Source organism: Culicoides brevitarsis, chromosome 2, assembly GCF_036172545.1.
Source record: "Culicoides brevitarsis isolate CSIRO-B50_1 chromosome 2, AGI_CSIRO_Cbre_v1, whole genome shotgun sequence".
Lineage (NCBI taxonomy): Eukaryota > Metazoa > Arthropoda > Insecta > Diptera > Ceratopogonidae > Culicoides > Culicoides brevitarsis.
This window is the reverse complement of record NC_087086.1, coordinates 37,697,433-38,238,221: the sequence shown is the minus strand read 5'-3', so window position 1 is coordinate 38,238,221 and position 540,789 is coordinate 37,697,433. Positions and strand designations below refer to the sequence as shown.

The window sequence follows — 540,789 nt, the reverse complement described above, 5'->3', positions numbered from 1 at the left end:
AAATTTGCATTGGGGTCATGTTAAATCGAAATGCGATAATAAAACTATCGATAATTCTGACAACTTTCTCCATAATTTTTCCTTTTCTTTCATTCCGAGACGAGTTTCTGTTCCGAATTAATCGATTTTCGTATTATTCACGTACATCCCATTATATTCTGAATTTTTACGATCCAATTTCGATACATTTTTTCTTCGCAAAATTCACACATCTTGTCAAGGAAAGAAAAGCTGTAAAGTCACTTTCAAGGTCTTTTGTTTTATATTTTTAAAAATTTCCTCTGAACTTTCTTGGAAAATTTTCTTCTTCTTTTTTTCACAATTTCCGCAGGATTATTAATGATTCTCGGTTGGCAACATCAAAAAAGCATCGACTAACAACACACAAAAAGATTATCAACGCACAATTTGTTCCAATTTTTGAAAGGAACATGATATGTTGCGTCATTGAGAAATTTTTCCATTGTTCGGCTTTTGCATTGAACGTTCATCAAAAAGAGAAGCAGAAAAAAAACATCATCCTTCAACAAAGCTTTTGTCTGTGCCGGAACAATGCCTTGGATGGATGGATGGATAGCTCCGATGATGAATAATACCAAAGTGGATTAATTATAATTTTATCAAGGTAGGAAAATATTTTTCATATTTTTTTGCAAAATATTTTTGAAGGCCACTTATGCGATTGTTGGTGCAGTGAGCAACTTGTTGACCAATTTTTGAATGATTTTTTTTTGCTGTAAAAAGAGCTGTTGTCGAATAAGTAGCGCGGAAAATCCAATCCAAAGTAAATATTTGGATGTTGGTCACAGCAAATTTTTTTAATGGAAAAATTGTGTTGCGCAGATTTTGGATGTGAATGTCCATTTGGTGACGTTTTTTTTCGCAAATATTGGTTTTTTGGAGTGAAAGAGAGACATGTCGTGTTTGTATCGTGAGTTTTCCATTAAAGAAAGTTGTTTTTGTGAAGATTAAAGTGCGTCACATACATTTTTTGGGGCATTTTTTAAAGAGGATTTACAAAAAAAAAAATATGAAATTTTTTTTGTCTGTCAGTTTTAATTTTTACAAAAAAATTATGAAAAAAAATATTAAAAAAAAAAATACAAAAAATTTTTTTCATTAATTAATTATTTTAAATTAATAAAAAAAAGTATAAAAAAAACTAAATACCTAAAATAAAAAAAATTGAAAAAAAAATATTTTTTTTTATTAAAAAAATAATATAAAATTATATAATAAAAAATTATAAAAAAAAAATAAAACAATTTAATTTTTTTATTAATTAATTTTTAAAAATTAATTAAAATTTTTAATAAAATATTTATTTAATTTTTTTTTTAAATAAAATTAAATTAATAAAATAATTTTTTTAAATAAAAAAATGGGCTTAAATTAATGTTCAATGTTCATAAAAAAATTCTCGTTTGGTAAATTTCCATGAAAAATATCCTCGTTGGACGTTAATAAATGATTATGGATGACTTTCAAGTGATCAATATGACGATGTCGATGACGAAGAAGATTAATTCTTTTTGTTGTTTCCCTGTTTTTTTTTTGTCTGTTTATGTGTGTCACTTGTCATTTTATGTACGTTACATCAAGTTGTCAAGCAACCTAGTTGGTCATCATCAATCGATGCAATGATGATAAATTCCACGAAATTTAATATGTTTGACGAAATGTGAAGCCAAAACGTAAAAAATGGGACTCATTGTCATAAAATTTTGATGAATTAAAATTGAAATATGAGACAAAAAAAGAAATTCTTGTCAATTTCTCAGAATTTTTATAGAAAAAGAAATAATTAAAAAAAAAAATTTTTTAAATAAATTTAATAAATTTAATTTTTGTTAAATATTCAATTAAATTAAATTAATAAAAATTTATAAAATAAAATTATTTTAAAAATTTTTAAAAATTAAATTATTTAAAAAAAAATAATAAATAAAATATTTATTTTTAATATTTTAAAATTTTATTACTGAAAAAAAATTTAATTTTATAAATTTTTTTTTAATTTTTTTTTCTTAAAAATTGTTTCAATTGAAATTAAAAAAATATTTTTTAATAAAATTATTTATTTAAAATAAATTATATTTAATTAATAATTTATTTTTTTTAATTTTTTATTTATTTATTTTTTTTTATTTAATTTTTTTTTATTTTTATTTTTTTTTTATTTTTTTTATTTTTTATTAAATTGGTTTTGACTTTAAAAAATTAAAAAAAAAATTCTTAAAAAATTTTTATGTGATTCCATTTTTTTGTGCGTGCCTCTATCTCACATTAATTAACCTGATAAAGTTTCTTCATTAAACTGAACGAACAAAATTTTCCATTAATTAATAACGAACGAACCAACGACAAAAAAATTCTTTCTCAAAAAGGTCACTTCAGTTCGACGAAATGACAATCAATTCGAGCTTTGATCGATTCGTTACTTTTTTTTCCACGAAGAGCAATTAAATAAAAGAGTTTTCGAGAGTAATCCATTTATTTTTTGATTAATTCAAACTTTTTTTCGGGAAACTTTTTTTTTCGCAGAAACCAACCAAGAAACTTCGCGAAAGTATTTTTCTTGGCGCAAAAACTCAAAACACCCACGTTCACCGATAAAAATAAAATACTTTGAAAAGCCAGCGTAAATTCTTCAATCTCCCTTCTCTTTTTTACAGAATTTATTTATTTATTAATTTATAGGCTCCAGCCAAGCAAGCGAAGGTACATGCAAGGAAAGATTCCAAAGTACTCACACACACCGGATGCCCGTTTCTTTTCCTTTTTGCCGAGTTGCCGCGAGTTCACGAGCGAAAAGCGAATCGAGGGTAAAACTGTTTGTGTATCGGATCATATTCATTATTTTTATACGATATTCATGCAAATATCATAATAATTTCCGAGTTTCTTACATTTTTCGTTGTTGTTGTTGCCACGTTGTTGAACATTATCCTATTATTAATAATAATAATAACGTTCGTCGTCCTACTCTACGTCGTCGTCGTCGTCGTTTTATGACTCTTTCATTGCCTGAATTTGACTGAATGGTAGCATGACGCGCGCGATCTCCCTCGCACTAAATTATTTTACGAGTGAAGGGGCAATAAATGTTTTTTTTTTTGACGTAATTTGTTAAGAAAAAAGTGTGTAACTGTCATCACCCCAATAATATTAATTTTTTTGACAATTTTTGTTTGAATAACCAGGCGTTTCCATTCATGTTTCAAAAACATCAATTTTAGTTAATAATAGGAATACAAAAAACTCAATAGAGTTGGAAATTGTTATATAATTAATTTTTTTTTGTAATTTTTTCACATTTTATTACTCCTCAAAATTTGTTAGTTCAAATTTTTCATTCAATTCAATTTCATTCTTCATTTTTTTTATAAAATTTTTTTATTTCCCATTTTTGTACTCCTCAATATACAATTTTAATTTTTTTTTCAGATTTTAGACTTAATTTCAATAATTTTTTATTTTTGTACTCCTCAACTCTTGTAAAAATTTTCTTCAATTCTAAATTTGACTTTTATTAGTTTTCAGAAAAAAATATTTAAAATTTTTTTTCATCCTCCAGACAAAAAACGAACTTTCACATTTCAATACTTCTCAATATTAATTTGACCTTTAAAAGTTCTTTATACTATTTTTTTCTTTTTGGTACTCCTCTAAATTCATAAATAAGTAAAAAATATTCTAAATTTGAACGTTAAGAGTTTCCAAATAATTTAAAATCATTTTATATTTTCTTACTCCTTCAGATAAAAATTAAATTTTTACATTTTAATACTCCTCATACTCAAAAATATGATCTCTTTTGTTAATTCGACTTTAAAAAATTTTTTCTTATAATTTTACTTTTTTATACTCCTCAATCAATAATTTAAGACTAACTTTGCAATTTCTATACTCCTCATGATTCATAAAAATTTAAATTATTGAAAATTCATAAAAAAATGGAGTAATTCATATTCAAAATGCGTTAAAAAAATATTTAAAAATTTTTTTTTTTATTTTTTTACTTTTTTGTGCTCCTCAATTTATAATTTGAGACCTCCTCATAATTCGTAAAAAATATTTTTATATTTTTATTCCTCATTTCACAATTTAATACTCCTCGGAGCAATTTTCATTCGAAATGCGTTAATAAAAAATTTGAAAAAAATAATTAAAAGTTCGAAAAGCAATAATTTTCTATTTTAGGGGCGTTTTATTATAAAAACTTTACAAAGGAGGCCGATATTTTTTTTTATTTTAATTTTATTTTATTATCATCTTTTGTCAAACACACAAATTTCCCTATAATTTCGATAGATAGACTAAAAATTAAAAAGCATACCGTGAAATTGAAAATTAGAGGTCGCACCGAATCACGAACAAAAACTACAACAACAACAACAATAACAGTAAAGAAAAATGAAAAATTAATAACAATCACGATATACAGCAGAAAGGACGAGGGAACGAACGAAAAAAATCCTTATGGGGCTTTAAATGATTTTTAATGCTATTTGGTGTCTTCTTTTCAACTTTGAGCTTGATTGAGGTACAAACATCTACTGCTGCCTACGTGTTTGTTGTTTTATTTACATTTTTCATTTATTATGTTGAAAAAAAAAGTTAAATTTTCTGACACTTTAGGGACGTCCTTTGTTGAACTGTCACGATGGTGCCACGAACTTCATTATTTTCAAATAAAAAAAAGCGAAAAACATAATTTTTAAAGGCCTCGATACTATTTTTGAATGTACCTACCGCGTTTTGTGGTTATTTAAACAAAAATAAAAACGAAAAACAAATTATTCAACATTAATATTTTAAGCGGCAATTGTGTTGCGTTTTTCAATGGATTTTTTGGGCGTAACTAAATATACAAAAATAAATGAAAATAAACCATAAAAACGGATATTTGAGTAGTTTAGATTGTTCCTGTGAGTTTTTTGGTAAAACTTTCAAAGTTTTTAATTGGAAACCAGATAAACTTTGATATCAAATATTTCTTTTTCTCAGAATTTTATATATAAAATTATTCAATATATGTGAAGAAAATTGTCATAAATTGCATCAAATAGAAAATTTAATGAATCAACTTTAAAGTAATAAATATTTTATTTCATTTCATGGAAAATGTGAGAAAATAAAATTTTATCAAATTGTTGCAATTTAAAATAAATTCATGAAAAAAATATCATTCTGAAAAACATTATTTGTAATAATTTGATAATATTGAAATATTTATTTATTTAATGGTAAATTTATTATTTATTTTGAAAAGGTTGATTTATTTATTCAGCGGTTAAAATATCGTCACGAAATGCATTTTTTTTACTTAGAATATTTATTTTCATGTTTAAATTTTATTTTATAAAATTAAAAAAAATATTTCTTGTACAAATAAGAGAAAAAAATCACAAGAAAAAAATTTTAATATAAAATTTATAATTGATTTTTTCAATTTTTTTTTTATTTTTTTAGATTAAAAATTATTTTTTTTTTTTAATAAAATTATTTTTATGATTAAAATAATTAATTGAATTATTCAAAAAATTGTTTTTTTATTTTTTTTTAAATATTCTATAGGATTTTTTATTTTTAAAATTTATTTTTTTTAATTTAAATTTTTTTAAATTAAAATAAAAAATTATTAAATTGAAATTAATAATTTAATTTAGATTTTTTTTTTATTTATTTAAAAAATATTTTTTATTTTTTTAATATTTTGAATTTTTCATTTTATTTATTATTTAATATTTATTTAATATATTTTATTTTAATTTTTTTTATCAATTTTTTTTTGATTTTAATTTTAAAATAAATTTAAAAAAAAAATTAATTTAGATTTTTACTTTTTTTCCTTTTTTTTATTCAAATAAAAATTTATTAAAATACAAAAATTTAAATTTAAAAAAAAATAAATAAAATCCAACTTTCATAAAAAACCTTATTTTTGTCTTAAAATTTCACTAAAATAAAATAAACTAAAAATCATCAAAACAAACAACATGAACCAAAACAACAATCACCCAAAATCTCTCTCAAAATGAAATATAAATCTCAAAGCTTCCAATTGCTCTTCAATAGAAAATTTTCAAAAAATTCTATTGAACAATTCATAAATAAAAATCGAACAAATAAAATCCTATTCAAATGTAATTAGAGACTCATTCATTTTATAAAATTACAAAAAAAAAAGAATCACACAAAATTCAAATTAATTCGATATATTTGATGTAATTCGATGCAAAAACCTGATTCAATGCAACCATAATAATTTGGTTAATTTTGCATTAAATTTCCCACATTTTAGTTTTTAAAAGTAATTATTTGAAGCACTTTTAAAAATCAGTCAAGCATATTGTCATAAAAAATATCACATAAAATTTTTCCAAAAATTCTTACTAAAGAATTTCTATTGACCCAAATATTATTACAAAATTCCAAGAATTCATAAAAAATGTACGTTCAAAGGTGTCTCTTTTAATTTTTGTCTTGAAGTTGTAAAAAAAAATAAAAAAAAAAATATTTACCACAAATTCTCCTTTTTGACAAAATTTTACCGAATTTTACGAAGAAATGAATAAAACCACACTGTCTGTCGAGAATTTAATAATAATAATAATCTTCAAATAATGGAATTATATGGTTGTCACTCTGGAATATTTTCCTTTTGCTTTTAATAAAATGCGACACTTTTATTTTATTTTTTTGCTTTTTTTATTTATCAATGTGATTAAATTATGAAATTTCTCTGAATTTTATTTTATTTTCTTGTAATTTTTTTTTTATTTATTTTTTCTTTTTTTTCCTTGAATTAAAATCCAAGATTATTTAATTTTAATTTTCACCTTTTATTTTTTTCACAGAAGATTTTCTTAATTTTTTTCGTGTGCTAAATTTTCCTTTTTCACACAAAAAATTTTTATTAAAAAAAAATCGGAGTGAGAAGTCAATTACAGCGTGAAATTTTTGTTCGAAAACGCGCGCGGTGTTAAATGTCTTTTAATTCACACAAAAATCGTGCGTTTAGTTAGAAAATAATTATTTTCGCTCTTTATTATCACCTTTTTTTTCGGTGTGCTTTTAATGATGATTTTTTTTTTTCTATTTTCAGTATGTAATCGTTTGTGTGTGTATCCGAGCTCCTCTTCGGGAGTAAAAATTAATTCACAGCGGATTTGCTCAACTTTACGCTTTCACTTATCACGACAAACTGAAAATTTTACGCAAGTTGTTGGGGATATTAAAAGGCTCGATGCCGAAAATGTGTCGTTTTTAGAATGCGCATGACAGTTTCCAATAGAAAAGTTCATTTTTCCAGCCAATTTTAAGACTGTGTGAGTAAGGGAGAAATTTTGTTACTCTCTCAGGTTTGCTCAGCTGATGTTTTGATGAAAAACGGAACAGACGGCTCATTGAATACGAGCTTATAGTAAAACAATCAATTTTTCGTCATCATTTTTCCGTATGGCGGCAGCATGTAGCATGGAGAATTTTGCAACAACATAGACGAAATGCGATGTGATGCGATCTAGCTGTGTGTATTTATATAAGTAAATAGAGGGAAAAAAATTTTGTGTTTGGTATAGTGAAACAACCCAACGATAGGTCAGGGTATTACATTTGCTATATTGTGGTTTGAGATGATTTTGTACGTGTTTATGGTTAATCAATCGTAGTGTAAGAGTGTTGTTAAAAAATTTAACATGAAAATTTCGTACATGGAGCATATGTATATGTTGTTGATGGAGAGACTAATAGGATTTCGCAGAAATTTTTAACTGAAAAAGTTTTTTTTTTAGAGTTATTGATTTGGTGACATTTGACGTCGAATTCACATCAAAATGGAATCCGATTGTAACTTTTGTGTGGGTTGTTAATTGAGAAACTTATGATTGGTTCGTTGATTATTCAGCATTGAAGTTGCTTTTTCAATGGAAAACTTAATTAAGCAATTTTTGTACTTTTTTGAGCTGAGGCAGTCGATAAAGGGTGAGATGGTGTTTGAACTTTTTGATAACCTATGGGGCAAAATGGGTCAAATTGATCTCTTAAGGATCAGAAAATTAACTGAAGGCGACAATTTACTCCTGAGGAATCAATCTGATCCTATTAAGAGATCAAACTGATCCGTTTTGTTTCCATAGGACATACATTTTCAATATAGAATAAATTTCATGGAAGCATTCATGGATTCGCAAACAGAAGCTTAAATTTTAGGTTAGGTTTAAAGATCTGAAGATCTATTGTGATCGTAAACTTAAATAATAAGTCATGATCCTCAAACCTAACCTAAAATTTGAGCTTTTGAATACGAATCCATGAATGATTTCATGAAATTTATTTTTATGATGGAAACTTATGCCCTATGGACAATAAACGGGCTTGAAGCAGCAGAATTAGTTCTCCATCTACCTCGTGATTCCAAATTCTCCACACAACTTGTAATGTGATTCAGTTCGTTCAATCATTCATTCATACATTTTCTCGAAGATTAGAAAGTAAAGATAGCTGTATTTAAGAGCCAGTCTTTCATAGATTTTTTGAAATCTATATCAATTCATTCAAACCAAACTAAAATTTTTGCTTGGTTTGAATTAATTGAAATAGATTTCAAAAGAAATACTTACCAAAAATCTGTTTCGTTTCTTTCTTATTGATTCAGGATCTTTTTATTGAAAGGCTGCTTTATCTCCATTGAAGATTAATCTGACCTCTCTTATCAAAGATTTGTTATTCCATCAAATCAAACAAACCTTGTGTCTCCAATTATCTCCAAACCCCAAAGACAAACTGCTTAACAATGCTACCCTTCTTACACTCCTTATACGAGTTGTCAATTACCCAACACAAACATATATCCGGTTTGTTTCGTCTCGAAAAATGATGGCAGGAAATGTAATAATAAGCTTAGAAGCTGTATCTTAAGCTGGAAAACGAGACACATGCTTTTGTGATTGTGTCGTCTATTTTTTGATGTAATGTAAAATAGAAGTAAAATTTATAATGTATGTCGAAAGAAGAAGTAGAAGAGTAGAAAAAAAGGATGAAATCCTTTAAATATTTGAACAAGATTTCCCTTTTTTGTGTATCTTTTTCGCTTTCTGGCATGCTATTTCCTCCATTATTACTGTCTTATTGTTTTTGTTTACAGCTATTTACTTATCCAATGCACGTCTTTTGTAGCTTTTTGCTTGAATAAATTTTCATACTCTCACACACACGTGTTTGATGTAGAGAGGAATTTAACACCCCCGTTCTCAAAAGGCGTTTTTTCGTTTCTCGTGGCTTCCGATTAAAACGCAGAAGAGAGAACGTAGGAGGAAAATAATTCGGTAGACGGCTTCTGATTTTGTTGTGTGTCGTTTTTCTTGAATGAGACAAATAGATTTAACGCAGTTTTTATTTTTTTTGGAAGAGATTTTTTTTTTTTTGGTAGGTTGACAATTTTTGGAGGATTTTTAATTTCCTGTTTTGATAGCCCATAACCTGAAATATTAAAAAATTCTGCTTGGTTTAGATTAATTGGAAAAATTTTTGAATATCTTCCTTAATTTATTCCTTATTGGTTCAAAATTTTTGGATGAACTGAAATAGGGCCCATAACCTGAAAAATTAAAAATTTTGCTTGGTTTGGATTAATTGGTAAAATTAAAGTTTTTGCTTGGTTTGGAATAAAAAGAATTTTTAATGACATAAATTTTTCCTTATTAAAAACCTGAAATTAAAAAAAATATTTTCAAAAATTATAAAAAAAAAATAATACAAACCCTTAAATTGTCAACCTACAAAAAAGGAAACGTTCATCCTACAAACACATTTCTTGACACCGAGTCAAACTTTCTCTCTCTTCTCTCTCAGCTCATATGCCACAGCACACAAGAACAAAAGACGAAACAATACTTTTGCGTCACATTTGTCTGTTGTCGGAACGATGTCAACATGGAAAATAATAAAAAGGAAACGGAAATGTATCATTCATGTGAGCTTGTGTGATCTCCGTGTGTGATTGTTCTCTTGATTGTTTGTGCAAGATTTGAACGGATCAGACAAATTTTTGTTTGCGTGAGTTGAATTTCGGTTCACAAGACTTCGAAAAAAGGCTGATGAAGGAAATATCGAACTGTTGATTTTGCTTGATGAAAAAACTTTTCTCTTCCCTTTAATTGGCAAATATTTGATGGATTTTTGCATATCGTGACCTTGTATCTATTTTTCGTTAAAGCGAGGATTTTCCTCAAGCGAAAACCTGTTAATAGAAAAAAAGTTGTAAAAAAGATTTTTTTTATTACTTTTTTACTTCATCATGTGTGAGAGTTTGTAAAGAAAATTATGTACTTTTAATCCTTTTGCTATCATCTACTCTTTTACTATTCACTCGGCGTGGCTCTTTATCCACATGTGTTGAATATTGCTATTATTATTCTTATTCATCCATCCGAACTTTCATTACCTACTTTTTCATGTGCTCGCCTCAAGGTAATTTATTCACATTTTCCCTTTTTTCGGCATTTTTTTGTCTGTCCTCGAAAAATTTATCTTTACATCTCACCACTAAAATGAGCGAAAAACGTGATAATATTGCTATCGTCGAGTTTCGAGCAACTTTTTACTCCTTTTTGATGATTACAAAATAATTTTCAAAAGCTTTGTTTTTGTTTCGTACTTAAGTTGATGAAAAACGGGATGTTCTTGAAAAATGAGAAAAAGAAGATGAAAGAGGAAATTTTCCCTCGTGTCGGTTGTTTTTGCTTTGTGCCGTGTGTGAGTTTTTAATTTTCACAACCGATTACGACAACGTGAAAAAAGAAATGGATGCACACAAAGGCAGGCGTTTTATTTGAAAAGCGAACTCGAACTATGAAAAGTTTTTCATTTTTAAGTGCCGTATATTCAATGTGAAGTAAGTAGGTTTAATGAAAATATTATGAGGGAAATGCATATTAGAATCTAATTAAAATTAAAAGTTTTTGTAGTAAAAAATTGAGATGAAAAGATGAGTTAAGGATACTTACTTGGGTTTCTCGAAAGCTTTTGTAATCTATTTTTAAAAAAAATAATATCAAAATAAATCACTTAAAATTTGTTTGAAACCACGTGACCAATATTTAATAATATGAATAATTTTAAAAATAAATAAAAATAAATTTAAAATATTAAAAATAAATATAAAAAAATAAAATTAAAATTTTAATTTTTTTTTAAATTAATTAAATATAGTTTTAATTAAAAATTTTTAAGCTTTTATTTAAAAAAAATTAAAAACAAAAAAAAATAAATTTTATTAAAATCTAAAGCAAATTAAAATTTTTATTGTTTTTAAAAATTTAAATTAAAAATTAAATTAAATTTTGAAAAAATAATTAATTAAAATTTTCAAAAAGTTAAATTTTATATTTTTGAAAAGTTATAATTAAAATTAATTTGAAAAAATAATGAAATTTTTAGATTTAAAATAAATAATTTAAATAAAAATTTTATTTTTAAAAAATTAAAAACAAAAATATTAAAAAAAATTAAATTAAAAAATAAAATTTTAAATTTATTTAAAAATTTAATAAAAAAAATTTAAAAATGAACACGTGGTTTATAAAAAGTTAACTTACCTTTTAAATAAATTTTAAAATTTCAGAGAAACTCAATCTCCTGCTCCGGAAATTGTGACAATAAATACAAAATGTCTTGTGCCGTTTGTGGAATTCCAGTCAGGTAAGTAAGTAACTTTTCCATATCTACCAACATTTATTATTTTGTTTTTCGTTTTAAAGCTGCGCCATACTTACTCGTTTCGACAGAGAACGGACAGAGAAAATATTGCAAGTTCTTATTGTCTTTTCTCAAGGATTGTAAATAGTTATGATTCTTTCGTGTCGTTTGTTTGAATATTCCGCTACATTTCTCCGGCGATGGAAAGAGGCTACACGAGAGAAACAGGAGGAAATTGTTACTTGAACATAACGCTCTTCGACTGTTTGTCCTAGCAAAATGCCGTAATAATCAAGAAAAAGAAAAGATAATTTAACCGAGAGCACAATAATAATTCATTGAAGCTACGAACGAACAATGGCACCGAGTAAACATTCGAAGAAAAGGTTTTTTCTTCTTCTTGTTCATCCTTCAATTTCTCAAGTTGTTTGTTTATCGATATTATTTGTTTATTCTTTTGCCATTGTTTTGTAATTCCAGAATGCTGACAACGCAATGAATTTTCCAAGATCGCACTTTTAATCAAAGAAAATCCCGCTCGAAATTTTCTCGTAAATATTTAACTTTGGAAAGTATCTGGAAGTTAGGCAAATATGACCTAAACAAGACCAGATACAACGAAACAAACGACGACAAAGTTGTAAGTAAGTAACTACTAACCAAAAATCGTGTGTTCGACAGAGACTTTGCTTGTAAGAAAGACGACAACGACGACGCGTTTGTTTGTTTCTTGCTCCAAGTTAGAAGAGGAAAGTCTTGTTATCTCTGTTGTTGTTGTTGTTCTCGGTGCACGTCGCCGCATATGAGAGAAAAGATAAACATCATTATTTAGCTAACTTTTGTGTATGTTGCTTCCTTGTTACATTTTTGGGCTAAATGCGGAAAATTAACAAATATGATGAACAAATGACAGTGAAGTAGGAATGGAAAAATATTACGAATTTTTTGCAAATTTTCAGGTAAGTAAAAAATAATTGAAATTTTGCTCAAAAAAATCATAACTAATGATCTTTTTTATTTAGAGATTTTTATTTTTCAGTGACGTACCTTGAGAGGCGCATCGAATAAGGCAATATCAGGGCGCTATGTTTAAGAAACTTCAATACAATTAAGCTAAACCAAATTTCGAAACAGATCGTTTTAAAAATTACCTATTCTATGATCACAACTTTTCTAATTCGATCGACGAAAGTATCAACAATAAGATTTTTCAAAATGGACTTATTCATCTGAAGCTACATAAAGACAACCTCAAAAGCAGGAAATACATATTAAAGATATTATATGAAAAAAAAAACAAAATAATGTGAAAAAAACTATAAAGTCCTTCATGAAAAAACTATTCCAATCAAATATGTCAAGAGATCGTACTTTTTGCGGATGATAAGAAAAATTCGTCTGAAGACAAAATTAAAAACAACAAAAAAGAGAATTTACGTAAAAAAATACTTTTAAGTATTATTGATATATTTCATTTTACTCTACATTGAAAAATGTAATCATGAGCTACAGTCCGAGTATTCACACGATCCTATATTATTCGAATATTTAGTTACTTTATTTGATAAAATGTAATCATGACCTCCGAGGGCAATCTGAACATCATATGAGTAAACTCAAATAAATTTACAAAGAAGAATCTACTGAGCAGGTCATCTATATTCAATGAAGTCATTTATTTTGCAATATCAAGGATTATCTCATTTATTCAGCGTAAGCTATGTAGAGATAAAATACAATAACAATAAGTGAGATATCAGTAAAATTTCATTAGAAATAAAAAATCCCCTAAAAAAGGGCACGTTTCGATCTGGTTGCCTTAAACAAAAAATACGTCAGTTACGACACTGACATTTATCAAAAAATATTTTCAGTTTTAGAATGAAATTAAAAAAATAATCCTTCATTAAAAAAACTTTTTAATAACGAGTTTTAAGACTCAATACTTCTTTTTGTTCGAAAACAACTTATGACGTGTGAAAATTCAATAAAACTCAGAAATGTCACAATATCAGCTCAAAGTCTTCTCTAATCACTCGATCTTTTGCACATTTCATATCGGTCAATTCAATTACACCCATTCACTCGTCTTTGCGGTTCGTTTCAATGCTAAATACGTGCAAAATGACACAAGAATGGCAGAAAATGTCGCATAAACGGACAAACGTGGGCAATAACAATTTTTCGCTTTGCCATTCTCTTTATGTTATCCGAGTAGTATCATGAAGTGCAAACATACACATTTTTTTTTTGCACACAAGACTTCCAGATATAGCACACAAGAAATGGATCATCCATTAACCTCTGATATCGTAATTCTACTTTTTTTTTGCTGTAATAACAGGAACACTCCTGTGATGTGACAATTATATGGATTTTTTCCCGCAACGATGGTGTCGTTGAGACGTTCATTGAATTTTTAAGTAGTGTCAGGCGGATGAGAGTGCGAAGTGAAACAATTTCTAGGTCAATTGTGTGCAAAAAGTTCAAGTCCTGTCGTGATTTTTCTTTCTTTATTTGTTTTTAAGGCGATTTTATTACAATTTGCTGTTTGACTTGATGGCGTCTCGTGCAAGATTGACAGCGAATTTAGCACATCCCGGAGCAGACATTACTCCGAAAGCTCCGTGTCCGTAATTGTGAACGATTTTCATGACTTTTCCATTGACATCTTCTTTCAATTCAATTTCAAGTCTCAATGGGTTTCGATAAGGTCTTAAGCCGACTCGTTTCTCGATGATTTTTGCATTTTTCAAACTTGGGAGTAAAGAGAAGCAACGTTGACGAATTGAAGCAGCATCAAACTCATTCCATTCCGTATTGTAATTGTCAAAGTTGCTGCAAGTTCCGAGAGATACAGAACGACATCCAGGAATGGCATAAGTATCGTCATCAGCATAGAAAGCCATTTTTATCCATGGAGCATGAACTTTGTAAACTTGTCCTCGAATTGGTACAATGTTTGTATCGTTGCATAAAAAGCGGGATCCAAGCCCGGCGCAATTTATGACAACATCGTAAGAATCATTTTGAAGCTCAGAAAATGACTTTAAAACCATTTTATGAGTTTTCCCGCCATTTTGTTTGAATTTCTTCAAGGCCCATGGAAGATAAAGACCACAATCGGTAATTAAAGTGTTATAAAAAGATCCGTACTTCCAACCTCCGTTACAAAGTTCAAGCTCATCTTGAGTCGCAGTTCGATACAAAGGAACAATTTCCTTCATCAAAGGATTTTTGACAGTTTCAGGGCTTCGTTTGGAAAATATATAACCAGAAAGTTGCGTAACGCCGTTTAAACCAGCATCTGATCCCTTTCGCAGTTCATCCCAATGTTCATAAGAATCGCGAAGAACTTTGCTAAAAAATTTTTTGTTTGAAAAATCAATTTCGATAAATGCAATGAGAAATTTTACCATGAAAGCTCCCACGAAGCTCCTGTAAAATTAACTGTCGGTCTGAAAATTCCAGCTGCTACATCACTCGTTGTTTCTCCGCAAAATTTATCAGCAATTAAAGTCACTTCAGAGTTACGAAATTGACTTTGAAGCTCCAAAGCAGCTGAAATTCCCTGAACGCCGGCTCCAATAACGCAAAATTTCATTTTTGTTTTTGACAAATTTAACAACCTTTCAGTGATAAGGTCCGATTAACAATAAGAAGTGTTCATAAAATGTTTAGTTCAAATGTTTTGAGGAGATAAGTTCACATACAAAAGCAAATTTCTTGGTATTTTCGTGTTGAAGAGATTTGATTAGAATTTTTGTGTTTGTACAAGACAATAAATGTCAAAAAAAAAGTGATTTTTTTAATCTATGAAAAAAATAAGATTCTTATGGGAGATAAGGAATGATAAGATTTCGCGATAAACGTTTGTTTTGATCTTATGGAGAGAATTTGACACACGCTTCAGGAGATAATCCAAGATAATTCGTGAGGTTTTTTTTCTATATATAGAAAGTATCATGACAAAATCTTTTTTTTTGTTTTCTAAAAGAATTCTTTAAATTTTATTTTTTTTTTTAATTTTTCATTTTTTAGGTTTTGAACATAAAATTTTATTCTTAAAAACAAATTTTAGTTAAAATAAAAATAATTTAAAAAATATTAAAATTCAATTCAATAACATTTTTAATTTTCAATTTTTCATGAATTTTCTCATATTTTTTTGAAATTTTTCAACACAAAAACCTTCTGAGATGTATAGAGAGACAAACATTAAGTCATAAAATTACTTTTTGAGTTGAAACGATACAAAAATTTTATGAATTTTTATTCTTAAGGTAAAAAAGCTCAAATGATTAAATTTTATTTGAAAATATTTTTTTTTAAAGATTAAATTTTTCAAAATATGTTTTCTTTAAAAATAAAAAAAAATATTTGAAAATATTTAAAATTTGCGCCTTTGGGGTATGCAACGAACATCACATCACATTTTCTTAATTTTTCACGAGTTTTAACATTATTTTTTGAATTTTTGCAGCTCATAAACCTTCTTTGAGATAAAACCAATAATTTAAAACAAAATTCACATGAATTTATCAAACAAATTCTCAAGATATTGCATTTCAAATTTTATATGAATTTAAATTTTTTACTCGTTGGTTAAAAAAATCGATTTTCATCTTTAAAACATCTTTAAAGAGAGAATTTTTAACCAATTCTTAAACAATTTTTTGGTAATAAAAAAACTTGCCAGACATAAATATAAGCATTCTACATCAACCCGTTTGTCGTAAAAAGTAGACAAGCCATTCAAAAGTATCTCTCTGACGAAGAAAAAAACCACTTGACTTTGGGCATGACTACATTTAAATGTCAATCGGATCGTAATTCAATTCAATCTTTATATTCATGAGTCGTTTTTCTTTGCTTCTTGATTCGAACAGTGCTTTGCCACAGGCTTCTTCCTTCAAAGCAAAAACTGCTTATCACTCGAAATCTCTAAATTTCATCAAAAAGGCTGTAAAAAGCGATCGATTGGTCAATCTCTTCTTCCTCAATGCCATTTTAATGTCTTGAATAATAAATTTTTGTTTTCTCCTTCGACGTTTCCATAAGCGACAACTTCATGAAGAAGGTAAAGGACATCCTTTTAAAATTTTTATCTAACATTATCTACCTTTTCGTTGTTGTTGTCCGAGAGATACTTGTCATTCGATACTTGGAGATGATTTCTAAATTAGCTTTGTGCATTTTGTAAAATTAGATTGTTGCACGATGGAACGAAGGACAAGTGTCAAATCAAAGGAGATATGCATTCGAAATCAGATTTTATGTTTTGTGATATGTAAAACTCAATTTGCATAATGTCTCTCTTTCTCTCTGGTTGCCTTATCTTCACTCGACGGCAAAGGCAAAAAGGATACTCACACACGAACGGAGATGAATCAAATCTCGACTCTGATTAAATTCAAAGATATGGCCTTAAGGCTTGAATGACATTTGAATTCATTTTCTGCAGTTTGTGGCACAACCTTGTTCTCGATGCTGAGTAACAATTTTTTATTTCATTTTTTTTTTTATTTTCATTAAAAGCTTATTTTCTCATTTATTTCACAATTCTGAGAAACAGAGAGAAAAAAAGTAAATAAATGTACTCGAAAATGCAAAATTATTATGTTTATTTCAAGGTGCCTGCTGTTTTTCATGGCAGTTGCATTAAAATGAATGAAAAGATAAACAATAAATAAAAGTTATTATTTTTGTTCTCGATACCACACGAACTGAAAATGGAGGAAAAATATAAATTTGTTTGCGCGGAACATTTATTTTTATGTGAGTAAGTCTTTATCATAATTAGTGACTTTTTGTTTTAGTTGAAAAAAAATAATTAATGTAATATTTTTTATTTATTTTTGAATTAAAATTAATTTTTAAAGAAAAATTATAAGATTTAAATAAAAATATAAATTAATATTTTTTTCATAATTTTATAAAAACAAATTTTAATTTACTTTTTTTTTTTAATTAATTTTTAAAAAATAATTAAGATAATTTTAATTTATATTATTAAATTTAATTATTTTTTATAAAATTTATTTTTAAATGAATTAATGAATTTTTAAATTTTTTTTTTTTTGATTTATAATAGGGGAAAACGGGGTAAGTTCGCACACGGGGCACCTTCGAACACCCCTATTATCTCCATGTTCCGGATCGAAAATCAAAAATCTAAAAATGTCAAAATGACGGCATTTTAAAGCCAATTTTAAAACAAAGAAAAAATTCAAAATTTTGAAAAAATCCTTTGTAAATTTTCGACTTTCTAAAATGGCCCGGAAAAATATAAAAGCTTCAAAGAAAAAATAATTTTGAATTGGAATCATAAGTATGGACTCTTGTCTACTTATTCCAGGTAGAAATTTTAAATTAACTCCATAAATAAAAATTCTACGAACAAAAATGTGATAAAAACCGAAACGGGGCACCTTCGCACATTCATACAATTTGGCGAATTTTGGAAATTTTCCATACAAAATACATAAAAAATTACAATTTTTTCAATTGGCTGTAGCTTGAAGTCTGTTTGAAGGACAAAAAAAGTTCATATGGGTAAAAGTTAGGTATTTGACTGAACTTTCCAAAAATATAAAAAATTTTGATTTTTTCGTGTTCTATGTGACATTTAGAGCCATTTTAAGTGACTGTTCGAAACTACCCCGTAAAAATCGAATTTGCCCCGTGTGACTTTTTTTGGAAAACCGCTTATATCGAGCATAAAAACAACAGTTGGAGCAAAGTTGACTAACAGTAAATTAAAGTTAGGATTCCAAGCTACAAAATGGCATCCAAATTTTTTTGAATATCTTCACTATTCAATGATTTCTATCCAATCGAAATTTGCTGTGCGAATTTACCCCGTTTTCCCCTAATTAATTTTTTTTCTTAAATTTTTGAACATTTTTATTTAATTTTTTTTAAATTTTAATTTAAATGTTTCAATAATTTTTTCTTCATGAATATTTAAAAAAAATTATATTAGAAAAAAATTTAAAAATTTAAATAAAAATAATATGAATTTGTAAATAAGAAAAAAAATATGAATAAAAATTAAGAAGAAAATTAATTAAAAATAAAAAAAAATGAAAAAAATATTTAAAAATTAAAATTAATTTGAAAATAAACTTTATAAAAAATAAAAAATAAATAAATTAAAATTAATTGTTTTTTACAATAATTTTCTATTTTTATTTAAACCTTATAATTTTTCTTTAAAAATTAATTTTAATTTTTTAAACAATTGAATTTAATTTATTTTGAATTATTTTTTTTTTATTTTAAAATTTATTTATTTTTAAAAATTAAATATTTAAAAATTTATTAAGAATTTTATTTAAAAAAAAAAATAAATTATTATTTTAATTTAATTTTTAATTTAAAAAAATTCATTATTTAATTTTTAATTAAAAAATCAATTTTTTCAAAGCCTAGAAAGGCAAGACAACATAAACTATTTAAAATTTCACAAACAAAATCTCAGTTGACCTTAAACTTAAATTCTCTTTCCAAACTCTCTTATTTCAAAAACACACAAAAGCTCTTAGTGAATAGCATACTTTCCTCCAAACAAGCTCAAAACCAATACAATAGCAATAGCAGCACGACACTATAAATTCCGAAACCAAAAAACTTACAAATAATAAATAATTCGCATAATTCTGGACAAATATTTCTCTCTTTTCTCGTGTTTTCTCGTTCAAAGTATTCGGTCTTTTTATAAATAAATTAATAAAAACATTCCCCAAGCAAACTTATTTCAGATTTATTTCCTTTTTGTCCTTTTGTCGTATCGCATAGAAAAGTCACACGACACGTGCTCGACAAATAAATAAATCGGACATAATTTTGCAGTTTATTACATTAAAACAATTAAATGAGAAAAGGGGATTTCAGCTGACATTTATGGACCGAATTATGATTAATATTCCTCGGTTTGCCTTGAAAGCTGCGGTTTTTTCGGGAGGTTTTTAGATTTTATTTAATTTCCTGTAATTAAGGGATCAAATTAAATTTCCTCCGGCAAAAGCTGCATTTTACGACAGTTTTGAGGGACTAATTAGGTGACGACGCCTGGCAATTTTCTCTCGTCATAAATTAATTTTCTTTAATTAATTAAAATTTTAACGATTTTTATGACTTTTTTAAATGAAAAGTTCGAGATTATTTCAGGAAATTCCAATTTGAGTATTTTTCCACAAATTTCTTAAAAATGCCTTGGATTGGTTCAAAATGAATCATTTTCGATACTTGTCAGTTTTTTGACAAGACGTCAAAGTTGAGTCAGAATTTTGTTTAAAACTGAAGATTTTTCGTTAAAAATCTTCAGTTTAAACGAAAAATCCAATAAACAAAGACACAAAAATGGTTTACGAGAACGAAATGTCGCCATATCACGAGCAACTAATGTCTCCGAATTCGCCGCAGCATTTTGTGACAGTTGATCAACATGGCAACACTATTCAAAAATTTGGCGGGCAATTTCAACAACATGGCGTACAACAACAACAAGGTTACGTGATGAAAGGACAGCATCGTTACGTTCCTTATGCAGGTCCAGATCAACGAATGCTCGTCAATAACAATCGAATGATGAGTCCGATTCACGTTCAAAGCAATTCTTACGTACAGCAACAACAGCACAGCGCCCCCTATCAACAACAAAATTATTGCCCTTCACGAACGCCCCCTGTTGGCGGGATGTTCAGTCCTGGCGGAGGAAGCGAACGAAGTTGTTCTGTACCTCTATCGTCGCCATATTTAGTTCACGAGGAACCCCCGTCGCCAATGTTTAACATAGACCCTGTTGGAAATCAAGTTCGAGGAACGATGCCTCTTCGCCCAAGTAGCCAAATGTCGGTTTCTTCGATGCCGTCGCCTTTACATGTCGCTGGCAGCTTCACGAATGTCAATAACGAACACAATTACGGACAGGAAATGTTCGCGAATGTTTCTCAACAACCTCCGATGCCTCAGATAATCCCTCAGAAGCAACAACTTCACACGGAAAACGACATCAAACTCATGATAATTCGAAAAATCGCTGAACAGCTCGAACTTAGTGCTCGAACTTTCGACCCCAACCCGATCATCATCCCAAAAATGGTAATTCGCAGTTCGTCTCTCGACTCGAACGATTCAATGCCAGATCTTGAACCTCTGGAGCCTTATACCATCGAAGACATTTTGGAAGTAATCGAGCGAGACATTCAAGAAACCCGTCAAATGTTTCCGCACAAAAACTTTTCGACAGTCGTTCATCATCGTCCCGGCACGAACTTGATGCCGCAACGAGGTCCTTCGCAAGTCATTAAAATCATCAAGCAACAGCCAAAAGCGGAGAAAATTATCGATTTTGAAACGGCGCCAATGAAAGGCGGGAGAAAAGCGCAAACGACTCAAAAGAGGTTTCAGTGCATCGTTTGCAAGAAACAATTTGCGGGCGGATCGCATTTGAGGAATCATTTCAAAACGGCGGTTCATCGGAATGAGGTTTTGAATACGAATCAACCGGATCCTGTGGATTTGCCGGAAACGTGGCGAATTGACGAACATGTTTGTACGGTTTGCGCTCAAACGTTTACCAAGAGGGAGTGTTTGCTGAAACATATGGCGTTGCATAATAACGAAGGAGTGCCTCAGAGTTAGGATCTCTGAAAAAATTAAAATTAAATTAAAAATAAAAAAAAATAATTCTTAAGAAAATTTGACCTGAAAGTACATAAAATAATGTTAAATAAACAAAAATGTTTTTTTTTTTTTAAATTAAATTTGAATTTTTTTTATAAATTTAAAAATTTTTTTAAATAATTAAATTAAATAAATATTTAATTATTTTTTGAAAAATTCTATTTTAATTTAAAATTTATTTTGAAAAATTATTTTTGTGCAAAAATAAAAAAAAAATATTTTTTAAGTTTTTTTTATAAAAAAAAATATTTTATTACCTAATTTAAATCTTATTATTTGTTAAATTAAATTAATTTTTCAAATTAATAAATTAAATTAATAATTAATAAATTAATTAAATTAAATTTATAATTTTTATTTTAAAGAATATTTAGCTTTTATGACCTGAGAAGAAAATTTATACAAATTTTATAACGCAAAACTAAAAATTTAAATTTATATCTTAAAATTTATCTTACTAAATATTGTTGTTTTTAACCTTTAGAAGGTTTCTGTATTAAAAAAAAGTTAGAAAAATATATAAAAATTTGGAAAAAATTGAATTTTTAAAATGTAAGCTTCATTGCATACTTTTCAGGAGCAAAAATCAATAAAACACCTCAAAAATCATTTTTATCGTCAAAATCTCTTCCAAAACTCATTCATGCACAAATTTTGAGTACCCGTAAAACCACAAATTTCCAATTAATGCCATTTATTTGACACTTGACCAAATTCACTCTCCATCTCTCCTCCTCTCACATTTTCCATGCAAATATAAATATTTACCTCAGCCAAAAAGTGAGATGCTACAAATTTATGACAAATTGCATAATTTATGTCAAAATAATTCAAAAACACAGACATCGCACACAAACAATTTGAATTCACATAAATTTTGTGCCTCCTGCCTGCATTTGTCACGTGCATGATGCGTTATTACCTGGTTGACCATAACCGACTTAATTTATGAAAATGATAACATTCAAAGTCACATGCCTGAAAAATTTGCGCAGCAAGAATTTAATCTAATTTTTGTCAATAAAAATGTCTCGTTTTTCAATAAATCGAGAAACCAAAAAAAAAAAAGAAAAAGTTAGAAGGAAAAATTCCATGGAGTAATTTTATGCGAAAAAGCATGCAAAAGAACGAAACAATATTTATTGCAATAAAATTTCGTTTGGACATCATGACCATATATCGTATTTGTGGCTAGAACGCATCGAACAAAGTAGCGAATATTCGAGAGGGAGAATATGTGAAGAGAGTTTGTGTGTGTGTGTCAATTGTTAAATTGTGGTCCTTTCTCGTTTCTGTTTTTCAAACTTTAGGTCATTAAGGCAAGGCGGTGCAATTTCCATGCAAATTTTGCGCTTTTTTATTAAAATAAATATTTTTTTGTATTAAATTTAGTTTCAAAAAAAAAAAAAATAAAAATTTAAAAAGTATATATTATTTTTTAAATAATTTTAATTTTTAATAAGTTTTTTTTAACTTAAAAAAAAAATAAAAAAATTATTTAAAAATTAAAATAAAATCAATAAAATTATTTATTTATTTTTTTAAATTAATTTTAATTTTTTACTAATTTTTATTTAAAAATTTTTTAAAAATTAAATATTTTTATCTAAACTAAATTATTTATTTATTATCTTTAAAAATAAAAAAAATATTATTTTTTTTTAATTAATTTAAAAATTTTAATTATTTATTATTTTTTTTTATTTAAAAAATAAAAAAAAAATTAATTAATTTATTTTAAAAAAATAATTATTCATTATTCAAAAAAGAAATAAAAAAATAATAATAAATAAACATATATTTTTTTTAAATAAGTTTTAATTTTTTATTTAAAATATAAAAATTTTATTTAAAAATTTTAAAATAAAAAAATTTATTAAAAAAATAAAAATAAATAAATAGAAAAATTAATTAAAATAAGAATTAATAAAAAAAAAAAATTTTTTAAAAATAAATTATTAATAAAAAAAATGGCGGTGCAGGCCAATTTTTTTTATTAATATAAATACTTTTTTATCAATTTTTTTTAAAGAATTTTAATTTTTTTTGTTTAAAAAAATTTATTTAAAAATTTAATTAATTAATTTAAATTTAATTTATTTATTTATTTTTAAATTTATTTAAAAAAAATAATTATTAAAAATTATTTATTATTTAAAATAAAAAATTACGTTTAAAAAATTCACTCGAGTCAAAAAATTGAACAACCTTGGTGAAAATATAAACTTTTTCCGAAATTGAATGAACTCATGATTATACATTTCATGCCAAATAGTACAATATTTTCGACAAATTTGTTTCGTCTCTCTCACCAATTGCTGTCAACACGATTTTGTGGCGTTACTAAAATTCTATTTTCTCTCCGAGCACGTAGAATGGAGGAGCATCATCGGACCAAATTAAAACTAATTTCCAGTCGTCTGAGTCAAGTTGTGAGGTTCAATAACCGCCTCTATTGATTAAGGAATGCCATGCGGAATTTTTACCTGAATTCAGTCCTAAACTTTCGGCTTTTGATTCAGTAATAAAATGAAATAATTTTGCAAAATTTCCCAATAAAATACTCGAAAAGCAGTCATGCAAGTTTTATTTTATATTTTTAGGTCAAGCAAAAAGTTTTTTGTGGGATTATCTCTGCTCAAATGCAAAATTCTAGTTTTTCTCACTTCACGAACTGGACGAAATTAGTTTCAAATTAAATTGTCACTCATTTATTTATGACAAAAGCTTTCATCTGTGCGGTATAATTTTCTACTTGAACAAAAATTATTTTTCAATGAATATTTGATAGAATTGGTTTTTCATCCGCACACATGCACTTAAATATGTGAGAGCAAAAAAGTGGATTTTCATATTTATTTATCAAGTCATTGATTTTCAATGAAAGTGCATGGATGATGATGACATGACCACATAAATAAGCAGCCACACAAAAAAGAGCTCAATTGAATGTATTGATTAGTTTTTGGAAAGTTTAATTTTCGATTTGTGTACAAGTTTTTTTTTTGGGGTTTCGAAACTTTACTCATTGGTTTTGTTGTTTGAGTTTGGATAAAAAATTAGTTAGAAGAAAATTAGTAAAAAAAAAAATTAGGTTAAAATATTTTTTAAAAAATCTTAAATAATTATTTAATTATAATTTTTATTTTTACGAATACCTAATTGATTTTTCATTCTGAACGAATTGTTTTAAATTTATTTTCAGGATTTTTTTTCATTTAATTTTTTTGAGAAACTTAAATATTATTTTAATAAAAATTGATTTTACATTTTTTATTTTTTTAATAAATTAAATTTTAAAATTTTTTTATAGGTATTTTACAAACAGTATTTTTTTTTAATTTTACTTAATATTTTTTTAAATTTTACTTCATTTTTTTCATAATTTTCATTTTATTTAACAATTAAATTAACATTTAATTAAAAAAAAATAATATTTAAAGCAAAAATAATAATTAAAGTTTTTTACTTAATTTTTTTTTTATTTTTAATTTTTTTAATGCATTGCATGATTTTTTATTCTAAGATTTAATTTCAGAAATTTAAAAATTATTTTAGAAGTTGATTTTTAAATTTTTAATATTTTATTTAATAATTGTTTTAATTAATTTTTTGAATATTTTATTAAAAATATTTTTTTTTTTTAATTCATGAATAAAATTTAAGTAAAAATTATTAACATTTTAATTCAAAAAAAAAATTAAAATAAAGAAAAATAAATTATTTAAAAAAATAAAATAAAAAAAAATCCTTAAATTTTTACAAAAATGTTCGAAAAGCATAAATATTTTTTCATAAAAAAAACTTCAAGGTTTCTTTTCTCAATAAAAAATTTCGGAAACCGCCTCAAGTGAAAAATTGAACCAAATCAATTTCTAACCCAGACAACTGCCAAGACACAACAAAAAATGAACGGAAAAGTACCAAAAATGCTTTTTTATGTAAATAATTTGAATTTTCATGTCCAACGGGAACAAAACCCTCGCCGAAGATATTTTCGATAAAAAAAGGCATCAATGTCAGTCCTTGAACATTTTTTTCTTCTTTTTTTTGGAATGAAACATGAAGCAAATTGTAAACAAATGTCATTCCGTGTAAGATTAATTGCTGCGTGCCCTTGATATTTGATACGAGAATTGGATGCGCATTTCGAAGGAAAATGAGAAATTTTATTTTTATGTTTTTTTGAAAAGCTCTCGACACACAGATGATGTTTTTGTTGATATTTTTGCCGAAAAATACGATTTTTCGCTTTTTTTTGTTTGATGATCGAGTGGAGAAAAGAGGATGTAATTTGACATCTGGAGTGTTGCTAATTAATTAATTAATTGATGAAGTACCATTTTTTCATGTTTTTCGTCTTTTTTGCGTTTTTTTGCGAAGAAAAATGATTTTTTTCTCTCACCCCTTCGGCAAAAGCGCAATTTTCACGTGTTTTCGTAAATAACATATTAAATAAAGATCTCACCTTTGAACCTGCCTCCCACAATTCATACAGCCGACATTTAACGGCATAAATGGTGACATGACATGCAAATATAAAAGTGACGCACATCAATTAATTTAACGACTGTGTGGGCTCTTCTCTCACTCCTCGTCGAATGTCGGCATGTCGTCTTGTTGTGCGGACATGTGTTTTGTGGAGTTGTGTGGCAGGCAGCTCGTATCGCCGAAATATCTCCATTTTAGAGGCAGAACGTTCATCTTCTGTAATTGTATTAAAGTGACACAATGACATGCGAGTAATTCGTTTAAATGAATTTAAAGGTGAGAAATGGAAAAAGAGGACAATTTAATATGAAAAGGGGCAGTTTAGGAGACAAAGAGAAATTAAAGTGACCTAAATTCTTTATGGAATTCGAATTTTTAAAAGGTAAGTTAAAGGTTTTTTCTTTATTTTTTATATTTTTGTTAATTTTTTTTTAAATTTATTTGAAATTTATCAAAAAAAAATTGAAAAATTAATTTTATGAAAAATATTAAAATAAATAATCATAAAATAAATAATTTTTTTTATTTAATAGAATTTAATTTAATTAAAAATTTATAAAAATATTATTTTATAAATTGAACTAAAATTTTTTAAATAAATAATTTAATATTAAATTTTTAAAATTTTTTTTAATTAAATTTTTAATTTTTTTAAATTTTAAATTTTTGTATTTAAATTTTTAAAATAATAAATAACTTATTTAATTTTAAATATTTTTTTTGAAATTTTTAATTTTAAATCTTTTTTTTTTGAATGAAAAATATTTAAAAAAAAATTTTTTTTAAATTGAATTTAGTTGAAAATTTTAAAAAATATTATTTTTTTAATTTAATTGAATATGTTTACTTTCATTTGTTTTTTTTTAAATAATTAATTTATATTAATAATTTTAAAACTTCATATAAAAATAATAAACAATTAATAACATAATATTCAAAATTATTTTTCAATTATTTAATTTTATAGAAATAATTTTTTTAACAAAATTTACTTTCTTTTCATTTTAAATTAATTTTTCAATTTTTTTTTTCTTCCATTTTTTGTTCGAATTTCGCATCTTTAATAATAACTTCAACATTTTTTTAAGGCAGTAGGTTACTTACCCGAGACGCATAAATATTTCTCGCCTAAAAATAGAAATAAAAATCAGACACGTTTTCCCGAAATTGACACTTGTAAAGAATTTTTTACTCAAAAAAGTAAAAACAGCAACATCGTCACGTTATTTTTTTTTCATGAATCTTAAATGAGAGAGGTTTAGGTAATCAAGCATGACAATTACTTTCACCTCTTTTGCCTGTTACTTTTATTCCATTTTCTTTGAACGCTTTTGCAGAAAAGTCGTTCGACGATGACTAGTTTTTCCTACTTTTTTGTGAATTCATCGTCGTTTTTGCTGAATTTATGCTGCAAACGATCTGTGGATGAAGAACGAGAATATAAAGAGAAGAAAATGAAATCAAATTTCAGAATTTTTTTTATTTAAAATTGAGTTTGCACGAAATGCAGGATCTGAAATAATTTTTTAGGGAGAAAAATAATTTTTTATTTGAAAAAATTAAATTTTCACATCCCAGAAATAAATTTATTGAAAATTGGGAAATATCTTCATGTCATTAGATAAATTCTTTAAAATTATTGGAACGTGAAAATATTCCTTAATTTGTCGTTTTGCGATTTTTTTAATTTTTTTTTTTCATCGCAGGATTAAAATTTTTTTTTTCAAAAAAAAAATCAAAAGTCAACAAATTCCAAACAAAATAAAAAAAAATATTTTAAATATTCCCATTACTTCAGTTTCGCCGTTTAACGCAACGTTAGCTTTGCACAAATTTATTCAAAGAGGATTGCTTTTTATTGCCCAGTTTTTATTTTCCTTTTTTTTATTTTATTTTAATCATAGACACGTACAAATATTAATGACCGTTACGATTGCTTTAGATGCCATTTCCGCTTCCCTCTGTCTAGCTCACGTACAAGAAATAAAATATAAAACAACATTTTTGTGGCTTTTATTGATTCTCAATTTACACGAGACACGAGAAGCAACCGAATAGTGCTGGTTTGGAGCGAGCGAGAGAAAAAAAGGCGGAAAAATTATTGTTATTATTATTTTATTTAAAAAGGTATTCAAATGCGATATTTGATTTTTTTTTCTTTGGTTTGAACTGTTGGTTGGTTGGAGAGAAAAAAACATATGAACAGGAGAAAAAATGGTTTCGGAAGCGAAATACTTCGAATATTAAACAGGAAATTTAATGTGAAGAAATTTAATGCAGAAGAGGATTTTTTTTAAAGGAATTAATCTGAAAGGTGAGTTTATTTTATTTTATTTAATTTTAAAAAAATTAATTAAAAAAATTTTAATTAAAAGATTTCTATTGAAAAAATATTTAAAAAATTTCTCTTCAAAAAAAAAAATAAAATAAATAAATAAAAAGATTTTTTTATTTATGAAAAAAATAAATGATTAAAAAATATTTTCAATAAACTTTATTTTTTTAATTTGTTTAATAAATTTTTATTTTAATATAAACATTAAAAAATATAAATATATGCTTCATACAAAAAATGTTTTTTAAATTCCTTTTGCAATTGAAATTTTTTTTTAAATATTTTATTTAAAATTTTGTATTTATAAAAAATAATTTTAAAAATGTTCTTATTTTAAAAAATATTTACAAAAATTGTTTTATTTTATTTAAAATTTTAAAAAAAAAATAGGGGAAAACGGGGTAAATTAAAAAAATTTCGATTAAAAAAATATTTTTTAAATAGTAAGATATTCAAAAAAATTTGTTATTTAGTTTATGGAAAAAATTTATTTTAACTGTTGTTTTTAATATAAACGATTTTTTCAAAAAATTTTTTGTAGCAAAATTTTTAAGTTTCGAACAATACTTTAAAAGGCTTAGAAAAAAAATCAAAAAAATATATTTTTGAAAAAAATTAATTAATTCATATAAACTTTTTTTGTCCATTAAAAGCCAATTGTAATTTTTTTTTTTTTATCGCCAAATTGTATGAATGTGCGAAATTTTTTTTTATTTATTTTTTAAAGCTAATTTAAAATTTTGAATAAGTAGACAAAAAAAATTAATTCCAATTCAAAAAATTAAATTTTTTATTTTCGAAAATAAATAAAAACGCATTTTAAAAATTTTTCGAGAAAATTTTTTTTGTTTTAGAGCGTTTAATTCTTTAAAATATTTTTTTTGACATTTTTAAATTTTTTTTTCGATCCGGAACATGGAGAAATAGGGGTTCCGAAGGTTTGCGAATTTACCCCGTTTTCCCCTATGTACAAAATTTTTTTTTAAAATTTAAATAAATTTGAAATTTAAATAAATTCTTTTTAAATAAATTAATTTTTGAATTTTTATCTAAATTATTTTTTTTGGAGAGAAAATTTTAAAATATTTTTTGAATAGAAAATTTTAAAATATTTTTTAAGACGAAATTTTTAAATTATTTTTTTTATACTTTTTAGATTTTTTAACAAAATAAAAAAAAAGATTTAGAAAAAATGTTTTGAGCAAATCAGAAATTTTCTTCTATCCAAACTAAATTCACAATATCAAAAATTATTGAAAAAAAAAATTTTTTTATCCATTGCATTCTCGTTGTATCTACAGACCATTCAATATTCCATTGTAATGTAATAATAATCATCATCAAGTGCAGATCAAACGTTTTTCCTTCATTTTATTTTTTTGTTTTTTATTAAATATTCAATTTCACCGAATTCAAGTATTTTTTCTCCAACAACAAACCAGAAACAAAAAAAAAATACCATAAAAATTGGCAATTTCGTGATGTGATCTCTTATCTCTTAAATAAACATACAGAGACGCAGCATATCATGTTGTGTAATTGCAATTACATCATGTTTTTATTTTAATTTTACATCTTTTTTTTATGAATTTTTTCGTACATGCTTTTTTTTATCATTTGATTAATTTCGTTCCCTTTTTGCCATGACAACCTTTGCACACACACACTCGTAAAATTAATGCAGTAGCGAGAGTGCCAGAGATAAAATCAAATTAACCTATTACACATTATTTGTGCCCCAGAGATTAAGCTATAAAAATCTGACCTGCTTTTGCCTTTTCACTCATTTCGCTCGTACATTTATAATTTTCACGTATTTTTTTTTTCAGTATGCCCCGTTTTAATAAATGAAATCATAAAAAAGGAGCGAAATAAAGAAATTTATTGGATGCAATTTTGTTAGTAGTAGCGGGTCTGCATCAAAATTGTTGTCACGAGACGCCGCGCCGCCGCCGACAGAGAACATTTTGTCATAAAAGAGCAACGGGAAGAAATGGCTCGTGATGTAATTTCGCGACAAAATGTAATAATAGCAATAATAATATAAATTTGTTTTCATTCGGACAATTAAACATGGAATAATTACTGTTATCATTAATTAAATTTTTTGTATGTCTCTTTGTTGCTTGCTACCATATTTGCGTTTATTTTTCGCTTCTTTGTGAAAAATTTATGTAACGAAATTTTAAAAGGAAGTTCGAATTTTTTAAATATTTCTTTTAAGGATTTTTTTAATTTTATTTTTTTTTATTTATAAAAAAAATTTTAAAAATTGTAGAAAATTAAAAAAAATAATTAAATTTATTTAAAATTTTAATTCATTTAATTTTTGTTAAATTATTTTAAATAAAAAAAATTATTTTAAATTTTTTTAATGATTTGATTTTTAATTTTAAAAATTAATTTTAATTTCTTTTATTTTTTTTTTAATTTTATTGATTTTTTAAATTTTTTACTTTTTTTTTAATATTATTATTTTCCTTTAAATTTTATCAATTTTTTTCTATTTTTATTTAAATTAATATTTTAAACTTTTTGAATTTTTTAATCAATTTTTCTTAAAATTTTAAAATGCATTTGAATAAAACTTAATTTTTCAAAAAAAAAATTCAAAGATTTTTTTTTTAATTTTTTTATTTAAAATTATTTATTTGTTATTTAATTTTTAATTTAATAAATTTTTTTATTTAATTAAATTTAAATTTAATTAATTAAAATTTTAAATAAATTTAATTATTTTTTTTTAATTTTATATAATTTTTAAAATGTTTTCATTTTTTAAATTAAATTAAATTTAATTATTATTTTTTTTTAATTTTCTCTAATTTTTAAAATCTTCTAAAATCAAAAAGAAACATAAAAACATTTTTTTTAAACCAATTTTAATTAAACAAAAATTTTCAATTATCTTCATTTTTTTATGAATTTTCCTCTAATTTTTTTATATCCTTTAAATGTAAATATTTTGTTTTTTAAAATTTTCGCGAAAAATAAAATTTTCACAACAATTTGTGCTACTTTAAAAAATCTTTCTGCAAATGAAATCAGTGCAAAAAACAAGATAACTATCGGTGTATGAAATGAAAGGTACAACAATCACGGCGGCGTGCGATAGTGTAATTATTTCAACGATTCCGAGATGATGTGATGCGGTGCAAAATTACTTTTATGCGGTTGATCTTTTTTTTTGGCGGGCAAGAGAAACAACAAAAATGGCTCCCTCCTTATCAATGAAAAAGTTAACAAAACAATTAAAAAGTGTCCTGTCATAAATTCATGTCGTAATATTTTTATCCGTTCCCGTTGAATCCCCTTAAAAGCACCTAAGCGTTTTGCAAAATTAACTTTTTTTCTCTCTCTCATTGCTCTCGTTGTACAGAGGGCGGCGGCATGGAATGAATGCGACAACGAACATCTGTGATATATTACCTCGGCACCCGTGTCATTGCATTCCAACATTCCGCCGCCGTGTTTGGTGTTTGCACAAGAAATGTTTATTGTTATTCTTTTGTATTTAGGTTCGCATGCAGACCAGCAGCCAGCAGAATAATCATCATAACAATAACAAAAGTTTAATTTTCCATGACATTTACCTGAAGTCTCTTTGTTGTTCTTGCTGCTCATCCACTGAGCGCGTTGTTGTCACTGATAATCATTACAGAATTATTTCATCCTGCGTTCTACCCGAGTTGTTATTTTATTTCGCTTCTGTGCGCTGAAGAAGACAATCTGATGGCATGACATGATGTCCCGTAAACACAGAGAGAGAGAGATGTAATAACATTATTATGCAACAAATAAATGAGGAGCTGTTCGTGAAGTTGAGTTGTCGAATGATGGTCGAAGAAGCAGTTTGTCGTTGGCATGTCGTCAAAGAACAAAGAGATAGATAGGTAGAATGACAACAAAGGAACTTGGACAATAAATATGTCACGTCACAAAAAATCATCATCATTATTATCATGGCAACTTCTTTCTTTACTTTTATTATTTGTCATGATTCAACAAATTTTCGTGGGACATTCAGGCAGAGTTGTTCAATCTGAAGTTTGAAGATTCAAGGAATTCAGAATTTTGAGCAAAACTGGTTCACGAATTGTCATCATTTGGTTCATTGTGTTCAGGTTCTGCTTTATCATTTTTAATCATTTTATAACTCAAAACTGCCAAAAAATTGAAACTGAAAAAAAATTTTTCTTTGACACAGTTTTGGTTTTTTTCTTTGTATCGCATTGCCTCTATCTCACTTGTTACTTGTTATCTTGGTCCATCCTTACAGGATGTCATTTGGCAAAGCAATTTTTTTGAAAATCAAGAGCAAAAAAACTGTCAAAAACTAAATGGATAAAAGAGCTATGTCAAAAATCTTGTTAAAAATTTGTCAAGGGCTCTAATTTATCAAATCATTTTATAACTCAAAACTGCCAAAAAATTGTGAAAAAAATTTTTTCTTTGACATAGTTTTGTTTTGAAAACTAAATCAAAAACTGTGTCAAAAACTGTGTCAAAGCCATTTTTGTCAAATCTTGCTCCAAATGGATAAAAATTTGTCAGGGGGCTCTAATTTATCATTTTTAATCATTTTATAACTCAAAACTGCCAAAAAATTGAAACTGAAAAAATTTTTTCCTTTGACATAGTTTTGTTTTGAAAACTAAATCAAGAGCAAAAAAACTATGTCAAAAACTGTGTCAAAGCAATTTTTGTCAAATCTTGCTCCAAATGGATAAAAATTTGTCAGGGGGCTCTAATTTATCATTTTTAATCATTTTATAACTCAAAACTGCCAAAAAATTGAAACTGAAAAAAATTTTTTCCTTTGACATAGTTTTGTTTTGAAAAACTAAATCAAGAGCAAAAAAACTATGTCAAAAACTGTGTCAAAGCAATTTTTGTCAAATCTTGCTCCAAATGGATAAAAATTTGTCAGAGGGCTCTAATTTATCATTTTTAATCATTTTATAACTCAAAACTGCCAAAAAATTGAAACTGAAAAAATTTTTTTTCTTTGACATAGTTTTGTTTTGAAAACTAAATCAAGAGCAAAAAAACTATGTCAAAAACTGTGTCAAAGCAATTTTTGTCAAATCTTGCTCCGAATGGATAAAAATTTGTCAGAGGGCTCTAATTTATCATTTTTAATCATTTTATAACTCAAAACTGCCAAAAAATTGAAACTGAAAAAAATTTTTTCCTTTGACATAGTTTTGTTTTGAAAACTAAATCAAGAGCAAAAAAACTATGTCAAAAACTGTGTCAAAGCAATTTTTGTCAAATCTTGCTCCAAATGGATAAAAATTTGTCAGAGGGCTCTAATTTATCATTTTTAATCATTTTATAACTCAAAACTGCCAAAAAATTGAAACTGAAAAAATTTTTTTTCTTTGACATAGTTTTGTTTTGAAAACTAAATCAAGAGCAAAAAAACTATGTCAAAAACAGTGTCAAAGCAATTTTTGTCAAATCTTGCTCCAAATGGATAAAAATTTGTCAGAGGGCTCTAATTTATCATTTTTAATCATTTTATAACTCAAAACTGCCAAAAAATTGAAACTGAAAAAATTTTTTTTCTTTGACATAGTTTTGTTTTAAAAACTAAATCAAGAGCAAAAAAACTGTGTCAAAAACTGTGTCAAAGCAATTTTTGTCAAATCTTGCTCCAAATGGATAAAAATTTGTCAGAGGGCTCTAATTTATCATTTTTAATCATTTTATAACTCAAAACTGCCAAAAAATTGAAACTGAAAAAAATTTTTTTCTTTGACATAGTTTTGTTTTGAAAACTAAATCAAGAGCAAAAAAACTATGTCAAAAACTGTGTCAAAGCAATTTTTGTCAAATCTTGCTCTTAATGGATAAAAATTTGTCAGAGGGCTCTAATTTATCATTTTTAATCATTTTTCAACTCAAAACTGCCAAAAAATTGAAACTGAAAAAATTTTTTTTCTTTGACATAGTTTTGTTTTGAAAACTAAATCAAGAGCAAAAAAACTATGTCAAAAACTGTGTCAAAGCAATTTTTGTCAAATCTTGCTCCAAATGGATAAAAATTTGTCAGAGGGCTCTAATTTATCATTTTTAATCATTTTATAACTCAAAACTGCCAAAAAATTGAAACTGAAAAAAATTTTTTTCTTTGACATAGTTTTGTTTTAAAAACTAAATCAAGAGCAAAAAAACTATGTCAAAAACTGTGTCAAAGCAATTTTTGTCAAATCTTGCTCCAAATGGATAAAAATTTGTCAGAGGGCTCTAATTTATCATTTTTAATCATTTTATAACTCAAAACTGCCAAAAAATTGAAACTGAAAAAAAAATTATTAATTTGAAACTTATCTCCTTTTTTCCCGCCAATTTGAACCACTCTGCTTCTCACAAACAAAAACATTATTGCTCGCATAAAAACATTGCGATATTTTAATGTCCCTTTACGATTATAATATTATTGCGTCCTGTATACATCTCCATCTATATCACCTTCCTTCCTTTTACAACGAAACAATAATAATGACATAAGCAGGTTTTTTTTTATGAATATTGTCCTCAATGCTCCTGTTTACCGCAGCAATATAATGCCATTGTATTGTTTTTACGTCGTCGCTACGATAATGACAAAACCGCCATCATTTTAACTCCTCTCCCGTGTCATCGTGTATCCATCCTTCCGCCAAAATGATGATGATGTAACGATTACACTTGTTATCTTAAATTATACAAGATACGTCAGTCACATTGCAGAGCTCTATAATTATTACAAGTTTGCCACGTGACGAATGAACTGAGTTAAAAATGGCATATTTTATGCATATTTGAACTTGCATAAAAAATTAATGAAAATATGCCTCAATAATCCCCTAACCGTCACTAAAAATGTAAAAATAATCGCTACAAACCATTAAAATTTCGCATGTCGCATCAATTTCACACACAAAAAAAAATAAAAATATATAAATATTCATCAAAAATAAAAATTTACTGTGAAATTTTTTTTAAACTGATGAAAAATTTAATTTTTATTTTTTTGTGGTAACATTGAGGTAACCCCATAACGTTTTCAGTTCTGACATTATTATCGATAGAAGACAGAAAAATATTTATTTTACCCACAAACGTTTTTTTTTCGTTCGTTCGTTCATCGCCGCGGTGTGGATGCAGTATACCCTATGGGCGAAAAACGGGTCAGATTGATCGCTTAAGGGATCAGGTTGATGCCTCAGGAGTCAAATTGATCCCTTAAGGGTTCAATCTGATCTTTTAACAGATCAACCTGATCTCTTTAGGGATCAACCTGATCTCTTTAGGGATCAACCTGATCTCTTTAGGGATCAACCTGATCTCTTTAGGGATCAACCTGATCTCTTTAGGGATACTCAGAAGTATCTCTCTTAAGAAATCATATTGACACTTGATCAAATTGACCTCTTAAAAGATTCAATTTTTTGGGTCGACGGATGACAAACTCGCAAGGTGATCAGGTTGATCCCTTGAGGGATCAGTTTGGACCCTTGAGGGATCAAAAAACGCCCTTAAGGGATCAATTAGACTCCTGAGGGGTCAACCTGATCCCTCAAAGGATCAATCTGACCCGTTTTTCGCCCATAGGGTAGTAGTAATGCTCTCTTCCCAATCCACTTTTGCGGTTATTTTTATTATTTTTTATAACTATATTTTTTTCCCTTTAGCTCCCCGAATTAATTCGTTTATGCCTCTCACTGGCGTGGAAAATAAATAAATATATACGATGTGCAAAAAAATTGGTAATCAATTTAAATGAAGTCAGTACGTTCGCCGGAATTAATTCTAATAATCTCTCATGGGATTTCGGGGGGGATCAACGCAAAACGCCACAAAAACAAATATAACTGGATTACGGATTGATGAGTTTTTCTGCTGTGAGAAGAGAAAAAAATCTGCGCCCAGACAGGGGCTCGAACCCTGGACTTTGTGGTTAAGAGCCACATACTCTACCGACTGAGTTACCCGGGCAGATGAAATTGAACGTGACAAGACATAATTTATGTATGCGAGAGAGAGAGAGAGTTGTTTACGTGTTACATAAATCTAATTAGCGCGCTTCGTTCTAAAAATAACAATTTTTTTTTCTACGAACGATGACGATTTTGACCAATATGCGAAATCTGATTTGAATGAAATGAACTTTGATGTTAATGCTTTCTAATCGTATTTGTGTCGGAGTAATCAATCCTTTCGCAAAATTATCGGTTTGAAGTTATGAATTCGTAACAACCAAGTAATTTAATATTAGTTGATTCTCAAAGGGATTAATTCAAATAATAATAATAAATACTTACGTTGATATGGTAATGATGAGAATTCCACAGATGTCTAAAATTATCGATATGAATTTCTCTCGGAAAAGCATCTGCCCGGGTAACTCAGTCGGTAGAGTATGTGGCTCTTAACCACAAAGTCCAGGGTTCGAGCCCCTGTCTGGGCGCAGATTTTTTTGTCATTCTGAAATGGAGAGGAAATTAATTTTTATGGTTTGGTTAAATAAGAAAATTCCTCAAGTTCGATGTCAAGAGAAGCAGAAATGAAATAAATCAAAAGTGACGTCATATAAATTTCTGCCATGCATCTGAAAATCCCAAGAAATTTAAACTACTCCGTAAATTTGTGTGGCAACATTTTCATTTTCTTCATTCATTTAGAAGAATTCAACGGAGAATTGTTACAAAATAAGGGTACAGTGCGTTCTAAATTATGAAAAATGTGAAATTAATTTTAAAAAAATTATAAATTTAGTTTTTTTTAATTCTTAATATAATTTAAAATAAATTAATTTTAAAAAAATTAAATAAAAAATTAAATTTAATAATTTTTAAAGAAATTTTTTTTAAAGAAAAAAAAAATTTATTTAAAAAAAATAATTTATTAAATTAAAAAAAAAAATAATTTTCTATTTTTCAATTTAGTATTTTAATTTATTTTCAGTTTTTCGTTATCTTTAGATTTTTTTTGTTTAAATTTTTATTTAAATAATTTTTAAAGATTTTAAATTTAAGTTTAAAAATTTATTAAAAAAATTTAAAATAAAATTAAAATTGAAAATTAAAAAAAAAATCAAGAAAACCCACAAAAAGCCCTTTTTTGAAAATCACTAAAGAAAAAAAAAAAAATATGAAAATTAAAAAAAAAAAAAATAAAAAAATTAAAAAATTTTTAATTTTTATTAAAAAAAAAAAAAAAAAAATAGAAAATTTTTTTATTATTTAATTTTTTAAAAAAAAAAAAAAATTGAAATTAAATAAAAAAAATTAATTTAAAAAAATATATTTTAAAAAAAAATAAATTAAAATTATTTTTTAAATTAATTTTTAAATTAAAAAAAAAATTTTAAGTTTAATTTTTTTTCACATTTTTCTCACATTTTTTATCTATTTCAAAAAAAAAATGTATCTGAACAAAAAATTACATAAGTTTTGATTAAATCAGTTCAAAAACATGTTTTATACCTATAATTAAACAATATTCATATAAAATCTCAGATAACTTACCATTAATAAGCACGTTCGTTCCTTGTAATTTAATAATTGATCTCGTGTTTTTATTTCAATTGATGCATTAAAACTGATAATTTAACATCTATAAAAGTTCATAAATGATATTTTGCGCATTAATAATAATTTTTACTTTGAACAGAAAGCTTCAAAATTATTAAAAAATTTTAAAATGAAAATTTATCTTACCTCAATTTCAATTTTTTTAATCGGATGGATTTCCATATCAAAAGCTGCTGTTCCCATCACTCTCTTTGCCATCAACAGCATCAAATGCAACTCCTCCCGAATAGCTGAATGTCAAATAAATGTTCAAAATCAAAACCAATCTCTTCAAATAGTTTCCGGAAAAATAACTTTTCATCGCCCAATTACAAACGATTTTTCCATGCAGGTCATCCTTGCGTATCAAGATTATTCAGGAATTTGGAAAAATTTGGCAGTTAGAAGAGTTCCGCGAATTTGTGATCAACTATTGAGAACGTCAAAGCCGATTTTGGTGAAATATGTTCCCGATTTGAAACAAGAATGTCCAATAGCGAAAGGAACTTGGAACGTTGGACCAACTTACGTTATGCGAGAACGAGAAAATTGGGATAACGATACGAAAAAAGCGATTCCGCAACGTTGGAGGGAAGCTGATAACTGGGCTTTGGATTATTCGTTTTTCAATAGAACTAAACCGAATGTTTTCTTGGCAAATTGTAGAATGGAGTTTCGGTTGTTCAATGAAAAAATGAATCAATAAATTCTTAAAATTTGACTTTAATTTAAATTTAAAAAAAATAATTTCAATAATTTTGTTACAAATTTTTAGAAGAATATCCTAAATTACTGAAAAAATATTTTTAAATTAATTTTATTTTTTTTTTTTTTTGTTAAAATTGGATAATTTTATATAAAAATTTAATTTATTCAAAAATCTTAAGAAAACTGAAAGAAAATGCAAATTTTTTTACCAATGATCAATTTTTATAACTTTTTAAAATAGTTTAAAATTTTGTGTTACATTTAGAAAAAAATGTTCTATGAGTTAATATTATAAAATTTGACAAAAATTTCAATTTTTTAAAAATAATTTATTGTAATTTAATTTTTTTAATTTATTCAATTGATTTTAATTTAAAATTATTTTTGAAAAACTCGTTAAATAATTAAAAATTTAAATAATTTAAATTTAAATTTATAAAATTATTAATTGTTAATAGTTAAAAAATTTATTGAATTAACTATAAATCAAATAAATTAAAAAAAAAAATTAATTAATTTTATTTAATTAATTTATTTTATTAAAAATTATTTAAAATAAATTAAATTAAATTAAATTATTAAATTAATTAATTTTGAATAAAAAATGATATTTTAAAATATTTAAAAAAAAATTAAAATTCATAAAAAATTTAAAAAAAAATTTATAAATTCCTCAAAATAATTTAAAATTAATTAATTCAATTTAATAATTTAACTTAATTAATTCTATTTAATTTAATTTTATTTCATTAATTCAATTGAATTTAATTTGATATTATTTTTAAAAAATTAATTAAAAACATTAGAGCTCAAAAAAATTAAAAAAATAATTTTTTTTTCAAATTTTTTAAAATAATTTTTAATTTATTTTAATTAATTTTATTTTATTAAATGAATTAATTAAAAATTATTTTAAAAATTTTCTTAAAAATATAATTTTCTTAAAATCATGTTAAGTTTGAAATGCAATAACTAAAACTCTGCTTCACGAATTTTTTCAAGATTTTTTGAAGAGTGTCAAGTATAACTAAAACAAGGTTAGGAAAATAATCTAAAATTCTACAAAGAAACTTTCGTTCAAAATAAACGATAAACCCCCTGTACCAAAAATCGCAATCGTACATTGTTATTACTTCGCAAACCGACTCTAAACACTGCAAGAAGACACAAATAATTTATGACATTGCTTTTCTATTTGAATTAATATATTAATTATTATTCAAAGTAATTCATAATTTATGCCGTGCCTTACAATTATACATTAAATATAATCATCGAGCGACGACGACGCCATGGCGGCATTGATACTTGTGTGTCTCTCTCTCCTCTATTCAGTCTCCAATGAATTGTACATTAAATATTTATTCACATCAGACACAAAGGAACAGCAATTAGAATAGCATGCTCGTAACAATTATAATTGTTTAATTGGCATGTCTTTAAAATTGTTTGTGTGAGTGTTTGTTGATCGAGAATGTCGTCTAAACAATTAAATTAGAGGGAGAAATGTGTGATTTGTGAGGATTTTCGTGAGAAATTCCTAATTGAAAGTTAATTGTTCTGATTTTTTTTAAAATTTTTTTAAATTTACTCCTGAACAGCAGAGAAGAGTGTTAAATGACTCTTTGACAGCAATTAAATTTTTTATTCTCACATTTGAAGTAGATGGCATGAAGTGGATGTTGGAGTGTATGTAAATTGACGACAATTATAACGTGACACATTTTGCGCGCCTTTTTTCACTTCAGACATTTTTTCCATTCAAAAACAGTCATTAATCCCGTCCATTGATGCAAACACATTTAAGGGTGCAAAAATAATTTGATTTGTGTCGCCGACCTTTAAAAATATAAATTACCTGTCGAAAAAATGTCACTGAAAAAGTTTTGATGACGATGGAAAAAAATATTTCCCGAGAAATTCGTGAACAATTGTTTGTTCGCTACCTCGAAACAAATGTCAATATTTTGGATTAATTTATTGAATTTGTGAATGACGACGACGATGATGGCACCTCAAATCAACATGAAAAAGTTCTCACATAAAATTTCCTTTTACTACTAAGTAAATATTTAATCCCTTATTTAAATATGGCAAGCACGAAATTCAGTTCAGCAAAAAAAAAGTATAAAATGCGAGGAAAGTTCAAAGACTGACATCAGTTTGGATTCAATTACTTGAGAGGCAAGACACGAAAACAACGCGAATTGTTAGTTTTTTTTTTATAAATTCAATAAAGTGAAGTAATAAAAAAATAGTAAAAATGGTTTATGGCATGTTATTGGAAAGTGTTGTACATTTTGTGCAAGTAAATGAGTGAAAAAATTTTAAAAATATTTTTTTATTATTTATTTTTAATATTTTTTTAATTATTTAATTTTATTAATTTTATTATTTTTTTAATTTTATTATTTTTTTTTTTAAATTATTTAATTTTTAATTTTTTTAATTTAAATTTATTATTTTTTTAAATTATTTAATTTTATTATTTTTTTAAATTATTTAATTTTATTATTTTTTTAAATTATTTAATTTTATTATTTTATAATTATTTAATTTTATTATTTTTTTAAATTATTTAATTTTTTTTTATTATTTAATTTTTTTAAATTATTTAATTTTATTATTTTTTTAAATTATTTAAAATTTTTATATTTTAAAACATTTAGTATTTTTTTTAATTTTATTATTTTTTTTAAATTATTTTTATTATTTTTTTTAAATTATTTAATTTTATTATTTTTTTAATTATTTAATTTTTTAATTTATTTTTTTTTATTTATTTATTTTATTTTTTTATTTATTTAATTTTTTTTATTTTTTTAATTATTTAATTTTAAATTTTTTATTATTTATTTTTTAAATTAATTTTTTTTAATAAAAAAATCAATTATTTAAATTTTTAGAAAGACTATGGAATGGATGTTTGGAACGAAGCCATGGAAGCAATCGATTGTGACATAACAGTCTTCAACACTCATCAAATCTACCCTGACACCCTAATACCAGATCTGGCTCATGCTATTGCCGAAATTAGCGGCAAACCCTTTGACGATATCATGCAGTATTTCGGACATTGTTTCGTCAAGTTCTTCAGTAATTTTGGGTAATTTTCGCTAATCGATAAAAGTACGATTAATTGATTATCTTTGTCCTTGTTACATCGCAACGCGTCGTGTAGTTACGATGAGTTAATTAAGGCCACGGGTCGATATTTTTGCGAGTTTTTGTCGAGCATGGATAATTTACATGTTCAAATGAGGTTTACTTACCGCAAGATGAAAAGTCCCTCGATGCAACTTGGAGATGTCGATAACGAAGGCGCCATTTTGATTTATCGCAGCGGAAGAACGGGATTTCGACCCTATTTGACGGGGCAGCTGATTGAAATTGGCAAAGTTTTCTACGGGATTGATTTGAAGGTGAGAGTTGTTGAGAGTCAAAATGATGTCAGCGGAGGAGTTACGGGACCTGCGAATCTTGGAGGAGGATTGAATGAAGTTGTTGTGAAATATCGGTTGGATTTTGACAATCGGGAGTATGTGAGTTGAAGTTTTTCTATGGTCACGTGGTTTAACTAATCATTTAAATTGTTAAAAGATCCAAATTTTCATAAGGTCAAAGACTTTTGAGCTTTTTTGATCAATTTATAATCGACCTTTGAATAATTTTATTCAAAAGAAACTTTAAAGCATAAGTTTTCATGATCAGTTGATCAAACAAGTCACGTGGTTTAACTGATCACTTTACTCGTGAAAAGATCCAAATTTTCAGAATCTGAAAGATCTTTAAGCTTTTGTGATCAATTCGAACCTTTTTTCAAGAATCTTACTCAAAAGAAACTTTTAAGTTAAAGATTTCAGGATCAGTTGATCAAACAAGTCACGTGGTTTAACTGATCACTTAATTCATTGAAAGATCAAAATTTTTAGAGTTTAAAAGATCTTTGAGCTTTTTTGATCAATTTATGATCGATCTCTGAAGAATTTTGCTTTAAAAAAACTTTGAAGCAAAAGATCTCATGATCAGTTGATCAATTAAGTCACGTGGTTAAACAGTTCATTTTTTCTCAATAGATGGCGCGCAAAATCAACGCTGAAGTTCATCCATCCCAAACAAGTTTAAAAAGCATCACGATGGATTTACTCTTCGAACTTTTCCCCTTTGCTCTCTTAATTGATCGCGAAATGAAAGTTTGTGGCGCCGGCGAAAAGATCGTAGATGCTTGGAGTGAGTCCAACAATCGCAAAGCTCCCAATCTCATGATGGGCATGAAAGTTGTCGATTGTTTCCATATCCATCGCCCAAGCGGAATCGTTTTTGATTGGGAAACTGTGATGACCTCAACGACAGTCATGTTCGAATTCGCTCTCAAACGTGCCGAGAAAAAGGCAGCTTTGAAGAAAAAGAACACAAAATCCGATCTTGAATCTTCAACAGAGGGCGCTGCTCCAACTGTGCCCGCATCTGATCGTCGTCTCATGCTAAAAGGGCAAATGATGTACATCAAAGACGTTGATGCTTTGATCTATCTTTGCAGTCCCCTGATTTCTGACTTGAGTGAACTGGCTGACATGGGATTGTACTTGAATGATTTGCACGATCATGGATTAATTAAAGACATGGTCTTTCATGGATTCAATCACAGTAGTAAGCTTGATATGATGTGCGATGATGAAGAAGCGAGAGGAGCTGAGTTGGAAACATCTTTGTTACTTGCTGATTCGTGGAAGAAGCAAGGAGATGAACTTTTGTATTCAATGATCCCAAGATCAGTTGCTGAACGATTGCAAACTGGAGATGATCCGTTGGATTGTGTTACGACGTATGATATGGCAACAGTTATTTTTGCAGAGACTCATATTCAATTGGATGGCGAAGATACAATTGGAGATGCCATGAAGATTGTTGAAGTACTGAACTTGGTCTTTTCAACCTTTGATGAGTTAGTTGTAACTCCGATAGCGTACAAAGTTGAAACTGTTGGAATGGTTTACATGGCGGTATCTGGATGTCCTGATTTAAATCCTTTACGTAAGTTTTTATTTGACTTTTGAATAATTTTGACAGTTGACAGATGTCAAAAATTTCAATTTTGAAGCAATATAATGCTTAAAAGTTAAATTTAAATAAAATTAAGCATCTTGAATCCTTGAAATGTTCAAAAATTGATTATAGCGTAAACGTCAAATTTGACAGCTGTCAAAATTTTTGTTAAAATTTCAATTTTCGAACATTTTTAAACCTCAAAACGTGTAATTTTGTCTAAAATTAACTTTTAGTTTACTCTAAATTGAAATTTTAACAAAAATTTGACCAGATGTTGAAACAAAAATTAAACGTCAGATTTGACAGCTGTCAAAATTTTTGCTAAAATATTAAGTTTTAAATATTTTAAGCTCAAAACGTCTCAATATCTATAAAATTACATTTGATTCAAGTTTCTGAAAAAATATTTGACCAACTGTCAATACAAAAAATTGACAGTTAAAAAATTCGTAAGCAAACTGTCAAATTTTGAGGTTATGTTTTTAAAAATTTTACAAATTTGACAGAAATTTATCATAAATGTTTTAAAAATTATTAAAAAATTAAATAAAATAACAATTTTTAAGAAAATTTTAGACAAATCTATAAAAAAATATAAAATTTTTGAAAATTGCCGTTTATTAAAAATTATTTAAAAATTTTAAATTTCACAAATTTGTCTAAAATTTTTTAAAAAATTGTTATTTTGATATTAATCATGTTAAAATTAAATTTTTAAGAAATTTTAAGAACATTTATGATAAATTTCTATCGAATTTGTAAAATTTTTGAAAACATAACCTCAAAAATTAACATTTTATTTAAAAAATTTTTAACTATCAATTTTTTGACAGTTGATTAAATTTATACTAAAATTATTATTTAAAATAATTCAAAAAATAATTTAAGTCAGCAATAATTTTAATTATTATTTACCAAATGGACATTTTTTTTGCTAAAATCTCCGAAAAATCTCATATAAAAAAAATTTAAAAATTAATTTTTGAAAAATTTTGCCTTAAAAATCTATATTTTTTTCTAAAATTCTTAAAAATTTTAACTTTTTTTTCTTTATTTTTTCTCATAGACACTCAACACGCTGCTGACTTAGCTCTCGACATGCGAGCTGCAATCGTTCGTTTGAACATTGAAAAGACAAATGTTGAATTTTCCGTCAAAATTGGTAAATTTTCTCTCTTCTTACTTCAAAATCAACTCAAAAAACAATTTTTTTTCACAGGACTTCATTCAGGTCGCATCGTTGGCGGCGTTGTCGGCATGAAAGTTCCTCGATATTGTCTCTTTGGCGATACCGTCAACACCTCGTCTCGCATGGAAAGTACCGCTGAACCGAACAAAATCCAAACGACGGGCGTCACGAAAGATCGTCTCGAGAAATATGGCTACAAACTCTCGTACCGCGGAAAAGTTCCCGTCAAGGGCAAAGGCGACATGGACACTTATTGGCTGGATTCGGGTCCGGAAGCGCGCGATTACAAGGAAAAGGCGGCAAAACGGTACAACGAGGAGCACCAGAAGAACTCCAAGTCGGCGAGCAGAATGAATAGCAGACCAACAAGCACCGGTAATGGAAAGGAACTATTTAAGAGGAAGTAAAACCGCAGGATAACAATAGTAGTGTTGATGATTTTTCGGTTTTTTTTCTTTCTTCATCTCTCTTTTCATTTTCAGTTTATGAGTTTTTTTTTTGTGCTGAAAACGAGTAGAATAGAACTTTGTAATTTCCTGTTTGGTTTTGTGAACATTTTTTCTCTTCTCTTGCTTGGACAGGAGCAAAGCGATGAGAATAAAACAAAGTTCGAGCATCAATGGGGGATGTTGTTGAAAAATCCTTTCAAATAGCGTCGTCGACACGCCGATGCAAGAGCTACTCACACAAACACAGACACGAACACAAAACACCATAAATAAAACTAGAAATCGGACAATGGACTTTCAATAAAATGCAGAACATGTAATAAAATCTTTTATTTTACGGCGTTCTCTTTCATGCAATTTTATAGCTGTAAATGGAAGGTGCGGGAAATTTAAAATTAAAAAAAATAAATTCTATCAGATTTTTTTATTATTTTTTTTTTTTAATTTTAAAAATTTTATTATTTCATTTTTATTTTTTTTTTTATAGTTTTAAAATATTTTTTTTATAATAAAAATTCAAAATTGATTAAAAACCTAAAAGTTTTACATTTTTAAGAAAAAATTTTTTTAAATATTTTTTAATTAATTTTAAGTAATTAAATTTTTCAATTCAAATTTAATTCATTTTTTTTCCTAAAATTTATATTTTTTTCATTAATAATTTAAATTTTTTAAAAATATTTTAAATTATTTTTCAATATAAATTGAAATAAAAGTTCTGGAATTCAAAAAATTTTAATTACATTTTTTTTAGTATTTATTAATTAACTTTGCTAAGACTTTGAAAAATTAAAAAATTTTAATTAATTTTTTTTTTTTTTTTTTGCTAAAAATTTGAGAATTTATTTTTTTTCTTTTTTTTATTTTATTTTAATTTTTATTTTTTTTAAGAAAAATTTTTTAAATTAAATTTATTAATTTTTTTTTATTAAATATTTTAAGAAAATTAAAAAATAATTTTAAAAAGTCAAAAAATTTTAATTTTTAACAAATAATAATTATTTATTTTTAATTTCATATATTATTTTATATTGAATAACCGATGATTAATTAAATATATTTTTTTTAAATAAAATTATCAATTAAAAAACTAAAAAAAATTTTTTTTTTTAAATTTCCCGCAAAATTTAACTAAAGAAGCAGCAACATCATCATCGCCGTGGAATACATGAATAAATATAAAATAAAATCAGTTGTTGTTGTTATCTTTTTTTTCGGACATTAAATTAACATAAGAAGGGAAAGAACGAACGAAATTTTCTTGACAAGCCACGAGCTACGAAAACCCAAAAAAGGGAAATTGAAAGTGGTTTTTCCTCCGAATTTCGAAGAAAATCCCTTTTAATGTACTTTTTTTGGTTGATATGCAAATAAAGACGGACCTCGCGCATAAAAATCAGGATTTATCTCATTTTTATGATTTACTGATCTGATTCGTTCGCCGCGTTCGCCATAAAAAAAAATAATACGAAAAAAAATAATCATTTCTGCTGACTTTTTATTACTTCATATTTTGATTGTATTTATTTGCATATGTTACGAGTAGCGAGTGTGTGCGTGGGTGCCTCAAGCGGATGTTCATCGAGATAGCGATAAAATATGGCAATTAATGTTCAGAGAAGTTATTGGGTCAAGTGTGGTTTTGTTTTTTTTTATTTTTATTTATGAAGAACGAATAATTTGGGAAATAATGAGAAAAAAAAATTCAATCAAAAATGTTGTTTATTAATTTTTTTCTGTTTCTGTTTGACAGTTAATTATTGAGAAAAAATTACAAAAGCAAAAAATGATTATTAAAATTATTTTTTTTAATAGAGTTCTTTAAAAATTTTTAGAAAAAAAATGAAAAAAATTTTAATTAAGAATTTTTTCTTATTTATTTTTAAATATTTTTGTATGAATTAGCGAAAAGCAATTTTCAAATTTCTAACATATATTTTTAAAATAAATTTTATTGAAATTATTTTTATACATTTTTTCATTTTTATAGAAAATTAAATATTTTAAATAATTTAACGAGTTTTCACATTTTTTTAAAAATTTTTTTTTAGAAAAAAATTTAAAAATATTTAATTTTTAAAAATCTTTAATAAAAAATTTATTAAAAATTATTTAAATTAAAAAAATTAATAAAAAAATAAATAAAAAATAATTAAAATTAAAAAAAAATTAAAATTAAAAAAATTAATTAAAATTAAAAAAATTATTAAAATTAATAAAAATTAATTAAAAATTAAAAATATATTAAAAAAATTAATAAAATTATTAAATATTAAAAAATTAAATAAATAAAATTGATGATAAAAAATAAAAAAAAATTAATTAATTTTTTTTCAAAAAAAAAAAAAAATTTTTTTTGACATTTTTTTCAACAATTAAAAAAAAAAATTCAAATCCAAAGAAAATCATAAAATTTCTAATTATTTTTTTTTTAAATTAATATTATTCATATTTTAACGAAAAACAAACATTTTCTACTTCCTTAATTAGACAAAAAAAAAATACAAAAATCAATCATTATGAAGCTCCCACACACAAAAAAACACACTCGAACCTCAAATCAACAACAAGCTAATTTATCGAAAAATTGTCTGATCAAATCACTTCATTTGCCTCTCTTTTATTTCGTGTGTTGCCTTCTAACCTTCTTTCGTGCCAGTTTGATTAAATTAATAACATTAATTATCTGGATGGAGAGGAAATATTTTCCTTTTGCATGACGACGACGATGATGATGATGATGTAAAAATGAAAAAAAAAGGCAAAAATCACACACATGCCTCGTGTGTAGGCAGCAAATGTGTCTAAATCACCGAAATTCATTCATTCAAACTGATTACCTGACTTAACTGGGATTGGTTCGCATTAAATTAACGTGAGAGATTTTTCTTCTGATTTTTCGTATTTTTGGATCAATTCGAAGAAAAATCTTTAAAAATTATTTTTTTTACATGAAAAATGATAAAAAGTGCGGAAAAAGGCTTTAAAATTATAAATTACGTTCGACAATTTTTTTTTGTGTAAACATAAATTACGTTTCAGATAATGAGAGGGTGGCTCGTTGTTGTCGGGTTTCGGTAATAAAATGATAATAATGATAATTTTAATGGTTTATTGGATATTTTGCCCATTTTGTGTTTTTTTCTCTCTCTCTTTCTCTCTCATTCCCATCTAAACCTCGACATTTTGCTTAATTGAGCTTAATGAATGCCCATAAATTTTGTTCTGCACAAAAAAAGTGTGCAATATTCTAATTTACTACAATTTGAATAACTCCTCGACTAAACTTCACTAAATGAAGAGATAAAGAGAGAGAGAGAGAAAAAAAAATGTCTGCACAAACTGGTTTCTAAAACTATCTTAATTAATGATCGTTTTTAAGGGAAAATGTAAAAAGTGCGGTAAAAAGGTCGTTATGACAAGGCAATGTTCAGAAATAATTTTTATCAATCAATTTCCGCAAAAATTTTTGACGTCATTTATGAACGAGCCCCTAATTTTATCCATTTTCTATCCACATGACCACGCTCAATATGATGTATGTCTAATAAAAAGCAAAATGACACAACCCAGAAAATTAGTTAGAAAAGTAATTATTGCCAGATGCCAATAACCGGATTGCAAATATATCTCTCGCTCTCTATCCAAGCCGGGAATGGAAAATTTACCGTTCTGTGAAACAAAAGAGAATTTTAATAACAACCTTGGCCAATAATAATTATAAAATTACAACAAAGCTTCCCTGTAATTTACGTATGCAAATTCATTTAATGGCACGAGTGACATAAAAGTCTTTTATTAGCACGGAAATAGAAAAAAAAGTAGCTAAAGTGTTGGTTTTCAAGAGAAATACAGGTTTAAAAAAAATGTTGAATTAGCAAAAAGCGATTTTCAAATTTTTTAACTGTCATTTTTTTTTATTTATATATTTTTTTTTTGAATTGATATTTTATAATTTTGTTATGATGAATTCTTAAATAAAATTTTATTTTTTACAAATTTTATTTAAATTTCATATTAAATTAAATTAAAGTTATTAAATTTGTTTTAATATTAAAATAAAAAAAATAAATTTAATTTAAAAAAAATAAAAATGATATTAAAATTTTCTTATAAAGATTCAGGTTAACTTACAATTTTTTGTTAACAAATAAAAAAATTTTTATTAATTTTATTTTATCTTAAATTTCATGAATATTAAAATATTAAAAAAAAAATTGAATTAGCAAAAATGCGATTTTCAAATTTTTTGACCGTCATTTTCGAATTGACATTTAATATTTTTTTATGAATTTTAAAATAAAAATAATTTCGAACAAATTTGTTTTAAATTAAAGTTTAATTTTTTTTTAAAAATCTTAATTAAAAATCTTAAATATCAAAAAAAAAAAAATTATTTTAGATTTTTTTTTAATATAAAAATAGGTATGAGAAAATTTTATTAATACTCAGGTTGAGGTGCATTTTTTGTAAAGAAATTACCAATTTTTCGTCAATTTTATTTTATTTTTAATTTTCAAAAATATTAAAAAATTATTAAAAATACTTGAATTAGCAAAAATGCAAATTACAAATTTCATTGGTAATTTTTTGAATTGACATTTTCACTTTTCTTTAACAAAACTTATTTTTTTATTGAACTTTCAATAGTAATAAATTTAATTTCAATTAATTTTCTTCAATAATCTCTGAAATCAATTTAGCTTTTCATTTTTTTTAACAAAATAAATCTGATACAAAGAATTATTTTTCTTCATTACTTCAGCGTGAAGCAGAAAAAGAGAAGTAAAAACCGTGAATGAAGATGTAATAATTTAGCTAGCTAAACACGTGATGCCTGTCAAAATATTTTCATTTTTCATTTTAAGACAATTCGTGTGAGCTGCCTTCTTAGCTTCTTCTTCTTCTTTTGCTCTGTTTTATTTTAAATCAGTCTTTTCTGACAGTTTCTTTTTCAATAAGTAAGACAGAAAATCATATTTTACCGTGAAAAAGTGTTAGAAGCAGAAAATTATTGTAGCAATGCGAGTTCGAGGAAGAAAGAAGGAAAAAAAAGTAAAATACGCAGGAAAAAATTTTAAGTCAGACATTTATCTTCTTCCAAGTCTCTGCATCGTAATATGTATTGTTCTTACTGTAATGATTCTTTTTAGGCAATAAAAGGGCGTTTCGGAGAAAAAATTAAGCTTTTCGTGGTAAATTATTTTTTGTCTGATTTTTTTCTCTTAATGGTTAATTAATTAAAAAAAAATAAATTCATTTAATTTTAAATTAATAGATTTCTTACCGCATTTTTATCATGAAATCTGGTAATATTTTAAAACTTTAAATACATGATTTTTTGTAATTTATTTCTTAGAAGATTTTTTTTCTAAATTTTTTTTTCTTATTTTTTCAAATTCAAGAACAAATATTATTAATAAAAAATAAAAAAAAATTAAGTAATTTAAATTAATAAGTTAAATTAATTAAAATAATTTTAAAATAAATTTTTACAATTAATAAATTAATTAAAATAAAATAATTAAAAATTAATTTTCGTCAATTTTTTGGAAATATTAAATTAAATAAAAATTTTTAAAAAATTAATTAATTAGAATTTTTAAATTAATTAGAAATATTTTATTTTTCAAATTAAATAATTAATTTAATTTTTTTAAAATTAAATAAAAAATTAAATGAAAAATTAAAAAAAAATTAAAAAGGCATTATTTTATAATATAGAATTATTTATTTATTATTTAATATAGAAATATTTTTTTATAATTAATAAATTAAAATAATTTATTTATTTAATTTAATTAAAATAAAATAAAATAATTATTTAAATTAATTAAAATAACTTCTGAAGCATTTTAATTTTTCATAATTTTTATAGATCCTTTATATTTAGTTTTTTAAATAATTTATTTTAATATTTTTAAACTATTTTATTTTTTAATATAAAATTATTTAAAAAAATTCAAATTAATTCAGAAAATGCACTCAAACCAATAAATTCCCCCCAAAAAAAAGTTTTTCTTTTCACCGTTCGTTTGTCTTGTCTCTTTGTTACGCGTCATGTGTGTGTTTCTGAGTATGAACGACATCCACTTTAACGGTGCTTATTTATGTATTTATTTATTCATTACACATTCTATTTTATTATTTTAACAGTTTTCACATGTATGAAAGGAGCGTTTTTTGTTGTTACCTCTTAAAAAGCACAATTTTCAATAGAAAATGTTTTTGTTTTTTTCCTCCGTCGTTGCTTCTGTGAACGTAAGTGTTCATTATGCATGCAAAAGTCTTTCATACGCACACATTTGACAAGGATTTTGCACAAATTTATTCTGACAGACGACTCTTAGGGTGGCTCAAATTGAATTTTCACAATTTTTAAGACTCGGGATTTGAGAAAAAATTGTTTCTCTCTTCGATGCGTCAGTACTTCCAACTTTCGAACTGACGAGAGGAACGGGAGAAAAATTTATTGTTGCTAATTTACGTGATAAATAGATTTACGTTTAGGTGTGGAAAGCCCTTAAAGTGGTTTGGTTTCGTCTCGTTCTCGTTCTCGTTGCAGAACAAAAAAAAATTGCAGGAGCTGCGAAAGAATGAAGGGGAAAGCCCATTACATCCTGGCGCTGGCAATAAAAATAAAATAAAACCAAATAAAAAGCATATGTGAGCGACAACTTGGCCATTATTCTTATTCCGAAGCTCCGCATGCTTCTGCGTGTCGTCGTACAAATCGATTTTTTTTTTGTGTCATTCCTCGCCAAAAATAATAAATTGACCAGTCTTAATGGTGCCCCCCGTTCAAACACATGTTTTGCATAAAAATATCCTCCGAGAAATAATAATAAAATACAGCGATGAATTTCCAATGTATTTGACCTCAAATGTGGGGTTTTCTTATGTTTCGGAGATTCGGAAAAATAATATTGGGAAATGCAATATATTGAAAATATGAAAGAATTAATTTTAAAATAAATAAAAAAAAAAAAAAATTTTAAATATTAATAAAAAAATTAAATTAAATTAAAAATTAATTAAATAATTAATAAAATTATTTAAATTAAAATAATAGTTTTTTAAATAATTATCCAAAATTTAATTAATTATTTTATTTTTTATTTAATTAATTTGAAATTATTTTAATTAATTAACAAATTAAATAAAAATATAAAAATAATCAAAAAAAATTTAAAATTAACATGAAGAAAAATTTCGGTAAAATAAATAATTAAAGAATTAAAAATTATCTTTTTATAAAAAATTAAAGTGATAAATAAATTTGAAAAAAATTATAAAAAATTAATAAATTAATATAATATAATTAAAAAAATATAATAAAATAAAATGAAAAAAAAAAAAAAATAAAAATTATTTTTAATTAAATTTTTAAACAATTATTGAATTTTTTTAACAATATTTACAAAAAAAGGTTAAAAAAATATGAATAAAAAACATGATTGTATTTAAAAATAAATAATTAAAAATTAAAGCAATAAATTATTTATAAAATTAAAAAAAAATAAATAAATTATTTTGGAAGAAAATAATTGAAAAACATTTTTTTTGTATTTCATTCTAATTTTTTTAATAAATAAAATATAAAAATAATATAAAAAAAAAATAAAAATATTAAAAATAAAAAAAAATTTCATCTTTTTCTAATAAAATATTAATAAAAAAATTAAATGAAATAAAAAAAATAATTATTTATCTAATTATTTTTTATTTTTTTAATAAAAAATTAATAAATTTAAGGAATAACTTTATTAAATAATTAATTTAAAAAAATATTTTTTTGAATAAAATTTTATTTTAATTTAATTAATTAATATTTAATTAATAAATTAATTAATTAAAATTAATAAATAAAAATTAAAAATAATTAAATTTTTTTTAATCGAATATTTTTCTTTTTTTTTATCAATAAACAGAAAAATATTATTATTCCAAATCTCAAAAAATCCATTCGAGAAAGCGAAAAAAAAAATTAGAAAAAAAACTTGAATAATGTTGTTTTGTTCGTGATTTATGACTCTTTCGCAAGTGCTTGTCAATTCAAGCACCTCCTTCTTCAAAATCGCTGTCATCTACACGATCCGCGCACGCTGCTGCCACACAAAAAGGCTTAATTATAAATTCCTCGCATCGCTAATCCCACCGATGGCAAAAATTACTCAATATATTAATGCCAAATATTGACAAAAGTGCTTAAATATTTGAATTACACACACTTTAAAATAATTAGTTTCATTTATTGAGCGTTGCCTCGCATTGTGTGCAAATCGCTCTGCAAAATAAAGCAGATTTAGCGGATCTGCGTTGCAAAATATTCAATTAGAAATTCGCTCAGCTGCAGTTACTTCAGCAGCAGCAAAAAAAAGTCATTTCACGATGTGTCAATATTGTAATTTCCTTTTGTTTCTTCCTCATCAGTCGTCTATCCATCAGAAATGCGAAAAAACGGGAGAAAATCGCTTCCGTATGCAATTTTATTGATTAAATTTAATGAATTGCCTCATTAATATGGATAGGGATGAAATTTGAATGGGATTCTTCACAATTTGACGTTCTACGAGTTTAGAGTAGATGACGATGATGACGCTTGAGGAATCAATTAGTTTGGATGATGTAAAATTCAATGAGTGTCTATAACAGAATTTTAGGATTTTTCGAGGAAAAATTGTGTTTGGGGCGAATTTTTTGTTGTGAATCTCATGTTTATTTATGAATGTTTAGAGATATAAATCGACAAACATGTTGTTGACAAAAACATCAAAGTTTGCCCATTAATTTTGATTTTTTTCTTCTTCTACGCTTTCATAGACAAGGCGAACATAAATCATGTGAGGGGGGAAGTACTGAATTATCGTGTGAGTTCATGATTTTTTTTTATTTCAAAAAATTTTTATTTTATTTATTTGTTTAATCAGAAAAAGTCTAATTTCAGAAAAAAAATTATTTTATTTATTTTTTTTATTTTCTTCAATTTTCAATAATTTAATTTATTAATATAATTAAAAATAAATTTATTTATTATTAATTTAAAATTTTTATTATTTTTTCGTTTTTCACTAATTATTTTTAAAAAAATTAATTTGTTTTTAATTTTTAAAAATTTTATTTAATTTTTTTTATTTAATTATATTCTTCAATTTATAAGACAATTTTAGTTTTAATTTTTTATTAATTTTCTTTTTTAAAAAATATTACCAAAAAAATAAATCATTTAATTTTATTAATTAAAATTAATTTTTATATTTATATTAAATTTTTTATTTAATTAAAAATTAATTTTGTTCAATACAAATAATTAAAAAAAAAATAAATATTTAATTATGAAAATAAAATATTTAAATTTATTTTAAAAATTATTAAAATCAGGTATGTCAAAATTTATTTTTTTTTTAGTTTTTATTCATTTTATTTTGTTTTTTATTTTCTTTAATTTTTTTATTGACTTATTTTAATTATTTTTTTTAGAAAAATTTAAAAAAATTTATTTTTTTTTTATTTTTATTAATAATATTAAAAATTCATAAATGTATATTTTTATTATTTTTTCTTAAAGACAAAATTTTTAAATTTTATGAAAAAAAAACATTTTTAAAATTTAAACCTTTTTTCTTCAACATAAATAATTTTTGAAAAATATAAATAGGTATAGAAAAAAAATAAAGTTTTAATTATAAAAAAAATAATTTATTTTTAAAAAATTATCAAAATTAGATATTCAAAAAAATGTTAAAATTTATTTTTTTTAAATTAAAAAAAATAAATTTTTACTTAAAATTTAAAAAAAAACTAAAAATTAACTTATATTAAATTAAAAAAATATATAAAATTAATTAAAAAAATAAATATTAAAAATAAATTAAATTTTAAATGAATTTAATGAATTAAATTTTATAAAAATAAAGAGACAAAAATAAAAAAGGAAATAAAAAAGGAGAAAAAACAAAAAAAAATTTCCTTTAATAAAACGCGTAAATCATCTCCATTCATATTTTTAGATAACAAACAAAATTCCTCCCTCTCTCAAAAATCTCATAAATAATAAAAAAAATAAATAAACACATCATTTTTAGTAAAAGCTCTCTCCAAAATATTCTCAGAAGTCAAAACATGCCAAACCATCATCAACTCTTGTTCAATCTATTTTTTTTGTTACAAGCTAAAAATAAAGCCACTTTCGTTCTACATCTTTCGTTCGGTTTTTCGAAATGTGCCGATACATAAATAAAAATTGAGTACTTCACTCCAGTCGAGTCATTGCCATTTACAAAAAAAAAACCGAGAACCCGATATACATTGATGCATCGAGGATTTATGTGCGCTTTGTTCGTTCTTTGAAAACTCGCATCAACACTTCGCTTTCCTTGCTTCTTTTTTTCGCAGTTAATAGTGCAAAGTAACGTGAATCAGATACGTTTGCACAATTCTGCATCGAAGGCTTTTGTTTTATTTAGAAAAATTTCCTTTTTTCTGTGTTTTGTGCAAAACAATGTATTTTAAAAGCCATAAATAAAGAATTGAGAGACTTTTTTGTACCTGACATGAGTTTTTGTTGTTCTCGCCCGCTGTTGATGGGTTTTCGGAGTGAAAGCACTATAAATCAATAAAACAATGAATATTGGCGCGACGTGGCATTCGAGAAGAAAGAAATGTGATCGCTTGGCAACTGAGTTGAGCCGAGTTCAAGTCAGGTCGGGTTTTAATGGATGTGTCTCGATTGCGACTCGAATTTCACTCCCATTAAACTTCTTTTCTTCATTTTTTTTCCGTTTTTCCCTTTTTTCCCATAGAAATCGGAAATAATTAAGGCAAAGAATTATTTCTTTCATTCTGTGTCTTAATGCGGTTTTGTTCTAAGAAAAGAATTTTTGCGTTGTGAATTTAAAATGAGTGAATTTTACATCAGTTTGAGCATTTTTTTTTTAATTTTTTTTAAATAAAATTATTTATTAAATATTTTATTTAAAAAAATCAAAAATAAAAAAATAATTAATAATTTTTTAACCACTTTTCTTTAATTAATATACATTTTTTAAATAATTTAAGTCTTCATTTTTTACCTAAAATAAAAAAAAATTAAATTAAATTAAAATTTAAAAAAATATTCTACTCACCTGAGAAAATGTTTGATAAATTAAAAATATTTCAATTATTTATTTTCGATGAATTAATTTATTTTTATTTATAAACTAAACTTTACCATTAAATTAATTAATATTTTATTAATTTTTTTTTAATTTATTGTATAAAAAAATTATTTAAAAAATATTTGAATTTATTTTTTTCTGCATTTTGAGAAAAATAAAACTTGAAATGATAAATAATTCAAAATTAAATAAAATTAAAAAAAATAATTCTACTCATTTAAAAAAAATTAAAAATTGTTTGAAAAAAAATTAAATTAAATTAAAAAAAAGTCTATGAAAATTTTCTAAATAATTTTAATCAAAAAAACTAAGTTTTATAACAATATTAATAATTTAATTATATAAATAAAATAAAAAATTTAAATTAATTAATTAAAAATAATTTAAAAAAAATTAATTTAATTTTATTATTTTTTTTCCATATTTTTTAATTAATCGTTAAAGTGCTAAATAATAAAAAAAATATTAATTTATAATTAATTATTATATTAATTTAATTTTTCTTTTTATTTTCAATTATTATTTAGTCAAAAAATTTAAATAAAAATTAATAATAATTTCATAAAATTATTAATTTAATAAAAAATATTTTTTTTTTAATTTTTAATTAATTTAATTTAAATTAATTAAAATAATTAATTTATTTTTTATTTTTTTAATTAATTAAAATTAAATTAAATTTAATAAAATTAATTAAATTAAAATTATTTTTTTTAATTAATTTCTAAATAAAAAATTTCTAAAACTCACCCATTTTCTTCCTCTCCAAAAAACTACCATCGACTGCAGTAGCTGCACCAACATCGCTTTATTGCATATAAATCATTTAATAAATCTTGAAAAGCTGATATAGACTCCTGCTGTTGCTTTAACATTTTTTTTTCTTCTGTGTTGCATTGTATGCTGCCTTTAATTTCTTCCAAGTACAAAATTGATATTGAAACAATTAAGAACCAACGAGCGACACACACAGAACGCCAACACACAATATTGACCGGAAATTTAATGATTTTCAATTAAAACTGCAATTTTTCCTCATGCCTTGTTGAGATTTCATGCCGTTGTTGTTGTTGCTGCTGCTGCTGCTGTCGTCGCCTTTCCTTTGCCTCAATATGGATGAAAACCGAAAGAGTATCATCCAACGAAGAAAATATATTTTAATGACATAAACAGATGTTATTTAACGTTACTCTGTCCTGTCGTCGTCGTCGTTGTCTCCTTGTTTTAATAGTTTTTTTTTTAATTTTTTAGTTTTAACTTGAATTTTGATAAAATTTAAAGAGAGAGACTTACCATGAATAATTAGCACAAAAGATCCATTAATTTTTATGCGCCGCCAAGTCAATAAATAAACATCCAGAACATAAATTTGCGTCGTTTTTAGCGATTCCGACGAACGAAAGATAGCAAAATTGAAAATAATTGAAAACGATAATATTCAATAAGTATCTCAAATTGTGTACGAAAGTGCCTTGCCGAGACATTTAGCTTGTCGATACGTATGTAAATTATTTTGCTGTAAATTTTCAATAAATGTCGGCATTAATTAATCATTGTTGTTCTGTACGTTACGTGCTGCTCAAATTGATGTATGTCTCAATTTTGGATGTTGATGAATAATTTAGTGATGTTTGTCACTCTTTAATGTACTGCCTGAACTATTGTTGTGGCGTGTTTTGTTAACAATTGTCTTTAATTGAGCAAATTTTGGCAAAATTATCAATTATTTTAGTCATTGTTTAATTTTTTTTAAATAAAATTAAATTTAGATTTTTTTCACAAAAATTTAATAAAAAATAAAATTAAAATAAATTAAATTAATTAAATAAAATTTTTAATTTGAAAAAATTATTCAAAATATTTTTTTAAATTAATTAATTAATTTTTTTTTTTAATTTTTTTTAATTTTGAAATTTTAATTTTTTTTTTTAATAAAATTAAATTTCGATTTTTTTTTCACCAAAATTTAAATGATAAAATTAAAATAAATTAAGTTAATTAGTTAAAATTTTTAAATTGAAAAAATTATTCAAAAAATTTTTCTATATGAAATGTTTTAATTAATGAATTAATTATAATTTAATTAATTTTTTTTTTAATTATTTAAATTTTATTATTTTAATTTATTTCAAAATTAATTAATTATTTTTTTAATTCATTAATTTAATTAAATTTAATTTATTTTAATTTTTCAAAATTTTTAATTAATTTATTTAATCAATATAAATTAATTTTTTTTTTTTTAAATTAAAAACGAAGAAAATTAAAAAATAATTTTATTTTTTTTAATTAAAATAATTTTTTTAATATATTGAGAAAAACTAAAATTTTTTGAATTTTCTTTAAATTTCATAATTATTTTTTTTCCTTAAAAATTCTGAAACTGAAATTAAAAATTTTTTTTATTGATTTGATTAATTTACTTTAATTAATTTTTTATAAATATTTTATGCATTTTCCATTATTTTTTTTTAATTTTTAAATTTTTTTATTTATTAATTTAATTTAATTTTATTTCATATATTTTTTTTAATTTTAAAAATTTAGTTAAATAAATGAATTAATTATTAGAAAAAATATTTTGATTTTTTTGTATTAAATTTTAATTTTTTTTTTCTAAGAATTTAATTTTAATTGAAAAATTTTTAATAATAAATTAATTTTATAAAAAATAATAAAATAAAAAAAATATTTTAAAAATTAACAAAAATAAACTATTTTCAAACAAAATTCTTGCAAATCGCCTCATGCAACTTTTCCATGCATTTCTCAACTTTGTCTAAAATTTTTTTATAGAAAAAACTCTGGAAGCACAATTATAATAATATATCATAATATTCTCGACACTTGATGTTTTGTTGATGCGAGTTCCGTGCAATGCCAGCCAGATGCATAAATAATAACAAGAAAAAGAGCGATAAAAGGGAAATGTTAAAAGTTTTGGATTTATCCCAAATGTGCAGTAAAAACGAAAAATTCACACATGAGAAAGAAGAAAAAAAAAACTAAAAAAAAAGATCGTTAAGTTAAGAAAGTTGAAACAAACATTAGACGAAATCAAACTCTCATTCAAATAACTTTTTTCTCGTTCGCATGTTTCATTCTTAAATATTTAAAATTATAAAACAATTTTGTGGTGTCCTCCCGAGTACAATGCAAACAAACATCAGACAAGCAAAAGATGCATGGATGTGGCTTGAAACTTCATTCAAGCTCGTGTGTGTGCCGTAAACAAGCAAAGTTGTTTCTCTTGTTGTTTTTTTTCTGCGCTCTTCGACTACAGATGATAATAATAAAAGTCGAGAACATATTTTAAAAAACATAAAAAATTGTCTTTAAAATTTATGGCATACTTTTATCATGCATGTACAATCTCTCTGCCGTACATGGTTCACCTCACAAGTTGCACACATAATGCACATTTTTATTTATTTAAAAGGAATCTAAAAGCACTTTTCATGCAAACTCCCTTCTTTTTGCCCCATGTTTCATGTACAAAACGGCATTTTTTATTTGTACTCAGGGCTGCGAATTTTATTAAGTTGAAATAAATTGACTTAAGTTCTTAAGTTAAACTGACTTAACTTAAATAAATTGAATTAATTTATAAAATTTATTTAAATTTTTTCAAACAAATTATATTTTCCAAAAATTTTCGTAGGAAAAAGAAAACTTAACTTAAACTTAAGCTTAAGTCAAAAAATTATATTTTGACTTAAACTTAAATTTGACTTACGGCTTAAGTCTTGATTTGAATTTTCTCATATTTTTTACAAAAATTATATTTTATTAGCAAAATTTAACTTAAAAAGAAGCTTAAGTCATAATAATATTTTAACTTAATCTTTGACCTTGACTTAACCTTGAACTTAAGGCTAAATTAATTTTTTTTCTTATTATTTTAAAAAAAAATTAAATAAGTTTTGATCTAAAAGCAAAAATTAAACTAAAATTTAAGCTTAAGTCAAATAAATTATTTTTATTTAATATTTGACCTTGACTTAACCTTGAACTTAAGGCTTTTAAGGAAGTCTATGAAATTTAAAAAAAAAAATTTCCTAAATTTTCATTAAAAAGCAAAAAAAACTTAATGAAATTAAGCTTAAGTCAATTTTTAAGTTAAATTTCAATTAAATTCTTAAAAATTTTTTAAGCTTAAGTTAAAAAATTATATTTTAACTTTAACTTAAATTTTGACTTAAATTTTAAGTTTTTAATTCTGCAAAATTTTTAATTTTTTACAAAAGTTAAAAGCAAAAATTATCTTAAACAAAAGCTTTAAGCCTTAATTTTTGACTTTTTTTTCCTTGAATTTAAAGTTTTAAAAAAATATTTTTCATTTTAGAAAAATTTAAGACACATTGTCAAAGCCCTGTTTGTCATAGAAAGAAGACACAAAATGCAATCTGACCAACAAAGAAATCCTCTCTGTGATGTGGATTTTTAAAACGATTTCAAGCCAATTTCATACTGAAAAAAAAGAAAAAAAAATTATGAGCGACACGAACGAGAGATATTTTCATAATAATTCTATTAAAAGTTGCGGTTGGATTCCCATTTATTTTGTCACATGGGTAATTAACGTGAAAAATCAACATGAAACCGATTGCTTTTAATTTTATTCGATTAATTTCGAATTTATTTCATTTTACGCTCCAAAAAGGCATTTATTCAATTTTTTTTTGCGCCAATATTAATTAATCTCCATGCAAATTCACAAACTCACATTGCACAAGGAAGACATAAATTTCAGCAGAAAAAAACGTGCAACGAGAAAAAAAAGTGGCAAAACCATGTCAATTGACTGCAAAGCAAACAAACGTTTTTTTTGTGTGTGTCTTGTTTAATGTTCGTGCATAAAATCCATCAAGAAAACGTTTCGAAAATGAACATATTTTGCCATTCTTTTAGTTTTTTTTTTTTGCAAAACAAAATATATGGCTTTGTTTTAGTAGAAGTAGTACTGTTATTATTATTTTTCTTGTTTTTTCGGCATATCTGTATTTTTTCGTGCTTAAACATTCTGTTTTGTTTTGTAAATCCGAGCATGTTGTTGAATAAACAAACATAGAAGCGGCGGCACAGAGACATAGATGGAAGTACAAGTGTACACACGGATTATCATTATGTAGTGTTTTTATTTGTTTATTTTTTTCTCTGTGAATTTTTTTTTATTTTTTTGAGAAAAACATTTTTTTTGATGAAACTTGGTGAGTTTTTTAAATTTTTGACTTGAGCGCATTTTGTTTAAAATTTAAAAAAAATTAATTTTTTGAAAATATTTAATTTATTTATTAGATTAAATTTAATTTAAGTTTATAAATTAATTTTTAATTAATTTAATTAAAAAAATTATTTTATTACAAAAAATCAAATTAAAAATTAGAGAAAATTTTCTATTGGGTAAGTTTAATTTTTTAATTTTTTTAAATGTCAAAGAAATTTTTTTTTTCAGTTTCAATTTTTTGGCAGTTTTGAGTTATAAAATGATTAAAAATGATAAATTAGAGCCCTCTGACAAATTTTTATCCATTTGGAGCAAGATTTGACAAAAATTGCTTTGACACAGTTTTTGACACAGTTTTTGATATGTCAAAAACAAAAATGTTTTTTTTCAGTTTCAATTTGTAGCAGTTTTGAGTTGCAAAATGATTAAAAATGATAAATTAGAGCCCTCTGACAAATTTTTATCCATTTGGAGCAAGATTTGACAAAAATTGCTTTGACACAGTTTTTGACACAGTTTTTTTGCTCTTGATTTTTTTCAAAACAAAACTATGTCAAAGAAAAAATTTTTTTTTCAGTTTCAATTTTTTGGCAGTTTTGAGTTATAAAATGATTAAAAATGATAAATTAGAGCCCTCTGACAAATTTTTATCCATTTGGAGCAAGATTTGACAAAAATTGCTTTGACACAGTTTTTGACACAGTTTTTTTTCAGTTTTCAAAACAAAACTATGTTTTTTCAGTTTCAATTTTTTGGCAGTTTTGAGTTACAAAATGATTAAAAATGATAAATTAGAGCCCTCTAATAAATTTTTATCCATTTGGAGCAAGATTTGACAAAAATTGTTTTTGACACAGTTTTTGACACAGTTTTTTTTCTCTTGATTTAGTTTTTAAAACAAAACTGTGTCAAAGAAAAAATTTTTTTTCAGTTTCAATTTTTTGGCAGTTTTGAGTTACAAAATGATTAAAAATGATAAATTAGAGCCCTCTGACAATTTTTTAACCATTTTGAGCAAGATTTAACTGAATTTTTAAAAATTATAGAATACATTTTAGAAGTAACAGACAGACGTATTAAAAAACCACTCAAAACGAATTTTTCTCAAAAGAACGCCTTTAAAATAAATAAAAATAAACATTACCCATAAAACTTATAGCAGCACAGCAGCTCCAAAAAAATAATAGTGAAATTCATACGAAAAAAAAATACGAGAAAAATATCAAATAATAAATAACAAACACCCCTTTTCCGAATAATGTGTGCAAATTTATGCATATAATGATGGTGTTCTAGTCATGTATTTTTTTTTGTATTTGTGCATACATTTTCCAGAAGTCACATAAATACATTTTGAATCATCCATTAACGACACGGAGCACGAGAAAAAGATGTTTTTCAGTTCAAAACAACTTAATTTCAAATGGAGACGCCTTGCCATTTTTTCTATTGACTGAAAACCACGAACATCATCCACAAGACACATTCTTACTTAATTAATTTCTATTCATTTCTCACACATACGGAAACCTGTCATGTCAATCTAACTGGAAAGTATCATTTAGAATAATGTGAAAAATGACGTCCTTGAAGTGTCTCTCTCTGGAGAGGATTTGTTCACGTTGCGGTAAAATGTGTTGAAAATGTTGAAAATAAATTAAAAAATTGTAAACAACTTTTCCAATATTTCAACCGCTGAGATGCTGCAGCAAGACAAACCGACAACAAAAAAAAATTACAAGGTGTGCTTTTTGCGGTTATGTGGTTGCTTTCTTAATTCAGTTCGAAGAATTTCAATAAAAGTTGATAAATTGCATCAAGCAAAATATTCGGAGAAGGCATTGCGACGAAAACGCAAGAAAATAGTTTTCAATTAAAGAAACTTTTGTAATGGAGGTTACGAAGTTTTGTTTGAACAAATTGATTGCATCAACATTTTGTGTGTTTTGTACAAATAAATAAATTGATTCTATTTTGGGGGAAGTGGTTCAATGAATTGACAACCAGAGAAACTGAGAGAGAGAGTAAATACTGTGACGAATGATGAAAGTTTAATGCACATTTTTTTATGACTGCATTTGTCATTTTTCTCACAATTGAGACGAGTTTCGATGAACTGTTTTTTTTTCGAAGAAATTTTGTAAGCAGTTAAGCATAAAAGGATACACTTGAGTTCGAATGGAGGTACTTATTATGGGGATGGCATGTAGATATGAAGAGTAAAGGATTGAAATTGAGTTTTAAAAAATTTTCATTTTAAATTTAGAAGAAGAAAAAAAGTGCATTTTGGTTTGATTTTAAGAAAATTTTTAAAGAGAGAATATTTTGAGAGCTTAAGAGAGAAAATATTGAAAGAGACAATTTAGTTGCTCTCAAGAGAAAATCAAAAACCTTTAAGAGAGAATTAAAAAGACCTCAAGAGAGAATTGAAAAGCTCAAGAGAGAATCGAAAAGCTTCAAAGAGAGAATTGAAAAGACCTCAAGAGAGAATCGAAAAGACCTCAAGAGAGAGTTTAAAGAGCGAGAGTCGAAAATTTTTCAAGAGAGAATTGAAAAGACCTCAAAAGAGAATTAAAAAGCTTTAAGACCTCAAGAGAGAATTGAAAAGCTTTCAAGAGAGAATTGAAAAGACCTCAAGAGAGAATTGAAAAGACCTCAAGAGAGAATTGAAAAGACCTCAAGAGAGAATCGAAAAGCTTCAAAGAGAGAATTGAAAAGACCTCAAGAGAGAATTGAAAAGACCTCAAGAGAGAATTGAAAAGACCTCAAGAGAGAATTGAAAAGACCTCAAGAGAGAATTAAAAAGCTTTCAAGAGAGAATTGAACAGACCTCAAGAGAGAATTGAAAAGCTTTAAGGAGAGAATTGAAAAGACCTCAAGAGAGAATCGAAAAGCTTCAAAGAGAGAATTGAAAAGACCTCAAGAGAGAATTGAACAGACCTCAAGAGAGAATAGAAAAAACCTCAAGAGAGAATTTAGAAGCTTTCAAGAGAGAATTAAAAAGACCTCAAGAGAGAATCGAAAAGCTTTCAAGAGAGAATTGAACAGACCTCAAGAGAGAATTAAAGAAACTCTCAAAATAAAAATTTCTCTTTTTCGTACTCCTCATTCTCATTTTTACTCTTTTTCATAACCAATCGACTTCAAAACGTTCCAAATCCCAGTTTTCATCAAAAAATGTCAGAATCCAATAGAAAAACGAGTAGAACGACTGAAAACCTTTGTTATTCCATGCACCTTCGTTGTCATTGCGCCCGTGCAAGTTACATGATTGTGAACTTTATTTCTAACACAAATAATAATGCAAGAGACTTGTATCTTTTTTTTCAGCTCTTTCTCCATATTATATTTTTATGACACCTCTTACGTATAATAAAATGTAACCAAATGACTGAACACACACACACACATGCACAATAGTAATAACTAGCTTGGAGTTCGCTGCATGAAAGCGAGTGCATGTGTCGTGTCATAAAAATGTTTTGCCGCTTCCATTCTTTTCTTATCTTTATCTCGACGTAGTTAGAAGGTACTTTACTCCCGTATGGCGAAAAAAGGTTTAGAAACAGAAAAATATGACGTCGACTTGATTCTAATAAAAATAATAATAATAATGTCTGAAGCAGAGTTTGGAATATTATTGCCTTTGAAATGTATGAAAACGCAGCGAACGAGGAAGAGAATGTAATAAGCATTTTTTTTTGTGCAAAAAAAGGAACGAGTTCTTGTCTGTTTGTAAAATATCTCGAACGTAGGACGGAAAATGTACTTTTAAATCCAAATAACAGCAGTTGAATGGGCTTCTGACGCTGCTGGATGGGAGAAAAGAAGCAAAAAAAGAAACTGCATGCTTGTCGTTTAGCGCAGACGAAAAAAAGTGGAAAGGTAAAAAAGTTAAATCTTGATTCGTGACTTTTCTGAGAAACGGGAGATTAAGAAGTATGAAAGAGGAAAGATGACAAAAATTGATAGTCTTGTTATGAAATCAGAAGATTTTATTGATGATGATGATTGTTATGTTACAAGGACAGCTTTTGTTGTCTTTTTAGCTCATTAAGCGATTTTTATCATGGTTTGATTAATTTTCTTGATTTTTTTTTTGTCTAAATATAAAAAAAATTCCATCATAAAATATTAAATTAAAATAAAAATAAAAATATTTACAAAAAAAAAGGAAAATAATTTTTTGAGAATAAATCTTAATAATTTAAAATTTATTAATAAAATAAATTATTTATCAAGAAAATAAAAAAAATAAAATAAAATTAATTAATTTAATTTTTCCTTTAATTGAATTTATTAAAATTTTAAAAATTGAAAAAGATGTTTAAAATTATTTTTTTTTATTTTAATTTAATTTTATTTAATCTTATTTTTAAAAAAATATTTAATTTAATTAAAAAAAATTTTTTTTTAAATTTTTATTTTTAACTCAAAAATTTTTAAAAATATTATTAAATTATTAAAATAATTTTTTACACAAATCTTTTAATATAAATAATTGATTTTAATTAAAAAAATTTGAAAATAAATAAATAATTAAATTAAAAATTTTAAAAAATATTAAAATATTTTTAATATTTTTAAAAAAAAATAATTTTTAATATTTTAATTAACTTTAAAGAGAAAAAAATTTTTAAATTTTTAATTTAATTTAAAAAATTAATTAATAAATATTTAAAAAAAATCAATTAATAAATATTTAAAAAAAAAAAAAAAAATAAAAAAAAATAAAATAAAAAAATTAAAATAAATTAAAAATAAAAAAAAAAATAATTTTAAAAAAATAATTATTAAATATTAAATATTTTAAAATATATATAAAAAAAATTAAAAAATTAATTTTTTAAATTGAATTTTAATAGTTTAGGTCAAAAAGTAAAAAAAAAACTTCAAAAATTTTTACCTTAATATATTTTTTTCCAATTTTCAGTATTTTAACCAATATTACCATCCAACAAAACGCCAATATCCTCCTCATAAATCTCTAAATTGACTTTATTTTTCCAATCTCTTTTTTTTTCTCACACTTCAGAACAAAAAAGCAGTAACGAGCGCAAAAAACCCTTCTCAACTTTCATTTCATTTCATTTATTTATTATTAACCATCATGATCTTTTAATCCGTATTGTTAGCTTTATTGCATCATAATTTTTCATTATGTGCAACGATTGATGATACTTGGCTCCGTGCCTATCTTTCTCCCTCTCCTCTCGTTGATGTCATCGACACCGCGTCACACGACATAAAAATTGACATTTTTTTCATTAAAGCAAAAAAAAAAAAAAATCAGAAAATTTTCCGAGTAAATATTTGGAAAAAGAAGCAATTAGAAGGACAATTTCGTTGAAAGAAAAAACACCCGTTGCGAATTGTTGACGCTCATAATCGTGCCATTTAACCCTTTTCAAAAGTCAAGTCACTCACGTGCGTCGTAAGGTACCTGTCACCCGCGTTTAGTATTAATAATAATGTTATTGTTGTTGTTGTTGTTACAATTTATAGATTAAGCGAGGCGGCAGTAACAACACACAACATTGATGTGGGTCTCGTCATCGTTGTCGACTTGTGTTATTGAAACATTCAAACGGTGCGTTGAAAATTTCCCTTTTTTGTCATTTTTCGCATGGAAAAGCGATGGAAAAGTTTTGCAGCGCCGTGAAACGATTACAAAAATTATTAAATGGCCTGTATATTAAAATGGGTTCATGTCACCATGTAATATTTCTCTATTATAATCCACAAAATTGCAATAAATTACGAATGTCACGCGTTCTTTCTTCTGTTGTATGTCGGTTGGTAGGTTTTCAGAGGCGGATTGATGATTCGATGAGTTGTCAAAGGAATTATTTTGCTAAAAAAAATAAAATAAAAAAATAGAGGTTAGAAAATTTTAATTTAAAAATAAAAATTAAAATAATTAATAAATACTTAAAAATTCAATTTAATAAATAAAATTAATTAAAATTTAATTAAATTTAATTTATTAAAATTAAATTAAATTAATTAATTTAAAATTTAAAAAAAATATTTAAATTTTTTTTTTAAATTTAATTAAATTAGAAATTAAATTAATTTATTTTAATTTATTATTAAACTTAAATTAAATTATTATTAATTTTTAGAATTTTTAAATTGAATTATTAAAAATTAAATTAATTAATTTTTTTTTATCAATTTAAACAAATATTAAATTAAATCTAATTTTTGTGAGTTTTTCTAAAATTATAATTTAATTTTATTTATTTAATAAATTTAAATTTAAAAAAAATATTTTTAAATAATTTAAATTAAATTTTAATTTTTTTTATTAAAAATTATTAATTTTTTAAATTAAATTATTAAATTATTTTTTTTTTATTATTTTCAAAAACCAAAAATTATTTATTTTAATTTAATTAATCTTTTTAATCATAAATTAATAAATAAATTTTTAAATTATTTTCAATAACCAAAAATTTTAAATTTATTTTTTTATTTATTAAATTTTTATTTTTTAAAATTAAAATTAAAAAAAAAATTAAAAATTACAAATTTCATTTTTTTTATTTTATTTTTTTTAAAATTTTTTTTTTTGAAAAAATTTTTGTAAAAATTAAAAAAAATAATTATTTAAAATTTTTTTTCAAATAATTTTGATTTTTTTTAATTTAAATTATTTTTAATATATATTTAATTTTATTTTTAATTATAATTTTTTTTATTTCAGTTTAACGCCTCTGACACATATCGCTGAATGATAAATTCTTGTGGATGCGAATGAACGAACGAACGAGCGTTGATGGAATTTTAACCTCATAATCCAGCGGCGTGTTAATGATGATGATGAGTACGAGTTTTTATATTTTTTTCTCTATTTTTTTTTTATTGAAAACATCAAGCCACAAAAAATGAATGACTTTTGAGTTAAGTTCAAGTGAAAATATCGTCAATCCCAGATGTCATCAAGGAACTATTGTTACAGACTCATTTTGTCGTCGTCGTCAGAACAATCATGACAACTCGTCATTATCGGGATTTCATCTTGTAAAAAAAAAACTTTGACGGAAAGAAATCACCTTGTTTTGATTGTTTGTGAGCGATGTGTGTTTGCGTCTCTTGTGTCTCCTTTGTGCGTACTTTTATTTATTATTATACGTTTTGTTTGTCAAGTACCCTTGAGAAAGACATTCATTATTCACATTTCCTTTTCTGATTTATTTTTTTTTTATTTTTTTCTCTCGATGTGAGTTGCGTGTTTTTCCCGGGCTCTCAATCATGGAGGAAATTTCTTCGTTTTGTTACACGTCAATTCACAAACAGAAACAGACAAAAACATGTGAGCTTTGATGGAGAAATGTTGCTTTTGCAAGTAGCGCAATTTCAAAAGTAATAAATTTTTTTTTTAGCTTGAGTTTCGTGAAACGAGAAATTGAACTTTATCTGTGTTTGCGAGTTCTTTTTGATGTGATTTTATGAGATTTTCAAGAATGTTAGAAAAATTATAGTTTTGAGTGATATTTTAAAAGAAAATAGGTTAATTTTAGTAAAAAAAAAGTAAATTTATATTTTTATAAAAAAAAAATTAAATTAAAAAAAAATTTTTTTCATTAAATTTTTTATGGAATCAAAATAATTAAATAATTTAATTGAATTAAAAATATTTTTTTTTAAATTTTTTTATAATTTTTTTTTCTTTGTTAACCCAAAATTTTAAATAATTTAATTTAATTTTTTTATTCAATTATTTTGGATTTTTATTTATTTATTTTTTAAAATTATTTTTAGATTTTTTAAACAATTAATTTTTTAGTTTTTTAATCAAATTTAATTTAATTATTTTTGATTTATTTATTTTTTAATTAAAATAAATTTTAAATAAATTATTTTTTTATGTCAATTTAATTAAATTAAAAATAAATTTTAATTATTTTATTAAAAAACTTATTTTAATTTTTCATGAAATTTTAAATAATTATTAAATTTTATTTAATTATTTTTTTAATTTATTTTATTATTTTTTATAAATATTTTTAGATTTTTAAAACAATTAATTATTTATTAAATTTTTAAAAAAATTTATTAAAAAAAAAAAAAAAATTAAAAATAATTTATTATTTTTCAAATTAAATTTTCTAAATCAAATATGAAACATAAAATAATTAATTTATTTTTTCGTTCATTTTATTTTTTTTATTTTGCAAAGATAATTTTTTTTCTTTGAAAATAAAAATAAATAAAATAAAATTAAAGAAGAAGTAAATATTTGCTTCAAAGTCATGTCAGGTCAAAAAATCTACGTCAAACATAAATTTTCAACTCTCACGGGAAAAAGTTATTTATAAAACTCACACTTTCTCTCACATTCACTCTCACTCTCTGTTTGGTTTCGCTTATCACCTGACAGACACTCGTAATGGCCAAAAATAAATCTCGTCACACTCACGCCAAAAATTTCGTGATTCACACCCAACTATCTACGCATAACTTGGCTTCGTAGTTCAATTGGATAGAATGCTTGACTACGGATCAAGAGGTTGCAGGTTCGAGTCCTGCCGAAGTCGTCAAATATTTTTTTTCAAAAAAATTCCTGAAATTCTTCTCATAACTTTTTTTCACAAAAAAAAAATAAAACTAAAGTAAATAAATATAACGAGCGACAAACGACATTCCTGCTGCTTGGTTGCCTAACCAACTTGGCAACAGCAGCGGCATAGCGGCGAACAACGCGGATGGAGATTTATTTAGAAATTTTATTCAAACATATCCTACAGGGGGTCGTTAATATTTCCTTTACTTTTAATAAACAAGGAGAAATGATGGCAATGATTATTATTATTAAAATTTATTACAAAAGATTTTTTCTCCTTCTCTCGCGTGCGCCTTTCTTGTTGTGTGTTGTGTCGTTTGACTCGCACAGTAAATATTTTTCAACATGAAGGTTATTAGACAAAGTTTGACTTTATTTATGAATAAAGCTAGACAGTATTTTTTGTATGTTTTTTGGCTCACAGATAAATTATATCGAAAGAAATCCGCATAATTCATGAGATGAGATGAGATCTGACGACGGAGAGATGATGATGATGATGATTAGTCATCTGGCTTAAATTTATTATTTATATTATTCAGGAAATGAGTCAAAAATTACAAGAAAGTAACCTTCATGGAAATTTAATGAACTGATTTTTTCTTGACATTTTTTTTTTTTTGATGAAAAATTGAGGTTTGAGGTTTTTTTAATTAGAAAAAAAAATCAAAGTAAGACAAAAATTTATATTAATTTAAATGAAAATCAAAATTAAAAAAAAAATATAAAAAAATTCTTAAAAGTCGAAAATTGATAAAAAATTAAATTATTGCCCCTTGAGGATATGCAATAAATCTTACATTCTATTTTTGAGATTTTTCATGAATTTTCACATACTTTTCGCATTTTTTTTTTATCTATGAACCTTCTATGAGCTGAAACGAATAATTTACAATTAATTTAATTTTTTATAATCAATTAAAAAAAATAATTTAAAAAAAATAATTTTTTGCCCCTTGTGGTATGCAATCAAGTCAACATAAACTTTTAAAATTTTTCACTTTTAATTTTTTTTTATTCAGAAAAATTTAAAGATTTTACAATTTATAAAATTTAAAAACATTTTTTTTATTTTACAATTTTTTTTTTAAATTTTTTTAATTTTATTTTGTAAAAAAAATTTTAAAAAATTCTTAAAAAATTATTTTTTTTTTAAATTTAAATAAGAATTAGTGAATAATTTAAAAAAATAGATAAGAATTTGTATTTTTTTTTTTAAAAAAATTGAAAAAAAAAATTATAAAATTAAATTTTTGCCCCTTATGGTATGCAATCAAGTCAACACAACAAATTTTCAATTTTTCATGCTTTTTTCCGTACTTTTTTGATTTTTTTCAGTACAAAAACCTTCTGAGAGCTCCAACGGGTAATTTAAAAGAATTCATTCAGTTATTCCTCAAAGAAAAATTTGAGTTAATTCGTTACAAATTTTGTTAGATTTTACTTCCTGCTTTGAAAAATTATTAAACGCACGAGTTCCATTCCTTTCTTCTGACAATTTTCCACTTTTCATCATTTTCTTCCCTCAAGACAAACCCTTTCACCTCCAACATCACAATCTACTTATGCAATCAACGGAACATCAGCTGGCGAAAAAAGGAGAGAAACGAGCCGAGTATTATTTGAGTAAAGAAGGAATTACACTTGACAGAAATCCAATTAAATTTATTATAAAATTAGCAACTTTTTCCTCGTTCGTTTTTCACACACACACGTTTATTCTTCGAAACATACGTTCGAGCACAAAATTTAACATTACTTTTACATTAGCATTAAATAGTATCATAACAACAGAGAAATAAACAGAAGCCCTTGAAAGCAAAGTAGGCATTATATTTTTCTCGTTCTCAAGAGGATCATCGTTCTATCCTTCCATAGTTGCACAATTTTTTTCAGAGCAACACAGCAAGAAGCATAACTAACCACATTTTATCACTTGTTCGCTCCATGAGTCCTGAAAATCTTACAAAAATTGAAATCTACGATCTTAAAAAAACAAAAAATAAAGTTTTTAGTACGTGACCAGGCATCTCCATTTTTTTCATTTTTTATTGTCCAACTTTTGACCCAATTCCGAAACACGTTTTAATTTTTCAGCAAAAAGGAAAGAGCCGCCGACGATGAATGACGACTTTTCTAATTTGAATAATCTCGACAATCTTGTCTCCTTTCGTGTCTATCAAACTTAAACTGTCTCGCAATATTGCTCTGTCTTGTATTTTTTTTTTGTTTGTCAAAGCTTGAGAGATGTACTTCAGAGAATGAGAAACAGAGAGCAAGACGAATATCATGTCAAAAAAAATGAAAGTAAAGTAAAAGGAAAGGAAGAAAAATAAAATTGCGAAACATCTGACAGCAATTTGAAGTAATAAAATGTTTTGAGAAATGTAACGTTTTGTGGGACGACGTATCATCGGCGAAGAGGGAATTTTAAGGTAAGTTTAATATTTTTTTTTGTTTCAGATATTAATGGAAAGTAAAGAGCTTAAAGGACTTTTTGATGCAAAATTGTTATGAAATTTTATTTTTTTTTTAATTTTCATTTAATTTTAATAAAATTTTTTAAAGCTCAAAAATTTTAAAATGATAAAAAAAATTAATTTATTTTTAATTTTTTTTTATTCAAATTTAATTTTTTTTTATTTTTATTTAATTTTTTTTTTTAATTCAGTTTCAATAATTTATTTTTTTTTATTATTTTTTTTTAAATTAATTTTTTAAATTAATTTTTTTATTTTTTCAAGGATCAACATTTTTAATCAATTAAATCAAAATCACAAAAAATTAATTTAAAAATTATTTAAGAAAAAAAAATAATTTTTAAATTAATTTTTTAAAATAAAAAAAAAAAAAATTAATTAAATTTTAAATTTTTTTTAATTTAATTTAAATTTATTTTTTTTGTAAATTTAATTTTATTTAAATTAATTTTTTTTTTAAATTGATTCTTAAATTTTATTTTCGTTTTTATTATTTTTTAATTGATTATTTAATTTATAATTATTTTTTTTTAAATTATTTAATTTTTTTTTATTTTTTTAAAATAATTTTTCAATTTTTTAATTAATTTTTTTCTGAATTTTTTTTTCAATTTGTTCTCTAAGAAGTTTTTTTTAATTTTTTCTTCACAATGCGTAAAAAACGTAACGAAAAAAGATGCCTTAACTGAATGACAAGATTGAATTTTTTCTGTCAAAATTCCGAGAAACAAATCAAAATTTTTAGACAAATCATCGTCTCACTTTTTTTTCAATTATTTTTCATCACTCCTTTCAGTCAACATTCAACAACTTTCACCTCAAAATGTGAGCGAAAATTTATTTATTTATTTAAACTTTTTAAAACAAATTTTTCTCACACGATTTCGCCTGCGTTGGAGTTAAAATGCGACATTCAGACAGCAGCAAAGCAACGAACGGGGTGAATTTACAACCGACAACATAAAATAAACTTTTTTTTCCTGTCTGCCATGGCTTCTCTCGTACGCCCTCAGACAAAAATTTGTTTTCTCACGCACATTATTATGAATTATTATGCAATTTCCATGAAGTGTATATTTATGCCAGACTGTGACAATAACATAAATCATGCACCTATGTTTGATGTTTTATTTTAGTTCTTTCGGCAGCGAAACATTTTTTTTGTACTTGCACAAAAACATGAAAAATGTTTGCAAAATGCAATAATTTTTGCTGGAGGCGTTTGTCGTCGTCGATTGTAAACATTGTGTGTGGGAGACAGCGTGTGGATGAATGACTTTTTATGGTTTATGGTCAACAATTTCCAGTCGTTTAGTTTTGTGTTTAGTCTACTGTGACGCCCGGTTACTTTTGAGCCATTTACCAACGAGAGGTACAGAAATTATGATAATATTTCTCAAAATAAAACGGAGAAAATGTGCAACGAAACGTGAAAAAAGGAATAAAATTGTCAAACAAACTCCTCCATCACACGCTAAATAAGTCTCTATATCTACAAGATAATCCAGCCAGCTTGGCTCCGAACACGTAACGTTCGTACAAGGAAAAAGACAAAGTATTTTAATTAGTGTAATTTTTAATTAGATTAATTTACTTTTCGATCCCTTTTCTTCTTCTCCTTCTTCGTTTTCTACCATTTTTCATCTCAGAACTTGGTCTGTGTACAAAAGGATGGAAAAAAAGAAAGGATACGGATCGTAAATGCATGAGTACATAAAATAATCTTATCATGCATAAAAATATTTCTTATGCAGACATTCATCGTTAGTTATAGTCACACGCTTGTATCTTCCATATCTTTTCTTATACGGAAAAGGACGACGACGACGACGACGACAAAATACATGCAGAACAGAATAGAATAGAGAGAATAACAATGTATCATCTATTAGATTAAGTTAAATCAATACCGACAAGATTCTGCCTTAGTTAATGTTGGGAATGGAGAACCTTCAAATGGGGTGACTTTAATAGTTTGAACATTTAATTGAATTAGCAGAAGGTAATTTCAAAATTATCAATTTTTTTTCTTATGAATTTTAGAATTTACTTTAAGTTATAAAAATTGTTCTTAAAAGAAAAATATTTCACAAGAAAATATTTTTATAAAATTTTAAGTGAGAGATTTTTTTAAAATTTTCTTTGATATAGTTTTTGGATTGTCTTTGAATAATTTGTTATTACTCTGCAGGTAGATGAAGTACAATAGTTTGATACAACTAAAATTTCAATGTTTCGTAAGACAGTAGAAGCTTGATATTTTTGCCTCAGCACAAACACTTATGTATGGTAAAGCTTATTTTTGGAGTTATGATAGTCCCGTAGTTGATCTGTTTCGATAACACTTTTCAATTGGATTTCAAGCCTCTACGTTGAACCTTCAAACGTTTGAAAAGTCTAACACTTTTTATTTTTACAAAAAACAAGGGTTTTTTTCGATATTTTTGAATTGGTGAAAACTTTTTGTTAAATTTATTTCGATGTTTTGAGACATTATCTTCATCATTTAACATTTTGTAAGTCAGTACTTGAGTAAAAATTTAAAATTGTTTCACTAAAATTTTTATTTCTGCCATTGAGACTTTTTTTGTCTTATATTCAGTTCCTCTTGCTCACTGTTGATGATATTTTAAAAAATTCATAGGTCAAACTTAAAGCCAAATTTTTTTTAGTGAAAAAATCATATCTTCCTTCGATTTTCGCATTTGTGGAATTCGCTTTTCGATCAATTCAGCATTTGCTTGGAATGAGTATACCTTCCAACATCTTTCCAAACATTCTCATCAATATCTTTGATTTTCTTTAAGCTATAAAGGCTCTTTTGATGATCCGTTCTTAACATGACCTTTATCTAGAATTTCTTATTTGATCTCTTTGTTGAATTCATTTCACTAAAAAAAAATTTGAAATTAATTTCAAAGTTAATTCAAATACACATCACCCGATTTCAACATTTCATCGAAAAATAAATGGCATGAGATTTTTTGATGGTTTTGTGTTAATTAAGCCTAAAGTAGTCCAAAAAACTTAAATTTAAATTTCTAAAACGAACTTCAGAGTTTCTATGCATTTTTAGTGAGATTGGGTATGTCAAAGAGGTACTTGAATATACCCAAATGCATAGAAACACTGAAGTTCGTTATAGAATTTTAAATTTAGATTTTTTGGACTATTTTAGGCTTAACTAACACAAAACCATCAAAAAATCTCATGCCATTTATTTTTCAATGAAATTCTGATATCGGGTGATGTGAATACTTACCATTAAAATTTTTAAAACTTACCTCCAAGTCACCCCTCATGACGGTACATTCCTTCCTTTTGTACGACACAATTTATAAATTCATCCTGCATTTACGTAACGCAAGACGTTCACTTTTCCTCCTGATGTACGAGACAAGTGATATCATCAATTAGTATTAAAAATATTTTATTAAGAATGTTCCTTCTTATACCGTCGTCGTCGTCATCGTCGCTGCAAAAATGTATCGCATCGCAAAATAACAGAATTAAGCAGCTTTGTCTCTTATTTAATATTTTATATTTGACGAGAAACTTACTTGTAGCGAAATTATGTGTTTTGTGCCGTGCATCTGGAATTAGCTTCGTCGCCGTCGTCGTCGTTGTCGACTGCACCAAACAAGCGATGATAAACAACAACTCATGAAAAGGAGGCTTTCCATTATATTATTATATCATCAGCAACAACAGCGATGAAGACAGCGCCGTACATATTTATCTATTTATTAAATCGAAGTAAAATCGTGGTAAATCTGTTTTGATATATAAAGTACGTTCGCAGGCTGCAATGTCATTTTAACGTCTTAACACTCGTCGTTATCCAACATTTTTTTTCAGTTGTCCCAGATATTTACGCGCCAGAGACAAACATAAATTGAAGAGGATGTATAATCAATATTAGCTTGCCTCTGAACCATTTTTCAGTCGCAACTTTGCAACAACTGCAAGTTTTCTTGTTCCCAATAAATATTTGTCTTGTTTTGTTGTCGAAAAAAACTCTGCGAATATAAAAAGGGGGAATTGTTTGAATTGTTAGAAATTGGATTTCGCTGGAATAGCGGGATAGAGTGAAATTTACTTACTTTTATTAAACGAGACAGGATTCAATGTCGGTCGATGTCTCGAAGAAAATTTATTACTCAGCTGACTTGATTAATGCGTCTCGAAAACATGGAGCCCCGCATATTGCGCATCCCGAAAGTTGTTGCGATTTCTTCGTCGTCATCTTTGAAATATACGATTACTAACAAAGAGGAAACGCCTGCAGAAATTTAATTTGTAGATCCATTGACTGTGTTTCAACGTTGAAGCTTTGTAAGTATAACAATTGTAAAAAATTCTTGTTTCGAAAGCCAAAACATCAAATAACAACTTGAAGATTGTTTATTGGGGCAAAATCTTAAAATCTGAATTGGGTCAAAATGCGCATTGGGAAAATTTTTCATAATGTGCATTGGGTCAAAATTTTAGAATGTACAATGGGGCAAAATTTCATATTGAGCATTGGGAAAATTTTCATAATGTGCATTGGGTCAAAATTTTAGAATGTAAAATGGGGCAAAATTTCATATTGAGCATTGGAAAAATTTTCATAATGTGCATTGGGTCAAAATTTTAGAATGTAAAATGGGGCAAAAATTCATCCCAAAACTCATCATGAAATTTTGCCCCAATGCAAATTTTTAGTAACTTGGTAACTAAACTACTTAATTTTCATATTTCGCGAAAATTTTTAGCCTCGAGACATTTTGCGAGATTACAATTTTTTACATCGTACGAAAAACGAAGTAAATACACAAGTCAAAGAAATAATTTCTTATTATTTACGTTCCTTTACCTCTTTTTATTTACAGACGCAAGTACATTCACCTGGGATGCGACGATATTGCTGTTTGTCTAATTCTTTGTTTTTCGCACACAAAAGACTTTGTTCTCGCTTTAATTCATTCAAAGAATCAACAGGATGCGATCAAATTAAAATTTTAGTTTCTTTGATGAACTTCTTCTATTTACTTTCCTCTCATTTGTACCAAAATTGAAATTTATGCAATTCTACCGCGACAAATATTTGAAAATACGTTCAACAGGAGAAAAAAAGGTAATTCAATTGACGCCATCTAAATTTTTTTTTCGGGTTTATTGATTTTTATTGCATACCCAAATAAAAAAAATATTTTTCTTCGTAAATTTCAAATATTTATGAACAACAAATTTTTGTTTTTCATGCGAAAAAAATATTTGGATCACGTATGATGGAATTCAAAAAAAAAAAGGACATGTGAAAGGAGAAAGTATCTTGAATGGATTAGCTAACGAAAGAAAAAAAATGGAATCAATTCGGACAATTTTGCGTTTCGAGTTGATGTCTGATGATGGTCGATAGAGGTTGAGAGATAAAATCAGCGCCAATATGATGATGAGAAGAAAATCTCTGATGGTATTACCACAATGTCGTAATCCTCTGCCTCTACAATAACAATCATCATTTCAACGAGAGAGGATTTTTTTCTGTTGTTTTGTTCGCAGTAGAAGAGGAAAAATGTTGAATTGTTGGTCGAGAGAGCTTGAAATGAACATGGAAATTTTTTTTGTAAGTAAAAAAAAAAAAATTTTATAAATTTGTGCGTATTTCTAATTTTTATTTTATTTTATTGTTTTTTTGTTAAAAATTAATTATTAAAATTAATTTTTTTTTTAATAAAAATTAAAAATTAATTTTTTTTTGAATAAAAATTAAAAATTAATTTTTTCAATTTAATTTTTTTAAATAAAAAATAAAAATTAAATTAAAATTAATTAATTAAAAAAAAATTTTTTTGTTAAAAGTGAAAAATTATTTTTTAAAAAAAATTAAAAATAATTATTTTAAAAAAAAATTTTTTTAAATTAAAAAATTAATTTTTTTTTAAATTAAAAATTTAAAAAAAAAAAATTTTTTTTTGATAAAAATTAAAAATTATTTTTTTTTAATTAAAATTCAAAATTATTTTTTTTTTAGTAAAAATTAAAAATTATTAAAAAAAATTTAAATATATTATTTTTAACAAACCAAAAAAAAAATAATTTTTTTAGACAAAATTTTTTGAACCTCTATAGAAATTTTTTTTTATATTAATCTGAAAAAAAATATTCATTCAATTTTTTAAAAAAGAAAAATTAACAAGAATTCACTTTTTGAAATCTTCAAGGCTTTTAATGACAAAAAGCTCTTATATAAAGATTTTGAAGAAGAAGTATGGAGACCGAAATCAAACAAATTTTTAAAACATTTCTACGTTTCAGACGAATCTAAAGGGAAATCAACTTAACCTGCACCTTTAAAAAAATTTTAAAAGAAATTATGTCAATTTTATCATAAAACGACAATTTCCATCAAAGAACCAGACACCTCCATCCCTAAAACCCAAATTCTTCGAAACGATTAAGCAACGTCTAACCTTGAATTCCTTGCTCATTTCAATATTTTACTCTCATATTTAGCATGTCACGTTGTCACTTAAAACATCCAATAATTTTCCGACAACCTTGAAATATTTTTTTAATCCCTCGTCTCAAAACTTTTCCATTCAGACAGACCCGCATCAATTTTTCAATTTTTTTTTCTTTAGCAAAAAAAAAAATAACATGACACGATAAAAAAACTTCAACTGCAAAAAAAAAATCTTATCCGATCAAAATATTATTCTACAAGCTACGAACGAACGAAGCAGATGATCTATAATATTGAGTTGATTATTTGCATATAAACAACTTCATCATGTGAACAAATTCCTCTTTCTCGACTCGTAGCGCATCATCATCGGGAACAATGAAGAACGAACGAAAAATCAGCTAGACTATAAAATAATAATAATAACATAAATTGCTCGTCGTTGTTCATTCACTCGACTCAGCGTGCGGTTTTTTCTTCTCCTCCGCACAATAATAAGACAATTTTTTTTTTCGTTTTCTTAGAATCGCGAATGATTATTATTTTAAATCGTGGGGCACTTGACGACGAAAGACAAACAAGCGACCTACAAATTCCACAGGATCTCAGACAGAAATCACTCGAGGCAATATTTTTGGTTATTTCTGATAATCTTCCTTTAGGACGATGAATTTTATTCAACTAAACTCGTGATAGTTGAAACTTTTTGCAAAAAAAAAAAAATATTTAATCTGATTCGTTGTCAAATGATTTGCATGCTAGATTTGAGGGAATTAAGTTATCATATACTTTTCGGTTTAAATTCAAAAAAAAAAAAGTAAATCAAGATTTTTCGTCTACGAATGAATTTGATACAGATGACCTGGTTTAGTGCTGGTTGTTAGTTGAAATTATGTTTTAGTGGTTGATTTAAGGATTTTCTCTCTCTTTCGGTCTCTGTGTGAATGTTTTTTGGCAATGAAACGAGGTATGGCATGATGAGGAATTTTAATCGGATGTACAATTGGGTCACATTGAAAATGAAAAATTAGTTTTTCTCTGTTTCCTTGATGATCATGGCGAAGGTTAGAAAGGAAATTTGGAGTTGCTGAAATGAGAATTAAGCAAGATCAAGGTCTTTGTAGAAGGAATTAATTTAATTTTAATGAACTTTATTTAATGGAAATTTATTGAGTTTTTATTTAATAAAATTCAAGAAAGTTTTTTTTTTTTTTTTTTTAGAAAATTTAATTAATTTTAAATAAAATTTAAAAAAAATAAAATAATTTCTTTTAAAAAAAAATTAAAAAATTTTTTTTTTAAATTTAAAAACTAAAAAAAAATATTAAAACTAAAAAAAAATTCAAAATTTTAATTAATTTTTTAAAATTATTTTTTTTATTATTTAAAATTAAATATTAAAAATTTAATCTTTATTAAAATTTTAAAATTTAATTTTTTTTACTTATGAATAAAGTTTTTAAAAATTTATTTTTTAATTTTAAATGAAAATATTTATTTTCTTATTTTTAAATATTTTCATAAAAAATTTAATACTTTTCAATTAAATTAAAATACGATTTAAATAGAAATTAAAAAATTAAATTGAATAAATTAATTAATTTATATTAAATTTTTGAATTAAAAATTTGAAAATCTTAGACAAATTAGACAAAAAAATAAAAGGAATGGAGACGCCATGTAATTTATTTAAAAAACCCTTTTCAATGCCAAAAATTTTAGAAAAAAAAATTTATTAAAATTTTCTCCAAATTTTTTAAAAATTAAAAAAAAAGCTTTTTAAAATGTCAATTTCCTTATCATTTAAAAATTTTTTAAATTTAAATTCAAAATTTTAATTAATTTTTTTTTTCAAATGATTTTCGCAAAATTATTGCCAATAAACGTGCTTATTGTTAAATTAATAAAAAAATATTTATTTATCGAATTAAGCCGCATGAAAGCCAAACAAAAATTTTCTAAAAAAAATAAAAATGCCGCAACACATAAACTTTATTATCAATAACGGAAAAACTTAAATGATATTGACACTAACAAAAAAGTTGAGGCTTTTCAAATGTATTTGTACAAAAAACTTTTATGCGGCGATAACTTATGTAATTTTATTACATCACAAGACGAGGCGCAGAGAAAGAGGGAGTTTTTTTGTAATCCGTGTGCTGCGAGTGATGATGGATAAAAATTAATTAAACATTTTTAAACGATTTGCCAAAAAAAATTTAAAAATAAAAATGATATTTACGCCCTTCAAATATATAAATTTTTTTTAAACTTTCGCACAGCGCTAAATTTTTACGAAAAAAAGACGAGAAAAAGGCTTTATTGTCACTTAATCTTCGGAATTTTCTCAAACAGGATTATATGTTAATGAAAATGTGATTTTTATGTTTGATTGTTGGAGTTTTTCATGAATATTCGTCCTCAAGCCACGCCACAAAAACTCCATGTGATACAAAAGATAAATGTTTACACATAAATAAATTTAATAAACTACAAAAAAAAATATTAACTCCGGCAAAATGGCAGAAGATGCTTTTCATGACATCATTATTTTATTATTATTACATTGCATGCACTTCGTTCGCTCTCGCCGAAAAAACCATATGCTCAAACATAAAAATCACATTTTCATTAACATATAATCCTGTTTATTAAATGACTGCCTGTGGCAGTAAAGCCTTTTTCTCGTCTTTTTTTCGTGGCTGTTTGCGCTGTGCGAAAGTTTATTTCGGGATTTATATATTTGAAGGGCGTAAATATCATTCATATTTAATTAAATATTTTCCTTTTGGCAGTCGTTTGTGTTTATGTGCCTCTTTATCCATCATCACTCGCAGCACACGGATTACACAAAACTCCCTCTGTCTCTGCGCCTCGTCTTGTGATGTAATAAAATTACATAAGTTATCGCCGCATAAAAGTCTGTTTGTACAAATACGACTGAAAAGCCTCAGCACTCGTCTTGTTAGTGTCATTCCGCGTGCGTTTGTTCCGTTAATGTGATAATAAAGTGTCTGTGTTGCGGCATCGAGCTCGATTTCCGGCGAAAAGAGTTCTTGTTTGGCTTTCATGCGGCTTAATTCGATAAATAAATATTTAGTTTTATTAATTCTGGCAAACGAAGCACGTGGGTGGCAATAATGGCGCGACGTCAGCAAGAAAAAAAACGAAAAAAGCGCACAAACAAAATCATAAAAATAACAATAAATGATAAGGAAATTGACGAAAAAAAGCTTTTTTCAATAGAAAAAAAAATGTAGAGAAACTATCAAGGCTGTTTTCGTGATTGCGGATATTTTTGGCATTGAAAAGGGTTTTTTAAAGAAGTTACAAGGCGTCTCCATTCTTTTTTATTTTTTTAATTTTCATGAATTTTTTTAAGTTTTCATATTTTTAATAATTTTTTAAAATTTTGTTTATTTTTTATATATTTTTTTATATCAAAAAAAATTTAATTTTTTTTAAAACTTGACTTTTTTAAATAAATAAATTCTTTAATTTTTTTTTTAATTTTTCATTAATATTATTTTTCAGAATTTTTATTTTATTTTTTTTTAATTTTTTTTAAAAATTTTATAAATTTTTTTTATATAAACTTTTATTTGTATTTTTATTTTTTTGAGAGAACAAAAATTTAAATTTTTATTTTTTTTTAATTTAAATTTTTTTAATTATTTTTTTTTTAATTTCATTAATTTTTTTTATATTTTTTAATTTTATTTTTTTATTTCAAATTATATTTTAAAAAAATTATTTTTTTTAAATTTTTTGAAATTTATTTTTTTTTAAAAAAATTTTTATTTTTTTATATAATTTTATATAGAAAAAAATTATTACAAAAAATTAATTTAAATTTTAATATTAATTCGAATAAAAAAATTATTTTTTTTAAAAAAATATTTTTTAATCAAAGAGCTTTTAATAAAAAAAAATTAAAAAAATCACAATTAACTTATTTTTTTAAACAAAACTAATTTTAATAATTTTACAGAAGTTTTTTCAGTATTACAATTATGGTTTAACGGATTAAACAATACCACAAATTACTGCCAATACAATAAAAAGTCCCTACATCGTCCTGAGTGTGTGCGGAAATCCATTTAACATTTCCCAATTCCATTTAAAATCCCCTTTATGGATAAAGAAACTCAAGCAACAAATTAAATAAATAAAATACGACGCTGGCTCGTATAATAAAATAATAACCATGCACTCCTCATACGTGTATGTATGTACCATACAGACTCATACCCATACACGTCGTACAGATTCTCGTACCGAAACAAAGAAAAATAGAATAAAATGTTTAATGTTATCAAGGTGTTTGATTAAAGCTTAATAATCATACCTTTTCCATTTTATCTGTGTTTTTGTCTGTTTCTATAGACATACGTAGAGTTCGTATAAACTCACGTACAGCCTCGTGAGCAATAACATTGCCACATTTCGACATAATAGATAATAAAACCGGAATTTGCTGAGGCAAAACAAATAATTACATCCCTTTTCCCTCTTTTATATTTCTAATTTTATTTCTGACAGTTGTTCGTGGCTCATACACGTACGTCATACAGCTACGTATGTGTGTATGGGAGAACACACGAAAGAACAACTGATTGCCCCCAAAGCATTTATTATTATTATTATTACTGCTATATGGCAATCAAATTAGTATAATTTCGATTCTTACCATGATTAACCTTTTGTATAGATTTTTGGTTGTCTTTCGATTCGAATTCCTTCTTTTCTTCTACCCTTGTAACGCAACTTGACTTAGTTTGGCCAATTGCCGCCGCTCGAAGATAAATAAAGGCAAATATTTTTATCGTTATGTTTTTCGCTTTTGTTTTGTTTTGTCATTCGTCTTTGTCGTTGTTGCTCTTCAGCGTAACTTTGGGGGAGGGCAGACTCCTACCATAACGTTTTGTTTTACTTTTCTTTCATTTCTTAACTTGACTTGAACAGAAACGAGGGAAATAAGACAAAAATGATAAACATTCCACTTTCGATTTGTGTTTCTTATCGCATTTAATCGCGAAACATTCTTGGAATTTTGGCAATTTTACTTTTATTCAATGGCGGGCTCAGGGGGGCGGAAAAAGGGCAATTACCCTTTTCTTGTAAAGAGGTAAGATTTTCACAAGAAACCGTTAAATATTGAAAATTTATGTTAAATTAAGTTATTTTTAATTATTTTACGAAAAGTTTGAGTGAAAAAATCCAAGGGGGAAATAAATTTGAGAAGGACCCTCCCCCAAGTTTAAAAGAAAAATTCGTTAGAATTTATGAAAATTTTCAATTAAATGAATTTTTTTAATAAATTTCAATTAATTTTGTTCAATTTGAATAAATATAAGACTTTTTTGATTAAAAAAAACATAAAAAAGAGAAAAGACCCTCCGAATTGAAAAAAGGGGGCGGTTTAGAAAATTTAAAAAATTAAGAAATTTCGCCTAATTTTGAATTGTTAACCTTCAAAATTAATTTATTTGAGCAAATTAGGCTTCTTTTAGAAAAAATTAGAACTAAATTCAATAAGACCCTCCCCCAATTAGTAAGGGGGAGGTTTTCAAATTTTTAACAAAAATTAATTTCAGTTAAAATTTATTTAAATAAATGAAAAATTATCACTTTTTATCAACTTTTAATAAAATTGAGCCCCAAAAATCCTTCCCTCTGCCTATCTTTACATATTTTCCATTAATTTTTGAAAACTTGAAAGCGTTCCAAGGCAACAAAAACCATGACGCGCCGCAGTAAAGCAAAATAACCTAAAAACCTAAAACACGAAAATTTTTCTTGTTCTTCTTCTTCCATGCTACTATCAAGCAAGAACAGACACTTTGTTCCTTCGATATCATGTCATGTCGTCGTCACGCCAAATTGGTCGACGACCTTGAACGATGGATGAATGATTGACGAACGAACGAACCAACGACAAAAATGCGGTAAGTACATTTTTCGTTTTAAGTAATTGTCCTTCTTACAAGACAAGAGACAAGACACGCCAACGAAAACATGGACCCGAAAAAAAATTAAGTGAATTAAATTCTCACTCTGTGAAGGAAGAAAGAAAAAAAATATCGACGATAAAAGTCAATTGTATGATTAACAACAAACAATTTATTGAACCTTCATCATTTCTTGCGGCAAAAAAATTTTTTCAAAGCAAAAAAAAATCGTGTCTTACTCAAAGGAAGCTTCAAACATCACTGAAAGGACTGAAGCACAAAAAAAAACGAAAAAGACGAAAATTGTTCATTTTGACGTGGAACTGCGCATGTCACTTCCAACGGAATTCTTGATGCTTCTGTAGTGTATTGCATAACTTGTGGAGTGAATTGATCAAGTGTGAATGTATCCACGTAGCTTCGAGTAAGAAAAGCATGCATGACATAAATTATTAATACAAAAGAAATAAAAAAAAAATAAAGAGAGCAGAGAGAATTTTGTGAACTTGAAATTTTCATCGTGGCTTAAATTGAATCAATTGAGTCTTTTTTAAAGTTGCCAAGCTTGGATCTGGTTGGTTCCTGTGGTAAGTTAAAGCTTTTAAAATTTTTTGTGGTTGATTTTTTGCTCATTTTTGCATTTGGGTGAAAAATATATATTTTGATGATTGACAGATATGAAATTTTCTCTCTCTCTTGATATTGATACCGGTAACAATAGAGAAATGTGTAGTTAATGTGTAGGGTTAAATAATTTGTTTAGGCGAATGTAAAAAATATGACCTTCTAATAGATGAGTTATCTGTATTTATTAATGCGTTCAATTAAATTTTGTGTTTTGAGAGGATTTTTTGTTCGTCTGTTTGAGAATTTTTATAAAATTTGACGTCAAATTTGAATTTTTTACTAAAATTGGATTAATTTTTTTATTGAATTAAATTTTTGTTAATTTTATTTTTTACAATTTTTTATATTTTATTTATTTTTTTTTGTTTTATAAGTTTTTTTTAAAATTATTAAAATTTGGTTTTGATACCAAATAAATATTAATTTTAATACTTAATTCTTTAATTTTAATTATTGTTCAAACGATTTAAATAATTTAAAAAAATATTTAATAAAATATAATAAAAAAAATTAATAAAATTAAAAAATAAATTTAAAAAAAAAAAAAAAAATATTTAAAAAAAAATCAGAAATTTTTGAACCAATATTTGATCATACAATCCATAAAAAAGCTTCTAAAAATAAATATTGGTTCAATAAAAACTTTTTTTAAATTTATCACATTTTTCAAAGCGAAAAAATTTAAAAAAAAAATAATTTTTTTAAAAAGCTTAAAAATATTTTTAAAAAATTAATAAGAAATCAAGACAAAAAAATTATTCAAAAATTTAAATTTTAAAATTAAAATTTTAAAATTAAAAAAAAAAAAATATGTTTAAATTTAAATAAAAATATTTAAAAAAAAAAAAAAAAAAATTAAAAATAAAAAATAATTTTATAAAATTAAAAAATATTAATATTTAAATATTTTAAAATTTAAGTAAAATAATTTTTAAAAAATCAGTAAATAATTAATTAAAACAATTATATTTTTTTAAATTTAAAAATTAAATTATTAACTATTATTAAATTATTATAATTTATTTTTCTTGTATTAAAATTCGAAAATTTAAAAATTTATTTATTAATTTATTTAATTTTTTTTTTAATGAGAATTTTCTTTAATTTAATTTAATTAATTAAATTAATATAAATATAATAATACACAAAAATAAATTTTTGCTAAAAAAAATATTTTAACCCTTTATTTTTTAAACCAAAATGCACTCAAGTCAATTTTCATCATGAAAAATTTTTTCAAATCTTATCAAAATCAGATATTTTCATATACGATAACATTCAAATATTACAAAAATCCCTTTATGAAAAAAAATCACGCGACAAACACCTGTAAAAAAATGCCTGCCTTCAGTTCACCGGAAGCTCATTCCTTTTAAAACCGCATCGAATGTCATTGCTCGTCTTCTCTTTCATCTATCTCTCCAACTCCATTTCGCTTCGCAAATAAGTGAGTAAAACTGTATCGCACACACACCGCAAATCAAGCTATGCACTACAACTTCAACTTTTTTTCCGTACGCAAAAGCAACGGATTAAGTCACTTTTTGTGTTTGTGTGAGTTTTTCGCTGCGATAGAGAGAAATAGAGAACAACTCCGCTGACTTACGACGAGCCAGACTGGTTTAGTCTAACAAAACAATTTACCGAGAAAGAATCGAAACCGGATCGCGAAGTGCATTTTTTCGTTTTTTATTAAAAAAAAAATATTTAAATAATTTTATTTGACAAAAAATAATTTTTGTGATTAATAAAAAAAAAATAAACAAATAAAATTTTTAATTAAAATTTTTCAAAGTAAAGTCACGTCAAAATCATAATATTTGCGAAATTTACGCATACAGAAAAAAAACAACTCTTTACGAGTGATAAGAAAAGCAGTGTGTGACACAATTTACTCACACAACAAATAATTCCGAAGCAGCAACGGGTGCGAAATAATTTTTGCGTTAAAAGCAACAAAACCAACAGATGTTTCTAATGTGACAAATTTATTAGTCTGGAGAGCCGAACTTTATTAATTCCAATTCGACAAGTTCGGGCAAGTGTGCAAGAAATTACCTTCACCTTTCCTCCGAGAGCGGTACTAACGACATTCACCTGTTGCTCGAAGCTCATAAATTACCGCAGAGAAATAAATTTACAAATTTTTTTTTGTATAACGAGACATGAAATTAAAGTGATTTACTTTAAAAAATTAAAAAAAAAAAAAAAAGAAATTAATTATTAAAGTTAAACAAACATTTTCATCGTTTGCTGAATTGTTCTTGCCTTTTGCATGGAAAGAGATTTATTTGTACGATTTTTGACATCGTAGACAACTTTAATTCTGTGTAAGTAAGCATTTTTCGGTTAATTGCATAGATAAGATTTTGAGAAATGAACGAGTTTTTGACCTTAAATTTTTATCCCTAAATAAAATAAATTAAAATTATTTTTTTGAAAAATTATAAAAATTATAAAAGTATTTAAAATGAAAAATTTAATTTATTTTAATAAATTTTATTAATTTATTTTATTTTAATTTAATTTTCATTTTAATTATTTAATTTTAATTTTTATTTTTTTAATTTTAATTTAATTTATTTAATTTTTTTAAATTCAAAAAAAAATTGAGTCACAGTAAATAAAAAAAAAAATTTATTTGAAAATTAATTTTTTTAAAATTTGAAAAAAAAAATCTTAAATTTTATTTTAAAAAATTATCTAAAATTTAATTTAAAATTCGTTATTTTCATGATTTTTTTTAATATTAAAATTATAAAAAATTTAATTTAAAATTATTTTAATCGAAATTGCCTGAAAATAAAATTAAAAATATTTCAAAAATTTAATTTTTTTAAAATAATTTTATTTTATTTTTTTTTCTAATATTTTAGACAAAAATTTTTAAGCCTAAAAGATCAAAAGCTTTTAAAATTTTGAAACAAAATTATTTTTTTTAAATTGAAAATTTCATTAAATAAAAATTAATTATTTTTAAATTTGATTTTCAAAAATTCTTTAAATTAATTAAAATTTTTTGACTTTATTTAAATTTTTTTTAATAAAATATTATTAAATGAAAATTTATTAAAAAATTAATATTTATTAAAAATAATAAAATTTATTAATAAAAATATGTTTTATTTAATTTATTAAAAAATTATTAAAATAATTAAAATTAAAAAAATTATTAAAAATTTTATTTAATGAAATAAAATAATTGAAAAAAATAAAATAAATATTTTTTAAACTAAATTAATTTGTTAAATAAATTTTTTATTTTAATTAATTAAATTTCTCAAAAAAAAAAATCATTTAAATAAATTAAAATTAAAAAGGGACTCAAAACTTAATTTTCAGGCCAAAAACTCCTTCATTTCTCAAACTCTTGATTCTTCGTCTCCTGTAGTGTTCTCTAATTTCATCTTCACACAAACTCATCATTTCCCTGTAAGTTTTAACGTAGTGTAAATGTGTGTAAAAAATGTGTTGAATCATCGTATCTTAACCCTTTAATTTTTTTTTTCTTTTTTTGTAAATATTCAAATTTCAATAAGTTTTGAGTAGTAATAATTCATTTTAAAAATGTAACAATTTTCTGCTATAATTAAGTGAATTAAAAACAACAAAAAGTGTGTAACCGTTAAAGCGACTGGATAAAAAAAAATAATTAATTGTCAGAAATAACCGTAACAATGAACACTTTTATTAAGCAACGTACGGAGGCAAGTGAAGAGTCTTTTCCGCATAAAATTATTGTAAATTATTAAAAATTATTTTTGGTGATCGGATGTTTACTTTTTACTTTTACTCGTCGTCGTGAATTGTGGATGTCTTGCGGGACAAGCACTTTGCCAACACTTTCTCAAATTTTTTTTTCGTGATCAAATCCGAGAATTAATGTGCAAAGTAAAAACAAAAAAAAAATGTGAAGAAATGCTTATTATTATTTATGTGCCCATTTTTGCCTGTTTCTGCGATAAATCAGCGGATTAGAAATATTTTTAATGGCAACGCGATGGGAAAAAATGTTTAAATTGTGCAATCGATAATAATCAAGAGAGTAGTAATAATAATCAGAAATCGAATCGTTCGAGAAATGTAATAAAAAAATAAGAGTATTAAGGTCATGAGATGCCATGCTATGCCACGAAATGTGAATAGTACAAAAATTTTAGTGTCGTGCTCAGAGATTTATGTTGCAGATTATTTTTTTTGAGTAAATCAGCATTATCGCTAACGGAAGATTGTGTGGACCACGTGCATTTCATGTTCCGCTATAAATAGAGAAATTTTTATTTTTTGTCACATTTTAAACTCTTAAATATCGTTTCATTTTAAAATTTATTTTAAAAAGAGAAAAAAATTGGAAGAAAAATATTTAAAATAATTTTTCATGAAAAATTTCATTAAAAAAATATTTTGAATAAAAATTAAAAAAAAAAAATAAAAATTATTTTTGCACTCAAAAAATCAATATAAAAATCTACCTAAATAATTTAAAAAAATAAAAAAATAAATTAAAAAAAAATTGACATTTTTTTTTGAGTTTTTTAGTTAAATTTTAAAAATTTTTTTAATTTTTATTTTTAAATAATTAATTTAAAAAATTTTTATTTTATTTTTAATTTTTTATTTAAAAAATTAATATAAAAATTTACCTAAAAAATAAAAAAAAAAATAAAAAAAATTTTTTACATTTTTTTTTAAAGATTCAATTTTCAATATTTTTTATTTTTTGAAAAATAATTTTTTTTATTTTATTTTTTTTAAATTAATTAAATTTTTTACATAAATTTTATACAAAAACAGTTTTTTAATTTTAATTATTTTTTTTTGTTTTAAATTTAATTAATTTATTTTTTTTTATTTATTTTTTAAATAATTGTTAAAGAAAACTGCTGGATTTTTTTTATTCTTTCAAATTTTAATATTTTTTTTATTATTATTTTCTTTAAAAATAATACTCAAAAAATTCTATGAAAAATAATTTATGAAATTAAATTAAATTTTAATTATTTTTCATTTAAAAAATATTTCAAATGTCAATTCCCCAGACTTAAACCCTCAACAAAAGTCAAACTTTTAAACAATTTTTTAATAAATCCCCATTCAGACGACAAAATTTCTCCATTTTAATAATTTTCTACTTTGACAATCTCTTCATTTACACAAAATCCTTCTCATAAAATACCATCTTAAATCGTCTGAGATACTCTGAGCTGTGCAGATAAAACATCAAACATAAAATATTCTTATTGCCAAATAAAGTTTTCCGAATAATTCCAATAAATAATCACGTAATGAATGAAGCGGTACAGAGCTACAGTCAATTTTGTGCCATATTAAAATACATATTTTTTGTAATAACTGTGAAAGAAAACTTGACAAAAATGATACAAAATTCAAGAGAAAAGTTAACTACTTAACATTTATTACACAATTTCTGTTCTTACAAGCTTTAAGCCTTCTTCTTCTACTTTTGTATCGTTCGTTGTCTTCTTTTTTTGCTCCTTTTTAAAGAACATTAGCTGGCAAGTTATGTAATTTACATTTCTCGAGTGAGTGAGACTCATATCAGAGGCAATCAAAGTGTAAAATTTTCTCATTGTAGAAGGATGAGACATGTCTGATGATGTTTCGTTCCAACTATACAACTGAAGGAAACTACACGTGTCTCTTTTGTGTTGTCTGTCTGAAATTGTGTTAGTTCGTATAGACAAGTTACAATTATTATTATGATAAGACTCTTATTGTTCATACTTTTCTACTCCGCCTTCTCTCTTCTCTTTGAAGGCTTTCATTGCTCTGAGAGTTGAAATTGGGTCTATTTTACTCTTTTTGTTGACTTTTAATGCTCCATTGGAATGTTGAGGCCTCTTACTCTGTACTGAAGTTCAATTCTCAACTTAAATCCTTCCAAAAAGCTCCTTGAAATTTCAAATGAACATTTTAGCTTCTTCAAGTATCAAATTTGCCTCTTTTCAACTTAAAAGTTCTATTCGTAACCTTCCAAGGAGCTTCAAAGAAGTCAAATAACCTTGAAATGACCTTGAAAAATTTCAAAGGAAAATTTTAACTTTTTAAGCTTAAAATTGACTTCTTTTCAACTTCAGAGCATCGCTCAAGTCAAGTCCTGAAAATTACTTTGAATGCATAAATTAGCTCTCTAATGTTTATGAGAACTTCGTGTTCAAGTATAGCTCCATAGTCTGAAGCAAAATTCCTTACAAAGTCTCACACATTTTTTCCTGCCAATTCATCGCCGCAGCCTAATGGAACAAGTGTTTGTCGAGAGAGAGATAACTCGAGAGATGATGAGGGAATGAACAACAAGCATATTTAACAAAATAACAACAACAACAGCGTCAAGCCAAAAGTCAAGAGATTTTAAGCATATTCATAATAATAATGAAAAGAGAAGAAAACAAGAAGATGAAGACAAGATGATGATATTATGATATTGTGTCAAATATAAAGTACAAGAACTACAAGATTTAATGTGCATGTGATTTGCAAGACACGCATCATAATAACAAGAGCAACATTGAAAACATGAAGCTACTATCAAATGACTTTTATGTTGTCTCGTCTTCACGATGTCAATGGAATTGTGTGTCAAGTTAAGTCAAATCTCTCGAGTTTCCTTGTTGATATCTACTTCCTCTCTGTTTTTTCTTTTTTGATCGAATCTGAGTTGCTGTGTCGAGAAATGAACGCAGAATTATTAATTTGAGTCATTTCGAGGGGAAATAAGATAATGTTAATGACATTGAAGGAAGCCTTGTGGCTTAAGAAGAGATCAATTTTGTACTAAAAATTACTTATTGAGTTAAATTTAAGTATTCAGAAGATATAAAGACTCTCAAAAGATGAGTTTAAGCCTTAAAATGAAAATTTCAGGACTCCAAAATTTTTTTCAGGTCTTAAATTTTTCTCTTGAGGTCTCAAAAAAAAAATTAATTCCTTGAGGTCTTAAATTTTTCTCTTGAGGTTTTAATTTCTCTCTTGAGGTTTTAAATTTTTCTCTTAAGGTCCTTAATTTTTCTCTTGAGGTCCTTAATTTTTCTCTTGAGGTCTTAAATTTTTCTCTTGAGGTCTTTAATTTCTCTCTTGAGGTCTCAAATTTTTCTCTTGAGGTCTTAATTTTTTCTCTCAAATTTTTCTCTTGAGGTCTCAAATTTTTCTCTTGAGGTCTCAAATTTTTCTCTTGAGGTCTTAAATTTTTCTCTTGAGGTCTCAAATTTTTCTCTTGAAGTTAAAAATTTATTCCTTGAGGTCTTAAATTTTTCTCTTAAGAATCTATTGAAGTCAAAAAAAACTTTAGACCTCTGAAGATTTCAAGAAAAAAATTAAGACCTCAAGAAATTAATTTTAAACCCAAATTGAAATGTTTCCTTTTTTCAAACCATAGTTCAAATTTCCATTCAAATCGTTACAAAATTTGACCTAACTTCTCTCTGCGCGATTTTCCAAGTCATCGTCTAACGGTTTGTAAAAAATCCATATTCATTACGAAAACCAAACATAAATTGCTTGAATATTCAAATTTGTTGTGATTTTTGGCAGTTTATGATGTAGAAATAATGTTCGCTTCCCACACACAATTCTCTCTTGTTCTCGTTTTGTTTATTTGTTATTGTTCTTCTTCTACTTCAAACGTCTTGTTGAGCATTCGAGTTAAGAGATAGCGACTTGATGAAGCAATCGCTGTGTGATATAACGATAGCACTTAGAAAACATTGAGCAAGCTATAAATGGCGATGATCTTTAATATCCGCCCATGAATATCAATTGTTCGTTATTCCGGGCGATTTGAAGACAATGTCGGACATTGATAATTAACATTTTTGCGGTTCTTCTTGATTATTTATTTCTTTTCTGTTATTGCAACATCTGCTGCAATAGAAAGAGCAATAAAAAAAATCAACCACATTACATTCGATTTTCTACTTGAATTCATTTTCTCATCGTTTTTAGCAGAAAATGTCACTTGTACGTGTCTTCCTCTATGGCACACTGAAACGCGGGCAACCCAACTACTACTGGCTGACGAACAAGGAGAATGGTTACGCAAAGTTCGTGTGCGAAGCTGTCACGCTGGAGAAATTTCCGCTTGTCGTTACCACGAGCTTCAATATCCCCTTTTTGCTAAATGTTCCCGGCATGGGGCATCAAGTCAAGGGCGAGGTGTACGAAATTGATGAAAAAATGTTGAAAAACTTGGATGTCTTGGAGGATTATCCAACTTGTTATGAGAGAGAAAAGAAATCTCTTGTAAGAGTTGGAGACGAAAAGGCTGGAGAAAAATTTGAAGGAGTTTTGTATTACTTGAAAGATACTCCGAAAAAATTTTTAGAGTTGGAATTCCTTGAGGAGTACAAAGATGATCCAAAGAGACCTTATCAACCAAATGAAATTAACGACTTCAATTATGACGATTTGTTGAAAGAAGCTTCGTGAAATTAAAGTTTGAAGTTGTTTTTAAATAAAAAATGAGTTAAACTTAATTAACTATCAGATTATGATTTTTATATGAATGGAACGCAACTTCAAAGCCCACGCAATTGAATAATTAGTCAACAATCAGGCTTCAAAGTCATTATCCATTGTTGTTTGCATTTGTATAGTGCTTGACATGTTTACTTTCTGTCATTCATTTAGTTATGAAATGAATAAAAATTTAAAGCTTATTTTTTTTTAAAGTCATTTACTCAAAAAAAATTAATTTAATTCCATTCAAGTTGAATTTTAAAAGAGAAAATTTAAATAATTTAATTTAAAAAAGTCACGTGATTAGATTTTTTGAAATACTTTATGGGATGAATTAGAAAAATGTGAATTGGGCCAAAATTTGCAAATATGCATTAGGTCGAAGATCTAAAATGTGTATGAGGTTAAAAAGTTTAGTTTGCGCCTTTTGATCAGGAAATCTACTGAGTTATGGTCACGTGGTTTGAAATTTTAAAAATATTAAATTATGACATTAATTAATTAACTTTTTAAATTATTTTTACGAATTTTTAATTTAAAATAAAACTAAAAAAAAATTTATGGCAAAAATTTAATTTTTATGAATTTTTTCAGTTAAAAGTCATAAATTTTCCCAAAATATTGTTAATTTCCCATAAATTGATTTTTAAAAAAATCAAATAACTCATCGCAAACGCGCGGAAATGACCTTATGTCAACTTCACGTGCAAACATCGCGATGCTTCTGACACGAAATGTACAATCATTTACCGTATTTGGCATCAACATTGCTTGTAACTTGTAAGTAGATCATTTACACCGTGCAAATATTTGTGCTTGCTTCGTGCAAAAACGCGCGACATAAACTTGTTCCTGTGTTCTTTTTGTTTTTTCCTCACTCGAATACTCGCGATATATGTTCAACATTCGTGGCTTTACTTCTGATTGCGATTATGTGAACATGAAACGAAATACCGGTAAAAGACGGAAAATGCTTTGAATTCTTGCGTTATGTCAATGTCAAACGTGGCGCGGTTTTTAGGCGGAAGATTCGTGACGTTAGAAAGAATTTTTCGAGTTTCTAATAAAAAATTGCTTTAATATTTCTTGAGCAAAAATTTGAATAAAATACGCTCAAGCCAAACAAAACGAAATTTTGTCTTAAAATTGCTTTCTAATTTTAGAATTCGTAAAATATTTCTCAATAATAAATGAACAAAGAAATTCATGAAAATTGGAGTAGTAAATAAATTAGAGATTCACTTTTCTTCAACACAAGAAACTCAACAACACTCATTAAGACGATTTACCGGCAAAACTATTTTTAAACTATCTTTCCCATCTATTCGTTCGTACAAAAAAAATGTTGTTCGTTTAATTTAATTAATTAAAAATAAAAAGAAAGAGAAAAAATTTATGAATGAAATTGTAAATACAAATAAAATTAGACAGATAATATATTTCTTCCTCGACTTTTTGTCTGGTTCAGTCGGCAAAAAAAAAATTATGTGAAAAATTCCATTCATGGTTTTTAGGTCTTCCACAATGGCAATAAAAAAAGCGAAATTGTAACACAAAAAAGGTTTTTAAAATAAAAATAATGACAATAAAAAGAGCGCTGTTTAACATTATAATGTAACCGAGTCGAAACCGAGTAGAGTAGAGTAAAGATGAAAGCCGCAGATAATTTGTTGCGTTTTAACATTGAGAAGGAGGATTGCTCGGTAATTGAGATTTCAACATAAAATGACATATGTTAATCAATATTTGATGTTTTTGCAAGTCATTTAACGAAAAATCATTGAGTTCAAGTTTAAGAGTTATTTGATGGTTTTTTAGGAGATGCTCATTGCAAAAGTGTTGAAAAATATCAAATGTCTGTTTTAGCTCCCATTTTTTATCTGTTTCGAGAAACAGTGAATACGAATGTGAACATTTAAAAAAACCAACAAACAATTGTATGCAAAAATATAATAACAAGTTACAAATTTGATGAGGTTAAATAGCTTAAGCGTTTTTTAATTATTTTCAGATTTTTTTTAGATTTTTTTTTAAATTTAGAAAAATAATATTAAAATAAGCTAAAAAATATGAAATAAATTTTTTCGAAGATTGTTTAAAATTCACGTGAAAAAAAAATTCTTTGAATTTAGACAAAAATTATTCATTTAAAGCAAAATTTACCTTTGTTAAAAGTTACTGAAGAATTTTAAATAATAATTTTCTTGCTTATGATGGATTTTTTGTTATAAAAAATAATTTCCTTCTGAACGAGTCGTTCTGCTGACAATATTTTCTTTGCTACTTTTCATTACCAAAAAGTATGATTAACTTTCAAAAGATTTCTAAAGTTTTGTTGGTTCATCTTATCAGGCGGATTTTTTTTCCTTGTGAATATTAGATCTGCTTTAAAATTAAGAAAACATACGAATCGACTCCCTAAAAGATTTCTATTAAACCTTTTATAGGCAGGAATTTTTCACTTTCCTTTAATTTTTTATCTGCAGAAGAAATTTTTCGTACAAGTGTATGAAGGCGAAGACAGTTGAGTATGCTTGATGGAAAGGTTTGAGTATTATAAGAAGATCCTTGTGCCTAAAATGAACGATCTACTGGGCAGATATTTCCTTGTATTGACAGGACAATCGGCTTTGGGTTCAGAAGCTCAACAAAGTCTTTTTCGTAATTTATTAATAATTTTTGCAGATCTCCTAAAAAAAATTAAAAATATTAAAAATTCTTTAAAATTTAAAAATACTTACAACTTTTCCATTTTTTAATGGTTGATAATTTTCCTGTGTAAATTTTCAAAAAAAAAAAAAGTTATTTAAGAATTTAGCTTCTAAGCTTCTAAAGAATAAAATTAATGGTTATGGTTTTTTTAATAAATAATTACCTAACGAGTAACAGACAGACCTTCCTTCCTTGTACAGAATTTTTTTTTCCTTATCCGAAATTCCTTTCGCTATTTTTTAAAATGGATTAATTGGTGATGGTATTATAAAAACATTTTTGACGTTTTTTCTGCTGTTGCATTGTAAATTAAAGTTTGAATAAATAAACAAAAAACAAACAACTAGCTGAAAAAACACACGAACAACAAACAAATTCTGTAAATAACAACAATTATCGTAGTGTTGGCGGTTATGATGGTGCTGGAACATAAATATTAACGTTAATCTCTGATAAAAAAAAAATTTCAACAACTTTTTTACAAACTTTTTTTGGCATGCAGATTAAGAGGAAGCCCATCGGATTTTTGCTTATGGGGAAATGTGTTTCGAAGGGAAGTCACATCAGCAGTCGTCGTTCGCTCCATCAAGACTACGATGAACGCGATTTAGAGGAAATTTGCGCTCTTTATCGCGAAAATAACAATTTGCGTCAACAACGAGCTGTAACGAAGAATGCGCAGGTAAAAAATTTAAAAACAAAATTCTCCAAAAAATAAATCCTTACTTACCCCAATTCTACAAAAGTATCCAAAAATGTTGGTCATGCGCTGTGAGGTCCTTGCGTGTGGATGTTTGGTTGACTGTAAACACAAAAAGAGGGAAATTCAGTAGAGTCGGATTCAGTGTGCGGATGAAAATGGGGGGAAAATTGATTTTTTTCCGCAATTCGTCTCTGTGCTAAACTTGAAAACGTGTGGGGAAAGGAAATTTTTGTCTTGTCTCCTGAAAAAGTTACAATTGTGCTGCAAATAATTGCTTTCGTCGTAATTAGAATTTCCTGATTTCAAGTTAAAATTGTAAAAAATCTCAGAAAAATTATTGAAAAAAGTGTAAAAAATCAATCAAGTCGCCTAAAATTAAAAAGATCTTAAAAATTTTAATTTTTGTGAAATTTAGTGAAAAAAGTGAATTTTCCAATCACTTAAAAAAAAAAGAAAAATTGAAAAGCAAATTACGGAAAAGCCATAAATTAGTATCAAATTTTTTGTGTTGCATGGCATTCAATCAATATGGATGAATGCCAAAATGTAATTGATTTCGAAGAGTTAGAAAAATTGTGTAGTTCCGAATTCGGCTTTGAATCCCAACAAAATCTCAATCCGCAACAAGGCGACATTTCCGCAACAAAGACAGAAAATAACAACAATAATAATATCAACACCGGAGCGATTCACAAAGTTCGACGACGCGAAACAAAGGAAATTGAAGTGCAAACCGAAGCTTGTGACGAGAAAGATTTCGACAACAATTTCGGTGACGTTGCACCATTCGAGCAAGATCATACGGGAATAATCGATAATATGGTAAAATTTTTATCTCGTTGGCACGAATTTCGCAATTAAAATGTGCTTTGCACGAGTTTCTTTATTTTTTTTATTTGATAAAAGTCAAACAATGAAAAATGAGAAAATTTATGTGAAAAAAAGCAAAGTATTAAATTTATTGATTTTTTTGTGGAATTGTTTTCAGTTCCACACATCATATGAGTTGCGTGTCGGAAAAAACGGGAATGAAGTTCATGCAGCATTGTAAAAAGTTAGTGTTTGTCAGTGCGAGCTAATTATTGGTATTTTAGTGCAGACAATGGCGTTTGTACAGAAAAGCTTATTTGCTTAAAATACATTGTTTAAAACGTTTGAGGAAATAAATTAAGTAAATTTTTATTGGTTTCCGGAGACTTTTGAAGGACATAATTTGACGTTTCAAGGCTATTTTCGGTATTTTAATGATTTAAAATATTTTTTAAATTGAATTTAAGTAATTTTTGATTGAAATTTTGAGAAAATTATATTAAAAAATTTTTATTAGAAATTTTTTAGGTCTTGAAATTTTGAAAATTTAAACTAAAAAATATTTTAAATGCAATATTTTGTCAACTTTTGAAATATATTTTTTCCAAAGTCATAAAATTCTTAAAAATTTATTAAATTTAAACAAAAATTGACATTTTAAAAAAATTTTCGATTTTTTTTTTAATTATAGCTTTAAGAAGCAAATTTTTCTTATTGAAATTTTTTTATTAGTTCAAAATTTTTAAATTTTTTTAACATTTTTTTTTAATTTATGTTCAAAAATTATATTTTAAAAATTTTTTTAAATATTTCTTATAATTTATTTATATTAATTTTTTTAATTTATTTTTTTAAAATTTATCTTTATTTTTTTTTTTTGCTAAAATTAAAAAGTAAAAAAAGTTTTAAAAGAATTTCAAAAATTTTTTTTTTATTTTATTTGTTAATTTTTTTTAAATTTATATTTTAAAATAATATTTAAAAAAATTTTTGAAACATTTCTTATATTAATTTTTAATTATTTTATTCAAATTATTTTTTTAAAATTATTTTTTTTTAAATTAATTTTTTTAACATTATTTTTTTTAATTTATTTATTTTAACTAATGTTTATTTTTTTCTTTAAATTTTAATAAAAAAAAAATAAAGAAAAAATTAAAAAAAAAATTATGAAAATTTTGACAACAAAATCAACCTTTGATATTAAAATTTTTTTTTGCAAAATTTTGTTTAAAAAATTTAAAAAAAAATCAAAGACTTACATAAAATCATTTAAAATTGAACCCTTTCCATTTAGCAGCAAACTTTAACGTATCAATTTCTCTTCAACTCCTCCTTCAATTGACATTTTAGTACATGTTATTCTAATTTTTCATCGATTTTCTTGCCATTATTTGCGTTTTCTTAAATTACGCATTGCCTAAATATTCGTCAAAGTCTCATGAAAAAATAATCAAGAACAAATTGAAAGGAAGTGTCATTTTTTCCATTTTGCTAATTCGCCTCTTTCCATTTTTTTTTACCAAATTCTATTCAATTACAATTACGTTCAAAAAATACTGCAACGCGATATTTGCGTGTTATGTTTTCGCATACATTTTCCTCCATCAAGGACTCGTTTTTGTATGTTTTCTGTTAAATTTCATCATTAAGGTTTCTTACATAATATTTTTGGAAACCTTGAACTCGACCTTTCTTCCAATTTTTTTATCGACAAAGGAGGCTTTGCACATCTTTTGGCTGTCAAAGCTGACAGTTATTTGAGTTTGAGAGGAAAATGGAGTGAGGGTTTTTTTGTTTGAAGAAAAGATGAGTTGTTTGAACGTGACTTTTATCATTGAAGTTCATGAGATGGTTAAAATTTCCCTTTTAAAAAAAAATTGTAAAAATTATTTTTTTTTTTTAATTTCAGGGTCAAACTGAGAGTAAACGCAGCACAAAGGTCAAAGGACCTGAGACAAAAGGCACCGCCATGTCTTTTGGATTCAAGAAAAAGTCGTTGCCAGTTTACACGGGAGCTACGAAGAAAATTCCCCTGAAGACCGAAATGACGAATGACGATGCGAATGGAAACGGTGCGTAAGAGTTATTTTTTAAAATTCTAAAAATAACGAATTTTTCATTGTAATAGGGTCAATGGATTCAGTGCACGATAACAGCGCGTCAAGTGGCAACAACAACACTAATAGGACACGTTTGAAACCACCGACAAAAACAAAAGACACAACTGCATCGAATGTGCGTAGTAATCGTTTTGGATTTCGTAACACAATTCGGCCTGCTTCAGTTGGCTTGCAGCCAAAGCATACTGATGTCTTCTCGGGCGACGATGATGATGCCGCTGCATTGGAGGAGAAGCATAATAATAACAGCAGTCATAGCACAGATGCGGTTGCGGCGAGTTGTGTAAAGACGCCATCCGTGAAAAAACGTTCGAAAAGTGCAGCGGCAACGACTCGAAATACAGTTGTGTCGTTCAATGAAACGGTAATGGTTCAGCCTGTACCCGTGGAGCGACGCAAATCGAGTTTAAAAGACACAAACCCTCCGGGATCTCTCACCGCAAAGTATACTCTTCATTCGACGAGTCTTCCCAAACCCCAGCAACCGATTCCAATACAAGTCAAACCCGCAATGGATACGAAAGACTTCAAACATGCCATGAATCTGAGTCGTCGCCAATTCTTCGGGCTCTCTGATTCATCAGACTCGGGCGTTGTAAGCGACGATTCTCGTCGTTCATCAAAAGTCGTTCCCGGAACTCGTTACGTTGGCGCACGAAACTTGGAGATGATCCGAAATGGGCGTCATACCTTCGAGGTTCGTGATTTGGAGAATTTGACTCCAGTTGTTCCCTTGGCATTGCCTCGACTTCCCAGCGTCTTCAAATCCAATCAACAAGCGCCCATTGGGGACTTACTTCGTCCTGATAATCGTTCGGAAGTGCGACAACAAAGTTCATTGGAGTCTTTGGCGACAACTGAGAGTACGGAGGAGGAGAAACTTCAAAAGGATAACAATAACTCGGAGAAATCCATGCTCTTTACGAAGACTTTGTTAAGGGAACATTCAACATCGTCTAAAAACTCATCGCCCGGAAGTTCTCGTCATTCATGGTGCAACGCAGGAGAGTCGATGGCAGTTAAGGATTGCAGTAGCATCAGTTCCGATAGCGACGTTGTTGGAGGAGGAGGAGGAGTTCGGCGGAATAATGTTTTAAATGAAGCCTTTGTTCGCGGTAACAGTTCCATCGATGAAGAGAGTGAAGATCTTACCTCATTGACAGGAACTGCTCCAACTACTAATTCCATTTCCGGGCTTTCACTTGAGTTGAAACATTCCACGATCTACATCCAAGACAGCAATCGCGAAGCTGAAAGAGAAACTACCAAAGAAGAAGCCAAATTTGCTGAAATTGCAGCTACTCTTGATAATGCGAATCTCCTGTACGACGAAACCTCGCCCACAGACAGTATGGCAAGTAGTTCGTCTGAATCTGAAAACGCGAAGAAACAAAAGATACAAAAAACTTTGGCGGAATGTTTAGCGGAAAAAGATCAAAAAGATTTGGAAGATATCTCACCTGAGCTCGAAGCTGTTTCTCCTTTATCTCCTGGGACGCCGACCCATGCTTCAAATTCCCTTTCTTTGAGTGATGTTGGTCGAGATTTCCTCATAGATGATGAAATAGCAGACCAACCAGCTTTATTGTTCAATGACGATCAACCGAGTCAAGCTCATGGCGGCGCAAGTGAAGGTATCACGGATACTCCAACTTTAAGAGATTCGGTTCACAGTTCAGTTCGAAGTTTGCAAAAAACTCCTGTTCGAAAGATAATGACAACGTACGAGTCGCCTGCTTCAGTCAGACGACCAAAAATGAATCTCTCGAGAACAGGATCTCTTGATACCTTGTCGCCATGTGAGTCGATCGCTTCTGATGATTTAATGGTTGATTTTGATACGAGAAGTAGCATGGATTCGATTGAATTGTAAGTCTTATTTTTTATTAAAAGAAATTTTGAATAATTAAAAAAACTTACTTTGTAGGCAAAATATGCAGTCACACAATAGCAGTGGCGTGTCAGCACGAAGCTCAACAGATGGGCTTCTCAATTGGCAGGAAATGGAACAGAAAACTGGAGATATGATCAAAGATTGGAATAAACTTATTAGAGCCAATCGTCATAGTAGTCGCGAAAGCATAACGTAAGTAGAAACTTTTTTTAATTTGAAATTACGAACAAAAGATGTCGCACTTACGGTTTTATTTCATTCATAAGTTTTTTTAAGTGAATGAATGATCATGACTTTATTTATTCATAAAAGTATTTAAAGCAAGTCAGAAAAAAATTTTTACTTTGTTTTTTAACAAAATTTGTACCACGTGGTTAAAATTTTTTAAAATGTGCATTGGGATTAAATTTGAAATGTGTCTTGGGATTAAAATTTTAAATTTATTTAAAGCAAAAGTCCCAAAATAAGCTTTTAAGAAAATTTTTAAAATGCTCAGAGAAGATATTTATGCAATAAAATTATGAAAAAAAATTAAAATATGCATTGGGTCAAAATTAAAAAATGATTGTTAAGCAAAAATTATTTTTTTTTTATTAAATTTAATTCCCAAATGTTCATTGGGCTAATATATAAAAACTTAAATTTTTAAAAAATTAATTAAAAAATAAATATTTAATTTTAAGCTTTTAAATAGAAGAAAATTAAAATTTGCATTGGGATAAAATTTGAAATGAGTAATGGGATTAGAATTTCAAGTCTCATATACTTAAAAATTTCAAAAAATTCTTTTAAGAAAATTTTTGAAATACTTTAAGAAGAAATCTAAGAAATAACATTATATAAAAATTTTCCAAATATGCATTGGGTCAAAATTAATAAATAATTTTAAAGCAAAAATTTAAAATGATTTATAAGATTTTAATCCCAAATGTGCATTGGGATGATATTAAAAGCATTTTCTGTGCTGGAAAATGAAAATATTCATTATGTAGAAATTTTGAAATGTGCATTGGGCAAAATTTTTAATTCTTCATTTGAGAGAAAATTTAAAGTTTGTAATGAAAAAAAGATTTAAAATGTGCATTGGGATAAAAATTGAACAAAATTTAATATTTGCATTAAGAAATAATTTCAAAATGTAAACTGGGTTAAGTCACGTGGTTAAAAAATATTTTTACATTGAAATTATTTCATCTGATGACAAATTTTAATTTTTTTTCTTCTTATTTTTTTTTTTTTTTTGTAATTTGATGGTTAATGAGCGTACAACTCAAACAAACTTTATTATTTTAACACTGACTGCCGCAGCGGAAACTTAACTCGTTTTTGGCATGCGACAGAAAAATGCATTAGTGTCCTTCCTTTTTTCGTTAAGAAGTAATAAATATTTTTTTTTGGTTTAAATAAATTTTAAGACACATTTTTGGTCTCATTCTATCAGTCACGTAATGCAACAACCGCAATAGCACTTAACTAGGCTAAAAACTTCAGTTGTGCAAAAAAAAAAAGTTTTGAAATTTAAAAAAAAAATAACAAGTCTTGAAAGGGTAATAAAGAAAGGAAATTTAGTAGGCAGTGTCGATGAACGTTAAAGTGCCGGCGTGAGAAAAATAATGAAGCGAAAAGCATTTAAAACGATTTGCTGTATAAATTCTTGGATATGCAAACCATTTCCAGTTCCTGTCTATTTCGTACAAACATATGGTCGAGTGCTGCATTCTTTTGACCTTACATAATCCGATTGCTTGCATCGCATGCTTCAGTGTGTTAAATCAGTGCAAAAGCCATAAAAATGAAGAAAAAATACTTTAATGAGTGTACGATACGGTGACTGAAATCGTTTAGTAGAAAGCCTTTGTGAAATATTTAAATTTATAATAAGAGCGCATTTTCTCTTTAATTCAATTTTTATTCGAAAATTATAAAAAAAAAATTTTTTTATATTTTTTCAACGTCAAGGTCATTTTCTAAAATTATTTTTCTCATTATTTGTAAAATTTTAATAGAATTTTTTTTTTAAAAATAATTTTTTTAATATTTTAAAAATTTATTTTTGCTCAAAAATTAAAAATTTGTCGTAAAAAGGAAAATAAGGCAACGCCTTTTTTATTTTTCTTTCTCAAAATCAAAAAATTTTCAATAAAATTATTTTTTGCAAACAAATTATTCAAACTCTTATACTTTTAAGCTTTAAAATTGCTCAAAAATGAAGAAATTTAATTTAAAAATATACTTTTGAGCCTTTAAAGAAAATAAGGCGACGCCTTTTTTAAATTTAATTTTTCAAATTTCATGAATTTTTGACAAGTTTATTTTAAATAAAATTAACTTTCTACTTTTTTTATGGTCAAATTTTTTTTTGAGACATTTTTTTATGAGAAAGACAGCAATTTCTTTAAAAAATGTCCTTCGAAAAAATTCTTCCATCCATTTATCACGTTCCCTATGCTCTATACATGCGACACTGTACTCTTATTAAGTACATTAATAAGTACCTTTCTCGCATTTTTTCCTTTCTGTACGTTCATTTACCTGACTCAATAGTTATTTTTGTGTGTGTAACATCTCGTAACCATATCGACGAAAGGTACGTCACACAAACATATGGCTCGCTGGCATTCCCGTTTGTTTTGTTTATTTATTTATTTACATAAAAATACCTGCTGTATGGATCGTGTGGCATGTGCACGATAGATTATGAGTAATAGTGATCACTACCTTGGACGAAAATTTACGCCTGTAGTAGTTGTTTTTATATTGAAAATTTTCAGTAGCGTCGATTTAATTTATTTTCTTGAAGAAAAAAATGAAAAAATAAATTCAAAAATTAAATATTTTATGATTTTTTAAAAATTATATTAAATTTTTAAAATATTATTTTTTTTTTTAAATTATTTTTATCAATTAATTTTTCTAAATCAATAAAAAAAATTGAAATATTTTTTTTTGTAAAAATAAAAAAAATTATAATTTATTTCTAAAAAATTATTTAATAAACTTCAAAAAAAAATTTGTGAAAAAATTATTAAAAAATTCTAAAAATTAAAAAAGGAAATAATTTAAAAATTTTAATAAAAATAATTAAAATTTAATTTTTTTTATATTTTAAAATAAAAAAATATCGAAAAATTTTTTAAAAATATTTTAAATAAAATTAGAATTAAAAATATTTAAAAAAAATAATAATAATGTATTTTTAAATATTAATAAAAAAATAAAATTAAATTAATTATTAAATTAATTTAAAAAATTTTAAATTTGAAAAAAAATTATTAAAAATAATTTTTTTAAATTCAAAAAAAAAAAATTAAAAATATTTTTTTTTAAAAAAAAATAATTTTTACCCTACACTGCCTTAAATAAATTGCCAAGAACGTCACGCACACACTCAAACAGCACATTCGCCATACAGTGGTTGAAACTTACAACAACTAGTTTTCAATCAGTCGTCAGTTGTGTGTCGGGTATCGGGCCGTGAATAACATTAAATCAATAACAAAACATAAAAATCGCTTTTAATTTCGTATTTTGATCTGTTTTTTACTCGACTCTACAATAAATTATACGTTTCACAACAAACACAATAAAAAAGTGATAAAAATCGTTTTTAAATGAGCTCATTAAATTAAAGGGCCTACTTTTGATACCCACACCGCAGCACGGGGAGAGAGATATCAGTCGAAATCGTCATCCGTGCCTGCATTGACCTCAAAAGTTCATTCGTGGCATTCCTCGCAGTACATGAATTACGCTCGTGAGACGGATTTATGAATAAAGAACAAAAAAGAAACTTTTACATTTTATTTTTTTATTTTTTGCTAAATAACAAAAAATTGTGTTACACAAGAAGATCGACGATGAAACGAGAGAGAGAGGAGAAATGATTACCAAATAGTTCCTCTAAAAAATAAAAATTTATTCATGAACGAAAAAAAAACATAAGAAAACCGAAAGAGGCTAAAATAGAAAAATAATCAATCATAATTGAATCGTGTTGTAGCTTTAAATTAACATCATTCGATAGAAATCAAATATTAGTTCTGCCTCTCTGTGAAGTCGAATTTGAATAGTTGGCGGCATTTCTTACGGTTTATTTTGAAAAAGACTCGAAATTGCATCAATTATGACCGAAGAAAGACAAATATAGAAATAAAATAATAATTATCAGTGAAAAAAAATAAATAAGAGGGTGATAAAAATAACAAGTGATTGATAAAAAGAACATTTGTTCGCAGTTTGTGGAGATATTAAAACAAGTAAATGAAATATAGACGTCTAACATGGAATATTACTTGAATAGGCAGGGATAATTTTGAACCATTTTTTAAAAAATTTAAAATTTTTGTATTATCAAAAAAATTTAAAAAAATTTAAAACAATTTAAAAAAATAAAAAAAAATTTTTTTTTTGCATATTTTTACATTAATTTTAATTATTTTAAATTTTAAATAAATTTTTAAAATAAATGTTGTTAAATTTTAACTTTTTTGATTGAAAGTTAAACTTATTTATTTTTTTTTTTTTTGAAGAATAAATAATTAGTCCTAATTTTTGAGAAAATTAAATTAAATAATTTTTAGTCGAATTTGAAATTTTTCGAATATTTAATTTCAAAAAAAATTATAAATGGGAAATTTTATTTTTTTTTAATTTTTTAATTCGATAAAAAATTCACATATTTTTTTAATAAAAAAATTTTTTTAAAATTATTTTTTTTTTATTAAAAATAAAATAAAAACTAAATTATTCAAAAATTAATTAAAATTTAATAAATTTATAATTAATAATTAAAAATTTCAATTGAAAAAAATTATTGAAAAAGTTATTAAAATTCGAGTTGTTTAAAATTATAAATAAATAAGTTTATTTTTTTTTTTGTTTTTTTTTTAAGAATTTATATGAAAAATATTTTTTTGATAATACCTAAAATTAATAAAAATTATTTTTGTACCTTTTCCGAATTTGAACTTGAATATTTAATTATTTTTTTCAACATAAATTATTTTTTTTTAAATATAAAAATATATATTAAAGGAAAAACCTTCATAAATTAAAGTAATTAAAAAATTTTAATCAAAATTTCAAAATTTTGACATAAACTAATTTTGAAATTCATTTCCTTTTATTTGTAGAATTTCAAAAAAAAATTTTTTTTTTATAATTTTAGTTAAAGCAAAAAAGCTGAAAAAATAATTTTTGAAATTAAAAAAATATTAATTTTTTTTTTAAACAAAAATTGATCAAAAATTCCATTAAATTCAAATAATTTGAAAAAATCATTAACTGGAAGTAATTCGAAACCTTTGACAAGTTCATTAAACTCAATAAAAAACCTCCCAAGAAACAAAAAATCAAAATTAATAAATAAAAGCTAATTAAAATAAAAAACAACATTCCTGCCTATTCAAGTTCCCAGCTGTGGATAGAGTTTGATCGATAAACACCGCATGACACAAACTCATATATTTATTATTAATATCTCATTCAATAATAAAAAATAATTTTTTTTATTAGAAATTTCCTCCTGTGCTGCTCATTTAATTAAATTTCTGTACAAAATGCTCCAATAACTAAACAAAAAAAAAAACTGACCTAAACGCGCAAATAAAAACGAGTGAAAATCATTCACAAAATCAGTGATCTGTCAAAAAAAACATAAAATAAAAATTAACGCGAGTGAGAGACATTCAGAGAGAGAGATGCTACTAAACGACACCGCAGCCATGTACAAATCTAAATTGGAATCGTCAAACATCGGTGTTGCGAATGCTGCTGCGATAGAACGAAATTCCGCGCAAACAATAAACAATGGGTAATAACTGTTTTCTATTTTTTTTTCATCGTCATTACTCGAGATTTCAACATTTTTTTCGCCATGAACGAAAAAAAAATGTTTCTGTCTAATGAACAAACAATTGCATCAAAAATGCTGTTATTTAACTGCGAAAAAGTAACAGTATTGTTGCAATTTTTGTATTTTGTGGTCTCATTTCTAATTTTCTTCATTCAACTCCCGTTTCTTTGAGTGCATTTCAAGGCCACAGCACGATTTTTTTTTCGTTCGGCTTAAGAAATTTCATGAATGGAGCTACTTTGAATACAGTTTTAATCGATTATGGCGAAAAATGAGTGTGTAATGTGGCTTATTAGTAATCCGCGAGAAACTCAAGACATTCGAAATCCAATTAGCTGCGAGTTACGAGCGAGTTTAAGGAAATATGTGACAAAGACAAAAAAAAAAGAGGCGTAAAAAGGTATTTGATGACCTTCCGGATTTGTTGATGGAACAGTTACTATAGAACGGGTTTTGTGATTGCTGACTGTGACTTACATCTAAGCAATTAAATTGATGGAAATAATTTTTTTGCGCGGTTTAAAGGCTGTTTTCGGTATTTTATTTAGCGGAAGAGATCCTAAAAAAATTAAAACAAAAAAAAATAGTTAATAAATCAAAATTAATTTAATTTTTTGTTGAATTGTTTCAACAACGGATTTTTTTATATTATTAAAAAATATATTAATTTCTATTTTTTTTAAAGATTCGGTTTAAATTTAAAAAAAAAATACAAAATTTTAATTCTAAAATATCAAACTTATTTTTTTTTTTTAAATTTTATTTAAATTAATTTAAATTTTTATAAATTAATATAAAACAAAAATGAAAAATTTAAATTAAAAAAATTAAAAAAAAAAATAAATTATAAAAAAATAATCGAAATTCGAATTATAAAAAATATTTTAATTTTACATAATTATTTTATTTTATTTTTTACTTATTTCCTTTTTTTTTTGAATTTACATTAAAAAAAAAAAATTTTTTTTTGAAAATTTTTTTATTGAAAATTTTTAATTAAAAAAAATTATATAAAAATATTTTTTTTAATTAAAAAAAAATAATATAATTAAAAAAAATATAAAAATAATTTTTTATTGAAAAAAATTTAATTTAAAAATAAAATTAAAATTATTTAATTCAAAAAATATTTTTTTAATTGATATAAAATTAGTAAAAAAATTAATTAAAAAAAATTAAATAAAAAAAAATTAATATAAAAAATATTTTTTTATTTATATTAAATTATTAAAAAATTATTTTTGCACATTTTTTATAATTTTTAATAAATCTTTAATTCAATGTTTAGAATTTCTCATATAAATTCAAGTCGAGAATTATTTAAATGCAATAAAAAATTCATAAAATTAAATTTTTAAACAAAATTAGAACTTGAATAATTTCATGAAAAATTTTTAAATAATAAAAATTCACACGTTCCTTACCTTAAACACAGCAAAAAACGTGAGATAACTCAAAAAACATCCAAACGTACAGTTGAACGTAAAATTAAATTCAAAACAACGCCACATGTGCTTGTTGGAAATGCGCCTGACCGTTGATTGTTGCGCATTTTCGTCTCTTTTTTCTTCCTTATTTGCACACACAACACAACGTGAGTCATGCCAGAGAAGAAAATCGAAATGCAATTTTCCATTCGCTCTGTTTTGATTCCATTTTTGCATTGGGCGTCTACGTTACAGACTCTCTCGTACCATTTTCACTCCTTGATTTCGTGGTTTGGCTCTTCTTCTCTTCAGTTTTAATTTTTTCTTTGCTCGAATATGGTCGAAAAACCTAAATTTGGTTTTTAAATTGTTTATTTTATTTTTTTTGCAAACTAAAAACATGAAAAATTGAGAATTAAAACAATCGGTGAAGACTTTTGGCACCAAACGAAAAAAATAACAATCAAATTATGCAATAAATTCTACATTTTTTGCCTGAAGTTTAAGATTTTTGATGAAAAAGTGTACCTTTGACCTCCTTTTTGTACCTGTGATAATTCTTGTTTTGAATGAAATTGACCCTTTTTGTGCTGAAAAGAAAAAAAAATTATTTCGTGAGAAAAATCAACAAAAAAAAAAGAGAAAAATTAATATAAATGAGTTCGAAGCATATCACGGAAGGCACAAGAACGACGCAAATTAATATTTATCACATACAACTTTAATAAGGAAAAACGAAAAAAAAACAATGCAATCGATAAAATTTTCTTCCATGTACTTCAAGGCCGTAGTTCTGTGACTTTTTTCGTCTTAGAAGGCATTAGATAGGAATTTACGCGAATTTTACAATCGTCTCTTGTCCACCGATCTCTTTAAGACTTATTAGCTTTAAAATGTTTACATGCTCGCCTATTGGAGCGCGTCGCGTCAAAACAGACTTACAAACGTCGGAATTGAAAAATGTCTTCATTGAGCAACGAACGCTTTGTACAGTCTCGAATAACGTTGCAAGTAAAAAATCTTCGCCTGTGCTTTTGAAACGACAAGCGAGTAATGTTGGCACAAATACGTCACCGCAGAAAATTAGGTTAAAGTGCTTAAAATAAAATTTAAAAAAAAAATAATTAATTTTAAAGATTTTTTTTTATTCTTTTTAAATTATTTTTAAATATTTTACGTTTTTTATGATTAAAAAAAATAAATACTTAAATTAAAAAAAAAAATAAAATGATATTCAAAAATGGAAAAAAAAATATTTATTTTTATTTTATTATTTTTAAAAATATTTTAAATGAAATAAAATTTAAATTAATATTTAATTTAATTTAAAATATAAATAAATAAAAATTAATTCAGAGAAAACAATAATTATTTTTTTAAATTTTCTATATTTTTAAAATAATTATTATTTTTTCTGAATTCATTTTTTTAATAAATTATTTTAATTAAATTTAATTTTTTTATTTTAATTTTAATTTAAAATATTTAATTTTTTTTAATTATATTTTTAATTTATAACTATTTTAAATTGAATTAAATATTTAATTAAATTTTATTAAAAAATATTTTAAAAAATAAAATTAATTTGATTTTTAATATTTTTTATTATTTATTTATTTGTTTCATGAAAATTTTATTTTATTTTATTTTATTTTAAATTAATAAAAAATTTTAAAATTAATTATTCATATTTTTTTTAAATTATTTTTTCAATGAAATATTTATTAATTATTTTATTTTTAATTATTTTAATAGTTAATAAATATTTCATTAAAAAATAATATAATTTTTTTTTCACAAGACAAAATAAATAAAAAAATATTAAAAATCAAAATTTCAATTCAAAATATAAATAATAATATAATTAAAAAATAAATAAAATAAATTTATTAATAAAAAAAAATAAATTAAAAAATATTTTAAAAAAAAATAAATCTTAATTTTTTTTAAATAAATAATTTTAACAATTTTTCAAATTTTTTCTTTACTTACAGATCTCAACTTCCCGCGAGAACCACAAGACTCCTGAATCGCCGTCTCCAAAACAACAGCAGCCAAAGCCCAAGTCACAATGGATCTGACAGTCCGCGATCCATTGACTCCTTTCCAAATCGTCGCACACCGAGCAAGCCGTCCCCTTTGCTACAAAGATCCACAGAAGATATCGATTTGATTGACAAAGCGATGAAAAACTCACTTTTACAGGAAGTTTCGTGCGTTAAGAAGGAATTGCTCCGTTTGAGGAGAGTTTTACAGGAGGTGCGTTTAAAATTTTTATTTTTTTTGTAAAAAATTTTTTTTTTTTTATTTTATTTTAATTTAATTTTTATTTCATGGCACTTTTTTTGTATGATTTTCCGTCACTTTTGTAGGATGATTTTAATTTAGAGATGGTACGAATTTTTATTTTATTTTTTTTTTCAATTTTTTTTTAAAGAAATTCATTAAAAAATTTTTTTTTCTTCAGTCTGATACTCTCAACCCATTTGACACGAATGGGCAAATGAATCCTGCTGTTCTTGATGAAAATCGTCGCATTGACGAACTTTCGCAGGAGTCTGGCTTATTGACGTTGAAGGAAGATCAACGAGCTGAACTTGCAGATTTACGACGTCAAGTTGTCTTTTTACAGGTAAATCTCTAAAATTTAATAAAAAATTATTTTTTTTAATAAAATTTTTAAATTTTAGAGTCAAATTGACGATCGCGACCGAACAATTCGCATCCAAGCAAACACAATCACCAAATACGAGTCGCATCCGGCGCCAAATCCCAATTCGCTGATGAACTCTGCTTCGTCGAACGCAACAACGAACACTTCTGGCATGGGCACGAGCGTGGAAATGGTCAGCACTGCAACACAAACCGAACGAGTGAGTCACATTTTTGCCTTTTCCATGAAAATCTTTAAAATTCTCACGAAATTTCAGCTGAGACCGATTTCGATGGGACCCGATTCGCATGGATCGTCGTTGTCGAGGTAAGGATTTTGCTCGTTTTTGTCATAAAAAGTCCTTTAGAGCTGCTAGAATTCCTTTTGATGCTAGATTTTCCCGTAAATTCTTTCAGGATGGTCTTTGAGTTGTTCGAATATTTAGTCGCTAGATTCCAAAACACTTTATACGAGCTCATTTTTAGTGCTAATCGATTTTTTTGTGAAATTTCTGTCGATTCTGTGATTTGTATCGCTCGAAATTGTTCGAAATTTGTGATTTTTTGGGCTAAAAAGGGATTTTGTATGGTTTTGATGTTCTCCATGAGTGTTAAAAATGCATTTCCTTACCTGATGAGGGGTTTTCGGCAATTAATGATGGAATTTTCTTTGATGTTACCTTGAAAAATTTTTCATTTCCTCTAAAATTTCTCAAAAATTCCTCTTGTTATTATCAAAAAAAATTTTAAAATGATGAATTTTTAACTGTTTGTTGAAAAATTGTTCAATTTTGATTATTTTCGATTCCCTTGGTCGTCTAAAAATTTTTTTTAAAAAATTATTTTTATTAATTTCGGTCTTTTAACTTAAAATTTTAACAAAAAATCATAAAATTCCTCCAAAAACTAACATTTTCCTCTAAATTTTTAATTTTTTTCATGCTGCTTCGTTGTAACTAACCAAAAAACACAAAAAACACTTACACAAAAAATAAAAACTTAAAAAATTCTCAGACTACAATTGGGACAGGTATTTATTTGTGATTTAATCTTGGCAATTATTGTCTTGTGTGGTATCAACCTTATTTGTATTGTACATTTGTTAACCAATTGTTTGCATACTAATGTCAATGATGATAGTAACTGTCAATAAATCGTTCATGAAACGCTAAAAAAGAATGAAATTTAAAATTTAAAGAGAAAGACTTGAAAAGTCAATTAAAGCAATAAAAAGTCAGGATAATCAAGAAAAAAGTTCAAAAAAAAAATGAAGAAATTGAATGGCCTTTAAAAAAAATAAAGAAAAAAATAAATAATGAGAGAAAGACCTAATTTATTTAAAAAAAAAAAATTAAATAAAAATAAAATATTTATTTTTGAATTAAAATAAATGTCTAAATAATCAAAAAATATTTATATTTATAAAAAAATAATAATTATTTATTATTTTTAAAAAATAAATATTTAAAATATATTTTAAAAAATATTTTTGCTGTGCAATATTTAAAAAAAATAAAATAATTAAAATAAAAAAAAATATGAAAATATTTTTTAATTAAATAAGAAAAATTTTTTAAAAATATTTTTTTTTAATTAAATTAAATTAATTAATTAATTAAGTTAATTAAGTTAATTTTCTATTTTTTTTTTTGTCAAAAATAATTGTAAGATTTTTTTTATATTTTTTTTTAAATTTTAAAAATATGAATTAATTTTTTAATAAATATATTTTATTATAAATATTAACAATAAATTAATATTTTTTTAAATAAAACTTAATTAATAATTTTTAAAAAATTATTGCACGATATTCCAAATAATTAAACAATATACTTCCCTATATTAAAACTATATACTATCAAGCGCTTTTTTTTAATTGAATTTTTCATCGGAAGAGACAGTTCCGCAATTTTTATTATTTTTTTTAATTTTTGGGTGACGTCTTTTTTCACTTTTTAAAGTTTTGTATTTAATTTTTTGTAAATAAAAAAAAATATTTTTTTTAAATTAAAAAAATTGAGTAAAAATTATTTGAATAATTTTTGTGCCGAAAATTTTTTCCTTTATTTACATGCCTTTCATTTGGTAGTTGAATGAGGTAATGACTTAATTATTGCTGTATTTGCACATAATTTTACTATTAATAAAATGTTACAAAAAAATTATATAAAAAAATGTATATAAAGGAAAAAATGTTGCATGATCGCTTTTTTGTAATATTTAATTATTATTTGTAATTGTTAGTAATTATTTTATTTTGTTGCAATTTCTTTCGTAGTTTTTTTCGATTTTGGATTTTTTTATAATTTTTTTTTTATTTTCTTTTGCAGTCGCAGTGAACTACCTGTACCAGTATTAAAAGTAACTAAACCCTCTAACATCCCGCAACATCAACAACAGCACACCGTCGTGATCCAACAGCAACAACAATCACCCGCTTTCCTCAAACAAACGCAAGTGTCAAGTATTTACACAAAACTCTCCTCCATTAAACCCACAACGACACTCAATGCCGCAAATCGACAAATGCTCACGCAAACGTCACAATCGCCGCATAAAACAGTAAGAACCACGCAAATTGGCAACGTGATGCCGTCAAAAACTGCTGTAAATGCTGCTAACTCCAAAATTTACATGAACGGCATGGGAAAATTGCTGGCGAATCACAAATCGTCGCCGGAGTTGCGAATGAATGGCTTGTCGCGCGTCAATGGCGTCAGTAATGGAAAGTAATCGCTTAAAAAAAAAATGATGAAAAAAATTAAAAAATAGTACAAGTATATTAACAACCATTAATTGTAACAAGAAATGATGCTTGAAAAATGGTTTTAATTGAAAAATATTTTTTAAAATTATTTATAATTATCGCATGAATTGAATTTGTTAAAAAATTTATAAATAAATAGAACATTGTATCAATAAAAATTTAATTTAATTTTTTTTTTTTTTGGTTAAAAATTTTTTGCTTCCCTAAATAAATGGAAAATACTGGAAATAAAAATAATTTTAATTTAAAAAAATAAATAAAAATTTTCTTTGAAATAATTAATTAATTAAAAATTATTATTAATTATTAAATAAAATTAATTAGTCGACTGACTAAAAAAATGAAGAAGTGATAGCTAATGCTAAGGATATATAATGAACAATTATTGAACATTAAGATTAATATTTAACAAAAAAAATATTTATAACCTCTTCAACCCATATTTTTCTATGTGAATGTCATTTTTCATTAAATTAAAAAATTTATTTATTTTAAATAAATTTTTTAAAATAATTATTTTTGAATTTTTCTTATAATTTATAAAATAAATAATTTAAATAAAAAATATTGTAGTCAAAAAAAAAATTTTTTTAAATAAATTCTTAGATGTTCCTTGAATTATTTAAAATTAATTAAATTAAATAAAAAAAATATTTTTCGAATTTTAATTTAAATAAATTTAAAAAATGTATAAATTTTAAGTAAAATTAAATTGAAATAAATTCTGCTAAATTCTTACAAAACCAAAAATAAAAAAAATGTCTTTTGCTATTTTTATTCGACTTGCGATATTTTTAGTCGCTAAGGTAGGTAGTAATATACACAGAAGATGTGCACGGAGATATAATTAGAATTGCATCAGATTCGTTTAAATTGTTTGAGGAAGCGACCTTAACCTTTGATTCATAGTTCATTTAATTTAATTAGTTCTTTCTCGTAACGAATGGGAATTCTCGTCGTTTTCGTTCATTGCCAGTAGTGCAAAGTTTATTTTTTGTGTTGCTTTTTGATAATTGTTCGAGAATTTACTGCAATGTTCGTTGGTAACCTTTGCATGGCGTGGGAAAATTTTTTCGTTGCAAAAAAAAATTTTTTTTTAGGAAGAAATTTCGAGTTGAAGAAATTTTTGGGAAATTTTTATAAAATTATAATGTTTCATTTTTATGAATATTTTTTTTCATGAATTTCAGTTTAAAATAATTTTAAAAATTAAATTAAATGTTTAAAAAAATCAATTAATAAATATTACAAAATTTAAATTAATTAATTAAAATAAAATATAAATTAAAAAAAATTAATTAAATAAAAAATTTTTATTAAAAAAAATTCTCTCAGAATCATCCAAATTTTTATTTAATTTGATTTTATATCGAAAAAATATTTTATTATAGTATTTTTTTTCCTTAAAAAAAGAAATTTTTAGACATCAATTTACTTTTAAATAAAAATTTTCTATGAAAAATTAATATTTTTTAGAGAGAATTCAAAATTTAATTTTTTTTTCATTTAGGCAATTTTTTTAAAATGTGGTTAATTTTTTGTATCTAAGTGATGATAAGAAGCCTTATCTATTTGAAAATTAAAAAAGTTTTTTTTATGAAAAATATAAAACAAACTTTAAATCATCATTAAAAAGGCTTAAAAGAACTAAAATTAACCAAAATTCTTTCTTCTTGTATCTTAACAGACCAATAACTTCTCAAGACTTTAAAGAAAAACGTGCAAAAAATGTAAACAAATAATTAAAAACTCGTTTGCCGGTCAATTTATCAATGAAATTTTAATTAAATTCAATAATTTAACTCAAAATAACTTTTGGATCTCTCTAACTTACTTCATGATTCACTCGAAATTTCGTCATTTTACCCAAAATTACCAAAAAACAAAATAAAAGGAATTCTAGATGCATCCAAATATTGAATTTTGTTGGTATGAAAGTTTCCTGTTCTCGAATTTTCTTGTACAATTCTTCGTTTGCCGCTAAAAAAGTTTCTCGAAATGTTTTGTATCTATGGAAACAACAATTTATACGGGTAGAAATGAGTAAATTTACTGATTTGTACGGCAAACTACTCTCAGTCGAATTCACATGAAAAACTTGCATGCAAGATGAGAACGCAAGGAAACGGAATGAAACGCAATGTTTGAATTGGGGAATAATTTTTGACTGTTGAGATTTATTTTACTAATATTTAATTTTTTTTGTCAAAAGTATTTAATTAAAAATTTCAAATTAAATTTAAAAATTAAATTAAAATTAATTTAAAATTAAATTAAAAATTAAATTTTCAAATTAAATTATAAAAAATTTTATTTTTAATATTTCAAAATATTTTTTTTTAAATTTTAATTTAATTAAAAATTTATTTAATTTAATTAGAACTTTTTCAAATTATTTCGAAAATTTTCGAAATTAAAAAAAAAATAAATGAAAAAAATAAATTTTCAGCTTCTATAAAAAATAAATTTCAATAATTTCAAAATAAATTTTAAAAAATTAATTCAAATAAAAAATAATTTTTAAAATAAAATAATTAAAATTTATAATAAAATAAATATGTAATAATTAGAAATAATTTTAAAATTATAAAAAATTTAAAAAAAACTAATTAATAGTTTTATTTGATATTTTCCGTATTAATATTAAAAATTATTCTAAATAATTCACTTGCGATGATCTTCATTAATTCTAGCCACAAATAACAAACATTCACGAAAAAATAATAAACACAAACCACACCGTCATGCTTCGTCATCATTAGATGTTAGAAGAAAAAAAAAAACACAAGACGAGCAAAGAACAAGAAAAAAACTTTACAAAAGCAAATTGAAATGTATTAAAATTCACATATGTTTTCTTAATAAAAATAAATAAATTCAAAAAAGTTATGAGTGCGCACACACAGCAAGAAGAGGGCAATTAGCAATGAATTTGTCACCATACAACTTGTTTAATGTTTGCAAAAATTTACACAGCCCGAGAAACGCGTGTGCAAATCGTTTACACGTAAAATATGTGTAATGTAATGCTAATTAATTGTTCTGCGAGTGAGTTGTGCATTGCATCTCTATTAAAAATTAACATTGTTTTTAATCTGTTTGGATTAGCAAACTAAAATAATAATTAATTTACATTACTTCGACTCGCGACGTAAAAGGCGAATGTGTTTTTGTGCCATAAAAGCAGACGACGAAGAAGAAAATTGCATTTTTTTTTTGTTTTTTTCGAAAAAAAAAACTTAACAAGAGAACAATTAATCATAAATTTGTAAAAGTTAAACACGGGCACGGAAAATATCGATTTCAAATTAATGGATGCCAATTATGGGAATTTGCATGTGAGACAAAAGAGACTTTACTCGTAAAATTCATGATTTATTTCGAGGGGTTTTTTCTCTTCGAACGACTTGACGCGAGTATTAATTGGTTTCTTTTTGCCCGTTGATTGATAAATGTAAAATTAAGTCTAAAATAGCAATAAAAAATAATGAATGCAAGAGCGCAGCAATTAAAACAAGATCAATTTAACTTTTAATTTAATGACAAATGGACACGCGTCACTATTAAAAAGCAACTTTGAGCAAAAACAAATAAAAAAATCCAAGAAGGTCATCGAGGCATGTCGTAAGTGGATTTTACTTTGTAGCGGATTAGAGCGAATTTTCGCTTGGAATGCACTTTAAATGCATATTCATCGCGCTATTTGTCAAGGGGATGCGGGAAACACGCACAAATTTATTCTAATCTCTAATCAACTTTGATGTCTTTTTAGACGGATTGCGAGATAAAGAAACTAACGCGTATGAATATTAATTGATTTGATTCCTTTTAACTCTTTTTTTTTATTTGTTTGTTGATGTTTGCACAACTATAAATAACGCCAATAAAAAAAGAGTTAATTTTATTCCAATTTTACATGTAAATACAATTTATTTCCATATTAATTGTTACCAATGGCTTTACGTGTATTTTTATTTAATTACCAGAAAAAAACAAACAAATGAGATACAATTAGTGCGGATTTTGTGATGATTTTTTTTTAAATTATTTATAGAAGAGGAAGTTGTTACAATTTTTCCAAGTTTGGGTAAGTACGAGAATTTTTATGCAATTTTTCAGACATTTTGTGGGAGGATGAATGAACAATTAAAGATCGTGTTTGATTGATTTATAGATTTTTTTATTTTACAGAAAAAATTTCAATATAAAAGTTTTCAATTTTTGTAAAAAAAAATATTTTTAAATTAAAAGATGAATTTAAAGCAGTGCCGTAGTCATATGAAAAAACTCAGGGAAGGCGGTTGAGAGAAATTTTTTAATTAATATTAATTAATCAATATTTTTCTCAAATTTTTAATTTTCAATTTCAAAAAAAAAATATTTATTATTTTTAATATATAAAATTTTTCAAAATTGATCAAAAAATCAAAATATCTCTTAAAAATTTTTCTTTTAGAAAAAAATTTTCATATTAAAGAATAAGTTTGTTAAATTTTAATAAAATTCAGGATTTTTAATAATTTTTTTTATTATTGATCAATTTATTTGTAGGAATAAAATATTTGAGACGAATCAATTTTTAGAATTAAAATTTTGATAATTTATAATTAGAACTAATAAATAATAAAATTTTGTTTCAGGTTGCGATATCAGAAAATGATTGGAATTAGAGACTCCTTGCAGTTGTGAATGGCATCCAATGTATACCATCCAATCATAACGAGATGATGAATACGAAATGCGAAAGCCAAATATCAGAATTACATACATCTCCGAGCTACTTAAGCGAAAACCTTCCACTTATAAAGGATGAACTAATTATTTGTCCCGCTCAGCATCGATAAAACCACTTGAGCATCAGCAATCTAAAACTTATTAGACCCTTTTTATATAATTAGAAACATCATAAAGGACGAGTAAACAACAAAAAATTCAAACAAGAACCAAAGATCAGTAAAAAAAGTTATTTTATCCAACTTAGAAAAAAGTACAATTTACAATAGAATGGAACGAGGGTTTGTAAAAGAAGGAAACTTTAACGGAAAGGCGTTAAGAATACTTCTATTGAATTGATCAAATTACCTTATTTTTTTATTATAAACTTACATGGGGTTTGCTTAACAATCAAAAATTTGAAAACTATTTTTTTAGAAAAATTTTTCAAAATAATATTTGGAAAGGAAAAATTATGTCAAAACGCTAATTTTATAATAATATCATAGAAAATAACTCAAAATTGAACTAAATAGTAAATAGAACTTAAAACGAAAATCTATATAAAATTTCTATATCCCCCATCCCCCATGGATTTTTTTTCAAACATGAAACGCGAAACAGAAACCGGTTTTGGAACACCCTAAATGTAAATTAATTTTTTTCTTACAAAATTTGGAAATTGCATTTTAGCTAATTCAACTTATTTATCTTAACTTAGAAAAAATGTTAAAAAAATACAATAATGAAAATTTTGCTTTTTTAAATATTATTTTATCAAGTAAGAATCAATTCTAAAAGAAAAATCATTAAAATTTCTTATCACACACCTTTTCCAAGAAAACTTTAATATCATGCAAGGAATTTCCGGATGTGTTTGTTCTTCTTATTCTTTCATTCATGTCATATTTTTGCTCAGTTACTTTGCTCTGACAAAGTACCACATTCCTCTTCATTTTTAATTACAATCATCATTATAAATAAATATATGAGATGAGAGATGATGTTCTTACAATTCATTTCCAATTCCAATTTTTTTGTTTTGATTCAATTTATACAAGCAAAAAATAACATTCTCGACCATCTGCTCTTCTCTTCGTCGTCGTCGTAAGTTAATACATTTTCCACACAATTAAATACAACAACAACAACTTTTTAAAATAATAATAATAAACCTCTGCAACAAAATATCAATAAAGAATTTTTTAATAATAATTATTTTTATTTTACAAGAACAAAAAAAAAATTAAAAAAAAAAACTCGTCAAGAATCAATTCATTTATTTATTGCATCGATCACTCTCGTCGTCCGGCGTAAGTAATGATGATGATGAGTGACTTCTCCTCTGATTACTTTTTTTTGTTGTTCTTTTGTGCTTTCATTAAATTTCAATTCAATTATAAATGTTCAATGTCGAGTGTTTTTGTGTTGTTTTTGTTCTGCAGCTCTTACTTCGCACATAAAGTAACAAATAGGGGTCACTGATCTTTTTATTATTATCAGTCCTGAACTGGAACATACAAGAAAAAAGTTGTGATGTGAATTAATTTTTTTTTCATTATTGTTTTTTTTTTCTCAAAATTTGATTATTTCTTCAAAATGGTGAGCAAGAGTTGACACGCACGGAAACTTGAGTCGCGGGCACCAATTATTCGCTGTGAGTTATGAGTCATTAGTCGTTTTGTATTAGCATAAGTTTGTTTCGTCTAACAATTTTTTTTTCGCGAAATTTATGTTTGTTATGAACAATCGTCGGTTTTATTTGTTCGAGACACAACATCGCTACGAACGAACAATTATAGACTATGATGATGGGTTTCAGACACTTTTTTTTTACATAATTTATAATTTATATAAGAGGGACTTTTGTGACATCGTCGACATCGACGAATATGTTGGAAAACGTGACTCTTTTGTTTAAATTTTATTTTTATTTATTTATCGCTGTTAATTCTAAACTCTCTTTACTCGCATTTGAATAGACAAACGAACACGCTACACATGCGAATCAATTACAAAATGAATGGCATCATTATGTTATGTTTTGCATTGTTTTTCGTTCCTTCTTTTTATTTTATTTAATTTTTCGTGTTTTGTTGCTAACTTGACATTACTTATCGTTTTTTTGTTTGTGTTTTTTTCGTTTATTTGAGGTTAAGCGATATTTTTTAATTAATTCTGGTTGCTGATGGTGATTCATGTGCCAGTTTTAAATGTCGTTGTGGATCGCATCGATCGATCACAGACTTTATGGAGCAACTGTCAATTTATGATAATTTTTCTGTTTGTGAGACAGAGTGACACCAAAGGCCGTTTTGTTGCGAAGGAGGTCGAACGAGTTTCGGAGCATGCATCGAAGCATGATCAACATCTTTTTTCATGCAATTTAGAAAATTTTTTTATATTTTTTACAATTTTATGTCCTTTTTTCTTTAAAATGTGTTTGAGGAGTATAAAAATGTAAAATATTTAATAATTTTAACTTTCAATTTAAATTTAAAAAAATTTTTTAGTTTTAAATTTAAATTAAATATTTTAAAAAATTAAAATATTTCTTAATAAAATTTTGCTTAATATTTTTTTAATAAAATTTAAATAATTTTATAAATTTTCGACGATTGGATTTTACGTTACAGATGTTAAAAATAGGCAAATTAAATAAATTAAAAAAATTTTTTTAGTTAGATTTTTTAAAAAAATTTTTTCTTCTTAAAAATCATTCATAAATTTAATTAATAAAATAAAAAAAAAAATAATCAAATAAATAAAATAATTTATTTTAATTAATTAACTAATTATTTTTTTAAAATGAACAGAAAATTTTTTAAAATTAAATTTTAAAAAATTAATTTTTATAAAATAATTTCAATTAAAAAATTTTAAAATTAATTTTATTTTAAATAAATAAAAATTTTTTTTTATAAAATAAATTAATTAAAATTTATTTTAATTTAAATTAAATTAAAATTAATTTTAAAAAAATTTAAAAAAAATTAAATTTAATTTTTTAAAATAATTTAATTAAAAAAATTTAATTTTTAAATGTTTTTAATTAAATTAATTAATTTATTAAAATTATTATTAAAGTTAATTTTTTCTAATTTTAGTTTTATTTCATTTTATTTTTTAATTAAAATTTTTAATTTTTTTTTATCACTTTAGTATTAGATAAACCGTTAATGACCATCGAACTACCGAAAAAAAAAACTCTTTTCAAGTTCGAACGTGGCGCTTTCCATAAACGGCTCTTAAACGCGAAAACATGACATGCATCCCAATCGAAGTGTTCAAACGTTCAACACACACGAAAAAAAATCACATCAAGATAAAAATCATCAACAAAACGTATTTATTTATTATTTTATCATAAATGTATCATCAATATCATGTTTCTGCAGTTTGATTTTTTATTTATTTATTTTTTTTGCACACAACCGGCATACATTCGCACAGTAGTAACACCGCATTTTTACATTTAATTTTTTAATGAAATGCACGTGAAACAAGTTTAAATACTTTTTGCCGTCATCATCGTCGTTTAATGTGATCTGATTTATCAACATGAAAGCGTGCCATGCATTGCATTAATTTTTCCTCATTTCTCGACGACAATTGCATCACAAGTGCAGCAGCAGCAACGTTGACCATAAATGGCTGAAAATTTCATCGGAAAAAAAATTAAAAACATTCGAGAAATGCGAGTTGATGTTTTGCTGTTCGTCGTTCCAAAGAAGTTCAAATATTTTGTGAAAACAGCAGCAAAAACGTGCAACAGGAAATGCTTTCAGATTGAAATCAGCGATAACGAAGGGAGACGCCTTGTCATTTTCTCCGCAGAACGCAGTCAAAACTTGGCAATGAAAATTTTTTCGAGCGTCATGATTTATTGGCCTTCGCCATTTATGCTCGAGAAAAGGCGTAAATTAATAATTTTTGAAGGTCTAGAAGCCGTCTGCGACAAAGTCCAGTTTTTAAGTGCTCTGTCTTTTGTTATCCGCTCCAAGTTGCTTCTTGTCAATTTTCTCAAGTTTTTTTTTCTTGCGTTGAACATAAACAAACTAAATTTTAATAGTTTATGCTTGTCGGAGGAAAATAGGCAGTGAATGAAAGAAATTGACAATAAAATGTGATTTATTGCCCCAATTTTATGTTTATTCTTGTAGTTGTAGTATCGGGCAGAAATTTTCCTTACAGTTTATTATTATTTATATGTTGAATGAAATAAATTGCAAAAAGTGACACATCTATTGAAAGGACAGTTTTATTATAAACATTCGTTCTGCGATTCATGTACGAGAGAAGAAATATTGTAAATAAATAAATTTTAATAGACAAAATTGCAATTTCTTTCAGCGTTTGTAAAGTATTATTTAGAAATTATATTGACATGTTGAATTAATGTAAAAAAATATGTTTGAATTTGAAACTTTTTTAGAACGATACGTGAGCGCTTTTCATAATTTTTGGTAAGTAATTTTTTATTGATTTTATTTTATTTTTTTTAAATAATTTTTTTAATTTTTTTTTTTTTATTATTTTATTGTTTTTTTTTTAAAAAATTAAACAAAAGTTTTTTTTATTTTATTTATTTTTATTAAATTTAAATTAATTTATTTTATTTTATTTTTAAAAAATTTTTTTAATTTTATTTTTTTTTTTTGTTTTTTTATTTTTAAAAAATTATTTATTTATTTTTATTTTTTTATTTTTATTTTATTTTTGTTTTTATTTTTATTTTTATTTTTATTTTTATTTTTATTTTATTTTTTTTTATTTTTATTTTTATTTTTATTTTTATTTTTATTTTTATTTTTATTTTTATTTTGATTTTTATTTTTATTTTTATTTTTATTTTTATTTTTATTTTTATTTTTATTTTTATTTTTATTTTTATTTTTTTTTTTATTTTTATTTTTATTTTTATTTTTATTTTTATTTTTTTATTTTTATTTTTATTTTTATTTTTATTTTTATTTTTATTTTTATTTTTATTTTTATTTTTATTTTTATTTTTATTTTTATTTTTATTTTTATTTTTATTTTTATTTTTATTTTTATTTTTATTTTTATTTTTATTTTTATTTTTATTTTTATTTTTATTTTTATTTTTATTTTTATTTTTATTTTTATTTTTATTTTTATTTTTATTTTTATTTTTATTTTTATTTTTATTTTTATTTTTATTTTTATTTTTATTTTTATTTTTATTTTTATTTTTATTTTTATTTTTATTTTTATTTTTATTTTTATTTTTATTTTTATTTTTTATTTAAATTTTTATTTTTAATTTTTAAAATTTTTAAATTAATTTTTTTTTTAATTTTATTTTATTTTATTTTATTTTATTTTTATTTTTTTAACTTTTATGTATAGACACTTCAAGTACAATAAGATACATTTTTCTTTCAAAATGCATAAAAATCATTAAATTTATGTTCAAATCGAATTAACAACCAATTTTTGATAAAAATCAAGAAAATCTAAAAAAAATCTTGTTATAAATTTTTTTGTACAATTTTACTAATTATCACACAGAAAGAAAAAAGCTTTCAAAACAGCAAGAAATCATCGAATGACTAATAATAAACCATACAAGTCATTTCAATTGCAATTGAAAGAAAAAAGTTGCATTAGAATCGCAGTGTAGGCGTTTTATGACCTATAAGTCAAGCAAAGTTAATTCAATGCAAAAAATTTCCAACTAATTCAGAACGTGCTTTTTTGCTATAAATCACAAGCAAAATGATTGAGTAAGCCATATTCCTTTTTTTTGTAACTCGAGATGTATTTCGCATCCCACACAGAAAATTTCCCTCTTACGAAATTGTTTGATTAGGATCCAAATCCTTTCCTTCTCATCTTGACAGCGAATCGACTCGTTTTTCCGTGGAGTCACTTTATCAATTAACAACATTTCTGTTTTGATTACTTTTGACGTCATGTCACACTTTGAGCATGTCTAAACATGTGTTCGCTGTCGCAAAGACCTTTCCGGCGAAAAATTGTGATATTATAATGATGATGATTATTATTTTGATAAACATGCACGTATCACTTTTTTATTATTGACAAAGTGATAACCGATTCATTATAATATTAAATCATAATAAAGTGACGAGGGCAACGAGAAATTGACATATTTCGCTTGGAGATATGGCGCGCGGAAAGAGGAAATTCCTTTGGGGTGAGTAACGATCGTCGTCGTCGTCAGTTAGATAATAGAAATGCACGTTCGGTGCAGCTGAAACTGAGTTGTTACGTCACACGATGTACGTCTGTTTGTCTTTCTTATCGCTGCTTGTGCGAGTCGATATATGTTCGACTGGATTAAATGTTAAACATTAAACGGTGAAATGCAGATGTTTTGATAGTTAAGTGCGTCATGAAGCGTCATAATGTAACTAAACAGTAAACAGTGATTAAATATTTTTTTTACTTAACACATTTCGGAAAAAAATATTTTTAAGTTCTTTTTTTAAAAAAAATTGTAAATGTTTAAAAAATAATTAAAATAAATAAGTAAAAAAAAAATTAAAAAAGTTTTACTCATATTTCGATATTAAAAAAAATTAAATAAAAAATTATTTAAAATTATACATAAAATTTTTAAATATTTTTTTTATTTTATTAAATTTAATTTTCTTAGAACTTTCTAATTAATTTTATTTTTTTTTTATTTTTTATATATTATTAAATTTTATGAAATACATATAACTTAATTTTTTTTCGATTTATTAAATTAATTTAAGTGAAAAATTTAAATTTTTATTAAGTGTAATTTTAAAAATTGTTTTTTTAAAATTGTAATTTTTAAAATTTGTTTTATTTAATTTTTTTTATTTATTAAATTAATTAAATTTGAATTAATTTTAATTTTCAATTTCATTTTTTCAAAAATTTTTAGTTTTAAATTTAAATTAAATATTTTACAAAATTAATCATAACATTATAAATAATAAACAAAAATATAATATTTTCATATAAAAATTTTCTTTATATTTTTTAATAAAATTTTAATAATTTTATATTTTCGACAATTCAAATTTTCGTTACAGATGTTAAAATTAAGCAAATTAATACATCAAAATTAAAAAAAAATATTTTAAAAGATAGATTTTTTCATGGGATTTTTTAAACTTTTTTTTATTTTTATTTATTATTTATTTATTTATTTTTTATTTATTTATTTTATTAAAATCATTCAAAATTTTAATTAATAACTTAAATTAATTTAATTCATAATAATAAATAATTAAATAAATAATTTTAATTAATGTAACAAAACTTAAAATTTTTAAAATAATTTTTATTATTTTTTTTTAAAAATTAAAATTTTAAAAATTATTTATTTTAATTAATTTAAGTTTGTTTTAATTTAATTTGATAAATAAATTTTTTATTTAAATTAAAATCCAAATTTTTCAGAATGTAAATAAATACATGAAATTTTTTGCTTTTTACATTAGAAAAAGATTTTCTACATTTTTTTTTTATAAATAAAAATTAAAGTTCTTAATTAATCACACCTCGAGCAGTTTAATCGCAAATTTTCCCATCAAAACAAAGCAAAAAATAATAATAAAATTTTATATCAATAAAATTGCCATAAAAAAACTTTGATACAATGCAATTTTTATTGCATTTTAAAGACAACAATTATGGGATAATAGGCACATAATTGACTAATTTTATTACTTTTTGTGTTTTTTCGATCGATCGCAAATAAATTGCATCATTCCCCATTTTTTTTTTATTATTTTTCCATTTAGTCATGTAGCGGCGTGGGTGGCTTTTACATTCAAATTAAATGTTGTTTTTAATGTTAAAGTGCACCGTCGTCATCGTCGCGACATAAAGCACGCACGCATTGTTGTTACAAGGATCGATGGTCAATAAAAGAACAACAAAAGATTGTAATTTGATCGATCAATCGATCATTAAATAACACAAGACGCAACGGCATGCGAACGGGCGGCGAAGAAAGAGTGAGAGACACTTTGCTTATTTTTTCTTCTTGTATTTTTTTATGAATATCCAATATCCATATAATTGTTTAAACGAGTTTTGGCGTGTTGTGTGTGTTTTGCCATCCATCGGATCCACTCACAAACACACACATGCCTCGTCGTCGTCTTCGTCGATGATGTTGATGATGTGTAATTCCAGTAGCAGCAGTTGAGAACATTAAAATCGTGACATATTTTAGTTTATTTTTTTTTTGCATTTATTTTATTTTATGTTTTTCGTTTAAATTTTTATTCGTCGTTTTGCTTCTTGTCTTTTGCCTTGCGCGCACCGCTGATGATGAAGACGAAACGAAGCGAACGAATGCAAAAATATAATATTTTATTATTAATAATGTTATTCAAATAAACGTGCGTATCTCAGATGCATCTTAATCAGCAGGAGGGTTTCTTTGCTCCGCTCGCTGAATAGAAGCGAACAATGCGACGGAATAAAAGACCAATGAACGGTATGTTGTTATGATCGGCAATAAGAAACACACAAAAACAACAAAAACCGAATAAAAGAAGCCGCCACAAAATTTTAGATTGAATTACAGTACAGTTGCTTACTCGTCTCAATTGACTATCATTTCCGAAAAAAAACTGTTGGACAAAACAAAAATTAATAAAGAGACAGTAATTGACGAGTAGCTGACCTTGGTTTTCGCGGCGTCAGGAAATTTCGGGAATACATTGACACGTGACATGATTTTTTCGAGTTCAAATTTTTTTTCAGAAATCCTTGAATGTCATCAAATTCAAAAAAAAAAAATTTCATAAGAATCCAATTTTCCAATTCCAATTAGGATCGTGCCAAGATCATGTTGCAGTATGGAGTCAAAAACAATTAATGAGAGAAACATTTAACAGGTAAGTCCATTCATTCATTAAGAAAATGTAACAAAACTCATACACATGAACACTTGTCGCTACAGGTGCATGTTCGTACATGAGACAAAAGCTAGATAGTAGTACGAAAGATCAGGTACTTTTCTATCGATAGAGCTGTATGGGTTTCTATGAGAGTTTTGTGTATTGAAGAGACAATTTAAGAATGATTCGCCACTGGAATTAACAAGAGAGTTCATAAAGAGTTGAAATTCGGATTATCTGGTAAGAAAACAATTTTTTTTTTTACTTTTCAGGGACAGGGAAAGGTAAGTTCTCTTTATCATTTAAAAATTTTTAGAATTATTAATATTTTTTTTTATTTTTCAGGAGCTGAAAATGAATCACAAATCTTTAAAATTTTAAATTTGTCGATTTATAAATTTTAAAGATTTGTTTCATTAATTAAACAATAAAATTTGATGCAACTTTCACGTGCTTAAAAAATTACTATGCTCATCATCTGCTCCTTAGTTATCAAAAAAATATTGAGAAAAAATTTTCCTTATTATTGATAGGCAACAAACTAATTTTTGGTACCTTAAATCAAACATACAAGCCTTGGAACATTATTATTTTTAATTTACGTGCTCAAAAAATTCCATACAGAATTTATTCTCTATAATTTTTAATAATTATTTTTTCCCAAATTTTTTTGGAAAATTATTTTTTAAAATTATTTTAATAATTTATTTATAATTAATTATTTAATTTTTAACTAAAATTTTTGAAATTTTAATTCGATGTGAAAATATTACGAAACTTTTATATTAAATTTTCGAAAATTTTAAATTTCACTAAAAATGATAATAAAAAACGTAAGAAAATTTAGAAATTTAATTTAAGGTTTATGAAAATATTTTTAAAATTTTTAAAATTTAATTTGAAATTTATGAAAATATTTTAAAACTTCTAAATTAATTTTTTTAATTTATAAAAAGTGAAGTTAATAATAGAAAACTTAATATTCAAGTCACTTTTTTTCAAATTATTTTCCAAAATCCTTAACTTCAATAGCTAATTCACATCTTATAGACCAAATTCTCTGACCAAACGTGAATTTCATAATATGCAAAATAGTAAAGAGATACAAAATCATATGTTTTTACCCGTACGTAGCTCCTCACACAGAACCAGAAGACGATAATAATTAAACGTCCCGTACGAACGTGCACAATTTTTCTGAGAGAAAATCAAAAATGATTCATCTACGATCGCTATACGACACACACGGAGCGCCAAGAGTGCAAGTCCTGTTCGTTTCAATACACTCAAAAACTGAGCATTTCGTACTGAAACTGAAACACATACAGCTAAACTCTCTACGATAGTCCCATACCTCCATACATGTTTACATTTATTTTTCATATATTAATATTGATAGAATCATCGTTCACTTGTTCAGTTTGTTTCGTGACGCGTTGTCAATTGTATCATGATTGTCATTGTATTATCCGTTATTTCATAATAATAATAAATAAAATAAAATTATTAAAAATTAATTATTATCAAAAAATTATCCGATTAATTTTTACTTGTTTTCTCGTTTTAATCGCTGAAAATCGGTCAAAAATCATAAAAAAATACAAGGAAGTACCGAGAAAAATTCAAGTTAAAAAAATATAAAGGACGAAAAAATCCAAAAATAATAATAATCATCATCATCAACATCAAGAAAAAAAGTGTTAAAATATATATTTTTAAATCATTGAGAGCGAATTTTTAATATATTTTTTTTTCGTATAAAATATAAACAGAAGAAAAAATTTCTTGTGCGATAAAAAGATAAAAATAGAGTTGAGCAAGTTTGTAAAAAGAAAAAAAAATTAAAAAATAATTTCAAAGCAAAAAAAAAATTCGTAACATGTCTTGTAGTAGTATAGTAGAGACAGACAGTAATAAACGTACAAGTGAGTGACCATCAACAAGACCGACGGTCTCTTAATAATTTTATTATACAGAAAAAAATTTTTTACATTTTTTCCTATCCAAGAAAAAATAATAAAAAATAAAATAAAATAATTAATTAATTAAAAAAAATTGTGAAAAATAAAAAAAAATATTTAATTAAATAAAAAATTAAATAAAAATAAAATAAATAAAAATTGGATGAGTTTTGACAGAACTCAACGCGGAAAAAGTTTATTAGAAACGATTATATTTATGTGATGTGTAGCAATAAAAAAAATAGTGAGAGATAAATTTACGACGAAATTTTATTGAATCATCAAATGTAGAAATAATTCAACAAAAATCAATTGCACTGGACTGGATGTAAGTTTTTTTTATTTAATTCAAGTTTCTTGTCAAAAAATGTCAAGTTAATCACTTTTTTTGTCTCATGAGGATGAAATATTGAGGTCGAATGTCAAGCGACAAAGCAGAGGCATCGACAATAAAATTGCGAGAATTATCAGAAACGACGACGCGTCTCTGTCTCGGTTTTCATTGCGCGAACGAGAGAGATCGCCTGCAATCAAAGTCGTATTTATTTATAAGAAAACAACAAAAAACAAAAAAAAAATCTTAATAAATAACATTTGATTTTAATTAATTTTCACTTCTCCTCCTCTCGTCTCGTAGAATCTCATGGAGCGAGAGAGATGCAACTTGTCCGCGAAACTATCAAGAAATTTTTTTTTGTTTCATTCATAATTTTATTTTAAATAAAAATGTGTAGTCGATTAGAGTTTATGAATGATTTGCGACGACGACGACGACGACGCGAGTTAGGTATAATTAAAATTATTATCACAAACTGAGTTTGTATTATTCGCGTATGTCATTCATAATATTGTGTAATTCCGGAACCCAAAGTCTTGTACGAACAAAAAAATGAATGAATGAATGGAAAATGAGTCAAATAGTTGGCAATCACTCACACACAAAAATTTTTCCCTTTGACTCATAAGAAATTCTCATTCATTCAGCTGCAAATTCAGCTTTGCTTGCCAAAATTCGAATTCACACGAAAAATCAATTGAAAATGCTTCACGTGACTCGTCCGATGAGGCATAGAACGCAAAACGAAAATAAAAGTCGTCGCCAAGAAAAAAACTTTGCCATCAATGGAAATTTAATATTGCCCATGACATGATCTTGAAATTAATTGGAAAATTGTGTGGTTTGCTCGATTTTCGCAGAAAAAAATTCTTTGGCGTGTGGATTTTTTTTTCTCTCTGACACACAAAAAAATAACACTACTCATTTATTTTTTACAAGGATGATTAAAATAAAATTTCGGACAGCTGTAAGATTTAATTTATGCTAGAAATATTTTTTCTCACACACAAAAAAAAAAAATAAAAAGAAGATTTTTTGGTGAGAAACGTGTAGATTTTTTAGTGAATAATTTTTGAAGAGTTAAATTTTTAATAAAATAAATGGAGAGCGATAACAGGCACTCATCGATCATAATCTATTTGTGGTTTAATTTGCGTTAATTTTTCATCCATAGCGGGGATTTGAATGTATTTAAATTAGAAAAAAAGGAGGAGGAGATTTGTCATTAATATTATTAAATATTAATGAATTGGCAAGTTTTTTTAGTCCCTTCAGGTTTTTTTTCGAGCAAATTAGTTGATTATTAAATTTTTTAAAAAATATATTTTTGGTAAAATTATTTTTTTTTTCATTTTTAAGTCAAAAGAAAATAATTTTTTAAAAATTTTAAATAAAATATATAAAATAATTTTTATTTAAAAAATAAATAAAAAAGTTTAAAAAAACATATAAAACAATTTTTATTTAAAATAAAAAAAAAATAAGTAAACATTTTTATATTTTGATTTTTTAATCAATTAATTAAAAAAGAAAAATTTTTTTCTTTATTTTATAAGAATAATTTTTAATTTAAATAAAAAAAAAAAATTATTTAAGTTACATTGATTTTTTAATTTTAAAACAAGAAATTATTGAACATAAAAAAAAAAAATATTTTAATTTTTTTTTTTAAATTTTGCTAAAGTTACTTTTTTTCATTTTTAATTCAAAATGAATTATTTAAAAAAATTATAAATTTTATTATTATTGATAAAATTTAAAAAAAAATGAAATAAAATTTTAATAAAAAAATATATAAAAAATTTTAATTAAAATATTTTTTAAATTTTTTTTATTTTTTTTAATTTTTTTTTATCTTTATTTTTTTTAAAAAAAAAACTCGAGTTTTTACATAAAAAAATATATTGTTAAATATTTTTTTTAAATAATTTTTTTAAGCTTTAATCCTAAAAATGTTCAAACATTATTTTGGATCTATTTTAATTACTGAAAAAAAATCTAGAATTTGTCATAAAATAAATAATTTTGATAAAAAATATTTTTATTTAAATAAAAAAATTTTTTGAAGCAAAAATTGATAATTTTTTTAACGAAAAAATAAATAAATTTAAAAATAAATTTTTCAAAATTAAATTTTTTTAAAAAATTGAAAAAATTTAAATTATTATTAAATTAATTTAAAGTTTAAAATTTTTAAAAAAAAAATTTAAATTTTTTTTTGTTTTTGTAAGAAATTCTTGAAATAATATTTTAAAAATTTTTTTTTTAAAGTGAGAAGAAAAAAAACAATTTTACGACCTTTTCGAGACGATTCTAACGTAAACGATAATTGCCTGCCCTGATAACCTCAATATACATTTTATAACAATGCTGAAAAAAAATCTCACCTTGCTTCAGTCAAACAATTACAAAGCCATGCATCGTTGCGAAAAGACGTCTCTCACACATAAATAACGTAAAATTCTCTTATTAATGTCCCAGTCCATAAATAATCATGCTTTTAATGCTAGTTCACTGCTTCGGCTGAATTGTTATTATTTTTTCGCTGCAATTTATTATTAAAATTTTAATTATTGTAATAACTGCTTCACATATGCAGTCGGTTTGTGGTTGTTTTTGCAGCTAGACACGACATTTAACAGCTTCTAAGAAAACATGGGCAGCTTGTATTTCTCGTCGACGCTCGACAAACGATTTTCTCATCGTACAAATCGCGAATCGATGCGCGCGCGACGTGGTTGTGTAAGCGATATCAGACAGATGTAAAATTAATATATTACGCCGAAATAAAAAAAAATCCTCTTGTACGCGCGCGATAGTTTTCTGATGATGCGAGATTCACCATCGGATGAATGATATCACATCACATGCCAGTTTTTCATTATTTTTTTCGTCTTTTCGTGCGTTTGTGTGAGTGCGCGACTTGCTGCTGGATGTGTGATGCATGGCGCCTCCTACTTTTTTTTTATTGTTATTGCCGCCGGAAATATTTGGCGCATATTTCGCTCGCGAGTGAAATTCTTCCTCGGGTTCGCATGATTTTTTGACACCCACAAAAAGTAACGAGAGAGCTTTGAAAGCGTTTCAAGGAAGTAGTTGATCGTTAGAGTCATTTATCATAATCACCTGCAATTAGCCTTCATGCTGTCACTTTACCTGGCATGAAATTGTTGCTGCTGCTGCAAAATTACTTACCTCGCTTTTGAATTGAATGAGGTTTCAATGCTGACAATTTTGCAGTAAAAATCAATCAAGTAGGTCTCAAATTTAAATGAGGGAGTGTGAAATGTTACAAATTGAAGGCGCTTTAAAATAATTTTTGAATAATTTTATTTTTTTGTCATGCTGATGTTTTTTAATTGATTTTCGATAATTTTTTTAATTAATTTATAAATATTTCGATTTAATTGAAAATAATTTTTAAATCGAAAACAACTAAAAATTATCTAATTTTTATACAAATTTTCATTAATTTTAGATTTCAATAATTTTTTTTGTTTAATTTTTATTTTAAAAATAACAAATTTATTTTTTACAAAAAAAAATTTTTTGATATTCTTATTTTTTTTAATTATTGAGAAAGCTCCATGATAAAGTTTTTATTAAAAAAAATAATTAATTTAATTTATAAATAATTCTTTTTAATTTGTTTTTATTTTTATTAATTTTTAAATAATTGTTTTCGATTTCAAATCTGAAAAAAAAAATAAAATTAAAAAAAAAAATTTAAATAAATTTTGTAATAAAAAAACTTTTTGAACGAAAAAAAAATAATTCCATGAAAATAATAATTCAAAATATTAAAATTTTTCATAATATTAATTATTAATAAAATGTTAATTTTTTTTTAAATTTTAATAATTTAATAAAAAAAAATTATTTTTAACATTTTTTTTAACATATGAAATAATTTAAAATAATAAATAAAAAAATTAATAAATTTCATTTTAAATTTAGCGAAAATTTGTAAAACGAAATTTTAAGTTTCATATAATTGAGAATTAATTAAATATTTTTTTTATTTTCACAAAAAATAAAAATTAATTTAAATTAAAAAAATTATTTATTTAAATTATTTTTTAATTAAATATTTAATAAATTTATTTTAATAAAAATATTTTTTTAAATTTTTTTTTAATTAAAATTTAAATTAATTTTTAATAAAAAAAAAATAAATAAAATTAATTTTAAATTTTTAATTAATTAATTAGATAAATTTTTTTTTTAATTTTTTAATAATTTTTAATTTTTTTTTCAAAAAAATTTTAATTCAAAATTTTTAATTCATATCCTCAAATGCAAAAAAAATCAGCAGTAGTCAAACATAACAAATTATTACGTCAAAACAATTATTATCCATAGTTTCAGACCCACACAGCTGAAAAAAAAATAAAATCTTGATTTTGATACGACAAAACGACAAGCAAGTGCAGGTTTTGTGTGTCACCTAACAACAACAATGACAAAGGGAAAGGAGGAAGTTTAAATTTTTGCATTACAAATTCTTTTTTCGTTTTCAGTTTTCTTGCGTCTTGTCATTCCAAAAGGTTGCAACTCCCACATCGGAAGGGCGATAAATCCTGCATAATGAATTTTTCTCCCATAAATGCGAAACGGAGCAAAATGTCTTAATATCAAAATTTATTTACATCAAAAACTTATGAATGCCTTTGCCATTCTGCTGCAGAAAAAGAAACAATTGCAGCAACGCACACAGCTTGAATTAAGTGAAGTGGAAATAAATAATATGTCCCCTTAAATAAATGAATGGCAAAGAATTCTCTTGCTCTCTCTCCGTTTTGCTACTGCTGCAATGTTTGTTTTGCGAGATTCGGATTGAGATAAAATCGCAACCATAAAATTAATCTAGAAATGGAATGTGTGCACGACGATAATAATATTTTTGTCATTGTAAGCCTCCTCCTCCTCCTTTTTCTGCTGCTTGTTTCGTCGGTCGAGCGAAATATCTTTATTATTACAGAATTTCATGTAAAAGATTTTTATGAAGAGTTTATTACGAGAGTTCGATTTTCATGGTCAATAAAGCGAAAATTGCTAGACAAATTCATTGATTAAGAGACAGAGACAATAAGGAGGCTCGCAGTAATTGGAAAGATTTTTTTTTGTCAATTGATTGTCGTCTTTTTGTTAGAGACATTGAGATAAGTGGAAAATTACTGCGAACGAGGGAATTATTTTTTATTTGTCATTTGATAATGAAATGAACCGCAATGTCAATATTTGAGAGCTTTTTTATGATTGGAATTGATTTGAAAGGCTTCTTTCGAGATTTTTGAAGGTATGAGGAAATTTACAAAAAAAAAAATGGAATGAGACACTTTGATTTTTTTTTTGTTTTTTTTTTTAAAGTTTTAATAAAATATTCAAAAAATATTTTTGAGGCAAATTTATGATAAATTAAAAAAAAAATAAATAAAAAATTTAACAATTTAATTTAAAAAAATTTAATTAAATAAAATATTGAAATAATTTATAAATTAAATTTATTAAATTTAAATATTAAAATTTTTTTTAAATTAAATCGTTAAATTTTTATTTTTTTTTTAAATTTAATGAATTAAATTAATAAATTTTATCAAAATTTTTAAATTGAACGTTAAATTTTTATTTTTTTAAATAAATTTTAAATTCTATTTAAAATTATATTATGCAAATTACTTTTAGAAAGTTCTTTAAAATTAAAATACTTTAGATAATTTTTTTAAAAATTTCAAAAATTTTTTAATAAAATTTATAAATTATTAGTTTTAGATTTTTTTTTTTATTATTATTTTTTATTTTAAAAATTATATTATAATATAAATATTATAAATTATTAAATTTAATTTTAAAAATTTTTTTTAATAATTTTAAAATCAAATAAAAGTTTCAAATTTTTTTATAAATATTATTAAAAATTTTTGAATTATTAAAATTATTTAAAATAAAATTAAAAAATATTTAAAATTATTTTTATTTAATTAATAAATGCAAATAATTTTTAAAAATAAAATTCAAGATATATTAATAAAAATTTTCATTAATAATTAAATTTTTATTTAAAATATTTTAATTTAAAATTAATTTTTTAAATTAAATAAATTAAATAAAAATAAAATAAAAAATTTTTAAAAAATATAAAAAAATTAAAATAATTTAAATATACAAAATATTTGAATTAAAATATCAAAATTTTACTTCATTGAAATCTTTCCTTCCTTTCATTATTCAAGAAACTCTCAAATTTGAATAATTTCAAATCAACTTCATGAAAAGCAAACAAAAGACTCTCTCTTCAAATCGCCTTCCTTCCTCATTTTCTTGCATGTTCACAATGCAAATTTCACAAATCATGTCCATATTTTACAATTTCCATCAAAACACGCAAAACAGGGCAACTTTTCAAGAGAGGGAGGAAAATCCAACTCATCCTTTCGTCGAAGAAATAAATAAATTTTCCATGCAGAATTATTCATTTACAAGAAACTATTTATCATATTTAATGTTCATATTACAACGACAACGACTTCTTCTCGTTACAAGAACTTCACTAATGTTCACGAGAAACGGATGCACTTGATTCATGGCGTGTGACAAATCGAGGGAACTTACCCTTCGCTCTGCCATTTTTAGTTTTTTTTCTGTTTTTCGCAGAAAATAGTTTGACTCCCCCTCGTCGTAATTTGAATTTTTATTGCTTTCGCTAAAATCGCATGTAACGTTTATTGATTTTTTGTCCCTTTTTTCTTGTTTTCTTTCAGACGACGTGTCATCACTTCATTAGATGATGGATTTTCGACTGAAATATTTCATTAGCTATGCAGTATTTGTGACAACAATCTTTCCAACGCCAATTTATGCGGACAGTGGTATCAGTAAGTATTGACCTGAAATTATTTTTATTTTTTAATTTAAAAAAAAAAATTGCCGCGAGCGAGATTTTTTCGAAAAAACACCTGTTTACCATTAAAAGACAAAGTCGAGGCATAGTATCGCACAACGTCGCTACGAGCGGTTTCGATATTCAAATTACAGACCATTTTTCATATTTTTTAACGCAAAACCTGTTGTCGGAGTCGCTGGCTGGATCGTGCGAGAAAAAGGGGCCGTTTCAAAGTTCACATGTCGTCATCGCGTTCTGACCTCAAAACGTATCTAGATCTTGCGCGATCATTAGTTGTGTGTCGCTGTAAATTGACAGTCAATATCTAATCGCGATTAAATTCTTTTTTCTCTCTGAAAAGCTGCGGGAAATGTCAAAAAAATTAAAATACTTCAATTTCTCGAATTATTTTAATAATTTTTTTTTAATAATATTAAAATATTTTTAAAAAATAAAAACAAATTAAAATAAAATTGTAAAAAAAAATTTTTTTAAATGAAAAAAAAATTATAAAAAATTTTAAATAATTTTTTAAAAATTAAAAAAAAAATTAGGGAATAATTTAAAAAATTTTTTTTTAGAAAATTATTTTTAAATCTTTTTATATTTTTTTTTACTTCAAAAAAAATTTTTTTCAATTTTATTTTTATTTTAAATATTTTTTTATTTTTTAAAAAATGTTTCGATTGGTTTTAAAATTTAAAAAAAAAATCAAAATTTCCCGCACCATCCTAAAACAACGCGACGACTGAATTTATTTAGATTTACACACAAACGCCTAACAACAGTGGCAAAATAATTCAAGTTATGTCCCGCACAGCCACGTACGGCGCGACGCACACTGATAACCTGTCCCGAGAGCTCGATCGCATAAACAACGCGTCTCTTTGCGAATACGTTCAGAGAAAAAAAATGTTTGTTTGTGTGTATGATAATAATTATTAACATTAACCAGATCATTGACCAGTCCAACAGATTTATTTATTTTTATTGTACGAAAAATGTATGCACGAGAGCATTACGCACGCGTACAACGAAAAAATCACTTGAAAAGTGTGACTGATGATGAAAATTATTTATTATAAGCAGCTTATTACAACAAACATTTTTTTGTAATTGAAATTTTCATCTGAGGTTTTTTTTCTTCACGAGACACGCCAAAAAATGACAGCAGTAGCAAATTTTTGCTGTAATTGATAAGATTAATTAAAATGTTTTTTTTCTATCCTACGTGAGTTTTTTCTGAATTTAAGTTTGACTGAGACTGATTAGTCTCGTGATATGTTGAGAAAAAAATTAAAAAAAAATAACGAGAAAAAAAATTTAACATGAAATTAGGAAAATAAAATTAGTATTTTGCGATAAAAATTGGTTGTAATTTATTATTATCGCAAAGTAGTAATTTTAGTTTTAAAAAAACTGTGGGAAAATTGCTGATATGACTTTTTTGATTGATTTGCGTTTGTAACTCATTTAAAGTGATTTCAGAGGTTTTGAATTTATTTATTTTTAAATTGAAAAATAAATTTATGAGTTTCTATTAATTTTTTCTAAAGCAGAAAAATTTCATCTTTTTTATTTTTTTTTAATTCATATGTATTTAAACTTGAAAAAAAAAATATAAATATAAAATTATAAAAAAATTAAAAAAAAACTAATTTTATGATTTAAAAAATTATAATTTTTTGTATTAAAAAAAATTAAAAAAAAATTTTAAATTAAAACAATTTATTAAAATTTTTTTAAATTAAATTTATTAAATTTAATATTAAAAAGTTTTAAAATTTTTAATTTTTTATATAAAATTGAAAAAAAAATTGGGATAAAAAATTTTTAAAAATTAAAAAAAAAACAAATTTTATAAATTTTTAAAATCACGGAAATTTTCAAACCTATATAATTTAAACATAAATTCAATTATTCAAAAACGTAATTTAAATAATTGAAAAACAAAAAAAACCTTTTTTGAATGATAAATTTAGTAAAAAAATAATTTTTTATATTAAATATTAAAAATATTAAAAATTAAAAAAAAGATTTTTTTAAATAATTTTTAAAACAAAGAGCTTATCATTTTGTCAATTTTTGTGAATTTTTTCTTAAAATAAGGAAATTTCGAAGTATTTAATTTTTTTCAATATTTTGTTCCAAAACAAAATAAAATTCAAAAGGAATTTCTTTTTTACCTTTTAAATTAAAATTACTTTCAATATAATTCAAATAATTTAATTTTGATTTTATAAAATTTTTTTTAAATATTTTTTAATTTATTTTTTTATAATATTTTTAAATAATTAATTTTTAAAAAAAAAATCATTGAAGAAATAAAAAAATCGAGCCTTAAATGTGAAATCAAACAACAAATTAACCACAAACAAGTCACACGTGTCAAAAAATCTCTCTATCCACGCACTTTTTGACACTTTCTAATAAAATAAAAGAAAATAAAAAAAAACAATTTCAATAAAATCGACAACAAGGTCTTATCACGAATAGACGACACTTTCTTCCGCCTGCTCTTGAGTAATAAATATCCACAATTAAAAAGAAATCTTGAACTTTGGTCCGCGATCACCTCATATCTAAATAAAAATTGCTGTCGTTGAAACAATAAGAAAATACCACTAAAAATAAAAATGAGATGAGTCAAAAAATCTCGCAACCAACAAAAAAATTAATATCTCGGCACGATTATTATTTTATAATTTTTTTTTTTTGTTTAAAGGAACTTGTTGAAGAATTTCGTCGCCATAAATTTTAGAGATGAAAAAATTCTATCATTGCCATGGTCGAATTTTGTCTGTCGATGTCTGTGCTGCGGCGATGATGATGATGATGTGTGCGTTTCGTTGTAATATTAATCATGTGTGTACGAAAAAAAAAATTTGTCTACTCTCTTCTTTTTTTTTTGCGTTCGTACGTGAGTTTGTCTATAATATTTTTATTTATTATAATAAAGCACGGATGTTGGAGAGACGCACAAAAAACGACTCGGAGGTGCTTTATATAAATGTCTCTATTAATTGTTTAGCAAACAAATATGAGGTATGATGATTTTTTGGGGCTGTATTGCCGACCATCATCGTAAATAATTGAATTAATGTGTTTTGACAGGGCAAACATTTGTTAGCATAAAGCGTTAATTGAACTTGATTCGCACTCACGTTGTCTCCACGATTTTTTTACGACTCGTAGAGAGAGATCTTGAACATCGATTTTGAGCAGGGATGGATTTAAAAAAATTTTGGGCCCTTAATTAATTTTTTTTTGCTTGGTTTGGATTAATTAGAAATTTTTTCTTGGTTAAAAATATTTTATAAAATAAATAAAAAAATATTTAAAAAAATATAAAAAATATTAAAAAAAAAATAAAAATATAAAAAAAAATTTAAATAAAAAATATTTAATATAAATTAAATAAAAATTAAATATTTAATAAAAATATTTAAAAAAATATTTCATAAAAAAAAATTAAAAACTTACCTTCTTTGGATAATTTTTTGATTATTTTTCCGTTAAAATGAGCCCCAATTTTTGGTAACCTGAAAAAAAATCCATCACTGACGATGATAAAAAGTTATTAATAAAAAATGTATCTAACATAGAAATTCGTATATTTACATCTTTTTTTCCTCGAATTTTTTTTTTTTTGAAAAATTTGCTCACATATTTCAAGTTTTTTTTTTTCGAATTTTTTTCAATATTTTTTAGAGAGTTAAAAATGAGAGCGAGAGAACGTCAAAGAGAGCAAAACGACTAAAAAAATATAAAATGATTATGTTAATCTGAATTTATTTGTTATAGTCGCTCATTAATATTATTATACTTTGCGGATTGAGACGATTTAGAATTAATTTGTAACATTCAATATATTTTTTTTCTCTGTGCGACAGTTTCGCGAGACAATGGAACGACAAATTCAAAATCAAGCTGTTTAGATAAGAAAAAAAATCTGTTCAATGATGAGATGAGATCCGCTTTCATGAATTTTTGACACAAATAAATTGAGCTCCTTGTTGATTTCCAAAAAGCAAAAAAATAAAAATCTAATCAAGAAACAGACAAAATAAATAGAAATAAGCAACGTCATTCGCCTAACATTAAAATAAAATTTATCTTTCTTCTTGTTATTTTATTTTTTTTTTTTTGCTTCCACAGAACGATCGTATTTTTGCATTATTGCGTGGTTTTGTGGATTCCAAAGAATTTATCGAATAATGACGTTAAAGAAAGAGATAAGTAGATGATGACGACAATACTCACGTTTTTTTAAGATTTTTTTTTTTGCTTGAGGAGTACACGAGCCAACTATCGAAAAATTGAATTTGTGGATTGTAATTGAGTAATTTGTTCATATTTTGATTTAACAAGATATTTTTTTGTCTATTAATTTTATAAAAAAAATAAAAATAAAAAATAAATAATAATAAATAAATAAATTAATAATCCATAATTTTATAAAAAAAATTTAAAAAAAATTGTTGTATCATACGATAAAAAAATAAATAATTAAATTTGTTAAAAATAGAAATAAAAATTATATAAAAAAAATTAATTAAAAAAATAAATAAAAATAATAAATTTGCACCCTTTTTTGATAGAAATTGAATTTTTTATTTTTAAAAAAATTGAAAATTTCCAAATAAACATTCCAATTAAATATAATATTTTTAAAAAAATATTTTAAATTATTTTTTTCTTAATAAAAATTTTAAATTAAATTTAAATTTAAACAAATAAAAAAATAAATAAAATAAAATAAATAAATAAATAAAATTCAGTTCTATAAAGCTTTTATTTATTGAGAATTATTTTGTTTTTTTTTAATTATTTTTTTTATAGTTTTTATTTCTTTTTTAACAAATTAAATTATTTATTTATTTATCGTATGATACAGAAATTTTTTTTAAAAATTTATAAATTTATTAATTTTCATAATTTATAATTTATTTATTTTTTTTTAATTTATTTAATAATTTTTTTTAATATTTTTAAAATTTTTACAATTTTAGTAAGATTAAATTAGGCTTACAAATAATTATTTTTGATATTTTTTTTAAATTATTTGTTAACCTAAAATTTTTTCCAAATATCAATTTTAACGAACAATTCTTTTTTCTTTTAAATATTTTAAAATTATTTTTTTTTTAATTTAAAATATTTACCAAAAATATTAAAAACATTTATTGAGAAGATTTATTCCTTCTCCTCAATCATCATAATAATTTTTTTCCGTATGATCTTGATAAACTTCTTACTTTGCATATGTTTACTTCTATTTTATTGTGCAAGACAAACAACGCAGCCAAAGAAGTCAATGCTTGGGTGGCAGTGCGCCGCGTATTTACTCAACGATTGTTTTTACAAGAACTAAGAATGAATAATAACGCCAAGACAAGAACACGAGAGAAAGAGATGAAAAATACCTGCCAGTCATATTTTTATTCAGAATGCATTTTTTATGAGTCAATCCATGTCAATTGAATTGTTCTTGCTCGGTGTCGCCGTATTTGGACATTTTTTTATGGTGAATTCGTAATAAACTCATTTATTTTATCTCGAACGAAATACTCGGAACGTAACGTGAGTCAACGACAGCAACCAACCTTCTTTGGGAGTTTCGCTCTTTCTCTCTCGGGAGACTGCATGCTGTGCTTAATTACTTCATTGCTATCCAATTGTTTCTTATCTACGATCTTTTTTTGTTTTTCTCTTTTTTCTTCTATTAAACTCGAAGTCGTAGTTCGGGTGTTAACATTGATGACTTAATATTTTTTTAGAAACTGGCGCTTCATTCATTCCCAAAACTACACGGGAACCCATGTTACAGAAGGGTACCGAAAAATTGATTCCTAATTCATTGATCAGTATCTACAAACAAAACATTCTGAAAAAGTCGTATCCTGTGGCGCAAGAAATACCTTAATTATTTTTTTTTTGTTCTGTCTCGAAGAAAAAACAAGAGTCGGTCAATTGACTCAAATCTTTGGTTTATTTATTTATTTATGAAGAAAAAAAAAATTAGAGAACGAAAAAAAAAGAATGAAACGACAAAAAACAGGCAAAGTGATGGCGCTAACAGGAAATTTTTTTCACATGCATTTTGTTTAATTTTTTAATCTGATGCGTGTTGTACCTTGGCGTGCTGTAGGAAAGAAGGCATGCAACAAAAATAAAATTATTTATGACCACTTAAGGATATTTACTTTTGTAACTTCTTTATGTGTGTTCTCGTCGTCGTCGTTTTCTTCTGTTTTATGTTAGTTTTTTTCCTTCTTGTTTTGCTTTCTTTTCGATTTTTTTTTTCGTATTGCTGTTTCATTGTTTTGTAATACTTATCGACATCCTCTTCTGCATGGATTACTTTTTAACCTTTTTGTTTTGTTTTCTGCCTGTGCGACGATGACGATGAAGAGAACATGAATGATTTTGATCTTGTGACGACATAATTGCATGGAAGATGAGGAAGTTTTGTTTCATGAATGGAAAAACCAAAAAAGGTAGAAATTGCATTGAATGGATTTTTGCTTTGAGAGATGGAATGTTAATTGATGTCTGATCTTTGAAGTTTCAGATGGAATGTTCAATTGATGAAAGCTGATTTCTGATCAAGAATTTGAATTGAGCTGAAGGTCTCAGCTTTTTTGAATGAAAGCATCTCAGTTTTAAATGAGATCTGAAAGCTGATAGTCTCAGATTTGACTTGAATTGAATCTGAAGGTCTCAGCTTTGGTCTGAATGAAAGCTGAGAGTCTCAGATTTGATTTGAATTGAATCTGAAGACCTCAGCTTTGGTCTGAATGAAAGCTGAAAGTCTCAGCTTTGGTCTGAATAAAAGCTGAGAGTCTCAGATTTGACTTGAATTGAATCTGAAGGTCTCAGCTTTGGTTTTAATGAAAGCTGAGAGTCTCAGATTCGACATAAGAGTCTCAGCTTCAATCTTAATTGATTCAAAATCTTTCAGTTCATTAAAATCAAAGTTCATCGCTGTCAAGTACTTCACTTTTGACACCGACAAACGCATTTAACCTCTTCATCACACTCTTTTAGAACTTTCGTGTTGAACAAACAAAACTGAACGCACGTCTGATCTTAATCCCATTTATAACTAACTTGTCTGCCTCTTTACCTTCATGCCCGGCTTAAATACCATCATTACCTAAATACATGAACAAACATTTACACACAACATTTTTTTGTGGATAATAAATATTAGTAATTATTATGTAAAGAAATGAAAGAATTCTTTTCATTTTTACCGCCTTTTATTATAATTATTTTGTTTTTATTAGATAAAAATTATTATTACAATGAACTCTTTTTTAATTTCAAAAATGTTTTTTATTAAAAATTATTTTATTTTTTTCCATTTTAGGCGGCAGAAGGCAACCATGTACAAACGAAAATGAACCTGTTCCTGTGTCATTCCTAAAAAACATTACAAACTGTTTTAATTGTATTTGTAAGGTGAGTTGATTTATTGTATGGCGCCACAAATCCTATCTCTGTCGCAGGACTTCTTATTTTCACCCAAAAAATAACAATTACTGAAATTTAAATACATTTTTTTATGAAAAAGTGTACTTACCTTCTTCATTAAGTAAAATTTAATTTAAAATACGCTCAAATTAGGGGAAAAAAAATAAAAAAAAAAAGTTTAAATTTTTGTTTACCTGAATAGTTTTTTTTTTTGCATACATTTGTGAAAGGCAATAAATTTGTAATATTTGTGTAATTTTTGAGTGATTTATAACTTATTTTTATCCTGCTTTTCGTTTCTCGGTCGAGGAGAAATGAGCAACTTTGTCCTAATTTAAAAAGCTGGGTCTGAAACCGGAATCAGTCTAAAATCTAAAAAAAACGAAGAAGGAAAAAAAAAGAAAAAAATTAATCCATTTTAGCAAATAATAATCTACATAAATTTTTCGCCAATATTATTTATCATCTATATCTCCTCTCGCAAAACCAAAAAAAAAAACACTAAAATACGAAACAAACGGCGATTAGTGCCCCGTACGATAGTCACACTTGTATGCGGCGCCAAAACAAAACAAAAGTGGCGCCCATATTTATTTTAATAATAAACGTTTGATTTTATATAAAATCTATTTATTACTATTTATTATTAATATCTCGCGAATCACATAGACACACACGCGTGGATGAACCGCGAGAATGATAAATATCCATTTCATATCAATTACGTCGCCGTTGCATGACGATCGCGCTCCGTTCCTCAAATAGATCACGTATTGATGTGTTTTCGATTCCATTATTTTTATTTTTTTTGATTTGTAACAAATTTATCGAGAGACACACACTTAATATCAATTTATTAAAGCCATAAATATCGAGATTTGTATAGAACGGAGTCGAGTCGCGAGAGCCGCCGCACTGCTGATGGAGACATAAGACACAATTTATTTGTAATATTTTTTATTAAGTATCTGATCAATAATTGACCGCAACATTAACCAGTTAATAAATTTTTGCTGGCTTGTTTGTGACATGATATTTTATATTTTTTTTGAGGCGTTCAAAAGATGATCTAGCAGATCAATAAAAGGTCACTATTAACATCAAATGACATTAACATCCATATAATAACAATAAAAAATAGACACAAACACTCAAATTTAATAATAACAACCTCATAAAAATGTTCTGTCTGTTTATAAATAATAATAACATTTTTTTTTCTTCAACGCGCATCTCGAGAAGAAGAAGAATTTTGTTTAAACACAAAACTTGTTCGAACAAAAAAAAATATCAACAAGGAATTTCAATTTTAATGGTTAGTAGTTGTTTCGCTGTATGAACCACAATTGAACAAGTACAACAACAACAACCACTAATAATAATGATGATAATTGTTTAAATTATTAACAAGAGTTTTAACAACTGAATAGTTCTTTTGTGGCGTGTGTGATGTGATGTGGTGTCAATGAATTATTTATATATGTTTATAATATTTATTTAAAGAAAAAAAAAACGAGTATAAAATTTTGCATAATAAATGTATTTTTTTGTATAGTGTGCTTTTGAACAACGGAGAAGAATAGATTCTTTTTTTTTTCGTTATTTGTAATATTATTATTATTATTATTTTATGACCTTATACTTACGAACTATGTTGTATTCAAATTGACTATCTCATCATCTGTCTTTGCTAATGTATGATAATTTTAACACACATTTCTTGTTCCGTTTTGATTCGCAATAGGAAAATGGCTCTTTTGGCAGGAACAGAAATGGATGTCTGTGAAATGAAATTACAAAAAAAAAAGAATTTGGAATTTGAGGATGCAGAAGAATCTAATTGGAAAGAGGCATATCTTTCATAGAAAAATTATTTTACGATTTTGGAGTCGATTTGGATACAATGAGAAAAATTAAGTTCAACCAAGAGCTAAACAAAATTGGAAGGAATGTGACAAAAATTTTTCGATTGTATCATACCAATTAATCAAACAATAAAAGAAAAAATTGATTCTTTAAATGGATGCAAAATTACAGCCTGTTCCCAAAAGCTTTTTCTTGAGATTTCGTTGAGTTTAACTAAAGTTCATAAACATTCAAGGAAGAACTTCATAATAAAACCATCCCGAAGAAACTCTTTAATAAGAAGTTATAGAAACATAAAAAAAGAACATTGTCAGATCAAACCTCTTCTATGCCAAACGCGGATCCTTAATATCAAATGTTCCAACAAGAGTCGTAAAATAGCTCATTGATCATTTTTTTATCTAATAATACTTGAAAGAAATTTCAATTTTCCTCATCGACTATTAAAAAAGAATCTTTAAAGTCCCGAGCAAACTTTATGTAATGGATAGAAAAATATGATTCTAATCCACAGAAATCATAATGATCGATTTTTTTTCTTTTGAGAAAATATTTTATTTTTATAGAAAGTACTAAGTATGAGCTTATAAATAATTAATTCTACCGAAGTATAAGAAATTTGTATTCTAAAGATTTTTTTAACATCCTTAAGATACTATTTCTCAGTATGTCATAAAAAGCGCTTTCGTTTCCTTTCATTTTCCCTCATTTACTTTCACATATCAAAACTAACGAAATTTTTTTCATTAACTCCAAATAACAATAAATAATAATATTAAAAGTAAATAAAAAAATGTGTGAAGACGCGTCGCGATTATTTAGCGTGGGTCGAAACAAAAATATTTCTACGCACAACTTAAACTCAAATAAAAATTCATTTCATCGCCAAATCGACAAAAATTTCTCAAAAAAAATTATTTCAATAAGATCCGCGAAAAAAATTCTCCTTAAACTTTTTTTTCTGTCTTGATAAATCACACACCATTCAATACTAATTAATTTACGTCATTTATTAATTTTTCCACACATTTAAAGTGTCATGTCGCATTTTGTCATTGCACGTTGTTATGAACTCATTTTCAGTGTTTCTTTGCGATACGCGCGAGAACAGAAAGAGTGCCATTAATTTTGCGGCAACATTGTTGCAGAACGCAAAACTCGTGAATTGCGGATGACTTAAAACTGAAATAAAATTAAATAAAAGCAAACTTGTTTATTTCGATATATATTTATTGAGCAATGTTGTAGTATATTAATAATGAGGAATGAGTAAAATGTACATTTTTCACACCAAAACACACAACTGATGACAAGTAATTAATTTTTATTTTCACACATCTCGCTCACACTCACTCACTTCGAGAAGATGATGAGAGTTGGGAATTTTTATACATTTCCCGTTCGTTTTGTAAATTTTATTTTTTTTTGTTGTCTCTCAAATGATGCAATAAAGTCGTAATTACCAGTCTCTTTGTTTTTATGTATTAAATTAATATTTAGAGCTATAAATTGCGTAGCAAATCGAGAGACAACCGAGAAAAAATTGCATATCGTGAGATATGTGAAGTATAAACTGCATGATATGTAAATAATGTATTTAATAGATTGTGTTACCATTGATGTTGTTGTTGATTATTTTGTGTAGCTGGCGAGTACGGAGCTACGGAACGGCCTTTAGCGACCTTGTTCAATATGTTGTTGTTGTTGTTTATGTTATGTGTGATGAATAGCTCGGTGTGTAGCGTGTAAAAGTATCTCTCTTAATAACTGTGACGATGACGACGACGATCGGGTTGTGGTATGCAAGAGGAATAGGATACGATAAAAAAATGTCTGTGAATGTTAGTGAATTGTGAGAATGTATTCAAGCAGATTTACAGGACAAGTGTTTTTAATATTTACTTTAATTTAAAGGGAAATTCCAATCACGTCATTAAAAATTTTAAGTTTTCAATACAAAAAAATTAATTTTGATTTTTTTTCAATTTTTAGCCATTTGTTAAAATTAAAAAAAAATTATATTAAAAATTATTTTTATTTAAATTTAAATAAATTTAAAAATATTTTTAATTAATTTTTTTAAATTTTATCTTAATTATTTTTTTAAATTTTGTGTAAATTATTAAGTTTGATTATTTTTTTTTAATATTTTAATTAAAATTTATTTATTTTTTTAATTAAAGAAAAAATTGTTTAAAAATTTATATTAAAAAAAAATATTTTTAGACTTTTTTAGAATGAAAAAAAAAAAATAAAAATAAATAAATAAAATTTAATTGATGCCATTTTAAAATTTTTTGTTGAAATTTTGATTTTTAATAATTTTTCCGAAGTTCTACAATTTTTATTATTTTTTTAAAAATAAAATTTTCTATTAAAATTTTCAAATTTATAATTTTTTATCTCGATTTTTTTTTTAATTTAAAAAAAATCTTCAAAAATTGCCACGTTTTTGATCTCAACTTGTACAAAACACTCACACTCTCTCAAAACTTTTAACTTTTTAAATTAAACTACATTTAAGTCTTTTTTTTCATTCTTCATCGTCGTCGTCATCTCACACGCGTACACTTGTGCATGTTGTCTCTCGCGAATCAGATGTCTGTCGGGTAACTTTATATTTTGTTATGCACAAGTAAAAAACGACAAAAAAAATGCGAAAAACAGTTAAGAATGTAGAAAAGAAAGGTGCTTGCTTTTACTTGTTGTGCTGCGTTAAATTTCGTCTGGAATTGATTTTTTGCTAACGAAAAAAAAATAAAAATAAATAAACAAGAAGTGTCATTCAAAATGTCCCAACAAACAATATCAATAAATTCTGCATGATAATAAATATAATTCAACTTTCAGCATCAGAAATAGAAAATATTCTTACCGTGTGGCACGAAAATAAATTAAAAATCAAAAGTAATTTATTGTGCAACGCGACAGCACCACAAATAATAATTATATCAAGAAATTAAATGGCAAAGTTTTATTAAAAAATATTTATTTGATATTTATAGAGGAATTAATTTTACATTAATTATCTGTTTTATTCATACAAAGGCACAATAAAATTCATGTTACAATAGCTCTAATCCTCTATTCACTCGCGCGTTTGTCTGTTTGTAATGTAATAATATGTTTGCTGCAACACTTTTATCATTTTTATTGTATGTAATTGCAATAAATATGCGAGCGGAGTGCATGCGCGAAACTCACATACGTACGACTGAAATAAAATAATAAATAAATGAATAATGGAATTAAATTGAAATGCAATTTTTAGTTTTGAAACACGGAAAAAAGGATTCCATACGAGAATTTTATTTCATGAAAAAAAAAATTAAAATTATTAAAAAATTCAAAAAAAATAAATTAATAATTTTAAAGATTTTTAAATTAAAATGATTTAATTTATTTTTTTTTTTTAATTTTAATTTTAAAATATTTAAATATTTTAAAATATTCTTATTTATTTTTACTAAAAAAAATATTAAATTATTTATTATTTTAACAATTAAATCTCATTTTTCAATATTTTTTCTTGCTAAATGAAAAAAAAAATCAAAAAAAAAGATAAATCTAATTGAATTTAAAAACATATAGAAAAAAAATAATATTTTTATTAAATTTAATTTTAATTTTTACAAAATCTTAATAACTACCTAATTTTATTTTTTTTAATAAAATATACGAAAAATTTAAATAAAAACCTTAAATGAAAAAAATAATTTAATAATTTTCTAAAATTTTTAAAATAATATTTATTGTATTTTAAATTTATTAAAAAAAATTAATTAATTTTTTTCTATATCAACTTTTAAATAAAATAATTTAAAAATTTTAAATTATTTCTATATTCATTTTTAATTAATTAATTAAATAAATTATTAATTAATTTTTTTTTTTTTATTTTTTTAAATTACATTTGAGCTTTTTGAAACTTAATTGAGGTCAAAGAATATTTAATTTAAAAAAAAATAAATTTAAAAAATTATTTTTTAAATTTAATTTAAAAAAGTTCATAAAAAATAATTTTCTTCGAAAAATTTTAAAAAAAAATTTAAGAAATCAACTTTTCGAGTCGAAGCAATTGTGTGTCTTGAACAATAAAAGTAAAAAATCGGCAAAGGAATGAATTGAGATAGAGCTGTAATAATAGTGCGATAATAATAATTGTATTAAGAAGAATTATTGTAATAATAACAATTTATTAGATTTAATAAATTCCTTCTTCTTCGTCGTCGTCGTCTTCAACTCATTTAATTGTTTATTATTATTTTCATTTTTATTGTCTCCCTCGAACGAACGATCAAGCGAGCGAGCGACGGAATGAATGAATGCCATTTATTTTTATCTTTTGAGACAAACAACAACGACTCTTTAAAAAGGTATAAAATAGTAATAAAAGTCGTGATAAAAACCAATTTACCGTCGGAACTTGTGCACCACTCGCTCGACCATTTAAACACTTTTAAAAAGTCATCAGCGATGCACGCCGAGAGAAATAGAGAGAGATGACAAATTCCGTACAAAGCTACGTACGAATGTTGATTAGAAACGCAATTTCGCTGTAAGGCTATTTTAATATTTTTTTTTTTCGTTTCTAAGCAGCGCGTTTCGTATCACATTATCAAGGTGTTGTGATGTTGGCGCCTCGTAATAGACGGATGTAAATAGTGACCAGTAGTTAGTAGCCAGTGTTTATCTATCTTAAATGGTCTGTGTGTGTGTAAAGTAGACCTCGATCGTGTTTGAAATGAATGGTGATGAAAGAGACACTTTATAACATTGATGGTCATTGTTTGGCGTGATGAGGAATTTTGTATTTGGATAAGAAATACTTTTCTTTTGAACGTTTCTCGAGCTGAAAGAATTTTAAAAGAAAAATTAGAAAAAAATATTTTGAGGGCAATGACTTGATTGAAAAATTTATGAGAAAAAAATGAAAAATTTTTTAAGTAGAAAAAATTAAATATTTAATTTAAAAATATATAAAATTCAATAAAAAAATATTATTTTTTTTAAATAAATTAATTAATAAATTGAAATTTAACATTAAAAAAATATTTAAATTAATTTTAAAATTAAGCGAAAAAATTTTTTATAAATGATTTTTGATACTACTTTAAAAATAATTTAAAGAAAAAAAAATTCGAGAAAAATAAACATTTAAAAAATTAATCCAAAAAATATTTTAAATTAATTTTTTAATGAACAAAAAAAATTAAAATTATCAAGAAATAAATTTTTTAAAAATTTAAATAAAACAAATTATACCTAAATATTTTTTTTTATTAAAATTTAAAAAAAATAATTAAAATAATTTATTTTAATTAAATTAAAAATTTAATTTTAATGTTTTTAAAATATTTTCATTCGATTTTCATATTCAAATTTATGAAAAAAATTAAAAAAAAATAATTTGAAAAAGAAAAAAATAAATAATTTAAAAAATATTAATTAATTAATAGGTATAAAACATTAATTAATTTTTAAATGATAAAAAATTTTAAAATTTAAAAAAATAAATATTAAAAAATTTTTTTCATTCAAAACAAAAACTAACCTAAATTTTTTTCTTCTTCTATTTCAGAATGGATTCGTTGAATGCGAATCGGAGAGTTGTCCCTCGATCGACGACTGCTATATTCTCGTGCAAAAAGCAACAGGTGGATGTTGCGACAAATGTAAAGGTAAGCAAGTCAAGTCACTGTTTCTACTTTCGCAGTCTATATGTGCAAAAATTTAAAATAAAAAAAAATAATAAAATAAAAGTTTAAATAACAAACGACACACACAAACAGAAATCTACAGTCGAAAAAAAAAGAGTAACACAAGATAAATAAATAATTTATCATTATTTTATGCTGGAATGTTGTTGTCTTATTTCATATATTAAGAAAATAAAATAATAAAAAATGGAAAAAAAAGTTACATATCATATCACATGCGTACAAAATGTGGAATAAAACGTTATAGCAATCATATCACATTTTATTAACTCGCCGTATCGTTTTGTCGAGAAAAATGTACGAACCGAATGTGAAATCCCACTACACTTCTGTCTGTTTTTGATATGATAAATATTTTGAAGAAAAAAATAAGATTATTATTAATATATATAATAATATAAAATATAAAAAATTTGCTTCTAGCATAGAGACAGTCGTCAGTCGGAATGTCTGTATGCGTAGGCTTATTGGTATTTTTATTCGCTTCAATGCTCATTCCAAAGCAAAATTCTCAAAAAATCTAAATTATTTGCAATTTTTAATAAAAAAAATTTTTTTTTCGATCCGCAGAATGTGTGTATAAAGGCGTAACGTACTCAAGCGGCACCGAATGGACCCATCCCGATGATCCGTGCACGCACTTCAAATGTCTCGCTGGCGTTATCACGGAATCGAATTTGCAGTGTTACACGCCGTGCAGCAGTCCGCATTTGCCGGGACCCGGGCAATGTTGTCCAACGTGTGCAGGTGAGTTATTTATTCGCTTAATTGATTTTTTATTATTTTTATTATCTCCGCGGATTATTTGCCTCGAAGGCTCGTGCATATTTTTGCAATAAATTGTCGTTAAAAGGTTGTCTGAGTCATCGGCGTTGAGATTTTGTCCCAAAAAATAAGAGAGGTTAAAATACTTTCTTATCAGGAAAGAAGATCGACGAGTATTTTTTTGTGCGAACAAAAGATTTTTTTGCAGACAAAAAGTTCAGTTCGCGAACAAAGTTAACATTTTTTTATTGCTCGTTCGCTCGATCCAGGTGGTCTACCATCTCTCAGTTTCTTTCCTTATATTCCGATTATTATTATTATTGTCTTGTATTATCATACTTTTTGAAAGAACGAGTCGAGTATATGGATTGTTTTCATCCGTTGTTAATATATTAATAATTTTTTGTGTTGAACAGAGCGATGAGCGATCTGAACTTTAAGCACCCTCGACGATGATAAGTGCATCGACTCATGCTTCTTTACTTCTCTTTTGTTGTTGTTCCTGTTTTGGAAAGTGAAAAAAGTGAATTAGATTACGAGTTTTTATTAGTTTGAAAATTTTCCAAATTTTTTCTTAACCTAAAAACTTTATTATTATAATTTCACATTTTCTTACTCCTCAAATAAAATTTAATGAAAACATTTTTTAAATTGACTTAAAATTTTTTTTTTTATAATCTATTAAAATTTCGAATAATTTTAAAGAATTAAAATTTTATCTTTAAAGAATTTTAAAAAAAATTATTTAAAAAAAAATTAAGCTCTAAAGTGCTAAACGGATTTCTTGTTCTTGAATTTTTCATTTTCATACTCCTCAATAAAAACTTTTTTTTTAATTTATTTTTATTTTTAAATTTGTTTTTATTTTTATAGCTTTAAGATTTAACTAAAAAATTGATATTAAAAAAATTAATTTTTGAAGAATCTCAACAGATTTCAAAAAATTTCGAACATTTCATATGAGGAGTAAGAAAATGTAAAATTCAAGAACAGGAAGTCCGTTTCTCAGTTAAGAGCTTCATTTTTTTTTTTAATTTCTTTAAAGACAAAATTAAAAACTTTCTCTCAAATTTTTGAATATTTTTAGTTGATTCTAAGAAAAAAATTTTAAATTCAATTTAAAATTTTCTTTCCATTAAATTTTATTTGAGGAGTAAGAAAATGTGAAATTATAATAAAATTTTTAAAGGAAAAATTTAAAATTATTTAAAAAATATTTTCATTAAAGCTTAAATTAATTTTTGAATTCAATTGTTTGAAAATTTAGCATTTTCTGTTTTAAACAAAAAAACATTTTTTTTAAATGAAATCTTAAGTAAACTCACGTAAAATACCGACAACAAGAACAATAACAACAACAACAACGCACATTCATCCTCTAAACACTTTATTTGATAAAGTCATTATTTTACTTACGTTATGATGATGATGATGATGATCGTTTTGTTTGCTTTTGTTGTTGCTGGTCTCTTTTTGTGTTCGTCGCTTACAAAAGAGCAACATAGTCAGCACGAAAGATAGAAAGAAAAAAAGAAAGAAAGAGAGGAACACTTTATATGGCAGTCGAACAATAACTTTTATTGTGTCTTTTTTATCCAACAGGCGTGAATTTCAAGAGGATTTCTCGTTACTTTGTTGTTGACATACCGGTGAAAAATTTCTCGTGCTCGGAGGTCGTCAACCTTTGCCAAAATTAAAAGAAAAAAAGTTATTTGCGAATTTTCCGCCACACACGCACTTTTCGCTAGACATAATATATGACACAATCGCGACAATTAAAAGCTCATATCTTAAACGTTTTTTAAATGCACGCCAATAATTCAGCGCGAGATCCAGTCATGCGAGACAAATAGTCCACAGTCCTCGCGAACGAACAAACAAACGAACGAATGGAAAAATTCAAGTCTATAACTTTTATTGTCAAGGCAGGTTTATGATGTGGTTGCTCTTATGTCCCGCGTAGACAAGAAACTGTGCGCATATGTCAAACCGATTATGATAATTAGTTAATAAAGGTGACCATTATTACTTTTTATTAGACGACACGAGAAGAGAAACAGCTTTTCAAGTGACATAAATTTTTTATAGCTGTCTCTGAATTATTATTATTTTTTTTTTTCGAATTTCTCGCCAAGTGAGATCTCGAGCGACGTGCATCGTGTAATTCAGCAACATTGTTACAATAAAATTCATCAAATAAAATAAACAACTCCTCATCGCACTCCAAATGATTAATATGCTGGAATTCCAATCATATAAAATTCACACGATAAAATTCTAGAACTTCAGAAACAACAACAACAACAAGCGAATGTAAAACTTGGTACGCGTGTTTCGAGAGAAAATAACACTAAATGCTCGAGCAGTTAATGAGTTGGAGATTTGATGATGATGATAAAGATATGCGAGATTTTTTTTATTCGGAGACGATTCGTCACATTTGTCATACTATTAAATTCGAGAGAGAAAGAGCAAGTTTCTTGTTTATTATGTTAGAACTTGCGATAGGCAGAGTCACGTGGAATTATTTTGTGAAGTTTCTCGAATTGGAATTTTAATGACAAATTGTTAGGTAAAAGTTTTTCATATTTTTTTTATTTTTCTACATGAAATGTTTTCTTTTCAGAATTAAAGAAATTGACATTCAATGTAAAAAGTGAAAATAACCAATTTTCAAAATGAAAAGATACCTCGTCCTATTTCGTGATGATAGCTGTAAAAATTATAAAAATATAGCCAAACTGATATGATCAACATTCAACGAATACTTTTATGCTTTAAAAAAATTAACAATATGCAAAAGAAATATGTCACAAAAAACCTAAGAACATCAATTTATGTGCCAAGCCATTTTACTTTGATATATTTTGTGGAAAAACAAAAAATAATAGTTGCCTTCTTCTGTTCCATGAGACTTACTTGAAATTTCTTCAGGATAATTATAAGACATGTACAACGAAATTCAAATTCAATATATAAGCAACTTCCATAAGCAACCTTAATAGCATTGCGCTTTGATATTATTTCGACGGAAGACCCTTTACGTATGCAGATGAAAGAGATTTTGTGAGTTCGAACTTTCTGCAATAAGAACTGACCATACCATAATAAAAGTTGAGTCAATATAATTCTCATAGATAAAGCAAGATCCTTCTTTGCTCATATATTGACTGAATTTAGTTTTCATAGAAATAGTGATATTTAATTTAATTTTTTGAATGATTTTTTTAATTTTAATTTTTTTTAATCTTTTCAATGAAGCAGAGAGCATAAGCTAAAAAAATTAAGTTAAAATTAAGTTTTAAAACAATAAATTTATCTGAAAATTTCTAATTTAGCAAAACCTTCATTAAAAAAATTTACATTTAAAAAAAAAATCCTTAATATAATATGTGTGTAAGAAATTTTATCGAAAATGAGAGAAAGCATTCCTGCCTAATACTGTAAAAGCAAAAAAAAGTCCCATAACGATAAAACAAAACATCACTATGTGATACATCTTCCACATTTTATTGAAGTGATTTGTGTGTTGTTTGAATTTTATTACCCATTATCAAATTATTATCATATCGTTTGCATACCTTTTGTTTCTCTCGCTCGCTCGCTTGTTGTCTCGTTGATCGTTTTGTTCTTTTTAATAATAAAACAAACGAGCGTCGAACGAAAAACAAACAACGCGCTGATTATGATAAGTTATTTTTTTTGTCTTTTATAAATGAAATTCCATCAAACGAGTCAAAAAATAATAAAAAACAATAAAAATAATCATAAATAATGAGAACCTTTGTCTCTCAAAACCAAAAATCTTGTTCCTGTAAAAATTCTAATGGAATGCCAACCACCTTTAAAAATCTTGTTAACATGCTCATAATTATGTTATTTTTTTCGTTCTTTCTCTTAGTCACTTAATTAGTGTTAGATGTTCAGTTCAGAACTACAAGGAAAGAACACAAAAGAAGAACTTTGAGCAAAGCGCGTTATTATTTTTCATCCTCGTGGTAGGTCTTGTCTGTTAAAAATGCATTTTTGCCCCTGCAGCAACAAAATTATTATTATCTCGTTCGTTGCCGGTCATCATCATCATTATTATTATTGTTATTACTAAACTACTTTATAAGAAGAAAGAACAAAAAAAAACAAATATTTGGCTTTAAAAACATGAAAGGAACAAAAAATGAACACCAAAATGTATATAATTAAGATTTTTTTGAGGAGATAACGAGAATGATGATGTCGATAAATGATGATCTGATTTTTTGTGTGTTCTTATTTGTACTTTTTTAATGTTTCAGGTAAATAATGGTTCGTAATTTATGAGAAAATGGGCGGTTTTTATCCTTTTTTTCTTCTTATGAGATAAATTATTACTTTAAAAAATCAAAATTGATTTAAAAAAAAATTCTCTTAAAAAAAACATGAGAGAAAAATTCAGTAGTTTAACAATATTCTAAAATTTCGCAAGATATCGATCATTAGCAATAATTTAAAAGCAAAATGAAGTTAGACGTGTGTTAGTTGTCAATTAAAACAGTTGTCATATTTGATAATCTCATGTTGTTTCGTGTCATTTGATATTTTTTTCTTGGAAAATAATTACTTAATTTGCACAGATTTGAATTAATTTCTTGCTTGACTTTTTTTATCTTATGGATTTAAAAATGTAATATTTTTTGTAATTTTAATTTTTAAATAAAAATTTTCAGATTTTTTAAAAAAAATATTCAAAATCAATTCATAAAAAAAATAAAAATAAATAAATTAGTAAAATTAAAAAAATAAATTAATTTTATTTATTTTCTAATAAGAGAAAAAAATTTTAATAAAAATTAATTTATAAAATTTAATATTTTTAAATTAATTAAACTTTCATTTTTTTTTGTTTAAAATTATTTCATTGAAAAATTTTATAAATAATTTATTAATTAAATATTTTCATATTAAAAAAAAATAAAAATAAATAAATTAGTAAAATTAAAAAAATAAATTAAATTTTATTTAATTCGAGAAAAAAAATTTAAATAAAAATTAATATTTTTAATTAATTAAATTTTTATTTTTTTTAAATTAATTATTATTATTTAATTAATTAAATAATTTTAACAGTTAAAAAATTAAAAAAAATATTTAAATCATAAAAAAATTATGAACTTGAAAAAAAAAATATTACAAAATATTTTTAGTTTTTGCCATGAAATCCTTTTCCGCGAACCTCACATAATTTAATCGAAACGGAACAAAATCCAAGAGACAATCGACACACATTTCAGCTGGAATTTGAATGGTATTTTTATGACTCTTTTTTTTTGTTTGTTTGTTGGTCTATTATATGGCTTAACCTATGAATTGAAACGAAATGATGATATGATGGCGCGATAGATGTCCGTTTAACAAGCAATAAAATACGAAATTTTATATGATAAAGATGATCCATAAATCTCATCATAATATAAAAAAAAATAAATAGTAATCATGATCAGAAACGAATCAGCGTCGATTTGCGTCGAAAGGGTATTTAACGACCTTGACAAACGAAAAAATTTTCGAAAATTTTACAAAACAAAATTATTAGTCGATTGTATCACATTTGGCGCCATTTGATTTTTTTTATTTATTTCGATTGATTTTTAGCGATTCTTGCGAAAAATAATTCACATCAGTCATAAATGTTTTTTTTTTGCAATAAAAGGTTGTCGAAGCGATTTTTTGTAGTTAAAGTAACGGACAGACTTGTGTGACAAAAAAATTCGCACGCGAAAATAATACAAACAACATAATCGGTGAAGACCACCCTGCATGTGATTTATCCGATATTTATATCAGTAACGTGTTAAATTTATTGGCAAATAATAAGCTTTTAATATTTTGAGAGACATTCGGTGATTGATTTTATCTGTTTAAAAAATAATTTTCTCAAAAATTTCCGAGAAATTTGATTTTTTATTAATTTTAATGGAGTCGTCTGGTTTTTTTCTTCGATTGAAATTCGCAGATTTTTTGCACCGCGAATAAATATTAATCGTAATAATTAATAAAACATGCGAAACGAAGCGCCAACCTCCTCATATATATTTATCCAATCAATCAATCAATCACGCATCACGATCAATTATTTTGTTGAAGAGCGAAAAAAAATCTATTCTCCGCAGTCAAATATTTTAATTGTTCGTTTGACACTACAATTATCTTTTTTTTATGATTTGCATATCGTTTGAATTTCAGAAACGAGCTCTGGGCGTGAAAAATATTTATTTCTAATTAATGCGCCTACAAAGTATTAGAAGCAAATCACGTTCGATTTAATAAAATTTTTGCGATAATTTATCTCGAGCGACGTCACATGAGCGCGCGATCTAATCCGGTTTTTGTGTCAAATCCGTGTTCACACGAAATTTTTATGATTTTTTTTTGTATTTTTTTTCTCGTTTCAGGATGCTATTTAAATGGACAACATATTCCCGAGGGCAGGGAGGTGTCTTTGAGCGAAGATCCTTGTGTGATTTGTCGATGCACGGGAAATCGATTGATGTGTGTGAAGAAGGCGTGTCCCGTGTTGCAATGCCCGAAAACGAAGCAGTTGCAGTTGCAAGGCGAATGTTGCCCACGATGTACGGATCGGATGAAGGAAACGCATCCAATTCCAGGTAAATATTTTTTTTCTTATTCTTATTTTCAATTTTATTCTGAAAAAAAAAATAAAAATTTAATTTAAATATTTTAAAAATTTAAACAAATAAAAAATAATTTAAATTAATTAATGAAATTATTTTATTTATTTATTTTAATTCTTTAAATTTTTTTAACAATGAAATTAAATTTTTTTTAAAAATTATTTTTAAATATTTATCTTTAAAAAAATAATTAAAATTTTTAATTTTTTCAAAATTAAATAGTCAAAAATATTTTCAAATTTTTTTAAATAATTCACAAAAAAAAAAATAAAATTAGCTTTTATGAAAATTAATTATTTTTTTTTATTTTAAAAAATATTTATATTAAATTTTTTTTTTAAATATTTTTTAATTTAAATTTTGTAAAATTTCTATTTAAATTATTTGTTGATGTTTTAATTAAAATTAAATTAATTTTAAATTAAAAAAAAATTAAATTTAATTTTAATTAAAAATACTGACAAATAAAAAATTGACTGTTTAAAAAAAATAAAAATAATTAAAGTAAATATTTTTCTCAGGTATTATCATTATTAATTTAAAAAGAAATATTTTTTATAATATTTAAAATTTAGCAAATATTTGAGTTTGCTTAAAATTAATACTTTGAGCTGATTTTCAGATTTTTTTTTAAATTTAAAATTTTTAATAATTTAAATTTTATATTTTTTTTTTTTAATTTTAATTTGTAGAATTTTTTCAAGAAAATTACTTAAAGTCAATAAATTTTTAAAATTTGATTTTTTTTAATTTTCATAAGAAAAATAAATATTTTTTAATTGAATTAATATAAATTTTAAATTTTTTTAAATTAAAATTTTTTATTTTCTTTAATTTTATTTTTTTTTTCACGAAAGTTATCAAAAGTCAATAAATTTTTAATTTTTTTTTATTAAATTTTTTAAAAAAATCAGAAAAAATTTTTATTAAATTAATTTTTTTTATTTTTTTTTTTTCTTTTTCAGGAAAATGCATTTTAGCACGTGGCTTCCATCCGCACGGCAAACAATACAACGCAGATCTCTGTTCAAAGTGCACGTGTCACAACGGCACATCCGTTTGTCGTCGCAACTCGTGTCCCGTACTGGAATGCGCTCCCGAATATCAAGAAAAACCCGATTTCGAGTGTTGTCCGCGTTGCATGCGTCAAGCTGAAGTGCGTTCGACATGCAAACACGAAGGAAAAGTCTATCAGAACAACGAAACATGGAGCAATGGACCTTGTCGCTCCTGCGAATGTCGTGCTGGGGAGATTCGTTGCGCCCTCGTTCAATGTCCTCAAACCCCAAAATGCCGCACAAACGAGAAATTGGTCTTCATTCCGGGTCAATGTTGTGCGAAATGTGTCGAAAATCCCGCCGTTTGCACCGTTTACGGGGATCCGCATTACAAAACGTTCGACGGAAAGCACTACAGTTTTCAAGGTTCGTGCAAATATCAGCTCACGAAGGATTGCGTGGATAACGTTTTTGAGATTCGGGTGACAAATGACGCTCGCGGAACGCTACATTCGGCATGGACTAAAACGGTGACCTTGAAAATGGGTTACATCAAGGTCAATTTGGGGCAAAAAATGCGCGTGAAGGTGAACGGGACGCGAGTTATTGAATTTCCGTACGAGCAGTATGGACTGAATATCACGAAAAACAAGAAAGAGGGCATCACAGTCGACACAGACATCGGAATTCGCCTTTCGTGGGACGGAAATAACTTTTTGCAGGTAGAGGCCGCCACTAAATACAAGAATAAACTTTGCGGCTTGTGCGGAAATTACAACAACGTGTTCCGGGACGACTTGAAGCATCGCGACGGACGAAATATGTCGGATAACGAAGTGTGGAAATTCGCCAGTTCGTGGCGCGTGGGCGGAAGTAAGGCTTGTACGCGTCCAAAAGACGAAATTAAGCGCCCTCTATCGATATCGGATGCATGTATAAGACGCCCCTCGGCGAAATGTCGCCCCCTGAATTTCTCCACAGACGTTTTCAGCGATTGCCAAAGTCACTTGAACCCCGAAAAGTATTGGGAAGCGTGTCGCATGGATATGTGCGAGTGTCGTTCGAAGTTTTGTTTCTGCGAAAGTTTCACGGCATATGCGCGCGAATGCCAACGCCAAGGCATCGAGTTACCGAATTGGCGCGAACAAACGAATTGCACGTTGCAACAGATCCAGAATCGAACGCAGCTCGCGATACGGGAAGCGCGATTGTTGCAGCACGAAAGAACGCGCAAAGAGATGATGCGCGACTATCCGGGACTTTTGCATCATCATCGACTGCAGAAACATTACAAGATGCGAAGTACGAGAGCGCCGCCTCCGCCTCTTTTTAACTAAATTTTAACATTTTTTTTTTTTTTTTTGACAAAAAAGCTGCCATCTTCGACAAAAAAAAACTTTTTGAAACACTTGAAACGTTCCAACTGAATGACGGAAAATTTTTTTACGATCGCTTGTACTCTCAAGTTTGGTTCACGAGGAAAAATTAAAAATTCCAAAGAACAATCCTGTGAACGAAACATTCAAACTTCTACTCTCTCTCGTTACTTTTCTCTAAAAAAAAAAATAAATTTAAAAAAAACGCTCGATCGATGTTGCGCTTAATTTCATCGTGTTCGCATAATAATTCAGCATCAGTATTTTTATATAAAAAAAATTAAATAAAAAAAAATAATTTTTATATAAATATAAAATTTTATGTAGATACCAGAATTTAAAAAATTAAGATTTATTTATGTTGTCAAAATTTTTGCAAAGCAAAAATAATTTTTTTAAATAATTTTAAAAAATTTAAAAAAAATTGTACAGTAAATTTTTGCGGGAAAATAAATAAAAAAAAATTAAAGTTGTAAAAATTAATTAATAATTTTTGACAAAATTTTTTTTTTAATTAAAATAATTATTTAGAAGGCCTTTTTCTAAACAAGTTAATTTTTCGAGTATTTTATTAAAGTTAAAAAAAAATAATTTTTAATTTAAAAAAAAATTAAATAAATAAATTATTTAAAAAAAGTTCCGGTTTTAGTTTTAAAGAACTTCAGAGAATAAAGTGCCAGAAAAGTGCTTTCTTTACGCAGTAAATATTAAAAAAATATATTTAAACAAAAAAAAATATGTTTTGTAAGGATGGGTTAGAAAAAGTATTTTAAGTTTAAAAAATAAAATTACATGACAAAAGCATCACAATACTTTTTGTGATAACTTGTGAGTAGGTTAATTGTCGCAAAAACAAAAAAAAACTTTTCCTTTTCTATTAATTTTGATCAATTTTTCTGAATCTCTTTGAAAAAAAAAAATAAAATCCAGTGAAATATTTTTTTTAAACTTGTTAGAAAAGAGACCAATTTTGTTTTTAAGCAAGAAACAAAAGAAAAGTATTATTAATGTTTAAGTTTAAAAATACGTCCTACACTAAGATTATTAAAAAAATTTAAAACGAAGCCTTTTTTTATAATTTTTAATAATTAAAAAAAAATAATTACAACAAATTTAGATCAATTTTCATTCGCTTTTAAAATTTTTGCCTTACGAAAAAAATACAAAAAAAAAAATAATTGAATTGATCTCATCAGATGTTGTTGTAAAAAATAAAAAAAAATATTTATAATTTTGAGATCTATCCGTGATTTTTTTTTTTAAATAAAAAATTATTGATTAGGAAAAAAATTGGTGAAATGTCTTTGGAACGCAAAAAAAAAAGAAGAAACTGCATTGAATGTAGTAGTGAAATTTGTACAGGAAAAAAAATTTCTTCATTTTATTATTTATTTATAAAAAAAAGAAATAAATAACTTAAAATAAAGTACTTATAATTATAGAAAAAAAAAGTTCTTGTAAACTTATATAAACAAATAATATTAATAATAATAAATAAAATTAATTAAATTGACTGACTGAAGAATTTCAAAGCCATTTCAGCCATAAAATGTATACATTATTGATGGACTATTCTACATTAATTATAAACATATAATAATATATAAAATAAATTGTGTTACAAAATATGAAAACAAAACTATATTTGCTACTCTTACATTTATAATTATGATACTACAAATTACATGAAATAAAGAAGAAAAAAAATTTAAATAAAAATAGCAAAGAAAGAAAATGAAACAAGCGAATGAATGTATGACGATTATTTATAATAATAATAATTTATGAATATTTAAAAATATAAATAAAATATGGAAAAAAAAATTTAAAAATAAAATAAATAAATGATCAGAAAAATAAATTACAATCGAAAAAAAATAATTAAAACGAAATAAAGTGTGTGGTTTATTTTTTTAATATTAAAAGTGAATAAAAAATAAGGTAAGATTTTTAAATATTTTTTATTTATAATTATTTTTATTAAAATTTTATATTTTTTAAAAATTTATTAATAATGATTTCATTAATTTTCAATTTATTTTCTTTAACTTAACAAATATATATATTTTTAATTTTTTTATATAAATTTTCTTAAAATAATTTTATAAATTTTTTATATAAAAAATAATTTTAAATTAATTTATTTATTTAAATTTTGTTTTCTATAATTTAAAAAAAAATTTTAAATTAATTTTATTTTTTTTAAATTTATTTATTAAATTAATTTTTTTTTAATATTCATTTCGATTTTTTTTTAATAAAAAAAAATATATAATTTATTTTTTAAAAAATTAATTTTCCATCATTCTAAAATTTAATTTATTTATTTCAAATTTTATTAATTTTAATATTGTTTTCTTAAATTTTTAAATTAAATACCAATAAAAATTATTTAAATAATTAATAATTTTCATAAAAATAATTAATTTAATTTATTAAGATAAATTTTATTTAACTTTCTTTTAATTTATTAATTAATTAAAAAATAATTTTTTTAATTAAATTTTTTTAATTTTTTTAAAATTTAATTAAATTAAATTAATTAATACAATTTATTTATTTTTCAATTAATTAATTAAATTTAATTTTCTTTAAAAAATTCGATATTTTTCTCAGAATTATTTTTTTTTTAATTTTAATTTACGTAAAAAATTCACTTTTTTCAATTGTTTACTTTACAAAAATTCACCCAAATCGACGCGCCATTGCCGATATTGCATAATTTCTGTGCCGTTTCTTTCTTTAATTGATCTGTCAGGTTACAAGTTTATTATCCAAGACACAAAGAGAATCAGTTAATGTCGATCATGTGCAATTTTCAGTATTTTAACACACTCGACTAAAATAAATAAACGGAAGATTTCGCGAAACGTTTTGCAGACTCGCAGGTCGTGTTTCACCTGTTCTCGTTGCTCGTTGCAATAATCGCGCGAATTCTCGAGTCTTTTCATCTTTTTTTGTGAAAGACAAGACGTGTGTCTTGAATAATAATTATTTGTCGGACTTTGTTATGTAAATGGAACTAAAGTGTTTTTAACCCGTTATTGCGCGATTTTTTGCTTTTTTCAGAGAAAAATTCTCGACGCGGACCAAAAACGGGTTAATTTCGTAAAATTATTATAAACAAAGTAAAGTCACTTCCAAATGTGTAAATTGTTAACGCAACAAAAGCAGAGGCCCCAGACAGCGAGCGAGCGCAACGCGGCGAATGTTTACACAATTTAAAAATCGTTTGTTTAGCTAATAATTTCCAAATACACTTTAAGACTTTCTTTCAAGTCCTGACCTTTTTTTCTCACACACGAACGCAGGCGAAAGACTCGCTCCGGCAAAATTATTATCAGTTTTGATGAAATGTTTATCTACTTTCCTCGTGTAATTTATTCGCTGCTTTCTTGTTTCTAGACCGCATTGAGACGAGTTGGAGGCGTGACGTAACGACGACGCAGTCTTGGTCAATGTTTGTTGTCGCTGCAATTAGATCTTCATAAATTTGGGTGATTTAGGAGGCAATTAATTTACGTTTTTTTTCTGAATTTTCTTTTTTAAAAAGAAATTTCTGTTGTTGGTAAGTTGAAAATTTTCTGAAAAAATATAAAAAAAAATTATTAAAAAAAATATTTTAATTTTTTTGATTAAAAATTGAAATTATTAAGAAATTTTTGAAAAATTTTTTAATCATAATTATATAAATTTATAAAATTCATCTATATTCATCTTGAATTTTATAAATTTTTAATTTTAATTTAAAAAAAAAATAAAAATTTATAATTTTTTTTTTTAATTTTTTTTAATTTTTTAAAAAATATTTTAATATAAATTAATAACGAATTTCCTAAAATTGTTTAATAATAAAAATTAATTTAAAATAATTTAAATTAAATTTAATTAATTAATTTAAAATAAATTTTAAAAATTAAATTAAATTAATAAATAAATTTAATTAATTGATTAAATTTATGTATTTATATAAAAAATTAATTATATTTTAATAATTTATTTTTTTAATTTAATTTAATTTTATTTAATTTATTTTTTTAATTTAGTAGTAGCTTTATTTACTTTTAAGATTTTTTTGAAATTAAATTTAATTTTTTTTTTAATAATTTAAAATATTTATTTTCTCAATTTCAACAGTCAATTTTAATTTAAATTTTAAAAAATGCGTTTGATTGCGTTCCATTTCGCCGCTCTCCCATTCGAATTCGCCATCTCTCTTTTTCCGCCATTTCTCTCCCAAACCACGTTTTTTCCGTACATCTGTAGGCATCCGGTTCTAGAACATTCGCGAACATTCTCGAAGTTTCCGGTCCGTGTACCCTTCTGTGCGGTTATACTATATAAACGCGTGAGCAACTTTGCACCGCAAGTTTATTTGAATCCAAAACGTTGAAGAGGCAACAGCCAAATCAAAAAACCGGAGAAAAAATCAAAGAAAAATCAAGAAATTGTGAAAGAAAAGTGCATCAAAAAAGTCTGAAAAGTACCAAGTGAATTAAGAAAAATCCACAAAAAAGGTGTGTTTAAAAGTTTTAATTGACAAAAATAATTAAAATTGAATAAAAAATCGAGAAATTCTATTAAATCCTGTCACATTGTGAAATAATCCGAAAATTAGTCATTCTCGCGTGTTTTCTTAAGTTTTTTTTGTTAATTTTTGTGCGTTAATTAATTTTTTTATCAAGAACCTTGTGCCAAATTTTAGAATATGATTGATTTTTAAACGTTTTCCGTGAAAATTGGTGTCAAGGATGGAAAATCGATTTTTTTTCCGTACTTAGCTGAGCACATGTTTGAGCTTTGGGGAAGTTGCTCGAATGTTCCCAAGCCAAGTTTTCGTTACCAAGAGGATTTTATAGAATTTTCTCGATAGTTTTAATAGAATTCTTTTAAAAATTTACTTTAATTTAAAAAAAAATTTAAATTTTCTTGAAAAAAAAAAATTATTTCAAAAATTTTATTATAGAAAAAAATTTTTTTAATAAATTTTAATTAAAAATTTTAATTAAAAAAATTAATTATAATTAAAAAGAAAAGATTTTAAAATTAAATAATTTTTTATTAAAAAAATTTCTTCAAAAATAAAAAAAAATTGTAAATTAATTTTCTTCAAAAAAAAAAAAAATAAAATAAAAATTAAAACAAAAAAAAAAATGTAAAAAAAAAAATTTAAACAACAATTTTTTGAAAAAAAAATTAATTAAATTTATAAAAAAATATTTTTTTAAAAAAAAAATAATAAAATTTAATTTAAATTTTTAATTGAAAATATTTTTCAAAAAAAAATAGTTTTTGTAAAAATTTATTTTCTTTAAAAACTTTAATTTTTAATTAAAAAAAATAATAATAATAATTTTTTTTTTAAATTAAATTTTAAAAAAAAAAAATAAAATTTTTTTTATTTTATAAAAAAAAATAAATTTAAAAATTTTATTCATTAAAAAAAATTAATTAAAAATTTCTTCAAAAAAAATATTTTTTAAAAAATTATTTAAAAAAAATTTTCGTAAAAAATTATTTTCTTTTAAAAAATTAATTTTTTAAATAGAAAAAATTAAAAGTTCTTAATAAAAAAAAATATTTTAAAAATTAAAGTAAATTTTTAATTAAAAGATTTTTTTTAAAATTTAAAAAAATTCCTCAAAAACAATTAAACTAATTTTTTTAAATTTTTTCTCTCATTCCAGATGTCTGAAGAAGTTGAAACATTCGCTTTCCAAGCTGAAATCGCTCAGCTAATGTCGTTGATCATCAACACATTCTACTCGAACAAGGAAATCTTCTTGCGTGAATTGATCTCCAACTCGTCAGATGCCTTGGACAAGATTCGCTACGAATCCTTGACGGATCCCTCGAAATTGGACAGTGGTCGCGATTTGCACATCAAAATCATTCCCAACAAGGAGGCCGGCACCCTCACAATCATTGATACCGGTATTGGCATGACGAAAACGGATTTGGTCAATAACTTGGGCACCATCGCAAAATCCGGCACAAAAGCTTTCATGGAGGCTCTCCAAGCTGGCGCCGACATTGCTATGATCGGTCAATTCGGTGTCGGTTTCTATTCCGCCTATTTGGTAGCAGATCGTGTCACTGTGACCTCGAAACACAACGACGACGAGCAATACGTTTGGGAATCCAGTGCTGGCGGCTCATTCACGATCCGTACTGACAACAGCGAACCTTTGGGCCGCGGAACAAAGATCGTGTTGCACATCAAGGAAGATCAAACGGAATATTTGGAGGAAGCTCGCATCAAATCGATCGTCAACAAGCATTCACAGTTCATCGGATATCCAATTAAATTGGTTTGCGAAAAGGAACGCGACAAGGAAGTCAGCGACGATGAAGCCGAGGACGAGGAGAAGAAGGAAGATGGCGACAAAAAAGACGACGAACCCAAAATCGAGGATGTTGGCGAAGACGAAGATGCCGACAAAGGTGAAAAGAAGAAGAAAAAGACGGTCAAGGTCAAATACACCGAAGACGAGGAACTGAACAAAACAAAGCCAATTTGGACCCGCAACCCCGACGACATTTCCCACGAAGAATATGGCGAATTTTACAAATCCCTCACCAACGACTGGGAAGATCACTTGTCCGTCAAACACTTTTCCGTCGAAGGTCAGTTGGAATTCCGCGCTTTGCTCTTCGTCCCACGTCGAGTTCCCTTCGACTTGTTCGAAAGCAAGAAGAAAAAGAACAACATCAAGCTCTATGTGCGTCGTGTCTTCATCATGGACAACTGCGAAGACCTCATCCCCGACTATTTGAACTTCATGAAGGGCGTCGTCGACTCCGAAGACTTGCCGCTGAACATTTCTCGCGAAATGTTGCAACAAAATAAGATCCTCAAGGTCATCCGGAAGAATTTGGTGAAAAAATGCCTTGAATTGTTCGAGGAAATGACCGAAGACAAGGAAAGTTACAAGAAATTCTACGACCAATTCAGCAAAAACTTGAAGCTCGGCGTTCATGAAGACTCGACGAACCGCGCAAAATTGGCGGATTTGCTCCGTTATCATACCTCGGCCTCCGGGGATGAATATTGCAGCTTGGCTGATTACGTTTCACGCATGAAGGAAAATCAAAAACAAATTTACTTCATCACGGGCGAGAATCAAGAGCAAGTTAGCAACTCGGCATTTGTGGAACGTGTCAAAAAACGCGGTTTCGAAGTCATTTACATGACAGAACCCATCGACGAGTATGTCATCCAACAGCTGAAAGAATACCAAGGCAAACAACTCGTTTGCGTCACAAAAGAAGGCTTGGAACTCCCCGAAGACGAAGCTGAGAAGAAAAAACGCGAAGATGACAAAGCCAAATTCGCCGGGCTTGTGCAAAGTCATGAAATCCATCCTCGACTCGAAAGTTGAAAAAGTCGTCGTCTCAAACCGTCTCGTAGATTCCCCCTGCTGCATTGTCACCTCGCAATACGGATGGTCCGCCAACATGGAACGTATCATGAAAGCCCAAGCATTGCGTGATAGCAGCACGATGGGTTACATGGCAGGCAAGAAACACTTGGAAATCAACCCGGATCACAGTATCATTGAAACTCTTCGTCAAAAAGCCGAAGCCGATGAAAATGACAAGGCAGTGAGGGATTTGGTGACACTTTTGTACGAAACTTCCCTCCTTTCGTCCGGATTTTCGCTCGATGAGCCACAAACCCACGCTCTGCGTATCTACAGAATGATCAAACTTGGCTTGGGAATCGACGAGGACGAGCCAATGCCCGTTGATGAACCAGCGACGACCGCAGGAGACATGCCCCCATTGGCAGATGCGTCAGAAGATGCTTCGCATATGGAGGAAGTTGATTAAATTTAGTTTAAAAGCAGTTTTCCTTTTGACTCTTAATGCAAACCAAAACTTAATTTGTAATTTTTTAGAAGATAATTTTGTTTTTGGATGAGACTTGAATGTTTTAGGATCCTTAAAACTTTAACTTTGTATGAATGTGAAACCATAGTTATTATTTTTTTTTATTTTTATCTTCATTCGCATACATCATTAAAATAAATTCAGAAATAAAACATCATTAATGAGTTAACAGAAAAAAAATTGTTTTTTAATTTTTCTCCTTTTGAAAAAAATTTTTTTTGATCCAAGTTTCTTTCTTTGAAAATTTTTCTTTAAAATATTAAATTTTTTTCGAACAAAAATTAAAATTTTCTCTCATTTTAATAAAATTATTTGAAATTTTTCTTGAAAATTTTTTTCATGCATTTTTTAAATAATTTTTAATTTTTGATGCAAAATTTTTAAAAAATTGATCGAAAAATGTATAAAAAAAAAAATTTCAATGGGTTATATGATTTTTGATGGCTTAACTATAATAAAACTTTGAACCAAATTTGAGCGATTTTTAAAAATTTTCAAAATATAAAATTTAAAAACAATTATTTTATACCTAATAATAATAAAAAATAAAATAAAAAAAAAAAAAATAATTAAATTTTAAAAATAATTTCGTCAAATAATTAAAAATTTAAAAAAAATAATTTTTTTTTATTTTTAAAAATTAAAATTTAATTAAATTATTTTTTAAAATTCTTATTGAAAGAATTTTTTATTAAATGAATATTTATTCAATTTTATCATGTTTAAAACTAAATTTTTAAATGAATATTTATTCAATTTTTTTCAAAATTTTTTTGTTTTTTATGATCGAAATCATCTGTAGAATGAAATTCAATTTTAGGCTTAAAAGTGATCAAAAAATGACTTGCAAAAAAAATCAGAGTTTGAACCTCCAAACTCTGATTTTTTTGTTTCGTCAAATATCGACCCAATATGATCAGAAATCATCTTTAGAATGAATATTAATTCAATTTTAGGCTTAAAAGTGATCAAAAAATGACTTGCAAAAAAAATCAGAGTTTGAACCTCCAAACGCTGATTTTTTTGTTTCGTCAAATATCGACCCAATATGATCAGAAATCATCTTTAGAATGAATATTTATTCAATTTTAGGCTTAAAAGTGATCAAAAAATGACTTGCAAAAAAAATCAGAGTTTGAACCTCCAAACTCTGATTTTTTTGTTTCGTCAAATATCGACCCAATATGATCAGAAATCATCTTTAGAATGAATATTTATTCAATTTTAGGCTTAAAAGTGATCAAAAAATGACTTGCAAAAAAAATCAGAGTTTGAACCTCCAAACTCTGATTTTTTTGTTTCGTCAAATATCGACCCAATATGATCAGAAATCATCTTTAGAATTATTCAATTTTAGGCTTAAAAGTGATCAAAAAAATCAAAAAAATCGTCAAATATTGACCCAATATAATCATCGACCCAATATGATCAGAAATCATCTTTAGAATGAATATTTATTCAATTTTAGGCTTAAAAGTGATCAAAAAATGACTTGCAAAAAAAATCAGAGTTTGAACCTCCAAACTCTGATTTGATCAAAAATTGACTTGCAAAAAAATCAGCGTTTTTACATCCAAACGCTGATTTTTTTGTTTCATCAAATATCGACCCAATATGATCAGAAATCATCTTTAGAATGAATATTTATTCAATTTTAGGCTTAAAAGTGATCAAAAAATGACTTGCAAAAAAAATCAGAGTTTGAACCTCCAAACGCTGATTTTTTTGTTTCATCAAATATCGACCCAATATGATCAGAAATCATCTTTAGAATGAATATTTATTCAATTTTAGGCTTAAAAGTGATCAAAAAATGACTTGTAAAAAAATCAGAGTTTGAACCTCCAAACTCTGATTTTTTTGTTTCATCAAATATCGACCCAATATGATCAGAAATCATCTTTAGAATGAATATTTATTCAATTTTAGGCTTAAAAGTGATCAAAAAATGACTTGCAAAAAAAATCAGAGTTTGAACCTCCAAACTCTGATTTTTTTGTTTCATCAAATATCGACCCAATATGATCAGAAATCATCTTTAGAATGAATATTTATTCAATTTTAGGCTTAAAAGTGATCAAAAAATGACTTGCAAAAAAATCAGCGTTTTTACTTCCAAACGCTGATTTTTTTGTTTCATCAAATATCGACCCAATATGATCAGAAATCATCTTTAGAATGAATATTTATTCAATTTTAGGCTTAAAAGTGATCAAAAAATGACTTGCAAAAAAATCAGCGTTTGAACCTCCAAACTCTGATGTTTTTGTTTCATCAAATATCGACCCAATATGAACAGAAATCATCTTTAGAATGAATATTTATTCAATTTTAGGCTTAAAAGTGATCAAAAAATGACTTGCAAAAAAATCAGAGTTTGAACCTCCAAACTCTGATTTTTTTGTTTCGTCAAATATCGACCCAATATGAACAGAAATCATCTTTAGAATGAATATTTATTCAATTTTAGGCTTAAAAGTGATCAAAAAATGACTTGCAAGCGTTTGAACTTCAAAACGCTGATTTTTTTGTTTCATCAAATATCGACCCAATATGATCAGAAATCATCTTTAGAATGAATATTTATTCAATTTTAGGCTTAAAAGTGATCAAAAAATGACTTAAAAAAAATCAGAGTTTGAACCAAACTCTGATTTTTTTGTTTCGTCAAATATCGACCCAATATGAACAGAAATCTTTAGAATGAATATTTATTCAATTTTAGGCTTAAAAGTGATCAAAAAATGACTTGCAAAAAAAATCCGTTTGAACGCAAACGCTGAGTTTCATCAAATATCGACCCAATATAAACAGAAGTCACTTAACCAATTTCGATAAATTTTTACTTTTTTGAGTGAATTGAAGCCCCAAAAAACAATTTTTACGAGAAATTTTAACTTTTGAAAATAATTTTCATTTATTTATGCCTATTTTAACTAAGAATCAACTCAATCGGTATCCATTTCACTCTCACTCTCATCTTCACTGCTGTCCTTTAAGGCTCTCCTAACATTTTCATCGCCTTCTTCTCCCATTTCTTCATCTGCGACATCTTCTTCCTCCGAATCGTCGTCCCAATTCAAGTTTCCATCGTCGGATTCTTCACCCAAATGCAAATTTTCTTCATCGTCTACAAAAAAAAGGTAAATTTTAATAAAATTTCTTTAAAAAAATTTCAAATTTATTAAAATCCTACCACTTTTGTCCTCAAAAACCAACATTTGTGACAAATCTATCTCGTTGTCCATGTCTTTGTTGCTTTTGTTCGTCAATTGTGTCGCTATTAAATCCATTCTTCCGTTCAGCATCATCAATGCGGGCAAATCAAACAGTCGATGATCGATAATGCCAAGACAAGTACCGAAAATATCCTTTAAATTATCGCTTCCTAATGCCATCAATTGACTCATTTGCGTTTGAATGAGAGTTTTTAGCCAAATAACGGAGCTTTGAACACTAAAAAGTAATTTTCGATTAAAAAACTGAAGAAAAATGAAAAATTTAAGACTTACTGCACAGTTTTCATCTGCATGAGTAACGAAAGTTCATGAACAAGAGGCTTGATGTACTGTGGCGGAAGCTTTGAAAGTGTCGTTCGGATACCTTCGACATCGGATGTTTGGAAAACTGTTCTTAGGATGCTAAAAATAGAAAAAAAATTAGGTAATTAAAAATTTTGAAAAAAAATTAAATTTTTTTTAAAGTTTTAATTTTAGAATTTCTTTTAAAAAATATTTTTTTTAAACAAAATTTTCTTAAAAATTAAAAAAAAAAAATCTTTAGAAAAAAATAAATTTAAAATAAAAAAAAATCTTTAAAAATTAAAAAAAAATTAAGTAATAAAAAAATTCAAAAGCTTAATTTTTTTTTTTTTGATATTGCAAAATATTTTAAAAAATGCAATAAAAGCTCACAAATTCATAAATCTGTTATTAAAAAAAAAAAATAAAAAAATGGAGAAAGTGAAAAGGTAAAAAAAAAATAAATTAAAACATTAATTCAAAGTAAAATTTCAAAAAAAATAATAGTCGACTTTTTAATAATTTTTTGTTTAAATTTCAAAAAATTTTTTTTTCAATTTTTCGATAAAAAAAATTTAAAAATTATTTAAAAGATAATAAAAAATTTTTTAATTAAATTAATTTTTTTTTTGATAAAATTTAAAAAATTTAAAATTAAACTGAACGATTTATAAAAATTTTTAATTTTTTTTTTAAAAAAAAAAAAATAAAAAATATTAAAAAAAAAACTAAAAATTTACTCAATGATTTTTTTTAAATATTTTAAATATTTTTTATGATTTTTGAAATTTTAAATTATAAAAAAATATTAAAAAAAAAAATAAAAATTAAATAAAATTTTAAAATGTTTAATTAAATAATATTTCAATTTAATTATTATTTAAATTAATAAAAAAAATAATTAAAAATTAGAAAATGAAATTCTTACTTTGCATCTTTGCTGTGAAGTCCTTGAATCAACAATCTCGCCATATTTTTCGGTTGCGGCTCCCCAACTTTTCCCATGCTCAAGTTCTCCAATCTCGTCGCAAGCGGCGTATCGATCGGTTTGAGGTCTTTTCTACTCGCCGTCACTTGATTCAAATACTCAACTTGCCCTTTTTCGACTATCGGCACGACTGTATTGTGCGGCTTTTGTGCATCCAGCTCACTTTGCTTCTTGAATTTCTTCGGATTTTGTCGAATCAAAATATTTTCCTTCAAACTTTGGTCCGGTTGAACATGTTCAAACTTCAGCAACATTCGATCGCCATACGCGACAAGCAATTCGTTGTCCCCATGCCCCATAACGCAAGCCACAACGGGAATTGGTTCACTCACATTATTCACCGCTTCCGAGACAATTTGCAAATTTAGGCGTTTTTTGACGGGTTTTGCTGTTTTCATCTTTTGCATGTCTTGCACGTAGTAATGAACGACTCCCACGCGATTCACTGCCGTCAATTTGAGCGTTTCGTTGAAGACATTTAAGCTAATTTGCACTACCGAGTCATCTGTGACGAAAGATCCGACGGAATTTTCGCCCTCAGCTTCGAGACACCACATCGAGACGATCCGTTCGGTTCTCGAGACACTCAAAAAATAATTTTTCCCGTCATGCGTGAAGGTTTTCAGTAAAGTTACGACACCCGAATGGCCTGTAAACGATTTTTCGCACGTTTCTGTCGCGAGATTCCACACTTTTATGCCTCGCGCTGCGACAATTACGAAATTTTCGATCACCGCAATCGCTGTAAGTTTCTGTTTTCCCGCTTGGAATGCCTGAACTTCCTTTCCGCCATCAGCCAAAGTCCATTTAACGACTTTTGCATCGTTGCCGCAACTGTAAATGAACTCCCCATCATCATAAAACAAGTCTGTAACAGCATCAGAATGCCCGTTTCCCGTGAATTCGCGTTCGATTTGCCCCTCGGCGAAGGAATACAAAACAACTTTGCCGCTACTTGTCCCGAGAACCAAATAAAATTTCAAATCTTCCTTCTTTTGCTTCTTTTTTGGCGTTTTTTTCGTGCTACGAGCAACTTCGATCCATTTCAAGCACGTTATCGGCGAGGCAAGATGCAAATTCGGCACATATTCTTGACGTAATTGGTTCTTTTCGGTATCCCAGATTTTTAGTTTGCCTGCTTCGTCGATGTAGGCGAAGAATTTTCCGTCAGAAGAGAACTCCATGACGTGATTTAAGTCTTCTTGCATTTTTTCGGGGCGGTTTTTCGTGAGCTTCAAGAAATTTGTTTTGAAAATTCACGTGGAGATGGTTTGTTTTGACGTTCAAGTGACGTTAAGAATTTCGATGTGTGTGTGAGAAAGAGAAATGATGGTTGACTAGCCCTTGGCTTGAGAAATAAAAATAAGAAAAAATTATGGAAATTTGATTAAAATATCGGAAATTTAAATTTTATAAAATTTTTAATTAATTTTAATTTATTTTTTATTTAAATTTAATTTTAATTGAATTTTAATTAAATTTATAAATAATTTAAATTTTGTTTTCATTTTATTTATTTTTTTTAATTAAATTTTTAATTAATTTTAATTCGAATTATTTAATTTAATTTAATTGATTTTCATTAAAATAAAAAAAAAATTAATTTAATTTTAAAATTTTTATTATATTTTAATTATTTTCAGTTTAATTTTTTTAATTTTTTTTAATTTTAATTAATTTTTTTTTATTTTTAATAATTTTAATTTTATTTTCAGTTTAATTTTTAATTGATTTAAGTTTTATTTTCAGCTTAATTTTTTTATTAAATTTTTATTATATTTTAATTATTTTCAGTTTAATTTTTTTATTTATTTTTTAAATAATTTTATTTTCAGTTTAATTTTTTTTATTTAATTTTTAATTGATTTAAATTTTATTTTCAGCTTAATTTTTTTATTAAATTTTTAAATAATTTTAGTTCAATTGAAATTTTAATTAAATTTTTAATTGATTTTAATTTCATTTTCACTTTATTTTTTTTATTTAATTTTTAATTGATTTTAAATTCATTTTCACTTTAATTTTTTTTATTTAATTTTTAAATAATTTTATTTTCAGGATAATTTTTTTTTTATTAAATTTTTAAATAATTTTAATTTTATTTTCAGGATAATTTTTTTTATTAAATTTCTAAATAATTTTAATTTTATTTTCAGATATTTTTTTTTAATTTAAATTTTATTTTCAGGATAATCTTTTATTAAATTTTACAATAATTTTAATTTTATTTTCAGGATAATTTTTTTATTAAATTTTTAAATAATTTTAATTTCATTTTCAGGATAATTTTTTTATTAAATTTTTAAATAATTTTAATTTTATTTTCAGATTATTTTTTTTATTTATTTTTTAATTAATTTAAATTTTATTTTCAGGATAATTTTTTTATTAAATTTTTAAATAATTTTAATTTTATTTTCAGATTAATTTTTTATTAAATTTTTAAATAATTCAAATTTTATTTTCAGGATAATTTTTTATTAAATTTTTAAATAATTTTATTTTTAGTTTTATTTTTTTATTATTAATTTTTATTTAAAAATTTTTTTAAAAATATTTCAGGATATTTGAAACAAAAAATTCCGACCACCCCTTGTTCAAAAAAATTACCTCCCCGCTAATTCAACTCATCAAACGTAAACACCCCCCATGCAAATTTCAATTTCTCCCTAAAATCTCCTTGGTCCATCATCCACAGACCCACAAAACTAAACAATCGCAAACTTGATTGTGCAATTTATTTCTTCTTTGTTTTAAATTTACAAACATTTTACGCGACTTCCTCATCCTCCAACTCCTGTCACGAACAAATTTTTCACCTGTTCTTGTACTTAACGCATCAAATCGAGCTTCAAAAGTCTGCAATGAACGAAAAAAAGTGTTCTGAAATTTTATGACAACTCACACAGAGACAAGAAAGAAACAAAAAACAAGAAAAAGTTAATAAGCAAGAATTCTAATTTAAATATTTATTAATTTAAAGTTCAACATCTACGATACACACAACGCAGAGATTACGCAGAGTGGATGATAACCGTGTGTTGCTGGAATGTCGTAATCTAATCTCTCGATTGTTTAGTTTTTAATTTTTAATTGGTTTTTCGGAGGAGATACGTTCATTTAAGCAGAAAACTCGAATAAATGGCAACGAATAAGTTACTTGAGGAAGGCACCGCGAACAATCCAAGTACAAATGTGACGCCAAGTAGGGCGTTACTGCCACGACAAACGGTAAAATTTGCATTTTTCGCCTTTTTTTAGCACTTCGATCGATAATTTTTCGTTTTTCTGTCTTTTTTTTTCGCAGCCCCCTTCTTTATGGACTCCGTGGCTCGTAATAACGGGCGTTTCCACGACATTTGGTGCTTCCATCGCGTGCGGCTATCACATTGGCGTGATAAATTCGCCCGGCAAGTTCATCAAACAATGGTGCAACGAGACAATTTTCGAAATTTATGACACGGCGATGTCACACGACACGCTGGAAGCGCTCTGGGCGTTTATTGTGTCGATTTTTCTCGTTGGCGGCGCGGTTGGATCTCTCAGCGGAGCATGGGTCTCAAATAAGCTTGGGAGAAAAAAAGCTTTTTTTGGATGCAGTGTCTTGTATATCCTCGGAGGGCTCTGTTTTCAACTTTGTCGCTCGTTTTCCTCCGTCGAGTTGCTTGTCGCGGGGCGTTTGGCAGTCGGATTGGCTTCTGGCTTGACAACGAGCACAATTCCGATGTATTTGTCGGAAATTGCCCCCATGGAGTTACGAGGCACCTTCGGGGTACTTGCTTCGATGGGCATCACAGGCGGCGTCGTGGTCGGACAAGTTTTTAGTTTGACGGAAATTTTCGGCACAGACGATTTGTGGCAATTTGCGTTGAGTTGCTACACCGTCATCGTCATAATTTGCCTTTTGCCGTACATGTGGCTGCCGGAATCGCCCAAATATTTGTATCTCGTGGCGAATAATCGAACGGATGCCGAACAGGAACTCATGCGACTTCGAAGCAGCGATGCCCATATCAAGACCGAGATGGATGCGATGAATCCGAATAATCGCGCGAACATTTGCGAGAAAAGGTCGTTGTGTTCGGTTGTTAGAGATCCGAAGCTGTTGTTGCCATTGGTGCTTGTTTGTGCCTTGCAAGGAGGGCAGCAAATGTCGGGAATTAATGCAGTTTTTTATTATTCCGTGCAGCTGTTTGAAAGTATCGGACTGAGTCAGAAAAAGGCGCAGTTTGCGAATTTGGGAGCGGGATGCATTAATTTGTTTGTGGCGTTTTTCAGTCCGGTTTTGATGCAGAAAGTTAATCGGAGACCGTTGGCGTTGTTGTCGATTTCGATGAGTGCGGTGTTTTTGTTTGTGCTGACGTTGGCGATACAGTTCATTGTAAGTAAAAATTTTTATGGGATTTTAAAAAATTAAATTTTTTATTTAAAATAATTTTTTTAAATTTAAATTTTAACAAATATTTTTTTTTTTATTTAAATTAGTTTTTTTTAATAAAATAATTTAATAATTTTTTTTAAATTTAAATTTAAAAAATTTTGTGATTAAAATAAATATTTTTTTTTTAATTTAAATTTTAACTCAAATGTTCAAATAAAATTTTAAAAATTAATATTTCAGTGAAATTTTTTGTATTTTTAATTTTTCAAAACTTTGACAGCTAAAATATTATGAGGAAATTATTTTATTATTTTGTAGAAAAATTTATAAATTAATTTTCTTTTATTTCAAAATCAAAAAAAAAATAAATAAAATTTGGTAAAAAAAATTAACATGTTTAAAAATATTTAAATATTTTCGTAAAGGTATAATTGAAATTTATTTTAAAGAATATATAAATTAATTTTCATTAATTTTTAAAAATTTAATTAATTTTTTTAAATAATTTTGAAAAAAAATATTTTTTAATGATAATTTTTTTTAAATTCGGAATTTTTTTTAATAATTTTATTTTTCATTTTTATAAGAAAATTTTATTTTTAACCATTTTTTTATTAAATTTTTATTAAAAATATTTGTTAATTAAAAAAAATTTTCAAAAAAAAATAAATAAATTAATTTATTAAATTTTCAAAAAATATATTTTTCAAAAAAAAAAATGAATAAATTTTTTTTTTTATTTTTAATTATTTTAATTAATTAATTCTTCAAAAATTATTATTTTAAAAATTAATTAATTAATTAATAATTTTATTATTTTGATAAATATTTTAGCTGTCAAAAATTAATTTTTCCAAATTTTTAATTATTTTTAAATTCAAGAAATTTTAAGCTGTTAAGAAATTTTTCATTGAAATTTGATATATTATTTGTTAAAATTTTTAATTAAAATATTAATTTTTTTAAAAAATTGATATTCGTTTAAAATTTATTATTTGATAATGTAAATTTTAAAACAAAATATTTTTTCAAAAGAATTGAATTAATTTTTATCATTTTTAATTAACAATTTCTTAAAAATTAAATTTTCTTATAGTAAAAAAAATATAATTTTATGAAAAAAATTAATTTTTAATCAAAAACTTTTAAAAATCTATAATTTTTCAAATAATTTAATTAAATATTTTTTTAACTTACAGGACTCCGTGTCATGGTTCGCATACGCCTGCATCGCATCCGTCTTTCTCTACATCTTCTTTTATCAACTCGGGCTCGGTCCATTGCCATATTTCATCGCAGCTGGTAAATATTTTTCAATTTTCTCTAAAAATCAATTTTAACAAAAAAAAAATTCTTTTCAGAACTCTTCGAAGTCGGTCCCCGTCCCGTTGCCATGGCACTCGGAAGCCTTTCGTCGTGGCTCTGCAACTTTCTCGTTGGCCAATTTTTCCCGATACTCAACAGTAAATGGGGTGCCTTTGTCTTTCTTCCATTCGCCACAACGTGCGTCTTACTTACGCTTCTCGTGTACTTTTTCCTGCCCGAGACACGCAATCAAGACCCCTCAACTATCGCACCAAAGGTTTCCAAAGGATTCAAATCGAAGGTAATGCGTGACTGAAGTGATTCCAAAACTCTGATATTGTTAAAAAAAATTACGATAAAAATTGAAAATTAGCTTTTACAAGAAAAAACAAAAAAAATTAGCCTTTTAATGAAAAAATTAAGAAAAAAAAATGAAAAATTGCTAAAACGCACAGAAAAGAACAAATGGCCTTCGAAATTAGATTTTTTTAAAAAATGCAAAAAATTGCTCAAAAAAATTTAGATTAAGAAGATGCTTCCAAGAAGATTTTAGAAAAAAAAATAATTTTATTCCGTGTGTGAGATTTCGTCCCAATTTTAATTTTTTTTTGTTAATTTTTAACTAAGTTTAGTTAATTTAGTTGAGTTTTTAAACATATCCGGGTGAAATATCTCTCTAACAAAAATTTTAAGGCCTTTTTATTAAGAGTTGTCTCTCTAAAAAAAAAACCTTCGTTTTTAATGGAAAAATGTTAAAAAAAAATCAAAGATCAGTTTTAGTGATAATTTTAATGGAAATTGTACATAGAAGTATTATGAACAATAAAGTTTTATTGCTTAAAAATAAAAAAAAATATTTTTTTTGGCTTCAAATGGAAATTTTTTTAAAAGTATGCAATGAATATTAAAAGTAAAAAATTTAATTGAAAGAGCGCGAAACGTGACGAAGCAACTTTTTGCATGACAAATGGAAGTTTAATTGGTTTCAAGTCAATTTCAAGTAGTTTCACACGATGAATTGTGCAAAAGATGCAAGAGACAGCAAATGATGATTAATGAGTTTTTCGTTTTGGAGATGATTTTTTTTGTGATTTTAGGAGAAATTTTGTCTGTCTGTGTAAATTTTTTCATGATGACGAATAAATTTATTTATTAATTTTTTTTTAATTTTAAAATTTATAAAAATTATTTTTTTTTAATTAAAAAAAAAAAAATAAATAAATTTTATTAAAAAAAATTATTATTTACTTTAATAAAAAAATAATAAATTTAAAGTTAAATTATTTTTTTAAATTATTAATTTTAACTAATAAAATTATTTTAAATAAAAAAAATCAATTAAAATTAAAAAAAAAAATATTAGAAAAAAATTAATTTTAATTAAATTTTTAAAATATTTGAATTAAAAAAAATAATTTTTAAAAATATAGATTTAATTTAATTATAATTAATTTTATTTAAACTTAAATTAATTTTAATTAATTAAATTTTTATTTTTAAAAATTATTTTTTTTAATTAAAATATTTAAACTTTTAATAAAATTATGTTTTTTCTAATTTTCAATAAAATATTAAAAAACAAAAATAATTTAAAAAAAAATAAAATAAGCTCAAGTCATCAAAATTTTATTCACTCAGTAACTTTAAAATGCAAAAAAAAAGCATTACGTTGATTGTTAAACAAATTTCGGTACATTGTACTTTACTTGTATGTCAGGTACTCGTAACAAGTATTTGAATTTTTTCTCTCTTTCTGGTCAAATAAATCGTAAATCGATTTCTTGTGTACAAAAATTACATAACTTAAATAGTTTTTTGGGTTATTAGATAATTTTCGGACAAATATTGCTTCGGAATTTGGTGAGAGAAGAAGTACTTGACGTTCCGTGATGCGCAATTTTTGGTTATCGTAGGTCAGGTTTCGACATTTTTTGATATTTTGTTGCTAATTTGAGGATTTTTAATGGTTTTGAGGTAAGTTTTTGTGGTTTAAGTGGTTTTTTTGTGAAGAAATAAAATTTTAGCAATTGCATCAAAAGGTAAGAAATTTATTAAAATGTTAAAAATCAATTATTTTAATTTAATTTAATTATTTTTTTCAAATATAAATTTATAATAATATCGAAAATTTTTGTATGGAAAATTTTGTTCGCTAATTTTTTTTATCCTATGACCTCAATTTGTTGCAAAAAATTAAAATTCAACTACCGCATACCCTAAAATTAGTTCAATATTTCCTAAACAAAAAAAAATCATTATTGCATGATCGGCATTAGAGACAGTTTTTTTCACCTGTATTCATGTCTCGACGTCTCGCAGTTTAATTACACAAGCCAGAGTCAAAGAGTACAAAACACATCAAAACGCACAATGAAACATGATTTATTGTATTTTGGTCAAAGCACAAAAAAAAGTTGTTAAAAAATTTAAATGAAAGTGTCTATCGTGTTTGTGTTACGTTTTGGCACAGCATTCGAGTACCCGCTAAATAACTTACTTCACTTACTATAAATTTGTGAGAAATTTATATTTCGCATCTGAAAATATTAAATTATTAAATTAAAAATATTTTTTTTAAATAATTTGATATCAAATTTTAAAAAATTTAATTTTATTTTATTTTAAAAAATTTTTTTATTTTTAATTAATTTTTTAAAATTAATTATCTTAAAAATTGTATCTCAAAAAATTTAAAAAAAATATTTTATTTTTACAAAAATTTTTAATTAAATATTTTAAAAAGAAAAAAATAATTTTAGTAAATTTTTAATTATTTTTTCACTCATTTTGGATTGAAAAAGTTAAAAAAATAAAATAATCAAATTAATTTATTTTTTTTTTTCAGAAAGAAAAATAATTTTAATAAATCTTTAAATATAGATTATAGATGTAATTTTTTTTAAACTCAATTTTAATTAAAAATTAAAATAAAAGTTTAAAGGAAATGAAAAAATATTTTTTTAAATATTTAAAAATAAAACAAAAACAAAATAAATTTAATTTAATTTTTTAATGATTAATTTAATTTAACATAATTTAATATTTTAAATATTTTTTAAAAATATTTTTTTTTCAAATTTATTTATTTTTGCGAAACACAAAATTCCTACAATTTTTTTCTTCATTATTTGAACGCACAAAGCCAAACGTAATTTTAAGATGCATAATACTCTTTTATAGGTTTTCAATTTCTTTAGACATACATTTCCATACGTAACTCTAAAAAAGTACAACGCGAGCCCAATGATGTGTACCTATGCCCAAAAATAAAAAAAACACAACAAAATTTGAAATGAGGTAATACCGAAAAAAAAATCTGCGTGTACGTGAGAATGGCGTAATGGAGTAATCAGTAATGAAATTTATCTGAACTTTAGCGACTAGTTGTAAATTTGATGTTGAAAGCTACAGACCGTAAATATCTGAGTCAATATTTTGAAATAATTTTAAATAATTTTTGGGAGACGAGTTTCCTGTAGAAAACCGCTAGAATGGGTCTCAAGAAGATGTTTTCGAAGTAAGTTTTGACAAAAAATATAAAAAAAATTAAAAAATTATGGAGAAAAGTGTAAAAATTAAACAAATCACGATTTTTGTTTGGAAATGCACAAAAATGGGTTAATTTTTGAAGAAATGTGATAATTGGAGATGAGTGATTCATTTTTAAAATTTTTTATTAAAAAAAAACGAAATATTGTTTTGTTGATGAATTTTTTGTACAAAAAAAAAAGTGAAATGTTGTAGGAGAGTTAACATCACTTTTTATTTTTTTTTTTTGTTAGATATTTGACCTTTAGAGGTGTTTGTTTATGACAAAAAAAAAAAGAAATTTATGCTTTTGAATGAATTTTTATTTCAAATAATTTTTTTTACTAAATTTTGACTTAAAATGATTTTTATAAATTTTTAGAAAATTATCAAAAATAATTAATTTAAATTATAAAAAAATATAAGACAAATTATTAATTAAATATCTTTATTTATTAAATTAAATACAATTAAATTAATTTTTCTGAAAAAATAGTATATTTTAAAAATTTTTTAAAGTTTTTAATTAAAATAAAAATAATTAATTAAATAATAAATTACAAAAAATAAAAAAAGATGCTCAAAAAATTAAAATTAGCAAAAAAATATTTCAAATTAAATTTTAAAATAAAATTAAAAAATATTTCAAAAAACTATTAATTTAAAATTAATAAAATTAAAATTAATTAATAGATCAATTATCAAAAAATATTTAAAAATTTAAAAAATATTTTTTTCATGCAAAATTTCGTTCATTAAATTATTTTTGTCAAATTCTATTCATTTTTTTTCTTTCTTAATTATATTTTTTTTATAATTTTTTATAAAAAAATAAGATAACAGAAAAACGTAAAAGTTCATTTTTGGTTAAAAAAATCAAAACAAGTTCTGCACCTTTTTCTTTGTTATTATTTTTTTTTTTCAAAATTTGACGCACATCCCACACTTTTTTTTTACAAAATTCTTGTTTCTACAAGTTTTTTTTTGTTTTTGCCAAAATTGAACCATTGACCCGTAGATTATGACGCAAAAATCTACTTCTAGGAGATTCTTTACATTTAAAAATCTAATTAAAACATTAAACTTGTTTTAATTTAGATAAAGTCTTAAGAACTCAATGCCGGAACAAGTTGGAAACCTTGACACTCAAAAAAATTTTTTTTTTGTACGCACGTTAGAAATATTTCTCGTTCAGTGCACAAGAAAGCCAGTTTCGTCTTTTTTTTGAGTAAGGTCAGCATCTGACGCTCGTTGATTTTTATTATTGCTCATTTTTGTTACATTGGATGATTTTTGGACAATTTTTACGCTTTTGCACTTTAATTTTGTGCCAAAAGATGATTTTAAGTCACACTGCAATGCATTTTTTTGCGATTTTAATTCACTTGAGTGATTTATCGACGGATTTCTTCAAAGGTTTTTTTCTGTTTTTGGCAAAAAATAATTTTTTTCTCGAAAAAGAATAAAAAATTATTTTTTTAATATTTTTACTTGAAAAATGTGCTAAAAATGCCTTGAAAAATATTTTGTCACAAAAAATTCGTTTAAATCTCACGTGAATGCAAATCTTTAGTCAAGAAAAAAAATAAAATGTGTGAAAAATTGCATAATAATTATTAATTATAATCTCACAATGGTAAATCAATAACGAAATTTCATGAAAAAATAAAAATATAAAACAATCACTTAATTAATTTTAGCACTTCAGTATTGCTCCGGACACGGAAACGACTTCAACGCTAAAGAAATTTCCAAATTAATTCAACTTCTCGAACACTTTGAGGTAAAAAAAAGGGCAAAAATTGTCATTTAAAATACATTTTTAGAAGTCGTCAAACTGGTTTAGGCAAAAAATTTGAATTAGGAAGCAAAAAAGAGCAACTTTGTTAAGGGCTTTTGATGACGTGTCGTCGTGAATTATGCAGATTATTCAAGTTTTCTGTTAGTAAAGGGTTCAATATTTTTTTTATTGATAGTCTTTTTTTGTCTGGCGAAGAAGAACTAAGAATTATTTTTTTTAGTTGTGAATTAAAGTTTGAATCGTGAACTCTAAATTTTTTTTTTGATAATTAAAAAAAAAAATAAAGTGATTAATTAATGAAGAAAAATAATTAAAGGACAGAAAAAAAATTAAAAAGTGATAATTATGAATATTTTAAGGAAATTAAAGTAGGTTGGCGTGCATTTAAATGAATTTCTTTTAAATTTATTATTGAGCCCTTTTGAGTTTTTTTTTATGTAAATGTGACTTTGATCATGAAAAAAAAATTAATAAATCAATTTTTTGACCATTTAGAAAGTTAAATGAGATTCAAGTTGCAGTTCGATGAATAAATTGTCGAATAAAAAAAATTACCTGTTGGAGTGTTTCATGACATTTTTTGATTATTTGACTGATTAAATTACCAAAAAGTGATAAAAAAAATGAAATTATCCAATTAATTCAAAAATTTATAAAAAATAAAAAAGAAATGAAAAATTAAAAGAAAATAAAAAATAAAATGAAATATCGATTTGAAAAAATTTTTAAAGATAAATTGACTTTCAAAATTTGCATAAAAAATAAAAATTTTTATGAAATCAGTTAATTTTAAAATAAAATAAAATTAATTAAATTATAAATTGAAAAAAGAAAACTTAATTAATTTTTAAACCAATTTTATTTTATTTTTTTTTTAATTATTTAATCATTAAATCAAATTAATTTTTAAAGAACATAACAAAAAAAAAAACATAATAAAAATAATTAAATTATTAAAAAATAAAAATTAAAAAAAATATAGAAAAAAATTAAATAATAAATTTTGGCAAATAAATTTTTGAAAGACAAACCTTCAAAAAAATTTAAAAGTGATAATTTTTTAGAATTTAATTAAATCGATTAATTTAAAATTTAATTTAAAAATAAATAAATAATTAAATTAATTTAAATTTATTAAAAATTTAATTAAATTCTAAATTTCTTTTTTAAACGAAAAAAAATAATTAAAATTGAACAAAAATTTAATTGAAATTATATTTTGTTTGATACAATAAAAAATAAAAATTAATCAATTTTATAGATCTTTTAAAAAGATTCTTCGGTTCTCATATATATAAATATTTTTTTTAAACATTTTTAAAAATAATAATTCATAAATTCGTAAATTTTTTGCTTGGTTTGGAATAATTGAAAAATAACTGAAACTTCAAAAAAAAAAAAAATGAGCTTCAAAAAATAACAGAATATCCGAAAAAGTCTTAAATTAAAAAAAAAATAACAAATTCATTTTTTTTTAATATGAATAAAAAATTAAATTAAAGCTGATTTGATAAAAAAAAATTTTAAAAAAATAAATTTTTTAATTCATTAATTTTTATTAATTTAATTATTTTTATTTTTAATAAAAAATTATTTTAAAATTAGCTTTAATTTAATAATTCAATTTATTTAAATTTTTAAATTTAAATTAAATTAAATATAAAAAATTAAATATTTAAAAAAATTTTCTTACCTTTCGATAATTTCTCCATTCATTCCAATATATTCTATTTTTTTTAAATTTTAATATCATAAAAATACTCAAAAAAATTTAATTTTTTCTCCATCATTTTTGCAGATCTCACAAAATGGAAGCAATTCCCATAGTCGACAAAGCCCCCGAGAAATACGACACCTACGAATGGACTCTTTCCGACGAATACGCCGCCATCGCTGCCAAAGTCTTGCACGAAAACGAATCCGTTCGCACACAATCGCTCGCCCAAATGCGCGAATGGATCGCCAAAGACCCCTACATCGTCTCATGTCGCACCGACGCCGCTTTCCTCATGCGTTTCTTGCGCGTCAAAAAATTCAACGTTCCCGCTGCCTGCGCCCAACTCACCAAATATCTCGTGAACCGCCAACTTTACCCAGCTTGGTACACTCGTCTCGATGTCGACGATCCGCTGATTGTGAAACTTTTACTCGACGGCTTTTTCATCCCGCTTCCGGATCGCGATTCGAGAGGTCGTCAAATCGTCATTTATCGCTTCCAGAACTTAGATCCAGCGAAATATACTTCCACGGATGTCTTCCGGTTGCAAGAATTGTGTTTCCAGACGATGTTTGATGACGAGGAGTCCCAAATTTGCGGTTATGTTTGCGTTTTTGACTATTCCGGGATGACGATGCAGCACGTAGCGATGTTCAGTCTCGTGGATTTTCGAAATTTTTGCAGTTTGGTGAGGAAAAGTGTCCCGATCCGCATCACGAGTATCCTGGTTTTGAATATGCCGGCGTTTTTGCACGCTTTTTACGAGATTACGATGTCGATTTTGCAGCAAAAGTTACGCGAACGCTTCCAAATGTTCAAAAATCTCGAGGATTTCAGGAAAGAAGTCGATATTGAGATGTTTCCCGTGGAATATGGCGGAAAATTGAAGATAAAATCGATTATGCAAGACTTTCAGCGACGAATGCACGCGAAACGCGAGAAAATATTGGCTTTAGATGAGATGTGCATCGACATCCCGAAAGACATGAAGGGCGAATGGTACCAACAAGACTCCAATGGAAATATCGAAGCTGGCGTGATCGGAAGTTTCCGAAAATTGGAAGTAGATTAAGTGAAGCTGTGACTATTTTTTAGCTGATTTGTACTTTTTTTTGTTAATTTTTATCGAAATAAATCAATTTGAACCGTAATTTTTTTTTTGCATTGCCATCCAGTTTCCTTTCGATCAGCTGTCGTCCATGAAAACAACCAGCAGCAAGTGCGTCAAATTATTTTGTTTCTTGTTTTCGTCTAATAGTTTTTTTTTTATGTGAACTACTCAGTCGTCTGTGCAATATATATAAAAAAAAACAAAGGTCAGTATAAAGAAATAATAATTAAGACACGATTAAATTTAATTTTTACGTTTGATATTTGTTTGGGGTGAAGCAGATTTTGGGCATTCATTGTAAGAAAAGACGCCAAGTGAATCAGTTCAGTTGATTTTTTTTTAGTGTTTCGCAATTTTTGTTGCAATATTTTGGATTTATTTCAAAAAAGTTGGATTTTAAAGAGAAATTTCGAGGAAAAATGGTTTTTTCGCGGTAAATGTCTAAATATTTGTTAAAAATTAATAAAAAAAAATTTAGTGAAAAAAAATTTAAAATTATAAAATATTTTACGTTGTCAGAAATGTTGAATTAGAATAAAATATTAAATAAAAAAAAAATAATTTTTTTTTGAAAAATTTTTAATATATTAATAGGAGTTGAAAAAAATTATAAAAAATAATTAAAAAAAAATAAAATAAAAAAAAATAAATAATTAATAAATAAATAAAAATGATTAAAAAATAAAAAAAATTAATGAATAAAAAATTAATTAAAATTATGCAGTATATTTAATAAGAAAAAAAAATTATGATAAATTATAATCCATCAAACAAAAAAAAAATAAGAAAACTTTAAAAAATTGGTGTAACTCAATTAAAGTATACATTACACAAAAAAAAAAAATAAATAAATAATTGGGAAATAATTCGAATTTTTTAAGAAATGAAGAAATTATTTCATAAATAAAATGATGATTTTTCAGTGCTTCATGAAAATAATTTAATTAAAAAAAAGAATTAAAAACAAAAAAAAAAATAAAAAAAAAAGTTTAAAAAAATATAAAATTAAAATTATATAAATTGGACTGTTATAAAAAACTTATTTAGATGTAAAAATTCATATTTAAAAAAAAAATATTTTTTTTAAAACGTTAACTATAAAGAAAAATTACTTCAATTTTAAAATATGTATTTTTTTAATATTTAGAAATATTTATTTAGCATTGACGAAATTTGTAAATATTTTATTTAATTATTTTTTTTTTTTTTTAAATAAAAAATATATTTATGATTAATATCGATTTTTATAATGCTAAAGTTTGACATTTTATGAAAAAAAAATTTTTTTTAAATATAATTAAAGTAAAAAAATAATTAAATTTTATCAATTTCAATTTCAATTATTTTCAATTTTTATTTTTTTTTTTTGTATTTTTTATTTTTTTTTATTAATGACTTTCATTTATATTTTTTATTTATTAGTGTTATTTTCAATTTTTTTTTTTTTTTTGTATTTTTTTATTAATTTTTTTTATTAATGACTTTTATTTTTTTAATTTTATTTTATAATTATTTTATTGATATATTTTTTTATATCTTTATTTTTTTTATTTCTTCTTTTAAAAGCGAAGAATTTAATAAAATTGGTAAAACTTTTTTTGTATTAAAATTAATTTTTTTTTCTTAATTATATTTTTAATTTTTCATATTTTAATTAAAATAATTAATTGTGAATTTCGATTAAATTTAAATTAATTTTTAATTTTATTTAATAAAATATTATTTTTTTTTATTTTTTTCAATTTTTTTAAAAAAATTCAAAGTCAAAAAAATTTTAGTCGTTTATTTAAATTTAACTTATTTTAATTTATTTTAATTTAATTTTTTTTATTAGAATAAAAAAATATATAAATTTTGTAAAAATAAAAGATTAAAAAAAAAATAAAAAAAATTGAGAGTCGAAGTACATTAGCAAAGTCATAAAGTAAACATGTACCTCAAAATAAAAACAAGTCAATCAATAATTTTTTTTCTTAATTTTTTGTCTTCTCATATTTGACCTTGTAACACATTTAAAGACATAGAGCGTTATTTACTTTCAGTTTCTCGTTAGAGGTTACTGACTTTGCATTAAAATGTAACCAATTTACGTCTTAACTAATATTTTTTTTCTTTTTTTCACAGATCTTCCAAACAAGACTTTTTTGATAAGGCGCCCAAAAAGTACGACTCCTACAAACCAACTCTCCCAAAGCATTTTTACGAAATTGCTGAACGAGCATTGCACGAAAATGAAGCCATTCGCTCCCAATCGCTCGCCCAGATGCGCGAATGGATCGCCAAAGATCCCAACATCGTAAAATGTCGCACCGATGCTTTGTTTCTTCTCCGTTTTTTGCGGCCAAAAAAATTCAACGTGCCCGCCGCGTGTATTTTGTACCAAAAATACCTCATAAATCGTCAAATTTACGCCGATTGGTTCAAGGGACTCGACATCCAAGATCCTCATTTGCTGCAACTTTTCAAAGAAGGCTTCTTTATTCCGCTTCCGGAACGGGATCATCGCGGACGACAAATCGTAATTTATCGTTTTGAGAACTTGGATGCCTCGAAATACTCGTCGACGGATGTTTTCAGGTTGCAAGAAATTTGTTTCCAGACCATGTATGATGATGAAGAGACCCAAATTGCGGGTTTTGTCTTAGTTTTCGACTATTCCGGCATCACGATGAAGCACGTGGCGATGTTTAGTCTCACGGATTATCGAGAATACGCGAAAGTTGTGCGTCAATCGTGTCCGGTGCGCATGACGAGTCTTCTGGTGCTCAATATGCCGGCGTTTTTGCGAGCTTTTTACGAAATTACGGTGTCCTTCATGCAAAAAAAGGTCCAAGATCGCTTCCAAATGTTCAAAAGTCTCGAGGATTTCAAGAAAGAAGTCGATGTTGACGATTATCCGACGGAATATGGCGGAAAATTGAAGCTCGAGTCAATTCTGAAGACTTTCCAGAAGAAAATGCTGAAGAAACGCGATCAAATTTTAGCTTTGGACGAGATGGCGATCGAAATTTCGGAAGATATGGACAAAGATTGGTTCAAATTGAACGGCAAAAGTAACATTCAAGCTGGCGGTGTCATCGGAAGTTTCCGAAAATTGGAAGTAGATTAGGTTAAAAGTGTGATAAAACCCTTTTTTCGGTAAATTTGAATAAATTTTTATGAATGAAATTTCACTTTTACGTTTTTTTTTCCGTAAACACGAAACGAAGATTCCCTTGACATTGAAAACATTTCCTGCTTCACGAGACACGAGATTTTACTAAAATTATCGTAAATATTTGAATAAAGTATTAAAAATTTTTTGGTATCGGCAGACCTTGTGCATTTATTTAGGTTATGTCATATACTCGATTTCTATATTTTATCTAACAAAATTACCTGAAAAAAAATATTACAACGTTGTGAACCCTAAACAGGTTTTTGGAATGCATTTTATTTGAAATAAAAAGTTGAAAATTTGTTTTAATGACTTTTTGATGTCTATTAGTTGAAATATTTTTAATTCGAATTAAATTTTTTAAAAAATATTTATTTTAAAATTTAATTGAATTTTAAATTAAAATAAATTATTTAAATAAAATAAAAATTAATATTTAAAAAAATATAAAAAAATGTCTTCTTAAAAATATTTATTTTTTAATATTTTTTTTAAATAATTGAATAATATTTTTTAAAAAAAATTAAAATTATTCTAATTATAATATATATTTAATAAAAAAAATAATTTTAATTTTTTAAAAAAATATTATTTTATTATTTAGAAAAATTGTTATGAAGAGAATTATATTTTTTTTAGATTTTAATACTTTTTATAATTAAATAATATTTAAAAAAAAAATAAAATTATTATTTTTATATTATTTCAAATTTCTTATATAAATTTTATAACTTAATAAAAAAATAATAATTTTAATTTTTTTAAAAAATATTATTAAATTATTAAAAAAATAAATAATTGTTATAAAGAAAATTATAAGGTTTATTATTTTTTTAAATTTTAATTTTTTTAATAATTAAATTATTTTTTTTTTTTTTAAATTAAAATTATTATTTTTATATTATTTAAAATTTCTATATAAATTTTATATATTAATAAATAAAAAAAATAATTTTTTAAACAATATTATTAAATTATTAAAAAAAAAACAATATTTCTTATGAAGATTTGTTATATTTTTTTTATATTTAAATTTTTTATTATAATATTTTTAAAAAATTAATTATTTTTTTTTATTTTAATTTGAAAATCAATTAAATTTTTAAAATAATATTTTTTTTAATTTTAATTATATATTTTTTAATATAATTAAATTTTTTATGTACCTTATATGCCATATAAATTTAAAAATTAAATTAAAAAATTTCTTATTTATCAAAATTATTATTGGATTTTTTTTATATTTTTTAATCTTATTTATTTGATATTTTATTTTTAATTTTATTATTTTTTGAAACATTTTTTTAATTAATATTTTTTTTTAATTAATTATTTTTTTTTAATAATTTTTATTTATTTTTAATTGTTTATTTATTTTTTCAAAAATTCTTTGTCAAAATTATTTAATATTTTTTCACATATATTTTTTTTCAATTAATTTTAGGTCAAAAATGCACTTTTGTCAAAGAAAAAATTTCAGTTGATGACTTTTTGCAACATTTAAAATGTAATTACAAAGACAAATAATTGATTTTTGTGGCACCATTTACAACCTTTAATTACTTTCGGCCTCATTTGCGGTGGCAAGCTCGGCAAAGCAGGATTAAAAATATTTCTCAAATATCATTTTTCTCGAAAAATGATCGAAAAAGACTCGAAAATCCTCGACTTGCCGCCACTTTATCGCGAAATCGCCGCAAAAAATCTAAACGAAAGTGACGAGACCCGTTCTCAGGCCCTTCAGCAGCTCCGAAAATGGATTTCTGCCGATTCAACGGTAAAAAACGTTCGCATTGACGCGTCATTTCTCCTGAAATTCCTTCGGGTCAAAAAATTCAACGTAAATTCGTCGTATTTGCTGTTCAAGGAGTATTTAACGGCATTTCACGATTATCCAAAGTGGTTTTCGAAACTTTCCGTGGATGAAGAGCTGATTTTGGAGTTGATACGTGACGGAGTGCTCATTCCCTTGCCAAATCGAGACACCAACGGATGCCAGACAGTAATTTACAACTTGCGGAATTTGAATCCAGCGAAATTTAATCAACACGATTTTTTTCGACTTCATGCGCTGATGTTTCACGTTCTTTTTGAGGATGAAGAGACGCAAATTGCGGGATTTTCTGTCATTTTCAACTTTTCTGGCATGGATTTGCGCCGATATGCGATGTTCAGTATCGTGGATTTCAATAATTTTTGCAAAACTGTCAGATTTGCGATTCCAGTCCGAGTTTTTAAGGTTTACGTGATCAACATGCCGAAAATTGTTCAGCCTTTGTACGAGATAGCGACGAGATTTTTGACTCCGAAGCTGAAAAAACGTCTAAAAGTGCTCAAAAATCAAGAAGAATTGAAAAAAGTTGTCGATTTAAAGGATTTCCCGAAGGAATTTGGAGGCGAGAGTGAAATGAAAGAAATTTTGGAAGAATTTGTGGCGAAAATGAAAGGCAGAAAAGAGGAAATAAGCAAATTAAATGACATGAAGATTGAAACATTGAAAAGCGAAAAGGGAACAAAATGGAGTTTACAAGAAAAAATTGGAAACGAAATTTTTGGAAGTTTTCGAAAGTTGACAGTGGATTAAATTAATTGACAAAAAAAATTAAGCTAATAAAAATTTGTTTGAATTTTGATAAAAAAATCTTTTTTTTTTAATTTTTTTAATTTTTATATTAAAAATATTTTTTTGTAATATAAAAATATTTTTCTCGTATAATAATTTTTAAATTAAAAATATTTAAAAAAAAATAATAATTAATTAATTAAAAAAATTAATTTTTTTTTTCAAATAAGTCTTGAGTTTTCGTTTGTTTTTTTGATTTTTTTTTAATTGAATAAATTAATTAAATTTTTTTTAAAATTTATTTGAAAAAAATATTTAATTAAAAAACAGGTTTAATTATATATTATTATATTTTATTTATTTATTTTAAAGTAAATTTAATTAAAAAAAATAATTTTTAAAATATTAAAAAAAAAATTTAAAAATTAAATAAAATTAAATAAATTAAATAAATGAAATAAAAATTAATTAAAAATAATAAATAAATATTTAAGAAATTTATTAATTTAATTTTTTTTTAATTTTTAAATTTAAAATAAAAATTGAGGAATTTCCGTTAATAAAAATTAATTTAATTAATTAAAAAATAAGAAATTTATTGTTTTTAATTATAATTTTTTAAATTTAAAAAAAAAAAATAAATTAATTTTTTTAAAAATATTTTTTTAATTTAATTTTTTATAATTTTAACTCAAAATTTATCTAAAGAACAAAAAAAATGATTTTTTACTAAAATTTTATTATTTTTTTAAATCGGGAGGTGTGTCAGCAATACAAATAAAAAATTTTGCATAAAATTTGCATTTGACCAATATTAAATAACTCCAATTTCCGTTCAAAAGCTCAGGTTCATTTTTAAAAAATCATTTTTTTTCTTTAATAATTCGTCATTTAACAAAAAATCCACCTTACACTCAAAACTCGTCTACAACTCACAAAAAACGTCATCTAATCATGTGAGAAACGGAGAAATTATCTAAAAATTTTATCCCCAAAACAAACAAAGCGATCAAAATGAAATCAAAAGTATTCCGGTTTAACGAAATGAGAAAGGTAAAAATTTGTTTTAATTTGAATTTAGACGCGAACGGGACGACATCGAAAGTTGTCAAGTGAATTTTTTTATTAATTAATTTTTTTTATTTAAAAAAGTGACAAAAAATGCCAGAAGCTGTTGAAACAAAAGAACTTTCGGCCGATTATGAAAAATTTGCCTTGGAATATTTGGGCGAAACTCGTAAAAAGCGCGAAACAGCCCTCAAAGAATTCGAAAAATGGATCGATGGCAATAAAAAAATCGTTGAATGTCCAAGAGGTAAAAAAAAATCGTGAAGTTTTGATTCACGACGAATTAATTAGAGTTAAAAAAAAAGGTGAAAATAGTGAAAAAAAAATTAAAAGTTCAATTTTTTTCGTAGATGATTCATTTTTGTTGCGTTTTTTGCGTGCGAAAAAATTTGATGTCGCTGCAGCAGGAGAACTTTTCGAAAATTATCTTTTTTACAACAATTTTTATCCGCAATGGTTCAAAAATATCTCGACGGGAGATGAAATTGTCGCTGAAATAATTGACTCTGGTTGGATTGTTCCGTTGCCAAAAAAGGACAAAGCGGGACGTCAAATTATTTTTTATCGCACGAAACGTTTGGATCCGGATCGCGTAACGTCAGCTGATATGACGAAGGCGCAAGAGCTCGTTTGTCGTCGTTTGTTGCAAGATGACGAGGTTCAAATTGGCGGCGCTATATTTTTGTCTGATGACGCGGATTTGTTGCAGGATCACATTACGAGTGAGATTTTTTTTTATTTTTCTTAACGAAAAAAAAATTTAAATTAAAAAATAATTAAAATAAATTTAAAAAAAATATTTAAAATTTTTAATTAATTTTAAAAATTAATTTAAGTTTAAATTTATTTTTTTTTTTAATTTTTAAAATTTTTTTTTAATTATTTTTTTTTTTTAAAAAATTAAAATTTTTAGTGTGGACCTTGGTTGACTTTAAGAAGTTCTTTGATTTTACGTCGAAAGGAGCTCCAATTAATTTGGTTGCAATTTATCGCATGAATTTGCCCGGATTTGCAAGATCTTTTTATGAAGTTGTTGGAACTGTCATGGGACCTATGTTGAAAGACAAGATGAAGGTAAGAATTTATTTATTTAAAATATTTTCCTTTAAAAAAATTAAAAAATTTTTTTTAATTTATTTTTTTTTTTTTTTTAATCCTTTGCATTAAATTCTATTAAAATTTACATTTTTTAAAAAATTATTTATTTTTTTTTAATTAAATATTTTTTTTATTAAAAATTAAAATATTAGATTTTTTAATTTAATTATAATTTTATCATTTTTAAAATATTAAATTATTTATTTAATTAAAAAAATATTATTTTTTCAAATAAAAAAAATTTTTGACATCAAAAAATTAATAAAAAAAATCCAATAATTTTTTTTTTAATTTTTTTTAAAAATTAATTTTAATTAAAAAATTAATTAATTTTTTTAAATTTTTTAAATTTTTTTATTTATTTTTTTTTCTAAATAAAATTTCAGATCATCACGGATAACGCTCACTTACACTCCCTCATCGACCCAAGTCTTCTTCCCTCGGAATATGGCGGCGAATTGGATTTGAAACAAATTGAGGAAGACTTCAAAGCAGGAATTCGTGCCGAGAACCACAAAAAATTTGATGTATCGCCTTTGAAGATTAGAGAAGATTTATTCGATAAAGAGGCCCTTATGTCAATCCGATCGAATTTTAGAAAGTTGGAGCTCGATTAATGCAGCATTCCTTCATTTCTTGTTATTTTGACGATTATTTACCTTCACATGAATAAATTATTTTATTGTTGATGTTTTGAATTTTTTTGTTTGTTTGTTTTGGAAATGAAGCATAATTTTATTAATTTTATTAAACACTTTAAATTTATTTAAATAAAAAATTTTGAAAAAAAAAATTTTTTTGTTAAAATTCAAGAAAAAATTAACTTTTTTCTCATTAAATTTTACTTCTTATCCAACATGAAAAATAATAAAAAATTTAAGAAAAAATTGAATCGGCCTTTGTTAAAAAAATAAATTCATTACATACATTTTGGCGTTTTTAAAATTCAAAATGCTTTAAATTTTTTTTATAAATTATTTATTAATTTTTTTTCATATTTTTCTTCTAATTATTAATTAAATTAAAATAAAAAAATAAAATTGATTTATTAATTAAAAAATTTAATTTAATAAAAAAATTTAATTAAAAAAAAATTTTTTAAATTTAATTAAAAAATAAGTAATTTTTCAATAAATTTAAATTTAATAATATTTTTTTATTAATATTTTTTTAAATTTATTTTACTGATAAGAAAAAAAATTATTTGGATTAATTTTTAATTAATTTTTTAAAAATATCTTATAATTTTAACTTTTTATTTTTTTTCATAACAATAACTCACATCTCTCGTTATTTTGTTTAAATTTTATTTATTGTCGGTTCCTCTAAAATTCGCAAAAATTTACCAAAAAAACTGGTTTAGTAATATTTAAATCACGTGATAAAAATTTTGGCAAACAACAAAAACTTTTACGGAACATATAAAAATGAAGGATTTTGATAGAAAAAAAATGTTTTGTATTTTTCACGGTCAATTTTTGATTTATTTATTCATTTTAAAAGTTATTGATTCCTTAAATTTAATTTTTTTTGTTAAATTTTTATTAATCTACCGTTAATTCCCTAAAATTTGCGTTAATATCGTTAAACTTTTTCACTTGATTCTCTTTGTTTTCGATTTTTTTGTATTTTATCATGAGACTATCCTGCAAAATTTCATCGTTGCGAGTCAAGGCAGCTTCAACGAACTCATTTATCATTTCTCTGTAACCGTATTTTGCATTTGGATTGTATTCCTTTGGTAAAAGATCGATATTAATGATTTCTTCTTTGTGAGCATCTTCCATGGATTTGAACATCTGGAAAAAAAAATTAGAATTTAACGGGTTTTGATGAATAAATTTTGCAGTGAAATTTTATGATTTTGACTTTGAAACTGATAATAATTTTTTTTATTGCAAAAACAAAGATTTTAATATTTTTGAATTTTAATTTTTTGTTGCTATAAAAATATTAATTGATTTGTTTGATTTTTTTCTTTATTTTTTTTTCGCTTTTATTTATATTTTTAATTAATTTTTTAAAAATAATATTTTTTATTTAAAAAAATTTAATAAAAAAATTATTTAATTAAATAAATAAATAAATAAATAAATAAATTAATTAATTTAAATTTTTATCAAATTTAAGTATTTTTTTATTTAAATAAATTTATTAACATTTAAATTAAATTTATTTTTAATTTTTTAAATAAAATTTTAAATAATTTTTTTTTAACAAAAAAAAAAAAATAAAATAATAAATTTTATAAAAAAACTATACTCAAGAATTTTTAAAAAAATATTTTTTCAAAGAAAAAATAATTAACTTGTCCAATTAAATAATTAAAAAAAATTAATCAAAATTAAAAAAAAAAAATATTTTTGAATATTTTAAATCAATTTTTTAATTTTTTATAAAAAAAATATTTTTTTAAATTTTTATGAAAAAAAAAAATTAAATAAAAAATTATCCTCAAAATTGCTTAAAAAAATAAATTGAATGTAAAAATTCGAATTTTTAAAATTAATTATTTTTATATATTTTTTTTATTTTCAGTTTCAAAACTCACCCGAATCCTCTGCTGAATCTTATTAGGCAACATGGACTTGATCAACTCAAAAATCGCTCGTCCCAACGACGGAAAGTACACGCGATGCATCCCACAGAAGCGCAATGGCAACGCATTCGAGACAAATTTCACGGATTCCCTCAACTCCTTCAGTCCCCACATCGTGACATGCCCCATATTGAAACTCGTGTCGTCAAACACCAACATTAGACCCGCAACCTGAACTTCTTCATCTTCCGCAAAAAGCTGCGAGAAAAATTCGCCCAATCGCACACAATCGACAGGCTTGATTTTTTTCGGGTCAAAATTGTGCGTTTGAAAAAATAAAATTTGTCGCCCCTTCTTGTCCTTTTCCGGCAAAACCGTCATGTAACCCGCCTCGAAAAAGTGCCGAATCATCGGATCATCGTACGAAATCCCCTCAAACCATTTTGGATGCTTTTCACGAATCCGCAGGTAATTTTCGAGCTTTTTACAGGCAGCGGGCACTTTAAATTTACAAACGCGCAAAAATCGAAGCAGAAAAATTGCGTCCGTGCGACACGAAATAATATTCGGATTTTGTGCGATCCATTTTCGCATTTCTCTCAGAGCCGCTGTTCGAATTTCCTCCGTTTCGCCAAGTTCCCGTTTGGCAATTTCCAAAAATTTTGGCGAAAGACTGCAAATGTACTCGTCATATTGCGCAGGAGCTTTGTCGTAGCTCAGTTCACGATTTTTCTGCTTGAGATGCGAAAACATGTCTAATTCTAACGAATTCCGCGAATAAACTAACTGCGATTTGAGCGAACTAACTTTGAAATTATGTTTTTTGGCAAGGTGTGCTAAACAGGTTTCGCGCAAATCTTCTCTTTCGTGCATAATGATGAAGCGACAAAGTTGCTGTGAACTTGAAATTCGGTCATAAACAAGAAATTTTGAATAAATTTTAAAAAATTTAAGAGATAAAATGCACTTTCTTGCGTTAATTTGGGATCTAACGGAGAATTTGCTGATCATTCTGCGTCAGAAAGTACGTCAGAATGGATTTAAGGTAAAATTTTATTAAAAATTATTCTTTTTATGGGTTTGTGAAAAGGAAGGAGACACAAAAATTTAATGGGTTTGACGTCAATTGTTGGTTTTTGTTTGAAATATTGTAGAATTTATTTTTGTTATTCTTTTATTTATTCTTTAAACTTTTGTTTTTTTTTTCGTTCATTCTTTCATTGACTTTTTGTTATTTATTTTTATTCAGAAAATTATTTTTTTTTAATTTCGTTAAAAATGAAGAAAAAATTAACATTTTCTGTAGAATTTTATTTTTAGATAATTAACTTGTCTAAAAAAATTCAAATATGTAAAAAAATATAGTACCAAAAGAAGTTAAATTTTCTAAAAAATTTTAATTTTGTTAAAACAAAAAAAAAAAAAATTAAAATAAAAAAATTAAATGTTCTTTTATATTTAAATTTTTTAAACAAAATGAATGAAGAATAATTTGATATTTTTCTAAAGAAAAAAAGTATAAAAATTATTCAAAAATTAAATTTAAATAAAAATTAAAAATTAAAATAAAATATACTAAATAAATTTTATATGAAAAAAATAAATTTAAATTATATTCAAATTAATTCAAATTAAATAAAATTATTTGAATATCAAATGAAAAAAATTATAAGAAAAATAAATTAAAAGATTTAAATTTAATTTATTAGAATTATTTTTTTTTAATTTAATATTTATATAGTTTAATTTAATTTTTAAATTAAATTTTTTTTATTAAATTTAATTTATCAATAAAAAAATTAAATAAGTAAATTCTATTTATTTCAAACCAATTTTCAAAGTAAAAGATTATTATTTCTTTTAAATAAAAAATTAAATTTTTAATAAAAATTATTAAAAATAAAAGAATTTTTTTTTAATTTTTTAAAAATTTATTTATTTAAAAAAAATCATAAATCCCACAAAAAATGTTTTATAATTAAAATTTGAATTCAATATATATATTTTTTTTTTTTTTTTCAAATATTGCATTAGTCGACATTTAATTCTCTAAAGTTGCTATTTATGTCACCAACGATATCATTTGACTCTTTCTCCTTCTCTTTATTCTTCTTTGCTTCTTTTTTATTATAATTTTTTAAATCAAACGAGAACTGTGCTTGATCCAAAATTTCTTGTTTTCTGTCTTCAGCGACTTTAAGAAATTCTGCAATTAATTCCTTGCAAGTGTATTTTCCGTCTTTGTTGTATTCCTTTGGTAGGATGTCTAAATTCATTATTTGCTTGACGTCATCCATTGTTTTGAAAAGCTAAAATAAATTTTTAATAAAAAAAAAAAATTAAAATTAAAAAAATAAAAAAAATTAAAAAATAAAAAAAAAAATTAAAAATTTATTAAAATTTATTTAAAAATAAATTTTAATAAAAAATAATTCAAATAATTTTTTTAATTAACAAAAAAAAATTAAATAATTTTTTTATTTTTTTAAATTGAAAAATAAATTAATGAATTAACAAAATAAATTATAAAAAAATAATTTATTTTATTAAATTAAAAATTATTTTTTTAAGTAATTTTATTTATTTTTAGTTAAAAAATAATTTTTTAATTAAATAATTTAATTTATTTAAAAAATATATATATTTTTTAATTTATTTTGTTTTTTTTGTTATTTTTTAATTGAAAAAAAAATAAATAAATATTTTATAAAATGTTTTAAATAATTATTTTTTTTAAAATTAATTTTTTTTTTATAATTTAATAAAATAAATTTTTCTTACATTAACTCGATTTTGAATCTTTTTAGCCATCAAACTTCTAACGAATTCAAGCAAAACTCGTCCCACAGTCGGTAAAGCGACTCGTTGCCATCCCGCAATCCGCAACGGCATCGCATACGACATATATCTCACGGCATCCCGAATATCCTGAAAAGTCCACATCAGCACGTGACCCATGCTAAAAGCGTGATCATCAAAAATTCCCATAACGCCCGCAACTTGAACCTCCTCATCCTGATACAAAATTTGCACCATTAGCTCTACCATGCGCAAAATATCGCTGGATTTGTATTTTTTCGGATCCAAATTCCGCGTTTGAAACAACAAAATTTGCCGTCCTTTTTCATCTTTTTCCGGCAAAACTGTCATATATTCGTCGTCGAACAGCCCGCGAATTTTCTCGTCATCCAAGGAAATATTTTCAAAGGATTCCGGATATTTTTCGTGAATATAAAGATAATTTTCGAGTTTTTTGCAGGCGGCAGGCACTTTGAACTTGCAAACGCGCAAGAAACGAAGCAAAAAGAGCGCATCGGTGCGACAACGGAAAATCAGAGGATTATTCGCGATCCATTTTCGCATCTCCGAAAGTCCCCGAGCGCGAGTTTCTTCCGTTTCGCCAAGTTCCCGCTCGGCAATTTCGCGATATTTGGGCGAAAGGGTGCAAACATACTCGTCGTATGTCGCAGGAGCCTTGTCGAAACTGATTTTTTGGTTTTTAATTTTTTGGATGCGCTCAAACATGACGACGTGCAAAGGGTGACTAAACAAAAATTTGCAAAAAATAAAATAAATTTAAATAAAATAAGCATAAAACCGGTTAAATTTTTTGTTTTTTTTTTAAATTGACAAAATACAATAAAATAAAAACGGAACAAGTCATTCAAGGGCAAAAAATTCGCATCAAGTTCAAGGAACGTTCTCAAAAAAACATACAAAAAAATAACAGAATTAATGTAAAAAAACGATAAAAACTGGTTTTCGCCATTTTCAAGTTCATTTTTCAATTTTTTGTTATTTTTTGCACGTGCTGAAGAAAAAAATTCCATTAATTTATTTAAAAAACTGACAATATTACCTTTTTATTCGTTAAAAAAATATTATTTAAAAATATAAAAAATTCCTTAATCGACTTCGAGTTTTCTGAAGTTGCCTACTAAGCCCTGTACGAAGTCGCCAGTTTTGAAAGATTGTTCGATAAGCGGGATGTTAACTGCCATTTTGTCTTGCAAGAGGATTTTTTCACGTTTTTCGGTAAGTTTTGCCTTTAAATTCTGGATGAGTTGTTGGATGGGAATTGTTCCGCCAAATTCCTTTGGGAGGAGTTTTGGATCGACGATTGTTTTGGATTCGTCGAAGTTTTTCAAGATCTGTAAGTTTATAAAAAAATATTAATAAATAAAAAATAATTAATTTTTAAAAAAATAATTTAATTAATTAATCATTAAATTTAAATTAATGAATTTAATTTAATTTTAATTAATTTATTTTTTTTTTAAATTTTACTTTTTTTTTAATTTTCATTTAATATTTATAAAGGTTTATTTTTTTATTTAAATTAATAAATTATTAAAAAAATAATTTATAAATTAATTATTATTTTTTTTTTAAATAAAAAATATAAAAAAAATATCTAAAAAATTAAATTGCTTTAATTTAAAAAAAAAAAATTAATTAAATTTAAATAATTAAAAAATTGTAAAAAAAATAATTAGTTAAAATAATTAATTAACTTGGATTAAAAAGTTCATAATTAAAAATAAAGTTTTAATAATAATAAATTAAACATTATGATAATTAAAACAAAAAAATTAAATATAAATATTTGAAATAATTTTTGAAAAATATAATTAAATATTATTTTTTTCAATTTTAACTAAATTAATAATTTTGAATTTTAAATTTTTCCAAAATTTTAATTATAATTTAATTTATTTTATAATTTAAACATTTATTTTCATTTATTTTTAATTTATTAATTTTCATTTATTCTTTTAATAAAAATAATTTTATTTTAAGATTTTTTAATTCATTTAATTTTAAGACATATATAATATATTTTTTTTTACATTTCTCAACTATTTTTATTAAAAAATTTAATATTTCATAAAAAAAATAATATCAATGGCTCTTATTTAATTTATTTTTTTTTTAATTATTTTTTATTAATTATTTTTATTTTTTATTATATATTTTTTTAAATTTTATAAAAAAAAAATAGTTAAAAAAATTAATAAATTTAAATTACTTTAAAAATAATTAATAAAATATTAATTTTTTATTTAAAAAAAATATTTAGTTTTCAATCAAATATTTTTTAGTTTAATTATTTTTTTTAAAATTATGCTTTAAATAATTAATTTTGGTTTTTCAAATATTTTTAAATAATTATTTTTTTAGATAAAATTCTCACCCTGAATCGCTCCTTGACCTTCTCAACCAAAAAACTCCTGATCAAATCGTATGGCGTTCTCGCAAATGCCGGCAATCCCGCTCTCACAAACAACTTTTGTCGCAACGGCAACGCCTTCGAGATATAAGTCGTAATTTCCTTCATATCCGTAAGACTCCACATCGTCACATGTTGCAACGTGAATTCCGTGTCGTCAAACAAGAAGACAATTCCCGCAACTTGCACTTCCTCGTCGTCATACAACGCCTGAAAGATCAATTCTTGCGCCCGCATGACTTGCGCCGCGGTATGTTTCGTCGGATCAATGACCTTGGATTGGTAAAAAATCACTTGACGACCCAATTCATCCTTCTCCGGAAGCGGAATGCACCAACCGAGATTGATAATTTCCCGAATTGAGGCGTCATCGAGCGACAAATTGCTGAACCATTGCGGGTAAGCTTGATGAATGTAGATGAAACGTTCGAGTTTTGTGCAAGCAGCGGGCACGGAAAATTTGCAAACGCGCAAAAAGCGAAGAAGGAAGACGGAATCCGTGCGACAGGCGAGAATTGTGGGCGATTTTGCGATGTACGAACGGAAAGATTGGAGAGATTGTTGGCGAATCGAGTCAGTTTCGCGTAATTCTTCGGCGGCGATTTTTTGATAGAATTTCGAGAGACTGGAGGAATATTCGTCGTATGAAGTTGGATTTTTTACGACACTGAGAGATTCTGGTTGGAGAGACATTTTTGTAAAGAACGCACTCGACTCGACGCTAAATTGCAACTAAAAGCAATGACAAGTCGCGAGTGCACTTGAAACGCTCAATTGTGCAATATTCAATTAAAAAAAGACATCATCGACGATAAAATTTGCCCCACTCCGAGAAAAACATTCTTTTTTTAATTTACCCTGCGGAATGAAAAGTATTATTTTTAATGCCTTGAGTATTTTTTTTATATTTTAATTAAAATAATTAAATTAAATTAATTTTAATAATTTTTTTTTTAATTTAATTTAACGAAAATTAAAAGAAAAATAATTTTAAAAATTAAAAAAAATTTCGTAAAAAATTTTATTTTAGTTTAATTTTTAAAAAAATTTTTTAACTTATATAAAAAATATTTTTTTTTAATTAAAAAAAAATTTTTTTTAAAAAGTTTTTTTAAAATAAAAAATAAAAATTTAATTTTTATTTATTATTTTAAAAAAAAATTTTAATTTTTAATGTATGCCAATGAATAACAATTAATTGTTTATTTTTTTCTAATTTAAATTAATTTTTTTTTAAATAAAAATTTAGAAAATGTTTCTGCAAAAAAATTTAAAAAAAATAAATAAAAATGTTTTTTTTAATAAAATTAAAATTAATAAATAATTTTTTATATTTTTTAATTTTTATTTATTTATTTAATTTATTTTTTTTTTTAAAAAATTAATTTTAAAAAATTAAAAAATTATTTTTTTTAAAAAAAATTTAAAAAAAAAATTTAAAAAAAATTAATTTTCATCCACAGGGCATTCGAAACACGTGCAGCAACCAAAAAGAGTGGGGGATTAAATAATTCCTTTCCCTTTTCACCAATGCCACTCTAAAAGAACTTGCATAATATTATTTTTTTATTTTTATTGCGGTTCAGAAAAAACCCAAAAAATGAAAAAAACAAATGATTCAACAGGAATACGGAAGGGAACCTCCAACCAAGTCGACTAAATATAAAAATCTGGTTTAAATGTATGCCAATGAATCACAATTAGCATTGTTTATATCCATTAAATGCAACAAAGGTCAATTTCTTGATTTTTTTTTTCATTTTTTTTTGGTAAAAAATAGCACAAAACTGTAAAAATAAATAAAATTAAAAGACATTGAGGTTTTTAATGAGCCTTGACTTTCATTAATTTGCAGTTGTGATTGATAATAAGAATTGAAGTTGGATGAAAAGTGAACAAAAAACGGATTTTTTGGAGTCAAGAACGGTTAATGGATTCGTAGAAGGTAAGTTATATTATTTTTTTTTTCATTTTTTTTAACATTTTTCATTTAATTGGTGAAATTTTATCTTCATTATTATTTTTTTATTGGATATAGAATTTATAGAATTTTTTTTTATTAAATTATTCCAATGTCGAAATTTTAGCAAAAAAAAAATAAATAAACAGAAAAAAATTAAAAATAATTATTTTTAGTAAAAAAATAAAATTTTATCAAACTTTTAAATCGAAATTATCGAAAATTTGAATTTTTCAGTAAATATAAAAAAAATAAAATAAAAATTTTTTAAATATAATTTTAATTTTTTAAAAAATAATTTAAAATTTGAAGCCAGAATATTTTTTTAAAAATTATTTTTTAAAAATTAAAAAATTTGAAAAATTTATCTTCAGTAATTTTTTGAGCAGATCAGTATTATTTTTCTAAAATATCGTGAAAGAGCTAAAAATTTAAAATTTGACTTCCGATTTTTTTCATATTTTTTTATATTTTAACGTTCACGATGTTGATTGAAGACCAAAATAGATAAAAATAATATTTTTAGTCCAAAAGAGACAAAATATTTATATTTTGAGACGTCCTACGCTTAAAAAAACTTCAAGGCTTTGATAAAATTCACAAATTTATCTCGAACGCCTTTCAAGGATGAGTTTTTTAAATGCTTATTTGACTTTTTCATACAAAAATTTGCTTCAACTCCGAAAATATCAAATTTGAGACCAACATTTGTAAAAAAAAATCACTTTTTGAGAAAATTATAATTTACACAAAGTGATACAAAATTATTTTTTTTTTGCTTGAAAATTATCTTTTTAAGAAAAAAATTTAAAAAAATATTTTTTTTAGCAATGATGCCTTATAAAATATTTTTCATCGTATTTCTTCGAATTCTTCATTTTTTTCAATATTTGTCTTTGTTTTAAAAATTTTTTATTCTTTTTTAAATAATTTTTTTTTTAAATAATTTTTTTTTTGTAAGTTCACTTTTTTGATTTTTTTAAATTTTATTTTTTTTAACTTTCGATAATTGTTAAGCAACTTCATTTAAAATTTCTTTCAAGTATTAGGTATTCCCATAAATCTTTTTCTGTGTCATTTACCGTTTTCTCAACTAGTTTACAAAAAAATAATCTTTTCTCTTCTTCTGCTTAAGAATTATTATAGGTCAACATTTATTAATATTTATATACTTTTCGTTAAAAACAACTTTTTTTTTTGTTAATTTTCACTTTTTAAAACTATTTTCGTGCACTTTTCTCTAAAAATTTGTCTAAAAATCAATCAATTTCGAGTTTCCTAAACGACCCCGCTAAGCCCCCGCCGCCATTTTCCGTCTTTTGCGTATCCCAGTTCTTCGTTTCGTTCGGCGAGTCGTAAATCAGCTGTGGATAGTCTTTTGTCTCATTCTCGTACGCGACGATTTTCTCCTTGAAATCCTTCAGAATTTCCGCCGTGGGTCTTTCGTTGCCTCCCAAGTCCGCGGGCAAGACATCAACATCGATGACTTTTCGCAATTCCTCCCAATCGCGATAAATTTTCCGCTTTTCCATGTTGAACATGTTGCAGATGAACGGATCCAGGATTTCGGCGACTTTGTGCAAGAACGGCGGCATATTGACGATAAGCACGTCTTTGATGCGTAACGGCATGACTTTGTAACTGCCGAGAATTTCGCGTAACTCGAAAATTGTGAGGAGTTTGGCGTGATTCCATGTAAGGCCGGCATGATCGATGATAGCGGTAATGCCGCCTACTTGACTTTCTTCGTCGTGCAAGATGGTTTGGAACATCAGTGACATGGCGCGCATCGATACGTCGACGTTGTATGTGTCGGGATTGACGGAACTACAAAGACAAATAAAAAAGGTAAAATTTAATTAGATTTTTTTTAATTAAAAAATTAAAAAAAAATATTTTAAAAAATTATTAAAACTAAATTTTTAAATTAATTTTATTTTTTTATTTACTAAAAAAATATTTTTTTAATAATTAATATAAATTTTTTTTTTTTAATTTTTAAATTAATTATTTTTGAATTTTAAATTTTTATTAATTTATAAAAAAAATTTAAAAAATAATTTAAAAAAAAAATATAAAAGTTTATTTTTTAAAAGTTAAAATTTTTAGGAAGATTTATTAAAAAATAAAAAAATTTAAAAAAGATATTTAATTATTTTTAAATTTTTTTTTTTATTTTTTTAAATCTTTTTTAAATTTTTTTAATAAATAATAAAAAATAATGAAAAAAAAAATATTTAAAATAAAATACATAAACAAAAATTTATTTAAAACAGTTAAATTAATGAATTTAAAAAATTAAAAATTAATTAATATTTTTTTAATAAATTAAATTCATATAAAAAAAATTAAATCAATAAAAAAATATTTTATTTATAATTTTCTAAATAAAAATTTAATTAAATTTTAATTTATTTGTATGAAATTTTTATTTATTTTTTTAAATAATTTTTATTTAATTTTTAATTAATTTTTTTAAAATTAAATTAATTAATTTTATTTAATTAAAAATTTTTCTTATTAATTAAATTACTTTTTTATATTTTTGATTTTTTTATTGTTTATTTTATTTTATTAAATTTATTTTTTTTTTTAAAGGAAAAGTGACTCACCCGGTACGATGCCACACATAACGTCGCCCATTTTTGTCTTTTTTGGGAAAAAATATATTATATCCGGTATCGATCATATCCTCGACAGCTTTGTCTTTTATCGTCAACATACGAAACCAACGATAATTACTCTCCCTGAACCGCAAAAAGTCTTCCAGAAGTGTTCGAACTTCCATCGTATTAAATTTTTTCTTCCGCAAAAACGCCAAAAGGAATTTCGGATCTAAAAAAATAATTTTTTAACTTTTTAACCCGGAATTGGTCAAAAAATGGAGAAAATTTTACCTGTGCGACAACTTTTGATATACGGATGCTTCTGAATCCACTCGATCATTTGCTCCAAACTTTGCTTACGTATCAAATCGTCTTCCCGCAAATCACGCAGCGCCATATTCCGATACTCGTCCGATAACTTAAACTCATATTCCTCCATTTTTTGTGACATTTTTCGGGCCTTTCCCTTTTTTTCTTGTAACACGCGCTTGTAACTTTGACGAAATATTTGCTAAAGTAGTGACGTTAATTGATCAGCCCGAAAATTTCCGACTCAGATCTGATCATCACGAAGTTTGAGGTTGCACTAATTTAACGCTCACACAAAAAAATAATAATTCCGATAGATGTTACTTTCGTTTGTCAATATACGAAAAAAAAAGCAAAATAACAGACGAAAAATGAGCGAGCGACTCTCTCATCACCAATTTTTTTCGTGTTTCGTTTCGATTTCAATTTTTGTACAGACGAGAAACCTTTTTTTTTAGCGGCGCACGTGGAAAAGAGCACGAAACACGAAGAAATGCGAGACGAGAGAGACGATTTTAGTAGAAATCTGTGTGAAAAAAAATGTTTCCGATTCTTGTGAACGTGAATCGATGGCGAACGAGACTGTTGGCATGGAGGAGTTGCGTACGGAATTGGAGTTTGTTTGTCATTGCATGCATAATAACTGGAAACAGAGACGGAAAATGGTAAAGTTATTTAATTTTAAACTTAAATAGATTTTAATTATTTTTAAATTGAAATTAAATTTATTTTTTTTATTTAATTTTTTTTTTATTTTTTTTTAAACTTTTAAAATTTTTAATTAAATTATTTAATTAATTTTATTTAAAAAAATATTTATTTTTATTTGAAAACAATAAAAATAAATAAATTAATTTTTTTACAAAAATTTAAAAAAAAATTAAAAAATATATTTTTTTATCATAAAAAGATCGAAGGTCAAAAATAATTAAATAAATTTATTTTATTTGAACAAAAAAATATTATTTATAAAAATTTCTAAAATCTTAAGTTCATTTATTCATTTATTTTTTAAAAATTTAAAATTTTTTGAAAATTATTTTTTAAATTTTTAATTAAAGTTTAATAAAATTTTTTATTATTCTTAATCTTTTAACCCAAATTTTTAGAAAATTATTTTTTTTACTCTTGAAAAAAATTAAGGGCAAAAAATTATTTAGATAAATAAATTAATTAAATTTGAACAAAAAAAATATTTTTCAAGTTTTTAAAAAAAATCCATCAATTTTTTATTATGTAATTAATTTTAATTTTTTAAAAATATTTTTGAAATGAAAAAATTTTATTGAAAAAATATTTTTATGACTTTTAAAAAATAAAAGATGATAAAATAAATTTTAAAAATTAAAAAAAAATTTAATAACTTGAAGCAAAAAATTGAATTATATTTATAATTTTAAAAATATTAAAAAAATAATAAATTTAAAAAAATTAATAACGAGATTAATTTTATTAGAAAATAAATTGAAATATTAAATTTAATTAATATTTTTTATAATATTTCAAAAGAAAAAAATTTTATATATTTTTTTTAATTTTATTTAAATTTTTAATTATTTTATATTTATTTTTATTATTTTAAATTTTATTTTTTATTTTAATTTTTAAATTATTGCTAATTAAAATTATTGCTAATTTTTAAATTAATATTAAAAAAAAATTTACCTGAAAACCCCGACACGAACTCCATCACTGCCCGCAAGTAAAAGTAAAATTAATACAAAATCGAAAAATTCCATGATAAAAATAGTCGTAAAAACTTGTACATCGTTCGGTCAAGCACTGAATGGGCCTACGAGAGTATTTAAATGAACAAACTGTACTTTATTGCGTGTGTGCACTTCAAAAGTTTCTCACTGACCCACTTCTGGCTTTGCGTTTTGTGTTTACTTTCGTAGCATTTACGACTATTTTATGCTCTTTTCTCTTTCTCTCCGTAGATTTTTTGGGTTTTTGGTGCGGTAACTGCAACCAGCTGATGACTGACGAGCTTAAAAGAATAGAAAACAAACAAAAGAGACGAAGAAAGACGACTTTTGGTCTCCAAAGGGATAAAATTGCACTTTTTCAACGAATATCTATGACAACGCAACGTAAATTATTCAAATTCGATCAAAGCACTAACACAGTTTCATCGGTTTTTTGTATTAAATTCTTCGTGCGTTGCTTGGAGAGTCTCGTACGAGCAATGAGGAAGCTTTTGTGAGACTCTTATGACGTTTTTAATAATGCATCTCCGTAAAAGTCGCTCGTTCGTAACGGAATTATGCAATTTTTGAGCATTTTTTTACAATTCCGTGCCTCAAAAGTCAGAATCCTTCTCAAAAATCAATCATTCATGGCTCTCGAAGTCATTCAACAACCGGTTGCGTATCTGTTAATAAAATTATAGGGTTGTTAACGTAAAAAATCAACATTTTTATCGTCGTAGGACAAGTCACATACCGTAAACAATGCACAGCAAGCGAATTACAGGGCACAAAAATCTTGCATCAATAATTTTTTAGTTTATCTTCGACAACGGACTCGATCACAGCTCGCTCGGTGTCTCAAAAAATCTTCTTGAACTCGATTTTGAGCCATTCCAGGAACGTTTAACGGAAAATTCTTCTAAAAAATAAAAAAAGAGGATTAATTAAGAGGTAAGAATTATTTTTAAAAATAATGTGAGTGAATTTCCATGAAAAAATTGTAATATCGAACCATAAATTAACGTTTTTGCATCAAAATTACTCAATAAAGTCACATATCGTGCGAGAATTGATCAACATCGTGTCCGTTAATTAAGCCGCTAATCAAGATTTCGATAAATTGCACCAGATTACGCTTCCATGTTGTCATAATAAGCAATTTTTTGTCACTTGATTGATTGTTTTTCAAGTTTACAGACGAGTTTTGTTTCACTTGTCATCGTTTTTAGTTGAAATTCTTCAGAAAATTATTTTTTTTAAGTCAAACATCATGAGTAAGTTCCTAAAATAAAAAAAAAAATAAATTTATTCAAAATAAGTTACAAGAAAAATTAAAATTTTGTGAATAAAAGACCTTTAAAATGCTTAATTTGTGATTATTCGACCAAAAATAATTTTTATTTTGCGTGTTATGAAAAATTATTTAATAAAAATCATAATTTTGAGTCAAAACAACAAGAAAACTTGAATATTGTTATTGAATGTTAAAAACATGCAAGAAGGTGAACGACTTTGAAAAGGGCTTTGTAAGGGACAGCGCACGTTATTGAGTTTTTGAATGAATTTTTATTCAGTTTTTATTTTTAAATCCTACAAAAATTAAGAAAAAAAAACTTGAATTGTCAGTGTCAAAGTAGAAATTTAATTTTAAAAGAGATTTATTTCAATAACGGATAAATTTATTAATTTTTTTTTTTTATATAAATTCTTGAATTTTTAATGAAAATTGTTAGGAAATTAAAAATAGTTTAAATAAAAAATCAATTAAATAAATTCAAGTTATACGAAATTAATTTATTTTTTAAATTAAATTTTAATTTTAATTAAATTTAATTTTTTTAATTTAATTTATTTTAAATAATTTAAATAAAAAATTTATTTTTTAAAAAAAAAATAATAATTTAATTAATTTTAAATTGTAAAAAAAATTTAAAAAAATTAACATAGATTTAATTATAAATTATTTTTTTTAATTTTAATTATTTAAAGAAATTTAATTTTTTTAAATTTTCAATTAAAACTTTTATATTAAAAATTTCAATTAAATTAAAAAAATAATAATTGAGAAAAATAATTTAATAAAAAAATAAAAATTAATTTTCAACATAAATTATTTCAAAAATGAAATAAAATAAAAATTTTTAATGAAAAAAAAACAAATAAAAGTTAATAATAAAATTAAAAATTTTTATAATTCAAAAAAAGCTCATTTTAATTAAGATATTTTTCGGGAAAAAATTAAAATTTATTTTAAAATTATGTCTGACTTCCCCTATTTTTTTAAATTTTATTTCAATATCAAATCAATGAATCACCAATTTTTTTGTTAATTTTTTTTTTACTTTTTTGACGTACTTCTTACATAAAACGCATTTATCACGCAATTCAAGGTCATTCTTTGCAACAATAAAATCTCAAAACCTGCTTATTGCTCATTTTTTCGTCTCTTTCTACACATATGAACCAATTTTTACACAAAATTTCGCAAAAATGAGATAAAAAAAAAACTTACATGAACAACGAAAGTGAAAGGGTTTTGTACTTGAAAGAATTAAATCTGCTTAAAAATTGCATTCAAAGTCGTCTCACGGGTGCATTTTATGACCAACAATTCAGTTTTTGCTGATATTTCTTGCTGTCAAGTTGAATAAATTTAATAAAAATTTAAATATTTTTTTTTCAAGCAATGGCTCCAAAGTACAGCACTGAGAAGGCACCCGCCAAATATGATGATTACGTGTTTAATGTTTCGGAAAAATTCAAGAAGATTGCCAAAGAGGAGTTGGGCGAAGATGATCAGAAACGCACGCAAGCACTTGCGCAATTTCGCGAATGGATTGCGAAACATCCGCATATTAGAGCGTGTCGTACAGGTAAATTTTTAATATTAAATTTTAAATTAAATTTTTTTATTGAATATTTTTGAATTAATTTAAATAAAAAATTTAATAAAATTAATTTCTTAATTAAATAAAAAAATAATAATTTAATTAAAATTAAATTAAATTAAAAAAAATAATTTAAATTAATTTAAAAGTTATTTTATTAATTTTAAATTAAATTAAATTTGAATTATTTTTTAATTAAAAATAAAATTTTAAAAAATTATTAAAAATTAAATATATATTTTTTTAAAGAAAATTATTTTTAATTTAAAAAAATTATTAAAAAATTAATTAAAAATTTAAAAATTTAAAGTTAACCCAAAATTTAATTGAATTTCTTTTAATATCAATTTAATTATTAATTTTAGATTTAAATTATTTTTTTTTCAATTATAATTTTTTTTTATTAATTATAAATTAAAATTTTAATTAAATTAATTTTTAATAAAAAAAAAAATAAAAATATTCAATTAATTTTTTTTTAAAACTAAAAAATATTATTTTTTTAATTTAATTTAAATTAATTAAAAATTAATTAATAATTTAATTTTTTAAAAAATTAATTTTATTTTTTTTTTAATTAATAAAAATTTAATTTTTTTAAAAAATTAATTTTTTTTTTTTTTAATTTAAATTAATTTTTAAATTATTTTTACCTTCACAGATGCCGTTTTCCTCTTACGTTTCCTTCGCCCGAAGAAATTCTCCGTGCCCCAAGCATGCGAGCTGCTCGAGCAATATCTCATCTACCGCCAAGAATTCCCCGAATGGTTCACGAAACTCGACCCCAACGAACCCGAAATGGCAGCTGTCATCGACGCCTGTTTCTCCTTTCCGCTGCTCGAGCGCGACGATCAAGGACGTCGTGTTTTCCTCACAAATATCGAAAATTTCGACGCCAGCAAATGGACCACGAAGCACATGATCCGCCTTCATGCACTCGTCGTTGAAGCCTCTCTCGACGACGAAGAATCGCAAATTGCGGGTTTTCATCACTTTTACGATGCGCGCGGCTTCGGCATGAAACACGTCGCCATGTGGAGTCTCGTTGATTTGAACAACTTTTTGCGAAAAGCGCAATTTGTGGCGCCCATGCGACATCGCGCCGTCACCGTAATGCTCACAATGGCACACAAACTGATCGAATTCGCACTTTCGTTGCTCACGGATAAGATAAAAGCACGTGTCAAGGTCTGCAAAACGAACGAGGAGGCAAAGCAACATGTCGACGTGAAGCTTTTGCCGGAGGAATATGGCGGAAAAGTCCCGATGAAAGACATGATTGCGCGTTTCAAGGAGGAATTGCAGGAAAAACGTGAAGCCTTGTTGGCACTCGATGACATGTCGATCGACATCACGAAATATTCCGACAAATGGTCGAAAAATACGACGCTCGAGAATGACATCAGTGTGATCGGAAGTTTCCGCAAACTCGAACTTGACTAAAAAAAATAATTTTAATCTAATTTTTCTTTTAAACAATTTTTTTGGGCACAATAAATAACACTTTTTAGTAATCCTCATAAACCGGAGTGTCACTTGTCGTCGAACTCGGCGACATTTTCTCCGTTGTCGAATCCAAAAACCACAAAAAATCGGGTTGCTCTTCGAATTGACCCGTAATTGATTGTTTGCGAATCGGTAAGCGAGGCGATAAGCTCACCATGGCAGCCCATTGTCCTTCGCAGATGTGAATAAAGCGCAAAGTGATCAACGATTGTCCGCTTAACTCCCCCGGACCGCGACAAGTAGGTTCGCCATCCCATAATTTGGTGCCGTTTACACGAAGCCATCTGTTGGAGAAGATAAAAAGTTGGGTTTTGGCGGGAAAATGAAATATTTGAAGTTTTTACCGAGCAAGGTAGATGGCGCGACAATCGCAATGCCATGGATTTTTGCCTAATTTGACGGATAAGAGCTTGGGATTGTGATCCAAGGATTTGCTGGGCAGGAACATGAGTTTGTTGGAGTCGAGACGTCTGAAATAAAGAAAATTTTAAAGTTTTTTGAAAATTTTGACATTTGACAGATGTCAAAATTTTTGATGAAATTTCAATTTTTAAGCGATTTTAAGTCATTTTTAATTAAAATTATATTTTAAAAAGTTCAAAAATGAAATTTTATAAGAATTTTGACAGCTGTCAGTTTGTTAAATTGTCAAATTACAAATAATTTTATTTATTTTTTGACAGAAATAACCACAAAATTATTAAATTTTTAAATAATTTTGACAGCTGTCAATTTACGAAATTTAAAAAAATTAAATTTTTGACAGAAATAATTTCAAAACTGTAAAATTTTGACAGCTGTCAAATTTCAAAACTGTCAAAATTTGAATTTTTATAAAAATCAACCTTTTTTTTATTTAATTAAAACTTTTATTTTCATCAAAATTTTTTAAATAAAATTGAATTTCATTAAAAAATTCAGCTGTCAAAATACAAAATTATAAAAAAAAATTAAATTCTGAACAATTTTGAGGTTAGTTTTTGTAGAAATAACCTCAAAGTTGTTAAAAACTTAAAAATTTTCAGATTTTTTTTTAATTTTGAATTTTGAACTTATTTTAGTTAATTTTTATAAGACTTGACTAAAATTTGCTGAAAAAAAATTTGATTTGTGAAAAATTTTGACAGCTGTCAAATGTCAAAAATATAAAATTTTTTTAAAAACCTTCAAAAAACTCACAATTTCGCCAAATTCTTCAACGGCACAAACACTTCATTATCAAAATCCTTCAAATTATTGTTATTCAGCAGCAAATTCGATACATTTTCCAATCCATTAAATGCATTTTTCTCCAACCTCGTAAAATTATTCGAAAATAAAGTCAGCTTCTTCAAGCACTTCATGGCTAAAAACAATCCTTCTGCCAATGTCGCTAAATTATTTTGTCCCAAATTCAGATCCTCAAGTTTTGTAAGTGCTAAAAACGCATTTGACGAGATTTTTGATATCAAATTGCGATGCAAATCAAGCTTCAAAAGACTTGTTAGGTTCACAAAAAGCTTGTCTGGGATGAATTTCAAACGATTTCCGTAAAGAACGAGCTTTTCCAACGAAATTTGATGATGGAAAACTTCTTCGTCGATTTTTTCTACGAAAAAAATTTCAAAAAATGAACAAAATTTTCATAAAAAAATAAAAATCTCACCAATTTGGTTCTCCGAGAGGATCAAATGACGTAATTTTGTGAGACGATCAAATGTTGTTGCTTTTAATTCCTTAATTTTGTTCTTAGAAATGTCAAATTCCTCCAAATCGGTTGATTCTCGTAACAAGTTCGATGGAAAATTTTCAATTTTGTTGTGAGATAAGTTAATGGCAGTCACTTTTCGGATGGAATCGAACAAATTCTCCGGTAATGAATGAATTTGGTTGTCGCTGGCATCCAAAATTACGAGATTTCGCAGTTTCAGGAAGAGGCGGTAGTCGAAAAGTTCAATTTTATTCTTTTGGAGACGTCTGAAAAATTAATAATTTAATTTAAAAATAATTAATTAATTAAAATAATAATTGAATTAATAATTAAAAAATTAATTAATTTTTTTAAATTAATTAATTAATTAAATTTAAAAAAATTAAAAATAAAATTTTTAAATTAATAATTTAATTAATTAATTTAAAAAAATTTTAATTAAATTAAAATAATTAATTTAAATTAAAAAATTAATTAAAAATTTAAAATAATAAAAATTAAATTAAATAAAAATAAATTAAATAATTTTTTTAATTAAAAAAATAAAAAAAATTATTATTTAAATAATTTTTTTTAATTTAAAAAATTATTATTAATTAAATTTTTTTTAATTTATTATTTAAAATAAATTTAATTTAAATTTTATTTAAAAAATAAAAAAAAAATCAAAAAATTAATTTAATTTAATTTTTTAATTATAAATTTTTAAATTAATTAATTAAATTAAATTAATTAAAAAATTATTTTTTTTTTTAAATTTTCTTACAAAATTTCCAAGCTATCCTGATCCTCAAACACATCAAACGGCAGATAATCCAACTGATTGCTCGAAATATCCAATTCAACCAAGTGCGTCAACCTCTTGAACGAGTCTTTGTTCAGCGTACTGAGTCGATTTGCGGATAAATCGCTGCAGCAAAGTCAAAAATTAAGCAAAATAATTCAATTTTTCAATTAATTCATTGACATACATTTTCATCATGTTCATCGGAATGACTTGCAATGGCGGCAAATGGAGCAAGTCACTTCTCCAACAAGATAAACTCTTAATTGTGGCGTGGCAGCGACAAATTCCTTCCGTGCAACGATCCCAAGCATCGACGGAGGCGGAATTAATCTTCCAAATTGGCTGCTCGACGGAACGCAAACGTCGCTCGACCTCCAAGAGACGCGTTTCGAGTTCGCGTTGACGTTCCCATTGCTGAACGTTGAGCAAATCTTCCGTGGATGCGTCGATTCGCGTGGCGGGCTGGAAGCGATTTTGATTTTTGTTGATGGCTTCGAAGATTTTCGCGTTGAAAAGGTGCTCGGCGAAGATTTTGATGACTTCGCAAGCGTTTAAAGGACAATCTCGTGGATTTAGGAGGATTTTTGGGAGAGGATTGTAAAGGGGGAGACTTAGAAGACCCGATGGGATGAGAAAAAGGAAGAAAATTGACTTGATTGACATTTTTCGTGGAATTACGAGTTAAAAAGATCTTTTCAAGATGAAATTCTGAGAGAGACTGAGTTTAAAATTAGATTTTGTATGAAAAGGGCAGTAATGAAGAGTAATTGGGATCGTGCTGAGATCTTTGCTTTTGTTTACAGAAGTCAATTCTTTGCTATTTGTGTTTTGAAGTTTTTTTATGAATTGAGATTTGCTGTTGAAATCGGGTTAAAATATAAATTTTACTTTTTTTTATCAAATTAATTAATTTAATTTTTTTATTAATTCAAGATTTTCTATCATTTTATGAATTTTCATGAATAAAATGAATAATAAATTTTATGAAATAATTTACGGATTTAATTTATTCTTTTAAATTTTAGAATTTTAAAATTTTCTCAAATATTAAAGAAAATTTTGAAAATTTAAGAATTTTTTATTAAAAAAATTAAATTAAATTAAAATAAAATTTTAATGAAAATTAAAAAATAATTTAAATTTCAAATTTTTTATTTAATTTCGTTGAACTTAAATTTTAGTAAAAATTTATCAGAGGGGCTCTAATTTATCATTTTTAATCATTTTATAACTCAAAACTGCCAAAAAATTGAAACTGAAAAAAATTTTTTTCTTTGACATAGTTTTGTTTTGAAAACTAAATCAAGAGCAAAACTATGTCAAAAACTGTGTCAAAGCAATTTTTGTCAAATCTTGCTCCAAATGGATAAAAATTTATCAGAGGGCTCTAATTTATCATTTTTAATCATTTTATAACTCAAAACTGCCAAAAAATTGAAACTGAAAAAAATTTTTTTCTTTGACATAGTTTTGTTTTGAAAACTAAATCAAGAGCAAAAAAAAACTGTGTCAAAAACTGTGTCAAAGCTTTTTTTTGTCAAATCTTGCTCCAAATGGATAAAAATTTATCAGAGGGCTCTAATTTATCATTTTTAATCATTTTATAACTCAAAACTGCCAAAAAATTGAAACTGAAAAAAATTTTTTTCTTTGACATAGTTTTGTTTTGAAAACTAAATCAAGAGCAAAACTGTGTCAAAAACTATGTCAAAAACTGTGTCAAAGCAATTTTTGTCAAATCTTGCTCCAAATGGATAAAAATTTATCAGAGGGCTCTAATTTATCATTTTCAATCATTTTATAACTCAAAACTTTTTTTTTTGAAAACTAAATCAAGAGCAAAAAAAATAATTTTTGTCTTTTTTAAAAATTTTTTCTTTACATAGTTTTGTTTTTAAATCAAGAAAAAAAACTATGTCAAAAACTGTGTCAAAGCCAATTTTGTCAAATCTTGCTCCAAATGGATAAAAATTTATCAAACTAACTGTTTTTTTTTATTTTTGTCTTTTTTTAATATTTTTTTATATTTTTAATAATTCTTAAATTAATTTTTTTTATTTATTTATTAATTTTTATAAAAATGTAGGTACCTATTAATTTAAAATTATTTATTATTATTTTTTTTTCATTCAAATTTCGTTTAAATAATTTGAACAAAATTTTTAAATAATTTTTAATATAACCGCAAATTTTGTATGAAATGTGGTAACAAAAATTAAATAAGTAACAAATTTATTTTAAATTTTTTGAAATTAAAAAATACATTTCAAGAATTTTCACTTATTAATTTAGATAACATTTTTATAATTTTTGAATAAATAAATAAAAAAAAAAAAATATTTTTAAAACCAAAAATGTTACAAAAAACTAAAAATAATTATTTAAAAATTTTCAAAAAAAAAAAATTAATTAAAATCTTGTCTTAAATTAAATTTTTAAGGAAAAAAAAATATTTTTATAAATTTAAAGAAAAATTTTCGAAAAAAAAAATTCGAATTTCATAAAAATAAAAATAAAAATCAGAGTCACCCTAATAGTAACTTAATTTTTATTTGTAAGCTGGGGCGACACTCGTTGAGCGGCATGAGTGACTATGAATTATTCGTTCATTTTCTTAACCATTTAACAAAGCTCAGTGGAGAACTCGAAATGAACTCGAAATGAACTCGGAAATGAACTCGGGAATGAACAAGTCCAGCGCACATTTAGAAATTTGTGCCGCCTGTGTCTCGGGGCTGTCACAAATTTGCAATTGTGAAATGGGCTGTGTGCAATCAGCGTGAAGGCGATTTCCAATCTCAATTTCATGCGACTCATTTTAGACTTATGCACAATTGCAAACTGTTTGTTTTCGTTATTTAAAAACTAGATTCACTTGTTGAACGTAGATACCTTCCGTGTACGTGTTTTCTGTCAGGTCTTCGTGTTTTGTTGATTAGATTATTTGTTTTCAGTCGTTTGCGCATCGTCAAAGTCTTCAAAAGTCAAAAATCACGCAAAAAAAATGTTCCGTCTCGCCAAGACTTTTTCGCCGAATTTTTTCATGCGGCAACTTTTCGACACGGAAACGAGCACCTTCACTTACCTTTTGGGCGATTTGGCATCTCGCGAAGCTGTCATCATCGATCCGGTGCTGGAAAAAGCCGTGCGCGACTCAACTTTGATCAAGGAACTCGGCTTCAAGTTGAAATACGCCATGAACACGCACATGCACGCCGATCACATCACAGGCACGGGATATTTGAAAAAACTCCTGCCGGGCACTTTGAGTGTCATTGCCAAAGCGAGTTCAGCTCAAGCGGATGTTTATTTGAACGACAAGGACAAAATCGATTTTGGAGCGTTTGAAATTGAAGCTGCTGCCACGCCGGGACACACAAACGGATGCATGACGTACATTTTGCACGATCAGGGAATCGCCTTCACGGGAGACACTTTGCTGATTCGCGGTTGCGGAAGAACGGATTTCCAGGAGGGAAGCGCCAAACAACTTTACAAGTCGGTGCATGAGAGAATTTTTACGTTGCCAGATAATTTTAGACTTTTTCCGGCGCACGATTACAAAGGACAAACCGAAACGACAGTTTATGAGGAGAAAAATTTCAATCCAAGGTTAACGAAGGACGAAGCAACGTTTATTAATATCATGGATAATTTGAATTTGGCTTATCCGCGATTTATTGATAAAGCAGTTCCCGCTAATAAAGTTTGTGGGCTTCATGATATCCCGGAAGATAAGTGATTTTTGTGATAAGATAATTTTTTTAAAGGAGGTTTGGAATAAAAAAATTTAAATAAAATAAAAAAAAGTTTTTATAAAATTTAAAAAAAAAATATTTTTTAATTTTTTAGAATTACTTATTTTAAAAAATTATCAAATAATTTATTGATTCTCCAAAAATTATCAAAAATTTTTTTTCCAATTTTATTTTATGAAGTTTTTTTTAATTAAAATTTGAAAGATAATTAAATTATTTCAATTTAATTAAAAGAAATTATTTTTTTTATTTCGTAAAAAAATCCCAAAATTATTTAGATTAAGATCCAAGTATTTACTATAAAAAAATTCAAATTTGCTTCTTTGTGAATTCATATTTTTTTTTAAATTTAATTTTTTTATTTAAATCTGACGTAAGAACTTTAAGAAATTTTTTATTTATTTCTTTCTTTAGTCAACTACTTTAAAAAAAATAATTAAATTTAATTTTAAAAAATTTTTCCAAATTCTATTTTGAAAAATTAAAAATTTTTAAATAAAAATCTTCAGTTTTGATAAATAATTTTTAAAAATTTTAAAAATTTTATTTTTTTTTGTTTGAAATTTCTAAAATTTTAAAGAATTAATGTTTAAAATTTGCAAATCGCTTTCTCGCTAATTCAAGTTTTTTTCTTTTTAAAATAATTGTTTTAAAATTTAATTATTTAAATCTAAAGTAAGAACTTGAGAAAAAAAATATTTATTTTTTTTTCTTTAGTCGACTTGACTCGATTAAATTTTAATTTAATTTGATTTTTAAAAAAAATTTAAAGGTTTGTTTTCAAAAAATTAAAAATTTTAAAATAAAATTATCAGTTTTGTACCTAATTTAATTTGATAAGATTTCTAAAAATTTTTAAAGTTTCTAAAAAAATTAATATTTTCTTTGAAATTTGTTATTTTTTGTTTAAAATTTCGTAAATTTCAATTAGATTTTTTTTTTTTGAAATTTGCAAATCGCTTTCTCGCTAATTCATTTTTTTTTTAAATAATTGTTTAATTTTTTTTTAATTTAAATCTGATGTAAAAACTTGAAGAAAATTTTTATTTACTGTTTTTTCTTTAGTTGACTTCTTTAATTTCAAAATTAATTTAGGTATTTTAAAATTTTTTTCAATTTTTTTTTTTTTTTTTGAAAAATTGAAAATATTTAAATAAATAAAAATCATCAGTTTTGGAATTTAAGAGTGTAAAATTTCTAAAAATTGTTCAAAATTGTAAATTTTTATTAAAAATTTGTTGATTTTTGTATAAAAATTTCAAATTGAAAGAATTCCTCATTAAAATTCGCAAATCGCTTTCTCGTTAATTCAAGTCTTCTGCTTTAATAATTTTTTTATATTGAAAAAAGTTCTTTTTTAATCGAATTTTGAATTTAATTTAAAAACAAAAATAAATTTTTAATCTAAATTGCAATTTTATTCAAACCTAAATTTAAATTTTGGTCAAAAAATTTCTTTATTTTTAAGAAATTTGATCAGTCAACTTAAAAAAAATTAAAAAAAATTTTTTTTAATCTAAAAATTAATATTCAGTTATTTTTAGTTGATAATTTTTTTTTAATAAAATTTCAGTATAAAAAATCTACTTTTCCGACAATTTATCCCTCAACTCCAAATTCTCGTCTTGCAAAACCTTAATTTTCTGCCGTAACTGATCAATATCCTCCCTAAACCGCTGTTCAATCATTTCCGACGTCATCACTGCCTTATTCAGCCTTTCCCTCGCAACTGCCGACGGCAAATATTTATTCGACAATCCCAAAATACTTTCCATCTGCGCCGCTTGTTTCCTCAAATCCCTCAACTGCTCCCTTAATTTATTCAATTCGGTCGTCAGTAAAATATTTTCCTTCAAAAGTTTCGTCGTGCCGCCAACTTCCTTCTTCTTGTCTTGCGTAACTTTGCTGCCAACGCTCAATTTTTCGATGTGTTCTCGCTGCCGCATAAATTCGTTCTTGACTTGCGCCTCGACATGCAGCATTTTCTGCACTTCTTTGTCGTCGGCGTACTTTTGGTACAACTCGATGATGGATTGCTTGAGTTTTTCGGGTTTCTGGATGTAATTCGCGAGTTCGTGAATTTCGCCGCAAACCCGAGCGAATTGAGCGGTGGCAGTGCGACGTCGTTGACATTCTTTTTTGAGTTCGGCAGCGGTTCCTTCGTGTTTGTCGTTCAATTTTGACAAGCGGAGAGTGAGTTGTTTGTGACTTTGTTGCAGTCCTTCGAGTTCTTTTTCCATTTCGGCGATGTAACATTTTTTATCGGTGATTTCTTGTTCCAGCGGCTCAATTTGGGCTTTGAGCTCGTTTATTTTGTGATTTAACGTTTGTTTGTATTTTTCGAGTTCCAAATTTTTCTTCTGCATGTCGTTGAATTTTTTCTCCTTTTCGCGGATGGTGACGTCACACCCTTGGATTTCTTGATTTAAGAGTTCGATGTCGCGTTGAAGGTCTTTAATCGTCGCCTGAGACCGAATTTGTTGTTGTTTCAGTGTTTGGATCTCTTTTTTCATCTGATCCGCCTGTTCGGTGACCGTGACAATTTTTTTCTGCAAAACTCCGGCTTCGCCCCGCCATTTGACGCTATTTTCCTCCTCTTCCTTCAGTCGTTTCTCGTAATTTAGCTGAGTTTCGACGATATTTCGGTCGTTATCGATCTCGATTTGCTTGCAATATTCGACAAATTCGGCTTTTTGGTCCTCAATTTCCTTCATTATCTCTTGAATCAAGTCCTGGCGCTCCTGAAGTTGCTTTTTGAAGTTTTTCTCTAAAGCTTCGATCGTATCCTGCAAACATCCGGAGCTTTTGCGCAACTTTAGTTCGTACTCCTCCTTCATTTCCTCCATTTTTCGCTTCAAAACTGTCGATTTGTCGTATTCCGTGATGATTTTCTCGTGAAAACTCGCCTCCATTTTCATCATTTCGTGCTGATGCTCCTCCTCGGCCTTGGAAAACTTCAAATTCAGCTGATTCACTTCCTCGATGTTGCGTGCCACGAGTTCGTCGTACTTGTCTTTCAAGTCTTGTATCGCGTCGCAGTAATTTTTGTGAATATCTCGCATTTGTTCGCTATGAAAAACGTCGCCGTGCTGAATTTTGAACTGAAATTCCTCGACTTGTTCCCGCATTCGTTTCTCCAAGTTCCGAATTGTCGTATTTTTTGCCAGCAAATCGGCGCGCGGTGACATCACGTCGGTACAAGTGCCCAAAATTGGATCCATTGCGGCGGTTTTTCCCTCGATATTTAAAATTTTCCAAATTACCAAAGTCCCGTCGGCGGAAGAGGTCACCAAAAGTTTGTCGTCGTACGTTATTCGGACATTTGTGACCGCTTGATGGAAAAAGCGGAAATTTGTGAAGGCTCCGCCGCCAGTTTCGCCTAAAGGGCAATGAACGTTGTAAAGTTGCCCGAGATCTGTGCCGACGAACATGATGAGATCGGAGCGGGCGAGAGCGACACTGTGAACCGGAGACAAGTCGGAGGTTTTGAATTCGCGGATGACGTCGGTTTTGACAATTTCGCGAAGGATTCCGTTGTTGGTGATGGCAAAGATGGAGGAGGCGTCGTTCGAGAGGGCTAAACAGCGGTATTCGACGCCTTTTTGCACGATTTCGTTGATGCGTTTGCCGGTGAGGGTGTCCCATTCGTAGATGGAGCCTTCCTTGCCGGAGGAGACGAGTTTGCTGTCGTTTTGGGACCAAACGAGGCTTAGGATGTTGCCATTGTGACCCTAAAAAGAGGAAATTTGTAGATTTTTTTTAATTAAACGAGGTAAGAAAATAATTTAAAATTTAAAAAAAAAATTAAATTTGATTTTAAAAAATTTTTAATTAATTTAAAACTATTTTTAAATTAAATTTTGAAATTTTTTTCAAACTTATTTTTATTAAATTTATTTATTTTAATTTTTTAATTTATTTTTTAAATTTTTCAAAAATTAAATATATATTTAAATAAAATTTCAAGAATTCAATTAGAAATTTTAGAAAAAAAAATTTTTCCATAGAAATGTTAAATTTAATATCAATTTTTTTATTTTTTTTTAATAATTTAAAATTTATAAAATAATAAATGAAAAAAAATCATTTAAATTCAATACTTTAAGTTTTAAATTAAAATAAAATAGGTAAAGATAAAGAAAATAAATTTAATTAAATAAAAATTATTAAAAATAATTAATTTGATGAAAAATAAATAAATATAAAATGTCCTAAAAATAATAATTAATTTATTTAGTTTAATAAAATAGAAGTTTAGTTAATTTTAATTTAATTTTTCCTTAGTTTAATCAATTTTATTTCAAATAAATTAAAATAATTAAATTTAATTTGAAAAAAAAAAATAAATATGAAATTTTTAAGAATAATTTAAACTTTTTTTATTAATTATTTTCAAATTCTTCAAAAATTTTTTTAATATTTTTTTAACTAAAAATTAAGAGTTTAATTAAAAGAAATTAAAAACTAAAACAAAATCGAAATAAATTATAAATTTTTATTAAATTTTTTTTTAGTTAAATCATAAACATTTAGAAATTAAGGCCGCTCCAAATTTTTTTATATGTTTTTGTCCCCTGCCCCATTTCAAATGCCGAAAATCCAATGGGGCAAAATAAAAAAAAAAGTTAAAAATTTCATCAAAATTGACCTTTTTTGGTCTTTTTCCTTAGTTTTTCAAGAAATTTTCAAAAATTTTTTAAAATATTTTCAATTTTCAAGAATTTTTGTATTGAAAAACCAAATTTAACATGAAAAATTCATTCTCAAAAATATTTGCAAAAAAAATATTTTTCAAATTTTTTTGACGGTTTTTTTATGAAATTTTTTTTTGTTTAAATTTTTACCTTAAAGTGCTCTGAGATTGATTTTAAAGTACCAAATCTTTACGTAAAAATATAAAAAACCATAAAAACAACTTAATTATTCTTTAATGACCAAAAATTGTTTAAATTTTTTCATTTTGTATGAAAAAGTATTTCAAAACTTTTTTTTTTTTATTTTGCCCCCCCCATTTTGAAAAAAATCTTTTGGGACAAAAACATCGGAAAAAATTTGGAACGGCCTAAATTATTTTTTTAATTAAAAATAAATTGAATTTAAATTGAAAAAAAAATTTGAAAATTGAAGAAATCCTAAAAAACAATTTAATTAATTAACTTTCGATTTATTAAAATTTAATTTATTTTTTTTTTAATTCCTAAATAAAGTTTCGAAAAAAATTAAAAAAATATTTTTTCAGAAAATTTAAAAGAATTATTTTTTTAATTTTCCGATATTTTTTTAAAATTATTTTTCTTTATTATTATTTAATAAAATTTCGCATAAATTTATTTTTTTATTGAACGTTACAGCAAAAAAATAATAAAAAAATATTTTTTTTTAATTTATTATTTTTTAAATTTTCCATTTTTTTAAATTTAAATACCTATTATTTTTTTTTTAATAAAATTTCGATTAAATTTAATTTTTTAAATAATTTAATTTAATATTTACCTTCAAAACATGCACGACATCAAACGTAAAAATGGCAATAATAATAATCATCTTCCCGTGTGCCGCCGCCAACAAATGCCCCTGATGCGAAAACTCAACTTTCGTGCAATTCGGATAATTAAAGATTTTCGTGACTTTCAGGTCATCCAGTTGCACTTGCAGAAATCGCAGCGAATCCGAAAACCCGATTGCGGCAAAAGTTCCCGACGGATGCAACGCCATGACGGAAATTTTCAGTTGATACTTCTTCACGAGCTCAATTTTCATCGTCTCATAATTCCAAATTCGCACCGTTTGATCTTTGGATGCCGTCATGATGATGGATTTCCAGGCGCAACACGACACGGCGATAATGCTGTCGATGTGAAGCGGCTCTCCGAGTGTCTCGAAATTGATTTTCATGATTTTGAGCGTTTCTGTGGGAAAAAGCGGCGCGATGTAGATTTGCGAATGGAGAGTTGTGGCAATGACGGTGTCTTGCTGGGCGTTAACTGCCATGTTGACGATGCGATAAGACTCTTTTTCGTACAAATTTATGGGAATTGTGATAATTGTGCGTTTTTGGAACTTGAAAGTCGTCTCCTTTTCGTAAACGTGAACGATATTATGCAGCGCGAAGATGAATCCCTTGTCGAAATTCGTGATGCAAAGCACATCTTGATGATCTTCCGTTTGAATCTCTTCCGTACTTTGAGCAATCATCTCCTCGCCTTCGGGAATTTTCGTTAAATCAATCAAATCGGTGTCAATTGCGGGATATTTGGCTTTCGGATCGCCGCCTTCGACGAAGAGAATTTCAGTTTCGTTCGTTCCAGCGATTAAAATGTCCTGCGAAAGCCACGCGATTGAAGTTACGATGATGTTATCGCCTTTGATGGTCCCGATTTGACCGAAACCCTTCTCGGTTTTGTTCATGAGTTTTAAGAGATATTCGCCGCCAACTGCTGTGATGGCAGTATCGCCGGGATTGCAGTTGATAAAACGAGCTCGACCTGGTTGGGCACTGTTGGAAGCGCGACCCATGAAAACTGACTCATCTTTGTCCAAAGCGAAGATGGAGAGGAAGGCATCGGGCTCCTTTGATAGAATTGCGACGCTTCGAGAGTCGTGAGTGAATTCGATGGCAGATGGTTCGTTCACTGTGCATCCGTTTAAGACGAAAGTTTTCTTCTTTTTTAATGTTGCGATTTCGTAAATGTTGGTAATTGTCCTAAAAAGGTAAAATTTTATTTAAAAAAATAATTGATTTCTAAAAAAATTAATAATTAAAAAAATTGAATTATTAAAATTAATAAATATTGAAAAAAAATTATTTTTTCATATTTTATTATTTAATAATATTTTGCGAAAAATTAATTTTATTTTAATAATAAATTGAATTTTAAAAATAAAATTTTAAAATAAAATTTAAATTATTTTTTAAAATTTATTATTTAATTATTATTGTTTAAGATTTTTAATAATTTTAATTCAAAAAAATATTTAAAAAAATATTTTTTTTTGAAAAATTGAAACAATTTATTTTAAATTTTCAAAAATTTCATTAAATCAAAAATTGAACTAAAAAAAATTAAATTTGCATTAAAATTATTAAAAATTAAAAAAAAATATTATTAAAAATGTAAAGAAAAATTAAAACTAATTAATTGAAAAAAAAATTAATTTAAAATTTTTCAAAAAATAAAAATGAATTAAAATATAAAAGAAAACCAAAATTATTTAAATAATTAAAAAAATAATTTTTTTACATTAATCTTTTTTCAAAAAATAAATCAATTTTAATTAATTTTTTTAAAATTTTATTTAATAAATTTTCTTCATATTTTTATTAATTATTTTTAAAATTTTTGATAATTTTAATGCAAATTATTTTTTTTCAATTTTTGAAATTTTTAAAAATTTATAATTTGAATTTTATAGAATATCTTATATTTTTTGTTAATTAAAAGTTTATTTTATAAATATTTTTTTTTTGCATTATTTAAAATATTTAAAAATATTAAAAAAAATAAAGCTCCTATAAGAATATTCTAAAAAAAATTTAAAAAAAATAATATTATTAAATTTAGTTATTTTTCATTTTTTTTAAAACTCATTAATTAATTTAAATTAAATTAATTTAATTTTTTTTTTAATTTTCATTTAAATAAATTTCCTTCAAATAATTATTAAAAACTTACTTTTCAGGACCTTTTTCAGCAATAGCAATCCAACGCCTATTCGGACTTATAGAAATTATCGTCGGTTGTGAATTTTCCACAAATCTACAAAAAAAACTTAAATTTCATCAAAAACTTTCAAAAAACCAAATTTTACCTTAAAAACTTTTGTTTTTTCGTCACGACATCCTGAAACGCCAAGACCCCAGCTACCGGATAAATCACCGTTTGTTGACTATCAAAATGAATATTCCCCAAAACGTCAGTTCTCAGTCCAAAAACTGTCTTTGGAACGATTGAAACGGGCTTTGAAACCACAGCAGGCGCTTTTGGCTTCTCCATTCCTAAAATTTTGCAACCTTTTCAAGCGACGCCCGAACAATCAATGAAGAAACAAACAATGACATTGATTTCTAAGGCAACCATTGCAAGTAAATTGTAACTATAAACAAAAAATAAAATATCAACAAATGAATTCCTTTACCCATGAAAATTCCCTCAATTTAATTGAAACAACAAATTTTTTCACAGTATAAATTAATTTTAATTTTTATGTCTTATGAGATATAATTTTTTTGATATTTTTTTTTTATTTTTAATTTAAACTTTTCCTAAAGGAATTATAAAACTAATATTATCGGCAAATTCTCCCCATTCAGCTCGATATCGTTGGAAAACTGCCATCCAAATAATCGCAGCTGATAGCCACAAAAAGGCTCCAATTCCTGACAAAACTGTGTCTAAAAAGAAAAAAATCGAAGAATGAGTCATCTCGAAAGCCGCCTCCACAAAATCGGGTTAAAGGCAAAAACTTACATTTCCTGATAGATTTTTGTTGGTCATTTAATTCAGTTTTGCTGCGGAATGAAATGTCGAAGAACCAACAGAAGTTTACAGCCCATACGAAAGGTAAGCAAAGGAATCCGACTAAAAATTAAAATTTAAGTTTTTTTTTGTTTTTTTTAGAGAATTTAAGAAATTAAAAATTACCCATGAAATACCATTTGCACAATTTGAGTTTCTCATCATCGGTGACTTTTGTGATGTCCATTGCGGAAATTTAATTGAGATCACTTTTTGATAGAAGGTAAGGATTTATTTTGATTTTAAAATTATTTTGAACTTTTACAGCTTCTGTCAGAACGTAAACAAAAGTTAAATGACAGCTCGACACTCCGGATTAAAAATTACAAGGAAATGTCAGAGGTGTTGACATTTTTGTGTTCGTTCGAGAAGAAATTTTTATGAAGTTGGTTTTGGTTTCGGTACAAAATAAAAACAAATTTACGTATTTTTTTTACGTTTTTTCATGTATTTCAATTTTCAAGTCTAAAACCCATCAGAAAGACATCCAAAGGAAATTTCCTTAATTTTTGATCAATTTCAAGCTTAAAAACCATTAAGAAGACTTCCAAAGGAAATTTCCTTAATTTTTGATGAATTTCAAGCTTCCAAACCATCAAATGGGCTCTCAAAATAAAAAAAAATAATTTTTAAAAAATTTCCAAAAGACATCCAAAGCAATGATTTTTGATCAATTTCAATCAAATATTTTTACGTAATTTTTATTTATGAATTTTCAAGCTTAAGAACCATCCAAAAGACATCCAAAGCAATTTTCCATAATTTTTGATCAATTTCAAGCCTAAATTAGCTCTAAAAGCTCAAAACAAAATTTTATAAAAATTCAAAGGGTTCAAATTAAAAAAAAAATTAAAAAATTAAAGAAAAAATGTTTTAAAAAAATTAAAAAATTTTAAAAAACAGTGTAAAAAAAAATTATTAAAAAAATAAAATTTTTAAAAATTAAATTAATACAAAAATTACCTCTGAAAAAAATATTATTTCTCCAATAATCGAAAATTATGAACAGCGACACACTCTAATTCAAATTTTTCAATTTCCCAACAGCGGATACTTCAAGAACTGTCATCCAAATGTCTCAAACACCAATACACTCTCATTCCCCGAGAATTGTCACACACACAGTACACACAATCCAATCAACATTCATTCATATTTATTCAGCGAAGAAATTTTTTGTGAGTTAATTTTTTGACGGTAATTCACGCCGAAAATTCGTGAAAATCGCGTAAAAAACTGTGCAACCACAAATTCTTGTCAATCACGGAGTGTTTCGCGCAAATTCTGTGCAAAATCCCGCAGAAAAGGGCAAAAGAAAAGTCTACGGAGCTCCATAAGGCATACGACGTTCAGTGAATAGAAGAAGTTTGTACGCGAGAGGTGATATCGTTCGTGGTGTGTTTTTCTAAAGAGTGCTTGTTGTTGCTGGTGCTTTACTGCTGCTGCTGCTGCTTTTGCTATCGTTCTGTGTGCAATACCCATCATCTTTTTTCGTCGTCGTCGTCGTGTGTGTGTGGATCGACTTGTAGGTCTTTAGCAGTCACATAGAGACCTCATATATTTATGATGATGTTATTTTGTTAGTTTATTCCGACAACGACGACGACGACGTTCGAGCCGTATGTGAATGAACGATGATGATTATTATGTGTATCATTTTCATTTTTACATATGCGGTCTGTGTCGAAGTGTTAAGCACGTACCTCGACGATATCTGTGGATTGAAAAAAAATCTTGAGACATGAGTGATTGACCAGAATTTTTGGTTTCACAATTATTAGAAGAATTTTTGTGATAAATCAAAAAAAAAATAATTAAAAAATTTAATAATTTTTATTTAAATAATTTTTTAATTTAATTAAAATAATTAAAGAATTTTAATTAAATTATTTTTTTAATTTTATATTTAATTTGAATTTTTTTATTAATTAATTTTAATTTTTTAAAATTATTTTTAAGTTATTTTTTTTAAATTTTTATGAAATCTAATTCAATTTTAATATTAATTAATTTTTTAAAATTAATTTTAATTTAATTTTTTTAAAAAAAATTAAAAATAATTATTTTTAATTTATTTTAATTTTTTTAATTTTAATTTTTTAAAATTTTTAAGTTATTTTTTTTTTAAAATTTAATTTTTTTAATTAAATTAATTAATTTAATTTTAATTAAATTTAATTCTAATTTAATATTAATTAATTTTTTAAAATTTTAATTTATTTTATTTTTTTTTTTATTTTAATTAAAAATTATTTTAATTTATTTTTTTTTTCAAATTTAACTTTTTTAAAAATCAAAATTTTTTTTTCTTTTCAGTCATTTTCCTTTCAATTTCGCTGCTGTTGCCATCATCGCTGCTTGTGCCAATAATATCATTTGCTGTGCAATAACAATGTAAAGAAAAAAAAAAGCTGAAAAACAACAAAAAAAAGTGAAAAATATTGATTAGTGCACTTTTGTTTAGACAAGTGAAGAGAAAAATCGAAAGAAGAACAAGCTTCTAATCTTTTCGAGTGCCAAGCACGGTTCATTTCTTGCCATATTTATACTTATTATTATTGTTATGTGTGTACAGTAAATAACATTCTAATTGGATTTCTTCATATCTCTAACATAACAACAACAACAACAACAAATACACAACAGAACAACACGCTAGTCATTCAGTCAGTTACATACATGAGTTGTATGGGTTTGCAAAGCAGTAAATGTTTCTTTATCAACGTCGTCAACTTTATTATTATCAAAGAGGAAAATGTGTGGTAAGTACGAATTATTATTAGTAATGTGCTCTCTTGTTACATTTTTATTATTATTTTTTTTTTGTATCGAGCGAGAGACTTTGTTAGGTAGCGTTTTATTGTTGATTGAATGAATGAGAGTTTTTGAGATGTGAGGTTTTTTCTTGATGGTTTGAGAAAATTTTACAAGAATTTGTGAAAAAAAAATTCGAATTATTGAAAAATATTTATTTTAAAAAAATTAAAATTTAATAAAAAAAATAATTAATTTAATATTTTTTACTATTTTTAATAATTTAATTAATTTATTTAAATAATTAATTTATTTATTTTATTTTTAATTATTTTCATGATTAATTTAATTAAAATAATTAAATTAATTTTTTATTAAATTTAAATTTTTTTACATTATAAATAATGAGAAAAAATTGGAAGAAAACGAGGAAGAAAATTGAAACTTTTTTCTACAAATTCATTAAAGTCTTATTTTGTACAAAAATTTAATACAATTTTTGCCAATTTTTCCAATCCATTTTTTTTATATCAATTTTTTAATCCATTATTTTTTGTTTGATTTATTTAAATTTCTTGAAAAATTATTTTTAAAAAAATTAAATTCAAAGAATTTATATCTATATATACATATTTTAGGTAAGAAAATAATTTTTTTGGCAATAAAATTAATTTTTTCCATTAATTTTTAATTTTTTTTAGAAAAAACTATTATATTTTACAAATATTTTTTTTAAATAGGTATAAGTTTTAATTTTTTTTATTTAAAAGTTTGTTGAACAAAAATTTTTTTTTTCAATAATAAAAAAAATTAAAGTCATCGAATTTATAAATTAATTAAAAATTAAATTCAATTTAAAAATTATGAATAATAAATTTTATTTTTTTTTTAATTTTTATTTTAATTAAATTTTATATTATTTATTTAATTTTTCAATATTTTTTATTAACTATTCAGAATAATACTTTTTTAATTATTTTTTGAGTTCTTGGCAAAGTTTTTTTTTATTAAAATTCCTTTTTTAAAAAATAAATATTTATTTTTAGAAAAAATATAAAATTCTCATAATTTTTCAAGTAAAGCTCTTTAAGAGCTAATATTAATTTAAATTAAATAAAATAAAAATTTAAAATATTAAAACAAATCAATGAAAAATAATATTAAAAAAATAAAAAAAAAAATATTAAAAAAATTAAAATAGTTATATTAATAATTTTTTAATTAAAAAAAAAATAAAATTTAATAATAAAACAACAATTTACAAAAAAATGTTCAAATTTAACTAACATATATTTTTTTAAAAATTATTTTCTATTTAAAATAAAATTAAAAAAAAATAATTTCAATAAGAAAAAAGCAAAATAATTGTAAAAGAATAATTTTTATGACTTAAATTGAAAAAATCTTTCAAAAGATAAAAATTAAAGCTTTAAAAAATTTGTCGAGTCACGTTACAAGACAAAATTACAAGAAAACATCGCAAATTGTCACTCTTATTCGCCTCTAATCAAGCAAATTCTATACGCGCGCGCTCAAACTCCCACACAACCTGTTGCGCAAATGTCACGCTAATTTTTTTCTTCTTTTTTGTCAAATTGTTCTAACGCGCGCACAACGAACGAACAAAAATTCCGTAACTATCAGACATATTTTTTTTTCTTACACATGACAAAGACTGACCTATTTAACTATTTCAACAAGATGCATTTGTACGTCGTCCGTCGTCGTTGCCCGTATGCGAATGCAGTTACTAACTGGTGTGAGTAAAATATGTAAACACACAATAAAATTAGAGAAGATAGTTTTCTGTAAATATATTTCTGCTGCTAGATTACAAAAAAGTATTTTTCGTGTGTGAGTGCGCGCGCTGCAAAAGTAATAACCGCCACGGACGTTTTCATATTTCTTCGATTTTTTTTTTGTTTCGTTCGCCTCGCACAAATTACAACTATTGTTACTATTATTATTGCAAATGCGCGTGTTTCTCAAAAGAGACAAATAATGCGCCTGCCATATTTGAAAATGTGTTGGACTCACTTACGACGCTGCGTCGCTCGTATGGAATTGACGATCTAACGAATGTTTTTGTCCTTGTTCTAAATTCTTATTTACTCTCGGTGTGTTTAATAATATTGTTATTATTTTATTTTATAGTTCTGTACAAGTCAGGCATAGAGCGAACGCGAAGTGTGACGTGGTTGAATGTATCGGTAGATGATTAGCTGGAGTCTGCAAAAATTATATTTACATGACGAGAGAGGTTGATAATGTGACATGACGTGACATAAGACAGAAAAATTAGAATTATTAATTGGTTTTTGTGTGAGGTTTTTGCTTTGAGATGTTAAAAGACTCTTTGCTGAATTTAATTTTGAGAAAATTCATTTTATTTTGAGTTTTTGTTTGTTTTCTTGTCATATTTTCACTGCTGAATACGCAAAACTAACGATATTCAAAATTTGCTGAATAAGTTGAAAATTTGAAATTTGCTGAATAAGTTGAAAATTTGCTGAATTAGTTTGGAATTTGTTGCATTTTTGAGTTTTTGTTTGTTTTCTTTTCATTTTCTTATTGGTTATTTCTTATTACATGAAGTTAGCAAATAACTTTAAGATTTGCTGAATACATAAAATTTGCTGAATTGCTAAGTTACTCGAAAATTTGCTGAATTACTTCAAAATATAATCTCATTACTAAAAAAATAGATGTTTTTTGTTTTTAATTCATCGAATTTCATATATTCAGCTAATTCAGCAAAATTTATATTAAATCAGCAAGTTTTACATTTTGATTTTTTTTTGTAATTAAATTTTTTTTTAATAAAATAAATTTAATTATTTTTTTAGTAAATAAAAATTTAATTTAATAATTTTAAATTAATTTAATTTAAATAATTATGTAAAAAAAATTTTATTAAAAAAATTTAATAAAATATATTTAAAAAAAATAATTATAGAAAAATACTAATTTTATTTTATTTTATTAAAAAAATATTTAATTAAATTTTACTTTAAATTTTTTTTCAATTGAAAAAATACTTTTATTTGCTCTGAAAATGATTTTTTTCAAAGAATTTTTTTAATTTTTAGTAAGATATTATTTATTTTTTTTAAAATTAAAGTTATTAAACTTTTGTAAAAAAAATTAAATTGAAAGAAAATATTTTTTTCCCAAATTTAAGATTATTTCTTAAAATCTTCGTAAAATTCCAATAAAAAATTTTTTTAATGCCATTTAATATTTGAATCAAAACTAGATTCCATGCTTCAGATTCATTACTTTGCTATTTCAAAGCGAAATAATTCCTCTAATTATTCTCCATTTAATCAAGCCATAAACCGCAGATCAAAAAGATTTAATCCAAGCACTTGTTTGGAATCCATTAAAACAAACATTCTTGATCAATGATCACTTTTTTTTATTGCCCGTTGCTGCTTCGCTGTTGAATGTCAGTGCGATCATTACAATTATTTTTCCATGAAAAATCATAAAAAAAAAATCGCGCCATTGAAACTCTTGCCCTTGGAATTTCTCATCGTGATTATTTTTACATTGTTCAACATCGCTTTTTTCCCATAAAGTTGATAACACACGAAAAACTGCAACTTCATTAATTTTATATTAAATCCGAAAATTACGACAGAGGCCGCAGCATCATCATCATCATCATCATTTAACGAAGAACGCTAATTAACTTCGGTCACATTTTGATCGAGAACAAAAAAAAACTGCAAATTTTTTTCGTATTGTTAGCGAAGGTACGCCACAGACTCACACATCGACTGCAAATAATGCAACGTAATAATAATTCACATGCAATATACATTTCAATGTCAAAGAATGATGCAGCTCTTTGTTGTTGTCATTTGTTGTGTGTGGTTCAAATAAATCATTTTTCAACGTCGTTGTTGCGCTTTTGGCCAAACTGATGCAGAAAAATGACATTGAATCATCACATTTTTTGTTCAAGCTGCGTGTGATGTTTTTTCTAAATAAATAAAAAAAATTGTCGGAAAACACGCAAGAACTGCAACTTGGAAATTTTTTTCGCACTTTAGAAAAATTTGGATTTTCTGTAAATATTTTGATTAAAAGTCGATTAAGCCAAACACGTGTTAATGCATTTTGCACCACAACACACACAAAAAATATTGATTTGCATGTTGTTGTTGCGATTCTTGTTGGTCATGTGTGTGTCGTGGCTGTTATATAATGCGCGCCGCAGTAAATGTACGACTGACAAGTGTTCTCGTTTTTTCGGTGAGAAAAGGGGCAGTTGAGGTGTGTTCATGAGCAATTTGACCTTAATTGGGTTTTAATTTATGGCTAATTTTCGTTTTGACCACATGCAGTGAGATGGAAGGATTTTTTAGAAGAAAATCTATGGAAAATTTCTTTTAATGAGATTTTGAAAAATTATGAATAAAAAATAAATTTTAATATTTTTTTTATTTTGAGATACACATTTTTACTAAAATTCTATGAAAATTTGAAATTTGCTGAATATAAAAAATTGCCGAATATAAAAAATTTTGCTGAATATAGAAAATTTTCCGAATTTATTAAAAAATCGAAGCTCGTAAGCACGAAAATTTATTTTGAAATTTTTTTTAAACCGAAATTTGTAAAATAAGAAGATTGCTGAATAGACTAAAAATGTAAATTTCACTGAATGCAAAAATTTTCGTTAACAAATTTTTAATTTCCTTAATTGACTTTTAATATAATTAAAAAAAATTGCTAAATTGTGCTGAATTAGTGATTTTTTTTTAAATTTAGTTTAATTGATTAATTTGCTGAATTAAACAAAGATTGAAAATTTGCTGAATCGGAAGAAAATTTAAAATTTGCTGAATTGAAATAAAAAATTTGCTGAATTGAACGAAGATCGAAACTTTGCTGAATTAAAAGAAAACTTAAAATTTGCTGAATTAAATCAAAATAAAAATTTTGCTGAATTGAAAGACAATTTAAATATTGCTGCATTGAATAAAAATAAAAAAAATTCTGAATTAAATGAAAAATAAAAATTTTGCTGAATTAAAGAAAATTTGAAAATTGCTGAATTGAATGGAAGTAAAAAATTTGCTGAATTAGCTGAAAACCCAAAATTTGCTGAACAAGTTAAATACTTCTTCATTTTCTTTCAAAAAATAAATTTTTCAACTATCCCTTGGCTTGTATCATACCATTAATAGTCCAAACTACATACACACATAGACAAATGAGTTAAAACATTTGTTTCCAATCAACATGATCGCATCATATCCACTGCAATTTATTTTCAATGCAAATGCATTAGCAAAAAATTCAAATTCAAAACTAAAAGCTATTTAGATTTTTTTTTCATTCCTTCTCTCTTTGCAAATTTTATTATGCACAGAGCTCTTTTCAGCAGCGCGCCGCACACAGCAACACAAAAATTAATCACACTTCACCTTTCAATGATAATTCAAAGAAAACAGTTCAAGTAAAACATCTTTTCGCGCAAAAAATAAACTCTGCACTCGCAAAGTGCACAACGACGAACGACGACGTTCGGCTGGCTATTATTACTTTTGTACTTTTATTAGATTTTATGGGCATTTTAGTTTTATAAATTGCAAAAAGTATTATATTATGACTGCATTCACTGATATGATTACATGCAACGCTCCGGCACATCCACAGAGCTACGAGACGCGTTCATTTGCGCTATTTAAAAAATGTTAAAGTGGGCATTGATGCTTGCATTGTCAGTCATGATAATAATTGCAAGTATCTTGGAATTATGCTTGCTCGATTTGACCTTTAGGCACACAGGGATTTTTCGCGTCGTTCGCTTTGAGAAATCTTTTAATGATGCGGGAGAAACAACATGATGTCACGTGTTCCGATGCAGCATCTGGTTTTTCGGTACGTTCGCTCAGTTGACTGATAGATAGATATGACTGTTTATAGATGACATGTTTGCCATGGAATGGATTAGAATGAATTCTTAATGTAACCCTGGGATTGCTGCAATGCTCGTATGTTCGTTCAGATGCCCTTATTTAATGATTTTTTTTTGCGCTGCTCTGATGTTTAAACATGAAACTCGTGAAGTTAGAAACCGAGCATAAATGGAAAAGAACCTAGAGGAAAGCAATTTGAGTCGTATAAGGAGAACCATCAAGGTAAAAGCTCAGCGGAGATCGAATGAGAAGATAAAAAATCAAGGAAACTTGGTTTTCATGGATAAGAAAATCTCAGGAGGGTTTTTAAATTACATTATATGAAAAAATCTCAATTTTAAGGACTTTTTTCATAAAATATTTTTTTTTATTTTTTATTAAGTTTTAAAAAGTATAAATTTAAGTTTTAATTATTTTTCAAAAAATTTCATTTTAAAAATAAAAATAAAATTTTAAAAAATTTTTGTTATTTAAAAAAATATTTACATTAAAAAAATAAATAATTAAATTAATAATTGATTAATTAAATATAATTAAATTTTTTTAATTAAAAAAATAATTAGGTAATTTGAAAAATATTTTTGATTAAAAAATTAAATTTAAAATTTTGAAAATTAAAAAAATTAATTAATTTTAAAATTTTTGCACTGAAAATATTTTTTTTAATTTCTTAAAGAATTATATTTAAATTCAAAGATATTTTAGAATTTTAATTTCATCATTTTATGTAACTTCTTTGATAAACAATGACTCATAGTATACATTTTTCGTTACATAGCATAAACTTGAAAACCACAAAATGTCTCTATCAAACCTCGATAATTTCTTTTCTGCTTCTTATCGGTTTTTAAAATAAAAAAAAATTAAATTCAACCCAAAAACAAAAAAAAAATCGCGAAAAATATTCTTTTTTTCAATTGAAATAACAAAATAATTCAAGAAAAGACACAAAGAACGCCATTTTGTTCCTTTATTTAATAAAAAACTCCCATAAACCGCAACAAGGACTCCTGCCAATCATCAATTGAATCACATTCCAACCTTGACAAATCTCTCAATTCTATTTATACTTCTCCGCGCTGTAAAATAATAAGCAATAATTAGATCTCAACAATTGATTGTGAAATGAATCAAAAAACAGTCAAATGTCATTAAATTAACCATAAAAAGGTTATCAATCACTGCAATCGATCTTCGAGACAAACAAACGACGGCGACATCTAGAATTCTTCTTGTCATAACTTTATAAACTTTAATTGCATCGCATCGAAGGTTCTCATGAATTTATTCAATTCTCTCTGTGGAACGCATCTGTTTCTGTTCTAGTTTTTCTAATATTTTTTTTTGTACAGTACTTACTCGAAAAAAAAATCAAGAGCGCGCTATAATTCTCCATTAATTGCATTACAACACACACAATTTTGCCGCTTGTTGCTCGTCTAATAGATAAGTGACTCTTTTAACCACACACACACACACTGCCGTACCGTACATACCGTACGTACCGCTATACTCGAGTATGGCGAATATTGCGCGCTTGTTACAGATATGGGTTAATTTTTGTTGTTTTGTATATTAAATAATAATTCCATCGACTACGAGACATCCAAGTTAGGTAGCGTTGCATTTATTTAAGAATATTTATTATTATTATTTTAGAAAAAAGAAATAATAATATTGCCTACACATACCCATACGCGCCGTACAGTACAGAGCTACGAGCTGTATGGGAATGGCGCGTCTCTCTCGATTACTTCGTCCATTACTTTCGGTGCTGGATTCGGGTTTTCGTGTGATACAGACGAAAAATTTATTGTAGTAAGTAATGAGCACTATCTATTAGTCGCCTTGTTAAAATAGTTGTTGTTACATTTGGAACGTACCTACTGCAGTTTTGTCTATGACTGTGACTCTGACGCACCTTGACACGCTTTTTGAATCTATAAAATGCACTTTTTGTGCGAGTTGTGTGTGTTTATAAGAAAGAAGTTGCAATGAAATTGAAATGTGCATTTATGAGTGTGATGGCGAGTTTTAGAATTTTTTTTTGTGGCAATTAGGCAGGAAGTTTATTTCTTTTTGATCTAATAATATTCTTTTCTACTGTTTAAAAGAAATTAATAATTTTTAAAAAAATATTTATTTAAAAAAAAATTACAAAACTTTCAAAAATTTTTAATGTTTGAAAAAATTACCGAAAATAAGTTAATTTATTTAATTTGAATATTCTTAAATAATTTTTAAATATTTAGATTGTCAGAATTAAATTTTCCAAAAAATTCTAATTTTTAATATTTTTCTAGTTTTTTTTTATTTTAAATTTTTAATTGTTTAATTTTTTTTAAATAATTTGATATGAATTAAAATTTGAAATTCGCACTTTAGCTAATTCATATAATTATTTTCTGAAAAAAAATATAAATAAATTAATTTAAATTAAATTTTATTAATTAAATTAGATTTTATTTATATTTTTACATTTTCAGAAGAAAATTTTTGTAACATCTATTAAAACTGACAGTTTTTGTTTAAAATTCATAAAAAAAAACAAAATTTAAAAAAATTAATAAAAATTTGAGAATCGCCTTCATGCTAATTCAATTTTCAAATATAACTACCGTTTCCCATCGAAAAAAAATAAGTTAAATAATTTATTTTTGATAACAAAAATTATTAAATTTTAAAATTTTAATTAAATTTTAATAATTAAATTATTATTTTTTTTAATTTAATTAATTTTTTAAATTAAAAAAAAAATTATTTAATTAAACTAAATTATTTTTTAAGAAACAAAAATTGATTAAAATTATTAATTATTATTTAATTAAAAAAAATTAATTAAATAAAATTTAAAAAAAATTATTTTTAAATAAAATTTACCATTGAGATTTTTTTTAAATTTTGATAAGAATTTTAATTTAACTTTTTTTTAAATTTTATTTTAAATTGAAAAAAAAATAAATTTAAATTAAATTAAATTATTAAATAATAAAAATTAATTTTTATTTTTTTAAAATTAATTTAAAATTTTATTTTTAAAATGAGAATTTATTTATTTATAATGAGAATTTTTCAATTTTAATAATTTTGGAAAAATATTTTTTTATAAAAAAAAATAAAATTAAAAATGAATGAAAATTAAAAAAAAAATTCTAAAAAAAGGAAGAAATAAAAAAAAACAAGTCGTCTCCATCGTATCATTCGCAAAATCTAACATCCTCTACCTAATCATCACCCAATTAATCTCCGATCATGAGCATATCACTTGCTGCACTTTGCTACTTTTCCATTCAACATCCACATAAATTACCGCTCGCCATCGACACACGATCTCTCGGAGCATGTGAAAAACTAACCGCACGACACTTTTGTGTACTCGACTCCAATCATGGACATCATGTTGCTCGCATGAAAACAACAACATTGAAAAGCCTTTTAAATTACTCGCGCATACGAGCAACTCGAAAACATTTTTTGCACATATTTGGCTTAAGAATTGCTCGTACAGCTCGACTCAAGAATAAGAAGGACTTCAAGTTCTATCGTCGTCATGTGATGTCTCTCAAGCTCTGTTTTAGGCATTCAAGCGAGTAACGAGCGCGCGCGAGACACTTTACAAGCAGCGCAAACACAAAAAAGAAGGTAAAGTCTATCAATTAAGTGAATTGCCTTGACATCGAAAATGCGCGCAACATACGCGAAAAAAAAAGTTTGGTTCGGATTTTCTGCATATTTAGTTCTCCCATACACGGCGAACGGAGCTGCGAGCGTACAAAATTGCCCTGGTTAGATAATTGGTCCGTAAATATGAATGTCGTGGCTTTGACTTACAATTTTTTTTTGAAGTGTCGTGACGTGAGTTGTTGCTCGAATGGTAGCAATCGAACCACGTGAGAAAAATTTTTGAAAAAGTTTTTCGCGCGCTTTGATGACGTCAAGTTGAAATTAATTTCTAAATGCACTTTCGACTTTAACTGCTCTTTTATTGATTTTTGTGTGCGAAAAGAGCAGATTAAAAATTCAGAATTGAGATTTTGTGCGAAAATTTACAATATTTACATTATTATGGTTTCGGTCGGTTATATAATAATTTTAATCGTTGATCGTTATTATTATTACAATATTGTTGGAAGTGGGAGTAAAGAATATAAAGTCTGGCTTGCTAGATTTATTGTTGAATCATTCAATTGATGGAAGGTCATATCGCTTGTAAATGTCATGAAATGCTTTGAGAACTGCTTTTTAGATTTTTTTTTTCGTGCTATTGGTGATCTTTAAATTTGTTAAAAGAGATTTTTCGGAATAAAAAATTAGGTATTATTTTTTTTTAATTTATTTTTTTTTCTTATTTAAATTAACTTTTTAAAAATTTTATTTTAAATAAAAAAAAAAAATAAATAATTTGATAAAAATAAATCAAATTTAATAATTAATTTTAAAATAATTAAATAAATTTATTAAAATTTTTAATTAAATTAAATAAATAAATTAAAATGCTTAAAAACGTTAAAAATGTAAATCTTAAAATTTTTCTTCTCACATGAATTTAATAGTTTTAATTTAAAATAAAAAAATTGATAAGTTTCTTAAAAAAAAAATAAAAATAAAATAAATAAATGAATTAAAAATAAAAAAAATAAAATAAAAAAAATAAATAAAAATAAAATAAAATAAATAAATAAATTTAATTTATTTATTTTTCAGAAAAAATTTCATGAAGTATAAATTCTGTTCTAACGGAACAAATTAATATAATTTTGTGAATTTTTATTCTTTAAATTAAAAAATTAAAATAATTTTCTTTAAAAATTTCACGATTTAAAGGATTTCTTGTCAAATTTATGATTATTATTTGACAATCATGAGATTTTCAAAGAATTAATTATTTGTCGTGACACTTCTGATTTAATATTAACTTGTTTATTTCAACGTTAAATCTGAATATTTCTCCAATTTCTACGAAAAAACGGCATCCTTGAAGCATTCTAATAACATTCATGGAAAAGTACTTGTTTAATAAAATTTAATTAAAAATTAAAGAAATTTTTTTCATTAATTTTAATTCATTTGAAAAAAAAGGCATTGAAAAAAAAATTTTTTTTGTTAGAATTAATTTCAGAATTAATTTTTTTGTGAATATACTGCTTTGTTTTAATAAAATTTCAGTCCCCAATGACGAAAAATTAATATAAAAAAAAATATTTTCAAATTTTTAAAATTTTTGCCTTCATTTGGAAAAATTTTCAAATTACCTAATTTATTTTTAAATAGGTAATATTTTAAATCTAAATAATTAAATTATAAAAAAATAAATTTTAGTATTTTATTTCAATATTTTTTAAATTAAGGAACTCTAAATTTAAAGATTTCAATCATTTTAATTATAAAAATATTTTAAAAATTAGATTATAGATAAAAAAAATTTTTCATTAATTTAAATTAATTTTTTTTTTACATTTTATATATAATTTTTTTTATAAAAAATATAATTTTAAAAAATTTAAAAATATTTTTTTTATTAGATCATTAAAATCTTTCAATTTAAAGTTCCTTAATTTAAAAATATTAAAAAAATACTAAAAATATATTTTTTTTATATTTAAATATTTAGATTTAAAAAACTATTTATTTAAAAAATTACCCACGTTGATTTCTTGAGCTTCTTGCATAAATAAAAATTCTTGAATATCCCATTTTTTCTCTGGAAATCCATCTAACATGTTTAAAATTTCCCAAAAGAGCCCTCGTCTGGTTTTTCTTAATTAAAACTAATTAATAAAAAAATCTTCGCCATTAATAACAACTTTAAGATGCACTTTTCTGCAGTTAACGCATTAGTTTAGAACAAAATCTGGTTTTTCTCACATTTCATGATTGGTACAAGGCAAACGACGATAAATGGAGACGCCTTGTTTTTTCTTCAATTTTTAAGCTTTTTTCTTAATTTCTTTCTAATTTCATGAATTTTAGCAAAAATTTCAAATAACGTAAAAATTTTCGTTAAAAAAGATGAAAAAAGTGACAATCATCGATCCAGTTGATGATTCCCGAAGCAGAAGAAGATCGCCGAGTCTTCTCCACACACGCGAGTTGCACATTTGTGTGCGGTTTTTGTTTTGTGTGCATGCTGACAAACACAAATAACAATATTTGCACTAGAATGCTCCGTGTTAGAGAATATCTCTGTACTTACACCTCTTTTGTGTCTCTATCGGCAGCGCGCGAAATAGATGCACTTCGTGTGTGTGTGCGAGCTTCAACAACTACAACAACAACAATTCAAACCTTTTTTTGTGTAAAGTTTATTGAAAGACCATTTGGTTATTTGTTAGACGCGAGTGTTGTGCTGCTGTTGATGCAGTTTTGTTGATTTAGTCACCATGCACCGAATCATTTTAGAGTTTGCCGTCAAATGGTTAAGACATTAATTTGTTAGAACTCTCGCGCGAATTAAAAGTTTTTTTTTGCTGTGTTCGGTTCTGTACTCGTTCGATTTTTTTTTTTTGAGCGCGATCATTATCGAGAACGCGTAGAATAGTGAAAAAAATTCAAAAAGTGCCATAAAAGAGACAATCATTGTGTAAAAAAAACTTCAATATTTAAAAAAAAAAATAAAAAATAAATATTTGTCTTTTTTTTGTGAAATGTGAGCTAAATAAAAATTTTTTTACAAAAAAAAAAATTATTTCAAAAAATAAAAAAAAAATTAATATTGACTGATGAAAAGTCAAATTACGCGCGATATTGAGGAAGAACAAAATTTACTTTATTATTATGATGAAAAAAGACGCAGAAGATAGCGATCAACAACAAAGCTCGTCGTCTTCTCATGTCTCGCTTCGGGGACGGAACGTGTGTGTGTGTCGCTCTGTATTTGTGTCTAAAGTGACGCAAAAAGTGATGTGATGTGCAGAAAATAGAGTAAAATTGTAATGAAACTGCTCGCGTCTATTTAGTGGCAAAAGCAGAGCACTTTTTCAAATGAAATTATTATTATTTAGAGTAATGAGTGACAACGGAAATTTGTTTTGCGAATGTTAGTTAAATGATGGTCGCTGTTTGTGAGACGATTTCTTACATTTTGTTGCTTTTTGGAATGCAGTGATGTGCATTTAAAAATTTTTTTAAATTTTAATTTAATTTTTTTAAAATAATTTTTAAAAAATAATTTTTTTTTAAACAAAAAAATATTGAAAAAAATTAATTTAAAATTTTAAATTTAATTAAAAAACTTTTTTTTTTTTAAAATTAATTTTAAAAATATTTTTTAAATATTTTCAAATAATTTTAATTTTTTTTTTATTTAAAAAAAATATTTTTTTATTTTACAATTAATTTTAAATTTTTATTTCATAAAAAAATATTTCAAATTTAGCTCTTATGAATTTTTAACGCAATCTATTGTTAAAATATTTTTTTAAATATTTATATAAGAAATTAATTTTAATTTTAATTCTATTCTAATTCTAATTTTAATTTTAACTTCAATTTAAAAAATATAATTTTAATTTAAAATTTTTAATTATTTTAAATACGAGTTCAAAATTTCTTATAAAGCGCCATCTAACGTCAAAACTATTTTTTTTTAAATTCTTTTTAGATTTTTGAAGTTTGTAATAAAATTGAGGCTTTTTTAATTTCTAAAGTTCAAATTTATTAATAGAAAAATTTCATTTAAAAAAATTAATGAAGTGCCATCTACCGTCAAAATTTAAATTTTCTCAAAAAATTCTTTTAGAATTTCAAAAATTTTATAAAAATTGAAATCTTTGAACGACAATTACTATTTTTCAAACTTAAGAATTAAATATCTTTTAGAAACAAAAAAATCTTTAAGCGCCATCTAACGTCAAAAAAAATTTTTTTTAAATATTTTCTTATAAAGGTTCGAAAATGTTTACTAATATTAAAATCTTTAAACCAAATTGTTGTTTTAATTAAGATTTTTAACATAAGGAGTAAAATTTCTTAAAAAAAAAAATTGGTAAAGCGCCATCTAATGTCAAATTTTAAATATTTTTGAATTTTTTCAAATATTTCCTTATAAAAGTACGAAAATTTGTATCAATATTAAAATCTTTTAACCAAAAATAATTTTTATTAACTTAAAATCTAAAATTTCCTTCAGAAATAAAAAAAAACAATTAAGCGCCATCTATCGTCAAAATTTATTTTGTTTTTAAATTTCTTCATGAAAATTCTGAAATTTGTACTAAAATTAACTTTTTTTGTGGTTCAAATTAATCTTAGAGCAAAATGTCATTAAAAAAAGATAAAAAAATTAATAAAGCGCCATCTAACGTCAAAATTTAATTTTTTAAAAAATTTTCTTATAAAAGTTTGAATATTTGTATAAAAAGCTTTGAACCAAAATAATTTTTCTTTCAATTGAAGAACTAAAATTTCTTTTATAAACAAAAAAAAATTATTAAAGCGCCATCTACCGTCAAAAAAAAACTCTTCCTAAACAAAAATCTATTTCACCATCCCTGTAAAAAGCAACAAAAATTGTCTGCCCATTGTCCATGATGATAGTTTTGTTACACTGATCGTTCACATGATGCATCTGCAATGTGTGATGCGAAGAGAACGAACAGAACAACAACAAGTAGCATCATCATCGTTCGTGCCGCGCCGTAACAATAATAAAACAAATATTAACTTTTGCTGGTCTAGCAAAAAAAAAACCTAAACGAAATTTAGTGTTTAGACGAGTGTGGAACTGAACAGAATTTTAGTAGTTTTCTTCTGTTTGTTAGTCGTCGCGGGTTCTTGTTGTGAAAATAATTTTTATTAAATATTATTTTTTTTTGCGGCTGTACGAAGGTCTGTGTCAGGTACGTGGTACGACGCGATGTAATGTTTATCACATATGAATCTAATGGGAACGTATCTATTCTGCGAGTCGTGCAGAGATAGTTTGGTTCGGTTCTTCGTACAGCGACGAGCGACGTAAATAAATAGAAAAAAAAGACTTTGTTTGTAATATAATAAAATATAAGTTAAATAGTTGTGTGTTTTTAAAGAGTTTCGAATGAGATGAAAAGCATTCGCGTTCCGGAGAAGATCGAAGCAGAAGCGTACGTTGCAAGAAAGAGATCTTTTGTGCGTTTCCGTACGAACCACAGTCGCATACAGACACAAAAGTTCTGTTCCATCCCGAAAAAAAAATATTCTAATATGTAAAAATTTTACAGAAATGGTTAAAGTTGCCTCAGTTTAGTTTTAGTTGTACGCGATCTGCTCTTCGTTTGCGTTCGCGTTGCACCAGATGCGTTGTTAAGTAATTGCGCAATTAATATAGGTCACCTTTGGGTGTTTTGTTATTCTTAAGTACTTTGCGCAAAACTCAAGAAAAAGATAAGAAGAGCCACATTTCACAAAAAAAAAAAAAAAAAAAAAATATTTTTTTTTTTTAGAAAATATTTAAAAAAAAATATGAAAAAACAATCAAATCCATTCCAAGTTTTTTTGAAACAACTGAGAAAATTCGTCGTGGTAAGAAAATTTGTCTCCTCACGTGACTCGTGTTCAAGCAGTTATAAGAACTTCAACAAGAAAAAATCTGCAAAGAAATAAAAAAGTGAAAAAAAGTGCCTTAAATAAACGTCAACTTAAAAATTAAATAAAATGACCGTGAAACCTGCTTAGTGCCTTATTTGCTAATAAAATAGCGAAGAAAACGAAGAAGAATTTGAACGTACAAGTGCAATATTTTTGTGTGGTTAAGAAAAGTTATATGGATGAAAAATTAAATATGAACAAGTGATTTTTATTAAATAATATAAAATTTAAAAAAAAAATAAAACTAAAAAAAAAATAAATAAAAAACAAAAAGTTAAAGAAATACAATAATTAAAAAAAAAAATAAAAAAAAAATAATTAAAATAAAAAAAATTTTTGAACAACATCTTCGCTTCGTGGATATTTTATAAAATAATTTAATTTTTTATGTAAGTTTTTAAATAAAAATCATAAAAATAAATTAAAATTTAAATAAAATCAAAATTAATTAATTAAAAAAAATAAACATTAAATTCAATGACATGCAAAATTATTATTGAAAATTATTTAAAAATAATTATTTATATAAAAAATATAATTTATTTAATTGTGACTTCAAATTAAAAATAAAGTTTCGTGAAAAATATTTTATTTTCAAATTTAATTAATTAAATTATTCATATTAATTTTTTAGTAACTGAGGCTTCTTTAAAATAAATTTATTAATTTTCAATAAAATTTATTTTTTTAAAAATAATAATTTCATAATAATAATAATTTAATAAAAATAAAAAATTTTAAGATTCTGTTTGATATTTTGAGAAAAAAAAAATATTTTTTTTTATTTTTTTAATATTTTTAATATAATTTGAATTTTTATTTAATTTTTAATTTGAATTATCATACAAAATTATTTAAAAATTTAAAATTTATGTCAAAAAAATAATTTAAATTAATAAAGTCATAAATTTTTCATAATAATTTTTTTTATTTAAATCAAAAATAATTTGAGAAAATTAATTTTTTGCTAAATTAATAATTTTAAGATAAAAAAATATTTTAACGAAAATATTCAAACTCACATTTTTTTTACAAAATTATTAAAAATTATTCACCCGGTGATTTTTTTATTAAAAAAATAAATTTTCTAATTAAAACTTTTTTAAAATACTTTTTGCTTAAAATTCTTGAACTACCTACAGGTTAAAAATTAAAAATAAAAAAAATAATTATTAAATTCTTTAAAAAATTTTAAAATATTTTAAAATATTTCCTTATATAAACTTCCTCATAAAAATTTCTTGGAAACCCATCAAATCCATTGCAACATTTTGCGTCATTCCCATCAATTTCTCTCCTCTCGCCTCTGCAGCACTTGTCATTCAAATGCAATCCAAAGTCCTTATCATTGTTCCTAATTCCCGAGAAAAGCGGTCATGGTCACTTCAACTGCACAAAACAAAAAAAAACTTTTTACAATAATATTGAACGCACACTCGCTCACTCATCGCAACTCATAAACACAATTCTAAACAAAAATTCGCATTTGTGCAAATGACTCGCATTGCAATAAAATAAAGACAAAACTGGAAGCTGGTCACTCGAAAATGACTCAGAAGTGTTTTTGTTGCTTCGAAATTTATGAAAAGTTCGAAATTTATGAAACCATCATTAAGTGCAATAAAATGCAGTTTTTGTTTGTATTGCGCCGCGACAATGACGACACCGACGACGCCAAAGAGAGTCTAAACAACGGCAAAACGCGACGCGATTAGAAATATGACACAGAAAAATACAAAAACGATTCTTATCAGTTCATAAAGTTACAATGAAATTTTTTTCTTTGGCTTTTTTTCCTCCAGTCGAGAGCAAAAAGAGAGTGTTTGAGTGTGTGTAACGTGGTTTGGTTTAGTTTTGTGTCGTTGAGCAAATAAAATAAACAAGCTCAAAGTGTGTTTTCGGTCTCGGGTATGGATTCGTGCGTATATCGTTCGTCGTCGTCGTCGATGGAATGAAGAATGTAAATTTAGTTGTAGGTTATTGAGGGTATTTGATATACTTACTATTTACTATTTTAAGTAGAAGTAGGTAGAAGAAGAGGTTTCTGTGTCAAAAAGTTAATTGAAAATACAGGAGGACGTTACTTTGTTGGGAATTTTTAATTTGAGTTAAGTTAAGTTGATATGAAGAAGAAAATATGCGTAAACGACTGGTTTTTTGTAATTTTATGTTGAATTTTTGCTTTTTTGAATTTTCAGAAGAAATTCGTATTTTAATTTGTTTAAAAATTATGTGACGAAAAATTTTCTAAAAATTTGAAAAAAATTTAAAAATTTAAAATAAATAAATTTTGTAACTAAAAAAATCTGATTTTACGATTTTTTCATCTTATTCAAACTCAGTGAATTATTTAAGAATTTAATTTGTTTTAATTGTATTATTAATTTTTATTTGTTTAATTTAAATTTTTTATTTTATTTTAATTATAATTTAATTTTATTTATTTTAATTTAAAATTTTTATTTATTCAATTATTTATTAATTTTTTTTTAAATCTTTTTCAATTTTATTTTAATTATTTAAAAATTTAAAGAATTAAATATTTAAATTAATGGATTTTTTAAATTTAAATAAAAATTATTAAATTTATGAAAAAATTGCATTTAAAGGCATTTTTGATTTTTTGATGGATGTCTTTGAGATTTAAATTAATTTTCAAAAAATAAAAATTAATCACACAGCTATTTTTAAATAATTTTTCATTTTTAAATGTTTTTTTTTAAATTACAAAAATTTAAATTAATTAATTATATTTTTTTACGAATTTTTGATATTTTTAAATATTTTTTTACAGAATTAAAAAATTAATTATTTCATACAAATTATCAATAAATTTGATTTTTTTTAAATTTTTGAATTAAAAATTTAAATTTTGATATTACAAAAGCAATTTTTTTCCAAAAATTAATAAAAAAAAAAAATTACAAATCTCAAAATTGCTGGTTTTCGTAATTTTTTTCTAAGGTAGTAAAAATGCAACAGTTTTCAATTGAAATTTCATAAAAATATACAAAAAATATTTTAAAAAATTATTTCAAATAAACTTAATTAATTTTTTAACTTTTTTAATTATTTTTTGTTATATTGTTAACAAATTATTAATTTATTTATTTTATTTCAAAATTATTTATAAAAATATTAAAAAAAATTCTTCTGAAAAATCTAAAATTTATCAATAATATTTATTTTTATTTTTTTATTATATATTTTTTTAATTTATTATTTTCTAAGATAAAATGAATTTTAATTAATTTTTTAATTAATTTTTAAACAAATAAATTAATCAATTAATTGATTTAAAATAAATTATTTTTTTTATATATTTTTGTAGATTTTTAAAAATAAAAATTAATATCATATTTTTTTTTTTTGAAAATATAACTTTTTTTCTCTCAATTTTTGTTAAAATTAAAATAAAAATCACTCTTAAAATCTCATTTTTCACTTAATTAAATAAAAATCCATTTTCATCTTAATATTTCTCTTTAACAACAAAAGCTTTTCCCTCAAAAAAAATTGACCGCATTCCTCCTCCTTCACACGCAACTCAATTAACTTTGATTAATTTCCGTGACAAATTAATATAATTGTCTCTTTTTTTCTTCTTTGTCTCCGAATCTTTTCCTCGAACGTCATAAAATTTTCAAGAAAACGAGTTGATCCCAACAATTAATCTTTCAACATTTCAAATGTCTTCTTCTCAAAAAAAAATTTGAATCACAATGAAACGTCTTTTTTTCTCTTCTTGTTGCATTCATAAATAAATAAAATTAAAATTGCTTTTGATCTGTTTTTAACATTTATAATGTACGAACACGAAAAAAAAGCGAAGAAACTACTTTGTTTGGTCAGTCTTTATTGTAATTCCGAGTCTTTGACAAACAATAAATGTCACAATTTTTCGAACAAAGAACGCAACGAGATTTATCGCGGCAGAGAATAATTTTATTTGATGGCAGCGATGATTGTTAGAAACGCATTTTCGGAGAATTTGTTGAAAAATTTTTGTTTTTTGCAAGAAAAAAGCGAAAAAATTGCCAAGATTTGCCAATTTCGAGTCAAAATGCACGTCAACGTGTATTTATAATTATAGGCTCGTAGAGGTAATTAGTGTATTGCGTGTTTTTGTCGCACACAGCGGACCCGTAGAAAGACAACGAATGCACATAAAATCAATAACTTTGTTGTGTGTGAGTGTCGCATGTGGTAACAAAATGTGCTGTTGTTGTGTTCTTTTGCAGGGGATTTTAAGTGCGCGCCTTGCACTTGCCAATAATGCACTCACTTTATACTAAGGTGACACTTTGATGGGTTTTTGCACGGCTTTTGTGGCGTTCAACGGCGTACGGATGGAAAATTTGCAACGAAAATTGGTAATGAATGGGGTTATGTAAGTTGTGAGGTTGGTTGAAAATGGAAAGGGGATCTGAAAAATATTTTTTGATTAATTTTTTATGTTGAAAAAGATAAATTTTAGTTTAAAAATTTATTTGTTAATTAATTTTAAATTTTAACAAAATTTGAAATAATTTTTTTTTTAATTTTATTAATTTTTGAAGAATTTTTTTAATTTTTGAAAATTTAAACCAAAAATTGTCTTTAAAAAAATTTAATTTAAAAAAAATATATAAAAAAAATTAAAATTCATTATTTTTTAAAAAATTATTAAAAAAATTTTAAAATTAAAAAAAAAAAAAATTTTAATTTTTTTAAAATTAAAAAAAAAAAATTGAAAGAAAATTTTTAATTTTTTGGAAGGGTTTTTAAAATTTTAAAATTATTTAAAAATTAAAAAAAATAATTTTCTTGAAAATTTAAGAATTTTTTTTTAAAAAATTTAAAAATTGTATAAATGTAAAGTTTTTTTGTGAGAAAAAATAAAAATTTATAAGAAAAAAAAATTGTTTTAAAAAATTTTGAAAATTTTTGAAAGAAATATTAAAAAAAAAATTAAGTCAAAAATAATTTGTTGACTCAAAAAACCTTTGAAAGACAAAAAATTAAATAATTTGTCACCAAAAATCAATTTTATCTAATTCCTCTTCCTCTTCATGGCAAAAGGTGTTACATTTCACGTAAAATATCGATTTCTTGTCATTTCTCTGCCCGAAAAATGTCATTCTGCTCAACTCCATCTCAACAGCTCAGCAAAGCAATTTGTCTTCGCAGACCTTGAAATCAATCTGCCTCAAACATATTCTCACACGGCAAAGAGCTCTAAGCCAAAAATCACAAAAAAAAAGTCTCTCATGATGATATAAATTGTATCAAATTTTGTTTATGTTGACGACGACGACGTACAATTATATTACAATACACATTTGTTCTCGACTCGACTCGCACACTTGAATAAGTTCATCAAACGTTTGTGTGTTTTTGTCGTCATGCAGCAGCAGCAACAACGACGACGGGCAGCACCAATATCTTCAGAATATTCGGTGTACCGCAACCATAAACATAATTAACCAATTGAGTGTATTTGTACATTTTCAAGCGATATTCAAAGAGACCACGTGTGTGTGTTTGTGTGTTGAACGAAAAAAAAAAAAATAATCAGTGGTGTGTGATTTTTAGAATTTTATTTAAATTTTAATTTTTTTCTGAAAAAAAAAATTATTTAATTAAATTTTAAAAAATATTAAATAATTTTAAGTTGCAAAAGCTAAAAAAATTAATATTTAATAAAATATTAAGTTTATTATTTTTTAAAATTAAATTAATTACTTATTTAAAATAAAAAAAAAATTATTAATTTCAAATAAAAATATTTTACATTTTTTAAATTTATTAATTTGCTAAAATTTCTATTAATTAATTTCTTTATTTTTCTAATTTATTTTATAAAATAAATGATTTTTATTAAAACGTAAAAAATAAAAAATATTTTTTTTTGAAAAATAAAAATATAATTCAGTTCAAAATGATAAAAAAAATAATAAAAAAAAATAAATTTCTTTTTAAAAATTTTATACATATTTTTGTAAAATATTTTAATAAAATTCATTAAATTTGATAATTTTTAATATTTTTTTTTTAATTAAGAAAAATAAAATTTAAAACTTTGTGAACAAAAATATGGAAATTATTTTATGAATTAAAAAATTATTTTTTTTTACTTTCACAAGATTAATAAAAAAATATTTGTTTTTTTTTTTTCAAAAAATCGTAAGGAATTCTTTTATTACGAATTTTATTTTTGTTTTTATTTTAAAAAAAATTGACTGTTTTTTTAGAAAAAAATTATGTAAAAATTCGTAATTCTTAGAAATTATTATTTTTAATTAAAAAATATTTTTATATAATTTTTTTATTTATTAAATAAATTTATTATCAATTATTTTAATAATTTAATATTTTTTAAATAACTTAAAAAAATTAAAAACTTCTTATAAATATATTAAAAAAAAATTAATTTTATTTAAAAAATTAAATTAAAAAAAATTAAATTTAAAAAAAATAAATATTTTAATTTTTTGACGAATTTTCAAGAAAGAATTTTATATTTTTGATCATTTAAAATAATTTTTAAAAAATCTCAAAATTCATTTCTCATAAAAAATAAATAAAAAAAAATTTTCCATAAAAAAAAGTTACGATGAAAATAAAAACAACGAGTCGCCTCCGTTTAATACCCATCAGTTCATATAATCGTAATAATATGTGCAATAAGCTAACAATAACAACAAGAGCAGAAGCAGCAGCAGCAACAACACACATACTTTTTACACTTTAGATTGGATTTAAATTAGAGCTCGCAAGTAGTGTGTTGTTGTTGATGGTCTGTGCAGCAGCTACTGCTCGGTTGTTTTCGTGGTTTATTTCTGCTTGCCGTACGTCGCCTGCTCGCTGTGACACAAACAACAATAAAATTCAAGAATAATGTGTCGTCTATTATAGAAAAATAACAAACACAAAGTCCGAATGTGACGCCGCGCTACGAAGAATAAAAAAAATATTTATTAAAACTCTTTCAAAAAAAAAAAAAAATTTTTTTTTCAAAGCAAACAAAAAAAAAGTTGACACAACACACCGATAACACCAGAAGTGCTCTCTTTTTCTCTTCGTCACACGAAAAATTTGTATTTTTTTTATTCACATTTATGAGTCGTCAACAAATAAAAAACGCGTACGCGAACGTGAACCATAAGTACACATTGACTCATCAATACGTGAGTATCGCAAGAAAAAAAAGTGAGAATAAATAACAAAAAAAAAGTGAACGTTTATCGCACAAAGCCAAGGCAGCAAAGAAAAGAATCATTATCATTATCTGCTTTTCTTTTTGCGCGCGCGAGAATCGGACTCTGGATGTTAATGAGATGCTCGGGTTCTTTTCCATATTCTTTGACATCGCCTCGTCGCATCTCATCGCATTCAATTCAATTTGTGTAAATAACGACCGAACGAGTTTAAACAAGAACACACGTTCGGCAAACAAAAAAAAATACGAAAAATAAATTATGTATGCAAGAGTTGACTGATGATCCATTTCAACAATTGATCATCTTTGACGTGAAATGTTGATACTCTTTTTTCTCTGCTTCTGTTTGATTCCGAACGAATTTTTTGTGTGAAGAAAAGTATCAGTTTTAGCATACAATTGACCTCATTCAGAGATGTGCGCGGAAGAAGTGAGTAAGATGACAGACGGTGATCGAGTTTTTAAAGTTTTTGTTGAAGTTTTGAAATTATTCAAGAATTTTTAAAGCTCAAAATAATTTTTTTCATGAAACAAAAAAATAATTGAATTTTATGAACTAACAAAAAATTAGTTTTCGTAATTTTTTATATGATTTAAATTTAATTTTAATTATTTAAATTTTTATTAAAGAAATTTTTTAATAATTTAATGATTTTTTTTTTAAATTAAAAATTAATTTTTATTTAATTTAAAATTATTTTAAATAAATTTATTAATTAATTAAAAAAAATAATTAAGTTTTTATAAAAAAAAATATTGAATTTTGTGAATTAAGAAAAAAATTAGTTTTTGTAAATTTTTTATTTAATATTAATTTAAATTTAAATTTTTTATTGAGGAAAATTTTTAAATTAATTTTGTGAATTTTATTTAATTTTAAATTAATTTAATATTAAGTTATTGAATAAAATTTAATAATTTTTTTAATAAAAAAAAAATTTCGAATGAAAAATTAATTTAAGATTAATTAAATAAAAAATTTCTTATAATTATATAGAAAAAAAATTCATAAACTCATATTAAAAAATTAATTATTAATATTAAAAAGAATAAAATAATAAATTTGATTATTTTTCATACTTTCGATAATTATAAAAATTAATTTAACTTTAAATTAATATTAAAATAATTTTTATTTAAATTATTAAATTATTTTCTCAAAATTTGTCTTTATGAGTTTAAAAGATCTATAAATAAGATTTATTAAATTAAATGTAAAAAAAAAATAATTTAATTTTTTAATTATTTATTATAGATATTTATTGATAAAAATCATGCAAAAATTTAAAAAAAATATTTTTTTTTATTTAATTTAATTTTTTAAAAATATTAATTTTTTCCTTTAAAATTCTAAAAATTAAAAAATTTTAAATTATTTTTTGCTTAAAATTTTATTTAACTTAATTTTTTTTTTTTTTTTTTTATTGATTGATTAATTTTATTTATTTATTTATAAAGAAATATAAGATTTTTTTTAATTTAAAATTTAAAAACATTTTTTTTTATTTTTCTCATAAAATGTGAAAATTTTCTAACCTTAAAAAACTTTTATTTTCAAATTTTTTAGAATTTATGAAAAAACTTAAAAATTAAAAATTTCGAAAAAAATCAAGTTCAACAAAAAATATTTCTTTTAAAGAAATTTTTAGAAAAAACAGTAAGCTTAAGAGATTTGTTAAAAACCACGTGTTGATAAAAACTTTGGTTAAAAGATAACAATTTGTTTAACAATTCATAAGAAATCTTTCAACAAAGAAAATTTTTCTACTTCAACAAATTTAAAAAAGAAATTACATTCCAAAGGAACTCTTTAATTAAGAAAAAACTCGTCATCTCAATTCCAACTAAAAATGACTCACTTCCTTGACACTTTCGCTTCTTCAAACTTAACAAAAACTCCCCTTCTCTAATCACTTTCAAACCTTCTTCTTCTTCTTCCAATTACCGCAAATCAATAATCACGCCACGAATTAATAACACAATTTGTGATATGCTGCAGAAGTTACATGCCAAATAAAATGTCGTTTATTCATCATTTCTGCTCATATCGCACCGCACCGCACAGTCGTCAAACATTATGAAAAAGAACAGACGTCATTCGCTTCGTACAAATACCGAATCCGACGACGACTTTATGTTTGATTGGCTTGGTGTTTGTGTTACAGTTTTAGTTATGTTTACTTTTTCATGTCGACACAATCGTCGAGCGCGATCGCGACACGTTTTTTCTAACTATGATACATTCTAAGTTGAAAAAAAAACTTGAAAAATAGATTTTTTTTTCGTGTATGAGTTGTGAAGTTGTCGAAAATTAAATAGAATTAACGTGGTTGGATATCGTTCGTTGTTATCAGTGTGATTGGTAGAATTATTCTAAATATTTACGATTGAGTCATAAACTTTTTTTTGTGAATGAAATGTCTTCTTCTTCTGCGTCTCGTGGTTGTGTTTGTGTGAGAGAGAGAGATTATTTTCACTGTTGGGGTCATTCACTGTCGTCGCTCATTCACTGATGTACTTTAAAAGCAAACAAATATTTTTTTTTTGGTCAAATGTTAATTTTTTTGTGTCTTCTTTCGTTCCAGATATAACTGAGTTGTGAGTGCGCACGCATCAAATGGATGCACCGTCGATGGTTCAATCGTCCCTCGGAGGCGCCCTGATCGTGCGAAATCTCGTAAGTGGCGATCAAATGGTCATACCGCCGCAGTCAAAGGTCGATAACCACACCGAATCGATCGAAACGCTCGCCATGGAGTCACCTCCCAACACAAATCCACGAAACGAAGACCAAAGTCATAGAAATAGCAGTAGTCATAGCAGTAGTTTTTTAGTAGCGACAAATAGTGATTTAGTGCATAGTAACGAATCGGAATCAAACAGTGCCACAACCATCGCCGATGATGACGAAGATCGCGACGGATCCACAAAAAAAGGGGAATCCAAACTCCCGCAATGCAAAATCAAGCGAAATTACTCGTGCAACAACTGTAACTACTTCACGCAGAACCCGCGAAAGTTTCTCATGCATTTACGGGACACGCACGGCGAAAAAATCAACATAAACGAGTGCAAACTCTGCCTTTACGCATCGCGGCATTATCAGAAACTCGTAAGGCACATGCGAATGGTGCACGGAAGTACGGAAGGTATCAACGAACCAACGCAATCGCGACGTCATCGAAGCAGTTTGAAACTTATGCGGCAAAAACGCACGCCCCCCATCTACCATGATGACTCCGAAGAACGTCCCGAGGAGCCTAATTTCATTCCGAAGTACGATAATACGACGCCGGGCATCGATATGGGTCCGCGACTCAACAAATGTTCAATGTGTAGTTTCACGGCGTTGTCGAATGATAGTTTGACGGCGCACGAACGCGAGGATCACGCTTCCGAGGAGTTTTTCCGATGCACGAGATGCAATTATGTGACGCATAAGAAGGCGCGGTATAGCAAACACATTAAATATCATTCGATGCCGATGATCAAGTGTCATATGTGTGATTTTAGGACGCCGTACAAATGGAATTTGGATCGTCATATGAAGAATCATGGCGGGCAGGGACCTTTCAAGTGTAGCGCTTGCACATTTACGGCAGATATCAAGCAGAGTTTGACGGTTCATGAGACAAATCATCATATTCCTCCAATTGGCGGGCATTCCATCGGTGAAGTTGCGCATGATTGGCCTGAAGATTTGTCGATGTCATCCAGTCACAACAGCCAGGTGAGTTTTTAACTTACAAAAATTATTTCCCAACTTTTTTTTTTTGCACTTATACTTACCTGAAATCTCGTTTTTCCCTCGTTGTTCAAGGAGGATGATGATACTCCCTTGGATTATACTGTCATGAAGTCTCCCGAATCCGATCAGCATAGTGGCGAAACGTCATCCGAAGGTTCATATCGCAAGAAAGCTCGCCCAATTCCCAGTTTGATTCCCATCAATGACACGTACAACGCGCTGAAGATCCCGAAAGCGAACGAAGTTCAAGCGAAAGCTGCTGTCAATTATTTGAACGAAATTTACATGAACACGATAAAAAGCATCACAATGTTATTCGGGCAAGATCAACCAAATCCCGAAGCAGCCACGAGTCCCATTCCCGTGGATGAGGAAACAGTAACGAAGAAGAAATCTGCCTCCATTTTCGAAAAGCTGCAAGAAAAAATAAATCTCAGTCAATTGAGTGAAGATAATCTCACCTGTGCCTGCGGTTATCAAGGCAAATGTTTGTCCGATATCTTCATGCATCAAAATATCTGCAAAAAATCCCAAGAAACGAATCAACAACAACAACCTTCAAGCAGCGACTTACCCAGTCCGACATTAGCGTCACTTTTCAGTTCGACCCGATGCCAATATTGTCGTCATCGATGCAAAACCACAGACGATTTGCTCGCGCATCTCAAAGTTTGTATCGAAGCACAACAAGCCGATACCGCAAGCGAAGCCGGGAGCGATGTCAAATGCGAAAAAATGTCAACAAATGGCGAAAGCAGCGGCAGTGCTGACGAAGCGGCAATTGACAATCCAGCTGAAGCGCCCCCTACCGGCGGAATAAGTTGGATCCCAAATAACGCAAACGCGGCAATGCAAATGGCGTTTATGGATCAAATTCTGTCGCATAACATCGAAGTTATCAGCGAGAATAACAATGGCGAGTCAATTATCGTGGATCATCCCAAAATCGCCAAATCCGGCATGGGATTCCCCAAAAAGTCCTCGTTCGTGTCGATGAAGAAGGTTTTCAAATGTCCCCATTGTTCGTTTTGGGCATCGACCGCTTCGCGATTTCACGTGCACATTGTCGGCCATCTTAACAAGAAACCGTTCGAGTGTTCGTTGTGTGCGTATCGCTCAAATTGGCGCTGGGACATCACAAAGCACATTCGTCTAAAGACTGTCAGAGATTCGAATCATAAGACGGCGAAGGTGTTGATGAACGATGAGACAGGCAGGAGAAATTATACGAAATATAACAAGTATATCACGTTGATGGGCGTGAATGATAATGATACGAATACGAAGCAGTCGAAAGCGGATGACAGTATCTTGTTGCAGCATCAAGAACAGCAAAATCGGGAAAATGGCGGTAAGATTTGCAAGTTTTTGAGGTTATGTTAAGTTTTGTTTTTCGAAAATTATCAAATTTTTTTCTGAAATTTGTAAAATAATTTTAAAAGAAACATTTTCAGTACAAAATTTTAAGATTTCATGAAAAACATTTTAACTTAAAATTCTTACGTTTATATAAAAAGTTAAACTTAAAGATCTTAAGTCAAAAATTTTTCTTGAATCATCAAATTTTTTGCTTAAAATTGTTTATTTTATAATTTTTACGCATTTCAGTAAAAAAATCTGATGATTTACGAAAAATGTGACTTAACATCGTTACGTATTTTTTTAATTAAACGTAAGGATCTTAAAGTCATTGCTTAAGTCATAATTTTCATAAATCATCAGACTTTTTTTTTATTAAAATTTATGAAATTTTTGCAAAAGAAACATTTTTAAGTTCAAAATTAAAATTATTTCATGAAAAAATCTTGACTTAAAATTTTACGTTAATTCAAAATATTAAACTTAAAAATCTTAAGTCGAAAATTTTTTCTTGAATCTTTAAAAATTTTACTGAAATTCGTTATTTTTATTATTTTCTTAACGAATTTTTGTAAAAAAAAATATTTGATGATTTACGGAAAATTTGACTTAAGATCGTTTACTGAAAATTTTTTTGAAACTTAAGCTCTTAAGTCAAGAATTTTTTATAAATCATCAAATTATTTTATGAAAATTGTTTATTCTATCATTTTAACGCGAATTTCAACAAAACCAAAAACATGATCTTTAAAACTTTTGACTTAAATGACTTTAATTTAATAAATTTTTTTAACGTAAGGATCTTAAGTCATAATTTTCATGAATAATGAGCTTTTACATTAAAATTTTACTTTTTATTATTTTTCAACAAATTTTTGATAAAGAAAATTTTTTAAAATTATTAAAATTTCGACTTAAGTAAACTTTTTATTTCAACTTAAGGAGTTTAAGTCATGACTTAAGGCCTAATTTTTTTAAATCATCAATTTTCTTTTTTGAAATTTGATCCAAAATTATAAAAAAGCTATAAAATACTCAAATTTTCTTATTAATTAACAAATTTCAGTAAAAATATTTGATAATTTATGAAAATTACTTGACTTAAGATCTTAAGTTCATAAAACTTAACCTATAAATTTGTATAATATTAAAAATTGAGGTTATTTACTTTTTTCCCGTTAATTTCAGGTTCAACTCCGACTTCTATGGATACTTCCAATCCTTATCTAGCCAGTGCATTGTCCTTCGGGAAGAATTCTCACAACAACAACAACGATGACAGTCAACTTTCTGACGGAGAAAGTAACAACAATAACAAGAAAACGCATTTCAAGTGCAAAAAATGCAATTTCAAGTAAATTTTTTACCTTCTCTATCAGAATTTTGTCTAATTTCTCACTTTTTTTAGGAGTTACGACAGAGACGAAGTCCTTGGGCACGTAAAGCAACATTACATCGATGCTGGTTTGTTTAATTCTGCGATCGCTCCCAAGCCCATGATCCAGATTGCGACCCCGAAACTCGATTATTTCGGTTTAATGGAGCCGCCATCGCGTTGCGTGTCAAATTTGATGCAAGTCATGCCGGAATTGACGATCAAAACGCCGCCATTGCTTCCGCCGCCAAACGGTGAGACTCCGCAAGCGTCAAATCCATCCGAACTTTCTGCCATACTGAAAAATAACAATCTGGCAAGTAACTCCCCTAACAGTGCGACGATGGAGTTTGGCGATAACATGCATAACATGGTGACGGCGGCAATTCAGCTCGCGGGTGACGGAGGAAATTTAACGAATTTGGCTCAGTTCAAAATTCCAACGACTCCGAACAACAACAACAACAACAACACAAACACGACAAAAAATAACAACAACAACAACACTTCTTCTAACATTTCTACTTCTTCCTCTTCTTCCGCCAACACGTCAGTAACGACGGGCAAGAATACAAATACGGTTCAGGGCTCTTGTAGCAGTAACACTTCTACTTCTAGTAATAACTCTTCATGGCGTGGCCCAGCTCCATATCGCTGCGGTCATTGTCATCAAGTATCTAACTGGAAGCATGTTATTCAGGTATTTTACTAACACAAAACGAAGCAAAATTCCAACTTAAGCCCATCTGATTTGAACATAAATGTAGTTGAAATAACCGAGGATGCGTTAAAAGTTGACTTTTAATGACATCCAAGTAAAACGGTGATAGAAATTTACCCAAAAAAGTTAACCTTAAATTTTATTTTTTAATCTGGTGAAGGTTTTTACAAGAAAATTACAGTAAATTATTGCCAGAAAATCCTTTTTCATGTCTAATTTATCTTAATTTTTACCATTTTTGTCTCAGAAATTAAAATTTTAATTAAAAAAAATATTTTTTAACCGCATTTCGAAAGAAAAAATATATACATAAAATAATTCTAAAATTCAATTTAACAAAAAAAAATTAAAAATTTAAAAATTTTTTAAAATATTTTAATTTATTTTATTTTAATTAAAAAAAATTTTTATTATAAAATTTATATTTTAATTAAAATATAATTTTTTTTAATTTTTTAATCGTATTTTTCACAAATTTAATTTTTAAATTTTATTTTTTTAATTAATTTTTTTATCTCAAATTTAATTTTTATTTTAATTCAATATTAAAATTTAGAAAAATTATTTTCATTTAAAATTTGAAAAAATCATTTTAAAAAAATAATTTTTGGCTTAAAAATATTTTAAAAAAAAAAATTCAAAAATTAAAACAAAATTATTTATTTTTAGAAATTATAAAAAAATAATTTAAATATAAATTTAAAATAAAAAATAATTTTTTGAGTAATTTTTGGTTAAAAAAATTTTTTAAAAAATATCATAAAATATTGGTAACATATTTGAATATAAATAATTAGCAAAAATTTGATGAAAATGAAAATTAAAATTAAAAAAAAATTAAACGAACAAATCTTTAATTCAAGATTTTTTTTCATTTAAAAAAAATAATTTAATATTTTGTCAATATATTTTTTTTAATTAATGAAATATTTTTTCGTTGGAATTTTTTTATAAATTTAATTTTCATCAAATTTTTGTTCATTATTTATATTTAAATATTTTACGATATTTTAAAAAAAAATTTTCTACAAAATTTACTCAAAAAATTATTTTTCTAAAATTTATATTTAAATATGTTTCTTTTTATATTTAATAAAAATAATTAATTTATTTTTTTTTCCAAAAAAATATTTTTTTTAAATTAATTTATCAAAAATTTTTGATATGTTCGTTACAATATTTTAATTTAATTTTTTTTGTTAAAATTTTTTTAATAAATTTTTATTTTTATATTTGAATATTTTTTAAATAATTAATTTGTTTTTAAAGTTAAATTTATTTTAAATTAAATATTTTTTTAATCAATTTCTAAAAAAAATATTTTATTTTAATTAAAAAATATCGAAATGCGGTTAAAAAACAAACATTTCAATCAATTTATTTTTTTTTAATTTTAAATAAAAATTCCTAACAATATTTTTTTATTTTCCATTTTTAGCGGCATTGTCGCTTGAAGCACAATGGCAATATTTCCATCGAGCAGCTTGGAAAAACCAATAACAACAGTGGCCGAATGCGAGAAGATGCCCGTTCGCGTCGTATCCGCTTCCAATCTCCCAACTCCAACAACAACTCTTCCGTCGTCACTTCATCTTCTTCTTCCAACAACGCCATTTTCGGTAATTTCTCATCACAATTAAAAGCTGCGGGCGGCGTCAACATGCTGGAAGACCTTTTAAAGCGAAATTCCGACGCAAAATCCGTTTCCAACGAAATTTCCATCGAGAAAAAATACAAATGTTTCGACCCGCTCTGCCCTTATCAGTCAAATTGCAAGTCGCAGTTCGAAAATCACAGCTCGTGTCACAAAGTTCAGCCTCCGGGCGAGGATTCGGAAGTGTTTCGATGCAACATTTGCACGTACAATGTGTCGCATCGTCATTTGCTGCTCCAACATTTGAAGATTCACGCGAATGACGCGCAAGGAAATGAAGATTCTGTCGATTTAACGGATGAAACTCCTTTAACGATGGCTGAACAAAGCGGTTTCAAAGGGCAAACGCAGCGTTTTTTGTACTTTTGTCGTCATTGCCCTGCGCGATATCTCTCAAAACCCGAAATTGATCAACATTTGAGCATGCACGACGCTGGATTTCCGCATAAATGTCGCCTTTGCTCGTACACGGAACAATCGGAGGCAAGTATTCAGCATCATCTGACGGCGCACACGACTTATTATCAGGAAAAAACGAAAGAATTCCAACGGAAATACCAAACGGACCCCGATCATCCAATGCCACGCATCGAACCCGAAGTCCAACCCTCGACAAGCAACCAAACAAATCGCGAACAATCCTGGATTGTGATTGCGCCGCCTCCGTTGCCCGCAAATTTACTAAAATCCCTTTACGATCAAAAAATGTTTGGACTTTTATCACTGCTGACCACGTGCAAATATTGCCCGTTCAATGCTGAGACGCCAGATGCCCTCCAGCTGCATCTCGTGCATCACAAACGCTTCTCCGGCAAAGAATTTCCCTGCAAATGCGAACATTGTGACTACTCGGCGGGCACTTTTACGCAGCTAACGGAGCACTTGAAGCTCCATTTTAGCTTCATACAAAATTCGCGCGCCGAAAATGACCAAAAAAATGTCGCTTTTTACACGAATTACGACCAACTGGAGCTCAAATGTGTCGATTTGAGCAAAGTTAAGCCCGAAAATGACACGGATGAGGAACCGGACTTTGTTTTTAGCGAAAACACGGACAAAGCATTGAAACAAAAAAGGTTAGAGATGATTGGAAATGTGGCGACAAAGGACAAAATCATCGTGCGACTCGACTAAAGTTACAGGGAAAATGTTCAAAAAAATTTTTTTTTCGTCTTCAGAGATTTTTTCTCGTTAAAAACGGACCAAGTCTATTTATATACAACATTTATAAATAAAAATAATTAAAAAAATAGTTTCATGAAAAAAAACATATAATAGGTTGCCATAAAATAATGTAAGAAAAATTAAAAATAATCAAAAAAAAAAATATTTAATCAACAAAAATAAATGTAAAACATTAACCGCGTAATAATTTTATAAATGTATAGAGATGTTATTTTGTACCCAATATATATAAATAATATATATTATATACATTTAGAAGTAGAAAAAAAATCTAACAAAAAATTTTAGATACGACAAAAAAAAAATAAAAATACAGTTACCTAAAAACCAAAAATCAGGCAAAAAAAATTAAATTTGTCAATTTTTATGTAAGAATAAAAAAAAATTGTGCCATTCCAGAAATCAAAAAAAAAATTAATTTGGAAAAAAATCCTATGATCCTTGTTGTTCAAATTTATGCCAAATTTACGAATTTTTAAATATTAAAAAAATTATTAAAATTGAGAATTAGTTAAATTTTTAATTAAAACCACCTAAAAAATTTATTTGAAATTAAAATTAAATTAATAATTTAATTAAAAAAATATCGGAATTTATATTCAATTAATAATAATTAATAAATATATTAAATTAATTATTATTATTATTAAAAATTAAATTTTATTTTATCATTAATTAATAAAATTATTTATTTTTTAATGATTGAAAAAAAAATTATAAGTGCCAAGTTTTAATGCATTTTTTGTTGCAAAAAAAAAAAATGATTTTATACAAATTAAAAAAATAAATAATTATTAAATATATGTTAATGATATATAAATATTGTTCGTTAATGAATTTAATTAAAATTAATTGGTTAATAATTAAAAAAATAATTTTTGTTAAGATCCAACCCAGTCAAAATATTAATTTTACTAAAATGAAAAAATTGATCTTCCTTAAATTTAAACGTACGAATTTATTTGTACTAAACTAAAATAAAATTTAAAAAAATGTTTGTATAGAAAAAAATATAAAAAAAAAAATAAATAAATTTAAATAATATATTTTAAAGTTTTTTGTTATTTTTCCCTTATTTTTTTTAAATTTAATGTAGGTTTATGTAGAAAAATATCTAATCAAACTAAAAATGTTTCAAAAAAATAATATATGAAAAAAAATTAATTTTAGTAAAAAATCACATATATGATTAAAAATTATAATTATTATGATTAAAATTATATTAAGTACTAAATATATGATTAAATTGAATATAAATTAATAATGATAGACCAAAGTGTGTAACGCCAAATGAAAAATAAAGGGATTTGTTGAATAATTGTAAAAAATGTGTTTGATTAATTTTGAACTATTGTCTTTGAGGTTTAAAGAGATTTTTATTTTTTTTATATTTTTCTGTTTCAAATTTTAATTTATTTTTTATATTTTTAAAAATTTTTTTATAATGTCTTAAGATTTAACGAAATTTTTATTTTTTTTTTATTTAAATTTTAATTGAATTTTTTCTTTTTATTTAATTATTTTAATTTTTTTTATATTTTAATTTTTTTATAATACCTAATTTTTTTAAATTTTAATTTTATTTAATTTTTTTTTATGTTTAAAAATAAAATATTTTTTTTTTTTACAATTAAATATTTTTTTTGAAAAATAAAAATAATTGTAGCCCAATTTTTTTTCTTCACAATAAAATATTTTATTAATTTAGCTATTTTTTTAAAATATTTTTTTTTTCGAAATTTTAATAAAAAAAATACGTAAATTAAATTTAAAAAAAAAAAGTAAAACAAAATTTTATAAATTAAATATTGTGAAGGAAAAAAATTAAGCCATAATTTTTTCTATTTAAAAAAATATTTATTTAATTTTTAAAAATATATAATTTTAAATAAAAATAAAATTAAAAAATTAATAGAAGAATAAATAAAAAAAAAATAAAAAATTATTTAAATTGGTTAAATTTTATTTTATTTTTTTTATTTTATTACCTTAAATTTTATTTTAATTATATTTTTTTTTAAATAATAAAAAGAATACTAACTCAAATTTTTTGCTTCACAATATTTAATAAGTTTAGTTTAATTTAAAAAAATAAAATAAAAAATTATTTTTTTTTTATTTTTTAATTAATTTCTCACAAAATTTCGAAATCTTTTTCCAAAAAATAAGATAAAAAATTGTGAAATAAAATTTAATTTAAATTAAAGTCACTTCAATCCCTAAACGACAATTTTCGTCAAATCAACCTTTAAATTCGAACATCAGGAAAGATGCTTTAAAGAACATTTTTATGCGAATTACGTGAGAGAAAGAAACATTTTACGGTCACACGCGCGTCATTTTCAGTAGTTGACACGTCCCGAACAATGATGTGCAATAAGGAACTACAAAACGAACAAAAAAATGAGATTTTGGCAATAAACGAGCACGTGAGAGACTTTTTGATGGAAAAGTAGCAAAAAAAGGTAAATTTTCATCTAAAACATTTTTCTCATACAAATCGCACTAATTGGCATGAAATTGATTTTCATTCCTTTTTTGTCGTTTCATCGCCTTCATCAAAAATTTCCTTTCGAAAAATTTTCAGAGAATTTCATTTTCAAGGTCACTTCAGCATAATTCGTTAAATAATTCAGATCCAATCAATCGTCTTTTCCATTTAATAAATAATCCCAAACCATCTCTTAATTGCCTAACTTTGCAATGAAATTATTCATCAATTATTCCGGGCGCTTTGTGCTGTAAAATTCAAGTCAAAACGAACGAACGAATTTCGAATATTTGTAGGATAATTTACAAATTCACTTTGCAAAATTAAATCGTCTAATCGAAAATTCAAATCCATTTGTCGATTCTTCTGTGTTTAGCTGTGCGCCAGAGAGAGACACTCACATAATCATCAATTTTGCATCGCGTTATGCTCAGAAATGGAGCAGCAGCAGCAGCAATATTTACAACGAAACTGTGCATGCAAATTTTATTAGCGAAAAATCCCCTGCAATTCTCGGACAACTACATTGTACATTTGCAAACAAAAACATCGATCGGCGGTGCATCTAACTGAATTATCCAAATTATGAAAATTTCATGTCTCGGAAGTCGAAAAATTTGCGAGACAAGGGTTTTTGGCTAGAATCAACAAAAAATGTGCATTGGGGCAATTTTTAAAAATGTGAATTGGGTCGAAATTTAAAAATGTGCCATGGGGGCAAAGTTAAGAAGGTTCATTGGGACAAAGTCTTAATATGTGCCTTGGGGTAAAACTTAAAAATTTGCATTAGAGCCCAATGCACATTTTTAAATTTCACCCCAAAGCAAATTTTCCATTTTCAAGTTTTAAGCATTTTCAAATTTTGTCCCAATGAACATTTCTAACTTTGTCCCAGTGTACATATTCAAATTTCGACCCAATGCATATTCTAAAAAATTTCCCCAATGCACATTTTTGTTTATTTTCTTGTTTCGCGGATATTTTTACTTTCGAAACATGGATTTTTTATAATCACACAACTGAATTGAAACAACAAACAGTCGATATAAATGCAATAATAGCAAAAAAAAATAGAGATATAGACCAGCAGCAAAGCAAGCAAATGATTATTAATAATAATTGTCTGGAATTCAATTATTTAGTTAGGGCTTTTGGTTATTTGCTTTTGCTACGTGGTTGGGGAATTTTGCGGAAAACACTATATTTTGAGGCAAAATTTGCACAAATTTTCAAGCAGCGATTGATTTTATTTTCGATGAACTTTAGATAAGTCCTGCATTGATTTTGGGCAAAGTTGTTTAATTGATTTCAAATTTATTCATTAATGACGTCTTTGCTTGTAATAAATGTTTAATTGGTAGGATGGAAATTATTTCATTGGAACAGGATTTTATTGACATGTAAAAGTTGTTTTTAGGTAAGTGGTTCGAGAGAATTTTGTTGAACAAATTTAATTAGTTAAATTTTGTTTCTTGAGAATTTTCAGGAGAGAAGACGATGAGAGAAGTTTTCATTCATAAGATATTTTTCAATTGTGAAGAAGTTTTGCTTTAAAATTTATTTAATGGACAATTTATTCAAATATATTCATAAATTGCTCAATTACTGAAAAAAAAATTTTTTCTTCGACATATTTTTGTTTTAAAAACTAAATTAAGAGCAAAACTATGTCAAAAACTGTGTCAAAGCAATTTTTGTCAAATATTGCTCCAAATGGTTAAAAATTTGTCAGAGGGCTCTAATTTATCATTTTTAATCATTTTTTAACTCAAAACTGCCAAAAAATTGAAACTGAAAAAAAATTTTTTCTTTGAAAGTTTTGTTTTTAAATCAAGAGCAAAAAAAAAATGTCAAATTTTGCTCCAAATGAATGAAATCTAAAAAAAAAATTTTTTCTTTGACATAGTTTTGTTTTAAAAACTAAATCAAGAGCAAAAAAAAACTGTGTCAAAAACTGTGTCAAAGCAATTTTTGTCAAATCTTGCTCCAAATGGATAAAAATTTGTCAGAGGGCTCTAATTTATCATTTTTAATCATTTTTTAACTCAAAACTGCCAAAAAATTGAAACTGAAAAAAAATTTTTTCTTTGACATAGTTTTGTTTTAAAAACTAAATCAAGAGCAAAAAAAACTGTGTCAAAAACTGTGTCAAAGCAATTTTTGTCAAATTTTGCTCCAAATGAATAAAAATTTGTCAGAGGGCTCTAATTTATCATTTTTAATCATTTTTCAACTCAAAACTGCCAAAAAATTGAAACTGAAAAAAAAATTTTTTCTTTGACATAGTTTTGTTTTAAAAACTAAATCAAGAGAAAAAAAACTGTGTCAAAAACTGTGTCAAAGCAATTTTTGTCAAATTTTGCTCCAAATGGATAAAAATTTGTCAGAGGGCTCTAATTTATCATTTTTAATCATTTTTCAACTCAAAACTGCCAAAAAATTTGAAAAAAAATTTTTTCTTTGACATAGTTTTGTTTTAAAAACTAAATCAAGAGCAAAAAAAACTGTGTCAAAAACTGTGTCAAAGCAATTTTTGTCAAATTTTGCTCCAAATGAATAAAAATTTGTCAGAGGGCTCTAATTTATCATTTTTAATCATTTTTCAACTCAAAACTGCCAAAAAATTGAAACTGAAAAAAAATTTTTTCTTTGACATAGTTTTGTTTTAAAAACTAAATCAAGAGCAAAAAAAACTGTGTCAAAAACTGTGTCAAAGCAATTTTTGTCAAATTTTGCTCCAAATGAATAAAAATTTGTCAGAGGGCTCTAATTTATCATTTTTAATCATTTTTCAACTCAAAACTGCCAAAAAATTGAAACTGAAAAAAAATTTTTTCTTTGACATAGTTTTGTTTTAAAAACTAAATCAAGAGCAAAAAAAACTGTGTCAAAAACTGTGTCAAAGCAATTTTTGTCAAAAAAATGAATAAAAATTTGTCAGAGGGCTCTAATTTATCATTTTTAATCATTTTTTAACTCAAAACTGCCAAAAAATTGAAACTGAAAAAAAATTTTTTCTTTGACATAGTTTTGTCTTAAAAACTAAATCAAGAGCAAAAAAAACTGTGTCAAAAACTGTGTCAAAGCAATTTTTGTCAAATTTTGCTCCAAATGAATAAAAATTTGTCAGAGGGCTCTAATTTATCATTTTTAATCATTTTTCAACTCAAAACTGCCAAAAAATTGAAACTGAAAAAAATTTTTTTCTTTGACATAGTTTTGTTTTGAAAACTAAATCAAGAGCAAAAAAAACTGTGTCAAAAACTGTGTCAAAGCAATTTTTGTCAAATTTTGCTCCAAATGAATAAAAATTTGTCAGAGGGCTCTAATTTATCATTTTTAATCATTTTTCAACTCAAAACTGCCAAAAAATTGAAACTGAAAAAAAAAAATTTTTGTCAAAAACTTTCAAAGCAACATCCAAATGAATAAAAATTTGTCAGAGGGCTCTAATTTATCATTTTTAATCATTTTTCAACTCAAAACTGCCAAAAAATTGAAACTGAAAAAAAATTTTTTCTTTGACATAGTTTTGTTTTGAAAACTAAATCAAGAGCAAAAAAAACTGTGTCAAAAACTGTGTCAAAGCAATTTTTGTCAAATTTTGCTCCAAATGGATAAAAATTTGTCAGAGGGCTCTAATTTATCATTTTTAATCATTTTTCAACTCAAAACTGCCAAAAAATTGAAACTGAAAAATTTTTTTTTTAAAAACTAAATCAAGAGCAAAAAAAACTGTGTCAAAAACTGTGTCAAAGCAATTTTTGTCAAATCTTGCTCCAAATGGATAAAAATTTGCCAATTTATCATTTTTAATCATTTTTTCAAAACTGCCAAAAAATTGAAACTGAAAAAAAATTTTTTCTTTGACATAGTTTTGTTTTAAAAACTAAATCAAAGCAAAAAAAACTGTGTCAAAAACTGTGTCAAAGCAATTTTTGTCAAATTTTGCTCCAAACTTTTGTCAAAATTTAATTTTTTCATTTTTCAACTCATTTTGAAACTGAAAAAAAATTTTTTCTTTGACATAGTTTTGTTTTAAAAACTAAATCAAGAGCAAAAAAAACTGTGTCAAAAACTGTGATCCAAATGAATAAAAATTTGTCAGAGGGCTCTAATTTATCATTTTTAATCATTTTATAACTCAAAACTGCCAAAAAATTGAAACTAAAAAAAATTTTTGTCTTTGACATAGTTTTGTTTTAAAAACTAAATCAAGAGCAAAAAAAACTGTGTCAAAAACTGTGTCAAAGCAATTTTTGTCAAATTTTGCTCCAAATGAATAAAAACTTGTCAGAGGGCTCTAATTTATCATTTTTAATCATTTTTTAACTCAAAACTGCCAAAAAATTGAAACTGAAAAAAAATTTTTTCTTTGACATAGTTTTGTTTTAAAAACTAAATCAAGAGCAAAAAAAACTGTGTCAAAAACTGTGTCAAAGCAATTTTTGTCAAATTTTGCTCCAAATGAATAAAAATTTGTCAGAGGGCTCTAATTTATCATTTTTAATCATTTTTCAACTCAAAACTGCCAAAAAATTGAAACTGAAAAAATTTTTTTTCTTTGACATAGTTTTGTTTTAAAAACTAAATCAAGAGCAAAAAAAAACTGTGTCAAAAACTGTGTCAAAGCAATTTTTGTCAAATCTTGCTCCAAATGAATAAAAATTTGTCAGAGGGCTCTAATTTATCATTTTTAATCATTTTTTTGCCAAAAAATTCTGAAAAAAAATTTTTTCTTTGCTCCAAATGCTCCAAATAAAAATTTGTCAGAGGGCTCTAATTTATCATTTTTAATCATTTTTTAACTCAAAACTGCCAAAAAATTGAAACTGAAAAAAAACTTTTTCTTTGACATAGTTTTGTTTTAAAAACTAAATCAAGAGCAAAAAAAACTGTGTCAAAAACTGTGTAAAAGCTATTTTTGTCAAGGGCTCTAATTTATCATTTTTAATCATTTTTCAACTCAAAATGCCAAAAAATTTGCTCATAGTTTTGTTTTAAAAACTAAATGGCAAAAAAAATCAAAAATTTGTCAGAGGGCTCTAATTTATCATTTTTAATCATTTTTCAACTCAAAACTGCCAAAAAATTGAAACTGAAAAAAAAAATTTTCTTTGACATAGTTTTGTTTTAAAAACTAAATCAAGAGCAAAAAAAACTGTGTCAAAAACTGTGTCAAAGCAATTTTTGTCAAATTTTGCTCCAAATGGATAAAAATTTGTCAGAGGGCTCTAATTTATCATTTTTAATCATTTTTCAACTCAAAACTGCCAAAAAATTGAAACTGAAAAAAATTTTTTTCTTTGACATAGTTTTGTTTTAAAAACTAAATCAAGAGCAAAAAAAACTGTGTCAAAAACTGTGTCAAAGCAATTTTTGTCAAATTTTGCTCCAAATGGATAAAAATTTGTCAGAGGGCTCTAATTTATCATTTTTAATCATTTTTCAACTCAAAACTGCCAAAAAATTGAAACTGAAAAAAAATTTTTTCTTTGACATAGTTTTGTTTTAAAAACTAAATCAAGAGCAAAAAAAACTGTGTCAAAAACTGTGTCAAAGCAATTTTTGTCAAATTTTGCTCCAAATGAATAAAAATTTGTCAGAGGGCTCTAATTTATCATTTTTAATCATTTTTCAACTCAAAACTGCCAAAAAATTGAAACTGAAAAAAAATTTTTTCTTTGACATAGTTTTGTTTTAAAAACTAAATCAAGAGCAAAAAAAACTGTGTCAAAAACTGTGTCAAAGCAATTTTTGTCAAATTTTGCTCCAAATGAATAAAAATTTGTCAGAGGGCTCTAATTTATCATTTTTAATCATTTTTCAACTCAAAACTGCCAAAAAATTGAAACTGAAAAAAAAAATTTCTTTGACATAGTTTTGTTTTAAAAACTAAATCAAGAGCAAAAAAAACTGTGTCAAAAACTGTGTCAAAGCAATTTTTGTCAAATTTTGCTCCAAATGAATAAAAATTTGTCAGAGGGCTCTAATTTATCATTTTTAATCATTTTTCAACTCAAAACTGCCAAAAAATTGAAACTGAAAAAAAATTTTTCCTTTGACATAGTTTTGTTTTAAAAACTAAATCAAGAGCAAAAAAAACTGTGTCAAAAACTGTGTCAAAGCAATTTTTGTCAAATTTTGCTCCAAATGGATAAAAATTTGTCAGAGGGCTCTAATTTATCATTTTTAATCATTTTTCAACTCAAAACTGCCAAAAAATTGAAACTGAAAAAAAATTTTTTCTTTGACATAGTTTTGTTTTAAAAACTAAATCAAGAGCAAAAAAAACTGTGTCAAAAACTGTGTCAAAGCAATTTTTGTCAAATTTTGCTCCAAATGAATAAAAATTTGTCAGAGGGCTCTAATTTATCATTTTTAATCATTTTGTAACTCAAAACTGCCAAAAAATTGAAACTGAAAAAAAATTTTTTCTTTGACATAGTTTTGTTTTTAAATCAAGAGCAAAAAAAACTATGTCAAAAACTGTGTCAAAGCAATTTTTGTCAAATCTTGCTCCAAATGGATAAAAATTTGTCAGAGGGCTCTAATTTTTAATAATTTTGAACTCATAAAATTTTTCCATTAGTTTGCTATTTTTTCAAAAATTTTTTGGATATCATCTGAAATGAAATTTAAAAAGTTCATTCACTCCTTTATAGATTGAAAATAATCAAATTTAAAATTATTGCTTTCAATAACCCGTAAATGTACATTTTTATAAAAAGACAAGTAATTGACTCAAATAAAAACGTCACATTTCAATTTTACTAAAATTCAAAGAGCATGCATTTATTTGAATCTGTTGCAAATTTTTCTACATTAGTTTAAATTTTCAGTGTCACATTATCCATAACGTCAAATAAAATTTTCAAAAAAAAAAAAATCTGACTCTAACGCGTACGAAGAGAAAATAAAACAAAAAGTTTCAGATGTCAAATTAAATCTCGAATTGTTCGCGAAATCTGCACGGAAACAGAATCCGACACATTTAACCTTTTCAAACTGAATAAATACACGAAAAATGTCACTGAAACGTATCTTAATTTCCATTCTCATGAACTACTTTTTGTCAAAAAAAAAAAAAATCTAACAAAACACTCGAGACAAATATTTAATCGAGTGAATAGTGTCAGTTTGATGTCACACACGACAAAAAAAACATAAACTTGATATTTCAACTGATTGACATAATTTTCCAGCCAATTCATCGATTTTGAGTGCATGCACTTTATTTCGCGCATCTCCCTTGTTTGAACGCCATTACACAAACAACGCACGAAAATGCGAACAAACATTGGCGTTTCTGCCAAATGAAAAAAATCATTCATGTTTGATTTCAAGGCAAAAATATTGTTGAATGTTTATAATAATAATATATGAAAAAAGCAGAAATTTAGATGGCAAATTTCCAGTTCGAGAGAAACAGAGAGATAGAACAATAAATAACTAAACTAGAATAAAAAGCAAAACGAGGTGAGCAGATGTACTATTGTCCAGTCCAGCGATTGTGATTTTTTTTTTTTAGATTTTTTTTAAGAGGATGAAGTCACATGTGAGAAAAAAAACGGAAAATAGTGGTTGGTATGAATGATGACGACGACGACGATGAGAATAACGACATGAAGTTAATTAAAAAAGGATTCGCCTCTCGATTTTTTGTGCCTTTTTCTCCTTTTGACAAGTTGGAATCGAATAACAGGAACAAAAAAATGTGTTGATGAATGGGAATTGCATTAAAAAAGTGCATCGGTATCCAACAGTGATTTTGGCAGAAGACAAAGGAAGTTCTTGCTGAGGTAGGTTACAGATGTCTGGGCTTGGGACGTTCCATTATAAGAGATTTTGAACTAAAAATAAATAAATAAGAGCCTTGTAAGTAAAAAATTTTTTTTAAATTTTTTTTAATTTATTTTTAATTTATTTAATTAATTAAAAATTTATTTTTAATTTTTTTCAAATATTTTTTTTCTACTTTTTTTTAAGTATTTTTAAAAATTATTTTTAATTTTTTTTAAATAATTTATTTATTTTTTTACTTTTTTATATTTTTTTTAAATTTTCTTTTATATATTTTATTTATCCAATATTTTTTTTAAATATTTTATTTTTATTTTTTAAATTTATTTTTAATTTTATATAGGTACCTAAATATATTTTATTTAATTTTATTTTAATTTTTTTTTAAATATTATTTTATTATATATTTTTTAATAATTTATTTATTTTTTTTTTAATTTTTTTTATACTTTGCTTTATATATTATTTATTTATCTAATAGTTTTTAAAATTTTTTAAAATATTTTATTTTTAATTTTTTTTAATTATTTAATTTTTTTTATATTTTTATTAATTAAAATTTTAAAGCTTTTTTTTATTTTTTTAAAATATTTTTAAAATTAGTTTTTTTTAATTTTTAATTTTTTTTTTAAATATTTGTTAAGTATTTTTATCAATTAAATTTTAAAAAATTTTTTTCTAATATTTTTGAAGAAAATCTCATATTTGCTATTTTAAAGATTTGTTCAAATAAAACGAACCGATTTCAATACTTACTTAGGTAACATGATAAAAAAAAATACATACCAATAACTTGCAGCCGTTCATCGATTCTATTCACTTTTTTTTCGAATTCCGAATTGAATTGAATTCAAATTCAAATTTATTTTCGACCATCTTTCTTTTCTATCGTTTTTTTGTAACTCTTTGTATACTTCTTTTCCGTAGGCTATAGTTATCTGTTTTGGTCATTTTATTTGATTTAACTCACCTGCAGCAGATGTTTTAATCGTATATTAAGTTTTGGAGTTAAAGCAAAAAAAAAAGTTAAAGCTGCTAAAACAGAGTTTCAAAAACATTCCGTCAATTAAGAAAAAAAAATAAATTTTATTTTTTTCGCTAAATCTAGGACACTTCATGCAAAATTTAAATTCAATCCATTAATTGACGACGTAAAAAACTGAGATAAAATACAATATTTATCAATTACACATATACGCTATGCCACAAAAATTCACTTAATGGTTAAAAGCATTTTTTTTTTATTTTTCAATCGCAGCATGGCAAACATCGAAGTGACCAACCCCCCATAATAATAACAATAAAAGGACACATCAATAACCATTTTCCATCAATTTTTTAGTAATTTTATTACAGCAACGGATTCCGTATTATTATGATTGACGCAATCAGACCGAGGAACAGCAGCAACAAAAAAAAATTTTGTATCACATTTACCACATGTTGCATTTAGTCGATAAATCAACGTAGATACGTTCGCAGGTAGGTAGGAGATTATTTTACATCATAAAAATATTCATTTTTTCGCCACGCGACTGCTTGTTCTTCTTTCGTCTTTTTTTGGGTTTAGTCGTGTGTATGTTTTGGACAAATATATAGCCAAAGGGCTCATGTGTAGATTTTTTTTTATAATTTTGCAGGTAAAAGACGTGCAAAGAGGAATATGGAATAAGGTGAACGCAGGGTATCTATGAAACGTGTGGTTATCTTTGAGCTTTTGACAATGAAATGATGACGAAGACGATGAACATCTGTCTCTGTACCCGCTTGAACGTGTTTCATATGCTGCTTTAGTTCATTAATGTTGTTTTTCTTATAAGACGAGTATGAGAGGTAAAATAGGTAGATAGGGTAAGTTTTCAATTTCATAAAATTAATTTAAATTTTAAATGTTTAATTTTTCAGAATTTAACATAAGTTGTAATGAAATTCGGAATCAAGTTCTTCGTAAATGCTCAAAAAGGATGACAAGGAGAGGCTTTTGACAATTGAATAAAGTTTCTTGAACAAATCGATCAAGAAAGCTCATAAAAAGTGACTTGAGACAAACTCAAAACTATCTACCAAGAGAATGGAAGGATCATCGAAAAAACTTCAATTTTAATGTCAACTTGCTTATAAGGAAAATATCAAAGAAAGTTTATTTCATGACTCGAATGAAGAAATTGCTGGATAACGAAACGAAAATCTATTTTACAACCAACTAAATGGAGCACATATTGAATACTTAAGCACATAACTGATACTAATGAAACAAGTAGAACTGGAAAAAAACCCAATGATCTCCAACAATACATCTTTTCTCATGAAGGCTATGTTGGATGACACAGTACTGAAAGCTTCAAAACACTTAGAATCTCATATCTTACATAAAAAGTGAAGTTCGTCTCATTAAGACATACCGTCTGTTGATCATTTGCCAAAGTATATAGAAAATTTTAATACAAATTTCAGATTTGATCCTTGAAGGAATATGAAGCTGCTAATCGACAAAAGTTGGATGCTATTGAGAAACTATGAAAATTATTTATCCACTAAATATTAAGAGTTAGTAAGACCTTTTTCTAACCTCCATTGACCCTCAAACATACTTGGCGTGACTTTTATCTGATACCTGTGACATGCAAAAACGACCTAATATTACTTCATTTTCACATCAATCATTTCTTTGAAAACTCCTCCTTACCTCATATGGAAAAAAAACTTCTGCCATCAACATTTCCACGAAAAAACGTCTTGTGTGATGAATTTGACTTTGACGCCACATATGAGCCATATTTTCACATGAAAGTAATATAATAATTGATCACTCACCCTCGACTCCTTAAAATGAAACGAAAACATATTAACATGATTATTATTATTAAAGGTAGCGAAGAAGGAGAAAAGATTGATATCAGATTATGACCAGCTGGAGTGTTGTTGTTCTTCTTACGAATTGAACATTACGACACAAAAAAAGAAACCTTTGAGCTCTAATTATTATTAGACAGAAGGCATCAATAGAAGCATAATTTTGGTCATCATTATAATTTTTTTTGCTGTTCCTTTGCAAATCGTTCTTTATGTTCGACACACATATGCTCATCAACTCTTTTCGCAACATTTCTATGAGTTTCTATGGAATGATGAAAAAAGCACTGAAATTTGATACTCATTAAAACATGCATGAGTCGGCTGGTTATGAGGCAGATGATATATTGCCATAACCCTTGTGCTGTTTGCTAACTTAGTTATGAAACGTACGCACACAAAAAGGAACAAAAACAAATTTATGAATAAAACGAGATACAGTTGAAGGTAAAAAGAACGAAAAAAAAACTAGTGGTCAAGGTAATTAAAATTATTATTTATATTGAATGCGAATGAGTGAGTTCTTTTTGCATCTGCTGTTTTTCAGCGTTATTCAAAGTTTTAAGTGTGTGCCTTTTTTATTTTTATTTCTTTATTCCGAAAAATAAATTTAATTTGCTTTAGGACTTAACAACAATTTTAATCCTTTATCGTCGTTGTCGAGTCGTTTTGCATTTGGCAAAACAAGCAGCTGAATGTCATTAATATTATTATTGACCAGCAGCGAGTATTTTTTCCGTCGAGCAAGCGTGTGTTTTTGCATTTTAATTAATGTCATAAAGGCGATTCGTTTTGCCAATAAAAAGTTAATTTTTGTTTGGCGTGTGACTGTCACGAGGAAAAAAATGCACAAAAATTTCAAAAACAATAATTTTGAATTTGTGAACAAAGTAATTTGTGTAAATGGGGAAAATGATAGAAAAAATTATCGAAGGAAAGTTTTTTTTTAATAATTAAAAAATGAAAATATTTTTTAAAAAAATTTTAATTGTTTTTAATTATTTATTTTATTATTTTAATTATTTAAATATTCTAATTAAGATTCAAATAAAATAAAAATTAAAAAAAATTGGAATTTAATTTTTTTAATTTCTATTGATTTTTAACTTTATTTTTTTAATTTTAATTTTAAAAAATAATTTTAATTTAAAAAAAATATTTTTAAAAAAATAAAATAAAAAAAAATAATTTAAAAAAATAATTAAAAAATATTTTAGTATAAAAAAAATAATTTTAATTTAAAAAAATTATTTTAATTTAAAAAAAAATAATTTTTATTAAAAAAAAACAATTTTTATTAAAAAAAATTAATTTTAAAAAAATAATTTAAAATATTTTAATTTAAAAAAAAAATAATTTAAAAAAAATAATCAAAAAATATTTTAGTTTAAAAAAAATAATTTTAATTTAATTTTTTTAATTTCAGAATCAATTCAATATTAATTAATATTAATATTAAATTATTTTCCAATTTATCCAAACCAAGCATTTTTTACATAAAATTTCAGTAAAATCAACAAGCTGAAAAAAAATCTTTCAAGACAAGAATTTTAAATTAAGAAGTAAAAAACGAATAACAATTACCCGTATAAAGACATAAATTCTTAAAAAACACAAATTTATGCAAACTAAAAAAATTAAAGGAAACACCTGATCATTTCTTCTCCTCTCCAATTGTCAACCATGTTAATGATACCCGCACAGGAAGAACTTCAAAATTTTTCATAATAATAATCACTTGAGCAATTTCCTCAACAACGACGCAAAAAAAGGACGACACAAAAATTCATTATTATTATTAAAATTGACATCGAAATCGTTTAATCAAGCGAGTGCCCAATCAATATATCGATGCTATTTAAATTTAAATAATAATAACAATAAATAAAGGCACCAAATATTTAATGAGTTATAAAAACAATGAGGGTTGATGGCTACCTACTGACTTTTTTCTTCGGCACAATAAATAAAGTGATCCGATGACGACGAGGACAAAGCACGTCTGATATAAAAGGTAATTTATAAGGGTTCGTACATTTACTTACCTTTGAGTGTCTGACTTTGATAGACTCGGTTGATTGTTGTTGTTGTTGTGATATGACCAATATGTGCCCCTTCCTTTTTTGCAACAACCTGACGTATACGAGACAATCAAAAACCATTTTTCAGTTCATTGAGTGTGTAATAAGTATCAAGAAATGAAATGAAAATTTATTTAAGGGAAATAAAAATGGACGTTTATTGGATCGGGGATGTGATGGAAGGAAATAATGATCTCACGTGCTGACAAGTTTCGAACAGCGAACAAAAAAAAGGTTTCATGAACTTCTCAGGATTTTCATAAAATTCACTTGAACGTTGAATTCGCTCAAAAGAAAAAAAAATCATGCGTAAATCTGCCACTTGTTAATCATTTCATCGAACAAAATAAAAAATATACAAAAACAATATTCACGTGAAACATCTGCTTTTCTTGTCTTCAAAAAAATATTGAATGTGTATTCAAATCAACGATTCAGCTAAACGACGTCGTAGAACCTGCATGTGTGTTTTTACAACAAAAGGAGGACAAACAAGAAACATAAAAAGGTGAAAAAAAGTGTTATACAGAGTTTGTTCATTTTTTCGTAGATCTGTAGTTGGAGCTGTATCGTAGAGAGAATGAACGAAGGAAGAGTTCATGCAAGGTGTTCTTTTTTCATTGCATTCGTTCAGGTGGCAATTTTAATTGATGTTATTGGAGAGATTTTGTAAGAGTTGCAAAATTGAGATTCGATATAAAAAAAAATGAATGATAAATTTTAAGAGAATTCTTATATGAAATTTTAAGAAAAAAGTTTTGTCAAATTAAAAAAAAATAAATTTTTAAAAATTTAAACAATTAAAAAAATTAAATTAAAATAAATAAATTATTAAAAAAAATAATTGGTTAAATTAAATTAAAAACGAAATAAATTTTTTATTGAAAGTTTTTATAAAATTTGTGATTTTTTTTATTTCTTTTTTTAATATTTTCAAAATTCAGAAAAAAAAATTAATTTAATTAAAAAAAAAAAATAATTATTTAAAATTGTTTAAAAATTTATTTTAATTATAATAATTTTTATGAATTTAAAAAATTAAAAAAAAAAATAATTAAAAAAAAGCTATTTTGTAAATATTTATAAAAATTTTCAAAATTTTTTTGTTTTTTTTTTATTTTCTTGAATTATTTAAACAATTGCTTTCACGTATTTCGAAATTTAAAATAATTTTTAGTTATTAAAAATATTTTTTTCTAAATTACAGAAGAAAAGTTAAATTTAATTAAATTAAAAATTGATTCAATTTTATGATAATTTTAATAAATTTAAATTTGAATTAAAATAAAATAAATTGAATTAATTGAAAAAATTAATTGTTAAAATTGGTTATTTTTTTTTTCAATTATAATAATTTTAATAAAATTGAATTGAATTAAATTTTAAAAAATTCAATGAATTTTTATTAAAATTAATTTTAATTGTAATTAAATTTTTTTAAATTTTAATGAAATAATCAATTTTTCATTATAATAAATTAATAAATAAATAATTTTTTAAAAAAAATATTTTGTAAATTTTCATATTTTTGAAAAATTAAATTTTAGCTTTTTGATTTATTTAATTATAATTAATTAATTTAAAAAAATATATTAAATATTTTTTTCAAGGTTTTTGTTCAACTTTTAAATTAAATTCTTTGTCAAATTATCTTATAATGGTTACTTTAATTGTCCTAAATTAAATTTCTTTCCAATTAATTTGAAACAATTTCTTTATATTTTTCAAATGAATTTTAAGAAAAATAGTTAATTAAAAAAATTAATTTAATAAAAAATTAAATAATAAAATTTTAAAGCATTTTTTGGCAATTAAATGTCATTTTTTCCTTCATGCGAAAAAATCGTATTTTTCACAACTGCCAACCTAAAACCTGAATGAACCATTTCACGTACGTTACATTCACAACATCATTCGCGCCATTCCTTCACACACAGAAAAATATCCTTCTTTCTACAAAACCACCTTTTACGCCTTCGTACTTTTTCGGCTTTCGTTCATTCTCCCGTTCTGTTATACAAATCCAGACAAACAACGGAACATGTGTTGATGCCGGAATATAAACTTTACCGTGCATTACAAAACAAATTCAGTCGATGTTCGTATCTCGCTTTGGCAGGACGTGTTCATTAACTGCTTAACGGAATAACGGAAAAATTGTGAAAAAAATTTTTTTTCTTGTTTATTTATTTATTGAAACGCGAAAAAAAAACAAATTGAATGAAAATTATTTCTCAGAAAAAAAAATATTTGTGAAAATTATTTTATGGAATTAAAGGAAAACCCACAAAAATAGCAAAGTAATTATCCAATGTAGTGACAAATAAGGGAGGCTTTAGTCCGTACAATTAACAAAAAAAAATACAGAAAAAAGGAGCAAGATGTTGACACCCTCCAAATATTAAATTATTAAAAGTTTTGACGTGGGTTGAATTTATTTTTTTACACTCCTAAGTTCAAGTGTTAATTTAGTGAAAAAAAAAATAATAAAATTAAAGTACTCGAAAACACAAAAAGGTAATAAATATCGAGGTTGTTATCCTTTCTCAACAATTTTTTGCTGGTTTTTAATTTTTGTGGAAAATTTTTAATTGAACCAAATTTTTGGAATTGAATAAATTTATTCATTACGTCTTTTCATTAAAAATATTTCAAAAGGAGCAAAGCCAGATAAAATTAAATAAATAAAAAAAAGAAGAAAATAAAATCAAATAGAATTAAATTAAAGAAAAAGTGTGTAAAAGTGTTCGTCTTCTTGTTTCGTTTGGAGTACAAAAAAAATATACAACATAAGAAAAATAAAGAAACGGAAACGAGCAAAGTTTTTGCATTAATTGAAGGAAGACGTTCCTTATAAATAAAATGTCGGGTGTACTACAAAACAAGAAATGAATGAAAATTAAACGAGAGGAAGCAAAAAAAAAAATAAAAAATATAGTAAAGTAGTGCAATAAAGTTGAAAGTTTAACAACAAAAAAAATAAAAAAGGGGATCGATTATCGGGATGAATGTGAAAATTGAGACCAAATTCTAAGAAACGACTTTCTTTTGGTTTTTTGGTTCATTTTTCACCCCCGTCGATTTTTAATTAAAAATAAAATAAAATTGTTTTTTTTCAGTGAATTTTTAAATAAATAAAAAAAAGGGAAAAAATGGCAAAAAATATGTGGAAAACGATAACTTTAATTATCACCTTTAACATTCTCATTAACATCGCAATTACGAATTCGTCACCGTCGTCGCTGCCGCCGAACAAATCGTCAATCGGAATTAATGAAGTGAAAATTGGTCACAATAGTAACGATAATAGCAATCATAATAATAATAACAAAATATTAGATGATGAGGTGATAAGCAATGAAAATGATTATAGTGACAACTATTCAGTTGCTGAAACCGATTTCGACGACGATAACGATGATGATGATGATGAAAATGATCGCGATAACGGAAAAACAATAGCGGCGTCCCAGCAGTCATCATCGAATGATGAACAAATTAAATTATTGTCTAAACAATTGAAGGCATTAACGGAACGCAGACAGGATGATTTAAAGTCGTTGGAAAGTAATTTGCGGAAATATGTAAGGAAAAATGCCGTTCAGATCTTGAATGAGGATCTCAAAAGGGAGTTGGAGGATTTGCGGTAAGTTTTTTTTTATTTTTTAATTTTTTTAAATTTTTTTCGAATTTTCCTCGTCGCCAATTGTTGAAATTTTCTTAAATCTTTTTTTTTTGATAAAAATAATTTTTTGATAAAATGATAAAAATCACGAAAGAAAATTAATGAAAAATTTAATGAGAAAAAATATTTTTAATATTTTTTTTATAATTTTTTTTTATTTTAATTTTTAATATTTTTTTGTAATTAAATTATTTAAAAAAAAAAATTATTAAAATTTCATTAAAATAAATTTTTATTCAAATAATTAAAAAAATTTTTTTTTAATTTTTAAAATTAATTTTTTTAAAATTAATTTTTTAATATTTCTAATTTATTTAATTTGATTTATTAAAAAAAAATAATTTTTTTTAAAAATATTTTTAAAATGGAAATATTTTAATTATTTCTTATTTTTTTAATTAATTTTTAAATATGATTTATTTTTTTTCAAATTTTTTTATAACTAATTTTTTTATTTTTTATTCAAATTATTAAAAAAAATAATTTTTCATTTAAATTATTAAAATTCAAATTATTGAAAAAAAAAATTTTTTTGATATGGAATTTTTTTTAAATATTTTTAAAATTAATTTTTTAACTATTTTTTTGTATTTAAATTATTTAAAAATATTTTTTAAAAAAATATTAAAAATTAATTTTTTATTTTTTATTTTTATTTAAAAAATAATTTTTGTTTAAAAATATTTAAATTTCTTTTTTAATTTAAATAATTTAAAATTTTTCATAAAACTCAATTATTTAATATTTTTTTTTATAAAAAGTCTACTCACCGCATTTTGTCTCCTTCCCCAACGAAACTCGTATTCCTCCATTTCCACATTGTTGACTTAAAATTCCATCAAGTTAAGACAAAAACAATACGCGAAAACGTAATTTCAATTTTAATAATGCGAAATTTCGTTATCAAGAGCTTTTCTCATTGTTTTTCTTTCCTTCTTTTTTTTATCTTATTGTTATGTTACTGTTATGGTATCACATTGCGCGCCAATGTTTACAGCCTGCGAGAAAAAGAAACACAAGGAAACGTAAAAATAAATGGAAAATGTGCGTTAAAAGTGAGCGTTAACGGTATGAGTGAAAAATGAATAATAGCTTTTACTTTTATACAATCATAAAATTTGTGTGTGTGTTATTGTTGTGTAAAACCATCTATTTAATTAACATTTTCAGGTGATTATTTATAATTAGCAACTTTTACGAGTGCGAAAATGTCTCTCTGTGTCGTTTCAAATTAGAAAACGGAGAAAATCTTTCTCTGTTTCTGACAAATTATTTAAAATGTTTTGTTCTGTTGGATCGCTCGGAGGTCATTAATTTGTTGAAACCAAATAAATATGTGAGATGAAACTTTTCACGAGGAAGAATATTTACCGCAAAGTTATCTATTTCCGTGTTTCAAACAAATCTCCAAGATTGAATTATTATCCTATCTATCTTTTGTATTTATCTTGAAGCATCTATCTGGAAAGAAATTCATTTTTCCTCAAGTTGCTTTTGTTCGCTCCGAAAAAGAGGTGATGACAAAGATACAGATCGGGAAACTTTGTCATGTTCACGTCTTACAGTTGGCGTTGCATCAGACTCACGTTCAAGACAAACTACATTCATCTCGTAAAAACAAGAGGAGAGGAGATAAGCACATGATTTGAAATTTAAAGTTTAACTTTTCGTTTTTCGCCTTCCAGCTATTTCATTTCGTTCGTTGTTCTTTGTTGCGTTTGCTGCTGCTGCATCATACTAAAACTAAACGAAAAGTACCTATGAATAAAATTAGCAATGTGATTTGACTAGAAGACAAAACTTATATCTCATCTTCTTATTGTCTCTGTGTTTTTTGGTATCCTTCGTCGACGATGGTTTTTTATCGTAGAGACATACACGAAAAAAGATAAATCCACAACAAACATTCTTTCGCTTTGTGTCTAAGATTCGAGCATCACGCAACTTTCTTTTTTTTTTAACACCAAACCATGTTATGAGAAGTTTTCGAAAAAGTTGGAAAAAAATCAACGATGAGATGGCTTGAAGAGTGTCTGTCTGTTTAATGAAGAAATGGAACATCATCATGGTAAGAATTTTTTTAACTGAAATATTTGACGAAAGTCTTTTTATTTTTTTTTTAGGGCAATACTTCTCTTATGATTATTTGATTTGACTTAAATCCTTGGCAAAAGTTTAAGTACAATACAAATTTCTATCAGGACAAGTTTCTTTAATCCTAAAACGGCGAAAAGCATACAATAAACAGAAGCTGCCGAAATACAAAATTCATTATAATAGAAAAGCTGCCAATTTACTCAACAACTCATGTATTTCAAAAGTCCTCCAAATGTAAAAATAATAAACACAACGAAGACCTTCTCCTCAATGATCTCCTCAATCTGCAAGAAGTTATGAATATCGGATCAGACAATATGAGCATATGTTCGACTTTAAGCAACCTAATAATAGATATTCCGTGGAAAAAAAACTGAAGACGAGAATTTATATCCCGAAGTACCATGTCAATTTATGAACATTGTTGAGAAGCTCCTTGACTTCTTTAGAGCCATAATAGATTTGAAGAACGTAAATCCATGAACCTTAATACTTTGGATTGTACTAAACCTCATCAACGATAAGCCAAGTTCATTTCTTTCAAAAAGACTTAAAAAAATTTTAATTTTTTTCATAAGAAGAATGCTTTGTTTTTAAAATCGAGCAATTTTAGACCTAATTTTGACATTTCAGTCTTTAGAATTTTTATTGAGCTTTTTAATTATAAAATGCGCTCAAGTAATTTTCAAACCTCTCAAACAAGTCGAGTCTCATACTTTTTGTTAACAAACTTTTTCATTTTCTCTCCACAATAACGCAGAAGGTAATAAGATGCTGACTTATGAGACTTAAATACACAACTTTTTCCTCTGCTTTTCTTTGGCTTGCGCCTCTCATACACAATTTAAATGTTTTACCTCGTTTTTTTTTTGTATTATGATGATGGTTAAAGTTTATGATTGCTGTGTCGTATTACTCTCAACTCTTCTACCACAGCATTTTTTGCTTTATTTATTATAAATTGGCATCTATTTAAAACTTTTTCTCCTTTTTTTTTGTTATCATTCAAAAAAAAAAGTTCAAGTATTTGCTTCTTCCTCAAAAAAAAAAAACAGAACAACTTGAACAACTTTTGTGTGTATGGCAGAAAGAAAATTGTTTTCTTTAACCAACAAAGCCCATTATGGTAACCGAAGAAAATTAAAATCAACTGGCTTAAAAAAAAAGTCATAAAAGAATCGTTTCTCTCGAATGATTTTTTTTCCTCATCCTAAATGGCACTAAAATTTCGATTAAATCCTCCTATTTAATGGCTAGTCATCTGGTTAAGGCGACATGGAAACATGAAATGAACGAACAGTAAATGAACAAAGTATATTATTGGTTTTTGGTCCACATTCAGAATATAATCAGTTGGGGTGATTAGGCGAACATTGCGAGAGAGAGACACTTGATCCGTATTGATGGTTTTGTGGGTTTCACGCAAATTCCTGGTTTGGAGAATATGACAAACACATGTGCAGAAATTCACTTTAAATTTACTCGATCGAAGCGTCGTCGTCGTGTATTGGCTGGAATTATTCAACTATGTAAATTAGCACCTGTTGTTTTCTTTATTGTTTGTGGATCCATTTACTCAAACTCCGAATGCAAAAACCGAAACATTGTACATGAGTATATGAGGTTTTTTCGGTTCGATTCACAAAATACATGGCAACAAAAGGAAGAAAATGTTTTTCTATTGTGTATTGTTCTCTCTCTTGTTCATCATCATCTCTCCTCCTTGATTGTGTGCCTTGTGTTGCTGCTTTTTATCAAGGAAATTGTGAAAACGCTGATTGCTTCTTTCAAATCATCGACAATAAATATGGAAATCATGATGAACGATCAAAAGGAGGCACAGATTGCGGAAGTTTGTATCCCGCAAGCTGCGTGTGAAAAAAATATCGTGGTTTGAAAATTGTTTAGTTTTGACCTTGGCGAAAGCATCAGGTATCAAAAATCTGATCAATATTGCTCGGATGCACAAAAAATGCAAACATTTATGTCACTATGAGAAGCGGAAAATATTTCGTCCTTTTGTATTGTAAGCTGAGAATATTCGTTCTACATTCGAACACAAACAAGGATGAACAGAGAGTGAGATATTTGTTTTCAAAATAGATACAGGTCATGTCACATAAAATGTGTGGTAAATGAATACTTGCATGTGACAGCAGCACGTTTCTGTCTGACTATGTTTGCCGAGGGAAAAATCAGAACGGAAAGCAGTTAGAAATCAATAACGTAATCCTTTTTTGTTGTCTGTTTAGTCTGGCACAAAATTCAATCGTCTCTCGCTGGACCTATCTAATCCTTATTTTGATTTCCTTTCATGCCATGTACCTCCTGTTAGAACCGGGGGAGAAATACGACCTTAATTGAAACGCTTTTGATTGTCCAATCTATTCAATTTCGTGAAATTACTCAGACAACGGATTTTAACCTGAATTCATGAATCACGATTCACAAAAAAAGCTTTTCATAACGCCGCTGTTTTTATCCGATCAGATCAGATCGAACAACAACAAAAAAAAAACTAAATAAAAAATGGAAAAAATATCGAGTTACATTCTTCGTGTGCTTCAGGTTCGTTCGTTTCGTACAAACAACCATTATTCTTGCTTTTTCAATATTTTATCCTCTCTCCTTCGCATTCTAATGGCAGGCAGGCCAATGTTTATATGAAATAGTTTGCAAGGCAGAACAACAACGTGCTAGATTCTATTCAGCTCAATGTTTAGTATGCCACATGATATTTTATATTAGTTAAAAGTTCATTGAATTAGACGAGTGCATCATGCGATGCAATGTATTTATATTGCACAAACTTCCTTGATTCGAAGTTGATTAGTGAATTAATTGAAAAATTTTTTTACCTGTCGGATCAGGGATGTTGAAGTTAGGGAAAATGGATCCAAGGGGGCAATTTGTGAAAGTAAGTTGTTCAATTTTTAAAGAAAATAGCTTCTAGAGATCCTTGAGAATCTAAAAGAAAAAAAAATAATTAAATTGAATAAAATTAAATTTAAATTAAAAAAAAAATTAAATTAAATTTATATTTAAAAAAAAAAAAAATAAATTTAAATTTAAAAAAATTAAAAAAAATTTAAGGTTATTTTTTAACTTGAAAATTAAAAAAAAAATAAATGTAGTTGTTAATTTTTTTTTAAATTACAAAAAAATTCTTAAATATGAAACTCATTGTAATTTATTTTTTTTAACTTGAATTATTTTTTTGCTTTTTACAAATTTTTTTTCCAAAAAATTACTTTTTACATTAAAAATTAATTTTTGAAAAAAAAACTTGTAAAAATCTAAAAAAATCTAAAAAATATAAAAAAAAAACTTAGAAAAAAAATATTTTTGAATTTGTATGAGTTTCATATCCATGAAAAATAATTATTTTTTAAACTTGATTAAAATTAATTTAATTTTAAATTAATTTTAATTTAGTTTTAATTTAATTTTAATTTAAATTTAATTTTTTTTTAAATTTAAATTTAATTTTTTTTTTATTATTTTAAATGTAATTTTTTTAATTTAAATTTAGTTAAATTTAATTTAATTTAATTTAATTTTTTTTTTAATTTTATTCAATTTTAAATTTACCCTTAATTTTTCTTAAAAAATAAAATTTAAATTAAAATAATGTTAAATTAAATTAAAATTAAATAAAAATTAAATTAAATTAAAATTAATTAAAATTTTGAATTTGATTAAAAAAATTAATAATTTTTGAATAAAATTGAATGAATTTTGTTAAAATTTTAAAAATCCTTGAACTGTTTTTGACAGATCCAAATCTGCTTCAAAATTCAACAAAAAGCCTAAAAATTCATTTCATTCTCATCGTTGTACCATTTCATATTACATTCTGCTAAAAGATATCGTTTTACCTCCCATTTCCATTGTTTTTCAAATGAACACCGCTCGCCTGTCATGTCAATTTCTCTGTACCTACTCTTTGCCATTATTTCCTTATAATAGCCCAACTTAAGGTTTCATCATCGTCGCTTCCATTGAAAAAGGGTGATAATCCGATTAGTCTAGACAGCTCATTGTACAATTTTTTTTTTTTATTTTTATTTTATAAATATATCGATGACGAGGATGACGATTGTCGCCTCATTCCCTTTTCCTCAATTTCGATTACTCCGAATAATGGAAAATTTATCGTCAGTCCCTCGGGACATTTGCACCGAAAAGGAAAAAGATTATCAATCATTCATGCATTCTGGTATTGAAAGTTTTCCCTTAATCCCTCGTGGCGTTAATCGCATTACAAGTGCACAGAAGCACAAAAAAGGTCAACAAAGAATCATGTTTTCCAATCATTTTCTCCGCCTTTGAGTTGCACAAAGTTCAACTCGACTCCTGTCTTCGCTTCGATACGACACGACACGAAACGTGCAAAAGTGGGTGCTTTCCTGTCTTTCTTGCAATGTAATCAAACTCTCATAAATAATAAATTGCATAAATTTTAATTTCCATTAAAAAGTGAGCGCATACTGACGACGACGATGGAAAAAAAGTTTCATTATGCAATTTTTTCTGCATATGCACGACGAGAACGAGACGTGAACTGTCTGTCACATCATCAGAAAGGAAGACAAGACAAACACATTATCTTTGCTTTCGTAAGTTAAGTGCACCAACAGACAATGTTGTAATAATAATAGCTGAGAGAGAGAAATGCTCTCAAGGATATATTTAGTTTAGGCGAATGATGGGAAATGCAATGAATGATTGAATGAGTATGAAACTGCAAGTTTGTTCGAGAATTTATGACTTTTTTTTAGTATCTCGAGTATCTCCAGTTGCCCTGTTGGTTTAAAGGGAGTTGATTTGACCTTCAAATGACCTTTTGTGAGTTTAAGAGGTTGAAACTCATTCTCAAGGTCTTATTTTTTTTCTTCGAGGTGTTAAATTAACATCTTGAGGGTCTAATATAACTCCTTCGAGTGATTCAAATGAACTTCTTGAGAGGTAAAAATGATCTTAAATAATGAAGGATACATTTTTACTTCTTAAGAATTTCATTTGAATCACTCGAAGCTTTAGAAACTGATGTTTAAGGTGTTAATTTAACAACTCGGAGAAGGAAAATGAGACCTTGAGAGTAAATTTCTTATATTTATATTTACTTATATTTAATTCAACTTCTTTAACTTAAAAAAGGTCATTTGAAGGTCAAATTAACTCCCGTTGAACTCTTGGAATTCTTCTTTAGAGGTTATTTTAATACTTTAGAGGAAAGAGTTACTCTTTCATTGAGAATTCTTTCCTCTTAAAGTATTAAAATGAACCTCATACTATTTCCTTCTTAACCTTTGTTTGACCTTGGTCTGTTGAAGAATGTCATTCCATAAGGATCGAAGTTGTGTCATTGCATTTTAAATCGATCCAGCTTCAGTTTCAGATACTTTTCCTGAAGTTATAAAAACCTTAACAAAGCCAAAAATCATCATTAAGCTTAAAAAGCTAATCGAAGTCTTTTGGATATAAAAGGTTAAGGAAAAATAATGAAGACGTAGATTTTTCGAGCTTCAGCATGAGTTTAGGAAACCAAATAAGAAGCCATAGATCCATTCATGTTAAGAGAATGGATCGTTGTAAATTATTGATTTGGTTCCCTTAACTCATGCTAAAGTTCGAAGTTCTACCTACGTCTTCATTTTTCTCCTTAACTTCAATATCCAAAAGAACTTCGATTAGCTTTTTAAGCTCCATGATGATTTTTAAACCTCTTACAAGTCAATTAAAGCTCATAATGCCAAATTATCTCCTTTTAACTCATCAAGTAACCTCGTACAGCTTCCACAGTAGAAGCTAGAATGCGACTAAACAAGCCTTTTGTCGAAGAAGAATGAATCGCATCGCACATTTTATGAATATTTGTGCAATATTTTGGCCATTCATCATCATTTTATGACAGATAAACGAGTTTTGTATTGTTGTCTCTCCGAGATATGTACTGGCTGCCATGCTACCCACGATTTATAGTTTGCCAGTAGTTTATGGCTTTTTTCAGTCAATTGTCTCGCAATAAGAGAGCAGCAGCATGCAGCTTACATAAAACATTCCCGGAACCACAGTCTACGAAATTGATGGTGCGGTTTTGTTTTTTGTACTCTTGTTTGCTTCAGAGAGGAAAAGTTTTCCCCCTTAAAAGTTTTCAGGCAAAATTTGATCGATTTTCCATCCAATTTGTCAAAAATAAAGACGAGTATCGAGTGTCAGAGATTTTTCCTCCTCGAAAGATGATACAAAATGACACTTTTTAACCTTACTTGATTGGCTAATAAACTGGCACCTTCTGTCCCATCGAATAAATTTTGTGCCTTTTTACTTATCTTCGACAACATTTTCTTCGGTGTCTGAAGCAAAACATAAGCGGCAATGACAGGTTCGTGTGACACAGAAATGAACAACTTCCTTCCGTTCGCTTTTCGTCCTCATAAAATTCTTGACATTTTCTCTCGAATAATAACAATTTTTCCTCGTCCACGAAAGTATCATCATCAAATATTTGTCAAAGTTGGTAATCTTTCATCCCTTCGTTTCCTCCGTCGTCGTCGTTTCTCTCCAATATCCAAACAGCGCGTCGACGACAAAAAAAAATCATTTTATTTATTATTCAATAATTTGGATCCCTTTTTTATCAGCTTTAAAAATTTTGCTTCCCTCGACGCAGTGAAGCATGAAATTTTTATCAAATTTTTCGTCGTTTTCCCTTTTTATAACTTTTTTTATGTATTATAAATTTATTTAAATAAGATGTCACCTCACTTTGTTATCATTATTATTTTATTAAGGATTTACTAATATTTACTTTTCGCGTTTTCCGTTGCGAATTTTATTATTGATGATTAAAGAGGAAATATGAAAACTTTTGACATTTACGTCAATTTTTTTCGTCTTGCTTTGATGATTTTTAATTTTTTATGAGATAAATCGATTTTTTAATTTTTGCATTTTTATTAAAAGGTCACGTACTGATTTTTTTTTTTGGTCTAAAAAATAAAAAAAAAATCAAAAATTTTCACTAAATAATAAAAAATTTAAAGTTAAATATTTTAAAAAATTAAAATTAAAAATAATATTTTAAATAATTTTAAAAAATTATAATAAATTTAAAAAAAAATTAATTAGAATTAAAAATATTAAGAAGAATAAAATTTTAATTAGGTATTAAAAAATTAAATTTATTTTTTTTTATTGATTTTTTTGAAATGAAATTTTCAAATAAATTAAATAAAATTTAAAATAATTAAAAATTAAATAATTTTTTTTTTAAAATTTTTTTTTAATAAATTAATTCGAAATTTAATTAAAATTTTAATCAATTTTAATATTTTTTTTTATTAATTTTTAAAATTAAAAATTATTTAATTTTTATATTTTTTAATTTTTTACAATTTTTTTTTAAATAAATTAAATTAAAATTTAATAAAATTTTAATCAATTTTTTATTTTTTTTAATTATTTTATTTTTTTTATTGAATAATTTTTTTAAGTATTAAAAACTAATGAAAAATTAATTAAATTAATTAAAAATTTATCAGAATAATATTTAAAAAAAAAATAAAATATAGAATTTTTATCATTTTATCTACCTAAATAAATAATTAAAAAAAAATTTTTTCAAGATTTTGAAATTTATTCGAATTTATTAAAATTTAAAAAAAAATAAAATTTTTAAAGGCAAATTTTCAAAGACCCATTAAATATTTTTCATTAAAGAAATTCTCATAAAATCTCAATAAATTTTGCATTTGCAAAACCGCCGGGAAAACTTAACGTACGCTTAATTTACGTCATTATAAATCTCTTCTTTTTCTTTTTTTCTCGCTTTAATCCAATTTCAAAGCTGACTGTTGTTCGAGCATTCAATAAATTAAATAGAAAATTATCTGTATTTATTGTTCAATTTATCTTGGTTTTGACTCGTTTCTCGATTTTTTTTTGTTTTTCTCCTCTTGAAATAGTAAAAAATTCAAAGAGTCTCGGAATAAATTTCCTTTCGTTAAAGTGCTTTTTGATTGTGTCTTTTTATGTCGTTTTCCGAGAATTTTCCGAGAAATACAACTTTTAACAATCAGACAAAAGCAGGATTAAACTTTCTTTCCTCATTCATAAATAAACGTTTCTCTCAATTTGGTTTCAATTTCCTCTCGTATTGTGTTGGTTTTTAAATTTCAAGACAAACTGCATTATTATTTCGTCTCTTCTTCGCTTTTTTCGGACACAAAAGACGTACATCTGCATCATCATTAAATTTTCTGTCTCTCCTTCTTCGATATTTTATTCATGCAGTCGATGACCCGAACTGAGAGCAGAGAAGGAGGAGGAGGAGGAGGCACAGCATAAGATATGAGCTCTTAATGCAGTCGTTGTTTTATTTAATAATAACTTTTGACATTATCTGTAATAATGCAACAATAACAAGAAAACAAATAACGACAAATTGCTCCGGTCTCCGATCGAACGACCGAAATTTGTGGTTTTGTTGAACGATGCTTTGTTGTTATTTTAATTCATTACAAATAAATTTTGTGTTGGGTTTGGGTTTTTGGACTTATCAGTCTGAAAGCAAGCAATATGGCGCGGGAAATGTAATCAGAAGGCAACTTCATTAGAAATTTATTGCTCAGTCAATAAATGTGTTTAATGAATTCCGATAAATGTTTGTGAGGCAGTTGGTTTGACATTCGAGTGAGAGAGTGTGTTTTATGTATTTTATGAGAAAGCATCCCTTGAGGTATGCAGTAAAAGTTTGCGCGTTGGCTATTTGGAAATAGAATTCATTCAATAGATATTTTTTTTTGAGTTGAATGTTTATGAGAGTTAGGCAGGAGGAAATTTTTATCAATAAAAATTCAATAATTTTAATTAAAATATTTTTTTATAACTCGAATATGAAAAAAAAGGATAAAATTCATTAAAAATTTATTTTTTAATTTTTTTACGATTTTTTAAATTTAAAAAATTAAAATTAATAAAATAAATATTTAAAAATCCCCTTAAATTATTTTTTTTGATTAATTTTTTATAATTTTTTAAATTTTAATAATTTTATTTATTTTAATTTTAAAATTTTAAATAAAATTAAATAATATTAAAAATAATTTTGAAAAATAATTTGATTTTTTTAATTTGAATTTAATTAAATTTTAATTTAAAATATTTTAACTTAGGTAAATAATAAAATTAAATTTTTAATTTAAGTTTAAAAATAATTTTTTAAATTTCTAAAATTTAATTAATTTCTAAAAAAACTGAATTAAAGCACAATTTGATAATAAAATTTTAAATAAATAATTTTTTTTAATAAAATATTAATTTTTTTTAACCTTAAAAATTTTAATAATTTTTAATTTAGAAAAAATAAAAAAAAAATAGGTATAAGAAATCAAGTAAAAATTAATTTCAAAAAGATAAACGATTATTTTTCATTTTTAATACGAAGCTTAAAGTTTTGAAAATAAAAAATATTATTATTTAATTAATTCTGATTTTTTTAACAAGTAAATATAATTTTTTTTTAAAAAAATAATTTATTTTATTTTTTTTTTTATTTTTACTTTAAAATAAAAGTAATGGAGCTGTCTGGTTTTTTTTATCATAAAATAAATAAATTTTATAAAAAAAAAAATATAAAAATATAATTTTAATTTAACTAAAAATATTTGCAAAATTATTTTAATTAAATTAAAATAATTAAATGAATTAACAATTAAAAAATTAAAAAAAATAAATTTAAATTTTTTAAATTAAAAAAAATTTAAAAAAAAATTTAAATTTTAAAAAAATATAAAAACTGCAAAATTATTTTAAATGAAATAAAACTTTAAAAATTAAACCTAAATTTAAAAAAAAATTAAAAAAAAAACTTAAATTTAAAAAAAATTTTAAAAAATTAAAAAAAAAATTAAAAATATTTTTAAATTAAATTAAAATTTAAAAATTAAATTATTTAGTTTATACAATTCTTAAATTTTAAATAATTATTTGTGTAAAAAAAATTTTTAATTAAAAAAAAAAATAATTAAAAAAAATCGAAACAAAAAAACTCACCTATCTAATCCCTACCTCACTCAACAATCTATTATGTGGTTATGAGCTCACTAAAAACAACAAAAAAAAAATACGGAACAATATTTATTTGGCTTGCCAATCGTCCGTATACTCGATTACTTTACTGCCATTGTTCTCTCTGCGTTTTTCCGACTCTTCAACATAAAAGAGGAAATTGCTGCCAATACACTTTTCTATTGTTTTTATTTTTATGATTATTAGAGAATTATTTTTATCATCCTCATTGGTCGTCGTCGTCGTTTGTCTTTCACAGACAAAATTTTTTTTTTGCTCTCATGAAAAACCTTTTACGAAACAATAAATATTCTGTTTTTGATGGAGTGCGCGCTCTGGCATTTATTGTGCCTCCTTGAAACTGGCAACGAAGGCTGTGAATGGGTCATCAAGAAAAGGAGAATTTTATTGTTGAAAGCTGCTTTTATCTGTGTGTGTCGCTTAAATTGTTTCTCGTTCATTATTTATTTATTTTTATCGTTTTCTTTTTTTTTTTTTCAATTTAATTCTATTCGATTGGATTGAAAAAAAAATGAGGGATAAAAATAATAATTTATCGATTATTAATTATTTTTTCTTCGCCTCGTTCGAGCGATTTGCGTCTTTTATGCTGAAGAAGAGAAAATAGGAAGCTCCAGAAGCGAAAATTAAATTACCTCGTGTCGACTGTTCAAGCAGCGAACGAGATTTCATCTTTTTTTCTATTTCATAAAAGAAAAAAAAATAATATAAAGCCACTTATTCACGTTTTTCTCTCGTTTTGTTATCCTTTGCCATTCAATTCCCCGGATAGATGGGCGAGATACCGCAGAATCACGACGTCGACGACTACTTTGGCGAAAAATCACGCAAATATTTCTCAAATGATATGACCCGTGTCTTTCGTATCCCACCTTTTTTGTTGTTGCGTCTCAGCGATATCATATTTCCGTGACATGTAGCTGCTAAACTCCTTCCTTGTCTATAATCGGTCCCTTTCGCAACGACGACGAAGGGAAAAAAACATGAAAGATGAGATAATATTGTAACACATTATTCTCCTTTTTTTCTTTCTTTGCCTTATCTAATCTGCAAAGAACCTCATATGAGATGAAAAAAAATCCGAGGCAAAAAAAAAGGATTTAATTTGTTCACCTTTAACATGATACAACAATTTTCGTCACGAATCTTGGAAGAAGAAAAAAAAATCTGATTGTCATAATTTCAAATGAAAAACTTCGCTCTAATGAAATTATTTTTGCGAAACATTTTAATCTAACCGACGATAAGGCGACGGAGAATATTATCGTTCGTGGGATTAAAATATGTGAGAGAAAGGCTCCTTTTTAATATAATTGACTCATTAAAAAATTCATATATTGTATTTTCCCTCGGTGTCTTTCATGTTAATGAAACGTATGAGTTAATCCGCTTTAAGCGATCAGAGCAGAGGAAAGATGCATGCGAATATTAACCGATAAGTGTTTCGCAAGAAATTTGCATTATCTAAGCAATTGGGGCTTAGATGGAATTAATATTGAGCGAAAAGATTATTGGGATTCGGAGAAAAGGGATTTGGAAAGTGATTTTTGGGGTATGTTTGTGTTTTAAATACATTTGGGATTTTTGTGGAGAAAAGTTAATAAAAAATTTAATTTTTTAATTAAAAAAATTAATTTAAAAATTAATTTGAAAAAAATTATTTAAAATTATTAATTTTCTAAAATATTTTAAATAATTAATTTAATTTTTATTAATTCAAAAAATTTAATTTTTTATAAAAAAAATTATTTAATTTGATTTAATTTAATTTAATTAATTTATTTTTTTATTTTATTTTTTTTTTAATTTTTTTTTAAAGTTTAATTAAAATATTAATTTTTATTAAAAAAATATTTAAAAAAAAATATTAAAAAATTATTTATTTAAAATATTAATGTATTATTCATAAAAATTTATTATTAAAATATTAAATTAAACTAAATATTAAAAAAAAAATATAATTTATTTTTAAATTAATTTTTTTTATTTTAAAATTTAATTAAAATCATTTTAATAATAAATTTGTATGAATAATAAATTAAAATTTTGAATAATAATTTTTAAATATTTTTTTAATAAAAATTAATTTTTAATAAAAAATTAATATTTTAATTAAATTAAATCAAATTAAATAATTTTTTTATATAAAATTAAATTTTCAATTTTTTTAAATTAATAAAAATTAAATTAATTATTTAAAACATTTTTGAAAATATAATTTACATTTTTTTGAACTTGAAATTTTTGAGTAAAATATAAATTATTATTTATATAAAATTAATTTTAATATAATAAAAATTAAATAATTTTAATCATAAAAAAATTAATTAATAATTTTTTAAGTTTTTAAGAGATTTTTATTCTATTTATTTATTTTCAAGAATATTTGAAATCTACAATGGGATAAAAATTTGAAATGTGAATTCAAAAAATTTTTTTATTTGTTTAAAATTTTAAAATTTTTAAAAAAAATTATAAAAAAAATAAATTAAAAAAATTAAAAATTTTACCAAAAAAAATTAATTAAAAAATTTTTTAATTAATTTTAAATTAAAATAAAATTTTAAATTTAAAACAAAAAAAATTTTTCTAAAAGAAGTATAAAAAAATTCTGAAAAATTATATTTTTTTTCAAATATTTCAATATAATTTTTTTTATACAAAAATCATTCTCCAACCTCAAAACAAAACAAAAAAATCCCAAAAATTGTCAATTTTAATCCTAACGAGAAAAATTTAATCCATCTAAATTCTGCATGAAATCTTCTGAAAATCCCCGAAAAGAGTCACGTCCCGTTGATTTTCATTCGAAACAAAAGAAAACATTTTCCTCCAACAACCCTTTTTACAAATATCCGCATCGCCATATCAAATAATGCCTCACTGGATCTAATGAAATGAGCCAAAGGATGATGACACACAAAATAAACCGCCACACATATTCGCCCTTTATTTCAATTTCTTCCTATATATGTATTTTGTTTTCCAGTAACATGACGTTTTCCTTTTTTTTCCTTCTGCTCGTTACATTTTCCAAAGTATATGTGAAAAGAGAGATAAATTTATTTCATCGACGGAAATGAAAAAAAAAAGAGATAGATCGATGAATTGGACATTAGTGGCAATGACGTGCATCAAGACGAAATGACTTTGTGAAAACACCCGATGAATAAATTTTTCAAAAAAGAGGCAAATATTGTAAATTTTTCACAAAAGTACAATAAAAAAAGAGTCATTTATTGAATTTTTCATGGAGGTGCGCGCCAAGTTGCTGCTTAAATCACGTTCAACGTGACTCGAGTGCTTTTTTTTGCGTTACAAAATTCAACAACGACGTGGAATTTATTTGAATATGTTTAAAAAAAAAAGTATTGAAAAAGTTCAAGTATACTCACGAGGAGAAAAAGAGGAAAAAAAAGTTGTCTGAAACGTTGAAGCATTTTTTCATTGCAATTAGTGAGCAAATATTGTCGTTGGTTGTCCCGTAACTGCAATAAAAAGGCACATGTGTGACAAACAATCTCCTGCCATCCATTAAAGCCACTTACTGCCTGCCTCTTGATGTGTGTTGACACTTAAATGTGCCAATAAAACATTTATAAGCTGAATTTATTGACTTCTCGTATATGATCAATATCTTTGCCCGTTCCTCCAGTTTTTTCCATATTTTTCATATTTATGACGTTTTTTATTGGCATTCCGTAAAAAGGTGTGAAATGATGATGCAAAAACTTCTAAAACAAGTAAAATACCAGGCGTTGGCGCCATCTGTTACAAAGTCATCGATCATCTCATTAAATTGCCATCACGCAGTGCCGAAAAACGCACAAGACATTTATAACTCTAACACCTCAATCAATTACCGATAACTCTCTTTTTTTGTTCTCTCTCTTGTCGCCCAAATAGAATTAATTCCGAGTCAATAGCGAGTGTCGGTCACGAAAAGATAAATGTCCTCTTAAAGACACGAACACGAACACAAAGAAAACACGAAAAAAATTTATCATGCCGCAAAATATATAATAATAATCAATGATTGTACCAGATTGTATCCACTTAACGCCGAAATTCGTATCGGCAGTTTTTTTTTGTCCAACGCAGTTACGAAGGAGATTCAGCTTACAAAAGAATTTCGGAATAAAAGGGAAATATTTTAGGAAAGGCAAACAACGCACGTACAAACATGGAACGAATAAATCACAGCTAAAGTGTCAACTTTCGTTTATTTTGTGCGAATTTTCAATAGTAAATTTTCTATTGAAAAAAAAAAATGATTTTTATTGGTTTTGAGAATGTCTGTCTGTTTAACCTTAATGTTAATGAGGAGTACGAAAATGATGAAAAATTTAAATTAAATGAAGCAATTTTGGATAAAAGGATTGATTCAAGGAAAATTGTAAGATTTGACTTAAAGTAATTTTTTTTTCAGGTTATGGGAAGCTTTGAACCAATGGCTTCAATTTCGTCAACGATAGCCTTGGATATTTTGACTTAAAAAAATTTAAGACCAAAATTAAACAAAAAGCATTAACCTTGAAACATTTAAAATAAATCGAAAACAAATCATGATGAAAGTTTAGAACAATTAGAACATTTTTTCCATTGAATTGACAAAAATATCAACTATGCGATTCATATAAGGAAGTTATCATTAAGAGAATGTAACGTCCTGAAATAGCCTAACTCGCAAATATTATCTTTCTGTCAAAGTGTCTTATGCTAAAGAGCGGCGGCTATAAAAGCAACGTTTTCTCGCGGACTCGTCCTCTTTTGATCTTCACTTTTCGAACGAACAACAGGCGTTTTACTCTTCCTCCGACATAACAGAGAAAAACTCACAAGAGCTAATCATGAATTTTCTTAATAAAGGCAAAAAAATATATTAACATAGAAAAACAAGCAAAAATAAAAAAAGCACTTTGAGTGAGACTTACCAACAAAGCTTTATGAGATCACTTTTAAGCTGACTTTCGATGGTCAGCAATTAAACCCAAAAAATTTGTACAAAATAGATTTTATTCAAACTTCTGTCGACTCAAATGGAATTTTTCCTTCTTTCCCTCTTATGTCGTTCCTATTCTTTACCTTAATCTTTTTTGTCTTATCTTTTAAATTTCTTTGTTCCGCACTCCTTCAACCAAACGTCACTTCGTCGTCGCGTTCGTTGACACTGACTCTCAATCGAATAATATCAACCTAAAATTTTCAAGAAAAGAATACATTACATGACTTTTCTTTACATTAAAGAAGTACTCAAGTTTATTTAAATACCTTTCTCATGGAATAAGAAAACTATAGGACTTCATGCTCAAGAACAAAATTTTCAACAGAAGATTTTTTTTACATAATGAGCTATTTGCAGAGCTATGTATAATCTAGAGGCGACAGATCAGATCATGATTTGATTTTTGATTTGATTTGCAAATCTAATCGAAAAATTTTCAACCCATAGCTTTTTTGATTTCATATGATCTAAAAATTAATTTAAATCAAAATTAGATCAGATCAAATACAAATTTTTTTTTTCTTCAATTTTTTGTGGATATTTTTTTCGATCTGATTTATTTTGATCTAAATTAATTTTTAGATCAGATTAAATCAAAATTAGTTAAGGGTTGAAAATTTTTTGATTAGATTTGAAAATGCGCTCTCATGGTTAACCTTAAAAAAACCACACGTCGAGTTTCAATATCAATTCATCGAACTACATCGATACCTTTCTATTCTCTCTATATATTTTCCGATAACGAGACAAAATATTCGACATCTTATCAATTGTCCGAACCATGCAGTGAACCTAATAAATGGGTCCTTTAATTGATGTGTCTCGTTGTCTTTTTAGCTTCTTCCATCAATTCTGATAATAATTGATTTTACGTCGCAATTTTCCTCGCGGCAAGGAAAATTTGTTTACAAACACGAGAAAAAGCTGTTTTCCGTTCACTTGAGACCTTTAATACATTACGATGCGAGAGATAAGCATATGTTATAAGCATATCACACCCGATATATCCCGTTGCTGCAGATATACACAAAAGATTATGAATCTAAATAACTATGCATTATTTATTACACAAGGCACACAAAACAACAACATGTTGGCATGGGAGGGAAATGTTAAGTCTATTACTCAGTCGTTTGTTTAGTCAGCAAGCCAGCGGTAGGTGCAAAGGGTTGATTATCATAATCTGGATAAGAATGTGCCGGGGGACAGAACGTGAGTTAGTTAGGTTCAACATTTACCTTTAAGAAGTAGGAAATTTGTTGTTTACTCGAATTATTACATAACTTTCGGAAAAAAAGAGTTACATTTATCTGGTTGTTACAAAAGCCTCGAAGGTTTGTTGTCATAGATAAGAGATCACACGTGATTTTTCTCTGAAGCTAAACTTTTATCCAAACGAGATTTTTTTCGTTTCATTTCACAGACGAGATTTTTTGTCGGAACACGAATCAATAACGATGAATAATAAAAAGGGGATAAAAAAGCAGTTCAAGGTAGAAGAAACCAATGAAAACTTTTTTTAAAAAGTTTCCGTTTGATACCTTGCCAAAAAAAAAATCGACATTGAATCTGTGGCAGATCAAACGTTACGACCTTGGAACATTTCGTTGCCCCTAATCTTCCAACGATGACACAAATTGTATTTCCTTGTTCTGTTTCGACAAAAAAAAATACGAAGAAAAACATCGTCTAAAACTTTCGTCTTTCCCATGTTGGCATTTTTTTTGTCATGTAGAGTAGTTGTAACATGTATGCAAATGTTGCGCAAAAAGGTTTTCGACATTTTTCATGCACAATTGGCACTCTGGCTCCGAACAAGCAAACACGAATTGACTTGAAATCCTTTTTAAGTTTTTCGCCGTAATTTATAGAGCAGAGTCGAGTCGAAAGAACGACAGAAAATACACAAACAAAACACACAGAGACACAGAAAACATAACTTTAAGGCATTCCTTTCAAGTTAAAAGCTTTCGTAGAACCAACTCTCTTTTTCTTTTCGTAGGGCAAAAAAATATACAAACATGACTCGTTCCCGTTGAAAACTTGTTAAAATACATTAAAATAAAAAAATAGGTAGAAATAATAAAAATAATAACAAGCAAGAAAAAAAAATCATGCTGAGTGTTTTATGGAAATGAAAAGTGTGTCGAATGAACTTAAGTCGGGACTCGGAATGTAAAAAAAAAATGTAATAACAAGACAAAAGTAATAACCTAAAGTGTTTCATGAGGATAATAAAATGAATGAACAAACGTTTCATGTGCAATTGTAACATTCTAGTTGTTGAGATGCGGGAGATTTTATGAACTTCAGTCCAGTTTTATTGAGATGAAAAAGTTCATGAGGAAGTGAAATGTTTTCTTGTGAGTTTTTTTTTGTTTTTGGAGATTTTCTTGATTTTTAATTTAAAGGACTTTCAAAATTATTTTTTATGATTTTTATATTTTCAAATTTAATTAATTATTTTTTATTTTTCAAATTTATTTAAAAATTTTTAAAATTAATAATGTTAAAGTTTTTAATTCATATTTCAGATTTTTTTTTTAATTTTAAAATTAAAATTTTTTTTTATTTTTTTTTTTAATTTTTTAATTATTTTTTATTTTTTAATTTTTTTTATTTTTTTTTTTTTTTTTTTTTTTTTTAAAAAAAATTTTTTAATATTTTAAAAATTTTTAAAAAAAATTTTAAACTTTTAAAAAATTATTTATTTTTTAATTTCAAAAATTTAAAAAAAAATTACTTTTTTTTAAAAAAAAATTAAAATAAAAAATTAGACGTTAAAAATTTGAAAATTGCATTTTTACTTTTTTTTATAAAAAAAAGTTTGAATTAGCAAAAAATTATTTTTAATTAGAAATATAATTTAAAAATTTAAATTAAATTGAAAATTGAAAAAAAATTAACCGTTTAAAATTTGAAAATTGCATTTCTGCTAATTCAACTTAAAAAAATTAAATGTGTTAAAAATTAAATATAATAAAAAAATTGCATGAATTAAAATAATTAATTAATAAAAAATTATTGAAAATTTATTGAATTTAAAAATTAATTAATTAAATAAATTAAAAATAAATTTAATAATTTATTTAATAAAAAAATAAGAATTTTAATTAAAAAAAATTATTAAAAAAATTAATTAAAAATTTATTGAATAAAAAAATAATTAAATTAAATTTCGAAGAATTTAATTAAACAAAATAATTTAATTTTTAAATAAAAAAAAATTAAAATATTTAATTTATTAAATAAATTAAAAATTGAAATAAAATATAATGTAATTTATTAAATTTCAATTAATTAAATTAATAAATTAAATTAAAAAAAAATTAATTAAATTCAAAAAAATTTTAAAAAAAAAAATTAAAAAAATGAAAATAAAAAATGATTCCTATGACCTGAAATCTTTTAAAAATATCTCTATTAAATTTTTATTCTTCGCGATTCAAGGAGACAAAATTTTTCTTTCAAATAAAACTTATTAAAATTTTTCACTTCATTCAAATAATTTTTTTAATAAAAAATTCTCGCTTTAAAACGTTTTAAATTGCTCAAAAAACATCTTTAGCTTGTAATTTTCCCTTAAATTACACGAAAAAATCTTTCCAACTTTTTCTGTTACTTTTTTATTTCGTTATCCAAACAACGAAAGATACTCAAATGGTCCTTAAAATAAACATCGCAGCAACGAACGACGCAAAATGAGTTTTAAAAGTCATCTCATGTTCCGTTCTTTGTTACTTTTTAATGAACGCGTACGTTTCTCTTTCCTGCAAAACCTCCTTAATTATGCAAGGCACTAAAATTCCATTCCTCTTCATTCTTTTTTTTTCATTCATTCGGCTGAATGACGATGGTTTGAATGATGAATGTTGCTTAGGTCAAGTCCCGTCACGTTTCCTTCTAAATTTAGTCCATTAGCTAATTTTTCGTAATTTTCTCTTTTTTCCTGTTCAATTTTCTCCAATCACTTAAATTCCATTATTTTTTTTTCTTTGCAGCGAGGAAGTGAAGACATTGCGTGAAGGTGCATCGATCTACAAAGAGCACTTGACGGTGCAATGGCTCTCGGAATCAATTACGGAGCTGCGTAACGAGATGCTCGAAGTACAGGAATCGACGTCAAATGTTACGAAGGCATTGCAGCAGCAGCAACAATATTCGCCTGTCATGGAAGAAATCAACGAAATGAAAGATGAAATGGCAAAACTCAAATTATCCATCAAAGCGTTGCATCACCGGCAGGAACGAAACGAAGCCGAGCTGAAACAGTTGCGCGACGAGGCAGTTCAACATGGCGAAGATGTGCGAAAATTCATGCTGAAACGAAACGGGGTAAGTAAAATTTTTCAAAAAAAATCTTAAAAGTGGCTCAATCGTCAAAAATCTGTCGAAATATTTATTATTTTTTGAATTAATCGCCGATGGCATTTTTTTCGAGTGAAAAAGAGAATGAACAAAATTCTGAAGGTACCTCGATAATTGGCGCCATCACAATAATTGCACATTCCTCGTAAAAATATTTTTGGAGAACGAACGAAAAGAAAGGAGAGAGCCGTAAAATATTTTTTAATGAGAAATGTGAAAAATTTCATTTTATTACTTCTTAACTTCATAAAATGTCTCAATTAAATTTTATGTCTTTTTTCGGGATCATCAGCGCGAGAAATAAAAATTAAATTTATTCAGATTTGACAAAATTTTCAATTTTATGTTTCCTAATTTTTTTCCCGTGCGCCCACAACTCATCAAAATAATTATAATATCATGAATTTATGGAGGTTACTGTTGGCTTTTTCCGTCGTGAATGGCTTTTTAAGCTGGTTTTATGCGAATTTACGCCTCTGTTAATGTTTGTTAGTGTGAGGAAACAATTTGAGGAATGTGCAAAGTAATAAATTTAAAGTAGAACACATTTTAGTGAAGAGATTTTGGCATTCCGGAAATTCACCTTGAAGGCGATGAAAGGGAAATGTTTCAAATTTTATTGAAGGATTTTTTTTGTTGAATTAACAATAAGGCGATTTTCAAATTTTTCAATTTTTTTTTCAAATTTTAATTTTTTTTACTGTCAAATTTTAAAAGTTTTGTAGTTTTCTCAATTAAAAATTAATATTTTTAAAATTCATTTAAATTTAAAATTAAAATAATAAAATTACTTTTTTTTACCTAAAAATTGGTTTGAATTAGCGAAAAACCATTTAAAAATTTTATTAAATATTTTTTTTTAATTAGCAGAAATGATTTAAAAATTCTTTTAACGAGAATTTTTTGAATTGACAGATTTTTTATTAAGAAATTATTTATTTTTTTAGTTTTTTCTCTAAAACTCATTTAAGTTAAAAAAATTAAATTAAAATAAAAAAAATCTCAAAATTGGTATAAATTAGCGAAAAACCATTTCAAAATTTTATTGAATTTAAAATTCTTTTTTTTTTCTGTTAATTTAAGTAAAATATTATTGAAAAAAAAAATAATTTTAAATCAAAAATTGGAGAATAATCATAAAATTTTATGTTTTAAGGAATTAAATAAAAAATTTCTCAAATGTCAATTTAAAAAATGAACGTTAAATATTTAAAAAAAATTAATTTTGCACATAAAAATTAATTTTAATTTTTTTTTCAATTTAAAAATAAATTTGTCAAGTTATACACGAATTTAAATTTTTTTTTTTAATTTTAAAAATAATAATTTTTTTTTTTAAATTTTTCATTTAATTCAGAATAAACAAAAAAAAATATTTAATTAAATAAATAATTAAATTTTTATTAAATTTTAAAATGAAAATTAAATTTAATTAAATTATTAATTTTTTGATTTGAATAATAATAAAATAAAAATATTAATTTTATAAATGTTTAAAATTTGTAAAAAAAATTAAATTTGTAAAATAATTAAAAAAAATAAAATGTTAGTTCAAAAAAAATCCGTTAAAAATTTGAAAATCGCTTCTTTGCTAATTCAACCAAAAATTAATAACAAAAAAAATGCTTCATAGGAAATATTTGAAAAAACTTCAAATGAAAAATCTTTTAAACAAACACCTCTCAAAGTTTATTTTTCCAACTAATTCCGGGCAAATCATCATTCATCCGGTCTCACGAAGGTAATATTTCCCTATGTCAGTGTGTGTGCCAAATTACCAGAAGGAATGAATGATGAAATTGCATTTTTTTTCTCTTCTCTCTATTGATCTAGAGAGCTCTCTTTGCTTTCATAAAATTGATATTGATTGAGTGTGGGGCGATGTGCAACGAAGGAGCGAGTCTGAGGGCAATCATGTTAAAAACATTTCGTTTGATTTTGTTTTTGATTGCACTTAAGACTCGTACGAGGCACTTGCAAATTCCTGCTCTTATATCCTTTTTCATGCTCCGTTATTAAATACAGGATGAATGATGATGAGACGGTGATAAAGCACATGAAATGCAATTTCACTCGTTTTATGATTCTTTTTTGTGTGTCGGAGGCACATAAAGTGGTTACTGGTTAGGAAAACGTATGGATTTCATACAATTAAGTGATGATTTTTCCTTCTCCGAATTTTTTTCTTCCTTCTTTGATATATTTAATTTTATCTAAAAGCACACGAGAAAAAAAAATTTTATCTCTAAAAGCGAATTTTCTGTTATTCTTGCAAAGAAACAAGACAAACACCAAGCGATAAAATCGCTCAGGAAATTAAATTAATTTAAAAACTATCACATTTTCCCCCGAATGCGAGATATGCCACGCGCGCAATTTTCTCGTCTTCTTTTTTTTCACTTCTCTCGTTCTGCGGAAACTTTTGCTCACGAGATTCAATTTCTTTAATAGCGAACGGTGTGTTTGTGGCACATAATAATTAGATAGATAAAACTTTTCTCACACATGGCGAAATTTTAAAAGGAAAACACAAAATTTTCCTTGCCAAGAAAGAAAAGTAGCGAAGAAGGAGAAAAGAACAGCAAGACAATAGTTTATGTTTGTCTTATCGGGAGGCTTCCAGTAGAATAAGTCGATCAAATTTATTCGATTTTCAAAAAGTTCGGAATTACTGAGTAGCAAAGTAGGAGTCGATATATTTAGATTCTTTTTTTTTAATGAGATTAAGAGAGAGGGTTCTGAATTTTTTTTTTAAATCGAGGTTTTTAAATTTTTTTATAATAAGAATTTGACAGATATCATCTTTTTTAAATTTTAGAATTAAAAATTATAAAATTTTTAATTAAAAAAATTAAATAAAATAAAATAAATAAATTAAAAATTAAAAAAAAAATAACAAAAAATTTTAAAAAATTTCTGTACTGAAAAATTGGTAAAAATTGTTTGCAATGTAAAATTTTTTCTATTAAAAATAAAATATTTTTTTAATTAATTAATTTTTGATCTTAATTTATATTTTTTGATAAATTTAACTAATTTCTTACATTTTTATTCAAAAATTAAATTTTCTCTTCAAAATTTTTAAATTTTTGAATTGAAATTTGTATATGTCAATTTAAATTTTGGCGGATAAAAATTTGAAAATCGCATTTTTGCTAATTCAAGCAAAAATTTGTTTCATTTTTTTGAATTAAAAAAAATATATTTAAATTGTTAATTTTTTGATTAAAATTCTACTTTAATAGAAAAAAAATAAATTCTATTTAAAATAAAAAATAAAAAAATTAAATTAATTAAAAATTAAATATAATTCAAATTTAATTTAAATACATAAAAAAATTTATTTTTAATAAAAAAAAAAAATTCTGATAAAAATTGAATTTGTTTTAAATAAATGAAATGAAATATTTAACCAATTTATTAATTAATTATCTTTATTATGAAATTTTCACATTTTATTTCATTAATAATTAAAATATTTTTATTTCATTTTTTTTATTAATTTAAACTTAAATAAAAATAATAAATAATAAATTGAAACTTTAATTATTAAAAAAATTAAAACAAATAAAAAATTTAAATATTTTATTTTTTTTATTTTAAATAATTATTTATTATTTATTTTAAAATAAAAAAAATATTTATTAATTTTTAATTAATTTTTTATGGATTTTTCGAACATTAAAAAAATTAAATAAAACATTTTTTTTAATTAATTTAATTTTATTTTAATTTTTATTATTTATTTATTATTTTTAATTATCTATTTAATTTTTTAAAAATTAATTAATTAATTAAAAATGAATTTTTATGATTTTTTTTTACATTTTTCGAATATTTAAAAATATTTGTAAACTAAAAAAAATAAAATTTAAAATAATTGTTTAACAAACCAAAATTTTCCTCTCAAAACATCACAAAATCAAGACTTAAATTAACATTTCCCCGAAAACAATGTTCAACAATGTTCTTCAAATCCTTTCCACAAACCCAACTTGAGACACAAAAAGCCCTTTTTGACACACACAAAGCTATCGAATGTCACATGTCCCATCCTAGCTTTGTGCTTCTTCTTTGCCTTTCTCCTTTACCGAAACACGAACAAAGACAATATGCGTTCATCTCCAAAATCTTTAAACAAGCAACAAAACACTTGGCAAAGATTGCTCTGCTCTTCTTCTTGTCTTTCTCTTCAGTAAATGAATGTTCTCCTGTCTTAAAATTTAAACTTTTTCCATCTCTTGAGCACGCACAGCTCTTTTTGGTTAACATACGGCGCTTCGCACAAAGAGAAACAAGACATTTAACATTGATTGTCTTTCCTTTCCTTCGCTTCCTTCGTGCTGCTTGTTTGCTGGCTGGCTTTAGTTGTCTTGTCTGTCGTACAAATCACAACGGAAATCCCTATTTGTGATTCTTTGTACCGCTGGAGCAAAAACATCTTTCCTTAATTGTTTCTCCGATGTACATAAATATATCCTTTGCTGCTCGTGTTCAACAATTCTGCCAACTAACTGCCGACTTTTTTTTTTTTTTGTTCAGGTTTGAATAATAAATTTAGAGCTACAGAGGTTTTTTCTCTGTTTGAACTGAAAAAAGGTCCTAATTAATTTAATTTACTCCGAAAATGTCCAAAAGTCGGTCATTTTTTATCGGATTTATTTTTCAAAACTCTTCATAATTATTTTATGGATTTATTTTATTCTTCGTGATAATTAAAAAAAAGCAGTTTATGACTCGAAAGAAGAAAATAAAAGGAAAGGAAATGAAAATTACAACAACGGATTAAAACTCAGAAATAAACTCGGTTGTTTATGTTGCTTGATTTTTTATTTCCGTTTGGTGATAGCGGAGCGCGCGCGAGAAATGAAGAAAAAAAAACGGCAACAGAGCTACTTTTAATCCGATCATTTGTTTGCCGCTTATTAGGATTGCTGTAGCTGTACTTGGAGCAAGAATAAATGTGAATTTTTCGCTGTTTGACGTTTCTCGGAACATTTACGGCACGTTTTCGAGTGAAAAATTGCGAGGGTTGCAGCGAAAATGAAAAAAAATTGTGTCTGGAAAAATTCATTGGAAAAAGAAATTTTCATGCTTTCAAGATATAAATTTTTAATGAATTTTATAAATTAAAAAAAAATAATAATTTTACCTTTCTTACTTTGTCGAATTTGTTGCAATTTTGAGTAAAAAATTAAAATTAAATTTTAAAAAAATTATTTTATTTTAAATTCTTAATTAATTAATTTTAAATTAAATTTTAAAATTTGTTAAAAAAAAATTTATTATACTAATAAAAAAATTAAAATAATAATAAAATAATTTAAAAAAAAAATATATTTAATTTAATTTTTTAAAATTTTCTTTAAAGTTCTTAGTTAAATAATTAATTAATAAATAAATTAAAATTAAAAAAATAAAAATTAAATTAAATAATAAATTTTATTTTATTTTAAATTCTTATCTAATTAATTTTAAATAAAATTTTTAAATTTATAAAAAATAATTTATTAAAATAATTTAAAAAAAACTATTAAATAATTTTTTTTTTTATTTTATTATCAGTTCTTAATTAACTAATTAATTTTAATAAAATAAAATATTTTTTTTAAATACAAATTTTAAAAATTAATTTCAAGAAAAAAAGTATTTTTTATTAATAAAAATAAATAAAATGTGAAACTTTAAATAAAAATGAATTAAAAACAAAAATTTTTATTAAATAAATAATTTTTTTAAAATTTTATTAAAAATTTTTAATTAATTAATAAAATTAAACAAAATAAAATAAAAAAAAAAATATTTTTATAAATTTTCCTTTTTTAATTTTTTAAATAAAAATTCGACAAAATTAACCTCAAATTATTGATAAAAATAAAAATAAATAAAATTTTTCTGCAACTTCAAAAAAATATGGTAAAAAAATTAATACAAAGATAAAAGTTTTCATTAAATCCATAGAAAAAAAAATTTCATTAAAAAAAATTATTTATCAAAAAAAAAAAAAATAAATAAATAAATAAATATTAAACATAAACTTTTAACTCGCATTTAAACCTTAATTCTCCTAATTCCCCGTCAAATTTCTGTCCTTCAAAGGGATTATTCGCGTCTTTTTGACCACATAATCCACGAACATTTATTTTTACTTTTTTTTTTTATCGACTAACAAACATTCCAAACATTCAAAACGACAACAAAAAGGACAAACAATGTCAAAACATACAAAAACAAATTTTTTGCTACCTCAATTTCATAAACATTAACTTAAATTCACTCTCACTCGACTTGCGAACACAAAAAAATATTTTTAAAATATTCAACAACAACAACAAAAAAATACATAATAAACTCAAATTTTATTATGGAAAAATAAATAAATAAATAAGTGACCCAAAAATAAAATAAAAAAAAACGTAAAATGGACATCAGGATATTTTTTGTGTATCCGCTCGTTCGTCTCGATGTTTTTTTTTGTGTTTGATGTAAGCAACGTTTAAAAATTTTACAAAAAAAAAAGTTTTTATCTTTTTACGTGGATGACGACCCGAGATGAGTTGAGCGGAATGTCACGTCACACAAACGACACACGTGAATCGCTCGTTCAAACAGAAAAAAAACAACAAAAATACATGAAAGAGTACAATTATGCAAATTTTTGTTGCCAATGATGATGATGTTGTTTTGTGCGACAACAAAAAAGGTAAAAAAAAACGAAGAAAAGAAGGAATATGTATGCAAAACGCATCAGTTTCTCGTTTCCCATTCCATCCCGAAGCCTCGTCATTTAAGATTTTTGATTACATCTCATCAAATTTAAATTCTCTTTAGGGTTTCGTTCTTGCTTAAAACGTTTCTGGGCCAAATGAAAGGGAGACAACATGTCAATGAATGGAGAGAACGGAAGATTACAGACGACAACGACGACGAAGAAGAGTATTTAACGATAATAAATAAGATTTTGTGTGTGCTTGTTTGGGACTTGTCTGTCTCCGATGTAAGACAAGAGTGCAAGGCAGCAACGAATGGGGGTTACTCAACTTTGTTTTCGTCAAAAGACACGAAAAAACATGAAAGACGGAGGAAATTTGTCTCTTTTTGTGTGTCATACGGAGTCCTTTGTTGTGCAAACAAGACGAAATGAAATGTATATATTGAAAAGATCTTTCGTCTCGGGCATGAAAGTGAATGAATGTGAGATAGAAAATGACAATGAGACTTTTTTGTGTTAAATTTGAAAGAAAAAAACAAGAAAAGTGAAGAAATTTAACTGAATTTATCAATTTCGAAAAATTTTCGAAAATTTGTAAAGATGCTTTTCAAATTTTCGAAAATTTATTGAGATAAGTAAACAATTAAGAATTTAAAATTAAAATAAAATTCATTAATTAATTATTTTTAATTTGATTTAATGATTTTTTTTGTAAATTAAATTTAATTTATTTAATTTTAATTTTTATTATTTTTTGACTTTTTAAATTTAATTAAATTTGATTTTACCGATAAAAATATTTTTTTAAATTTATTATTTATTAAGAATTTTTAATTTATTTCATTTTTTTTAATTTAATAATACAATTAATTTTTTTATTAAATTTTTAAAGAAAAATTTAATATTTTCATTACTTTATTTTTTTTTTGTTAATTTTTCTTTAAAAAAAAATACCAAAAAATTTTCTCCCCAAACGAACAACAACTAAACAAATATTAACACTTTCGTTGTTTCTTTTTTTTTTATCTTTTTTAAATTATTTTCTTATCTCTCTTCCCCATCACGATGATGATGATGATTATGATGTTCATCAAAACACAAACAGGCAAAAATGGGAACTTTTCAACTCATTTCTGAATTTTTCATGCATAATTTTCGTGTAAACAAACGTCGAGTTTCTCTCATTTAACTTCATATTCGTTCAAATCGTATGTAAATGACTGAAAAACTTTTAAATGGATTTCGTCGTGTGTTGTGCCAGTTTTAGTTACATAATAATTTAAAAAACACACGCAAAAAAAAATAGAAATTGGCAACATCATCCTTCAAAAAGCTGCTGGCGTGCCACGTGTGTGCTTAAAAAAGGAAAATTTTAAAGTGAAAACATTGTCGTTTAATTTGCATTTTTTGTGTTTCGTGTTTTTTAATGACATTTGACTCGAATTTTCATTTTTCCTCAAATTATGTAAGAAAAAAAATTAAAATTGTACAAAAAATTTTTTTTTATTGAATTTTATTAAAGAAAAAAATTAATAAAAAAAATCTCATGAGAAAATATTACCCAGAATTTCTTTAAAAAGCGCAAAAATTGACAATCGGATGGACATTAAATCGCTAAATGAACCATTTTTACGCCAAATTCGAATTCACGAAGGAACTGAGAACGAGCAAAAGGAAAATTATGAAAAGTACATGCAAAAAACGGGTAATTGTGAATGTAAATTGAATTGGGGAGAACTCGTTATTTAACCAAATTATTTATATTTCTATTCAATTTTTTGCTTGAACGAATTTTTTTCTTTTCAAATTCTCGAAGGAAAAAAAATTTATCGATTTTCTTGCATTAAAGCGTCGAACACGAAATTTAATCACATGGACTCGATTCACCTGCAAACTTTCTCTTTTTTTCTCGTCTCGAAAGATTTTTTTTTTATTTTTAGACACGCTCAAATATTCATGATGATACTTCTCATTTTGCGTTATGGAGACATTTTATGATCATTTCATGCTCTTGAAATTTTTTTCAACATAATTTAACATTTATAAAGGCATCATCATAAAGATAGCGAGACACAGCGAAAACACACACGTGAACAGAATTTCATATTCTGAAACAAAAAAAAATGATAAGAGCTCGGGATCTGGCTGGCTTGACATAACGAGCACTCAGCCATTCGCGCGAGGTGTGTGAGTGAGGGATCATTAACGGAGGATGCGAAGCAGCAACAAGGACACATAACACGAAAATGTCTCTCGTTATCGCTCATCATTATGTCACACATTAGCGAGCAATTTTTTTTTTGCTTTTTGTGCCTTGAAGAGGCGTGAGAAATTTCGCGAAAAGAAAAAAAAAATGGTAACTTGTTAAAAATGAAACACAATTTTCCCTGTTTTGCATAATTTTTTGTTCGCGTTAAATGGTTGCTTATTGTTATTATTATGATGATTGTTCTTGTAGATGTTTCGAAAAAAAATGATAAAAAAATTATAATTTTTTGGAATATTTTGAAGACCCTTAAGGAGTTTTATAAATAAATTTCTATTAAAAATATTAATATTTTTAGTTGTTGTTCGTTTTAGTAAATTTTTTTATTTTTTTTTTATTAAAGAAAAATTTAAAAAATTAATAAATTTTTGAAAATGAATTTTTTAATTAAAAATTAAAAAAAAATTAATTAAATTAAAATTTATTTAAAATATTAAAAAAAAAATAATTTTAAATTTTTTAAATAAAATTTTTAGATTAATTGATAATTGAATTATTTGTCTGAAAATAAAAAATTAAAAAAAAATAAAATTAATTAAAAAAAATTATTAATTTGAAAAAAAAAATAATATAATAAAATATTTAACTAATGAAAAAAAGTATTTTTTATTAAATAAATTTAAAAAAAACAAATATTTTATCAAATTAATTAAAATTTTATTTTTTAATAAATTTATTTTTTTTATTAATTAATTTTTAATTATTTAATTTTAAAAAAATTATTTTAATTAAAATTATTAAAAATAAAAAAATTTTCAACTAAAAATCAATTTTTCTTTTAATATTATGCTAAAAACAAATCTTTATCTCATTAAATAATATTTTTATAACTCTGAATGCATATCTCAAGTGGTTTGTTTTTATCGTTATCCTAATTGTCATTGACCTCGATAAGAAAAATATTAAAAAATAAAACTTTCTTAAAGCCTTTCCAATGCTTGTTGCAAATCGCCAACGATATCTTCAGGATCCTCCGTGCCAATTGAGAGCCTTATCAAGTTATCCGTGATACCAAGAGCTTCTTTCTCCTCCTTTGGCATTGATGCACTTGATATCAAAGCACTAAAAATTAAAAAAAAAATAAATTTTTCATCATTTTTGTTATTAAAAAAATAATTTTTTACGCAATATTTGCACTCGATTTCATATTTCCGAGACTTCCAGCTGTCACGATTAACTTTAAATTCGCCAAAAGTTCTTTTGACTTTTTCAAATCCGCATTTTTTAAGTAGAAACTTAACATTCCGCTGTGACCTCGTGCTTGTTTGATCGCGATTTTGTGTTCGGAATGACTTTCAAGTCCCGGATGAATGACTCGCTCTACTTTTGGATGACGTTCCAAGAATTTTCCGACAATTAATCCGTTGCGAAAATGTTGCTCCATGCGGAAAGATAAAGTGTTTAAGCCACGATTTGCCATGTAACAGTCGAAGGGGGAGGGAATTGCCCCCGCCGTTTTTTGCAAAGCTTTGAGGCGAGTGTAGATTTTTTCGTTATTTGTTGTTAAACCGCCCACTGAAATTTTTTAATTTGTAAAAAAAAATATTAAAAAGAAGTTTTATAAAAAAAAAAATTAAATTTTAAATAAAAATTAAATTTTAAATAAAAAAATTTATTAAAAAATAAAAGAAAAATGATTTTTTTAAATAAAAAAATTAATATAAAATTAAAAAAATAAAAAAAAAATAAAAATTATTATTTTACAAAAATTTTTAAAAATCACATTCAAATTTATTTTTTTAATTTAAAAAAAAATTTTAATTAATAATTAATTATTTTTAATACAAAAATTTTTATTATTAAAAATTTTTCTAATTTAAAAAAATTAAATTTTAAATATGAAAAAAAATTAATTATGTATTATTAAAATAAATAATAAAAATAATTGAAAAAAATTTTATAATTTTTTTTAAAAAAAATTAAAATTTAATTTAAATTATTAAAATAAATTTAATAAAAAATTAAATAAAAATTCTGTTAAAAAAATAATATATTTTAAAAATAATTAAAAAAAATTTTAATTTAATTTTTTTTAATAAAAAATTTTAAAATTTAATTTAATTTAAAATAAATAAAAAAAAATAAATTATTATTTTTAAAAAATTTAAATATTTTAAATTAAAAAATTAAAAATTAATAAAAATTTTAAATTCAAAAATTAAAAAAATACTCACTAATAACATCTCCATGTCCATTCAAATATTTGCTCAGCGAATAAACGGCAACATCAGCTCCCAACTCCAGCGGATGCATAAAATACGGCGTCAAAAACGTATTATCGCAAAAAATCACAATTTCCTCGTTAATTCCGTGAATTAATTCGCAAACTTTTTTCACATCAAAAACTCGGAGTAACGGATTTGTTGGCGTATCAAAAAAAGCCATTGCCGTATTTGGTTTCACGTTTCTTCTAACAAGCTCCAAATCCCTCATATCAACGAACGAGACTTCAATTCCCATGTTTTTCGCTACTCCTTGACGTCTAAAAATGACCTTGAAGTTAATTTATCGAGCAAATTAATTCAAAAACTTACACAATAAAATCGTAATAACCGCCATACGTGTCGTAACCGAACAAAATGTGATCGCCCGACTTGAGAGACAAAAAAATTGTCGTCATCGTTGCCATCCCGGAGCCAAAAGTCAAGCAATATTTCGCATTATCCAACGACGCCAAGCATTCTTGGAGACAAGTTCGGTTCGGATTATCGTACCGCCCGTAGATATTTTGAATATTTTCAATGTCGTTAATTTTGTACGTCGAAGTGAGATGAATTGGCGGCACATTTGCGCCCGAAGTCCATTTGTCGCTGCTTTGACCGTCGTGCAGAGCTTTTGTGGCGTATCCCGAGGTGCGTGGAAGGAATTTTTGCATTTCTTGTCGCACGTCAAAACATTCCGTGAGATGAATTTGAGACATTTTGTTGATGTTTTCGGTTGCAAAGCGGAGTGAGAACTAAAGTGACTTGCACTTTTGCATCGGTTTTTATTGCATCACGGTTTGTCTTGATAAAGCGAGTTCCTGTATTGAAGATTTTTTTCTAGTTGTCAATTGAATTGAGCGAATTCCCTCGAGTCATGCAATCAGTTCAACTAAAAATAGAAAAATTAAAGAAAAGTGAGAAGATTTATTGCTTATTTTTGTTGTAAAGTTCTTTAAATGGGAAAAAATTATCAGAAAATATTTTTGAATCTTAAATTTTTGATCAATTTTATTTAATAAAAAAAATTAAAATTAATTAAAAAAATTTAAAAATAAAATTTCTTTGATACACTTTTTCTCTAAAATTTGATAAAAATTTAAAAAAAAAATTAAAAAGATAAAAATTAAAATTTTTAAAAATCTGTACAAATTTTCGTTCGAATTTTAAAAAATTTAGAAAAACTTATGTGAGAATTAAAAAAAAAAACAATTTATTTTTAAAAAATCCACTGTCACATTGAATTTAAAAAAAATTAATGATCTTAAAAAAAATTTAATAAAAAAAAATATTTTTATTAAATTTTAATTAAAATTATTTAAAATTTTTAATAATTTTTTTTTAATTTTAATATTTAATTTTTTTAATATTTTTAATTTGAATATTCATACAATTTTTATTTTTTTATCATTTTTTTTAAATTAAATGATTAAATTAAAGTAAAAAAATAAAAAAAATAAAAAATTCTATTTAAAATATTTTTAATAAAAAAAGTGAAGAAAAAATATAATAAAATAAAAATATTTTTTAATTAAATTTTTAGTTGTAAATTTGGTAAAAAAATCTTGTACATTGTAATTTTTTGTTAAAAAATGTTTAAAAAAAAAATTAAAAATTTTCTTCTGCAAATTAAAAAAAATTTTAAGTCAAATTACTATAAAATTTGAATTTAATTAAAAAAAAACGTTATTTTGTAAAATTCGACAAAAAAATTCATTGAAACATGAAAAAAATAATTTTTTACCTGAAATACCAAAAAAACGACAAAATTTCCGCACTTTACTCCAAATTAAAGTCCTTTTGTACTTCACTCCTCCATTGTCCACGTAATTCATCATAAAATCTGTAGGTAATCTGTCATGCTTGAAAAATCCGCAAAACTCCGCCAAATGTAACCAACACTGCGACGATTACGATGACGAACGTGGCAACGGTTAAGGACCATCTCGTCACGAGATTTATCATTTCACTCACAAAAAAAAAAAAAAAATTTAATCACAATAATGCAGGTGTAGTCGCTCAGTCTAGTCAACTTTTTGGACATTGCAATTTTTCCCTCTTTTTGCAAAACAAAAAAAAATAGTTTCGCACCAAATTATTCCAGCCATAAATTTTGCATATAATAACAGCATGATAATCATTTTGAAGCAATTTGCGTAAATTTTCTCGTTATTTTTGTGAGTTTCTAACAAAAAATGGGAAAAAATGGGGAAAATATGTTTTTAAACTATTTATTATGTGAAAATTATCACTTTTTTGTCGTTTCAAAAAAATTGCTTGTTAAAAAAGTTTTTTGTTTTTGGACGAACGAATTTTTTCATGCGAGCAACTTTGTAACAAATATATCAAATTTTGTGCACAAAATAAAAGGATGCAGACCGCATCATTTTCCGCTTAACTTCAAACATTTCCATTCACTTGCATTTTATCGGTTAAACGGCATCCATCCTGGCAATTAGTCATTATTATGATATTTCTCTCACTATGCTGGATTGTGAGAAATATTTGTTTCGCAATTTATAAAAATAATATATAAAAATTTGTTGATATTCCAAAAATAAAAAAAAAATTAATAAAATTTATTTTATCGAAGATTAAATTATTTTTCTGAAAATATTTTTTTTAAATTAATTTTTTAAAAATTATTTTTAATTTAATTTAATTTAATTTAATTAATTATCCAGTAATTTTATTTAATTTATTTATTTAAATATTTTGAAAAACTAATATTTGTTTTATTTTTATTTTTTTGATAAAATTTAATTATAAATTTAAAAATAAGGTAAAAAAATTAATAAAAAAAAATATTTGATGTAATTTTAATAAAATAATTAACAAATAACAATTTTTAAAAAAAATAATTTATTATTTTTTTTTTAATTTAATTAGTTATTTTAAATTTTACAAAATATTTTATTTTTTATGATTTTTTTAATTTTTTTATTATTATTTTTTTATGAAATTTAATTATAAAATTTAATATCAAAATTAAAAAAAAATAATAATTAAAATTAATTAAATAATTTAATTAATAATTTAAATTTACAAAAAAGTTTTTAATTAATTAATTAAATAAATGTTTTTTTAATTTTTATTTCTTTTAATTTTATTTTAATTTTTTTTTATTTCTGTTCGAGACACAATTTTTCCATAATTAACGACAAAATATAATATGAGCTACATGCGGCGGTCATTGCATTTGTTTTTGGTTATGTTTTTCACGTGAAAAATCTGTACGACGAAGCCGCCAATTAAAAACCGCACACAATAAATTTTTGCTTGAGCGATTATTTATAATTAATTCGTGAATGCGTTGTATACAAATTTTCCGAAATTTAATTTTAATTTATTATTTTTTCATTACATTGCTGTTATTATGAGTGTTTTTTGAAATTGAAACTGTAAATAGGCTGATTGTCGATGAACATGTACGGAAAAATTCCTTCTTTTTCCGGAGTAACAGCTTCAAAATCGATATTTTCTGCAATTTGAACAACCTCGTCGCCAATTTGAGGCGAATTTATATGAGAAATGTACTTTTCAGTGACGTTCGAAGCACAAAAAATCACTTTTTGAGTCAATTTTGAGTGAAAATTGGATATTGATGAGGTTATGGCGGGAGCATCTATCAGTTCAGGTCCTTCCATGCGAAGAATTTTATCGAAACAGTCACTTTTTGAGCTTTTAATGCCTTCAGATTGCTCTTGAAGAGTAAAATCGATGCAATGTTCGATGGCATCTACAGTTATTGAACGAATTTTCATGAAAAAAATTTCAATTTGGTCGTAAATGCTTTTCACTAAAGGCTCTTTTTTGACACAAAATTCAATTTTATCGAAAAATTCCAACGAATTATTTTTTAAAAATTGAATTTTTTCATTAACCGCCGTTTCGTTGTCTACATTTTCATTTCCAATCCCGGTCAAAGTACTTTCCATAACTTCACTAAATAAATTAATTTCTCCCAAAATAATTCCCACAACTTTTTGATTGTCCTCAACGACTTTTTCCGCTACAAAATCCGCAATTTCCTGCGCGTCATCTGAACTTTTCCTCACAACTTCGTTCAAAATTCGTATTTTTGCAGCGACATCTGGCAGCTGTTTCTGCATCGCGTAATTATAAGCCTCAAGTAGAAATCCATTCCCTCGAGCGATGTATCCGCTTCTTGCAGATGCCAAAACTGACCTCAGATTAAAAGTTTCTGCTTGAAAAATTCCAAGTTGAGTTTGGATTTCAATTGATTTCAGGTTCACTTGAATTAAGGACGACGTGAGATCGTATTTAAAGGCAAATCGTAAGTCAGAAATGGTCCATAAGTGGGTGTTGTTGTTGAAAGTTGCTGGTTTAGAAGTTATGAGAAGAGGAATTGTTGAGAAAATGAACAAAAATACTTGAAAATTCATGTTTAATTGTAAAAAGAGACTAAATGTAAAATTTTGAAGTGAAATGTTTTTATATGAAGAGATAAAAGTTTGATGGTTTTTATTGTTTTATTGAAATTAGATGCATTGTGGTTAAAAAATGTTTTGAAATTGTCTCTTTACGAATTATGAAAATTTTTAAAATATTTCTTGAAAAATTTTAAATTTAAGCTTCATTTCGAACGAAAATTAAAAAAAATAATATAACGGTCAAAATTTTTAAATTAAACTTCGATTCGACAAAATGTCATTTGATCTCGACTCGATTCGAAAGTTATTGTTTACAATTTTTCACAAATTTAAAGCATAAATTATTAAAAATATGAGATTAAATTCATAATTTTATAAAAAATCATAAAATTTTAAGACTTCGAATCGATAAAAAATTTTTGACGTTTGACAGATGTCAAATTTTTCATTAAAAATTCATAAAATTAAAATTCTTAAAAAATAAAAAAGTTAAAAAATTTATTTTGAACAAGAAATAACCTCAAAATTGCTCTGAAATTGTCATTTAGATTAAAATTTTGACATTTGACAGCTGTCAAAAATTTTTTTTTTTAAGTTTTTCATACCTATTTCAACAAAATTAATTAAAAATTTATTTCTGAGTTTTTTTTAAATCATAGGAAAAATTTTCAAGTTAACATTCAAATTCATGCAAAAAATTACCTTTAAAAAATTTTCAAAATGACAGCTGTCAAAATTTTTACAAAAATTTCAATTTTAAACTAAATATTTAAATTTTTTTTTTTTAAATTTCTTAAAAATTTAAATTTTATCAAAAAATTCTCATATTTTATGTAAATTTAACCCATTTTCTACTCACAAAGTCCCAAATATTGCAACATTTGTCAACATCTAATAAAACTTGTAAACAATCCAAAAAAAATTATTTCTCGAACTTTACGACATCTCCACACTTTACGCAAGATTTATGTCTCTTTAATTGCTCATTTTCCTGCACTTTATCTCTATTTCATCGTAATTGATAACGGAGACATAAAGCACGCTGTAAACAATTTTAACGCAATTATAAAGTTGTTACTTGCTTCGAAATTCCCTCGCATTGTTGACCCATTTCACTTCTAACGTGAGCAACGTTGCCATTAACACACCCTCAAAATTTACATTAGAATATGATTCATCATCTTTTTTGTCGTGATGTCGTGTTTGTTTTGTTTTATGTCCTCCGAAAAAAAAATTTGTTCTCTTTTTTCGCGGTTCAAGGACTTTTTTTGGGGGTAAATGGTTGAAAGCAAAGGACGCGAAAAAAAAACAATTTAAACGTCAAGGAAATCGTTTAGAAGACACGAAATGCAACCTTTTATCATTACTCTCCATTATCATGCCATATCTCATGCGATGTTGATTTTGTGGTGCCTCATGCGTTGCGTTGATGTTTTTTTTGTTGCTTGTTTGACGTTACTCGTTTTGTCATGAATAAATTGAATTGTCTCATATTCATGGATATGAAATTTTCTGTTTGAGGTAAATTTTTTTTTTAAAAATTTTATTTTTTACATAAAATTGCAAAAAAAATTTCAAATTTTTTTTAGAATTTTGAATAAAAAATAACAAAATAATAAAAAAAAAATTAAAAATTTGACATTTTTTTGAAAAATTTTGACACCTGTCAACTGACAAAAATATTTCAGGAGCTTTTTTAATAAAAATTTCAAAAACAAATTTAAAAAAAAAATTGAAAATTTAAATCAAATGGACCTTTTACTCAATTTAGAACGTCTCAATTTTGACAATTAATTATTATAATGACATCTGTCAAATTTTTGACTTTTTTACAGAATTCAAGGCTGTAAAATGATTTTTTTACCAAATTACGTTAAAAATGATTAAAAAATTGATTTTCAGTATAAAAAGTAGATAAATATTTTTAATATTTCAAACCTTTTATAATGACAGCTGTCAAAATTTTTGATAAAATTAATTTTTCAATAAAAAAAAAAATGAAAAAAAAAAAAATTTTTTTCTACCTTTTTAAATTTATCAGATTAAAAACAATTTTAAAAAATTAATGAACAAATTCCTTAAAATCAATTTTAATTAATTAAATAATTTTATTTAAATAAAATAAAAAAATTAATTAAATTATTAAAAAAAATTGAATTAATTAATAAAATTAACTTAATTAAATTAAATAAACATAAAAAATAAATTAAATTAAAAAAAAATAAAATTTAATAAAAAATCATTAACTAAATTTAAATTAAATAAAATAAAAAATTAAAATAATTAATTTAATTTAATTTTAATGAATTTATTTAAATAAAATTTAAAAAATAATTAAATAAATTTATTAAAAAATTAAATTAATTAATTTCATCAATTAATTATTTTTTATTTATTTTTTCAATTTTATAATTTTTATTTAATTTAATTTTTTTTTATTTATTTTTATTATTTTTTTTGTAAAAATATGACAAAAATAATTAAAAATTCTAAACTAAAAATAACTTTTCATCTAAATTTATTGTTTACGAACCCATTGTCTCTCCATAACTCCATCAAATTTGCTGATGAGAAAATTTTAATCAAAATCCATAAATAAACGTGTCATCAGTCTGCTTGTTTGCGTTATTTTGTGTCATGTTTTTGCGGTTAAACGTATTATCGACGCTCGGCAGTAACATGATCGATGTTGTCGTCGTCATCGAAGTAAGGCAAAAACATGAAAACCACACGAGATTTGGCTGCTCATGCCTCGCATACCGAGAGAAATTATCAAAGGAATCAACGCAAACACGACGACGACGACGAGTTATTCGAGTCTTGCCATTTTTACGCACCAAAAAATATGCAACAGGTTTACTTTTTTTTTATTTTGTGTTGCGTTGCTATGAAAAATGAGCCATCTGCTGTTCCTTTGTGTTGAATTTTGCATTTTATGTGAAGGGAATCAATTGAGGCATGATATTAATTATTGCGAATGGAAGTTACTGGAAAGTAACGATCGCGACAGAATCGAGAAATTTCATGCAAATTCGTCACCTGTCAACAACTTTCAAAGCAACTTTGTCAACAATTCCGATAAAAAAAAAAATTTGAATCAAAAAACCAAAATTCCAGAAAAAAACGAAACATTTCATTATCTCGCGCAGCATTTTTTGATGAAATGAAATTACTTTTTGCACCTGCTCTTGATTTTTTTTTCGTTATTTCTCTTTGTCTCGTCGTTCGTTCGGTTGTCGAATTGTCGAAGGAAGAACGAGTGAAGGTAATAATAATAAAGAAAACAATCCGTCTTGATGAATTTCGGTTCGCGAAGAACAAAACAAAATTAAGTGGAACAAATTTCATGTTTGTTATCACTCACTCAACGACGTAACTCTCAGAAATTGTTGAAAAAATAATTTTTTTCCTTGTTTTTAATCACAGATGATGATTACAGCACGAAGTTGTTGGTTTTTATGTTGATGAAGTGTTTTTAAAAAAGTGTTTAAACTCTTGTAAATGGAATTTTTATGATATTGATATGAGTTACAGGAGAAATTTGTGGTTAAAGGTAATGAAGATGAGTTGATTTTTTGATTTATTTTTAAAAATATGGCCTCAAAGGAGAAATTTTTTCATTTTAATAGCTACTGAATGATAAATTTGAAGATTTTTAAATTTAAATTTTTTTTTCTAATTTAAAATATTAAAATTTATTTTTTTTTCGAAATTGCAACTTATAAAAAAATTAAGAGAAATTTAAATAATTTTAATTGTTTTTTTTTATTTTTTAAAATTTTAAAAAAATTTTTAAAAATATGTTTAATTTTATTTTAATTTTAGTATTTTTAAAATATTTTTTTTTAAATTAAAACAAAAAAATAAAAAAATTAAGTTTTTTTTTAATTTTAAAAAATAAATTTAAATTAATAAAAAAAAAAAATAAAAAAAAAATATTCAAGGTAATTTAAAAAATTTAAAATTAATTTGTGATTTGAAAAATTAAAATTTCAGTCAAAATTAAAAATTTTTTTTAAAAAAATTTAATTTTTATTTTTTTAATAATTTTATTTTTTTTTTAAATTTTAATTAATTAATTTTTATTAATTTTTTTTAGAATCACTGAAAATTCGTTTAAGGAAAAAAAATAAATTTTATGTTATTTTTTTTTTAATTAAAATTTAAATTAAAAATTAATTTTTCTTTATCATAAATTTTAAAAAATTAAATTTTCTTTAAAAAAATATTTTACATTTTTAAAAAATTATTATAAATAAATTAAAATATTTGAAAAAAAATAAAAAAAAATATTTTTTGATGAATTTTAATGCAAAATATTTTTTTTTATTTTTTTAAAATTTAATTTTAATTTATTTATTTTATTTAATAAAAAAAATATTTTAGAATTTTTTTATTTAATTTATTTAAAAAAAACCTAAAACAATTTTTTATATAAAATCCCTCAACAACTTTCCCATCATAAAATCCAATAAAAATGAAAAGTCCTTCAAAAACTTGCCAAATCCCTTCTCAACCTCAATAAAAAAAAATGAGCAAAACTCAACTTTAACCATTAAAAAATCAACCTTTTATGTCCTTTGAAATTCCAAAATCTGCCATCTAAACAATAAAACTCGACCACAATTGGACACTAAAAATATCGCAGTTGAAGGTGAGACAAGCAATTTACTTACTCCCCAAACAAAATGCGAACTTTATCTTTTTTTCTCTCTCAGCAAGAGAGAAATTCCTACCCCAACGCAATAAATTGGGGACAAAAGTTGTTTTGTTGTTGTTGTCGGTTAAATTCCTTATTTATATACAAAAAAAAAGAATAATTTTATTTCTGGATTGGACAAAAAATGTGATTATTGTATCTTTTTCTCCATAAAAGTTTTCTATTTTTAAATAAGGTTTCGGAAAATAAATAACATTTTTTCATAAAGAGACAAAAATAAAAGCAAGTCCAAGGCAGTTCATGACAAAACCCCAAAGGTTTAAATTTTATGACGAATTTTTTTTTTTTTTTTTTTCAAACTAACTTAACTCGCTCTTTCTCCATATCAACAAACTTAATTAAACTTTTATTTTTTTTTTTTTTCATTTTTATAAAAAAAAACGCGAAAAGTCGACAAAGTTGATGGAAAAATAAAAAAAAAGAAAACGCATCAAGTAATGATTATTATGATGAATATTTTTTCCATTACCGACTTTTTGTTTATGTTGTCAGCCACAGAGCAAGAAAAAAAATTGAAGAACAAGAAAGGTAAACAGCGACGAGCACAGAAAAAAAACTGTCATGAAAATGATGGACAAAGTTATTATTATTTTTTTATTTAGACGGAAAATGAAATAATATTTTTATGTGGAATTATTTTTGTTTGTATAAATATCCAACACATTTTTTTTCCTGCTTCTCTTAAGGCAGAAAAAAACGAACGAAAAAAAGTTTGTTAGAAAAGTTATTTTTTTATTTATTTAATATACATAGAAAAGATGAAGAAGAGCCCATCAGCATTTCCTGGATTTATAGAAAGAATTTTTTTTATTTCTGTTGTTTTTTGCCCAAGTTTTTTCTATGTTTGAATATTATTAAAAAAAAAAGAAAAACAAAAAATGAAAGTAAATTGTCCAAAAAATTAACTAAAGCGCGTTTTATTTTTATTTAATTTTTTTTTATTTTTTAATCTTATAAAATTTTACTAATTTTTTTTTAAATATTTTTTTTTTGAATTCCTGAAAATTAATAAAATTATTTAAATAAAAATTAATAAAATTATTTATAAAAAATAAAAATATTTTTAATTGATTTTTATTAAAAAAAAATTTAAATTGAAGGAAAAAATATTTTAAAATTGGGGAAAAAAAAAATATTAACACGCAAGATAAAATCTGAAAAAAAATATTGAACAAAAGATAAAATTTTTTTTTTTAAATTTATTTTCTTTTATTTGTTTTAAAAAAACCAACTATAGCGCGTTCTTATTCTTATTTTTTAATTATTTTTTAAAATATTTGTTAATTTAATTTTAAATCATTTAAATTTTTATTTTTTCTTATTTTCTTCGAAATTTTTTAATTTTAATTTAATTTTTTTCTAATTTCTAAAAAAAATATATTTAATTAAATTTTATGAAGAGAAAAAATTATTTAAAAATTGAGGAAAAATATTAAAACGCAAGATATGGATAAAATATTGAAGAAAAATATGAAAATAAATTTTTACATATATTTTTTTTATTTTAATTAAAATTATTAATGTTAAATAATACATTTAATTTATTAAAAAATATGAATTTAATTAATTTTTATTTTTTTATTGAATATAATTTTTTTTGTTATTTTAATTATTATTTTTATTAAATTATTTTGAAAATTATTGAGATAATTAATTAAATAATTACAATAATAAAATAATTTTTATTGACTAAAAAGTGAAAAAATTCTGACAGACGCCTTTTAAAAATGCAAATCAATTCAGCTAAAAATAAATAGGAAAAAAATCCCACACAATTTAATCCAAATGTAATTTCCATCTAAATTCCATGAATGAATGCAAAAAAAAAACCTTTTAAATATTATTCGATCGCCCTTAACAGACACAAAAAAAATAAATAAAAAAAAATTTTTTTGCTTTGCAAATATTTTTTTTTTGTTTCGCTTCACATGAGCGAAAAACTCCCCTTCTACAAGTCTACGAGTACAAAACGGATGTAATTTACGCAACAGTTGGACAGAACGCAGAAAGGAATCCATAAACCCATCAACTGTGACCCTGTTCGTGTTTGCTATTTTATTTTATTTTATAATTATTATTAATTTTACTGCATAACCGGTTTGTCGTTCTGACTGCGAACAAAAAAAAATTTCCGTTAAACGACGCTACCGGAGTAACAGTCCCAATTTAATAATGTGTCCATATAAATATTGTTTTTTATTTATTTATGAAAATTAATTAAGAAGTTTATGATACTGTCCGGTGTCACTTTGTCTGTGTCGCGTAGAAAAAAAAGAGGATGTCTGTTAATTTTATTTTATTTTTCGTTGTTTTACTTGATTGCGAATTATTTTTTGTGACACCTGACGTCGCGTCGCGTTTGTTCTATTTTTGCACAATTTTTTATTATTATTATTTTAACGAATAAATTTTTATTATATAAATAAATTAATATTTTTCGTCGTTCAACGCGAGGATGGTCCGGCGTTGTTGTCTCATTTGTAGTCGTGTTGTGATAAAATATGATAAGTATCAGCTGCAGTGAATATATTTTTACTTTTTTGCTGATTTTAGCATTTTTTTTTTGCCGTCATGGTAAAGGAGGAAGAGAGAAAAAAATGAAAAATATTTTTTTTCGTCGTGAAAAAATGAAGCTATTAAGAAATATGGCGAGCAATGGACAATGCAATGAAATTATAGCTCAATTTTGTAAATGGAAATTTTTTGAAGAGGACTTGTTTGAACAAGAAAAGTGCTTAAAAAGCCATGAATTTTTTTAAATTATTTTTTTATTATAAAAAAATTGTTTGCGACATTTTTTTAAATTAAAAAAAAAATAAAAATTTTAAAAATTATTTTAAAAAAATATTAAAAATTAAAAAATAAATTTATTTAAATTTAAATAAAAATTTTAATTAAAAAAAATTAATTAAATTAATTTATCAATAAATTTATTAAAATTATTTTTTAATGTTAATTTTTTTTTATTTTTCTATTTTTTTTATTTTTCTATATTTTTTATTTTTCTATTTTTTTAAAATATATTTCATTAAATTAATAAACAAATTTATTTAAATTTATAAGTTTAGGTAATAATTTTTAATTTTAAATAAATTAATTTATTTAATTATATTTAATATTTTTCAATTATTTAAAAATTTTCGCTTAAAACAAATTTTTGCATATTAAAAAATTATTTTTAAAAAATATTTTCAATAAAAAAATATTTGTTTCAATTCCTTTGAAATGCATTAAAAAAGTAATAATTCACACAAAAAAAAACTTGAAGTACCAAAAAAAAATCACTTTGCTCAAAAGTTCACGTGAAATATGGAAATATAACGGTAATTACATCATGAGAAGCCACTTTAGCTTCTTAGTGGCTTATTATTGCCAATTACCTTTAACAAGTACCTTTGTATACGAAATTCCCACAACCATGCATGATAAAAGGCTTTTGGCTTTTGTTGTAGCAAACAATACGCAAAAATAAGAGAAAACAAACAAAATAAAAAAAATCTTCATTATTACCTCATCTGTTCATATTTTATTGTTAATATTACCATCAAAAGAGATAAAAGGATATTTTTGCCAGATTTTACTGCAAATATGGTCAAAGAGTCATTAAAGCCGTTTTTTGATGATTATGGGAATTCATGTTTCACACATATTCCCACACGCTGGAAGGGATTGTTTTCGGGAAAAATTCTCGATGGTTCGAACAAGAGATGAATTTTAGTTAATATTGAAAGTTAACATTCAAGAGCTGAAATTAGATTTTGGGAGCTGAAAAAAAAATTTAAAAACTGAAACTTAATTGTATAAGCTAAATATAACTTTACAGCCCAAAATCTAACTTTTAGAGCTAAAACTAACTTTTCAGATTAAAAACTAACTTTTAGAGCTAAAACTAACTTTTCAGGTTAAAAACTAACTTTTAGAGCTAAAACTAACTTTTCAGATTAAAAACTAACTTTTAGAGCTAAAACTAACTTTTAGAGCTAAATCTAACTTTTCAGCCCAAAGACTAACTTTTAGAGCTAAATTCAAATTTTCAGCCCAAAGTCTAACTTTTAGAGCTAAAACTAACTTTTCAGATTAAAAACTAACTTTTAGAGCTAAATCTAACTTTTCAGGTTAAAAACTAACTTTTAGAGCTAAATTCAAATTTTCAGCCCAAAAACTAACTTTTAGAGCTAAAACTAACTTTTTATAATGAAAAACAATTTTTTAGAGCTAAAACTAACTTTTTATCATAAAAAATTAATATTTTAGAGCTAAAACTAACTTGTTAGATCTAAAGCTAACTTTTGAACTAAAAACTAACATCTCAGCCCAAAACCTAACTTTGATAGATCTGAATAATTCTCAGAGCTAAACTAATTAAAAAAAGTTAGTTTTAACTTCAAAGACCTAAAATCTAACTTTTTTGCTCCATCATGCCAAAAAATTCTCGAGAAAAACTTTTGCTTAAAAAATTAATTAAAAGATCATCATCCTTCATCATTTCTCCCACAAGTTCGTCATATATATTAGATTGACCGAATCCAATCCGAGGGCAAAGCAATTCATTTGTAAATATTTTACGAGGCTAGTGCCCTAATAATAAATATCTTTTTATTTATATTTATACCAAAAAAGAGGGAAAATAAATAATAATAATATCCCAACACAAAAGAGGAGGAATGAACGAAAGGAATCGCATCTCTTGACCTTTTTTCTCTCTTTATTTCATATTTTTTGTGTCTGTAGGTGCTTTATTTTATTATTTCATTGTTTCTGTGAAAAAAAAAGTGAAAAAAGAAAAACAATTGCTGTTTACTTTGAGCGAGAACACGACTCTTGCTTGAGTGAAAAAAATAATAAAAAAGGAGATTCTCATTATTATGATCATCTGTTTCTGACACCGTTTAATGGGGAATTGTGGTAAGGCATGTCGTCGTATGCGGCGAAGGTAAAGAACGAAAAAAAAAAAGAAAAATGCTTAATTGACTTTAGACAGTGTGACATAACAATGAGAGAGAGAAAGAACGGTAATGGTCAATTAATTTTCTTAAAAACGTCAATTCAAGACGACTTTTAATGCTTTTAAAAGGAATTTTACGTTTTTTGAGCTAAAAAAGGAATAGAAACGAATGTTCTTTTTTTATTTCTCGCACGAGACTCCCCTCTGATTTATTAGGCCATTGCTTGCACGACGCCCATTTAGCAGCAGGAAAAATGCACAATCGTCCTAATTTCACTCCTTTTTTCGTGTTCTCTCGAAAATGCAACACAAAGGAAACCCATGCGGTGTGTTGGTTAGTCGGCGCAAAACTTAAAAAGCCATATTTTATACTTTTATCATTGCGAAAGAATCGCTCCAAGTTAAAAAGGGAATTAAAAATTTTTTTCAAGTAGGTCGATTCGTTACTTTTTGGGATTACAACGGTCAACGACACGCCAGTAATTAACGGAGACACATTTTTTTTTCTTTCTCGAGATTACAAACCGCTTTAAGCATCTTCTTCTAAGTTTCTGTAAATTTACCCAAAAAAAAAGTTTTCCTTGAAATTATGTCATAATAAAAGTTTATTCCCCTCTAAGTAAACACGTAAAAGTTCGTAAAAATAAGTAAAAACGGAATTGATGATAAAAATTGATAGGAAAACATTTTCTCTTATTATTATTACGAGGCGCGTGGTGAAAGTGCCGCAAGAATGTCTCTCTACTCTACTGCGTAGGTGTACTTTTTGCGGATGCTGTAATAATTTGCCATCCAAACAAATAAGGGAAAAAAAAGAGAAAAAATATGGAGAAATTAAGGATCGTCAATCGAATTTTCCTTTTACTTGGGATTTTTATTATCTTTATTTAAAAAGTGAGATTTTTTTATGAGATTTCGAAGAAAATCGGGTGTAAATGTTTAAAAAAAAAAAAAAAAAGATTTCAAAGAAAAAAAATTAACCTTAAATTAAAATTAAAAAATTAAAAATTTAAAAAAAATTTAAAAAAAAAAAATTAAATTAAATTAAAAAAATTTAAAAAAATTTCATATTAAAAAAAAATTTTTAAAAAAATTAAAATAAAATTAAAATAATTAATTATTTAATTAAATTTTTTTTTTTTTTAATTAATTTAATTTAATTTAAATATTTATATTTTATTTTTATATTTATATTTTTTATATTTTATTTATATTTATATTTATATTTTATTTATATTTATATTTATATTTATATTTATATTTATATTTATATTTATATTTATATTTATATTTATATTTATATTTATATTTATATTTATATTTATATTTATATTTATATTTATATTTATATTTATATTTATATTTATATTTATATTTATATTTATATTTATATTTATATTTATATTTATATTTATATTTATATTTATATTTATATTTATATTTATATTTATATTTATATTTATATTTATATTTATATTTATATTTATATTTATATTTATATTTATATTTATATTTATATTTATATTTATATTTATATTTATATTTATATTTATATTTATATTTATATTTATATTTATATTTATATTTATATTTATATTTATATTTATATTTATATTTATATTTATATTTATATTTATATTTATATTTATATTTATATTTATATTTATATTTATATTTATATTTATATTTATATTTATATTTATATTTATATTTATATTTATATTTATATTTATATTTATATTTATATTTATATTTATATTTATATTTATATTTATATTTATATTTATATTTATATTTATATTTATATTTATATTTATATTTTATTTATATTTATATTTATATTTATATTTATATTTATATTTATATTTATATTTATATTTAGACAGAAATTTAAATTTATATTTATATTTATATTTATATTTATTATATTTATATTTATATTTATATTTATATTTATATTTATATTTATATTTATATTTATATTTATATTTATATTTATATTTATATTTATATTTATATTTATATTTATATTTATATTTATATTTATATTTATATTTATATTTATATTTATATTATATTTATATTTATATTTATATTTATATTTATATTTATATTTATATTTATATTTATATTTATATTTATATTTATATTTATATTTATATTTATATTTATATTTATATTTATATTTATATTTATATTTATATTTATATTTATATTTATATTTATATTTATATTTATTTATATTTATATTTATATTTATATTTATATTTATATTTATATTTATATTTATATTTATAATTTTATTTATTTTTATATTTATATTTATATTTATATTTATATTTAATATTTATATTTATAATATTTTAATATTTACAGAAACCTTTAAAAAGCAAATTTTATTTAAAAAAAATTTCTTTAAAAAAAACTTCTTCAAAAAAAAAATCAAAAGAAATGTGATACAAATAAGCAATTCGTTACGCTCAATAATTGATATAGGTCGCTTTTAATTAACGAAGGATCCTCATCCAGATTAAAACTGTAAACGAAACCATCCCTCTTCGTCTTTGGCACTTTCCCATCTATTTATCTGCTAATTTGGATCGCTTGTAATGCCTCGTAATACCCTCGTTCGACCAATTTTGAATGTTCTTAACACTTTTTCGAGAGAATGGGCAGCGTTTCAATTAATACGGACTAAAATAGGGTTTTTGTCAATTTGCTATGAAAAATTCATCAGGAACAATCAAGTCCTTCAAGTAAATGAATTAAGACAAAACGAAAGCTGGAATGAGTAAAAAAGGTGAAAAAGGGTTAATTTTGAATTGTAATCCGTTGTTGTAACACTCAATGTTGGGTTAAGTGAACAACGACAGTAAAAAAAAATTGTCGTGAGAATATCAAAATATTTCCATATCCGGTCGTTTCCTGTTCGAGTCAACTGGTGAAATATTCGGGCTGTCAACCATAACTCACACACTTGAAGTTGGTTTTTGCGTCTCTCTTTCTCCTGCAGTGCTTTGGAAATCTGGTTTTTGTTAGTTTAGCAAAGTTTGTAGGGACAGCAAAACTTTAAAATTTATTTACTGTTCTTTCATGTGTGACCTCTTCCTTCACTCTCTTTCTCTCTATTTTTCTTTTTGACGTGAAAAATTACTTTTCTCAAATGAAAAATATTTCAAAAAGGTACGAGAAATAAATTTTCTTTAACTTAAATAAGAAAAAATTGATAAAATCAGTTAAAAATTGAATTTTAAAAACCACGTGACCAAATTTTAAATTTTTTATCAATTTTCATTAAAAATTCTTCTAATTTTTTTTTAAACTGATCTTAAATGACTCACAAAGCTTATTAAAATAAGTTCCTAAAGTTTCAAAAAATTTTTAAAAGCCTTTAGTACAAATTTGTACAAATATGGTCACGTGGTTTTTTCAAATTTTATGAATATCTCAGCTTATGGGTTTTTTTTTTTGAAAAAAATTAAAATGAATTTTGTTACGAAACATAAATTCTTCACAAAATTCTCTTCCAGAAGTGGTTTCTTTTGCTTCTGTCACCAATTAACCAGTATTTAGCCTGTAGCTTGTAAGAAACGGGTTTCCATATGAAAAAAGGGGTTTCCTTTCGGAAAATGACATTTAGTGGATTAATTTATTGCTGAAAGTTTTGTGTTTCTTTCCATTGAATTTAATCACTATTCGTTTTCTTTTTCGACCACTTTTCCTTTGCTCTCTTTTTAAGTTTATGTAAGTAAAAAATTACCCTATGGGACGTCACCTGAGTCGCTTCGTCTCATATACTTTTACAACCAACTCGAAGGAAACTAAACAATAAGTGAATGAATAATGCACACAAAGTATATTTTTATCACATTTTGCAAATCTGCATGAAGCAAAGTTCAAATACGTATGAAAAGTGCTTGCAGGTGTCTTTCTTCTTTCGTCTGATGTTTGTGCAAATAATACTTGAAGCAAGGAAAAAATCGTTTTCTTCTTCTTGTAAGGCAGAAAATGTCTTTGTTCAATATAGATTTTTTTTTTCGTAAAAATAGAATCCTCAACGAATCAGCGTGAGTTCTAACTGGAGGCAAACAATCGATGTTTGACAAACAAAGGGAAATTTCTTTACATTATTTCGTGAACAAGAAGACGGAAAATGTATCCGTTTGGGAAACGACAACGAGGAAGAAAAACGTGGAAAAAGATTTATTTTCCTTCGTTTTTACTGCATTTCAAGTAAAAATTTGATTTTTTGGCAATGGTTGGAGTCTGTCAAGTCACGTGGTTCAAAATTTTTAAATACTCATTTTGGCGGAAAAGTAAAAAATTATGCATTGGGATAAAAAATTTCAATATGAAATGGGTAAAACCTAAAAAGTCAACTGAGTGATAATTTAAAATATTAACTGTTCTAAAGTCGAAATAAATCTAAATTAGGTCACGTGGTTAAATTTATAAAATTCTCTTTAAAATGAAACTTTAAAACGTTATTTAGGAGAAAATAAATGAAAATTTGCATTGGGAAAAAATCCAAAAAAAATAATATGAAAAAATAAAATGTTCATTGTGCAAAAACTTAAAAATATGCTTTGGGTAAGTCACGTGGTTAAAAATTTCAGAAAATTTTCTTATATGAATATACAAAATGTGAATTGGGATGCATTTTTTAACTTGAAATCGGTAAAACTCGAAACTTCAATTGAATGAAAATTTAAAATGTTAACTGGGCTTAAATTCAAAATAAAATTAAATTAAGTCACGTGGTTAAAATGTATTAAATTTACTTTAAAATGAAGCTCTTAAGTTAAATTTGAGACAAAAAATAAAAAATTTCATTAAGACAAATTCAAAAATGTTAACTGGGAAAAATTTAGAATGTTCATTGGGCAAAAACTTCAAAATTTGCTTTGGGTAGGTCACGTGGTTTAAAATAAAAATGCGCTAAAGTCGTTCGTTTTTTCATTTAACGAAAATTTTTAAAACTTTTTTGTTTGTGAAAAATCTTACCTTGTCTCCTCAGCTTCGCTTGTTTGTTCGAAAGATAATATTTATGCATCGAATCTGCTTACAACGCGTTTGATGTGTCGAGATTTATTTTTCGAACAACTTTTTTTTCCTCAAAATTGATTTTGTGAAAAAAGTAATGGGCACGTCAAAGTGACAGAAATAACGACCTGCCTTGTTCGAAGAACCGAAAATCTCTTTTCCAATCGGATGCACTCATTTCGAACAATTGCACCGCATAATGTCGCCATTGTCGCAGCTGAACGACGACGAAGGAACACACTAATAACAATAAAATGTGTCGTTGTTCCACAATAAATCGTCTTCCTCTCTATTTACTGCTGTGCTGCGTTTCAAATTCGAAAAAACTGAAAAATTCCCATAATTGCGAGTCATACTCACGTTCGTGCCCAATCGAGAAGAAATAATGTCTTTTCGTGTGTTTGTGTGCAAATGCATGGAAAAAATAAACGTGTTATTGCAAGTAAAATTGCTGAATCATTGGGTGCATAAAAGCCGGATGAGTTTTCAATTTGGTTTTTCGCAAAAAGGATTTTTTTCATTTTTTTTTTTATTAAATGTAATTTTGAATGGAATTTATTGTTTCCCTTTGTGTTGGACAATGCATCTTATTTTCGCTTTTTTGATGATTTGGTCAGAAAAGAATCAGAAAACAAAGTTAGAGAAAGTTTTCTATATCAGAAATTGTTGAAAAATTTAACTTTTCAAAGAATTTTTCGTTTGTTAAAGAATTTTTCTCTTTTAAATTTTCACCTATCGAGTGATTGTGCAACGAAAAATAATAAAAAAAAATGTTTAAATGCATTCTTTGTGAAAATTTAAAAAAAAATTAAAAAAAATTTCTGATTTAAATTAAATAATTATTTTTTTTATATTTTTTTTTAATTTTAGTTTTTTTTTAATAAAATAAATAAATTAAAAATTTAAAAAAAAATAAATTTTTTATAAAGTAAATTTTTTGAATTTTTTCAATAACTTTTAATAACAAAATTCAATTTTATTTTATGATTTTTTTAAATAATATTAAATTTTAATTATTTAATTATAAAAAATATTAATAAATAATAATTTTATTTTCAAAAATAATTTACTAAATTTATTTAAATATTTGAAATACTTTTTTGAATTATTAAAAATAATTTAATTTAATTTTTCAAACAAATTATTAATTTATTTTTTTTTAAATAAAATCTTTAAAATATTTTTGGAAACAATTTAAAATAATTTAATTTTTTTAAAAAAATTTTAATAAAAATTTTTTTAAATAAAATCTTAAAAAAAAAACAAATAAAAATATTAATATTGTCAAAAATTTATTTTTGAAGTAAAACATTATTTTTATTTTTTTTAAAAATTATTTAAAAATTTAAAAATAATTTTTTTACTTCAAAAATAACCTTTTTTAACAAATATTTGACATTTTTTTTTATTTTTTAAAAAATAATAATTTTTTTTTTTAATTTTTAAACTTAAACATTATTTTTTTTTAAATTTTTAGAATTTTTAAGAATTTAATTTTAGAATTATTTTTTAATAAAAAAAAATCATAAAATACGCTGAAAATTGAATTTTCTCGTGAAACGAAAAAAAAACTTTCAAACAATTTTATTTTTCCACAAAAAAACTCGAGATAAGAAACGAAAATAAAAACTCGTATGAAAACATTTCTTGATCACTTCACTTGATAACTTTTTTTTGCCGCGCTCGTTGTTTGTCTGTAACAATATTTCCTATATTATATAAAAATTTATTTATTTTCGCACGATTGAGCCAACTCGTTCTCTCAATTTTTCTTCCTTATTTTTCCTTATTATTTTAACTTTTTTTTCTGCAATTCTGCCACTTTTCTCGTGAATTATTATGATTATTTTCTTATTTATTTACTTGTTGAGACTGATAAATTTCCTTTTTTGCAGCCCAAAGCTCTTCCTCAAACAATTGACTATGTCGAGCCCGAATCCGATCACCGTTTGCGTCATAACCGCATCTTACGCGAACAACTTCACGAACTCGAAGTAGCCCAAAGTCAAATGCGACGCGAATTATCCGAGCTGCAACATCACAAACTCAACGATCGCTTCCACGTGGTCGAAGTCGAGCAAAAACGTTTGGCAAATGCGAATTTTAATCTTTCGCGTCAAGTTGCGAGTTTGGAAAAACTTCACATCTCGATGCTCGAACTGCTGGAGGATGTCGAGGAGATTCAGAACAAAGTCGATAAGGGCATGCCGGATCTGAAGCATGAAATTTCAAAATTGGAATTCACGGCGGCGCAACAAACGTCGGAACTTAATTTATTACGTGAAGAAGGTAGGAATAATGCAAAGAGCGTGCAAGCGATTGCCATGAGTTTGAGTACATTTCCCAGTAGTGCAGCAACTTCCGGCAACAACAATAGCACGACGGTAGAGAAGAACGGAGATAAAATTAAGGTGTTGGAAAAACAACTTGATAAATTGCAGTATGATGTGGAAAAAATAAGATTAGCATCTTCCTTGCACAAAGATATGGCGCACAGCAGAATAAATAAGGTAAGAATTTTTTTTTCATTTTTCTTTCTTGATTTTATATTATTTTATTATTATTATATTGTTGGTTATGAAATCTTGGTATTATGACATAAAACTTCTTTTATTATTATCCGGGATTGGAAAAAGTTTTTGTAGAAGTCAATTTTACGATAAGATTTTTCTTTAAAAAAATTTACTTTATTTTTTTGTATAAAAAAAATTATTAATGGAAACATTTTTTTATCAATTTTAATTTTAAACTTAAAGAGGATTTAAAATAAATAAAATAAAAAAAATAATTATTTAATTTTTTTAATTTAAATATAAATTATTGAAATTAATAAAGATTTTATAAAATTTTAAATTAATTTAAATTATTTAAATTTTTTTAAATTAAAAAAATTAAAATTTATTGAATTATTTTAAAATTTTTAAATTAAATAAAATTATTGAAATTAATTAACAATATGATTTTTTTTGAAAATTAAATTTTTAATAATTTTGAATTAAAAAATTACTTAAGGAAAAAAAAAATTAACAATTTTTGATTTTAAATTAAAAAAAAAACTAAAAATTAATTTATTTTTTTAAATTATTTTAATCAACTAAATTAAATAAATTTATTGAAATTAACTTAATAATCATTTAACAATAATTTTAATTTAATTTAAAAAATAAAGAAAAATAATCAAATTATTTTATTTTTTTTTAATTATTGAAATTAATTAGGACTTAAATTCAAAAAAAAATAATTAAAATTTTTAAATTTTTTTAAATTAATTTTAATTTAAATTAACATCTTAAGAACCTCAATTAGCAACTTATGTGACTAAATTATTCCTTTTAAAAATTTTTTATAATTTTTAATTTTTTTTTATTTTAAAATTTATTTCCATAAAGCTCAAATTAAAACCTAAAGGATGTAATTTAATACTTCAGATAGTAAAATATCACCCTTGAGATGCTAATTTAATACCTTTATTAACAAAAAATTTTCTTTCGAATTAATTTTGCTTCAAAGGTGTTAAATTAACATCTATGAGTTGTAAAATATTCTACCTGAGGTATTAATTTAACTCCTTTAGTATTATTTTAGATTTTTTTGGGTTTAATTTAACATCTGAAAATATTAAATTTAAAAAAATACAAAAAAAATCAAATATTAAAGTTTTAAATAAATTTCTCCAATAATAAAAATTAAATTTTAAACTTCCAACTTTAACTTTTTTAAAGGTAATTTAATCAATGAATAATTTATGAAAACAAAAAATTGAGAAATTGACCTCTTTTCAATTCAAAGAACAAAAAACCATCAACATTGATTGACAAGATCCATTTTCCTCTCATCCGTCAATGTCTCGTTTTACTTTTAAATTGTAATTAGAACCAAATTTGTACAAAAATAAATTTACTTTATTTGAAAAAATTCTCTTTTGAGTCTTTTGAACCTCAAAAATACGCTCTCACTCTTAATTTAAAATGCATTTAACTTTTTTTCATGTAATCTCATTTTCTCTCTTTTTACCTTTTTTTTAACAACAAAAAAATAAAAGAAACTTTGAAACCAATTTCGGAAAAACATAAAATGAGAAAAAAAAAGGTTAAAAGGTTCCATTATATTACTTTTACTAATTGATATAATGGACATAACGGACAACGACGACAGGTAAACGAGATTTACGAAAGAAAATGCGAAGGCAAAAAAAGAAAAAGGGACCAACTTTGGGTATCTCGTTATTGAATAAAAAGAGGCGTCGTTGCAAGAAAAGAAACCAAACTGGACACAAAAAATGAAACTTCACTCAGTCAAATGTCAATTTTCGAAGAAAAATCCTCAAAGAGTGAGTAAATACAGAAAATTATCGTTATTTGATCTGAAAAAGTCTCGAAAATCATAAAATACAAAAAACAAAGAGAAAAATAATAAAAATAAATTCGGTCATGAAACAAGGTGCTTAGAGAAAGTCACGTCTCGTGTGTGCGGTGTTTGCATGTTTAAAATACAACGAAAAAAAGTAAGCAATGAAAAAATTTAGGTGAGTGTCTCTGTAGGCAGGGTAATAACGTGTAATGTATGAGACTTTATTGTTTTTATGACTAAATTCGTGTGTTTTTTTCATTGAGAAAGGAATATTTTTATTACAGATCATGGTATGGTAACCATGTCGTAATAATAATCTACTTTTTTCGTTCGTTCACGAGAGTTAAGTAAAAGTTGTGCTTAGTTAAGAAATGTTTTGTGTCATGTAAGAGTTTGTTTGTAAGTGAAAAGAAATGAAGTTAATGTAATCAGCAAGCAGGCGAAAAAGTATTGAAAAAAGAAGAATATTTTTATAGCGTAATCAGATTCAATGTGATATGACTGAGTATTTTTTTCGGGAGATAAATATTAGGCAGGAATGCGGGATTCTGAAACGAAAGGTTTTGAGATGTAAACAAGGCGTCTCCATTCAAAATTTTAGAACTACAAAGCTGAAGTAAAAGGTAAATAATTTTTTCTTAATAAACAATTTTTCATCAATAAAAAGTATAAAGAACATTTTATTAATTTTTTTAAGTTACTTTTTTTGAACAGCCCAAAACTTTAAGTTACTAATAGTGACAATTTATATCACTGAAGAAGAGTACGTCGCAGCCTGTTCTGCAGTAGCAGAGATTATATGAACAGAAAATGCGGAATATGAATCATTGAAGTACTCAAAGACAAGTTTGGCTGTTGCATGATTTCCAGATTCAAACATTGAAAACCCTCAAAAGATTTTAATATTACATCTAATAATTAACGATTGCTTATTAAAATACCTAAAAATATTGAAAAGCCAAATTCTTCGGAATGAAGAATGGATCAACTACAAAGTTTGGAAGCAAACATAATATACTCTAATAGACGTTGACTTCGATCAAGAAACAAAAATGCACTCTAAAGCACTTACGATAAAAATCCCTGAAAAAAAAGACACAAGAGAAGACTCGGAGCTTACCAAGATAGTTTTGTACTTTACAATTCACAAAATATTCTATTTTAAACATTAAAGTGAACCAAGCAAACGCAATAAACTGAAAGATAGTTTTAAAATTATTTATTGAGACTTCAATTTCGAGATTGATTCAGAACCTTAAACTCTTCTTGCCTTTAATTTTTTTTTCTTGCTCAAAATCGTGAGCTGAAGAAATTTTTTATCAATATTATTTTTATAAAAAATGTTAAATTTTAATTTAACTTAAAAATTTAATTTTAATTTTTTTAAAAATCAATTCGAAATGAAATTAAAATCAATTGAATTAAAAATTAAGTTAGATTTTTTTTAATTATTTAAGATTTTTTCTAAATTACTAAAACATGAAAAAAAATTACTTGAAAATTTTTTCATTTAAATCCAAATTTAAATTTTTAAAAAAATTTGCGCTCACTATTCCTGCCTAATATATTTTTCTCTTTTCAATATTTTTCATGCAAATTCACAACAATAACAATAATCATAATCCGTTATGTGTCGCATCCACATATATTGCTTTATTATTTTTTGCCTTCCAAATTGACATCCGTTCACTTCACCCCGTTCTCTTCAAATAAAATCGATTAAAATTCTTTCTCTTTTTAATAATAATTTCAATGCTAATACTCTTAATAAAAATCTTCTTGAAAAAAAATCTGATTTCAAGCTGATTACTCTTGAAGCTCTTTTCACTTGAAAAATTGAATGAATTCAAAATTGAAAAATTCCTTCAAAAAAATTTTTGATTAACTCGAAACGCAAACGAATTTCCTCCCGCGCCTTTCCTGAACAACAATGGGATTTTTGACAGGAAGGAACACGTGTTGCTACGAAAAAAAGTAAAGCAACAAACAAAAATCTCTTTGTTATAACCGCGCGTGTTAAGTACTCGACAGAAGTTGCGAGCACGAAACTTGAAGAAAAATATAATCATAAATAACCTTATCAGAGCAATTTCTGCCTGACTGTAATTGAATTTGTATTACATCCTTTTATTCACTTTACCCCTTTTCTGTGCTTTTCCTCACATTTTTTTACGTATTTTTTTTACGTTTTTTTGTATTGTGATAGGATTTTCAACTCAAGTATGTATGGCAAACATACACGTCTTGTTGTTTAAAAAAAATATTGTACAGAGCAAATAAATAATGTAATCAATATTTACTTGAAAACATTGCAGAGAATTGAACAAAATGAGATGTTCGAGTTGAATTGGAGTGTAAGAGGAAACAATATTGTGTGAAGAAAAAAATTGATGTAGAGAAATATTTCGTCTTCCTTTTCCTCCTTTTGAGCTAAAAAGTGCTCTATGAACTTAAAAAGGTTAATTTTAATTTTTTTTCGTCATAAAAATTAAAATTTTTAAGATTTTTTGCTTGGTTTGATTTAATTGAAATAATTTTAAAAATCAATTTCATACTTTAAGAGTTAAAACTTACCCCCTTTTGATCCGCAAGGCACGTTCAATTCAATTTTTTAGCAAACTTGTTCTATTTTTAGATATTAAGGATGAAATATTATACTTTTGTATCCTTTCACGTTCCTCCTTCAAGAGTCTCATTTTGATTCAAATTGCCATATCTTCCTTTCCATTCAATTTTTTGTACAAACAAACGATTTCCTTCCCAATTTTCCGTTTGTGACTCTATGGAAAATTCCCTTTCAAAGAGCATCAATTAGCGAATTATCACGCCATACGCCAATGGAACGCCGAACAAAGCCACAAATATTTCAAACTTTCTTTTTTCTCGCATTTGATGAACTAACAGCATAAATTAAAACGAAATATTTACAGTTGAAGTATTAACTTGGCGGGTTCTGGAGTTAACTCGCTGATGATTTTGTAAAGCGTTTCGTAATATTTTCTGCTAAATTAACTCAGACACAGTTCAGGAAAAATTGTTTTACAATGTACTTACTTAACTACTGGCTGATGTTAGCGAGCAACGAACGAACAAAAGAGGATGTGGTGCATTGCCTGAGGCGGAAAATTCTATTTGTGGCGTTTTGTGTTTGCCTTTTTTGGTTTCGCGTAGGATTGTTTCGAAATAAAATGCTTTCCGACAGAACGAGCAATTTTTGATGGAATATGGCAATAATGAGCCGGAAGTTTAACGGGAGGAAGATGCGATGATGCTGATGAGAGTTAAGCTTCTTAGAGGCTTAATTTCGCTTAATTTTCAATCTTTTATTATCGGTTTAAAATTTTTACAAATTTTTGCATTTTTTTTCTTTCATATAAATTTGGCGCCATTTTAAAGAATTTTTGAATGAGGAGTATAAAATTGTGAAATTACGATTATTTCACTGTAGAGGTCGCTTTTAAACAAAATAAACATTTTTTTAATCTCTAAACAAAAAAAAATTTAAAATTTTTTTTAAAGAAAATCAATTTTTTTCTATATTAAAAAACCACGTGACCTAACCCAATGAACATTCAAACTTTTCAAACCCAGAACACAATTTTAATTTTTTTTTCTAATTTTAGTTAAACTTTTTTCATAACTTACATTTAAAATTTTCAACCCAGTTCACATTTTACAGCTTTCCAATGCGAATTTAGAAAATTTTAACCACGTGACCTGAAATTTGTATTTTAAATTTTAATTTAAAAAGATTTTTCTTTTAAAAATTTTAATAAAAAAAAAATTAAAATTCACTTAAAAATTCTTTTTCAAACCAATAAAACTCTCAATTAGTAATTAAAATTTAAGTACTTCAAAATTAAACGAAAATCAATTTCGCAATAAAATTAAATGACGTTCAATCAACGAAACTCAAGAAATTGTTGAAAATCCATTATTGTCGATAAATTGACGAGACAATATAAAAGAAGACGAAAATGTAAATAATTTCAATTTCTAATTAATTTAATCGTGCAATTATGTAAATTAATCCATCGATCGATCGAATTCGCCAAAATAAACGGCAATTAATGAAAATTTATTTTTCCTTCAAATTAGGTCAAATTTTTCGATGGTTTTTTGTAACAATTTATTTTAAAAAAAATATTTAATGAGACTTTAACGTCAAAGAAAAGTAACTAAACATTGCTTTGTTTCATCTTTTTCTGAAGAAAAAAAATAAATAAAGAAAATTATTCTTATGTTTGTGAAAAAAAAAATAAATAAAAGAAAAAAAATCGCTCTAATTGAATGAAAAAGTAAACGACAACAAGAACATGGCAAAAAAAAAAGAGGAAAAGAAGGATTATGATGATGATTACTTGGTGCTTCAAAGTACCGTAATAAGGATTCTTTGTCACAAATCTACTTTTCTCGCTTTGTCGGGCGGGCGCTCAAGAAATTCAAGTGAGAGCAAAATTATGACAACAAAGAGAAAATTAAGCATGAATGACTGCACCAAAATCATGCTTATTTGCATGCGAAACACTGCGAGTTCATTAAAAATAATTTTTTGCATCCCCTTTTGACTCCTTCTTTTGTTTTTTCTTTATAGAAATTTAAAAAAAAAAACAAAACAAGTAATTACCCGTCTAAAAAAATTATTTAAATCTGCAAATATTTAAGTTTATTTTGGATTTTATTTATTTATTTATTTTTTTGTCAATTTCGTGAGAATTTAAATAATTCGCGCACAAACAAACAAAAAATAAACACATGACAGGACATAATTTAATTAACATGATGATAGTGATGCGAGCGCAATTATTTGCAAAACTATTAGTACGACGGAGAATGATCAGTTTTTAAATATTTTGCATATATAAATAAATAAATGAATGAATATGGAATGACAAATAAAAACAATGTGAGTTGCATTGAAAAAGTTTCGTCTAACATGGATGGAATAATGTTTCAGTTTATTTTTTGTGTTGTTTGTTACGTGAAAATATAGAGAAAGAGCATTAGGAAAATTAAATTTTGTGAATCGTGTTACATGAGGATTTTTTGATGGAAAAATATAAAATTGAAATTGTTGAAGGATTTTTTTATGAAAATAAGAGGATTTGATGAATGTTTTAAAATTAAAAAAAAAATACAAAAAATTGTTTAATAATTAATTTAATTCAAATGAATTATTATCATTATTTTATTTTTTTTTTTTTTGAAAAGATGCTTAGAAAATTTTTATGTAAAATAATTTTAAAAAATTATTTAAAATACTTTTTATTTAAAATAAAATTATTTTTTTTAAATAATAAATTTTTAATTTAATTTTTTTTAGTTTAATTTTAATTAATTTAATTTAAAAACTAATTTTCCTCCAAAAACGTGATATTTTTGACTAAATAAATGAAGTCTTTATTAGACGTATTAATAATTAATTAATTTTTTTAAAAACTTTATTTGTCAAGAAAAAATTAAATTTATTTTTTTTTAAATTTTTTATAATAAAAAAAATTTCTCATTTATCGTTTAAAATCTTTTAGAAAATTTTTTAATAGGAAAAAAAAATTTTTTAAACACATTTCTTTATTTTTAAAAAATAATTAATTTTTTTATTTAAAGATTTAAATTAAAATTAATTTTTTTAACAATAATTTTTTAATTTAATTTGAATTAATTTAATTTATTTTTTTTTAAATTTCAGTATCACCTTAAATTTCATAATTTTTATTTTTTTATTTAATTTATTAAATTTTTTAAACAAATAAAATTAGTTTTGTAAAAAAAAAGCATTTATAATATAATTAAAAAAAAAATAAATTATTTTAAAAATATTGTTTAAAAATTACGAAAAGTGTATAAATAAATTTTTCTTATTTATCATTAAAAATCTTTCAGAAAATTTTTTAATATGAAAAAAAAAAATTTTAAACAAATTTCTTAATTTTTAAATAATATTTTTCAAAATAATTTATTTTTCAAAAAATTATTTTATTAATTTTTTACCATATTTATTTCTTTTGCTTAAAAATTAATTAAATTAAAAAAAATTTTAAAATTTGTTAATTTTTATCAAAATTTAATTTTTATTTATTTTTTTTTTTTTAATTTTTTTTTTTTATTTAAATTTTTTTTTCTTTTCAAAAAATCCAATAAAATCAAAAAGCAATAAAATTCCAAAAATTCCCTTATTTTAAATGAAATTCACGAAAAAATCCAATCTTAGAATTTTTCATGTCATCGTCACATCACCAATTCCCTCCAAACAACAAATAAAACCCATAAACCTTTATTTTATTTCCTTTTTTTTTCGACATAATTAACTTTGCTCCAAATTCCAATTTGATCCTTAGCGATGCTGATATCTCGACAAACCGATAACAATACAACTTTTAAACATTTTATTTTGTTCAACATTTCCTTTTACACGACACGGGAACACATTGACCTCACTCACATTCGCTTTCCATCAGCAGCTCACACGAACACACATTAAAAAAAATAAAATAACGATCACACGCGGAACGAGGCAAGAAAAAAGGGACATGCAAAGAATTTTAAATTTATTTTTTTCTTCGCATCGACACGAAATCCGTTGTCGTCATCATTTACCTCTCCCATCGTCGTCGTCGTAACGGAAAACGTCTCGTTGTGCATTAAATATTACAGAAAAAGTCTAAAGTTTTATCCGCAAACATTGCTGACACGACATAGACTTTCGATGCCGAGATAGACTGAGAGAAAAAAAACGAAAAAAATGAAGAAACTTTCGAAGAACGATGACTCGAGTGTGCAAAGATCCGTGTAAAGTCATTCAATAAATGTACGAAATTTTGTATGCCGAGCGGCGGAACATCCATAAAAATTTTTCGGGCCAAAGCAGGAAAGCAAAAAAAAAATAGTTGTGTACAAACATCGCAAGAGAGACAAACAAAAGGAAAGACGGAACGAACGTTTTTCATTCATTTATTAGGTTCTCGTTGAGAGAATATTGATGAAGTGTTTCTTATTTATTCGATTCTTTCTTTTTTCGAGTCTTTTGAGTGTTTTTGTGTCGAGGGTGAGATGCGATAGAGCATATGTTTGCATTTTGTCTCGTCGTCTTTTTGAATAGTTTGCGAGATTTTGATACTCTTGGACAGGAAAAACGCTTGAAGAGTCATTTTCATATGTTGCTAATTTCGTTTCGATGTTTTTGTATCCAAATCAGGAATTTAAATGATTTTTATTGAAGTTTAATTTTTTTACTTGTTCTAAAAAAATATTATTTTAAAGAAAGTTGTACTAAAAAAATATTTGAAGAAACTTGTACTAATTTTTTTTAAAAATTTGTTTAAAAATGTTTTTTAAATTTTACTTCAAAATAAAAATTACCGAACGTTGTACTAAAATTTTTTTTAGATTTTTCTAAAAATTTTCTTGAAATTTTCAATATTATTTAAACAACTTTAAACTTTGTTCTAAAAAAGTTATTTAAAAATTGTCTAAAAAAATTTATTTATCAATTTAAGTTTAACTAAAAATTTATATCTTGTTTCAAAAGTTCTAAAAAATATAAAAAATTTGTAATCTTGTACTAAAAAAAAATTATATTTGTACTAAAAATTTTTACAAATTTTCTTAAATTATTTAGTTTTTTTTTCAAAGTTTTCAACTGTTTTAAAATATTGTTGTACTAAAAACATTGTTCTAAAAATTATTCGACGAAATGTACTAAAATAATTTTAATAATTTTTAAAATTTTGAATAAAAATTTTTAAAAAAATTAAACTGTTCTAAAAATATTTTTTTTTATTGTTTAAAAATGTATTAAAAATATATTCTAATATTATGTACTAAATAAAATACAAAATTTTTTAAAAAATTGAATAATAAAATTAACATTTTTAGTACTAAAATTTTTTAGTACTATTTTTTTTTTAAATTATTATACAGAAATTCTAAAAAATTTAAAATTTTAAAAATTTGAAATTAAAACTAAAAAAATATTTTAAGTGTTCTAAAAATATTTAATTTTTTTTTTTCAAATTATTTAAAAAAAATGTACTAAAATTATATGCTAAAAATTTTTAAATATTATGTACTAAATAAAATACAAATTTTCCAAAAATTTTACTAAAAAAATTAATAGATTTAAAAATTTGTTTGTTTAAAAAAAAATTAAATTAAATTAAATGTAAAGTTAAACATTTTTAGTACTAAAAAAAATTCAAATATTATAAATTGTACTAAAAATATTTTTTTTTAATTTAAAAAAATATATAAAAAATTTAAATTAAAATATTTTTTTTTAATTATTTTAAAATATGTACTAAAAAAATACAAATTTTTTGAAAAAATTAAATAAAATAAAATTTATTGAAATAAATTAAATTAAATTAAAAAATAAACATTTTAGTACTAAAAAATTTAAAATATTATAAAATGTACTAAAAAATTTTTTAAAAATTATTTTAAAGAATTTTAGTCATTGAATAACAGAAAATATTGAGATTTCATGACATAAACTTTTATTTTTTTTAAATAATTTTTTTTCTATTTTCTCTAACATCAAGAGAATTGATTATTGCTAATTTGTATTGACTCTCTATTTCCATTTTGTTTTTATCTTAATTTTCCTCTTTTCTCGATTGCTTCTCAAAAGAAAAAAAAAATAGAAAAAAATAAAAACGAAACAACATTTAATTTTATTTTCTCTTTTGCCATTACAGATTGAGGCAGAATCGAAATTGAATAGCAGTTCTGCAACATTTGTTCGGATGCCAAAGTCGCCATCTGAATTACAATTAGCCTCGCAATTAGTGTCGGAATTGGAGCAGGTAGAGGAGGCATACGAGTCAATTGTGAACAAATTGCCGCACGATTGTTCGCAAGTGGATGACGGCGGCAGCTCGTCGACTCGGAATGCGGGTTTGTACTTGATTGCGCCCGGCGGTCGTCAGCATCATCCGATCATGACGCACTGCGATGGCAACTGGACCACAATTCAGCGTCGCGTTGACGGCAGTGTCGACTTTAATCGTTCGTGGAACGAATATGCGCAGGGATTTGGGAATCCGAGTGGCGAATTTTGGATCGGAAATGAAGTTTTGCATCAACTTACGGCGAAACATTGCATGAGGCTCCGGATTGAGATTCAAGATATTTACGATAATTATTGGTATGCGGAGTATGGAAGCTTCTCGATCGCCTCGCGTGACAGCGGATTCCGCATTGATATCGGAAATTTCGAGGGAAATGCCTCCGATGCACTCGACTATCAAAATCACATGGAATTCTCGGCGATCGACGTGGACCGAGACATCTCGAATACGCATTGCGCCGGAAATTATGAGGGCGGATGGTGGTTCTCGCATTGCCAACATGCGAATTTGAACGGCAGATACAACTTGGGATTGACGTGGTTCGATTCGACGCGCAACGAATGGATTGCCGTCAAATCGAGTCACATGCGGGTCATGCCGAGCAAAGAAAAATGTACAAAATTCACCGAAAGGAGTAGCACGACGACGACAACAACTGCTGCAGCGACATCGAGCATTTCGCCAACTGTAGACACAAATAGGTTAACCACGAGACTAGATTAAAATTCACGCGTTTCTGAAATTATTTCGCGATGCGATGGACATTAGATGTTAAGGCTTCATATACAGGTTAAGAGAACGTAAGTTACGAATATTTATTTAAAAATACAAAAAAAAAATGAATAAAATAGAAAATTAAGGAAATTTGTAATAATATTAGACAAGGAATGGAACTCATATAAGCAAAAACCAAAAAAATATATCAAAGAAATTATTTAGTTACAGAAAAAATGTCCAAAAAAATTATTTAAAAAAAATTGAAATTTGAGGGAAAATCGTCACTTGTACACAAACCTTAAAAAATGATTTTTTTTATCATTTTATTTTAATTTTATATTTTAAAAAAAAATCAATATTTTCTTATTTTTAAAATAAAATATTAACAAAATATGAATTTTATTTTTTTTATAAATTTAAATAATAATTTTTTAAATAAAACAAAAAAAAAATATTAAAAATTATTTAAATTTAAATTAAAAGTTAAATAAGATAAAAAATTTAAAAATATTTTTTTTAATCAAAAAATTTTCATATAAAATTTTATTTTATAAAAATTAAAAAAAAAATATGAAAATTATTTTTTTTTATAAATTTTTTAAATAAAATAAAAAAAAATTATAAAAAGTGAAATATTTTTGAATATAAATTTGGTGAAATTGTTTAAAAAATTATATTTTATTTTTTTTTTTTTAATTTTTGATATTACGAGTTTTTAATATTATTTTTTATTTTGTTTATTTTTTATTTTTATATTAAATTTGAATTGAAACATTTTTTTCAATAAAAAAATAATTTTTAATTAAAATAATAATTTTTATTAATTTAATTATTTTTTTTTAATAATAATAATTTAATAAAATAAATTATAATTTAATTTTTTTAAAAATTAGGAAAATTTTCTTAAATTTATTTTTAACTAATGTTTAATTAAATTTTAAATTATTTTTAATTTTTTTACTAATGGGACCTATTTCACTTAAATATTTTAATTTTTTTTTTATTTATTTCGTTTAAAAAATTTTTAAAAATCATTAATTTTTAAGTTTAAAAGAAAAATATTGAAAATATCTTTTAAAAAAATTTATTAAAATTTAAAATTAAAATAAAAAAAATGAAAAATATTTTTAAAATTATTTTATGACTTAAAAAAAGAATTAAAATAATTTATAATAAAAAATTTTTATTTTTATATTTTTTTTTTATTTTTTTTTACTTTAAACATCCTTCAATAAAACGTCATAAATTTAAAATATCCGTCAACCAAAAAAAAAATATTCAATTTCAATTAATAACAAATCTTTTTCCATCAAAACTCGTCATTATTTATTCGTTCATCAACCCGAACACGTGCTTTCGATTACCTTGTTGACACGACTTTAATTGATTTATTTATTCAAAAAATTCCATCACTCAATTTTCGTTCACTAAAAATAACAAAAAAAACAAAAGGAAATGACAAAAATAGTTTCAAAACCGAATTGAACAAAAATGACAGTCATTCGATTAATTTTTCTGTTACCTCAATTTTTCGAGTACAAGATTTATTAATGAGCGAAAAACACTCGAAAAGGGGAGAAATTTTCTGTAAACAAGAAACAACGACAGCTAATCGTTCACAAACAACTCCCACTGGCTAAACCGAAAGTTTGTCTATTGTTTTCGGATTAAAAGGACTTTTTTCTCGCTAAATTGCCTGTCTGGAGTTGAATATCCCTCGTACCTCGTTAAATTATTATAATCCGACCTTTAACACTGCCACGTTATTTTTTTTTTGTATCGTTAATAACTTTTTTGTTGTTTCTGATGATTGTTGTTTGTTATAAGTTTGTAGACACGGGCGCGCGAGCGATAGTTCACCCAAAGCGCCATAAATAATATAATATTATAATAATAATTACAGAAGTTGAAGGGTGGCATGATTGGCGAAGAATTGAGTGAGCGATGGAAGAAAAACAATAAAAAATGAAAAAAAAACACAACAGCTATAATGACGCGGCGATAAGAGAGTAGCGGTTACAAGTCATAACAAGAGGTGATTAACTTTTGAACGAAGCACGTTTTTTCCTCTCCTTTTCTTTATTTGAGGGAGTAAAAGGGATTTTTAAGGAATTTTTTATTGTGTTTTATTACTGGGAGTTGAATCATTTTTTTAGAAAGAAAATTATGAGGCAACCTACGCAACATTTTATTTTGAATGTAAGGTTTCGATTACTAAAAAAAGGCAAAAGCAATGAAGAAAAATGTTTTAATAATTTTTTTTAATTAAAATTAATTTTATTTTATTAATTTTTTTTTAATTTATCAATTAATTTATTTTAATTTTTTTTAAATAAAAAAAAAAAATTTTTTTTTAGTTTTTTCTAATTTGAAACAAAAAAAAAATTTCATGTTTTTAAAAATTATATTAAAAAAAAAAAAAAAATAAAATTTAAATTTTTAATTTTAAAAAATTTTCTTCTAAAAAATAATCTTTTAAAAATTTCAAATAAATAAAAATTTTTTTGAATTTAAAAGAAATTTTTTAAAATGAAATAAATAATTTTTTTAATTATTTTATTTTTAATTAATTTCATATATATTTAAATAATTAAAATAGAATAAATAGTTATTTTTAATTAATTTTAAAATATCAATTTAATTAATTTTCTTAAACATATTTTAATAAAAAAATTGTCTAAGAGTTCAAAATTTTTTTTAATAAATTATTAATTATTTTATATTAATTAATAATTATTTTTATTTAAAAAAAAATTTTTTTATTAATTTATTTTAAGAGTTTTTAAATAATTTTTAAAATAAAATAAAATTAATAGAATAAATAAATATTTTTAACTAATTTTTTAAAAATCAATTTAATTAATTTTCTCAATTTAAGTTCAACTTTTTACTAAAAAAATATATTATTTATTTTTTTTTCATTAATTTTTATTATTAATAATTTTAAAAATTTTTGTTTTATTAAATTTAATTTTAATTTTTTTTTTCAAATTTTAAATATTTTTTTAAACTAAAAAAAATTATTATTTTTAATAAAAATAATTAAATTAAATTTATTAAAAAAAATAATAATTAAATTTTATATGAAATTTTTTTAAACAAATAAAAAAAAATTATAAAACATTTTCCCTCATTGCAATTACCTAATAAATATATTAATTATATGATAGATTAGTTGTCGGGTAGGTCTACAAATAACAAATAACAAGCAGGTAATAATCCAACAACAAAAAGCACAATAATAATCAACGACAAATAATGGGGGAATTAAGGTTTGTGTACGAGTGCACGACGACGAAGGCACGTATTTATAACCAAGGGATTTACTCAATAAAAAAGTAAATAAAAGAAATGCAAAAAAAAACTTCATTTAATATTGTGTAGGATTAATTACAATAAAAAATTAATAGGAGTAAAAAGTTATAATTAACAAAACGAGGGTTGAGTCAATTTTCTGTATTTTCCAATTTTTTTTATAATTTTTCTCAGATTTTCTCCGAAAAAGTCACCCAATTACAAAAAACCCTCAATTTATTTACTGGACAAAAAATAATGAATTAATGATAAGGGACATGCCAGAAAAAGAGATAAATCTCCTTTTTTTCATATAAATTAAATAAATGGCACTCCAAATAATTAGAAAATAATTGCCCTAAAGATAAGTAAACGTATTTATAATAAATAATTTAAGGCCAACACACACAAAAAACACATTGATCAATAATAATAAAATAAAATAAAAACAATAATATAAATGGACCTGCTTCTGAATATAAATAAAATAAAATAAACAAAAAATAAATCCCTAAAATAATAAATAAAGTAAAATAAAATAAAAATACGGATAAATTGTAAATTTATATATAAAAATAAAGTAAAAATCGTACGTACATAAAATTATATAAATATAGATAAATTTAGTGAAATAAGTGATTTGACACGATATTTAATCAGCTTAAATGTCACACACACATATATTCAACCTCTTCGACTACGACTACGACGAAAATTCGTTTCCTTCTTCATTTATTTGTTATACGAGGAAAAAAAATGTCACACACAAAAAAAGAACATGTAAAAGGAATGAGAAAAAAAATGAAAGTAAATATATTGGAAAAAGTAATCTAATTATGATGTTTTGCTTGATTTGGTTTCTACTCAAAAAAAAGAGCCTTCAGAAAGTGACAAAGAATTTGGAATAATAAAAGGTAAGTAAAAGCTTTCAAATTTTATGGGGTTTTGCGTGAATTTCTTGATTGGAAAATTTATGAGGTAAGTTAAAATTTTTTAATTTTATATATTTTTTTAAAAATTAATTTTTTTCAGGGTATAAGAAAACTTTTGAAAAATTTAAAATTTTTAATTTAATTAGTTATTTTTTTTTATTTAAGTTAAATTCAAATTTATTTTTTAATTTAAATTTAAATTTTAATTTTTTTTTTTAAATTTTTAAACCAAAAAAATTATATTTTTTTTAATTTAATTTAATTTATTTTTTTTTAATTTAATTTAAATTAATTTTTAATTTTATTTAAAAAAATTATTTAATTTAAATTTAAAGGTTTCAACTTGTATTTAAATTAATTTTTTTAATTTTTTATAAAAATTAAAAAATATTTAAAAAAATATTTAATTTTAATTAATTAAATTAATAAAAAATTTTATTATTTAAATTTTAATAAATTTAATTTAAAAATAAAAAAAAAAAAACTTAAAAATCTTTAATTAAAAAATTATTATTTATTTATTTTAAATTAATTTTTAATAATTTTTTTTAAGTCAACGAATTTAATTTTAAATTATCTGAAAAATCTTAAAAGAAAATTTTAACCAATAAAATCTCGAAAATCGACAATTTTCATTACTGCAATTACTTTGAGTAATTTATCGCATACCAAAGACAAAATTATTCCAACAGTAAATATTAATCCTTTGTTATGTGAATTTGTAATCGATATCCTTAAGATAATTTTCCGATTGACAAAATCTTAATAAAGACCAAAATGCATGACTGCCTGTAATTTTAATTAATTCTCTTCCGAAGCAATTTTAATTAAATCAATTCTTGACAAGAAAATTGCCTTGAGCCCTTTTGAACTAAAATCACGACAAAAGTCAACTCTAAAAATAAATCATCCATCTTAATGTCACTCTTCATAAACAAAACAATTACTGATTATTATTTTCACCTTTTTTGCTTCACCGACAATTTTAATTTTTTTCAAGAGAGAGACTTCATAAAATATGCACACATGCTACTCGGCTGTCAACTGAGTCGATATGAAAGGGAAAAAATTAACATCAACCGTCTGGTAGCGGATTATTATTGTAATTATGCCACATATAATGTTGTTATTATTATTTTGAGTAAATATTTTCTTTTTTTTTTGTAAAGAATGGAATGGTCAAGCCGTCACACAAATGTCAAAAGTGCTGCTATTTTCTTTTATTAATACCGTGTTTAACCTAAAAAACGAAATTTTCAAATGTTGAACCAGCGCATGATGGCGAAATGTTTGATGGGGTGCATTGTGCCAAATTGTGCTTGATTTCCAATAATAAAGGGGTTAGTTTAATCATAAAAATTGTAATTTTTTGACATTTTCGAGAATTAACAAAATTTCATTTCATATGTTCGGAAAAACTTTAATGTTTAGATGACTAATTTAAGACCCCAAGACACCTTGGATGCCACATTTAAGACAATTTACCGAAAAATGCCCTTGGATGTTAATTTAAGACTCTTGACATTTTGATTTATTTATTAGTTATGCTTGATGTTAAAACCCTTGGATTTAATTTAAGACCCTTGGATTTTAATTTAATACTTTTAGATGTTATGTATTAAGCCATGGAAAAAATATTTTGCACAAGTTTTAATTTCAACTTTGAAAGAGTTAAAACGGCAAAATTACCTCAAAGGGTCAAAATATCCCCTTTTTCATTTCAAAGAGTTGACTCAAGACCTTTGACTAAAACTTCAACGACGGAAAGTATTAAAATAAAACACATTTACGCTCGTCGTCGTCGCTCATAATTCTAACACTAAAAAATTCATAGACGAACGCAACGCAAAAAAAATTGTAACCGACGTCGAGTTAATGAAATTACACGAATAATTGGTAAACATTGGTTATGCAGCAGCATGAACTATGTGAGCATCGATAATAATAATTTTCATGTTTTCCCTGGATTTGCGTTCGTTAGTGCGCAAAAAAGAAACTTCTTTGTCGCGTGTTGCTAAATTATGGCTTAATGTCTGTATAAATTGTATAAATATATAATTGGAAGCTTTGTGAAAGTAATAAGCGTCTTTGAAGCTTTTTTTTTCTTGTTGTTTGGAAAAATTTACACATTCCAGCGTAATTTTGGTATTAATTGCATAATAATGATAGTTTAGAACGTACTTGTTGCCATTCGAAGAGTTTCAAGTCATGAAATTTTTTTTTAAAATTAACCAGTCGTCTCCATTATTCACTTACATTCGTTAAATGAAACGAAATTTTACAAAAACATCGAAATGAATCATTCATGCCGTAATTCAATCGATAAAAGCAAACATTTTTATCATCAAAATTGTATTGTTTCAACGATTTTTGTCAGTTTTTTTGTTGTTGTTATTGTGCGAATAAAATAATTTATTATTTTAAATGGGATTATTTATGCATAAAGTGTTTGAGAAGAGAGAATATTTTTTGGTGTACACAAATTATCTGCAAGTCTCGCGCGTTCAAATGCACGACAAAAACGGAAAAAACGTGCCGAAGCCTGAACAAATAAATTTAATTAATCATCAATTTTATTCGCACTCTCTCGCGTATTGTTTGGCGGCACGGATTTGTACAGCGTATGAGTGACATGCAGCAGAGAAAATCACAAATCAATTATTTAAATCTGTTCATTTGTCGTCATCATCATCGACATTATTGGGCAGCCCGTTTGAATTTACGATGAAGGCGTTAGCGCGAAAATTTGTTTGTTTGTAACGCAAACTCGTTATAGTCTGTAGCTTTAAATTAATTTTTAAAAATTACAAATTAAATCTTTTTATTAATGAAGCAATAAAGCTTTAAAACAATTAAAAAATTAATTTATTTATTAAAAAAATTTTTAAATTAATTAATTAATTAAAAGCAAATTAAATTTTAAATTAATTTTTTCGTTTAAAAAATTATGTTTGCAAATTAAAAAAACAATTTAAAAATAAATAAATTAAATATGTTTTTTAATTTAATTAATAAAATGCACAAAATAACATTCAATATTTTTTTTTAAATAAATTTTCGAAATTTGACAAAAAAATTAAAATTAACTCGTTAAAAAAAATGAAAAAAAAAAAAAACAATTAAATAATTTTCAATTTGTGTTGTTTTTATATTTTATTTAAACTTTCGTGACTTTTCTTTCGGTTCAATTGTTGCGATGATTAAAGGAGCAGCAAAATAATTGCAAATTGAACTGTCACACGACAAAACTTTTACGAGTGCCGACGACACAAAAGTTTGGGTCTTAAAAAATTATTGCCACAAACAAAGATTTTGATTATTTTTTTTTCTCATTCCCGAAAAGTTTCTTTTTGTTAACGAAGGCGAAGTAGATTTCTTCAAATCATTAGACATAAACTCAACGAAATGGTAACGTAAAATAAAAAGGTTTTGTTAAAATTTAATGCTGGATAATGAGAAAACTTTTATTTCGACGAGAAACAAACTTGTTTACACAATTATCATCAAGTTTTAATTTTAAATTATATAAAGTAGGTTCCCCATGCACTGGCACTCGTTTTGTACATTAATAGTTTTGTAATTGTGCAACAACCACAAGAGCCTCATTTTGTTCCTGCACGAACGAATGGGGAGAAAAACTTACAAGCAGAAAATAGTTTTTGGAATTTTGTAAACTAAACAATAATTGTTGAATTTAGTAAAGTTGACAAGTTTTTGTTGAAATGTTGCTGCTTGCTGTTCTGCGGTTGCATTCTGTAGGTAAGTATACTTTGACGAGTTTTGATTGTTTATTCAATCGAGTTGAAAAATTCTCAAGTGATTTTAATGAGTCGTCAGAAAGTTTTTTTCCCATTTTTTAAAAAAGTTTAAGAATATGAAAAATTAGTTAAAAACATAAATCTTCCGAGAGTGTTTTTAATGATGTCCGTAAATATCAAGTCATTAATCACAGAAATCACTTCCGAACATTTATTGGCAGGTTTCTGTTCAAAAAAGTGAAGTTAAATATAAAAAAAGTTTTTGAAAAAAATATTCACAGTGAAAAAAAAGGGAAATCATTGAACGTTTTGTTGTGTTCAGTAAACAATAAATTAATTTTATTTTGACTCTTTTTGGAAAAATTTTTTTATTAAAAATCTAGATTTTAATGGTTAATGTCTGTCTGTTAAAGAAAATTTATAAATTTTTAATTTAAAGAATTTTTCCTTTTAAAAAAAATTTTTTTTTTAAAAAATTTTTTCAAAAAAAAATTTTAAAAAAACTTTAATTAAAATTTTTAATTAATTAAATAATTTTTTTATTTTTTATTAAATTAATGCAGAATTAAAATAATTTTAATTTTATTTAATTAATATAAATTAAATTTTAGTTGAAAAAAAAATTGAAATTTAATTTAATTTTTTTTCCAAAATTAATTTTAATTTAAATTAAATTTTTTTTGAACAGAAATTTAATTTAAATTTAATGATTTCTTGATTAATATTTTTTAAATTAATTAATAAAATTAAAGTAATTTAAAAATAAATTTATTTAAATTAAAAAATAAATTTAATTTAAAATTTTTTAAAATTAAATTAAATAAAAACTTAATTCTGTGAAAAATTAAATTAAAAAAAAATCTAAATAAATTTCAATTATTTCTCAAAATTTTGTGAAAAATTCATTAAAATTAATTTTTGGCATGAAAGCGCTCAAGTAATTTTAATCCCTGTCAAGTTTCATTAAATTTTAACAAAACCTTTTTATTTTTCGCTTTCTACCATTTCGGTTGAATCCGAAATTTGTTCTCATAAACACCCGTCTAATGGTTTATTGTTAGTTGCTACCCGCCTTCGTTAACAAAAAGAAACTTTTCGCTCAAGAGAAAAAAATAATCATAAATCTTTGTCTTGCCAATAATTTTGACAGACCCAAACTTTTGTGTCGACGGCGTATCAGTCTTTGTCGGCGTCATCAGTAAAATTTGCACAAAATATTTTGTTATCCAGCATTAATTCTTTGTATTTTGTTGCTGTTTAGTTAGCCTGCTGCGAAGAGAAAATGTAAATAGAATTTAGTTACGCGAAAGAAAAAATTATCATTAAGAAATTTAGGCGCATTTTAAGTAGATTTTTAAAACAAATTTTTTTATGATTTTTTTTAAATCGTTAATTTTAATTATTTTAAAGTAATTTTTATAAATTGAAAAATTAATTTAGTTTATTTTGTTTCTTGTTTTTTTTAAAAAATTAATTTTATTAAACAAAAAAAAATTATTTAAAAGATAAAATTTTTTATTTTACATTTTTTTAAAATTTAATTTTAAAAATAAAGCAAATTATTTTTTTCGAAATTTTTAAAAAATAAATTTTAATTAAAAAAAAAAATTAATTTAAAAAAAATTATTAAAAAATGTAATTTCATTGTTTAAATAAAAATTTGCAAACAAAAAAAATGATTTTTTGTAATTTTTAAAAATTAATTTAAAGCTACAGACCAAAAAAAGATAAAAATGCAGAAAATTTCGTTAAACCACTGTAACGAGTTTGCGTTACAAACAAACAAATTTTCGCGCTAACGCCTTCATCGTAAATTCAAACGGGCTGCCCAATAATGTCGATGATGATGACGACAAATGAACAGATTTAAATAATTGATTTGTGATTTTCTCTGCTGCATGTCATCCATACGCTGTACAAATCCGTGCCGCCAAACAATACGCGAGAGAGTGCGAATAAAATTGATGATTAATTAAATTTATTTGTTCAGGCTTCGGCACGTTTTTTCCGTTTTTGTCGTGCATTTGAACGCGCGAGACTTGCAGATAATTTGTTACACCAAAAAATATTTCTCTTCTCAAACACTTTTGCATAAATAATCCAATTTAAAATAATAAATTATTTTATTCGCACAATAACAACAACAAAAAAACTGACAAAAATCGTTGAAACAATACAATTTTGATGATAAAAATGTTTGCTTTTATCGATTGAATTACGGCATGAATGATTCATTTCGATGTTTTTGTAAAATTTCGTTTCGTTTAACGAATGTAAGTGAATAATGGAGACGACTGGTTAATTTCTTTAAAAAATTTTCATGACTTGAAACTCTTGAAATGGCAACAAGTACGTTCTAAACTATCATTATTATGCAATTAATACCAAAATTACGCTGGAATGTGTAAATTTTTTCGAACGCGTTACAAGAAAAAAAAAGCTCAAAGACGCTTATTACTTTCACAAAGCTTCCAATTATATATTTATACAATTTATACAGACATTAAGCCATAATTTAGCAACACGCGACAAAGAATTTCATTTTTTTGCGCACTAATTTCGAACGCAAATCCAGGGAAAATTGAAAATTATTCATTTTCGATATTTCACATTTCATGCTGCTGCATTTTCAATTTCCAATTATTTCGTGTAATTTCATTAACTCATTTTTTGGTTTCAATTTTTTTCAATTTCAAATTATTTCATTTTCAATTTCAAATAATTTCAGTTTCAAATAATTTCATTTTCAATTTCAAATTATTTCAATTTCAAATAATTTCATTTTCAGCTCAAATTTGTTGCCAAGCAATTTCATGACCTTTTGCCTTAACCATCTAAAAATTTCTCGCAACTTGTCTCGCTGGCTAAAAACAAACGGAGACAGCTTGCCACACTCTAATTTACCTAAATGCTTTCTAAATGCCACACAAATAATTCACTCTCTTGTAAAAATTTCATTTCGTACGTTTTTTTTTATTCTTTCGCTTGTTATGCCTTCTAACCCAGCAACAACAACAAAACATCCAACCAGAAATTTAGCAAAAAATTTTACATGGTGACAATTTATGTCAATTAACCCCATGATAGTTGCCTGAAATATTTGCGTATATGACGCCGAAGCCGCCGCCATGACTCTTGTCGTAAAATAGTATCAATGTTGTGCAAAACTATTTTTTCCATGGATGCATTTTTACATAGAAAAAAAAAGTATGCACCGAATTTTGAATGCAATAGCAGAAAAATATTTTGAACATGTTTCGCATAACTAATAAATAAATCAAAATGTCAGAGTTTATCTGACTTGATTGGCATTTTTCGGTACAATTGTACTGATTGTGTGGCAAAGGTGTGTGGGGCAAATTGTCATGCGAAACAAAAGTTTTTCCGAAAAATGAAATGAAATTTTGTTAATGAATTCTCCGAAAAAAACAAAAAATTACAATTTTTATGATTATTTTTCGATTATTATTATTGGAAATCGAAGCACAATTTGGCACAATGCACTTTTTTTACGTAAACATTTGCGCTGGATCAACATTTGCACAAGCAATTATCTCTTCTAATGCTTTCCATGGACATTTATTACGATTATGCCCTTATCGTCCTAAGCAAATACCACAATTAAGCCATTTGCTATTTATTACCTAGTTTTGTGCATTTGGGACTATGCGCTCGTGACGATGATGAGGAAAGGTAACCAAAAACTCAATTAAATAATTGTTTGTCCATCAAACATTTGAACAAAGAGGCATTGGATGGACGGCAGTTTATAACTTTTCAATGGAACTTTGAACGTGTTTTCGAAGATTTTATATCTCTCCTTCTCTCTTGTGATATTTTATGGATGTTGTTTGTCTGTCGGAAGATTAGATTGTTTGTCTAATTGAATTATAATGATTGACCTGATTTTATGATTTATTGGAGTTGTTTGTCGGATGGAAATGTGTAAAAGCAAGTACCTTCAAGTGATTTGAGTTTGAAAGGACTTGCAAAATTTATTTATGTTGGAAAATTTTGTCTTTTGCGATCAAATTACTTGTTTCATAATTTATAGTTGATTTTTTTTTATTGGTTAAAATTTTCTTCAATTAAATTTTTTTTAGAAATTTAAAATTAAATTTTTTTTTTAATTTTTTTATTAAAATTTTTTAAAATATTAATTTTTATTTAATTAATTATTATTTAATTTAATTATTTTTTTTTAAATAAATTTTGTAAAATTTAATATTTTATTTATTAATATTTTTTAAAATTAAAATTTAATTATTTTATTTTTTTAGGAAATTAAATTTTTTAATTTTTTTAAAATTTTTTTGGAAACATTTTTTATTTTTTTTTTATTTTTTTTTTAATTTTTATTTTTTTTAATTTTTTTTTAATTTTTTTTATTTTTTTTTTATTTTAATTATTTTTTTTTTAATTTTTTATTTTTTTTTTTTTTTTTAAATTTTTTTTAATATTTTTTAATTTTTTTTTTTAATTTTTTTAAATTTTTTTTATTTTTTAAATTTTTTTATTTTTTAATTTTTTTTTTTTTTTTTAACACTTTAGCTTCAAACTACTCAAGCGCCCTCTACCTCTCAACCCGCGAACCATCGATCAGTAAAATTATCCACGTGACACCAACAAATAAAGTATTTTTCCGCCAAATTAAAATTAATTGATCCGGATTTCACATGTCTACTAAATATCCCCGGCATATTGCTCCCAGTCTCTTCATTTACCCTGACAACAATTTAAAATATACCTCAGCTATTCGCGCGCATATTATATTTCCGCGAATGGCGAATTAAATGTCGAACTAAAGTTCATTCTCGACCAAAATAATTTAATTACCTGTCGTGCTGTCGTTCCTCTTTTAATTGCATGACAAATGAATTTAATTTAAAACAAAAAAAGCAAAACTAAAACGAAATTTGGGGCACGTGACAAAAACAGAAGCTGAGCTGTAACAAAGTCCTTTTTCCCGGAATCTGTGAATTATTTAACAATTTTTTTTTTTTTTTTTGAGAAATGCAATTCACGTGGGAGCCGTTTAAAGTGAAGATATTAAAAAGTTGTTCTGTGGCTGGATGAAAAAAATAAAAATAACTGAAGAAAAACATAAAAGTTTTCAAAATTTACGATGACGACCAAAAGTTTTTTTTCTCTTCCTGTTGACATTTTTTTTTTCAAAACAACCAGAGAAGTAAATAACGCTCTTTTTTGGTAGAGCGAAAAAAAAACTTTTAATGATTTCATTCATTTCCCAATTGTCCCATGCTTGTAATTCGTCAAGTGTCAAAGTTGTTCCGGCATGGCAGGCGGAGGAAATTGCTCATATACAAGTTCAAGGAGACGACAACGACGATTTTGTGTTGACAAGAAAAAATCGAGCAAAATCCCATGTATGCAGCATCGCAGGGTCCAAAAAACTTTCAGTCAGAAGAGAAAAACTTAAAGCTTTTGCTTAAGGAAAAGTTTAAGTCAAAATTAAAAGCTTAATTTTTCAAAAAAAAAATTTCAATTTTTAACAAAAAATTGTTCGAAATTTAGAAAAAATTAGAATTTTTTGAAAAAAAAAAAAAAAAAAAATTAAAAAAAAAAATTAAAAAAAAAATTAAAAAAAAAATTAAAAAAAAAATTAAAAAAAAATTAAAAAAAAAAAAAAAAAAAAAAATAATTTTAAAAATAAAAAAAAAATAAATTTTGAAAAAATTTTTTTTCGCCTAAAACATCGGCGACGTCAAAACTAACATATTTTTCCATGAAACATATGCTCGGAAACGTATAGTTTCGCGAAAACCGCGTTGGTTTCAAAATTTTGAGGCAAATACAATGTAAAATTTGTAATTAAGCTTTTAATTTTGACTTAAAAGTCAACTTAATTGTGACTTTTACTTAAGCAAAAGCTTTTAGTTTTTTTTTGACTGAAAGTATTTTTGACCCTGATGCATCGTCGTTGTCGTCATCGCCGTTGTCATGTCTTTATATTATTCCCAAAACGATTGGGCCGACATTTATTTCATCACATATGCGTGACAATTACGTATTATCATCCATCTCTCCATCTCCCAGCAGCCACCTGATGTCACGAAAACCCGAAAGTTGTCGATAAAGTGGGAGGACAGAGAAACAATGAAAAATTTATCGGTCACTAAATTAATTTGTTACCTTGGAAACTTTGTCATGGAGATCAGTTTTTATCTTTTTTTGTGACATTGAATGAAAAAATTCCTTTATTCACAAACAAAAATAATTTTTTTTCAATCGGATTTAACTTTTCCAATCCGTTTTCAATCATTTTCATGCCGTCACAGATTATCTCGAATGTATTTAATAATTCAAAAAAACATTTTAAACTGATTTAATTTCATTAAAGCCACAAATTAACACAACACTCAATGTACCTACCACAGAACTGGGTAAGTACGGATTGATAGTTTTATAGTTTGATGAATGAATTTAGCTTAATAAACTTTTCATAAACCTATTTTTAGTTTCATGTGGTATTTCTCCATCTAATTTGGTTGTTTGTGTGTGAGTTTTAGCAAAATACAAGGAATAAAGCAACAAAATATAAAGCAGATTTGGAAAGAGAGATAGTATTGATGAAAGCAATTGAATGTTGGAAGTGGTTTGTGGTTGGAATAAAAGACGAATTTCTCTCTCTGTGAAGAATTAGATAACGAATTATTTGATTTGAAACGAGGTTTGAAAGAAATAAACTTAATTAAAGGCTGCAAGGGATGTTTGGAGAGCAACGGTGACGTTTGATTGATAAAAAAAGTTGCCCTGTGGGAAGAAGATGGAAGATTTTAACAATCTATAAGAGGTTTGTAAGATTCCCTCAAAACTATGTCAAAGAAAAAATTTTTTTTCAGTTTCAATTTTTTGGCAGTTTTGAGTTGAAAAATGATTAAAAATGATAAATTAGAGCCCTCTGATAAATTTTTATCCATTTGGAGCAAGATTTGACAAAAATTGCTTTGACACAGTTTTTAGTTTTTGACCATTTGATTTAGATGCAAAGATTTTTTTCAGTTTCAACATAAATTAGAGCCCTTGACAAATTTTTATCCATTTGAGCAAGATTTGACAAAAATTGCTTTGACACAGTTTTTGACATAGTTTTTGACACAGTTTTGCTCTTGATTTAGTTTTCAAATCAAAACTATGTCAAAGAAAAAAATTTTTTTCAGTTTCAATTTTTTGGCAGTTTTGAGTTATAAAATGATTAAAAATGATAAGTTAGAGCACCCTGACAAATTTTTATCCATTTGGAGCAATTGCTTTGATTTGACAAAAATTGCTTTGACACAGTTTTTGGCAGTTTTGAGTTGAAAAATAATTAAAAATGATAAATTAGAGCCCTCTGACAAATTTTTATCCATTTGGAGCAAGATTTGACACAGTTTTTGACACAGTTTTGCTCTTGATTTAGTTTTCAAAACAAAACTATGTCAAAGAAAAAATTTTTTTTTCAGTTTCAATTTTTTGGCAGTTTTGAGTTATAAAATGATTAAAAATGATAAATTAGAGCCCTCTGACAAATTTTTATCCATTTGGAGCAAGATTTGACAAAAATTGCTTTGACACAGTTTTTGACACAGTTTTTGACACAGTTTTGCTCTTGATTTAGTTTTTAAAACAAAACTATGTCAAAGAAAAAATTTTTTTTTCAGTTTCAATTTTTTGGCAGTTTTGAGTTGAAAAATGATTAAAAATGATAAATTAGAGCCCTCTGACAAATTTTTATCCATTTGGAGCAAGATTTGACAAAAATGGCTTTGACACAGTTTTTGACACAGTTTTGCTCTTGATTTAGTTTTCAAAACAAAACTATGTCAAAGAAAATTTTTTTTTTCAGTTTCAATTTTTTGGCAGTTTTGAGTTATAAAATGATTAAAAATGATAAATTAGAGCCCTCTGACAAATTTTTATCCATTTGGAGCAAGATTTGACAAAAATTGCTTTGACACAGTTTTTGACACAGTTTTTTTTGCTCTTGATTTAGTTTTTAAAACAAAACTATGTCAAAGAAAAATTTTTTTTTCAGTTTCAATTTTTTGGCAGTTTTGAGTTATAAAATGATTAAAAATGATAAATTAGAGCCCTCTGACAAATTTTTATCCATTTGGAGCAAGATTTGACAAAAATTGCTTTGACACAGTTTTTAGTTTTTTTTTTGCTCTTGATTTAGTTTTCAAAACAAAACTATGTCAAAGAAAAAATTTTTTTTCAGTTTCAATTTTTTGGCAGTTTTGAGTTATAAAATGATTAAAAATGATAAATTAGAGCCCTCTGACAAATTTTTATCCATTTGGAGCAAGATTTGACAAAAATTGCTTTGACAAAGTTTTTATCCATTTAGGAGCAGTTTCAATTTTTTGGCAGTTTTGAGTTATAAAATGATTAAAAATGATTTAGAGCCCTCTGACAAAAAGATTTGACAAAAATTGCCTTGACACAGTTTTTGACATAGTTTTTGACACAGTTTTGCTCTTGATTTAGTTTTTAAAACAAAACTATGTCAAAGAAAAAATTTTTTTTCAGTTTCAATTTTTTGGCAGTTTTGAGTTGAAAAATGATTAAAAATGATAAATTAGAGCCCTCTGACAAATTTTTATCCATTTGGTTTTCAAAGTCAAAGAAAAAATTTTTTTTCAAATTTTTTGGCATGAAAAAACCGTTAATTTGAAACTCTTTTAAACCACAGGGCAATAAAAAAAATTTCAACAGTATTTAAAACTTGTACATTTTCATCAATTGTCTCGTCATTAACGTCCATTCTGACAGTTTCTCATCATTTCAACATAAATTGAAAACTTTTTAAGCCATTATGGGAAACCATTTCTTTTGTTCATATTTAAACTACAAAAACTTTTTTTTTTATTCAGAAAATATTAAAATACGTTTCCGCAACTTCTCCAAAGAATTTTCCCTCATTTTCTTACAAATACACGGTTCATAAAAACGTTTCTTAAGACAAACCGCCCTCGCCTCGGATTTTTTTTCCCACTAAAATATTCATTGTCGAGAACAATCTGCTGCAATTTTCGGCATATTTATGTTTCTATAATAATATTTTTAACTGTTTGGTAACCTAAAAAATAAAATATCGCATGAAAGTTGCTGTAAGAGCGCGCCATTGTTTGTACAGTGTTAAATTATACGAGCCACGTAGGTATGCGAAATGCTGCAAAATAGTGGCGGCAAACAACAATGAATGAATGGAGGAGCACTGAACTCGTCCGTTTTGTAAGAGCTTGTTATGTTTTTACATGTAAACCATCTGATAAGAATTTAATTTTCTTCTGTTTTGAGAGTATCTTTTGTTTGTCGGTGTTGTTCTTGCTGCAAACTATCTACCGAGCTAAGGGAAAAATGGCACATTGGCGGTTGTATGGAAAAAAGAAAATGTACGCAAAGGATCGCAGTAAATGATAAATATTTTAGTTGTTTCATTCTGAATTTATTGTTTGTTTATTTTATGAAAGGAAAATTGCAAGTAAATTAAATTTTTTGTTTATTTCGTTTTTTTTTCAAGACTATGCAAAATTTTTCTTTTCCTTTGGAAATTATGTCGAGGAAAAAGTTTTGCATTGCCGTAATTTGGAGAGAAAAAAAACTTTTAGCCACGAACAATGATCGTGAGATAAAATTGAACGTGAAACACATGTTTCTTCGCATTACTCTTCCATTGACGCCACTTTTTCAACGCTGACTCGACTTTCAGCAACGACGGAAAGAACTCATAATTTTCGCCTTGAACAAAACCTCGTATTTTATCCTAAAGCCGTGTGTGTGACAATTTGCCAAGAAGCAGGAACATCTGCCTTTTTAAACTATTTTCTCCCTTTTTTCTCTTTCGCTCGAACAAAAAATATTTCATTAAATTATGATGATGGGAATGCTTTTAGTGGCACAGAAAACCATCTTTTTCTGGTCAAGAAGAAAAAGTTTGCCGTTGTTTTTCTTTTGGTTTCTGTGTGTTCAGCAAAAATGGGAGATGGAATGGAGCAGAGATGAGGTCTATGTGTCTGTTCTGTTAAAGTCTCAAAATTTAGCTTAAATGTCTTTTAATATTGTTTCTTTTTAGGACAATTTTTCACGCATAATGTAAATTAATTATAATTTTAGTAAATTTTTAACGGGTTGGAGGAAGGAAAAACAGATGAAAATTTTTAACGAGATGAAAAATTGAATCAAGTTAATTAATTAAAAAATTTAAAAAAAAAATCTAATTAAGTCGAATGGTAAGTTATTTAAAAAAAAATTAAAATTAAATTAAATTTTAAAAATTAGAAAACTTAAACTTAAAAAATTAATTTTTAATATAATAAAGTTTTATTTAAAAATTGAAAAAATTCTTATAAAATTTTCATGTAAAATTAAAAAAATCTTTATTAAATCTTTTAAAAAATTAAAAAAAAATTATATAAAATTATTTCAATTAAAATTTTTTAAATTTTTATTATTAAATTATTTTATTAAAAAAAAAATTTTATTTAAAATTTATTTGATTTATTTTATTTAAAAATTTTATTTTTATTTAAAAAATTTTAATTATTAAAATTTTTATAAAACACAAATTTTGAAAAAAAATAATTTTTTAAATAAATAAAATTCTTAATAAATAATTAATTAAATAATCATAAAGTAAATAATTTTTTAATTTTTATAATCACAAAATTATCAAAAAAATATTTATTATTAAAAAATATTCTTAACATTTTCGAAAACGATCTAATTTTACTTTATATTTTTTTTTAAGTTCTTCAATAAATTCTTTATAATAATTGTTAGTAATGTTTGACTATCAATTTAAATAAAAATTTTTAAAATTAAATTTAACTTAATAAAAATTTGTAAAATTAAAAAAAAATCTTTTTAAAATCTTTAAAAAAAAATTATTTTAATTTTTCAAATAAATAATTCATTAATTAGGTAATTTTTAAATTATGTATTAAAAAATCACAAAATTAAAAAAAAAAATAATTCGATTTTTAAAATAAAAAAATGAAGTAAAATTTAAAATAAATAATTAATTAAATATACATAAACTTAATTAATTTTTTTTATATAGTCACAAAATTATAAAGAAAAATATTTTTTTTTTATTAAAAAACTCATTTCAATTTCAATTAAAAAAAAAATATTGAAATATTGATTGACTTGAATTTTTTTTTTAATCTTTAAAAAAAATTTCATTAATTGTAGGTAAGTTATTTTTGATTTAAAAAACGTTCAAAAATGAAAAAAAAAATTTTTTTAAATAATTTTAAAATTTTATAAAAAATTCATAATTAAATAATTTTTATTTAAAAATTATTCAAATTAATTCAAACCAAGCAAAAATGAATTTTTTAAAAGGAGCCAAAATTATAAAAATTTAAAAAACTCATGAGAATTTAAGAAATACTTTCATTTAACAAAAAAAAATTTTTTTTTTTGGAAGAGATTATTCAAAATAAAAAAAAATTAATTAATAAAGATTAAATCGATTTTTCTCGCTAATTCAAAAAACAAAAAAAAAATTCCATTGAAATCTCACAAGTGTAATTAAAAATGCATTGACTCACATTTCTCTCACATGTGCGAAGCCTCATGCAACCGAGAAACGACGAAGACCATTACACATGTAATTGAATCATCACAATAATGACTATCATTCATATCTACATACCGAAAAATTACAATGTCTAAAGCTCCCTTTTGAAACTGCATAATCTGCTCCAACATGTGAACACAGTAATTATTTCCCATGCAGCTTCGCTCAATGGACATTTTCGGTGTAATGTAATGAACTTTACGTGATCGTGTCTATAAACTCGAGTCGGCACGTGCTCAGTAACTTTTCTCCCTGCGTAAATTATCATAATTGTAGCTACGGAGGTGTTGCTTTTGTTCTATTTAAACATATATTTGTCTTTCAAAATAGACATGATACTAATAATTACATCGAGGCAAATTGCGAAATGTGTGCCGAGAGTTATTAAAAAAGTAAAATTTCGAAAGTCTCTTAAATGCTGGAGAGAAAAGAAAAAGTTGGTTAATGAATTGGCTTGCAGTGCAAAAAAAAAGAAGGAAACATGGCAAGGTACAAGCGGAAGTTTATTAATGTTAATTATGCTCGTGTTCTTCGTGTTTTTCCTCGAAGGTGTTGTGGCTGAGTTTCATTTTTAGTTGCAGAGATGATGCACTTTATTTGCGTATCATGGAAATTATGAAGGCAGAAAAGTGCTGAAATGGAAAAATGTGTCATTATTTTTTTTTTGTGTTAAGTATGTGAACTTTTTGAATTAATTTCAAAGCAGTTGGAGATCGTCATTCCTTAAAAAAAATGATGAAGCTCGTTAAATGTAGTAAAAAGTTCATATGTGCAAATGTGGTTTATAGAAGGAACACTTTGAAAGCAAACCAAGTGTTTGTGGCTTCAAGTCTCTGAAGGGAATTTTATTAGATTTTAAAGCAATTTTGATATAATTTCAAATTTTTAAGTTCAATTAAGTTAATTAACTGAAAATATTTTTTTTTATTTTAATGAAATTTGAGAAAAAAAAAATAAATTTTAAAAATTCATTTAATTTTTAATTTAATTTCAAAATTAAATTTTAAATAAAAGAAAAAAATAAAACTTTAATTAAAAATAAATTTATTGAATTTAACAAAAAAAAAATAAATTTAAAATAATTTTTAAAAAATAAAATTTAAAAGCAACTTTTTTTTATTTATTTTTTTTTTTTTAATTTACTTTAAATTAAATTTAAATATTTTAGAATGTTATATTAATTTTAAATTTTTTTTTTAAATTCAAAAATTTCATAAAATTATAAAATTCAAAAAGTTTAATTATTTGAAATAATTTTTAAATGTGATTTTGAAAAGGCTTTTGAAAAGAAATTTCGAAAAGGTTAAATTTTTTTATTGTTAATTTTAAAATTATTTTTTTTTTGAGAAAATTATAAATTTTTTATAAATTAAAAAGTTTATTTATATTAATTTGCAATTTCTTAGAATTTTAAGTTTATTTTTTATTTAATCTTAAGTTGAGGTAAAATTTAAGTTTTAAAAAATTTTTTTAAACTTTTTTTTTAAATAAATAAAATTTTATTGTTAATTAATTTTAATTCAAATTTATTGAATTTTTTTATTTATTTATTTAATTTTTATTTTTTTCAATGATTATAATTTAAATTCAAATAATTTTTTATTTAAATTTTTAAAATTTTTATTTTTTTCATAAATGTAATTCATTTTAAATAAATTTAAATTTTTTTTTTTGTTAATTTTAAAAATTTAAAATAAAATAATGTTTTTGAAAAAGTCTTTACATAATTTAAATAAAATTTATGACATTAAAAAAAATATTTCAAAATGAACAATATAAAAAAATTAAAAACTTTTCCGTAATTCCTCTTTAAAATCCTTTAAAATCACATAAAAAGATGATTTATTTCCATCTTCTTGAACTTTTCCTCAATTCTCAAGACAAAAGCATTAAAATCATAATCATCTGCCCAACTCATGCAAATCCTTCACAATTACTCCGAGTGCCAATTGAATGCCAATAATCCGCCATAAAAGTCATAACTTAACTTTTACAACTTCTTCTTGCCTCGTCTCTCGTTCCCCGTTCATGCGATCAAATGCAGTACAAACCAAATCTTAATCCCTTCTCTTACAACCACTAAAACTGCAACAAATTCCTCTTTTGTTGCATCCTGCACTTTCTATACATTTTCGAGATGAACAGTATTTAAATTATTTCTCATGCCACGTCGATTATTATTATTACAAGAACCGATTTAAGGACTCTCCTCGAAGAAAGAAGAGAAAATCGATTCTGCTTAACACGAAAAAAAAAATTTCATCATTATTTCGTCGGCGAGGAAAGTTGGTCGATATCTGCATAAACTGCATGTAATAAAGGCCATAAAATAATAAGAATAACGACGTGTAGTACAAGAGAAAATCTTCTTACTTATTTTTCTTTCGGGTTTTCTTTATCTTTCTGGCATGGCAGAGCACGCCTGGCACTGTTACAAATGAAAAGGGTCAAGAGGATAAATCGCATATTTTTCGTAAAAATTCGAAATTTCGAAGGCTAAAATCTTCATTAGAAAAAAAAATTAAATATAAAATTTAAATAAAAAGAAATTATATAAAGATTATTTTTTTTATAATTTTAAAATTTTTTGTGAAAATTATTATTTTAATTATTATTTTTATTTAATTAAATTATTTATTAAATTTTATATTTTTTTTAAAAAATTAATTAAGTTCTAAAATAAATTATTAATTAAATAATATTTTTAAAAATCAAAATTTTAAAAAAAAATTTTTTAAACAAAATAAATTAATTTTTTTTAAAAAATTTTTTATTAAGAAAAAAATTTTTTTTTTAAAAAATAAATAAAATTAATGATAAATTATTTATTTTTTTTAAAATAAATTTTATAAAAAAAAAATTTACAAAATTTTAAATATATTTTTTTAATTTTTAAATTAATTTTTTAAAATAAAAAACTAAATAATTAGTTAACTATAAGAATTGAATTTTAAATTTTTAAAATATAAAATTAAGGATAAATATTTTTTTTAAAATATTAAAATAATTGTTTTAAATAAATAAATAATTAATTTTTAAAAATCACAATTTAAATTATTAAAAATTTTACAAATTACAAAATTTTAAAAAATAATTCAATATTTAAAAATAAAAAAATTAAAATTAATAAAATAAAAATAAATTATCGATAAATAAATTTAAAACTTTAATAAATACAAAATTTGAAAAAAAAATTATTAAATTTTATTAAAAAATTATTCCGAAAATTTAATTTGGAAAAAATTAATTAAATGTCAAAAATTTTTATAAAATACAAATTTTAATTAATTATATTTTAATTAAATTTAATTTTTTTTTTAATATATGCGATTTATCTTATTAACCCTTGAAGAAAAAAAAAAGAAAAACGAAAGAAAGAATAAAAAATCGCGTTAAAAATGCACGGCCAAAGAAAATTATTTTTATGCATGACTTTTATTACTAAAATAATAATCAACGTTCTGCGCGTCGTCGGAACATGTGAGATCTGCAACTTTGTAGATAAAAATGTAATGCGATGCAGAAGGGAGAAGAAGAGCACTTAACAGATTATTCTACGACTCTTTTGGGTGCATCTCGGCACAATTTACATGTGTTAACGTCCCTCCGCAACACACGCGTCTCCGAAGGTGTCATGGCGAAAGAAGAAGAAAAATCATGCTGCTGCAACGTTGAGCCAAATCCATGAAATGAGGTGACATTAAAATAATCATAAAAGAGAAAAAACGAAGTGAAGAGGAATTTATTTGCATTGTGCGACAATTTACATAACCGGCATCCATGGCTCGACGTACGAAGATTACAATTGTAAAACACAGAAAGTGTAAGTTTGTAAATTTTCTGAGGATTATTACGACGATGACGACGACGACGATGTCTTTTAGCACCCAAGCCACGACTGTTATGAGAAATGTTACTGCGAGAGACGACACATAAAGATTAAGAGACAAGTGTCACAAGAATTTGTTATGTTGTGGTTGATGTATGAGTTTCGTGTCGGAATAACTGAAAATGCAAATGCATCAGAGTGGAAGTAGGTCAGTTTCTTGCAGCAGAACACATAAATCCGATGATATGCACTCGCAAATGGGATGCTTGTTGGATTTAATCAGATGGGAAAAATTCAAGAAATATTGAACGCAGAGATGCGTGAACGGAAAACTTGTCGAATTATTATTAAAATGATGAGGAAAATATTTTTTGATGAGTTGCTAACGAGGAAATTTCAAGTAGAAATCAAAATTTTTTGCTCCAATAATTTTTTTAGGTTTTTCATTAATTTTTTTAAATATTTTTTTATTAATTTTTTTTTTTTGTAAATTTTTATTTAAATTAAAGAAAATTTTAAAATAATTAAAATATTTTTTTATTTAATTTTTTAAATAAATTTTTAATTAATTTTAATTTATTTTTTTATTTAATTTAATTTAATTTTTTCACGTAATTTTTGTTAATTAATTAATAATTATTTATTTAGTTAAATAAATTATTTATTTTTTTCTATTTAATTTTTTTGATAATTTAATATTTAATTATTTAAATTTCATAAGAAAAATCGATTAAAATATTAATTATTTAATTGAAAAATTTTATATTTAATTTTAAGTTTTTATTTTTTAAATAATGTTTTTTTAAGATTTTTTAAAATTTTTATTTATTTTAATTTTTTAATTTTTTTTTTTAATATTTTTTTTATTTAATTTTTTTATTTTATTTTAAATTTTTTATTTTATATTTTTTTATTTTATTTTTTTTTAATTAAATTTTTATTTAATTTAATTTTTTTTTAATTATTTAAAAATAAATTAAATTTTTAATTATTTAAATTTCATAAGAAAAATCGATTAAAAATATTTTTTTATTTAATGAAAAATTTTATTTAAATTTTTAATCATTTCAATTTTTAAATTTTTAATTAATTTTTTAAATTTTTTAAAATTTTTAACTTAATTTTTTTAAGATTTTTAAAAATTTTCAAGATTTTTTTATGATTTTATTAAATTTCATAATTTTTTGTAAATATTTAATCAACTTTATACTAAAAATTTATTAAAAATTAAAATATTATTTTTTTCACTTTACCTCAATTTTTTTAAAAAATATTTTAATAAAATTTTTAATTAAATTAATAATTTTTTTAATTAATTTTATTTTTTTTAAATAATAATTTTTAAATAAAATTCATTTAAAATTAAATTTAAAAAAAAATAAATTAAATTAATTAATAAAAACAAAATTTCATTAAAAAACGAATTTTTTATTCAAAATTTATCTTTTCACATTTCATTACTCCTCATTTTTATATCTTCAAATTGTACAAGTGTCTTGCACAAAAATAAAATACATTTTCACGTGTTTTCCCTTTCTTCAGTATATTTCTAACGCAGTAAACACTTTTTCTCGATCAATCTGAAACTCTTACTCAAGAGAGTATTTTTAGCAAAAATTCGAGAGATTTTCTACTTTAAGAACAGCGAAAACGGAAAATCTCGTCACTGAGTAAAGAACGTTCGCCTCGTGAAGAAGCAAAAATCGCGTGTGAAAAAAAATATTAGAAAATTTTTTTAATTTTTTAAATTTTTTTTTTAGTGAACAGGTAAAGAAAAAATTTTTCATTAAGTTAAAATTGACATAAAAAAATTAATTTTAGTGAAATTATTAAAAAAAAATAAAATAAAATAATTTTTAAAGAATTTTATTTAAATATTTTACGTAAAAACCGTGAAAAATCTTCTCGATCTTTCGGCACATTTTTTCTTTTGTGACACAATGACGTTACCTCCGCGATGTGTATTTTTTTTATTTTTAGACATTAGTCTACTGCATGAATGATTTGTCAGACCATGTGTTTTTTCTATTTTTAATTAAATGACCTTTTTTTCGAATTATGTCAATTTCCGCTTTCATTGAACTGAACTCATTTCCTCAAGTTCAAGGTTTCTAATGATTTAAAAATTTTTTCAGTTAACAAAAAAATGGCTAAAGCTCCAGCTGTCGGTATCGATTTGGGCACCACATACTCCTGCGTGGGCGTTTTCCAACATGGCAAAGTTGAGATCATCGCCAACGATCAGGGCAATCGCACAACGCCCTCTTACGTCGCTTTCACGGACTCGGAACGCTTGATTGGTGATGCCGCCAAAAATCAAGTCGCCATGAATCCGAGCAATACAATTTTCGATGCCAAACGTCTCATTGGTCGCAAGTTCAACGATCCAACAGTTCAAGCTGACAAGAAGTTGTGGCCTTTTGAGGTTATTGACGACAATACAAAGCCAAAGATCCAGGTTGAGTACAAGGGTGAGAAGAAAAATTTCTTCCCCGAGGAGATCTCAAGTATGGTCTTGACAAAGATGAAGGAAACAGCGGAAGCTTATCTGGGCAAAACTGTAACTGATGCAGTTGTAACTGTGCCAGCTTACTTCAACGATAGCCAACGTCAAGCTACGAAAGATGCTGGCGTCATTGCTGGTTTGAACGTTTTGCGAATCATCAATGAACCAACAGCGGCTGCGATCGCTTATGGTTTAGACAAGAAGGCAACTGGCGAACGTAATGTTTTGATCTTTGATTTGGGCGGCGGTACCTTTGACGTTAGCATCTTGACCATTGAAGATGGCATCTTTGAGGTTAAGTCAACTGCTGGCGATACGCATTTGGGCGGCGAAGATTTCGATAATCGCATGGTCAACCATTTCGTTGACGAGTTCAAGCGGAAGCATAAGAAAGACATCACAGCCAACAAAAGAGCTGTTCGTCGTTTGAGAACTGCTTGTGAACGCGCAAAGAGAACCTTGTCAGCTTCAACTCAAGCCAGCATTGAAATTGATTCGTTGTTTGAAGGCATTGACTTTTACACTTCCATCACTCGTGCTCGCTTCGAAGAATTGAATGCTGATCTCTTCCGCGGCACAATGGATCCCGTTGCCAAATCCCTGCGTGATGCCAAGATGGATAAGAGTCAAATCAACGATATCGTTCTCGTTGGCGGAAGTACTCGAATCCCTAAAGTTCAAAAGTTACTTCAAGACTTCTTCAACGGAAAAGAACTCAACAAATCCATCAACCCAGATGAAGCTGTTGCCTATGGCGCTGCTGTTCAAGCCGCCATCTTGCACGGTGACAAATCCGAAGAAGTTCAAGATCTCCTCTTACTCGATGTCACGCCCCTATCGTTGGGTATTGAAACTGCCGGCGGCGTCATGACAGTTTTGATCAAACGTAACACGACAATTCCCACGAAGCAAACCCAAACCTTCACAACTTATTCGGACAACCAACCTGGGGTCTTGATTCAAGTCTTTGAAGGTGAACGTGCCATGACTAAAGACAACAATCTTCTTGGCAAATTCGAGCTTTCGGGAATTCCTCCGGCGCCACGTGGCGTTCCCCAGATTGAGGTTACGTTCGATATCGATGCTAATGGCATCATGAACGTCTCAGCTATGGAGAAATCAACTAACAAGGAGAACCGTATCACAATCACGAACGATAAGGGTCGCTTGAGCAAGGAAGATATCGAAAAGATGGTCAATGAAGCTGAAAAGTTCAAAGCTGAAGATGATAAAACTAAAGAGAAGATCACAGCAAAGAACGCGTTGGAATCTTATTGCTTCAGCATGAAACAAACCATGGAAGATCAAAGTTTGAAAGATAAGATCCCGGAAGCTGATAAGAAAGTTATTCTTGATAAGTGTAACGATACGATCGCGTGGTTGGATGGAAATCAAACAGCGGAAAAGGAAGAATTTGAACATAAGCAAAAGGAATTGGAACAAGTTTGTAATCCGATCATTACGAAGTTGTATCAAGGCGGTGCCGGAGGTATGCCCGGCGCAGGAGGCATGCCAGGTGCAGGAGCTGCTCCCGGAGGACAAGGACCAAGTGAGTGTTAAATTTGAGGTTAAGTTTTGAACTTGAACTAATTTTTTTTAAATTTTTTTACAGCCATTGAAGAAGTTGATTAAACTCAGAAATGCAGAAAAAAATCTCAGTCAACAAATTTGGATCGATAAATTAATTCTTTTTGGTTAATTTTGAAATAAAAAAAAAGAATATTTTGGACCAAATCTACAAATTTCGTTTTTCATTTAAAATTGGTTTGAGTTCTAAAAAAAATTCGAAAAAAAATTTCAAAAGTTCTAAATTTTGAAAATTCTTAAGATTTTAAGTTTATTTAAATCATAAACTTAAAATCTTAATTTTTTTTCGAAATTCATTTTAGAACTCAAAGACGTTTTAGTTAAAATTTGAGATTTCAGCTAAAATTGTGAAGTTTGTCAAAACAAATTCTAAAAAAAATTAACTTTTTTTCTAAAATTTAAATTTTTTTAGCCAAGCTAATTTTTATATAACTTAAAATTGCTCAAGTTTACGAATTTATTTTAAAACTGTTGGAATTTAAAAATTTTAAAAAAAATTTTGACATTTGTATTTAAATATTTATTTTTGACAGATGTCAATTTTTTTTTGAAATTTACTTTTTTTACCATTTTAGAGCTTAAACTTTTTATTTAAATTCAAAATTGTTTCTAAATTAGTTTTTTAGTCGAAATTTTGACATATGTCACTATTTAAATTTTAATCGTTTAAAAATGACAGATGTCAAAATTTCAACTAAAATTACAAATTTTAAAAATTTTGAGTTCTAAAAAACATTTTTAATTCTAAATTGTAAAAAATTAAAAATTTTAGAAAAAAAAATTTGACATTCATCTTAAAGTATTTTTTGACAGATGTCAAATTTTTTCTTAAAATGTTTTTTTTTTAAGATTTTAAAACTCAAAAATTTAAATTGAAATAGATTTTAACATAAAATTTATTTAAAATTTGAAAAGAAAATGTTTAAAAAAATTTAATTTAAAAAAAATTTGACAGATGTCAAAATTTCAACTTAAATTTCAAATCTCATTAATTTTGAATTAAAAAAAAACATTTTCCCATAAAAATATATTTTAGAAAATTTTGACATCTGTCAATTGATATTTTAAGACAAATGTCAAATTTGTTAAAAATTTAAAATTTAAGAAAAATTTTTTGAATTTAGCTTAAAATATTTTTGACAGATGTCAAAACTTTAGCTAAAATTCCAAATTTGAAATTTTTTGAGTTGAAAAAACATTTTTAGCTCTAAATTGTTTAAAATTTAAAATTTTAGAAAAAAAAATTTTGACATTTATCTTAAAATATTTTTTGACAGCTGTCAAAATTTTTCTAAAATCTAATTTTTTGAGTATTTCAAAGCTAAAAATTTTTATTTTTTTAATTATTGAAAGAAAAGAGAAAATATTTCTGATAATAATTTGTTTATTGTATAAAAAAAAGTTTTTTTGGAAAAAATATAAATTAGAAAATTTAGGAAAGTTCAAAGTTTAAAAAGTTGAAGAAGAGACTTTGATAAAAATATTCAACAGCTTAGATTTTAGCTAGATTTTGAAAGTTCATAGTTTCATAAAAATTTTTTTAAAAAGAATTGTAAGGTAGAATGTAGCACTTTTTTATAAATTATTTACATTGTTTGGCTTAAAAGCGATTAATTAATTTTACTATTTGTACGATTCACAGCTTTTCACTAAAAAATTCGAAAAAATCATTGAAGAAAATTTACTTTCTCGCTTCTTCTGATGGATGAGCTGCGATGTATTCCAAGGCCTTTTGGATGGCTTCTGGAATTGGGGGAGGTTGGGGCAAGTTATCGGGTTGGAAGCCATTTTCATCGGCGGTGTAGCTAACTTGGATGGTTTCGCCTTCGGGTGAGACATAGCTGAATTGTCCCGAAGCACGAACGCCGCCTTCTCCCTCTTCGTTGGCAGCGATGCCGTTGCTGGTTTCGTAGGCATAGTTGTATGTGCCATCGGGATTCACGACATTCTCGAGACGCGTAACTGTGGCATCTTGATCCAAGTTGGCGGCAAAGACGCACGTGGCGAATAAGGCAAGAGCGATGCACTGTTGAAGGAATTTTTTCGATGATTTTTCCATTTTTTTTTTTTTTTTTTTTTTTTTGTTAACTTACCGATTTGATCATTTTTTGATGTAAAGTAATCCTCGTTGGATGAAATCTAATTCGAAACTGATAACTTTCGGTCACGAATATTTTGTTTTTATACACAAAAAAAAAAAGTTTGAGGCAGTTCTTCACTAAAACGCACGTTCACACAAAAATTATACTGAAATAGAGCAGCCTTCAAACGTATTGAATTTTGTATCTATTGACAATTTTTTTTTTTCACAATACACAAAATTTGACAATAAGAAGAGGGTAGCTTCAAAAAAAAATCGAGACGCAAATTAATGTTAAATATGCATTTCGGATCAAAAATTTCATTCAGGTAATAATTTGCATCCATTAAAAAAGTTAGCGGGTGTACGCTAAATAAAATTAACACTGAAGAAACAAACAAACCATTAACACGATTTTTGTTAAAATTTTAGATGCATTTATGCATAAAATTGCATTTTTAATGAAAAAAGCCGTTAAAGAGAAAAGAAACCGTTTCCGTAAAAGTCTCTTGAAAAAAATTTTTTTTTTTTTTGGCAATGAATGAACAAGTCGTCTCCATTTTTACGATTTTTACCGTTATCCGTTAATTAATAATTAATTAATTAAAAATTATTTGGATCAAAGTTATCTCAAGGTTCTTTTTCGGTTCAAGATCCGATGCATCAAAGTCAGTTCTCAAATAAAATTTTTAATATTTTTTTAAATCAAGAAAAACTACTAAAAATCATTTATTTTTTACAAAAAGAGCATAAAAAGTGCAAATAAATACTTGGAAAGCAAGTTTTTCTTGAAAAATTGAATTAAATTGGTTCATAATGGATTTTAAATGGAAGTCGTAAAATAAATCAATGTTAAGGAACGCATTTCGGCGGATTTCGAGGAACAAAATTATAGAAGCAGTGGTTTATGATAAGAAGATTTAAAAATATTTGTAATAAAGTTGAATGCATTTTTGAAGACTTAAGCGCATTTTAATGATAAAAATCAATTTTTTTATATATAAAAATAAGAAAAATTTAAAAAAAAAATCTTTCTTTTAAGGAAATTGTAATTTTTGATATTTTTTGATGCTTAAACCCTTTTTTTGTAATGATTTAAAAGACAAACTTAATAAAACATTTATCTTAAACTAAAATAAAATTAAAAAAATAAAATAAAATAAATTATTAAAAAGTTAATAAAAAAATTTAAAAAAAATAATTAATTAATAAAAAAAAATTTAAAATAAAAATAAATTAAAAAATTTATTACCTTATTTTATTTTTTTTTTAACAATTAATTTTATTTGTTTTATTAAATTTTATTGATGTTTGCATTTTTTTTTTTATCTTCAGCTTTAATTTGTCAAATGTTAAAATTTTGAAAAAAAAAATTTTTTTTAAATATTTAGAAATTAAGTCAAATAATTTTAATTAAGTCAAATTTAAGAAAAAATTAGATAAGTTTATGTAAAAATTTTAATTATTGAGAATTTTTAATTAACAATTTTATTAAATCCTGATCGATGTTCAATAAATTTTCTTACAAATTTGAAAAAAGTATTAGTAAAAAAAAGTTTAAAAAAATTAAAAAAATAAATAAAAGAAAATTAAATTATTTTCAAATTAAAAATTAAATTAAATTAAACTTAAAACATTTTTAATAATTTTACTTGTCTTAATTGAAATATATCGAATTAATTTTATTTAATCTTTTGAAGAAAAAATTTAAAGAAAATCTTCAAAAATATCAAATTTGTCACAATTTAAATTTTTTTAAAAATTTTCTTAACCAAGAATTTCTGTGAAGCCATTTCATAAAAAAATTTCTGAATTTTTTAAATTGAATTAAAAAATCATGAATTATTTAAGAAATTATTTTCTAATAGAAAATTTTTTAAGCTTTTTAGTCTATTTTTGTAGAATTTGATAAAATTTTATGTTTTTCTAAATCCATTAAATTTTTCAAAAAATTTTAATACACAGACTTTTTATCCAATTCGTCGCTTTTTCATACTTACCTCATAAAATTTATTAAAAAAAAAGTTGCTCATTTTTGTGATATTCCTCCTATATCCGATGAATTATTACCTCGTTTGCTCATGAATCAATCAACTCCGTAAAAAAAAATGTGTGTCGAAATAAATATTTTGATCAAAAAAAAAACTCGAATCTAAAATAAAATGAATGAACATGCAAATTAGGTTAATGTCAAAGCAACCAAAAAATGAAGCAAACTCTTGAACTCTTTTAGACACAAATTGCATAAAAATAGAAATTTATGACGGTGTCAAGCCATTTTTCTCTTTTTTTGTGCGAATAAAACTGCAAGCTAAATCGCTTTTGTTTCAAACGAGGAAATTTACCTGAAACGCCGCCGCAACGCCAACGAACGGTCAAGATGCAAATTGAGGCACTTACCTGTCAACGTCGCACTCATACGTCGCGTCGTACACACCTTTACCCTAAATTTTGTGTGTTTTTTTTTATCGGTAAACAAGAGATTTCAATGTCACGCGTTGCACAATCCCCTCACAAATATCACTTTGACCGTCAATTATTTCCAAATTTTTGGATGAGAAAACGATAAAAAGTCAACATTTTAAATTTCTTCTTCTCTATTTTTTGAATAACTGGAATTTAAGGCATACTGTTGTTAGATTAAATAATAATTAGTTATTTTTGTGTTAATTAGTAGGTGTCGTCGAATAACGTGTTGAGCTTCTCAGTGACATCCGTTGTTCGGTATTTCACGTATTTGTCCACGTTTTTCGAGAATTGCAAGTCATGGAACCTGAAAAAAGAGAAAATTATATAAATTTAATTAATTTTTAATGAAAAAAAATGCAAAAATTTATTTTTTATAAAATATCCGATTTTAAGTAGAAAAAAAAATTTTTTTTTAATTAAAAAAAATAATGAAAATTGTAAAAATATCTTTTTGTGCTTTAAATGTTTAAATAATTAAAAAAAAATTAAATAAATAAATTTTAAATTTTTTAATAAAAAAAATGGATTAATTCCTGATTAAAAAAAAATCAAAATTTCATCGAATTTTTTTTAAAATAATTTTTACATGAATTCAAAAATGAAAAAATGAAAAAAAAATTTAAATAAATAAATATTTAAATTTTGAATTCAATTTAATTTTTTTTTTTAATCAAAAAATTTAAATTTTTTAAAGAAAAACGTGTTTAATACAATTTTTTTACTTTTTCTATTTCAAATAAAAAAAATAAATTTTGTTTCCTAAATTTTTGGAACGTCTTCAGACTTTTTCATTCAAATTTTTAAAATAAATTTACAAAAAAAATCAATCGAAATTTTGAAGAATCTTGAATCAAAATTTTGAAGAATTTTTCAAAATAATTTTTTGCCAAAAAAATCATTTTCAAACAGATTTTAAGAAAAAAATTAAAATTTTAGATTTTTTTTTAAATTATTATATAATAAAAATAATAAAAAATTTAATAAATAAAAATAAAACAAAAATTTTAATTTAAAAAATTTCAAATTTTTAAAAATTAGGTAAAAATTATTTTTTATTTTTGGGGCAGGGGACAAAAAATAAAATTTGTAAAAAAAATTAAATTTTTAGTTTTTAAAACATTTAATTAAAAAATCAAATTAAAAATTTACTTAAATTTCAATTTTTAAAATTTTTAAATTACAAAATATTTAAAATTAATTATTTTAAATCAAATAATAAATTTATAAAAAGGTAAAAATAAATTATAAAATTTAATTTTTAAAGATTTTTAACAAATTAATTTAATTTTTAAATTTAAATTTTAAATTAAATTTTTTTTTAAATTTTATTTAATTTTATTTAAAAAAAAATATTTTTATTTATTTATTTTTTTTTTATTAATTATTTTTATTATAATTATTATTTTTAATAAATTAATTAAAATTTTTAAATATTTTTAAATTTATTTAAATTAAATTTATTTTTTTAAAAAAATTTTAAAAAAAATATTTTTATTTATTTATTTTTTTAAATTAATTATTTAACTTAATTATTTTTTAAAATAATAAAAATTTTAAAAAATTCAAATACTCACAGTTCAAAAAACGCATTATACGCCGGAATAATATTCTCCAAATTATCCCTTTTAATCCCCTCCCTCAAAATGACATCTGGAATCGTAATTTTCCTCTGAATTTTCACCGCTTCTTCCAATTCCTTATTAAACGTCGAGAACCGATCCTTCACAATTTGCCTCTCTTTCTCCTTACACTTCCCATTAACGGGTCTCGGCATGTCATCCAAGCTCAACGCTCCCAATAATCGCCCCCATGACGCATGATACGCCTGTTTCAGCTCTTGAATCATCTTATTGTACCGACTTTCGGTGTCAGTTTCCGTAATCGAAATCAAATCCAGCAAATTTGACTGCTGCAGCGACTTCAAAATATAATGAACGTTATTTAACTTGAAAATCTGCTTCGTCGCTGGATCGCTATAGAGATCAGATTTCGCTACAATCGTATAATTCAGCTCTGTGAGAACTTTTCTAACGTAAATCCCGAGTAAAATTTTATTTTTTTGCTCTTGCGTGAAATGTTTATGCGACGTAAGGGTCTCCAAAATGTGAATATAAGAAGTTTCATTAATCAAAATGCTGCCAATGGAGTCGACGTGATCTTGTAAGTGCTCGACGAACCAAATTGCATTCGAAGTCAACTCGTGAACTGTCGCGTCTTTAGGAACTCCGGTGCCTACAGTGCTTGTTGTCATCAAATTCGAGCCCGAATCACCTTTTACCGTCTCAATAAACTGTTCCAAAGCCTTGGCGCCCGTTTGTTGTAGTTTTCCAAGCACATTCAGCAATTGTTGACGCTGCGTTTGGTCATAAGTCTTCTCAATATCGGGCGTTAAGAGTGTCACGTGCTTCAAAGCTGAAAAAATTCCCAAAGCCGCGGACCATTCTTTGCGTGCAATGTTCCTCAGGACCTTCGTCGTGATATTTTCCGCATCTCTGACAACCATTTCGATGCTATTTTGAGCCAATCGACTGAAAACTTCCCCCGCACGGGTCGCTGGAATGATATCTTTCATCAATTGTCGCTCCCAAAGCAGCAATTTTTGCAAACCGAGCAACAAAACGAGATATTTCTCCAAATCTTGATCCGTGTCGTTGGCATATTCCTCCGGAACTAAAGTATCGCCGTAGACAGAATTCTTCCTTAACGCCGTTTGACCGAATTGCGACGCTTTTTGCAACATTTTGTTCGCTTTTCGTTCGAAAATCGACTGAAGTCGTGCTGAAGTTGTCTTTTTCGACGGAGTTACATCGCGATATTTTGCTCTTCCAAGCTGTTCATTGCCCCAACTGCCGCTTTTTTGATGATCTTTGAGCAATTGAAGCGATTTCGAGACCACATCGGACCTTTCGTCGCCATAAATTTGCACATATTCGCGTCGTAAGTTGTTATCAAGCCACGCCGTGATGATCCCCAACTCCTCCCGTGCCGTCGGAGCGAATTGTTTCATCGAGGGACAATCTTCGTTCGAACTATCCTCTTCAATGTAGATAAAATCGAGCAAATCCACGGGTCTCATGGGACTCGAATGCTTTTTTACGACAGTTTTGAAGTAATTGTTCAACGTTTCGCAGCCGGTATTGTACAAACTCGTGACATTTTGCAGTTCAACACTCTGATCATTATAATTCAAAAAATAATCTTTCGCTTTTTTCAGCTTATCCAAGGCTTCCAAGAACGCAGCGATGCCACATTCGTTCGGACCCAAGTGAATCAAGTTGCAAGTGTCCTGCGAGGCGCCATAATGCGACAAAACGGTATCCAGCCCGGCAATTGTTTGTTCCAAATTGTGCTGTTTCTGCTGTAAACTCTTCGTGACGTTATAAACTGGCAGAATTGTCGTCTCTAATTTCCCTAAACGATTCTCGAAGGAGTTTAGAATGGTTGACATCGAACTTGTGAGTTCATGATATTTTTCAACGCGGTCTTTGAAAAGCGAAATTTCATTTTTTTCCTAAAAAAAAATTTTTTTATTAAAAAAAATTAAAATTTGGGGCGGTGACTTACTTTTTCAAGCTTAGATTCGATTTCGAACGCGTTCATGATGATATCCGAAAATTCACTTGACTCTGAAGAAATTTAAAAATAATTAAAACTTTAAATTTCTTATGAATTTTGAAGATTTTTCACGAAAAAATAAAATTTTCATCACTTTTTGATGTTATTTGCATTAAAAATTACGAACAGCTGTTTTTAGTTGATAGAAATTAAATTACTAACCTCAAAAATTGAGACGTATGAAATTGATAAACTGAGGAAAGTGACTGGATTTTAACCTAAAATTAAAAAAATTAAAGGCGGCGAATTTTTTTCTAATAAAAAATTAAATTTTAAAGGAAATTTCAACTTATTTCGATATGAATTCCGTTTATTCGTCGCTTTTGTGTTGCGTCGCCAACCATGGTGCTCTTGAAAAGTCACGTGCGTTGGATATTTTTAGTAGAATTCATCAAGCGAATCATCAAGGTAGGTTTTTGTTGACAAAACTTCTTTTAAAAATTTAAAAAAAATTAATTTTTTATAATTTTTTAAAGGAGCAAATCGTCGTTCCATCGTCCATCTCGACGAAGCAATTGCTGAAATTAATCGCAACATTTCCCGTTTCGATCAGAAAATTGTCGAAATAAATTATTCCCTGCCCGGCGCTGAAGCTCCTTACATCACATTCATCTCGACATCCGAATCTGCCATCAGTAAGCAACAAAATTTATGGAATCCAGCGGAAGTTGAGTTGTTTCGATTGATGTTGCGTGAAATAACCACAGCAGACGATCACAAAAGATCGATCTTTGATTGCATAAATTTGGCGGGAAAAGTTCATGTGCGACAAATTTCCAAAACTCGCGCCGAAAAGGTTATTCAAAAGTGGATTTTGACGGGATATTTTTATGAGCAGGACGAGGATGTGCATTTGGGACCTCGATTAATTGCGGAATTTGGAACGAATTTGAGGACTTATTTCAAGGATTATGTCAATATGTGCGACATTTGCAAAGCGATTGTCTTTTGGGGACCTCGTTGCGGAAATTGCGAAGAACTTTTCCATAAAGAGTGTTTGGATAAGTGCTTGAGTCGTATTCAAACGTGTCCCTCGTGCAAAGAAACTTTCAAATCGCCAGTTTAAGGTTAATTTTTCATAAGATTCCTAACCTCAAGTACTATTTAATGTTAATTAGATTTTAAAAATTAAACAGCAGAGACTGAAAAATTGATTAAAAAGAAATTTTTTCTTTTCTTTTAACAAATTATCACAAATTAATACTTTTTCACTAATTTCAGCTTCCATTTAGAGATCGCGCGACGCCATTTTTTAAACATAACCTAAATCTCATCCAAAAAAGTCAACATCTCATAACGCTTTTCAACCATGCAATTCATAAAATCCAGCTGATCCGTCGTATTTTGACAAATCATGATATCCGTTTCGTTATGCATCTTAAAGCGCAATTCCCAATCCATTTTTGGACATGGATCTTCTCTTCCTTCTTCAAACGGATCACAATTTGGATCATTTTCACGTTCATATTCTCCAATTTTGTCATAAATCTGTTTAAATAACTGCGACTCGAGAATCATGAGATTTTTTAATTCTTGATCGTTATAAGCTGCTTGACATTGCTCTGAATATTCTTCAATAACTGATTCTCCCAAAGTTTCTGCAAGATCAAAATCACAAGTGTTAAATTTAGCTGTTATATTTTCACGGGGATCTTGAACAGTTTTGAGATCAAAAGATGATGAAAATCGATAGAAATTGAACAAAATTGTTGAATATGAAAGAGATTTTTCAGGAGGAACATGTTGCTCGTTAATTATTGACGAAATAACTAAATAATTCTCTCTTGAAGCCTTATCGAAGGTTTTGTCTTTGTTATCTTATCTTTTTATCTATTTAACCAGCTTGGAGTACCCTAAATAGCTTACGAAATGAGTAATTTTTAAAAGTTTGCCTTCAGGAAAATATGAGTTGAAATCTGCTTTTTCCAATAAATCGCTCATAGTTGCTCGTATTTGAGCAAAATGCAAAACCAAAGAGCTAACTGTCTGACTGAATTATTGTGTTTGTCTACTACGAAATATTTGTATGTACTATGTGAATAGCTACGTATGTATTAAAGTGCATGGTACATTGTGAAGAGTTCATGTTTCGCAACTCAAAAAATTTGATATAGAATTCATGATTTTTTTTATCAAATTTTTCTTTAATGCTAATGTTATAAAATTTTTTTCTCATTAAAAGATTGAAATCTTTGTAAAAATTTTTAAAAATTTAATTTAATTTTTTAAAATCAACGCAAGTTTTTAATTTTTGATCTAATGAATGTGTCTCTGCATGAAAAACTAAAAGTCATTTACAAAAATTCATGAATTTTTAAAAATAAAGTTCATTTAAGAAAAAAAATTATAAAATAAAATAAATAATTATAATTATTTTGTCTTCCATTGAACTTTTTTAATGTATAAATTCTGATCTGTTGAATGTTTTTCTAATCGATCCTTTTAAACTTGAACTAAGGTGTAAAACTCATCAGAATGTATTTTATTAAGATACAATATTTAAGCATGCTTCAGGTTTACTGCCCCTCAGTCTTTATCCAGGCTTGGTACTGACTCATATCTCAAGCTGAAGGTCTTTTAATTTCATCATGATTATTCGATTCTCTTACTTGGTGTTAAAAAACGTATTTTTTTATTTCAATTTTTATGTTCAGTTCCTCGATGTTTTTTCAACCATCAACAGAAAAGGACTGCACTTATTATTTTGCTTCTCATAGCATGTCATATCAGTCAATAGGCAATAGGCATGCAGGATGAAAATTATTAATGGAAAGAAGTCAGCTCATCAATTGAAAATATAAACCGATTAGTTTTGGATTTTTAAACAAAAGTAATTGTCGAAAACTTACCTTAAAACGTTTTCTCATATTTACTTCACACATTTTTTACCTTTTTGCTAATTCAAACATTTCTCCCGAATCCAAAATTTGCGAAACACAATTTTTTCACAATATGGCAACATCAGTAGGCACAAATGAAATAAAGTTAAAATACTGCAAAAGTGAACGAAAGCACAAACGCACGCCATAGAGAGTGTCATTATGCTAATTGATTTATTTGCCATTAGGTTTTTGTCTTCATTTATTTTAAAATGATAATAATAATAATCTAAAAACATGGGACCATTCGAGTGTGTCCAGTTGTATGAATTTGTATGTCCTTTTCTATTTTGGGATGTTTTGTTTGTCATCCGATAAATTTTAAATGAAATAAATGTACAAATACGGCAACAAATTCTCTCTGCTTTCTCTCTTCTGCCGTCGTTGTGAACATTTTAAGAAGACGAGGACACACATTTCATGTTTTTGATTAATTTCGGTTTTCATAATTTTCGGAATTAATAATTATGTATTTCCTTGCAAATTCAACTGAAAATCGAACCCGAATTGTTTTTGTAAAATTTTTCAAAACTTACCAGACAGAAAAACAAAAAAAAAAGTTTTATCCAAATATTGAACTATTTTCCCAATAGAAAACGAGACAAACACAAATAGACACGCACTGCAAAAAAAAATTGATACGATTCAATCAACAATATAAACAACCCACAAAAAAATAGAGGGAATGCAGTTCAAATTGATGTGATGTGAGAACGCGAATCGCACTCCAAATGTTGCACAGATCTAATTTAATTGAATAATTTTTTCGCTTTTTTTCACGGTTCAAGCTGCTTCGTTGTCAGTTAAATAAAGCAACAACTTTTTTTTTCCATTATTGTTCAGCGGATTATCAGTTATCAGGAATCTAGGACAAATTTTGACCACATTCTCGACAAGGAATTTTGTGCAGATTGAACTAATTCCGTGCAGTGTTATTAGCTCACATGTTCGCATGCAATTTCGTTACAAGTTGAACATTTTTACATTTACTTTATCTTTTGGCGTTGTTGGAACAAAAACATTCTTCATTGGTATGGTGACTTAATGCGATTTTTTTCTCTAAAATTATTTGAATCCTATTTAAATCAAATTATTTAAATTGTTTTTAAAAAATATAAAAGTTGAATTAGAAAAAGAGCGATTTTAAAATTTTTTTAAATGTTAAATTTTTTGAACTGAATTTAACAAATTTTCGAATATTAAATTTTAAAAAAAAATTTAAGAAATTATGAGAATTTTCAAATCAAATTATTAACAAATGATCAAATTTTAAATTAATTAAAATTAAAATTTTCATTTAAAAAAATTTTTCAAAAAATATCAAAAATTTTAGAAATTAATGAGATGAAATTAAAAAAAATTGTTTCCAATTTAAAAAAATTAAAAAAATAAATTAATTTAATTTAAAAAATTAATTATTTAAAAAAAATTTCTCAAAATTTTAAAAAAAAAAAATTTTAATAAATTTAATAAAAAAAAAATAAATTAAAAAAAAATTAAATTAAAATTTAAAATAAAAAAAAATTAATTAAATTAAATTTTAATTAAATTAAAAATTAATTAAAAAAATAAAATAAAAAATTTTAAAAATTAAAAAAAATTATTTTACAAAATTTAAATAAATAAATTAAAATTAATTATTTGAAAAATTAAATTAATTAATTTCAAATTGTCTTAAAATTAAAAACTTTAAAAAAACTATTTTTTAAAATTTTTTAAATTAAAAAAAAAATAAAACTAAAAAAAATTCTATATAGGTATTCTTTAAAATTTAAAAAAAAATTAAAATTTAAAAAAAAAATTAAAATTTGAATTAAAAAAAATTAAAAATATTTAAATTAATTAAAAAGACAATTCTCTCAATTTTAAAAAATTAAATTAAAATAATTATTTAAAAAAAAAATTAAATAAAATTAATTAATTAAAATTTTAAAAAAATTCAAAATATTCTTTAAATTTTTTTAAAAAAAAAATTTTAGCTTAAGATAAAGTTTCAAAGAATTTTTTTTGTAAACTATTTTTGTTTCCTTCATCTGAAAGAAACATTTCATAAACAGAAAACTATTTTCCAAAACTTTTACCTTTTATCAGGTCACCATAACACTTCCTTCGACAAAATAACCATATTTCATCCGGTCTCTTTGTAACATTTTTAGATTATGTTTGCTTATGTGTTCCAGTTATCGTACGTTTTTTTTTCTACATTCATCCTGCTGCTGTTCTAAAACTATTTTTTGCTACAGGACGAATAACATACCGCAAAAAAGTATCCATCGTTACACCAGTGACAGTTTTAACTTTTATATGGTTTTGGTTTCTCCATGTGCTTTTTTTCGTTGCAACATTGCCGTGTGCTTGAGTGACAAAAACATGTTACTTTCCAACAATGAAAAGTCATATATCCAATTTCGAGTGCCCCGCGTGAAAAATAAAAGATTTTTTCTTCCATTGTGATATTTTTGCCGCTGCGTTATTGGCAAAAAGAGTCGAAATTGAAATAAAAATTGTTATTGAAACGAGAGAATACCGGAAAGGATTTCTATTCCAACATGTCGTCGATCTTTATGGAAAAAAATTGGAGGTAGCAAAAAAAAATATTAATAAAGATATCACTTTATTTATTTTTTGTAGCCGCAGTTTTTGTAGAAATAGGACGAACCATGTTGACCAAAATAACGATTAAATTTACATTTCGGCGGAATTTGGTACAAGTACTGCGGATATCCTTTACTACTTGGCAAAAAATACGCCGGATATGAATAATGATAAACATTCGAGGGACTAAGGTACTTTTTTGCTTCTAATCCATTGTAAGCTACAAAAAAACAAAAAAAAAATCATTAAGTGACGTTTAATGACCAAAATCCAGTAAAAAAAAGTTTACCTGATGAGGATGGGACGTGATGCGCGTGGTATGGATAAGGAACAAACAAATACCCATAAGAAGGATATTTTGATGCTGAATGAGAATAAGAATGATGGGAATCATGATGGTCGTCAACTAAACCAACTAATTCTTCGATGAGATCTGCGATGATGTCAAAAGTTGCTTTGGTTTGAGGAATTTCTTGAAAAATCACGAAAAATAGAAGAAACAGGATAAACTGAAAAAAAAATGAAAAATTATTACTAACAATGAGTAAATAACGCGAAACGCAGTGAAATAATGAATATTTGCCCAAAACACGACGTTCCCTCATAAATTTGGAGATAAATTTGGTCCCTCAGTATTTGCGAGTAAAAGGTGACGATAATAAATTTAATTAAACAAATGATGAAAAAAATGTTTTGAGAAAATGACTTGAGCTCATTTTATTTTAATTTTTAAAGATTTATTTAATTTTTTTAAATTTATAATTTTATTCAAATGGTTTCTTCCGGAAATTTTTAATGTTCTTAATTTTTTTCTTTTATTCAAATTAAAATAATTTTTCTAATTTTTCTTCGAATTTTAATTAATTTTTAATTTTTTTTTAAATTATTATTAATTAATTTTATTTTTTAACTTTATTTTTTATTTAAAATCATTAATTTATTTATTAAAAAATTATTCAAAAAATTTATTAAAATTTGATTTTTTTCGATAATTTTTTTTTATTTAAAAAAATTTAAAAATTATTTTTTTTAATTTAAAAATCTTTTAAATTTTCAAAATTATTTATTTTATTTAAAAATTTTTGAATTATTTTTTGAATTATTTTTTTTTCATTTATAAAATTTTTTAAAATTATTTTTTTTATTTAAAAAATTTTTAAAATAATTTTTTTTTGTTTAAAATTTTTAAATTTTCAAAATTATTTTTTTTATTTAAAAAATTTTCAAAATTATTTTTTTTATTTAAAAAATTTTTGATTTTTTTTTGAAAATTTTAAAATTTTTAATGAAAATTTTTTTTATTTAAAAAATTTTTTAAATAATTTTTTTTTTTTTTTTTTTAAATTTTCAAAATTATTTTTTTTATTTAAAAATTTTTTAAATAATTTTTTTTTTAAATTTTTTTTAAATTTTCAAAATTATTTTTTTTTTATTTAAATTTAATTTAATTTTTTTTTTATTTAAAAATAATTTATAAAATAAAAAAATAAGAGCTTTATAATTCGAAAGACATCAAAAAACCACAAAAGCGCAAAAATTCCTCTCAAACACATTTCAAAGAAAATTTTCGCTTTCACGTTCTTTCACCCAACATTACCAAATGACAACGACAACGACGACGCTTAATTACCGGAACATTTTTGTTGACACAAACACACAAATTCTGTGCGTTAATTTTGCTCTTTTACTGTTTCACGTCACTTCATTCACACTTTTACTGATAAAAAAAAACACTTTTTCCTTGTTTCGGATTATTTACTCTAACAACATAATTCCAACAACAACTTTCAGCATCATTCAGCCATCCATCACGAAAATTAGGTGCCCCATTAAATTAATTTCAATAATCACTCTTTTGAGCTGTTTTTGTTGTTGTTTGCCCCTTTTTTACTCTTTCGCGCTTTTCCAAATCCTTTGTTATTATTATTAGAAGAAAATTCTCCTCTTCGAATTTTTCATCATTTCTCGCGTTTTATTGTTCACTAATGATGACAGACTTGACTCAATCAATCCAACGACGACGGCGAACTTACATTTTTACGCATTGTTAAGTTGAATGGTATTGATTAAGGTGAGAAAAAGCACAATTTAAAAAAAAATACTATCTTGAAAAAAAAATACGTTTGAATGGAATGAATGTCGGAGAATTACTGAGACTCTATTGTTTGTTGGATTTAATGATTATTTTTTTTCGACGAAAAAAAGACAATTAGAAGGAGGAGGAGATGTTTCGGTATGAAAAGAAAGTAGCGTTGATTAATGAATTGATCTTTCATTTCGTGCGATGGAAACGTCTGGTAATTTTCTCAAAAATTCAACACTCCCATAAAGTGTCGCCATAAATCAAGAAAGTTTTTGTCTCAGACATTCAGGCTCTCGAAGCTAATTAGTAAAATGGATAAAAGCAAAACAACTTTCAACGAGAAGGAGAGAAACAGAGGAGAGAAAAAAACTATTTTGCAAGAATTTTGCATCCACTTTGCAATTATCTGATTAGAAAATTACATCACGATAGCAGGAGAGAAATGGAAAAAGAATTAAATAAATCATTGATCCATTTCTCATGCAGTTCACGTCGAGGAGACATAATTTGCTTTTCCTAACTTTGCCCGTTATGCATTTTACTTGAGATAATTTAATTTTTGAGAGATTTCAATTTTCGCATGCATTTCAATCCAAGTCGATGCGAAACGAAGGATATGAAAGGAGAATGTTTGTTACATAAATCGTTTGTGACATAAACATGGGACTTTTTTTCTGTTGGTAAGTACAAATGGAATAGACAAACATTATCCGTGTCTTATGCGTTTTCTTACGGAATAGTTTTTGACCTAAAAATCAATTTTGTCCTCTTGTAAGGTTTTTTACCTCATAAAAAAAATTTTTAAATTTGATGTACAGGAGCCATTTAAAGATGTTAGCGAAAAAAATTGATTTTTCAAAATTTTTTCAACTTTTGTAGATCACGGTTCTCCAGCTCAAAATGAAGGTTTTGATGTTAGAAACAACTTTTGTTTTGGACTTTTTCTAAATTTTGCGTTTTCGATGTACAGGAGCCATTTAAAGATGTTAGCAAAAAAAATTGATGAAAAAAATTTAAGTCAAAATCCTCTTATTATGAGGGCTCACATACCGATTTTTCAAAATTAAGCTAGATCACGGTTCTCCGTCTCAAAATGAAGGTTTTGATGTTAGAAACAACTTTTGTTTTGGACTTTTTCTAAATTTTGCGTTTTCGATGTACAGGAGCCATTTAAAGATGTTAGCAAAAAAAATTGATGAAAAAAAATTTAAGTCAAAATCCTCTTATTATGAGGGCTCACATACCGATTTTTCAAAATTTTTTCAACTTTTGTAGATCACGGTTCTCCGTCTCAAATTGAAGGTTTTGATGTTAGAAACAACTTTTGTTTTGGACTTTTTCTAAATTTTGCGTTTTCGATGTACAGGAGCCATTTAAAGATGTTAGCAAAAAAATTGATGAAAAAAAATTTAAGTCAAAATCCTCTTATTATGAGGGCTCACATACCGATTTTTCAAAATTAAGCTAGATCACGGTTCTCCGTCTCAAATTGAAGGTTTTGATGTTAGAAACAACTTTTGTTTTGGACTTTTTCTAAATTTTGCGTTTTCGATGTACAGGAGCCATTTAAAGATGTTAGCAAAAAAATTGATGAAAAAAAATTTAAGTCAAAATCCTCTTATTATGAGGGCTCACATACCGATTTTTCAAAATTAAGCTAGATCACGGTTCTCCGTCTCAAATTGAAGGTTTTGATGTTAGAAACAACTTTTGTTTTGGACTTTTTCTAAATTTTGCGTTTTCGATGTACAGGAGCCATTTAAAGATGTTAGCAAAAAAATTGATGAAAAAAAATTTAAGTCAAAATCCTCTTATTATGAGGGCTCACATACCGATTTTTCAAAATTAAGCTAGATCACGGTTCTCCGTCTCAAAATGAAGGTTTTGATGTTAGAAACAACTTTTGTTTTGGACTTTTTCTAAATTTTGCGTTTTCGATGTACAGGAGCCATTTAAAGATGTTAGCAAAAAAATTGATGAAAAAAAATTTAAGTCAAAATCCTCTTATTATGAGGGCTCACATACCGATTTTTCAAAATTAAGCTAGATCACGGTTCTCCGTCTCAAAATGAAGGTTTTGATGTTAGAAACAACTTTTGTTTTGGACTTTTTCTAAATTTTGCGTTTTCGATGTACAGGAGCCATTTAAAGATGTTAGCAAAAAAAATTGATGAAAAAAAATTTAAGTCAAAATCCTCTTATTATGAGGGCTCACATACCGATTTTTCAAAATTAAGCTAGATCACGGTTCTCCGTCTCAAAATGAAGGTTTTGATGTTAGAAACAACTTTTGTTTTGGACTTTTTCTAAATTTTGCGTTTTCGATGTACAGGAGCCATTTAAAGATGTTAGCAAAAAAAATTGATGAAAAAAAATTTAAGTCAAAATCCTCTTATTATGAGGGCTCACATACCGATTTTTCAAAATTAAGCTAGATCACGGTTCTCCGTCTCAAAATGAAGGTTTTGATGTTAGAAACAACTTTTGTTTTGGACTTTTTCTAAATTTTGCGTTTTCGATGTACAGGAGCCATTTAAAGATGTTAGCAAAAAAAATTGATGAAAAAAAATTTAAGTCAAAATCCTCTTATTATGAGGGCTCACATACCGATTTTTCAAAATTAAGCTAGATCACGGTTCTCCGTCTCAAAATGAAGGTTTTGATGTTAGAAACAACTTTTGTTTTGGACTTTTTCTAAATTTTGCGTTTTCGATGTACAGGAGCCATTTAAAGATGTTAGCAAAAAAAATTGATGAAAAAAAATTTAAGTCAAAATCCTCTTATTATGAGGGCTCACATACCGATTTTTCAAAATTAAGCTAGATCACGGTTCTCCGTCTCAAAATGAAGGTTTTGATGTTAGAAACAACTTTTGTTTTGGACTTTTTCTAAATTTTGCGTTTTCGATGTACAGGAGCCATTTAAAGATGTTAGCAAAAAAAATTGATGAAAAAAAATTTAAGTCAAAATCCTCTTATTATGAGGGCTCACATACCGATTTTTCAAAATTAAGCTAGATCACGGTTCTCCGTCTCAAAATGAAGGTTTTGATGTTAGAAACAACTTTTGTTTTGGACTTTTTCTAAATTTTGCGTTTTCGATGTACAGGAGCCATTTAAAGATGTTAGCAAAAAAAATTGATGAAAAAAAATTTAAGTCAAAATCCTCTTATTATGAGGGCTCACATACCGATTTTTCAAAATTAAGCTAGATCACGGTTCTCCGTCTCAAAATGAAGGTTTTGATGTTAGAAACAACTTTTGTTTTGGACTTTTTCTAAATTTTGCGTTTTCGATGTACAGGAGCCATTTAAAGATGTTAGCAAAAAAAATTGATGAAAAAAAATTTAAGTCAAAATCCTCTTATTATGAGGGCTCACATACCGATTTTTCAAAATTAAGCTAGATCACGGTTCTCCGTCTCAAAATGAAGGTTTTGATGTTAGAAACAACTTTTGTTTTGGACTTTTTCTAAATTTTGCGTTTTCGATGTACAGGAGCCATTTAAAGATGTTAGCAAAAAAAATTGATGAAAAAAAATTTAAGTCAAAATCCTCTTATTATGAGGGCTCACATACCGATTTTTCAAAATTAAGCTAGATCACGGTTCTCCGTCTCAAAATGAAGGTTTTGATGTTAGAAACAACTTTTGTTTTGGACTTTTTCTAAATTTTGCGTTTTCGATGTACAGGAGCCATTTAAAGATGTTAGCAAAAAAAATTGATGAAAAAAAATTTAAGTCAAAATCCTCTTATTATGAGGGCTCACATACCGATTTTTCAAAATTAAGCTAGATCACGGTTCTCCGTCTCAAAATGAAGGTTTTGATGTTAGAAACAACTTTTGTTTTGGACTTTTTCTAAATTTTGCGTTTTCGATGTACAGGAGCCATTTAAAGATGTTAGCAAAAAAAATTGATGAAAAAAAATTTAAGTCAAAATCCTCTTATTATGAGGGCTCACATACCGATTTTTCAAAATTAAGCTAGATCACGGTTCTCCGTCTCAAAATGAAGGTTTTGATGTTAGAAACAACTTTTGTTTTGGACTTTTTCTAAATTTTGCGTTTTCGATGTACAGGAGCCATTTAAAGATGTTAGCAAAAAAAATTGATGAAAAAAAATTTAAGTCAAAATCCTCTTATTATGAGGGCTCACATACCGATTTTTCAAAATTAAGCTAGATCACGGTTCTCCGTCTCAAAATGAAGGTTTTGATGTTAGAAACAACTTTTGTTTTGGACTTTTTCTAAATTTTGCGTTTTCGATGTACAGGAGCCATTTAAAGATGTTAGCAAAAAAAATTGATGAAAAAAAATTTAAGTCAAAATCCTCTTATTATGAGGGCTCACATACCGATTTTTCAAAATTAAGCTAGATCACGGTTCTCCGTCTCAAAATGAAGGTTTTGATGTTAGAAACAACTTTTGTTTTGGACTTTTTCTAAATTTTGCGTTTTCGATGTACAGGAGCCATTTAAAGATGTTAGCAAAAAAAATTGATGAAAAAAAATTTAAGTCAAAATCCTCTTATTATGAGGGCTCACATACCGATTTTTCAAAATTAAGCTAGATCACGGTTCTCCGTCTCAAAATGAAGGTTTTGATGTTAGAAACAACTTTTGTTTTGGACTTTTTCTAAATTTTGCGTTTTCGATGTACAGGAGCCATTTAAAGATGTTAGCAAAAAAAATTGATGAAAAAAAATTTAAGTCAAATCCTCTTATTATGAGGGCTCACATACCGATTTTTCAAAATTAAGCTAGATCACGGTTCTCCGTCTCAAAATGAAGGTTTTGATGTTAGAAACAACTTTTGTTTTGGACTTTTTCTAAATTTTGCGTTTTCGATGTACAGGAGCCATTTAAAGATGTTAGCAAAAAAAATTGATGAAAAAAAATTTAAGTCAAAATCCTCTTATTATGAGGGCTCACATACCGATTTTTCAAAATTAAGCTAGATCACGGTTCTCCGTCTCAAAATGAAGGTTTTGATGTTAGAAACAACTTTTGTTTTGGACTTTTTCTAAATTTTGCGTTTTCGATGTACAGGAGCCATTTAAAGATGTTAGCAAAAAAAATTGATGAAAAAAAATTTAAGTCAAAATCCTCTTATTATGAGGGCTCACATACCGATTTTTCAAAATTAAGCTAGATCACGGTTCTCCGTCTCAAAATGAAGGTTTTGATGTTAGAAACAACTTTTGTTTTGGACTTTTTCTAAATTTTGCGTTTTCGATGTACAGGAGCCATTTAAAGATGTTAGCAAAAAAAATTGATGAAAAAAAATTTAAGTCAAAATCCTCTTATTATGAGGGCTCACATACCGATTTTTCAAAATTAAGCTAGATCACGGTTCTCCGTCTCAAAATGAAGGTTTTGATGTTAGAAACAACTTTTGTTTTGGACTTTTTCTAAATTTTGCGTTTTCGATGTACAGGAGCCATTTAAAGATGTTAGCAAAAAAAATTGATGAAAAAAAATTTAAGTCAAAATCCTCTTATTATGAGGGCTCACATACCGATTTTTCAAAATTTTTTCAAATTTTGTAGATCACGGTTCTCCGTCTCAAAATGAAGGTTTTGATGTTAGAAACAACTTTTGTTTTGGACTTTTTCTAAATTTTGCGTTTTCGATGTACAGGAGCCATTTAAAGATGTTAGCAAAAAAAATTGATGAAAAAAAATTTAAGTCAAAATCCTCTTATTATGAGGGCTCACATACCGATTTTTCAAAATTAAGCTAGATCACGGTTCTCCGTCTCAAAATGAAGGTTTTGATGTTAGAAACAACTTTTGTTTTGGACTTTTTCTAAATTTTGCGTTTTCGATGTACAGGAGCCATTTAAAGATGTTAGCAAAAAAAATTGATGAAAAAAAATTTAAGTCAAAATCCTCTTATTATGAGGGCTCACATACCGATTTTTCAAAATTAAGCTAGATCACGGTTCTCCGTCTCAAAATGAAGGTTTTGATGTTAGAAACAACTTTTGTTTTGGACTTTTTCTAAATTTTGCGTTTTCGATGTACAGGAGCCATTTAAAGATGTTAGCAAAAAAAATTGATGAAAAAAAATTTAAGTCAAAATCCTCTTATTATGAGGGCTCACATACCGATTTTTCAAAATTAAGCTAGATCACGGTTCTCCGTCTCAAAATGAAGGTTTTGATGTTAGAAACAACTTTTGTTTTGGACTTTTTCTAAATTTTGCGTTTTCGATGTACAGGAGCCATTTAAAGATGTTAGCAAAAAAAATTGATGAAAAAAAATTTAAGTCAAAATCCTCTTATTATGAGGGCTCACATACCGATTTTTCAAAATTAAGCTAGATCACGGTTCTCCGTCTCAAAATGAAGGTTTTGATGTTAGAAACAACTTTTGTTTTGGACTTTTTCTAAATTTTGCGTTTTCGATGTACAGGAGCCATTTAAAGATGTTAGCAAAAAAAATTGATGAAAAAAAATTTAAGTCAAAATCCTCTTATTATGAGGGCTCACATACCGATTTTTCAAAATTAAGCTAGATCACGGTTCTCCGTCTCAAAATGAAGGTTTTGATGTTAGAAACAACTTTTGTTTTGGACTTTTTCTAAATTTTGCGTTTTCGATGTACAGGAGCCATTTAAAGATGTTAGCAAAAAAAATTGATGAAAAAAAATTTAAGTCAAAATCCTCTTATTATGAGGGCTCACATACCGATTTTTCAAAATTAAGCTAGATCACGGTTCTCCGTCTCAAAATGAAGGTTTTGATGTTAGAAACAACTTTTGTTTTGGACTTTTTCTAAATTTTGCGTTTTCGATGTACAGGAGCCATTTAAAGATGTTAGCAAAAAAAATTGATGAAAAAAAATTTAAGTCAAAATCCTCTTATTATGAGGGCTCACATACCGATTTTTCAAAATTAAGCTAGATCACGGTTCTCCGTCTCAAAATGAAGGTTTTGATGTTAGAAACAACTTTTGTTTTGGACTTTTTCTAAATTTTGCGTTTTCGATGTACAGGAGCCATTTAAAGATGTTAGCAAAAAAAATTGATGAAAAAAAATTTAAGTCAAAATCCTCTTATTATGAGGGCTCACATACCGATTTTTCAAAATTAAGCTAGATCACGGTTCTCCGTCTCAAAATGAAGGTTTTGATGTTAGAAACAACTTTTGTTTTGGACTTTTTCTAAATTTTGCGTTTTCGATGTACAGGAGCCATTTAAAGATGTTAGCAAAAAAAATTGATGAAAAAAAATTTAAGTCAAAATCCTCTTATTATGAGGGCTCACATACCGATTTTTCAAAATTAAGCTAGATCACGGTTCTCCGTCTCAAAATGAAGGTTTTGATGTTAGAAAAAAATTTTGTTTTGATGTTTTTCTAAATTTTGCGTTTTCGATGTACAGGAGCCATTTAAAGATGTTAGCAAAAAAAATTGATGAAAAAAAATTTAAGTCAAAATCCTCTTATTATGAGGGCTCACATACCGATTTTTCAAAATTAAGCTAGATCACGGTTCTCCGTCTCAAAATGAAGGTTTTGATGTTAGAAACAACTTTTGTTTTGGACTTTTTCTAAATTTTGCGTTTTCGATGTACAGGAGCCATTTAAAGATGTTAGCAAAAAAAATTTAAGTCAAAATCCTCTTATTATGAGGGCTCACATACCGATTTTTCAAAATTAAGCTAGATCACGGTTCTCCGTCTCAAAATGAAGGTTTTGATGTTAGAAACAACTTTTGTTTTGGACCTTTTTTAAATTTTGCGTTTTCGATGTACAGGAGCCATTTAAAGATGTTAGCAAAAAAAATTGATGAAAAAAAATTTAAGTCAAAATCCTCTTATTATGAGGGCTCACATACCGATTTTTCAAAATTAAGCTAGATCACGGTTCTCCGTCTCAAAATGAAGGTTTTGATGTTAGAAACAACTTTTGTTTTGGACTTTTTCTAAATTTTGCGTTTTCGATGTACAGGAGCCATTTAAAGATGTTAGCAAAAAAAATTGATGAAAAAAAATTTAAGTCAAAATCCTCTTATTATGAGGGCTCACATACCGATTTTTCAAAATTAAGCTAGATCACGGTTCTCCGTCTCAAAATGAAGGTTTTGATGTTAGAAACAACTTTTGTTTTGGACTTTTTCTAAATTTTGCGTTTTCGATGTACAGGAGCCATTTAAAGATGTTAGCAAAAAAAATTGATGAAAAAAAATTTAAGTCAAAATCCTCTTATTATGAGGGCTCACATACCGATTTTTCAAAATTAAGCTAGATCACGGTTCTCCGTCTCAAAATGAAGGTTTTGATGTTAGAAACAACTTTTGTTTTGGACTTTTTCTAAATTTTGCGTTTTCGATGTACAGGAGCCATTTAAAGATGTTAGCAAAAAAAATTTAAGTCAAAATCCTCTTATTATGAGGGCTCACATACCGATTTTTCAAAATTAAGCTAGATCACGGTTCTCCGTCTCAAAATGAAGGTTTTGATGTTAGAAACAACTTTTGTTTTGGACTTTTTCTAAATTTTGCGTTTTCGATGTACAGGAGCCATTTAAAGATGTTAGCAAAAAAAATTGATGAAAAAAAATTTAAGTCAAAATCCTCTTATTATGAGGGCTCACATACCGATTTTTCAAAATTAAGCTAGATCACGGTTCTCCGTCTCAAAATGAAGGTTTTGATGTTAGAAACAACTTTTGTTTTGGACTTTTTCTAAATTTTGCGTTTTCGATGTACAGGAGCCATTTAAAGATGTTAGCAAAAAAAATTGATGAAAAAAAATTTAAGTCAAAATCCTCTTATTATGAGGGCTCACATACCGATTTTTCAAAATTAAGCTAGATCACGGTTCTCCGTCTCAAAATGAAGGTTTTGATGTTAGAAACAACTTTTGTTTTGGACTTTTTCTAAATTTTGCGTTTTCGATGTACAGGAGCCATTTAAAGATGTTAGCATGAAAAAAAATTTAAGTCAAAATCCTCTTATTATGAGGGCTCACATACCGATTTTTCAAAATTAAGCTAGATCACGGTTCTCCGTCTCAAAATGAAGGTTTTGATGTTAGAAACAACTTTTGTTTTGGACTTTTTCTAAATTTTGCGTTTTCGATGTACAGGAGCCATTTAAAGATGTTAGCAAAAAAAATTGATGAAAAAAAATTTAAGTCAAAATCCTCTTATTATGAGGGCTCACATACCGATTTTTCAAAATTAAGCTAGATCACGGTTCTCCGTCTCAAAATGAAGGTTTTGATGTTAGAAACAACTTTTGTTTTGGACTTTTTCTAAATTTTGCGTTTTCGATGTACAGGAGCCATTTAAAGATGTTAGCAAAAAAAATTTAAGTCAAAATCCTCTTATTATGAGGGCTCACATACCGATTTTTCAAAATTAAGCTAGATCACGGTTCTCCGTCTCAAAATGAAGGTTTTGATGTTAGAAACAACTTTTGTTTTGGACTTTTTCTAAATTTTGCGTTTTCGATGTACAGGAGCCATTTAAAGATGTTAGCAAAAAAATTGATGAAAAAAAATTTAAGTCAAAATCCTCTTATTATGAGGGCTCACATACCGATTTTTCAAAATTAAGCTAGATCACGGTTCTCCGTCTCAAAATGAAGGTTTTGATGTTAGAAACAACTTTTGTTTTGGACTTTTTCTAAATTTTGCGTTTTCGATGTACAGGAGCCATTTAAAGATGTTAGCAAAAAAAATTGATGAAAAAAAATTTAAGTCAAAATCCTCTTATTATGAGGGCTCACATACCGATTTTTCAAAATTAAGCTAGATCACGGTTCTCCGTCTCAAAATGAAGGTTTTGATGTTAGAAACAACTTTTGTTTTGGACTTTTTCTAAATTTTGCGTTTTCGATGTACAGGAGCCATTTAAAGATGTTAGCAAAAAAAATTGATGAAAAAAAATTTAAGTCAAAATCCTCTTATTATGAGGGCTCACATACCGATTTTTCAAAATTAAGCTAGATCACGGTTCTCCGTCTCAAAATGAAGGTTTTGATGTTAGAAACAACTTTTGTTTTGGACTTTTTCTAAATTTTGCGTTTTCGATGTACAGGAGCCATTTAAAGATGTTAGCAAAAAAAATTGATGAAAAAAAATTTAAGTCAAAATCCTCTTATTATGAGGGCTCACATACCGATTTTTCAAAATTAAGCTAGATCACGGTTCTCCGTCTCAAAATGAAGGTTTTGATGTTAGAAACAACTTTTGTTTTGGACTTTTTCTAAATTTTGCGTTTTCGATGTACAGGAGCCATTTAAAGATGTTAGCAAAAAAAATTGATGAAAAAAAATTTAAGTCAAAATCCTCTTATTATGAGGGCTCACATACCGATTTTTCAAAATTAAGCTAGATCACGGTTCTCCGTCTCAATTTGAAGGTTTTGATGTTAGAAACAACTTTTGTTTTGGACTTTTTCTAAATTTTGCGTTTTCGATGTACAGGAGCCATTTAAAGATGTTAGCAAAAAAAATTGATGAAAAAAAATTTAAGTCAAAATCCTCTTATTATGAGGGCTCACATACCGATTTTTCAAAATTAAGCTAGATCACGGTTCTCCGTCTCAAAATGAAGGTTTTGATGTTAGAAACAACTTTTGTTTTGGACTTTTTCTAAATTTTGCGTTTTCGATTACAGGAGCCATTTAAAGATGTTAGCAAAAAAAATTGATGAAAAAAAATTTAAGTCAAAATCCTCTTATTATGAGGGCTCACATACCGAGCTAGATCACGGTTCTCCGTCTCAAAATGAAGGTTTTGATGTTAGAAACAACTTTTGTTTTGGACTTTTTCTAAAATGTACAGGAGCCATTTAAAGATGTTAGCAAAAAAATTGATGAAAAAAAATTTAAGTCAAAATCCTCTTATTATGAGGGCTCACATACCGATTTTTCAAAATTAAGCTAGATCACGGTTCTCCGTCTCAAAATGAAGATTTTGATGTTAGAAACAACTTTTGTTTTGGACTTTTTCTAAATTTTGCGTTTTCGATGTACAGGAGCCATTTAAAGATGTTAGCAAAAAAAATTGATGAAAAAAAATTTTCTGTTTTGGACTTTTTCTAAATTTTGCGTTTTCGATGTACAGGAGCCATTTAAAGATGTTAGCAAAAAAAATTGATGAAAAAAAATTTAAGTCAAAATCCTCTTATTATGAGGGCTTACCAAAGCTAGAACGGTTTCAAAATGAAAATGTTAAAACAACTTTTGTTTTGGACTTTTTCTAAATTTTGCGTTTTCGATGTACAGGAGCCATTTAAAGATGTTAGCAAAAAAAATTGATGAAAAAAAATTTAAGTCAAAATCCTCTTATTATGAGGGCTCACATACCGATTTTTCAAAATTAAGCTAGATCACGGTTCTCCGTCTCAAAATGAAGGTTTTGATGTTAGAAACAACTTTTGTTTTGGACTTTTTCTAAATTTTGCGTTTTCGATGTACAGGAGCCATTTAAAGATGTTAGCAAAAAAATTGATGAAAAAAAATTTAAGTCAAAATCCTCTTATTATGAGGGCTCACATACCGATTTTTCAAAATCTAGATCACGGTTCTCCGTCTCAAAATGAAAAGATAAATCAGAAACAACTTTTGTTCTTGGACTTATTCCTATCAATTTTGGATTTTTTCCGTATGTTCCGTTTCTGCATTCACCTCATTTGATGATTTAAGTCAAAATCCTCTTATTATTACCGATTTTTCAAAATTGCACGCAGACACACATTTCATTATCGACGGAGCATTTTGTATCAAATTTGTAGCATTTTGAGATTTGTGTGCGGAAAAATTGGATCAGATACATTGATGAAGGTGTTAAGAAACGTGGAACAATTTTGTTTTTTGGAGCATTTTGATGTGAAATGTCGGTTAGCTAAGGAAATGATTAAGAGAAATTTATTAGAAGTTTTTATATAACGTCGGATTTCAAAATTTGAGAAAATTGAAAATGAAAATTATTAAAAAAAAATTAAATTAAAAAAAAAATAATTATTAAAAAAAATTAAATTAAAAAAATAATTATTTAAAAAATTAAATAAAAAAAAATAATTATTAAAAAAATTACATTGAAAAAAAATAGTTATTTAAAAAATTAATTTAAAAAAAATAATTATTAAAAAATTAAATTAAAAAAAATAATTATTAAAAAAAAATTAAATTAAAAAAATAATTATTTAAAAAATTAAATAAAAAATTCGGTTTTTGCAAGAAAAAAATAATTATTAAAAAAATTGCATTGAAAAAAAATAGTTATTTAAAAAATTAATTTAAAAAAATAATTATTAAAAAATTAAATTAAAAAAAATAATTATTTAAAAAATTTATTTAAAAAAAATAAATTAAAAAAAAAAATAATTATTAAAAAAAATAAAATTAAAAAAATAATTATTTAAAAATTTTATTTAAAAAAAATAAATTAAAAAAATTAATTTAAAAAAAATAATTATTTAAAAAATTAAAAAAAATATTAATTTATTTTTAAAAAAATAAAATTAAAACCAAAAATTAATTTATTTTTTTTTATAGAATTAAATTAAAATAAAATTACTAAAAAATTAAAAATTAAAAAAATCTTTAAAAAATTAAAATTTTACCAAAATAAAAAAAAATGAAAAATTTAGCCTAAGATACTTTGAATTATTAATTTAATCCTTCTATTTAAACATTTTTTCTTTTTTTATGTCTTTTAGTTTGATTTATTACAACATACTAAATTCCATATTTATTTTTTCCATATGTGAAAAAAAAATCTAAACCCATAAATATGTCAAAGGACAAAAACTCAAATAAATCCTCGTTTGTTTGCTTTTCAGTTTCCATATTTGTTGATTGAGTAACGCTTGACATTCTCCCTCTTTTGTCGATTTTAGTTTTTTTTTTTATTTTTCTAACAAAAATAACCACGGAAATGAATATTTTTGTTACCCGAACTTTTGTTACACAAAAATTTTGTAATAACTGACCAAATTTCATGCGAAAAATATTTTTGCCGCGAGAAAATTTTTTCCATCAAAAGTGATGATCAAAAAAATCAACAATGAGGGTTCAGTTACCTCGAAAGGAACAAAAAAAAAATATCTGCATGATAAGCATCCGAGAGACACTAAATTTGTAAACGGGGTGTGAATGAACATCATTACCCGAAAAAATAATCATTTTCAAGTGTGTTGGAACAAATGTCAAGGAGATGCGTAAACAAAAAAAAGTGGTTTCGTTATCTTTTAACATCGTCGTCGTCGTGTTATCACGAGAGATTGGCACGAGCAAGGTGAATGAAATGAAACAAAAACATGGAAAAGGAAAATACCGATAATGGATTTTTCTTCCTTTTCGTTTATTTTTTGTTTTTAATTTTTTCGTGTTTTGTTGTTTTTCTCCCCTTTTTCGTGAGGGAAAATTATGGAATGGAATGAATTTTGATTATTAGATAAGAAAAAGAAAGATGAGAAAAGTGACTTTCATTTATTATCGACTGAGAGCTTGACAGATTTTTATCTCAGAAGTAGCTTTAAAGTGCTTGGAATACTTGTTGAAAATAAAAAAATCATATTAATTTGCTTTATTTTTTGAAAAAATTTGATTTTTTTCTTATATATTTTTTTTTTCAAAAAATTAATTTAAAAAAATTAAACATAATTTTTTGTTTTAAATATCAAAGAATTAATTTATGTTATAAATAAAAAAAAATTAAACAAAATAAATTCAACAAATTTAATATCTAATAAATTATTATTATTTTTTTAAATTAATTATTAAAGAAATAATTGTTTAAGTTAATTTAAATTTATAATAAAATATTTTTATATTAATTTTTTATTTTTCATTTTTTTTTAATTCTCTAAATTTAATTTTCTAAAATAAATAATGGAAAATATTTTTAACGCTTTTTTGAAGAATTTTGAAACGCGAATGAACAAAAATGAATAGATTTAAGTTACAAATAATGCTAACTAGGTTTCTCATATTTTTCTTCACTTTATATGAGACAACCGAAGTAATTAGTCGTAATTCTTTTAGGTGAGACAAAAATTGATAGTTTTTAGACTTAAATTAATGTAAAATATCTGTAAATACTTAGGTAATTTCGAGTAAATTCACCAATTATGCTGAGATTCATGTAAAATCTCTTTTTACGTTCAAATTCAGGTAATTTCGAGTAAATTCACCAATTATGCTGAGATTCATGTAAAATCTCTTTTTACGTTCAAATTCAGAAACATCCCCCATCATTTCCATTTTTGGTGCCAAAGACCTGTCATGTCGGACAAGGTACAAAATGGCGAAGAAGTGCGCAACGTGCAACAATAGTAAAGGAATCTGGCATTCTTCACATCGTAAGAAACGTTTGCTAAACGTTTTCATCAAAATTTGTCAACATGGAACAACCGCTGCAACCGCACGAGACGACTGACGCTCATCTCTGCTACGCTCAATCCAAAAAATTCATCAAAATACGTACTGTGGCGTCATCTGCGATGGATTTTGTTACGTTATTCGTCATGTTAATACTCATCTCAAAGCCGTTTTGGAACCAATTTCCGGAAACGCAGTCATCAGAAGCCTTCTCCAATGAAGCAATCGTATCGTTTTCTCGTCAAGCCTTCCTCTGTGAAGCACAAAAGCCGTCTTGGAAGTCAGTTCCGGAGATGCAAATTGTCAAAGCCTTCTCCAACGAAGCATCAAAGTTGCGTGCGAATCAAGTTCCCGCATCGAAGTTGTGTGCGAATCAAGTTCCCGCAACGAAAATTGTCAAAGCCTTCTCCAACGAAGCATCAAAGTTGTGTGCGAAGTTTCCGCAACGAAAAGTGAAAAAGCCTTCTGCCACGAAGCATCAAGGGTGCGTGCGAATCAAGTTCCCGCATCGAAGTTGTGTGCGAATCGAGTTCCCGCAACGAAAATTGTGAAAGCCTTCTCCTACGAAGCAAAAAAGCCGTCTTGCATGTCAGTTTTGAAGACGCAATCGTTCAAAGTCTTCCTCTGCGAAGCACAAAAGTCGTGTTGGAAACACATTCAAATGACAAAATCGCATAAAGCCTTCCCCAGCGAAGCACAAAAACCGTCTTGGAAGTCAGTTCGGAAGACGCAAACAGTTATTTCATCCATTTGTGGATCGTCAAAGCCGTTTTGGAAAGTGCAAATTCTCGAAACGCAATCTGCCAAAGCCTTCACACGCCGTGAAGCATCGAAGTCGTATCAGAAAGAAGTTCTGATAGCGAAATCTGTCAACGCATTCAAGCCTCATGGAACATCGCATTTGTTTCATCGAAAAGGTCAAGCTACGCAGAAACCCGAAATCTTCATCGCTCGTGAAGCAACAGATTTGCTTCGGAAGAAATTTCAAGCATCGCCAAACGTCAAAGCCTTCACTGTTCGTGAAGCAACTGTTTGTTCTCCTTGCAATGAGTCACACGAGATGTACCATTGTCGAAATATCCAAGTCAAAGAAGTCAAACAACGTGCAGAAATCGTTCAATTTCAACGTATTTGCTACAAACGCATCGCTTCGGGACATTTCAGTCAACAATGTTCCAGCATTAATACACGTCATTCGTATTGCAAGTTACATCAGAATCGTTTACATGCAACAAAGAAGAAGGATACGGTCAATACCGTCACAATTTCGATGTATGCCGTGCGCATCACAATCAGAAGTGCTATCGAAGAACGCAAAACTCTCGCCAAAGGGCAACTTTTCAAGTGCAATTCGTTTTCACAGAGAGAAACGACAAAACAAATCACGCTTCAACTTTTGTCATTGTCGACAATCGCATCAAATGTCAAAACTTTTGAAATTAACGCTTCCAACGCTCAGCATAAAAGTATCAGCAGCAGCGAAGATGAAAAGTCTCAACATTTCGTAACAATTCGTTCAATTTATTTGTCTCAAGAAGAAAGCCAAAGGATTTGGTATCAAAAACAAACTGCCAATTTAAATCATTCCGATCGCGAAATCACATTCGCACGAACACAGTATCAAATGTCAACTTTCCTGTCACGTGAGTCGAATCTCAGTGATAAATCAAATCGAAATGTCCTCGTGGATACATCAAATACTTCGTCTAGCAATTTTTCGGAAATTAATTGCCGTTTTCAATCAAAAATCGAGAAAAAGTACAAACGCGTCGAATCCGCGCCATTCAGAGATGTAATAACAATTTACAAGGTTCATCAGACATCGTTTCATCTCACAAATATCGCAAAAAAGTTTCAATCGATCGCATCAAGGATTTTGCGAAAATTTTTGTTTACAAGTTTCATTTCATATTTGAGGAAAAATTTCAAGAAAGCAGCTCGTGCCTGCAACAAAGTTATGACAAACCAAAACAATTCATATCTCTTATTGAGTGAAGTGTTCTCAATGAAGAAAATTTCGATTACAATCAAAAGAAAATCACATTTTGAATGTTAGAAACAACTTTTGTTTTGGACTTTTTCTAAATTTTGCGTTTTCGATGTACAGGAGCCATTTAAAGATAAACAAAAATTTAAGTCAAAATCCTCTTATTATGAGGGCTCACATACCGATTTTTCAAAATTAAGCTAGATCACGGTTCTCCGTCTCAAAATGAAGATTTTGATGTTAGAAAAAGTGCGCTAGCCATTTAAAGAAGCAAAAAAAATTTAAGTCAAAATCCTCTTATTATGAGGGCTCACATACCGATTTTTCAAAATTAAGCTAGATCACGGTTCTCCGTCTCAAAATGAAGGTTTTGATGTTAGAAACAACTTTTGTTTTGGACTTTTTCTAAATTTTGCGTTTTCGATGTACAGGAGCCATTTAAAGATGTTAGCAAAAAAAATTGATGAAAAAAAAATGTTAGAAACAACTTTTGTTTTGGACTTTTTCTAAATTTTGCGTTTTCGATGTACAGGAGCCATTTAAAGATGTTAGCAAAAAAAATTTAAGTCAAAAAAGGGCTCACATACCGATTTTTCAAAATTTAGATCACGGTTCTTCTCAAAATGAAGATTTTAATGTTAGAAACAACTTTTGTTTTGGACTTTTTCTAAATTTTGCGTTTTCGATGTACAGGAGCCATTTAAAGATGTTAGCAAAAAAAATTTAAGTCAAAATCCTCTTATTATGAGGGCTCACATACCGATTTTTCAAAATTAAGCTAGATCACGGTTCTCCGTCTCAAAATGAAGATTTTAATGTTAGAAACAACTTTTGTTTTGGACTTTTTCTAAATTTTGCGTTTTCGATGTACAGGAGCCATTTAAAGATGTTAGCAAAAAAAATTTAAGTCAAAATCCTCTTATTATGAGGGCTCACATACCGATTTTTCAAAATTAAGCTAGATCACGGTTCTCCGTCTCAAAATGAAGATTTTAATGTTAGAAACAACTTTTGTTTTGGACTTTTTCTAAATTTTGCGTTTCCGATGTACAGGAGCCATTTAAAGATGTTAGCAAAAAAAATGATGAAAAAAAATTTTTAAAAATTTTTTCAACTTTTTTAGATCACGGTTCTACGTCTCAAAATGAAGGTTTTGATGTTAGAAACAACTTTTGTTTTGGACTTTTTCTAAATTTTGCGTTTTCGATGTACAGGAGCCATTTAAAGATGTTAGCAAAAAAAATTTAAGTCAAAATCCTCTTATTATGAGGGCTCACATACCGATTTTTCAAAATTAAGCTAGATCACGGTTCTCCGTCTCAAAATGAAGGTTTTGATGTTAGAAACAACTTTTGTTTTGGACTTTTTCTAAATTTTGCGTTTTCGATGTACAGGAGCCATTTAAAGATGTTAGCGAAAAAAATTGATGAAAAAAAATTTAAGTCAAAATCCTCTTATTATGAGGGCTCACATACCGATTTTTCAAAATTAAGCTAGATCACGGTTCTCCGTCTCAAAATGAAGATTTTAATGTTAGAAACAACTTTTGTTTTGGACTTTTTCTAAATTTTGCGTTTTCGATGTACAGGAGCCATTTAAAGATGTTAGCAAAAAAAATTTAAGTCAAAATCCTCTTATTATGAGGGCTCACATACCGATTTTTCAAAATTAAGCTAGATCACGGTTCTCCGTCTCAAAATGAAGATTTTAATGTTAGAAACAACTTTTGTTTTGGACTTTTTCTAAATTTTGCGTTTTCGATGTACAGGAGCCATTTAAAGATGTTAGCGAAAAAAATTGATGAAAAAAAATTTAAGTCAAAATCCTCTTATTATGAGGGCTCACATACCGATTTTTCAAAATTAAGCTAGATCACGGTTCTCCGTCTCAAAATGAAGGTTTTGATGTTAGAAACAACTTTTGTTTTGGACTTTTTCTAAATTTTGCGTTTTCGATGTACAGGAGCCATTTAAAGATGTTAGCAAAAAAAATTTAAGTCAAAATCCTCTTATTATGAGGGCTCACATACCGATTTTTCAAAATTAAGCTAGATCACGGTTCTCCGTCTCAAAATGAAGGTTTTAATGTTAGAAACAACTTTTGTTTTGGACTTTTTCTAAATTTTGCGTTTTCGATGTACAGGAGCCATTTAAAGATGTTAGCAAAAAAAATTTAAGTCAAAATCCTCTTATTATGAGGGCTCACATACCGATTTTTCAAAATTAAGCTAGATCACGGTTCTCCGTCTCAAAATGAAGATTTTAATGTTAGAAACAACTTTTGTTTTGGACTTTTTCTAAATTTTGCGTTTTCGATGTACAGGAGCCATTTAAAGATGTTAGCAAAAAAAATTTAAGTCAAAATCCTCTTATTATGAGGGCTCACATACCGATTTTTCAAAATTAAGCTAGATCACGGTTCTCCGTCTCAAAATGAAGGTTTTGATGTTAGAAACAACTTTTGTTTTGGACTTTTTCTAAATTTTGCGTTTTCGATGTACAGGAGCCATTTAAAGATGTTAGCAAAAAAAATTTAAGTCAAAATCCTCTTATTATGAGGGCTCACATACCGATTTTTCAAAATTAAGCTAGATCACGGTTCTCCGTCTCAAAATGAAGATTTTAATGTTAGAAACAACTTTTGTTTTGGACTTTTTCTAAATTTTGCGTTTTCGATGTACAGGAGCCATTTAAAGATGTTAGCAAAAAAAATTTAAGTCAAAATCCTCTTATTATGAGGGCTCACATACCGATTTTTCAAAATTAAGCTAGATCACGGTTCTCCGTCTCAAAATGAAGGTTTTGATGTTAGAAACAACTTTTGTTTTGGACTTTTTCTAAATTTTGCGTTTTCGATGTACAGGAGCCATTTAAAGATGTTAGCAAAAAAAATTTAAGTCAAAATCCTCTTATTATGAGGGCTCACATACCGATTTTTCAAAATTAAGCTAGATCACGGTTCTCCGTCTCAAAATGAAGGTTTTGATGTTAGAAACAACTTTTGTTTTGGACTTTTTCTAAATTTTGCGTTTTCGATGTACAGGAGCCATTTAAAGATGTTAGCAGTCAAAATCCTCTTATTATAAGGGCTCACATACCGATTTTTCAAAATTAAGCTAGATCACGGTTCTCCGTCTCAAAATGAAGATTTTAATGTTAGAAACAACTTTTGTTTTGGACTTTTTCTAAATTTTGCGTTTTCGATGTACAGGAGCCATTTAAAGATGTTAGCAAAAAAAATTTAAGTCAAAATCCTCTTATTATGAGGGCTCACATACCGATTTTTCAAAATTAAGCTAGATCACGGTTCTCCGTCTCAAAATGAAGATTTTAATGTTAGAAACAACTTTTGTTTTGGACTTTTTCTAAATTTTGCGTTTTCGATGTACAGGAGCCATTTAAAGATGTTAGCAAAAAAAATTTAAGTCAAAATCCTCTTATTATGAGGGCTCACATACCGATTTTTCAAAATTAAGCTAGATCACGGTTCTCCGTCTCAAAATGAAGATTTTAATGTTAGAAACAACTTTTGTTTTGGACTTTTTCTAAATTTTGCGTTTTCGATGTACAGGAGCCATTTAAAGATGTTAGCAAAAAAAATTTAAGTCAAAATCCTCTTATTATGAGGGCTCACATACCGATTTTTCAAAATTAAGCTAGATCACGGATCTCCGTCTCAAAATGAAGATTTTAATGTTAGAAACAACTTTTGTTTTGGACTTTTTCTAAATTTTGCGTTTTCGATGTACAGGAGCCATTTAAAGATGTTAGCAAAAAAAATTTAAGTCAAAATCCTCTTATTATGAGGGCTCACATACCGATTTTTCAAAATTAAGCTAGATCACGGTTCTCCGTCTCAAAATGAAGATTTTAATGTTAGAAACAACTTTTGTTTTGGACTTTTTCTAAATTTTGCGTTTTCGATGTACAGGAGCCATTTAAAGATGTTAGCAAAAAAAATTTAAGTCAAAATCCTCTTATTATGAGGGCTCACATACCGATTTTTCAAAATTAAGCTAGATCACGGTTCTCCGTCTCAAAATGAAGATTTTAATGTTAGAAACAACTTTTGTTTTGGACTTTTTCTAAATTTTGCGTTTTCGATGTACAGGAGCCATTTAAAGATGTTAGCAAAAAAAATTTAAGTCAAAATCCTCTTATTATGAGGGCTCACATACCGATTTTTCAAAATTAAGCTAGATCACGGTTCTCCGTCTCAAAATGAAGATTTTAATGTTAGAAACAACTTTTGTTTTGGACTTTTTCTAAATTTTGCGTTTTCGATGTACAGGAGCCATTTAAAGATGTTAGCAAAAAAAATTTAAGTCAAAATCCTCTTATTATGAGGGCTCACATACCGATTTTTCAAAATTAAGCTAGATCACGGTTCTCCGTCTCAAAATGAAGGTTTTGATGTTAGAAACAACTTTTGTTTTGGACTTTTTCTAAATTTTGCGTTTTCGATGTACAGGAGCCATTTAAAGATGTTAGCAAAAAAAATTTAAGTCAAAATCCTCTTATTATGAGGGCTCACATACCGATTTTTCAAAATTAAGCTAGATCACGGTTCTCCGTCTCAAAATGAAGGTTTTGATGTTAGAAACAACTTTTGTTTTGGACTTTTTCTAAATTTTGCGTTTTCGATGTACAGGAGCCATTTAAAGATGTTAGCAAAAAAAATTTAAGTCAAAATCCTCTTATTATGAGGGCTCACATACCGATTTTTCAAAATTAAGCTAGATCACGGTTCTCCGTCTCAAAATGAAGGTTTTGATGTTAGAAACAACTTTTGTTTTGGACTTTTTCTAAATTTTGCGTTTTCGATGTACAGGAGCCATTTAAAGATGTTAGCAAAAAAAATTTAAGTCAAAATCCTCTTATTATGAGGGCTCACATACCGATTTTTCAAAATTAAGCTAGATCACGGTTCTCCGTCTCAAAATGAAGGTTTTGATGTTAGAAACAACTTTTGTTTTGGACTTTTTCTAAATTTTGCGTTTTCGATGTACAGGAGCCATTTAAAGATGTAAACATCCATTTTAAAGACATTTTTTTGAAGGTTCAAAACTGTTGCATTCTAATATGGGATTCTATCATCATCTAATAGATTGAAATATTTTGCTTTAACGTACAGGTTGCTGCACATTTGCAGTGAGTTGAAAGAAAGGAGGCACAATATGTCGAAGTCAATATGGTTGTCAATTTGTTTAAATTTTTATGTTCGGGAAAAGGTGAAAGTTTGGCTTCAGGTAACTGAAAAAAAAAATATAAAAATCAAAGAAATTAATTGAAATTCTCGAATTGGATGAAAAAACTGAAATTTTTTACTTCAGAAGTTTAACCTAAAATTCAAATTTCGCAAGAAAAACAGATTGATATTCTACATCGTCGCGCCATAATCCTCTTACCACATTTCCAAGAAAATAAAACCCGTTACACATGTAAAGATAACGTCATCAGATAACCTTTTTAAATAAACTCTTGTTATTCCTATCAATTTTGCAAAATTTATTCTTACCTTTTTTCCATCGTATATCCATCATCATGTGTAGATTTATCGTATAAAATCCTCCTCCGCCTTCTGCATTACAAAATTCATCGCAGACACATCTTGTCTGGATTTTTTCCTGTTCCGTTTCTTCACCTCATTCGGGTTTTCCTTTTGCACACGCAGACACACATTTCATTATCGACGGAGCATTTTGTATCAAATTTGTAGCATTTTGAGATTTGTGTGCGGAAAATTTATTGGATCAGATACATTGATGAAGGTGAAGTTTAACGAACTCTGTTCACGCGGAACAATTTTGCGGTTTTTGCATGGCTAGCATTTTGATATGAAATGTCGGTTAGTTAAAGAAATTATAGAGAAATATTTATTAGAAGTTAAAACGTCGGTTTTCAAAATTTGAAAATAAAAGTTATAAAAAAAAATTAAATTATAAAAAATAATTATTTAAAAAATTTATTTAAAAAAAAATAAATTAAAAAAAATTATTAAAAAAATTAATTTAAAAAAAAACTAGATAAAAAATAATTAAAATTAAAAAATTAAATTAAAAAAAAATAATTATTAAAAAAAATTAAATTATAAAAAAAAATAATTATTAAAAAAAATTAAATTATAAAAAATATTTATTTAAAAAATTAAATTAAAAAAAAATAAATTAAAAAAAAAAAAAAAAAATAATTTAAAAAAAATTAATTAAAAAAAATTAATTTAAAAAAAAATAATTTAAACGAAGTAAAAAAAATGAAAAATTAAGTCTTAAGATACCGTTACTTTGAATTATTATTTTAATCCTTCTATTTAAACATTTTTTCTTTTTTTATGTCTTTTAGTTTGATTTATTACAACATACTAAATTCCATATTTATTTTTTCCATATGTGAAAAAAAAATCTAAACCCATAAATATGTCAAAGGACAAAAATTCAAATAAATCCTCGTTTGTTTGCTTTTCAGTTTCCATATTTGTTGATTGAGTAACGCTTGACATTTTTCCTCTTTTGTCGATTTTAGTTTTTTTTTATTTTTCTAACAAAAAAATAACCACGGAAATGAATATTTTTGTTACCCGAACTTTTGTTACACAAAAAATTGTAATAACTGACCAAATTTCATGCGAAAAATATTTTTGCCGCGAGAAAATTTTTTCCATCAAAAGTGATGATCAAAAAAATCAACAATGAGGGTTCAGTTACCTCAAAGAACAAAAAAAAAATATCTGCATGATAAGCATCCGAGAGACACTAAATTTGTAAACGGGGTGTGAATGAACATCATTACCCGAAAAAATAATCATTTTCAAGTGTGTTGGAACAAATGTCAAGGAGATGCGTAAACAAAAAAAAAGTGGTTTCGTTATCTTTTAACATCGTCGTCGTCGTTTTCATCACGAGAGATTGGCACGAGCAAAAGAAGGTGAATGAAATGAAACAAAAACATGGAAAAGGAAAATACCGATAATGGATTTTTCTTCCTTTTCGTTTATTTTTTGTTTTTAATTTTTTCATGTTTTGTTGTTTTTCTCCCCTTTTTCGTGAGGGAAAATTATGGAATGGAATGAATTTTGATTTTTAGATAAGAAAAAGAAAGATGAGAAAAGTGACTTTCATTTATTATCGACTGAGAGCTTGACAGATTTTTATCTCAGAAGTAGCTTTAAAGAGCTTTTAAGACTTGTTGTTGATGAAATATTTGCTTCGTATTCAGAAATTATTGAGACTTTTTTCTTACAAAATTTATATATTTTTATTTTAAAAATAAAAAAAAATAAAAAAAAAATCTAAAATAAATTTAAAATTAATTAATTATTAATTTTTATTAATTAAATATTAATAAATTAATTTATTTTATTCATTAAATAATTAAAATTAATAATTATATAATTTTAAATTTATTTTATTATTTTGTAAATTTTGTTAAGAAAGGTGATATTTTCTCAAAAAAACATTTTTGCAATAAAAAATAATAAAATTATTTTATTTCAGAAAATTATAATTAATTAAAAATATTTAATTATTTATTTAATTAATTATTTATTATTAAAATCATTTTAAGTTTAATTTAAAATTTTTATTTTCCGAAATAAAAAAAAAATGCAAAAATTAAATAAAAATAATAATTTTTTTATTTCAGGAAAATATAATTAAAAAAATTAATAAATTTTAAATTATTTAATTAATTATTATTCAATTAATTAATTAATTAAATTTTTGGTCAAAATAATTTTTTTAAATTAACGAATTATTTAAATAATAAAAAAATATTTTAATTAATTATTTAAAATTAATTTTAAGATTTTTTCAATTTTAAAATTATTATTTTCTGAAATAAATAGAATTGCAAAAATTTAATAAAAATAATAATTTTTAAATAGAATTTAAGAAAATTTCATAATTTCATCAAATATTTAGGTAACTAAACATTTTTACCTGTTCTCCGTATTAACTTCAGGATTTCTTGTCACCGTAACAAATAAAATTCAAATGAGGAGTACAAAATTGTGTAAAAATAACCGTTTTGGCGGCATTTTAATGCATTTCCTTAAAAAAATAGCTTTTTTGTGTTTGTCCATCCGTTTTTCATTATTAATTTTTCCTCAAAATTACCTTTTTAAACAATTTTTTAACATTTTCTGAAATTTTCTTCGACTCAAATAATATTTTTTCAATTTCAACACAAAATGCGCTCACATTTCAACTCCTTCTCCTCACGACAGGTCTCTTTCATGTTTAGATGCTTCTTTTGTTTTGATGCTGTGGAAGCAAAAAAGTATTAAAAACAGCATTTTAGTCAATAAATCAGGAGAAATTAATCAAAAAATCTTCCAAAATGGATCAAAACGACGCCGTTTTAGTGTGTGCCGCAACAATTGAATGGCTAAATCCACAAGCAATCGTCATACGGAAGGTAAACCTGAAATTAGCTAGTCTCAGATTGATTCGGAACGACATCCGACAATTGTACATCGAAATAACTGCGGATAAAACTGCTGCGATTAAGTTAAATTTGCGCGGAATCAATGTTCACAAGAAATACATGACGGAAGGCAAGGCAAGCATCAAATTTGTGCAAGATAATTGTACTTTGTATCTCTCGAATGCTCCTCCGGGAGTACTTGTGGTCTTTTTGAAGACACTTTTTATCAAGGTAAGTTCTGAATTTCTTCAATTTCATCAATTTTTCATTAATTTTTGTAATTTTTTCACAGATGACGGCTGATAAAGAGAAAAATGTCACAGAAAAAGACGTTCAAAAGAAACTTCGAGCTCATTTTCTGTCAGAAAAACCATCCGCCTTTGAAGATATCAGTCCCGTAACGAGCAGCGAACTCATGAGAGCGAAAAAACTCGCCTTATCTCAATCAACGTTGACAACTCCGAGTCCTCCGCAAGCGAAAAAACGTCGAATGGGCGACAACAAAGACCTCAAAGGACCTCCGCCGAAGAAACTTTACTCGTCCGATGCGAAATCTTCGACTTCGTCTCCGGTTCGTGTCGTCGAAAAGCTCAGCGAAGAACAAGAAGAAGTCCTACAAGCTTGTTTACGCGGGAAAAATGTATTTTTCACGGGATCCGCTGGCACGGGAAAAAGTTTCTTATTACGAAAAATTATCGCAACCTTCCCTCCTGATGGAACAATGGCAACAGCATCTACGGGAGTTGCTGCTTGTTTGATCGGAGGCACCACTTTACACTCTTTCGCGGGAATCGGAAGCGGCGAAGGCAGTTTACAGCGTTGTTATGACTTGGCTTCGCGCGGCTCGGCAGCAACGGTTTGGCGAAAAACCAAAAGATTGATAATCGACGAAATTTCCATGGTCGATGGGGAGTATTTCGAGAAAATTGAGGCTGTGGCACGATACATTCGGAAAAATGACAAACCCTTTGGCGGAATTCAGCTTATTTTGTGCGGAGATTTCTTACAATTGCCGCCAGTTGTGAAGCAAACCGCTTCGCAAGGTAGCGGCTCGAACCTGAAGCGGTTTTGTTTCCAATCAAAAGCGTGGGAAACTTGCATGGATGTCAGTTTCGAGTTGAAACAAGTGCATCGTCAAAAGGATTCTGAATTTGTACGGATTTTAAATAGCATCCGGATTGGTAGAGTAACTCCTGAAATCACAAAACGGCTTATCGAGACAGGAAGACAAAAAGTTGAAACCGATGGGATTTTGGCGACTCAACTTTGCTCGCATACAAACGACGCCGACTTGATCAATCAAAGCAAACTGAACAATCTTGAGGCGACTGAGAAGATCTTCAATGCTCAAGATAGCGATCAGTCTTATACGAAACAATTAGATCAACAAGTCCCAGCTCCCGGCAAACTTGTGTTGAAAATTGGAGCTCAAGTGATGCTTTTAAAAAACATCAATGTCTCCGAAGGACTTGTCAATGGAGCTCGAGGGGTAGTTGTCAAATACACTGATGGCCTTCCTTTGGTAAAGTTCAAGAACAACCGCGAATATCTCGCAAAAGCAGAAAAATGGACAATGAAGACAGCTTCAGGGATGCTAATTGCTCGGAAAGCAAGTCCCATTGAAACTGGCTTGGGCTTTTTCCATTCACAAATCTCAAGGCTTGACTTTAGATTGCGTCGAAATGTCTCTCTCGAAGGTCTTTGAAGCAGGACAAGCTTATGTTGCCTTGTCACGAGCTCAAAGCTTAGATTCTCTTCGAGTTCTTGACTTTGATTCAAAACAAGTTTGGGCAAACCCCGATGTTCTAAAGTATTATCAGCAATTCCGACGACAACTTTACAACATAACGTACATCCCACTTGGCAATAAGGAGAATGCGAAAAGTAACTCTGGCAATAAACAAGGGATGAAACGTGCAATGTCGGGTACGAAGCTCACGAAAAGCTTGATGAGTAAACCGCTTGTCACTATTTCATAAAATGATGAGTCACAGACTGAATATTTAGTTCTAAAACTTAAATGGATGATGATTACCTCTAGATTTAAAATGACTTATTTATGGATTTTCACAAGACTCTCAATAAATTTACATTTTTTCCTCTTAAACATTGTAACGACACATTTAGCCACAAGCGAAAAATGTTTAATGGTGTCACTTACACACTTTTTCCATGTAAGGCCGTTGCAATTTTTTTTTTTAATTTTTGTCTCATGCCCCATTTCAAATGTCAAATGGGGTAAAATAAAAAAAAATTGATAATTTCATCAAAATTTACCTTTTCTGACTTTTTTAAAATTTTTAAAGAAATTTTCAAAATTTTTTAAAAATATCTTAATTTTTCAAGAATTTTTGTATTGAAAAACGAAATTTATCATGAATTTTCTTCTCTAAAAATATTTAGAACAAAATTATTTTTAAAAATTTTTTGACAATTATTTTTATGAAATTTTTTGATTTAAATTTCAACTTAAAATTTTTTAAGATCAATTTTAAAATTTTATTTTAAAAATTAAAAATTATTTAAATTTTGTCAATTTCTATGAAAACTTTTTTTTTATTTTTTCAAAAAATTTCTTTTGAGAAAAAAAAATTGTAAAAAATTTGGAACGACCTAAATGAGGAAAAAATCCAAGCGGAAACACTTTGAAATGAATTTGCCTGCCAATAAAAATCATTCAATTAGAAAGTTTACTGATGTGAAAGTTGATACCGGATCGCTTCTGTCTCGTGTTTTCACAAGAAAAATGTGGTAAGTTTTAAAAATTCCCACTTTTCACATGAAAAAACCCTTGAAATGTTAAAGCCTTTTTGTCTACAGACAAAAAACCGCATGTAATGTAAAATCAAGAAAAGTTGCGGTTTTTCCGGTTCGTTCGATGTATCGGAAAATATTTCACCTTGAGTCTCGTCTCCATTATTCGAGATTAAATTAAAAAGTTTTTCCGCAAAAGTGTCACGTTGTCAAGTCTCATTTTATTAAATATATTTCTCAAGACTAAATAGAACTCTTAACATGCTAAAAACATGTTTTTACGAGTATTTTCCCTGACTATATGTATGATAATTTGTAACCTCCGGCATGCATTTTCCTCTCCCTTCCATCCGTATTACATTAATTTTCAGCTGTATCATAAAATGAACGCAGGAAGAAACTTAAAATGTGTAAACAAAATAATAATTTTCTTCATTGTTTATCAGGAAATGAGCATTACTCCGTCATAAAATGATGTTTAGTACACTTTACTGAAAAGGGAGATTCTCGTGCATAGATAAAGCACAGAAGAACATGCTTTGACAGAAGAAAATAAAGAATTATTATGGAAAGACGAAAACATAAATTCATCAAATTCTCATTAACGTTGCATAAAATACTGTTGCAAGTATGAGATAAAAATGTTTCTCTCCCTTTTGATGAGGTACTTATACTGAAATTTGCAACGAACTTATCAACGATTTGTTTAGAAAATTTTAACCAAAGCTAAATTTTGTTTTGTTTAAGAATTAAGCTCAAAAGTTCTTGATTAAAAATGAAAAATTAGAGCCCTCTGACAAATTTTTATCCATTTGGAGCAAAATTTGACAAAAATTGCTTTGACACAGTTTTTGACACAGAATTTGAACTTTTTTGCTCTTGATTTAGTTTTCAAAACAAAACTATGTCAAAGAAAATTTTTTTTTTCAGTTTCAATTTTTTGGCAGTTTTGAGTTGAAAAATGATTAAAAATGATAAATTAGAGCCCTCTGACAAATTTTTATCCATTTGGAGCAAGATTTGACAAAAATTGCAGTTTTTGACACAGTTTTTGACATAGTTTTTCTCTTGATTTAGTTTTCAAAACAAAACTGTGTCAAAGAAAAAAATTTTTTTCAGTTTCAATTTTTTGGCAGTTTTGAGTTGAAAAATGATTAAAAATGATAAATTAGAGCACTCTGACAAATTTTTATCCATTTGGAGCAAGATTTGACAAAATTTGCTTTGACACAGTTTTTGACACAGTTTTTTTTTTTCTCTTGATTTAGTTTTCAAAACAAAACTGTGTCAAAGAAAAAATTTTTTTTCAGTTTCAATTTTTTGGCAGTTTTGAGTTATAAAATGATTAAAAATGATAAATTAGAGCCCTCTGACAAATTTTTATCCATTTGGAGCAAGATTTGACAAAAATTGCTTTGACACAGTTTTTGACACAGTTTTTGACATAGTTTTTGCTCTTGATTTAGTTTTCAAAACAAAACTATGTCAAAGAAAAAAATTTTTTTTCAGTTTCAATTTTTTGGCAGTTTTGAGTTAAAAATGATTAAAAATGATAAATTAGAGCCCTCTGACAAATTTTTATCCATTTGGAGCAAGATTTGACAAAAATTGCTTTGACACAGTTTTTGACACAGTTTTTTTGCTCTTGATTTAGTTTTCAAAACAAAACTATGTCAAAGAAAATTTTTCAGTTTCAATTTTTTGGCAGTTTTGAGTTATAAAATGATTAAAAATGATAAATTAGAGCCCTCTGACAAATTTTTATCCATTTGGAGCAAGATTTGACAAAAATGGCTTTGACACAGTTTTTGATTTAGTTTTGCTCTTGCTCAGTATTTAAATCTAATTTTCAATGTTAAAGCTTATTTTAGTAATCCATGAAACCTTTTGCCTTTGCTTGCTTTCTAATTTGAAGTTCGTAAGATGGGACATCTTCGGTTTAAAAATTATCTCAAATTTATGATGCATCCGTTTAATTATAAAAAGACATACTCATCAGGTTAAGAAACCAATGTCTGTGTTCATATTCTTCCATTAGTTTCTAAATTCTTGCTGAGATTTTGAAGCCATTCTCTGTATTAAAAGGTTTGATACTCATGAAACTTGTTAAGCCGAAGCTCTTAACCAATCGAAGATAATTTCCCTTTAGATAATAATACAACTTTTTTTTTTGTGTTTACAATTCCTTCTTGTAAATCATGTAACAGATCGGTTTTTGGCTTGATAATTTTGAGGATGTATGACAGCTTCTAAAGATTACGTTGAGTCTTAGTGAGTATTTGCCTCTGAATTATTTAATCGTTATAATACAGTTTTTTTAAAATGTTCGATACTGAAAAATAAAAAAAATTAAAACTTAACAAATAATTAAAAAAAAATTTGAAAATCATCAAAAACATCAATAAACTTGTAAAAAAAACTTTTAAAGAAAAAATAAAATTACCTCTAAGTTCGTTGAAAACATCAGTCCCGTCACTTCATTACACGCAATTAAAGTGTTTAAAGTGTAATTTGTCTTGTCTTGTTGGTTGTCCTCCTCACTTTTCTCGTCAAGCTGAAAAGAAAAAAAACCGAAACTTTTCCCTGTTGTTGCCATTTTACCCATCGTCTTGCCTGTCAAACTAATTGTTGTACATAAATACGTCAAGTTTGTTTGGTGCTTCGTCGGTTTACGCTCTTCTTCCTTGTACTTTACGGAGATTTCGCCCTCTGGTAATTTAATGGTAGTTGCATAAGATGAGATACAGATGTGACATCGCATTAGATGAACTCGTCGGCGAAATAAAGTTGGAGATAATTATGTTACACAATCTTCTTGACATATTTACTTCCGGAACATTTTTGTTTGTAAATTCCGTTTTAAACTCGGCATCAAAGAAAAAGTTCATTTATCTCTCTTTCCCGCAAAAAGCCATAAATACAGACGAGATACGGACCAATTTAGTTTCAGGGACCACCAAACTTGTGTAAAATTTATTTCTACAAGTTTTTTTTTATTCGTTCCATTGCAGATTTCGTACTTGCTTTGATATGTAAATTTTTTTCTCAGCAGGAAAAATTTTTTCATAGAAACTTTATTACACAAAACTGTTTAAAACAGTCATTAAAAATTTGCTTTGACTCTGGGTGCGAGTGAAAAGTTTACCTGAAACTTGCAGCGACGTTGATGGTAAAGATTTTAAATGATGATTACTATCATGATTCGTATGACGGCGCGCAAGAGGAGGGAAATGGAGTGAACTGGAGCATATTGAATCGTTTTGTGTGCGGCAGGCAGCAATTGCATTTATAAATGTTAGTTTTAGTTTTGTTAGGCAGAGAGAAAAGTTGACGAGTATCCGCTGCCTATATGAAAATTTTGTTGAAACGTTAAGGCGTCATCCATTAATGGCGTCGGCAGTTTAGGGGGGGGGGGGGGGGGGATTCACGACGGATTCCGATGAGGGGGGTAAACAGTAATGTACGACGTCGTAAAAATATGCCATATTCACGGTTTAAAAATTTTTCGTTTTGAATTATTTAAAATAATTTTTGAAGTATTTCAGACTTTTTTTCAATTGAGTTTTTTTTTCAAATTTTTCACGAGCTTTCATTGAAATTTGAACTGATACTAAAAATTTCCTTTCAGTGAGGGGGGGGGGGGGTCATGTTAAAAAAAACACGTCGTAAATTAGGGGGGGCTGTTGGATTTCGACGGTTTACGATTATAGGGGGGTCAAAAAATGCCCTTTTTTTGCCGACGCCATTAATGGATGACGCCTTGACAGGAACATCCTAATAAGATATTCAAAATGTTGAAAATTGAACGCAAAATTTATGCATAAAAGATAAGAATTCGCGATTTAAATGGCACAAAATGCAACGAAAGTTAATTTTCAGTTTTAACGACTTTCTCGTTAAAATTATACAAAATTTCCAAGAATTTTCTTTTACGACGCCGTAATGAATTTATGATAGTTCTTCTTTAAAAGTTTCCTGTAAAAGTCGATTTTTCGTCTTTATTCGAAACGAACCCCCGTGGCTTCTCTACTTCCGCTAATAAAACCTCTTATGACATTTTTTTTCATTTTCAGAAAAAAAAAACTCACACAGAGGTCACATAAATTTTTAAGATGTACGACTTTGTGCTGCAGTGACAGCATCAGCCTTCCGATACAGACTAAAAAAAAATTAATAATAAAGAAAAAATATTTTTATTGAGCAAGGCGAAAAATTACTTCGTAACACGTACGATTCGAATTATTTTTATACTTCCGGACGACGATGTCCTTTTCAGGCGAAACCATGGTTGGTTGTACAAAAAAAACAACAATATTTTTAACACGAATTTCAAGTGGTCTCGTTTTTTACTCGATTCAGTGAAAAAATATAAAAAAATGCAATCAAATAGAGTGAGCTTGGTTTTTGTTTGCGTTTTTTCATGGAATTCAACGTTTTGTCAAGTGGTTGCTTTCTTTTTTTTTCAGTGATTGTTAAATTGATGGCGAGACAGTTTTGAGTGTTTTGAAGGTTTTTTGTCAATGATTAAATTATTTTTGTTACTTTTTATCGGCAGACAGAAATAAAAATGTTTGGGATTGATTTTTGATAGAAATCGATTTTTTCATGGAGAAAAAAAGTGAAATGTTGATTAATTGAATAACAATTGAATAATATAAAGCAAGAAATAGAAGAAATTTTATAAAAAATAATTTAATCAATTTTAAAAAAAAATTCTTGCTATGAAAAATTAATTTTTTTTTAATAAATATTCATAAAAGTACCTAACAAAAATTAAAAAAAAAATTTAAAATGTGCATTGGGTTGAAAATTTTAAATATGCAAAAAAAAATTAAAAATTAAAATTTTGAAAAAAAAAATAAAAAAATGTGCATTGGGTTGAAAATTTATAAATGTACATTGCAAAAATGTGAAGAAAAAAAAAAAAATTTTAAAAATAAAAATGTACATTGGGGTAAAATAAAAAAAAAATGTGCATTGGGTTGAAAATTTAAAATATGCAAAAAAAAATTCAAAATGTGCATTGGGACAAAAATGAAAAAAAAATGTGCATTGGGTTGAAAATTTTAAATATGCAAAAAAAAAATTAAAAATGTACATTGGGGCAAAAATGAAAAAAAATGTGCATTGGGTTGAAAATTTTAAATATGCAAAAAAAAAAAAATCAAAAATGTACATTGGGGCAAAAATGAAAAAAAAATGTGCATTGGGTTGAAAATTTTAAAATATGAAAAAAAAAAAAAAAAAAAAAAAAATAAAAATGTACATTGGGGCAAAAATGAAAAAAAAAATGTGCATTGGGTTGAAAATTTAAAATATGCAAAAAAAAATTGTAAAATGTACATTGGGTCAAAAAAAAAAAAATTAAAATATGTAAAAAAAAAAAATTTAAAAAAAATGTGCATTGGGTTGAAAATTTTAAATATGCAAAAAAAAAATTAAAAATGTTTATTGGGACAAAAATGAAAAACTGTGCAATAAGTTTAATTTAAAATGTAAACTGGGCATATTTTTAATTATTTTAGTTTTTTGACCCAATGCACATGGGCAATTTTAAAATTTTTTACCCAATGCACATTTTTTTTAAAATTTTTTTAAATTTTTTAAAAAATATTTTTTTTTTCATATTTCAGCTACATAAAATTTTCACATCCAAAAAAACCCAAATCCCATGAAAAGACAAACAAAATTCCGTTCATCTGGTCGTTGCTTGATTAACCGTTTGCCCGACGTGTGTAAATAAATATTGTCGTGTAAACAACATCCTTGCTATATTTACTCAAACAAATTGTCTGCAAAATTGTTTGCGAGATGTGAACGGATGGTCATTGCATCGAACGTTTCGCCCTTAATTGCTTGAAATATTCAGAGTGATTGAACGAATGGAGTGATTACGCTACTTACTTTGCGACAAAACCACATTCGCCCTATTTACGTCAAAATTCCTCTCGTCTTCGCTTTATTTTGCTATCTGCATTACACGCATGCATTAACTTCAACAATGCAAAACACAAAAAATAAAAAATTAAGCCATCCAAGTGTGTGCAGGAATTTTCTTCTCGTTCTCTCGTACGAGAGAGTTGCAAGTAACGCTTTTCCTGCATATTTCATGAGAAATAGTCGAGATATCGCACATCACGTATTCCGAACATAAACTATACTTTTAGCTACTTTTGTTATGATTTTGTCACATTTCGCAAAATATGAGGAAAATTGAATAAAATTTCCTTAAATTTGAGAAAATTCGTCAAATTTGAGCAACAAGAAAAAAATTTGATTGGAAATAATTTTTTTTAAACGAAATTTTACGCAGATTTTTTTTTATGTTCAATAAACGAAAAAAATCTCGTAAAAAAGGTGCGACATAAAAGACTTTACGATGATTTTTATCGTAAACCTCATTTATTGCAACCATCTTGCTGATGCAGCGAGCAACAAAATTTTATTCAAATCCGGAAAAAAGTGTATCGTCACTTTGTTGGTTCATATTGGAAAAGTAGATAAAGATCCAATGAATTGTTGATTTAATGCATAAAATAATCATAACTTGATGAAGTTGAGATTCTGAGGTAGCAAAATATATGAACTAGATGATTTTCCTGTTTTTCCAAAGTCGTTATCATATTGGGTTTCTCATTCTCGCCTCGTGCTAAAAATGGCATATGTTCTATTTTACATGAATTATTCATCGAAAAGTCTCTTTTATGGAACGAAAAATAAATAATTGACAATCTGGATGAACGGAAGGCGCTGAATTGAGTGACATGAAGTTTAAAGTAGATACAATGGAGAGGAAAAATGGGTTTTTAACTGTTTAAGGGGATTTTATAGAGGCTTTGATTTTCTGTTAAGTTAAAAAATATTTGTTGCGATTTTTCATTGATTCTACAGGTAAGTAAAATTTCACAAAATAATAAATTTAATATTTTTTTGAATTGAAAAAAAAAAATTTTTTTTATTAATTTTTTTTATTTATTTTTTTAAATAACTTTAATATTTTTTTAAATTTTAATTTAAATTTTTTTGAAATTTTAAAATTTTATGTAATATTTTTTTTATTTTTATAAAATTTTTTTTCAAAAATTTTTTTTAAAAATTTTTATTTTATTTATTTTTTTTTTAAATTAAATTTTTGTTAAATTATCAAATAAAAAAATTTAAAAAAAAATTATTTATTTAATTAATTAATTATTTTTTTCCGATTTTTATTTTTGTTCCTCAGAACTTATAAAATTAAAAAAATATTTTATTTAATTATTTTTTTATTTAATTTATTTTTTTATTGAATTTAATTTTTTTGTGCTTGTTTAATTTAATTTAATTATTTTTTTATTTAATTTTTTTAAATTTTTATTTTAATTTTATTTTATTTTTTATTTTAATTATTTTTTTTAATTAAATTTTTCAAAAAGTTAAAATTTTTTACAATTAAGCTCGATTTTTTTATTTATTTTAATTTTTTTCTTAAATTATTCGTTTTAATTTTATTTTTTTATTTTTATTAATTTATTTTTTTATTTTTTTTTTTTATTTTTTTTTTTTTTTAATTTATTTATTTATTTTATTTAATTTTTATTTTTTTGATATTTTTTTAAAATTTTATTTTTTAATTCAAATTTTATTTTCTTTTAAAAATTATTTTACTTTTTATTAAATTTTAGTTATTTATTTTTTTATTTTTAGTTATTTATTTAATTAAATAATTTTTATTTAATTTATTTTTTGTTGAATTTAAAACTTTTAACACGTGAAATTAATTTATAATAATTTTCAGATTTTTTTTTCGATTTATTTTTGAAAATTCAGAAAAATTAATCGAGACTAATTTTGAAACCAAACCACGTTCATTTAATACCCTCGTAAATAATTCCTCCGTACAAATTAATTATTTCTTCCCTTAAAACATATTTCATTATCGCAGATTTTTCCTTTCATTTTCACTTCCTTCGTTGTCGTCACTTTTTTTTCGCTTTCACGCATCGACCGTGTCACGAACCCATGTAACATAATAAATGTCGGTAATAAAAACATAAATGGTTACGATATCAATCATTTTTATTAATCGATTTCTGATTCCTTTCCTTTTCATCTCCTTGCCGGTTTTTTTTCTCGTCTGCGTCGCAATAATTGAGTTAATCTCTTAGGACATTGATGTGAAATGTAGGTTACTTTTTTCCCTCTCTTCAAAAAAAAAAAAAAAATAAATAAAAAGGAGGATAATCCGTCATTTTTAATACAAAACAGAAAAATATCCTTCCAATTAAACTTTTTTCCCATCATCCTTTTTTAATCCGTTTAAATGAGGTCCGTACAACGGAAAAAGGCACTCGAGAGAGCAATTTGAGGACTTTCAATTCGACACTTGGGAGATGTAAATTTCTCTGCCAAATTTAAACGACATCACGTCATTTAACATAATTTGCCATAAAATGCGGATTTTAATTGTGACGGGCAAAAACATGCGGGTAAAAAGGTCAAGAAATTACGGATTTAAAGTTTTAACGTGATGCAAATCAAGTTAAATTTTTTATCGTCGTCGTCGTTTTCATTTAAATTTTATTTTAAGCTTTTAGCTTATGAGAAATTTTAAAACTAAGTCGCATTTAAAAAAAAATCTTGTTGATATTTTGAATTATTATTTATTTATTACTTTTTTTTATTTATTTTTAATTTTTTTTTTATTTATTTTTAATTTTTTTTTTAATTTATTTTTTTATTTAAGTACTTTTTTTAATACTCATAAAAATTTATTTCTTTATTTTTTTAATTCATAAATAATTTAAAGAAAAATATGATTTTAAAAAAATATTAAATTTTGACATAATTTTAATTATTTTTTTTTTAAAAAAAAAATTAAAAATTTTTTTAATTTTTAATTAATAAATTTTTTTTTTTGTTTTTTTTGAATAAAAAAATAAAAATTTAATTTAAAAAAAAATATTGAAATATTTAATTTTTTACATTTTTAAAAATTTAAAAAAAAAATGGGTTTTTTAATTTTTAAATAAAATAAATTAAATAATAATTTTTGAGTAAATTAAAAAAATATTATTTAACAACAAAAAAAAAATAAATAAAATCAAAATAAAATAAAAAAATAAGACCTTTATAAATTAAATTAATTACGAAATTAAAATTTTAATAATTTTTTTTTAAATAAATAATTTTTTAATTTTGTTTTATTACCAATTTTTTTTTAAAAAAAAAAAAAATTATATTTAAAAAAAAAAAAAAATTTAAAAGAAAACATCAAGACCTTTTTAATAAAAAAATAAAAAAAATTACGAAATTAAAATTTTTTTAATTTTTAAAATAATTTTTAACTTTTTTTTATTTTTTAAAATTTAAAAAAAATGTTCAAGGTCATTTGAATGACATTTATGAATTTCATTAGTTTAACTCCATAAAATTTCTTATTTAAAAACAAAGTTCATTACAAATAACATTAAATAACTAAAAAACCACAAGAATCCTAAAAATGTGATAAAAAAATCTGAAAACGGAAGAAAAAAAAATAGAACGAAGAAAAATCAAGAAGACATTCTTCACTTGTTATTTCAAGAGAGTTGTTACATAAATCATATTAAAGTTTTATATTATCTTATTATAAATGAATGAATGACGGTTAAGTTATTCCATCGCAACCCTTTTCCTTTTCTCCTCTTTTTTTGCCTACATTTTCCTTCTTAGCACCACTCACGTACATTCAACGCATTTTTTGCTACTTTTTTGCATCATCTGCCTTTTCAAGCAAATTTCCACTTCCAATTATTATCATCATCATGAAACTCGGAGTAGACGGAGAAGAGGAAGATGAACATCATAGAGAGAGAAGTAGGTTAAATTGTCAGATCGTTAAAAATTCATAAATTGTTGCTGCTGATGCAGTAATTTTTTTCTTCTAAGCCTTTTTGCAGGAAATTTCCCGTCCTTCGCAACGAAGAGATTTTTTTTTGTAGAACACGCAACTACCTTCGGAGAGATATAACAATATTAAATCACAGAGAGAAAAATTGTTGTTTATGAAAATTCTTGATCTGTTTGATTCAACACACATTTTTCCTCGTAACATCGTCGACGTCGTCGTTAACAAAAGGGAAATTCCTCTTGTTGCTACAAAAGAAAAAGGAGAAAACTTCTTTATTTATTATTTACACAATTTCTTTTCATTCTTGCCATTTCTTCGCTTCTGCTACGGCTTCGTATTGTGCTGCAAAAAATTGTTTATCAAATACCGTAAGTAAATAAATAATGAAAAGTATGTGATGATAACAAGACGCATTGAAGGAAAAGTGGTTTATGTTCCATCATCGTTTCTACAATTGGCAATTTGTTGAAATGGAGTTGAAAAAAATTGAAATTTTTCGTTTAAAACACGATTTTACTCATTTTTTGAGTTAAACCACGTGACCCATGAAACTTACTATATAACATATTGCAATGGATTTTTTGAATTTTAAGCCCAATGCATATTTTGGTTTATTGACCTAATGCAAATTATGAATTTTGAGCCCAATTAGCATTTTAAAATTTTGCTTTATTTAGAATTTTGATAATTTTAAACCACGTGACCTTCAAATTTTAATAATTTTTAATTTCCAATAATTTGAATGAAATTTTTTTACTTTATGAGTATTTTAGATATAAAATTTTCAAATTTTTATTTTTAACCCAATACACATTCTGAATTTTCTAATAAAAACAACTTTCAAAAATTTCAAACCACGTGACCATTAAATTAAGAAAATGTCATAACTCAACTTTCTTTTTAAATTTTTGGTTCAGGTTTCTTTTAATAATTTTATCCCAATGCACATTTCAAGTTTTCAACCCAATGAGCATTTTATAATTTCCCCTTAAAAAGTATTTTAGTAATTTCAAACCACGTGACTTCGAGTGACGTAAATCCTCTCGAAATTCAAATTTTTTCTCCAAAATGTATTAAACAAAAAAGTAACACACTTCATCAACTCAATTTATGGGATGTAAAAAAAATTCTTGTCTCTCAGGTGTGTTTTCAAAATGTTACGAAATAACAACAAAAGAGACAGCGTGTCTCACACTTTTGCGGTTTCATTGCCACCCGGTTTTAAAGTATTTTCCCCACATTTTGTCGGTTTTCGTTCTTCCTTCGCCATAAAAGTTAATTTTATCAATGCCTTGTACGTCTTTTGTTCATGCAAAATGGCAAAAATTGATATTCACCCTCCTCGTCTGATACTTTGGGTATATATTTGCTCATCAGTTGTTTTTAAACATACGCTGCGCATTCGGTGCGGTTACATGGCATTACCCTTCGCTGTCTGTCACATAATTAGACGAGATTGTGTTAAAATTTGACTAAAGGTGAAAATCAAAAAGTGAATGGAGCCAATTTTGTATTTAGTTTACACGGCGAATTGAAAGTGAGGGAACTTTAATAATAAAATTTTTCTGAAATTCATAAAAAAATGTTAAAAATTAAAAATAATAAAAAAAATTAAAAAAAAAAAATAAATAAAAAATTAAATTTTTAACAATATTTTCAAAAAATTATAAAATAATAATGAAAATTTTATTTAAAAATAATTAAAAATTTTTTAATAATAAATAAAACTAATTTTAAGAATAAATTAAATAAAACAAAATATTAAAAATTTTAAATAAGAATATTAAACTATATAAAATATTTAAAAAAAAATTTTTTTTCAAGAAATGATCTCAAAATTAAATTTTAAAAAAATATAAAAAATTAAGTAAACAAAAATTTAAAATAAATTTCAATAAAAAATTTAATAAAAAATATAAAAATTTATAAATAAATTTAAAAAATTATTAATTTTTTTAATTATTACTAATTTATTAAAAATTATTTATTTATTCAAAATTATAAATTTAAAAATTAAATTTTTTAAAAACAATTTTTTAATAAGTTTTAGAAAAAAAAATTTAATTAATAAAAAAAAAATATTAAAATAATTTTAATTTAAAAAAAATTATATGAAAAAAATCAAATCAAAAAAATATTTTTTTAATATTTTAAAGTTTAAAAATTAAAATTAAATAAATTAAAAAAAAAATTTGAAAATTTTTAATTTTTATTAAATTTTTTTTCACAACCTTTTCTTTAAATATTTGAATTAAAACAAAACTTCAACTCACCTGTCGCCCATGGGGTTCTTCAAATAACCAATTGACATTGAATGAAGCGCACAAAAACATTTTGATTAGGGGAAGATATAATTTAATGAATCGGAAAATTAACCCCTAAAGCTCCATATTTGTTGCCTTTTAGTCGAAAGTATTTTAATAGTTTTCTCAAATTTAATTAAATTACACTTTTGTTCCTTTTTAAATGAGAAAAATTTCAACAACTCACCTTTGTGTTAAATAAACTGACTTAATTAAGCCTTCTCTTTCGACATTTTTGACAATGAACCGTGCCAAAAAAAAATCCATTTACAGTTCCTTGTACTTTATTATTAATTTTAAATATGCAATTTATTTTACTCTCATTATTTAATTTTTTTTTTATTTCATTTAATTAATATCAATATTTAACTTTTTTTTGCAACATGTCATTTATATTGTATAATATTTATAATTTAATTGAATTTTCATTATTATTTACCTCTTTTTTATCTCTTGTCCAATTTTTTCGGGTTTTAAAATCAATTTGTTGTAAATTGGTGTACAATTTTAATTGTTCTGTGTTTAAAAGCATTAAAGAGTGGATTGACATGATTTTTTTTTCTGTGAAAACAATCTGAGTTGATGACAGACAAGTAAAGTACTTTAAAAGAGACACAGAGAGAAGAGCTACTACGGAGTAATTGATATGATTGAAAATAAATTGATTATATTGGTAAAATATGTGTTTTTTCGCATTTATTTATTAAAAAATTTATGGGGAGAATTTTTATATTTGGGTTAACTGATTTTTTCAACGAACTTACGATTTTTTAATTCAAAATTTTAATTTTGGTTAACATTTTTTTATTTGTTTTTTTTTACTAAAATTTAAATATTATTTAAAAGTTGTCAAAGGCATTTAAAATTTAAAAAAATATTTTTAAATATAAAGAAAAAAAAATTTGAAAAAAAAAAATTTTTAATATTAAAAAAAATTTTAACAATCTGAATTTAAAAATTTTTTAACTTCTATAATTTTTAAAATTTATTTTTCGATTTTTATTTGGTTTAAAAAATTCTTTTTTAATTATTTAAATTTTTTTTTATTTTTTCACCGAATTTTTAGTCTTCATTTAAAAATTATTAAATTATTTAATTGTTTTTCACAAAATTAAACAAAAATATATAAAATTTATTTTTGATAATTTTTGGTTAAAAAATGACAAAAAATATAAAAAAAAGAAAGATTTTGAAGCATTTAAAATTTTTGGTAAAAAAATTAAATATTTTTTTTTTTTTTTTTAAAATTTAAAAAAAATAGAAATTTTAATTGAATAATTTTATTTTATTTAATAATTAAAAAATTATCAATTAAATTAAATTAATCAATCTAAAATAAAAATTTTATAATTTTTTAAATATTTTATAATTTTTAAAATTTTTTAATTTTTTAGAAAAACTTTTTAAAAAAATTAAAAATTTAATAAAATTTAAATAAATTTTTAAAAATTTAAAATAATTTTTTTTAAAAAATTTAAAAAAAAAATTTAAAAAAAATTAAAAATTTTATTTTTTTTTTTTAAATAATATTTTTTTAATTTTAAAAACTTTTAAAAAAAAGGCTTTTAAATTATTTTTATGATTTTTAAAATAAAATTCGTTACAAAGTTCGTTGAAAAAATCAGTTCCCCCCACAATTTGACCATATTGATCATCATCATTGATATGCGTAAAATGACTCTTTTTATCATTTTTAATTTTAATTTGAAGTGAATGTAAATAAATACACTTTTTTTTAATATTAAAAATTTTACACCGGGAGATTGGTTTTACATTGATCACACAATAAATTGTTCACTTCTGTGATATTTTTTCATTAAAAAAATAAAATTTGTATTTTTTTGTAAATATTTTTTGTATAATTTTTTTTTCTTTGAAATACTGTCAACTACGAATTAATTATTATTATTAAATATTTTTAAAATTGATTGAAATATTTTACAGAAGAAAACGATTGTTTTTGTTCGAAAAAGACTTAAAATTCATTCAAATCACTTACGAGCTACTTTAACGATCTCCAACTTCGGTATATGACACACAATGAGGCGTGTTGCCGGACCACGTGCCATCAGCGAGACATTTTGGTCTCTCGGGCGGCATGCCATTGACGCCTTGTTCGACGAAACCCGTGCGACACTGAACTGTCAAGAAGTCTCCCGGATCGTAATGGAATTTGAGCGGCGCTATCAAACCATTTGGCGGATCGCCCGGGTAAGGACATTGAGCATTGCCTGAATTTTTTGAGTTTTTTAATGAAAATTTAATGAAATTTAGGGATTTTACTTACAAAATGGCGGCGGATGTGACCAAAATCCAGTTTCAGTACACACGATACTTGCTTCTCCGACGAGTAAATGTCCTTCGGTGCAACTAAAAGTCACGAGAGATCCCACAGAATGTTTTCGCTGAACAGAATTTGCATGTCCTGAGTGCCCATCAATTCTTCCATTCAACGGAACAACAGGTTGAGTACATTGAATTGCTTGAAAAAATAAATTTTTCATGAAAAATCATCAAAAAATCGTGAAAAAATCAAAAATTTACCTCGACAACGTGGAATTGCGCCGCTCCATCGACCACTTGGCTCGCATTCAATCGTTGGCATGCCCGTCAATTTGTATCCCCATGAACATCGGAACACAGCACGACCCCAAGCGGAAGTATTTAACTCAACTAAACTCAAATGCGGATCATCCAAGAAGAGCGGAGGACATTGAATGGGAATGCACGTCGGAACAGGCGAACTCCAATTGCCCGAAGCCAAACAAGTTGCATTTTCCGAGCCTTGAAGCATGTAACCCGTGGGGCAATGGTAAGCAGCGCGTTGCCCAAGTTTCAATCCTTCGAGTTTTACGGTCAATGGAAGTGTCGGCGGAGGAAGCGGAGTGCAATTTGATACTAAAAACGAAATTTTATGAAGAAAAAATGAAAAATTCACGAAAAAATAGAAGCAAACCTGCCACAATGATGATTATGCTGTTTGTCAATCCACGCGGCGATGCACAAGTGTAAGTGCCGGAATCAGCATTTTGTATGTCTTTCACTGTCAAGCGATAGCGGGAGCCTTTCTCGTCAGGTACGGCAGACCATCCTACGGAAATTGCGAAAAAATATAAAAAAATAGCGGTAAGTAAAAGGAAAGTTAATGACGAAGCATAAAATTTTCATTGAAAGTTGTCGTTTTTGAAAATTTTCTAACGACAAAAGCACTTTTTGGTAAAAAAAAATTTTTTTGACCCTATAAATACACATTTTAAAAAATTTCCCAATGCAAAATATGAAAATTTTCCCAATGCACAATTTGATTTTTTTTTCAATGCAAAAAAATATGAAAATTTTCCCAATGCACAATTTGAATTTTTTTTAATGCAAAAAATATGAAAATTTTCCCAATGCACAATTTAAATTTTTTTTTTTCAATGCAAAAAAATATGAAAATTTTCCCAATGCACAATTTGAATTTTTTTTCAATGCAAAAAAATATGAAAATTTTCCCAATGCACAATTTGAATTTTTTTTCAATGCAAAAAAATATGAAAATTTTCCCAATGCACAATTTGAAATTTTTTTCAATGCAAAAAAATATGAAAATTTTCCCAATGCACAATTTGAATTTTTTTTCAATGCAAAAAAATATGAAAATTTTCCCAATGCACAATTTGAAATTTTTTTCAATGCAAAAAAATATGAAAATTTTCCCAATGCACAATTTGAATTTTTTTCAATGCAAAAAAATATGAAAATTTTCCCAATGCACAATTTGAAATTTTTTTCAATGCAAAAAATAAAAATTTTCCCAATGCACAATTTGAATTTTTTTTCAATGCAAAAAATATGAAAATTTTCCCAATGCACAATTTGAAATTTTTTTCAATGCAAAAAATATGAAAATTTTCCCAATGCACAATTTGATTATTTTTTCGATGCAAAAAATATGAAAATTTTCCCAATGCACATTTTAAATTTTTCTCTTATCTGGTAACGCTCGTAACTTTATTACTTAACAGATCAGACAGACATAATTTTTTGTAATTTTTTTTATAAGAAATGTGCTCAAAAAATGACTTTTCATCGTAATTTGTAAGACAATAAAATCAAAAGTCATTCACTTTTTTTACTTTTACTTTACGAAAAAAAAATAGTTCAATTCACGTCAAAAATTTAAAAATTCCTCATATTTGACAGGAAATTGAGATTTAATCTACCGCAAAAAAAAAAATATTGGATAAATTCTCGACAACTGAATTAATTTTTCTCCCACACACAAAAAAAAAACAAAAGAAAAAATTCCGTCAAAGTGACATGTAATCATAATAACAGGAATAATGGCAATCATTGTAAGCATCAAACAATTTTTTTGTGGTTTGTGGCGATTCAGGCTCGTAAAAAATGTCATTTTCACAAAATGCTTTGAATGGATGGCAACACGAGCGAGAGAGTATTATGTGACAAATTGTGTGTGGATATTTTCAGTTTTTTTGCGTTTTTTGTAAGGAAATTTGGCCTAAATACGGATTTGATGCTGGATGAATTTTTGCGATGTTAACGCAGATGTTTGTTGGTCACATGAGTAGATGTTCATGAATTTGTTTGGAAAATTTAGTGATATGAGAGATTTTATTAAAAATCGGTCATCAAACAAATTTTTTACATGAAATCATGAAAATGAACAAAAATCAATGAGACAAAATTTAAAAAAAAAATAATTAAATTTAAATTTAAAATTATTTTTTTTTAATTTCAAAAGAAAAAATTAAAAATATTTTATTTACTTAAAATGAATTTTTAAGAATTTGAAATACTATTTCAAAGAGTTATTTTAACTCAATTTAAAAAAAAAAATTTCAGTTTTTAAATTTTTTTAATTTGTAAAAGAAAGAGAATTAAATTAAAATGAAAAAAAAAAATTAAAATTATATTAAAATAATTCTTTGAAAAGGATTTAGAATTCTGAAAAAATTCATTTTTAATAAGTTAAAATTTTTTCTTCTGAAATTAAAAAATTTTAAGCAATTTTTCACTGCCTCAAAAAAGTCGAAAATTTTTAAAACTTTATTTTACATGAGCAAAATTATAAAAAAATTATAATAAATTATTAAAAAAAAAAAATTAAAAATAAATAACAAAAATTTATTAAATAAAAATTAAAATAAATTAAATTAGGTTTTATTAATAATTTTAATTAATTAAAAAATAAATTTATTTTAAATGAAAAAAAAAATTTTTAAATAAAATTCATTTAATTAATTAATTTTTATTTAATAAATTTAAAAAATATTATTTATTATGAAAAAGTTTTTTAAAAAAAAAATTTTTAATAATTTTTTATAATTTATTATTAATTTTTCATAATGTTGCTCATGAAAAGTAAACTTTAAATTTTTTGCAGATTACAAATATTTTTAAAAATAATTTTTTCACGATTTGCAAAATATTTTAATATTTTTACAATTTTTCTGCAAATATAGTTCAAATTATTAATGATTTTCAATTAAAAAAATAATATTTTTTAATTAATTAATTAATAATAAAATTTATAATTTTAGTTGAAATGTAAAATTTTCATAATTTTTAACCAAAATTTAATTTTTTTTATGAAAAAAATAATATTATCTAAAAAAAATCTTTTGAATTGTATCAAAAATCAAATTTCCATGAATTCAATACCGAAACCTCTCATAAAATCCCACAAAAGCATCTTTTTCAGCTTGAAAAGGAATCCCATCGAGTTCAAACTCATTTTTTTCTCATTCAACCTTTCACAAGAAATTCGCTCTTCATCTTATTTTTAATAGTCATTAAACTCATTTAACCTTCGTATCGTTCCATTTCATTTCATTTGCGACTTGCCCTCCCCTGCCACGATATAATCGGCAAATATTCTGATGTTAATGTCTCTGGTAAGCCATCCTCTCTCATTTTCACTTTTTTTCCCATACTTTTCATCCCATTTGTATTATTATTTCGCTTTCCTATCATCGTCTCACACACAGAAGCTCATTACAATTCCATTAACCATAAAAATAGAAATTTATCCCTCGCAATTGTTTTTTTTTTTAGATTTTCATCAACTTACCCGTTAAATATTGTCGAAACCAGCCTGTCCATGTCCATTCGGGAGATCCACGACGTCGCGGATACATGCAATCGAGATGAATGGTGCTGCCCGGCAACACTGCCAAGACACCAGATGGCTCATAGGATGCCGAACCGACGCCTACTTTGATGCGGATGGATGGGGGACTGTCATCTGCGTCGAAATTAGCGATAAAAAAAATTAGTTTTTTATGGAAAAAAATTTTTTAGATGAAAATTCATGAAAATCTTACCGGAGTAATTAGTTAAAAGTGTTGTCGGTACGCAAGTGGGCATTTTAGGTGCCCATAATCCATTTGAGCAGAGCACTTTGGATTCGCCAATCAACTTGTACAAGCCCAGATCCTTGCAACGTGCCTTTTTTACGGACCGGGTATTACGTTTTGTTAGTTAATTGATTAAATTTTGCGTGTTTTTGTGGAAAAAAACGAAGAAAAACCGAAGACGAAGGAAGAAAATTGAATTAAATTATTTGTAAGGCATTTGTTTGATTTCAATTTATTTTGTCAGCATGGCACACAAGCAAAAAAAAAAAGTTTCACAAGTACTTAGTGCGAAAAGGAGATGAAATGAAAAATGTAATTACCTCAATTTTACCTCCATGTGGCAAATCCCAGCCAGTTGTCTTTTATTATTGAGAGAAAAAAAAAGAAAAAAAAAATTAAATGACTCAATTTGGAACGAATTTCGCCTTTTCAAACACAGCCAACCATAAATTCCATCAGAAAAAAAATAAAAAAAAATTAGAAGGACGAAAAAAAGGTGGATTTATTAAAAATTCTGATTGATCTTCCGCAACTCTTTCTCGTTCCCCGAATAAATATTTTAAAACTTAATCATTAAATCCACTTGTGTCCTCAATTCTCTCGTACAATTTCTCTCTTCCAGCAATGAAATATATGAAGACTTAACTTGATTTGTATCCCAGTCGCAAGCAGCAAAAAAAAATGGAAATAGACAAACGTACACACGAAAAACTTGCCTTTCTAAATAAATAAATAAATAAAATGGGAAAACAAGTTAAACCCAATTTATACCGACAAATAAAAGAGGAAAAGACGAGAGAGACGAGGAAGAACAAGAAAAGTTACAGAATAAATATTTTCGCAAACAAAGTTCGTCAAAGGTTTGTTTGGAATTAAAGGACAAACGTCGGTCAGTGACCAAAAGTTGTACTATAAAAGTTTTTTTTTTAAGTATTTTCTTGGAAGATTTTCTCCTTTGTGTGCTTTGAGTTTTTTCTGCGAATTTTTCTTCATTATTTTGAGTCAAGGGAGATTTTTCGTTGTAAATTCGGTTCATTTGATGTTAAAAAAGATTGAAATCAACTGAAAAAGGATTTGTTAAATTTTAAAGAATTGAATCTTATTAAATTTATGAGAAAATTAATTTTTTTTTGCTTTTAAGGCGACGCTTTTTTTCTTTAAAAAAATTATTATTTATTTCTTTTTCATAAAAAAGCGTTGCCTTATAATTTACTGTTTTTTTCATTAATTTAATTAATAAATTTTCTTAAGGAATCCCATTTATGAGGGTTTCTATATTTTTAACTTGTTAAACAATTAAAAAATTATGAGATTTGAAAAAAAAATTTTTTGAACAACAAAGCGATGCCTTAAAATTAATATTAAAGAGCGTTGTTTTTTTTTAAATTTAGAAATCTCGCATTTTAATAATTTTTGAACAAATTTTTAAGCTTGTTTTTCTAATGAAAATCGCTATAGAAATTTTATAAATTTGAAATAATTTTTCCTTCATAATAAAATTAAAAAAAAAATTAAAAGCGACGCCTTAAAATAAAAAAAAAAATCAAATAAATTTAATAAGAAAATAAATTTAATTATTGAAAATTTAAACGATTTATGTTGATTTCTACTATCATCTAAATATCAAAAAAAAACTTAATGAAGAAACCTTGATACCCTTAGATAATTATTTCAAAGCATCGCTTTACTGTTTATAAATAAATATTTTTTTTAAAGTTTTTATTATGGATAAAATTGAATTTCAAATCAATAAATTTCAATAAATTAAAATCAAATCAAAAAATATTTTTTTTTATAAAGAATCAAAGTTTTGATATAAATTTAAGGCGTCGCTTTTTTTTTCGTAAAAAAACGTTGCATAAAACTTTAAAATATTGAAACTGCAAATTTAAAAAAATTAATAAAATATTAAAATTTTATAGAAAAATTAAGAAAAAAAAAATTTCTCATTCAAGGCTCACAAAAAACTTTTTAACAAAATTTTTGGTCGATTTTTCATGAAAAAAAAAAAAATTCACTGTTTTGCCTCATAAATTTCTCAAATCAATTTTGAACCCATTTTCGATAAATTTCAAAGCTAAAAGTATTATTTTTAATACTTTAATTATTTAAAATTTTATTTTAAACTTTTTTTTACAACTTTTCTTTCCAAAATTATTCCATTTACAAAAAAGGCGTTGCCTTAAATTTAAAATTTGTTCAAAATATTCTTCAAAATGTTTTTAAATTTCATTTCAATTCTTAAATTAACTAAATTTTTCTTTAAAGAATATTTCTAATAAAAATATTTAGTTTTATGAGGTAAAAAATTAAATAAAAAATAAAGCAACGCCTTATTTGAACAAATTTCTTTAATTCCTCGAGTTGAAGATGCCTGATTTAACTCTTAAACGTGTCAAATCAATTATCATCAATCAATCAATCAAAATATTGATAAAAAACGTGTAATTAGGTGAAACATTACATCACAACAAAACTTCCTTATCCATAATTCGCATCTTTTCATCACATATCTTATCAAAAGTTGTCTTTATCGTTCACTCCTCCTATCTTATCACTAAAATCTGATTTAATTTGATAAGATTTCGCTCATTTTACGTTCTTTTCGTCTTAATTCCAGTTCAGTTTCCTACAATGAGTGTCTTTAACCAGAAGGAAAAATATTGGCATGGACCCGAAATTGCTAAAAATCCAATTTTCAATCCAAATAACGGAGTTGCTGACATTCTGTTCGACGCTTTGAGCAGTCATCCCGATCAAATTGCACAAATTAACGCGGATAACGACAATCGCATTGCGTTTCACGAGATCCTCGAAAAAAGTATCAATGTCGCGGAGAATTTAAAAAGTGCCGGGTATCGTCAAGGCGATGTTTTTTCAATTATAAGTCGAAATAACGAAGATTCAGCGCCAGTTGTGTTTGGAACAATTTTTCTCGGAGCTGTTTTGAATACTTTAGATGTCAGTTTGGATGAAAGTGAGTTTTTAAAAAATTTTTTTTGAATAAATTTTTAATTTTTTATCAAAATTTAGGCGATTTATGTCACATTTTCGACAATTTAAGGCCAAAACTGATATTTGTCGACTTAATTTGCCTGATGAAGGTCAAAGCAGTTCTCACAGAGCTCAAAATTACCTCAAAAATCATCATTTTCGACGAAAGTCAATCGCAAATCCCGAATGTTCGTTCACTTTTTCACCAACCAGACATTTCCTCGTCGCCAATTTTCAAAATTGAACCGATTTTGAATCCTCAGACCCGAATCGCCTTCATTTTGTGCACTTCCGGCATCACGGGACCAAATAAATTCGTTTGTTTAAGTCATGCCCAGATCATTTCCGAAGTTCTTCGTTTATGGAATTGGTCCGTTACGGCATCAGATGTCACTTTTTCCTTCAGTTCGTTGTTTTGGGTGTCAGGATTGGCGAATTTGCTCATCGCGACGGTCAAAGGAGCTTCTCGGATCATAACTCAAAGAAATTATTCCTCGGATTTGCTTTTTGAACTCATGGAAAAGTACAAATTGACCCAAATTTGTCTCGCGAACGCTTGCATCGCGGATTTTATTTCAAACAAAAAAATCGAAAATGTCGACTTTGGGAGTTTAAAGCACGTAATTATCGGCGGAAGTATCGTTTGTGACGAAATCAAGGCGGAATTTCGGAAAAAATTGGAAAAATTCAAGACAAAAGTTGTTGAAGTCTACGGATTTATTGAAATTGGTAGTTTAGTGACGTCAACGAGGCACGGAAGCAAAAAAGGCTCTTGCGGAATTGTAGCAACGCAAAATTTGGTCAAAATTATCAATGAAAAGGGGAAAAATTTGGGTCCAGGGGAAGTTGGAGAGATTTGTGCGAAAAATACTTGTCGATTTTTGGGATATTTCAACGATGAGGACTTGACGAAGCAAGCTGTTGACTCGAATGGATGGATAAAATCCGGAGATTTGGGATTTTTTGACGAAGATGGATTTTTGTTCATCAAAGGGAAGATCAAGGAGTTGATAAAATTGAAAGGAATTACGGTAATTATTTTTATTTTATTTTTTGAGAACTTTAAAAAGTTCAAAAAATTTAAATTTTTAAAAAAATTAAAGAAATATTAAGATTTAATTCAAAAAATCTTTTTTTCTAAAATCTAAAAAAATTATTTTTTTGTGAAAAATTTTGACATCTTTTAAATTTGTGAGTAAAAAATATTTAAAAAAAAAATTAAAAAAAAATTTTTATGAAAAATTTTGACAGCTGTCAAATTTTTGAGTAAATATTATTTGACAGCTGTCATAATTTTTCATAAATTTTTTTTTCTAACAGTTTAGAAGTAAATTTTTGTCTTTTTTAGTCAAACGCACTTTAAGCTTCAAAAATATTCAAAATTTCATTAAAATTTTTGACACCTGTCAACTGTCAAAATTTTGAAACTGTCAAAATTTTTTCAAAAACTGCAAATTTCTTTTAAATTTTTTAGATTTCTCCCGAAACAATCGAATCCACGATCCAACAAAACCTCAAAATAGCTCAGGTTTGTGCAGTTCGCATCAACGAACCTCGTCAACCCGAAGACATGCCAGCTCTCGTCATCAAACTGCCCGAAAATTATCCCTTAACAAAGGAAGAAGTCGTTGAAAAAGTTCATGAATTGCTTCCCGATGAACTTTCGTTAAAAGGCGGCGTTTATTTTGTCGAAACTTTTCCAATGACGCCATCGGGAAAAGTCAAACGAGGCGCATTAAAAGAGCTTGCGGAGAATTCGTATCGAGAACAATTGAAGAAAGTCGAAAAAGAACGGAGGAAACAAGAACCAGCTCCGATGTACTTTTTGTCATAAAAAATTAGAATAAAAAAGAACTTACCACGGAAACATTTTTATAGCTGAGTTGCAAATGAGCGGGAATTTTATCGACGACGCATCGTTTGTAGAGTGGCTCGAATTTCATGTTGCCATTAGCGTCTTTGTCTAAAAAAAATTAAAATTTAAAAAAAAATTAAATTTAGAAAATTTTTAAATTTTTTTATAAAATAATATTTTAAAATTTACTTAAAAATTTCAAAAAAAAATACAAAGTATTTTTAAATTAAATTTTATTAATTGAAATTGAAAAATAATTTTCATTTTTTTTAATTTTTGAACTTAAATAGAAAATTTTAACAACAAATGGTGAATAATGTTAAGTTGTTTTAAAAATTAAAAATTAATTTAATTTAAATTAATAATTTTTTTACTAAATAAAAAAAAATTTTAATTAATTAAATTAAAATAATAAAAAAATAAATTATTAATTTAAATAAATAATTAATTAACAATATTTAAATTATTAAAAAATTATTTTTTCTATTTAATTAATTTTTTTCATAAAAAAAAGATTTTTTTCATATTTTCAAATTTTGAAATAAAAAAAGTTGGAAAAAGTTTTAAAGCAAATAATAAAATAAAATAATTTTTTTTTTTCATTAAGAAAAAACTAAAAAAATCAATTTTAAATAATTTTATTTTTTTAAATGTTTTTTAAACGAATTTATAATTTTTTTAATGAAAATAATTTTTTTTTAATTTTTGAAATAATTTTTTATTTTTTGACAATTTAAATAAAAGTCTACAAATTTTTAAATAAAATTTAATTTTTTTTCTAACATTTAAAATTTTTTAAAAAAATTAAAAAAATTTTCATCTAAAATTTTTAAAATGTCAAAAATTAAAATTTTATGAGAAAAATGCTTTTAGCTGTCGAAAAAAATTAAATTTTTTGAAATTTTTTATATCAATACAAATTTAAATATTAAAAGTGACTTCTAATGAAAAAATCTCTCAAACTTAAATATTAACTTAACTTAACTAAAAATAAAAAAAAAAATTAAAATTAATTTCTTACCTTGTTCATTCAGCGCACACAACGGTCCAACCCACTCTCCTTCAACGCATTTAATCTTGCAAACTCTCTGTCCTCCCAATGGCCCAACTTCTGCGGGAAATCTCACTTCAGTAACTTCCCTAAATTGCGCCAATTCCGGTTCTTCCGTGCTTTCTTCCTCTTCGTCGGAATCTTCTTCGGATTCTGGCAACGGAGGCACCCAAAAATCGCCTTCTTCAGCTCCAGCTGCATGGAAAAAACATAAAAAAATTTCAATTTTTCAGCAAAAAATGCGCAAACGGAACAAACGGAGCAAAAACAAACACATCCAAGATAATAAGCTTTGATAAACCACTATCATCTATCTCTGTGGCACACAAAGAGCGACGCTAATTGGACACAACAATGAACTAACAGGTTGAAATAAGAAGATTAATTTACATGTCGTACGGAGCACAAAACAAACACAAACCCGATGATAATGTGAGAATATATCATCTGACACCGTAATTAGAGAAGGTGCATTGTTGCAACTTTTTTCCTCTCTCTGCTGATGTTTTATGAAGAAAACAAGAAAAAACGAGAGAAAACTCGACATGTTTCGCTTGAAAAAGGGATTTTGTTGTAACCACATTGTTAATTTTCCTACTTAGTTACGGAAGAATCGTCTCGTCTCCAGTTTGAAGAAGGATGGAAATAAATTATTTGAAGAACGGCAGCCTTTGTCTTCATTTAAAATTGTGGTTTTTCAAAATTTTATAATTAAAATGTGTGCCTGTCATGATAGTTTGCATTACAGGAAAAACTTTCGATTGAATTTTGGTTTGGGAAAGTCACTTTTGTTTGGTTTTTCAAAGTATTCGGAAGGAAAGAAGGAGAGTTGTCAACAACAATTGATGTATTTTGTGGGATTTTTTAATGAAATGTTGAGTGAGAAGTTTATGGGAGTGGATTTAATGGGATTTGAAGGAACAAAAGGAGGCTTTTGGTAAGTTTTTGATGAGATTTCTTGATTATTTTCAGATTATTTTCAATCGGAAATGGACATCGAGTGATAGATTTGAGCTTAAGAAGTCGTTTTAGAAGACAATTTTTGAATAATGGAGCTTAAATTGGAAAAGCTAAGAGATTAAAAATGATAATTAAAAGGAAATTTTGATTAAAATATTTCATCGAAGAGGCATTAATAGGATTAAAATGAAATTTAGAAGCCAAATTTTGTTTTAAATAACTTACAAGTAAGAATTCTAAAAATTATTTTAAAAAAAATTAAAAAAAAAAATTAAAAATTAATTTAAAAAAAAAAAAATTTAAAAAAAATTGAAAAATTAATTAAAAAAAATTTAAAAATAAAAAATTTAAATAAAAATTAAGAAAATAATTTTAAAAAATTCAAAAAAAAATTTAAAATTAAAAAAAATTAGAAAATTTTAAAAAATTAAAAATTAATTTAAATATAAAATAAAACTAATTAAATAAAAATGAAAAAATTAATAAAAAATAAAAATTAAAAAAATTAAAAAATAATTTAAAAAAATTAAAAAAAAAAATTTATTTAAAAAAATTAAAAAAAAAAAAAATTCAAAATCTAAATATAATTAAAATTTAAAAATAATAATTAAAATTGAAAAAAATATTTTTAAAAAACTAAGAAATTAATTTTAAAAAATTAACAAATTAATTTAATAAAAATTGAATTATATTTTTAAGTTATTTTTATTATTTTAAATTATTTTTATATTTTTTATTTTCTTTTCAGAGCTTTTAATTAGCTAATTAAAATACCGAAAACAGTCTAAAATAACATGCTGAAAAAGTTCATAGCTTTAAAATTGCCATAAATCCATCTCAGAACCGTAATTTGTTAAAAAAAAAAATTAGAAAAATTGAATAATGCCTCCTTAATAAAATTTTAGTTCAAAATTTACTATTATGGCGAGAAAAAAAATTAAATTTCTTTCGAGGAAATTTTTTTTTTTAAAATGAGGAAATTTTTTTATCAAACTTTAAGAAATTGAATAATTTGTGATTAGAATTTTTTTTCGTAACAAATTTCTTTAAAATTCGAGAAAATTTTTTAAATGATTCAATTTTTTTTATAAAAAAGATCTCAAAAGTTTAAAACATTTTTAAAATAAATTATTTAAATTTTTCTAAAAAAAATTTTCAAAAATTCGAAACATTTTTTAAATAATTTTTAATTAAATTTAATTTTTTTTTTTTTTAAGAAACATTTTTCGAAAAATTATGAAAAAAAATTTGAAAAAATTTTAAAAATTTTTAAAAATTAATAATTTTAAAACTTTTTTTAAAATTAGAAATTTTTTAATATTATTTTTTTAAATTTGAAATTTTTTTTATAATTTTTTAATTAATTTTTTTCTTAAAAAATCTTTAAAGATTTGAAACTTTTTTTTTTCGAAGCAATTTCGCTTCCAATCGTAAAATTATGTGAACCGATCTCCATAAAAACTCGTAAAAAGGGCATCAAAAGAACTTTAAGAGCTCTATTCTAATAAAACCCACTCCAAAATCCCTTTTGTTTGTCACTTCTATCCAATTTTCTCTCTTAACAAAACTTGTTCTACTTTTTTTTTCATGTAACAAACAAAATTGTTCCATTACAAAGGAATCAAGAGAACGAACGAGGAGAAGTGTAATGTTATTAACCGTAATACCAAAAGAGCTTTACTTGCATGTCGTCTACAATAAATAATAATAATAAGTTTTTGCCCCAACTAATCCCGCCGTAACAAAAAAAAACTTCTTCTTCATTTTCAGACGGGGGGAGGATTAACAAGGACCAAAATAGTGTTTGTTAGCGGATTATCGCTCCGTTTTTTTTTTTTGTAATTTTTTAAATTAAAAACTCACCGCCTTTGTTGTGTCTGTCGATACTTTTGCTCTTGCTGTCACTACTTCCGGCTTTTGCGCGACTCAAGGCGCCCGTCGTTTTGCCCGATTTTCGCTTGTGTCGCATAAAATGATCATCTTGACGTTTCCTCTTTTCGCGCGGAGATTCGTTCGGCGACGTTTCCGCTTCTCCGTCAAATTCTTCCAATGAACCTTCGTCAATTTCGACGCGTCCCGCGTTATTTTGCGTCAATTTTTCGACAGTTACGGTCGTTGCGCGTTTCTTGTGATTGCGACGAGAGCCGGAATTTTGTTTTTTATTCACCGAATTGAAAACTTGGTCGAAGAAATTTATGTTATCGACTTTTTCGTCGTCGTCGTTGTTCAAATTTGGGTGCATCGCGGTGTCATTCGCGTTAAAAATATTCGGTTCGACATCTTTGGGGTCGACAACTGTCTCATCCGCGTAATTGTCAGCTTGGTAATAATTCTCGTTCCATACTTCGCGGCGTTGTCGATGATGTTCTGCCCCCAAATGATGATGTTTTCCATAAAAAGCTGCTTCACTTTCGACATCGGCCCCTTCTTGGTCCTGTTTATGCTTCCTGCGACGACGCCTTTTGTTTTCTTTGCGTCGACGACGACGTTCGCGCTTCGCTTCGAGCTCCTCGGGCGACATTGTGGTGTGCGTTGCGGTATTTTGGATGCCTTCGGTCCACCAAAAGGGGTTCGTTTCGCCGTAACGCATCATGTCGGGCAATCCGATGCCTGCACTGCCGATCATGGCACTCGCACTGCCGCCCAAATTCAAATTTGTTTCGCTCAGCTGCGAAATTACCTCGGTATTTGCATCTTTTTTCTCGACAATTTGGATGTCGGATGTGTTGAAATTTGCCGGCAAATAAATTTGGGTTGTTTGGAAGGCGACATATGGTTGCGTCGTTGTGCTGGATGTCGTTGTTGTCGATGGCGTTGTTGTGCTGGCGATCGGTTTTTTCGGACGAACAATTTTTATTTCGGGAGGCGAACAGCCCGTTTGACCAGCTGCAATGAGAAAAAAAAGGAAAAATGGGGGAAATTTTAATAAATTTATTTAAAGAGAAGTGAATGATTTGTAAAAAAAAAAAGAGAAAAAAATATATTTTAAAAAATCTAAGAAGTATAAAATATTTTTTTTTTATTTAAAAAAAATATTAAGAAATTAATTTTAGAAAATTTAAAATAATTTTTTTTGAAAAATTTAAAATTAAAATTATTTAAAATTATTTCTTTATTTTTAATTTAAAAATTTTCGAAATCAGAAGAATTAAAAAAAATTATTTATTTTTTTAAATATTTTTTTTTTAATTTTCAAAAAAATATTTAAAAATTATTTTTTTAATAAAAAAGTTAAATAATAAATAAAAACTAAATCAATTAAATAAAAAATTAATTAAGTAAGATTTTCAATTCAAAATTGATTTTTTTATTCATTTTTTTTTATTCATTAATTTTTAATTATGTTAAATTTAAAAATTTTTAAAAACTGAAGAATTTTAAAAATAAAGAAATTTTTTTGAAAATCTTACTTAATTAATTTTCTATTTGATTGATTTATTTTTTATTTTATTTTTTTTATTAAAAAAATAATTTTTAAATTGAAAATTAAATTTTTAAAACTTTGAAATATTTCAGAAATGTTTAAGAATAATAACTCAAATTTTTTAAAAATTTAATTTAATTTATTTTTTTAAATTTTAAAAATAATTTAATTTTTTTTTAAATTTAAAAATAAATTTTTTGAATTTATTTTTTTATTTATTTAAAAATTATTTAAAAATATAAAATAAAAATTATAAAAAAAATCTTGAAAATTTGACATTATTATTTTAAAATAATTTATTTAGAAATTTAATTGAATTTTAGTTAATTAAAAAAATTAGACTTTAATCGATTTAAAAATCATATTTTTTTTAATTTATAAAAAATTAAAAAAAATTAAAAACCAAAAAAATTAAAATTTTAGAAAAATTAAAAATATTTAAAATTTTTTTTTTTTATAAATAAATTTTATAAATTTTCAATGATTTTTTTCAACTAATTTTTAAAAAAACAAAAATTAAACTCAAAAATAAAATTTTTCTAAAAATTTTCGATACCTTCATAAATCTCAATAAAAAGCACATTTAAAAAAAAGTTTCCCAAAGTCACATGTGACTTTTCTCATACGATTGCACACAAAAATGTCCCTTTTTTAACCACTCCTCGCACCGTTTGCCGCCACAACGGAAAATCCTTTCGACAAAAAACATACTTTACATGTTTTTGACAAATGTTAAAATAATTTATCGCCCTTTTTTACGGCAAAGCAATCGTATATAGCAACTAATGATGACCGACAACGGTCCACAGAAATTTTTTTTTGTTTCATAATATTTTAATGGAATTTAAATTAAGTTTGGCACGCTTTGTGTCCTGTCCAACAACGAAGTGAGAAGCGGAGGAGGATGTAATGATATGGGTCTGGGGACAAATTTGGTTAAATTTGGTCGATATTTAAAACAGAAACATTATTATTTTATTATATTATGGTCATTTTGTTACATAAATTATGTCAAGTTTTATTTGAATGTTTTACTTTTTTAGTGCAGAAAATTTTTTCACGTACACAAAATTTTTCGAGTTGATGTGAGATGAGAGACCCCCCATAAAATGTTTGCAAATAAAACTTTTATCTGGGTTAAGTTTTCATGATTTTTATGTTTTGTGATGGATGACTTTAATGAAAAAATGTTAAATAAAAATTATTTTTGTGGAAATAATTTAAGAGGATTATTTTTGCAAAAACAAAAAATAAATAAATAAAATGAACTCTAATGAAGTCGGTATTATAACAATTTCGGGGAAAATAATTTTTAATCAATATATTTAATAAAATGTATTATTTATTTTAATTTATTTTATCAAACAGTGTCATTATATTTTGTGATTGTGGACATAATTAATGAATAAATGATAAAATAATACTTTACACATGCGGAGATATTTATAGCAGAGAGAGAAAATTTATAATTAGCTATTTTTGGTAAATAGAGGTTTTGGAATGTGGAAAATGCAATAATTTAGTTGAATGATTTTAAATCTCATGAATTTTTTATATGAATTTTTTATAATAATGCTCTTTAACGATTTTAAATTTGATCTGCCAAAAAATCAAATTTAAAGAAAATTAAAATTTTGATTTTTTTTAAAATTTATTTAATTTCTTTCTAATTTATTAAAATTATTTTAATTAATTAAAATATTATTTTAAATTATTTAAAATATTTTTTAATTATTTATTTATTTTAATTTATTTTTAATTAATAATTTATTTATTATTTTTTTTAAATTTATTTAAATTAATTTTTAATTATTAATTTATTTAAATTATTTTATTATTAATTAATTTATTTAAATTATTTATTATTTATTTATTTAAATTATTTTTAATTATTAATTTATTTAAATTATTTTTTTTAATTTATTAATTTTTTTAATTATTTATTTATTTTATTTTTTTTTAATTTATTTAAATTATTTTTAATTTATTAATTTATTTAAATTATTTTTAATTTTTTTTAATTTATTTAAATTATTTTTAATTAATTAATTTATTTAAATTTTTTTAAATTATTAATTTATTTAAATTATTTTTTAATTATTATTTATTTAAATTTTTTTAATTTATTTAATTTATTTAAATTATTAATTTATTTAAATTAATTTATTTAAATTATTTTTTAATTTTTTAAATTCTTTTGAATTTATTAAATAATTTTAAATTATTTATTAAATATTTTTTTTAATTTTTTTAAAATTTTTCACGAGCTTTCAAAAAATTTTCTTGAGTTCTAAAAATTAGCTTTAAATTATTTAAAATATTTTCTCTCAATAAAAAAAAAATAATTTACTTTGTAATTAAACAACTCTCGAAAAATTTTCCATTGCAAACAATTCCGCAACGTCGATTTCTCACTAAAAAGCGGAATAATTTAATCTTCAGGTAAGTGCTTGCACATTCAATTACGCGGCATGTCCTTGACCCACATTTCAACGCAGAAATTTCCCAAAGTAAATACCATCTTCTGCATCTAACGACCGTAAATTACTCGGAAAAACTGGCGGTTTTCATCTGTTCTTCCGTATATTTATATTAATATCATTTGTAACAAAATTTCACTCGAATGGAGACGCCTCATACATTTCCGCTGATAAATTGTGGGAAAAAATGGATCACATTACATCACACGAAATAATAAAGAAAAATATCTGGAAAAGTGTTCTCGCTGAAAAAAAGTGCTCAATTGGTCATGAGAGACCATAAATAAATTTTTAATGTCGTAACGTGCGGCTTCTCGAGAAGAAAAAAACAAACAAACAAGCAACAACACCCACAACGAAGAAAAATTTCGAAGAAAAGGAAGAAATTGTCATTTCCGTTCCTTTCATCTCGTTTCTAGACCAATTTCTAAACAAATGCGGCAGAAGAAGTTTCCCTCGTTTTTTTTTCCTCTCATAACTAAAAATAAATTGTTCGTGTGTGAGTTGTTTTTACTTTAACGACACTCTGGCTCGTGTACCGAAAATGCTTGTTGTTTATTTCCCGGTAGACATATTAAGTCAAGTGCTTTTATATTAAGTACAGGAATTACAAGAAGTTGGATAAATTTCATCCATAAAACGCAAATTCGTCACAAGCGAGGAAAAAAAACATGAAAAATTAGACACGAGCAAGAGGCACTAAAGCACAAAATATTTAGAATATTAAAAATTCATATCAATTTTCAGATTATATTTATATCGTCTGAATTTTGTGAACAGAAACGAGACATCCATCGGAACCAGATTCATTTCATATGCAATGCATGCTTGTTCCGTTTAGGCAAAATGTTTTTTTTTCATCCTAAAATGTTTCACAAAAATATATTTGTGAAAAAAAATACAATTTTGTAGAAAAAAAATTTTTTTTTTGCTATTTTAGGGGTAAAAGAGGATTTAATTTAAAAAAAAAATCAAAAAATTAACGGATTTTTTTTTTTAATTTTTCAAAAAAAAAAATTTCTTAGAAATAATTTTTAAAAATATTAAAAAAAATTAATAAATTTAATTAAGCTTTTCTTTAGCAATTTACGTAATTAAATAAAATTTAAAAAAAAATATTTTAATAAAATTAAATAAAAATATTTTTAATTTATTTAAAATATTAAAAAATCATATCAATATTTATAAAAAATGTTTTTTTTTTTATTTTAAAAATATTTTAATAAAATTAAATAAAAAATATAAATCCCAATGCACAATTGAAATTTTCACCTCAAGTCTTAATTTGAAATTTTGACCTAATGCACAATCAAAAATAAAAGAAAAAAAATTTTTCCCAATATACATTTTAAAAATTTTTTTTTATAATAAGGGACATTTCAGAATGTGTATTGGGCTAAAAATAAGAATTAATTGAATGTGCATTAGGAAAATATCTCAAAATATGACCGAGAAAAAAAAATTAATTAAAAGCTAATTAAATTTTTTTTTTTATTATTATTAAATGAAAAAATTATAAACCCCAATGTACAATTCAAATTTTCACCCCATGTCGTAATTTAAAATTTTGGCCCAATACACATTCAAATCTTTATTCATTTTAGAAAATAACAAAAAATTTGCCCAATAGACAATTTAAAATTTCTCTTATTATAAAAGAAGAATTTTTAGAATGTATATTGGGCAGAATTTTTTTTTATTTTTTATCTTAATTCAAAAAATTTCAGAATGTGTTTTGGGCTGAAATTGTAAAATAAGAAATATTTGAATGTGCATTAGGGCAAAAATTTTAAAATATGAATTTACCAAAAGTTAAGTTTTAACACATAAATGGAATATTTTTTATAGTTTTTTTTTACATTTATTTCTTTGCAAATTTTGAAAAGTTTAACCACGTGACCAAAAATGAAGAAAATGTCAAATTTTTAGCTAAAATTTTAATTTTTTATTTTTCAGAAATAGAAGAAAAACTGCTTCAGAAAAACAAATCTAAATATTTGTTAAAAATTAAAATTTAATCGAAAAAAATGAAGTAAGTAAATTACTTTGGTCACGTGGTTTAAAATTTGAAAATTCGTAAAAGAAAAAAAATTCAAATTTTTTAATTAATTTAATTAATTAATAAATTAACTTAAAATTAAATAAAAAAAAACACAAAAAATCCTCCTCCCCATCCCCGAAAAACCTTTAAATTTTTACATTTTTCCAACATCCCGATAAACACAGAGAAAAATCCAAAATTTGCATATCAAATGCATAAACAACACAATCTACTAAATGGAAGTACATACGAGTAGTGCACTCACGTCTTCGCTCTCATGCACCCGATTTTAAACAATATGTTTCCGCTCCTAAGTTGCACAAGCAAACAAAGAAGAACAGAGGCAGCATAATAATAATTTGAGCATTGAAGTAATCTTTGTGCATCCGTTGCATTCAGAATTTTTTTTTTGTTGCCTTTTGTTGAATGCAATAAACACAGGATGCATTATTATTATTTTATTATGAGGATAATAATGAAAGAAAGAAATTTTCTCGAATTTGGGATTTTTCTCTCCTACCAAAGAAGAGAAAAGACTTTTTAAATCCCTGTCACTCAAAAAAAAAAAAAAAGATGAAAGTTCATCAAATAATCTAAACTAAGCCCGTATAACGGATTGAACTTATCACTCAACTTGTCAAAAGGATTACTCTCGGTCCAATTTTGACAGAAGTTTTGCGATAAACAAAAACTTTTTGGAGTAGTTGATTTTTATGTTGAGTGACCTAAAACTTTTCTGAACAACTTTTCTTCGAAAACTCGACAAAAAGTCACCTCATTCCATTACGAAGCTGCAAAAAACGAAAAAAAAAACTAAACCATATCAATTTGTGAACATGTTCAACAACTCCTCTAAACAATTTCCAACAATGCGAACACGACACAAAGGTAGGAGACGAAAAATAATAAAAGACACATAAAAAAAAGTTAACCGAGAAAAAAAAATTTTTTTTCGCACAATTTCATGCGAAACGAAAGATAGAGTGACAAATGGAATCGACGAAAGGAAATAAATTTATTGAATTGCCAATTTTGTTCGATATCTTCCACTCAAGCTCTATTATTCGGAATTCGACAACATCATTCATTTCTCATTTTCCCCGAAAATTTATTGACATCCTCGGAATATTTCCTGCTTGCCGAAGTAGTTGATTGATTTGATCGATTGAACCCTTTTTATCCAATTTTATGATACGGAACCGCCATTAAATTACTTGTTAAATTATGGTTATTGGCTATGTAGGTCAGGATAACGGCTTGGCATAAATGACGTAGTTCGCATCTCATCTCGGGCAAAAAGTTTTGCTGTTAATAAAACATAAACTTTCGTTTAAATTTGAATAAATTTTTGTATCGCATTTTCGGAGGAAATTTTGGTAAAAATGGGTTTTGATGGCTTTTTGTGTCAATTTTATCTATCAGATGATGAAAAATTGTAAAAAATATAAAATTAAAAGAAAATTATGTAAAAAATTAGAAAAATTTGTGAAATATTACAAAATAAAAAAAATGTGGTTATGCGGTAATATAATGCGGTTATGTTTTGTTATTTATTGATTTTGTTAAAGATTTTCGCTTAAATAATTTAAAATTAATAAAAATTAACTAAAAAATTTCTTAAATATTTTTTTTTAAATTTTTTAATATTTTTTTTTTATTTATATAAATTTTTTTTTAAGAATTTTTTTTAATAAAATAATTAAATATTTAATTTTAATTATTTGCATATAATTAATTTTAATTTATTTTTAATTAAAATTATTTTTTTAAATAATTTTTTTTTTAATAAAAATTTTTAAAATTTTAATTTTTTAAAAAAAAAATTATTTTTTTTTAAAAAATTAAATTTTAATAAATACATGTTAATTTTTTTTTCTAAATAAAAATTTATAAATTTTTAATTTTCAATTAATTTAATTTAATTAATTTTTAACTAAAATTAATAATTTTTCATAAATTTTTTTTAAAAATAAAATAAAATTTAAAATAAAATTTTTAAAATAAAAAATATTAATTTTTTTAAAAAAATTAACTAAATTTTTAATTGATTACATTTAATAAAATTAAATTAAAAAATTCATTTTTTTTTAAATTTTTTTAAAGTAATTTTTAAAATATTTTTTTTAATAAATTTTTGATTTTTCAAATAAAAAAATTTAAATTTTTTTTAAATATTTTATTTTTAAAAAATTTAATTTTTAATAAAATAATTTAATATTTAATTTAAAAAAAAATAAAATTTTTAAAATATACCAACATATTTATTTTTTTAAAAAATAAAAATTAATAAATTTTTAATAAAATAATAAATAATCTTATAGTTCAAAAAATTTATTAAAATATGAATAATTTTTTTTCGTTAAAAAAAATTTTTTTTTGAATTAAATATTTAAAATCAAACTGTTAAAAATTTTAATTTTAATTAATTAATAGAACTTCAAGAAAAATAAAAAAATGGTAATAAAACCGGATAAAATGCGGTTATACGAAATTTTGAACGAAACCTTTAAACTCACATTTTACTTTTTATCGAACTTTATTCAACAAAAAATGATCAAAAAAGGTAAAATAGACGTAAATCCATAGAAAAAGAAAAAAAAATTTTCAAAGAAAGTAGTTTCTCTTTTTTGTCTACTTTAAAAGTAGTTCATCCAATATTTTCTGCATAATGCCAATATAATGGATGACGTTCGGTACAACATAAATTTTCTTCGTTGTTTCAAGCAGAAAGGTGCTTAATATTAAAATAAACTCTTGTGAAACAGGAGAAATTGCATTTTTTTCTGTATTTTATTCCAAGAAGAAAAAAAAATTTAAAGCGCAAAAATATTGAACAGACAATAAATAACCGATAAAAGGAATGAGAAAGAGTGAATAAACGAAAGAATAAATGTTCAATGAGTTTTCACTTTTTCTGACTGCTTGTCTTTCGTTCGTTTTAAAATAACAGACCGAAAAAAAATGATGGATAAAAGTTTTCTTGCTACCCAAGTCTGGCTGAACGGAAATTTCAAACAAAAGTTGATCGATGTCTTTTAATAAAGTTGTCGTCAATGTCGTTTCATTAACAATTTATTTTATTGATTGATGATTTTTTTGATTTTTTCACGACCTAATTAAGTTTTTTCTCAGCTTTAATGAAAATCCTCAAAAAATCCTGCTAAAATTGCATGAGAAAAGTTCAAAAGTGAAATTTTTCGCACCAAAGTCTCGATGGAAAAGCCAAACAAAGGAAGATTAACTGATTTAATTTAACTTCTCATTTAATTGATAAGCATCATATTTATTACAGTCATTTTCATTTTGAAATAAAAATGATCATTTTTCTGATGTTTACTTCTGTCCCGTAATGGGAATAATGTTCAACTTGTGCTCTCTGTGCACATTTTTGTTTGACATTCATTTCAGCAGATTTATAGTTGGAAGAATAAATTTTTGCTCGTGTTTGGCTTGGACATGAATTTCCACGAAACAAAAATGAATAAATTTTGAAGAGATAAAAAGTTATCATTAATTTTAATTTTTTTCTAACAAAAAAAAAAGTAAAATTTTTTTAATTTTTTTTTTCAAATTTATTCAAAAAAAAATTGAAAATTTTAGTAAGAAAAAATTTTTAAACTATGAAAAAAAAATTTAAAAATTAAATAATTCTTGAAAAAAAAAATTTTTTTTTTATTTCAATTTTGCAAAAAAAAAATATTTTAATATATTTTAATTTATTTTATTAATTTTTTTTATTTTCGAAATTTTTTAAAATTAAATTTTGAAAATTTTTATTTCAAAAAAATTAATTCAAATTATTTTTTTAAATTAAATTTTAAAATATTTCGAATTTCATAATTTAAAATAAAAATATAAAAAATTTTTTTAAAATTTTTTTTTTTCATTAAAATTTTTTAAAAAAATATTTTTTTTTAAAATTAAATATTAATTTAACTAAAATAAAATTATTTTTTTTAAATTTTAATTAAAAAATAAATTAATTATTAAATTAAAATATTTTTTTTTAATTATTTAAAATTAAAAAATAAATTTTATTAAAAATTAAAAGAAAAAAAAATTTTTAATTCAAATTATTTTTTTAAATTTTCAGACAGACATCTGAGCTGAAAAAAAATAATTTTCATTCATGCCAACGCCTCAGAAATAGTTTTATCAGGTGTAATGATATTTGATTTTTATTTTTTTTTCTCGTTCGAAAATGCGAGTGAAAAATTCCGACTTTTTTTATATTCACATCGGAATACGGAGAGAGCAACAAGGGAGTGATACGGCAGAAAAAAATGAGGGTAATCAAGTAAATGGAAAAATCTCCTGCTGCTCGCTCGTAACTGCCGCACACAGGGACGACGACACACGATCACTGAACAGATTGAAGCACGAACAAAACAAAAACAACACATTAATCGTTGCATTCCCCCAGATTATCTCTTGATACGACCATAAAGAGGCTTTTGTTTTCGATCGTTTTGTGTTCGCCGTAAAATAATGATGAAAAGCATCGCAATGAATGGAGAAACTTTTAATTATGCTGATTATTGATTCATTATTTTTTACTCGAACTGAGTGATAATGATGATGAACACGAGCTGCTCGAGGTTGATTAACGAGGTCAAAGTTCGTTAATGTCGTTTCCGAGAAACTATTTTGATTGTTATTTATTTTGCCAATGGGACTTACGTGGTTCGATAGTTGTTGATGCGGCATCTGTTTCACCCTCGGCTTGTACAAGATGAAATACTGATGTGGTAACGAGCAGTAACACGAGCCAATTTTTCATGGCGTTGTTAACACGACGATCACTGAATGATTTTGAAATTTTCATGTTTTTATTACTTTTTTGCTTCTTTTCCTTGTTTATTTTCACATTTCTTCGCTACATGTGTGTAACGAGCTTTCTCTTTTAATCCATTTCTGTTTACTTTAATCTTATTTCGTTCACTTTTTTTTAATATTTGCGTTGTTTAAATTTTTCCTTCGCACAAAAAAAAAGTTTTTCAATTTAATTCACTTTTTTTATGTACATTCATTGATTGAAGCGCGTTTCCTTGTAAGTAATAATCATCTGCAAAAATTTATAATTTCATCTCACAACTTTTCTGATGTTCTCATTTGAACAAAAAAGAGCCTCAAGGCCTCTTTTTGTGTTCCGTGTAAAACAACTCGAGCGACAACATTCAACATTTTTTTTTCTGTATCTCGAAATACTTGTGAAAAAAAAAGTTTTTCCAGTTTCGTTTTCATTAAACCTCATTTCGAAATAAACAACGCCGCATGCAGCGAAGAAAAAGTTTTTGAGAGGTGCCATAGTAAATCTTTAGCTGGATGAAAGTATGCGGGGAGAGAGTTAGTTTGTAGAAGTAGATTATTAAAAGTAGTTTAAAAATAGTTTTTACAGTGTTTTATTCACTCGAAAATGCATAAACTCTCGTTGGATATTGCGCTTTTTTATTATAAAAGTTTTCGAGTTGATTTTTTTCAATGGATCAAAAGACATTCTTTTAAAAAAATTGACGACTTTGGGGTGTCTGTCTGTTACTACTTGAGAATTTAGTCGATATTTTTTGTTAAAATTTTTAACTATTTAACATTAGAAAATTAAAAAAAAATACTCAAATAATAAAAAAAAATTAAAATAAATAATTATCTTTCAAAAAATTGAAATTCGCTTTTAAAAAGAAATTGTCAAGGTCTGTTCATCTTCGAACCATTCGATTTGTTATTAGGTACGCATTTTGTTTTACATAAGGTAATATTGTAAGATGAGCTTTCTATTATTGGCTGACCTTTGTAAGATCAACTTCACTTATGTCATGTATGTATCTAAATTTTTAGGTTGATGAGCTCTTAGTCATATGGATTTGTTTCATTCAGTTTAAGCTCCTTGATGATAATTTGTGTTATTTAATGTATGGCAGGATGAGAGTTATTTTAAAACTAGGCTACTCTGGACTTTTAAGTTAGTAGTTTAGCGACAAAATTATTTTGATCTTGATTTATAAATAAAGGCATTTGTAGCAACTTAGTTTTTTAATGTTTTCCATCATTTAAATTTTAGAAACTGAAAAAAATATAAAATTATAAATATTAAAATTTTAATTAAAAAAAAATTAAGAAACTGAAAAAAATTAAATTTTAATTAAAAAAAATTAAGAAACTGAAAAAAAAATTAAAATTTAAGTAAAAGTTAAAATTAAAAAAAAAATATAAAAAAAATATACTTAAAAAATTCTTTTTAATAAAATGCGCTCTCGTTAAAATTCATTCCGCCGAGTCACTTTTTTTCCAACAACTGTAAAAGAGGCTTTTCTCGGGATAAAAAGTTGTGTCATCATATGCTACCACTTTTCTGCCTTTTGTTCTTAATTCCGCAATTTAATTTTTTTTTTATTTTTTACATCTTTTTTTTTTCACTCGAAGTCCTTCAAAAGAGAAAATAGTTTTTCAATTCATCTTGTGAGATACAATTTCACGCACGTATTATTAACAAATAAACAAAAGAGGAAAAAAACTTTTTTTTTCCCTTTCTCTTTTAATCTGTGGCAATACAATTTCATATTTCTCGTTTTATTTTTTGTATTCAACAGAATTTTCCACATCGATACCTTTTGGCGTGATATGCGGTCTTTTTGCGCGCTGTTTATATCAATTTTCATAAATGTAACAAACAGAAAAAAAATAATAGAAATTCACAGGAATATCGATGATGATAAGATATTTTTGTGTGTTTAGAAGGCAATACGCGATAAATTTTCCGAGAACTTTAATATTTAATTTTTGCGTAGGCATTTATCAAGGGAAATCGATTACTTTGTTATTTTTATCTAATTTCAAGGTTAACTGAAAATTTAATTGGTTTCATTTTTCGCTTGAATTTGAAGAATTTTTTCATTCATTGAATTTTTAATAATTCATAAAAGTGATGAGCAGAAATTCGAGATGAAATTCAAAAAAAAAATAATTCCTTTGATGTTGAATGATAAATTCTGTCAATAACAAACGTTCCACACTGTTCATGCTTTTTTATTTGTATTTAAACACTAACTTCACTTGTTGTTGTTGTTGTTTTGTGGCGAATATCCGACATGAAAGCCATAAATATGTCGGAAAATTTAATAAAATTTTTTGTTTATTTTTAATTTTCTTTCCTCTCACTTTTTTTTTGTATTTTATTTTATTTTCCACACAAAACGATAAAACTTTTATTTGTTTTATTTTTATGTATGTGTTTTCCGGTAACACTTTACTTTATTTTTTTCCGACTTCTACACTGTTTAAAGGCTCACCGACGACTGAGTAAAAGTTGCAATTCCCTCTCAAATTTATATCCTTTTTGGTGAGAGAATTTGTGCGTTTTTGACATTTGGGGATTCTGCGTAATGGCGTCGGAGTTTGTTTGTTTACAAAAATAGCGGCATATTAACATAAGGAGCAGCTGAGTAACTGTATAGCTATAGGGATGGTAGACAGATGACGACAATGTGATAATCTGTTGTTTTTATCACTTTCTCTGAATGGCGCGTTGTTTTGTTATGATTTATGAAAGAGCAACAGGGTTGAATCCAAACCACGTGCTTTATCGATTGATTTTCATCATAACCGCATATAACTTATATGCCAAGTTACAAATTTCAGTTACAATTCTCATATCGACAACTATGATGTAACCAATTCGGATTTGAATTAACTTTTCTGTTCTTTGTTGAAACATGAGCATAAGTTTTTTGAACTTTAAATCTTTGTCAACCCAATTCATTTCGAAAATAGCATTTTTTAACATTTCATTTGAAGATATCAATTGTGAACCCATGTAGTTAAAACTTGCTACTTGGTAAAGGACACTTATTATTATTGTGATATTTCGAATGAACAGTTGAAGGTTATTTAGAGGTGACTCCTAAAGAGAATTAAAAACCACAAGTTAATAAAAAAGTTTTTTTTAAGAAATATTAACTTACCAAAGAAAGTTTAACCATGAGAGAACAAATTATGAAAGTAGTCATTGCACATTGAGCTAATAGAGCTTTTGAAAAAATTGTTGAGAATTCAGTCTGAAGTCTAATTTAAGGTAAGAATTATTTAAGATTAAGGTTTTTTTTAAAGAAAAATACTTACTCGTAAGCCTTTTGATGCATTTTGAGACATTCTATCAATTTACTTTTAGATTCTTGATTACTTTCCTTCTCAGCCCATCCAATTTTTTGCACTTTCAATACCACTCCTTCCAAATATCCGCTAATTAAAGCTAAAATCAACGACGGATATCCATCCAGGAATATGAAAGCAGACAAAGCGTACAAAATATAAGTGTCTTGTTGGATTACTGTCACTATAAACTTCCAATCAACAACTCCTTCTGTAGCTTCAACTCCCGGAATTCGTTGATTCTCGATAGGGATCTTTTGTAGAACAATACTTGCCAAAATACCTCCTGATGCAGCAAATCCCCATAAACAGGTAAGAATCTTAAGTATCTTCTTAAATTTTGTGAAGTACTTTAACATTACTTCCTTTCCTTCTTCAGTGAAATCGATTTCGTCAAAAGCGTTCAAGAGTGGTTTAATTCTTTTGCGATACGGAAAAAGCAGTAAAAGTTTAACTCCAACTGAAATGCCTGGCAATACTTCATATAAGATCTCGATTTTACGAAATCCTTCGGCAGCGAGGAGCTCGGGGATGCTCGTCATGGAGAAGGTAAAGTAGAAGGAAATGTAACTCGATGCAAGAATTAAAGCTATTAACTTTAAAAGTTTGTTTTTCGAAGTCACAGTTGAAATTTCCAAGAAAAAGAGGAAAAACTTAACTCGTGATTTGATATTGAGGGAAACCATTATGAAGCGGATGTAAAATTGAAACTGAAGAAGGATTTCCTGATGTTCGTGGTTTTTATAAACATTTGGTAATTGATTGGTAACGCCTCAATTTAACCACGAATAAGGGTTAATATATTATTTAAAGTGTTTAGGGAAGCAGAACTTGTAACCATTAATAAAGCATGAACAAGCTAGAAAAATTCAAATCATAGTTGAAAACTTCTAATTGATTCCTAAATCGATGCTGAACATCCTGATGTATCGTCGGGAGATTCTGTAAAAAAAAGATAAAAAATGAAAAAAATTAAGACTTTGTATAAATTATTAAGTAACTTTCAAAAATGTCGAAAATTTTCAAATATTCGAACAAATAAAATTTTTCACGATTCTTCCTCATGCTGAATTAAAATCGTGATAAATTTTACAAGTCAACTTTTGAGCAATTTTAAGCTTGAAACTGAATAAAAAGTCATTCTGATTCAGAATTCTTCTCGATTCAAGATTCTTGAAGAGTCTTTACTTATACCTCATAAAAATCATTTATTCATGTTTACAAAATAATTTAAAAACCTAACGCCTTCTTTAACAAATTCTTTAATTTTTAATGAATTTTCATACTTTACCCTTTTGTTAATCGATAAGAGACATTTTTCATGGAAAGAGATTTAATTTCTCTGAAATTATTTATTCTCAAACTTTTTAATTGATTGTTTAATCAAAAGTTTCCAATACTAATTAAACTGTTTAAAAATGTATTGTGTTCTTGGAATATCAACAGTAGGAGTTTTTAATGGGAGTATACCTAACTAAACCAATTTTCATGAGAATTTTTTTTATTGAATAGGTCAGGTAATAAATGTAATTTTTTATTTTCAACTTTCCTTAAATTACTTTTGATGTTTTTAATTGCTTTCAAGGTTCCTGAAAATCAATTTCCTTTCGTGATATGAAAACTTGTCACGTGATCCTTATACATTGTTCATTTTCATCAAGACCGCATAAAGTCTATACGCTATGTTACAAATTTGTTGCACCAAATAAAGTTCCAAGACGAAAATGAATCCAATTCTAACACGAATCAACTTTTGAGTTCTTTGCTGAAACAAGATCAACAATTTACGAAAACGAACATCTTTTTCATGCCAATTTGTGTCGTAAAGCGCATTCGATAAGGTCAAGTTTGATTCAATTACTTCCGAGCCCATGATGTTAATGAAAGCTATTTCCAAAACGACGCTCAGGAACAAAGACATGTTTCGGGCATAGTAGACAAAATTAACGAGAGGAGATTCGAGCGAAAGTTTAACCATCAAAGCACAAATTGAAATTGCTCCAACTGCACATTGGATTGACAGGGGAGTCGAATAGTAGTAAGAAAATTTTTCTTCTAACCTAAAAATTTGATTTTTTGTAATTTTCAAGATTCCGTTAAAGGATTCAATACTTACTCAACAGCTTTTTGGTACATCTTATAACAATTGATCAATCTCTCTTTGGCATCATTTCCCTTTAAATGACTAATTTTCCGAACCTCATTTGAAATTTCCTCCAAAAATCCACTTATCAAAGCAAGAATTAACGCCGGATATCCATCTAACCACAAAGTTGAGGTTATACCAAAAATTAAGAATCCATTTTGTTGGAATAGCGTCAACCAAAATTGCCAATCTTGAACATTATCGGTAACCGTAATAAATGGAATTCGTTGATTCGCAAAAGGCAGTTCTAACAAAATGAATGGACTAAATACTGCGACTGTGCCTTCAAAAATCCACAAGTAAACTAATCCCTTGAAAAGTCTATTGAACTTTTCAACATATGATAAAATAATTTTTCCATCTTTGATATCAAGTTCATCGAAGGAGTTCAAAAGAGCTCGAAGTTTTGGTAGATAAGGAACTAATAAAGCTAATCTCACACCGATTGTCAATCCAGGTAAGATTTCGTACAACATTTCGATTCGTTGGATGCCTTTCTTGAGGATGAAATCTCGAGCTGTGCTCGGAAAAGCTGTGGCATAGAAAAAGAGGCAGCAACAGAGTAAAATGGAGAAAATTAATCGTAGAATTAGTTGCGGCGAAGTGATTGTTCCAATGCCAAGATAAAACATGAATTGCTTAACGTGAGATTTGATATCCAAGTTGTACATTTTTGAAGCTTTTTTTTTAAACCTAAAAAGTGAGAAAAATTGAGTTGAAATTTAAGAAGGAACTTAAGTGTCTTACCTCTTTGAGTTTTCAAATTGAAGTGAAACAAAGAGTGAAAATCTTTTGAAATTTATACGAAATGAACTTCGTAAACAAAAACATTTTGTAAAAATAAAGAGTTGAACGATTCCAAGAACAAAAGTAATGTTAACTTCAAAGGGATCATCCATAAATATCGTTTATTGGATAAAATGATACAAAAGAGGATTTGAAAGAAAATTGAAGTCTTCAATAAAATGTTGAACTGTGATCTTAAGATATGTGATTTTTAAGATCTAACATGAGATCTTTAAGATCTTAAGATCTAACTTGAGATCTTTAAGATCTTAAGATCTAACTTGAGATCTTTAAGATCTAACATGAGATCTTTAAGATCTTAAGATCTAACTTGAGATCTTTAAAATCTTAAGATCTAACTTGAGATCTTTAACAAAATTAATGATTTATTTTTCTTAGAATAATATTTCAAAAAAAAATTAAAATATCGCAAAAAATCGAAAAAAATTAAAGAAAAAGTAAAGATCAGCTGATCGCAATAAAATTTTGATGTCATTAATGGACGAGCCCGTAATCGATTAAATTTCTGTCCAGACAAGTAAAACTGCCCATTTAATTAAAATTTAACAATTTTACATCGAACAAGGTTAAACTCCCAGATTTTATGAAAGGCGTATCTTGAAAATGGAGAATTATTGAAAATATTGAACTTCGTAGTAAAAGTTAAAAATATTTATGCAAATTGTCACGAACATTGAGATTTGAACCAAATTTTAGGGTTTAGGTAAACAAATCGATACTCGATAATTTCTGAGAAAACCTTGAACTGGATTTGTTTGAACTCAAAAAAAAAATTGTTTATTCTCATCATTTTTTTTAATTGATTGAATTTTCAACGTTTTTTCTTGAGAATTAGATATTATTTACTTTCATCAATACAGCATAAAGTTTATATGCCAAATTACAGATTTGTCCTACCAAATTAAGATCCAAGACGAAAATGAATCCAATTCGTATCTGGAGCACTTTTTGAGCTCTTTGCTGAAACATTATCAATAATTTACGGAAATTCGAATCTTTCTCCAACCAATTTGTGTCGTAAAGAGCATTCGATAGACTCAAATTAGTTTGAATCAGTTTTGAACCCATGAAGTTAACAAAAGCAATTTCCAATAAGATGTTGAGCATTAAGAACACATTCCTCAAATAATATCCAAAATTAACAAGAGGCGAATCGAGCGAAAGTTTAACCATGATGGCACAAATAGAAATCGTTCCTACTGCGGCTTGGATTGACAAAGCAATTGAATAGAGTTGAGAAAACTTCTTTTGTAGCCTGAAATTTGTTTAAAAATTAATTGAAATTTTTTAAAGAGATTCAAGAACTTACTCGACAGCTTTTTGATACATATCATAACAACTACATAACCTCACTTTAGCATCATTTCCTTTTAAATTTTTGATTTTTCTAACTTCATTTGCGATTTCTTCCAAATAACCACTAATTAAAGCAAGAATTAACGCCGGATATCCATCCATAATTATAGTTGAAGTAATTCCATACAACAAAAATCCATCTTGTTGCAACATTGTAAGGGCAAATTTCCAATTTTTCTCCTCTGTAAGTCCCAAAAAGGGTATTTGCTGACTTTCAAACGGGAGTTTGCCCACAAAAAATGGCGAAATGATCGCTAAAATCCCTGCGAATACCCACAAAGACGCCAATCCTTTGAAAAGTTTATTGAATAATTGAACGTAACTCAAAATAATGTCATGATTTTTTAGGTTAAGTTCATCAAATTCGTGTAAAAGAGCTTTGAGTTGCTTCAAATGAGGGCGTAAAAGCAATAATTTGAGCCCGACTGACAATCCGTGTAGAATTTCGTATAAAATTTCGATTTTGTGGATGCCTTTGGATAGGATTAAGTCTCGAACGCCCGTCACGGATGATGTTAAGTAGAAAAAAGTGTAGAAAATGAGACAAATTGTGGAAAATACTCGCAAAAGGCGTTGCGGCGATGAAAGTGTTCCAATTTGAAAGAAGAAGATGTAGAGTTTAACGTGAGATTTGATGTTCAATGAAGTCATTTTTTTTATTTTATGAAAAATTTCACTTAATTGGTGAATTTTCAATTTTTTTCAGAATTTTTTCAAAAGTTAAAATTTTTTTTTTGATTTTTTTTTTTAATTTTAAACAACTAAAAATTAACGTCTTAGCTGTGTTAAAAACATTTAAAGAATGAACTAGAATTTAAAAAAAAAGGAAAATCTTATAACCGGAATAAAAACCTTTTTCAAGGACATTTTGTGGTTTTCAGTATGAAAAGTTTTATTGAAGTAATTAATAAAATTAATCACGTAATAGACACGTAATGAATGAAGTGATTTTAAAAAAAGTTTTTAAAAAGTCATTTAATTTTTAATTTATTTGAAAAAAATGAAAAAATGTATTTAATGGACAAAACTAAAAAAAATCATTAATGAAAAATTTCAAGGTAAGAAATTTTTTAAATCAATTTTTCATTAAAAAAAATTATATGAAAAAATAAAAAAAAATAATGAAAATTTTAATACAATTAATTACTCAACAAAATTAAGTTATTTTAATTTTTTTTTTAATAAAATTAAATAAAATAATTTTGTTTATTTTTTTTATTTATTTAAATTTAAAAAATTAAAAAAAATAATTAATTTTATTTTAAAATTATTATTTATTAATTATTTTTTTTATAATATATTATAATTTATTTAAAAATTTACTTGAATAAAAAAATTAAAAAAAAAAATATAAAATAAAATAAATTCGAAATAAATAAAATTATTTATTTAAACAAAATTAATTTTTTTTTAAAACAAAGAAAAAAATAAATAATTTTATTTTCAATTTTATTCAAAAGTTTTAAATATTTTATTTATTTTTTTTAAATTATTTTAAAATGAAATTAAATTTTTATCTTTTATTAAAGGTTAATTTTTTTCTTTCTTATAATTTTTTTGCTAACAAAAATATCAAATAAATGTTTAAAATTAAAAAAAAATTAAATAAATTTTTACTTACATTTTCAGGTAATTTTTTTCACATTTTGGATTAAATCACGACATCCTTCATACAAAAACTCGTCGATGAAAATTTTCATAAAACACTCAAAATCAGATTTCTTGCTGTAGTCACTGAAAACCGACTGAAAACAAAGGCAAAATCAATTTAAACGCACTTCACGTCAAATAAAACTCAAAAATTTCACCTCTAGACTGCGACATTTCCCATGCGACTTCCTTCCCTATCATTTACGTAATATATAATAATCTTATAAATATCAATTTTAGAATCAATCATTCAATTTCACAACAAATTTTCCATGTGAGTTGTTTGGTTTATTAGATTTTCTCTCGTCAAGTGAAGTTTCGTCGGCGTGAAGATATTTTCGAGACATAATATTACTCCGTTCGATGCGAAAATGTTGAATTTGATCAAAAATGAAGGAAATCTCAGAGTTTTTTGACCCGTTTCACAAAAATCTACAAAAAATTCATCATTATTCAAACAAGAGTCTCAATAAAAACGATAAAAAGTTCATTACCTACCACAAAAAATCATCTCACGGTGCGCTTCAACAACAATTTTTACCGAAAACCGTTGAATTTTGTACAAAATTTAACATTTTCATTCAAAAATACGTTTTTTCCTCCCGTATCGCGCGATTTTCAATGTCACATATTGTCGAGTAACCGATAACAACGCAGCGAAAAACGTGTCTATGCTGCGGTTCAGCTCGGTTAAGTTCAAATTTTCCATCAATCAGGTGTACGGGTAGGAGCTTCACTCACGTTTCACGGCGTTATCAGACATCGGAAGTAAAGCGACGTCAACAGAACGTCACTCCGAGCATTATTTATAGGCACGACTTTTTACCGGAGACGCATCATTTGACGATTGGTGCTCATAACAAGCGAACGGAATTCATTTTTTGAACGTTTCTCGGTGAAAATCTTGAAGTTATGGGCACCATGAAGTATTTTTTAGTCGTTCTGAGTCTCATTTCGGCAGCTTTGGCATCGGAGATTGACAACGAAGTTGGTCCAAAAGGAAAAATTGTTGGCGGAGTTGATGCCAAGGAGAACGAATTCCCGTTTATTGCAAGTTTGACCAAACGTGGGAGGCATTTTTGCGGCGCTTCTATCGTAAATGAGAGGTAAGAAATTTTTTTTAATTAATAAATTTTGTAAAAAAAAATTAAATTAATAATTTTTAATATAAATTAAATTTTTATTTTTTTTTCAATAAGTTTAGAATTATTTTTATTAATTAAAAAAATAATTTTAAATTTTTTTTATTTTTAAAAATTATTAAATAATTAAAATTTAATTTTTTAAATAATTTAATTAATCAAAATTTATTTTTTTTTTTATTTTTTTAAATTGTTTTAAATTACCTAATTATTTTAAAAAAATTAATTAAATAATTAATTTTATATTTCTTTTTTAATTTAAATTAAATAAAATTATTTTTTTAATTAAATTTTATTAACTAAGTTTTTTTGATTTTTTGAAAATTTATTAAAATTTAAATTTAATCAATTATTTTATTTTTTATTTCACACTATTTTCAATTTTACTAAATTATTTTTAATTAATTAATAAAAAAATAAAAATTTTAGTTATTTAATTAAAAAAAAATAATAATAATTTTATTTAATTCAAATAATATTTTTTTTAAATAAAATTATTTTAAATTTTATTTTTTTAAATTGAAATGAAATAAAATTTATTTTTTTTTTCAATTACATTTAGAATAATTTTCAATTTAAAAAAATTATTTTAAAAATATTTTTTAAAAATAAAATTTATTAATTATTTCATATTAATTATTTTTTTCTTAAATTAAAAATAAATTTAAAATATTTTTTTTTTTTTATTAAATTAAATTTTATTTTTTTTTTAAATAATTTTAATCATCAAAATAAAATTTAAAATTTAATTTTCCACTCTGCTTAATTTTTTTTTATTTTTTATAATTGAATATTTTTTAAAAATATCTGTGAAAGGATTTTTTTCAAAAAAATTTCGGTTTTATTTTAGATTTTTACTCACCGCGGGACATTGTTTATGCAGGTAAGCCTACAAAATTCATCAAAAATCTCCTAAAAAAATAATTTTTCATTAAATAGCGGCACCAACAAAATCATGAAACCCACATCATTCAAAGCGACAATCGGCTTGCATCGTCAACCGTTGTTCCCAAAGTCTTCCGAGCCATATCAAGTTGCTATCAAGTCAATTACCGTTCATCCGCAATACGTTTGTAGCGACGTACAGAACGACATTGCCCTTTTAGAGCTTCAAGAACCCTTGAAATTAACAAATTCTGACCAATCGTGCTGTTTACCGCCGCAATCTGCATCCATCACGGACAACGATAATCGATCTGTGACAGTCATGGGTTGGGGATGGGACAACGAAGACGTCACAATCGGTCAAAAACCCGAAATTCTCCAAAAAGCTGCTGTCACCGTCATCAGCAACGAAGAATGTCAAAAATCCTACGCGGCAAATAACCGCCAAAATGTCATTAGTGCGACGCAACTTTGCGCGGGAAAGCTCGAGGGAGGCACAGATGCATGTTGGGCTGATTCCGGAGGTCCCCTGATCGACGAAAATCGGATTTTGATTGGAATTGTGTCGACAGGCGTCGGTTGCGGGCGTGCTGGATTGCCCGGAATTTACACGAGAGTCAGTCAATTCACTTCGTGGATCAATGACGTCGTGAAATTATGACGAGAAAAGTCGGTCAAAGTCATCTGCGAGACATGAAAACGGAGTCAATGTTGATGATATTTACTTTAGCTATCAACTGCCACAGACTGTGATAAAATAAATTGTTTAAACAGAAATGTCTGTTTTTTGTCACGAAACAATTGATGGGAAATTGATTGATTTCCTGAAGTAGTTTTCCTATGAAAAATTTTCGATGCAGGTCGAAGGTAAAGGAAATAATTCTAATTCTAATTACGGAAGTTGAGTTGCATTGACCGACATTGAACTTCAGTAAATTTGTTGCTATTGAACGATAGATGGCGTTGTGAGAGTCTCAATTTTGTACTCCTCATTCATTGGCGACAATTTTCAGTGCCGGTAAATGATTTTTTGAGCCTTCGAAAATTTTATTCAATTTTTTTAACGATAAATTTTAATTTTGAAAAATTTAATTTAATTTAAAAATTTAATTTTCTTTTAAATATTATTTTAAAAAAAGTTTAAAAATTATTTAGAAAATGAGAAATTTTTAATTTTTTTATTTTAAAAATTTTATTCTAAATTATATTTTTTTTTGTTCCTAAAAGGAAAATTTTTTTAAATTTTAATTTTGAAAATGTAATTTTCTTTAAACAAAAAAAAAATTAATTAATTTTTAAAATAATTTAATTATTCTCTTAATTTAATTTTTCTCCAAAAACTTAAAAAAATGTATTAAGAAAATGAGAAATTTATTTTTTTTATATTACATTTTAATATTTAACTTTGATTCAATAAAAAAAAATCTAAAAATTAGAATACAAAATATTGGAATTTCATAATTTTATTAATTATCTAAGTAAAATGGATAACAAGCTTAGAAATTTTGCTTTTAAGCTTCGTGAAGTATTAACATCAACTAAAAAAAAATCTTTACTGCTTTCAAAACTCAAACCTTTTTTAATATGTTATTCGCAAGACAATCCGGAACATGGTATCAAATCGAGAGGCAGCCAATATAATCATATTGCGACAACATATCAATACAAGATATGTCCGTTCAAATCATAAAAGACGACTTTCTTTGAAGTAAGAACCAAAAAGTAACAAACATGATTTTTGGTCGATCCATAAACCTTCATTTGACTGACAGGATACCTTGGATGGATCAATAAGAACACTTGGCTCTACAAAACTAAAGACAAATTACCTATTAAAATGATAACTTAGAAAACCCAACGGTAGAACAAGGCAATGGATATTTGTTTGGATTAAAAGAAGTTTTTGAAAAATTCATTTAAAAAATTTATTAAAAAAGTTTTCTAACATTTCATCAAAGTCGAAAATACTTTCAGTCAAAAAAAACTTAAAGCTTTTACTTAATTAAAAGTCCAAAATAAGTTAAGTTTTTATTTAAAAGGTTAGAAGTTAAAATTAAAAGTAAAATATTTTACTTTTTCTTAAGTTTAAGTCAAATAAGTCAATATTAAAAACTTTGTTTTTCCAAAAATTACATTTTTTCAATTTCGAATAATTTTTTTAAAAAATTAAAATTTTTGAAGGAATCCATATTTTATTTTTAACTTATTCGACTTAAATTTTTACTTCAAAAAATATGTCAATTATGTCATTTATGTCCATTTTATTTGGAATTTTACTTTAAAAAAAGCTTTAAGTTTTTTTGACTGAAATTATATTCGATCCTGATTTTCAATATTTACTTTTTTTATTAATATTTTTAAGTCTTTTTGCTTCTCTCTTATAGAAGATCAAACAATTCTCAAAAATCAATTTTTAGTTAAAAATACTTCCAAAATTTTTCTTCAAAAGAAAATTTAAAATTAATAAATTTAAGTTATTAAAATTTCATCATCTATTTAAAAAAAATTTAAATTTTTCATCAAAATTTAAAATATTTTCATAAGTTTGAAAAAATTTCAAACACAACATTTCACATCCCTGCCAGTACAAAGAATTCCATCAACACCGCTTCTGTGTATGTGCGACAAACGACATGCATGACTGACGACAAAACACTACACAGATTCGTATCGGAAAGTGCAACCTGTTGTTCTGTCCCGTCATTCTTCGTAGCAACGAATTGACCAAAACAAATCCCTCATGGTCAAGGTTCCTCCTGTTTTCCTCAGAGGAAAAGAAAATTCAAAAAACGACGAAATTTCCGATAAAAATACCGCTCTCCAATTATTTCAGCACTTCCAACTGGATTAACTTCTGCGTAAGTATCTCCCGTCGTTCGCTGTACGTGAATTTTGTTAAGGTGTGTGTGTGTGTTAATAACAACATTAAAAGCCTACCTACAGCTATATGAGTGAACGACGAGAGCAAAATTCAACTGAGAGCAGCAACTTTAGTACATTGATACAATCGCTCGAAGATAGTTGTAAAAATCGGTGCTTCCGCAGATATTTTTACTGATTTTCATTACTTACTACAATTTTTTTGTTGTTTTTGTACGACTGTAGTGAACATGCTGTACGACTCGTAACAAAAAATAAAAAATATTTTCTCGACAAATCCGTAGTTCGTACACACAGATTTGGACATCATTACACCTTTTTTTAACCAGCAGCAACAAAAAAAGTGCTTAAAATGGGCACAATAATGCGGAATTGCATTGACTTGTTGTAAAAATAATGAATAGAGCTTTATTTAGTGAATACGAAAAAAAAGTAAATAAACAAGTGAATTTTTTTTTTAGAAAAACCAACAAAAGTCCAAAATCAATTATTAGATGAAAGTAAGAAAAAAAAAATAAAAAATTATTGGAAAAAGTCAAGAAATAATTTTTAAAAAGTGATTTTTTGTGAAAATAAAAATTGTCAAAACGAACCTACATACGAATGAATCCAAAACAACAATCTCTGCTTCCGGATGCTTTATAGAGTGAAGAATGTTCATAAATCTAACTAGATTTCTGTATTGTATGGATTATATTGGGTGCTCGTACAGATGCATCATCATCATCGTCGTCATCTACCATCCACACATTCCAATCGCGAGTACAGTTCTTTATTATCTCTTTCGATATTAGGCAGGAATATGAGGAACTAAATAAATGAAAAAAAAAATAATTAAAGAATTAAAAAAAATTTTTTTTTTTTGAGAAATTTTTATGGAAAATTCAACTTATTTTATTAAAAATATAAAATTTTAAGTGAAAAGTTTAAAAAATAATAATTAAAAAAATATATTTAAAATTGAATATTTTGATATTAAATTATCATGAAACAAAACATAATATGAAACCAATTTTCTTTCGAATTAAATTGAAAAATTATTTCAAAAATTAAAAAAAAAAATGTACAAAAATTTATCAAATTTTATTTAAAAAATTTAAATAACGGAAAATGTAAAATAAATTAAGAAAAAATCAAAATTTTGCTAAAAAAATGTTTTCTTTCCGAATTGGCTTTATTAAATTTTGGGATCGAAACAAAAAAAAATTATGATTAATTACTCAAAAAAAAAAAGAAAAAAAAAAATTAATTTGTCAAAAAAATTAAATTTGAGTTTGTCTAAATTCTTAATTTTTAGAATAAAAAAAAAAACGTTTTAGTTCAGTTTTTTTTTGAATAAAATTTTTTTTTTCAGTTCTCATTTGTAATTTTAAAAATGATTGCTGAGTTAATTAATTTCAAAAACTTAAAAAAAATCATGTAGAAAAAATTTTAAAACAATTTTTAATTAATAGAAACATTTCTAAAAATAATTTAATGAGGCGTACAAAAATGAGAAAAAAAATTAATAAAAAAAAATAAAATATAAAAATATTAAAAAAAATAAATAAAAAAATGAAAAAAAAATTAAAAATATTTACCATATTTCTTGATAAAATCAAATCAATTTTTTTTTATACAATTATTAACTCATAATTTATTTATTTGTTTTTTGTTCCTATTCCTTAATTTAAAAAAAAAATTAATTTAGAAAAAAATTAAGCAAAACTTTGATTTTTTCTTAATTTTTTTTTTTATTTTCCGTTCAACTTTAATTTTTAAAGTAAAAATTTGATAAGTTTTTGAAAAAAAATTTTTTTAATTTTTTAAATCTTCATAAAACTAAAAAAAAATAAATTCTCCCTTTCCTGCCTAATCTAACTACTCCATTGAATGTGTACTACTAATTTCACTTGTATTTGTGTTGCGATGTTACTTGCTCTTTTTTTTCGTTTGTCACACACACACGAAATTCTGTAAATATGTGTGTGACACACATCACACGTCGTCGTCGCGTAGCATAATTTATCTCTCTAAGTACTTGTTGCAGAGTGTACCTAACAGCATTTCCAACAAAAATAATGAAAAAAAAAATTACAAACCAGAAGTACAAGTGAATAGACAGCAACTCGCTTATGCAAAGAGAGAGTGGAAATTCAAGCAGCGAAATGGCAACGAAACAAAAATTTCAAGTGCATAAAGAAAATTTCATGATAACTCAATTCGTCGTTAGTAACAAGTAGATGGTAAATAATTGAAGTGTGACAAAAAAACATTCCTCGGTTTTCGGATCTTTTGTCGTTGTGAAATGTAATGACAGAAAATCATAAAAATTGTTCTTAAAGTGTTTTGTTTTGTGTGTGCGCGCGAGATAATCGATAAAAATTGAGTGATTTACCTTGGTTGACTGCCCACTGCCTCGGCATTCGTTGCTGCCGTTGATTTTTTGGAATGGAATGGCATATGATAATAACTTTTCAGCTGGCGGTTGACCATTTTTGCGCTCAATCAGTTTGCTTGTTGTTTGAAAAATTTTATGAAAAATTCATGTTTCGCGGGTTTAAAAATTTACGAAAAATAAATTTAAAAAACGAAATTTTCATTAAAATTATTTTAAAATGTCGTAAAATCTGAAAAATTTTTTATATTAAAAAAATATTTTTAATTATTTATAATAAAAATTTTCAAGGACAATTATCGAAAATTTTTCATTTTTGTGACAAATGTCAAATATAAATGATGTTCAAAAAAATTAAAAAGAAAATTTTCATAAAAAAGTCTAAAAATAATCAAAAGCCAAAGAACTTTTCATAAAAATTCTGAATGTTTTTTTTTATAAAAAAAATAAAAAAAAAAATAATATTAAAATAAATTAATTAAAAATAATAAAAAAAAAATATTTTATTAATTAAAAAAAAATATTTTATTAAATTTGAAAAAAAAATAAATTAATTAAAAAATAATAAAAAATACATATAATAATTAAAATTATTTAAAATATTTGAATATTAATAATTATTATTTTAAAAAAGTAATTTAAAAAATAAATTAAAAAAATAATAAAATAATTAAAACATAAGAATTTTTCAAAATAAAAAAAAATAAAAATTATAAAAGTTTTGTATAAAAAAAATTTAAAAATTATTTCTATAAAATTAATCAAATATATTTTTTTATTTTTACAAATTATTTTATTTTGTGAAGATTTTTCATAATTTTTCATTTTAAATTTCAACAAAAAAATTACAAATAAATACTTTAAGGTTAAAAAAAAATTATAAAAAAATTGAAAAAAAATTAATTTAATAAAAAATTCAATATCTCGCCAAATTTTTATACTTCACGAAATGTAAATTTTTCATAGTGTACAGTTAAAGTGACGACGACAACGACTCGAAACCTACACACTGATCTGTTTTTAGAGCCGTTTAATGATGTTACGATGTTTATTTTCGTGAATGGTGTTAGATTTAGAAGTGATTTATTTTATGATGTACCAAAAAATTTTTTTGCGGGCGTGATGTCATGAACACAAAAAAATAAGTAAAAGTGAAAAAGGTGTTTCGTAATTTTTTAAGTTAATTTCCTTCCGTTTAATTTTATTTGCAAAAAAAAATAATTTTTCGAGTTAAAACGTAAAATTAAGCAAACAATCGACGCATTTATCGCACTCAATTAAGGACAAATTCAACGTCGTCGTCGGCCTACATATTTTACTGAAATTCATTCATAAAAAAAAACTTTACTCGCATACCTTTGAGCTCACGAGCAAAAAAAAAAAGTTATGACATCACCAAATAACTCCCGCCTCGACAAAACTTCGCGCGACGTTATTCTCGTTTTTTTTCCATGCTGGCGATGTTGAACTAACAGAAAATATGGCACATGAATATAATTAAATTCTTCATATAAGGCAAATTACTGACAAAACGCGACGAAGAATGAAGTAATGATGAGCATTTTTTTCTCACTTTGCCTACGAAACGAAGCAAAGAATCGAAATTACGTAAAAAAAATCTCAATAAATTGCGAGGAAGTAACAGTTATTATGACATTTTCGTCGTTTGCATGCAAGTTGGTAATGAACTTAAGTCTGCGAACTTGAATTGTCTCTCCACTCGTTCAAGACGAGAGAAAAATGATAATTTTATGACATTTTACAGACATTTATGAGGCGAGTACGAAAGATTTGACGCGAAATGAGCGAGAAACCTGAAACCGTGTGGAGAGATATGAGAGATTTTGTGATGGTCAGTCGAGCTTGAAATGGATTTTAAATGTTCGTTTTGATTTAAAGTGTCTAGATTACGAGATAAAATCAATTTTTAATTAGATTTTGGACAGAAAAAGTGAAAATAATCAAGATTTTATCGAAAAATTGACAAATTGAAGTGAAAAATTGTAAAAATAACTTAATTTTTTTTTCTTAATTTGCTTTTAACGATCTTAAAAAATATTCATGAAGCAAAAATTTGAAAAAAAAAATTTTTTTTGAGCCTAAAATTCTTTGCAAGGGTTTAAAATCTATTGATTTTTTAAGATAAAATAAGGATTTTCAATCCAAAAATAAAAAAAAAAACATAAAATTTCTTAATAAAAGAAAAGAATTTTTTATTTTGAAGTCAAAAATTTAAATAGAAAATTGTCTAAGACAACATTATTCAAATACTTAAATTTTATTTAATAATACTGAAAAATTGATAAATTTTATGTTTCAGTGAAAAATTTTTAAAAATTAAGGCTTTCGAGAGAAATTATTAAATCAAAGAATAAAAATAAAATTAAATTCAAATAAAACTGAATTCGAAAAATAAATTAATTAATTATATTAAATAATAATAAAAATAATAATTAATAAATTAACTATATTAAATAATTAATTTTTTTAAAATTATTTTTTTTAAATAAATAATAAATAATTAAATAAATATTAATATTAATTTTTTTATTTTCAAAATTATTTTAATTTTAAATTAAATTTTTTAAGATATAAGTTTAAATTTAATTTAATTATTTATTTAAATTAATTTTTAAATATTTTTTATTTGTGAAAAAAAAATATAAAAATTTAATTCTCTTGCATTAAAAAAAATATTTTTACCTTCAAATAACTTTAAAATCCCCCAAAATCTTATTAATAAAAATTTTAAATCAAATCCAATAAATTTAAAGTAAAAAATCCATCAATATCTGTCACTCCATCGTGAATTTTTTGCCAAATCAATTAACATTTGGACAAATATTCGTGACTTTCCGTCATTTATTTACATTTTTCATTTTATTTTATTTACTTTTATTATTTTTATTGTCATTTTGTACATAAAACGAGCTGGAGACAACAACAAAAAGACACGCACAAATAATCAAATACAAAAAAAAAATATCAGAACTCACGAGTACACGGAGTATGTAGACAAAAATTAACATTTTAAATCCAAAAACAGCGAAACAATTACAACGAGCAAGAACATTGACGACGACGACGATGTTGTGCCCACTTTTCACGTACATTTTTTTTCTCTATATTTGGCACGGTCAATGTCGAAATTATTTAATTTTAATTTTTTATGTTCATGAATTGAATTCGCGATGCGGGTCTTATGAGTTAAATGTCACCAACTGCGATCAATTACGAGAAATCTTGACTTTTTTTTTTTTAGAAAAATGAGTTTTGTTGGTTTTTCTTTGATTTTGAACTTTCTTTAAATTTTTGCTTGGTTTTAATTTTTTTTAAAAGTTTTTTTTAATTTTTATTTTTTCAGATTAGTCAGCAACTTCTTCTTCCATCCAATTACTCTCGACGACTCGACGTGCAATTATATCATTAGCGAATGAAACGTCATAAAAAATAAATAAATGAGTGAGATAAGCCCGATCTGAAAAAAAAAATAAAAATAAATAAATATTTAAAAAGTGAGTGAATGACTGTGTGGAAAGAAAGTCATTAAACAAACATTTTATGTGAGAAATTATTTTTAAAAAATAAAAAAGTAAACTAAAAAAATTACTTAATAACGAAAAAAAAAAAAAAAAAAATGTATCGACCGAATTTTTATGAATCCTCGTGCAACAGATGCAAAGAGATCGTTTACCAAGTTGATCGAATCGGACCCCTGAAGGACTTTACCTTTTATCATTCGGGATGCTTCAAGTGCAATCATTGCGGAACAAAGTTGACACTTAAAACTTATTACAATAATCAACATGATCAGGAAGATAAAGAGGTGAGTTTATGATTTTTTTTTTTTTGTTTAGAAAGAAAGTTTTTTTTTCGTAATTTTTGTCAAAAAAAGTGCAAGTCAAGTTTTAGTTTACTTTTTTTTGGTTGTTTGACTAGACTTAAGTAATATTTTAACATTTCATTGGTTATTTTAATGGAAGAGTGGATTTTGTCGTGATTGGAAAATTGAAAGGAAATAACTTTCGGTTTCTTTAAATTAATTTTTATGAAGTTTAAAGCGATAATCCGGTAATAAATTTTAAAGTTTAGTTTTGTTGGTTTTTTGAAAGGTATTTAAGTTTAAATGAAGATTTAAAAGTCATAAGCGATCAGTTTTAGCTTTTGTGGAACTCATTTTTTCATTTTTAGCTTTTGTAGAAATTATTTTGTTCATTTTTAGCTTTTGTAGAAATTATTTTGTTCATTTTTAGCTTTTGTAGAAATTATTTCGTTCATTTTTAGCTTTTGTAGAAATTATTTCGTTCATTTTTAGCTTTTGTAGAAATTATTTTGTTCATTTTTAGCTTTTTGTAGAAATTATTTTGTTCATTTTTAGCTTTTGTAGAAATTATTTTGTTCATTTTTAGCTTTTGTAGAAATTATTTTGTTCATTTTTAGCTTTTGTAGAAATTATTTTGTTCATTTTTAGCTTTTGTAGAAATTATTTTGTTCATTTTTAGCTTTTGTAGAAATTATTTTGTTCATTTTTAGCTTTTGTAGAATCTCTGTAGTTCATTTTTAGCTTTTGTAGAAATTATTTTGTTCATTTTTAGCTTTTGTAGAAATTATTTTGTTCATTTTTAGCTTTTGTAGAAATTATTTTGTTCATTTTTAGCTTTTGTGGAAATTATTTTGAACCTTCTTGAAAAAATTTTTGTTTAACTTTCTTCTAAATAAAATCCAAAAGCTTCAAAATCGACCAAAAACTTATTTCCCACAACATTTTTTCTTATTATTACACTTAAAACTTCGTCACTTTGCTAATAAAGTCACATCGTATCACTTTCCAAAAAAAAACTTGAACAGCATCAATAACAATATCATAATAATAAACAAATTACCGTTTTATGCTCAAAAATGTTTTTTATTTTATAAATAATAATTTAATGAGCATGCAAAATAATTGCAACACTTTCTACTCAATATCTGCTCATGAATGAAATTTGTTTATTTATTTTCTGCATTATCATTATCCACTTAGCTAGCTGCATTAGACTACGAATTATTACGAGAAACTTGTCGAACGAAACGATTTAAATTGAAAATTGCTCGTTGATGACATTTAATTTTAAACTTTCCTTGTTTTTATTTTTCTTCAATTGCGACTTTTTTATGTTGCATTGCGTAACAAAATGTCACGGAAGTCAGAAACAATTGAAGGGTGCAACATTTAATTAGTTTTTTTATTTTTCATTAGTTTTAATTTTTTTTTTTTTTTAAATAATTTTTTCCAATTTTTTTAGTTAATTAATTTTATTAAATTAATTAATTAATTTTGTTTAAATTTATTTAATTATTTAAAAAAATTTTTTTTTAATATTTATTTATTTTTATTACATTTTTAATTTTTTTTTTCAATAAAATTTTAATTTTTTTAAATTTTTAAATATTTTTTTAATATCATTTTTAATAATTTATTGCTTTTTATTACATATTTAATTTTTTTTTCAATAAAATTTAATTATTTTATATTATATTTTTTTATAATAAATTTATTAATTTATTTGATTTTTTTTAATTTATTATTATGTTTTAATTTTGAAAATATTTTTTTATAATTTTTTTTAAAATAACGTTTTAATTTTTAATTACTTTTAATTTTTAAACTATTTATTTTTAATTAATAATAATTTTTAATTTATTTATTTTTATTAAAAAATTATTATTTAAATTATTTAAATTTTTTTTTTATTTTTATTATTTTTTTTTTATTTTTTTATTTTATTTAAAAATTTTCATTTAATTTATTTTTTTTAAATTAATTTATTTTAATTAAATTATTTTTTTATTAATTTTTTCAGGTTTATTGCTGCTCACACGTACCAAAAACGGGCCCTGGCCATCTAGATCAGTCCTCTGTGGGGATTAGACAAGCATTAAACGTTCCAAAGAGTACAAATTACATTAATGAACAAATTCGGGGATCGCGTGATGGAATTGATGGTAAGTTCTTTCCCTCATTTCTAACCTCAAAATTTTTTTTTTTCATATTTTCCTCGAATATCCCTCAGGTGCAAAGCGACAATCAACGCCAAACGGGCTAAATTACAGTCACGGCTCGTATCGCGACCCAAGTTCGCCGCCACAGAACGACAGCGACTACAAATACGGAAGATTCGATGCGAGCGCCTTGCACATCGCGCACGCCCTCAAACAAACGGCAATCCAAAAGGCATACGACAAGCCCAAAGAGAAGCCAATCGACGTTTATCTGGTGAGTGTTTCGCTGCATTTCACATCGGGGACGTCGCTCATTGTTCAATTAAAGTTGAAGCGCGCAATTAATCGACGCAAAAAAGTGTGAACGAACGATCGATTGTTATCTAATGCGCGATTTGCGTTTTGTTTTGGTCACAAAAACGCCCAACTCGAGTTTTTTTTTTTGAGCAAAAGTGAATCTTGTTTTGAATTTTTTTTACGCGAGATACAAAAAATCGATAAATTGGTGAATTAAGTGCCGTACCGTTCACTTTGCGATTAAAAATGCACGTGCGTGGTATGATTATGTCCAAATCAAACACCTCAATGTTTTTTTTTTGCTTTATTCAATTTGTTCAGTAATGAAATGGAAAAAAATTAGTTATGGCTTGTTGTTGGAGTAATCATATGTTAAATTAAAATGCAGTCGAGACAAACGGAATTGCGCGCGAGAGGAAGTGAAAGTCTTGTTATGAGACTTATTGATGATTTTTTGAGACTTTTGAAGGAAATTTTGTTCAAATTATTTTTAAAAATTTCATCTGTTGACGTCAAACAATTTTTTTATTATATGAGGAAAATTTAGAAATTTTTAACTAAAAAAAATATTTGATTTTTTTTTGTTTTTGAGAAAAAATTTCAAGAAATTTCTAAATTGTTTTAATTAAATTTTGTAGTATGTGAAGGTTTTTTATATAATAATGAAAATCATAAAAAGGTCATAAATTTGACAAATTTTACAAGATTTCATTTTTTTCTAAAGCAAAGTTCAAAAATTTTTCAAAAAATCTATAAAAATTAAATTTTTCAAATAAAATTTGAAATTTTTAAATTATTATTATTTTTTTATTTTATTTATTTTTATGAGTTATTAAAATTAATTAATCAATTAAAAATTATATTTTTTTTTAATTAATAAAAAATGAATTATATTTAATTCAATTTTTTTAAAAATTTTATTTATTAATTTATTTTTTTTTAATAAATTTATTTATTATTTTTTCTATAATTTTATTTAAATTTAAATTAAATTTTAAATTAATTAATTTTTTTTTTAATTTAATAACTCAAATTTTACACATTAACAACGGAATGGATATCAGAACTTTAAAATTAAAAGCTAAAAATTTCGAGAAAAAAGTTTTTTTCGCAAAGAATTTTTATTTTTTTGAATTAGCAGAAGAGCGATTTTAAAATTTTAACGGTTCAACCGATAAAAACCGATGAAGATTATTTTTTTTTATTTTAAAAATTAAGACAGAATAAAAAAATAAAATTTTCTTCTGAATATTTTTTTTTATTAACTTTTGAATTTTATTATGGGTCAAGGTTAAAAAATTATTAAAAACAAAAAAAAAAATTTTTTTTTCTTTTTTCACATTTGTTAAATTATTTTGTAAAACTTATCTGTTTTTTGAATCTTAAAATTTTAAGAAAGCATAAAAATTTTTTATTTTGAGTAAAAATAATTTTTAAATTATAAAAATTGTTTGAATTAACAAAAAGGCGATTTTCAAATTTTTATCGGTTGAACCGGTTATTTTTAATTATTTTTTATATATTCATTAAAGGAAACTTTTTAAAATAATTTTTTACAATTTTTTTGCTTTTCACATTTTTAGAAAAAAAAAAATAAAGAAAAAATCTTTTATAAATCGCTTGATTTACAATTAAACCCGAAATTAACCTCTACTAAAAAAAAAACGATAAACTCCAACATAAATTCTTCACTTCCTAACAATTTTATTAACTTCCACGCACATTTTAAAGCACTTTGGCACTTATTATTACGTCTCTATTGTTTTAATCGTCTACCCAGTTTTATTTTTAATGTTTCGTTAATAATTCACTATTACCTTACATTACTGTTATTTACCTTCCTTCATACAGTCAATTTGTCTGAAATGAAAAAAAAAATGAAAAATCAAGTTAAAGATAAAAAAAAAGACAATAGCAGGTGAAATTTTTCTCACTTTTAAAAATGATGACGACTTGCACTAATTGAGAGCGTCAATACTGAAAAAAAAATAAATAAAAACTAAAATAAAAGGTAATGAAGACATAATAAACACTTTTGTCACGACGAAGCTAAACGAAACTGTTGCCAATGTTAATTTGTGTCAATCAATAGTTAGTTGTTGACTTTTTTTTTATCAATTCCCAAGACAGTCGCGATTGACAATCAAATAAAAAAGGATTTATTTCAGTGTTTAACCAACTTTCACGCCAACTAGAAGTCATTCCCTAAAAAAAAACAAAAAATTACATTTTTCGACATGAAAAGGGAGTTTTTGTTCCTGACCTTCGTAATTATCGGTTCAGGCACGTGTCGCATTCCCTTAGAAAAAGCGCGGGAAACTCAATTACGGAATTTTCTCGAAATATTCAACAATTGTAAACATATTTCACTTATTCGAACAATGCCCGATGATGCCATCGGCGATGCTTTCTTCGCGAATCACACATGGACAATGGAGATATTTGATATCGCAAGTAACAGTAATGCCGTTATTGATGAGTGTCGTGCCATGAATCGCTTTGCAGCTGCAACTAATGACGATTCTGGGACATTGACATCGGTCAAGATGAAAGTCTCGGGTGATTTTATGTCACGTGGATGACAAAAAGTCATTGATTTAATGGAATTAGTTGAATTTCTCAACACTAGAGGGCGCTCAAAAGACAGCGGAGTGTTAATTTTTTGTAAATTCTCGGAAATTTTGATGATTTTGAGATGTTTTAGTCATCCAGTGACACGAATATTGATCGTTATCGAAGATTTTGAAGCAAATGACCTTGAAATGACCTTTCAAAGTATTTGGAGTGATAAAAATACAAAATCTTTAGAAATTTTTGTATTTTCAAAAGCAAAAAATGCATTTTTTGGATATTTTCCCTTCATAAATCGACTGAAACAACTCACCTTGGAAGAAATTTCCAATAGAAAACTTCAAAACATGAATTCAGTTGAACTAATTTTGGAATCTTTCGAGTCTACGTTCTCTTTGTACTCAACTTCCAACTCGTCAGTGACCTTCGAAGGGGTCGATATCTGTTTAGCGGAACTCTTATCACAAAAATTGAACTTTTCTCTGAAGACTTTTCCTCGAGATGGCGAATTTTTCGGAAGTCAATTGCCAAATGGGAGCTTTTCTGGTGCAATTGGGCGCATTTCTCGACGAGAAACGGACTTTGCGATGGTTGGATTTTTCATCAAAGATTATGGAACGCCCGAATTGGACTTTAGTACGCCTCTGTACTCCGATCAACTTTGTGTCGTTGTGAAAAAAGCTGAAAGAATTCACGCCGTAGAGATTCCTTTGTTGATTTTCGATACAAAATTATGGATTTTTTGCTTTTTTGTCATGTTTTTGTCATCGGGATTCATGTTTTTCTTGCGAAATTTAAACGTTAAAAGAGGAAAAGTCAAGAAAAAATCCCCATTTGACGCTCCAATTGTCGCTTTGAAGGGATTTTTCAGTATTTCGATGCACGATTTGCCAATTGTCACGAACGAAAGACTTTTTCTCGCGTGTCTTTTGATGTTCTCAGTTATTGTTCTGTCAATGTTTCAATCTAACCTCGCAAATTTTTATATAAAACCCTTATATTATCGAGATATAGACACGTTGGAACAATTAGACGCCCAAATCGATCAGATAATTGTTCAACATCGCGCCATTATGGATGACGCCTTTCCCGATAATGTCTCCCAAACGATGACTAACCTCAAAATGAAACTTCAACTTGACAATTTAATCGATGATGATGATTTGATGAACAGTTTGTCTCATTTTAAGCGTCGTGGATGCATTACGAGGCGCGCGAACACGTTTATAGAAGAAGCAAAGTATTATATTAGAGAACAGCTCCATCTCGTGGATGAATGCCCGCGATCTTACAATTTGGCGTTCATTATGCCGAAAGATTCGTACTTGAATGAGAGACTTAATGAGGTTTTGGGGAGAATAGTTGCTTCGGGATTGATTCAAAAATGGACTTCGGAGATGGTTTTTAATCAAACGATGAAAAATTTGAAGATTTTTAGTGAATTGCAAAATGTTAACTTTAGGACGCTGACGCTAGAGGATCTGCAGTTGTCGTTTTATGTACTTTTGGCGGGAATTTTGATGAGCGTCATTGTTTTGATCTTCGAAAGTTGTATAAAATCTGAAAGAAATGAATAAAAAAAATTATTTTTTTTTATCTCGAGACATTTTTTTCATTTCTTCAGAATTCAAAAGAATCTCTTTGCTTTAAAATATTTTTAAATAATTTCTTCAAGACTTTAAAATAAATTTATCGAAATTTTTCTTTTTTTTCTCTTATCAGATTTCGATCTTGATTTTTTCCAAATTTTTTAGCTCTCGTGCTAAAAAGTTTTCTTTCAAAATAAAATTTTCAAATTCTCAATTCTTAATTTTTTTTTTTAGAAAAAGCTAAAATCTGACAAAATTCTTCTGAAAGAAAACTTTTTAGCCCAAAAGCTGAAATTATTAAAGAAAAAATATACTTAAAGAAAAAAATGTCAGATCAAGAGCTGATAATTTCTGTCAAAATAAAACTTTCATCTTTTGATCTAAAAAAAAATTTCAATCGAAAAAATAATTTCATTTATTTTTTTTTCTTTTGAAAAGATCTCTTTAATTTTTGACTTAAGAAACTTTTTCTGAAGTCAAAAAAGTAAAATTTCGATATTTAACCTTCAATTCTATATCTTTCATAATTTTGGCGGGAAAATTACTGATCGCCATTCTTTTTGTTATAGAAGTATTTTTGAAATCTGAAAGGAATGAATTAACAAAACTCAATTTTTTTTTTATCTTGAAATAATTTTTTCCCTAATTTTCTTTAATTTTTAACCTAACAATCTTTTTTTAAAGACAATAAAGTGAACTTTCGAAATTTAACGTAAGAGGTCCTTTAAATGTAATTTTTTATAAATTTGGCGGGAAACTCCGCCATTGTTCGATATTTCTATCAAGCTTTGTTTGAAATAATTTATGATGATTAAATAAAGAAAAGCTAATGCCATCGACCACAATAAAAAATATTTCATACTCAATCAAGCAATTGTCCAAACGTGTTTAGAAAACCATTCACTTTTATTTATTTTTTTTTTTATGAACAATTACCTTCTTTCTCTCTTGTACCTCGATCGCTGCAGTGTAAGTGCAGTAGAAGCCATCACATGCGAAAAGTATGTAAAATATTTAACATTTTTTTATAAAACATTAAATCACATAATTGATCATTAACCCCATTAATTAAAAATCCCTTTTGAAGTTTTTTTTTTGCGTTCATCGATAAAAATAGAGAGAGACGCAATGATATGTAAATAAATATTTTTACTACCTTTCTTTTTTTCCATTGCTGCGATTGCAACTCGGCAGCTGCTGCTGCGTATTGCACAGAGATCAACAAAACAACAAAAATATGCTCTACTTACAAAATCATTAGCGATGCGCAACAAAAGCAATCAACAAACATTGTTCTTATTTATGAAGTGAAATAATAACAACAAAAAGTGTTTGTAATCGTTCGTCGTTTTGTTTCGTTTTAATGATGATGATGATGCGATGTTTTGACGGCGCTTCGTGGGGAGGTTTGGTACTTTGGGAAAGTGTCAGTTATTAAATTTAAAACTTTTTACGCAAAAAACTGACAACTTTGGATCAAGAGAAAATTTTTTAGGCCAAAAGCTGACAAATTTTTCTTTTAAGATATTTTTTTTAGTTTTTGATCTGAAAACTTTTCTCTTGAAAGAACTAAAGTTTTGTTTAGGAAAAGCTTTAAATTTGTCTCAAATGAAAGTTTTCGGTAAAAGCTGAAAATTTTGCTTCGAAATTTTCAGCTTTTGGCCTAAAAAGTTTTCCTTAAAGAAAAAGTTATTAGTTTTTGTTCTGAATGGTTTTTTCTGAAGTTTTTGTTAAAGAAAGACTTTTAGAACCAAAACTGATAACTTTTTGAAGTAAAAAATTTGATTTAGGCCAAAAGCTAAGAAATTTGTTTTGAAAGAAAACTTTTTTAGACCAAGAGCTAAAAAAATTTTGTTTGAGAAAACATTTAGTTTAAAAAATATTTTGAGCTCTTGGCCTAAAAAGTTTTCTTTTAAAGCAAATTTTTCAGCTTTTGGCCTGAAAAGTTATCCAAAAAGGAAATTTTCACAGTTTTTGTTCTAAAAAAATTTATTTTCTAAAATTTATGGTTGAGAAAAGCTTTTAGAACAAAAACTGAAAAATTTTTTAAGATAGAAATCTTTTTAGGCCAAAAGCTGAGAAATTTGCTTTAAAAGAAATCTTTTTAGACCTAAAGCTGAAAAAAAATCTTCTGAGAAAACTTTTAATTTTAAAAATATTTTCAGCTCTTAATCTAAAAAGTTTCCTCAAAAGATATTTTTTCAGTTTTTGGCCTAAAAAAAATTTTCTTTTAAAGCAAATTTCTCAGCTCTTGGCCTAAAATTTTTTTTTAACCTCTGAGCTTTAAAAAAATTCTCAGAAAAAAATTTCCCAAGACTTAAGTGTCTTCTCTGAAAGTCTTAAGTTGATCTTTAATGACTTCCTTAAGCAATGCCTCTAACTGAAAATTATCCAAACAATTGACCAAAATAGATTTTTATCACTCACTCGCATTACGCAAGCCAGACACTCTTCTAAAAGTCAAATACGTGCGAAGTAAATGAAACAAACGACTCTTTAAATACACATCGCGTCGTAGGCAAATAATGAAAAAGAAAAGAAAAATAGTAAACGATGAGATAATCGTGTGAATATTTCTGTGTTTTGTATTATATTCCTATTACTTACTAACTCATCTTCAACTTCTCGAACGAAAATAAAAAACGAAAAAATGCTTGAAACAACGGTACCGTCAACCCATAATCCAATTGTTGTACCTTTGTTATTGTTGCTGCCGTAAATAAAATAAAGTTTATTGTACTTTATGACGATTGTGCTCGGTATGTTTTTTTGTTGTTGTTGTTGTTATGATGATTCAACTGCTATTGAATAAGACTGTCCGCCGCAAAATTTCCATTTATGGATTCAAGAGATTGACTTTTTTGTTTTCTTCTTTTTAATGTAGGCACGTGACGAGCAAGCCCGTTTGGAGATGAAACACCGGAAGGAAGAGGACGAGTTGTACAGGAAGTTTGCGAAGAAGCGCGAGGAGGAGGATCGACGAGTTCATAACGAGATTCAGGTGAGTTTCTTGTCGCAATTTTAAGAGAAAAATTTTTAAATGTTCATTGGGGCAAAATTTAAAAATTTGCTTTAAATTTAAATTTTTAAATGTTCATTGGGGCAAGATTTTTTAAATTTGCTTTAAAATGAAACTTTAAAATGTTCGTTGGGGCAAAATTTTTAAATTTGCTTTTAAATAAAATTTTTAAATGTTCATTGGGGCAAAATTTTTAAATTTGCTTTCATTGGAACAATATTTTAAAATGTTCATTGGGGCAAAATTTTATATTATGAATTGGGTTAAAATTTTAAAATGTACATTGGGGCAAAATTTTAGATTGTTCATTGGGGCAAAATTTTTAAATTTGCTTTGAAATGAAAATTTAAATTGTTCATTGGGGCAAAATTTGAAAATTTGCTTTAAAATGAAACTTTAAATTGTTCATTGGGGCAAAATTTAAAAATTTGCTTTGAAATGAAAATTTAAATTGTTCATTGGGGCAAAATTTTTAAATTTGCTTTGAAATGAAAATTTAAATTGTTCATTGGGGCAAAATTTTTAAATTTGCTTTAAATTTAAATTTTTAAATGTTCATTGGGGCAAAATTTTTTAAATTTGCTTTAAATGAGACTTTAAATTGTTCATTGGGGCAAAATTTGTAAATTTGCTTTGGGAAAATTTTAAAAATGTGTCTTGGGTTCAAAAAAAGTTTTTTTTTAGTTTTTTATGAAAAATTTCTCAAAAATTCTCATTTTTTTTTGCAGGATGAATGGGAACGCGAACTCGAACGTCTCACGCACAAATTCGAAAAGGAGCTGACAACCTCCCGTCGAGGCCATGACGATCACACAGTCCTCACGTTGCGTCACCAAAAGCAAAAGGAGGATCTCGAGAAGAACATGACGCTGCGCAAAACGAAGAAAAAGGAAAGTCTCACCCGTAAAATGCTCGAAAATGAGCGCAGCGAAACCGCAGCTCTTGTCGATCGTCAATCCAGCGAAATGTTGGAGCTCATCAGTGCCCGTCGCAGCGAATACATGCAAAACGAGAGCATTTTCATCGATGACGAATACGCCCCCAACACCGCCTACCCTCTCGTTGCCCCAAAACCGGCGCCGCCTGCCCTCAGCAAATTCCAAATTTACGCAGATCCCGTCGAATTCCACGACGTCGACCAAATTGCCATTTCCGTGGCGCAAGAAGACCAGAAAACCTTCACGGATCTCGTGCGGCAACTCGTGGGCCGATGCACGAGTGACATCGAAAAAGCTCGAACGATTTTCCGCTGGATCACGGTGAAAAATTTGAACACAATTCAGTTCGACGACGACGATCATCGCGGCGATACGCCAATGGGACTGTTGCGCGGCATCAAATACGGCACGGAAAGTTATCACGTGTTGTTTAAGCGACTTTGCAGTTATGCCGGCTTGCATTGCGTCGTCATCAAGGGTTACTCGAAGAGTGCCGGCTACCAACCAGGCGTCAAATTTCAAGATTCGCGTTTCCGTAACTCGTGGAATGCTGTTTACGTGGCGGGTGCTTGGCGTTTCGTGCAATGCAATTGGGGCGCGCGTCACTTGGTCAACGCCAAGGAGGCACCGAAAACGGGCAAACACAAAAATGACAGTTTGCGATACGAATACGACGATCATTACTTCCTCACGGATCCACGCGAATTTATTTACGAATTTTTCCCGCTGCAGGAAGATTGGCAACTGCTAAAAAGACCAATTTCCCTCAAGGAATTCGAAAATCTCCCATTTGTCAGATCCTTGTTCTTCCGTTATGGGCTTCATTTTGCTGACGAGGGTTACGGAGCAGTTGTTTTTACAGATGACACTGGCGCAGCTACAATTCGTATTGCGATGCCTGCCGATATGCAAGGATGTCTCATTTTTCATTACAATTTGAAGTTTTACGACAGTGAGGAGGATTCGTATGACTCGACGTCGCTCAAGAGGTTCGTAATGCAGTCAGTTATCGGGAATGTTGTGGCTTTTAGAGTTCATGCGCCGTGTTCGGGAGCCTTTTTGTTGGATATTTTCGCAAATGCAGTAACGCCGCAGGAGTATTTGACCGGAGAACCAATGAAATTTAAGTCAGTTTGTAAATTCAAGGTAAGATTTTGAATATTTTCTAAAAAAAAAAAAATTAAAAATAATTAATTTAATTTTTAAAATAAAAATAAAAAATTGGATTAAATTAAAATTTTTAATTGAAAATAATTAATTGAATATTAAAATTTAAAATAAATAAAATTATTAAAGCAAAAATTTGAAAAAAAAATAATTTTAAGTTAAATTAATTTTTTTTTCAAAAATTATTTTAACCCAATTTTTAAAATAGCTAAATAAACTAAATAATGAATAAAATTAATTAAAAAAAAAGTATAAAAAAATTAACTAATTAAATATTTAATTAAAATTCAAAAAAAAATTAATAAAATAATTAAAACAATTTTTTTTTAATTTTAAGTTAAATATTTTTTTTTTAATTATTTTAATTAAATTTTTCAAATAACTTAAATTAAAAATTTTATAAAAAAAATTTACAAAAATATAATTAATTAAATAATTAATTAAAATTAAAAAAAAATAAATAAAATTATTTAAGCTAAAATTGAGAAAAAATATTTAAAATTAAATTAAATTTTTTTTTTCAAAATGTATTTTAAAGTAATTAATTTTTTTTTATAAAAATTAATTTTTTATTTTTTTTTGTTATTTTAAAAAAATTAATGAAAATTTTTTTAAGAACTTATTTCAAGTTTTTATTAAAAATTATGATAATTTTATTAATTAAAATTTTATTTATTATTTTATATTTTTAATTTAAATATTTTTTATTTAATAATAATAATTTATATTTTTTTATTTAATTCAAATTATTTTTTAAAGTATTTTTTTTTATTTAAAAAAAATAATAATAATAATAATTTATTATTCAATGTAATTCAATTTAACAAATTGTTAATAATTTATTAATAATTTAATTAATTAATTTAATTCAACTATAAAAAATGTTAGAAAATTAAAAAAAAAATAAAAATTTATTCAAACCTTTTAAGAGAATAAAAAATTAATGAAAAAAAATATTTTTCAGATCTGTTGCGAGGAATTACAAACCGTAATGGTGCCTTTGCCTGATTGTGCAAGCGGCGAATGGGGTCCCACGAAAGCCACACGACTATTTGGATTGATTCCAATCACACATCAGGTAAGATTTTTTTAAAAATTCCTTTAATTTTAACAAATTTTTATAAATTTTCATCAAAAAACAGGAACCTCTAATATTCGCTGGTCGTAATATTGAACTTCAATTCCGCATGTCACGCCAATTAACGGACTTCATGGCAACTCTCCACAAAAACGGTATTGAAGAGAAAAAATTATCGAAATATGTGACGCACAATGTCTCCGATGAAATTGTCACTTTCATTATTAGGTAAAAATTCTTTTTTTTTATAAAAAAAATTAAAATAAATTAAAAAAAAATTTTTTTTGAACAGTTTTCCCGAAGAAGGACAATACGGATTGGATATCTACACACGCGAAGTCGGTCAAGTACATCACAACAACAACTCATCAACGGAGAAACACCTCCTGACTCATTGTTGCAAATATTTAATTAACTCATCTAAAAGAAATTAACCAGAAATTAAATTTTTTGAACGAATATTTTGAGAAATTTACGAAATTCATTGAAATTATTGATTGAGAATTAATCAAAAAAATCACAAAATTTAATAAAAAGTACTAATAAGACGAAATTTTTCCTTTTTCATTACTGTCACGAAAACTATTGTTGACAAATCTAGAATATTTAATTAATTAAAAAAAAAATGAATTAACATTTTATACTGAAATTTCTTTACTATGTAAATAATTTATGAGAAAAAAAATTAACAATTAAGTATTTTTTGTTGAAATTTATTAATCTTTAAAAAATATTAAGTTAAAAATTATACAAAAAAAAAAAATAAATTGTGTAAACAACAGATTTATTAATATAATAAAATCTTCTTATTTAAATTAATTATTTTTTTTTTTATTTAATTTTATTAATATTTTTTTCTTCTTTAAAACAGTAAAGGGATTAATTGATTAAATTTAAGCAAATTATTTATCTTTTTTTTTAATAAATTTTTAATTATCAGCTTTTATCAAAGTTCTGAGAAAACATTTTTGGCAAGTTCGTCGCCTATTTATTGTTTGATAAGAAATTTTTATTAAATTTATCAGATGTTGCTTTAAAATAGCGTCGTATTTTTAGATTAATGTAGGTTGTGTTGGTTATCTTTTTTTTTCTTAACATTGACCTTTTGAAATATTTTTTTTTTATTTGAAAAAAAAAAATAATTTTTTTAATATTTTTTTTTGTAGTCTCAAGTTATTTTTTTTTATAATTTGTTAAATTTTAAATAAATTTTTTTTATTTAAAAAAAAAATAATTTTTCATTAAAATTTTTTAAAAAGATTTTATTTTTTATGAATTTTTTCAGTAATCTCTCAAATTATTTTTTTTATATTTTATTAAATTTTAAATAAATTTTTATTTTTTATTTAAAAAAAATATTTTTTTATTAAAACTTTATTATTTAAATAATGTTCTTAATTAATTAATTTTATTTTAATAATTTTTTAATTATTTTAATTAATTTATTTATTTTAAATCATTATTTTATTAAATATTTTATTTAAATATTTATTTTTTCATTTAAATAAATAATTTGTTCAAATAAAATATTTGCATTTTTTTTTCATTTTAATTTAAATACCCCCAAAGTATGCATTGAACTGTACATTTTTTTAAACTTAAAATTTTACATTGGATTAAAGTTCACATCAATGTAAATCTCTTTTTCTTAAAAAAAAATCAGATAAAATAAAAAAAAAATTAAAAGTCATCAGAATAATTTTTAAAAAAATTGTTAAAAATTTTAAGGACAAGATTTAAATGAAAAATTAATAAAATCTTATAATTTTTTTAATATTTTCAGTATATTTTTACCATTTTTTTCTTGAAATATTAAAAATATCTTAAGTTTATCCTTCCAACAGACTAACAGCTCAACATTTTAAAAGAAAGTAGCAAAAAATTCATCTTAATTGGTAGTAAAAGTCTTTCTTTGTGTTTGTATCATCTGTCAAAATCCACGTGCTCATCAAATTTATCAGCTTTGTCTACTTAATTTTTAACAAAAACTCGTCATTTTTCGTAATTTTTCATCAAAATTCTTTTTAAAAAAGCAGTAAGTAACAAAATTTTCTTATATTTTCTCATCAGAAGTCACAAAATTACTGAAATTCCGAAAAAAATCATAAAATAAATAAATTTCTGGAATTAAAAGTAATTCCAAAAGGGTTTGTTGCTCTTTATTTATACTTTATTATGTCATCTACTCGTCTTTTATGTATAAAAATAGCAAAATAATCAATACAAACTTGCAATTTACGTTGCAAAATTAATTCTTATCGCAGAAGTCTATAACTTTATCGATTCAGCCGTCTCGTGAGTCATTCTTGTTTAGGCTTTCATCACAAAAACATCAATTTTCACAAAGCAAAAATTAAAAAAAAAAATTTTTTCTTTAAAAAAATTTCAGAAAATCCAGAAAAAAATAAAATTTTAAGGAATTTTCAGCCAAAAAAGCGAATTTTCATCAAAAATTCAAGGAAAAACATCAAAAAGTTCAATTTTTCATCAGAAATTCAACAAAAAAGAAAAATCCAGAATGAAATCCATCCTCGCCATCCTCTTGATCGCTTCCCTTGCCTCATCGCAAGTCTATGCCGGACCATTAGCTGCGGGAATTTGTTATGCCGGTAACACATTTTTTTTCGTAAATTACTTTCATCATCATTAATTCTCTTTGTTTCATCGTTTTTTTCGTCGATCGATCGATAAAAAAGGTTGCGCAGGTGTCGTCGTCGCTTGCTTTGCAGCAGCAGGTGCTACTTTCGGGACAGTTCCTGCATCGATAATTGCCGCAAGTCCCGCACTGGCAGCTTGTAACGCGGCATTCGCTTCGTGCGAAGCAGCTTGCATGCTCGCATTAGCAACTCCAACACCTTGAAATGGATCAAAATTGAGTCACCTGCAGAAAATAATGTGATCAAAACCCGTTTTTTGTGTAATTCTTTGTTTGTTTTAAGAAAGTTTATTGAAAAAAAAAGAAAATAAGGAACGTTATTTTGATGAAACTTCCAAAATTTTCTCCTGAAGAACCTTTCGCAGACGATCGACGTCGTCGTGAACTTCCTTGTAGTACTCGTGATTCGAGGCGAGTTGAGTTAGGACAGCTTCTCGTGTTACCAAAAGATTTCTCATGTTGGTTCGATTGGTTTCGACAGCAGGTAGGACTTGCTAAATTATAAAAAAAAAATGAAAAATTATTTTTTTTTAATTTAAAAAAAAAATTCTACTCTTAAAATTCCTTAAGAAAAATGTAAAAAATTTTTTTTTTTTAATTTTTATATTTTTTTTTATTTTTTAATATTTTTTTTTACTTAAAATTCCTTGAAAAGAATTTTTTCTTAGAGTTTCTTTAAAAAATGAAAGAAAATTTAATTAAAAAAATCTAAATCCTTAAAAAATATTTATTTTTATTAAAATTCTTAAAAAATTGAAAAAGTTTAAATTAATGAATTAATTTATTAAAAATTTTTCGTAAAATAAGGCGAATAAATTTAATATATCCATTTTTTGTCTCCCCCCCTCGGATTTTGTCGAAAAAATTCAGGGGGAAAAATAAAAATTAAATATAAAATACAAATATTTTTGACATAAATTTTTATATAAAAAATCATGAAAAATTACTGTTTATTAAAATTATACAAAAAACTAAAAAATTTGCTTAATTACGACATTTTCTTTCAAAATGTTGAAAAACGTTTTTTTGAAAGTCAAACCAAAAATTTTTTTTTTAAATTTTTATTTTGGGAGATGAAAAATTTTTCTTTACTTTTAAGTTCTAATTTTAAAATAATTTAAACTAAAATTAAATAAATTTTAAGAATCAACGTTTAACGTCTAAAAAGGTTAAAAAATATGTATTTAGATATGCATGTATGGGAACAAAAAATGAAAATATTAAATTTATTCGCCTAAAATAAAAAAAAAAATAAATTTAAATAATTTTCATTTAAAATAAAATAATTATTTTTTTATTTATTTTTTTTTAAATTAAATACATTGAAAAATTTTAATTTATTTTATCCCCATAATATTCATTCGAAAAATTAAAAAAAAAAAATATTTTTTTAATATTAATTTTTTTTTAAATATTGAAGAAATATTTTTTATCTGTAATAAAAATATTTTTTTAATTTAATTTATTTCACTTTTAGATTTTTTATTTAAAAATAAAATAAATTTTAATAAATAATAATTTGAAAAAATTTAATCTTATTTTTTTTTTTCGATAGAATTTCTCAAAATTAATTAATTTTTAAATTAAAAATTAAATTAAAATAATTCTGAAAATTTCATTTAAAAAATTGAAAAATTATTTTTCTCAAATTAATTCATTTTTTCTTTTAATTTTTCATTAAAATAATAAAAAAAAATATTTTTGTCTCAAAATTTCCTTAAAAAATATTTTTTCTTAAAATTTCCGAGAAAAAAATTAATTTTTGTTAATGACTTACATTCAATTCATCGCATTGTTCCTTAATAAGTTCTTCCAGGTAAGTCATTTTGAATTTCATGCTGCTCGACTCAATTCCGCGTACCTGCTCTTCGGGACTCTTACCTGTGGGACGCCTTTGAAAAAAAATTATTTTTACCAAATTTCCCCCGAAAAACGATAAAAAAAGTTAATTCAAGGTCATTATCTCGTCACTTACCATGCCTTCCCTTTGCCAGCTGTCCGTTTCGTCGCTTGTTGCAGCACCGCCAAATGCACGTCAAAGTCCAACGTTTGCCACATGTTCTCGAATTCCGCCAAAAGTGCCTCCTTGATGTTCCGTTTCAGCCGTTGCTGCAGATAATCCGGGTCGATTTTTGAGTCGCGCACAAGCCCGAGCAAGGGTTTGAGCGCGTCATCGCTGAAACGAGAAAAAAAGCGAAAAACACGTGGGAATCCGAACTAAACGTGCGTTAGTAGTTGATGCGAGTGAATTTGCGTTAAAGGGAGGAAAAAGGACGCCATAAATCATTCTCACACACAAACAAACGGCAAACGAGGACAAAGGAAATTTATTTAAAGACGCAAAAAAAAAACTCAAACAATGAAGAAAATTATAAAAAGGGACAATTTAACAAGAAGCAGCTGGCTTGCTGGTACGTACAGACAATGAATGGATCATCCGTTCCTTTTTTTCTTCTTTTCTTTCGAAAACTAAATAATAATAACATAATAATGTGTAATGTAATACGACACCCTTCTTTTTAAAAACTCTAAATTGTTGTATTTGTGTGCAGAAAATAATAATAAGATGATCCACATACACAACGAAACACGTATGACATACCCATACAAGCACAAGTATTTCATAATAACACAACAAAAAGCGTACATCTGCATCAAAAATTAATTTTTTTTATTCTCTTGAAGAAAGAATTATATTTGAACGCAATAAAAGTACAATTTGAATTTTTTTTTTTTGAAGAAAATAAAAAGAACAAAGAAGATCCGGTGGTTTTCGTTATTATTATTTTTTTTAGGACGCTACAAATTTTAAAAATTATTTTTAATTTTTTTATTTATTTTTTATTATTTAAATTTAATTTTGAATTTTATTTTAATTTTTTAATTTTAAATTATTAATTTATTATATTAATTATTTATTTTATCAATATTAGTTGATTTTTGCAAAAAATTAATTAAAAAAATATTTACATTTAACTTTTAAATAAATATCTTTAGATTTTTAATTTTATTTAATAAATTCAATATTTTAAATATTTTTTTTTTTATTATTTTTGATAAATTTTTATGGATTTTGAATTAATTAATTGCATGAATTTTTCTTATATTTTTAAAACGAATTTTTCATAATTAAAAAAATAAAGAACTTTAATTTGAAAATTTATTTAATTAATAAATTAATAATTATTTTTTTATAAGATTAAAAAAAAATTACATTGAAATAAATTTTAATTTTTGAAATTTTATCAATATTTTTTTTCTTTTAATTTTTTTAATTATTAACTTTGGATTTTTAATTTTAAATTTATTTAATAAATTTAATTTTTTTCTTTGATTTTTAATTGATTTTAAATTATTTAATTGTATGATTTTTTTTATTTTTTTTTAATTAATTTTTAATAAATAAAAAAATGATAAATTTTAATAGATTTTGAATTGTTAAATTTTTTTCTTATTTTTTTTTAATAATTAATAAAAAAATACAAAAAAAAATGAATTAATATAATTTGATTTATTTTTGAACATTTTTTTTTTTAATTATTAAATTATTTTATATTTTTTTTATGAATTTAGTTCAAAATTATATTTTTTGGTATTTTTTATATGATTTTTTTTTTAATTTTTATTGCAAGTTCTTCTAATTTTTATTTTTTCTTTTTTAAGATTTAAAAAAAAATTAAGATTTTTTGTTTAAAAATATTAAAAAATTCAATAAATAAATTTGATAGAATTTTTTAACTGATTATTATTTTTAAAAATTTTTTTTAATTTTTTTTTTTTTAAATAAAAATAATAAATTTATGAATATTTTGAAATAAAAAAATTATTTAAAAATTATTTGAAAAATATAAAAAATAAATAATTAATTTATTACCACATTTCATAGAAAAAATGCGGTTACATATTTTTTTTTAAATAAAAATCCTTCTCAGAATTAAATTCAAATTAAATTTGGCTCGTCCTCACTCACACATTCAAAACAAAAATTCAGCGTCTAAAAAATTTGCTTTTGCCACAGATGATTTGTTTCACCTTTTAATGAGGCCGGGAGTATGTGCAATATGAAGTTGCTAATGACACACATGACACATATCACGGCCCCACAATTAGGTTCGAAGAGTTTGGCTTTTTTTCTCTAAATTTGCTTTGCTTCCTTTTTTCAACCTTTTTTTTTTGTGTTAACCCAAGTTAATTTTGTAATAAGAGAACAGCTGCCACTTTTTTGTTTGTATTTTGTCGGTTCGAAGAAATGTACGCATATTTTAGCGCCAAAACTGTACGAAGCACACTCACACAACGAAACACGCCAAACAACAAACAAAAAAAAAGAATGAAATGAAACGAAAAATAACGACATGTACGTACCTGATCAATTCTGGAACTTGATTGTGTAATTCGATAAATTCGTCTTTAATTTTCTGCACATCTGCCGTAGTCGTCGTAGCTTGCTGCTGCTGCTGTTGGGCCATCTTTAATTTCTCTTCTCTTTTATGCGTTGCTTTCTTACGACGACGAGTTCTTTCTTTTTTTTTCTTTACAGAACCACTTTTCTGTGTGAGTGTGTGCGTCGTAAGCCAGGCTTTACCGTTGCAATTATTCTCGTTTCCTTCGTTTTTTACGACTTTCAAGACTTGATCAGAAGAAAATGTCTTCCAAAAAAAAATCAAAAATTCCGAAAAAAACGTGCAACTTTTCGAAAAAATCAACGCACACTTTTTTCAATGATGGCGAACGAAAAAATTTTATGCTTTGATATTCGAATAATTTAGAACTTAATAAAATTCTTCAAAAAAAAAAAAAACGAAGAACAAGCAAAGAGAATTCTACAATTTTAATCTCTTTTTGGAGTTACTTCTTTTTTTCCCTGAATTTAAGTTTTAGAATGCTTTGAGAGAGCTAACTGTCTTGCTCCACGACCAAAACTCAACTGAACTCACGATGTTTCGGTCGTCGAGAGGAGCGCTTGGTGTGGCTTGTGTGACGCGTATGACTTGTGTATTGTGCGCGAGTAATTTGAGAACGAAACTTTTTTGGGGAGGGGATGACAAAATTGTACAGTTAGGCGGTAATGTGCGACGAGTATGGCGCTGTGTAGGGTATGTATGAGGCAGATGGTAAGCGTACACTTAAAAACCAGTTTTGGGTACCCTCGTGGAATTTTGTTGAATAAAAGGTTATTTTAAAAAAATTAATGATTTTCAAGTTTTCATAAATTTTTTATTTTTTTTTTTTATAGTTTAATTATAATTTAATTGTAAATTTATTTAATTTTTGGATTTTAAAATATATGAAATTTAAGTTTTAAATACCAAATTTTCACTTTTTTAAGTACTGTTGATTTTTAAAAAAAAATAATTTTTTTTTTAATATTCTTTGGATTTTTTTTTATTTTTTATTAATATTTTTTTTTTAAATTTAAATTTTTAAACTTTCATAATTTTAATTAATTTTTAGTTAAAAATAATAATTGATAATTTTCTTAAGATTTTTTTTTTTAATTTTAAATTTTTATTTTAAAGCATTTCAATATTTTTTAAAATTATGAATTTTTGTTCATTTTTGATTTTTTTAATGAATATTTTAATACATTTTTTTTATTTATTTTTATATACAAATTTTGATTTTTTTAAAATGTTTTAATTTTTTAATGTTGATTAATTTTTAGAAATTTATATTTTTATTTAATTTTTTTTACTTTTAATATTTTTGTTTAATTTTCATAATTTTAATTTTTTTTTAATTTTTATTACATTTTTTTATTAACCTGAAATTAGATAATTAAATTTCAATAAATTTAAAATTTTAATATGTATGACAAAATTATTGTTCTGCGTAAAAAAAATAAATAAATTAAAATTTTTACATTTTTTATATTTTTTGGCTTATTTCCGAATTATAAGCATAGTATAATAATATAATTTTTTAAAACAAATTTTTGATGAAATTTAAAAAATTTCTATTAAATTTGTTGATAAAATTTATTTTTTAATATTTTTTTTTATAAATTTAAATTTTTTTCTTTTGAAATTTTTTTTAATTTGATTTTTTGTGTTTTATGTAATTTTATTTTTTAAATTTAATTCAAAAATTTAAGATTTTTTTATTTTTATATGTTTTAAATTATATAAAGCTATTTTAAGTTTTTTATTCATCATTTTTTTTATGAAATACTATTTTACAATTTTTAATTAAGTTTTTAACACAAAAATTAATTTTTTCGATTTTTTACTTTTCAGATTTATTTTAGAAACTAAAAAATACTTGAATAAAGGTGTTTCAAAAAAAAAAGTTGAAAATAATTTAAAAAAATTTTAACATTTTTTAATAATTAATCAAAATTATCAAAAAATAATTAATTTTATTCAATTCAGTTTCAGAATTCAAAATTTGACCAACCAATTTTTTTTTCATTTTTTTTAACTTTTAAAACATTTCAAATTTCATCAAAATTATTGAAAAAATAATTTTATCATTTTTCATCGAAAATTAATTAAAATATAATTTTTAAAGAAAAAAAAATTAACCTGAAATAACAAAAAAAAATCTATTGTATAAAAAAATTTCGATAGGGTAAAATACTTACAAAGCCATCATTTGTAAAATTTCCCCTCCAAAATCCCTTTTTCTCCTTTCAACTACTTTACCGATCAAAATAAACTTTTTTGTTGAATGCCGAGAAATTTGTTGTGTAAAAATGTCTTCGGGATTAACAAACAAACAAAAGAATCCTGATCCTCGTTCTCGTCAACAAAGTGACAAAAGTGACGACGAATACAGCGAATACAGCACCACAAGCAGCAATAATGACTCTGAATATTTGTCTCATATCAAATTTGATGGTGAGTTGGCTAAAATTCAATAAAAAAATTAAAATTTCTGACTTAAAATCAAAAAAATTCAATTTTAGGAAACATTTTTTTCGTCAAATGCTCCATCGTGCCTACCTTAAATCGCATCGATCCGGGCGCCTCCGAGGATGATCACGCCTTATTCCGTTCCGAATACAAGAGAATGTCTCTTCGGGGTCCCGCAAAGCTCATGGTTCGCAAAATGAAGGACAAAAATCCGTTCGGCATCAAAGTTTTGAAGAAAGCCAAGCTCGCGGAAGCCGACAAATGCGTCAAAGAAGTAATTTTGAGCATCAACATGAAAAAAATAAAGCCTTTGAACGGCGTAAAATTCCTCGAACGCGTTTTAGGCATCGTTCCATCCGTGTCGCTGGCAAAAAAATTAGTTGTCGCTCAAGTGAAGGAGAATTGTTGCTTCTCGAAAGACGGATTTGTCAAGCCAGGCGACATTTTGAAGCAAATCGGACATGATTCGATCACAAATGAGAACTTGGATATGGTTTTGCGGAACTTGCATGGCACGCAGATCAAAATTTGCTTCCATGAGATGCTCGAAAGTAGTCCCTTGAACTCGATTGATGTCAGAATTACCGGTTTGAGTGACGTTTTGGATAATTTACATCTTTTATTCGGGTATGAAAAGCCTCCGAATGACCTGCAGGAGCCTCCGTTGAGCCTGATGTTCATCTCAAAAGTCGAAGATGCCGAAAATAACCACGTGACTCCGACATTTTCGTATCCGCAACGTGAAAAAAATATTTTGTTCGGCATTCGGGGGTCTTTTATGACACTCCAATCCATTTTAGAGGCTAATTTTCAACGCGATCCAACGATGACGACGATCCGGGTGCATCGCTCGCTCTTTCACGTCGCTTACAAAAGTCTCCCGACTGGATTGCTGCTCGTGGCTTTCAATTCTCGCTACGTAACTGCCTTCGAATCGAAGAAACATGCCACGAATTTCATTGAAAACCTAAAATTTTTGTACAAATCCGAGTCGGAAGCGTTTTTGCCGCAAAATCTCTCACAATTACAACAAATTTGCGAGTTAAAAAAGGTCGAAATTCTCACAGCGAAGAAAATTCCTTCCGAATCGCACTTTGAACGACTTTTGCCGCAACCGCAATTCGTTTCGTTGCCCAAAGAGATCCAACTGCGCATCGACGATGCCATTTCCGAGCTCGAGGCGATGGATTTCTTCAATTGGACCGACAGCGAAACCGTAATTGATGCGCTGCAGGAACTCGTGATCGTCGGATGTGCGGTTTTTTATAAAAATTTCCTCATTTCCACGCATTTGGGGGCCTCGTACGTGCAAGAAATCGAAAATGCGGCGAAACATTTGGCGATTCATGCGATCATGGAGTCGACAAATGTCAAAAAACTCATTATTTGGCAGCAAATTCACGCAAAAGAGGAGCCAAAAAGTGAAAAAAGGAAATTTGTGGTTTTTACGTCGCAGGGAAAATTGCTGATGGCGGCGATTATGGAAGAAAAAGTTGTTAAAAAGAATCCTTCGAGTCTGAAAACGTCTCTTTCGTACTACGTCGAGGAAATGCAGGACATTTTGGAGTATTTTCGCTTGACGGGCGTCGAAAATTTAACGAGAATTTGGATTTCGTCGAACAAACGGCCCGAAATTCTGCAACCGACGACGTCAAATGGGGATTTTCCGACAGTTTTGCCGCAAAAAAGTGTCTCGTTGCGCGATTCAACGCTAAATTCCGACGACAGCGACTCCGATTGGGAAGAAGGCTTGAACAGTGGGCGCGGTTCGAGCAGCGGCTTCGACATGAGCGAGTGTTCCGACATCATTTACAAGGATTTTCAGGAAATTATTCCGAGTATTTTGAATTCGGGCGCGGAAAATTTACTTTTTCACTTTGTTCAAGTCGAATTCGGGGACGGAGTGTTGATTGCGCCAACGGTGCAGTCGAATTTCGCCGCCATTTCGAATGCTTTTCGCAAAACGTGCGTCGTTGTGCATCACGTGCTGCAAAATACGGTAAAATTTAGGAAGATTCTCGCCAATAACGAGCCGAATTGGAATCAAAGGTCGATGGTTGCGATCAAGGAGCACGGCGTTTTGATCCAAAGTGCGACGGCGAGTCAGAAAAAGACGAAAAATGAGGAATTTTGGGTGATTGGAAGGCTTTTTTCGAGTCCCCCGAGGGAGTTGTATGTCTGTCACAGGAGCAATACGCCGCAAAATATGGTCGAGTTGGCGTTCAAAATTTGCATGGGAGGTGCAGGATAATGAAAAACTTATTTTTTAACGAAAAACTATTCCGTCCAGTATTTTTATTTAGAATTTTAAGACAATAAATTTTATATTTTTATAAAATAAAAAAAAATAAATCTAAAGTTGAAAAAAAAATTTAAAACTTTAAAAAAAAATATTTTCATTTTTTAAATATAAAATAAATAAAAATATTAAAATTAAATATTTATTTAAAATTAAATTTATTTATTTTATTTTATTTTTTTTAAATAAGATATTTAATTTTTCCTCCTAAAAAAATTTTTTTTCCAAAAATAATTTTAAAAAATTATTTATTTATTTTTATTTTATTTATTTTTTAGCTTTATATTTTGGATACATTAAGAGAACAGGAGATGAAAAAACATCTGAAAAAATATTTAAAAAAATCAAAAAAATAGTTAATTAAATTTAATTTTGATAAAAACTTACGCGCAGCTACCAAACCAATGGGACCGCCAAGTACAGTTCCAACTGCAAGAGCTCCAACATAAGCGCCCGTCATGTAATTGGAGGACTGTCGCAAAGACGTAGGAATTTTTTCTTTGCACAAAAATTGCAAAAGTGCATCACTGAAATGATTGCAATTGTGGTAAAGTGTTTCATATTCCCTGAAATTAAATTTTGAAATATTTTTTTTAAATAATTTTAACAATTAATTGGCTTCAATACTTGAACTTGGTTTCTACCATCTTCTGAGTTTCTTCAATAATTTGTAATAAGGTTTTGTCTGTTTCTCCTTTGTAGATGATTTCGTCTCTATCGGAAGGCATTTCATCCTTTAAAATAAAAAAATTATGTAAATATTAAACTTCTCATTTTCATACTTCAATTTAAAAAAAAAAATTATTTTTTACTTTTAATTTTTTTATCCTTGTGATTTCAATGTTATCTTAATTTTTATCCTTTTCAAAAAATTGAATTTTTTAATTAAATTATGTTTAAAATATTTTTATTTTTAATATTTATTTTTTTTCATTTATTTTTTTTAATTAATAAATTGAAGATATTTTTTTGTTATTTTAGAAGGTTTTTTTATTTATTTTTTTAACATTATTTTTAATTTTAAAATAAATTATTTTTTATTTCTAACTTTTAATTTATTAATTTATTTTATTATTTTAATTAATTTTTTATTAATAATTTTTTTTTTTAACATTTAAAATTGAAAACAAAATATTAAAAAAAATTAATTAAAAAAAAAATTAATTAATTAAAAAAATAAATTTTTTAAAAAACATATTTTTTTAATATATCAATAAAAATGTGGAAAAATTAAAAAATAAATTAATTTCAATTTAATTTAAAAAAAAATAATTTTAAAAATAAAAAAATATATATAACAAAAAATATTATAAAATAACAATTAAAGAGAAATTGAAAAAAATCACACAAAATGATAAGAAAAAAACAAAAAATCAAAATAAATACTAAAAAGTTAAATAAACAATGAAAACAAAGCAAAAAACTTACAAATGCAGAATATCTCACGCCATTCTCGTTGTAAGAAAATTCATATTTCAATCCATCTTCAAATTCCACAAAAACCGACGTATGTTTAAAAATACTTGAACAACTGCCATCTCCTGCAGGCTCAACCAACAAATAAACCTTATTCCGAGGAGACATAATTAATTAAAAAAAAACTCAAAAAAATATTAGACGCAATTTTTTTTCGTTTCTTGACGGCTCGCGAGTAACTTTTATTGTGAAATACATAAAAAATCGCCAATTTCATTACACTCAAATATTTTGCCGCTCTCTCAATACAAATGCAAAAAAATATCTCTCTTGACATGTTACTTCAAAAAATTGCCTGATGATTGAAAACAGCCTCTTGAACAATCGCTACTTTTGAGCAGCACATCTTTAATGTCAACTGCTACATTTTTCCAATCCTGCCATTCAAGATCGATTTTTGTTTCTGTCAAAATATTCAGAAACTCCTTCGCGAATTCAGTTGGATTAAGATTTTTTCGATTTTCCATCAATTGATATCCTTTGATCATCGCGTTGCCAGCTGAGAAGAGACTTTTTCCAACTTTTTCCCATGAATTCCGTTTCGGAAAGCTTTTCTGTGGATTTTTTTAATTTTTAAAATTTTTTTGTGAAAAAAAAAAATTAAAAAAAATTACCGCTGGAATAGTATGCAAAGCATTGTTATCATGAACGAAGACTTTGTCGTCGACTTTTACGAAAGGAAGTTGATTTTTGCCGTCATTTACCGGCTCGAAATGTATTTCGACGTCGCTCATCGTGGTTTTGATCCAAGACTGACACAAAATTTGCATTTGTGTGTAAAAGTCATTCTCGTTTTGCTCTCTTTTGAGCAAAGAGATTTTTTTACTAATACAAATAAATTTTAAATTTGATGGAAAAAAAAAAATTTTATTTAAAAAAAAAAAATTAGTGTCTTAAAGCTCTGAAGACTACAGCAGCAACTTTGGCAATTCCGACAACAACAGCACCAACTCCGACAATGCCCCCCATGACGATTGTGCTGGCGACTGTATGATTTAAAGCTTGATCAACGTGTTTTTGAGGAATGGATTTGTCGCAGAGAAATTTGCATAAATGGTTGCTAAAGTGATTGCAATTCGCAGTCAAGGCATTGTATTTTCTAAAAAAAATTAAATTATTTTTTTAATTTTTTTTAAAGATTTTTAAGATTTTTTTTACTTGAATTTTCCATTCAATAATTGCTCTGTATGTTCAATAATTTGTACCAAGGTTTTGGTTGTTGTTCCCAAAAAAATATTTTCTCTCAGATTCGAAGGTGTTTCGGTCTAAAAAATAATTTAAAAAAAAATATTTTAATTTATTTTAAATTGTTTCATTAAAATTAATAAAAAAAATTATTCAAAAAATATAAAATTTAAAATGAATTAAATAAAAAAATTGAAAATTATTTAATTTAATTTATTAATTAATTAATTGAAAAAAAATAATAAAAAAATAATTAATTTATTAATAATAATAAATTTTGAATTCAATAATTTATTTTATTAAAATAAATTAAAAATTTATTTAAAAAAAAGTTATTTAATTAAAATAAATTAAAAATTATTTAAAAAAAATAAATTTTAAAAAGAATAAATTAAATAAGAAATTAAATATAAAAAAATAAAAATCGTTTTAAATTTATTTTAAATAATAAAATAATTTATTTTTTTTAATAATTAATTAATTTAATTCAAATAATTAATTAAATTCTATTATTATATTTTTTTTAATTTTTTAAAATTGATTTTTATTTTTTTTAAATTATTTTATTATAATTTGTTTTTTTAATTTTAAAACTTTTAAAGAATTTATTTAAAAATAATAATACTTTACCATTGGAGATACCAACAATCCATGTTCATTATACGAAAACAAATACATCAGCCCATCTTCAAATTGAACACAAATTGACGTGTGATTGTACATGTTGGTTAAAGCTTTTTCATCTTCAGTTACGGGCTCAACCCACAAAAATACTTGACTATGAGAAGTCATTTCAAACAAAAAATCAATTTTTAATGAATAGTTTGTAAGAAATTATACACTAAATTTATTTTTTATGACAAATATAACAAAAAAAATTGCACTTTTAATTAAAATTTATCAAAATTTGTGAGAGAGGAAGGCAAAATGTGTTGATTACTACTACTATCAAATAAAAAACAGATGATTTCTATGAACTAATATAAATGTAAATAAACAAAAATATTTAAAAGATCGCCGTGAAACAAAGGACTTTAGCGTATTTTAATTAATTTTTATATTTACAAAAATTCACAAGAATAAAATTATTTTTTAACTCAATAAATTTTTTATTTTTTAAAAAGAAAAATTATTTTTGCATATTTATTGTTTTTATATAAAATAATAATTATTATTTATTTTAAAATTAATTAAAAAATTTTTAATTATTTTTTTTTAATTTTTAAAATTAAATTAATTAATAATATTATTATTTTAATTTTTTTATAAATAAAAAAAAATATTTAATAATTTTTAAATGAATTAAAATTTAATATTTTACAGTCTTTAAAAAATTAATAAAATTATAAATAATTTTTTTTAAATAAAAATATTTTTCTTTTATTTTTAGCGAATAATTCAATATTTTTTCAAAAAGAAACGTAATTATCATGAAAAAGACGATCTCGATCCAAACGAAGACGATCCCCCAAACACTTTCAAAGGTGCTGCTATCACTCCTTGCATGATATAATTCACAGGAATTATCTCGCCGCACAACCAAACCGACAAATCGTTGCTGAAATGATTGCAATTTGTCGTAGCGACGTCGTACGTTCTACAAAAAAATCATTTGAACCAACTTCCAAGGCTAATCTGTGAAATTTCTTACGCATATCTCGTACTTTGAAGATGATAGGCATACTGAATGACTTCTGGCAAGGATTTGTTCGTTGTCCCCTGATAATGTAATCGTTCAGGATTTCGATTTCCCGCTGGAGATGTGTTCAGCCCTTGATCATTGTACGAAAACACATATTTTAGACCATTATCGAACTTGATGCAAATTGAGGTGTGGAAAAAGGCACTTGCAAGTACGTTATTTGTCAGTCGATCAGCCCACAAAAAGACGTCGTGAGACATTTTTCGATCAAAAAATTTAAATTAAAGTCGTAAAATTTATCAATTCATGTGAAGAAACACTTTGATACTGAATTCGCAAACAATTCTCGGAATTTTAAATAGACTCACTCATACATAGATTTCGTATTTTATAATTGACGATTGAAATATTTGCTTTTATTGACGTGTAAATGTGTTGAATTGAGAGAAATTTAATGAGAGAATAATTTTTGCCGGTTTTGATGACTCATAATCTCATTTTGTGATGAAATTTTTGATGAAAAAGGTTTATGATGACTTTGAAGATCCCGATTGGAATGCCAAACAACCAACTAACAACACAGGATTAGTAGCCACGAGCATACTTTGCATTATGTATTGCCCGGGAATGATTTCGCCACAGAGCCATAGAGACAAATCGTTACAGAAATGGTTGCAGTTTCGGGTTAAAACGTCGTAGGAACTGAAAAAAAAAATTATTTTATTTTTTTTTCATTTGAAATTAAATTTAATTTATTTGTAATTTTAATTTAAATCAAATTTTATTAAAATTAAATTAATTAATTAATTAAATTTTAATTTAATTTTAATTCAATTCTTAATTAATTTATTTTAATTTAATTTGAAATTATTTTATTTTTATTTTAATTCATTAAAATTCAATTTAAATTTTATTTTTTATTTTAGTTTAATTTAAATTTAAGTTTTAAATAATTAAATTAAAATAATAATTAAATAATAATAATTAATATTTTAAGTAATAATTAAATTTAAATTTAATTTAATTTATTAATAATTTTAATTTAAATTAATTTTTTTTAAATTAATTTTATTAAAATTAAATTAATTAATTAATTAAACATAAAATAAATTAATTAATTCAATTTAATTTTTTTAAAATTTTATTCTTAATTTCAATAAATTTTTAATTTAACTTAATTTAATTAATTTTATTTTTTTTTTTTAGTTGAAATTCAATTTAAATTAATTTTTATTTAATTTTATTTTAAATTAATTTAATTTAATTTTTATTTTATTTAAAAATTATTTATTTTATATAAAAAAAATTAAAAAAATAAATAAATAATTTACCAATATTTCGTGCTTTGAAGTTCATACGCATATTGAATGACTTCAGGTAAGGATTTTTCAGTTTCTCCAAGATAATGAATCTTTTCAGGCTTTTGCTTTCCCGCTGGAGATGTGTTTAATCCTTTGTCATTGTAAGAGAACAAATATTTGATGCCATTATCGAATTCAATACAAATCGTTGTGTGATAGACAAAACTTGTTACAAGCCCATCGGAGATAGGATCAGCCCATAAATAGACTTTATGAGGCATTTTTAAGCGAAAATTATTAAAAACGAACAATTCTTGAACGTAAACTAATTCAGACTGAAATGTGTGAGTAAATTTTTTATTTGATAAAATTATTTATTTTGCTCAAAAGTCTCTCTTCTCTCAAAAAAAATTTATTGAATTAAAATTGAAGAGAAATGATCTTTGATCAGAAAAATTCAATATATTTAAAAAAAACATTAAATAAAAAAATTAAATTAAAATTAAAAAAAAATTATATAAAAATAATTTTAATAAAATTATAAAAATTAATATTTTTTCGTGAACAAAATTTTTAATTTTAATTTAATTTATTGTTTTTTTTTATTTAATTTAATTTAAATTTAAAATTATAAAAAATTTAAAGAAAAAATTTTTTTTTATAATAAAACAAAAAATTAATAATTTTAAAAATCATAAAAATATAAAAAAATTGCCTTTTCTCGCATGAAAAAAATTAAATAATTTTTTTTTTCAATTTTTTATTGACGCAGAAATTATTTTTTCATCGAAAAATTTGCGATCAACTCGTACTAAAATTACTTCTTGAATTAAACGACGACCTATTTGAGCACCGAGAATTGACATTCATGACAACATCAACGTCAATTTTCGCATTTGACCAATCCTGATTCCTCAGTTCGTCCCAAATCGGATGATTTTGAACGCCATCCACGATCGAACTGATAAACGTTTGAGCAAACTGCACTGGATTCGCTGTTCTTGCACAAAACGTCACAAACTTCTCGCCATAAATTTCAAACGCTTTGGCACAAACTCTGGCGATATCGAGAGCTGTTTCTCCTAATTTACGCCAATTTGAGGGACGGGAAGCGCCTTCCTGTGAAAGAAAATTTAATTTTAAACTTTTCAAGAGGAAAAAGTTCAAAATTTTTACCGAAGGATAACATTGAAGCCCATCTTGGTTGTAAATAAAAATTTTGTCGGCAACTTTGACCACGGGAAGGGTATTTTTGCCGTTGTTTATTGGCTTTGGCCAGAGTTCGACGTCGTGCATTTTGAATAATTGGCAGCTGACTAAAGAGAATTTCTCAATTTTCGCGATAATTAGTTTCGTTTGTGTTGGTTTCGCGAATTAAAAGCATGTGTGAGTGAGATTAGATGGCTCTCTTGATGATTCAGAGACTCATACATGAGATTTTTAATATTAAAAATGTAAACAAAGCAATACTGAGAAATTAAATGTTTGTGTTTTGACGGTTTGATAGAGAGTTTATCGTTATCTATTGCTATTTTTAGATAGCGTTTGTTATTTTGATTGAAAAAAATTTTTAAAAAATCATGTTTTGATGTTTTGTTTTTTTTTTTGAGGAAATATTTTTTTTTAAATATTTCTAAAAATTTAATTTTTAATTTTAAAATATTTAATAATTTTTTTATTTATTAAAAATAATTTTTTTAATTATCAAAACGAAAAAATTTGAAGAAAGAAATTAAAATTTTAATTTTTTTTAAATTTTATTAATTTTTTTTAATACTTCATTTTTATAATATTTTTTTTTTAATTTTAAAAAAAAAATATTTTTTTTAAATAAAAAATTAAAATTATTTTTTTTTAATAAAAAATAAAAATTATTTTTTTTTTTAATAAAAAATAAAAATTATTTATATACCTAATTATTTTTAAAATTAAAATTTAATTTTTTTTCTTTAAATTTTTTCGTTTTAATAATTAAAAAAAATATTTTAAATATAAAAAATTTATAAATAAAATATTCTTAAATTATATTTTTTTCGAAAAATTAAGAAATTAATAATTTATTTTGAATTTTTAAAAAAAATATTCCTTAAAAATTATTAAAAAAATTAAACTTTTGGACAAAATCTTAAAAAAATATGCAATATTTTTTAAAACTAAGATAAAAAAAAAAATTTTCTTAATTTTTTTTTTAAATTTTGTCATTATGAAAGACTAAACTCCTTAAATTCGTCTCATAAATCCTCTTTAAAACAATTTTCTCTTTAAAAATTCTTTTAAAATCTTTCTTTCATTCAAAAAATCCTTCACAAGCGCGCCAAGCAAAACAAAAAAAAATCGTCCAAGTTCAAATCAAGATCAGCTGTACTCAATTTATTTTTGTATTATTCAACTTTTTTTTTGTTGTTGTTCTTCGTTGTAAATAATCTGAACAAGAAAAAAAAATAAAAGGTAAGGACAGATGTTCGTCGATTTCTCCTGTCTCTATGCATGCTCAGGTCGAACAAAAGAAAGGATGTACGGAGAATGAAAAGAAACAAAGAGCAGATAAATAAGCTCCTGTATACTTATTTCTGTCTTGTACGCACCTGGCGAATGTAACCACGTGGTATTTTTTTAATGAAACGAGAAAATAAACAAGAATGGACTGTCCTTGGTCGAGAACATTGGTTTATGTTGTAATGTTAGAAATCGTGTAAAACAGAAAAAAGTTTCAAGAGAACTTGAGGCAAAATTTGAAAAGATGCAAAAAGTGCTTTAGATGCATTTTTGATAAAATTACGAAGGAAATTGAAGTTTTTTGTTCAAGACAAAAATTTACATCTCAAATATAATTTTAGTTTTGCAAAAATTTTCTGAATCATTTTTTTATGTTAATTTAAAATTTAACTAAAATAGTTGAAATAATATTTTTAATATATTTTTTTAAAAATAAATAAATTTTTTTATAAAAATTTAACTAAAACAAAAAAAATAAATTTAAAATTTATTTAATTTTAAAATTAAAAAATAACAAAATTTAATTAATTAACGTTTAATTAAATTAAATTTAAATTAAAAAAATAATTTTTGATTAAACTTTTATGAGAATTTCAATAAAATATAATTTTTTAAAGAATTTTTCATACCTTTTTTTAAATTTAACAACAAAAATAAGCGCCATAAGGCAAAATAATGTCCCAAATAGGAATTTAATTTTAAATTTCATATCAATCTATTTGAAGAAATTGTCCCTTTTATTTATTTTTTCTTGCTTTTTTTTCAAGTCAGTTAATTTCTCTGTAATTTATAATCTTAAGCTGACAAGTAAAGAATTTAGGTTCATTTAAAGAATATTTTTTCGTACTATGCAATTTAAATGTGTTTAAATTATTTTAACGAATGATTTAACGAAACATTTATTTTCTATGAAAAAAAGAAAAAAATTATTTTAATTTTTATTAATTTTTTTATATTTCACTTTTTTTTAAGTTAAATTATTTTTAATTTTACCAAAAATAAAAAAAAAATTAAATTTTAAAAGATTTAACTAAATATTTAAAAAAATAATAATAATAATTTACTTCACAGATAAATAATGGATATTTAATAAAAAAATTAAAATAAATTTAATTTTAGTGTGAATTCGGCACTTAAAAAATTATTCGGTAAATTTTGTGATTTTTTTTACATTTATTTGCTCATACATATTTTTTATCAAAAAAAAAAAAATAGCAGAACGTATAACAAATAATTCTTTTTTTGTGACAGCTGAACCAATAAATCAATCAAAATCCATCAAATTTTGGCATTATTCACGGAAGTTACATAAAATTATGTTTGAAAAAAAAATTAAAAAAAAAATGAATTTTACAAACATATAAATCTTAAGTTTTTATAGCTTTGAGATATTTAAAGTAAAAAATAATAAATAAATTAATTAAATATATTTATATATTATATTAAATAATTAATTAATAAATTAATAATTAATTAATTAAATAATTAAATAATTAATTATTAAATATATTAAATATATTTATTATATATTTTTATATTTAAAAAAACATAACTTACAATTAATTTTAAGTTTAAAAAAATTAAAATTTAATTTAAAAATAATTTTTAATTAAATTTTCATGAGAATTTTAACGAAACTTTTTTTAATAATTAAATAAAAAAATAAAAATAAATAAATAATAATGAATACTTTACAAATTAATAATAAATAATAATAATAAAATAAAATTAATAATTTTAAATATATAATAATAATATTAAAATTTTACCTTTTAAATTCATTTTTAATCAAAATCAATAAAAAACTCTTAAATTTCCCTGTTTTCAATGTCAATATTTTATTTTTTCTTTTTTTTTAAAGTACTTTAACTTTAAATTCTTTCCTTGACTCACAGGGAGATCTTTATTTTTTCCATTAAATATTTTTTTGATTATTAATTAATACATTAAATATTTTTTTTTTTTTGATACAATAAGTCTGAAACGGTGTTCGAGTTACTTCTTTGTTAATTACACATTTATTTATTGTATACATTCAGATGACATTGATGAATATATTTTGACACGAGATGACATTCGTGGGTGCTTTAACTCTTTTTTTGGTAATGATCTGCATTTTTTTCAAAGCACACGGTAATATTTAATTATTCGTGGTAGGTAGCTTTTCTCTCTTTTTTATTTATTATTTTTTTAATTATTTTTAATTATTATGCATAGACATTTATAATTAATTATTTTAAATATTTTTACTTGAAAATTCGTTTTTATTAATTTTTTAATAAATTTTAACGAATTTTCAAGATTTTTTATTGTTTTGTCTCACAGCAGACTTTTTTTTTGCCTTAATTCTAAGTTTTGTTGCAAGAATCATAATTTTTTAATATATTTTTTCTGTTTTTTTTTATTTAATTTTAATAATTGATTCAATAAGGGAAATAATTTGTGTACAGTTTGTCGAGTTATTTGAAGTTTTAAAAAAATTAAAATATTTTTTAACATGATGTACTTATTAGTTTGATATGATATGGCGATTCTAATAGAGTTCGCTAATAATAATAAATATTTTTTTTTTATGTGAAATAATTCATGAATTTTTTTTCGCAGAAGATTTTTGGAAGCCCTTTGCGATTTTGTTGATTTTTTTTTTAATTTTTTTTATGTACAAAGTGGTTTTTTTTTAATTTTTTTTTAAATAATAAAAATTCCCTTTGATGGAAAAAAATTCGCATCAAAGGTACTTGTGCAGTAAAGTTGCATACAAGTTACTAAAACAAGAAAAAGTGGTGCAACACTGTTGCATAACAGCAGTAACTTGGAATTGTATGCAACACAAAAAAGTTTTTCGTGAGTCGAAACTAAAGTTTTGAACGTAAAAGTTTTAATCCGAACGTAAAAACGGAAGTTTGTCACAATTGCACGCAGACCCGCCCTGTCCTTGCTTACAAAAAGCCGCACACATAGCATTCCAATCCGGCGTCGTCGATCCTGTGGCATCTGCGAAGAGCTCTTTTTCGTCTGAAGATGATTTTTCTGCGCATTCGGAGCAGCCTTGCATCGGAAATTGCATGTCGCAACGTGTCGCGGTGCAGATTTCGTCGAAATTTGGCATTACTGACCCGATTCGTGAGCAGTTGTTGCATCGTGAACCACCTAAAATGCGAACAAATGACGAATGAATAATTTAGAAGGACGTCTGCGGCGAGATTTAATTTACCTAAGCCGTTTTTACACAACAGACGGCACAATGCAGCATCATCAGGCGATGGGATTTGTGGCGAACGGCACTCGTGTGAGATGTGTCGCCGACAAATTGAGCTCTTCGAGCGGGATATGAAACCCAAACTGAAAAATTTTAATAGAAAAATTAATTAATTTTAATTTTTTTTTAATTAATTTGAATTTATTTTTTTAATTAATTTTAATTTAATTTTAGAATTAATAAAAATTATTTTTAATTAATTATTTTTTTTTAAATAAATAAAAATTTTTTTATTTAATTAATTTAATTTTTTTTTAAATTAATTAAAATTATTTTTTATTAATTAAAAATTAAATAATTAATTATTTTTTAATTTTTTGATTTTTTTTTTTTTTTTGTAAAATTTTGTAAGATGAAAATTTTTTCTTTTCTCATTAGATCGCACCATGGGACCTACTGCTATTTAAAACACACAGTAGACCCTAGGTGGAAAATAATGCGAAAGACATTTCAATTTTAAGCTTTTTTTCATAATTTTTAGCTTTAAATTAAAGTTCAGGATGAAATTTGATGACTTTTGATCATTCAAGTCAATACAACCAGTCACAGTCGATGTCATGGTACTCATGATTTCGCATTATTTAATAACATAATGATACCGACTACCCTGATTGTATCGGCAAGGATCCTTTTTGCTGCTTTCCTTGATTTTTTTTGTTGATTTTAGGTCCATGGTTAATTTTGATGAGATTTTTATTGATTTTTTGTTAATTTTTTACACAATTTTCTGCTTTTAATTTAATTTTTTTAATTGAAGTTTAATGATTTTTTTATGAAAATTGTAGTTTTGAGCAAAAAAATCCATAATTGATTAAAAATATATTTTTTTTTAATATTTTGTTTAATAATTAATAATAAAAATTTAGTACCTAATATTTTTTTCTTATAAAATTTATTTTTTAATAATTTTCATTAAATTTTAATATTTTTTTTGATAATTTTTTAATTAAAAATATGATTTTTTTATTATAAATTATTTTAATTAAAAAATTTTAAATTTTTTTTTAAATTATTTTTTTTATTTATATGTTAATAAAAGTAAAATACTAAAATTTTTATTTTAAGAGAAAAAAAATTAATTAAATTAATTAATTTAAAAATTTTAAGAGAAAAAAAATTAAATAAATTTAAAAATATTTGCCCGCCTTATAAAGATAAATTTAAAATTTTTTTTCAACTCTATTGACCTTATTAGCATAAAAATTCTTTTAAAAGTTGAATGAATTCAGAAGCCATATCTAAGTTGCAACATTAGATATGCGCTTGCGGGTCAGTAGTTTTTTTTTAAATAGTCAAAGAAATTTTTTTACTATTTAAATTCTTAAATAATTAAAAAAAATATTTATTTAAACAAAAAAAAAAAATTTTTTTTGAAAAAAAAATTTGAAAAATTTAGAAAACAAAAAGATTGCAACTTGAAAATGTTAAAAAATTAATAGTTTAAAAAATTTTTATAATTAAATAAATTTAAAGTATGAAATTTAAAAAAAAATTAAATTAAATGTCAAAAAAATAATTAAAACTTTAATTTTTTATAAAATTAAAATAAATTTTTAATTAAAACAAAAAAAAAATATTTTTAACAAAAAATTATATTAAAAGAAAAAAATATAAATTCATACCTCCGACGATGAAAAATTAATATTCAATTAATTAATTTTTATGTTAATAATAATTATTTTAATTCTTTTTTTTTTAATTTAAAAATATTTTTAATCATTTATGGAATTTTCTTCTCAAATTATTTTATTTGAAAGCACTTTTAATTTTTTTTATCTCAATTTTTTTTTCTTCATTTTTTTCATGAGACTTTGATCACTTTTCTCTTATATTTTTCTCATTTCAATTATTTTCAAGATTAATTTCTTTTTTTTCAATTTTTTAATTTCACGCATGATTTCAACTTATTTTTCCATTTTTCTTATTTTTTTTTTTCTAAAATCACTTTTCAAAGTTCATCGATCGAACACAGCGAAAAATTGTTCAAATTCCTAAATTTAACATGGAAAAAATTTTTTTTTCCCTGAAAATTAGAGAAAATTTTACTCACCCACACAGGTCTTGACACACAGAAATCCAATTTAATACTATGCTTGTCCTTTTGCCAGTATCCTTTTTTTCCTCTGACATCGATACGGTTGCATGTGGATCCCATTCCACGGGCGACGTCGTTCCGTCATGCGCAGTCGCGAGACACACGACAACCAATCCGCATGCAAGGGACGTTATTTGCTGTGGAAAATCGTTCGAGAAAAAGCTTTTTTTGCTGTATGCGGGGGGAGACGGAGGAAAGGACAAGGCGTGGGCTTTTATTCAATTAGCGCGCGATTCCCACGCAACCAGAAAAAAATGGAAACTCGGGAAAAATTCTGACATAGATGCGCGTTTTCGATGGGACGATGGAGGCTTTAATAATTTTTTTTTCGTGTCTTTGTGACGAAAACGACGTTTTTAAAATGTAATTGAACCAGTTTTGGTCGATCAATATTTTGAAGGAATTTTATTTTTTTTTTAATTTTACAAATTTTGTTAAAAAAATTTTTTTTACACTTAATTTTATAAAAAAAAATTTTCCTCAGATTTTTTAATGAAAATTAAAATTTTTCAATAATTTTTTTATTAAAATATTTTTTTTTGTTTAAAAAAATTTTTTAAATTTAATTTAAAAATTATTTTTTTTAAATATTTTCAAAAATATTTAAATTTATAAATAAAAAAATATTTATAAATATTTGAATTATAAATATTTTTTTTATAAAAAAAAAATTTTTTTCCTACATTAATAAAAAAAAATATTTTTTTTCTTGAAATTTTTAACAAAAAAATTAATTTTTTTAAATAAAATTAAAAAAAATTTTAAAATTATTTTTTTGTTTCCTAAATTTGAGATAAAAACAAACTTTTGATCCGTATTTATCCAAGTAAAAAAATATTTTTTATTAGAAAAGTTTTTTTCTCAACACTTTTTCCGACTTCATTTCATTCTAATGGAAATTTAATAGCAGCACTTTGAATGATGACGATATTATTTCCAGTTGAAATGATTTTTTCTTCAATTTTTTTGCATTTTTTATTAAAAAAAAAAATAAAACTAGACAAAAATGAAACAATATCAAAAACGAGTCAACTCGACACAAGAAAAAAATCAATATTGAACATACGGTGCCATTGCCTGCCATGAAAAAAACATTTTATTTCACCATTTCCCGTCTCCGCTTGCCAAATAAATGCCTGACATGCAAAAATTTTCCTTGCAGAATTTATCGATTTTTAATTGCCTACCTGAAATTTTCTCATTGAGGTCTTTTTCCGTTGAAATTTCACGAGAAACTAAAAAAAACAATATTTTTAGCTTTGTTATCACTTTTTTGATAAGAAGAAGCCTGATAAAAAAAATCATTTTCTGCTAATTTAATATTCAATTTAATGCGATAATAAAAATCCGATGGATGAGATAAAAGTTAATCGAGTGTGGGTTGGTTGGCAGTTAATTTAATTTTCTTATCGGAGCGCGTTTCAAAAAAATAAAAAATGCGTGCTTTTACGAGAGCGAATTAATGAACGAGGTGATGATAAGGACCGTTTTTTATTATTTCGCATTATTTGATGTTCTAATGGAATGAAGAGCAAAAAAAAAAGAGTTTGCGTTCTAGAAATGTAGAGAAAATAGTCTATTAAAAGGCAGGAGATTAATTTGAGAGATAAAAGTTTTATGTGTGAATGTGGGAGGCAAAGTGAGAAAATGGAAATTTTTTAAAAAAGGAGGAAATTACTTGAGAGGTTTTGAGGATTTTGAGTGACATGCTTTGAATTTTTTTTCTGTTACTTGAGGCTTCCTGTTTCCGTTTTTTAAATTTTTGAATTTAAATATTTTTTTTTTGGATTTTTGTAATTTTTTTTTAAATGATTAATTTTTTAAGTTAAGGTAAAATTTTGATATGAAAATTTTTTTTTGATTTAAATAATTTTTTTGTCATGAAATTTTATTTAAAATTTACAAAAAAAATATTTTGAACGTTTATGATAATTTTAATTAATTGTTTGATTAATAATTTAATTAATTTTAATAAATTTGAATTAATTTTTATTCTATTTAAATTAAAATAATTTTAATGATAAAATTTATCAAAAAATAAAAAAAAATATAAATTAGAAAAAAATAATTATAAAAAATTGTCTATGGTTAAATTTTTTATGATTTTTATACCAATAAAAAATTAAAATAAAATAAAAAATTCAAACGACAAATAAATCTTCAATAAAAAAAATTAAATTTATTAAAAATACAATAATGGTTATTTAATCAGCTTAAATTTCATATATTTATTTATTTATTTTATTTTTTTAATAAATTAATAAAATTTAAAATTTAATTAAATAAAATTAATTTTAATTCTTTTTTTTTAATTAAAAAAATAGAACTCGTTTTTTCTATTTAAAATATTTCTTTAAATAAAATTATTATTTTTTTCATTATTTTATTTTTGAAAAATAATATTTAATAAAATAATAATAAAATTAATTAAAAGTAATTTATTTTCAGTTAATTTTAATTTAATTTTTTTTTTTGAAAATATTTAAGTTTTTAATTCCCGAAAATATTAAATAAATATTTTTTATAAAACTGATTTTTTTTTCAAAATTTTGACTAATTTGAATTTTTTTTAAATTAAATTAATTAAAAATTTTAATAAAAAAAATAAATAAAAATTTTTAAAAAAATAAGAAAAAACAAAAAAAAAATTTTTTAATATTTTAATTTTTTTATTTATTTGTTTTTTTTTTCATTTTTATACAAAATTTATATTTAATTTTAATATTTAAAATTTAATTTATTTTATTAAATTTTAGGTATATAATATTATTTTATTCAATTTTTATTTTTAAAATTAATTTTATTTGAAATATTTTAACAAATAATGCAACTTCCATCATTATTTATTTTTTTCATTAATTTCCCAAAAAAAGTAAAAATCCCTTTTAAAGTTCAATTTATTACCGTAACTAATGCCCGTTCACCCACAAAATCCCTCAAAATCGCCCACATTACCTGCCAACCTACACAAAAGCGGAAAATCTAAAATTGATTTAAAATCGACAGCAAATCCATCATCCAGTCAAAACCTCCGTAACATGTCAAGTCAAGTCAAGGAAACGTTCTTCGAGCGAGAGAAACAGTTAAAGACAACCGATGTTTACCATAAATAAATGAATAAATTGAAGTAGAAAATATTTTAGGTGCTGTTACGTCAATCATTCGTTATTACTGTTTGTTCTCGGAGCATAAATGCCAAGAAATTATATTCCAACAAGATGACGCAAATTCAGTCGCAAGTGTGATTAATGTCTTTCTTGTCTCGTAAAATTGCGCAAAATTGAAGAGTTTTCCGAGAAATTTTCCCGAGAACTTTTTTTTAGAGATTTTCGAAGCAAACCGAGAGGAAGGATAGACGGATACATAAATTCCATTCCATTAAAACACGTCGCCAATATTTGCACGACCAACATAAAAGTTTACAACAAACACTTTTCAGCTCGAACGAGTGCTCGACACCGAGAGATAAGAGCAAGAAAGATGCTTTTATGGCGTAATATTAAATTAAATGTCCTCCCTTTTTTACACAAACTGCCTTTTTGCATAGTAATGAAGCGAAAGAAGCTAAGAGACATTTTTCCGTTCACAGCAGAAAAAAAAACTAATTTTCCTCGACAGTAACACTTTTTTTTTGTGCTGCTGATACGACAAGAGTATGAAATATGGCTCGTGGCAGTACAAATCTCTCTCATGGGTAGGATCTGTGCGGTGTCTTACTAAAATATTTTTTGCAAGTAAATGAAGAAAAACACATTTTTATGCTCCGGAGAATGTGTCTTGGAATTACTCGATCGATACTTTTCGTTTTTTTTTTTGTAACATTCTTTGTTGCTGCTGTTGATACTACTTCGGAGTAGAAGAAGAAGAAGATGACGACAAAGTTCATACAGGGTGACAAATTTTTTCAATTTTATTTTTTTTTTTATAAATTTTTTATTTTTTTTTTCGAAAAGGAGCAGATTTGAACCTCAAATTTATTCATTTTTGAAAAAAAACTTGTGATGAAAAAATTTTTATGAAAAAAGACTTGTGAATAAATGAACGAATTTGTATAAAAATGAATTGAATTCGACTCAAAAATGAACAAATTTGTGTAAAAATGAATCGAATTCGACTCTAATTGAAATTTTTTTACAATTGAATTGAATTCGACTCAAAAATGAACAAATTTGTATAAAAATGAATCGAATTCGACTCGAATTAAATTTTTTTTTACAATTGAATCGAATTCGACTCAAAAATGAAGAAATTTATATAAAAATGAATTTAATTCGACTCGAATTAAAATTTTTTTTACAATTGAATTGAATTCGACTCAAAATGAACAAATTTGTATAAAAATGAATCGCATTCGACTCGAATTGAATTTTTTTTTACAATTGAATTGAATTCGACTCAAAAATGAACAAATTTGTATAAAAATGAATCGAATTCGACTCGAATTGAAATTTTTTTTAATTGAATTGAATTCGACTCGAATTGAATTTTTTTTACAATTGAATTGAATTCGACTCAAAATGAACGAATTTGTATAAAAATGAATTGAATTCGACTCAAAAATGAACAAATTTGTGTAAAAATGAATCGAATTCGACTCGAATTGAATTTTTTTTACAATTGAATTGAATTCGACTCAAAAATGAACAAATTTGTATAAAAATGAATCGAATTCGACTCGAATTAAAATTTTTTTTACAATTGAATTGAATTCGACTCAAAAATGAACAAATTTGTATAAAAATGAATCGAATTCGACTCGAATTGAAATTTTTTTACAATTGAATTGAATTCGACTCAAAAATGAACAAATTTGTATAAAAATGAATCGAATTCGACTCGAATTGAAATTTTTTTACAATTGAATTGAATTCGACTCAAAATGAACAAATTTGTATAAAAATGAACTGAATTCGACTCAAAATGAACAAAGTTTTTCCAAAAATGAACAAAACTCAATTAAAAATGAAAAATTTTGCCTAAAAATGAACTAAAATGAACTTTAACTAAACAAAATTCAATCAATAAGTGAATTTTCCGGAAAAATTAACAAATCAATCGTAAATTATTCACTCAGCATTCGAAAATGTATCTAAAATAACTCATCTTCTGCCTCATCTCCGCCATGCCAGACTACCCTGTGCCCCAATATTTGTTTAAACAAACAAAAAAAAAGTCGTGTTCAACAAACCAAAATGCATACAAAGTGTATCCATATAATAATTGCGTACATCTGCACAAAAACTAAACATCATCACGATATCACGACGAAAATCTCCCGCAAGCCACCCACTCTGCCTCAAACAAAACTTTTCTCGGCTCCTCCCACACTGAAGTATGGCTGAAAAACGATGACGTCACGGAAAGAAAACTTTTCGTCCTGTAGTCGTGTAACACGACGCGTCGTCATCTGGGAAAAAGCTCGGCGATGCGCACGTACACGTTCCCATGTACAAACTAATTTTGTTTTCATCTTGAACCAAAAAATTTTATAGTTCGATTCATTCTGTTTCTGCTGTCACAAGCTCATAGCTGGTGAGGTCGTCAGGCAGTTTGCTACTTAAAAAAAATCCTTCTTCAGAAAAAATCACAAAAAAAGTGAAATTCCTTAAGAAAAAATTAAAAAATAATTAAAAATCGTTTCCCGTCCCGTGGATTAAATTGAATTTTAAACCTCTTTTAGTCGAAATTTCGTGATTTTAAGAGCTTCGAGTGTTACATAAGAGTGTTTCATAAACAAGTCACACACGTAGAAACACACACAAAATACACACGAATTAATTGGAATTTAAAAAAAATTAAAGTTGAAGGTCAATTTTAAGCTAATTGTTACTTCAGAAAACCCTTAAAAGGTAAGTTTTCCTTAAAAAAATTAAATTAAAAAAAAATTGTAACAAGAAAAAAATTTAAAAACAAAATGGCGTCTTTTACGTCTTACGAAATTTAATAAAAAATAAATTTTTATGTAATAATTTTCAGCTAAAAACATGACATCGATTGACCCAAATAAGTACAAGCTGTCTGACAAGACGAAAAATCTTACCGCTCAAGGTGAGTTCAAAGTTGATTTTTTTCTTCCATTTTTTTTGGCTCCTTTTGTAAATATACACACGTAACGTAACGTAAAATGTAGCTATTGTAAAGGAATTCGTTTGATTTAATAAAATCATTAAAAGAATGATTCGTTGAGGCATGCGCGTGGATGGCAGGAAAGCCTTATAAACAGTACGAAGGATACCTTGACCTGATTTTTATTGATAAAAAATAAAAATTTAATTTTTGGAAATTTGTATTGATTAAGAGGAATTGGAATTTATTAATTTATTGATAAGAGAAATGAATTTTCATTCGATGAAATTGCTTTAAAAATTTTAAATTTAAATATTTTTTATTTTTTGAAAAAATTTGTAAAAAAATAAAAATTATTTAAAGAATTTATCAGTTTTTTGGTGAAAAAAAAATTAATAAAAATTAATAATTTTCAAAAAAAAAAAAATAAATAAATAAAATGATTAAAAATTTTAAAATAAAATTTAATTAAAATTAATAAAAAAATTTAATTAAATTTCCAATATTTTTTTTTTAATTTTATTTCATTTTATTTAATTTTTTTATTTTTTTTTTCTTACATTTAAAATGTAGGTAGGTACCTAAATAATGTATTAGATTTTTTTTAATTTTTTTCTAAAAATATTTTAATTTTTTTAATCTTTTAATAAATAAATTAAATAAATTTTTAAAAAAATATAACATAAAAAAAAATTAAATAAACATTTTATATAATAATTTTAATTAAAATTAATTCAATTAAAATATTTAACTTTTTCTTAAGTTTTTTATTATAATATTTTTTTAATGATTTAAAATAATTTTTTATTATTAAAATAATTTAATTTAATTTTAATTTAATTAATTTTAAAATATTAAAAATTAAATAAAAAATTTTTCAATATTTAAATTTATTTTTTTTTTCTAAAAATAAAAAATAAATTTTCCAATTAATTTTCTTTAAAAAAAATAAAAACTTGAGACAAAATTAAAAATTGTAACGTCCTTAAATGGCGAGACATTTTTTTTCATTTGAACAAAAAGTGTAAAAATCCATTTTTAGGTCAAAAGTTCATAAAAAGACACAAAACCACAAAGAACCAAGCGAGCTAATCATGATGAAAGTCTCTCCTACTAAACAAAAATTTCAATGAGCCCTTTAACAAAAACCTTTAAAAACAATGTCCTGACTGAGAAAAATCTTTTTTTTTATTAGCTCGAAGCGAATTCAAATGAACGTCTATGATGTCCTTTGTCTCATTTTTTATCCTTTGAGATCTATTGTTCTTTTTCCCGTTTTCTTATTAAAAAACATCAGAAAACACATTTTTGACGTCATCATTATTTTTTTACTCACTTCATTCATCGGTCGAGTTAAAGTCTCGAGTTGAGTGAAAATAATCGCTTTTACGTTGCTTTTTACGTCAAATTACAATTTTTTCTATCCGATTACATCTTTTTACGCACGTCCATTTGTTGGTTCGAGTTGTAAAATATTTTTCTATAACAAAAGGATCATCTCGTCATGTATTAACACTCACTCGCCACGTAAACAGTCACAATTAATCCAGTCATTCATTCATGAAAAAATATTTACTTTAACATCTGTACAATTTTTTTTCCTTTTTTCTTGTCTCATATTTTTTTACGTCTCGACCCCTTCTTGGGATGTTTTTCCTTCCTTTTTTCTATACGACACGTCATATTGAGACGACATTTATCCTCATTTTTTGCTTTTTGTCTACGAAAATTGTACATTCCGATTGTTTTTCTTTGAATGTTGGAGGAATTTCATTAATTTGTAACAAAATTCTTTGAAAAAACGTGACTTGAGCATTTAAATGTTAAAATTTAAAGTTTTTTTTAATTCCATACAATTTTTGTAACGAGTTAACTCAAAAGTTTATCTTACAAAAAATTGTAAGTTTTTATCCAAAATGTTCATTTTAGCTCTGTGAAGGTTTCTATAAAGAAAATTTTGAAAAAAAATCCTTGAAAACCTCGAAAAAACTGAAAAATTAAATGTAATGTTCATTGCATACCCAAAAAATTTTTTTAAACCAAAAAACAGGAACTAAGCCCTTAGAATAACTTTCTAAAATTAACTAAAGTAAAAGCAACATCTGATGAGCTCATAAAAGGGGGAAAAGCAGTAGACCTCATTTGATAATAAAATACGAAAAAGCTAATAAATTGTCTATAAAATGTCTGTTATGAAAATCTTGCCGGATTTCATTGGATTAAAAAGTGACAAATGGAAATTGAATTTTCTCTTCTCTTCTTCTTTTTTGTTTATTTCCCTGTTTTTACCTCAAGTAGAGGGAATTGCGGTTCTTTCTTTAACAAAAAAAAAAAATCAAGAGCTTGTGGCTTGTTTCGTTAATCAACGTCGTTATTGTGAGTTATTGAGACAACGAAAGGGGTGTCAAAACTAATCTTGATAAAGGCCACGAATTTTGTCAACATCCAAGTCTTATCGCTTTGGAACATACGTTCGTTGTTTGTTTAAAAGTGATTTGAATATTAAAATTTTGTGACAAAAAATAAAATAAACAAACAGTTTTTGCATAAATTGATTAAGGGACGAGACAAATTCTATTTTTAAAACACATTTTTTTGCTCTTAAAAAAAATTTAAAGTCAAATAAATTTATTGTCAACTTTGACCTAAAAACACATTTTCCTTTAAAAATAAATTAAATTAAATTTTTCTTTAAATTTACTGATTTTCTCCCCTTTTTGTTCATCCACTTCTTCTAATTTTTTATCAAAAATTTAATTAAATCGTCTAATTTCCTTATAAAATTATAATTTTACGCTTACAATGAAGAGCAGAGTAATGAGGCTATAAAACGCATTCCCATTTGTTTAATTGCCGTTTTAGTTGCCTTCTGCGAAACGGGGAAAAAGTTGGGACCATATGCTTGATCATGTAAAAGACAGGCAATAAATTTCGCTTTTGAGCTCTATTTTTTTATTAAACCAATTTTCCTTTTTTTCCTATTTTTTGTGGAATGTAGTAAGGAAAAAAATTGGAAAATGTAACAAAAGGATTTTTTAAAAATAATATTTCGGGTCAGAAAATTAATTTTTAAGGTTTTTTTTTGTAGAAAAAAAAATAAATTAATTAATTTAATTTATTTTTCTAATTATTTTAAATAAATATTTTTATTATTATTTAATTAAATAATAAATATTTTTATTTAATAAAAAAAATAATTAATAATTTTTAAATGGGAAATTTTAAAATTAAATTTAAAAAATGAATATTTTATTAAAATTAAATAAATGTTTTTTATTAAAAAATTAAATATTTTTTTAAAAATTCATTAAATAAAAAATTTTAATTTAATTTTTAAAAAATTAATTTTTAATGAATTAAATTAAATTTATTTTAAATTAATTTTTTTATTAATTAAAAAATATTAAAAATATTTTTTTTAAAGAAAAAAATATTAAATAATAAATAATTTTTAAATAAGAAATTTTAATTTTAAAAATTATTTTTTTTAAATTAAATTAATTTGCTTTATAAAAAAATGAAATATATTTTTTTATACTTTAATTAAATAAAAATTTTAAATTTAATTTAAAAAAAATAATTTTTTTTAATGAATTAAATTAAATTTATTTTAAATTAATTTTTTTATTAATTAAAAAATATTAAAAATAATTTTTTAAAGAGAAAAAAATATTAATGACAAAAAATCAACGTCAAATCTTCGCCACAAACACAAATAAAAAGCAAACAGTAAATAATATGAAAAACCATCATCAGCATCATCAAACAGATAATAGGTGCCATTTTACAGTTGACTGACTTTTATTCAAAAAATAATAAAATATTTCCAACCCCTCTCATAATTTCCTCGAACTGTTTGTGTTTCTCTTTGTTTGGGGACGAGCATCTAAAATTGAATCAAATTGAATATTTTTTTCTCTTTGTAATATGTATCTCGGAATGACGAGGATGCTTTAACACGAAAAATATTGAAATCCCCTTGGATGACAGTAACAATGTGGTTTAAGGAATTTATTAATAATAATAATCATAATGACAATGAAATTTCCAACTAAACAAACAGAAATTATGCTTTGATTTAATTCAAAATATGAAACAATGGGCAATAAATTAATTTGTGAAGATTATTGAAACCATTAATTTTACAACCAATTCCAGATTTTGGTTGAAGAAAAAAGTGACGAAAACCATTTCGCGGTCCAGTAATCATCCAACTCGCCACGAAAAAAAAGGGGAAAAACAAGATTATTTTTACCCACATTATGTCATAAACAATAAAATCGCCGTCCCTGTTTGTAATGCACGCGTAGAGAAGTACAAAGTGCTTTTCTGCAGGTGACGTGAATAAGATTTAATTTTAGATTTATGGCTTTTTGTTGACTTAAACAACAATACAATGCGAGAGAGACTTTCCGAAGTGATAATAAAATGTTTGTTCTTTTCATATTTTGGTTGTTTGCAAATCTCTTCAGTGAATTTTTCCACAAGTTAATGCGAAAATTTGTCAAAAATCTCAAAATGTGTTTATTTAAGGAATTTTGCGAATTATTTTCCCATACATCATCTTTTACTACTTTTTCATTGGATTCAGAGAAATTCTCATAGAGAAATGAAAAGAAAAAAAGTTTAGCTGAACAAGCAGCTGTTGTTTCATTAATTTTTTGGAGTTTAACTTTTTTTTGGGCTGATACTTTATTGTTATGCTGTCCCCATTCTTAATTTATAACAATTTGCCACAGATGCCTTGTTAAAAAGCTGGAATTGATGCTCAACATTGTCAAAGTTATCCAATATATACAGAGCAAAGCAGGGCAAACAAGCATTAGGGATGAATGCAGGGCAAATTATCCACACATTCTTGCGCAAAATATAAATGTGCAATTTGATGTCAGAAACGGCTGTGATAGTTCAATGGAGAGAACTTTTTTTTAGAAGGGAAGGAATGTGAATAGTATTTGCTCAAAAGAAATTCTTCATTCCTTGGGATAGATGATGTTTATTGGGGATGTTTAAGAATGGCGTAACGTAATTTGCTTAACTTGTATTGTAAAATTTAGTTATTCAAAAAAAATTATGAATTTTGAAACATTTTTTACAAATTTTGAAACTAATTTGATGGAAATCTTTAAATTTTACTGACGTTAACAGATAACCATTTTTTTGATTTGATTTTATTTGAATTAATTTTGATTTAAATCAATTTTCAAATCAAAAAATTTCAGTTTTGAAAAATTTTTGATTGTTTTTCAAATCAAATCAAAAATCAAATCTTTTTTGATTTGATTTGAGGCATCAAAAAAATCAAATTAAGATTTGATTTTTGATTTGATTTTCAAATCTTTGATTTAAATCATACAAGCCTGGATATGTTTACTCTTAGGTAGTCGGGCAAGAGACCTTTTACACATTTATAAGTAAGGACAAGCATATTAAAGTTTATTTTCTGTTTGACACTCAATAATTCAGTTTGTTTCAACATATCACAGATTCTAGTTAGACATTGCAAAAGCTCGAAATTTTGAAAGCTCGAGCTTCGAGCCTGAAGCTCGACCAAATTTCAAGCTCGAGCTCGAACTTCAAGCTTTGAAATGGGATTCATTATAAGAAAATTTAGAATTAAAAATTGGAAATAATTTTTTTTTCTTATCAATTTTGTGTTTATAAAAGGCTAAATAGTTAAAATATTTAAAAAAATTAAAAAAATTTAATTAAATTATTTAAAAGTCGACAAAGAGCGAAAATATCAATTAAATTGTAAAATGTTTAGAAAAATATTGGGTATTTTTAAGAGAAAAAAATTAAGAGTTGGTAAAAAAAATTTTTAATTGTTTTTTTTCTCCATTTTGAGTGTTTTTTAAATTTTTAAACTCGATTGAGGCTCGACGGCTTAAGTTCGAGTTTCAAGCAGTCATAAAAGCTCGAGCTTGCAATGTCTAATTTTAGTATACCGATTTGATTCAGTCAGTGATCTTAAAGCTTGATTTTGCACTTTTTGTAATTCGTTCAAATCAGTCTCGTTATTCAATATCAAAATTGAGCTACAATAGTCTATGCACGACCCAACTATAGATTTATATAGCATCAGTCTTGTTTCTCTATCAATCTTGTTTCTGTTCCTTATCAAGAAACTAACGTTCTTTGCACTTTTGATCTGATGGTTGAGATAGACCGAGCCTTTTTGTAAATGATCAAAATGTTCTTCTTTTTTCCTGTTTAAAAAGTCTTTTAATTTAATCTTTATCTTTAATTCTTCGCTGGTTCCTAAAATTTACTAAAAAGCTAAAATTAAATAAAAAATTAATTAAATTATGCTTTAAAATTTAAAAATTACTTACCTTCAAAAAAAAATCATTTGAAATTTTCTTTAAAACATAAAATCCTTACCTCTTATGTAATGTTAAGTAATCTTCTTCCATCCCCCGGCACACTCTTCTTTCGCAACAACAACAAGAATCCTTAAATTAAAAACATATCAAGAGGGAAAGTTAAATATCATCAATCCATACGCGTCATACACAGAAACACATACGGGCTTTATACTATTTGCTATTCAGGAACAACATGTTACACAAGAAATCTCTTGTTTTGTTGCAAATCGCATTTGTCGTACACCAAAAAAAAAACGACGGAATAATATCAAGGGTGGCTCAATCCCTCATCTACGTTAAAGTGTTGGATGTTAAGTTTAATAAATAAATAATAAACAACGGCAGTGGCAATTCATTATTGAATCAAGTAGATTCCCGCTGCGAAAGTGTGTGAAACTTGCCTTTGGGATGAATTAATAATAACAATATAAATTAAATGAATGATTGCTAATTGAGGATTTTTAAAGAAGAAGTGTCATTTAATAAGTAGATTGTACTTGTCTGAAGATGATGGAATGTGTCAGGATTAAAAACTGAGCAATTAGGGAATGACGAAACACTTACTTAAAGGTAGTACTTACCTCACTCCATTGAAACAGCAGCTGATGCCTTTTATCTACTCCTCGAAACTTTATCAATATTGATAGATTTTGAATTGAAAAAAAAAGTATCCCTCAGCACATAAATCATCGTCTAATCCTTAAAAAATTGCTATTCCAAGATGATATTTCTATTTTTATCGCAATTTCTATTCTTTTTTTATGCCATTTTTCTTCGATAGAATATTAACGATTTTTCATCCTCTTTTCTTTCGTTTACAGACATAGTACCGCACGTCAGCGAAAAAGCAGATCCCGAAACACGGGAATTCCTTCAGAAGGTTGCCGATATCCTCGTTGACTATGTTCTCGTGCAAAATGATCGGAAAGAGAAAGTTCTCGATTTTCATCATCCCGAGGATATGATGAAACTTTTGGACATGAACTTACCTGACGATCCCGTGAGTTTGCAACAATTGCTCGTTGATTGCGCTACTACGTTGAAGTATCAAGTGAAAACAGGTAAGTTGAAAAAATCCTAACCTAAATAGAAAAAAGTCAGTTTTATGTCAACACACGAACGCAACTTGCCTAATCTCGGAGTAGAATAACATTAAACTTATCTAAACGTGATTTTGATGACACTTGCGTATGGTAGCGACATGCAGCATATTGTAGTAAAATGTGTCTTATCTCCCTGTTTTTCGTTCTTTTTTTGGTTGATGTCGTTTGCCAAATGTGTTTATGAATGAACGGTCCTCATCATTCATACGGAATGCGGAAAAACGAACTGTAGAGTAGAGGAAAAAGGGTGATTTTTGATTAGCATAATTCTATGAAAGTATAGATGAGGCAGAGATGTTCAAATTTAGACCTAAAATTTTATAAGACTGCAATTTTTCTTATGAAAATTTTAATTAAATTTAAAATAATTTTGGAAATTTAAAAAAAAATAATAATTAAATTTAAATAAATTAACTTTCTTAATTATTTAATTAAAATTAAATTAATTTTTTTAATAATTTTATAATTTTAATAAATAATAATTTTAATAATTTAATTTTTAAAATTTAAATTAAAATTTAATTTTTTTTTCATTAATTAATTGAATAAATTTAATTAAATTTACATTTTTAATAATTAATTTTTATAAATTTAAATTTTAATATTTTGAATTTAATAAATAAATTATTTTTTATAAATTTTTTCGTTTAAATTAAATTAAATTTTTTAACAGTTTTCAAAAAATTATTTATTTTTATAAATTAATTTTTTTTATTTAAAATTTTAATTAATTAATTTATGTTTAATTGATTTTTGTTATATTTCATAATTTTTAAAAAATAATTAATTTTAATTTTAAATAATAATTTTTTAATACAATTTAATTAATTTTAATAATTTGAATTTAAAAAAAAATATTTTTTAAATTAATTAATTAAATAAATTTAATTAAATTAAAATTTTAATAATTTAAAATAAATTATTTTATTTTTCAAAAATTTTTTAAAATTTATTATTTCATAAAAATTATTAACTATTAAAAAATTTAATTTAATTTAAATTATTATTAATTAAGAAAATTAATTTGATTTAATTAACTAAAACTTTTAATTAATATTTTTTAAATTTCTAATTATTTTTCAAAACTTAAAGCTAAAATTAATTAAAAATTTTTTAATATTTTAAAATATTTCTCATTCAATTTCAATTAAGTTCAAAAAATTTTTCAGAAAAAGTTGAACATCTCTGCATTAAAGTTCACATAAAATCCCTTCACTTATCTCTAATAAATTGAATTAAAGTTGAACAATCCGTTTTAAACAAATATTTGTCCTCTCTCTTCATTCGTATCTCATTTTCGTGTCATTTACCAACACTCCTAAATTTCACTAAAAAACCAACAGATTGTGGCGAATTTATGTCTGATTGCGAACGAATTGATATGCAAATCTGACGATATGTGTCGTCGTCACTCCGTTTGATTGATAAATAATTTATCAATACAAAATCTGTTCAGGATTTTTTTAAACACATGAAAAAAGTGTAATCAAGAATCAATGTAATTCAATATTCCAACACCCTTCGAGAAAGTCATAATAAATAATGATTATTATTGTGTGTATTTATCTGCTAATTTTTGAGGGGGTTTGGATTAATCTAATCTTGAACACGTGACCGGTAAACAAGAGGCGACTAAATTGCATCAAAAAAAAACTTTTCATTGAAGCTGAAAATGACTTTTTTTCTTGTAATTTCCGTTTTTGTGGCGGAAATAAATTGAAAAAAAAGAATCAGGTTTCAATTCAAGGACAAGAAAAAATTTCTTTAAAGAAAATGTTCCTTGTCTGAACTTTTCCTGATCCGTAAATGGAATGAAGTGAACATCAATATGCGATTTAATGTCGTTTTCCTTCAGATAAGACGACGTCGAGTAAAATCCGTGGGATTATTCCGGGACATTTACTCGAACAAATAAATTGAATCATCATCATGAGGGTGTGTTTGCTTGTCTTTTCCCATTTATTCCATCATTTATTAGGTGAATTAAGAGACTTACTTGATTATTTGCTCGTCTCTCGTTCAGGTCATCCTCACTTCTTCAACCAACTCTCATGCGGTTTGGATGTCGTTTCCATGGCTGGCGAATGGTTAACTGCCACGGCAAATACCAACATGTTCACTTATGAAATTGCGCCCGTCTTCATTCTCATGGAGAATGTCGTGATGACTCGAATGCGCGAAATTATCGGATGGGATTGCGGAGACTCGATTTTGGCTCCCGGAGGTTCAATTTCTAACTTGTACGCCTTTTTGGCAGCACGTCACAAGATGTTCCCTAATTACAAAGAACACGGCCCGAAATGCTTGCCCGGCGAACTTTGCATCTTCACATCCGATCAATGTCATTATTCGGTGAAATCCTGTGCTGCTGTTTGTGGCTTGGGCACTGATAATTGCATCATGGTGCCATCTGATGAGCACGGAAAAATGATTGTTTCGGAGTTGGATCGATTGATTCGCGAGAGAAAGGCAATGGGACAAATTCCATTCTTTGTGAATGCCACAGCAGGCACTACAGTCTTGGGTAAGTGAAAAAATTTGATAAAAATAAAAGTTTAAAGTTTGACACGAAATTTCAATTACGCAGGTGCATTCGATCCCATCAGCGAAATTGCCGATGTCTGTGAAAAGTATGGATGTTGGTTGCATATCGATGTAAGTTCCTTCTATTTTAATCTCTATCTCTCATGCAAATGTCGATTTGAAACAATCCGTTATAGGCGGCATGGGGTGGCGGTCTATTGTTGTCTCAGAAATATCGACATCCACGACTCACTGGAGTTGAAAGGTAAGTGTCATTTTTAATTATTCGTCTTTTTTTGCTGCTTTATGCAAAGAGTTATTTCAACTTGACTGCTCATGAGGACAATCATTTTTTTTTCATCTTTTGACCTGATTCTCCCCTTTTTTGCTCGAATCTCAATTTCAATCACGAATTGCTTCGTTTTTTGTTCGGAACAGTGACTTGCCTTCTTCCAAAAATTATACTACTTGCTTTTATACAATTAACTGGCTGGAATGTTGGATGTAATTTTAAATTAATAGTCATTGTTTGGAGTTGACGTGAGTTGTAACTTTTTCATCATAAAATAAATATATACAACAAGAGACGTGAGATGGAAGGACAAGTTGAATAAAAAAATTAAACAAAAATATTAGAGAGGGACAGTTTTTTTTGATTTTCATAAAAATTTATATAAAACTTATTAAAGTTTATATGAGATTGAAACAAAAAAAATTTCGTGTTTCTGAAAAATTGAAACGTATCAAACTCAGTTTAATCTAAATTTTTCGAAAAATCGAATTGAAAGCCTGAGGTTTTTTTTTATCTACTTTTTATGTTTCTAATTTCAAAATTTTCAATGCAAAGTTATTTTGATTTTTTTAAAATATTCATATTGAAGCGAGCCAAAAAGAATAAAATTATTTTAAAGTTACTTAGTTCGTATCTAATCGTAACGCTCTGCTACCAAAATGGTGCGATCTTTTTCAGACAAGGCAAGAAACTTTGGACAATTGACAATAGAATGGTCATGTTTCTTACAAGTACTTTATCTGAGATTTTTGTATTCCGTTTATAAACTTCCAATTCGTCTTTTTTTCTTGCAAAATCTCTAATTTGTCTTCCCATCAGATCTAAGAAAGGCTTTTTCGTAAAGCACTTTATGTTTCATTTACATCGATTGCAATTCTTGTTACTTTTAAAACCTTGATATCGACTGTGACTATGTTGTTCGTAATGTAAGAAAAATTCATAATAAGAGCGTCAGTTTAATCCATTATGTTTGAGGATCCATTTGATTATTCAAAATTTTGTATTAAGTCCTCAACTTGTACTATAAAGGGGCCTTTTTAATTCTAATATGACGAGTTTCACCTCTTATTTAATCTTATTCCGTTTAGATTTAGAATTTGAACGAGAAACATCTATATTTGAAGTATGGCCTCAATTTTTTAAATTATTTTTGATTGGCTCATCAGAAATTAATTCTAAAAAAATTACCTAAAAAGAAAAAAAAATTAAAATAAAAAAAAACTAAAAATAAAACATAACTTACCATTTTTTAAATTCAAAATTATAGAAATTTTGAAAAAAATTACCTTGAAACAAAAAAATCATTTCACAAAAAAATCGTCCCTCTCTAACGCAAAGAATTCCACACGAGTGCAACAATGCCAAATTGTTTCTGCCTGCAGAAGATTAATGACTGCCACTGGAATTTAATTTTAACTTTTACATCTTTTCCAAACAGGCCATTCCAAATGTTCATGTTCAAGTGTTGATAAAATAATAACAATTTGCAATTATTTTCCGTGTTCGTCTTTTCTGAAACGATAAAAAATAAATAAATAAAAATAAATAATAAAAAAAGTCAAATTAATGATAAAATCATGCTAATTTATTGTTGATGGAATGATGGCGTGTGAGTGACGTTTGATTATTTATTCCTGATAATTAATATTCAATCAATGCGGAACATTGATACAATTGTCATTTTATTCTAATTTCATTTGAACAAGGAAGAAATACGAGAAAATATTTGGGCAACATTTGTTCTGCGTTAATTTTAATTTCATTACGGTTTTTCAAAATCTCATCAACAAAGGCAGTCATCAATCTTTTCAAGTTTTTTTCTGTTTAGAAAATTTTTTTAGGTGAGTGTGTGAATAAATTAGAATGACATGCATTTTCCTTCTCTTCCCGTGAAAATTGCGGTCTTCTATTATTTTATGTTAATTTATTTAATAAAAGTAATAAAACCACATCAATCAGCATAAACTGACTTTAAAATGCTTTTAGAAAGGGCGTGAAAGATTTTTCTCCGCACTGTTTTTATTTTTAAAGCACTTTTTATTCACCACATTATCGTTTTTTATGATTATTTTCTATACGTTCTTGAATGAGAGATAGGATTAAAATAAGTAATTTGATCGATAAGTGACTACTTTGAGGGAAAAATGAGGGAAAGTGAATGAAAATGAGATGAAAGTGACATGTAAGAGGTTGGGTTAAGTGGCCTATAAAGGTATTAAAGAGGATTACGTGAAAAGTTGTGTCGTTCGTCTTTGTTCGAAAACTTTGAAAATGAAAAGAACAAGAAAATGAAAAAAATAAAGTTGAAGGTCATTTGAAGGACATAATAATTTTTAAAGGCATTTAATGAATTTTTAATTAGTTTAAAACTTTTAAAATAAACAAATAAAAGTTTTAAGTACTTAAAATTTTTTTTTCAAGACTAATTTATTCAATTTACTTTAAAATTTCTTAAATTTGAAAAAAAATTATTAAATTAATAAAAATTTAGTTTTTTTTCAAATCTAAATTTTACAAAAATTATTAATTAAAAATTAATTTAACTAAATAAAAAAAAAATAAATGAATAAATTGAATGAATGAATGAAATGAATGAATAAATTAAATTTTAAAAATTTTGATTAAATAAAAAAAAATAATTAAATAAAATAAAAAAAAAATAAATTAAATTTTTAAAATGTCAATTAAATTTTAAAAAAAAATAAATTAAATTAAAAAATAATTAATTAAAAAAAATTTAAAAAATTAATTAAATAAAATAAAATTAATTAAATAATTTAAAATAATAAAAAAATTTAAATTTAAATTTTAAAAATTTAAAAAAAAATTAGCCTACTTACCAATTGAACCCCGCATCAGTAAAAATCCAGGCTAATTACTTCGTTTTTCATTTCCTCTCCCATCAACTCTTATCGAAAATCATCAAAATTTCCCAATGACTTGTCAAATTACTCCGTAATCGTCAAAATTGAAAAAATCGCTGAACCATAAAGCAATTGAAACAGACATTTATGCTGCCAAGCTGCTGCTCCGATTAAAATGTTAGGCATAAACAAAGACGCATTTCCCCCTGTTTTCAAAATATTTTTTGACATTTTTAGCCTCTCGCGTTTAATTAAAAGCCATTAGGACCGATTTTCTCCCGTTCTAAGCTCCTTTTTCGGTGAGTTTTTAATCCAGACATTAACCGAGAAGCACCTGCGTCATCATTGATTTATTCTCATAAAATTCGAGAATGGAATTCAGAACAAGGTCGAGGGCTGTTCTCTGTTTGTTTTGATTTGTTAACAATAAAAAAAGAGAGAATAAAATTCAAATTATTTTCATTAAGACACATATTGCACAAAAAAATATTTTTTTCAAAGATTTTTAAATTACAAGAGGAGAAAAAGGGAATTTTTTAATCAAAAAATAAACAGACACACTGTTCCGACAATGAAATGCGGGCACGTTGGAACACATGACTTGATTGATGGAATGCACAAATATTTTAATATTTAAATCCTACAAGGCAAAATTATTTACTACTGAAAGCAAATAGAAAAGGGGCGACGAATTGAAACCTGTTCCTCGAGTAATTTCGAGTCCATGGAAAATCGTTTAATGTACGGCGATAAAAAACGGAGAACAATTGAAAACAGTCGTGAAACTCTTCGAAAAAGAGGGAGATTGTCATTTCGTTGCGAAAATTGAACAAACAAAAATTTTTTTGATAAGAACTTACTCAACGAGGGTTTTGTTCCGATAAACAGTCCAGAGGGAATTCGTTGTCTCTTTGCGTCACTTTGCACCTCTTTGATGCACGATTTGTGGTAGATTTAATTCAATTTGGATGTAATTAATTATTAATGTGGGAAATTTCTTGTTTTGCAGAGCACAATCTGTCACCTGGAATCCGCACAAATTGATGGGAGCTCTTTTGCAGTGCTCGACGATTCATTTCAAGGAAGAGGTAAGTTGGAGTTTTTTATAATTTTTTGCTTTAATTGAATTTTTTATGATTTTTTTTTCTTAAATTTATTTAATTAAATTTAACTTGATTTTTGTAAAGTAAATAATAAAAAAAAAAAAATTAAAAAATCAAAAAGTTGAAAAAATTAAAAAAATTATGAGAAAATCTTCTGATATTAAAAATTTTAAAAAATTATAAAATTATTTTTATATGAAAAAAAATATAAAAATAAAAAAAAATAATAAAAAATATTAAAATTTAATATTCAAATTATTTTATTAAAATTTTATTATTTTTATTAAAATAAAATAAAAATAATTAAATAAAAATATTAAAATTAAATAAAAAAAAAAATTATAAAAATCAAAAAGTTGAAAAAATAAAAAAAAAAATTATGAGAAAATCTTCAGATATTAAAAATTGAATAATATTTTTATAAAATAAAAAAACATGAAAAATCGTAAAAATATAAAAAAATAATATTAAAGAAATATTTTATTTTTTATAAAAAAATTTATGAATAATTATTGTTATGAATTATGAATTAAAATGAAATAAAACAAAAAATTAAATAAAAATTAAAAAAATTAAATGAATCAATCAAAAATTAATATTTTGAATAAAAAAATTAATTAATTAAATTAAAATATTTTTTTAAAATTAAAATTAAAATACCTAAATTAAATGAATTAATTGCCTAAAAATTAAAAAATCTATTAATAAAATTAATAAATCAATTAATTAAAGTTGAAATTAAATTTAAAAAAAAATTCATATAAAAAATAAAAGTTAATTAATAAAAGTTATTTTTTTTTAAATTTAAAATAAAATATTTTTTTAATTAAAGGTTTTTTTCATTATTTTTAATGAACAGAATTAAATTAAAATAGTGAAGAAAATCAAATTTTTATTATTATTTTTTAACTTTAATACATCAAAAAATTTTTCATTATAGAAAATGCAACATTGTTGCAAAAATTTCCCCTTTCATACAACTTTCTTGTACAAGTTTTTCAAAAAAAACATTTCTTACCAATTTCAGGGACTTCTCTTGAGCTGCAACCAAATGTCTGCGGAATATTTGTTCATGACTGACAAATTGTACGACATCAGATACGATACAGGAGACAAAGTCATCCAATGCGGTCGTCACAACGACATTTTCAAGCTTTGGTTGCAATGGAGATCAAAGGTAACTTTCTCAAATCATCTTTTTTTAACAAAATTTTTAAGAAAAAAATATTTTTAAGGGTCAAATTGGTTTCGCTCAACACATGGATCATCTCATGGAATTGGCGCAATACCAAGTGAAACGCATCAAGGAACAATCCGACAAATTCCATCTCATCCTGGAACCGGAATTGGTGAATGTCTCGTTTTGGTACATTCCGAAACGACTTCGTGGGGTGCCACATTCGCCCGCCAAGGAAAAGGAATTGGGCAAGGTACGAAATTTTTTTTAATTTTCCCTCAAAAACTTTAAAAAAAAAATTTTTTTTTAGATTTGTCCAATAATTAAATCCCGCATGATGGAATCCGGCACCTTGATGGTTGGATATCAACCCGATGATAGACGTCCCAACTTCTTCCGGTCAATTATCTCGTCAGCTGCTGTCAAAAAGGATGATGTCGACTTCATGTTGAACGAAATCGATCGACTAGGGTCTGACTTGTAAATTAAAAAACACAGAAAAGTAGTCACTTGTAGTTGAAAATTATCTGCTAACTATAAAATATCCCCCAAAAAACGAAAAAAAAAAAATTAGTGTTAAAGTTACAAAAAAAAATATATATTTTAACTGACAAGTTATACAAATATAAAAAAAAATATATAAATATATATTTGATGAAACTGCCCTATGAAAGGTCAATATGCGAGTTGTTAAGAGTTTAAATTAAAAGAAACAAGAAATTGTTTGAACGTGTGAAGATTTTAGACAAAAATATATATATTATTAGTTCAAAGCTAAAAAAAAAGTTCAAAGTTAGTAAAAATTATAAAAGTTTAAAAATTATCAACCAAAGAGTATCGACTTTCGATGACATATCACTTTCATGAAAATCACTCTTTCTGTTAAAAAATAATTATTTTTAAATATTTTTCTCAAAAAAATATATATTAAATGTTAACATTGTTCCTTATTTCTCAACATATATATTTAAAAAATATATAAAAAAAAATATTTTAAAAATTTTAATTTAAATTTTAAACTTGAATGAAAATATTCAATGATTGGCCTGCCTCATTGTCAATTGTAATTATTAGTAGTGAAAAAAAAATAAATGAAAAATTTACGCATGTAAAGAAAATTTAATGCAACATATACGTATACTTAAAAAAATTATTTTTTATTAAAATTATTTTTTTTATTTTAATTTATTAAAAAAAATCATAAAAATCAATCCTCTAATAAATGTTCTTTCTTCTTTTAATTATTAAAAAAAATAATTAATTGAAAAAAATAATAAATGTAAAAATTAAAAAACAAATAAAATTGTATGCTGTTCAATGTGCCCTTCTTAATCAACACAAAAAAACTTACAAAAAAAGTTGTTATTTGTCGAAAAAATATATATTGAAGGAAATTCTTCCTTTTCCAACCTATTGTCTGTTATTTGTTAAATAATTTATTTAAAAAATAATTAATTAAA

The 540,789-nt window shown here is 25.3% G+C and overlaps 42 protein-coding genes, 1 long non-coding RNA gene and 3 other non-coding genes across 58 annotated transcripts; 27 read left to right on the top strand and 19 right to left on the bottom strand.

Moving 5' to 3' along the window:
* Positions 1-14,202: 14,202 nt before the first annotated feature.
* On the bottom strand, positions 14,203-15,341 carry LOC134831476 (D-aspartate oxidase-like). The gene is made up of 2 exons (XM_063845209.1): positions 15,120-15,341; positions 14,203-15,063 (listed from the first exon to the last, which is right to left on the bottom strand). Exons 1-2 carry the CDS (start codon positions 15,305-15,307, stop codon positions 14,241-14,243), a joined length of 1,011 nt encoding a protein of 336 aa, XP_063701279.1. The 5' UTR covers positions 15,308-15,341; the 3' UTR covers positions 14,203-14,240.
* A 20,791-nt stretch (positions 15,342-36,132) lies between these two features.
* Trnak-cuu (transfer RNA lysine (anticodon CUU)) lies at positions 36,133-36,205 on the bottom strand. Its single transcript has one exon. It is a non-coding gene; the product is annotated as a tRNA-Lys (tRNA).
* Positions 36,206-36,604: 399 nt separating this feature from the next.
* On the top strand, positions 36,605-36,677 carry Trnak-cuu (transfer RNA lysine (anticodon CUU)). The gene has a single exon. It is a non-coding gene; the product is annotated as a tRNA-Lys (tRNA).
* A 4,076-nt stretch (positions 36,678-40,753) lies between these two features.
* On the top strand, positions 40,754-45,135 carry LOC134829090 (soluble guanylate cyclase 89Db-like). The gene is made up of 6 exons (XM_063842085.1): positions 40,754-40,798; positions 41,397-41,596; positions 41,672-42,032; positions 42,567-43,524; positions 44,606-44,701; positions 44,759-45,135. Exons 1-6 carry the CDS (start codon positions 40,754-40,756, stop codon positions 45,133-45,135), a joined length of 2,037 nt encoding a protein of 678 aa, XP_063698155.1.
* Positions 45,136-70,032: 24,897 nt separating this feature from the next.
* Trnar-acg (transfer RNA arginine (anticodon ACG)) lies at positions 70,033-70,106 on the top strand. The gene has a single exon. It is a non-coding gene; the product is annotated as a tRNA-Arg (tRNA).
* A 15,373-nt stretch (positions 70,107-85,479) lies between these two features.
* LOC134832760 (putative gamma-glutamylcyclotransferase CG2811) lies at positions 85,480-94,137 on the top strand. 2 transcript variants are annotated; one of them, XM_063846895.1, is made up of 2 exons: positions 85,480-85,601; positions 93,604-94,137. In XM_063846895.1, exon 2 carries the CDS (start codon positions 93,610-93,612, stop codon positions 94,084-94,086), a length of 477 nt encoding a protein of 158 aa, XP_063702965.1. In that variant the 5' UTR covers positions 85,480-85,601; positions 93,604-93,609; the 3' UTR covers positions 94,087-94,137. The 2 variants fall into 2 exon arrangements, with proteins under 2 accessions (XP_063702965.1, XP_063702966.1); XM_063846896.1 differs by having other exon boundaries at positions 85,505-85,601; positions 93,607-94,137.
* On the top strand, positions 87,293-115,490 carry LOC134832758 (uncharacterized). 5 transcript variants are annotated; one of them, XM_063846892.1, is made up of 11 exons: positions 87,293-87,971; positions 97,331-97,510; positions 100,254-100,416; positions 100,473-102,333; positions 102,392-102,550; positions 111,634-111,898; positions 112,012-112,032; positions 112,107-112,271; positions 112,330-112,512; positions 112,570-112,619; positions 114,622-115,490. In XM_063846892.1, the coding sequence occupies exons 2-11, from the start codon at positions 97,361-97,363 to the stop codon at positions 115,022-115,024; spliced, it is 3,420 nt and encodes a 1,139-aa protein (XP_063702962.1). In that variant the 5' UTR covers positions 87,293-87,971; positions 97,331-97,360; the 3' UTR covers positions 115,025-115,490. The 5 variants fall into 5 exon arrangements, with proteins under 5 accessions (XP_063702962.1, XP_063702963.1, XP_063702964.1 ...); XM_063846894.1 differs by lacking the exons at positions 87,293-87,971; positions 97,331-97,510 and adding exons at positions 97,842-98,353; positions 113,306-113,321 and having other exon boundaries at positions 114,622-114,758; XM_063846893.1 differs by lacking the exon at positions 97,331-97,510.
* A 14,662-nt stretch (positions 115,491-130,152) lies between these two features.
* LOC134830569 (BMP-binding endothelial regulator protein-like) lies at positions 130,153-163,060 on the top strand. The gene is made up of 7 exons (XM_063844095.1): positions 130,153-130,939; positions 137,710-137,823; positions 145,207-145,298; positions 152,758-152,857; positions 153,467-153,643; positions 160,090-160,302; positions 161,295-163,060. The coding sequence occupies exons 2-7, from the start codon at positions 137,733-137,735 to the stop codon at positions 162,662-162,664; spliced, it is 2,043 nt and encodes a 680-aa protein (XP_063700165.1). The 5' UTR covers positions 130,153-130,939; positions 137,710-137,732; the 3' UTR covers positions 162,665-163,060.
* A 4,019-nt stretch (positions 163,061-167,079) lies between these two features.
* On the top strand, positions 167,080-170,770 carry LOC134831395 (heat shock protein 83). The gene is given in 3 exon segments (XM_063845114.1): positions 167,080-167,220; positions 168,391-170,037; positions 170,039-170,770. Coding segments are annotated over 2 exon segments (2,145 nt in total). The 5' UTR covers positions 167,080-167,220; the 3' UTR covers positions 170,537-170,770.
* Positions 170,771-173,473: 2,703 nt separating this feature from the next.
* LOC134829612 (WD repeat-containing protein 43) lies at positions 173,474-176,376 on the bottom strand. The gene is made up of 4 exons (XM_063842787.1): positions 175,046-176,376; positions 174,109-174,237; positions 173,793-174,052; positions 173,474-173,726 (listed from the first exon to the last, which is right to left on the bottom strand). The coding sequence occupies exons 1-4, from the start codon at positions 176,311-176,313 to the stop codon at positions 173,545-173,547; spliced, it is 1,839 nt and encodes a 612-aa protein (XP_063698857.1). The 5' UTR covers positions 176,314-176,376; the 3' UTR covers positions 173,474-173,544.
* Positions 176,377-177,800: 1,424 nt separating this feature from the next.
* Positions 177,801-181,228, top strand: LOC134829748 (solute carrier family 2, facilitated glucose transporter member 1-like). The gene is made up of 4 exons (XM_063842991.1): positions 177,801-178,336; positions 178,413-179,486; positions 180,686-180,788; positions 180,848-181,228. Exons 1-4 carry the CDS (start codon positions 178,247-178,249, stop codon positions 181,105-181,107), a joined length of 1,527 nt encoding a protein of 508 aa, XP_063699061.1. The 5' UTR covers positions 177,801-178,246; the 3' UTR covers positions 181,108-181,228.
* Positions 181,229-184,282: 3,054 nt separating this feature from the next.
* LOC134829087 (clavesin-1-like) lies at positions 184,283-188,909 on the top strand. Its single transcript, XM_063842080.1, has 2 exons — positions 184,283-184,308; positions 187,919-188,909. Exons 1-2 carry the CDS (start codon positions 184,283-184,285, stop codon positions 188,907-188,909), a joined length of 1,017 nt encoding a protein of 338 aa, XP_063698150.1.
* A 458-nt stretch (positions 188,910-189,367) lies between these two features.
* On the top strand, positions 189,368-192,057 carry LOC134829086 (clavesin-1-like). The gene is made up of 2 exons (XM_063842079.1): positions 189,368-189,381; positions 191,073-192,057. Exons 1-2 carry the CDS (start codon positions 189,368-189,370, stop codon positions 192,055-192,057), a joined length of 999 nt encoding a protein of 332 aa, XP_063698149.1.
* Positions 192,058-193,744: 1,687 nt separating this feature from the next.
* On the top strand, positions 193,745-194,689 carry LOC134829085 (retinaldehyde-binding protein 1-like). The gene has a single exon (XM_063842078.1). The coding sequence runs from the start codon at positions 193,745-193,747 to the stop codon at positions 194,687-194,689; it is 945 nt and encodes a 314-aa protein (XP_063698148.1).
* Positions 194,690-195,829: 1,140 nt separating this feature from the next.
* On the top strand, positions 195,830-197,451 carry LOC134829084 (retinaldehyde-binding protein 1-like). The gene is made up of 4 exons (XM_063842077.1): positions 195,830-195,983; positions 196,087-196,458; positions 196,650-196,810; positions 197,221-197,451. The coding sequence occupies exons 1-4, from the start codon at positions 195,830-195,832 to the stop codon at positions 197,449-197,451; spliced, it is 918 nt and encodes a 305-aa protein (XP_063698147.1).
* Positions 197,452-203,278: 5,827 nt separating this feature from the next.
* On the bottom strand, positions 203,279-205,296 carry LOC134829083 (clavesin-1-like). Its single transcript, XM_063842076.1, has 2 exons — positions 204,568-205,296; positions 203,279-203,524 (listed from the first exon to the last, which is right to left on the bottom strand). The coding sequence occupies exons 1-2, from the start codon at positions 205,294-205,296 to the stop codon at positions 203,279-203,281; spliced, it is 975 nt and encodes a 324-aa protein (XP_063698146.1).
* A 2,526-nt stretch (positions 205,297-207,822) lies between these two features.
* Positions 207,823-209,608, bottom strand: LOC134829082 (clavesin-2-like). Its single transcript, XM_063842075.1, has 3 exons — positions 209,461-209,608; positions 209,176-209,398; positions 207,823-208,390 (listed from the first exon to the last, which is right to left on the bottom strand). The coding sequence occupies exons 1-3, from the start codon at positions 209,606-209,608 to the stop codon at positions 207,823-207,825; spliced, it is 939 nt and encodes a 312-aa protein (XP_063698145.1).
* A 2,389-nt stretch (positions 209,609-211,997) lies between these two features.
* On the top strand, positions 211,998-215,572 carry LOC134831377 (retinaldehyde-binding protein 1-like). The gene is made up of 3 exons (XM_063845097.1): positions 211,998-212,120; positions 213,854-214,042; positions 214,719-215,572. The coding sequence occupies exons 2-3, from the start codon at positions 213,856-213,858 to the stop codon at positions 215,498-215,500; spliced, it is 969 nt and encodes a 322-aa protein (XP_063701167.1). The 5' UTR covers positions 211,998-212,120; positions 213,854-213,855; the 3' UTR covers positions 215,501-215,572.
* LOC134829081 (leucine-rich repeat-containing protein 15) lies at positions 215,505-218,703 on the bottom strand. The gene is made up of 6 exons (XM_063842073.1): positions 218,225-218,703; positions 218,020-218,163; positions 217,209-217,519; positions 216,743-217,151; positions 215,908-216,033; positions 215,505-215,847 (listed from the first exon to the last, which is right to left on the bottom strand). The coding sequence occupies exons 1-6, from the start codon at positions 218,701-218,703 to the stop codon at positions 215,565-215,567; spliced, it is 1,752 nt and encodes a 583-aa protein (XP_063698143.1). The 3' UTR covers positions 215,505-215,564.
* A 2,174-nt stretch (positions 218,704-220,877) lies between these two features.
* Positions 220,878-221,822, top strand: LOC134830559 (persulfide dioxygenase ETHE1, mitochondrial-like). The gene has a single exon (XM_063844081.1). It carries the CDS (start codon positions 221,045-221,047, stop codon positions 221,780-221,782), a length of 738 nt encoding a protein of 245 aa, XP_063700151.1. The 5' UTR covers positions 220,878-221,044; the 3' UTR covers positions 221,783-221,822.
* A 1,559-nt stretch (positions 221,823-223,381) lies between these two features.
* Positions 223,382-229,792, bottom strand: LOC134829080 (cilia- and flagella-associated protein 57). Its single transcript, XM_063842072.1, has 4 exons — positions 229,608-229,792; positions 229,472-229,555; positions 227,292-228,501; positions 223,382-225,529 (listed from the first exon to the last, which is right to left on the bottom strand). Exons 1-4 carry the CDS (start codon positions 229,790-229,792, stop codon positions 223,382-223,384), a joined length of 3,627 nt encoding a protein of 1,208 aa, XP_063698142.1.
* Positions 229,793-229,976: 184 nt separating this feature from the next.
* LOC134831864 (gamma-secretase subunit pen-2) lies at positions 229,977-230,621 on the bottom strand. The gene is made up of 3 exons (XM_063845688.1): positions 230,441-230,621; positions 230,267-230,377; positions 229,977-230,190 (listed from the first exon to the last, which is right to left on the bottom strand). Exons 1-3 carry the CDS (start codon positions 230,499-230,501, stop codon positions 230,051-230,053), a joined length of 312 nt encoding a protein of 103 aa, XP_063701758.1. The 5' UTR covers positions 230,502-230,621; the 3' UTR covers positions 229,977-230,050.
* Positions 230,622-231,447: 826 nt separating this feature from the next.
* Positions 231,448-265,981, top strand: LOC134830575 (uncharacterized). Of its 4 annotated transcripts, none has more exons than XM_063844108.1 (7): positions 231,448-231,492; positions 232,631-233,076; positions 258,352-259,496; positions 259,587-260,865; positions 262,062-262,227; positions 262,282-262,948; positions 264,408-265,981. In XM_063844108.1, the coding sequence occupies exons 3-7, from the start codon at positions 258,384-258,386 to the stop codon at positions 265,755-265,757; spliced, it is 4,575 nt and encodes a 1,524-aa protein (XP_063700178.1). In that variant the 5' UTR covers positions 231,448-231,492; positions 232,631-233,076; positions 258,352-258,383; the 3' UTR covers positions 265,758-265,981. The 4 variants fall into 4 exon arrangements, with proteins under 4 accessions (XP_063700178.1, XP_063700177.1, XP_063700176.1 ...); XM_063844107.1 differs by lacking the exons at positions 231,448-231,492; positions 232,631-233,076 and adding exons at positions 245,419-245,581; positions 248,468-248,954; XM_063844106.1 differs by lacking the exons at positions 231,448-231,492; positions 232,631-233,076 and adding exons at positions 248,070-248,081; positions 248,199-248,954.
* An 18,207-nt stretch (positions 265,982-284,188) lies between these two features.
* On the top strand, positions 284,189-350,523 carry LOC134829079 (protein scabrous). Its single transcript, XM_063842071.1, has 4 exons — positions 284,189-284,682; positions 305,920-306,253; positions 338,463-339,077; positions 349,614-350,523. Exons 1-4 carry the CDS (start codon positions 284,189-284,191, stop codon positions 350,487-350,489), a joined length of 2,319 nt encoding a protein of 772 aa, XP_063698141.1. The 3' UTR covers positions 350,490-350,523.
* LOC134832602 (putative cystathionine gamma-lyase 2) lies at positions 316,013-318,195 on the bottom strand. The gene is made up of 4 exons (XM_063846685.1): positions 317,799-318,195; positions 317,439-317,746; positions 316,389-316,779; positions 316,013-316,326 (listed from the first exon to the last, which is right to left on the bottom strand). The coding sequence occupies exons 1-4, from the start codon at positions 318,182-318,184 to the stop codon at positions 316,185-316,187; spliced, it is 1,227 nt and encodes a 408-aa protein (XP_063702755.1). The 5' UTR covers positions 318,185-318,195; the 3' UTR covers positions 316,013-316,184.
* Positions 350,524-375,569: 25,046 nt separating the features above from the next.
* LOC134831942 (heat shock 70 kDa protein cognate 4-like) lies at positions 375,570-378,137 on the top strand. The gene is made up of 3 exons (XM_063845788.1): positions 375,570-375,656; positions 376,025-377,944; positions 378,008-378,137. The coding sequence occupies exons 2-3, from the start codon at positions 376,036-376,038 to the stop codon at positions 378,025-378,027; spliced, it is 1,929 nt and encodes a 642-aa protein (XP_063701858.1). The 5' UTR covers positions 375,570-375,656; positions 376,025-376,035; the 3' UTR covers positions 378,028-378,137.
* Positions 378,138-379,663: 1,526 nt separating this feature from the next.
* Positions 379,664-380,087, bottom strand: LOC134829077 (pupal cuticle protein Edg-78E-like). Its single transcript, XM_063842070.1, has 2 exons — positions 380,076-380,087; positions 379,664-380,008 (listed from the first exon to the last, which is right to left on the bottom strand). The coding sequence occupies exons 1-2, from the start codon at positions 380,085-380,087 to the stop codon at positions 379,664-379,666; spliced, it is 357 nt and encodes a 118-aa protein (XP_063698140.1).
* Positions 380,088-382,655: 2,568 nt separating this feature from the next.
* LOC134829970 (exocyst complex component 7) lies at positions 382,656-386,224 on the bottom strand. The gene is made up of 3 exons (XM_063843292.1): positions 386,096-386,224; positions 384,106-386,042; positions 382,656-382,835 (listed from the first exon to the last, which is right to left on the bottom strand). Exons 1-3 carry the CDS (start codon positions 386,129-386,131, stop codon positions 382,733-382,735), a joined length of 2,076 nt encoding a protein of 691 aa, XP_063699362.1. The 5' UTR covers positions 386,132-386,224; the 3' UTR covers positions 382,656-382,732.
* Positions 386,225-386,364: 140 nt separating this feature from the next.
* On the top strand, positions 386,365-387,306 carry LOC134829971 (non-structural maintenance of chromosomes element 1 homolog). Its single transcript, XM_063843293.1, has 2 exons — positions 386,365-386,554; positions 386,623-387,306. Exons 1-2 carry the CDS (start codon positions 386,446-386,448, stop codon positions 387,210-387,212), a joined length of 699 nt encoding a protein of 232 aa, XP_063699363.1. The 5' UTR covers positions 386,365-386,445; the 3' UTR covers positions 387,213-387,306.
* Positions 387,307-407,563: 20,257 nt separating this feature from the next.
* Positions 407,564-410,095, top strand: LOC134829076 (uncharacterized). Its single transcript, XM_063842069.1, has 3 exons — positions 407,564-407,703; positions 407,765-408,463; positions 408,523-410,095. The coding sequence occupies exons 2-3, from the start codon at positions 408,063-408,065 to the stop codon at positions 410,093-410,095; spliced, it is 1,974 nt and encodes a 657-aa protein (XP_063698139.1). The 5' UTR covers positions 407,564-407,703; positions 407,765-408,062.
* An 8,202-nt stretch (positions 410,096-418,297) lies between these two features.
* LOC134830264 (ATP-dependent DNA helicase PIF1) lies at positions 418,298-420,556 on the top strand. The gene is given in 3 exon segments (XM_063843685.1): positions 418,298-418,680; positions 418,742-420,055; positions 420,057-420,556. Coding segments are annotated over 3 exon segments (2,004 nt in total). The 5' UTR covers positions 418,298-418,362; the 3' UTR covers positions 420,429-420,556.
* Positions 420,557-433,829: 13,273 nt separating this feature from the next.
* Positions 433,830-461,818, bottom strand: LOC134829926 (locomotion-related protein Hikaru genki). 3 transcript variants are annotated; one of them, XM_063843223.1, is made up of 13 exons: positions 461,587-461,798; positions 459,222-459,606; positions 448,460-449,482; positions 445,607-445,831; positions 444,590-444,693; positions 440,057-440,095; positions 439,704-439,827; positions 439,451-439,624; positions 436,331-436,465; positions 435,919-436,272; positions 435,662-435,856; positions 435,374-435,605; positions 433,830-433,890 (listed from the first exon to the last, which is right to left on the bottom strand). In XM_063843223.1, the coding sequence occupies exons 2-12, from the start codon at positions 459,364-459,366 to the stop codon at positions 435,382-435,384; spliced, it is 2,742 nt and encodes a 913-aa protein (XP_063699293.1). In that variant the 5' UTR covers positions 459,367-459,606; positions 461,587-461,798; the 3' UTR covers positions 433,830-433,890; positions 435,374-435,381. The 3 variants fall into 3 exon arrangements, with proteins under 3 accessions (XP_063699293.1, XP_063699294.1, XP_063699291.1); XM_063843224.1 differs by lacking the exon at positions 433,830-433,890 and having other exon boundaries at positions 435,008-435,605; positions 461,697-461,818; XM_063843221.1 differs by lacking the exon at positions 433,830-433,890 and having other exon boundaries at positions 435,008-435,605.
* LOC134832449 (probable 4-coumarate--CoA ligase 1) lies at positions 442,371-444,564 on the top strand. Its single transcript, XM_063846466.1, has 3 exons — positions 442,371-442,713; positions 442,770-443,761; positions 444,205-444,564. The coding sequence occupies exons 1-3, from the start codon at positions 442,371-442,373 to the stop codon at positions 444,562-444,564; spliced, it is 1,695 nt and encodes a 564-aa protein (XP_063702536.1).
* Positions 461,819-462,117: 299 nt separating the features above from the next.
* Positions 462,118-463,372, bottom strand: LOC134829075 (odorant receptor 85a-like). The gene is made up of 3 exons (XM_063842068.1): positions 462,657-463,372; positions 462,500-462,599; positions 462,118-462,438 (listed from the first exon to the last, which is right to left on the bottom strand). Exons 1-3 carry the CDS (start codon positions 463,370-463,372, stop codon positions 462,118-462,120), a joined length of 1,137 nt encoding a protein of 378 aa, XP_063698138.1.
* Positions 463,373-466,470: 3,098 nt separating this feature from the next.
* LOC134829074 (odorant receptor 67a-like) lies at positions 466,471-467,646 on the bottom strand. Its single transcript, XM_063842067.1, has 2 exons — positions 466,949-467,646; positions 466,471-466,894 (listed from the first exon to the last, which is right to left on the bottom strand). The coding sequence occupies exons 1-2, from the start codon at positions 467,644-467,646 to the stop codon at positions 466,471-466,473; spliced, it is 1,122 nt and encodes a 373-aa protein (XP_063698137.1).
* Positions 467,647-469,566: 1,920 nt separating this feature from the next.
* LOC134829073 (transmembrane protease serine 9) lies at positions 469,567-471,565 on the top strand. The gene is made up of 3 exons (XM_063842066.1): positions 469,567-469,751; positions 470,638-470,670; positions 470,727-471,565. The coding sequence occupies exons 1-3, from the start codon at positions 469,567-469,569 to the stop codon at positions 471,331-471,333; spliced, it is 825 nt and encodes a 274-aa protein (XP_063698136.1). The 3' UTR covers positions 471,334-471,565.
* A 2,129-nt stretch (positions 471,566-473,694) lies between these two features.
* LOC134830124 (hillarin) lies at positions 473,695-493,241 on the top strand. The gene is made up of 9 exons (XM_063843505.1): positions 473,695-473,984; positions 479,294-479,755; positions 481,773-481,914; positions 481,983-482,185; positions 489,253-489,369; positions 490,116-491,471; positions 492,457-492,570; positions 492,635-492,798; positions 492,863-493,241. Exons 2-9 carry the CDS (start codon positions 479,567-479,569, stop codon positions 493,002-493,004), a joined length of 2,427 nt encoding a protein of 808 aa, XP_063699575.1. The 5' UTR covers positions 473,695-473,984; positions 479,294-479,566; the 3' UTR covers positions 493,005-493,241.
* On the top strand, positions 484,590-486,356 carry LOC134832444 (glutamate receptor ionotropic, delta-2-like). The gene is made up of 2 exons (XM_063846460.1): positions 484,590-484,767; positions 485,038-486,356. Exons 1-2 carry the CDS (start codon positions 484,590-484,592, stop codon positions 486,354-486,356), a joined length of 1,497 nt encoding a protein of 498 aa, XP_063702530.1.
* A 1,270-nt stretch (positions 493,242-494,511) lies between the features above and the next one.
* LOC134830210 (uncharacterized) lies at positions 494,512-495,514 on the top strand. Of its 2 annotated transcripts, none has more exons than XR_010161953.1 (3): positions 494,512-494,605; positions 494,960-495,179; positions 495,267-495,514. It is a non-coding gene; the product is annotated as an uncharacterized LOC134830210 (long non-coding RNA). The 2 variants fall into 2 exon arrangements; XR_010161954.1 differs by lacking the exon at positions 494,512-494,605 and adding an exon at positions 494,851-494,865.
* A 29-nt stretch (positions 495,515-495,543) lies between these two features.
* LOC134830209 (uncharacterized) lies at positions 495,544-500,134 on the bottom strand. The gene is made up of 5 exons (XM_063843616.1): positions 500,079-500,134; positions 499,592-499,875; positions 497,202-497,402; positions 497,004-497,118; positions 495,544-495,720 (listed from the first exon to the last, which is right to left on the bottom strand). The coding sequence occupies exons 2-5, from the start codon at positions 499,693-499,695 to the stop codon at positions 495,544-495,546; spliced, it is 597 nt and encodes a 198-aa protein (XP_063699686.1). The 5' UTR covers positions 499,696-499,875; positions 500,079-500,134.
* Positions 500,135-501,920: 1,786 nt separating this feature from the next.
* On the top strand, positions 501,921-504,392 carry LOC134829072 (protein inturned). The gene is made up of 2 exons (XM_063842065.1): positions 501,921-502,065; positions 502,134-504,392. Exons 1-2 carry the CDS (start codon positions 501,921-501,923, stop codon positions 504,329-504,331), a joined length of 2,343 nt encoding a protein of 780 aa, XP_063698135.1. The 3' UTR covers positions 504,332-504,392.
* Positions 504,393-504,566: 174 nt separating this feature from the next.
* Positions 504,567-507,958, bottom strand: LOC134830962 (deubiquitinase DESI2-like). Of its 2 annotated transcripts, XR_010161984.1 has the most exons (7): positions 507,671-507,958; positions 507,014-507,120; positions 506,470-506,954; positions 505,808-506,409; positions 505,007-505,113; positions 504,767-504,945; positions 504,567-504,702 (listed from the first exon to the last, which is right to left on the bottom strand). XR_010161984.1 is itself a non-coding variant. In XM_063844580.1 (5 exons), the coding sequence occupies exons 2-5, from the start codon at positions 505,961-505,963 to the stop codon at positions 504,647-504,649; spliced, it is 498 nt and encodes a 165-aa protein (XP_063700650.1). In that variant the 5' UTR covers positions 505,964-506,409; positions 506,470-506,661; the 3' UTR covers positions 504,567-504,646. The 2 variants fall into 2 exon arrangements, 1 of the variants encoding a protein (XP_063700650.1); XM_063844580.1 differs by lacking the exons at positions 507,014-507,120; positions 507,671-507,958 and having other exon boundaries at positions 506,470-506,661.
* A 407-nt stretch (positions 507,959-508,365) lies between these two features.
* On the bottom strand, positions 508,366-510,419 carry LOC134830485 (uncharacterized). Its single transcript, XM_063843987.1, has 3 exons — positions 510,014-510,419; positions 508,692-509,384; positions 508,366-508,637 (listed from the first exon to the last, which is right to left on the bottom strand). Exons 1-2 carry the CDS (start codon positions 510,262-510,264, stop codon positions 509,210-509,212), a joined length of 426 nt encoding a protein of 141 aa, XP_063700057.1. The 5' UTR covers positions 510,265-510,419; the 3' UTR covers positions 508,366-508,637; positions 508,692-509,209.
* A 352-nt stretch (positions 510,420-510,771) lies between these two features.
* LOC134830484 (uncharacterized) lies at positions 510,772-511,287 on the bottom strand. The gene is made up of 2 exons (XM_063843986.1): positions 511,160-511,287; positions 510,772-511,102 (listed from the first exon to the last, which is right to left on the bottom strand). The coding sequence occupies exons 1-2, from the start codon at positions 511,277-511,279 to the stop codon at positions 510,785-510,787; spliced, it is 438 nt and encodes a 145-aa protein (XP_063700056.1). The 5' UTR covers positions 511,280-511,287; the 3' UTR covers positions 510,772-510,784.
* A 3,027-nt stretch (positions 511,288-514,314) lies between these two features.
* On the bottom strand, positions 514,315-517,888 carry LOC134831438 (uncharacterized). The gene is made up of 3 exons (XM_063845168.1): positions 517,789-517,888; positions 515,694-515,821; positions 514,315-515,629 (listed from the first exon to the last, which is right to left on the bottom strand). The coding sequence occupies exons 1-3, from the start codon at positions 517,866-517,868 to the stop codon at positions 515,358-515,360; spliced, it is 480 nt and encodes a 159-aa protein (XP_063701238.1). The 5' UTR covers positions 517,869-517,888; the 3' UTR covers positions 514,315-515,357.
* Positions 517,889-523,358: 5,470 nt separating this feature from the next.
* Positions 523,359-540,152, top strand: LOC134829982 (glutamate decarboxylase). The gene is made up of 10 exons (XM_063843309.1): positions 523,359-523,682; positions 523,810-523,881; positions 531,089-531,328; positions 533,394-533,894; positions 533,958-534,025; positions 534,091-534,158; positions 538,059-538,137; positions 539,180-539,329; positions 539,388-539,582; positions 539,640-540,152. The coding sequence occupies exons 2-10, from the start codon at positions 523,818-523,820 to the stop codon at positions 539,811-539,813; spliced, it is 1,539 nt and encodes a 512-aa protein (XP_063699379.1). The 5' UTR covers positions 523,359-523,682; positions 523,810-523,817; the 3' UTR covers positions 539,814-540,152.
* The last annotated feature ends 637 nt before the right edge of the window (positions 540,153-540,789 follow it).

Coding starts and splice junctions, on each gene's coding strand:
- LOC134831476 (XM_063845209.1), bottom strand. CDS start 15,307: ATGAAATTTTGCGTTATTGGAGCCGGCGTTCAGGGAATTTCAGCTGCT. Junction 15,064..15,119: donor GCTTCGTGGGAGCTTTCATG/GTAAAATTTCTC, acceptor AAAATTTTTTAG/CAAAGTTCTTCGCGATTCTT.
- LOC134829090 (XM_063842085.1), top strand. CDS start 40,754: ATGGTTTATGGCATGTTATTGGAAAGTGTTGTACATTTTGTGCAA. Junction 40,799..41,396: donor GTGTTGTACATTTTGTGCAA/GTAAATGAGTGA, acceptor TTAAATTTTTAG/AAAGACTATGGAATGGATGT. Junction 41,597..41,671: donor AAGTTCTTCAGTAATTTTGG/GTAATTTTCGCT, acceptor CGCGTCGTGTAG/TTACGATGAGTTAATTAAGG.
- LOC134832760 (XM_063846895.1), top strand. CDS start 93,610: ATGTCACTTGTACGTGTCTTCCTCTATGGCACACTGAAACGCGGGCAA.
- LOC134832758 (XM_063846890.1), top strand. CDS start 98,060: ATGGATGAATGCCAAAATGTAATTGATTTCGAAGAGTTAGAAAAATTG. Junction 102,334..102,391: donor AGCATGGATTCGATTGAATT/GTAAGTCTTATT, acceptor CTTACTTTGTAG/GCAAAATATGCAGTCACACA. Junction 102,551..111,633: donor AGTAGTCGCGAAAGCATAAC/GTAAGTAGAAAC, acceptor CTTTACTTACAG/ATCTCAACTTCCCGCGAGAA.
- LOC134830569 (XM_063844095.1), top strand. CDS start 137,733: ATGATGGATTTTCGACTGAAATATTTCATTAGCTATGCAGTATTTGTG. Junction 145,299..152,757: donor GTTTTAATTGTATTTGTAAG/GTGAGTTGATTT, acceptor CTTCTATTTCAG/AATGGATTCGTTGAATGCGA. Junction 160,303..161,294: donor GGAAACGCATCCAATTCCAG/GTAAATATTTTT, acceptor TTTCTTTTTCAG/GAAAATGCATTTTAGCACGT.
- LOC134829612 (XM_063842787.1), bottom strand. CDS start 176,313: ATGCAAGAAGACTTAAATCACGTCATGGAGTTCTCTTCTGACGGAAAA. Junction 174,238..175,045: donor CTTCACAGCAAAGATGCAAA/GTAAGAATTTCA, acceptor TTCTATTTTTAG/CATCCTAAGAACAGTTTTCC. Junction 174,053..174,108: donor ATGCAGATGAAAACTGTGCA/GTAAGTCTTAAA, acceptor ATTACTTTTTAG/TGTTCAAAGCTCCGTTATTT.
- LOC134829748 (XM_063842991.1), top strand. CDS start 178,247: ATGGCAACGAATAAGTTACTTGAGGAAGGCACCGCGAACAATCCAAGT. Junction 178,337..178,412: donor CGTTACTGCCACGACAAACG/GTAAAATTTGCA, acceptor TTTTTTTCGCAG/CCCCCTTCTTTATGGACTCC. Junction 179,487..180,685: donor CGTTGGCGATACAGTTCATT/GTAAGTAAAAAT, acceptor TTTAACTTACAG/GACTCCGTGTCATGGTTCGC.
- LOC134829087 (XM_063842080.1), top strand. CDS start 184,283: ATGGGTCTCAAGAAGATGTTTTCGAA. Junction 184,309..187,918: donor CTCAAGAAGATGTTTTCGAA/GTAAGTTTTGAC, acceptor TCATTTTTGCAG/ATCTCACAAAATGGAAGCAA.
- LOC134829085 (XM_063842078.1), top strand. CDS start 193,745: ATGATCGAAAAAGACTCGAAAATCCTCGACTTGCCGCCACTTTATCGC.
- LOC134829084 (XM_063842077.1), top strand. CDS start 195,830: ATGCCAGAAGCTGTTGAAACAAAAGAACTTTCGGCCGATTATGAAAAA. Junction 195,984..196,086: donor AATCGTTGAATGTCCAAGAG/GTAAAAAAAAAT, acceptor TTTTTTTCGTAG/ATGATTCATTTTTGTTGCGT. Junction 196,459..196,649: donor GTTGCAGGATCACATTACGA/GTGAGATTTTTT, acceptor TAAAATTTTTAG/TGTGGACCTTGGTTGACTTT.
- LOC134829083 (XM_063842076.1), bottom strand. CDS start 205,296: ATGTCTCTCCAACCAGAATCTCTCAGTGTCGTAAAAAATCCAACTTCA. Junction 203,525..204,567: donor AGGTCAAGGAGCGATTCAGG/GTGAGAATTTTA, acceptor ATAAACTTACAG/ATCTTGAAAAACTTCGACGA.
- LOC134829082 (XM_063842075.1), bottom strand. CDS start 209,608: ATGGAGGAATATGAGTTTAAGTTATCGGACGAGTATCGGAATATGGCG. Junction 209,399..209,460: donor TATCAAAAGTTGTCGCACAG/GTAAAATTTTCT, acceptor TTATTTTTTTAG/ATCCGAAATTCCTTTTGGCG. Junction 208,391..209,175: donor TATGTGTGGCATCGTACCGG/GTGAGTCACTTT, acceptor TTGTCTTTGTAG/TTCCGTCAATCCCGACACAT.
- LOC134831377 (XM_063845097.1), top strand. CDS start 213,856: ATGGCTCCAAAGTACAGCACTGAGAAGGCACCCGCCAAATATGATGAT. Junction 214,043..214,718: donor TATTAGAGCGTGTCGTACAG/GTAAATTTTTAA, acceptor TTACCTTCACAG/ATGCCGTTTTCCTCTTACGT.
- LOC134829081 (XM_063842073.1), bottom strand. CDS start 218,703: ATGTCAATCAAGTCAATTTTCTTCCTTTTTCTCATCCCATCGGGTCTT. Junction 217,152..217,208: donor CCTCTCGGAGAACCAAATTG/GTGAGATTTTTA, acceptor TTTTTTTCGTAG/AAAAAATCGACGAAGAAGTT. Junction 216,034..216,742: donor TTGAAGAATTTGGCGAAATT/GTGAGTTTTTTG, acceptor TCTTTATTTCAG/ACGTCTCGACTCCAACAAAC.
- LOC134830559 (XM_063844081.1), top strand. CDS start 221,045: ATGTTCCGTCTCGCCAAGACTTTTTCGCCGAATTTTTTCATGCGGCAA.
- LOC134829080 (XM_063842072.1), bottom strand. CDS start 229,792: ATGGAGAAGCCAAAAGCGCCTGCTGTGGTTTCAAAGCCCGTTTCAATC. Junction 229,556..229,607: donor AAAAAACAAAAGTTTTTAAG/GTAAAATTTGGT, acceptor TTTTTTTTGTAG/ATTTGTGGAAAATTCACAAC. Junction 225,530..227,291: donor ATGTCGTGCATGTTTTGAAG/GTAAATATTAAA, acceptor TCCTCTTTTTAG/GGTCACAATGGCAACATCCT.
- LOC134831864 (XM_063845688.1), bottom strand. CDS start 230,501: ATGGACATCACAAAAGTCACCGATGATGAGAAACTCAAATTGTGCAAA. Junction 230,378..230,440: donor GTGCAAATGGTATTTCATGG/GTAATTTTTAAT, acceptor TTTAATTTTTAG/TCGGATTCCTTTGCTTACCT. Junction 230,191..230,266: donor ACAAAAATCTATCAGGAAAT/GTAAGTTTTTGC, acceptor TTTTCTTTTTAG/ACACAGTTTTGTCAGGAATT.
- LOC134830575 (XM_063844108.1), top strand. CDS start 258,384: ATGGATGCACCGTCGATGGTTCAATCGTCCCTCGGAGGCGCCCTGATC. Junction 259,497..259,586: donor CATCCAGTCACAACAGCCAG/GTGAGTTTTTAA, acceptor TCGTTGTTCAAG/GAGGATGATGATACTCCCTT. Junction 262,949..264,407: donor ACTGGAAGCATGTTATTCAG/GTATTTTACTAA, acceptor TTCCATTTTTAG/CGGCATTGTCGCTTGAAGCA.
- LOC134829079 (XM_063842071.1), top strand. CDS start 284,189: ATGGCAAAAAATATGTGGAAAACGATAACTTTAATTATCACCTTTAAC. Junction 284,683..305,919: donor AGGGAGTTGGAGGATTTGCG/GTAAGTTTTTTT, acceptor TTTTCTTTGCAG/CGAGGAAGTGAAGACATTGC. Junction 306,254..338,462: donor TCATGCTGAAACGAAACGGG/GTAAGTAAAATT, acceptor CCTTTTTTGCAG/CCCAAAGCTCTTCCTCAAAC.
- LOC134832602 (XM_063846685.1), bottom strand. CDS start 318,184: ATGTCTCAAATTCATCTCACGGAATGTTTTGACGTGCGACAAGAAATG. Junction 316,780..317,438: donor TGGACATGGAGATGTTATTA/GTGAGTATTTTT, acceptor AAAAAATTTCAG/TGGGCGGTTTAACAACAAAT. Junction 316,327..316,388: donor AAATCGAGTGCAAATATTGC/GTAAAAAATTAT, acceptor TTTAATTTTTAG/TGCTTTGATATCAAGTGCAT.
- LOC134831942 (XM_063845788.1), top strand. CDS start 376,036: ATGGCTAAAGCTCCAGCTGTCGGTATCGATTTGGGCACCACATACTCC. Junction 377,945..378,007: donor TCCCGGAGGACAAGGACCAA/GTGAGTGTTAAA, acceptor ATTTTTTTACAG/CCATTGAAGAAGTTGATTAA.
- LOC134829970 (XM_063843292.1), bottom strand. CDS start 386,131: ATGAACGCGTTCGAAATCGAATCTAAGCTTGAAAAA. Junction 386,043..386,095: donor TCGAATCTAAGCTTGAAAAA/GTAAGTCACCGC, acceptor ATTTTTTTTTAG/GAAAAAAATGAAATTTCGCT. Junction 382,836..384,105: donor TATAATGCGTTTTTTGAACT/GTGAGTATTTGA, acceptor CTCTTTTTTCAG/GTTCCATGACTTGCAATTCT.
- LOC134829971 (XM_063843293.1), top strand. CDS start 386,446: ATGAATTCCGTTTATTCGTCGCTTTTGTGTTGCGTCGCCAACCATGGT. Junction 386,555..386,622: donor TCATCAAGCGAATCATCAAG/GTAGGTTTTTGT, acceptor AATTTTTTAAAG/GAGCAAATCGTCGTTCCATC.
- LOC134829076 (XM_063842069.1), top strand. CDS start 408,063: ATGGAACAACCGCTGCAACCGCACGAGACGACTGACGCTCATCTCTGC. Junction 408,464..408,522: donor TTCTCCAACGAAGCATCAAA/GTTGTGTGCGAA, acceptor CGAAGCATCAAG/GGTGCGTGCGAATCAAGTTC.
- LOC134832449 (XM_063846466.1), top strand. CDS start 442,371: ATGAGTGTCTTTAACCAGAAGGAAAAATATTGGCATGGACCCGAAATT. Junction 442,714..442,769: donor AGATGTCAGTTTGGATGAAA/GTGAGTTTTTAA, acceptor ATCAAAATTTAG/GCGATTTATGTCACATTTTC. Junction 443,762..444,204: donor TAAAATTGAAAGGAATTACG/GTAATTATTTTT, acceptor TAAATTTTTTAG/ATTTCTCCCGAAACAATCGA.
- LOC134829926 (XM_063843224.1), bottom strand. CDS start 459,366: ATGAAAATTTCAAAATCATTCAGTGATCGTCGTGTTAACAACGCCATG. Junction 436,273..436,330: donor CATAATCATCATTGTGGCAG/GTTTGCTTCTAT, acceptor TTTCGTTTTTAG/TATCAAATTGCACTCCGCTT. Junction 435,857..435,918: donor CGCAATTCCACGTTGTCGAG/GTAAATTTTTGA, acceptor TATTTTTTCAAG/CAATTCAATGTACTCAACCT.
- LOC134829075 (XM_063842068.1), bottom strand. CDS start 463,372: ATGGTTTCCCTCAATATCAAATCACGAGTTAAGTTTTTCCTCTTTTTC. Junction 462,600..462,656: donor ATGCATCAAAAGGCTTACGA/GTAAGTATTTTT, acceptor ACCTTAAATTAG/ACTTCAGACTGAATTCTCAA. Junction 462,439..462,499: donor TCATGGTTAAACTTTCTTTG/GTAAGTTAATAT, acceptor AATTCTCTTTAG/GAGTCACCTCTAAATAACCT.
- LOC134829074 (XM_063842067.1), bottom strand. CDS start 467,646: ATGACTTCATTGAACATCAAATCTCACGTTAAACTCTACATCTTCTTC. Junction 466,895..466,948: donor ATGTATCAAAAAGCTGTCGA/GTAAGTTCTTGA, acceptor AACAAATTTCAG/GCTACAAAAGAAGTTTTCTC.
- LOC134829073 (XM_063842066.1), top strand. CDS start 469,567: ATGAAGTATTTTTTAGTCGTTCTGAGTCTCATTTCGGCAGCTTTGGCA. Junction 469,752..470,637: donor GCTTCTATCGTAAATGAGAG/GTAAGAAATTTT, acceptor GTTTTATTTTAG/ATTTTTACTCACCGCGGGAC. Junction 470,671..470,726: donor GCGGGACATTGTTTATGCAG/GTAAGCCTACAA, acceptor TTCATTAAATAG/CGGCACCAACAAAATCATGA.
- LOC134830124 (XM_063843505.1), top strand. CDS start 479,567: ATGTATCGACCGAATTTTTATGAATCCTCGTGCAACAGATGCAAAGAG. Junction 482,186..489,252: donor AGCCAATCGACGTTTATCTG/GTGAGTGTTTCG, acceptor TTTTTAATGTAG/GCACGTGACGAGCAAGCCCG. Junction 492,571..492,634: donor TGATTCCAATCACACATCAG/GTAAGATTTTTT, acceptor ATCAAAAAACAG/GAACCTCTAATATTCGCTGG.
- LOC134832444 (XM_063846460.1), top strand. CDS start 484,590: ATGCCCGATGATGCCATCGGCGATGCTTTCTTCGCGAATCACACATGG. Junction 484,768..485,037: donor GGTCAAGATGAAAGTCTCGG/GTGATTTTATGT, acceptor TATTTTCAAAAG/CAAAAAATGCATTTTTTGGA.
- LOC134830209 (XM_063843616.1), bottom strand. CDS start 499,695: ATGGCCCAACAGCAGCAGCAGCAAGCTACGACGACTACGGCAGATGTG. Junction 497,403..499,591: donor CAAGTTCCAGAATTGATCAG/GTACGTACATGT, acceptor TTCTCGTTTCAG/CGATGACGCGCTCAAACCCT. Junction 497,119..497,201: donor GCTGGCAAAGGGAAGGCATG/GTAAGTGACGAG, acceptor TTTTTTTCAAAG/GCGTCCCACAGGTAAGAGTC.
- LOC134829072 (XM_063842065.1), top strand. CDS start 501,921: ATGTCTTCGGGATTAACAAACAAACAAAAGAATCCTGATCCTCGTTCT. Junction 502,066..502,133: donor GTCTCATATCAAATTTGATG/GTGAGTTGGCTA, acceptor ATTCAATTTTAG/GAAACATTTTTTTCGTCAAA.
- LOC134830962 (XM_063844580.1), bottom strand. CDS start 505,963: ATGTCTCCTCGGAATAAGGTTTATTTGTTGGTTGAGCCTGCAGGAGAT. Junction 504,946..505,006: donor ATGGTAGAAACCAAGTTCAA/GTATTGAAGCCA, acceptor ATTTAATTTCAG/GGAATATGAAACACTTTACC. Junction 504,703..504,766: donor CATTGGTTTGGTAGCTGCGC/GTAAGTTTTTAT, acceptor ATATTTTTTCAG/ATGTTTTTTCATCTCCTGTT.
- LOC134830485 (XM_063843987.1), bottom strand. CDS start 510,264: ATGCCTCATAAAGTCTATTTATGGGCTGATCCTATCTCCGATGGGCTT. Junction 509,385..510,013: donor CTTCAAAGCACGAAATATTG/GTAAATTATTTA, acceptor TTTTTTTTTCAG/TTCCTACGACGTTTTAACCC.
- LOC134830484 (XM_063843986.1), bottom strand. CDS start 511,279: ATGCACGACGTCGAACTCTGGCCAAAGCCAATAAACAACGGCAAAAAT. Junction 511,103..511,159: donor GGCTTCAATGTTATCCTTCG/GTAAAAATTTTG, acceptor TTTCTTTCACAG/GAAGGCGCTTCCCGTCCCTC.
- LOC134831438 (XM_063845168.1), bottom strand. CDS start 517,868: ATGTCAGAGGAAAAAAAGGATACTGGCAAAAGGACAAGCATAGTATTA. Junction 515,822..517,788: donor GTGTGTCAAGACCTGTGTGG/GTGAGTAAAATT, acceptor AAAATTTTTCAG/TTTGGGTTTCATATCCCGCT. Junction 515,630..515,693: donor GTTGTGTAAAAACGGCTTAG/GTAAATTAAATC, acceptor TTCGCATTTTAG/GTGGTTCACGATGCAACAAC.
- LOC134829982 (XM_063843309.1), top strand. CDS start 523,818: ATGACATCGATTGACCCAAATAAGTACAAGCTGTCTGACAAGACGAAA. Junction 531,329..533,393: donor GAAGTATCAAGTGAAAACAG/GTAAGTTGAAAA, acceptor TCTCTCGTTCAG/GTCATCCTCACTTCTTCAAC. Junction 534,159..538,058: donor CGACTCACTGGAGTTGAAAG/GTAAGTGTCATT, acceptor CTTGTTTTGCAG/AGCACAATCTGTCACCTGGA.